The sequence below is a fragment of the Poecile atricapillus genome, chromosome 2 (genome assembly GCF_030490865.1).
Source record: "Poecile atricapillus isolate bPoeAtr1 chromosome 2, bPoeAtr1.hap1, whole genome shotgun sequence".
NCBI classification, from domain to species: Eukaryota; Metazoa; Chordata; class Aves; order Passeriformes; family Paridae; genus Poecile; species Poecile atricapillus.
Window position 1 is genome coordinate 148,383,406 of NC_081250.1, and position 576,716 is coordinate 148,960,121.

The following is a 576,716-nucleotide window of genomic DNA, read 5'->3' on the forward strand; positions in this document are numbered from 1 at the left end:
ATTTTCACCCATAACACCAGAGATGGAGTTATTAAAGCCCTATTTTCAACAGCAATTAGACAGCTAGGGAGAAATTCCAGTGCCTAAATATAGAGATCTAGTGTCATTTTATACCCCCTAAGATATAAAAAAAGACAATTATTCCCAACTGTCAGTTTACCCACAATGTGGGAGAGTCCTGCTTTCTTTGGAAGCAGCAGCTAAATATCATATGAGGCATCTTAAAGCCTCTCAAATGACAACACACATTTATGATTAGGGATCTGAGTGTTTTCTCTAAAGCCTGCAAACAAATAAAACCTAGAAATTGCTTGAACTTGGCCTGAAACAGCCACCCAAGTGAACTAATTCAGCCTTTACTGACTGCATCTCTTTTAGAAGTAATGGAACACTTGGATTACTCCACACAGTGCCTCAGCAACAGAATGGGAATGTGGGAATTCATCCCATCCTCTGACTGAAACCTATCTCACCTATTTTAGGTACATACATATGGGCTACTTTTCTACAAAAGGGGAAAAAAAATGCATTAGATTCCCCTGACCCATTTCTCTACATCCATTTCACACTGAAATGAGTCACACCACCTGTTTCCACAGATTACCAGGAGAATCTCAGTGCTTATCTCTGATGTAGCTTCTTAAGGAGAGATGAGAAATCCCACTTCTGTGAAATGGGTATTGATCAGGATGTAGATACCTGCCTCTCAGAAGATACCTGACATCCACACATATCTTCAGGCACTTAGGATTCATTTGGAACTCTAAATTTTAAATTCCTTGATTTCACTGTTCTCCAAAACACAACTCAAGACAATCCCCATAAAGGACTCAGAATTTCAAATTATGTACTTACCAGACAAAAGGCTATTGCTAAGAATTTAAATGCAATATGTCCTACAGATGTAATATCTCAAACAGAAAAATAAATAGTAAGATTTAAAAATTGATCCAAGACTTTTATGTAGGGATTTCATGTATGAACATCACACTAATCACCCTTGGACATTTGAGTTAAATTTTTAGCATGTGTATATTTTCCTAATTTCTAAGGGCTGAATGGAAAAGAAAAGTAAGATTAAATAATATCAGAAAAGATCCTAGATGCAACAGGAATTATGCTATGAAACTAAGTCCTGTCCACTCACACACAGAAGTTCCCTTCACCTAAGTCCCAATTGCATTTTTTTGCATATAATTTTCCAATGCCACATAGTCTGTTTCATACCAATTTCCAGTTTTGATGCTATAAAATATCTCCTTACTTCAGTTGATAGAAAGTAATCAGATATATGTATACTGGAGAGCACTTTGGTGCTCCTCTGGGTTAAAGAAATGTGAATTATTGTTGGAACAAAGTAGCAAAGCAGCAAGTCACATCTTCCCCAGGAGTGATGGTCTGTCATTCTGGGCAAGAGAGTATCGAGGGTTATTTTCTCCTACTCATGTTATCATCATCAACATCAGTTTTGAGTCCCTCACACAAGATGCCTTTTTTTTTGTAAAAGAAAAAGAAACTATTAAAATCTGAGAAAAATAGTGTGATATAAAGGGGAAAGTCTCAACACATCTTTGGAGTTTTAATCACAATTGTGAACTTGATGTATTGAAGAAACATTCATTCTGAATTTCTGATTTCTGATTTCATCCTCCTATTAGCAGCCAGACATCCATGAAATGTAATTCTCACCCAGTGCTGAAAATGAGGAAAACAGACGGTACACACACTGTGGCAGGCACATGATTTCATTGGGCCATAAATAGCAAGTTGTGAAATGTTCTGTTCTTCTGCATTTGAATAAATATCACTATGAAGCAGATGAAGACAGGAGACCCAAGTATTTACACTTGTGTCATGAGGAGAATGCAGTCGTGTTTCCACCCTGGCAGCAGAGACAGATGATGGCAGAGCAGCTCCTGAGTGTTCCATGGTTTATAACAGCTGAGCACCACACAGCCTGCTAGGCAAGAATATCAAATTTGGGCCAGGATTGACATTTCACCTGGTCTAGAATCTCACTCTGATCCTGCAAAGGAGACTGGGGCAGGGTCCTGTTTGCAGGACTCAGCCCCCACAGGATGAACATGCTTTGGGCTGCTCCAGCACTCCTTAATTCGTATTTATATGCAGAAATGGGCCATCTGTGTGTCTTCTGAGATAAAATTTTGGCAGCAAAGACAACATCACACACTGAGTAATAGCCCAGTGATTCCTGGAACATACTGACTGCAATAAAAGTAAGGATGTTGGATAAAATTCTGGTTATACTGGTGTCAACAGAACAGCTTTGTGAATGTTAAACAGCTATTTGGGGATATCAGAAAAATGAGAAAACAGAAACCACTGGATTTGTCTTCCTATTGCATCTGAGGTCACTGTTAAGACTTTATCAACACTATGGACACTATTGTTATTATAATTCTCATGATGTAGATTCTCACAGAAGTTTGCTGTTGAACATCTGAAACATCAAGTGAACTTTGATGTGATTGATACCTGTGAAATTTAAAAGCAGCTTCAGGACAGTAGAAATAAAATATTTGCAGGATAAACACATTTAACATTGTACACCCTTGGCACAATGTAGACTTTCACATTTACCCCTCTTTCCAGGTACCTCACACTTAGAGCTACTTTCAATAGCTTATGTGCTAACTGCAATTTTTCTGTTTGTTTCTTTTTCAGGATAGAAAGTTTGCTTCTATTTGCATGGTCAGAGTAAGGATATACTCAGACATATGATTCTGCTGAAACCTACTCATTGCACATAATCTTATTTCATACCCATGCTAAGTCAGAAAAATAAAAACTCTGTGTCTGTAAAAGTAAAAAATAACTTCAGTTCTGCACCTCACTTACAAAACATTACAAATTTGGCCATCACTAAAAGTTTCTCCAGAAAAGGTTTCCCCTTTCATCCAAAGCAGCAAAATGGCTATTTTCAAATTTTTTTTGCATATGACTACATGTCACTATGAAGATCAGGAGAGACAAATGACTCTGAAAAATTACAAAGAGCGTTCTCACGAACCTGTCAAGCTGAATGGGTTTGTGGGCTGATACTGTACAAAGAACATTAATTATCAAACAGCATGGAACCTGAACAACATGGCATCTGGAATATTTCTCATCAGTCAGGTGTTCAAGCAGTGAATACTGCTACAGTTTGACTGAAATCAAGGGGGTTTGTACCTACTTATACCACTGGAGAATGTTTCCCACTATATGATTAAAATATCTTGTCCTTTTCTGTTCTTGTATAATAAGCCATTATTTCTTCAGCCAAGGCTTCTGAAAATCATGATTTCTGTGTCAGAGGGATAAAAATACCCCTGACACATGCAGATTTCACTCAGAAAAGCATCAGAAGATTCACAGTTTGAGCTGGAATTTATTATTGATCCTTTCAGCTCGATGCCAATTTGAAATTGTGCTCTGAAACAATACACTTTCCTTAGTCAAATCCTTACAGCAGCATTGAGAAAAATATAAAACTACACAATTTTAAACTCAACCACTCTTTTTCAAACTATGTTCTGGATCCACTATTAGATGTACAGATGAAAAAATGGGCAGGAATTTGTATTGGATAAGAAATTGCAAAACATGCATTTTCTTCTTTTTAGTTTTTATTTGTCTGAAAAAAAATTAATTTCTGGCTTGAGAGCAGTGCAAGTGCAACTGCAGTTGGAGACCAAGTGTAATAAGACCCATAGAGACAGTAACAATATGTAATTAACCCTTGGAACTTGGCAAGGGTGAAACAAAGATTTTCTTGTGAAGAAAAATCGGCATGATTCAACTTCTCTTCCATTCAGATTAATATGAATAGAAATATCTACACAAAAAACTATTTTAATTTTTTTTTTTTTTTTGTTGGCATAACAAAATGCCCAAATTTCTCAAACATTTAAAATTCAGAAGCCCAGAACTGCTTGGGTATTTATAGCTGTACTATGCTAAAATTAAGCTCAGGAACGAGTCTACTTGTTTGCTTTCTTACATTTCATCCTGTGCCTTACCTGAGGTTTTACCATCAGAGCTCTCTCTGTAGTTGCAATTTGGGATGAGGTCCCACTGAAGTAATTTTGGCTGGGCTGAGCACTTATGTTGTCATAACAGTGGAAGGGGAGAGGGCAACTTCAAAACAAGCAACTTTCTGACCATGTCCTTTGACTGTCCTAGTCTAGAAAGCATCTTCTGGACATGCTTAGAGCACGTGGAAAAGGGAAAATTACACCCCAGTTACAGTGTCTGGAGGTGATTTCACCCAAACCCAAAATGCTGGTTGCAAAGGCTGGAGAGGGAGAGGGTTTGAGGACTGAAGGAAACTCCCTAAGGATCAGTGTGGAGATCTATGTGGCTTAAACAGTCAACACATATTTACTACTATATGCCCCCACCCTATGCCTTGCCTGGAAGCTCCTAAATTTAAAGTCATTCTTTTGGCTCTAAGAGTTTAGCAGTCCTTGTCTGCAATTCTCAGCCCTCAAACAGAAGTTTGCCTGCTGGAGCATGAGCTGCAGAGGATACATGCACTGGGAGTTTCCAATACAATTTTTAGTGAAAAGAATCACTTTCATTAATATCTTGTCTAATAAACAGAATTCTGAAGTGAACAGAAATACCTCCCAGCCTTATTCTCCTTGCCTAGGGGGAAAATCTTCCCACAGAGGGACAGAGAAGACATGAGTATGACTGTGTCTTTAACCATCAGACATCTCACAGACATTCATCTGTCAAGGACTTCATTATCTGAAACTCCACCACTTTACAAGCCAACAAAAATTCTTATTCATACCCTTTACTCCTAAACTTTCTTAAATTTGGCTATTTGAAAGAAAAACTATAAATGAGGAGGGAGTAGGACTTTCCTGGGGAGTATGATTTTTGGCAGCAGGCAGAGTTAGGAAGCTGCAGCTGCAAGTTCCAATCTTTGTACACCTCATTTACGACACAGCCTTTCTCTGGAATAATCCTTTTAGTGATGTTACAGCTGTTAGGGTTGTAATTCTACAGAACCAGCATATCACAGACTCCCTCTGAAATCACCAGCCATTTCAGAGGTATAAAAGAACACATTGGAATGCAGTGGGAATTCAGTACACTAGAAAGCTTGTGAGGAAGCCTGCTTTTTAACAAGTATGTTTTCAAAGAGTCTGATTTTACAAGGCTAGTTTGTGAACTGCTGGCTAAGCAGCCAGGTGGTGCAGCTGATTCCAGATATAGCAGGTCTTTAAAATTACAGCATCACTGTATAAAAATAAGATGGGAAGAGTATAAATTCTGAAGTGGAGAAAAATTAGTTTCCATGCTTCAGATAATTTTGGAGGTTGGCTAAAAGGACTCTGGAATCTGTCAGTAGCAACTGACCACGTGTGGCCTCTTCTGAGCAAATTGATGAATGTTCATGCATAAAGAGTCTCATAGAACTAGAAAATTTTAGAATATCCTAATATTCTAATATTAGGGAGCACAAGCATCATTGTGTCCAACTCAACTCCCAGCCTTACAGCCTTACACAGGGCAACCCTAAGAATTCCACCTTGTGCATGTGAGCATTGTCCAAACCCTTCTTGAGCTCTGCCAGGCTTTGTACTGTCACCACTGTCCTGGGGAGCCTTTTGCAGTGCCCAGCCACCCTCCAGAGGAAGAAACTTTTCCTTATATCCAGCCTAAACCTCCTGGGACACAACTTCAGGCCATTCCCAGGGTCCTGTCACTGTCACCAGAGACAAGAGACCAGTGCCTGCCCCTTCTCTTCCCCTCATGAGGAAGCTGTAGCTTGTGATGTGCTGTTCCCTCAGTCTCCTCTTCTCCAGGCTGAACAAGCCAAGTGACCTCACCCACTTCTCACTTTAGAGAATTAGTTTTGTTAACTACTGAGGATTTTGAGGGTTCTTTTTCCCCTGAGCATTTTTCCTTATCAACTGATGTGGAAATTTTGCTTCTACAGAAAGTTCATCTGAGCTTGACTTGACTTTTACTTAAATCAAGGACAGGTTGAATATTAAACACAGCTTGTATTTTGACAAGAGAGCATGTCAAACCAGGTGTCAGCAGAAGGGAAAATCCTCTCTTATTCCCTAAGGAAGATACGATAGAGAAGCCAATATACAGCTGGGAAGTACATACCAGGCAGAAGAGGATACTACAGTGATAACAACAACAATAACAAAGTACAATAATCTTTTAGAATCTAAAGGTAAGTACCTTTCAAAGAACCATTTAGTGGATTATCCTAAAATCCTCACTATCAGCATGTAGGTCAGTTAATCCAGAGTTGAGGAAAGTCCTCAGGCACAAATTATAAAAAAAAAAAAAAGTAGCAAAATAAAGGGAAAGAAAAAAATTAGAGTACCAGAGAGCTGTAGAGGCACAGAACATAAGCACATACATGGACATGCATCACCTCTCTGCTCACAGAGCAAAACAGCTTCACCTCTGATCTTATTTCAACCACCAGAAGCAATCTGATCTCAGAAGCATTCTGCAGTAGGAGCATAAAGATGATAATTGAAAGTTTATTACTTAACACTTGGCAAAGCTATTTCCCATGGCAATTTGGTAAATACCTTGACTTTTCTGCCTGTCATAACCTCAGACATTTATTGCCTCATTTGCTATAACAAACGTTCAGGTATCTCCCGACTACCCAGCTTACATTTAGCAGACCATGCAGAGGGAATGTTGCCACCATAGAAAAAAAGCCCAGATGAAACTGGAATTTCAGGTGGCAGGAGAGACATCAGCTTTTCACAGAACTGCAACCCATCTTATGCTAGAAAAGCTGCTGAGTTGAAGCAGAAATCCTGATTAAAGAAGCTGGGGGTCCTTTCTGCTGGTTGAGTCTCTCCTCACTCTTTCCAAGTCATAGGGAGGGCAGAGAGCCACACCTCCATGCAATGCCATAGGGCAGCCAGAAGAAATCATCATGGGTCACCTCACTGGGGCTGTTCACACTAAGCATTTATTGCTTTATTTACTCCGAGTCAATTCTTGATAAGGCAAGGTCATCTTAGACAGGACAGCTTTGCAAAAACCAAACAAAAAAAAAATTATTGGGGTAGGGGAATCTAGTCTCAAAGTAGAAAATATACCTGCAGAGCAGTGGCCAAAAAGATAAACAGAATGTGGGCTGACAATGCCAGCAGAGCTCTCTCTGCTCTGTGATGAACTAATGGTGTAATTGCTCAGAGGCACAGGGCAGTGGAGCAAGACAGGGTTCTCCTCCCCTCTGTGGGGCATTGAGGCCAGCAAGTTCCCTGCCAGCAATGGAAAATACGTATTTTGAAGCTGACGGCATCTCAGAGAAGAGACTGAAAAATATCCTGATACTGACTTGAGAATTATGGGGAAAATGTTGCCATTAGCAAAGAGATCCAGCTTCAGTGAGGCAGTGCACCTCACTCATTGCAGCTCACTCCAACCAGCAGGTATTTGGGATCACCAGGTGAATTGTGCACAGGCACAGCCTGCCCTTCTTACAGTGTGGGCACATGCAGCTGGTGATTGGAGGCAAATCTGTCCCAAGTCACCTCTCAGTGACAATAAGTGGCACCTGTGGCACCAATATGAGTAGCACCCACTACTCTAGCACTCTCTACATCTGGAGAGGTTTTATCTTTAATAAAGGAAGTGAAATAGAGCAAATTCCCTAGTTAATGAAAAGAGAAATGGAATTTTCCAACAGAAAACAGATAATACTCATAAAATCATCAAGGTGGAAAAGACCTCCAAGATGATCAAGTCCAGCCTTCAACCAAGTACCATCACACCTGCTAAACCATGTTACAAAGTGCCAGGTCTCCTCATTCTCTGAGCACTTCCCAAGATGATGACTCCACCACGTCCCTGGGAATCCTGTTCCCATGTTTAACACTCTTTCAGTGAAGAAGTTTTTCCTAATATCCAACCTGAACCTCCCCTGGTGCAACATGAGGTCATTTCCCTTTGTCCTATCACTAGTTGCATGCGAGAAAAGGAAAAACATACAGGAAAGACGATTGCAGTGGAAAATTTCAGGCCTGTTGTTTTCAGAGCTTACCTTGGTGCTTGGGTACTTCCAGCACCTGAGGAAAGATCAAAGGACCTCAAAGAAACCAACAGATTATAATTTGCTATGGAGCCAGTATTAGAAGTTTATTCTTTGGTCTGCATTTTTCTGATATATTCTAATTAGCTACATAATGATGGGGGTGCCTGGAGGCTCAATTATTTCAGTTCACTAGGGATGTCTGCTGTATTAATTTTTAAACAATACATTTTAAATATTTACTGAAGTTGTAAAGAACCTGCAATAAGATGCCAAAGCTGTCCTTAACAAGAAGTATTCAACTGTTTTCTAAAAAGTTTTGCTTGTTTTATCATTCACTCAAAGTTCAAAATTTAAGGGGAAATATTAATCTGTCTTTGTAATAACTCTCCAACCTGAAAGTATTTGTGTTGTGGTTTTTTTACATTTCTTTTATCTGGACATATCATCTGGAGACATTTCTTGTGAGAGAATTAATTATTTTAATGATAAATTCCACACCCTGGATTAAGAGAAAGGAGAGGACAAAGTTGAAAAGGTAAAATGGTGGAAATTATGTGTGATTAATTTCCAAATATTTTGCTCTTTTCTTGAAATTCCAGATCTCAGATTGGATATAGAAATGTTCATCTTCGGGTATATAAGAGAAAAAAATAGATTTGTAAATTTTAAAGGTTATGTAAAACACAAAACTATTTAATTCTGTAGTTTTAAACCAAGTAACAGAAGTGTTTTTATATTCCTATGTATGCATTTTGATTTGGTGTTCAGAGAGGCTGTGGGTTCTCCATCCATGCAGTTACTTGAAGATCACCTGGAAATGTCCCTGAGCAATCTGACCTAATTTTGCAGGTGGCTTTTCTCTAAGCAAGATGTTTTGGGTGACTTTTAGAAGTTATCTTAAAAGAAGTCCATGATTCTATGTCTCTAAATGATAAAGCATCTTGGAAGACCTTCAGTGAAATTACAAAGTGTAGTGTGCATCTGCAAGAAGGAAACCCATTTGGGCAATCCCTCCTGCAGGTCCAAATTTCTCTGTGGATTTAGAGATGCAGAAAATCACAGATGTAGGGACATGGCTGAATGGGGAATCCTGAGCCCCTGACCATGTTCTTCACAGTCTAGGTCCCACAAAAGTAATATTAAATCATTCATCAGACAAAGTGGTTAGATTTTGAATCAAAATCAATGGTGAATTTAGGAGCTTCCTACGGCAGACCTTTTCTGGAACAATCTTGGACAAGGTTTTTCTTCTTTTTTGAGAGGTACAGAGTATTTTTTTTCTGTTAGTGTTTTTTTAAGAAATTTTGCCATTGCTGATGTGTTTCAGTAGGTTTCAGTTCTACTGTTTATTTCCCCTTCCCAAATGAAAATTTCATCACAATCAACACTTACTTGCAATATTACTACCTTTTGTGATAAAAGCAGAATTTGTACAATAGGAAAATATTTCTTGACAATTTCTTTTCCCTCAGCTTGATCTGTAATATTTATTCAGCACATTTGTGGTGTGTTGACCTTGGCTGGATGCAGGGGCACATCAAAGCCAGACTGTCACTTCCCTCCTCAGCTGGACAGAGCAGGAAGAAATTAAGATGGAAAGCTTGTGGATTGAGATAAGGACAAAGTGAGATCACTCATCAGTGACCACCATGGGCAAAACAGATGTGACTTGGGAAAAAATTGAATTTATTGCAAATCAAATCAGAGTAGGATAATAATAAAAAAACCCATAAATCTTAAAACACCTTCGCCCCCACCCTTCCTCTCTTCCTGGGTTCATCTTTACTTCCAATTTCTCAGCAGTGCAGGAGGATGGGGAGTGGGGATTGTGCTCAGCTCATCCCATGTTGTTTCAGCCTCTCCTTCCTCCTCAGCGAGAGGACCCCTCACACTCCTCCCTGCCTATGTGGGCTCCCTCCCAGGGGAGACATCCTTCTCCACCCTGAGTCCTTTCCACTTCTTTCTTTCACGACCTGCTGCAGCACAGATCCCCCATGGGGTCACAAGGTCTGGCACAAACCTGCTCCAGCACAGGCTCTCCACGGGCTCACAGCCTCCTCTGGACACGGCCACCTGCTCTGGAGTGGGGCTCCCATGATCTGCTCTTGTCCCGTGGAGCTGCAGGGCAACCTCTGCTCCAGCACCTGGAGCACCTCTTCCCCTTCCTCCTACAAACCTGGTGTTTCCAGAGCTGTTGCTCTCACAGGTGGGTAGGACTTTTTCCCTACTTCTTAAATGCATTGTCCCAGAGGTGCTCCCACCATCACTGATGGCCTCATCTTTGGCCAGCTGTGGGTCCATCTTAGAGCTAGTGACTGACTATGTAAGACATGGAAGAAGCTTCTGGCAGCTTCTCACAGAAGCCACCCCTGTAGCCCCCCCTGGTACCAAAACCTTTCCACACAAACCCGCTGCAGCATTCTATTGCCTGCTCAGTCACTGTGATACCATTGCACAACGGGCACTAAATTAAAATGAAAATAACCTAAGAACAAAATCCTCATCTGGCCTGAAACAGTGGCAATGAAATCAACACATCTATGCTCAATTACATATAAGGGCCAAACCTGTAATATAATGTAATGTAATGTAATGTACAAGATTTCCAGCAAGCCCTCAAAATCAGACACTTCTTTCTATCAAGGGATTCACATCTTAACCATTAACAGGAAAGTCTTATCTTCTAACTCAGCTCTGCAGAGTCATTTCTCACTTGTTTCCCTCTCTGCTTATCTAAGTATTTCTGTTCATATGCTATTTTGATATCAACATCCCCAAGCTAATTTAGTGGGCTTTCCTGGTTCACAGATGAGGAATTACATGGGTTTGGTAGGACTGAGCATTCAACAGTTGAAGCGACTCCTCATGGTGCTCTGTGTTATTTGATTGATATGGGCAAATCCAAAGACCTGCACCTGATGCTGAAAGCAGTCTAGTATGGGCCCAGCACAGTCTGAGTCTAACTAAGGTGTTGCTCAGAACACTCAGGATTTAGACAAAAAGCAGGTTAAATCCTTGACTTATGACTTCTGTCACTTTTTCTGCAGTAAGGAACTTCCTTACAGCAGTTTTCTGTGTCCACAGAGAATTCTGCATAAACAACAGAGAATCACCTCATATAAAGTAAGTTGATAACATCAGGCAAAATATTTAGTTTAGATGACAATAGGCATAAAATGCAGCAAAGTAAATTATGATGAGAGGTAAGGGAAATATTTACTCTGTGCGGTTTCACTTTGGTAACTTGCCCAGAGGGCTGATGGAATCTCAATCGCTAGAGATATTTTAAAACTCTTCAGGACATGGGTCTGTGCAATTGAGTATGTCTTCAAAGGCCTCCCTGCTTTGGGCATGGGATGGGCCAGCTCTCCAGGGGCTCCTTCCAACTGAAATTAGTAATGATATGACAAAGCTTTGCAGTACTTTACAGCCATGACAAGCTGACAGACAGCTAAACCTAGTCATGATGCCTGACTGTAAATCTACAGCATGAAGATGATCCTTCCCAAGAGGCACAGCTAAATCAGGGCATTTAGAACTGCACATCTGTGTTGTTACAACAGGAAGAGTAAAAGGGGAAAGGGTATTTGTGCCATATTTGCTGGCATATGTAGAGAAATGTCATCAACTGTAGAGAAATGCACCAACTGTGGAGAAATTCCACAGCAGAGCTACTGTGGCCCTTTCTACAAGAGCAGGAATATTTCAGAGCAAAATTAAATTAATAACTCATCAGTCATAACTGTAAGAAAAAAATCAGCAAGTGTTACACAAAGGCTATCAGATCCACCTCCTCTGTGTCCTTTCCTTATACTCCAGGACTCTGCAACATCCCAAATACAACCTGAGAGCAATCAGACAAGCAAGACGTGCTGTAAGTACTGTCTCAAGAGGGAAGTAGGAGGAAACACTGCAGCTTTTCTTTCACAGCAGGGCCCTGGCAAACACCTACACAGAGCTGCTCCCAGCTGTGAGATTCACAGCTGGTACAGCCCCACCTGAACCTCTCTGTGCTCCTCAGCCCCGCAGGCCTGGGTGCAGGGGGGGAAATAAAGCAGTGCCTGTGAGAGGAGCACAGGATGAGATGAGCACTGCAGGCTGCTGTTACCAGCACAGGGAGATCCAGGGTCAGGCTGTAAAGGTGATGGACTGCAGGATGCACAAGCCAGGGGACACTTCTTGTTCCTTGCCTCATATTGCCCATGTCAGCCAAGTGGTGAAGTTAGGGGTAAGAGCAGGAGGGGCAAAAATGAGACTGAAAATCCTGATGTCATTTGGGCAGGGATGATAAAGGAAAACAGTTAGGGCTGCAAGCTTAAATCCATACCTGTGCCTATACACTGCAGTAATATGTAGACAAATTAATAGACTGGGTCAGCCCTGAAAAAAACCTCTACAGTATTCAAGCTCTTTCTGTATTTACATTTTGAGCCTAATTTAAAGAATATTGAGAGAAGGTGAAACCTGAAAATACTGACTAGTACCTTTCATTTCCTTGACAAAACTTTGTTTTAAATTGTAGGAAAGCATTATCTCTGGAACAAAAACTTAAATTAGATGTGTTAATTGTAAATTTACTATTTTCTCCATTGCTAACAGCTATAGGGTGGCCTTTGCAGCAGAAAGATCAGCACCTTTCTCCTGGGTTCTCCTCAAAATTTGTGTTGTGAAAGAGATGAACAAAAATGAAGAGTCCAAAGAAGGATGAATGAGAAGAATGGAAAGTGATATAAGTTCCTTGGCAGGGTAATAGAAAGATCAACCTACATGAAAACATTTTTACTCTTGTCACCCTGTCCTTCACCACTCTTAATGCATATAGGAATAGATATAAAATGTATTGCAATGTATTAAAAATACTAACGGATCTTATTTTTATCTTCTCCAAGTTTTAATAGAAGAAACATCTCTATTTCATATAAAATAATAAATTTGGAGGGGTTGCAAGACACATTGTCTCCAACTACACTGTCATTTATGTTTAATTTTTTAAATACAAAACAGAAGAACTTTAATAAATCAATAAAAAGCCAATCTAAAACTTGAAGCCCTCTACAACCCTGGCAAAATTCTCTCCTAGGAGAAGGGAGATTAATTTCTTTTCTGGGCAGCCTTCCCTTGCAATCAAACCACCTGAATAGAGAATTTAAAATTCCCAAAATCTCATGGATGGCACTTGAGCTTTGATGTTACTTAACTCTAAATGTGAGGGGAGGCGTGGGGGCTGCAGCTGGAAGAGCACTGCAGGCAGAGCAGAGTTTTTCTGTCTCTGCACACCTCTCCTTTAAAGAGCTCCTGAACACCTGCAGCTCACATTAAGTGCAATTTGTGGAAGCCAAACCAGTCTGGAAATCAGCCCCAATGCCCACACGACAACGTGCATGAAAATGAAGCACTCTGGTACTTCAACATCAACAACTCCCTAATAATCTAAATAACTAATAATTACTGAAATCCACCTGTATACAGCCTGCCTGAAAGGCTTCTATTGCTGAAATACCAAGCAAATGCCTCACTCTTTCAACATCTAATTTAGCTTAATATGCTATCTGCACATCTGCTTTTTCTAAAAGCTATTAAATAAATTATATTGTAATACATCCTTTTTTTTTTTTTTTTAAACAACCCACTAATTCAGAACTTACTCGCATTCTCGCATTCCTCTGTATAATTTTGTGCCAGGAATAGACAGAAATACTGATAAAGCCTATTTAGGAGCTATTCACTGTTGCTAAGAGGATATCAACACAACTGTTAGCCAGAACCAGTCATGGTAGAGAATAAGAGAATAATGTTTCAGTGGATTTTTTGTCTAGCTTCATAGCCTAAATCAAAGGAACAACAGAAGCTATTTTCTTTTGTTGTTAAAATTTCCCATTAGTAGTTCGATGTCATTTAGTCAGTTGAACTGGCATTTGTTCTAAACAAATCCACCAATGAGCTGTTTTAGTGAGCTCAATAAATCACCATTAGCCTCATATAGGAAATAAAATACGATTTTCAAAATGCAGCACGAGCACTGATGTTCATTATAACGGGCATGGAGTTACCTACATAACAAATGTGGGATCACACCAGCTCTAACATACACGAGATTTCTGTGTCTGCAGAAGAGCAGGATGGTGCATAAATTCCCATTCCAGTTCGTGTGTACCTGCACATGGCAAATGCTGGAAATTTCATAAGGTAGATTTACTTGTTGCATTACCCCAAGCTGCCATCACTTTAGCAATGTATTTTGATACTGCTTTAAGGAAATCTTCAGAGCTTTAGATTTGTACAGTAATCTGTTTGTTCATTTTACCTGAGTTGAAAGCATCCATAGCCTTGTCAGGAGGCAGAAAGTCCCCCAGGATTTTAAAGCATACTGGCACTTTCCTATCAGCACTAACCACTGGACATTAAAATGATGAGAGCTGTAGAATGCCGAGCAAAGTGTTGAACTTACTTTTCTTGCATAAAGCAAACATCATGGGACTCATCTCTTTTAAAATAGCTGTGAGCTATGATATACAGACTTACTTTCCAGTAGATTACTTACCTAGGTGTGCAACATTTATTTAAAAATAGGTGTTTGTTGTTTTTTGGGGTTTTTTTAAGAAAAGAGTAAAGATAAAGATATATTTCTTTCTTTATTAAAAGTGGAAAGTGAAGAAGGCTAAAGGAGAAACTGAAAAGGCACAATGTTTCTCCTGACATGTGGATGATTCCCTCATCTGTGAATTTAGGTACAGATGGCTCAGGGAAGTCTTGGAGTCTCACTCTCTGGAAACATTCCAAACCCACCTGGATGTGTTCCTGTGTCACTGCTTCAGGTGACCCTGCCTTGGCAGGGGGGTTGGACTGGATGATCTCCAGAAGCCCCTTCCAACCCTAAAAATTCTGTGAATATGTGATCTATAACCTATATGACTACATACTACCTGCATATGACTACAAACAGGACTGTAGAAACATCTTTTTGTTTCCTTGTTGTGACGTGCTGGGTCTACTCTTGGTGTTGTTTCCTTATTATTCAGTTGCCATCTGAAGATCTAAAAAGATCTGGTTTCATAGTAGACAAACAAACAAACAAAAACTTAAAAAAGGAAAGAAAAGCCAATTTTCTGTGGCAAACATCATGTGTGGCAAAAATATTTTTAATTTTGGAAGTTTGTAATAAAAACATTCCAATTTTAAGCCCTATTCTTTTCTTTCCTATTGCTGCATGAAAAATTCAAATAAACAACCACTTCCCTAATTAGAAATAAAAAATATTAAAAAAAGATATGTGAAAAGAATACATTACAGAATCAAATTTTGAGAAGTTGATTTTTCTTCCTTCCTTGAGTTTCAGCCCAGAGCACTTTTATACTTTTCTTATCAGCATAATGGAAATACTCCCAGGAAAAAGCATGATTTCACAGGGTAAGGAAAGTTCCAGGACAAGAGAAGGAAGGCTGCACACACAGCCTTGACAAACTGGTATCACAGAATAAAGGCACCACACCAAAAATGAAGATTTTAAAGGAATTTACTCAAGTTCCTTCAGCCTTTCCCTTACAAATGAATACAATATTTTAAATGACAGGAAAATTTCTATCTCTCCACTTTAAAACCCTCAGACAAACAAGCCATGATAGCAGACAACACAAAATGTGAATATTGGCCCAGCCTGAGCTGCAGGAACAAGATCTGAAAGATACCATGCTTCTTTGGCTCTGGTGCACATGAAAATTGACCTTAGGAGCTGTGCTTTATTGGCCTGCACACAAATGGCACAACTGGGTGAACAAGATTCTGTACAGGAGGAGAAATGAGTTGTTGTTTCCCCCTTTTTTCATGCTAAAATTCTCCCTCCACCCCAGCGAAATTCTGTCTTTTGGCTTGATGAGTCAGATGCACCTTTTCAGTGCTTTTGGTATCTGAGAAATCAATGTTCAGCCATGGACTGCATCTGATCTGCAACCTCAAACCCAAAAATCCACTCTTGATGCTTCAACCAGGATTTTAGTAAAGGAAAGGCAAGCTTAGCCCAACACCAGGTACTGTGTCAATCTGGGATGCCAATATGGTAATATGAATTCAGGCATCTAACCAACAAATATAGGAGATTAAACCTCATGGACCTTGTCTTCAACTTGAAGTACCAAATAAAATTCTGTTTTAGGTAAATTCATAATTAAATTCTTAATCTTTCCATATACAGTCAACACCTGAAAGCAACAAAGCAACTCCCATCCCCTGCTTCCCAGGGATTTTCACACTAAAATATATAAAGTTCTTATATTTTGAGACATATAAAGTTCCAGCTGTGTGGAGTGAGTGGATTATTACACTTTAATGCAGCAAGAAATGCACACAGGAGGGATCTACAAGCTGTACTTTGTGAAGTCAATGTCTTCATTCTTCTCTGCCTGTCAACAGCCCAGAATGTTCTGCAGCTACAAAAAGGTGGCTAAATGTTTTAACAGGAAGCAGTGCTTACTTCTTCAGTCCTTGGGAAGGAGATGGAATAGCTGGGTATTTAAAAATTGCAAGTAAGGTGTGAAGATATATTAGAATTTAAAGATTTCCTCAGTGAACTGAGCACAGGCATGGGAATACAAGAAATGCTATAGCTGAGGATGAGGCTTATTCAAGTTATGTTTGCTACAGACTGAAGGAAGAAATGTAGAGTCACAGAATGGTTGGAAGGGACCTTCAAGCTCATCTTGTTCTGCCATGGGCAGGGACACCTTTCACCAGAACACATGACTCAAAGCCCCATCCTACCTCGAACATTCCCAGGGATGGGGCAGCCACAACTTCTCACACCATATTTCTACCAACACACTTTTATACAGCCAAAAAATACACCTGCACAAAATCATAAACCCATGGTGATTTATATAATGTGAGTGCAGGAGAATTCTTTATGCCATTTCCATGCTTGTTGCTTTTTTGATGATATCTAATGGCAAAATCTAAATGTTTTGAAGGCCATATTCCTGTTGTTTATGAGCATGGCTAGCAATCCCCATGACAGAAGTGACAATATTAGGGTTTTGTTCCACAGCTGAGCCACAGTGTCTGAAAATATCCCAAGTGCTCCCCCAAAGCATAGAAAGATGGTGAATGATGACTTGTATAAACATGACAAATGTATGTCAACACTGAAAACTAGACCCTGCAGTTTTGAGAATGTTTTTGGGTTTTTTTGTCATTTGTGCTGAAAATGTTTCAAACTTCAGCTAGTTGTTAGGCTGTAGTTTCATCTCTCACTTCACCAAGCCTTGATACTTGAGGGAGCAGCCCTTTAAATCATGGCTCACATCCGACCCCTTAAAAGGGCACCCTCAAATTTAACAACCCTGAGAAAAATTAACAATATTGAAACAAGTTATGGAAGAAAAATCAGTTAGAAATCAAAGTACATCGCTACTAAAGCCTGGGCTCCTTCATCAAGCCTTGTCAGTACCAGACTCTCTGCCTTTTTCTGTGAGAATTGTTCAAAACCAGCATAAATCTCACAAATGTGAATATTTCTTGCTTTGGACTTTTTTTTTTTAAAGTTTCATTTAAGTTGCACTTAATATGCATTCATGTCACTATTTGAATTAAAGAGTATTAAAAGCACATATTTCTTACAGACAGAACAGTGAGACATATGTCAACCCTTTGCTGCCTGTAGAAGGTCAATGTGGACTTCCACTGAAAAATTCCTCTCTTACACATGCAAGAGCTTTTATTCCATAGAGTTTAAACAGATCAGAAGATCTGTCCAACAAACTATGTTTTTCATCATCATTAGCTGATCTCCAAGGTGTCGTGATTATCTGATGCTACTGAAGACTGAAATGTTTCAGATATTCTTGGACAGAAAATATAATGTATATGCAGGGGGTTGGCTGCCAGATGTCTCTGAAGAAACATATTTTACTGTTCTGTATAATTTGGAGTTTCCAGGGTTTATGTACAGAAATACCACATTTTCATATTTCATCTGAGAAGAAATGAAATTAATATCTGTTCATTGCCTGTGAGTATGGAGTGGCTTTTCATATGGCTTGGGGTAACTGCTCAAAAAAATTAAATACCCACACTTCCAACCAAATGAAACTACATAAAAGTTTAAATCCCCTATGAATTCTAAAAGAATTTTCCTATTATGAGTTCTGCCTGTTTTCCTCAGTCACTTCAGCCAGGGCAATTGGTCAAGAAACAGAGACTCAAAAGCATCATTTTTGTTCACTAAACAGCAGTGGGTGTTCTAGTCACTAAACATTTTGATGAAATTACCTATGTATTCAGCTCTTGGATCTTTCCACTACTTGTCTCTTGGCTGGATGCAGAGAAACCATGATCAGCTCTTCCAAGCTGTGATTACAGGGGTCCCTGTATCCTTTCCAAAACTTCATTTCACAGTCTCACTCCTGCATTGATATTTGTTCCATACAAAACAGCCTGGCACCCTGGTCTCTGTCTCAAGGTGGAACAATGATTTCATATGCACTGGGCAACCCTGGCATTTTGTTGTGATCTGTGTTTGTTTCTGTGTTGAGACACCTTTTTGTTTCTTTGTGTTTTTACTCCCTTTACAGAAAAACAAAACCTAATCCACCCCAAATCCACAGAATCAATACCACTTACTTGACCCAATGGTTGCAATTAAAGCTCACATCCCAGCAGATTTCTTCACACACTGTTTTTCTCATGCTATTTCAAATACTTCCTTCTTCCTCCAGCACACCAGGCAATTTCAGGAGCCTGCAGATATTGAACTGGTTTCCATAAAGGCTCACCACCCATTCCTACTTCATGCCACAAGTGGTCTTTTTTAGCTCATATTTAACAGAAGAGTTTTGGAATTGGCAAAGTGGAAACCTGGCTGATGATCTTGGCAATTGACTATGAACCCACTATCATTACTGCAGTCTCATGATTTTTGTCTATCTTGAAATCTCTCCTTGAATGTTTTTGGAACTTTTTTTGCATAGCACTGATTACAGAGGGAAAAGAGAAGCCTTTCCAAATCTTTATTGCTTTGATCAAGGATTATCTCTTTTCTAAGCCTTCATAGAATCACAGAAAGAGAGCTGGAAAGGACCCACATGGATCACTGACTCCAATTCTTGGCCTTAAACAGGATACCCCAACAATCCTACCATGTTTCTGAGAGCAATGTCTGAAGATTTCTTGAGCTCTGTCAGGCTTGGTGCTGTGACCACTGTCCTGGGGAGCCTCTTCCAGTGCCCAGCTACTGTCTGGGGGAAGAAACTTTTCCCAATATTCAACCTAAATCTGCTCTGACACAGCTTAGGTCATTATCTCAGGTCCTGTCACTGGTCCTCAGGGAGAAGAGATCAGTGCCCACCCCTCTGCCTTCTCCTGTGAGGAAGCTGTATTCCTCTTTTGTGAAATCTGTGAAAAATATTGCACACAGTGTGACTGTCTGGGGAAACTGTTCGGACCTGGTCAGTTTATCACTTCCAAGGCAGATCTGTGCTGGGATCTGCCTGCTAACTTTTGCTACAACTGTGATTTTTAAACAGCTTCTGCTGGACAGCACAGCCAAAGAACAAGGGATTTAACACAAACAAACAAACCAAGAAACCAAACAAAACCAAACTATTACATTAAAGAATAAAAGACAGTTTTAAAGGTTAAATGAGTTAAATTTTAATAAAGAATTATCAGCATAGAATGGCTTAATTTTGCACTGGGTCATATCTCTACAATATGACTATCTCTGGTAGGAAAGGACAAAAAGCAGAACTTTATTTTTTGAAAGTCTGCCAGTGGCAGTCTCTGAGCTCCAGGGAAGAATTAATACTTACTCTCTTCTCATCACTATTGACAGTCCCCCTAAAACAAAGTGCCACAGAATACAAAAACACTTATTAAAGTCTGGATCTTTATATTAATACGTGAAAATGTTTATCTTCAAAAAAAAATATTATTAACTTTTTCTCAAATGTATTAAAATATCAGATTAAAAAACCAAAAATTATCAGGGAAAGTGCTTTTAAGGTTATATAAGTCACAAATCATATTTGTTAACTTAGTTGACCCTAATATGGTAATTAACATAGAATTAATCTCTCTTGAGGAGATATAAAACATATGAAATCAAGAAAATCTGGAATCCAGCCCAGCAAAAGGGTTATATAAAAAGGATGTACTGAACCATTTAGTCAACAACACTGCACTAATCTTTTGAAAGGAGATTTTAAATGCTAAATTTTAAAGTGATAGAATAAATAAAACCTTCAGGACTTTATTCCTAACCCCATGAAGTAAAATATTAATTACATCTTCAGAATGAAAAAATTTCATCTGCATAAACATGGCTCACAGGTTAACCATCCTTTTTGCTAGAGGGTTTTGTCAGCTGGGAATATTAATTCATTTAAAGAAAAAAAAAATCAAAAACAAGATCAAAAAGATCCAGACACATGCTGTCAGCTTTATTGCAATGGCAAGAGACAAATCTGGTATGAACATTTAGTGGCCAAATCATCGACTCAGTCTCTCTAGCAAAAAAACCTCCAGCTAAAGTCTGGAGAACAGGGACATGCTACTGGAGAAAGAGATTCATAACCTGGTTTTAAAAGTAAAAACAGCACAAATGATTCAAGGAAGCAGAATAAATTCACCAAGAAATGAGAGCAATGAACAAAAGAATGGTTAAGGCAGTAAAGAATCCTTTTCAGGAGGACCCAGAGCCTCACAGAGAGAACCCACAGTCTCAAAAGCAATGAAAACTAAGGATGCATTTGCTATTCTCTAACTCCATAACCTCCAGGTATTTTTCTGTCAGGAAATAAGATCTATCCCTTGTTCCTTTGCAAACTTTAAATCTTCAGTTTGTTTGAGGATCCCAAAGTGTTGAAACATGATCTTGAGATGAGCATGAATAAACCATGCAAGAAAAACAAAGCTGAAATGTGAAAGTATCTCGATACAGGATTGTACCAGCACGAAGAATAAAATTGTGTGAGCAACAGCAAATGGAAAAGGCACCGCTCAAATGCATTTGCCTTTGGAACCTTTGGAACTCAAAGCTGTGGTTTATATAACACATCAGCAATAAATCAAAACCAGAAACAAAAACAAAAAAGAAGAAAAAGAGAGGTCAATCTTCAAACAGGAATGTGTTGTTTTCTCCTGGTGTTTAGGAGGTCAAACAGGCATAAAGGCAGTATATTTCTGTCAAGTGATGTATGGCTGCATAATTCACAGCTGGTGATTTCTAATGCCCTCACTTTATTAAGCCAAATCAGCACAGACCCATTAGACAACAGGAAGCACAAAAACCTACTGGACAGAGAAGCTGCCTTTTCATGCCAACAATCTAAATATGCTTCCATCATTGCTCACAAAGACTAAACACATACCTGAATCCTCAAAAAGACTAAGCAAAGTTATCAGAGGAACCCTTAAAGATACCAGAATATGACAAATGCATTTAATATGTTGTATTATTAAATTTAAAATTTAAAAACTGATTTAAACTGATCTAAAAACTGGTAGCCTTTGTAAGGAGGACACAAAAACTGAAGCTTTATTAGGCACTGAACAATTCCCATTTCATTTTGATCCCTTTCTTGCCTTCAGCAAGCAACTCTTCCCCTTGCCTGTTTGTACAGCCTTGGCACTAGGGGTCCATGATTCCCAATGTTTAGCTCTCAAGGCTCAGACAGCTGAACATATTTAGTCTTATAAATAGAAAAAACATTTGCGTCAGCCACTACACTATGTTAATTCCCTAAATTGCCATATTTTCATTACTCGTTATAAAACATCCCTTTACCCCCCTTCTCCCCCCACCCACCATCAGGGAATGATCTCTTGTGTAAAGGAGATAAACATGGTCAACTGTTTAATTAATCCTCGTGTTAGATCATAGTTTCTTAAATCTGTAGAAGGTAAAGAAAGGATATCAACAAAATAGAAGCTACTCTTTCTCAAAAAAAAAAAAAAAAAGTTCAGATCTTCTGTCCAATTATAGTCTTGCTAATTGCAATACTTCAAACATTACTCATTTCATCCACATTGGAATAGGTTTCCCAGGGAAATGGATGTCCCATCCCTGAAAGTGTCCAAGGCCAGGTTGGACTGGGCTTTGAGCAGCCTGGTTCAGTGCAAGGTGTCCCTGCCCATGGCAGCAGGGCTGGACATAAACTGTGTTTAGAGTCCATTCCAAGGAACCATTCTATGATTCTATGCTATCCTTTTATTTCCATTTCTCAGGAGAAGCTTGCAGAAATTATAATCCTCTGCCTGCTAAGTCACACTCCCACCACAGTTGATTCCCATATGAACAAAAGATTCTTGGCTTCCATTACAGGACAAACTTCCCTTTGTTCTTTCTGTTCTCCCCAAATAATCTGCCACAATACAGGAATTTTACAGTAGCACCAAATAACCTATGCAATAAACAAATTCATAAAGGGTAGCTTCAGTGCCCTCATTTAGCAAACTTTGAATGATATATATATATATGCCATATATTACTATTTATATACATATATATAATATGTATAAGCAATATGGTTGTTTTCGTTTAGTGCAGAAACAGATAATCAAATAACTATCATCATATTTCACAGGGCAATGAGGCAGCAATTAATTTTTAATAATTGTGCCGTGCTTTGAAAAGGTAAAGAGCTCAAAGTGCTGGGTACTATAATTAAGAAATTGCTAAATGTTGATAAACTGAAAACCAACATTTCATATCTGAAATTGCTACAGAGCTGTTCACCCTCCATCTGTGGATACTGTTCTTGCAGCAGCTATTGACTGCACACAGCAGTAAACTAGAGAAGGCTTCGTTCTGAAAAACTAGCAAGGGAAATGCTGATTTTAGTCAAGGCAATAAGCACATTGCTCTGGCATGAGAGGGTCTCTGTCCCCAGACTATACCAGCTACTAGGAAGAAAATTACCCCATCCCAGACAAAACAAGGACAGAGACTAACTTTCATGGTGATTTTTTTTTTTTTTTCCAGTTTAGGCAGCAGTAGATTATTTTAAATAAGCAGTTTTGGTTTTTTTTATTACTTCAAGAAGCCACTTTGCACAAAATGACTGACTGCAGTCATGGGCTATGTACAGAGAGGGTCATAGAATGGTTTGGGTTTGGAATGGACCTTAAAAAACATCCAGTTCTGAATCCCCTGCCATAGGCAGGGTCGCCTTCCACTGGACCAGGTTGCTCAGAACCTCATCCAACCAGTCCTTGAGTATTTCCAGGGCTGGGGCATTCACAGCTCCTCTGGGCAACCTGTGTCACTGCCTCTCCACCCTCACAGTGAATAATTTCTTCTTAATATCTAATCAAAAGCTCCTTTATTTTGGTTTGAAGCCATTACCCCTTGGCCTATCACTACATGCTCTTGTTCCTCTCCATGGAGTTCAGCAACTTTTTATGGGGAAATGGTTTCTCAGCTTCTGTGCTTGGAGATCAACTTCAATAGCTTAAAATACCCAGAACTAGCAGAAATGCTTTAAAATTTAATGTTCATCAGAGTATACTCATATTTCAAATCAGGATGAATTTTTGCTTCTAAGTAGGCGCTGAAATTATTGCTTTGTCTCATATTCACTGGTATCATTAAAGTCTCTCTGGCAATCAATTTGCCACAAAGTTCTGCCACCTCATTCTGAATTGATCTATGGAGGACAGTGACCTGCAGCAAGGAGTGACATGAGAAGGGATCAGCTTGGTTTACCACAGTAGTTAGCTATTTGCACCACCAGCAGAGGAAAAATAGCATTGCTTTAGCTCAGACACTGTAAAAGAAGTGTGAGGGAATTATTTACAGTTGTCTGCTAGAAATCATGAAGAAATCAGCCTGTTCTTTACCTTGAACCAGAGAGCTCTACTGATATGGTGTCTTGCTAGAAAAGGCATTAAGCAAAAGCACCCTTCCAGTAATGAAAAAATACCAAATTAAAGGCAGTATGACTTGTCTTCTATGTTCTCCTTCAGTACCATGTGCAAAATCTGGTCTCAGTGGTTGTGTACAAGGGATTTATATAGTGAACCTGTTTGAAACACCTATAAAAACAAAATCTGCTCTTCCATGCAAAACTTGATACTGATGTCAAGGTGGATGCACAGCAGCTCAAATCCATTTGCAATCTAACCTGATTTTGAAAGTATAACAACCAGGGTAGAGAAAGTACATGTTAATAGTGCAAACTCATGCCTAAATCCATACAAACAAAGCTTCAGGGGATTAGATTCTTCTACCCACATCATCTTCCAAATCACTCTGCTTTGTTTTGTGGTAAGTCTTCAGGCTGTCTGTCAAACCTGGAGCTGGCACCACTGGATTGATTGCTCCCAAAACACGTTTCCTCACATTTCTAGCAAAATTAAACAAATTTAAGCAACAGCTCTGTTTGCTTTCAAAAATACATATACAGATCTACTACTTTATTTGATTTTGTGATAGTAGTCAAAAGACCTGCAGCCCCTTCCCAATCACACAAATGAATCATTGAGCTGAAAAACAGCATTTGGCATTATGTTTAACAGTCACTTCTGGTATTACAAGCATGGCAAGCACAACCACAGAGCCTGGGTAGATGGAAAGCCAAGACTCTCCAAGGCTCAATATAACAGTAGGGAGCTTGCTGCATAAAATGAAACTTCCAGCTTGCATGCAGTTAGGTAGGCAAATAACAGAACTGGTTTGCTTATCACAAGCCTCTTTTATGTTGGGAGAAAGCCACTAACAACTAGGAAAATTAAATTAAATTAAATTAATCAATCCTTTGTCCAAAGATATTTGGCTACAAAAGACTGAAGAAACACTAAGAAAAAAAAAAATCATTATTCCTCATTTTTTGGTCAGCTGTCATGATAAAATGGACTACCCTGAGCAAAGCGAGACAAGCTAGTGTCTCAAAATAACATAACTCAAACTGACACCATAGTGCCTTTGGAGATATAGGGTGGAAAGGCCCAGATTCTGCAGGAAAATAGCAGCATGGAGAAGTCATTCCTTATGCTGGAAATGTCCAGATAAAACAGAAGAAACAGGGTTATGAATGTTTCCCACAGCATTATAAAGACATTTGAATTATAGAAAACAATCAGTGGGTTAGTTTGGGGTTTTTTCTCAGTCATATACTACTGGAGGTATCCTATGTTTCTTTTTCAGATTTGCTCTGGAAGTTTCTTGTCTCAGTGCACTACAAAGGCAGGAGACTGTTTTAAAGCTACATATGTTCATGTTCGTGTTATAGTTCCAAGACAGAATTATCATCATCAACTTCACTTGATAAAGGTTGCTATCAGTTCTTAACCAGTCTAATTAAGGCTGCTTTTTCCTGAGTGGAAAGATCACAGTAAAAAAAAAAAAAAAACTTCTAGCACCTACGCCTCATCTCCCAGTTTTTTGTATAGTTTTGAGAAGCACACAATGCTGTGTAGCACTTCATGTACTTGGAAAACTTGGAAATGTTGCAGGAGAAATATTGGCTGAAGCACAATAAAAGATGATAAACTCCTCCACATCTACCTGGGTATGGCTATCACAATAAAAAAAAAAAGAAAAATCAATGTGGGTTTGTGGATTCAAGGTGACACTTTTACAAAATATAAACATGTACTGTGTCCATCTCCTTTCCTCTGAAACCCTTACCAGCCCATCTCTAGGCATGCAAAGACCTGCAGATGAAAGAATAAACAGAACCAAGAGAGTGAATAAGTGATTCCTCTTCCCCATTTGACACCAATTGTAGTAATGAGACCTTCCCTGGAAAATAAACAAGCTACATAATTTGTCTCCTATCCAGAATCTCTTATATTCCTCATTTCAAGCAACATCAATCACTTGCATCCCACGTTATTTCCACTCAAGCATGGCATCCTTCTTACTGCTATCACAGAGCATTAGTTCTGTGAGAAATGTTAAAACACATAAGCAAAGAGGAACAGAATATTGTTTACAACACTGTATGGAATCCCATAATGTTTAATAATTTCCTGCCTAAATTTTATATATATATAAATATATATAGAATGATGCTTTACTAGCTCAGTTAAGGCATCAGTTCACACTCTTACAAAAGGCTCATGTAACTCCCTAGTGAACCAGTCAGATACTGGAAAATAGCTTCCAGATCACAACAGCACAAGCCAAGCAACACAGCACCCTTTATAAAAGCTGACTATTAAAGGATATAAGAGAAGAAGGGGAAGGGAAGAAAGGGAAAGATGTAATATAGAACTTTAGGGGATTGCACACCATTTATCTATCACCGTCTCCTGGCCAGCTTGCTAGCTGATGACAGGAGCTACAGATGGAAAAGGTGGGAGGGAGTTAAATGGAAAGCTGTCCAGCTTTTCAGACTGTCAACAGCTCTTCTCTGTTATTTTTTTTTGTGAAGTTTTTTTTTCAATTCCCCTGGGGAGAATTGTTCATCGCTTTAATTACTCTCAATTACTAAGAAAGAACACTGAAACAGAAAACAAAGACACAGCAGTTCTCCTCTGCTCCTGAATTTTGTAAGGATCATATCTCACCCGACTCCCACCAGCTTCACAGGGACCCTCAGAGAACAGTTGCAACAGGTCAGCACAATTTAGGAGCAGCTTCTTGCAGGGTTTGGTTGTCTGAAGCACAATTATGAGCCAGAGGGACTCATCTTTTAATGAGATCCACACAGCTCCAAACTGAAGCGTCCAAACCTGTTACACTGAGCTTGACCAGTGATGTTTTGCCTCGTGATCTTTTCTCCCAGGTTGAAACGCAACAATTCCCTCAGAACAGCCTGTACAATTGAAGAAAACTCACTAGAGCTAGATTTTAAATATGACATTGTTTTTCTTCCATAGCCTTTCCCTTCCTATCTTCAAAAGTCATCTCTGTAGAAAGTGAACTGAAGAGAGCAATAAGGTTTGACAGAGATCTGAAGCCTAAATAATATCTCACCCAGGCACAGTCTCCTGAGCCTTTTGTGATAAATAAATGGCATACTGTAAAACACAAATGAGCATCACTGTGGCTGTGATTTCATTGTCCCAATGGAGAACCTGTGCCTGGCACAGGGCCAGCCATGTAATTCAATACTGAGACAGAGCACACAAATGGACCTCGGAAGGAGGATCAATTTTAATGTAATCCCATCTTCTAATCAAAAGAGATTGAGGGATTAACATTCACTAGGAAATGTCTGCTCAAAGTTGTCATAGCTCATTGATAAAGATAGCTTTGTTTTAATTAAGATACAAAATGCCAATTCCAGGTCTAATTTTAGATGCAAATAATCAGTTATTGATGATGTGTCTGGCTGAATTGTTTTAACCTCTCTAGAATATTTTTTTAACTAGATCAGTCAGTGTGGATTGTTTTTTCTTATTGCAAGGAGACCACATTCTCATACTGTCATCTTCCTGGCATGAGTTGCCCACAGTTTCTTGTTTTCCCAATATTCACTGTTAGCCTCACACTAGACCTGACTCAAGACTGTCCATCCACCCCTGTCTATCCACCTGCAAGGCTGTATCCCATTTTGTCTAGTCTAGGCCATGCTGAAAACAGCAAGTCGATCTGCATGCCTCAGAAGGCCAGATGACATCTCAAAAACTCAAGTAAGATGTGCCAAAAATAATTATCTCCTGCATTATCTCATCAGAGAGTGCAGAAAACACCATGCCTGGTCTAGTCTGGGTGAGTTTTCCAAAATAAGCAGCACTGACTTGCTTGTATCAGCAGTAATGTGACCAACAGGGCCAAAGCAGTGACCATCCCTCTGTACTGGGCACTGGTGAGGCCACACCTTGAATCCTGCATTCAGTGTCAGAATGTCACTTCACCCCTCAAGGGTCAAGAATTTTCAAGAATGGTCAAGAAGGACATTGAGGTGCTGGAGCATGTCCAGAGAAGGGAACGGAGCTGGGGAAGGTTCTGGAGCACAAGTCTGGTGAGGAGCAGCTGAGGGAGATGAGGGTGCTTAGTCTGGGACAGGACACTCAGGAGTCTTGTCAGGATATTATCCTCCCTCAACCAAGTCTGCACAGTTTTGCTGCAAATCAGATACAACAAACTCTGGCCTCTGCAGGATCATGGTGGCAAATGAGAAATCTCTGCCATAATTTCACCAAATCTTTGGCATAAACCCAGGTCCAGAATTGAATTTTTTATCTGGAGCCTCTGTAACAGGCCACAGATGCAGACAGTTGTGTAGAGTCACTGAAATCACAGACTGGCTTGAGCTGAAAGGGACTGTGAAGACCATCCAATTTCTACCCCCTTGCCATGGGCAGGGACACCCTCCACTAGGTCAGGTTGCTCAGAATGCCATCCAACCTGGCCCTGAACCCTTTCAGGGATGGGGTATGCACAGTTTCTCTGGCAAACTTGGCTCACCACCCTCACAGTGAAGAATTTCTTCCTAACATGTAATCTCACCTCTCTTAGTTTAAAACTGTTACTCCTAGTAACAGATAGTCCTGTCACTATCTGGCCATGTTCCATCATATTGATCTTAAACACTGAAGCTTGAATGTGTTTTCTGATTTGACTCAAATCACAGCACATTCTTTTCCCTAATGTTGGTGTTCAAGGAGCTATATACAAGCACTGAGACCAAGAAGCAGAGACTAAATCCTACACGTCATCTCATAGCCTGACCAATCCTCTGCAAATCTCCCACTTCCTTCATTCAGACAGAATGGTTACAAGGTGTGATTTAACTTAAAAGCACAGGCTTTACCTCTTTAATGAGAACTCTGTTGCCTCCATCTTACTGCTGTGAGCTGTCAGTCCTAACTCCCCCCAAATCATATCCCAGGCCTGTGGATAGCTCTTTATTCCTACCTTGCCAGCAAAGTACAGGGCCTCTTCCCCTCCCACCCACTCATTTGCAGTCAGCTGGTGCAACTGTGACTCATCCCATTCTAGTACAGACTTCAGAAACCTGTTCAAGGCATTTAAAAGCTCATCTCACAGTAGCTGTAGCCTTCATAATTAGTTGTGACCATTTAGAGAGGAACAATTTTAAATATTGCCATTTCCTCTCAGTTCTTTCCCTGGCTTAGAAGAGGATGGGGTCCTTCCAGAAGACAGCTGGCAGCAGAGATAAGAGCATGGCAAAACTGGTCCCCACATCAGTACAGAATCAATCCCAAAATCACAGAATGGGTCAGGTTGGAAACAACCATGGTGGGTCATCTGTCAAACCTCCCTGCTCAAACAGGGTCACCCCAGAGCACAGGCACAGGATTGTGTTCAGGCAGTGCTGGAATATCTCTAGTGAGAGAGACTCCACACCTTCTCTGGGCAATCTGTTCAGTGCTCTGCCACTGCACAGGGAAGAAATTATTCCTCATGTCCAGGAACTTCCTGGGCATCAGTTCCTGCCTGTTCCTCTTGTCCCATTGCTGGGGACACCGAGCAGAGCCTGGTCCCTGCTCTGAGCCCTCCCTGCAGACACTGACACAGGGATGAGGTCTCATCTCAGTCGTATCTTCTCGAGGCTGAACAGCCCCAGCTCCTTCAGCTTTTCCTTATAAGAGATGCTCCAGTCCCTTCATTATTTCCACTGGACCTGCTCCAGGAGCTCTATGTGTCTCTTGTCCTGAGGAGCACAGAATTGCACACAGCACTCCAGATGCCCCTCACTAGGGCTGAGTAAAGGGACAGGATCACCTCCCCCAACCTGCTGGCAATCAATGACCCTCCTAAAGCAGCCCAGGATCTCATTGGCCTTTATGGCCACAAGGGCACTGCTGGCTCCAGAGGGTCTGGATGATTAGAACTCTACAGGACAGGAGAGAGGGATGGGAAAAAGCCACCTTTCTATGGAAAGATTATGAAATTTTTGAGAAACACAGATTGGTTACAGGTTGGAAGGTAGGGAACAAACGTATGGAGAGGGAAGGCAGTGAATGAAAAGAAGAACATGGAAAATCTAGCTTATTTTTCCAGAAAATACAGCAATCTCAAGCACACCTAAGATGAAAGGGCAACAGATTTCAGTAAAGATATGATGTTTATTTCTGCAACACTTCAGACCTGTTCAGCACCCAGAGCTGAACATGCTTACAGAGAGAGAAATCAATCAACAGTGGGAAGGAGCTGAGCCTCTTTGACACAGAAAAGCCCAAGGGTAGGCCCAGCTCAAGAACATCCTTCCCAAACTGAATGAGAGGGGAGAAGGAGATTTAATTTTGGAAGGGAAGAACTACCCTACAAAACCAGAGACAAGTTTTTTATTCAAGTTTTTTATTTATCACAGCTTTTTGTTCTTGTCTAATGGGAAGAAGGGCAAAAGAAAAGGCAAACCCCTGGGAGCAGTACGTGGCAGTCAGCATGGTGGCTTGCTGGGGTTGACTCTGAGTTGTGACAGAAATGTGTCAGGTTCCCATGCAGGGACAGCAGAGACAAGGACAGAGGAGAAGAGTGCAAGACAGCAGGAAACAATGGTCAGCACATGCCCATGAAATTGGAGATGGGCAGGACAAACCTGCTGAAGCACCACTGAAGTCAGGACGTGTTCCAGTCAGGAATTATGCCTGGGCACATTAACACAAAGGATAAGGGAACACAATTTCAGAGAAGTGGCTATGAAACAATTTCCCTGGCTTCTGCAGCACTCTGTTTATGGGAGCTGGGGATAGGAATGGGCCCAAGCAGTACCAGAAGTCCATTATATTGAGAGGTATTTTACACAACTCTGCCCCCATTTACATGACCTAGGGGAGGCCTTGGAAGAGGCTGACAAAGAGGGGAAAGAGGAAGGACAAGCTGTGAAAGAGGTGTTTCTAAGCTGAAAGAAAAGAAGAAAAGAAAATGCCCATTGGAACTTTGCTACCTTTAGCCTTCCTGTTCTAAACCTGTCATTATGAACACTGGGGCTTTTAACAATTACCTTTTACAAACACAGCTACATGATGATGGAAAATATTAAATCCTATTATGGCACAGTGGGGGTTTTTCTTGAGAGAGACATTGGATGTTTTAATCTACTCTGGCAATGCAGATGGGTCTCCTTTGAGCCCTGAAGAAGAGATTGCTAACAATTTATTACAGGGAAATTTCACCATGCAAATAGAAGAGAAAAAAATGTTTCTAGTTTTGTTTTCCATTGTCACAAGTATCTTATTTTTCTGTGCATATAGTGAGCCCTGGCATTCTGCGGTACCTTTTTATTTCCTCCTCTCCATTTTTCACATAGAGTTCAACATCCTTATTTCTTACACACTGAATAAATGGAACTTCAATTTTTACCAAAAAAAAAACAAAAAACAAAACCAACAACAAAAAAAAACCAAAACCAAAGCCTAAAAAAATCCTAAGGAAGTTAATTAACGGGTTGTGTTGAGTATTTCCTTTTTTTTCCCCCTAATCCTTTTTTTTCCCAATGCAGCACCAAACCCAGACTTTCTGAATGCTTTTAGCGAGGAAAGCACTATGACATTTAAAAAGCAAATGCAGAATATGTGTTCCATGTACCAAAGCCTAGTCTTATGTGCACTGTGACCTAAGAATTTCAGTACTGATAGAAACAAACATAAAAAAAATAAAACCTGAGAAACATCTCTACATATGGTAGGGGGTTATGACCCAAGAAATAGATGCTGGACTTCACTTTTCACTTCAGAATACTGGAGACAAATACCACGTTGCTGTACCAATGAGAGAGGCTTCAATGAAAAGGTGAAAAACATCCTGCAATTACAAATTAAGCAAACTGCATCTATGGGACAAGTGGGCAAGATACAGACTGGATGTGTGGTCTGCAAGATGGGCAGGAAATTGGCTAAAAGGCAGCACTCAGAGAGTGGTGATCAGAGTGTGTCCAGCTCTGGTCCCCACAATTCAAGAGAGACACAGAAAAATGGGAGCAGCTCCAAAGGAGTGCCATGACCTGACCTCTGAGGAATTACAGCAGGAGATCTCTTCCCTGGAGAAGAGAAGCCTCAGGGGGAATCTCAGCACATTATTCCAGTAACTATTCCTGGGTAACTACAAAGAGGACAGTGTTTCAACATGAGGAACCACATGGAGAAGGAAAGGCAAAAAGGTTACAATTTACACCAGAAAAAGGTTTCATCCCTGTATAAGAGGAAGTTTTTACAGTGAGAATAATCATTCCCTGGAACAGTCCTGCATGCTCATGGTAGAGCCTCCATCTCTGGATGTTTTTCAGATGTCACTGGGCAGGTTGCTACATGACCCCCTCTTGGCTCCCCTTCCCACAACAGCCTGGGCTTAATGAGCTTTGGACATCTCTTCCAAGCTGGGCTATTCTTTGACAATGAAAAGTTTAAAAATGTGTTTCCCAGCAGATATATTTTATTATAATTTCTCTCAGACAGTGCATGATGCAAAAATGAACCAGGTGGGAATCGTTCCATTTTCTCGGTCCCTGTGACTTCAGCCTCTGTTTAAAACCTGATTTTAAACTCATTCTCTAACCACAAATGGAACACTTTTCCCTTCCTTCCCCATTTTCTTTTTTTAAATTTTCCTCTGATATTTTTTTCCTAGTTTTGGGGGCATTTGTTTTGGTTTAGTTTTTTGCAAGTGTTCAAAAGTGTTGTTTTTCTTTTTTTAATCTGCATTCAAAGTAATGCCTTTGACTTTCACAGAATGATATCTTTCTCCTATATTTAGGAAAATAAAAGTGACAAATGTAAATTGTTTCACTTTGTGTCATTCTAGGGATTCTGCAGTTAATTCTGCAGAACACAACTGCACCCAGCTTGCCACATGGACTACCTTGTTGATACCAAAACCAGGAGTGAAAACCTTACTCATCCAATAGGAAATTTTTCCATTAACTTAACAGAAACTGAGAACATGAATACCTCACCCTTCAGCTAAGCATTTCCTCAATTCTCAGCTAAAATTACATATTCATTTTAGTCAGATCCAAAGCACAAAAACCAGAATGAATTCTGGTCACCTGCTTCTGGAGCCTCCTGCTTGTGTGATATGGACCCTTGGGAGACAGTGACCAAATTAAAATGCAGCACTTGAGGAGAGGCCACGTTTCTGGTGAGACATTGCAATGTTTGGAAGAACACACCCGTGGGACCTGTAGCAAGAAATTTTCAGGCTGTGAGTGGGTGGGTGTTTGTGTTCAGACTCCAAGTGAAAGCCCTATATTTCCCACAAAACTTTTTGACATAAATAAAAATATTTTGATGGATCAGAAACACTGCGTCTCAGTGAATCAACACTTTTCATTTCAGATTTTTTTTTTTATGTAAATAGGTTATTTTTCTAAAACAATTGCATTTTAACATTATAAAAAAAAAAAAAAAGTGTTTCAAAACAAACAAACCCTGAACTTTCCAACTGGATCCCTTAATTTCCAGATTTTGTCCTAAATAAATTCTAGATCAATACTTTCCACAGGTTCAAGTTAATTGAAGTTAAAACATTTTTAATTGCCAAATATTTCACTATACGGAAAGCAAAAAACCATGATTAATTTTTCTATTCACAAATAATTTTCATCCCAGTTCTTATACACCAAATATTTTATTTATTCACAGCAGATTTCATTTCCTAAGGTACCCATAAACATATAAAGGTTTTCTGAAGGCTTTCTTTCCTCTCAAGTAGTCAGAATTTATTTTTAAGCTAGCAAGGGCTATGAATCATTTAAGTTAATTCTTTCCATTGTACATTACTTTGTATTCATCAACAGAGAATTTCATCTTCTTTCAGGCAGCTTTGTTAAGGTGCCACAAGTCTCACCTAGGCATAATAATTCTGCATTTCCTACCCTCTTTATTACTTTGTTGATCATTAAATCAATGATCTGAAAAAAAAAAAAAGGATGTATTCAACACTGATTTGAGGCTTACAGCAGATGTGCTGAGAGTTGACAAATATCCATAAACAAAACAAGATAAATATTGCCATTAAAATTAAAAAGGAGGAGTTTGTCTTCTACCTCAGCAGTTCCAGTGCTACAGACTGAAGGAACAAGATGTTTAAACAAATAGCTCAGGTTCCTGGTGATAACCCACCCTCCTGACCTGCAGATCCTGAGCTGCCCTGTCTAGTGGAAAGTGTCCCAGCCTGTGACAGGGCAGCTGGAATGAGATGATCTTTGAGGTCCCTCCCAACTCAAACTGCTCTGGGATTCTGTGGTTGATCCTACCACAACAACCACGGAAAGCAAGTGAGCAGTCACTGGCTAGTGCACTGCACAGAGGTGGAGAGAGAAAAAAACAACCATTTAAGCTGTCTTCTTAACATATTGTCAGCAATGTCTAAGAAGACACAGGAGTGAAAATTTCTGGAACAAGTTTCCAGAACATATCACCCACTACAGAGAGGAACAACTGGATGATCAGCAGCACCAGCACAGCTGTGCAGCAGAGCTGTCTAGTCACAGGCTGGAGAAAGGTCACAAATTTCACTGGCAGCTACAGCCACTCATGTCAGCATCTGCTGCAGCAGAGCACCTCAGCACCCCTCTGCAGCACCAGCCACAGTCAGGGAGGGCAGCACAGGCTGGGCTGGCTCAGCACATTCCCTGGGGGGCTGGAGACAGAGGCACAGTGGCCATGCCTTACAAACATCATCCAGGCCTGTGTTTGCAGTGGGGAGGCAGCCATGGGCCAGGGACTCAGTTTACTCCCTTGATTCTTGATTATTTTTCTCAATTCTGCCCACTTCAGGCTTTAGGTATTCACCTGGCACCTGCTGCTGCTCTCCTTGACTTCAGCAAGAGTCAGAAAGATTTGCAGTGCATGTGGCAGGATAAATCTGCAAACACACACATTGAAAGTTCAGGCTCTAGAGTAACAAAAGGAAAATTCTGGGAAAGTTCTCATAGAGACAGAGATGGCTAAGCCTCATAGAAGCACAGAATCATGGAATGTCCTGAGTTGAAAGAGACCCATAAGGATAATTGAGTCCAACTCCTGGCCCTGCACAGGACGTCCCAAGAATCCTACCATGTGCCAAAAAGTCCAAGTACTTTTTGAAGTCTGTCAGGATGGGGCTATGATCACTTCCCTGGGGAGCCTGTTCCAGTGCCCAGCCACCCTCTGGGTGAAAACCTTTTTCCTAATATCCGAACTAAACCTCCCCTGGCAGCTTCATGATGTTCTCTTGAGCCTAATTGCTGGTCACCACAGAGCAGAGATCAGTGCCTGCCCCTCATCTTCCCCTCATGAAGAAGGTGTGGTCTATGATGGGGTCTCTCCCCTCAGCCTCCTCTTCTTCAGCCTGAACAAGCTAAGTGACCTCAGCTACTCCTTGTGTGGCTTCCCCTCCAGGCCCTCCACCATCTCCATATCCTTCCTTGGGACAATTCCCATTAGCTCTATACCCTCACATCCCCAGCCTCTCTTATTGCCACTCTAATAGCAGGTGTAGGAATTAGACCTTCAGGCGGGATTCTTTCCACAAGTTTGTTGATTTACTAAGTACCAGACATGCTTCATCCTTTTGGAAATCAGCTTCCAACTCCTTTCCCCACACAGAATAAGCTATTAAGGTACAAATAAGAACTGCTGGTGAATAATGGAAATTTCCTCCACTAAATGTGTTTTGGTTTAGTTTTTTCTCTCTTAATGTGCACCCATAACCTCTGCAAATACCAGAAGCATGCCTATTTCTTTAAGAGGATTTGTGTGTTCCCATAAATGCACCCACACAAAGTGCTAAATTACTCTTCCAAACAAAGGGTACTGAATCTCTGAACCACTACAGAGTTCAGAGATTCTGAACTCTGTACAGAGGTGTGCATGAGCAGTCTCTGAACCAGCTCTCTCAGGGGCAAGGAACAGATGCTGCTCTGCTTGGGCTAAAGAACCCTTCCCAACAGTTGTGCATCCCAGTGAAGTCCTGCTGCAGCTGGGCACCAGGCTAAGCAAGCTATAGTGCCTCTGCTATCCAAGCTGGCTCATGGATCTTTGCACCTTTCAAGTTTAAATGCTGTTTCTGAACAGGCTACATTTTTGCCAAATGTGCCATTTTTTCCCTGATTATATCTTAGAACCAAAATCCTTTAGTATGCATAATGTGAAGCAATGCTGGGATTGCCTCACCCTGTGCTAGTCCAGAAAAGCAGCCTGGAGTCCAGAGTGGGGCATCACACAGAGGAACGTGATGGCAGATCACAGGAAATGTGGTTTTGCCATGCAAAATGTCAGAACAGACTGGAAACCTGAAAAGCAAAGGCAGAAGGAATTGTATGATTGATTGAAAACAAAAGATCACTATGCCATAAAGTGTGAAGGGTGTTTGGAAAAGAGGGATAAGGCTCAGGATGTCTGTCCCCTGTTCCATATTTTGACAATAAATAAGTTTATGTTCTGTGAAAGGACACACATCTACAGTGTAAATGGTTGTTGCTCAACTATTTGCCCAGGCTCCTGTTCAGACAGTGAAGACAAAGCTTGAGAATGATTTTTCTATCCCAAAGCATGCATTTTAAAAGAGTCATCTGGGTAATGCCTTAGAAATATCTGTTTCTCTGCCCTGCCAACAAAAAGAAAGCTGGTGGCTACTTTGAATTAAGCTGAATCTACTAAGTAGAATAAGTAAACTAAAATAAATTCCACTCATGATCAAGATCTCAGAAAAAATGCAGTCCTAGACCTGAACATTATCACAGAAAAATTATCGGTGTCATTTCAACAGGGGGATCCTTGTGTAAAAAGGTGAGGGGGGATGAGCAAATTTCATTGCAGTTCAAAGTACTCCAAGATTATCTGAGCAGTCCCCAAAATTAAGGGGCCTGGGGAAGGGCACAGCATTTATCCTCTGGTGGTCTGGCTGCACAAACTAAAGTCTCACGGGATGAGCTAGAGACAATATCCCTCTAATTTTGTGCAGCCATCAGGGGAAATATTCTCACCCAATGCAAGCCTGCATTCCACAGTGGGAGCAAATGGAGGAGCATCACCCCCAGACAGTTTAACTCCAAAGGTGGGATGAAGGCAGAAAAGAGGATTTCTGATGAGAACATTATACCCATCACAAATTCACCATGGTTGCATAACCATCTTTGATTATGAGATGAACTGGAATGGACAGTACTTACAACCAAGATATACTTCAGCACCCACATGGTATAGCTGGTAGCATATACAGATTTTAAATCACATATCTGTCTTTAGACTAAGAAGAACTGTTCCTTCTAGACAGAATACAGGGATTTTGTTGCCAACCATAACATATAAAAGAACCTATAAAATTACAGTCACACACTAAGGCATATGTCTCACATTTAACTTAATGTTTATCTTGTCAGGAAATTCAGCTAGACCATGCCAACATTTTGTTTCATTCATGCTGTCTTCAAAATCATCTGTTGTTGAGGGAGGAAAGGGAAGGAGAGAGAAAAGAAAATGCAACAGAATGATACACACACACATATAAGGGACTAAGTTCAAAATAATCTCATAAATAAGGCTCAAACCCAAAAGCATCGTACAAAGGACTCCAGTTACAGCATTCACCTTTACTTTGCATGGATTGAAGTTGCCATCCTCAACTTCAGCTGGAAAATAAACAATGATTCTAAAATTCTAAGTTCTAAGATGCCCTTCAGACATCTACATGAATTGGACACCTTGATTTCTGATCAGCCTTATTCTGCTGAAAGGTTTTGTGGGTTTTGGTGCTAAGGAAGTCACCTTCACACACTACAGACCTGGTATCAGGCACTCCTGAAGAACACACTCATAAGAAAAATCAATTGGAATACAAAAAAAGCAAGAGTGAAATGGCAGCTACTTCTTTCAAAATTATCTAAAGTATCTTTAAGTCCTTCATATTAGGAAAAGATTTCCTTACTTAAAACACAGCTTACACAAGTAAATAATTCATCATCATGCATTATTTAGAGATATGTGGACTTAATATGTTTACAAGTCCCAAGCTGTTTTACAAAAGAGGAAACATTTATATAATTGGCCCTCAAACTCTTTTTAAAATGTTTCTGTGATGGGAGGGTTCTGATTATCAGTGGCACCGGTCCTGGAAGAAAAGCTTTTATAAACAGAACGTTTGGTGGGAAGATGAAACCAGAGGGAAATGACTAAGTAAGGTGATCTTTTCTTAGTAATTGGTGATTATTGCTGCTGAACAAGATGATTCTTCCAAACACCATCCTGTAAGCCTTGAGTTATCTCAGGCATGGTAAAAGGTCTCCAAACCAGACATAATTAAGTCACTGACCTGAGGCATTATCTCCCAGAACAGTCATCTACCATGTACAGGCACAGGACAAGACAGACCCACTTCACCACAAACGTCAGCACTTTCCCCCCGGCAGGGAGTATTCCACAAGTCCCCAGAGGAAGCCACTTATGCTGAGGAATAAACCTGCCCTTGGCAGGCTAAGAAAGCTTTGGATAAGTTCATTTTCACCTCTGTCATGCTCTGCACACCACTCTGCTTTCAGAGCTGTAGACAGTTTCCCCTGGATATCTCCACAGTCAGAAGTCCTCATGGAAATGCTCTTTGCACATGCTGCCAGACCTCCTGTCTCTCTCTCAAAACTCTCTCTGAAAGCTCCTGATGACCCTGGTCCTGACAATTCAAAAAATTTTAGAGGCCACTGACTTTCTGTTATAGATGTATAAAAAGCTGGACTAGATAAAACCCTAAGAAGGCTGGTCTGACCCCACGGGTGACCCTGATTTTAGCAGGTGACTGGAATAGATGTCCCTTCCAACCAGAATTATCCTATGAAACTATCCAGTGAACAAAAACAGCTTTTTGCTATTCACTTAATCAGAGAGTAAGTACAATAGCAGTCACAGAAAGAAGCTGACTGGCTAAGAAAGGCAAGGAAGCTTGTCATTCCTGGTGCTCCCTCTATTAAGGTAAGCTCAGAGAAGTCCACACCAGAAACATCTATCCCAAGAGAAAAAAACACTGTGCTTTGCCTGCTCTGTCTCCAGCTGAACCCTCAAACTCCAAAGAGTCTCAGAAGAGACACAAAGGAGATTGAGGTCCTCGGATCTCCTGGAAAAGCAGAGGTGCATTGTGGAAAGGGCTTACCTCTGTGTTGGATTTTATAAAACCAGTTCTGTTAGCTGACATTTCTTCATGCAATATCCTGACACCTTCTGCTCTGAGGGAAGCACCTGTGCTTGTGCACCTGGCTTTGGGAGGTGAAGCAAGCAGGAGTGCTGATGCAGCCCCTGCATTCTTCCCACCTGCAGATGTGGTGACCAAAGTAGCTACAACATATCCTGGTCCATTCCTATCCCAGCCACAGGTCTCTCAGTACTCAAACAAGTGAAGGAGTCCCACCACAGCTGGGTTTTATTACACATAATGCAGGATTTTCAAATTAGAGCATTCAGGCCTTGCTTCTTTTCTTCACTGTCTCAGCACTTTGTGCTTGTATCCTTTATCTAGAGACAATGTCTCATCACTTGTGCCCAACAAAGTCAATTAACTCCCTCTTTTCACCCAGCACTTTTCCTCATCTCGGCAGTGCTGGGTTAGAGATTGGACTTGATGATCTTAAAGGTCTTTTCCAACTTAAATTGTTCTGTGATTCATCTACAAGGCATTCCTCACCTTTGATCTACCATCTGACAATGCAGCAGATATCCATGTTGCGCTGCTGATTCTGGCATTAGACGTGTCCTAATTTCATCTAACTAACCTATTTCAGGGTACCCTATCCCCACTACATCTGGGCCACTTTTAGCTTATTGTCATGGAGATTTTGAAGCTCATAGCAGAAAAACATGTACATGCTAAACTGAATTTCACCCGTGTAGAGCCCAAGTGGAGAGGTTGGGTAAACCCCAGGAGGCGGTAGGAAAAAAGTAGATAAATCTCTTTGACCACATTGTGCAGCAATAAGTCCAAGGCTCATAATTCAGCAGAGATCTTGACATCTGCTGTTTGTCCCCAAGCAGGAGCAGGGAGCAGTGGAACAGAGTAGCCATGGTTACACCTCGGTCGCTGCTGCCGGTCACTCCCATGTCGTTGGGTGATTCCACGATCACAAAGTCCCACCCTGGGACAAACTGGCTTATCAAGTCATCTGATGCAGCCCGTTTCAACCTGTGTAGTCTGTTTATGACTCTGGGTAATGATTAACTATCCAATGATATTAATTAACTTGCTCTGAGGGGCCTTGCACACCTAAGGTAGCATTAGGCAGTCACACAAACGAATCACCACAGAGCACTGCAGATCCAGCAAAAACCAAGGGAGGCCATTCCCCTCGATACCAGTGTCCAGAGTGTGTTCAGCATGTGCTGCTGTAGGCAAGAGGGTTATGCTGGGGTGTATTTTTAGTTCAACTAGCAGAGACTATTTCTGCACGCCGATGTCTGATGCTGAGCTATCCCACCTTCTGTTTCTCCATCAGGGTATTATTATTAGCTGCACTAAACCCATGAGCTCCTCAGCACAGCAAGTTTAATAAAGCACTAATGTCACCACTACCAACGCAAGGCACCTAAAGAAAACAAGGCCTAATTTACAGTGCTACTAAAAATTAGCAAGAATCTGATGATCATTCCTCACTAGTTTTTTTTTTTCACTGTTTTTTTTTCTTTTTTTTCCAACAATCTTTCTTCCCTCTTCAGACAAAAGAATTGATGCAATCCAAAAGAATTGAAGCAATCCAAATGAATTGATGCAATCCAAAATCTATTCCTTCCTTCCCCACCATAAAAGAAAGAACACATCTAAGGGCTTTTCACGTAACCTTCTAGAATTATTATTCATCTCCATTTCATCCATTCATCCATATGGACTTCTTGCAAAAATAAGTAGCCTTGCTGAAATAATGTCTCTCTGCCTTGTCCCTCTTCTGCCTCACAATGTCCCTGACTTTGCTGCCTGGTTCCCCAAGCAAAGACAAGGAATGTTCAGGTGGTTGTGATATCCCAGACTAAAACAGCAGATTGACTTTGATCCATCCATGGCAGCCAACAAAAGCTTTTCGACCGAGAGGGTTCAGGCTTCCATGTCTTTCTCAAACAACAATCTCTTCACAGCCTTGTGCATTATCTTTCCTTCTGAAAAGACTTTTGTGCACGGGGATGACTCCTGCTGTTCCTGAGGTCAGTGGCAAACATCCCACAGCCTCCAGTGGTGCAAGGCTGGGTGGCTGTGGAGCAAAGCACTCTAGAACATCACACAATGAGACTTTATTTCCTCTAACATCTACCGTGGCAAACTGTACCCTCACACAGCTCAGCCTAAACAGCTGCAAAAGGAGAGGGAAACAGAGGGAAAACAATGAGGCACAAACAGAAAAGAGAAATTTTCAGCTGAGATTTTAAACCAAGACAAGCAGGAAAACAAAATAAATAGCGCTGTGTGACTGCAGGGTGTAGAACAGGTTTATTATGCAGGGCAGTGTACTCTGTAAGCGCCTGTAAGAGATACTCACAGCAGCAGACACTGCTCAGTTCTAATGAAATCCATCTGCCTCGTCCCACAGAGCTCCTCACGTCCTGTGACGTGGGATAGTTGGGCCCTAATAGCGCAGAAGAGCTGTGCAGATGTGAGGCAGTACCTGCACCACCCAGGTGCTCAATCACACAGAGGGGGAGCAACTGCTACAGGTACTGGCGGACTGCCAGCTCAAAACCTGTAGCCCAGAGTCCTCTGCAGGAGCCAAAATACCAGTAAGAACCCATATTTTTTTTTTTTAGAGCACACAAATCTGGAAAAGTGGTATACAAAGAGATGCAATCTCCCAAAAGTGGATGTTGCCCCATTCTTCCCCATCACCTCTGAAACAAATGAGAGACTTTTTTATGCAAATAAAATCATTGGTTTCATGCAGACACCTCAAAGCTAACACTTACAAGCCAAGGGCCTATTTAGCAAGAATATGAGGTTACATCATCTATAGGCATCATCTCCCTGCAATGAGGTCAAGTCAAAGGCACTGAGCAGAACAAGAGGCTATGAGTGGAAAGGAGGACATAATTTAACAGAGATGCAAGTTTCATACTGAAACACCTCTCGTCTAGGATTCAGTGAATGGAAATACTGGTCCTTTTGCTCTGTTCTTTAAGAAATTATTCTCATACAACAGGATTGCTTTTCCTACTGCAACAATGGTTTTGGCAGTATGGGTTGACAAACTGACCAAGATACAAGCTACATTTCACTCGAGCCACATTCTCCAAATAATACTTGCATTCTTTAGGGCCATAAAAAGCTAATGGGACTGTGCTTGCCAGCCTCAGAAATAAATTCAATGTTAGCAATGAGAGAAACCAGAATTACACATTAGAAGATGGTGCAGAGGCAGATTCCTTCCCAGTTGTGCAGATCTGCACAGCAATACAATGCAATAAAACAGGGAGACTTTTTTGCCCAACCAGCTGGACCAAGAAAGAGCCTGGTCCTCCCCAGGCTGCTAAATGTTGGCAGTAGGGTCTTAATAACACAGGTGGTCCCTACCAAGCCAAGTTACAATAAGAAAGTCCCACTTGTCATTCTGCTGCATTCTGTGAATCCTCAAAAGCCAGTGACCAGAGTTTGAAATTTCCATGCAAATAAGACAAACATCAATTTACTGTCACACCACTGCTATGCATTTTCAGTACAAGTCTATTGTTTAACACCTGCAGTTTCACCTCTAAATTTCAATAGAGTGCACCATGACAACACCACATAGCTAAGAACAAACAAAAAGGAATTGTGATGAATATAACTACTAGGTATACATGTTACATATCTATATCTACATGTATATCTGTATCTACTAGATATAGTACTACAAAATCAAGAATTTGGTGGGTATATATACCAGGAGAAGGTCAAAGTACTGCTTATGTTGTCTTATTCCTATGATCCTAAGGATGAGAAAACACAACTTCTTCTGAGGTAGGAAGAGCATATCACGATATTGCATTTACCTGCAGTGCCTCATGTGCAGTAAGAGAAGTAAACTTTGTGAGTCCCTCTGTGACCATTGAAAATGATCTTAGTACTGAAACATACCCAGGTTAGAGGTGTGGGGGCTACAGAAACAAAGAATCCACACCAAGGCACGTCTGAACCTGAGAGAGAGGCAGAATGCCATGAGATTTCTGGCAGATTTGTAGGAGGACCAGAGAGAATGCCAGAGGTATTCTCTTTGAATACGGGACAGCACGTGGATGTCAGCAGCATCTGAGTGTACAAAATAAAGAAATTCTTCCTTTTACACTTTGTTTGGATGCTCCATCTGCAGCAGTGGAACAGGGAAGAAATAAAACTGCTGAATAACAGAGTCCTTAACATTGCAGGCACTAATAATAGGATTAGAGAATAAAATCATATCCTCTTGGATTTGGAACATTTGGAGGAAGCCAGCTTCTGACTCACTCTCCCAACAAGTTGAGATCAGGCATGTCACTGTGCTGACCTTCTGAAGGAGGATCAGCCCAGCAGCCACAACTGCCCAGGTGGTTCCAGCCCATTCCCTCCTGGAGCAGTGTTAGCAGAGGTCATGCTACATCCCAGACCCTGAGGTTCTTGCAGCATGTCAGGCACTGCCAGAACACAGGGGAGGGAACTGGGTACAGGGGTGGCCAGAAGAAATACACCCAAAATGAGACATCTGCATTATTTGTGCTCGTGGGCACACTTCTGTGAGAGCTCTGCTGGGGAGAAGCACAGACACCCAGATTATCTCAGCAGGAGGGGAGGAAGGTTTCAACCCATGAGCAAGGAAGGAGATGGACCCCAGGAGCTACAGAGCAAAGAGACCCCAAGCTTACACCAGCTGTGCCAGTAGAGCAGGAAGGAATTACAACCTTCCTGAGCACTGATGGGGTATCTGTTCAGTGGACACAAAGGTTCCCATTGCATCACCATGGGCATCATTTAGATTAACAGCACCTGACAAGACCAGTCTGATTTTGCAAGAAGATGAAAACTGGCAAAAAAAAAAGGTTATTTCTGTATCAAGTATGGATTGGGTACATAATTTTAAGGGAACCAAATACACAGAGCAGTGTCCAGTTTCTAGTGTAAAGATCCCATCACCCCCCTCCTCACTGGGAAGCTTTTCTATGGTTAAGTGTCTGTCTCATTAAACAGCAAATCTAGCCAATCACAACAGAGTGTAAAGGAAAAAAAACATAATATTGAAACATGGAAAATAACAGTGTGATTATTGAATAGAATAATAAACAGCAGTGTACACATAGGCTCAAAATAAAATGAATAGCATTGTTAAAGTAAAGGCAAAGTACAACATCCTTCTTCAAACCATCTTTTGCTTCAGCTTACTAGAGAGCAGGATCTGGAAAAATTTTCCTTATTTAAATAAAAAAGAATAAACAACAACAACAATACAATACAAAAAATTAACAACAACAAAAAACACCCAAACCCTGGCTGCAGCATTTCCAAAATTCTAGGCTCAACCTGTTGGCAAATGCTGACTTTAGAACAGCAACTACTATATAAGTCTACTTTTGTTCTGAGCTCTGAGAGCCACAGTGGGTGACTAATAAAAATTAGGAGCAAGATTTTAAAAGATGCTTAGTTATATCATGAGATATATATTTTTCCCTTAGAATGGTGCTAGTGAACAAAAAGCGAGCACTGAGGGAGCAGCTCTTAACAGCCATGCACAAAACAGAAGAAAGACTGTGCTCCAATCCATTACTAAACTAATAAAATATAATAGAAAAAGCCATAAGGCAAAATAAAAAATAAAATCTCCCCTAAGCTTTCCAGATAAGCAATGGAAAGAGCTGCAGGAATGGGGGACACTGAGAATTAAATATTGAATATCTGAGGTGGGGAACATCCTTGCTGCTTCCACTGGTATCAGCCTCTGTGCCCTGACTGTCCATGAGCAGCCCTCCATAGAGGATTTCTATGGCCAAGCAATGCTCATGAAAACATCAAGCTTCCCTGCCTTACCCAGAGTCATTTCTAACAGAAGTTTTCAGCCCTGTAGCAATCAAAAGTCCATGTACAAATTCTGGTTTCTCTGTAATCACCTGCCCACCACTAGCAGCAAAGTAGGATTGTGCAGGAATACTTGCAGAGTGTTAATGTGTAATTCCCAGAGCCCTTTGACCTTCAATCATCTGCTTGTGCTGATGAGAGGGTCACTGTTCTGCACCTCACTGAGCTGCCCCTGGATTATGCACTGTACATCTCTGCAACACATGTAAACAGGATTGTGGCTCTCTTACTGGTGTCTCATGTCACACACATGATCAGGTTTCTGATCTTTTTACAGGCATTTTGACAGACACTTTTATTCCCTCTCTGTTATTGAAAAGAACTCTCAAGATTTAAATATTCTCTGAATTTGAAGCAAATACCAAATCTCATCCAGAAATACACCATGAAATGTGCCCAGACTCTTTAAGACTGTAGCTCTACAGTGCTTTAGTTTAATTAATCTAAGTATCCCAAACCATCCTCTTCAGTTAAACTTGGTGTCTGTGAGCCCTGTCATTACCATGGACCAAAGAGCCCCTTGAAAAGAAGACCTGTTGTGATGAGGTCAAGATCCTCAATAAATTATTTTTCAAATGGAAGCACTGATTCCAAATAGCTGCCTGTATTTTCTCTTTCTATCCTTTACCTTATCAATTTCCCTTGGAATGGAACATAATTCCCAGGTAATTCTTACAGCACTTCTGCATAAGAACTGGACATGAGGTCCTGTCTACCCAAATTCCTTGTTCTGTAGCATGCAGGAGGAGGATGTTTGTAAACATAGAGAAAAGGTGGGCACAATTCTGCTCTCTGCTCTGTACCCAGAAACTTAAATTATATTCCAGCTCCTGCTGATTTTAGGAGGATCTACAGCTGTAGCAAAATGCAGGACTGGGACCAAAAACCACTCTGATTTTCAAATCAGGTTGAATATAACAGACGGGTGCCTTGTAACCTATGTACAAGGATATACATTATATATAAATAGATATAAACATGAGATTACGAGTAATTGTGTTGGGTCATACTCAGACCTACCCCATGTTTGAATTAGAAAGCATTTCCAGCTACACAGACAAGGATGATTTAGGGAGGACAAGGGACACCAGAGAGGAAGAAACAGGGATTTAGAGAAGGAGACAGAGACAGCAGAGACAGCATCAAATCTCTTTCTCCTTACTGCTGACAATAACAAACAAACAAGGAAATAAAAATAGTTCTGTGGAAGTGGAAAGAGCTCTCTGCAGTCATTACACAGCAAACACTCACCGCTTAAACACTTGGCTTAAACTTACTTCCTCTTTTCCCCCCCTTTGTGCTCCTCAGACATACGCACTCATCCACATCTATTTGCCTGCACAAGGACACTCCAGAGCTTTGTATCTCTTCTGTTTATAAAATTACAAGGACTGTCCTCATGCCTCATGGATCAGAACTATTCTTCCTACCTTTTGAAATGTACCCACTCCAAGATTTCTCACAACAGATGAAGTGAGCATCTTTTACTGTGTGGCCATCAGACGCACATCTTTAATATAATTTTATTTTTTTATATTTCTTAGGAGGTGGAAAGGTTTGAGAGCAATATTTTTGCAATTCTATACATACAAATATTCTCAGGCATGACTGCACTCATATTGTAATATTTTAGTCTGGTTTTAAAGCACTTAAGGTGAATCTGAGAGTTGTGGACTACAGTGAGGTTTCTAGTCTTGTCTATTCATATACCCCTCTGCTTCGCAGCTCTCTGCTGAAGATGATGAGATTTATTTGTAGAGTGGGTAGAGACAGAAGTGCGTTGTCGCATAATTTTTTTCTTTAAGGGTTATTAATTACCACATCAACCTTTGCTCCGCTGCTGCTGTCCACTTTTATTTTAGAAGCGCAGCCGTTCCCCACTCTGATCACATTGGGCCCCCCCCGCCATCCCATTTTCTAGCAACCTTTTAGAACATTATTTATTATTCCTTATGTATCTGGGTGGGGGGGAGAGAGAGGGACGGTATGGCAGGGATGGGGAACATGAGCTGGAAAACATGCTTGCCTGGAATTGTCATCACACTGCTGTTGGAAGGAGCAAGCCGGAAAACTCGCAGCCAACACTCGCACGCAAACACACGCCAGGCACACGGCACATCGATCCCGGGGAGTTTGTGAGCAGCCCCACAGCTCTTACCTGGCTTGTCTGGGATCCCTCTGCAGTGCAGCCCTCTCAGCTCCCTCTGCCCTGTTCCCCCCGGGAGCAGCGGGGCCGGGGCTGTCAGCGGGTGCCGCTGCGGGTAGGGGTTGGCAGCAGCTGGCTGCAGCCTCGGCTGCCGGGCTCTGGCTCCTGCCAGGGCTGCTGCTGCTGCTGCTGCTGCTCCTGATGATGCCGAGGAGGAGGAGAGCCGAGTGAGGAGGAGGAGGATGCTGGCGGTGATGCTGTTGCCATGGTTACCCAACTCGGCGGCGGCACCGCTCAGAGCAACAGCTGCCCCAGCACCCAGATCTGCTGGAACCCATGGCTGCCGAGCAGCCCTCGATGTACAGGCACAGGGACATCCCCAGAGCCCCTCTCCATAGGGAAAGTGACAGCCAGGAGGATGGAGGTCACTCCTTGGCACGGCTTTGGGGCTCTGGGAAAACAGATGGAGTGATGCATCCAAAATGTTTGCATTCTGCACTTGTCGGCAAAGAGCTCCCCGCCCTGCAAAGGTCAAACGCCAGCTTCCAGGAGGGAGAAGTTTCCTTTTTTAGGGGATTCTTGCATTTTTATAGAGAACTGAACAAAACAGCAAAGTTGGGGAAGAGAATGACTTTCAAAGTTGCTGCTGTGATGCAGTTTTAAACTTTATTTTTTTTTTCAAACTAAAGGCCAACCCTCTGCCTTTAAATTAGGACTTAAAAATTACTGTCTTATCATGTAAAAGTTTCTTTCAATAGAGAAATCCCTCTAGAAGTGAGTTCCTTGTGTGACAGAGAACTGCCTCTAACCACCAAACAGTGAGAAAAAAACGTTTCAGAAAGGAACCCACTTACACAGCACAGGGCACTAATTCTTTCATGCATGAAGCAAACAATCTGAACTTTGCCTCTATCTAATGATCTGAAAATAAGAAAGGAAAAAGACCATTCACCATTCAGGTGAATGGACTGCCACATGATCAAAATACAGAGTATTAACTGAGAGAGACGTGAAATCAAGGCATTCAGCTGCCATTTATCTATCAAAGAGGCATGTTGTGAGGCTCTCATTTTGCACTGGAACATCACAAGACACAACCAGGTCACAACAATCAAATGTCACTTCCATCCCAAAATGTCAGTGCAAAGCTACGTAATGCTCATAAGCCATGACAGTTCTTTCAGGAGCTGGTACTGTTTGCAGGACATTGTGAAACCCTGTCTAAAAAATGCTGGGGAAAAGAAAAAGAAAAAAAAAAAGAAAAATCACTGGTGGAAACTTTCTAAAGGGATTTGCTTCCTGCTGCCAGATCTCTGCTTGCAGCCTGGATGCTGCAGATGATATGAATCTATGAGCTTGAGGCACCAAGAAAATGAACTGGATGGTATTTCCTATTAAGTATCAAACCCAGATAAATGGTTATAGAAGAGGGGAGCATACAAGAAAGATGGACAGGGATTTTTTACAAGAGCAGGTAGTGACAGGACAAGGAGGAATGGCTTCAAGATGAAGAAGAGTAGGTTTGGATTAGATATTAAGGGAAAGTTCTTTACTGTGAAGGTGGTGAAGCCCTGGAACAGTTTGCCCAGAGAAGCTGTGGATGCACCAGCCCCAGAAAGGGGCTGTTCAAGGCCAGGCTGAATGGAGCTTGGAGCCACCTGGTTTAGTGGAAGGTGTTCCTGTTCCTAGCAGAGAGGCTGGAATGAGATGTTCTTTAAGGTCTCTTCAAGCCCAAGCAATTCTATGATTCTATGGCCTGCTGTTGGCAGCATTTCTCAAGATATTCTAGAAGACAGTGTCTCCACACCGTGTTCATTTTCAGAGGCATAATCTAGTTCATATAAAATAGTTTCCTACATATCTCATGACTGTAGGAAATACTGGAACTACCTGACTGAGGAGGAAAAAATGCCAGCCAGCATACACTGTCAGACCTCCTTGGAGTAACTTCTGATTTCACAATCTCCAAGTATCTTATAAACCATTATCCTTGAAGATTTTTTAATTAATCCTCTTTTAGGCAACAATTTTGATGTCTGCTCAGAGATTATATAGCTGACTCAAAGGGACTTTCTAGCACTCTAAAAAGAAATAAGAAATATGTATGTTACCTACTTTAATCTTTAAAAATGCAATGCATGTAAAATTAGGCAGGACCCTGAAACCCTTCTCAAGAGCTAAAATATATTTGCTGCATGTGTGGCCCAGGAGATTCCCTGCTGTAATTTTGAATGCAGGGCAAGAAGATCTCATTGCAGTAATGATGGTGAGCACATCTAAATCACCCACTCCATGATTAACCAGCTGACAGCAAAACCCATGGTTATGCTGAATAGATCACTGAGACCACAGACAGATCTTATTTCTGCTAAATCAGGATGTGTATTGCAAAATGTACCTGCTGAGATGTGTGTAACCAGTTTGCAAGATTATATTTTTCAAGTTTGTTTACTGGAGATTTTTTTTGGAAGCTGCATCTCTGATTTCAAGAAGAAACATAAGAATAGCAGGAGAGAGTTTTCCCCTAGCTTCAGGTTCTTTGGCTCAGCATGGCCATGTTATACCACTGAGGAATTGCCCACCTTAATTCTCTTGCTGGTGCTAATCTGCAACACTGAGGAAAAATCCACCTTGAAGGAGATACAGAGTCCACCAAAATAAATGGCTTTGATACCTCTCTGTCTGTACCCTGCAGAGTGGGCATCTTCAACTGTGCCAAGTGAGGACAAAGTGGATATAAAGGTCTAACACAGCACAGGGGAAAAAAAAAAAATGGTTTCATTTTCCCTCAGTCATGCAAGAAGGTCCTGCATGATGGGATCGAAGACTCACATCGTTCACTGGGGAGATAAGTGGTGTTAGAGTATGTAAAGCATGCTGATTTCATAAGTAGCTATGATTCAATAAAGAAAAGACACATCACAGATGTATTTGACAGAGTCAAGAGGAAAGGCTGAGGTTTTAAGCACAGCATTTGTTTTTAAAGATAGAACCAATGTCTTGCAGACCTGCTGAGGAATTACAGACCCCTCTGGGCATCTCAGATGGTACTTGGCACCTATGTGTAGTCATGTCTGGATTAACTTTTTGCATTAAATACTAAAGACAAGCAAATCAACTCAGCCTAACACAGATTTCTAAAGCAAATCAGGTAAATTCTCCCTTTTGCCTCCTTTTCTCTCCCTGTTGTTAAGAAAACATAAGGGCTGACTTAGCTGTATTTATCTACAACATCCTGAGGCAAAGGTAAATCCCATCCCTAACTCCAGCTCAGAACTATCCCACCAAATCAGCCATCTGAGCCCTGATGCCTGTCAACAAAGTTTTAAACCAAAACACATCTTCTGGAAATGTCTCTTAACTGCCATCTTAGCCCCACAGCAGACTGAGGTTTCAGCAATGAGGATATCTCAGAGCCTGTTTAGCTGCTGAATGTTCCCAGACTGGCTGCAATCCCTACGGCACAGACATCCTTGGACATGCTTAGTGTCCTATATCCCATCATAGGCAGAAAAATTTATATTCTGGATTCTTTGTGTGGAGCCTTTGGGTTATTTAATAATAACCTGAAACAGATATTCCCATTAGGTAGCAAGATAACTAATAAATGTTCACTGGAGCATCCAGTCCATGCTGCAGGGCACACATTGGGCTGGTAAACATTTCCACAGGTTGTAAACTCCACTTCAGTCCGCTATCTACACTACCAGAGCTGGACTGTAATAGCAATTGTACAATTTCTAAGAGCAGGGTCAAATAAAAAATTCAGAACTACACGTAGAACTACAAACTTCTAACTGCCTGTTCATGCCTTACAAATTTGGTGACCTTCTACGACAGGGCTACAGTGTTGGTGGATGGGTCAGAGCGACTGACATTGTCTACCTGGACTTGTGCAGAGTATTTGACACTGTCCCACATGACATCCTTGTCTCCATATCACAGAGACAGGGATTTGGTGGATGGACCACTTGGTAGACAGAGAACTGGCTGGATGGTGCACACAAAGAGCTGTGGCCATCAGCAAATTTTCCACATGGAAACCAGTGATGGGTGCAATCCCTCAGGGGTCCGTACTGGGGCTGATGCTGTCCAACAGCTTTATCAGTGACATGGATGGTGGGATGCAGGCACCCTCAGCAAATTCACTCATCACACCAAGCTCTGTGGTGCAGCCACAGGCTGGGGAGAAGGGAAGGATCCAGAGGGACCTGAGCAGGCCAGAGAGGTAGGACTGTGCAAACCTCAAGAAGTTCAACAAAGCAAAATACAAGGTCCTGCACCTAGGTCATGGCAGGTTGGGTGGAGAAGTGATTCAGAGCAGTCCTGAGGAGAAGAGCTTAGGGGTGATGGCTGAAGAAAAACCAACAGAATCATGAGCAGCATCCAAAGGAACGTGGCCAGCAGGTCAAAGGAGGTGATTCTGTCCCTCTACTCTGCTCCTGTGAGATCCCACCTGGAGTGCTGAGCACAGCTCTTGTTCTCCCAGCTTAAGGACAGAGAACTATTGGAGCAAGTCCAGAGGAGGTCATAAAGTTGATAAGAGGACCTCTCCTATGAAGACAGGCTAAGAAAGTTGGAGCTGTTTAGCCTGAAGAAGAGAATCTTCCACTACATGATGGTCAACAAGGAGAGGAACTCTTTGTCAGGAACTGTAGGGATAGGACAAGGAGTAATGGGTATGAAGAGAGCAAACCTAGGTTAGATATTAGGAAGAAATTCTTTGCTGTGAGGGTGGTGAGACACTGGACCAGGTTGCTCAGGGAGGTTGTGGATACCCCAACCCTGGAAGTGTTCAAAGCCAGGCTGGAAAAGACCTCGAGCAACCTGGTCTAGTGGGATGTGTCCCTGGCACCAGATGATCTTTAAGATCCTTTCCAACCCCTTAACATTCTATGATTGTGTGACTCCTCTGACACCTCAACAGCAGCACATAAAACCTTACGTGATGAGACACAAGCTTGTGATTTAAACACACACACAGAGCAAGGAAGTGAGTGTGTCTCGTGTCAAGGAAAGACCACAACCCTCAGCTTCCACCTGGAGCACACAAGGAGAGACTCTAAGCAGAGACCTCATCCTGGCTGTAAGAGCTTTCCTCCAGCTCTGGGACACAATTTGCGGCAGGAAGCCTCTGTGAAAGCTCCCTGTGGCTGTGTAACATGTCACACCGTGGCTGGGGAGAAGAAGGAAGGGCTAAATGTGTGCTCCAGGCTAGCAGCAGGAAACACAGCAGCTGTAGGTAATGGACAGAGCAGGTTAAGCTTCTCTTTTAGTGAACTGAGAAGCTGAATCTACCTTTTGATTGCAACACAGTTTCCAGGGGCTGTTTCTCTCTACTTTATAATTTTAGGAAAGGGTAAGATCCAAAAGGGAAGTCTGACACAGAAAAACAAACAGAACTCTCAGTCTTGAGGCTTTGATTACTTCTGGATCCTCTGTATGCTCTAGGAGCATTCAGATGGAAAGACACTTTTAGGAAGCAAATGCACCATATTGTTATAGCAGGATTTGAAGCACCCTCTAATGTGAATTACACAGCCTCACATAATCCAGTTTCATGCTATGCAACAGAGAAGCAGTTAAGCAAAAGAAGGAGAAAAACAGGAGAAGGGATAAAAAGATGTCTTTCATACAGATATTTAAGAAAAATATAACCACAAGTGTCAACTAAAATCTATCAATATTTATTTTGATCCACAGTCAGATCTCGATCACCCATGCCCCATCATTGGAAGCATTCAAAGTCAGACTGAAGGGGCTTTGGGCAACTTGATCCAGTGAAAATTATTGTTTTCCATGGCAAGAAGTTTGGAATGATCTCCAAACCATTTTATGGTTCTAATAAATATAGCAGATTCTTAGAGAGTTCCACAGTATAAAGTTGTTTTTAAAATAATGTATTTTTTTTATACCATGCAGCATTTAAAATCATGCAGTATTTTCACATATCATAGTGAAGAATTAAAGGTAAAGTCTACAGTATTAGAAAAAATATAAAGCATAATTTATCATTTTAACAAGTATGTATTTCACACAAAACCTTCACAGTACAATATAAAAAGGATCATAAAGACTTAGCTTGTTTTAATAGTTACTTCCAAGAAAAGTTTCTATCTCTCCTTGCAAGTCTTTACACTTATCCTGTCTTCAAACCACAGAGTCCTCATTCAGTCACCATCCATTTAATATTTTGTTCATTCTACCACTCAGTTTTAGTCCAGTGTTTTGTTACAGACAGCCTGCCAGGTAAACAGCCTTGCTGTAAGTATCAAAAAATCTACTTTTACCCACCAGTGCCTACCTTACCTGGAAGGCAGCGGGAAACCTCAGCTTACAGTCCTCTCATTCAGGGTTCTGGAAGATTGCATACTGGATAGAAAACAGAGTAAATAAGCACACTTCAAATGTTTAACATGATACAAACATCTGATAGGACTTGAAGGAACTGCTGCAGTATTAGAAGTTCAAAAAACAAACAAACAAACAAACAAACAAAAACAAAACAAAAAAAACCACACACAAATAAAAGAAAGATTTTGTGAATAACACAGCCCAGGCCAAAAACATCATTTTGCAGACAGCCTTAGGAGCTGCAGAGCACTGCTCCCTACTGCAGTACCTCACAGAATCACAATCAATATTTTTCTAAAAACTCCTATTGAAAAAGGGCTGCCACTGACATCTATTTTGTGCATGGAAAATAAGTCCTGGACTTTTTCAGAGGCACCCACACAAGCAGCTGAGATTTTCTGGAGGTCAATGCTGAACTCTCTGAGCATTGGAATAGGTTGTTTAGACAGTTGTGGAGTCTCCATCACTGGAAATATTCAAAATTTGAATACATATTTTCCTCTGTATCCTGATGTAGTTGATCCTGCTTTGGGGAAGGCCAGGGATGATGTGACCTCAAGAACTGATTTCTGACATCAACCATTCTACGAAATCATTAACAAGTCCCATACCCCATTGTTCCCAGCATGCATTCCAGAGACTCCTGATCTCTGCCCCCTTGTTCAACAACTCCTAAGCTCTTCCTTGGTTTTATACACAACCTCTTTTTTCTCCACACACAAACCTACTGCCATACACCTATAGTCACACCTTACACTCCTCCATCCCAGTCAACCTACAGTACCCTAAACTTAAATCACTTGTCTCCTCCTAGGCCCCTTGATACTTCCTAGAACACCCTCTGCCAATTTTGTACAGTAAATCATAAGGGCAACTTCCTCCCCTATTTAATTTGGGCACAGTGCAAGCTTTCCTCTCACCTTGAGTGGAGCATCTCCCACCTCATGTCCCACTTTAGATGTGGCCTAACCCACAACATCACAGAAAAAGGAAGGAAAGTTGATGAGAATTCTATTTTGACATAGACTGGAAAATATCCCGGGCATTCAACATGTCAGAAGAACTTAGCTGTTTGTCTAGCTGCTGCTGAGCACACAAAAACTGATTTTATTCAAAGGTTTATGGGCTGTCTTATTACAGAAGTTCTGAGAGATGGACACAACGGAAGGACAATTTCTTTTCTCTTTGGACTATCTGCTCCTAATCACATAAGTGCAGTCTTCCAAAGAAGAGCAGATGACCCATTTCTAATGTAGGCAAAACAGATTATTTCTCCTAAATTCCTTTATGGAAATATCAAAACTGTTTTGGCTGCAGTTTTTACAAATTAATTCATTCCAAGGAAGATGCCCCTGCATAAAATGTTTTGGCCCAAGCAATTAAGATACAACAAAGTGATAAGCAAGAAAAGCTAGAGTGTTACTATAAGAAATGCTGGACAACCTTAACAACACTCACTGGTATCACTCCCACCTAAAATACATATTAATTCACTAAACAGCCAGATGGGCTTGTTTGTTTAAGACTCTTCCCTAGAGGTTTTCAGTTTTATTTTTTTTTTTTAATATATATGTCTTTTATAATGCAAAATACCAGCTGGCAGGCAGTACTACTAGTACCTAACTACTAACTGGAGTTTGAATATAAAGATTATTTTAAAATATCTGAACCAAAGATTATTTTAAAATATCAAAACCAAACACTTGTCTAGCATTGCTTTCAATAAGCACAATGTTTCAGCCTTGCAAGGAGAGGAGAAACATCCATCCTCATTTGTGTCTAGGTAAACCATGGTGCAGGAAAGCTAAATATGCTTGAGGAAGGGTATATTAGAGGTGGGAAAAGGACATGGGAGCAGGCATCTTACTCCTAAATATTCTTGAATGCAACAAATTATTCAGACACGGGATAGCAATTTGTTGGCAAATCCCAAGTGAGTGGCAAACCAGTATTTTTAGAAGTGAGAGAAGTTCCAGGGTTGAGATTTGAACACCAATTTAAAGTTGCTCTAAGTGCTGACCTATAACGTCCAACCACTGTTTTTCTTTCTAGGTTAATGACACCCCAAAGCCCATTTAAATGGGAAAGGTGGAAACTGCTACAGACATTTTTTCTTCCCTGGCTCAAGGCTGAAGTTCAATGGTATGAAGGAATAAGATGAGGGAAAAGTCAAGCTCTTAACAGTATTTTAAAGTCTGGGAAAAGCAAATTAAGAATTCAACTATCTGGATTGATGAATCACACCTTTTACCACAGCTCTATGGACTTCAATACAACAAACCAGAATAGGATATTTTTCAGCATTTCCACTACCCTAGGTAATGATGGTGGTTGCTAGTGGACACTTCATTACCTCACATTCATATTTGCTTTTAGCAATTAAGTCATTCATGAGAAGGAAGCAGCTTAGTATAGAAACTTTTGAGACATGTCTACATTGCTTTGGAAAGAACTTCACTCTCACTGACCTCTGAAATCCCATAGATTGTGGCTGCATAGGACCAGTTCTTACCTCTCTCCTGGGTGGCTAGAAAAGTTAATCAGAAGAAATTAACCAACATGCTTTGTAGATCTTATGCCAAAAACCTCTTCTCTCTTTGAATGAAAGGCAAACAATGTTTATGATACACACGTGTTGTAACTTTAAAATCAACTGAAGGATTCTCATAAAGGGGACTATGCCAGTTATATGAGGTTCTTGGGTCTAGGGTAGTTGAAAGAAAGGTGAAAGATACTACACTGGACAAAAAATCAAGGAACTCTGTCTTAGCACCTGTGTAGACATCTGCTGTTCTTCTTAAAGCTTATTATTTATTGAAGAGACAGTGAGAACTGCTCCAAATGTAAACACGTGGACCACAGGTGCAGAGAGTAACTGCAGGACTTCAGAGGTTTGCCATAGAAAAATATTTATCTTGAAGTTCAAAGGTAAAGAATTCAAAAACATTTCCTCCTCTTAATGCCTCAACTGAGCATATGACAACAGAAATGAGTGATAACACAAGCCACCAAATGGTTTCTCTCAATGAGGAGGACAAAGAATGATGATGTTGAGTTGAAGTTCATCTGGCAGGATGACAATGGACTCACTGCGTGTCCCAACCAGGTAGGCATGTCTGTAACACTGAGACCAAACAGCCAGGATATTGACAGGTGTATTGACATATCTGAAAGACTAGAAATGGAAGGATTTGGGTGTTTGTGTTCAGTAGCTTCTCAGCTGGAGGTTTGACAGGAACAGAGGGGTTTGATTTCCCAGTGTACTGAACCCCATCAGCAAAACTCACGTTCAGCATTCAGTCAAAGCAGAATATCCTTCTATATGATCTGACCAAAAATGTTAAGAAAAGATGTTATCCATCTCCAAATGGAAAATAAAGAAAACTGTTGAGGATTTTCCCTGTAGGCCACCCCTGTTATTCCTGAGGAACAGCTGCAGAGCACCTTATATAATTTAGCACGGTGAGAGTCCAGAGAATGACTGCAAAGGCTGGATGTACATGTGAAAGCAAGAAAGATAAAGAATGATTCCTTTCCCTTCTCAGCTTTCTAGATCTGGGGAATGGGAGGGGAAACATCTTTTTGTTTCCCCTCTCCCATTCCACCCTAGCAGGAAAAATTCTCACACACACAGGCAGCAACCAAGCCCTGAGCAGAGCCAAAACTCTGGGCACAGCTCCATCACCAGAGTATATTTTATGGTCTTCCCTGACACCTAAGTGCTAAAAGAAACCTCCACGTGCACACAGCACAGCCTACACAGACCATGCAGATGGGAACATGAGGCACCTGCCACTACCCACAGCAACATCATCTCAAAACATCCAAAATATTGTTATCTACAGATCCAGAAACCAGTGAGAGCTGCAAAACACGGCTCTTACAAACACTGCCATGCCCTTAGAATCCCTGATTCAGTGCAGGGGATTGGGAAGGAAGAGACACTGGGGCTGATGGACTGCAGAAAAGGCTCAGGGGTTCTCGCTGGACAGTGAGATGGATGTGAGACTTGGCAGCAAAGACAGTGGGCCTGCAGGGCTGTGCCAACAAGGCTACAGCCTGTAGATAAAGGGAAGAGATTATCCCACCCTGCCCAGTGCTCTTCAGAGCACACCTAACACTGAACTCAGCTTTGGTCCCCCCAGTACAAGGAGAATCTAGATAAACCAGAGCATAGAGGATCACTAAGAAGGGATCTGAAGAATATTCCAAGTAAGGAGAGAGTGGAGGACCAGTGTCTTCAGCCTGGATAAAGCACTGCTCTGCATGTACTGTTCGGGAAGTCAGCAGCATCCCACACTACTCATTGGGACAGACCACCCAGAAGTAGGGAAAAGGTTCTTTATGGTGGTGCATGGCAGGAGAACCAGAAATAGCAGGCACAAACTTAGATGAGAGAGATTCAAACCATTTTCCCCTGAGGACAGTCAAGCAGTGGAGCAGGATGTCCAGAGGGATTGTGTGGTGTCCATTCTTGGAAATTTTCAAGACTGGACTGGATAAAGCTCTGAGCAATCATAGCTGGCTCCACAGCTGACTCTGCTGGAGTAGGGAACTGAGGTAAAGACCTTTTGGATTATTCTGTGATACCCGTGTCTCGTCTCACTACAAAAGTCACTTTCCCAGGTTTTCAAATCTTCCCTTAATAACCTGCTTTGCACTCAGTCTGTGAAATGAAAAGCAGAGATTGTTTGTGTACTTCTCAGTGACGACATCCTGGCTAACAGATTGGCACAGCAGGTACATGTCAGGACAATAAAAAGGGAAAGGAAAGGAGGCTAAAGATAATCATGGAATTTATCAGAGCATTACATCACATTCTTTTTATTATCCTTTCTTCTCCAGTCACAAACACAGCAATAGCATTGACTTCATTACCCAGCTCTGAAATTAAATGGGGCAAGAGAGAGGCTCAATCTCTTCAACACAAAGGGGAAAGTAAACATTTCCCTCTGCCTTGAAAGCCTGCATGACCCAGTTCCCTGCCAACACCCAGATATGAGAGATATGAAAGAGAAAGAAAGGATAGATTGAGGTGAAAAGTGGCACAAGTTCTCCTCACAGCCTGTGGATTGAGAAGATATGAACTCTTATCTGTTGTTTTGTCCAGTTCCCACCACAGAGCACACCCCTGTTTGCCCTTCTGTCACAGGACAAGGGATGGTAACAGCCCCTCTATGTTAATTAGGTTTTAGCATCATCCTCTGCAATCCACAGAAACAACCCAAACCAGCACACAGTGCTTGGATTTTAACAGGATCCTTAGTTTGAGTGACCACAGCACAGACCCACAACAAACACTGCCTCCTGACAGAAATCACAACCACCTGCATGCTGCGTGTCACTGAACACTGAGAGATGTTTCCAACCCTGCCTGTCTTGTTATTGACAACACAGGCTCCTCCACGATCCCACTCCTCAGAAGGCAGCTGTACCTTTCCCTTCCAGGCAAAAACAGGTTCATTCATTAATGTGGCCAGGTATCACCACATGTATTTTTGTTTGAAATGGAGGAAAAAGTGATACCATTTTGTTTAAGCTCTGTTCTCTCACCAAGCACCACCATTACTCATTTCAGAGTGAACTTTAGTAAATCCTCTGCTGAGGTATAGCTGTGACATAAGGAACAAACAGAGACATGGTGTGTGGCAGAATAATGATGATTCCACAAGAAGCTGGAAGTGACTCCTCAGGCAGAGATTGAAAAGGGAAGCTTTGTCAATACTGGCCCTGAACAGCAGGACTGTGTGATGTGGTTAGCCCTGCTGCAGGATCTTCCCTGCAGCCCTGAGGAAAATAAAACCTGGCTGGGAATTCAGTCTTAGAAGAGCTCTCTCTCCTGCAGAGACCTGGGTGCTCCAAAATGCCACTCAAAGGACACCCATTTGAGTTTATCTCTATCCTACCTTCTGCAGTAGCTATGAAAAACATCAGAACTGACCTAATCATCATTTTGAGCTACTTCATCATAGGCAGACTGAATTCTACCCTGGAGGCCTCTCAGTTTCCAGGGGATTTTCCTGGAGACCAGCACCAGCATTCACCCAAGACAGTGACCTCCCTGCCTGTTCAGTCACTCTCTGGCTGGGCAGGCTGCAGGCAAGGGGGGATCAGCTCTCAAGGGTCTCCCCTGGGACAGGGGGAGTAGCTTTGCACTTCCCAGCTTCCAGGAGGTGCTGAGAGTCAATTAAATATTATTAAATATTATTTATGTGCAAGAGTGGGAAACTCAGCTGAGAACCTTGCTCCAAAAGTAATACAGAAGTCCAGGTTTCCTCACTCCATGTTTTAATCACATGCCCTAGAATCACACATGATTATATATATATATACATATATATATATACATTCACAAATATATATATATACATCCACAAATGCATTCTTTCTTTAAATATACTGAATTCATACAAATGCACACAGACATTAAATATGTCAGTATACATGCACACATTATGAATTAGTCCATAATCACATATTGACAAGATATTTATATGTGAGTGTGAGTGTGTGTGTGTTTTTTTGCAAATATAACTTTAGGTATTACAGAACTAATTCAATTACACACACGTTTAGTGCACATTTAGCGTAAGTAAGGTTCAATCCAAGTTCCTAGAATAAGTTAATTTTTTTTTTTATTTTTCTCCTGAATTTGAAATGTAAACAATATTTTGAGATGACTAATACAATGCTGGCTCTAAGGGTTAAGCTCAGTTTAAAAAAAAAAAAAAAAGAGTTGTTTTCCAAAATATTCTTATATTTTTATTTTTCAAGCTCTAAATTACCATAAATTAACATTTTCAGCTACCTCAGAGCATTCCAATGAAGGTTCAACAAATCTGTTTCAAGCACAAGGAAAATGATCTCTGATTATATCAATCCTCACATTTTCACAGACTTGAACAGATTTTGTCAGCTTCTAAAAAAGACTAAGAAATTTGAGATGAGACTGGAGATGAGACTGATTACTTATTTTTCCTCCTGTTTACATAATATGAGAAATTAATTAAACAAACTGAATCCTTTGAACTCATATGGTAAAGGACATTAAAAAGTTTTTTTTCCACTAACTCAGCAGCTTTGCCTTTGTTTTTTTAATTCACTTCCCATGCTCAAAGAACTCCTTGGACATGAGAAGCCACCAGAGGAAAAAGAGTCCTGAACACTAGAGGGCAGATAAGAAACAAACCATCAAGTTTATCCCTCATCATTCAGTCCCTGAAATAAAAATTTTCTTCTAGTAATTTTTACCTTTCCTTATTTCATTCCACCAGCAACTTGTGATTATTTTCAATTTAAATATCTGTGCTAATGTTCATAATTGCACAGCATTTTATTTTCTCCTTAATATTTCTTGAGAAGCAAAAAAGGAAACTTCATGAAAAGAAAAATCACATTGAGACTTCACGATTGAAGAGCTGTTACACTAAGAAATAACCCATGGCAATAATATATTCACTATAGAGAGAGAGATCTCTAGAGCAAACCAAACTGGTACATACACTGGTGGTACAAGCATATCTGAGTTACAGTGACCAGCGTCCCTGTTTGCTCATTAAAAATGAGATTCACTTTCTTGGCTCTCATTTCATTGTGCTTTTCCTCACTGAAGCCTTGTCCTTTGTTTCCTCCACCCCTATAAACACACTGTGCAATTACTTGTCCCCCCTCCCATAACCCCACACACTGAGTTTCCTGCATTTGGGTAAAGGAGATTTCTATCACTTCCAGCCATTGGCAGCCTCGGGTGGAGAGGCAGAGCTCACAAGCACAGCAGAAGTGGCACACACGTGTACAAACCTAAGAGGGCTTGTCACAGAATCATAAAATAATAAAAAGGCTTGGGTTGGAAAGGACCTTAAAGATAATCTAGTTTCAAGCCCTCTGCTGCGGGCAGGGACACCTGCCACTCTCCCAGCTTGCTCAAAGTTCCATCCATCCTTACCTTGAACACTTCCAGGAGTGGGGCATCCACAGCTTCTCTAGGTAACCTGTGCCAGGGCTTCAGTATCCTCACAGGAAACAATTTCTCCCTAACAGCTAATCTAAATCTCTCCTCTTACTTTAAAAATGTTTCCCCTTGTCCTACCACTATCTGCTCATGTAAAAAAATCTTTCTTTCTCTATTTTACAAGCCCCCATCGCTCTGATCACCACCCCACATGCTGCCAGGAGCGGCCAGTCTCTAAATATTTGAGGAAATTCACCTCCTATCTCAGGACAGCTTGAGGGAGCGTTTTTTTAAAAAGTCAGTCTTGGCCTCACATAAACCTCTGAATCACACCTGGGATGAAGCAATCGTGCTTAACTCCTTTGCACATCCTTAGCATGTCTCTTCTCACCACCAGGAGCCTGGCAGACTGCTGTAATTCAGAGGGATGCTTCAGAACTATTTACAAACACACCTCCTTGTGCAGCACTGCTCTTTCAGCATAAATGCAAATACAGCCTCTGCAGTACCTCACACACACAACATTTACTGCTATGCAGATCATGCCTAGATGTTTTGGGAAGCTGCCTTCTCCTAAATGCTGAAATAAAAAACAAATCTGCTATTCTTCAAGACATTTTTTTTTCCTGGCAAGCCTCAGTCTAGGGTCATCCAGAATGTATCTTGTGGGCTTTTGTTTCCCCCTTGGCAGGGCAGACAAAAATAGCCAGGCCCTGCTGCCTGGATATATAGACAGAGATATGCAGCTGCATTTGTGGGGCTAAAGCCTGAACTAATACACATCAGGGGCTCTCAGGACTTACTAATTTGGGGTGCAGACACATGTACCCGTGTTATACAGCCTCTGGCTCAGAGTGGGCTCTCACAGGCATGCAGAAATTCACACCACAACCTTCGGGTGTCCTGTCTTCCAGAGAGCCAAGACATTTCTCATACAAAATAGACATTGATATCCTGAAAAAAATCCCTTTGAGAAGCCTTAAAAGAAGCAGACAATGCAGTCATTCCTGTTAAAGGGCCAAACACCCACCCAGCTGCACTCGCCCCCTCAGAGGTACAAGGAGAGAAAGCATGATGAGAGAGCTCAGGGACTTAGGTAAAGACAGGGAGACCATTTACCAGTTCCTATCATGGGCTAAATAGGATTGTATGGAGAAAATGAATTTAATTTATTCACAATTAAAATACATTCTGCAATTGAGAAAGAATGACAAGCAGCATAAAAACCACCTTCCACCCAGCTTTTTCCCTTCCTCACTTCATTCCTGACTCCTCTTCCCTGACAGGGTGGGGATGGGCCAGTGGCTGGTCCATCCCAGCCTCTCCAGGCTGCTCCTCCCTCCTCTCCTGTCTCTCTGTGCCAGCTCAGGCCTTTCCCCAGGCTGCAGCAGGATTGATGCTCCTGCCAGGGCTCTCCAAGGCTGTGAATTTGCTGTGAATTTGTTGTGAATTCAACAGAGCTGTTATTGTGACATATCTGTGTACAAAACAAGGACTCCATCCCATGACCTAAATGCAAAGATACTAAATCATATACTGATAAGGACAAAACTGCATCCCCAGAGATGAGATAAAAATTTGTGTCTTCAAAGTTAACTTATCTCCTTAGTGGTCTCCCTTGTTGCCACATTCCAATGGGCTGTGCCTCACCTTTGCTCATCCCTAAGGAGCTCCATTTCTGTGCTTGTGAGAGCTCAGCCCATGAGTGAGTTCCCCATAGCACAATATAAGATATAAAGCTATTGGAGTGTCTAAAGGAGGGCTGTGATGGGCAATTAGTATGAAATGTGGCTGAGGTCACTTGGCTTGTTCAGCCTGGAGGAGACTGAGGGGAGACCTCACACCAAAATTTCCTCACAAAGAGAACCAGAGGGACTGACAAGGATCTCTTCTCTCCGGTGAAAAGTGACAGGACCCGAGGGGTTTGCAATGAAGCTGTGTCAGGTTTAGGCTGGACATCAGCTAAAGGTTCATCACCCAGAGCGTGGCTGGGTGCTAAACAGGCTCCCCAGGAAAGCGGTCACAGCCCCAAGCCTGACAGAGCTCAAGCATTTGGACAACACACTCAGACACTTGGGGTGATTCTTGAGGCTGCCCTGTACAGGACCACAAGTTGGACTCAATGATCCTTGTGGGTCCCTTTGAACCCAAGATATTCTATGAATTTATGGACACAAGTACAGGTTGTACAGGTATAGGTTTGTACAGGTACAAATGGCAAAGCATTCTGAATTTGGTTCAGTACAGGTAAGGAATTACCCATCCAGTTGTAAAAAATGCCTGGTTGTAGCATCAGATGGAATTGTGTTTAGCATTTCTAAATGTGTGTTTTCAAGAAAAAAGTAAGGAAATGGAAGGAGGAACTAAAAAGGTGACTAGGATCATGTGGACAAGGATATACAAGAAGCTCAACTTGGCATAGGAATATAAAGGTTGTGGGAGGATAAGGTGACTCATACTTGTAAAGGCTGAATGTCAAGATAGTGGAAGAGTTAGCTAACTTTAAGTATGGTACTGGCACAAGATCAATGGGATATATAATGTTCAGAAATAGACTTAGGCTGGAAAATTACAAGATGATTTCTAGCAATCCAGGTTTGGTGATTTTGCCCAGGCAAGATTGATAAGGTTTGTCGTGGACTGAAGAAAGAAAAAAATTGCTTCCCTTTATGATACTTGACTTTGTCTTCTTCCTCAGATCTCAGAAGGGATTTGTTAGACTGAATTTCTACCGCTGCAGGGGGGTAGGATAAATGCTAACAGCCATGTCTCCTACTTCTTGAGGAACTGTACCATAGCAGCTCTAGGTTTCACACTGGGATGTAGGAAGGTGAGTATTATTTATCAGGTATCAAATTATCCCAGTGACTGTGCTAAAAAATGGGTTTGTTTTGAAATGGGTGTCAGCAAACTTCAGGGCATTTTATGCCTCTAGCCAAGACCTGGTATAATTTGTTTTTTAGATATCACTGTCAGCCAGTCTTTTAAGCATCAATTTGGCACTTAATTCCCATTTATTTAAATGGAACTGAGGCAACCAAACACCTCAGTAAAACTGGCCTAAAGTTTTGGTTTTTTTTCATATTTAAATCCCTGGTAAACAAATATAACAGAAAACCAATGCTGCTGTCCTTTGGCCTTTCTCTAGACTCAGTTTTGAGCTCTGTGGTTCACTGAAGACACCTCAGTCAGAGCATGTGCTTGCACTTTATTGTGAGATAAATAACAACAGGAGCTGGGAATGCATAAGTAATTCACATGTGCCAGCAGGTGTGAATCCTCCACCCTATTTAATAAAAGAACACTCTGCAAAAGTGCCTCTAGAACTCTGCAAGAAACTATATGGAGGGGAAAAGATAAATCCCAGTACATACATTTGTCCTGGTTTTTTAACACTCAGCAAATCTTGGCCATCTATTAATTTTGCATGCATTATGAACTTGGGCTAAATGCACATTTGTACTTACCTAGAAGAAAGGAGGTCACTGCTAGAAGTGTCCTGGATAGCAAACTGCTTTGCTTTAAACTTAATCAAATAGTGAAAGAATTAAAAGTGTTAATGAACCTACAATAAAACAAGGAAATGTTATGCAATCAGGCCCACTCATATAAATGGATCTGAAAACCCTGCTTATTTAACATTTTAGGTTTCCTCTGTTGAATAATACATAGTCTATTGGAGGATTTAAGTTAGAACACGGAGCTGAATGTTAGATATTAAATATTAAATGTATAGCAAGGAAAACAGTTGATTTCCTTGCAGGCATACAACTTTGGGCTCAGTGGTTCAGGGGAAAGGAGGAGGGCATAGTCCCCATGTGGGGAAACGTGGTGGAAAATAAGGATGGGAGGAAGCAAAGGGAAGACCTCTGTGACTGGCAGGTTTTTTTTCTGAAATTTTAATGAATCTATACTGATGTGTATCATAAAAATATGATGTAACTAAATCTCCTCACATTGCTCCTGCTCTACAGAATATTTTTCATAGAACAGTACCTTCAGCAGCAAAAGGAGTTGTAAGAGACTGATAAATCACATCAGTCATGCTGGTTGCATAATGTTAGAGTGTAGTGCAGTATTTTTCATTCTTGTCATTATTTATTTAATGTTTTCAATGGGAAAAAAACCTGGTTTTTTATGGTCTATTATCCCTTGAAATGCATAACTTCACAAAGTTGAAAGGATTTTGACAAGACAGACTAGATAGAATTGTTGCAATTATTTTGGTACAAAAATTTATTTGACTACATTACCCTCCTCTGACCCCCTAAAGGAGCCACAGGAGTAGAAGATGTTCAAGAACACAGTGAACTTTGAAAACTTGTGAACTACTCAAACAGTCAAAGAAATTGGACAGCATATAATGTCCTACAAAGCAGGGACATCTTATTTAAATGAACGGCTAAAAAATGTAGATGGCTGAATGACAAACTCCTATCACAGCTATAAATGAGAATTTTGGGAACTTATAAAGTTTATGCCTTTAAATATTTTTAATCAGTGTTTAATTGCTTAACAGTGCACAGAGCAGCTGGTGTGGTCTAGTTGGACAAATTAAATTAGTTATTCTGGACAATCTGGTGATCTAAACCAGAAAAAGCTGGCTAATACCTGGAGACAGGTCAGGGATTCATTTTTCTAAGAGCTGGTCATGGTAAATCTCATGTTCTCTTGTAATTGCAGTGAAATTTCAGCTGGCTTTAGGACCAAGCACAGGCTAACTGCATGACACTTAGCAGTTGTGCTAAAAAGTACAAGGATATATTTGAACCTTAATTTTCTCAAGTGGAAACTTCCCTGCTTGCTTTGCATGGAACGTGTGACCTGCTGTTACACCGAGAGTGAGCAGTGATGAATATTTGTCTGGGCAGTGTGAGAAATAGGGCCCTCATTCTTTTATCTGAAGCAACTGTTCTTTCTTTCATAAACCTAATTACCATTCACTGTGGTGATGACTTTTGTTGAATTATTTATCAAGATTTAGACACTGAGAAAGGCTGAAACAACACTGCTACCATCCCTTTATGAATCCATTAAAAAGGGAGCATACACCTTGCACTTCAGCAAAAGCCACATCAAGGATTTTTTTTCTCGTCCACAAGTTGAAATTAAACAATAAGATACCAGAGAAATTAACTGTGCATCCACAAATATGCTTTCAACACTCAGCACCTCGTGCTCTTCTAGAGAAAGGATATAGGTGTACTTGTACATTCTTCAGCCTGTAGCTGTGCTGTATTAAATGCTGTATGAATAGGAAAAGAATCCCCACATCACCCAAAAGCCACCTAGAGCAGTTTACACGCTTCTTTACTGCCCCACAGAATCCACACAGTGCCAAACTCCAGGTGACAGCTTAGTTGAACACCTGAGCTTTCTCACTGTCCATTGGTATTTTCATAAAGGCAACCCACACAGAAATAGAGGTGGGCCAGCAGGACTAAATGCAGCTAATCAGAAAAATACAAAATCAAAAAAACTTAGATTAAGAGTACCCGGTTTTAATTCCCACCAAACAAGCAAGTAATATTCACAAGTTACTTGATGGTTTTGTTTTGGTAGGAGCAGATCTATTTAGCAGGTAGCTCCTGAAAGTGAGAACAACTGTGATAAAAAAGAATTAAACATACAACCAGCCAGTTGTGATGGAGAGGCCGTTTGGAGATGGAGAGTGAAAACATTCTATTAAGCAGAAGAAACCTGAGGCCTGCCTAAAATATTTTCTAAAGGCACTAGGGCTGAATATGCAGTTTGAAACATTCAGTAGAAAACTTCAATTTCATGCTGACTTTGTTCATTTTTTTAACAGCTTCCTCCTATTGCATTTTATGAAGAAGAAGATTTTCTGGGCAGTAAACATTCTTATGCAACAACACATTTGGATAAGTGTTTAATTTCAAGTATATTCTTATTTCCTGTGCTTTGTTGAATCATGCGCTGGGAGCCTCAGGTTCCTCATTGAGCAGGTGTGGGGCAAAGGGGGGCTCTGGGGGCAGCTTCTGGGAATCTGTCAGAAGTTTCCCCTGTCCTACAGAGTCAGTGACATCCAGGACCAAGGGATGACACCCTTAAAACCCACACGGGGGAAATTTGATCCATCTCACCTGATCTTTATCAGCTTTCTGTATGCCAAAGCATGAGACTCAGGATCCACTTCAAAAAACATACCAGCAGCATTGCTGAGCCTCTGGTTATCTGTGTACAAACATCTCCTACCTTTCTAATTCACTTTCTGTTCTCAGCACTTTGCACATCCTGATCACAAATTTTGGGGGAAAAAATCCCCACATTTTTCTTGGTCGAATCTGAGCTTCTCACTGTTTGGTTTCAGTGACTGTGCTTAGTTCCAAATGTTCAGATACAGGGAAAACACCGAATCTCTTGATCTATTTCCTAAAAATACTTGCATTTTTTAAAAATAGTATTAAAATTCATAGTTTTGCTTCAAAGAAGACCTCTCACAATACTCCATATTAGAGTCATCACCCTTCTTTGCACTCATTTGAGGTCTAAAATATCCTTTTTGAGATAAGGCATCAGTTCTACACATAGCATCTCAAGTAAAATGCACTTTTTTCTTAGAAGTCTCTAGCACACTCCATATATATCAGAATGTACTTTTCTACTTCGTTGTTTAACTCTGCAGATAGCTGAACCAAAACCAATTGAAACTTATTCTGTAGCAATTAAAACTGTAAAGGTAGTCCCATTTTTCTCTCCAAATAATGATAACCCTCCCACTCTGGATCAAAGTGATTGTTTGGGATGTTTTCCAAGAAAGTAAAAGGTACTGTTTATACATTTGTATATACATAGAAGTTGATTTCCAATGTTCCCAACACCTATTGTGATTCCAGCTACAGTGGACATAAAAGGAAACTTTAAAGTTCTTGAAAAAAAAAAAAATATCTACCACTCTGAGTTCTACTTCTGTCTGCACATTCTCTCTGATACTCTTTATGCTTTCATAATCATATTATCTGGCTTTTGAAATACCTTCTCCCTTCTCAATGAAAGCCTGAGCTATTGCAAAAGAAACCATGAATCTGCCACTCATCAGTGGTGAATGTGAATAATGGAAGCCAAGGGAAGAAAATAAGTGATTTTATTCCCCCATCTTGTCTTTTCTAATCTCTTTCTTTTACGTTTTATATTTTGGACAGTGCCTTTAGACAGCACTGAGAGAAAGGTGGAAAGCAAAGGCCAGCTGCCTTTGCAGGACTAGAGTACAAAATTAGTCTTGATTTCTGTTTTGATTTCCTCTCTACATAGTTCTAAATTTGATTTATTTTCTTTAAAACTTTCTTTTCAAGTATAAAATAGCAATAGTGTGGATGCAACAGAGATCCTTTTAGAAATGTTAGGGCGTTCATTTGTGGAAGTGAAAAGAAACAGTGAGAAATTACTCAAAGTTAAAAATCAAAATCAACACAGACATGATCTTCTCTAGAGTAAAGCAAAATATCTCCACCAACAACAAAATAAAGAAATCATAATAATTTTTGTTAATTACTTGTTACATTTCAGTGGTAAATTGATGGAAGATTCCCAGATGAAATGGACTTTTGGGATGTGGCACAGATCTCTGCAGCAGGGTTCTAGCAATGAGTCTTACCCCATGCTCAGCAGAATTCATCTGTGTGGGAAAAGAAAAACCCTCCAACATGGTTGTAAGCCCATTAGAAGGAATGTTAAGAGCCATGAGAGGGATGGATAGTTTTTGATGTAAGCCAGAAGAGCTAAATTGTAATTATGGAAGTCCTGCTACATAATTAGATAGAAACATGCCCTTCTCATCACCAAGAAGTACCAAGAGAAATTAATTTTCATATGAAAGAAAATGAAAATTTAATCTCTTCTGACTATTTTTTTTTTTTTTTCATCAGACCAATTAAATGGCAAATGCATCCCTATTACAAGTATGGCCTGCAAGCCAGTCTGGAAAGCTGTACAGTACCACAGTTGTGCTAAGCCTTCAGCACTGCAGAAAAACAAAACTGATCAGCAGTGTGATCTTGGTAAAATGTAAAAATTTTTCTTACCCACTTGTTAGATAACATGGTTAAGCACTCATGGAAATTCTAAGAACTCAAGTTTAATTCCCAGGTTGTTGAAAGTTGCTAATACAGTCTGTGGTGCTGTTGGGATATTCAGGGCTGAGAGACAATAAATTAACACAGACAACTGGATGTCCTTGGGTATCAAATTTCATTGGGCAGAGAAAACAGCAATAAAATGTGAGATGAGAAGGAGGGAATGGAAAACTCCCTAAGGAACCTTCCAGACAACACATTTCATCAGCAGATATGAAAATAAAGGTGCCACAAGTGAACACAAGGAGGTATCCAAAGTGGAAGCTCACAAAAGTCACAGGATATTGTCTGAAACAAACCTGGGGAGCCACATACCACAGAGATTAAAGCAATCATCTTCCATGAGCAAAGGATTTAGGATATGATGGAAAAGGAGAATCAGGATATTCCAAGGTAGGCAAGGGAAGAGCCATCTTCCAGCCATGGAATAATAAACAGGAGAGAAGTCTGATGATCTCTCTTCATCAGCATCTCCTGTGTCTGCTTCTCTGCTTTTATCACACCAGAGCCTGAAGTGACAAGAATCATTCCTCATGTTTGCAGTTCCACCATCAGGAAAGATCAGAATCCCTTTTCCTAAAGCTGCCATGAGAAGCTGTGGATGCCCCATCCCTAGAAATCCTCCAGGCCAGGCTGGACAAGGCTCTGAGCAACCTGTTCTGTGGAAGGTTCCCTGCCCATTGCAGGGGGGTTGGAACAAGATAATCTTTAAGATTCCTTCCAGTGCAAGTCTTTCTATGATTTTAATGTTTTTAACTGCTCAGGTTATCTGGGTTATTCATTGGCACCTCTACTTCAGTAGGTATATTCAATCCCTATATATATTTTACAATTATTTTCTAGAGACAAAATGCATATAAGTACAAATGTTTGAGACAATACAAACCTATATGTGTTAGGGTTTCAGAGGTGTGTGGCAGAGAAGCAGATCAGGGAAATATCAAAGACAAAAAATTTAAGATTTTTTTTAATTAGAAGTGTCAAAAGTTCCAAATAAAATGGGTAGATAATATAATCTTAATTTTAAAATTCCCATTTAAAAATGCAGTTTTCACAGTAACAGAATGCAAACCCTGCCACAATATTTTCCTCATGCTGTTTTCTCCACATTCTGTCTGCAAAAAATATTTATCACTAATTATGCTTCACATAGTCTTCTCATAAAGATTCTGAAATCATATTAAGAGTGAAGACTTGCAAGCATTTTGATCTTTCTTACGGTGGATAAGCACTTGCAATTTCTGGAGCCATGCTGTGAGAGCACAAAACCAAGCCTATCAAAAGGTCAGTGAGAGCTGGCAAAGATCACCTGCAGCAGAGTGTCCTTGGTGCAGACAGTCTCCCAAGTACATCAGTATTGTTACATCTGAAGTTCGATAAGGAGGAGACTGGTCAGTATTCCCAGAGCAAATTCTTATGGAATAGCAAAGGAAAAGGAGGAAGGGAAAGGGGAAAATGTTAAAATTCACCTGCTTCTGTTATCAAAAGTTCTCCAGCAGCTGACTCCTGTGTTCAGCCTCATGGAAGCCTGTAAATGCTTTCCTGAAAAGGTTTGCAACCCAGAGGACTGATTTTCAAATATCAGGCATAATCAGTTCTTCCAGCAGAGCCAGGACCAGGATCCTTGCCTGGGTTTATCTTTCCTGAGCTAACTCACTCTGCACAGACAACTGACTGCCTTTGTCCCAGAGCTTTCTGCATTCTTCCCAAGTCAGTGCTAACACCACTATCAGTACAACACAACACTAGCCAGAGATAAGAAAAACAAAGTGATTGTAAACATATTCCCATTACAAAAATGAGATTGTCCTGATCATCTCAGAGACAAAGCTGCTTTTTCAGAGTAATGGCAGAGCATTTAACACTGCCAACAGCAGAGGAAACTGTTCAGTACAGCTCAGGCCACTGCTAAATTGCAAAATGTGCCTGTGGCAGCTTTGAACACAATCCATCTGGGAGAGTTTTGCCAGCCAGTGTGCAAGGGGTATAATAAAAAAAGCTATTAAACACTTTTGGAGTTGCATTCTCAATCCTGAGATCCTTTTTAAGGGACTTAATGCCTCAACAGTGTCATGCTTGAAAATACATTCAAAGAATCATTATGGATCTTTCACATAGGCATTTCAGCTATCAGAGGAATGTTATTTGGGAAGGTCATCTTGGTTTTCTGTCTTTAAATGAGATCTTTACACGGAATTATTTGCAACCCCACAACCATCACTTTTAGTTTTTTCTTCTATAACATGTATTGTTATAGTCTGGTTCCAGTTGCTTTGAAACAAATAGAAGTATCGAGGTATTTTTATTTTCCTGACATATAGAGCACTTCTATTGACTGATTAGAAGATCCTTACCCTGAACCTAGTGCCCTGAACTCCATGACTTCTACACAATGATCCGTGAAACCCAACATTTTTCTTTTCCTTTTGCATGCTCTCCTCAAATCAAATTACTGTTGATTTAAACTGGTAGGAACAAAGTTATTGTAAAAGCCTGTGTTTGACTATATGGGAATTAGGGGGGTTGTTTGGTTTTTCCTGTTTTTAATTACAAATCTCATGTTTGAAAACATTTAAAGATTTTTTTTGTTTGTTTTTAAAATCCCTTCAAAAAACTTTTTTGTAAAAACTGAAAACCATAAAATACATTTAGAAACAGTTTTTCTGTACGTATTGCTTTATATTAAATTAAGTGTGGCAATACACATGAACAGCCCTAAAGCTTCTGCTGAATTATGGGAAAATTCCCCCTAAAAGTTTGACCTCCTTTGCTTTCTTCATCAATACAGATTTAATAATTTTTCTGCTTGAGACACAAGGGTTAATCTTGCAAGGTCTTAAAATCAAATGCAAATATTTAGGTCCTTACATGTAGTCTGTATGGTGGAAGGTTAATTGCAGAGGAATTTTGCTATCTCTGCACATACCTAAAGCTCATCCCCTGTCTCCCCTGATCAGTCTCTGACCAGGAACAGCTTTTCCCTGGTCCTGCCATGTTCATTGCCTGCTTGGCATGAGATTTCTAAGGCCATTTTCCCAGCCTGCCATGGGTTTATTTTCTGTCTCAGTAACCCCTTACCTGTCCTCCTTTGCCAAAACCAGTTTGAGCAGTAACCTCACCTCACTTTGTGCACTTCCCTCACTTCACCCCTCCTTCAGAGCTAGTGAGAATTACTAACATTTTCAAATGTTGTTTTCTCATCTTGCCATCGAGTTCCTGCCTTCAAGGAAACTTCCAGAAGCATGCAGTGGGATACCTTATTATTTTCCTTCAAATACCTCCTTTTCCATCAAGCACTTCACAAACATCACAGGTTTTGAAGAAAAAGCATAGTACTTAACACCTGAATCCTAAAAGCAAGACTTGGAGAATTGCAGGAAACTGGACTCTAAAACACATATGGTGGAAAATTCTGCCATCTGCCGTTTGGAAAGAGTTGGGTTAAATATGTGTGATGAACCTTTATAACCCCACTGTTCATGGATCAGAGACTTCACATCTTCCCAACTTTTTTCCTTCCTAAGCCACAGAAAACGCAAGAGTAATCCACTTTGCCATGACAGTCTTTAACAAGTCTATGTCACATGGGCTATTGTCACACTTTATGCTTTTCCAATTAACCTTGAAGTTTTTCCCTCCAAGGAAAATTTTTGTTTTGCAGGACATAGGAAAACACCCAAATTTCTTGATAAATAGGAGTCATGTGGAGTGAGGTTGGCTCTCTAGAGAATTCCCTTTTAGTCATTTTAAAAACAAAAGACAAAAACTTAACCCCAAAATATCCAGAATGATGCTAAAAGCAAAGGAATGTGTAGTAGTATAACACACTATCTTGTTTTACTACCAAGTATGTCCAAACTCTGCCATTTTCAGGCAGACTGGTTCAGTCTAAACCTTAGTAGGCATTCAACAGATCAAGTTTCCACTCCATTGGGAAAAGCTAACAAGGTCTGTTGTTTATGGTTAGGCAATAAACCCTGTATGCAGAATCCCACTGCCACACTTTCTCCTCTAAAATAATTTTGAGCATTGATTTCTAGAGAAGGGAATAAGTTGTGGGTTTTTTTTAACATAAAACCACAGTTACTGTTGTAATAAAGTCCTTCTATGCCCAATGAAACAGAGTAGGACAAACAAATGGATGCTCTCCCCATGGAATTTTCCAGGATAGCAAAGCTCATGTTGATCTGCAGTCAACACTTCCTACCATTTTACTCAAACATTGAATCAAACAAGGATGGAATTAAATCATGCATTTTCACTTCATCACCCACTGAATATACTTGCACATACAGAATCCTTCCAAGTATATCAGTGAAAGCCAGACACCATCTACCCCACACTGAGTCTATGCAATCAAGTCTCCATTGAAACCACAAATATAGAGCTGGCTGAGTGACTGATAGGCAAATTAGTTCCTGGGCTAAGCCCTGCATGATGGGCTTAGCAAACTGAGAGAGTATTTGATATCTTCTAGAAAACTAAGGAAAAGAAAAAAACAGAAAAAGAAAATACGTAAAACTCTCAATTCAAGAATTACAGCTTCGTACTACTCTTCAGTAAATACAGATGCCAGAAATAGAAGGTTGTCTTGATGCCTTTGCCAGAGAATACAAGAAGCATATTAAGACTTTTTTTTTTTACTTTTTTTTACAGACTCTTCATTGTTCTTTTACAGAGTTAAAGCCACATTCCAAAGTATTTGGCTTAGTGAAGGTGTATTGCTCTTAAAAATGATCAAGAAACAGATCTCCAAAAAACCTACCACCACAGCTGCAGCCCAGACTTCAGATATGTGCTGGTCTCATCAGTTCTCATTGAATTCACCCTCAATAACTTTGACTCACTGTAAAGGCTGACAAAATCTTCCAGAGCCTGTTCCTGAGAGTGTACTGAATATAGAACTAACATCACTAGTTTGAAAACTATAAAGAATCAAGCAACACCTCCACCAGATACCTTTTACAGCTATGTGATCATTTGCAATTCAATGAAGCAAAGCAGAGCAAAGAGAGTAATTCAAATTCAAATTTACTGTGTGATTGGACAACCAGGTGTTGGCACAGTTGAAGTATTAGTTTATTCAATATAGTAGACACCTCAGAGGTCAGAAAATAGCAACATGTGATTCACCACCTTCCTGTAGATTTGTAGATCACCAATCTTAGCCACTTAACTATCCATATACTTTCTTCCTTTATATGTAATCAAGGAGAGGAGACAAACTTGTTAATGACACATCCAACTCCTGCATGAGGATCATTGATAGCTACACTGAACAGGACTGGACCTAGGCTTGAACTCAGAGAAACACCTCTGGTGCCCAGTCTCCAGCCAGACGTAGCCACATTCACCACAACCCTCTGAGCTCTGCCCTTCATCCAGTTCTCCATGAACCCACTCATCCCACAGCTGGACAGCTCATCCACAAGGATGCTGTGAGTGACAGCATCAAAAGCTTCACTAAAACCCAAAAACACCACCTTCCCTTCAACCACCTGGATGGTGACTCTAACATAGAAAGATACCAAATTATTTTAAAATAAATTTTCTTTTACAAACCCATGTTGACTGTGCCTGATGACTGTATTATTCTTTAAATGCCTCTCAACTGTACTCAGTACCATCTACTACATAATTTTTTACAGGAACTGAGATTAGAAAAGCCCATCTGTAGTTCCCTGGGTCTTTCCTCATGCTTTTTTTTTTTAGATTGGAATGGTACTGGCAAGTGTCCAGTCAACAGGGACTCTCCAGACTCCCCAGATCTTTTGTAGATGAAAGAGATGGCTCCTGCCATAACATTTTCTAGCTCCCTCAAAACTCTGGGACAAATCCCACCAGGCTCCATGGGCTTGTGAACATTTAGCTGATACAGTTAGTCCCTTACAATTTCAGAGTCCACAAAGGAAAAGTCACTGTTCCACACTGGTGGTACTCCAACTCAGGGGAGGACCAAGCAGCTCAGTAAGGAACAGTGACCAAACGGGATGTGAAAGTTTCATTCTGCCTTTGCTGGTCTCTTGAGCATTTTGCTTCATCCTGTGATGTGACAACAAATCTCAGGAAGTTGGATCAATTTCAAAGGCACAGAAAACAACCCCAGAGACACACAAACTAACAACACAGTATGGAAGAGATGGTAAGGCTGGAAAAGGTGCAAAGCAGGTGGAAAACATCTCCAAGCTAATGGAGTGAAACCAGCTTGTATGGATGCTTTTGTTTTGGAACAGTACCACAGGATCCCAAATGCTAGAGGCTTGAGTTTAGAAAGATGGTGAGAAGCAATAGAAGAGCTCTCAAGAGAGTGAAAGCTAAGCAACTATTTAAAAACACTTGAGAATGCTATAATGTTATAAAATCTTTGAAATAAAATGGAGAAGGATTTTAGAGATGCCAATTTTGTTTTAGCCCATTTGATTACTTGATACTTTTCTCCAAGATAAAAATCTCTTCCACTGGAATCAAGTTCTTCAGTCAAAAAAGACATGGAGTCAATCAGATGTTACCACTATCTCCTTCTCACTCATAATATTTGCTTGTCAAACTGGTAAAACTTGACAGAAAGGTATAATTCTATCTGATCCCACAAAAGTAATCTGCTATTGCCACAGTTCCTCATCAATTAAGAAATTTTATCCCATCTCCCTTGGTATCTCTGGCCATGTAGGACTAATTGAGAATGGAACATACAAAGCTTCACCAACCTTTGCTTTCTTGGTTTGCAGCTGAGTGGTGCTGGAGCCTCTTCCAGACTTTCTCTGTGATGGAAAATATTTGTTTCTTCTTACTCTTTACTATTTTCTAAAACAGTCCCATGGGGAGACCTAAGGGAACATCCCTCTCCTTTCTCACCACCAGCCTGGCCACTATTTGCCCTCCACTTCCAAGAGGTGGAGAGGGGATACAGAACACAGCATCAATAGACACTTTATAATATATCACTTCCTACCCCTTAGGTAGACAACTCCTGGAAGGTGCCAAGGTGTTGATTTAAAACACCTACAGCTCTAAAGATTTCTTTTTTCCATGAAAATCCCTCCTGGGTTGAAATAATCCAGGTTTTTATGGATTTCAGTTAGGAAAGATGTTTTTACTGTGTCTGTACAAAGACTTCTAGGTTTGGGGTTTTGGTTTGTAGCTTTCTGGGAGGAGTTTGTTTGAGGGCTTGGTTTGGTGTTTGGGGGTTTTTTGGTTTTTTTTTTGTGGGATAGTGTTGAATTAGGACTGAACAGGGACACTGTAGAGAAAGAATGAGTAATTTTGAATGCAGAAGTTTGAATAGTGTTAAAGTGAGGTAAGTGCATTGAAGAGAAATGCACTGAGGAGGTAGAGCAACAAATTGTGACTCAGGAAGGGGAATTGTGACTCTCTGAAGGGGAAAGTAGTACAACAGTGGGAGAGAAACCTCAGGGAAGAACTTCATGAGGATACTCATCCCTTTTTATTCTCCCTTGGATATCCACTTTAAACCCAGGGCCAGTAGAACCTTTGATCTTGCAGAGATTGACTATGAGGGTCTAGTGAATGGTTGATACTTAACACATGGAGTGAATAAACAGGGCTGATGCATCTACTGCAAAAAACGAGTTCTGAATGAACCATTCACAAAAGAGGATGGAACACTGAAGGCGTGTTTGAACTTCCTCTTAAGACAACTGGTTGTGTAAAAAGGCTTTTTTGGAATAAAGGGATGTGGCCCTTTTTGTTCTGTGGCGTCTTCCCTGATCTGATCCTCCAGGACTGACAGCACTTTTGCCAGTGAGGAGGAAAAGCAACTTTGCACTGTCAAAGATCAAGCAGGTTGTACAGCACACTCCTGGGTCACTTTAGTGTTATTACAACTGACAGAAAGGTGTGGACCCCTTTCCCAGGGTGTGGGTGATGCCCTGAAGACATCCCTAAGGGTTCTTCCTGAGCCATAAAAAGCCTCATCTTTATGGTGAGTCCAGTGTCTCATTCCAACCCCTCTATCCACTTGTATCCTCACAGCTCATCAGGAAACTCGTTGGCACATATTTATGTTTAGTCACTTTTTTAAAGGAATTCTGTGCCTGGAGGGCTGACTATCTTGGTAATTCATCTTTCTCTATATAAAATATTTTCCAACCTTAAAGAGGAGTTTCCATAGCAGAATCATAATATAAATGAATGGCCTCATTATAAAGATTACTTTTAGAATCATAGAATCATTTAAGTTGAAAAAGACCTTTAAGATCATTGAGTCCAACTGTTGACCCAGAACTGCCAAGACCAGCATTAAACCATGTCCCCAAAGTCTTTACGAATGAACACAGTTCATTTCTAGCTATGAAGTAAGACTGACTTTCTCTATCCTGACACTAGACATTTTTGGGTTTCATAAATGTTCATTTCTGAATGGGGGACAACCCATCCTCCATGAGAAATCAACCTCCTAAAGTTGAATTTGAACAAGCCCTTGGCAATGCTTTTAACTCTGAGCACTTTCTTTTAATATGAACACTTCAATATAAACTCTCTGTTGCTACCTGGCTGAGCTTCAAGAGTGGGGCAGCCACTTAACAAATGAGATATTTCGAAAGAGAAGGAAAGAGGGAGCAAGAAATCAGTTATCAGAGACAGCTCTGCATTGCCTCGGGAATTAAAAAAACTAATGACCCCTTAGCTGGAGCCAAAATACTTTATTGTCTTCTATTATAAATCAGCCAAGCCAAATTCAGTCCAACTAATTACTATGCCAACCAGCTACAGCAGAATGTGCCTTATGAAGTTACTGGCAATGGAAGGTAATCAGTCACTCTTTGGAGCCTCACATGGGAGTTTGGAAATGGACTTTGCAAAGCTTCCTTTCCACCGTGTCAGATTAGGAACCTATAGATCTGGGATAGCACACACATCTATAGGTCGTGGCCAAAGTCTGGAGTCATCATGGAAGGGTTTTGGAGCAGAAGTAGGCTCAGCAAGGAATGTGAGCTGCAAAATGATGTCAAGAGTGCAGACAAAAACAAGCAGAACAATCAGATCACTGATATTGCCTCTGCAGACTCACTTAAGCCTTAATCCTTAATTGTCCCCTCTTTACCAACGTTTCCAACTATTCTACAATATTACTTGGCCAGTCTATTCTCATCCACCTGATCAGCAGTTCTGCAGTGCTGCTGTCATTTTCCATTCAGTGACACATGAACTGACCATGCTCCATCAATCTTGCAACAGCCAAAAACATGTTGGAAAGGTTCACCCCCTTTTGAGAAAGCCCAGCTACCTCTGCTTCAGCCTTTCTGATATGGAATTGCCCCCACAGTTTCTTCGCAATGGAGATCAGACACTGACCCTGCAGGAAGGGCATTCAAATAGAAATACTTATTATAACCTCACTGTGCACTCCAACCTTTCCCACAGAGTGAACTTTTCCATTAATTTTTCTTGCAATCCCATTCAACAGAAATATGTCTATCTGTCAAAATAAGAATTTTCATGTGGCTCTAAAAATTTACCTTTTACTCCCACAAAATTTGAAAAATTTTAGTATTTTCCCCCAGGCTCTTAACTTTTCAGTATTTTTTAAATCATATTTTTAGATGCCAGTTGTGGCAGTTTTGTCAAAATGTCTGTGAGATGCAAGAGGAAGATATGCAGAAAAAACTCCAGACCTTTCCTGCTGACACCATCCCTTCAATCCTTTTCTGTGAGATCTCTTTCCTATCACAGAGCCCTCTCTAGGGAAACACCTCCCAAGGAAGTGGACTTCTGTGGGTTCAGGAAAATTGAGGGGAAAATAAATCCTGTAGTGACCTACACAGCCATGCAAACATAACAGTCTGAAAGTTAATGAGCTGCTGTAAAAGTCCCTCAAGACTGTGATGGTCACGGTGTCCAGAGCTCCAATTTCAGAAAAGAACAACCATGTCTCACTCCTACTGTTGACCTCAGCAGGGAGATGAGGGTGAGAGGCACCACTCGCTGCTCCCTTCACCCCACGACTGACCCTACAGTCTCCCCTTGCCCCATCAGAATTTGCAAGCAATTCCCCACACACACTTGTGCCCTCCATTTGAGGTTTCAGAGTGACCCAGAGAAAGAAATAAGCTGCACATTAATTAAATCCACATCTGCTACAGCAAATATTGCTGCTGCTAGCACTGCAGAGAAATGATATAGAAGGACCCCAGGCCATAAGAGAGAAATTCACTTGATTTCCTTGCAGAGCTGCTGATTCAGAGCTGTCTCCCCTGTCCTTGATCTCTATCTCTTTGGCTTGCCCTCTTGACCCCATCACTCCAGAGTTTCTGAATGGCTCATTTTCAGCCTAATTCTCTTCTCCTTATTCAATGTCTGTTGTATTCATGCCTGTCTCTTAGGTACAGCAGGAACATGCTCCTCCTCATCCCCTGTCTTTGAATGTATGAGCCCTTCCTCCTACATTCAAACTTTGATGGCACAGCCTGTTTTGCATTTTTAATGTCCTCAATGTCCTGCTTCATTGGGTGAGGTGTGTTAGTACATAAAAATATGGACTTAAATGTTAACTGTAATTCTTGGCTTTTAATTGTTAGCACAAGCTTCCTGTGGTGTATTTAGAACGCCAATTAGCAGCTTTTCAGACAGGTTTAGGACAAGCACTTGCCAGGGACCATTCCCTGAAGGCAGTGTGAGCTGAGGGAAGAAGGAGCAACCCCTTGGCATTTGACCTCTGGGCTGGAGATCAATGTCTAAACTGTTTTATTTAGCAAAGCAGCAGCACTTTTGTAGTCTGGTTCCTTCTGCTGCTATTGACAATCATCCTCATGGGTCTCTTTGCTGGTGAATGGGTCTTATTTGCCTGTTGTGACAATTCTTTAAGCTACTGCACTGGGCCATCATTCGGTTATTTTGGGTTGTAGCTCCTGTGTCTTCTTGTAGACATCACCACTGGTCATGCCCCTCCAGGATCTGCCCTCCTTTCACCCCTTTAAAGTGTTTGGGCTTGGATGACAAGCAATCACTCAGCATTTGTTTCTGTCTTCCAAACCTGCCAGCTCCCAAAAACTGAATTGGCCTTTGCCCAGTTTTGGTGTCACATCTCCATGGGACTATCCAATAGCCAAATCTAACAAGAGGTACATTTTTCATTCATGTCTGGCGGATTAATTTACAACCTTCTGTGCATAAAATTTACATTCATCCATTAATGGCCTTTTCTTCCCTAATAATGTCTGTTATTTATCCTTTTTCTTCCACAACCATGGTGGAATATCCTCTGTGTTGCTTTCCAAGTGTCTTAGGCATGTTCAGAGAGCTTCCAAGTGTCTGAGACATATGATTGTCTGAAGCAATCAGAAATTCTCTGATTATTTTGCAGTATCTGGCAACATGGATCTTCCATCATAAGGATTTGTCCAGGTGTTCTCCATCACTGCAGCTACTGCAAGCTTTGCTTCTTTCTGGGGTTTTAAATCTCAGCTCACTGGTTTTGGAATAATAATTTAGGTAAGAATAATCTCTCCTAACCAAAGCTTAATATTTGTCATCCAAACCGTTTAATGACTTTTTATGATCTTCCTTTTGCCTGTATCACCTCTTTATCTCCTTCCCCAAAGTTTTGCTCTCACAGATCAGAGCCTGCCTTTCTTTTCTTTTCTGTTCTATCCTGAATCATTCTCATGACATCCCACTCTGTTTCACCACAGGGAGCTTCCTGGGAGTGTATTACCTATCTATCTTCTTCATTAAAAACACAAGACATTTCATGGAAACACACACTTGATAAACATTGTAATAACGTAAACTGAACCTGATTCAATTGAAAATCAAATCCAAACATACAGCACATTTGATAACTTTGTGTCAAAGAAGATCCATGTTTTATTTTAAAATAAATATTTGTTTATGTTTCTAAACAGATACCCTGAAACTCACAGTATTTTGACCTTCAGAGAGGTGTTTTCTCTGCAACAAACTCACAAAAAAGGAATTTGAGAGGCTCTTTTAAAACTGAAGACACAGATTTTTATTTTTCCTGTTCTACTACTTCTATCTCAAAAGCTGCATGACCTAACTTTTCATGTTTTGTGCCTATTGGTTTTCATTCCATATTTTACTGGCAATTCATATGACACTGGAAGGATTTTTTTTTTGAAGATACAGAAGGATTAAGTTACCTTCTTTATTAACTACACGGAACTATTTAATGATGCTCATTGTGTTTAGGGACAGGAATGAAAACACTCTTCTGGTGCTGTTGTTTCAGAAAAGGAGGTATGGTAGGCAATAAACAGATTGATACACTCACATAATCTCAGAGGACTTATATATTTTTTATTCTTCCTATCTCTGCTCTTGTCCTTCAAGGAAATGAAAGTTTTCTCAATGATAAATTCACCATTAAGTTTACACTGTGCTGTTGTTTAATTATATTCAAACATTATTTAAAGAAGAGGTTAGTTATATTGGCACTAGTAACAGCTGAAGATATGTTAACCTTAGTATTGCAGTAATTTCAGTTTCCTGAATGTACTTCCAACAAATGGATTCTTCAATCCTAATACATATGTATAAGTCTCATTTTTAGAAAAGGTAAGCAATTATTCTATCAAAATTCAACTGCTCAATCTCTGCAAAGCCTCTGCTCTTCTGCCCACGTTTGCTTCACCCTAGATATGCTACCTTTGAAGCAATATCCACAGTAATAACAACAAAACATGCTTTCTTTACCTGTTAGAGCAGCAGTCAGCATCATTATTGCAATCATTCTTGGCAAGTACTTAAAAAATGCTATGGTGCCATGCAGCAATGCTGCTTGAGAGAGCTCAGATAAAATGAGCATGGATTTATGCATCAAGGTTAACCTCATTTCAGGGAACAGTGGGAACTGTTCATACCAAAACTAAATGTTGAAATTCCTTGTAGAACACTGCAGGATACAGCATGGATTAGGGTAAACTATGGACTTCAACTGGAGACGTTGTATACCTGGACTTCTGTAAAATTTCAACAGAGGATTCACCCTTTGGAAGTGCCAGCAAATCTGGACACCTGCAGCACACCACACCACCTGACCTGAGTGGTCTTCTCTTAGGCTTTAAGCCATTCCAGCCATATCTTAAAAATACAATTATCCTCCAGGTTTTCTACCTATTTTCAATCTTTGTGGTTGACAGTGGTACAGTAACATCTTCAGCAGGGACAACCTGTCAGGCACACACCCACCACTATTCTAATTTGGGTGTCATGAAGAGCTGCATCAAATGCTGTGCCTATTTTAGGGATGCACAGTCCCCTCCACCCCTCCGAGATGCATCCGTTCACCGTGCCCAAGTTCCTGCTGTGATCCAGTCTTTTAATAGCTATACAGCACAAGCCAGTGAAGTCTGTCTAACACTGTGCTGCTTCTCTCTTCCGAATCACTGCTGCTCAGAAAGTACAACTTCCTGATTTACAACTTGCTTAAAACTTAAAAAAAAAAAAAAAAAAAAAAAAGACAACAGATAAATAAATAGGAATCATCAGGTTTCCCTGCTCCCCCGTGAGCAAGCCTTCTCCTCAGACAATGAATGACCCAGGGACAGGCACAGCCAGCCTGCAATGCTGCAAAGAGGCTGACACTAATGCAGTTGGATGTTCCCTTGGAACAGAATTTGGCTGCTGGCTGCATTCTGCTTTGAGACAGCACCAAGACGACAGCTCTGACAAATGCCTTGAAATTCAGTGCCCATGGCCCTGCCCTTGCTGTGCTGCAGCCTGTAGCAAAGAACGGTGACAGTTCAAATGGCTGGCTGGCAGATACATTCACAATACATTAACATTTTGCTAGAATCCTGCCAAGTGTGTCTCTGGTCTCAGTGGGAACTAACCAACTGCTTCAGCTACATTTGGACAGGACAGCTGCTTCATCAAAATATCCCATCTGTGAATGCTTTTGCAGGGTGCACCACATAGCAGTAGCCTTTTTCACCCCTTTCAGAATGTATCTTTCATGTTAGAAAAGTCCGGTTTAATCTGCATTTCTCCGATCTTCAACAATCTTGTGTCCTGTTCTCAACAAACAAAAAAAATCTCAGTTTCACAAAGTCTAACACAGAGATCATAAATGCTGTCCAACAGTCCTAGGGCAGCTCCACCAAGCCTGGTTCATGCCTACATTCTGCCTCCAGGATTATGGAGGTATTTCATTAATGGAAGATCAAATTACCTCTACACAACTAAAGTCCAGCTGCCTCTTTGCACCCAAGCAGAACCTGCAGAACAGTCCCTGAATTACCCAAAAGGTGAATTATCTCACCTTGATTAGTTTCACAGAAGGTCTCTGCCTGCAGGAAGGCTCCTGCTTTCCTACAGGGAGCTCCTGACACAGCCTGGGATGTGTGTGGTGTCAGACCAGGGCATTAAGAGGGAAGTCAGCAAGAACTTCAATGTTTAAGTGCATCCTCCTCACTCCTTTGGAAAAAAAAGTGCTGTCTCAATATTTTTCAAATCATCAGATCTCTAGTCTGTTATGTAGAAACTCTGCTTCCCATTTTACTACTCTGAGTCCTCCACTCCTGTTAAGACTTGTTGACTCAGGACAGCAATGAAAAAGTTTGAATTTTAGCTCAATGTGGCAGCTCTAAACCTTTTGCCTACTCACCAGACTCATCTGAAGCCACAAAATTTGGTTTCCAATTCTAACATGCAGAAATATGGTTACAAGTATTGAAACATCAGTTTCCTACTATGAAAACGGTGTTCCTTGGCATTGGAGCTCCTGCTTTGGAGCTGGTACAGGCTGTTCTCTGGAAGCCAAGAGTCCCACTCTGACAGCACTGTAGCAGCTCTAATTCCAATCTCCATACCATGGGGATTGAAGCTTTCCCTGCCCATGGCAGTGGGGTTGGAATTACATGATTTTTGAAGTCCCTTCCAACCAAATTGTTCTATGATAGTGTGGACCCTGTTCCTCTTTAATTCATGCTACACTGGGCATAGGTTTTGTCGTGGTTTTAAACCAGTAACTAAAAAATTACTTATTTCTTGCTGTGAGATATGGATTAGAACAAGAGCAAAACAGGCTTAAAACTTAAAAAGGAATAAAGAAAGTTTATTAACAAACTACAAGAATAAGAACACCAGAAAACACTTCCAGAAAACCCTTTTATCCCCCACTACTTGACCATTCCTTTGTACACGTGTGAACATAGAGACAAAAAACTTTAGAACTTTGGTGGTTAAAAACAGTCCCAATTCCTGCTACAGTGTTTTTATCAATCTTTGTAGAGAAACAGAAGTCTCCTTCTGCTAACCTATGGAGTTTCTCACAAGAAAACTATTTCTGTTATGGTTTTCTATTGCTCTGATGCCAGCTGCCCGGAAATCTGTCATCAGATTTACCCTCCCATTTCATATCACTCTGAGGTGTGTATGGGCCATGAGTCTAGGGATGTCATTTTAAGGATGAGTTATTCAAAAGCAAAAGTCCTCTTCATCTGTCTCTGTGAGCTTCTCTGGAAACAGTTTTCTCATTGCCTCAAGCGGCCTCAAGTCTTCGCTTCACTCAGTTCCAGCACCTCACTGTATCACAATTACTCCACTCTTTGCTCAAAATCCAAACTTTGAACACTCCATTCCTCCCCATATACTCTGTCATGAATTAAAGGAGTCTTTTTAAACTACTAATGTCCATCTCCATAGCTTTAACAGAAAGGTATTTCAGCTTGTAAAGCATCTCCTTATTCTCTCTTCCCCATTTAAAACTTAACTCTTTTCCTCACTGTTTTGGTCGTTTTATGATGTCTTCTTCATATTGATTGTCTGTCTTTCTCGGTCTTTCTGGGAAAAAGGAGTAATCTGTACGTTTTATCCATGTAGTAAAAGAATTAAAGTCTTAGAAAAGCTGCAAGGGTTCATGGTGTCAGGTTTCAGTCCAGCAGCAGAAACTGAAAACTAAGCCCGGCTGGCCAGCTCCATCTCCTTTCCTTCCCCCGCCCCCTCTTCGTCCTCTGCAGCTCTGTCCGGCCTGGAGAGGAGGAGGCCAAGACAGAGCCTTGTTATCTTCTCAGAAGCCCGAAACAAAAGAGAACCAGAGTACTCTGACTTTACATCTTAAGGAGGTGTTCACAGGTTGACTCCACGTTTTAATGGTCAAAACTGCTGTCAATTTTAGAAATGACTGATAATTGGTCAGGAGGAAAGACTCCCATCAGCCACCAGCAGTTTCAACTTCCTTAGCTCTCAAAACCACCTTAAAGGTAAAGCCACCCCATGACAGCTTTCTAGACTAAAATAGCCATAGAAACAGCCAATAATCAGGCACTAAGTCACTGGTCACATCAAGGTCCAGGGGTCAGAATAAAATTAAATTAAAAAAAAAAAAAAAAGAAATTAAAAAGAAGATAAGGGTGCAATTGGGCCTGCTGTTTTGCCAGGCATCATATCTGCATAGTTGCTCAACACATTACAGTGTGAGCCCATTCCCACCTAATACATGTTGATCCAAAAACACAGAGAGGAAGAGGTGGGAGGCACAGATTCAGAGATCACCCTTCAGCTGGAGACAAGTTCTGTTTGTTTTTTACAGTATAATCTCAAAGAACAAATCAGATGTCATCTTAGGCAGTCAATTCAGTAACTCCAAGCATAAATCCAAGTCAGCAAAGCAGCAGGGATTCATGCACACAGCTATCAGATCCATACTATTTACTCCAAGTGTAACACAAAGAGCGTTTTAGATTGCTGTCAAGATGACAGATGGTATAGGAGAAAGGAGCAACATTACCTTTTCAACTGGAAACCAGTCCTCAAGTCTATAAGGTTCGATTTCAAAGAGTTCTCAGTGACAGAAACAGCTCAAATGGGTCACAGGCTATACCAATACAACCCTAAAAGCAGTCTATTAGCAAATAAGCAAATTGATCATGGCAAAAATGGACCATAAAGCAGTGTACACAAAAAGTTAAAATAAATTAGAGTTCACCCACTAGCTATTGTCTTCTCCACCTCCAAGAGTAGCAGGTTATAAATCTGTCCATAACATATTCTTAAATACTGTAACATAAAATCATAGATGTATAGACTCATAGAATCTTAGAATGGCTTGGGTTAAAATGGACTTTAAAGAGCATCCAGCTCCAAACTCCTGCCATGGGTAGGGACACTTTCTACTAGGCCAGAGTGCTCAAAGCCCCATCAAATCTGGCCTTGAATACTCCCAGGGATAGGGAATCTGCAGATTTTCTGGGCAACCTGTTTGAGTGCCTCTCCACCCTTAGAGTAATATCTACTCTAAACCTACTGTCTTTCAGTTATCCAAATCTGCTGCACCCTGGAGGGCTAGTAGAAGATTTTCTAGAAATTTACCTATTCTAACTTACAAGTGTCCAGTTTTCCCTTTTTTCCCTGATTCTCTGATTGCCTTTGGCTGAAGGACTCAGCTGTTTGTGAACCAAGACCCAGCTTGGTGCAGAACAGCTGCATAACCCTGGTTCTGTGTCCCTAACAAAAGTGTTGGGAGGTGGTAGTGAGTATGTCCACCCCCGTGGTGAGAACACCCAAGAATTAAAACCATGCATGACCAGAAAGGTGAAAACAAAGACAGAAAAATAGTACCTAATTAGCTAGCAGTGCTAGCACTCAAGAGGGAAGAAGTATTGACACCAAAAAGGTATGAGACCCTAATTAAAAAATCAGGCAATCAGAAGATGGCAGCAGCAGGGGCCAGGCTGTTCCAGGGAGCAATGGAGATGAGCCCTCCCCGCCTGATTGATGAGCTCCTGGCCAACAGGAGCACTGTGGTGAGCATATTAATGCTTATCCTGCCAGCTCATTAAACAGGTGTCTGCCGTGTGCATTAGCCAGCAAAGAATTGCTGTGCACTCCTTCAGGTGCCCAAAGCCTGCTTGGAGAGTCTCTGTGTGCACAATGAACTTGTCAAATGGGACACAGCCCACCAAGAAAATCATCCACACAACCAAGTCTTCACAGTAGGTCAAGAATTCTTCTCTCTGTGCCTTCTCCCACTTGCAATCGCCCTTTTCTGTGCTCTGACCAAGAGGTCAACTAATTCTGGCTCTGAGGCAAACCAAAAAGGAGGAATGAGTCAGGGCAGCAATGATTTCTGGATCACTGCTGCTCTATTTCCTCCTCCCATCACAGCTCCCACACTACTGCTCAGGTATAGCTTTAAAGGGATGGATCTTCCCTTGGCCTAAAGGATCACTGAGCAGTAAATAACATTTCTCGGTTCTGACACAGCTAGGCACCCTCAAGCACCTTGCAGAAGAGTTTTATGTTTTCTACTGAAGTCAAATCAAATTATTTGTTGCTGCACTTCTAAAAAATCTGAGGAAGAATGAAAAAAAAAAACAAAACAGGCAGCTTTAGAAACAATCATTGTGATGAAAACTGAAAGAAAGTAAAGCAACATGCAGAAATCTCTGAGTCAGAAAAAGAATTTAGAAAATAACATGACCAAGAGGCATTGAAGGGTCAGATGGTTTAAACACTACTGTAACACTAGTAATATTGAAACTTGGCTATCAGAAATCATAAAAAACACACTTCTTTTTATTTTTGTACTGAAATAAAGGTGCTTAAGCCTGAAACAAAGAAAATAATCTTTTAAAATCGAGATGTGTTGATTTCCACCTGGCTCTGAATTTATCTCCTTTCTCTAATTAACAGGCTGTGTCACTGGGAGAGAAGAACATTAATGGCACAAGACAACAGTGTCACCTCCTACTACAGAGTAGATCTTGGAGAAAAAAATCAAAGCAGTTGTTTAAAATAAATCAGCAGCCGTGGCTGAGTTAGCTGTCTGCATGGCAGATATTTATTGCCTTTCACAATCCTTATAGAGGGGCAATAGCTGGCACCAACTGGTTAAAATAAATTTAAAAAGGTGCTTCCAGTGAAAGAAACAAATAATACAATTCAGGTTTTGTTTTTTTTCTGGTTAAGGTAGAAAGAGTCTTTTGAGCAGAGAAACCACAGCATGAAGATGTTTAAATCACAGCCTTCAGTTGTGAATTCTACTCTGAGTCAACTCTAGTGTCAATTTAACAATATGTATTGCTATTTCTTTTTTATTTTGTTTCATGTTTCACGTTATCCAGGAAACACACTATATAATTTAAAAAGGCTAATCATATGCAATCTCCTTTTCCAGGCACAGAGTGCCCAGCTGTGCCTGAACTCCAGTTAGAGACACTGCAGACTTTATCCCACAGTCACTATGACCACTAGAAACCATAAGGCACTGAAGGTTTTCTACCATGAGGCTCAAATCCATGAGGGCAAGCAGCACTTTGGGAATACCCCCAGCTCCCTCTCTTCCCAGAGGAGTCACAGCACTCCTAAAAATCTCAGATGTTTTTCAGTTTAGGCAAAATGATCTCCTGCTGCAGGTACCATCTCCCAGCCTAGACTTGCTGGCAAGCACGTCCTCAGTGCTGGGCACACAAACCTGGCAGACAGTCCAAAGCCAACACTCATCCAAACCCTCACATTTCCTTTTAAAGTTTAGTGTCCTTGGATTATCAAAGACTGCATTTGTAACCTTTACAAGACTTAACACAAGGATCCTGTTGTCTGTTAATAATATATTTTTCATTGACACAGACTTAGTTTTTGATGGGAATTGAGTGCAATATTAACAAATATGACAGAGTAGTAGCTAGTCTCAGGCTACATTTAAGAGAGAACGACAAAGTTTAGCAAAGGTCACAGATCTCCCACTGCAGGCATATGTGGTTTCCAAGATAAGATCAGCAGGGACAATGCAATCATCTATTCTTAGCTACTCCATGACGTTAGACCCTTTCACTCAGTGCAGCAGGGAAAACCCTTTTTCTTTAATGTGTTCCTACCTCTGAATTCTTTAAACTGTCATTGAACTGGGTCAAATATTTTCTAAGAGATATGGTACTGACCCTTTTTAAGATTGCATCTGGGCCAGCTGAGTCTGGTGTTTCATACAAAGGGCTTTCTAAAATCAATGTTCATGATCTTTTCTTCTCAGTTTGTGTGGCAGTTTTCAGGAAGACTGAAGATCAGCACCTTCAAGTAATGGCATAAAAATTCAGATTTTTTGTCACAAGATCTTGCCATGTCTTTGACCAAAATGCCATCTGCTTTCCTCAAGAAGAATGAAGCTTCTGACTTTTCAAATCTCATTGTCAACATCTCTCAAAACAGTCAGAACAAAGGATTACAGTCTCAGAAATCAGTTCAGGTTTCATGGAAGAAGAAAAATACACTTTTTTATGGGCATATATCTGCGAGAGATCCATATATATAATGTACAGAGATGTATTTAAGTGCATATAAAAGGAACTTGTGCTATGTCTCTCCCCTGGCAGCAGCTGAGCAGTTGCATCTCATGGCATCCTGGTTAAGCATGGATATACAGGCTTGTTATTTGCTGGATAAGGAAGCCTGTGACACAAATCTGCTGTTGAAATCTCATTCTGGTTAAAGATAATTAACCATTTTTCTCAGCAAGAGGGCCTGAATGACAAGCCAGGGGTCATGGCAGAAGCCCATGACACAGAAATGAGACAAACTCCCTTCTTTCCACGCAGTACTGGACTGTGTTTCCTCTGAAAGTCTCCAGAAGGTAGAAAATCAGCAGTGGGCATGAGAACAGGGAAGGTTTAATTTTCTCATGAACCTGACATGCAATATTACAACTGAAATTTCTGCATTTACATTTTCCTTCTGGCTTTGTAATTCTTTTGTTCACCTGGTTTTCAATGTGCATTATTGCAGAGGAACTGCTGACAGCCACTACTTCAGATGTGGGACTTTATCACAGCAGGATTAACTAAACCACAAAGGCAGAGTCTGTACAGCATCAACCCCCTTCCTCTTCACATCCCAGAAGCAGATGGCAATACAAAATGAATTTTTCTCATATTGTTAAAGCTTATGCTTTTTCACCTGTGAGAAGGATTTTAGCTTTGGTTCAAGGAGGGAGCTGGTTTTACAATCACAATATAAAAGATTAATAGGATCTACAGCAAGGTGATGAACATGTTCTGTAAATTTGTGAAAAGAGGGAATTATTTTCTTCCTTTTTTTTTTTTTTTTTTTTATGTTTCAAGAACTGTTTTTGCTTTTCACACAGCCCTGCGCTAAGATACCTGTAGATTATTAGTGTGAGCTCTTGCAACACAAATGTATAATGATACAATCCCATGCTGGATGTGCTCTTTATCCCACACACAGACGTGGAACTCCCATGATACTTGGATATGCTGGGCTGGCACATGACAGATTTATGAATTTCAGGCTATCACAGGATTATCGCCTGTGGCAAAGCACTGAGCATGATACAGCCAGAACTTTCTCAAGATCTCTGAGATGCAGTAGTAAAAGAACCCCTGCCAGAACAACACAGTGAAAAAATTGTGTAAGAAATATGAGTTCCTTCAAAAGGTTTTCCCCTGCCAAGATGCTTCCTCAGAGTAACAGAGTGTATTACATGCAAGTTATTAGTCTGAGGGTGAGGTTAAACCCACTGTTATTTCACTAAGGATACACCTACAGCTGAATGACTTCAAATAGGCCCCAAAAATGCAGAAAAAAAACATTTTTAATTCTGATAAATACAGAAACTAATGCACTTCTTGCTCCCTTTAGCACACAACACAATGAATCAGAAGATTTCAGGTTGTTGTCCAGAGACGTCGTGACTCCCTGGAAGTGCTCAAGGCCACATTGGACAGGGCTTTGAATAACCTGGTCTGGTGGAAGGTGCCCCTGTCCATGGCAGGTGATCTTTAAGGTCCCTTCCAACCCAAACCATTCTATGATTCTATGAAAAGACGTGGAAAACTGCATCTTCCTTGTGCCTGCAATGGTAAAAACAAATTTCTCCCAACCTACTTTTGTCCATGATCAGATCTTGGGCTGTACAGGAAAGTTATTTCAAGATGACTGCCAACATGGACAGCCAGTACAACCCTCCCAACCCCCTCCACCGATGCTCTTCCTGCTCCAAGTGACATTTTGATGCTCCTCCAAGCTCAGTCCTAGGCAGACATATGCTAACTAACATAAAAAATACTGCTGTGAAGAAACTCCATGGGGAAAAGACGTTCCAGACAACTTCCTGAGACAGATTAGCTCTGAAAAAAGCTATTTAGTCAGCATTTTCTTTAGTTTTTGAGTGTTGCAAAATAATGTTAAGGGAATGCTGTGGTTCTAATAATGACTTTTTCCCAAAAACTTTTTTAACAAAGACAAGGGGACCAAGTTTTTGGGGTTCTTTCTGATATGTCCATACTCTTCTTCTTCACAGATATAAGACAATAAAACCTCTTCCTCACTCAAAAAATGAGACTGGGTTTGAGTTAAGAATGACTGAGAGTAAGTCTCACAAGTCATATTTAAGTCTCTCAAGTAATTTTTTTCTTATTCTTTTTTTTCTAGAGAACTCTGAAGAATGCTCCACATGGTACAATGGATTTTAAACACACAAAATAAATAGAAACTGCAATCTCTATCTCTTTAGCTATTTTTTTTTTCATTAATATGGTCATTAATACTTGGTTTGCTTGTAGTTCATATGGATTATGTACTGGATCTTTATAGCAGTAATGGAAACATGGAAATCACCTTCCATTACTGAGACATTTAATATAAAAGGATGTCTGGAACAGATTAGATAGCCATATCAAACTCGTATGAAGGTGTAGCTATCAAAAAAAGCACCGTTGTTTGCATGATGTTTTGGGGTTTTTTGTTGTTTTTTGTGTTTTTTTTCTTTTTTAAATTTTCATTTTTATTAAGTTCTGAACTGTTGCCTTTACCACAATGACAAACTTAGTGTAGAAGACTGTCTTCCTCATTCACATACTTGTTCACATAGTCATATGTTCAACCAAGCTTTCAGCTTTTGACTTGCTTTTTTACCATGATAAATCTGTAGCAATTATTGCCATTTAAATGCAGGTTGAGTTCACCACAGGCACAGCACGTGTGTTGGTCATTACTGTGCACAGCTGCTCTCCAGGACACGTGGCTGTACATGCATATACTCTCTTTGAGAGCTATTGCTCTGCATCATTAGCAGCTGTCATTGATGAAACACATAGGTTAGCTTTAGTTAGTAATTATTTTCTTGAAATTCGAACAAACTGCAGTACTACTATCACACATTAGCTATATTCTTTTAGAATCTGACAATATTTGCCTTTTTTCTTAAAATACCCCACTATAGAAACAGAGATCTGAAGTGAAGGTTCTGTTCACATACAGCATACTTAATACTTACTGTTAGAGAAAAATCTTTCAAATGTAATCCCTAAAAAAGTAGGGGGAAAAAAAAAAAAAAACCAAGAAAATTTGGCTCTGATAATTCTTAACACTTTAGATTGACAACTGAAATTAGAGCTGCTTGCTGAAGAAATCCCCCCCAGACAAACACAAGTATCTCAGCATTCATTGATTTCTGTCCCTTCTCAATGTGTCTATCTTCATCTCTGCTAGTTCATCTTTGTTACTAATGAACTCTCAAGTTTTTCTTGAAATGGTTTGAGTTTCTGTTCAGACCCAAATTCAGGATGCATAACACACCATGGAATGTATTTTTATAAGATCCATCACTTTACAAAATATACTTCAGTTAGTGTGTGGACACGCTAAATTGAACACAAAGATAAAAAGGAAAGAAATTTAGAAATAAATGTTTGAAGTGAAGGACTCAAACAGCTTAAAAATTTGGTTTACTACATCTGTCAAAAGAAGATTGCTTTCTAAAAACTCAGACCAGGAAAACAATAACTCTATTTATGCATTTCTCACAGAAAGATTTGTCTGTGCTTGGCAAAAACTCATGGTTCACACCACTGGAATATTCCTACATCCCAGGTAGGAAAAATAAACTCTTAGTCAAGTGGTTCCCAATTTTTTTAGAGTGAATCTCCCTGACTGTCCATTATTCCCATCACCCTGAGGTCCATCCATCCCAATTCCTCCCACCATCTCTGTCTCAGCAGTTCATCTCCAAATCTACATCCTCTTGCCAGAACACCAACTCTCTCCACACTTTGTTTTCTTCTCAGCTCCAACATGAGGAGGTGGTCCTGGAAGTCAGTGGAGATGAGGGCAGAGGAACAGAAAGCACAGAACTGCAGGTGCCTCCAGCTCACCTGATTTGGGCTGGCTCTAACTGTGAGCTGGGTGTTTGGTTAAGCAGAGCTCAGCACATGGCACAGCTTCCATAGCAAATCATCCCCAGCCCCAGTCCCACCTCCTCCCTGCAGAAATGAAGACAGGAAGAAGCAGGAAGCAGAGAGCTGAACTATTGAGACACCCCAGCCTGCCTTTTACCTGCAAGATTTCTTACTTTATTGGTTGGGTATTCTGGATTAGACTACATATATTAGCAAAAAAAGGCAGAAAATTAAGGCCAGTGTAGAAGAACAAATCATAATTCCAAATGCTTCTAGAAGCACCGATGCTTTTAACACCTATTCACATGAATTATGATTGTCTTCTTGGAGTAACACCAAGAGCAATGCTGTAAGTGCTATTTAAGATACTTTGACTGGACTGAAAATATTTACAGCTTGTGCATTAGTGCATATATTAATTGCTCTTGTAGCTTTATTTTCCTATAAAACTCTTCAGTACTGGTAGAGCCAACAGTGGCAGATGTTTTGCTTTGAAGTTCTAATAAAACTCAATCAGAACTAATTTAATAAGCTCAGTTTTCATTAAATATCAGGAAGCTTCCCCATTAAAATCAAGTCTCCTTCAGGAAGGTTGTGCTAGAGCTCAACATCACTAATCACACATCAGATCTTAATGTTTTTCTGACTCTACCAACACATCCAAGTCTATTTCCCCCAAACAACCCCACCATTTCAGCCATTATCTTTTCCCACTGCTGCTTGTAACAACTCCAGTTTTTCAGCATCACTTTCACCTTCTCCACTGCCATCTGCTAACTCTGCATAACTTTCCAAAAAATTTACATTACATAGCTCCCCCTTGGACAGAAAAAAGTTTCATTTAATGCCTTCTGAGCAACATGAACCTGTTGGCTTTTGAACCTGAAAGATATTAAAGATCAAAGCAAGCTTTCCTATCCCACCAAGAGAACATGAGATATGCCTCAAATGATCCTCACTTTATCTGCCCCAGTGTCCCATCATGATGTCTGTAATCTGTTCTCAGACAGCACTGTAACAGATAACACTACCTACTGCTCTAATTCCAGATTGTTGCTAATAAAAACAAGAGTGGAAATAATATCTAGAGCTTTCCCACTGGCTGTGATTGTGCTGGAGTACAAATGATACCTGGAGACTGTGCAGAAGGAGATGGGAATTTAATTTTCCTCTTATGATTCACACTATCTTCTTTTGCCTTTAGGATTGCTCCCCTCTGGTGACAGCAGAGACAGGAGTAGCTGATTTTCTTTATGGCTACCACTTAGTGACACATTTGTGCCAGTTGCTGTACCCAGAGAAGGATATCAAATGCAAAACAAGTCACAGCATGGAGAGTGGATGAACAAGCAAAATCCATGGGTCTCATGCTTAGCAATCTGAGCATTTTGCTGATATGATGTATAAAACCTGAAGATCTCCATCAGCAGAAAAAATCCCAGCACTATCTAAGCAGCATACGGATGTCCACCTCCTGTCCTGGGTGATGAGTTCTATGCAAGCCATTTTCAGACTCAGTGGCTGAGATAAGGATAAATTCAGGGTCTCAGCACAAGCCAGATTTCACCTTTCTTGAAGATATTTTGACATACTGGGGCCCTTCAGATACATTATACAAAATCTTTCTGCTGCATGTTGGCTGACTGAATTTGTGTTTCCAGACACAGATTATTTAGATATGTACAGTGTAGATATACAAATACAACTGAAACCATAAACTTCTCTAGTTACAACCTATGTGAAAACTCATAATGCTCTAAAAAAAAGAGCCCAAACCAGCCAGGGGTACTGTGGCAAAATAACTAATTTATCTGCCCTGGCTAGAGAGATCAGATCAGATCTTGAGCACAGCAAGATCTTTTTTGAACCAAAAACAAACAAAAAAAACAGGAGAAAAAAAAAAAAAAGGTCAGAATCATTCCCAATTTCTGTCTCTGTATCTGCCTAACACTCACAATTTACTTGCTTTGTGTGAGACAGCTTCTTGTGTCAATGAAGGACCTGCCTTTGGGGAGGAATCTCCTTGAATTCATGAGTTCTGTGCTTGCAGAGTGCAACAGAAAGTAATTGTACTAGACTCTGTTTTGATTTTTTTTATCCATTTTCCAGATTGTGATAGACTTTTTTATTTGTAATAATATTTTGCCTTCTGCAGTACCTTGCTTCTCAGCATGGCAGAATACACTGCAAGCATTTAATTAAGCCTTATGATGTCCCATTGAGGTTGGCAGGTAGGTGTTTCATAATAGCATCAGGTATTTAAAATGACTTATACAGACACATAAAAAACTGATCATTAGGTTAGGGGCATCCATGGGACCACAGAAATTTCATTGCCACTTCTCCAGTGCGACTGCCTGAGAGCTGTCTGACTTTGAAGTGTCTTGTGTGCTATGTCAGGCAGCAGTAAAGCTGACTGCTAGAAAGGAAGATGAAACAGAGTGGTATGGCAATCTTCCCAGGATTTCAGGTGACAGAAGCCAGAGTGTCTGGCCTTTAGCTTCATTTACTGAAGGACAGAAGGGTGTAAGATTATTCTCCATCTCGTAAGCGGCTATGGATGATCACAGCACCCATGTTCTGTTCTGGTATCCAGAATGGCATCTCAAAACAGAAGGTCAAACCCTCGCCCACACGAGCTGGCAGAGCTGGCTCTGGAGCTCTAAGCTGGTATTTTACATGCACTCCTAAGACTTTCCTTGGGCTGCCATAATCTATGGCAGCACAGCACCTGTCTCAGTAAATTACAGATATATGTTCTTCCCTCGAATACACAAAGAAGAAAAGGACAGAAGTCAACACTGTGATCTTATGTATGTTCTATAGTCTCAGACCAGTGACTAATAAAATCAGAACTCATCTGGGGATTCATCCACACATTTCATTCATCATAATCTTTGTGTCTGAAATTAACTCCTCAAATCCTGCCTGAACCTGTTCTTTTTTTTTTTTTTTTTTTTTCTGCTTGAGATTTCTGGTAACTCACTGGTTTGCAGAGTTAGCTTAAGAGAGCCACAAGACTTGTGTCTGCTCACAGTGGGTTTCTAAGCATTTCTGGCTGATATCTTTAGCTTTGATTGCCATATTCCATGACATGAAGTCAGAGCTGGCAATCTGCTTGGTAGCAGTTTCCTGTTCACTGCTCAAGAGACAGCTCTGAATCCCAGCCTGGGCCAGACTTCTTTGCTCATATGAGCTGAGCCACTTCTCTGTCATGTACTATGACACTCAGTCTTTAAAAATGTGGCAACAGAACTTCTCTTCCATACAGACATGTTCTGAAGTACAGCATACATCAGATTAATGAGTTTTGCATAGATACTGATGACCTAAATGTAACCTGAATTCTGCATTTAGATATCTCTGCGTGTGAAATAATGCTTTAATCATTGTGACCCTAATTTCTCCACCTCAGCTTTCCTATCTAGTAAGGAGTACAGCAGCATCTGAAGGAAAGGTCAGATGTGCAAGGCTCCTTGTGTACCTTCCACCCTGCTGTGCTGGTAGAGAGTGCTCAAGCATCATACTAATTTCTTTTATTTATTCCTTTTTTCTCTATAAGCCTTGATTGAGTAACAGAACAGGGAACAACAAGTCCAAAGGAGAGAGAGGAAAGGAACATCTGCCAAATAAATATAACTGGTACATATACACCCATCTGAGCCAAGCAGAGTGGGCAATTAACAAAATCATTTAATCCATTCTTCCCAAGCTCTTTGCAGGCAAAAGCAATTGGGACATCCTAGTCAATAACTACATACAAGAGATTGAAAGATTTCTTAAAGAAACAGATTACTGCAGGATTTTATACATTTGAAGGGAGGTTTTATCTCTGCTTGCAGAGGAATGGTGTTTAGGGTTGTGAAATATCTCTGCCTTTTCCGTAAGTACACCTTGCATTAGTAGAATAGCTTGGTTAATGTGCTGCATTTGAAGAAGACAGACAAGGGTCAGGTAAAGAGCCACATGAGTTAGCTTTACTGTCACTCCTTAAAAGCTGCAGTCTGCTCCATCGTGTCCATATTTTACAAATGTGCATGCTGGCATTTTTAAGATTTATGACAGGTTGCTAAATGCAGAAGATTGCTTAAAATAACCATCAAGCACTTAGCCAGCCTAGCTTTCCTGAGACCTAGAAGAATTTTAGTGGGACAAAGGACTGGCAACACATTTGAAATTCAAAGCATTTAAAATCAGAACACTTTTTTCAACAGTATCATGTCAAAAGAGCTTCAAGAATCTGCCTAGGATCTTGCAGGATCATGTGAGACCATTACCAGTTGTTATGGTTTCTCTTGTTGCTGTGTACCTGTTTTGTTGACTTTGGGACCAGCTTAGACATGTGACAGCAAAGCAGCAACTGAAACACTTCCTGCTAGAAAATCCCTGAATATATCATGAAAAAAATAAAATAAAGGCATAAAAGCTTTTGCATCCCACTACTGAGAGAACATGTAGTACTTGGGTTGCTCTTTAGCTACTCTTGAGGAGAAATGCAGAGATCCATCCTCTGCAGGAGTTCTCACTACCTCAACGCACAGCACACTTGCAAGTCAGAACAGATATCAAATACTTCCCTCCCTACCTCATTGTATTTCTTGAAGCTGAACACTGATGTAATGATGAATGGGATGAGGCTGTTCAGCAGAACATGGCATTCTCTGGGATCTATTCCCAGGGAATGTAAATTGACAGGTATCTGCTGACCTAAACTGGAAGAAGCCAAGGTGATCTGCAGAAGCAATCAGTGTGACAGTTTTGAGTTGACTGTCCCTCCCATGTAGGTGACCTCCTCTATTTGGTGCCATTTCAAACCTGTGGGAAACTATGTGTGGGAATATCAGTGGCAGGTCCCAGAAGACTTAATAGCAGTTTATCAGTTCCTGGGAGAGTCTCGAGATTCAAGAATGGCAGGGTCTTCCTAGATCCTTTTGTTAAGGATGTTTCCCTCAGCAATGCCAATGCATCCAGCACCATGAGATGAAGCTAAAAAGGAACCACAGGGAGATTCAAAAAATGTATCATCTCTTTAGCAGGCAAAATTTTCCCTTATTTCCTTAGCCCTGGACAGTGAAGATTGGGGTGTTGTTCCAAGCTCAGCAATCACAACCAACCCACAAAGAACCCAGCCTCCCTCTTACAGCATGGTGCATTTGGGGTGATGGAAAAATCCAAAGGAGGATTAAAAATCTGGGGAAATGCTTGAAAGAAAAGGGTAGAAGGCAAAAAAGGAAAGGAAGAGGCTTTGACCATTGGAGAATCATTTATCTCTCTACAGTCAGTTGGGGTTTTTTGATTCCCCCTCAATCTTTCAACATGGAAAAAAGCATCATTCAGAAGGGGAAAGCAAAGGTATTTTTTATCAAGTAGATAAAGTGTAACTCCCTTGCTCCATGAAATAGGAGAGTAGGGGTATCTTATATCAGTCCTGAGATCAATTGACTTGGAAAAATGAGATGAGGATGTCCACTGACCATTTGACCCTTTACAACAGTCCAAAAACATCCTTTTATTTACCTCTAGCTGAGGACAAGAAAAAAAGAAACAAAGAATCAACAACAAAAAAGCAACAACCCCTGCCCCCCCCAAAAAAAACAACAAAAAAAAGCAGTCATTGGGACAAAGAGTCCTTTCAGGACATCAGCCTGAAATAGGTTTCACGTAATCATTATATCCTACAAAGGTGAAATAAATCCAAGGGACAGCAGACAGGACACAGCAACCCAGACAACCAGAGGTCCATTTTCTTCCCACATTGTCTGTCTGAAATAGCCTTGTGAGGGCTTCATGTCATTTGTCACCTCCACCTACACGTACTTCCCAGGGAAGGGCAGAGATAGAGACTGGCATCCCTGAAAATTATTCTTTACTGTCTAATACCAGCAGCATCTGATAACCTCCATGGTTTCTTGCAGGAGGGAGATGACAGGAAAAACAGAGAGAGAGAAAGTGAAGTGAGAGCGTCCTGAAGGTTTGAGGGGGTATGAAGCTGGAGCAGGGAATGCCAGGAATGAAGCAAGGAATGATTGATGAATTCCTAAAACTGAGTTTTTCAAATTCCTAAAACTGAGTGGATCTTCCAGCAACCTTGAGGTGAGGGGAGTTGAAAAGTGGAGAGACAGGTCAGAGCAAAAGTCATGCTTGGAAGCTGTTTGTGGCAGTTAGATGTTGATTTTTTCTCTTAAACCCTTATAGGTGGACAGCTGCCTGAGGCCAACCCTGCACACACCAGGAGTAAAATCTATTTTTCCACTTAACTGCAGGGCAAATCCCATCTGAAGAAGAGGTAGGCAGAGAGCAGAAAAAGCCCAATACACACAAACCACTTTGCAACAGAATGCATTCAAATTCATCATTTCCAGTGTCAGCTGGAGATGCTTTGGTCACAGTACTGAACCTGGAATCACCACAGAGAGAAATAATGATGCTATCCAGGTATTTGCTTAGACATCACATACACAGTGTCTGGATGATTCCTCCCCAGGCTCTGGGCAGTCTGTGCCACCTGACAGAGCAAACAGTCCACCAGGTTTCTGACAATGGCAGTGCAAATTTCTCCCTTCCTCAGACTGAACTCTTTCTGCAGGCTTTTCTCAGCCTGGCCATAAATCCCTCTTCACACTAATTTATTGTGCTGTGCACTGTGAATTCACATGAAGACAGCTTCAAAAAAGAACATGCAACCACTCTTATGCCTGTAATGGCATTAAACAAGATTTATCGTAAACAAAGATAGGGACTGAAGGCATGAAACCGGTGGGAAGTCAGGTCTCGTGACTAAATTAGTACAATGACAGCAACTCTGAAATTTGTCTTTTCTAGCAGAATGATGAGGTAACCTGAAAGTCTCCATGACAACACAGCCCAACCTTGCATTACAAGATGCTTATGAAAGAAAGTATCTACAAGTATAGTGCCCAGGAAAGCTTTCCAGCAAATCAACCCCAAGGGTTTCAGCTGCTTCCCCTACTTTATTCATATTATTTTCCATGTGCTGGGGTTTGTTTGTTTTCTGGGGTTTTTTTCTGAAATTTCAGATAAGAAAGGAATTTTACACAATCTTCTGATTATATGGTTGCTTGTTATTTTAAATTGAAAAGGCATATACAGAAATGTCGAATAACATAGAGTCATCATAGAATGGTTTGGGTTGGAAGGAATCTTAAGGATCATCTAGTTCCAAACCCCTGTCAGGGGTAGGGATGACACTCACCAGACCAGGCTGCTCAGGGTCCCATCCAACCTGGCCTTGAACACTTCCAGGGATGGGGCATCCACAGCTTCTCTGGGAAACCTGCGCCAGTGCCTTGTCATCCTCACAGTAAAAAACTTCCTCCTAACACCTAACCTAAATCTCTCCTCTTCCAGTTTAAAACCAGCCTCCCTTGTCCTATCACTACCTGTCTGTGTTAAATGTTGTTCTCCCTCCTTTTTGTAAGCTCCTTTCAGTACTGAAAAGCAACACATTTTACTCTGCTCAGAGTATTAAAACCTCACATATTTATCCATTTTTGTTTTTCCAGAAGAGCTGTGTTGGTTGTTAGTCCCCACAGCCTCCCCACAGCCGTGGACATCAGAAGCACTGTTCTTCACATTGTATATGCAATCTAAAATATGAGCTATCAAATTTAGATAGAATTTACTTTAATACAAGATTCCTCTATGGCAAAAGAGGGAGTGCTTTTACATCAGAGGGCTTCTGACCCACGGCAGGATAGAGCTGCCTACATGAAGATGTCTGATGCCACTGAAGATGCACCAGGCTTCCCTCCAGCTGTTACTCCAGAGGAGACCAGGGCTCCTACAGGTCTTGTGTCATACCCAGCTCTGCATGAATAACTCAGCAGAACAATCAACACCCAAGTGAGGAGCCTTTGAAATAGTGGTATCTGCTACTACCGGAGTCAATAGTCTTCTGATGACAGGATTTCATGCCATAAATCTTATCTAGCTCAAATCCTGAATTAAACAAAGCAATTAAAAAAAATCCAAGTGCTTGCTTTAGATCCCATCCCCAGGAAGCACCTGGACCTTTCTAATGCCAGAGTCCATTCCACTGATTTCATTGTTACAGGGAAATGGCAGAGGATCTGAAAGAAGTGCAGGAATTTGGGGCTTGAAGCAGAATCTTTTCTTACACGCCGTCCCAGTAGTGACTTCCACTAGGATCACAGAAACACAGGAGGAGCAGAATATTAAAAGATGTCTTACTAAGTTAACATGATTGCAGAATTATTCTGCAAACAAATAAACCAGGCAGGGATTATATGAGTTTTAATACAATCTTCTATCAGAGCTGAGCAGTCCCCAGTCAAACTAACTATGGAAAATAGTACTTAATGAATCTGTAAATAAATACCAGCAGGAGAGATGACAGGGCTAAAGAATACCTTATCAGGGATGGTCTGATCCCCAGAGTTAAAAGAAACAAGGCAAGATTAGAGCTGCTAGAGCACCCCAGCTCACTAATGGACATCCCAAACACCCAGGAGGGCACCCACAACTTTTTACCTTCCTTCAGTAGCTCTTACCATGCCCCTTCATCTCTGGCAGTTTCTATGGAGTGTAACATCAGAAAGCATTCAAAACATTCATCAGTTCAAACATGCTTTGAAGTGTCTCCTTTCACACACATTTCACTGTGGTTAAACACTCCAGCAAGTTCTCCCTGACATTACCTTTGATTAGGAGGGTGTGTGCCAAGTCCAACAAACAAGAGCTATGCACATTGAAGAGTCTGTGGAAGGAGTTACCTGAGCTCCCAGCAGCAAGGAGCTCACCCAGAATAAGAGAACCTCCAAACCACAGCCAAGCCAGATAAAAGATATGCAAAAGCTCCACAGAGGCCAGGACTTCAGGTGACTCAAACAGGATGTAAAGTTTAGTCATTCTGCTGCAGGGGAAGGTGAGCAGATGCCTTCCCTGGGAGCAGAGTCAATCATCTTTCTCTTGTGGGACACCCCTCCACAATAAAAAACATTTTAATGGTCTGTTCTGGATGCCACCCATCCCTCTGCCTGCATCCTGCTCCTCTGTGAGCACTGCTGACACAACCAGCCTGTGCAACCATCCGAGTCCCTCCCCACAATTCTGTTCCTTCTGGAAATGACTCTGCTGTGGCTGTCCCAGTGTCACTCCAGGAAATTCAAATGAGCCATACGAAAACACCTTAAAAAATCTCAACAACCAAGACAAACAACCTACACTTCCACAGACTGTATCATTATTCCTCCCTTAGCTCTTCACCACAACCATCTACCACTACAGCAATCCTCCTTTTCCAGCTACTCTCTGGAATAATTTCTGCTACTCCAGAAGCAGCAGACATACAGATGATTCTACCAGGAAGAGGGAAAAACCCCCCTCAAACAAATCTGAATAGTCTCATATTAGAAAGTCTAATTCCATTTCTATGATTAGCATAATACAACTGTGTACAAACCCATAACTTACAGGGCAACTTTACACAGGCCACTGAGCTGGAAATTCAAGCAGGGAATCAGCAAATAAACAAACAGATTACTCTTTTCATTTTGTTTGAATAATTTCTTTCAACAAGGCTTTATTACATCACGCCTCATTATGGATACTAATATACCAAGGTCCTCAAGGAAGGCTCATAGACTAACATCCCAATTTCCACATGCTGTACAAAAGAAACAATATTTTGGAAGCTTCATACAACCCTTATTTATCAGTAAATATCCTACACTGTTACCTTTGTCTCAACTAGACAACTGAAACAATCAGATGGTGAGAATACAATGCCATCATCATGGGGAAGACAATATATTAATGAAGTTACAGTTTATGTGGTATTTCACCTCCTTTTTGTCAGCTTTTGACAGCTGATCTTGTCACCTCACTCAAAGAGGAGTCTTCAGTGCATTTCAATTACAGGAAGACAATAAGCAAAATTTTGCACAATAATGAGCTAACGTCAAGACTGACAGACAGCTTGGAGATTTGAGATGTCTCCTTGCACAGAGAACAATATTGATCTGCAACATCTATTTCCAAGCCTTACTTTTATCACTTTTTCCTATTCAAATGCAAAATAACTTTTTCTTTTTCCTTTCTAAATCTGTTTTTCTCTATCTTCATCCTTTCCTAGTTCAAATAACTTACCAGTTTCAGCAAGCTTGCTCTTCTGGGTGGCGTCTCTTAAAAACAAAAATACGTGCCTTAGGAGGCAGAGTGTTTATAGGAGAAGCTCCACCACAGTCTAGATTATGTTAAGTGGTGGGAAGGACTAAGATCCCAAACATGTGCATACATATTCATCTACACCCACAGCATCACTGGCAGCATTAGGTGAGCTCGTCCTGCTGCAGGTGCTGGCTCACATCGAGGCATTTCGCTTATCTGCATCATTTTGAAGCTTGGATTTGTTTTGTTTCTTCTTCTGAAATCAGAACGATGGGGATAGCAGCTGAATAAAATTTTGTTTTGAGATAACTACATTTTGCAATAATAAGATTCTGTTAAAACACATAAATGACCCTGGTGACTGCCAGCCTGAGTTAGATCTGGAAAAAATGGCATTCAGGTGTGTTTGTTGTTTTCTTTTTATTTCTTTCTCTTATGTGGAACAGAACTGGTTTGCTTTCTGTTTATGTGTGTCAGACCTGATGTTTGAGAAACTGAGAGTCTAAGATCTGAAGCTGGAGCTGTAAGTGAGTAAATTCTCTGGAAATGCAAAAAAAAAACCAAAAAAAAAAAAACCAAAAAAAAAAACAACAAACCAAGAATGAAACTATACAGCGAGCTTCTGGTGTCTTTTGTAATATTTTTTTCTGCGTTTTCAACAACATGCAACAGTTTTGGGGAATAAAACAAGCATGAGGGCTGCTTGTTGCACCTGAATCAGGAGAGCTGTTGTGTTTCCTGAAATCAAAAGGATTTTGCCAGCTGAAGTTCTTTCTAATTCAGAAATCCTCCGTTTAGGGATAAAAAGAACACCACAGTGACAGGGCTGCGTTCAGCCTTTCTCTGCAGCCCTGAAACAAACCAGCACCTGGCAAGAACGTGCTGCTGTTAATATGAGGTGATGTGCAAACACCGATGGTATCAGCTGCTCTGCTCCCGGGCAATGTCACTTTTCCTCTTGCCCTCTCTGCACAACCACGCAAGCGCCTCGTGCCAGGACTTGCCATTTATTGTGTTTCTTCTGCATTTTCCAGTCTCAGGTGCTGAGCTGTTCCTTTCTGCTCCCTGCTGTGAGGGCAGGTCGTATTTCCAAAGAAAGGCATTTCAAACTTTTTTTTTTTAACCTTTAGCTCTTTATTTTTCACTCCTGAAACGATTTTCAAGCATCCGTGTCCCCTCCTCGTTATCACTGTCCTAGCTTTTCAAGTTTCAGTCACATAGAAGCAGATTGGTCTGGTTTTGGGTTTTTTTAACAAACAGAAGGATAGAGAAGATAAATCTGTCAATTTTTGTCCCTCTGCAGGATTTAATTTCTTCCTTACTGTGGTCTTCTGGATAATTTCAGATAGGGTTACCTGTATGTACTTTCACTGGTTAAAAAAAAGAATCCTTCTAATTTCCAACATTTATTTACTAATGTGCATTATTACTTAGCTTAACTACCTCTGTTCCCTCTGTGGTGCTACCTTTCTTTTCTTCCAAGTATATTTATAGGCAGTTATCTCTACCCTAATTTCATTAAGCAAGGTCTCAGACTCCCAATTGTCTTAGTGTATTTGCACATCCTATTCTTCATAGCTCTGTAATTGAGGGCTGAAGCATGGCTCTCCATCTAACATGACACCTGGGAAGAGTGTGGAAGAGCTCTCCCTTTTTAGGAAAGCAGCCATACAGTCTCCTCATGTTCTTGATCCTTCAGCTGGCACAGCCCAGACCCACAATATCTGCTTTCAAAGGAAAGCACATCACTGGGGCTCTGTATCCCAAAGCTGCAGGGCCACAGGAATTCCAATCACAGTCCCAAATCAGCTGGTGATAGCTCAATACTCCAACCCAGAACAGCATCTTTTTATTGGGAATACACCTACACAGTTTCAAACCCTCACCTATGTAATAGAACTTGAGTCATAGACTCAGAATCACAGAATGGTCTGGGTTTGAAGGGACCTGAAAGATCACCTTGTCCACATCCCCTGAAATGGGCAGGGACACCTTTCTTAGACCAGGTTGCTCAGAGCTCCATCCAGCCTGGCCTTGAGAACTTCCAGGTGTGTGTGTGAATGAATTGATGGATTAAAGACTTGCTTTAAAAGTAATTCCTGTGTCATCGGTTTTATTTAAGATTTTATTAAGATTTTATCAGTCATGTGGGAACAGAGCCAGGAAGGAGGGAAACAGTTAAATCATCTGCTCTGCTAAAGATTTTTGGTTGATTTTGGTGTGGGCACTGCTATGGAGTGAAGGTCTGTGTCAGAGAAGATCCCTACACAGAAAAACAACCAGGACACTCACATTTCTGCTCCTGGAGAAGCCTGAGGTGTAGCAAACTGCAATGAGCAGATGAGGCAGTGAGAGCCAACATGTAAATCAGAGACAAGCTCAGCCTCAGTGTTGCTGTCAGCAGCTACATCCCTTCCAACCAAATGACCCAGACAAGTGAGAATCATGAAGATTAAAGTAAAGTAGCATACAAATACGTGCAGTAACTCACAGCTGAATGCAACAGCAGTTGCTGTTCATGGGAAGAAGATTTTCCATGAGAGATGTGAGTGTTCCATTTTTTTCAAAGGACATTGCAGACTACTCTAAATTCTAACCCCTGAAAGGCTGTAATTTTGTATTTGAGAAAGCAGATGGCTGGGATGGGATGTGGTAAAATAATATAGGATAATGAATGCTCTGGAGAAGATTCTTCCTTTCTCATGTGTCCAGATAGTTGTTCAAAGAAATTAAGAGGTGAGGAATGAAAGGCAGATCAAAGGAATGTCATTTTTAATTCACCCATGTGATTAAACTGTAATTAATTGCTGTAGGATGGGGATAAGGCCAAAAATGGCAGAATTTTAAATGGGACAGAAGATGTACATACACACCAGAAGCATCCACAGTTATTTTTATTGATGATTCAAATTTTTAATTAAAATAATTCACTCGGACAAACTATTAAGAAAGGACACTAAATCTCATGCTGTAGGGCTTAAGAGAATTTCCAAATATTATGGGCTCTGGACAAGTCCCAGCTCACAGAGACAATTATTCACATCTTTCAATTGTTAATTCTAACATTTCCATTCTACCCCATGGTTTCAAATGAATGGGGCTGGGCCTCAGCTTCTCTTGGGCAAAGTGGAATTTCTGAGCCCCAAACCCCACTGTCCTTGTGCCCAGAGTATCTGAGAGCTGCAGGTGTTCAGGACACATTGCTACTCATTATTTCAAAATACATTTCCAGGAGCACCTGCCTATTTGTCAGCCCAAAGCTCAGAGTAGAAGATAAACTATACCAAATTATTTGGCCACTCAGATATAAGAATTTCTATCTTCTCATTAAAATAGCTTCTCTTCAAAACTTCTCACCTTCCTGGTTTCCCATTAGCTTGCTACTGACTTGGTAAAAAAAAAATAAAAATTTCAAAGCAGCTTACCATGGAGACATGACTGTATATAGAACAAGTGTGACGTGTGGGAACCAAGGCCTCAATGCAGAGATATTATCTTTTTTTGCATCAATTCATGGGAAGTCCAGAAGTGGTTTCTGTCTCACATGTATGTGAGGTGATGTTATGGTTATGTTTTGACCAGGTGAAGTTAACTTCAGTGGAAGTCTTCATGTCCTCAGCTAAATGCTGAGGCTAATGACTTTAACATTCAGATCAATAATACCGTGAAGTAGATTAGAGTCAATTTAGGGCAGGGCAAATTAATATACTGAATCCCCAAGGACCCACCTTGTAACTCTTCAAAAGAGGTTACAGCACAGGCATTTACACAGCCTGCCTTGATCGTGCTGCTCTGCCAGCACGGTCTTGTCTGATTCTGGGGAAACTGCTCCCAGGCATGAGAGAATAACCCTCCTCCCTCTTTAATTTGACTTCTTAGGGTGCCAATTAGCACAGGGTGATCAGCACACCAGTATGGTGAGAAATCAATTGTATGCCCACAGGTAGAGCTAAAAACTCATTTCCTGCTAGGACAAACAAAAATTCACACAACTTTCTTACTGCAAAAACTAGAAACCTCAGTGAAACACACAAACTTGAACACAGCTAGCTTTAGTTCTTGAACTTGAAATAGATTAATTTTTAGCTGCTATTAGATTAAACATAACGATCAAACCTTATTTTCAAGTGGAATGTTTATTTAGTAGGTCTGGTTAATTAATTTTGTCATTTTCTCCTGCATATCTCATGGATTTGAGCCTACAGCAGAATCAAGTAAAAGGCAGCTAAAAGCATATTTATCACTAATATTGTGGTGAGGGGGGGGAATGCAGCAGTAGAAATTACTCCAGAATGACTCTGGGACCACATATGGCTTCCTCTTGTTTACCTCTTCAGTTTTTTCTCTTTGAAATTGTCACCTGCAGTTGATTCATCCACCCTTAGTTACACAGGATCCATTTCGATGGCTAAGGTGCGCCTAACACATGATTAACTAGAAGCTGTTGCTATTTTCCTGTATTAGCTGTATTTTCCAACAGCTAATTCCTTCATCCTGCAGGAGCTGAAGACAACCAAACCGTCTCTGATCCCCCTTTTGCACATGAAGACTACAAGTACTGTCACCTCTGTACTGCAGCAACGTGTATTTACACACATGTGTATCAGAGCAACTGCATCTATGCCAGAAACCTTCTGCAGACTCATCTAAAAGCAACACTGGTTTGACCTTTCCAGTGTGCAGAGTGCTGGGTTGGGCTGAACAGACCAGGTGTTTCCTTCCAGCTACCTGCACATTCCAGTGCTTTGTTGGACATTAAGATACATGTAATTGCCAGCAACATGCTCTGTGCTTGCATATGCTGAACTGTGAGTCAACAGAATTTCAGGATGAGAGCCCTCAAAATCACAAGCTACAAATTCCTTCTTTTGCTCCTGTTTTATCCACAATGCCCCAGAAAGAACAGGAGTGGCTCCACACATTTAAGTCACTGTGTCCTTTGTATCTTGGGTACAGTGTTTTGCTTTGAGGGGTCAGTAGCTGAAGGTCTAAATGATATCTAACCCAGGGAGGACACAAAAGTTAGCAATTCCTCTTCCAGTGTTACCAAAGAAGTTTTCATGGAGAAAACACAAGGGAAACATAAGCACTTCAAACTGTATTTTCTGTATCCAGGCTCCTTACAAAGGACAGCTGGAGCAGTCACAGTGATGTCTTTCATTCAAAAATTCAATGAATAAACTATTCACAGTCACATGGCAGACTCTGAAGATTAGTTCCCTTGCCCTGCTTCTATTGATCTTAATCCACATCTCCTCACCTCAATCTGCTCAAAGGGTTTTTGTTCCATAAAATACTGAGAGCAGCTTTGGAAGTAGTGTGCACCTCATGTTGAAGTTGGACTTTTGGAGATAGTCTAAAAATATTACGTGAACCCAGTGACTAAACAGAACTCTCTCCACCTGCCTCTAACACTTCATTAACTTATATTTTCTCCCTTAGGTGCTCAATGAAACAAAGGATGGAAAGGTTTTTCCTTCTTTGTCCCAAGGGGAGATTTACCATTTAGCAAAAATATCACGCTCTCTTTTAACCTAAAGAATTTATCACTATTTAAAAAAAAAGTGAAACTGCTTCAATAAACTACAGAAAGGGAGCTACTCCACAGTGCTCTTCTGAGCAGTACCAGGTGCTTAATCTCTTCACCTCAGATTTGGAGTTCTGATTCTATGTTACCTTTAAGCAGAAGGAGTTAAATCTCTCAAGACTCTATGAGTGCTCTAACTACTGAGGTGTTGGATGAAAGGATGTTGTAACATCTTTATGTGTTGTGCTCCAGGACAGATCTGTAAGGGATACTCCAAGCCTTTCTACGAGACTGAGAGATACAGGGAGATGATCACCATGAGAGATTGCTGATTTGGTTAACATTTAAATTAATTGGGATTTACAAAACTGGGACACATTCAAGAGAAGAGCAGTGAGCACCTTAGGAATTTACCTCTTGAAACTCAGTGTCAGCAACCTTGGTACTTCCAGAGTAAGACAGATGAGCAGAGATTTACTGAGCAGGCACACCAAAGCAAGCAGGTAGCAAGGTTTACTTACCAAAGTCCTTCTGTTCCCTTGTCTCTGTTCATCATTAGCTTTCCAGAGCTGGTCTCTCTGCCTTTGTGGTTTATTTCAAGTAGCCATATGCTGTTAACAGAAATAGGTCTCTGTACTAGTTGCCTTATATCTGAGGAGAGTGAAAATACTGCTCTATCATGAAGAGCAACTTATGCTACTGCCCATTTGATGTGGTATTTACTGGCTAGTTATTCCATGTGACTGTCCTGGGAAAGTGGGAATGAAAGCAGCTTCTCAGCTGGGCACCAGAAAAGCTGGATGTGGTGTTAAGTATGCTTTACTGAGGTTTAATCCCACAAGGCTGATTATCATTCATTTTCATAATGATCCCAGCTACACTTATGATCTAACATTGATCAGATTGTTCTACCCATCCTGCCTCTGACACAGAGCTGCACTCAGCTGGTTGTTACTTAGGGTTGTTACCTTTTAATTTTAGCCAGGAAGGAAATTCTTCTTTCTATACATGTTCTTTCTTCAACAAAACTTTCTCAAATGGTATTTCCAAGGTAGTGACCTTGGCTGTGCACACAGGTAAAAATATCTCTCTCTCTGTCTCATTTCTGTTCTTTGGCTACCACAGGCTTCCTTTTGCACTTTTCCAGCTGCAGTTAATCTGGGCACATGGCTCTCATTGAGCTCCCTTTGATCATTTAATCTTCCTCTACACCAGAAACAAGATCTTTTAAGCAGACTGGTAATTTATGCCCCGTCCCATTTAACTGTCTCATTAACTTCTCAAAACCAAAACGGATTCTGCTGTCCTTCCTTCAGACTTAACACTAAGGCATGAACTGAAGCACAGTGCTGCTCCCAGCTTTCCTGCAAATGATGGCATTCACCTTTTTCCCTGACATGATGAGCAGGATGCTGCCAGAGTAGGGATCCAGCTGTGCTGCTCCTCAGTGGTGTTATGCCCAGGTGCCATCACATCCCGTTCAAACACTGGTAGAGATGTAATGACACAGGGACTGATAATCACAATCTAACTCACCTGTTCTTACCACCAACCAAGCCAAATAGATAAAGCTAAATGTTTTGTTTGAAAGGTTGCCAGTCTCATTATGTTTTGGTTTTTGGCTTTTTCCCTTTATAAGTTGCTCCAGTGGCTCCATTTGCATTAGAAAATATGTGATTTTAAGAATCTGACTGGATCTCTGTAAGCTATCTGAGCAGCTTTTATATCAAGGCTTTTCCTTCTTTATCAGATGAATACTTCCAGTTCACAGCCAGTGTTTTTATATGTGAGATTAATATATGAACTATGAAAAAATATTACCCAGAGTAATACTCTGGTTCTCAATCCAACAATTAGAAAAACATGGGATCTATTCTCTCTCTAAGAAGCCTGTGCAGCCAGCTGGGAGAGCCAGGGTCCTCCAGACCTCAGGACAGGATAAATAACTCTAAAGGAGATCCTGTCTCTATAGAAGAAACATTTGCCAAACAGACATGCGCAGTGCTTTAAGGTAAGTATCTGAAATCTTGCAGTATGACTCTGGACTTTTAAGCAAGTCATTAATTTTTGCAGCTGAGATTCAAGGAGATAAACTTCTATAAATATTAAATTCTGTAAATCCACAAACCATAATAAAATTCTATTTTGGATTATGGATAACCATTTCTTCCTTTTCTCCTCAGCAGGAAGCATTTACACTGGAATGCCTGCATAAACTTTTCTTCCCCCCCACATTCCCTTTTAGGTATTTTTGTTTCAGGTATCAGGAACAAACTTTGAATTAATTATTTTTTTCCAGAGTTTCACTTTAAAACCCATTTGCTATGCAGTGCAAATCTTTAAAAGGCACTTCAGGGATATCTTCTTGCTTTGCTATTACACTTTTATAGTGTTGAATAAATCAATAAGGATTTCCTTTGTCGGTTTTGATGTTAAACTTCCTGCATGATTACACCTAAAAGGGAAAGCAATGCTTCCAGGGGAAGCAATGTGCTATGGCCCCAGAATACTCAGATTTACAGCTGGGATTTCTTCCAGGTCTAGCAATTTTTGTTTGTAGGCTGATACTTTCCAGTGAAAAAGATGATTTCAGATATAAACAACTGATGTGAAGAAATAGCACATGGATGATTTTCCTCACTCCAGTGCATCCTATTGAGCTAGAAATTAATGAGTAAGTGAGGTCATGGTTTAAATATGGTTCAGGTTAGTCATGAACTAAATCTGTTCCTACCAAAAATTTCCCAGTGGTCTGTGCAAGATATCTGATGTTCACCCAGATGCCCTAAAGAGACCTAATTATTTTTTCCTTCTTTTTTTCCTTTTTTTTCTTCCTTCTTTTTTCCTTTTTTTCTTAAGTGATAGGTAGGAAGAAGGATTGCTGCTTAGCAATCTCAGTGTGAGAGCAGTGATTCTCAGCATATATTTCCCCTCTCATGACAGCTGATGTGCTGTAACCACCCCACAGCAGAGCAGGGCTTGTCACTGCCTCTCAGGAACATGAATTGCCACAGAATTAGTACAAAAGAAACCATGAAAAAAAAGTTTCAATCTTTGGCTGAACCTGAAGTAACACCACCATTTTCATTGTAGACATCCCTGAAATATTTTAGTCTTGAGTTGCCACCAAGGAAGAAGCAAAAATTACTTCCTTGGAGTGTAGCTTTCTTTTTTCTGCTTTTTTCCTCTGTGTTAACCTCCTTGATCTGTGTGCTGCTTTTGAGAGGAGGGTTGGGGCTGGGGGAGAACAAATGGGCTTGTGTTTTCTCAGGTCCACTCTCTTTCTTTGATACAGCCTTATTCCCTGGCCAAATAAATGTTCACTACTGAGTCTATTTACTCCAGCACTCTGGTCTTCCCTGTTACATAAGATTTCAAAGCAGAAGTGAAGGTAGTGCATCCCATCTGGTTAGAAGAAGGCCTGCCCTACAAGAGACAAACATGGGGGAGGATGAGGAGAGAGAAGACAGTGGGATTGGGAAAGAGCTCCTTCAACCAATCTCAGCTGACACCAAAGAAGGGCAACAGAGCTGGGGAAGGCTCTGGAGCACAAGAGTGATGAGAAGCAGCTGAGGGAGCTGGGGATGTTTATTCTGGAGAGAAAGAGGCTCAGGATAGACTTTCTTTTGCTCTCTCAAACTATCTGAAAGGAGGTCATAGCCACATGCAGATTTGCCTCTTAGCCAAGTTACAATCAAGAGTACAAGAAGAAAAAGCCTCCAGTTGCACCAGGGGAGGTTTGGATTGGATATTAAGGAAAATGGCTTCACCAAAAAGTTGTCAAGCACTGGAACAAGCTGTTTATGGAAATAGTGGAATCCCCAACCCTTGAGATACTTATAAGATGTGTAGATGTGGGCCTTGGGGACATGGGTTAGTGTTTGAATTGGCACTGCTGGGTCCATAGTTGGGCTCAATGATCTTGAAGATCTTTTTCAATCTAAATGATTCAACAATTCAATGTGCATTCAATTCAGTAGGGCTGCTCCAGACCAGCACAGATTTTAATCAGGCTGCCACAGTGTGTCCTGTTGAGTACATGCTCCCATTTACAGCCAGCTGTACACCTGAACTGTTCCAATGAAGCTGCTGAGAGCTGATGTTTGAGCAGGGTCCATCTGCATTCTGCTCACAGTTGTCATTAGCATCTCCAGGCTTACTCACAACATACCCACGGTCCCAGGCTCTGCTTGTGAAACTAATGACATGCTAATCAATACTGTTCTGTGCATGTTGTTTAACATGCCTGGCAGGGCTATGTATTTGAAAAAGCAACATGTTGGAGAAGGAAAACACCTTATATAACTTCTTCTGATGTTCAAGTGGCACCTGTTTTGAAAAATGTAGGGAGTTGAATGCTACTGTCTGCACCATCCACTTATGAAAGGATAGTTTTGATCTAATCTTGCTAATGATGTCTACCATGCCAGTGTTTTGCTCAGACTCGAAGAAATTGAAGTAGTGAAGTTTTAAAATAGCTTGAAACAAAGCAGAATCCATAGCATAGGTGGCAAAAGGCCTGCAAGGGATGAAATGGGGAGGAAGTGTAAAGAGCCTTAGCTCATATAGTTTAAATGAAGGGAAGGTGAGGTTGAGGGAAGATTAAAATCTGAGACAATTTTTCAAGAGAAAATTAGATAAGGTCAAGAGCAATCTGTTCCAGGCTGCCCTGAAATACATTCCAGCAAGTTTTTGCCTTACATTTGAGGTGAGGAAAAGCTTTGGTAAAAGGGGTAATTTTCCACTGAAAGCCATTTAATCATCAAAAGGCACCCAACAAAACTCCCAGGCTACTCTTGGTGCTGAGTGAGCTGCTCTTACTGTTCAGTACGCAAAGGGATTTAGCAAATGCCATCAACAGAATTGTGTTGGATCAATACCCTCAAGCAAGTGCTTATAGTGAGAATGAAAACACATCCCACTCTTAACCAAAACCAGGAATATCTCTGGTCTTCCACAGCAGGAAGTATGGAAACTTTGTCCGATTTAAGATGAAGATTTTGGACTAGTAAAAAAACCATCTCCTACAATATGAAGACCAGAGCAATACATAAAACATAGAGGATAACCTCTTCAGACACTATAATCCATGTAAGAAGATCAGGGTGAAAAATCCACCTTCAGAGGGGAAAAAATGCAGTTCTAGGAGGCTGTACTTGGTGAGATGGAACAGGTCCTCTAGTTTCAGCTGCTAACACTGTTAATGGGATTTCCTTTGGAAACTCTGATAATATATGTATATATTCACAGGAAACAGTGAACTCAAATGATTTAACAAGGTGTCAAGCTGGAACAGGTGGAAAAGTTACTGCCTCTTCCCTGCTGAGACAGATCAAAGGGAAAGGCTCAGCACCTGGCAAAAGGAGTGGTTGAGAGATGCCAATCTTGTGTTCCCAGATTTTTTGTTTCTATTTTCTCTGTGCAGCAGAGGCCTTAAACAACTAGTCAGAATAAGGAAAGAAATGCAGTGTGAAGCCTGGCCCCTGCACTGATGGATGCAGCTGAGCTGTAACAGGCACAGGGAGGAGAGATCTCCATGTTCCCAGGGAGGGAACAGTATATTATAATTATGCTCTAATTACTGTACCTGGAGGAAATCCTTCAGATGTTTTGCACTGAGGTCTCACCTGTAAATGTTGACGAACAGCTGCAAATTGTTGTCAGTCATTAGGATACTGATGAAAAGGTCACCAGCCAGCTCAATGCCATCACTTCAACAGCTCCTTGGTTTCCTTCATTGACTTTTCTTTGTTCTGCAGTTTATCTGCAGTGCAGACATAGCATCAGATCAGCATCTCCCTCTGAGAGGAGAGGTTGTGGCAGACTAAGGTGCTTCATACAGGGACCTTCAAACAGGGTGAGACTGGTGAGGCCCTGGCACAGGCTGCCTGGAAAAGCTGTGGAATCCCTGGAAGTGTTCAGGTTGGATGAGGTTTTTCCCAGTCTTATCTAGTGGAAGTTGTCCTTGCCCATGGCAGGGGGTTGGAACAAGGTGGTCTTTTATGGTCTCTTCCAAGCCAAGCCCCTCTGTGATTCTGTGGTGACACACTGAACATGAGCTTAAATAGATGATAGCTGAATTTGTGGGTTCAGCTGGGACATCACCTGGTCTGCCACCTTCTCCACAAAGATGCTCATTTGGGTTAAGATGGAGACCAGACAAGTAGAAACTGCAAAGTTCAAGTGCCCATCATGAATCCTAAGTCACCTGACTCTCTGCCATGGGAGCTTTGTTGCTCAATTCTTACTCCCATTAACAAGACTACAACATTCTAAGTGTGAAACATACCAGTTGTAGGTAGAACCTTCTCTTAAGAAGTCTTAATGTTTGATGAAAAACCCTGAATCAGCTAGATTTTCACCCATTTTGCTGCTGTGTATATGGAAGATATGAAATCACAGCATGGCTTATTGACTCTGCAGTATATGATAGACGACTTTGAAAAGGAGGAGTTAGGATGTAGACATATCCTGAGGTCATGCTGTAGCACTAATGATACAGAATCAGTTCTAAACTAGCCCTCCCATCCTTGATTTATTCACTGGAGAATATTTGATAAAATCAATTGGCTGGGAAAAATAGTACGTTTTCAGAAGTATCAAATATTAGTTCTCATGTTGCTGTGCAATTTGTGTCTGGTAGGAGCCCTCAGTTTTCTATTTGCATGGCAAAGAGACACAGGACATGTGTAGGTGGAATATTTGTGGATGTTCTGGTATTTCAGGAAAATGTTTTTGCTTCTGGAAGACCTGGTATAGCTCATGTTAAATTGTAAGGATTCATCAATGTTAAAACATTCCATTTGGCAAGGAGCTCTGGAAGACTGTCATACTGGAGAGCTGGAGGAGTAACTTTCTTGGTCTTTCCAGCTAAGTGTACCTACAAATGTGATTAAATCTATTTGCTGAAGTCTGGAGACATCATATTGGTGTAGCACTGAAAATACTTTCTAGCTTGGCCACAGATTGTGTAACTGAGTCCTTACAGAACAAATGCCTTGAAGATAGGAAATGAACATACAATGGAATACTAGATTTTTTATTTTTTTTTGTATAAACTAGTTATGCACAGTGCAGTGCAAAAATGTTCATTAAAAACAGAGCACAGTCCTGGCTTCATTATTGTTCTTCCATTTGTGAGAACAGCCCCAGTACCATTCAATAAAAATTACCATATAAAACAGATAACTTTTCAGTCTTCAGAATACTTCTGTCAGCCTAGGTTTTCTTCAGATATTAAAATATTTAAACCACCTTTAAGTGTCACTGGGAAGATTTTTCTGCACACTGAAGGTCTACAGTGAATGGATCATAAGGATGAGATGGTGAGGCTGCACTGAGGTGTGCACATACCACTGCAGGCTGCACCACCTTCCCTAATCACTCATTAGGAAACATCCCTCTTTCTGCATCAGAGGTGAAAAGAAGACCTAAAACCTTCACAGAAATCAACCTCTTTATATATCCACACACCCATTCAGCAGCACCACCATGGACCTGATTTTGGGAACACACAGAGAAGCAGGAAAATTCAAATGAGGGTAACCACTGGGTGGTTCAGCCTTCAGAACCAGAAAAACAACCTAACAACAGGTTCTTAAAGAGGAAAGGAAGCAGAAAGCCACACACAGGGCATCTTCCAGTGCACCAAAACCTTTGGCTGGTGTGTCTGCCTATGGAGGAGCACTGAGCCACAATGAGCATCCTTCCAGAGAAACAACGTAAATCTATAGCATTCATATAAAATCATGTGTTAACAGAAAGACTTGGGAAGTCAGAGGAGAGCATGAAGCAGGAAGACAAAGAGCAGCAATAACTGGTTTAATCCGCCCAAGGACTCGGCTGCCAGTTGGCACTGCTGGCACTCAGTGCAGTAAGTGCCAGTGCCTGGCAGATTAAGCAGCAGAGCTCCGAGATACGTTTCTGCTGTAGCAGGCAATTTCACACTGATGAAGGGCATTTACTTTGAAACAAAAACCTTGCTGTGTACTCTGTGTTTTTGTCGAAGTAACAACGAAGTGGCTTTAGATATACTCCAGACTAGCTGACAACAGAGTTTGACCTGACTTCAACAAAACTACATCTTATTAAAGGGGAAGGGATGCTATTCACAAGGAGGGAGACTTCATTGAACCTATGTTTGTATGGCTGTTAAGAGGATTCCTGATCCATGACCAGGACTCCTGGGCGTTACAAAATAGTAATTATAAAATCCATCTGTGTGACAACATAAGTCTAAGAAGACGAGCTGAAACCCTCCTCAGTAACTTTCTCACATTTGGAACAAACCTCAGACACTCTGAAACAGAGAACTGTAAAGGTCCTGCAAAGCTATCTGAAATCAAATTTTGGGTATGTGATGCAGTGCCTGGATTAATCCACCAGCTATAGCCTGTCCTGGACTGTGCCAGGAGGTGTGGCCTCACTCCGACTATGAAATAGCCTCAAGTAGAAGTTGAGCAGGTCTGCTCAGCTCAGCAGCAGTAAGCCTGCTTTCCAAGGCACGCTTGTAGTCAGTGTCGAGGGTCAAGGCAAAGACCAAGGAAGGGTCTTTTGTGTGGATTTCCAAGGAACTTCAATATCCAGAAGGGTCCAGGAACAACAGAAAAGGAATACAGCGATACAGCAACTTATATACGGGGGAGGAGTAAGGGGAGTGTACAAATAATGAACTGATATAGGGGAGGAGCACAAGGCAGGGTTCACAAAACATTGACCAATGGAGAAGCTTGAGGGGAGGGAACAGTTCATTTAATCCAATGGGGCATCAATATTGGATGATCGACAGGGAAGATTCCAGAACAAGGGGTAGGTGCCAAGCAAAACTGACAGGGAAGGATCTGGATAAAGGGGTAGGGTTACTGTGACTGGCAGGGAAGGTACTGGAAGAAGGGGTTGGGATACAATGATTGATGGTACAGGGGAGGAGAAAATAACTTGGATTATAGTGACAAAGCAGGGAAGTAATCAAGTGAACCATGTATGAGAGCTTCAAACTTAATAAAGAAAAAGCACACCACAACAGCTAAGGGCTACAGAGCTTGCAGAAATACTAGGTAAAATTTGCTGTAATTTCGCAAAATATTTGCTTATGCTTTGCTGTGTCATAACAACTAGTTAATAAAATGAATTGATTTATTTTCAAAAGACTAAGAAAGAAATGTAGATTGTCCAAAGAGTCACTCTGGGTGTAAACATGATAGACAAGTGGATGAGTTGTTCAGAGCTGTGCTGTTTTCCAGCCTCTGATCTAAACTTTGTCTATATAAGACCCTGCATAGATCATTGCCAGCTGGGAGCACCATGTGTTGCATGGCTATGGAGAGTGTGCAACAGGTTTTGCCAAGACTTTTTAATGTTTTGTTGTTGATGATCTTTTTTCTGTTTTGCTTTTAATGAAAACCGGAGTTCCAAAAGTTATTTTCTCCTCCATCTGTCCTTTATTTTATTTTATGAAGAAATGAGGTTATGACATAGATATTCTCAAGTTTAGGAATTTGTTTCTGTTGCATGTTATGCAAGGGCATCCTTTAAGTCTTATTTTGCTTTTCTTGTGGAGGGGGAAAAAGTAAAAAAAAAGCTACTCCTATCCTTTTATCCAGAAAGTGGTTTCCTTCAATATAAAAATAGTCCTCTACTGCTGGCTCTATTTTAATCTGCTTTGTTGCCTGCCCATTCCAGCTGTCTGTCCTTTCAGTCTGATGTCTCTTGGTATCTGAGGTCTTTGGACTTTGCCCTCAGATTTGTTGGTTTGCAACCCTCCACTGTTGGTTTTAGTATCTCCTTTCCTTCATCGTGGTCCCTGCACAAAAAGCAGCCCTGAACACAAGCCACAGGGTTTCTGTTGTCATCACTCATTCCCTGTCAACACCTTCTGCTGTCAACACCCTTTATCTCCAGTTTTCCAGAGAGAGGAGGGATGGGACTGAATTCCAGATTCAAGTACCTACATATGGATGTCAACATGTAGGTGTCCAATTTTCCCTGAAGTCAACAGAGATTTGGCCAATCAGTCAATCAAGCCTGGAGAACAGTTAATCTCTCCTTTCCTCTCCGATGAACCTTCACGTAACTGATGTGGATGTTGACACTCAGGAAGACCTTGGGTCCCGTGATAATCCTGTGACAGGGTCAATGAAGAGAAGGTCCTGCTCCATGTGTGGGAGCTGCAGGTGCTACCCCTGCTCATGGTGGTTCTGGGAGAGCTCCCAAGTCTTGGGAGCTTTTTGCTTCTGCTATGTTTTCCAAAATTTACAAATTTGGATATCTGTTTCCAGCCAGCCAAAAGATACATCTGTGGCATTAACATTAAGAACCGGATTTTCAGGAACTCTGTATATCAGAGCCTCTTGAGGAAATAAAATAGGCTGGCATCTTTGTTTTACAGGGAGAAAAAAAAATCTTCCTTTGCTTCTCAGGTTTCAGAATGACTGAAATAGTAAAACACACGGAGACACACACCCTTCAGTTTTAGGCATACACCCAGCATAAAAAATTCAGCCAAGATAATTAAAATTTGGCAAAGTTACAAGTAACAGAAATGAGGACACGTCTTGCATAATCTTAACCCTATCTGGCTCGACTAGCTCAGTTTATGATGCAAAAAACTTTCCTTCAATCAACCACACACAGTTCTTTCTCCTCCTCTATGTTTTCAGTGACTTCTCAAGGAGAGAGAATCCTAGACTTTGTTCTTATCCCTTATTGTTAAAAACAAAAAAAAGCTTTTCTTGCTTAAATAAATGAAAAGTCAGTCTTCTCTCTGCTCTGCCAGTGCAATTCCACTCATTCCCTCTGATTTCTTATTTAGGTTACCCTTGTGCGACCCACATGACTGCTTCTCAAATCCTTGCCTCTTTCAGAGATTTCAGATGTGCGTTGGTTTCTACTCTGCTTGTACTTCCCCATCATCTGTACATATCTAGTTACCTAGACTTCTTTTCATGCTCTACATTGATAGTATCTTTTTAGTTCAGAGTCCACTGTTCTGTTCTGTTCCCACAGCTTTCCAATGCAATCCCTGCACAAGATTCATCTTCTAAATGCCAGTGCACAGATACAAATAAAAGACAAGAAAAACATGTACAACTAATGGCTACAAGCAGATCTTAGCAAAAGTTTCAGCTAAGACATTCCAGACATCAAAAATGTGTTATTCTCCCTATTAATCCTTAGGTCAACACAGAGTTTTCTAACCTTTGCAATTAAAATGCAGCCAGACCTGATAATGAATCACTGAATCTCTCTACAGAAACTAATCACCTCTCACACAGCATCTCTTCTCATTGACATTCCCTTTGGCTCAGGAGTGACTCACCAGCTGCTGAGCTATGAACTTTGAAATGTTTACTTTGACACTGAACAATTTGGCCTCTGTTACTAACAAAGAGTGAGGAAAAGGCAGAGAGAACAACAACTCCATGCCAGAAATCTCAGCCTCGAACATCACAACAATCTAATATTTAAAGCAATTCTGAAGTTTTTATACAATACATTGAAAACCATTATTAATTAACCATTTTCAAGACTCCCATATGTGGAAACAAATGAAAGAGATGCTACTCTGCTCTGCCTATAGGAGATTATAATCAAAGTCAAAATCAGCTTTTGATTCAGATTTTTTTTTTTTTTTTTTAATCAGATTCCTGCTTTGCTTCAGTTCTCTGCTCTCCAAGTGTGTACAGGAGAGGACATGCTCTGGGCTTAACCTTCTAGCAACAAGAGAGTGAATTATGGCCAGAGACCTCAGTTCTGTAGCTGAAAACACTGAGCATGGGGCAAAACAGTGACTGTCATAATTTGTGTCTCCAACAAAAAGTGAGAAGAAGGGTGAAAAGTATGCTGGAGCAAAGAAGAGTAAGGGCTGTTTGGTTTTGATTGATTTTTTCTGGATTTATGGAAATATCAAATTTAAGCAGCCTTTGAGATGAGAGAAATGGATGCACTTTATTTTTAATTTTAAAAATGGTACTTTTTCTGGAGTAGCAGTGATACTTTCTGGAGACAACATTTTAAGACTGCTTCAATAGCCAAAGTGACCACACTTCTCATCTAGTGATTCCAGTTGCTTCCAATCCAAACCATTCCATGATTCCATGTTTTTGGGAAATGTCTGAGATCCAACTGAACTCTCAAGCAGAAATCTGTTTGCTGCAACAGTAGAGGGTGGCTGTAAATTTTTACAGGCTCTGGTCTAAACAGAAATGGCACATCCTGAATCCTCCTATCAGTAAAGGGATCTGAAAAAGGACCACCAGAGAGGAGGCTGATCACTTTCTGTAGTTCTGTACCTAGACCATTCAGACAGGGAAAACTGAGCACTTCCAGTCTGGAAAGAGGAGGAGACTTATACCTGAAAAGAATAAATGTTTTTGAGAAGAAGTTGGGGACCTGGAAAGCAAAGATCTTGCCTGGAGAAAAGACCTTGAGAGTGGAGGGAGGCCTTGGAGGTGGGACAGATGGATGAGGCCAAGTCCAAGGGGACACTCAGGGACCTGACCATTAATGCCCAAGGGCTGTACATGTGAGCACCAGCTCAGTGCAGACTGACATGACTTCCCAAACATCCCAGGCCAACAGCAACCTCCCTGCAGGGAAGGGAAGATGAATCCTGATGGCTGCAAACACTGTGTGACAAAGTGCATGTGTGAGTCTGAGATAATGAAGTAGGGTAAAAATTACTGTCTCTATGGTTCTTAAATAGATTCCAGAAACAAGAAACACCAGAGGTTATGGTACACTTCATCTTACCCTTGGCAAACCCTCACGAGCTTTATATCTTCACCCCTAAAAATGTTAGTATGGATCTATATTTGGGGGTTATTTCAACACAAATTAATAGCACAAAGAAAGTTCCCCAAAGAAGTGGACATATTAGATAGAGTGCAAAGCATGTGTTAGACACACATTCCAAACATTGCCATGATGATTCTCCTTATTATCCCTCACTGTCTACTCTAAAGGGAACTTGTAATCCATCTCAGGCAGATCTGGACTCCCGTGGGATGTCAGTGACACTCTGTGTGTGTGCTTGCCTGGGGTACAAGGCTTAAGCCTGCAGGGAACATGTCTGGGATCTAACCTGACAGCTCCCATGTCATAAATAATGGACTGATCTGAATGACAGATGCTGGCACAGCTTAATCTCTTTGGGAAAAGGTATTCCCTGCACTACTAAGGATAGCATGCAAACCCCTGCAATTCTGAGTGGGAAACACTGAAAACTCACATCCTTATTCTTATCTCAGCTTTGAAAAAGATTATTTCCTCACTGCTTAAGTTTTAGGGCACTTTTCTTTAATTCTTTTCCCCTAGCAGTCTGACTGGCACACAAGTGCAGTATTGCTTTGCATCCAGGGAAGAACACTGTGTTGTAATGTCATTGTTCTCCAGATATGTCCAACAGTATTTTGGTACTCTGGGTAAGGCATCCCTCAGGACAGAGCACAAAGATAGCTGCATCTTTATCACTGATTAGAGTCAGCCAGGACCCACAGTCTGAGATGCAGACTGTTGACTTTCTGCTTGGGATTCTTTTCCTCGGCGTTACACTTGAATTTATTAAAGCAAAGGGACTCACAGCTTTTGGGTGCCTTACTTCTGATTTTTTTTGTGTTATTCATTGACAAAGCAAAGTATTAAGCTTAACTTTCTGAGGCATTGCACATTTTTTTCTTCATTACTGGGCTTTGTGGCTAGCAGCTCTGAATTTTTGAAATGTTGGTAAGTGCTGCATCCTCTATTGCTCCCCCCAGCAAAAAGCCTCATGTGCAACCTGCTGTATGGCTGTAAGTGGCTTAAGCTAAAGTCATTATACCAAAGTCTACAGTGTGCTCATAAACCTGAACCATGAAATATTTGCCAACTATAAATAGAAGACTGTCAACCAGATGAAAGCAATCTTTTCTGAAAACACTTTCTGGTGCTCACGGACAACTTCCACAGTCATTATATAAAAAATGGATAGAAACTACTGCTGCTAACCCAAAGGATTTAAGCTTCTTCAATAACTTGCACACAATCTTACTGACTGGGCTCTTTTTTGTTGTTGTTCTAGAGATGTTAATAAAAACAGTCAGCAGCCAGAAAAATCTATATAAAATGAGATGCTGCTGTGGGCTAGCATACAGAATCTAGTCTACCCTGAGACTCCTTTGCCAGGAGAGTGAACAGCAGCTAAATCAAGCAGCCTGTGTAATGTCATTGCCTTGTCTTCCTCTGCACCTAATTCAGCACATCACTCCTCTCCCTTAGTAAAGGCAAGCATCCTGTGACCCTCGCTGTGCTGGACTTGTTCTTCACTGTTACCTGATGACATTTCAAGTCTTGGTCTCGTAAGCAAAGACTTAACAGCAATCCCTGCAATCTGGTATCTTCTCTCCATTTGCTGTTTTCTCAAATCCCTTGGCATTAGCCCAGGCAGAAAAGTGTGAACATGAATGCTCATTGACCACAGTCTTGTACTAAGTTGATTTTAATTTCTGGAGGCAAGGGTGTGTTTTTCTGTTTAGTTGTTGAAGCAGATATAAAATGGTCCAGAATACTTAGTTTTGTGATAATTCACCATAAAGGCAGCAAAAAATACTTCTGTAGCCAATTTATTTTCCACATGTGAATGACTGAATTAAATCTGGACCAAGGAGTTTATCAGCCACTCTGTGTTCCCTCTGTTCTGTTAACATGGCATGAAGAAAGCATGTGACTGATGTAATTACATTTATTGAGACCTTTGACAGGTCTGAAAGCTCAGGAGGCTGCAATGTATTCATGCCTTGCATTTCCATGGCACTTTTTCATTTATAGAATTTCTCCACACAAATATGCTGTAGCTCTTGATCCCTGCTGCTATCTCTAGCATTGTTATCTGTGGGGAGTTTATGAATCCACAATATAAATATACTGAACACTGCATAAAATTTTCTTGCATCAGGAAAAAAAAAGCAGAAATACAGAGGCACAAGAACACCTGCTGTTGTGAAATCTCATTTTCATTTTGGAGACCATTTTGGAAAAGCTATTTGTGTGCAGAAGTTAAGCATCCTTCAATAGGTGCAACAGAATCCAGTCTGAAACTCCACTGCCTGGGTTGCTCTTGGTTGCACTTTGCCTCATGGACCCAGTGGGAAAGTAGGCAAGGAAGGAAAGAAAATAAAAAATAATAATGGAAAAAAAATGCACCTGGGATTTACTCAGTAAATATCACTAAAAATGAAGTGAGTGGGAGGATTAAAGAGAGTACCTGTGTTCTTCATTAATAATGAGAGATGTTATTCTGTGAGAAAGTTCAGGCTTGACCATACAAAGTGGTCAGTGCCACAGACTGGAATTACAAACTTCACTGCGTAGATGGAGCTCAGCTTCTTAAAGACCTGGATGCTACCCTCAAAAGGCTCCTTCCTAAAACCAGTCCTTTCTCCTCAGTGTTCACCATCATACCCTAGTTATGATTTATGGCCTAAAACATTGTATGAGCACCTTTGCAGCACTCCCTTAGTGCATTCCCAGCATGGAAGCTTCATCCAACTGTTTATGGGTAGATATTATGTAGATATTTTATAGTGCTCTAATATAGTTATGGTCCTGCAAAGCTCAGGATGTAAAGCTTTAATAAAAATTGGAAATACTATTCCAACTCTGTCTTTTAAAAAGGAAGAAATAATGCTGGAATGCTCTGTTCAGGTATTTAGAGATGTATATTGAAATTCAAGAGTAAAATGAATATGGAAAGAATTAAATCAATGTCCTCCTCATCCATGATTCATCCACTTCATATAATATCCAGTACAGCTCACCAGTGAACAGGGCAGAAAAGATTCATTTCTGTGCTGCAGACTCTGTGGGTTTTTGATGGGATTCCTGTAGAGGTAATTTCATGTGCAAATTATAACTGATACCCAAGACATACAAAGTACAGAGGAAACAAAGTCAGAATGCTAACACTCCGGGTAGGTAGATTTGCACTTACTGAAAACTGGAGTGTAGTGACTTGTTATGTCAAAATTCACTGTGTTCAGTGCCAGTTTTTTACTTCCTAAGAGTTTGTTGAGCAAGAAATCAAGGTCTCTGAATTCTGACTGCGTATCAAAGAAATTATTCAGGGAACAATCTGGAAAAGGAGCAGTATTACTTATCTGCCTCATAGGTTTCTTGAAAATAGAGTAGAATATCAAACATTTCCTTTCTAAATCTCACAGTAAAGGTCAAGTGCTCTAAATTGCTGCAGTTGTACAGAAACAAGTGGAACAAAAGCAGACTTCACTAGAGATCAAACTTGCATTTTATACTCAATGACTTTGCATCTTTCCTTTTAGTACTGAGGTGTCCTTTATCCCACAGAGACTTGTAATTCAGCCCCCAAAACATTTAGTTTAAATTAATATATTAGCTCAAAAGTAAGTTGATTCTAATTGAAAAACAAACACTGTTTTTAGAACAAAAACTGCTGGAGTGGAGTGGGCTGCAAAAAAGTGAAGGGATTCAGAATTTGTCACTGAGAGAAAAACTCACATGTTGTTCATGTGTTTATGTGTTCTCCTTTCAAAGGCTGTGGTGAGAAGTAAAAAGGCAGCCCTGATGATTTCCTTTTGATATTGCTTCAACAACCTGGCCAGGTAAAAGCACCAAGAAAGGAGAAGCTTAGAAAGGAGAACCTTCCTTAGAATAATGAAACATGCCTGGAAGAGAAAATTTAAGATGTAATGGGCAGAGAAGAAACTTGGCCCGGAGGGAGCTGCAGCCTGGGCAGGAGGTAGAAGGTGTCCATTCAAAAGCAAAGAATCAGAAAATGGTTTGGGTTACTGACAAACATTTCATAATTCTGAAACAAAGCACTGTTCTTACTTAAATTTATTTGGGAGAGGGCAAGGGAAGATTTTAAACTGAAAAGCACATCTGATTTTGAAAATTAATTGCAGAATAGCCTATGTGGTATTCTCTAGACAGAAAAATTATTTTGGCCTATGCTTTTTCTACCAGTCTGAAATGCAAGACATTTCCAGTGACAATCTACCTAATTCAAATAAAGCAAATGTTATTTTTCCTGTATAATGTCAGACCATTATTATCCTTTCTCTCTGAAGGTCTGGCATGAACACAATGACATCCAGAAGAGTCTATAAAATGCTTTGAATATTAAAACGAGGCAAAGAACTGGGATCTGTACAGGGCACCTGCCTAATGGCTCTGCTGAATGAGGATGCAGAATCCTTATATACACATACACATCGAATCGTATAACTTATTTTATTTTACAGTTTCATTCATTCAGATTATCAAAAGTTTACTAGGAAACAACAAAAAAATCTCAGTGTATATGACTGTGCAGAATGGCACAACTGTGCAGAACTGATCAGCCTGAAAAATACAAAAAAACAGAATGAAAAGCTAAAGAAAAGTAGTAATTCAAACAGAAAAAGTCTTGATATGCAGAGCATCAGTTTAGCATGTTCCTAACAAGCAATATCATCTAATAAACAAAGAGACAACTGGGAACACAGAACTGGAAAGAACAAGCAGGGTCATCAAGTCTAAGTCCTTGGAAGAGCAGGCAGCTTTTTGAGAGTTATTAGCTCAAAAAGAGTCTACAGAGAAGCTCTGCCTCTCAGTCCCATATTCCCTTCACAGTTTTGCAAATCCAGACACCACCAAACAGAAGAGTGGATCAAGGGCATGGTCAAAGTGCTTGAACCTCATAGTTGAGGAAAAAAAAAAAAAACACCCAAAAAGCCCAAAAGTAATTTAATAAGGGATAATTTAGGTTCATTAGTTCTTTAGGAACTAATCAGTTATTCAGTCTGGGTAAGGCCTACTTTAGACCTGAAAAGGAAACTTTGGCAAAAGCCACTAAATACAGAGCCCTGCTGTTATCACTTGTGTGGATGTTTAGAAATAGCTGAAGTGCAACAGTATTTTATGTGTGAAAATGATACAGGAGCAATCAGTCTGGCAGTTATTTAGACCATGTGAGATAACTTTTTTTTTCCCCCTTATTCTTTCTGTGAACATACAGACCCAATGCAAAGGGACATCCTCCTAACAGGCAGTGCTAGAGTTGAAAACACAAAGGAATCCTCCTTTCATCTACATCAAAAGAAGATGTCTGAGCTGATCTGAGCCTTTTTACAAGTGGAAGGGTGCAGATATGGTCCAGTTGACACAGCTGCCCAGGGAACACACACAGACACATGCTGTGAGCTACTGAAGCTAGTTACTTCAGGATCAAAACTCTGAGTTTCCTGCTGCCTTCTGAGAAATTTCATGCTGCTCAGGCCCATTCTGAGTCTGAGAAATAGGATTAAGAACATCCATTTGAAAATAGGACACATGAAAAAAAGTCAAGAAGAGCTCCCAGCTGACAGGACAAGACCAAAATGGGTTAGGTACCTCGAGATTTGTGTCTTTTCCCCTTCACAGTGACTACCTTTTCCCCAGGTCATGACCATGCTGAAGTCCTCTGCACAGCAGCCAAGTAGGAAAATGGAAATTAGTGTTATCCCAACCTGTTTCTGCATTCCCCAAACAGCAAGAGCAGCCCTCCACTCCCACTGTGGGGCCACCCAGAGAATATCAGGACTGGCTATGCCATGGAACAGACCCTACCAAATCCTCCCAGCCTCGATGTGCTTGTGCTCTACTGAGCTCTGCTGCAGTCCTGGTCCCCCACCAGCCCTGAATTTTTCCCCTGAGGTTGAAACAGTAAGTGGCTGTTGCATTAAAGATAATTTCTTGTTGGGAGATAGGGGTGGGAAATGATCCTCACCTGCCTTTGAGACTTGCAGAGATTCTGGAACAAATGCACATTTCATAAGCACTTGGAAGATAACAAGTCACAGCTTGAAATGTGAAACAGCTGCTTCATGTAGCAGCAAGGACAAGTAGCCCATGTGGATTTGTCAAGAATAAATTGTGTTGAACTGATCTAATCTCCACTTTTAGCAATGTAACAGGCCTTAAGAATAAAGGAGAAGTAGCTGTCACAAATATTACCCCCTTGCTAAGGTTTTCAAAAGGGCTGCATGTGGCATTCTCATAAGTGAGCCCTGGCAGCCTGGTCTAGATGAGACTGTGATCGATTGGGTACAAAGCTGGTTTGATAACGTATCAGAAAGGTTATCAATGGTGCTTTGTCAGAGTGGAAGGATGCAGAAATGGAGTTCAGCCAGGTCTCTCCTGGATATAGTCCTGGCATATGCTTTCATTAATGAATTAGATGATAGAAAAGAAAGTATGGTTATTAAATTTTCAGATGGCGTAACGCTCAGAGACATCGTAAGAACAGGAGGACAGGGTTTGAATTCAGAATGATTTGGGAGAATCATATAACATATCTGGGGTGGGAAAGGGGAAGATGAAATTCAGCAGGGACAAGTGCAAGGCCACAAACTTCAGCTCACACTATACACAAATACCAAAATTTGCCAATAGCAGCTCTGCAACAAAGTGCAGAATTGCAGTAGACGACAAGGTGAATTCCTTGTTAAAAAAAAGAAACAGCCACCTCACAGGAGGGAACAAACAGGGTTATAACATTAAAGATGTACAACAGTCCTTCCTTTGTCCCTAGAAAGACTTCAGCTACCATGTCATATTCCATTTTGAATGTGACAGCTCAGTAAAAAGGTGTGCAGCAGTCCAGAGGAGAAGAAGGCTATCTGAGATGTAAAAAACATGGCCAGAGCAGTAAGATTTGGAGGCTCAGTGTTTATTTAACATTAGTAAGTCTCACAGGAAGCTCTTCAACAAGCTTCATGTATTTAAAGAGTTTGTTGCAAACAAAAGTACAATAATCTAGTTTCTAAATCTCCAGGGAATAGGAAACAAAACAAACAAAAAGTAGCTTTTTTACAATTAGAAGTTTCAGTTTGAATTTTTCAACAGTGAGATTGCAAAGCACTGGGAAGATTTCTTTTTAGACACGGCTTTGTGCTAATGGCCTGACCTCAGCTGGATCAATACCTTTGATGCAGGAGTCAGTGCATCCTGCTGAAAGCAACTCCTTATAAATTTCACGCACCAAATGACTGGAAGTGGGATCTTGTTGGGAATCTCAGCAGCAGTGAGCTCCAGACTGGCTCTGTCTCAAGTCTGGCAAAACCCACTGAGTTTCAGTACAAAATCTCAGTGTGGGTTATTCCATCTGGGCTTTGCTTGTGGCATCAGTCTCTCCCCCTCTTGCTGCCTGAACTGTTCAAAGAAAGTTGTTTGCATGGAAGTGAGAATGACAACACATTTTATAGTTTCCATAGAGTGGCAGAAAAATAAAGAGTTTATTGATGACTGCTGAGATCTTTATTAAATATAAGAAATCCATGGCTTGGATATGTCATCTATTTAAGCACCATTGTCTCTTGGTTTGTGGGTAGAACACTCTGAGAAGTCAAAACCCACTCTTTTTATGGGTTAGAGTGACCTTCATTAGCTATGCTACTTAGGCTTTCATTGCAATTTAACATGCTGAATGATATACCAGTTGCTCATGATAGATTGCTTTGTTTCTCCTACGGTACCATTGCCCAAGTGTAAGGAAACAACTTCCATTGAATGTGGTTCCTGTGGCAGTGAGGAATCATTTGCACTCAATGATTACCAAACCTGTCAATCCTCTGGATTCATGTCAGACCTGAGCCTCTTGCACTGACAGTGCTGCATCACCTGAAAATTGTCATTGCTGAAGTTGGACTCAGCCCAGAGGAAGACAGAAGGGACAGTGGTCTCTCTCATTGGGAATGGCCTTTTCCCCAACAACAGCACATTCACAAGCTACCACTCTCTGATACCAAATACGTTTGTCATTCATGTAGGACAGCACATGCAGTGTCCTTTGTTTTCTGGCAGTCTGCAAAGTCATGTTTCCTTTGAAGTCTGCTAATGTCCAACTGATCAACCTCAAGACATTTCAAAGAATTGGAAACTTTTGGTATTAACAGTCCACTTGGTATTAAAAGTCCACTCAAGGTGAATTTAGGATCAGCCTTTTATATTTGTGACTTTGAAAATCTGCTGCTGACTCCAACATGCATGAGGAGAACAGCAACTGCTTTTTCATTTTTGTTTTGCCAACTCAGAGACTCCATCACTGGCCACAAGAGCCCTGATCATGAAACTTAGGAACCTTAAACTTTTTAAGTATTGCTCGTAGCCATTAAAAACTAAAAAGCTGAATTTCATGTAAAGGTAAATTGAGGGAGAAATAAGTAAATGCTGGGACCTAATCTTTTAGATTGATGGCAGCCATACATTGTAAACATATACTTTTAAGACAAAAGAGCCTTTTAAAATTTGACTTTGCATAAAACAAGGCAAGTGTTATACAGTCATACCTTCAGGTGAGTGAGACTGTGGGGTTTTTGTATTTCAGGGGATAGAGAATCTGCCATGTCCTGAGGTGAACTCTCCAGCATTAAAAATATGCAGCTTATCTGTAGTCAGAACTTGTCCAGCTCGAGCTACCAGCCTGTGAAGTGTTATGTACTTGTATGTTAAATTAAAAAGCCCTCTGCCCTTATATATAATATTTCCCTGAATTTCTATTCAGAGCTATTTCCACTCACTGCATTTACATTTCATTACTGCTCTGCTGCAAGAGTTCAAAGTTTTCAAATGGAAGTCCTGTGTGGTTCCAGGGGACAGCGCTCTCCTAGGCCAAGCTGTTTGCAGTGCAAGACAAGGTAAAGGGAAAATCAAGCACATCTCCCATCAGCACTGAATGACAGGTTTGACAATTCCCCCTCTCCCTCCTCCCCGCTACCCCTGAGTATGGATTATATCCATGTCTCCACCAGGGGCCTATATCCTAGCAGTTTACCATTCTCTGATATTAACACTTGAAGTTTTAATGAGCACAGGCAAAGGAGGATGCTTAGCAACAATACATAAAGTACAAAAAATACAGGATAAGCAGTTTGAGATTAGATTTTAATGCCATCTTAATGACAACACCAGCATCTACTTATTCCTCTATATAACTATGTCATTAACACAGATGCCAGAATACTGCAAAGAATATGAATGATTGGGTTTTCCACTTTGGGAAAATGGGATTTTGGAAGCAATCAGGACAAAGGGAAAGGAAAGGGCAACAGACAGCAAGGTGTCAGGACGTATCTCAATAACATATTCAATGTGCTCATGCAGCTTGATGGCATGGGTCAAAGTGCCCTCACTCGCATTAGTTTCACAGAATTTCTCTTGTTCCCACTGACTAGAGAATTATAATGGCAATATTGCCATTTTTTTAGAGATTCCTTTTTATTTTTGCATTCTTTAACCCCCTTTTAGCTCCGTTCATTTCTAGCTATGACAGGTATATTATTAACAGACACAAGCAGGCTTCACAAATTATGTTTGTAGGTTTTGGAGAGATGATTATTTAAACAAAATGTGTGAATCTTATTGCCTAAAACCAAAAGGAAAAGCTTTGAATTGCTGTGTAGTCCCCAAAGAAGCTGAAGTCAGCTTGCCTTTCAGGAATCACCAGACAAGAGGCAGAAGGGAAAGGCAGGAAAAAATTGGAAATGGAATCTCAAGCCCAAATCCTGTGCAATGTAGAAGAAAAACAGCAACATTCAATTGGAAGGGTTTGATATGGGACATGAGAAATTTGTCCCTCTAAGCACCTGTGTAAGATGATGCTCTGGAAGGATTTTGTGTGTTAAGACTCAATCCTCTAAAAAGACCACAGTTACTAGAATTTAATTCCCACACAAGTCCAAAACCAGGGTGATAACCTTGTCTTTACTTGGGCCCCCCTGCTCATACTGCCTTTAACCTCATGTCCATATGCATGCCTCATATACCAGACAAGCTTTAGGAAGGCCCAATGCCTGCACATATTGAACGGGGTGGCAGAAATGGGGAAATAGCAGAAACAGTAGGGAAATAAGAGTCTAGAGAATGCATAAATGACAGGAACAGGAGCAAGAACACAGTCATTCAAAATCTTCAATGTTGGTACCTTGAATACAGCCTCTGCCTAAATTTGCATCAGCTTCAGGAGCTACTTCACATACTGTCCCAAATCTCCTCTGAAAAAAAGCCTGAATCACAGAAGACTTGAAGTTCATTGTCCTCATTCATCTCCAGTTCTCCATGCTGCCATAGAAAGAGCCAACTGAGCAAGGCACCACTGTCCATTTACTCCTTTCTTTCCTATGTTACATGTCTTAGAAATAATCAGCTGCAGGAAAACCGAATGAACTGGTGTGATGTAATTGCGTGCCATGCACTCATTTATCTCTGTGTGATGATAGCCCACTGATTTAACGAATCTGGTTACCATGACACCAAAAAGTCACAGCTGGTTTGAAAAATTCACAGAGGTCAGGGGCAGGGCAGTGTAAAAATCAGTTCATGTTAAACATATCTGGAGTTGTGCTTCTGTTACCCAGAAAAAAATCAGCATTGATTCAGATCTCCTTGTGCTGATCTTTGTTATAAGGAGAAAAAAAATGACAGGACACTGAACAAGAGAATTAATGGCCTATGTATCAATGTCTTTGCCTTCCTCCCTTTTTCTCTGAATGCTGTAAGAACATGCTCAGCTCCCACCAGGCCTGACTCAGCCCTTCCTGCCAGGAGAGACACAAAACTGCATCTTTCAGCGTGTTGGCCAAAGGAGAACTAGGAAACAAAGGAGACAGAGGGCAAAGAAAAGGATTTATAAGGGAATGAGAGATTTTTGATGATGAGAAAATAATGAAACACAAATGTCAGAGGGAGTAGCCACAGAGAAAACACCCACGAAGAGCAAAGTTAAAGAGAGGTGGGAGGGAAATGATGATAGGGGGAAGAGAGAGCAAAATGAAACAGAAAGGAGTCTCAGCAAATTTCCATAATGTAACACTGATGAAGCCTTTTATGATTATGGAAGGGATTCTCAGAATGTTCCCTTGCAGGAAGTTTGCATACTTATATTTTAATAGCTCTGAACACTTTCCCAGACTCAGTAAAAGTGGAAACTTTTTCTGCTAATGCTGCCTGCTCTAAATCTGGGCTACCCCTGTGCATCACCAAGCTCCAAGGAGCTGTATCTCTGAGGTCTGCTCTGGATGGGCTGGCACATCAAGCCCAGGTCCTTGCTGCCTCCAGAGAGTGTGACAGCCCTGGCTGTGTACTCTGCAGAGCCAGCTGAGGCTGCTCTGCAGGAGAAATACACTCTGTCCTGCCAGAGGAATGGAGACACTGTTTGCACAATATCTTGTGGGACATGGATACAGGTTGTTTTTTATGCAGAGCCAGACAGAAGCCTGAGCTAATTCAACCTGTGTGTTTCATACAAAATACCGTGGAAAATGATGAGATTCTGGGCTACTTGAAGCAAAGCCAAATTCACAAGTTAGTATGACTGTAAAAGCTTCCAGAAATCTCAGCTTGCAATTCCTTCCAGTACAGACTCAAGCCCCAACCCAGTGTGCAAACAAAGAGTACAGATTATTGCTATTTACATACCAGTTGTTTACCTGACTCTATCCTTTCAGACTTGCTTATTTTCTCAGACTGGATATTTGTCTGCAACATTTCCTGAGATAAATCTATGCAACTATAAGTTAAAAAAAAAATATTACAGTTGTCCCTGGGTGAGTTTTTGAAAGGTGTACGCCACTGTTCAATACTAGTTAAAAAAAAAATTAAAAAAAAATAAAAAAAGACTGCCAGAGAAATCACCTTACAGCAGAGAGGAAGCTTTTGAGCTCCATAGAGTGATTTCACCAGACCTTTCTGTCTGAAACACATTTTGGTTGTGCAGATGATTTGCACAGGATAAATCCATCACAGTCATTTCAAGATGACTGACACTAGAGGTTTAGTCTCTCCAAATCCTACAAAGTGATGAGAAATAGTCTCTGATCCCTTCAGGGCCTCTGCTGCAGACTTCAGGGGGAGGACTCTCCAGTGGATTCCCCTCAAAATTGCGTGAGCAGTAGTTGTATCCCCAGTCCAGGTTCACCAGCTCCCCAAAGGTTGCTGGAAGGGACCATAGATGGTTGTTTCCCAACCAAAGTGTGTGCAGATTCCTTAGAAGGCAGACATCCTCAGGAAGGCTCTCCAGTGAGTTAAAGAGCAATAGCAGCATTTCCAGTTTCTGCAGATGCCGAATGCTGGAGGGGATGGTATCTATTTCATTGTCACTCACATCCAGAAAGGTGAGGCTCCTCAGCTGGCAGAGGGGTGCAGGTAACTCAGTGAGGCTGTTGTTGGCAAGGTGGAGGCTGTGCAGCCTTTGGAGTGCCCCCGTCTCTGCGGGCAGCGAGCTCAGGCTGTTGTTGCTCAGAGTGAGCCTCTCCAAGCAACTCAAAGTGCCAATTTCAGCAGGGATTTTCTTCAAGTTGTTGGAGTCCACATAAAGGCAGGTGAGGTTCCTCAGGTGGCCGATCTCCTGGGGAAGGAGCTCCATCCTGTACCTCAGGCAGCCCTCTCGTTCTGGGCTCATCTCCAGCACCTGCAGCTGGTCCAAACCAAAGACCTCTATAGGGACTGACAGCAGCTCTCTGCCAGAGATCTTGAGTTTCTTCTTCCCTTCATATTTCGGATCATGCTCTGTAAGGTACCTCCAGAGTGGATCAGGACCTGGAGAAGCACGTCTGGGAGAGGTGACTGCAACCATATCCCACCAGAACAGTGGCTGGTTGAACAGAGAGTGTCAGTCAGTTACTTGCATGCACCACAGGCAACCTCTGAGGCTTTTGGTGGATTGAGGTTCTCTGTCAGATTTCTGCTCTGCTGGGCACGTTACCAACACACATGCAGAGTGTTTGAGTTGCTCAGATACATCCCACTGAGTAAACATTTGGTATTCTCACAAAATCAGGTGTTTCCCCTCCTGCTCTGCAGAGCAGACAAACCCAGCTCCTGGGCTGTGACATGGCCTCTTCCAGCTGCAACCAGTGAGCAGTGGTCAGACAGAAAACTTCCTCTGCTTTTCAGCAGATGTGCTCAAATCTCTGCTTGTGTGTAACTCTCTCCTTCTGGAAGCACCAAGGTTGCCTTTGCCTGAAGAATTCACATTGACTGGGCTTGCAATGGAAGCAGCAAGGCAGAGTAGATAAGGCACATGGTAAATGGGACAAGAACATGGTGAATGGGACAAGAACATAGTAAATTGCACAAGAAGAAGACAGAGTAAGAACTGGTGGACTGGGAACCATGAACTTATCTTGTCATCAGGTCAGTTTGTGCCTTTAATATTTGGCAAACACAATAAAGGATCAGTTTTGAAATCTGAAGGTCCTCCTCACTGCTGCTAAGTGTGTGAACCTCTACACCATGGAGATACCATTCTTCTTGTGTTGCACTTGTTCTAGCATATTTAAAAGCAGGCTTTTATTCCTTGCTGTCAAAGGTTTTGTAGATGTGTAAAATGCCAGTTTTATCCCAAGCCACTCAGCACAGCATGTGATGTAGAGAGCAAGGCATTTTTCTGGAAGGAGAAAATTGTGGGTTTGAAGCCTCAGGCTGAGAAAGCTGACCTCTTTTACTTCATCCTCTAATCCTTAAGCCTTTCAGCTTAAAAACTGCTTAGGACAGCCATTTCAAATACTTCTTAAGGAGAGAGGTCTGCACAGCAGCCCACAGGCCATTATAGGTAGCAGACAATGTGCTAGAGGTGTAGTCTAAGTGGGTCTACCAGGTCAGGTCTTGTGGTCAGGTTTTGCACATCAGCTTTGCTTTCCCAGCCTCCTCAGTTCTGATCATCTCAGGCCAGGATGGTCCTGAATTTGCTGAAACCTGTGTTCCAGCACCAGGGGAGTGTATGGCTGCAGAGGTGAGGGGTGAGTAGTGGTAGCTGTCTATTCAGATGATGCTGGCAAGAGAATTTGGGGATTCTTGTTCTCTTTCTTACATTATAGATTTTGGTTTTCACCCTGAAATACACATTTTAAGGTCTGCCATATATCAGATGTCACCCTTGACTTGGATTCAGAGTGCAAATATCATAATCATATTGAAATCAAGCCCTGGATTTCTTTCAGATAAATTTTCAGCATCTGTAAGAGAAAACCATATCATTTGCCTATGAGGCTGCTTAGGCATTTTAGGCTCCCAGGATAGAATCACAGAATTCTTTGGGTTGGAAGAGACCTTAAATATCATCTAGTTCCAACCCCTTTGCCATGGGTAGGGATGCCATCCACTAGACCAGATTACTCAGGTCCCCATCCAACCTGGCCTTGAAACCTTCCAGGGATGGATTTTACATGAAAAAGATTCAGCAGAACTTGAGGGAGTCTAATTATCTTTCATAAGCATGAATGGGTGCAATAACTTAGAAATATCTGTACATCAGACACACGTAAAGCAGCCAAGGAAAAGTGAGATTTTCACTTGCAGAGGAAGGTTGCTTTCCAACAGGCCTCACAAATTACTGTAAAAATAAGATTCAACTCCCATCAAGAAGGTGCTGAAGAAGTTACTGCACTGACAATAATTTCAGACTTGGGTGAAAACCATCCCCCACATTGCTAAGGGGAAAAATGTGTCTCTAAGAACACATTGTCAAATACATCTGTCCTGTGAAATAAACCAAATTGCTGTATATGCTGCCTTCTGTTTGAACATGCTTTTCTCTTCAAATCCAAACCTGAGTCTTTCAGACAGCATGTCATGCAGAGACAAAGCTATGGTCATAAAGAAGTTTCTGTTGTTTTTGGCACCGTTCTCTTGCTGCACTTTTTCAAACCTGGAGTTTGACCCTGTGTTTTCCTTTATGAAAGTGGCAGGTTCTTCTCTGCTCCATCTTGCAGGACATCCTTTTTTCTGATGCTGATAGGAATATTCAGAGTGTGATTCATGCTCCTAATTGTCCCCTTGTATTTTCTGCATAAAGTTCATGTCACAAAATGTAAAGTAGCAAGAAGGAACCTACATTTTCAACACATAATCCCCTAGAGACTCAGCAGTAGGGTCTCATTCTCAGTTGAGACAAACTTCAACAATGTTGCCAGCATCAATATTGTGCAGCCAAGCCCTGCAAGGTATTCAGACATTAACCCTTAAAACAAAAATCTGATTTTTAAAGCAACTACCAAAAGCAGTCTCCTCTTCATAACATCTTCATGCTTTTCTGAGCAATTGTTCCCATTTCACAAGTCAGAAGACAAGTATTGACACTGGTCAACAGCCGACTGAACATGAGCCAGCAACGTGCCCTGGTGGCCAAGAAGGCCAGTGGCCCCTGGCCTGGATCAGGAATGATGTGGCCAGCAGGAGCAGGGAGCTCATTCTCCCCCTGTACTGGGCACTGGTGAGGCCACACCTGAGTGCTGTGTCCAGTTCTGGGCCCTCAGTTCGGGAAGGACCTTGAGATGCTTGAGTGCGTCCAGAGGAGGCAATGAGGCTGGAGTGGGGCTGGGAACACAAACCCTGAGAGGAACAGCTGAGGGAGCTGGGGGTGTTTACCTTGGAGAAAAGAAGGTGACCTTACCATGTCGCTGCCCGAATCGGCCTCTTTTGCCTCGGCTAGCTGTGGCCAATGTCAGCGGCAGGAGTGGGGAACCAGGCAAGCACTGCGAGGCTCAACCTGGAACCTCCAGAGCTCCTCTGCGCTCTGGCGTTGAGGCTTACAGGGCGACACAGGTTGTGACGAAGGGAGAAAGAGTGCTCAAACTCCTCCGATTTCCCAGGAACAAGTTTATTCCAACAGGTGCGGGGCTGGGATCACAGGGGAGAGGTCTGAGCCGAGACCCTGGGCACCCCCATGCGCCAGGTTTTAAGGACCGTGGGCGGCTCGTATGGTGACCAATGGGACAACAGCCACGGAGGGGTTAAGGGTGGGGATTACAATATGCAGGACCAATGGTAGGGACCCGGGGGGGGGGAAAGCAACTGTACAATCAATAGGGCGTCGAGGAAGGGATGATAGGCAGGGAAAGAACTGGAACAAAAGGTGGGGGTTCACATAGATTGACAGGGCTTAGGGGCAGGATTAGGGTGATGGATGGGGAACAATCTGGAAAAATGGGAAGGGTTTACCATGATGGGCACCTGGGGACAAACCATTCTTTATGACCGGGGAGCAACTGGGGTAAACTACCTCTGAACTTAATAAAACCAAGCAATATGGGCGGCAACATCTCCCCCTTTCCTTTTAAGAAACAGAGGAAGGCGTGGGGTCTAGGGGAGCAGAGGGTACAGCAAACCATTCAGGAGTGGGAGAGGGAAGAGGAGGAGGAGGGGAAAGAGGGTTTACATCAACATAGTCAACTTGCCGTGGGGGAATAACAAAGAAAGGATAAATTGAATTAAACACTTCCGCAACACCGCGAATGTACCTAATAAAATTCACAAAAACAATCTATAATATGGTTCTTATAACAGAAGAGAGCCATCCGGAGACACCCCATCCTGCAGGAGCACGGTGGCTAGTGCGACGTTCGGGGTGGTCATCCTTCTGATGGCTCTCTAAAATTAAAGGAAAACAAATACTTCAGTTAACATAAAGGGAGAGCAAAAAATCAATAGAGAAAAGGGGTTCGAGACATTCCTCCTCCTCGTCGTCCTCGGGGGTTACTGGGGCGGCCTGCACGGACGCAGCGACATCCTCTTGCTCATCTGGTGGCCTGGTAGGATGTTTTGGGACATAAGGTTTCACCCACTTTTGTGGGATCCACCTTAGTCCCTGGGGCGAGGAGACGCAAGCGTAACCTCGCCCCCAGGTCACCAGATCGAATGGACCCATGATCTTTTGGGTCTCTGGGTCTCGGACCAGCACTGGAGGGCGATGTTGGAGCTCGTAGTTGCTGGTGGAGTTAAAGTGCAGTGCCACTGGAGGATTGGGATTAGTATCAGTACAGTTCAGAAAATTGATAGTAAACAGCGCCTTTGATAGCCTATCCTGAGGGGCGCAACCTTTCATTGAATCCCATTGACGTTTTAGGACGCGTTTGAGCGACTGGTGGGCTCGCTCTACAATCGCTTGGCCGGTGGGGGAGTGTGGGATGCCTCTCTTATGTGTCACTCCCCAACTCTGCAGGAATTCTTCCAGTTTCCTGGAAATGTATGCTGGGCCATTATCTGTCTTTAGCTCTTTGGGGACCCCCAGCACAGAGAAAGCCTGCAAGAGGTGTTTGCAGACATGCTCGGCTTTCTCTCCTGTGTGGGCAGAAGCAAAGACTGCCCCTGAGAAAGTGTCTATGGATACATGTACGAACTTCAGCCCGCCAAATTCGGGAATGTGAGTTATATCCATCTGCCACACCTCACAGCTCCCCAGGCCTCGAGGGTTCACCCCCGCCCCTAGAGAGGGCATGACAGTGGTCTGGCAATGGGGGCATGTGGCCACAATGGCTCTGGCCTGATCCCGCCGCAGGTGGAATTGGCGGACCAGGCCAGGCACATTCTGATGGAACATTTGGTGGCTCAGCTTAGCTTGTTGGAACCGATCGGGGAGCTGAGCCATGGAAACAGGGGCAGCGAGGGAATCAGCCATCTGGTTTCCCTCGGCTACTGGGCCGGGGAGATCTGTGTGCGACCTCACATGCATCACGAAGAATGGTTGCTTCCTGTGGGAAACAGTATATATTAATTTAGAAAGCAACTCGAACAATTTTGGGTTAGAGACCTCCTTCAGGGCAGCGTGTTCCGCTCTGGCAACCACCCCTGCAACATAGGCCGAATCAGTGACTAAATTGAAAGGTTCAGAGAACCTCTCAAAGGCCCTGACGACTGCATCCAACTCAGCAACCTGTGGAGATCCCTCCACATATTGAACATCTGCTTCCCACTGCTGAGTCTCAGGATTTTTCCAAGTCACCACAGACTTGTGAGATGCCCCGGATGCGTCAGTGAACACAGTCAGGGCTTTGAGGGGCTTCCTGCTCCGTACTTCTTTGGGAATTGGTTCGAATTTGGAATTGAAAAATTTGTGGGCAGGGGCATGAACAGAGACCTGGCCCTCAAAACTATCTAAAGCAATCTGGAGTGTCTCATTTTCCCGAAGTAACTGATTAAACATCTCTTTTGTCAGCTTATTTGGGGACTCTTTGTCCCGAGACAAGCTGACTGGTACCCGAATGCATGCAAAGTCGCACCCAGCCATCTCCCGAAGCCTGGCCCGAGCTCTCCCGATGAGCTGAGCCATCAGCTCCTGTGGCCGGGTGACACTTTTGGACCTTTGATGGCTCAAAAAAACCCACTCTATGATTAAGAGGGGATCCTTTGAGTCCTGGTCCCACTGAAAAATCAGCCCACTGAGGTGTGGCATTCTCCCGAGCACAATAAACTCAAAAGGCAGGGTCGGTTCGTACCGATGCGCCTGTCTTTCAACAAGGGCCTCTTCTACTTTCTCCAGGGCTTTCCTCGCTTCTGGGGTCAGGGTCCTGGGAGAACTCAGCTCTTTCTCCCCCTTCAAAAGTGTGAAGAGGGGGGCTAGGTCTTCAGTGGAAAGGCCCAGCCAAGGCCTGACCCAGTTTAAGGTCCCACACAGCGAGTGAAGGTCTGACAAGGTTTTCGGATTGCTGTTTATTGCCAATTTTTGAGGCACAACGGTCCTCTCAGCAATCCGCAGACCCAGATACTTCCAGGGTGGCATCCGTTGAACTTTATCCTCCTGGAGTTGAAAGCCTGCAGATGTTAAAGCCTTAACCACTCGGTCAAGTGATCGGGTGAGTAGATCGTCATGGGGGGCGCACACTAGGACATCATCCATATAGTGATGGATGATGACCTCCCCCATCTCTTTGCGCACGGGAGACAGCAATGAGGAGACATACCACTGGCAGATGGTGGGTGAATTCTTCATGCCTTGTGGCAACACCCGCCAGTGGAATCTCCTCATTGGGGCTTCTCGGTTGAGGGTGGGCACCGAGAAGGCAAACCGTGGGGCGTCATCAGGGTGCAAGGGAATTTGAAAGAAGCAGTCTTTTATATCAATTACGGCCAGATTCCAATTTCGGGGGAGCATCGTTGGAGTAGGCATCCCTGGTTGGAGGGGTCCCATGTCAACAATGATTTTATTGATGGCACGAAGGTCGTGAAGGAGCCACCACTTGTCTTTCCCCGGCTTCCGGATAACAAATACTGGGGAGTTCCAAGGGCTGGTAGTCTCTACAAGATTACCTTTTAATAATTGCTCCTCCACGAGCTCGTTGAGCGCCTTTAATTTGTCTTTTCGAAGCGGCCACTGATCAATCCAGATTGCTTCATCAGTGGTCCAATCAAGTTTTTGGAAGGGGCGCTCTACAGTGGCCGCTATTAAAAATCCCGAGGGGTTTTCGGGATTTCAATCTTTACCCCCCATTGTGACATAAGGTCTCTCCCCCACAAGGGAACCTGGAAATCCGCAATGAATGGGCGTAAATTTGCCAATTGCCCATCCGGCCCCATAATTTGCACTACGCTCCTTGATACTTGCGCTAATTGAGTACCCCCTATACCCTGAATTTTCCCTGCCACAGGTTGCAGCTCCCAATGTGACGGCCATCTCCTCTGGGGGATGATCGTCACATCTGCCCCCGTATCAAGCAGACCCTTCAGATGGACAGATTCCGCACCCTGCTTGATGCTGCAATCGATGATGGGTTTGTCCTCACCCACTATTTCTGTCCAGTAGACGCCTGGTGCGTGGTCGTCCACTGGGACTCCCTCCGGGACAGGAACATATTGGGCTATGATTTGCCCCTTTGGGAGAAAATATGGTGGGTGAATGCAGCGCGCTAAGAGGAGGAGATCTTCCGGACCCTCTGGGAAGGTGATCGGGGAGATTTCAATCTCTGGGGGTGTGTGTTTAGTGTCCCCGATGGCGATGTACTTACAGTCACATCCAGTGTTTTTCTTGCCTCCCTCCAGTGGATCCACAGCAACTACTGTCCAGTGCTGGGTTTGAAAGAGGATGTCCTTGGTGGTGGTTAGATGTCGCGTCCGGTTGGGTGTCCAAGCCTGATGTGAAAAGCCCCCCTCCCCCGCAAGGCCTGCCCCATTTATCGCTTCGCGCGGGGCAGGCTCGCGCAGCTCCCCTAGTTTTTTTTTATTATTGTATTGTTTGCCCTCGCCCCCGCACTGCTCCCTTGGCTAGGATGCTCTGCCGGGCAGTCCCTAGCTAGATGTCCAGGTTGCCTGCAGCGGAAACACAGTGGTTGACGCGCTGGTGATGGTGGAAACTGCGTCACTGCTGCCGTAGGCGCTCGTCTCAACTGTTGCGGTGGGATGGCTCTGGACATCCCCATCATCGGCACCTTCCTGGAGCAGGCTTCGATGAGGATGTCTAGTGTCGGGGTTGGGTAGAGAGGCAAACTGAAAATTATCTGTTTACAAATGTCATTGGCATTGGCTTTTGCCACTTCTAATACAAGCTGTTCTTGTAGATTTGCCTCTTCTACTTGCTTCTCTGCCTGGGCTTGCAATCTATTGATAAACTTATTAAAAGGTTCATTAGGGAGCTGGAAAATACTCATTAAATTTATCTGGGGTCCCTCCTCAGGTAATGTATTGAAAACCTTTTCTGCGGCCTCCATGATTTTAATCAGGACAGGCCGGGGTAATACCCTGGCCTGCTCCTCTGGCTTGTCCCAATTTCCCTCACCGCACAAGTGATCTAAAGTCAGAGGGACTCCATCTATACATCTATCAATACTGTGCAAGAGGCTTGGAAGGATGGTCTCTAATGATCTCTTCCACCCCTGTTTCCACAACCTGAAGTCAGCTGTGGAAAGGAGGCAGGAAAACAGCTCCTTCAGATCACTGGGCACCATTTCGTTCGCAGAAAAGGTAGCTTTTAATAGACCTTTAAAATATTCACTACCTCTCCCAAACTCCTTCTGTGCCTTGCACAGCTCTCTCTTAGTCTGGAAGGAGAGGGCTTCCCATTCCCGGGACCGCCCCCCCCTTCCACTAGAAGTCACCGGTGCGGCAAGGGGGATTTCTACCTGTTCCGGGTTCTGGCTTCCAGGCTTACCACCTCTAGCTCCCAAAGCATGGGAACCGGGTGTGGTACCGTGGGAACCGGAAGAAAGGGCGTGGGAACCAGGAGCCGGAGGGGGCGGGACTGGAGGACCGACTGAGGAGGAGGGCAAGGGGGAGGAGCGGCAATCAGAAAAGGCGGGGTTTAGGTGCATGACTTCAGAGGGGCCCGCCCCTGAGGAGGAGGAGGTTTTCGAGGGGAACTGGGTGGAGTTAGGGTAGGGAGAAGGGGTGGAGCTAGGGAGGAAAGGGTTGTTCATGGGGGTCTGAAAGGGATTATGGGGAGAAGAGGCACAAGGGAAGGTCCCAGCCATGTGGTCCCCGCCATTTTGTGCCCTCCGGGAGCCCTCTTGAGGGTTAGGAGAGGGGTAGGGGAACACAGGGGAACACTGGAAACTGGGGGAAACTGAGGCACGGGGGTCTGAGGGTGAAAACTGGGGACTTGCAACTTGGGAAATGTTTAGCTGAGGGTTTGTAACTGGGGAGACGGGGGAATCGAAAAGTGCTCTGGTAACTTGGCCAGGGCTACCAGGGCAGGGGTTCTGGGAGAGACGTGGGGGGCCAGGGATCCTGTTACCCTTGGGGGAACCCTGAACAGGACAATTTGCCCTGCAGGTCGCTCCACAGGTCTCCCTCAACTCGGGATCAGGGGGAGAGGAACACGGGGATGGGAAAACTGGGGAAACTGGGGCAGTTTGTGGCGTTTGCTGTTGCATTTTTTTTTCTTTTATTACGGCAGACTGAATTAAGATAAACAATGTTACAAATTTGTCAGCCGATGTATCTCCTTCATTTACTAACTCTGTTAACTTTATTCCGACTTCATTCCAAAACTCTACGGTGTTTGCTCTGTCTGGGGTGAAGTTGGGGAAATGCAGGAACAGCCATCTCACAAACTGTTTCACCCTCTCACGAGAAAACCGTCTACTCTGTCCTTCAAGGGTAGTCACAACTTGGTAGAAAACTCTTTTTTGCTGTGCTGACAGACGTGCGCCCATCTTTTTAACCCCAGCACAGCAATTCCCACCACCCCCTGCAGCTAAAGGCAAACGTAACAAAGTACGGGTCTGAACCGGGCTACCCCACACTCCCTCCCCGAGGGATTCTCAACACACAGCAGGGGGAGCTGCACACCAACACACAGCAGGGGGAGCTGCACACACTTGCACACCCCCTCGTCCCCCACGTGGGGCTACTCACCCAATTCCAGACCGGTGCTGCAGGAGACGTCCACAAACCCCGAGGCGATCGTCGGCACGTCGACGGTTGCCACCTCGATCCCCAGGAGCAGCACTCGACAAAAATGAGTCTGCTCTACCGGGGATAGCTGCCGCTCACAGTCTTTTGTAAAATCCACACAAGTGCGTAGATTCACCGACTTCTCCGGGGGTCTCCATGCTTCACGAGAGGCCCCGCGTTGAGCGTCATCTGTCGCTGCCCGAATCGGCCTCTTTTGCCTCGGCTAGCTGTGGCCAATGTCAGCGGCAGGAGTGGGGAACCAGGCAAGCACTGCGAGGCTCAACCTGGAACCTCCAGAGCTCCTCTGCGCTCTGGCGTTGAGGCTTACAGGGCGACACAGGTTGTGACGAAGGGAGAAAGAGTGCTCAAACTCCTCCGATTTCCCAGGAACAAGTTTATTCCAACAGGTGCGGGGCTGGGATCACAGGGGAGAGGTCTGAGCCGAGACCCTGGGCACCCCCATGCGCCAGGTTTTAAGGACCGTGGGCGGCTCGTATGGTGACCAATGGGACAACAGCCACGGAGGGGTTAAGGGTGGGGATTACAATATGCAGGACCAATGGTAGGGACCCGGGGGGGGGGAAAGCAACTGTACAATCAATAGGGCGTCGAGGAAGGGATGATAGGCAGGGAAAGAACTGGAACAAAAGGTGGGGGTTCACATAGATTGACAGGGCTTAGGGGCAGGATTAGGGTGATGGATGGGGAACAATCTGGAAAAATGGGAAGGGTTTACCATGATGGGCACCTGGGGACAAACCATTCTTTATGACCGGGGAGCAACTGGGGTAAACTACCTCTGAACTTAATAAAACCAAGCAATATGGGCGGCAACATTACCACTCTCTACAACTTCCTGAAAAGTGGTTGCAGGCAGGTAGGGGTTGGTCTCTTTCACCAGGCAGCAGCTGACAGAACGAGAGGACACAGTCTCAAGCTGTGCCAAGGGAAATAAAGGTTGGATATTAGGAAAAAGTTCTTTACAGAAAAGGTGAAAAAGCACTGGAATGGTTTGCCCAGGGAGGTGGTGGAGTCACCATCTTTGGATGTGTTTAAAAAAAGACTGGATGTGGCACTTGGTGCCATGGTCTAGTTGAGCTGTTAGGGCTGGGTTGGACTCGATGATCTTGGAGGTCTCTTCCAACCTTGTGATTGTGTGTGTGATCTACTATGTATGTGACTTCCAGGTTTAAACCAATTCAAGAAAATTAAGCAGGCTTTTTCTTGATTCAGCTTCACCATTTACCAAGGTGTTGAAAGAAAAATCCAAACTCTGATGGACCCATATTGCCCTAAAGGCCTCAGCTACCAAATTTAGTATGTAGGAGGCAACTAGCTGGCTGATAAAGAGACTCTTCCTCCAGGAACTCTGCAGAAGCATCAGCAAGGAGGAGTCTTGGTCTCTGGTGGATGCTTACCCTTGCACGGGGCTGCAGACTGGGGCAAGAGCCTGCCTTTAACTCCAGACTGGCTTTATCCCTATGCTGCTCTTCCTGACATGCCATGGAGAAGCCACCTTAACCCTCATCAGCACAGGGCTTCAGCTCACAGAGGCTGAGAGGGGATTTTTTTCAGTCTGTGTTATAACTGTTGAGTTAATGCAGTAATTTAAGAAAGTTTTCATTGCCCAAGGACAGTACAAGTTCCTGCTATAACATTGCCTCTCTTGCCCTGAGCAGCCTGGCTGCTGGTCACAGGGCACCTCACCTGCCATCACCTGTAACATGAATATCCTCACACTAGCTCAGGGGGGATGTGAGTTACTGATGGTGGAAGATAAAGACAGCTACCAGATTCCTTTTCCATGGAGATGTAGTTAATGTAGGCAACACGGCCCAGGGTGCTGAAGCTGAATGCTTCAGGATAAACCTACTGGATCTCCAGGCTCTACAGCTCTCGTTGGAGCCACCAAAACGCAGGTGCCACAGCTTGACTCCTTAAGGTCAAGGAGCTGGACTTTGATTATCCTTGTGGGTCCCTTCCAACTATGGCTATTCTATGGTTCTATGTTGTGTGATTCTGAATCTCACTGTGAGAGCCTGAGCATGGGATTGAGGTACCCAGACACAGACATTTTACATTATTTGATGTGCTCTCCCCTGGGGTCACCCACTGAAGCTCCGGAAAGGCTCTCCTAGGTCCTATATCTTACCTGCCAGTGTCCCTGACACCTGACAGTGTCCCTGGCCCCATATATTGTGGATAGTGACACCCAGCCATTCCTAGGCACCAAGTCCTGCTCCAGAAGCTGTCAAGTGCAATATTTAACAGGGTAGAGCCTGGCCGGTTTCCACATTAAAAGACGGAACCAACAGAAGACTCTATTTTAGTTTTTTAAAAAATACATAATTTTTAAACTTTTTTTTGTTTTAATAATTGCCCAGAATGTAAAATCTGTGTTTGTCTCCTAACCTGTTCTGTGGTCAGAGCACAGAGTTTGGGCTTAGCTGCCACAGTATTTTTATTGTCTCTCTGGAAAGAAAAAAAAAAAAAAAACACAGGCATTTGATACAGCTTCTAAGAAGCAGCTAATTCAAAACTATGTAGAAAACAAGTAGAAATTGTTAAATAATTTAACAGAAAAAAATATTTTCCCCAAATGATCCCATTGCTTTGTTCTATCTTTGTAATTTGTTTATTTGACAAGCAAAAAAATGAATGAAATAATGGTCTGTTTGCTATAATTACAGTAATTTACACATGATTTAAAAAAAAAGGAAAAAAAAGAGCAACTGACAGTGATGCCACAAATCCCATGTGTACCCTTTAAAAATCTGAATAATATATTGTCTGGCTCTGTAATGCAATTTTAGCAGTACATTGCCACAGGGCCAAAACAAAATCTAACAAAAAATCAGCCTATTCCCAGGTTTAAACCTCAGACGCAGTGAACAGACTGCATGGTGATTTACCACACACTTGGTCACAGAGACAGGAACACTGAGATGCCAAAGCCACAACTTTCCCTTACTCAGGGGTGGTTAGGAAAGAGCCACCAGCACTGTCCTGCCCTACCTGCCAGCTCCTGCCTGTGTGTTCACCGTGCACAGTGCTGGACAGACAGTACTCACACACGGTCACCTGCTCAGGCACAGAGGCATCTGCATTTTCTGACCATGCCCAGGGCTGTACCTGTAGGTTTACTGGCTTCCCAGATGGCAGACCTACTTTGGAAAGTAATCTCAGGCTACTTTTCCAAAGACTGCAAATACATACAAACAGACTGATGCAGACTGTGGCAGTTTTTAAAATCCTCCAAATACACCCTCCTTTCTTACCTGTTATTGCAGGTGTCCTTTGAGGCACATTCCTGTAGGGCTTGCTTCTGCAAGAGGTGGCAGCTGTAGAAACCTCCCTTTGATGACTAAAATCTGGGTGAGTACAAACACAGGTCTTGATCTGGGTCTGCAGACCAGAGTATTCTGTCACTAACAACTTGTTCTCCGCTCACTAAGGACAGATTCTGACTGGTAAATGTCATTTAGCTGGCTGGAGAGAAAACAAGGTTTAAGAAAAAGCAGAGAAATGGCACCCACTGAATTCAGGGCACAGAGACAGTCTGGGGTGTCTCTGGGAACAGACTGAACAGATAGCCATATGCTAGGGAATATGGTGGAACAAAGGGAATTAGGCTGCATCCCCTTTTACGGGTGGAAAATGCTCAGAGATGAAGTCTGTGTCTAAATCATGCACATTTTTCAATTGCTATTTGTCCTGGGGTGACTTTATGATACTGGTATTCCCAATCTCCTGCTTTATATATATATTGAATTCTTCACCTTTAAGATTAGCTTTGAGAGCTGGGGGAAGTTGAAACTGCTGGAGGCTGATGGGAGTTTTTTCTCCTGACCAATTACTAGCCATTTCTGAGAACTGACAGCAGTTTTAACCATTGAAAAGTAAGATCAACCTGTGAACACCTACTTTAAGAGGTAAGTCTGGGAATTTCTTGCTGTCTTTGGTTTCTGGCTTTTGAAGAGGTAACAGGCTCTGGCTCGGCCTCCTCCTCCCCCCAGGCTGGACAAGGCTGCGGAAGGTGAGGGGGGAAGCGAGCGGGGCCCAGGCTGGGTCAGGCCGGTTACCCCGGCTCGGCTGCAGTTTCTGCCGCTGCTGAGTTTATCAGAGACTGCCGAGTAAAGAGAGAAGTCACCGCAGATAGCTCCAGCCGCCGCTCCAGAAGAGATAACAGAACCAGCTACAAGGCCTGGGCAAGATTTTAACCCTTTAATTACCCAGATGAAACTTGCAGATTAATCCTTTTTTTCCAGAGAGAGAGTGATCAACATGTAAAGAGACCTTATAAACTGTCAAAGACAGTGAAGAAAGGAATTAAGCCTCAGAGGAGGTAGAGAAAGAAGGAGATGCTTTAATAAGCTGAAATATTTTTCTGTTAAAGCTATAGAGATGGACAGTAATGTTCTGGAAAAACTCCTTTAATTCATGACAGAGTATATTGGGAGGAATGGAGTGTTTCAAAGTGTGGATTTTGAGCAAATGGTGAAGTGGTTGTGATACTGTGAGGTGCTGGAACAGAGGGGGAGAAGTAATAGTTGAAGATTTGGGGCCTTGAAGAGGCAAAAAGAAAACTTCTGTTGCCAGGGAGGCTCACAGAGACAGATGAAGAGAACTTTTGCTTTGAATAACTCAGCCTTAAAAATGCCATCCCTAGACTCATGGCCCATAACACACCTCAGAGTGATGTGAAATGGGAGGAGTGAACTGGTGACAGGTTTTCCAGGCAGCTGGCATCAGAAAAATAGAAAACTATAATAGAAATAGTTTTATTGTGAGAAACTCCATAGATTAGCAGAAGACTTCTGTTTCTCTACAAAGACTGATGAAAAGACTCTAGCAGGAACTGGGACTATTTTAAACACCAAAGTTCCAAACTTTTTTGTCTCTATGTTGTCATGTGAACAAGGGAATGGTGGGTAGTGAGGGATAAAAGGGTTTTCTGGAAGTTTATTCTGGTGTTCTTATTCTTGTAGTTTTGTTAATAAACTTTCTTTGTTCCTTTTAAGTTTTAAGCCTGTTTTGCTCTTGTTCTAATCCATATCTCACAGCAAGAAATAAGTAAGTTTTGTAGTGATTTTTTTAGTTGCTGCTTTAAAACCACATTTATTTGGTGCATTGGCTGGGAAATCTACACCACAACTAAAGATGCAAGTATGTCCCTTGTGTTCCTCATAGAGATTCTTGGAAATGGCTCCTGTTCAAATTAAAAGTGTTATCAAAAAAACTCCTTTCATCTCCTTCAACTGGACACTACGGCACCACCTCACATACTGTGGGATTGCACTAGATGACCCTTAGAATTCCCTTCCAACCCAAATTATTCTGTGATTCTACGACCTCGCAGGAGTTTAAGACCCTGAATTTTGTTTAAAAGAACAGCATTATGTATATTCCCTTCTCATGGTGCACTAGAATGTACTGAATTCTGTGACACACATGGCACATCAGACACACCACAATGAGAGCGAACCTGTAGAGAAGAAGGAGTCACCATCACGACAGGAATTAAATGTCACATTTGCATGGCCCAGCTAACATGTTTGACCTCCATAATACCTTTTCATTACCACCACATTTACCCAAAACAATGTCTCATCCCATGTTAGGAGGTGCTCTCAAATAGGGACCCTGCTCTGCCTCATCACTGGAGGGATGAAATCTCAGCCTGGACTAAGAAAAATGTTTCTGTTAAATGTGTGATCAACCCATTTTTTTAATACTAAAATCCAGCAAACTAACCCAAGATGCAGCACAGTAACAGATACACCATCGAGAGTTACTTAAAAGTGGTGAGCTTTTCACTTCGTGGTATTTTCACTTTGATTGGTCTTTGCATAGCAAGAAACACAGTAAAATCAAATCAAAGAGTTTATTTGCATAGGAAATAGCAAAAATAGCACCATTGAGAGCTACACAGTAAAGACTTTGTTTAACCCTGGCATTTATACTTGTTCTTTAATTTCATTTTCCAATAAAGCAGAGACAAATTTTATCTTCTACTGGGTGAGAAAAGACTCCAAGGCTGGCAAATGCTTATCTCTGGGCTTTAGCCTCAGGGTCTGATTCTGGGCTGGTTAGCTACAGCTGTGGCTTCTGCTTGGGCTGGCCAGTTTGGAAGCACCATGCCATATGGTGAATGTGTTAGCAGGGCAGGGTGCCTCTTTTCTGTCTCCAAAAGAACAGATGAGATTCCCAAACACATTCAGCACTTAGTGCCTGTGTCAGGTCCATTACTCCCATCTCTCACTACAAACTGCTTTGTGCAGAAGAGGTTTGAAAATGCAGCTGCTTTGCTGGCTGGCACATTTCCAAGGCCTGATCACTTCTCAGATCTGCTCATATTGAGTGGCATGGCTTGGTCAGAGGGTTTGGGTCACAAATGACCTATTGTGAAGGTCTTTTCAGACTCCATCCCCTTTTTACTTTGTCTTTGCATTCTAAAGTTGATTTTGGCAATTAGCTGATAAGAAGAAATAGCCAGTTTCTGGCTTGTTGCTTTCACCCTCAAACACAGTTTTCCCCCATGTTTCTGAACATCTCTGTGCTCTGATCCTTTCATCAAAGATCAACATCCTCCTAGACCAGCCTGCACTACACACCAGCCCCCTAAGTAACACAGCTTGCTAGGTTATTGTCCTAATGGATCAACCAAAATGGTGAATTGGGCCACAGTTGCCTTCCTGAGTTTTTAATACCAGGGGACTTTCTATGCTGCTCTGACTGATTTTTGGGTGAAGCAGTGGTAGGGAGCTGTGCATGTGCTGACAGGGGATTTGGCATCCTTGACCTGACAGAGGATAACCTTGAAAAGGCATATCCCTGACAGAGGTAAGTAAGCTCCATTTCTTGGAACAAAACTCTCAAATACAGGGAGATCTTCTGTGTCATCCCTTCAGGCCTTTATTATGAAATTCCACATGACTCCATGAAAAAGTAGCTCCTATAGAATATTGATTCATTTATCAGCAGAAGAATATTAAATTTAACAGGGATCTTCTGGAAAGCACACACTAGTTGTTCGAAATTGTCCATTGGGAGTTGGATGTACTAGAGATACCTTTCCTAGCTTTGGTATGACTTTATCTTCCTCTCCTCCATGTGGATGTCAAATAGCACCAACAATCCTGTGCCTGTGTGTCACAGTTAATGCCCCAGGCTGCAGGATTTGATTTCAGTTGAAAAGGTGAGGGATAAAGCTTTGTAAAGAATTAATCAGGTAACAGATTAAAAATTTGGCATAGGAATGGTTTTGCATAAACAGTCACACAACGCATTGCTATTATATGCTCTTCAGAAGAGGAAAAAAATCCCACTTATTTTTAACATTTTAATATGCCCTGATGTTAGAGAAAACAAACAAAAAAATAAGTTCACATATCACATCAAAGATAATAATAATAATAATAATTATAATTCATAAAAATAATCTGACCGACCGGCAGCATTTGTTGGCTTTAGAAGGCCTCCTGCAAAAGAAACACAGCTGAAGACATGGAGAGCTCTTGGCAGGTGTGAGGAATTCAAGTTTTCAAAACAAGTCTGGGGGTGCTCCCTGCACGCTATGGCCCTTTGACATTGGAGGGCCGGGCAGCCAGGCTCGCATAGTAAGCGCACTGAGAGGGGTCACACTGTCCATTGGCTCCCGGGGGTCCCTGGGGACCTGCCAGACCTGGCACACCGGCTTCACCTTGAGGGCCAGGAGGTCCTGGCATCCCATCTTTGGCATAACCAGGCTCCCCTGGGAGGCCTGAAACAGAAACAAAATGCCCTTGGTGAGTGGCACCAGAGTGTCATGCCCAGTGTGCAGTACTCTGCAGTGTAACAGGAGATGGCTTTGCTGCCAAACTTGGGTGTAGACAGCAGCTTCCATAGGTTTGGATGTGCTAGGATGTATCTTGAGGTTTTAACTAGAGTGTCTCCTCTGAACTTAAGATTTCCACTCCCTATGGCAGCCTTGGGATGCTCAGCTTTGATATGGCTGCTCTTCCTCTATCTCCATGCTGAAGTCGTGGAGCTGCATGAGACAACTAATGACATACAGCCCTGACAGACAGGAGGTGAGAATGGGAAAGTGGAGGCAAGAGCCAGCCTAGGGAGGTAACTCACTGCTGCAGAGCATAGCGGGCACATTGTTATTTGAAGGCAATGCAAGGCCAGTCTGCTGAATGCAGACTAAGGGGTTATGAGGGTTTCCCATAGTTCTTTTCCCAAGAAAGCAGTGAAGGCAAAACTGATCAATGGTTCCTAATTTCAGACTGCAGACAAACTGTATTTGCTCCTGCTTTGTCAGTAATAGTAAAGCAGAAGCTGTATCCCCAAGGCACATGTGTTCAATATGACCTTTTATAACATCTGAAGATGCCTGAAGCTCTGGGTTCAGCTTGGTCACCGGAAGACTCTGCCAAGGACAGAGAAAACACTTCACAGTGCATCTAATAATTAAAGCTTCACTTTGGATTTGACCCAAAGGTCAGTTAACTTAGCTGTAACTGAGATGGTTCACTGTATTCATTATGAGGCTGAGGAAATAAAGGTGGCCAGATACGATGTTAGTGATATAGTTCTGCCCTTTGGGCCACATCCTACAGAAATCGTGTACGGTATTTTTATGTCATCCTGATCACCTCTCTAGTACAGCAGAGACCTGTGTCCTGGTAGTTGTTCTAAGTGATGTGTTTTGTGGAGTGTTCTGAGTAACACACCTGGAATTCCTGGAGGACCCATTTCCCCTCGTTGACCAATGCCAGTGTCTCCTTTCTCACCCTTTGCTCCTCTTTCTCCTTTAGAAAAGGAAAGAAAAAATATGAACTGATGAGTGTGATCTATGGAAATAAACACTATTATAGGTCTTCCATTCACACTGAAGCCAATTTATTTGGTAGAAACAGTTCCTAATTGTGGCCAATCCTCTGAGAGTGGACATCAGGTGAGAATGAAGACTTGCCCCACTCTTGTTCTGGCCAGAGATTAAACACACCAGCAATTGCTGGTCATATTCAACACCTCTGGTTCAACAGACTGAGGTTGCTTCCAACACCTGCATTTTGAGGACAATTTATAAACTACTAAAAGGAAAGGTAGATGCCAAAGTGGAGTGGACACATCCTTTTATTGGACTGCCCCAACACCCCAAGTTTCACTTACCTTTGGGACCAGTTGGTCCAGGTGGCCCTTCAGACCCAGTCTGTCCAGGCCGCCCAGGCTCTCCCGGAGGGCCAGTTCTTCCTGGGAGTCCTTCCTTCCCAGGGGGACCAGGAGGTCCTGGTCTGCCATGGGATGCTTTTACCTGTGCAGGCTGTATCTGAGCCAGGATATAGGGTAACTTCGCTGTGAAGAGAGGGAAATGGATTTGTTATACTAGAAGGACTATGTTCCAAGAGATGGAGAGACAGAAACAGGAGCCCAGTAAAGTCCAAGTACTGTCACAGCTGAATTTTTCAGGACCACCCATTTTTTGTTCCCCCATAATCCATGATTGTGACTCCCTGATCCTCTCTAAATTATTTAAATCTCATTTTTTGGTAGCCTTAAATTTCTCCTAAATTTCATACTTTATCATAAACTTTTCACTCATCCTCTGCTCCTTATACTCCAAGAATCTGAAATGTCCCTTCCTTTAGTTGTGCAGCTGATGGATCCCTGTTAAACTGGGGCCACTGCTGCTCTGAAAAGGAGAGCCTTTTCCTACTGCTTCTGTTATGCAGAGATGCCACATGGCTGCTGTGTAGGGAGAAAGCTTTTCTTGTTCCAGGCTGTTCCAGGCAGGCACACACTGCCTGCCATTTCAGTGCTAAGACCCTGAACAACCATGCTGTTTTTGGCTGGGGTGGAGTTAATTTTCTTCCCAGTGGCTGGTCTGGGGCTTGTTTTGGATTTGTGTTGATAATACAGAGGTGTTTTTGTTATTGCTGAGCAGGGCCTACACAGAGCCAAGGCCTTTTCTGCTTTCTGTACGGCCACACTGGGGAGGAAATTGGGGGTGTGGGGAAGGTTGGGAAGAGACACAGCCAGAACAGGTGACCCAAACTGACCAAAGCGATATTCCACACCACATGACATCATGCTCATATAAACTCATCATATATAAAGTGAGGGGAGGAAGGGGGGAACATTTGCAGTGATGGTGTTTGTCTTCCCAAGTAACCATTACTGTGATGGGGCCCTGCTCTCCTGGAGCTGGCAGAACACCTGCCTGCCCATGGGAAGCAGAGAATTAATTCCTTGCTTTGTTTTGCTTCTGGGCACAGCTTTTGCTTTCCCTATTAAATAGTCTTTATCTCCACCCATGAGTTTTCCAGCTTTTACTCTTCTGATTCTCTCCCTGATCCTGTTGGTGGGGGAGTGAGTGAGCGGCTGCGTGGGCCTTGGCTGCTGACTGGGGTTACACCATGACAACCTTGAGAGCTCATAAAACTCAGCATCACATAAACATCCAACAGAACAGAGGGAGGAGAGTGTTCTGTCTTCTCTTCATTTATCTTAAGTGCTTTCAGACTGGTGTGGATATTGAAGACTGAGTGTGTACATAAAATCTGTGAAATAATCACCCCATTTACCTGTGATCTTTAGCATAAAACAAAATGCCTGCAGCTGTGTGTCAGCTGCATCAAGAGCTGTGTGAGAACTACAGCTCTGCATTTCACTGTCAATGGGATCAGTAGTGGTCTGCAATTCACATACTTTGAGAGAAACAGCAGCCCATATCCTCTCCAGCCCCTCTTCTTATACTGATGAGTATCAAGTCACTGGCAAAAATCAGGAACATTTCGTCTCCAGCTGGGACCTTAAAAGTTTACAATCTACTCTGATTACTTTTTGTGCTATTGCTGGGAACATCGAAGCCTGGGGAACTGTAAACCACATTTCATTTCACACATCTTCCAAGCAAGCTTGCTGCAATACTACCTTTCTTAAGCATGAGAGGTTCACGTGCCAGCACAGCTATGGGAAGGAAAGCATCTTCCATACTCTCAGATCCATCTTCTGGCTTCCTGATACCAATTACTTACCATCTAGCTGCTTGGATAACTCCTCTTGGATGAGTCTCCTCAAAGTCTCTAGAGATGGAGGTTCTCCCTAAAGAGTCAGAATCACAGTGATGAGACTAGACATTCACAGTGAAGGGATCAGATGCTTATAGGACAAGGGGAAACTGTCTTAAACTAAAAGAGGAGAGATTTAGATTAGACGTTAGGAAGAAATTCTTTACTGTGAGGGTGGCAAGGCATTGGAACACACTGCCATGAGAAACTGTGGATGCCCCACCCCTGGAAGTGTTCAAGGCAAGTTGGGTGGACTTTGGAGCGACCTCCTCTAGTGGGTGGCATCCCTGCTTGTGGTGGGTGGGTGCTTGAAACCAGATGATCATCAAGGTCCCTTTAACCCAAAACACTCTGTGATTCTATGATGTGCAAACTGAGCCCTCCATAAAGGGCTCAGCAGGTGCCATGTAATCACCCACAGCACACACTGGGCTGCTCTGCCTAAAACAGAAATGTAAATGGACTCAAAACGATCACAAAATAATTTGGACTGGAAAAGACCTCTGAGATCATGAAGTCCAGCCTTTGACTGAACAACACCATGTCAAGTTAACCATGGCACTGAGTAACATGTCCAGTCATTCCTTAAACACCTCCAGGGACAGTGACTTCACCAGTTCCCAAGACAGCTCATTCCAAGATTTAATTATCCCTTCTATGAGGAAATTCTTCATAGTGTTGAACATAAACCTCCCTGGCACAGCCTATGTCCTCTTGTCCTATCACTAGCTGTCTCAGAGAAGAGACTGAACTCCATGTGGATACATCCTCTTGTTAGGCACTTATTGGGCAATAAAATGTCCCATAAGGGTCCGTTTCTCCCAGATGACCAAAACTAGCACCCTCAGTTTTCACAGGAGTTGGGTTCCAGACATTTCACCATATCTGTTCTCTTCTCTGGAACTACTCCAGAACCTCAACATCCTCACTGAAATGAGGGGCCCAGAACTGCATAGATGTGATAGATTGGCATTTAAGAAAATAAAGAAAAACACCTAAGGAAGTTAAAACTACTGGCGGCTGATGGGAGTTTTTCTCCTAGCCAACAGCTGGCCATTTCTAAGAATTGACAGCAGTTTTAACCATTGAAAAGTGAGATCAACCTGTGAACACTACCTTAAGACCTAAGCCTGGGAATGTCTTTGTCTCTTTGTTTCCTGGCTGTGAAAGGTAACAGAGCTCTGGCTGGCCTCCCGTTCCCTGCCCAGGCCATGCGGCCGGGCGGGGGCTGGGCTGGGCCTGCCACGGCTCCCGGTCGGGAGATGGGGCCTGCGGGGCTTGCCCTGAGCTCTGGCCGGGCCGGGCCGGTCCCTGGCTCGGCTGCAGTTTTTGCCGTGACTGAATTCACCAGAGACTGCCGAGTAAAGAAAGAAAAAAGCTCTTGACCTGCAGCGGGCTGAGACAGTGACCACACTCTCTAGAGCAGCCATGAAGAATCTTCTATCACAGACAGCTCCAGCTCCTGCTCTGGCAGAGATCACAGAACCATCTACAAAGCCTGGGCAAGATTTTAACCTTTTCGTTACCCAGATGAGACTTGCAGATTAATCCTTTTTTCCAGAGAAAGAAAAAGAGACTAATCAACATGTAAAGAGACTTTATAAACTATCAGAGACAGTAAAGAAAAGAATTAAACTTCAGAAGAGGTAGAGAATAAGGAGATGCTTTAATAGCTGAAATATTTTTCTGTTAAAGCTATGGAGATGGACAATAGTGTTCTGAAAAAACTCCTTTAATTCATGACAGAGTATATTGGGAGGAATGGAGTGTTCAAAGTGTGGATTTTGAGCAAAAGGTGGCGTAATTGTGATACAGTGAGGTGCTGGAACAGAGCGGGGAGAAGTAATAGTTGAAGATTTGGAGCCATTGTAGAGGCAAAGAGAAAACTTCTGTTTTCCAGAGAAGCTCACAGAGACAGATGAAGAAAACTTTTGCCTTTGAATAACTCATCCTTAAAAATTACATCCCTAGACTCATTGACCCATACACACCTCAGCGTGATGTGAAATGGGAGGAGTGAACTAATGGCAGGATTTCCGGGCAGCTGGCATCAGAAAAATAGAAAGCTATAACAGAAATAGCTTTCTTGTGAGAAACTCCATAGATTAGCAGAAGAAGACTTCTGTTTCTCTACAAAGGCTGATGAAAAGACTCTAGCAGGAATTGGGACTGTTTTAAACACCAAAGTTCCAAACTTTTTTGTCTCTATGTTGTCATATGAACAAGGGAATGGAGGGTAGTGAGGGATGAAAGGGTTTTCTGGAAGTTTATTCTGGTGTTCTTATTCTTGTAGTTTTGTTAATAAACTTTCTTTGTTCCTTTTAAGTTTTAAGCCTGTTTTGCTCTTGTTCTAATCCATATCTCACAGCAAGAAATAAGTAAGTTTTCTAGTAATTTTTTTAGTTAATGCTTTAAAACCATGACAATAGAGAATATAACGTGTAGGCTCCCCAGTGCCCAGCACAGAGGAAAAATCACTGCCCTGGTCCTGCTGGCTGCACTAGTGCTGACACAGAAGGCCAGGAAGCCACCGGCCTCCTTGCCCACCTGGGCAAATGCTGGCTCATGTTTGGCCTCTGTTGGTGAGCAACCCCATGGCCTTTCCTGCTGGGCAGCTTTCCAGCCACTCTGGCCCCAGCCTGGGGCACTGAGGGGATTCTTGGGACACAAGGGCAGGACCCAGGCCTGGCTCTTCTGGAAACTCACCCCACTGGCCTTATACCATCAATCCAGCCTGGCCACATCCTCCTGCAGATCCTTCCTACCCTCAGCACATCAACACTCCCACCCACCTTGGTGTCATCACAAATTTCCTCCTGAGGATACCCTCAATGCCCTTGGCCACATCAGCAGGTCAGACACTGAACAGAAATGGATCCAGGGGCCACCACTACTGACTGGATGCTAACTCAGTACAGCACCATTCAAAGCCACTCTCTGGACACCCAAAAGTTCTTAACCCAGCAGAGTGCCCCTGCCCAATCCCTGAGTTGTCAGCTCTTCCAGGATTGTGCTGTGGGATACAGAGTCAAAGGCTTGGCTCAAGTCCAGGGAGACTCCATCCACAACTTTTCACACAGCCCTGAGGCGTGTCATGCTCAGCCCTAAGGACATCAGGTTGCTCAGGCAGGACCAGCCTTTCCTAAACCCACATTGGCTGGGCCTGATCCCTCAGTTGTCCTCTCTGGGCCGTGTGATCCCCCTCACAATGATCTGCTCCAGAACCTCGCCGGGCCCCGAGGTCAGGCTGACAGGCCTGCAGTTCCTCACATCCTCCCTGCCGCCCTTCTTGGGCCTGGGTGTCCCATTGGCACCTCCAGTCACCTGGGACCTCCCCGACTGGCCAGGAATGATGACAATAAAGGATGGGAGAGTTGCTTGGCAAGCTCTTCCGTGGGCTCCCTCAGCACCCCTGGGGCACTCTGGGCAGCCCCATAGACTTGTCAGGGACTCAGCGGCTCTGTAGGTCACCAGTGACATCCACCAGGATTGCAGGGGGTCAGGTCTGCTCCCCATCCCTGTGTGCCAGCTCAGGGGACTGCTTGTCCTCCAGATAACCCATCTGACTCCTGAAAGCTGAGGCAAACAAGGCATTCTCTACCTCAGCCTTTTCCTCGTCCTTTGTGACCATGTTCCCCTCACCCCCACATCGAATAAAGAAAGGAGATTTTTCCTTGGCACTCCTGTGTTCCTAATCTCTTCTAACAAAGACTTTTATTGGCTTTTACAGTAGTGAACAGATTAAATTCAAACAGATTTTTGCCTTGCTGATGATCCTTCTGCCTGGGCTCAGGGCCGGGACACAGGGTGGGCTGGGTGGGTAAAACACTTCAGCATGGCACAGGGCTTCTTTGGGGATGTTTAGGGGAGGAACACACAAGGTGGCACAACACAGAGCTGTAGGTCATTGGAACCAGAACAAGCAAAGGCAAAGTTAAAAGGAAAAGGCCTAAAAAAGGCCTTTGTGACCAGGCTTGGCTGCATGGAAACCGCCAGGCCTCAGGGACAGGGCGTGGCCTTGCCCACCAGGCCTTTGTGACCCGCGGTGACGTCACGTGCAGAGGCCATTGTGACACAGGTCAACGTCATGACCATGGGGGCTATAAATACCGACAGTCGCCACTCTCAGGAGTGCAGCTCTCTGAGGAGGCAGCAGCTTCACTGGAGGCAGCAGCTTCTCCGAAGGCAGCAGCTACCCGGTGTGCTTGTGGCCAGTGTCTGGCAAAGCACACAGAAGATGACCGAGAAGCAGCAGGCGAACGCTCGCGGCCAGCCCCGTGAGTGGCAGCCCCTGCTGTACAAGCGGCATGGGTCAGCGGGAAGGCAGGACAGTCACCTGCCGCCCATTCAACCTGCACGTGGGGACCTGCTCGACATTCAGACCCTGCCAGTTTGGAAACAGCTGGAGCACTCTGAGAGAGAGGTGCTCCTCAAGCTAATGGGAGGGCCCAGCAGCAGCGTCTGCAAGGACGTTTTCAGAGAGCTGGGCCCACATCTGCGGGAGAACAGGCCCATCGAGTCCACCCTGAGAACCACAAAGTGGTTAAGTGGACGTCAGGGAGGGGAGGGAATGCGTCGGCCCACCGGGCAGAGTGCGCGTGACAAGCAGCTGTGCCTAGAGGATGTTGAGGCTTTGCTGCATCGTGCGGATAAAACGTTGCAGGAGGCGGATGAGCTGTTGTTTAGATGCAGCTTCTCCCCCCTGCACGACAAAGAAAGCCCCACGACGCCCAGGTGCATCCTCAAGGATACACCAAGCCCTACTCTAGAGCCAGCTGCAGGCCCCGCGGTGCCTCACAGCACTTGCAGCGTGACCAAAGACGCTGCAGGAGAGACACCAAAGTCCTCTGAGCTGGTGTCTCTGGACCAGTTGCTGGCCGAGCTGGGCCCCGTCTCTGACGACTCGTTGTCCTGTGACTCTCTCGTCAAGGAGCTCCTGGAAGACTGGGAGCAAAAAGAGCTCCCTGACAGAGAACGAGCAGGAGACAGGGACAGCGAGCCAGAGAGTGCCTTGTTTCTGCCACCGCAAGGCAAAGCAGGATGTGTCCTCAGGGATGAGTCAAGGGTCACCCCGGAACTTGCTGCAGGCTCCCAGGTGCCACACAGCACTTCGGGCGTGACCACAGACTCGGGAGGACAGGCAGAAAACAAGGCAGAGACGGCAGCTCCCGACCTGTTGGAACAGCTGTGCTCCACCTCTGGCGAGTCACTGCCCTGCGATGCTCTTCTAAACGAGCTCCTGGAAAAGTGGGAGGAAGAAAGAGGAGCAGCAGGAGAGAGTGACAATGAGCCAGAGAGTGCACAGCCTCTCCCAACAGAAGAAGAAAAAGAGCCAGCATCTTTGACTGCGGACAGCGATGAGGGCCTCAGCGAGCCTCTCCCCACGGCACTGCCCGAAGAGGCAAACACGTCTGCAGTGTGTGCCTCGGCTGCCGTGGGCGAGGCCGACGCAGCATGGCTTGAGGCTGGCTGTGCCCAGGCCACCCCTCCCCAGGAAGGGCCACGCAGGGCTGGGGAGCTGGCAGGGGCTTGCCCGCTGCCTGCCCAGCCCCTGGCACGCAGCGCTCCTGCTTGCCCCGCCGGCAGCGCAGCCCTCCCGCAGCCCTCGGCCCCACGGCCATGGCGCTCCATCGCCAAGACGGCCCGGCGGGCTCTGCGCCGGCTCTTCTCCTTCAGCTGCCTCCGGGGGCAGCCGGAGGACTGAGCCCAGAGCCAGGACCAGGAGGAGGCCCTGAGATGCCGGCTCCCCCTGAGAATGATCGGCTCCCGGTGGCAGGGCCGGGTGGCATTGGCACCCCACCCCAGCTTTACCCCTTCTCCTCTTCTCCCTCTCCCCTCTCCCATCCCTATCCCTCTACCCCACATTTCTTGTTAAATAAAATCCCCATTGTTAACTTTGGTAGATGGTCTCTGTGGCACCTTCATTCACACATAGGCATCTCTCACTGACCACACCATACCAGGGGCACACACCTGCTCACAGCACTCCAGGTGTGGCCTCCCCAGAGCCCAGCTCAGAGGGACAATCACTGCCCTGGTCCTGCTGGCCACATTGCTGCTGACACAGAAGACCAGGAGGCCACCAGCACCCTTACCCACCTGGGCAAATGCTGGATCATGTTTGGCCACTGTTGACAAGCAACCCCATGGCCTTTCCTGCCAGGCAGCTTTCCAGCCACTCTGGCCCCAGCCTGGGGCACTGAGGGGATTCTTGGGACACAAGGGCAGGACCCAGACCTGGCTCTTCTGGAACCACACCCCACTGGCCTTACACCATCAATCCAGCCTGTCCACATCCCCCTGCAGATCCTTCCTACCCTCAGCCCATCAACACTCCCACCCACCTTGGTGTCATCACAAATTTCCTACTGAGGATACCCTCAATGCCCTTGGCTACATCAGCAGGACAGAAACTGAACAGGACTGGCCACAAGGGACAGCACTAGTCACCAGACACCAACTGGATGCAGCACCATTCCCCACCACTCTCTGGACAGAGCCATCCTGACAGTTCTTAACCCAGCAGAGTGCCCACAGCACAATCCCTGAGCTGTCAGCTTTTCCAGGACTGTGCTGTGGGATACAGTCAAAGGCTTGGCTCAAGTCCAGGGAGACTCCATCCACAACTTTTCACACAGCCCTGAGGCGTGTCATGCTCAGCCCTAAGGACATCAGGTTGCTCAGGCAGGACCAGCCTTTCCTAAACCCACATTGGCTGGGCCTGATCCCTCAGTTGTCCTCTCTGGGCCGTGTGATCCCCCTCACAATGATCTGCTCCAGAACCTCGCCGGGCCCCGAGGTCAGGCTGACAGGCCTGCAGTTCCTCACATCCTCCCTGCCGCCCTTCTTGGGCCTGGGTGTCCCATTGGCACCTCCAGTCACCTGGGACCTCCCCGACTGGCCAGGAATGATGACAATAAAGGATGGGAGAGTTGCTTGGCAAGCTCTTCCGTGGGCTCCCTCAGCACCCCTGGGGCACTCTGGGCAGCCCCATAGACTTGTCAGGGACTCAGTGACTCTGCAGGTCACCAATGACTTCCACCAGGATTGCAGAGGGTCAGGTCTGCTCCCTGTCCCTGTGTGCCAGCTCAGGGGACTGCTTGTCCTCCAGATAACCCATCTGACTCCTGAAAGCTGAGGCAAACAAGGCATTCTGTACCTCAGCATTTTCCTCGTCCTTTGTGACCATGTTCCCCTCACCCCCACATCGAATAAAGAAAGGAGATTTTTCCTTGGCACTCCTGTGTTCCTAATCTCTTCTAACAAAGACTTTTTATTGTCTTTTACAGTAGTGGCCAGATTAAATTCAATGATTTTTTGTCTTCTGATGATCCTTTTTACCTGGTGTTGGGGCCAAGTGCTGGGACACATGGTTGGCTGGATGGGTAAAACACTTGGGCACCAGCAAAAGGCTTCTTTGGGGATGTTTAGGGGAGGAACACACAAGGTGGGAGAAAAGAGAGCTGCAAGTCATTGGTAGAAGAACTAGCATACGGAAAGAGAGGGACAAAGGCCTAAAAAAGTCCTTTGTGACCAGGGCTGGCTGCATGGAAACCGCCTGGCCCCTGGAACAAAGGGCGGCCGTGCCCACCAGGCCTTTGTGACCTGCAGTGACATCGTGCCCAGAGGCCATTGTGACATGGGTTTGTGTCGTGACTGTGGGGGCAACAAAACCCTGCAGTGGTCACTCTCAGGAGAGCAGCTCTCTGAGGAGGCAGCAGCTTCTCTGGAGGCAGCAGCTCCCCTGGGTGATTGTGGCCAGTGTTCGTCAGAGCACTCCCACAATGTGGAAGAAAGAGGAAGCAAATGCCCATGACCAGCCCCGTGAGGGGCAGTCACTGCTATCCAAGCAGCAAAAGGTGAGGGCCGGGGATGGAGGGAGAGGCTGCAGTGGGACCTGGGGGAAGCCCTGGGGCACAGACAGCCAGGCCTGGCACCAGGCCACGCTCTGCAAGGGAGCCAATGATGGGATGGCTCAGGCACAGCAATGACCCAGAGGCAACGAGCACAGCTGGGAACCCAGCCCAGCCTGGCTGCTGTGGCCAGCACCTGTCCTGGGGCCAGGCCTGGGCTTGCTGACACGTGGGGGACACCGTGCCCACACAGCCACCTCCATCCCACTCCTACCCCTGCTTCCCACAGGTGACCCACAGCCAGCCACAGGGACCACCGCAGGTCACCTCAACAATCAAGATGCCACGAGGCAGTGTCACACAGACACAGAGACTGTCTGTGTCCGACTTGCCGCCTCTCCATGGCCCTCCATTGCCACTGGAACCTCCTTGCCAGCTCAGCCCTCAAATGCAAAGAGCAGCCTCTGCGAGGGTCGAGCTGCCCCCTCTGCCAGCAGCAGCAGCCTCTGGGTCTCCTCCCAGAGGCACAGCACGTGTTGTGGGCTCTGTGGCCAGTGGCTACCAAGAGCTCATGACACCTTCACCATGGGGCTCTCTGGCAGCTGGTGGGGCCTGGGAAACACCTTCCCTGGCAAGCAGAACCGAAGGGTTCTGGCATGGGTCAGCGGCAAGGCAGGGCCATCGCCTGCCACCCGTGCAACCCGCACACGGCGTGCAGATCTGCACTGGGAGCCAGCCGGCTTGGCAGCACCTGGGGCACTCTGAGACAGAGGTGCTCCTCGAGCTTCTGGAAGGGCATGGTAGCAGCACCTGCAGTGATGTGTTCAGAGACCTGGGCCCATGTCTTCATGAGAACAGGCCCATCGAGTCCACCCAGAGAACCACAAAGTGGTTGAGTGGGCGCCAAGGGGCAGAGGCACTTCATCGTCCAGCCAAGCAAAGTGCGCATCGCAAGCAGCTGTGCCCAGAGGATGACGAGGCTGTGATGCTTCGTCTCTGTAAAATGAGTAAGCAGCTGGAGGAGATGGAAGACAAAGTGTATGATGTGATGTTTAGAGACATCTTCTCCTCCCTAGAAGACAAAGAAAGCCCCGTAAGGTCCACATGCATCTCCAGGGATCCACCAAGCCCCACCCTGAAGCCAGCTGTAGGCCCCTCAGACCTGCACAGTGCATCCAGCATGACAGAAGATGCTGCAGGAGAGACACAAAAGTTCTCCCAGCTTGTGTCTCTTGACCAGTTGTTGGCCGAGCTGGACCCTGTCGCAGACAACTCCATGCCTTCTGATGCTCTCGTCAAGGGCTCCACAGGAGAGGCAGAAAACAATGCAGAGACTGCACATCCTGACCTGCTGGAACAGCTGTGCTCTGTCTCTGGGGACTCGCCATCAAGTACCCTTCTAAACCAGGTACTGGAAATACGGGACGAAGAAGAGCTCCATGACAGAGCAGAGGCAGGAGAGATGCAGAGTGAGCCAGAGAGCGCGCTGTCTCTCCCAACACAAGAAGAAGAAGAGGAAGAGACAGCACCAGCGGCAGACGGTGATCCCTGCAATGAGGGGCACAGCGAGCCTCTCCCCATGGCTCTTCACGAAGAGGCAAAGATGTCTCTGGTTTGCGCCTCATCTGCTGAAACCATGGAGGAGATTGAAGTGGAATGGCTTGAGGCTGGCTGTGCCCAGGCCGCCCCTCCCCAGGAAGAGCCCCACAGGGCTGGGGAGCCAGCAGGGGCTTGCCCGCTGCCTGCCCAGCCCCTGGCACGCAGCGCTCCTGCTTGCCCCGCCGGCAGCGCAGCCCTCCCGCAGCCCCCGGCCCCACGGCCATGGCGCTCCATCGCCAAGATGGCCCGGCGGGCTCTGCGCCGGCTCTTCTCCTTCAGCTGCCTCAGGGGACAGCGAGAGGAATGAGCCCAGAGCCAGGACCAGGAGGAGGCCCTGAGATGCCGGCTCCCCCTGAGAATGATCGGCTCCCGGTGGCAGGTCCGTGGGGCATTGGCACCCCACCCCAACTTTACCCCCTCCTCCCCTTCTCACTCTCTTCTTTCCCATCCCTACCTCTCTACCCCACATTTCTTGTTAAATAAAATCCCCATTGTTTCTTTCCCATCCCTATCCCTCTACCCCACATTTCTTGTTAAATAAAATCCCCATTGTTAACTTTGGTAGATGGTCTCTTTGGCACCTTCATTCACACACAGGCATCTCTCACTGACCACACCTTACCAGGGGCACACACCTGCACACAGCACTCCAGGTGTGGCCTCCTCAGGGCCCAGCACAGAGGGACAATCACTGCCCTGGTCCTGCTGGCCACGCTGCTGCTGACACAGAAGGCCAGGAGGCCACTGACCCCCTTACCCACCTGGGCACATGCCAGGTCATGTCAGTTTGGATACTCTCAGCCAGAAATCCCCATGGCCTTTCCTGCTGGGCAGCTTTCCAGCCACTCTGCCCCGAGCCTGGGGGCACTGAGGGGATTCTTGGGACACAAAGGCAGGACCCAGGCCTGGCTCTTCTGGAACCTCACCCTGATGGCCTCACACCATCAATCCAGCCTGGCCACATCTCCCTGCAGATCCTGCCTACCCTCCAGCACATCAACACTCCCACCCACCTTGGTGTCATCACAAATTTCCTGCTGAGGATACCCTCAATGCCCTTGGCTACATCAACAGGACAGACACTGAACAGGACTGGCCACAGGGGACCAGAGACCAACTGGATGCAGCACCATTCCCCACCACTCTCTGGATATGGCCATCCTGACAGTTCTTAAACCAGCAGAGTGCCCCTGCTCAAGCCCTGGGCTGTCAACTTTTCCAGGATTGTGCTGTGGGATACAAAGTCATTCTCTGTTTCCAGCCTGCTAGAAAACCATGAGCTCAGTGGTTTAAGCAGGGAGCTGGGTACCGAGGTCACTAGTTGCAACACTGTTCCCATGTCCATCCTTAAGAAAATCTCCTAACTATGCATTTATAGGACAAGTTGTAGAAATCACATCAGGAGACATCTCTGCCCTATCAGATCACAGCAGAGATCCCATGTTCTTTTTCATCATGGCACATTTCCTCACAGAGAGATGTACATGTGCCCCAAAGGTTCTAATGCTGGGTATCTGGACTTGGTAAAAACACTTATATTGGATGCATCCCCTGCCAACAGGCCTTATCTCGGGAAACAGAAGCCAGTACATGCATATGATACCTATTCTTCCAAAGCAGTGCAAGGTTTTGCCTGATTTCTGGCTATTGAAGAGAGACAGGGGATGTGGCTTCCTGGCCTTGGCCCCCTACCCAGCCCTCAAGGTACAGTATCTTTATTCCTTTCTCTGAGGTCTTTTGTGCTGTTGCTGTTGTACAGCTGCAATAGCTGTAGAAACTGAAAGTAATGTGAACAACTCTGGATGATGTAACTAAAAAAATTATGAAAGCATTTTTGATAAATAGAATAATTTTTTAGATTGTGGCTTTCCAAGTAAATAATAATAATAAAAAGTTTTTAGGGTAGCCAGGCTCTTGCTTTTGCAAAAACTCAAAAGAAAATTGTAGCTACATTTAAACAATAAACCATTTTCAAGCAGCAAGAGCAAAAATTTCTTTTATAAATCAGAAAGTAAGATGTTTCACTTTAAATATAATTTGCAATTTTTTTTGGCTAAAATTATTCTTTGCATTTCTGCCAGTTTTGAAAATGTGTCTGGTCAACCTAAAGACTTCATTCTTTTGTAGATCAGCTGCTTACAAAAGTGTTGCTTTTTCCTCACACTTACTCATTTATACAAGGATGCAGTTTGTGTCCTCTCTTTATGAAAACCTAGTGAGTTCATCTGAATCAGAAGTTATTCTTCATTAAAAACATGAGATTTAATTAAATAGCTAAGTGACATTTCAGTTTTAATCAATAGCATTGTTAATAAATACAGAGTTGGTCTATTTGTTACCTTCTTGCTGTCACAAATTTTGCATGAGAAAAAGATGTGTCACTGGTGACAAAAGAAACAATTTTGTCATTAAGTACTAAGCATTTTTGATAGTTCTTGGTGTATATCCCACTAAGTAAACATAATTGTGAAGCATACTTTAAAGGCTTACAAATTATGTTTTCAAGTTTTAACCCTATTAGTTAAATTAAGTTTCCATAACCATTGCTTGATTTCACACACAAAGAAATGCTTTGTCTAAAATTTAGTCAGAATTTACATCAGACATTATTCTCTGTTTATTTTCCTCTGAGATAATCTCCAATTCATCCTCAGGATGGGCACAGTTGCTTCACTGCTGTTGGTAGTTTTTCTCATACTACAACATGAACCACCCTCAGGCATTTCAGTAGTGAGACCCAACAGGGAGAAGGAAAAAAAAAAAAAAAAAAGAGGCAGAATATTAAACAAAAATAGTATTTCATGAATTCTGATGAGCTGACTCCAGGATTTCCAGAAATAGAGCGGTGACCTTTCCACGGCTCAGTATTTTGTCTCTTGTAACAACCAGCAGCAGAGGAAGGTGTTAGTCCTCTGTATGAAGTGCTACATATTACTGCCCTTATAGAAAGAATCTTTTTTGAGACTCCAGTGCTGTGGCCACCATCAGAGAACCTGATTTAGGCATTTAGCAATAAAAAGTGTCAGCAACTGGCCACACTGACTATGGGTCTGGATTATTTAGCTCCCCTGAAGTTCAAGTCAACACCCCCACAAGCCTTTTCCAACTTCCATCCATGGAAGTGTCTGAGGTTGGATAGAGCTTGGAGCAGCCTGATCCAGTGGAAGGTGTCCCCTGCCCATAGCAGGGGGCTGGAACTAGATGGTCTTTAACGTTTCTTCTAACCCAAACCATTCTATGATGCTATGATTCCCTGAGATGTGAGACAGCTCCCCTTTATGGGTATCAAGAGCTAAAAACACTGTCTCCCTTTACAACATTCTCCTGCTCCAGTTTCTGTCAGCCTCAGTGCATTCTGAGACACTTTTCTGATCCCTGTGGCAGGAAGATTACCATACAAAGCATTTCTCTGGCGATCTTACCCTTGGTCCTGGAAATCCTGGTTGTCCCGGAGCACCGGGAGGTCCAACTTGCCCAGTGTCTCCTGGAGGTCCATGGGGACCCATCAGTCCTGGATGGCCCTTACGACCAGGTATCCCGGGATCACCTGGAGGACCCTTTTCTCCATGAGGGCCTTTTTCTCCTTTCATGCCAGGCTCACCCTAAGTGAAAAGAAGGACATTACCACCACAGAATAAGAGGCAAACTTCTGATTTTCAAACACAGAGAAATGCTCACAGCTGAGCTGGCTAAGATGCTGAGTACAACATCTGGTGCATTACAAATGATCCACAAATTATTCTGATGGAGAAAGATTAAAGAGAGACCTGGGAGACTGGGAAACACTGGCCTCAGTTTTGAATGACCTCTGCCCCCAGGCCCTAACTCAAAATAGCTCTCTTTATTTCAACATAATGAAATAACTTGTAATGTTCTCCAACTTACCCTCTCTCCTTTGGAGCCAATTGCACCCTGTTTCCCTGGTGTGCCCTGCAACAAAATAAAGGTAAATATAAAAGAACCATCCATAATAAGAGTAAATAATGAAACATATGCCTTTGTAATGATTCCTGTGACCCCAGGAAAATTTATTTCCATGACAACCCCACAGTTTCCTGAGAGCTTTCCCTTTTGCTCTCAATTATCAACAATCTTCTTTCTTTATTAAAGAAAAATAACCAAAAAAAACCACCCAAAAAAACCCCAGACAAAAAAATCTGAAACAAAAAGAAAATCAACAACCCACAAAAGAAAACAAAACAGAAAGCATGACAAGCATGTTGAGGGGATGATTCTCCCACTTCCCTTCAGTTAGACCCCACCTGGTGTGCTGTGTCCAGCTCTGGTGCCAGAATATAAGCAAGGACATGAATCAGTTACAGCAAGTTCAGATGAGGCCACAAAGATGCTCAGAGAGCTGGAGCACCTCTGCTGTGGATTCAGGCTGAGAGGGCAGGGATTGTTCAGCCTGAAGGAGGGAAGGTTCTGGGGGAACCTTAGAGCCCCTTCCAGTACTAAAAGGGAGTTTTTAAGAAAAATGGGGATGAACTTTTTTGTCAGGGACTGTAGTGATAGGACAAGAGTTAAATGGCTTCACAGTCAGAGAGGGTGGTATTTGGTAGAAATTTTTCACTGTGAGGGTGGTGAGGCACTAGAACAAATTGTCCAGAGAAGCTGTGAATTTCCCATTTCTGCAATGGTTTAAAATCAGGTTGAATGAGGTTCTGAGCAACCTGGTTTAGTGGAAGGTGTCTCCGCCCCCGGCAGGGTGGGCATAAATCAATGATATTTAAGATCCCTTCCAACCATTCTATCAAAAAAACCCAATTTGTTGCAACTATGGTAACACCCTTGGTGATTTTTTTCCCTGTGACACCAATCTTATATTGAAACAATTAGGAATTTAACTTACCTCTTTTCCAGGAGGACCTTTCTCACCTGGCTCTCCCTAAGAGACACAGAAAGTGGATTTAGCATTGCACTGGAGGAGTTGGAAGAACGATTCCACCTAATAACCATAAGTCTTTCGTTGTGTTAACAAGTTTTCTTCTACATGGTAGCAGGTTTGCATGATTTATCCTTATCCTACTGCTATTGGTCATTCCTGGATAGACACATCCTGCTATTTGGAAAGCATTTTTTAGTGAATTTGCATGCCATGTTAAAATAAGTAACAGGAGGTAATTTCTAACAAACCAGCTGAGGGCAGATGTTTCACTCAAAGTGTGTTCCTGCTTTCAATACATTTTGTTCCTTTTTCTTACCAACAATTCCCAAAGCTTCATACACTTTATATGGCCTTGCTTAACTTAAGGAGCACCAGCATCATACCCGTAAGTGTCTGAAGATGTAAATTAAGTAAATTTTGCAGGTAGAAGTCCCAACTTGTATTACACCAGCTGGAAAAACACATACAGAGGATAAAGGAATTTTAAGCCTGCTCACCTGTCTTTCAGAACTATATTAAATAATCATAATTTGAATAAGCACCCTCATATAATTATTTATATATATATATATATATATATATATAATTTTTTTTTTCACTTACAATGTGATGAGTACACAATAGAGTTTCCATTTTAGTGTTTCAATGAAAAAAGTATCACTGCAGTCCTGGACTGCACATAAAGCAAAATGAACATTAAACTAGTTGTTCCTGAAATTCTGGCCACTTTCCCATCTCATGTACAGAAAAAAATAATCTAAGTCTGTTTGCAGGCAAAACACATGATCATATCAATAACATGCATTCAGGTGATATTTTCCCCTGGAAACAGAGCATCTTCAGCTGTGTTAGCATCCATGCATGTATCCATGAGAAATGGAACTAATCAGAGATGTATGATGCAAATTAGACTGCATTAAACTCACTTGAGTTTTCCTTAAAGCCACTTTAGTTTTAAATGGCCACCATGTTTGCTGCTTAAAATTAATTATCCAGAAAAATATTTCTTTCTCCTCTTTTCATCCAAAAGCTCACTTTCAAATTATAAAATAAAATATTAAAAAATACAGAAAGAAGAAAGAACCATCCCATGAAAGATTCAGCTCTGCTAGAGACACAAAAATCTTTTAAATCTCATTTTTTGTCACAACAAATCTAGAAATAAAAAAAAAGCAACAAAACCCCAGCATTCACTTTTCCCATCCTTCCAGTGGAATTCAACATCTTTTACTCACTTTGAAAGGTCTAAAGATACTGGATTCTGAGGCTGTGATATTGTCATGGGTATAGCTTAATTATTTATTATTTCAGATCACTTTGGGAGATACATGAATGCTTTAATTGCAATGTACCTCTGTTAGTAGCAACAAAGGAATTTCCCTTTAGAGTAGCAAATATCAGAAATACCTGTATTATTACTGGCACTCAAAATTTCCCTATTTAGTCCATTTAAGGTTCATGCAGAGGTATCATCTGAGAACTTAAATACCCTATACTTGAATTAAGAAGACTACTGAGGCAGTCTGATTAATGAACACATTATCCAGCTCCATACATGAAATTATGGTTGCTCATCCATATGAAAAATGCTATTTTTGCAGTCCGGTTTCCTTTGGAAGTAAAATTATATGGCTTCTGGATTTGTCAGATCTCCTGCTTATGCTTTTTTTTTTTATCTAACTGAAGATGATCGTGTCCCATCTTCCTGTCTAACATTTAAAAGCAGGTAAAGAGAGGATCTAATCCATCCCCAGACATACTTACAGGTGGTCCTCGGGGTCCTATAAAGCCAGGGAGTCCTGGGCTGCCCGTTTCTCCTTTATTTCCTTTGGGACCCTTAGGACAGAAATGAAACAGACACTAGCAGCCCTTTCCCCAGCACTTCTTTCCCAGAGCATTCATTTAGAGATACTGGAACTGGGAAATTTCCCTTTAGCAGCAGGACTCCCAACACTGACAAGGAAGAACAAAGTATTATAGAAAAGCAGGTTGCAGGCACCGTGGTTGCATTATTAATAAGCTATGCAGGGTCCCTGGGAGAAGATGAAAAGGAAGGGACAATTATGGCAGGGGGAGGAGGTGTGTTCCATGGTTGTGGTGGTGTCACATGGTTTATAAGGGGGTGTTGAGAGTGGAAATGCTGTGATGGGTGATGACAGGGAAACAGTGCAGGTGGTCATACTGCTCAAATCCAAAAATATAACCAACAGACAGCTACAGGGCTTCTCCTTTGCCTTTATTTCCAGGTTCAATTTATAAAATGTCTGTCTTTCACTTATCTCTTGTGATATTCTGTCAAACTGTCCCTTTTCCCTTGCAGATCAGGGCAGTAGAAATGACAGTTCATGATACAGAACTGTTTCAGGCACACTTCTGATGTGGTTTTAACTCTTAGTTTAACCTTTGCTTTCAGAGCTTTGTTCCCTACTTTTTCAGTTCAGAACATAGCCCTTTTTCTTCTTAGAGTAAAACTCATACAAAGTGAGCACCAATGAGCCTGACAGGCACAAAGCACATGGATTTGGGGTGTGCAACTTGCCCTGGAGACTTCAGGAGCTGGACTGTGTTTCTGTGTGTGGGCTTAAGCATGAGCAAGTGTGATTTGTGATGGGTATTGTCAAACAGCAAATGCCTAAAGAGAAGGCTCCTGGCAGGTTTTACCTTATGGTTACAAGTCAGCAGTGGTGAAGGTGGAAAAAAAAAATCACCCTTATTGTCATGTTAACCTTCCTCATATCTCCTTCTTTTCAAAATAGAAATATAAAATATTGGCTTGTCACACCACACAGTGAAGGAAATTAGTGCATTTCAAAATAAATGGATTTATGTACAGCACAAGCAGACACTTCCCATAATAACCTTTATGAAAAGGAGAGGATTCATTTTAATGACAGAGAAAGATAATGATGAGATGACTGTCTGTTCTGCTGACCAGCACTGTCTCGTTGTTTCCCCTTCCTCATCCATCTGACTTTATCCTTTTTCAATCTCCTATGTTATTTTTGGACTCTAAATCCTCTGGAGCAAAGGCTGCTGTGGTGCTGTTTGTGCAGGAAGCTGTCTGGTGAGTCTCTGGGTCACATCGTATAGGTACTGTGATAACACTATGATGATTAAAATAATAATCCCCACTTGGCATTCACAAGGCATCCCAAAGCCACAGTGACCTGATAAAGACCCAGAAGGTGAAAAATCAGTGATAGGAATTGGGAATGGGTGGGTGTAATGAAAAGAAGAAAAGAAATTTGAAAGGCAAAAGCAATGATCCAAGGGGTAAAAGAAGCAATGTCAGAAGTCCCAGGAAGGTAAAAAGAGCTTATGTCAAGGACAAAAAGCCTGTGGCACTTATTTTTTGATGCAGAAAGGCTGTCAGACTGCAGCACCCTGTCCTACCTCCCCACACAGAAAGGTGTTATTTGCTTCTCTGAGACATCCCTGCAGATGCTTGATCAGGGCACAAGTCAGTGATGAGGCTGGGCTGGCTTTATGGCTTTGCAAGGGTCACAAAGAGTGAAGTCCTGCTGCAGCTTTTCACATTTCTCCTGCTCTGCCTTTGTTTCCTTATTAATGCAACAGTCCAGCAAGCTGTACTGTCTCCATGGGCAAAGAGAGGGAAGAGCCCTGCATTGTGATAGATGCTACTGGGCACAAGGGAATATTTTCATGGATTTGCTGAATTCTGGACGACTTTCAGCAGAATAGAGGAAAAAAACACAAAAAAACAAGCAAACCACCAGCTCCTCACTGTCCTTCTAACAGCTCTTCATTTCCAAGCTGTTCTTCCCCACAGGATGGCCTCAGGGGAGTTTCATTATGCTTCCTGATCCTGGTTTACTGCCCGCTGTCTGTTCTTCCCCCAATTGCCTGTGAGGATTTTTCTGCTGCCACTATTCCTCAATGGCATCCTGCCAACTCCCTGAGGCCCTCTCCTTCCTTGTGACAACTCTCTGCTGGCTGCACGCTCTCTGCTTGGCAAAATTAAATCTACTGGTGAAGACGAGGCATGCCAATCTTTTTGCCATGCTAGGCAATCAATCATTTCCATTTGCTGTGAAAACTTAACTTTCACTGGGAACAGTGATGACCCAACTAGCATCTCAATTCCAGGAACGTAGCCAAACCCCCTTCAAAGTTGTGGCCAGCCAGTGATTTTCAGATTACCCTTCTTCAGGCATGGAAACCTCAACACATAAACCAGCTACAGATGCTACAGATAATCCACTCCTCCTACATTTCATCAGTCACCTCTCCTGGATGCATGAGTTTCCCTTTGTGGTACTTACTGGGATACCAGCTGGGCCAGGTTCTCCTGCAGATCCAGGCACTCCATTCTTGCCCTGTGTCAAAAGAAAAATAGTTTAGTGATGTAATGCATGCTAAAACTAGAAATATCCAGCTACACCTACACCAGCAGGGATTTCTTTAGCATTGTTCAATCTCCTCTCCTGACAGACTGTGAAGTATCTTATTTCCAATTGACCTCACAGCTTCTGCATCCCTGATTGCACGGCTGATCTCAGGAAAAAAAATAGTATTTGGACACAAATCCACAGGCCTGAAGAGGACCAAACCACTTCTCCTTTCCTTCACCCTTGTCCTTATCATATGCAGCATCCTTCTGTATGGACAGAGCCACCTCCTCTGGCTGCTCCAAGTCATCACTGTTCAGACAAGAGTCTTTTTAATCATCTCAGGCTTCCCCTTTTTTGGGGAATGGAGAGAAACACTTGTTCTAGCAGTTGATACTTACCTGACACCAAAATTCAGAACTAGCCAAGTGATACTTTGAAGGGACCTGTTTCTCACTGTTCCTTAAGAAAGCAGCTGAGCTAATCATGCACAAAGTTTGGTGAGATGAAGTTCTACACTCCTCTCAATTCAACATGCAGAGTCTTTCCCTTCATTAGAGTTGGCCATAAAGACTAGCCCTTGTACTCTCAATATTCAAAATCATGCCTTACACTCTTTTTTAGATAAAAAATAAGGAAAAGAAAGAACAAGATGTCCTAGTTTAGGGCAAATTAGGGAGACAAACTGACATTTTGACCTTCAACATAAAAGTAACTCTTCTGCAAAGAAGAATATGGCCTGGAGTTATGATAATTTCTATCTCTTCAAATATTTTTACTCACTGCTAGTGTTATGCAGGGGCACGACACAACAGTGAGCGATGCCAGCAGTACAGGAGCAATGAGATCATTTATGAAGTAGACACAGGAACTCTCCTTATGTTCTTGCAATCTCATCTAAACTGCCCCAGCTTGGAGGGACCTGCTGCTCCAACTCCTGGCATTGCTGAGTCAGCATTTCCCCACCCCCAATCATGCTGCAGAATCTGTTTCACTACCAGGTCTTCCAAGAAGGAAAGGAACTCATTCATTGCAACACACTAAAGATGTGCCTTGGTTCAGCAACAGAGATCTCTATTCAGATTTCATAAGGATTAATTTCTAAGACAGAATTTTAAACCCTATGAAATTAATAAAAGTAATTTCTGAGCCATCCCAAATGAGACTTTTTGAAGTGTCAACTAGATTTCTATTTCTCCACTGAAGCTGAAATAAAATAGTACAGGTAAATAGTATTACAAGTGGACCCCACAAAACTCAGCCTGGGTACCCACAGTGAGTGCCTGCCTTTGAAAAGTGAGATCATGTGAGAAGTGAGTAGAATCCCAGAGGTAAGACTGAAATATGAGTATTTCTGACTCTGCAGTCCTGACAGAATCCATTGAACTGTTCTTCCCACTGAACAGTTGCTGCAGTTGAGTCAGCAACCATCAGTCCCTTGCAATACTGTAAGTCTTCATCAATTTCTAGCAATATTGTTATTTGTCTTTCTGAAAGGCAAAGTGTTTTAATCAAACATTCTGAATCTTCCTAAACTGTCTTCTTCCAAGCCAGAGTTCTGGACTGCAGAACATTCCCATCACACACAATGCCCCATCCCTGGAAGTTTTCAAGGCTGGGCTTGATGGGGCTCTGAGCAAGCTGCTTTAGTGGGTGGCATCCCTTTCCATGGCAAGGGGTTAGAACTACATTATCTTTAATGTTCCTTCCAATCCAAACCACTCTATGAATTATGATGTACCTCTAGAAATGGCTTGTCAGGAGAGAAAACTCACCGGCTGCCCTCGGAGTCCTCGAGGGCCCTGTGGTCCTATGGGACCAGGATCACCCTGAGAGGAAGAAAAGTATTCTGGTGAGTGAGAAAGGTCTGACATGGATGCAAGTGAACAAACATTTTAAAATGTTCCTGCTAAATTACACTGTTCACATATTAGGGGAAGCAGTATTAAAGGAATCTCACTTCCCCCTTTCAGTTATTTGTGAGGAAAACCAAACCTCTGAATTTTAAACACCTACCACTAAATGCAGTCCAATTACAGGCAGAAACAATTTCTATCAGGTTATAATCAGATTATCTTAAAGCTGTATTTCTTAGGGACAGAGATTCTCTGATATTTCTCAAGAATTGACTAGTTTGTTCTCTCTCCCAGGAGGCTTCAGAGCCGCTTCCATCTTCTCTGAGGGGTTCCTTTTCATCTGCCTTACATTTTGCTTCGTTCACCAGTTTCCAGTGGCACAGCAAGGTGCAAATGAGAAGCCACTTCTCCAGGTCCCATGGCAGTGGCACATCAGCTGCTTGGAACATTGCACTGCAGCTGCTGCAGGATCCCACGTCAACTGCTCCCTCCCAGGACTTTGTTATATCACTGCATGGGACACTAATCATGCCAGAGGAACTGTTTGTACCATCTTTCTTTCCTCTGAGCAGCAGCAACTTATTCCATAGGTATTTCACAGACTTCAGTGGAGCAACACACTCAGTCAGGTGCAGCTGTGGCACAGGAAGCGTGACAGAGCCTGGCCTGGTGGGACCTGCAGAGCGAAGCATTGCTCAGAGATGGGTGCCAGAAGACAGGTCCATGGCTCCCAAGCACAGCCTGGGTTTCACACAATGCTGCTTTCTCTGCTTATCCAAAGATGTAGCTGGCATTTTAGTGCCAGCAGTGACAAAGGCCCTCTAATTCTTTGTTTCCCTTAATGATCTTTGCACAAATCATTCCCTGCAGTAATTCACCCTTTACTGAAGTTTCTGCAGCTGTTTCAGGTCAGGGTCACTGTGAATTAAATTTTTCATTTGTCAGGGAGAAGGAGATTCATTTCTGCTCAAAATAGTGCACTTACATCTTTCCCTGGTGGCCCCTCACGACCAGCAGGACCCATCACACCTGGCTCCCCCTGCAATTCAGCAAAAAGGGAAGAGAGATCAGCTCAAGGTCAAATTCAGACCAGTATCACCACTATAAGTGGTATGGGGTCTCTGCAGTGTGTGACTGAACTCAGTGAAAACTTTTTTTAAAGCCAGCAAGAGCCTCCTTCGTCTTATATGACATGCAGCTTATAAAAATAACTCAGAAACGTCTCCTGTAAGTGATGCACACGGCAATGCTCTGCTTTCCAGCAAATTATTTGCTGCTGCTACTGCAGGCACTGAAAGAAACCAACACATTCATGATACAGAAGCTATCATAATGAGGAAGAGATGAGGATCTCCAGCACTGGATTTTTCATACAAGCTTCTGCAAGCAGAGAAATTTATTTCCCTGTAAAAAAGGCAGAATTAGGTGGAAGAACATCCAGTTTTGTATTCTCCCTTTTACACCAAGGAGCTCCAAACAGAGTGGAGAACAATTTTCATGCAGACTTGAGGTTTGAGTTTTATGACCCCACAGGCAACTAAGTCAAAGGGACATATCTATTCACTTTTCTGTAAGTTTTATACTTGGACTTTTTTGCACTTCTTCAGCACTTGTGGAGGAGAGTTAGTACTTGTTCAACAAGTACAGTAGGGTTCCACACTTTGCCAGCATTTTAGCAGAAGGATGTGGTATGGAGGCATCCTTGAGACTTCTTCACAAAGGACTATCTCAAAGGGAGCATCAAAGCATTACGTTCTACCAGCTGCCTTACCTTCCCCAGAATTAGAAGTTCAGAAGAGGGAATGAAGACAGCTGCTGTCATTTTTGTGCCATAGATGTGGCCCATGGAATCATAGTTGAAAAGCCACATGAAACACAGTCATCATTTTTACCTTCTGCCTCAGAAAGGGCAACTTCATTTCCCACAATCTTTATCCAAAGGATTGTGCATGTGGTACCTGTTACTTACCCGGGGACCTGGGGGACCTGTATCTCCTCTCTGTCCTTTGAAGCCCTACACAAGGGAATGAAATCAATCATTATCCATCACCCTGATGCAGGAAACACTAAGAAAACTCTGGCTTGAATGTTTATTTAATAACCTTTCCAGTTTTGCCAAAAGTTACTAGGGACTGGTCAGCACGGAGCAACTGTATCCTAGGGAGTAATCAGGCAGGGCCACATCACAGGAAGAACCTCCCATAGCTCCTTAAACTGTAAAACCAATGCTGTGGTCTGTGTATCCCTGGTGTGACCAGCCAGTATGTTATTTAACCCTAAATTTTGCTGTCCCCACTCTTTCAGAGGACAGAGAACACAAGGACTATAGCTGTGACATCTGGTGGAGAGATGTCACGAGGTTACAGGCTTTCATTTCTAGGGAAGGGATTTACTCTTCTTCATGTGTGAAGGATTCAGAAATGTCTGTGTTCTATTTTTGTTGCTTATTCATGTATTTTGTTTAGTCACAATGCCACAGCTGGTTATATGTTTGCATCAGTAAAGAACCTCATTTGCCCAAGAAATGCTCCCTTACTACAGTACAGGGGGTTGAGTGAGTGGAACCCCTCAGAGCAGCACCCACCGGCAATCCTCTGGCACCCTCCCGGCCTGGGAGCCCTTGTTCTCCAGGCTTTCCCTGTGGGAAACAATAATGCTCACGTTAGAGAGAGCCCCAGGTCCATCTCACTGCTGTTGAAAACTTCCCACTCCTCTCCCTTAGCCATAACATCACTGAGAACTGGGATCTCCAGGGTTTGTCCAGCAGAGTCTGAGTTTGCAAAGAGAACAGCAGTGACAGACATTCCCAAACACACCTCGACCTGCACTGTCACCTGCACTCTGAGGTCCTGAGGCATTTTACAGCTCTGGACTGGTGCACATTTGCAGTGTTGTAGTGCCAGAGGGGTGATGCACAGAGCTGCACCACTACCTAATCAGCACACAAAGAATCAGCATCTGCACATAGAAATGGGGTGGTTTGGTGCAAACACAAACTATCTGCTGCTGCTGTGACAAGCACTCCTCTACTTAGCAGTTGTCCTAATGCCTGGGAACTTGGCTGTTCCCAGAACCACTAAGTCCCATTTGACAAGTTGGCAATGCCTGATATTTGAAGCACATTCTTCATGTAACACATGAAACACAGAGTTTCAAGAAATAACATTCACTACCAAATTTACTGACATTGCCTTTTAGCTGACAACTTTGTGGCTCAGCTTTTTTCCCTCAGCAAATGCAAGTATAGACTAAATAGAGAAAATAAAATATAAATCCTCTAATTCTGGGCAACAGAACTATCTCAGAGCAATCCAGAAAAAAAGCTTTAAAGACTCCTCCTTCCCTAAACTTTTTTATGCCCCATAAACTTCTATCAAAAGGATGGATCACTAGGTTTAATGTTACAAGACAACCTTCTTTCTCTACAGTGTTTAAGACAGCTGTAAAAGTGGAGTCACTAAGTTTTAGTGTATTTATGGTAGTTGTAAAAGTAGAAGAACCCAGTTTCTTTTCAAGATTGCTCATGTGTCATGCCTATAAATCGCTCAAGACAATACAGTCATTCTGGTGTTAAGAACAGATGTGCAAACAGGCTCCTTGTTCCCCCTAAGGAGTCCATAGATAGGCAGCTCTAAAAACAACAACTGGATGTAGCTTCTGATTGCCTGAGCAAAACAATTATAAATTACATTACCGGCTCCCCCAGAGATCCTGGTTTGCCATCTTTGCCATCATTCCCAGCAATGCCCTGTTAAATGAAATGCAAAAAAAAAAAGGAATCAATAAGGAAGATTGGTGGGAGTTTTGTCAGTGTGAAAACTCTGCTCATCATGACATGTTTATGTTTGCCTAAATCTCCAAAACCTTCCCTACTTCTGTAGCTCAGTCATAAACCTCTCCCTGCCACACCCCTCTAACAGCACAACCTTTCCTTTTCCAATATGGCAGTATTTCCCTTTCCAGCAAGGCAAGTACTCCAACAATCTTAAATCAGGATTTTAAAACCAGCTGTTATAAATCCTTGTAATGCCATTATCTTAATTCAGGTAGGCTACTTTACAGTTGAATTATCTTTGGTTCTATATTTATGACTGATTAAAAAGAATCCCAGAATCTTGTGCTGTTACATTTTCCAGAAGAGAGGAGTCTATACCCAAGGTGCACTTGAACGTGAATCAGTGCAAAGGAATCATTTTGACTGTGAATTCAGATAAATTCAATGTCCCAGCCTCTGAATCCTTGAATCCCTTACACTGGAGTTACAAGTTGATTTTTGTGCTCTGTAGAAGAGTGTTTCTTCCAATGAGAAGACTCACAAGGAACAGTCCTGATTCACATTGTTATTAAAACTTTGCTTTAAAGTGTTCAAATACAGCATCCACACTGTCCTGGAACAAGGACATTACATCAGCATGACAGAACTGCTGCAGACAATGCATGGCTCTCAAAGCACCTCAGAAGTGTCACCTCTTTGTTTTACACACCTATGTGTGCATGTGCATGAATAATTTAATGTACTTGACTAGAAGGAGCTTAGTCACACTCACTGGAAGTCCGGGCAGCCCTGGTGGGCCCTGTGGACCTGGGGGACCATCTTTGCCCTGGAAAGAAAGAAAGAACAAACACTGAGGGTCAGGCAACCTCCTCAGAGGCTTCTATCAGATGAAGATTTATTACATCTAGAGTCTGCCATGGGACAACTGGGAGAAGGTGGTCTTGTAGCCCATGTCACACAGTCTATGAGGTTTTCTTGAACTCCTTCTAGTTTGGAATGGATGGCTCTCTTTTCACATTAAAAAAAAATCAGTATTATGTATGAGTTCTTAAAAATAAAACACTGAAATCACTGGTAATTTTTTTCCAGAAGTTTAATTATATTTAATATTTCATCCTCAACCTTCTGGATGAGGTGTCCTGCCAGGAAGCAGATGTATATTGTATATGTTTTAAATGAGTAGTTACAAGAAGTACCTTGCTGACCATCCCAAGAAATCCCCTTAACCCACAGGACTGGAAAACATCATCCCAAGTCTTTCACAATGCCACAACCTTGTCATCCATTTGAAACAGAATTTCAGCCAGCCTGATCATCTTCTCTCTGGCCTCTCTGAGAATGCTCACTGATTTCATAATCAGCCATCAGAATGACCATCACTGTTTACTTATGATGAAGTTCAGGTTGTGAAATGGCTTTGCAGAAGACACCTTGTCCCTTAGGAAACCTTGCTCTAGAAATTCATCATGGAATTACACAGTTTTAAACTCTTCCAACTCAATAGGGGCTATTCTTCAGGGAAGGTTCATGTCCAACATTTCAAACTGAAGCTATCATCACTGAGATTACCTCTGTCTCCCAAGGTTTTCTGATGCATTACCCCAAAGCAGCATCCGAAAACCCTTCTAATCAAACAGCAGTGCCAAAATTCTTCATGGGCTTCCAGGAGGTTATACGTGCCATTTGGCATTTTTGGTGGTGCCAGGAAAGAGTGCCAGGCTCCACATCTCAGCATGGATGTGCTGTGATGTCCTTCAACAGGTTGCTGGTTATATTTTGATAATCCCCACACAGGGTTCAGATATTAGCCTTAGGTCATGAAGCATCCTAACAGATTTAGAAATCCTGTTCTGGAGGCTAAGAGATGTTATTAGCAAGGACAGACAGACAAGAGGTACAAAAGCTTCCACAGAGGTCCCATGGGCTGGACTGTCCTCTGGCTAACTTGGAATTTCATTTGGTGCACAAAAAAATGCTAGAACAGTAATCTGTGGTTATTTGTGGAGGTTCTACTTGCAGGCTGAATATTTTGGGGAGCTTTCAAAGGATATTATATGGATGCCAGCTCAGCTTTACTTCACAGACCTAAACCTAGGTGAAGGCAGTGGTTGAGCCCAGAGCTTAGAGCTTACCACGTCTCCCGGGTTTCCTGCTGGTCCTATTGGTCCTGGTGCCCCATCTGACCCCTGAAAAAAAATAAAGCAGAAACAATGTGAATGATTAATGCATTTTATATGTTTGTCAACACATTCCCTAAAATAGCTGGCAACTCTGGAGCTTTCTTTAATCACTCAGCTCAACATTCATTCCATTTCTTCATTCATCACTAAAAAGCAGTGACAACCTCTGCACTCAATCAGCCTGCAAAGCCAGAAATAATCAGATATTTGAGTTTGGTCTTGGCTCTTCCTTCTGAAAACAGGGGACAAATAGGAAAAAGCCAATCATGACAAAAATAACTCTGAAGAACAGCAATTATGGGAGAACAGAAATTATGTAGCACACTCTGTGGCAGGCAAACTCCTGGAGCCATGAGTCAATGCGGACGGAGGGAAAAGTCAGCAAAAGCTGAAGAATAAAATTGTCTAGGGGACATCACATTTTGCTCTGTTTTGACAGGCTCAGTTTTACTTTGCACTTTTCCTTTGGCTGTGAGTCTGTTCAGGAGGTCTCATAGGACAATTTTAAATGTTTTAATCCCACTGGTACAGCTCTGTAGTTGTAGCAGTATTAGGTTAATAGAGACACAGCAAATGTGCCTGTTATTAACTTCTAAAATAATGCTCATGGGAGCTCAAATGACCCACAAAGCAAGTCCATGTGTTGTCCCTGCAGCAAAGTATCCAGCATCCTTTAGGTAGTGCTACCATCTGAATATGGAATTTTAATCTAACCCCCTTATCTGGTATGTCCTGTCATTTAGTCAGTGCAGTGTGAATTCAGGCTGTGCTGGTCCCCAGAACAGATGAGGGTGGCACACCCTCAGCACAGCAGAGCCAAACTGCACTGTAAGCAGCAGTATGAGCAGTGATGACTCTGGGCAATGAAAGGTGGTTTGGAGAGAAAAGTCCCTGACTCAGAAAAAAATCCCCAAACTCGAAGGGAGTAAAGCAGAAATATCACCAGCAGGAGAGCCAAGTGATTTCAGCCCTGATTCTTCACTATCACCCCCTTTTAAATACAAAGAAGCATAATTTTATTAATGGAGAGAGCATAACTAAGAATGAGAAGGACTGTGATGGAGACAGATATGTATAATGCCTTTTAAATCAAAAGTAACTCACACTACATGAAAATTGGAGAAAATCCAGTCTCATAGCACTGTGTAAAATTGAGAACTAAAACGCTCTTAGATCTGCTAGTTCTAGACTAACAACTTATTCCACATACAGGAAAGCACCTATACATGTACTAAATAGTCCCTGTGGAAGACTTTTCATCATCATCTTTGTGTTGTATAAAGAGAGCAACTGAAGCTTAGCAACAATTTATAGAATGAGTTGAAGCAATCAGTGGAAAGTGGCCAATGTATTAAATAGCAATTACCATGAGTGGGCAACTCCATCACACTCAGGGGATCATTAGGAACCCACTGGAAAATGCAAACTCAGTGCACAGACAGATGGGAATGGTCCTTTCCACCACATGGAGCTTGCAATACCCTTTATCAGCAAGAAACTACAAGGACCATCTTTGTAACAGAGGAACTTACAGGTGGACCAGGGTTTCCAGGAGCCCCTGAGAAACCAGGCATCCCAGGGTGGCCCTGCAGAATGAAAACAGAGACTTTCTTTATGCATTAGTCACATACTTGTATGAAAGTTAAGTGATTATTGTGAGGTAACACTAAAATTAGTCAATTCACAGAGAGCTGGTTGTAAGGGAATAAAGATCCATGGCTTTTTAAAGTGAAACCTTGGTTTTCAAAGCACATATTTCAGAAATAACATAGTTAATTTTCAGGTGTAATTCTTCCCATGCCTATTTTAGTCTATGCTAATGGAAGATGAGAGCAGATATTGTGGAATTACACAAGACAGGAGGTCAGTTGGGAAATCAAGCCATTTAAAATATCCTAAAAATGTCATTGAAGAGGTGCTGATTTGCACCCTAAACCAGTGACTCAGCCCTTGGCAAAATTAACTACGAAAGTTAACTCTAATTTAAACCATTCTCATCTTTCCTGTGGCATCTCAGTCCCTCCTTAAAAGAGGTCCTCCTTACATTCATCATCTTAGACAAACAGACACACTGGCTTTTTTTGGCTTTTTCAACCCAAAAACACCTGAACTGGAAATCATCTGGGGATTATCCAAGGAAATGAGTAAGGGTTAGGTAATGTAGAAAATTTAAGGCATTCAGTCCAGAGGTGAGAAAATAGATGGTACTGTCAGGTTTTTATTGGGGATGAAGATGGAAGTCTGTGGAGGATTGCTATGGTTCCACTCTTTGGCAGAGTCCATGTGTGGTTTGTCAGTGATGAAGAGCTCCCATCTTCCTGCTCTGCCTCTGAGAAGGCTGCTCTTGTACAGGCGTCGTAGGAGTTACTGATGAAAGAACAATCACAGTGACAGCACTGCTGGAAAGCACACTCTGTTTTTACCTGTTCACCTTTTTCTCCTACTTCCCCAGTCATACCACGGTCTCCTTTAGCACCCTGGTAATAAAAAAAGAGCCATTGAAAGTCAATGAGATTCAGTGTTGTGACAGCTTTTTGACCTCTCTCATAAAGCACTTGGACATACAAGAATAAAACTCAAGAGTCAGAACTGAGCCCTCTTTGCCCTCCTCTTAAATTCTTCTCTAGACTTCCACAACCAGTACTGGAGCCAGAAATATATGTGGAAAGTGGCCTTTGAGTGGACCCAGCATAGCTGTTTTTAATGTTTTGTTATCCTAGGGATAAAGAGCAATTACACATCCGTAAAGACTAGGTGGGTTGTTAGCACTTCACTAAATCACATCTTCATAAAGAATCACCTGGCCCAACAAAGGCACCCACACCCTTCAGGGACAACAGCAATAAAATCAGCATTTCTAATGTGCGGCCAGAAAATTCAGAATGAGAATGTGCTCCCCTGCTTTCTCTCTCTTTCTGTTCTAGAGACACAGGACAGAGACAGCTAACTCAAATGTGCATGTGTGCATTATCAGTGCTTACAGCGAGACAAGACAGTGAGGATTACTGAGGTAATGGTGAACGAGGTGTGAACAATGCACAGAGCAATAATGAATTGCTGGCCATGGAAATAATGCACTGCTTTACTACATGACAGCTAGGAGACAAGGGGCAGAAAAACGGTTGCTATTTATTAATAAAAGAGTTTTAATTTGTATGACCAGAAGGAATGAAGCTGTTCATGAGTAAAGATCTACAGTTCTACTGCTCTTCTTTCAGAGCAGGACCTAATAGCTTGGATAGTGCTGGTAAGGACAATACATCACAGAGTCAAAAGTGCAGAGCAATTTGGGTCTTCCACTGCAAGGATTCTCCTAAGATATGTATAAAAGAGTCACTAAGACAGTCTTAGTGTTTGCTCCTTCCCAGTGGTCTTACAATACTTTTTATTTTTTCATTTGAGAACTCTTTTTATTGAATTCAAGTTAGACTACTTATCAGTTACTTGATTTGACTATATGCACATATACAGTTTGAAATTTATCTTGTTATTTCACCTAACTATCCATTCTTGCTGCCAAAATGTCTGCTTTCTCATGACATATAAGAACCAGCAGATGTGGTATGTCTCAGATTCCTTGGCATTTCTGCCAGTTATTGGCTTTATGGGTTACTAATTCTCTTGTAAATTTTATCCTGGAGTATACTTTCATTTTGATCAACTCTGTGTTTACTTTTGAGATTGTGCTGCTGTCCCCACCACACTTTTAATTGCAAGATATGAAATTAATTAATGAAACTCTATTGGTTTGTACTGCGCTCTAACAAGTGTAAATACAAAGATGTTAAAATAGCAGGAGCTATTTTAGACAGTAAGTCAGTAGTGAATGGGTGTCTGGAGGAAACTGTGGCCAATCATTAAATCACCTTATCTTTCCCTCCATTGATTTGTTTTGATTTATTTCACATTAGGCAGTTGTAAAGGTTTTACTTGTGGCCAGGCACTGGCATCATGAGCAGACTGGCGTTCTTTATGGGAAATGTTTGAAATGTGACATTATTGGAATACTTCAAACAAGGGAAGTTTTATGGTGACCTATGTCCTAAACCATGAAGCAGGAGCATATAGCTAAAACCACTAGTTTTTCCTGTAACATGTTTCTGGAAATATTTGGGTTTTCTGGGTAAGACCACCAGAACAGAGAGTGTGTTTGGAGCCCAGCAGCCCACTGCAACTTTAATTTAAGTGGTTCCAGAACATAAGATTCAAAAAGGAGAGGAACAAGCATGGTGGCTGCTGCTGAGGCTTTAATTTCTTTCTCACCTAATTTGAGTTGAAACTTACTCTCAAGTCTATCCAACAATGCAATGAAGTTCAACATCAAGAATCAGGCCCTTTAGATGTGTCTGCCTGTCTGTGTGTGAACAAAGGGATGGTAGAAGACACTATTAAAGAGAGACAATTTCTCATGCCATGGCCAAGGACACCTTCCACTAAACCAAGTTGTTCAAAACACCATTAGCCTTTAACATTTCCAGAGATGGGACATTCAGAACTTCTTTGGGTAACCTGTTCCCAAAATAATTAGGGTGACTAATTAGTCACAAATAAGTTTTCATTAGACAGCTGAAGAAAACCAACCAACCTTTGGGCCATCGAGCCCAGGTGGGCCTGGAGGACCCCTGGGACCAGCAATCCCCTGCAATGCACAAGAGGTAGAGGTAAACACTAATTTAGTTCATGGACTCCACAGGTCTCTAAAAAAAAAGATTAGCAGGTTGTTGATAAAAAATAATAATAAGAAAAAAAACAACTTATAAGAAACCATCAACCATGCTAATAGAAAACCAAGGTCACAGCAGATCCAAGGCATGGTCACTCCTCAGCTCTCTTACCATTTTCCCATCCTGGCCATCTCTACCTGGTGGTCCTCGGAGACCTTTATCCCCTTTGAAACCTGGGATGCCTGGCAGTCCTGGTGGGCCAGGAGGGCACTCACTGCACACATCCTGGGAGAGAACATGGAAAAACACATCACCAATAGGCTGCAGGCACTTAGCAGACCCTATGGACACCCACCATGAATGCAGCACTGTGGTGCTGGTATAATTCCTAAACATTTTCTGTTCTATCTCAGGATTGGGGTGAATTTGCCTTAAAGAAACACAATGAGGGCTGCATGAAGCAGAGTGAGGGTCAGCAGCTGAGCTCACACATGCTCCCATGGGAACTTTCCTATCAGTTCTGCATCCTAATTGGTCATCCAGGATCAGGAAAGAAAGGAAAAGCTCTTCCTAATGGGTAGGTCAGGGAGACTAGCAAGACTATCAAGAAAAACATTGGTTTGAATCTGCAAGACCACAAGAAGCCTGTGTCTTCTGCTCCAGTCTGAAAGATCTGTGTTACAGCTTAGAGGGTGGGTTTCTAGGGAAAAATCAGGAGCAACACAATGTCAGAAAGGGTTCTGCAGAGGAAATTATTCAGCTTGGCTAAGGACAACTCATCCAATTGAGTTTGTGAAGACCAAGTGAATGCCACAGTGTCCTTTTTTATCAGGGAGAATCACTACCTTCCTCCTTCCAAACCTCTTTGAAGCATCGTCTCAGCAGTCTTTACATTCCAACTATCCTGGGGAAATTTAATCCATCTATGACATTTCCATTTCAAAGGCAGACTCCCTTCAGTGGAAGAGGAGGGAATTCTGCCTATAAGAGCATAATATAAAACAGATCATCAGGTTGAGAGTCAGGAGCCCCTGCTACAACACCCAGCTGTCAATGATCTGTTGCAAAACTGTGGGGTAAATTGTCTTTCTGAGTCTCACTGCCTACATCCACATTTACCTACTTAGAATGTAAGTGCTTGAGAAACACCCAGAACAGCAGAGCTCTAATTTCATCTGGGATTTCAAGGTACTGCTTTTTGTACCAAGAAGCATGGAGTGAAAAAATACCAAGCAGAAAAAATGCACAAATGTGTTTGACCATAATATAAGCAAAGGAAGAAAATGAAAGAACATCAAAGTGACATCCTGTACCCAAGAATGAGTCTTTTGCTCTTTTCCAGATCAAAAATCCCAAACAATATTTTACATTGAAACCTCCAAAACAATATTGGGATCCACAAAACAAAGACAGCTCTTCACTAAAAAGTAATTTCACTGCAGCAATCTGAAAAGGGTCCTTTGGTTAATGTGGTTGGTAAAAGAAGGTAATTTTTTAATTTCTTTTAATCAATAAGAAAAGATTTCTTGTCTGGTTTAAGACAGCTTAAAAACTCACAACTCAGCCCACGTAAATCTATAAAGATTTTTCAGTCAACACCTATCAAAGACTGACTAATTTTGCAGAGAATTCTCTACATGGAGAGTAAAGGCAGACAGATTATCACTTTTGAAACACAGGTACTTCTGGGGTTAATTACCTGCATCCTTTTTAATTCACAATGCAAACTAAATTTGTACCCACACTTACCCAAAATGACTCCAGTCACTGTTGAAGGTGTATGTGAAAAAATCCAGAATTTTATTAAAATAGTTTCCACTTTCTGGTTTAGATAATGCAACTTGATAGTGTTTATTTCTACTTGGGAATGCATGCCTCAGAAAGAGCTGAGAAAGTCTCAGAGTTGTTATAAAGAACTTTGTAGGTCATTTCACTGCTGGGGAAGGGATTTTGATCTCCACTGTCAGGTCGTGTCCCAATACCAGTGCAAGTAGGAGACCTGCAAGTCTTGAGCTTTGAAAGCGTGTTTAAAGACAGCTTTTGCACTTGTAGTTCAGACACTTTCCCATCACAGAGCATTAGTCAGGTCTGAATCAAACAGAGAGATAAACTCCCACCTTCATTAAAGGCTGATTACCTTCACTAGGAGATTTATGTCCTCTGGAGTCAGCAAGGGTGGGGAACCCTGTGGAATGAGAAATTCATTATTTCAGGCAATTGTAAGAAGCATCAAGACATGAGAATTTTTCCTGAACATGATCATGGATTCTCACTGGTTTCTCTTGTCCTGTCTAGGACTCACTGGGCCAAACTTGTACTTCCCACCCTACCTTACCAATGCTCTTCATCACACCTGAGATGAGTTTTTGCTGAAGGTAGTGCACAGTGGCACTAAGGACGTGCCTTTAAAATTCTGGCTTTTATTTACACACAGAATATCCAGTTATTTTCATACCATTCCAAAGCCTTCACTAAACCTTTAGTGGGTTTTAGTCTTTTTCCTACTGCTCTGCTGGGAAAATTAACAGTGGAAAAGCACCTAAGTGCACTTCTGAGGGGAGGTGCACAGGTGGAAACTGAGTTATAAGGAAGATGTAATACAGAATTGAAGTTACATACAGGTTTTCCAGGAGGTCCTCTTTCCCCTGGATTTCCAGGCACACCCTACAGATCAAGAAAAAGAAAAAAAAAAAGTGAAATTATTATACAGTAATCTCCTGGTTGCTCTTACTGATCTGAACTAGCAAATATTTTACTTTCTGCTGCTGAGCAGCACTGCTTCTTGCATGTGACAAACAGAAAAGTCCTCCAAATATCTGCAATTTGAACATGCTCTCAAGCCCTTGCTAAATTCATTTGAGTCACACAGACACTGGAATTGCTTTAGTTTGTTTTCTGGTCATAGGAAACACTATGACCTTTACTAGTGTGAAGGATGAAGATTTAAATCTCTGAAGGCATCTGAAAACAATCAAAATCAGGTTGGTTGGTTGGTTGTTTTTTGTTGAGGTGTAGTGGTATCAGTTATCATGAGGCAAAGGCATAGAAGTTACCACCACTGTGAGAATTTTATGTCCAGAAAGGCAGGGTTGGGAAAAGGGACAACCTCTACCCCTCAGTGGGCACCTCCTACATGTCATTAATGAGGAATTAAGTTTGCTAAAAACAAAACAAAAACCATGTCTAAAAACTTTTGTAAAATCTTTGCATAAAGTAATGCTCTCTTGGTAAACCAAATCTTTTGAACAAGACAGTTTGCCACTGCTCAGATGATTACAAAAATCTGCATTGTGAGGATCCTTGCAGCAGTGTTTTAAGATACTTGGTGACATTTCCCCAAACCATTTTCTGCTGAATTCCTGTATTCACCTGGTCCATCACCCTGTGTCATCACTCAAGCAAGTGCATACTAGATTATGATTACCTTAAAAAGCATACAAAATTTACCACATACAAAAGCTGTCCTACCTGATCACTTTTGTTTCTAAAGGAACAGTTTCTACTGACCGTCTAAAAGCATCTTATTTGTGTTCAGCTTTGTTGATTCTGCAGAAGTTCCACATGGGGTTTTCTCTGAGATGGTTCCAGATTTGCCACCCAGGATGTTCACAGAATCATGGAATGGGTTGGGAGGGACCTTCAGTAGCATCTAAATTCAACCCCCTGCCCTGGGCAGGAACACCTTCCACCAGACCAGGTTACTCAGAGCCCCATCCAACCTGGCCTTGAACACTTCCAGGTATGGAGCATCCACAGCTTCTCTGGGAAACCTGTGCCAGTGTTCCAGCAACCTCACAATAAAGAACTTCTTCCATATATCAAATTTAAACCTACTCTCTTCCAATTTGAAACCATTACCCCTTTTACTGTCACACCACTTGTGTGGCAAGGAAAAGGCTGAAAGTGGAAGATTTGATGGGGAGGAAAAAATAGAGTTGTTTTCACTCAAGACAACCTTGCAGCTGGAGGATTCTAAGAATATTCAGTGTGGAAAATTTCACGTGCTGTGTTTTCCTTGGGTTGTTTTCTGTCTGTCCTGAGAAGTGGAGGTTTTGTAGAAGATAACAGACTGCTGTAAAAAACTTAAAAGGTTTTCCTCATAGGCTGGGGCCTCCCTGCTGGGAGAAGGAGAGATAAGAAGCTTGGAGGTTACCCTGAGCACTTTTTGCCTCTGCTAAGATGGAATAAGCTTAGCAGTGCACGTGTCCCCATTCTGCCAGTGTGGTAATGGAATAAATCTACTCTTTACACTTCAGCTCTGGATTTTGGCTGTCTTGGTTATCTATGTATATATAGTTCTCACATCCTGTCAAAAGTCCCTCTCCATCTTTCTTCAAGGCTCTCTTCAGGTACTGGAAGACCACAAACAGGTCACCCTGAAGCCTTCACTTTTCCAGGCTGAGCAATCCCAATTCTCTCCACCTTTCCTTGTATGAGAGTTGCTCTATCCCTTCAGTTGCCTTGCCGCTTCCTCTAGACTTGCTCCAACAGCTCCTTGTCCTTCCTGTGCTGTGGGACCCCAGAGCTGGACACAGCACTGCAGGTGGGGTCTCACCAGAGCAGAGCAGAGGGGCAGAATTCCCTCCCTTGACCTCCTGGCCACGCTGGTTTTGATACAGCCCAGGACTTGATTGGCTTTTTGGGCTGCATCAACATCTGGATGTTGATCAAGGTACAAGCAGTGGCTTTCAATCATTCTAGGCTCAGTAGGAGCTACTCTTTGAGATTACCTACTATTTCCAAATGGAAAGTCCCTTTAAAATTTGGTCAAATACTTATCCAGGAAGGGTACTGGGTGTTCTTTCTGCACCTTGTCTCAGGCTAGTCTGATTTGCCAATCAATTCATTGTATTATTTACATAGACAACCAGATGGGGACATGGGCATTAATGACTGGGGAGCACTGTGTGTTATGACACACCACAATTATAGCTATAGGAGAAACTTGGATTTCATCCTTGAGTCTCAATTAGTACTTAAATCTTTCTAGAGGAGAGAAAAAATGGGAAAATATATTGATTATCTTTTTCTATGTCCACATTAAATGCTTCTGGGTGAGCAACAACCCTTCAATTACCTTGACTTTCTAAGAGATGAAAATTAAACACAAACTGAAGTGCAGCTGAAGTGGAGCTGAAGTAGTACTGAAGTTCATGGATGAACTCTTGTTTCCTAAGGAACTAAACCTTCTGCAGGTGAGAACAAAAAGAAGATAATGTCTGCAGAAGATGTTTAGCTCAGAATTCTCCTCAGATGTCCTTCTGGGGAATTGAGTAAATATTGGTAAATATTTTAGTCATTTATAGCTCTCCTTCTTCCACAGAATTTCAAGGTGAATACAGAGGACTGTGCATTGTTCCCAAAGCCCCTTCCCTTTCACAGATGCTAACTGTCAGGTCACGCTTTTGGCATCCTCTCCACTGTGCTTCTCAGCCACTTCTGCAAGTGGGAAGAGGGATGGCTAAATAACAATTACACAGATCTTATATTCCCAGACCTACTTTGTTCAGGAAGACTCACACAGAACTTGCTTTATGAAGTGTGATGCAAAGCAAAAACTTGAGCCATGAGAATAATCCTGGATCAGAAAGCAACACAGAAAACACAGTTCAGAAATGCCTTTCATGCTGACTAGTAGCACAGCTATAAATATATGCCATAGGGCTCACTGACAGCCTTCTGCTTTGGGATCTGAAATATGAACATGGAACTAGCAGTGTAATTGAGTATTTAAAGATCTTTTAAAAAAATAATGTAGGAAAAGACTTCTTAGTTATGTGAAGAGACACACAAGAAGAGAGTGAATAAAATGGAAATCCTTGGAAAGGATTAAGCACAGCTATCATGCCCACATGGTATCAGATTGCCTTGAGACAAAAAGGGATGAATCCATTTTCTTGCATGCTGTATGATGTTGAGCTGGTGATATCTCTAACAGGGTGGAAATGAGATGGAAAAAGAGATTAAGTAAGCTCTGCGCCATGGCTGGCATACCTGAAAAAAGCACTGAATCCCCAAGAAAAATCAAACAATTGGAAGGTACAAGACTGCAGAGAATGCCCATTGAAGAATGCTTTTGTGATCCAAAAAGCCAGATGTAGATGATGGCACTTCAGCATGGCACATTATCAGAAAACAGGCCAATGGAAACAGAGTCAAAAGCAGAGAAAATATTGCTGGTCTGTAGAGACCTGGAGTTAGGAAAGGCTGACAAAAACAGACAAGCTGCAAACATAGAATCACAGAATATCCTGGGTTGTAAGGGACCCACAAAAAATCAAGTCCAGCTCCTGTTCTTGCACAGGACAATCCCAAGAATCACATCATGTGCCTGAGAGCATTGCCCAGACAAGCTTCAAACTCTGTCAGTCTTGGTGCTGTGACCACTTACCTGGGGATCCTGTTCCAGTGTCTGGCCACTTTCTGGATGAAGAACCTTTTCCTAATATCCAACCTAAACCTCCCCTGATGCAGCTTCACATTGCTCAGAGCAGAATGAAAATGCTAGAATGAAGACATGGAAGTTAAAACTGCATCTGACAAACTAATAGGGGAGGGAAATGGAAAAGAGAAAGCAAAAAATTTCATAAAAAAAGCGACTCTGACTAAAAAACTGCATGGCACTGAAATGAAATGCTGCTAACATGATGTGGGAAAATGCACAGACACAAATAACAACCAGTGTTGGAAAGCTTATAAAGTTTGAACACTTTCAGGAGCTTGCAGCCAAGAGTGGCTGGCACAAAGCAGAATATCCAATGAGTGGTACAGAACACCAGTACAGGGAAAAGATGTCAGCCATGAGGAGGTGTGATGCACAGGATCCAGAGCATCAGTCTGCAAAATCTGACACACAGGAATGGTCTTGAAATGGGAACTGATGGAAACTGTGCTGCTGATAATGCTAAAAAACAGTATTTAACTTAGTTGTTTGGCAAATGGTGCCAATTATGCCAAGGTTGTGGGTTTAATCCCCTCATGGCCCTTTCACTTCAGACTTGGACTTGATAAGCCTTGTGGGTCCCTTTCAATTCAGAATATTTGATTCTGTAACTAAGAAGAAATTACATGTTGGTGCAGTTAACAGGCAAAATCCTACGATGGGAAAAATGATGCTCAGGTAAGGGGTGCATGCAAAAATACTCAAAAATGAAGAAAGTCTGTAAGGAAACATAAGTGTATAAGGGAAGTGTATAAGTCACACAGGCACATGGTGGGACAGGTCTATAAGAAACCAGAAAATTAAACTTGAAATGCAATGTCTTAAATCAATTATATGTCACAGCAATAAAGAGACAGTAGGGGGGTTAATAAGTACATTCTGGTTAGAGATGTAAGTACCTTAAAACAAACAGTTCCTAAAAGGAACTTTCCTTCTAACTGGATGGGAAAATCAACCTCAGAAAAGCCAACTCTGCTTTTCAAATTCATTGGCAGTAATTTATGCATCCACAAAGGTTTTGCAATTATGAAAGCAAACGCAGGGGGAAGATTAACTCCTCAGTAATGCTGGAACTTAGTTACCATAAATAATTAACCTAATTAAAAAGTGATTAATTCAATGTTTATGTTAATTAAAATTATCATAATCAAAATACAGAAAGATCCTATTAAACAGGTGCCCTCACTGCTAATAGGAGGATAAGAGAACGTCTCATTCAGATTGTTTGCTAATCTAAGGACACTAAATAGGTGTGTTGAACAGAAACATTTTATCTCCCAGCAGACAGTCTGGGAAGAACAGATGATTCAAAACATGAAGTGTAAGGGTGGCTGGCCAAAGAGTGTCTGCTCCTTTAGGGGTATTTGGTCAAGGACCTTTTTGAATTCAACAAAGGAAGAGAAGGAAAAAGTCATAAATTACAACATCAAGGACACAAGCCTGACCAACAGAAAAGGATGGCAGTGATGGGAAGCAAGCCTGGACGTTCACACTAATTGATCAAGGCATGTGGAAATATGAGGCATTTTATTGCAGCAAGGTTACCTTATCCAGGACCTTGTCAGCTGGGAAATCAAGGGGAAATCAGAAACTAAATTTTCCAAGACTCATATCTAAGAAGCAGCAGATCTTGTCACTCACAGTAACTAATGGGCTAACAAAAACCATGGATTGCACTTCCTGGGAGATCAATCTGGACCTTCCAAGTGATAAGATTGTGAACTGGGAGACTATGAACTGGGAGGGCTGAGGGACTGATAGAGCTGGGGAGATGCATGAGGGGCTGTGCAGGGGAAGAAAGAGCAACAAACAAACAGGGGGGAGACAGGAAAGGGTATGAAAGAGGCTGGTTGTGTGTAAGCCCAAGCTGGCTGGTGCATTTGTCTGGCTGAGCAGTCATCTGCCTACCATGGTTTGTCCTGTCATTTTATATCCTCTAATAAACCTTTTCATAGAGTCAAGGGATGGTTTGGGTTGGAAGGGACCTTAAAGCCCATCTCACTCCAACCCCTTGCCATGGGCAAGTCACTTTCCACTGGACCAGGCTGCTCCAAGACCCATCCAGCCTGGGCATTCTGCTCCAGTGCTTCACTACATGAACAGTTAAGAATTTCTTCCTAATATCCAATCTAACCAGGCAGGAGGGACCTTGTCTGCAGCAGCTGGAGGAGAAGGCACTACATATAACATCACTGAACACATAGAAATACTTTTTGATTATTCTCAGACAAGGAGATTGGCCAACTTCTCTGACAGAAGGTACTTAAGACCACACTGTTTTAATGCTTGATACAGGAATACTGTCAGATTAAAATGTGATTTTTTTTTTTTTCCAAAAGCAAGAGAAAGTAATTTTTTTAAGTGGCTGAGATCCGTAAAGTAGGCACAATGTGTAGTAATTCTCTTATGGCAAAAATTCATGATATTATTGGGGAAAAAAGGCCTAAATAAAGAACACATTTTAGGCTTTAAGAATTGGAGGTTTGGTTAATCAGAGAAAGAAATGTGAATTTAAAGACAAGAAAATTATATATGTGGAAGAAGACAACATGTCCTAGCTTTGTTGCAGAAAAAGACAATTCATAGGGATTTATAGATACAATGAACTCTAGAAGACAGACAAATAGCAAGGCTTTTGCTAAGAAGAACAGAACAAGGCCAAAGCAGTACAATTGTACTGTAAACCTAGGCAAGTATTTTCAAAACCTAAATTTTAATAAAACAAGATACTGTCCTGAGAACTCTTGATATTAGATTGAGTAGCCAACAGGTATTTCAAAAGGTGACTTTGGACTATCTCAAAAAAATATGACACATGCTTTTAGGAAACCAGAAAAAAATCTAGAATGTAGTCATGTAAAAAACCTAATTTATTCACCAGTGGGAGAGAATTCTGGCCAAAGCTATTGCAAAAGGAGTATTGACTCTTTCAATTCCCCTTGTAAGTCTGATTTGCTATATCAGAGAATGCAACTGATAGCAGGCACTTCGACAAGCATCTGATGAGTTTGCAACTGGAAAAATAATTCAGAGAGTAACTCAATGTATGTAAATGTGATTTAAAAGATTTTTTTCAGTCTCAGAAAAAAAGCATGGAATATATTTGCAAAGGCCACAGCAAAATACAAGACACTGAGGCAAGTCATTCAGGCAATTGACACTGCATGGCTTGGGAGCTGCACGGCAAATTCATATTAGCAATTCAAATTGGAGCTTTCCTATCCAATGATATCCTGTTTGAACACAGCAGAGTACAAAAATGGACATGGTTCAGAGGATACAGGAACACTGCATTGGCATACAAGGGTGCAGAAGTAGAACAAAATTTTCCTTATGCGAGTTAAATAAAGATAAGGATCATGAAACTGCAAATGCATGACCCTGTCAAAATAGATTATCTCTGCTGACACAGCAAAAATTGTCAGAATGTGCCCCATGCCTCTAATTACACCTCCTGAAACACAGATAGAATGGTTTAGCAAGTGATCAGACAATGCAGAAAGGTCCTAGAAGACATACTGACTACAGTTAAAGCAGTGAATGTAACAGAGATTGTGTTTTATAAGTTGCCTGAGGAATGGTTGTTCTTGGTTTAATTTCCTGCAGGGAAAAGAAAAATGTAAAGACCTTAGAGCTGCATCTCGAAGAGTTGGCCAACCAACACTGATCTGAGCAGAGACAGAATGAGACTCAAAAATCTGCCTCAGGCACTCTCCTCACACAGTACAGCTCTAGGAAACCCATCTATCCTCTCTCCTGTTCAAAATCTCTTGGTTAGAAGTCTCAAACATCTGAGGCAAGGTGATGAGATCTAGGGACAGGCAGCAGGACACAATCAATCCCAAATCTCTGGCTGCTCAGGGACACAAGATGATGGAGGCAAAGGACCATTTCAGCTATCATGGGCTGTGGAAGAAAGCCCTTGGCATAATCATTTGTCTTGTGACAAAGTATTGAGTCATAGAATCACAAAATGGTTTGGGTTGGAAGGGACCTTAAAGGTCATCCAGTTCCAACTCTCCTGCCATAGGCAGGAACACCTTCCACAAAATCAGGTTGCTCAAAGTCCCATCCAACCTGGCCTTGAACACTGCCAGGGATGGCATGCACAACCTCTGTGGGCAATAAGTAGGTGAGAAGGCACCTACTAGACCACCTGATGGATGTCAGTAAAGCCACACTAGGGTTGAAAAGTGCTTGCTGTGAAGTTGGTGAGAGCTGCCATTTCAGACATAACAGCATCATTCAGCAGCACTGAGCAGGAGAATAAGGAGGTCACTTCCCCCTCTTCACAGTGTTCCCTCAACAGGCAAAAATCCAAACATCAAGCCCTTCAAAATCTTCAGAGCCTCCTTCAGAGGACTGGTTGCCACATCATAGAGGAAAAAAATTCTCCTCTTTCTGATGCAGCAGTGAAGAGGAACCAGGCAGAGAGAGGGGCCAGCTTTCCAGCTGGGAGTCTGCCACGTTCCTCTCTATTCCTCAGTTCCATGACTCACCACTGAGACAGCAGGAGAACAATGCACCAAGAGGTTAAAATGTCCTCAAACATGCACAATAGCAGCAGCAAAATGAACTCATAGAGAACTTCTTAACAGCTGTGGCCCTGTTTTAACAGAAAGGGTACTTATCTCAGTGGACTCTAAGAAGTTCCTAGACAGCCTAACCACCATCCTTTTTCAGTGTGGGATCTTTTCCCAGTGTCTGCTGCCAAGTCCCTTCCCCAGTGTCATTTTAAAACGGTTCAGTGGTGAAGTCCCTCATTTTCCTTGAAGCAATCCTTCTCATTCCAACTGTTTTCCCCTTTGACATTCTAAGTTGTAAGAGCTCCATTTCTGCAAATCATGTCCCTTAGACAATCCTAAAAACATTCAGTGACTGCAGTTGATTATCAGCACAAATTTTTAAGGAAATGAGATCCAAGCACTGACAAATTTCTTGAGCACTTACACTTTTATTTTACTTACATCCTGGCCAGGAGGCCCCTGTGGTCCAGGGATACCAGGTACACCACGGGGACCCTGGCATGGAGAGAACAGACAAACCCAGTAACGTGAGTGGTATTGATGAGGTGCTTCTTAGCTGAAGAGAAGAAATCCTTAACATAATAGTTACTGGTGGAAAAATTGGAAAATTGGAGAAAAAACCAGCACCTACACAACTATGAAAGAGTTTAAGAAAAAATAATATTACAGGTCACATTGCACTATGCTGGTATCAGTCATTTCTGTGCCTCAAGGGACTTCATGTGCATCACTAAAGTCAAGCTTCCCATACATTGATTGGAGAGGTAATAATGAGTCTTTACAGGAGGCAGGTCTTTGAACAGGGAGAAAATATGACTGCACACAGGGAAATATGGAAAAGAAGGTCCATCTCCTCAGTTCCAGGCTATCACACTGGCTAGGACTGGCTGTTGTGCTGGAAATTCAGGCCAGGGTCTATGGAGACCATGATACACAGTTGTTTGTGCAACCCCAATGGATTGCATCCTTGAAAAAGTGAATGTTGAGGGACTAAAGTGTGTTTGGTGAATACTGAAATCTGTAAGATTTAAGTAACAAAAATGTTTTAAATGGTTTATTTTAAACCTTTGAGACCTTGGCTATAAGAAATGTGCCTTGAATTATGTGCCTTAAAATATTTATATTTTATAAATATAATACAATACAATATAATATAATTTATGTTAAAATTTTTTGAATGAAGGATGAAACAAGTCACTCATTATCTCTCTTGTAGAACTATTGACATGTAAGGCAAAGTTTCCACCAGAACAAGGCTCTTGAGTAACTCTTTCTCACAACTCAGTATAGCAGACAAGTACCTGGTAATACAAAGGAGAAGTTCCCTTTGGAGGGTCAACCACCCCATGACCATTCCTCAAGCAAAACCAAAACAATTACACGTGCTCTCATAAAATGACTGGTAGAAACATAATTAGTGTGGTTTTCCCCTCCTCAAAGAATTTGGGTTTAGCTAGAAAGACATACTGTACCAGGGATCCTTTGTCTCCTGGGGGTCCTGCAGGGCCCTACAAACAGAAAAGACACAGCAATCAAAACACTTGAAATTCCCATCCTCCTTTGGCTGAGCATTAAGGCTGAGCATTAAGCATTAATAACACATTAAGGCATTACTCTCTGCACTGGACTGTGTGCTGCACTCATGAGTGTGGATGTGTGTGCACTGCCTGGGCCCATGGACAATCCCTGCTCCTGGCTGGGTCTGGGGACACAGAACCACAGCATGCTCACATCCCTTGGGCTGGGACAGGACAAGTCCCCCAGATTCTGAATCCCATTACATTCAAATACCGCTTATGGAAGAAAAACATCCCACAGGACTTCTGTGCTCTTTAATTTTGGTCAGAGCAGGGGGGGCAGTGGGCTTGTGCATGCTGTTTGTTTGTGGATGCAACTTAAAATGTGCTGCTGAGTAGAGTGAGCTGCTGGCAGGCACCCGCTTTTATAGGGACACCACAGAAGTGATGCAGTACCACATCCAGCACGGGTGAATCAATCTGGTATTCCACACACACCCAAAACAAGGCTGGAATAAATTGGCTACTATAACTCCTCTCCTTTTGGTTTCTATTTCACACACAGTAACTCACTAATCCTCACAATGTCTCCATGAAAGAAGACACCTTAATGCATATTAAAGAAATGGCTAAATGCGTAATTTAATTAATACCAACAAGGCAAGGCAGGCCAAGATTGAAACCTCTGTGCTTATACTGTGCATCCATCCAATAGGCAATTTCAGCATAAACATGTGAATTCACCCCAATAGTCCTAGCTGTCCATTAGTCCATAGCATATAGAGTAAAACACAGTCATTAGCAGAGTGTGTTGGAAATAACACACTCTGCTAATGCTCAACTTTATGGCTTGGTGGTATGTAAATTGTAACTCAATACTTCAGCAGATAAGGTAAAAAAAAATCCTCATCTATACATACTTTTTGTGCAGGAAGCAAAGCCTGAGAGAGGTTAAGGGCACAGGAGGAAGCAGAGTGAGGATTCCAATTAAAAAGAGTTGTTGGCTCTCAGCTCTGAAGCTGAAGTATTATAAACACAATTTTGTCACATTGCTAAAAAGAGTAGAGGCTGACGTCTTTAATTCAGTGTATAATATGCACTGAAGCAACTCCACTGATTTTATTATGGGGTTTTTTTAGTGTGGGATTCAGTCTTTGTGACAGTCTGCTAGATTCAAGGTTATACAGAGAGGTTTGGTTTTTTTTTCCAATTCCAGTCTTTGCACGAGAGCTGAGGTTATGATGAATCTACAGTGGGAAAAAAAAGCATCATAATAGTGGCTTGGTTTTTTTGTTTGTTTGTTTGTTTTTGTGGGGTTTTGTTTTTTGTTTTTATTTTTTCTTTTTTTAAAGAAGCATTTAGTAAAGCAAATTAAATAAAGAAAACATAGCATTTGAGAACAGTGTGGTGTGTAGGTGGCTACACATCCTGACAGTGGGCAAATAATGAAGACACCAAAAAAAAACAATCTTCTGGTGTGAGACAAGAGATGTCTGCATTTGGAGTCAAGTCCTTAGTCATTTGTGTTTATGGAGATGAGGATGCTAAACCCCCAATGAAGAGCAACTTTGTCAGCCTGTGTACATCAGGACGCAGACATGAACTCATCTAGCCCTGGACTGAATCTAAAAATCTGTAATTAAAGACTATGCACTAGCTAGTGATTTTCAAACAAGCCAGATACTCATTTGTTAATTTAGTTTTAATTTAATTAATGGCTGAACATTGAGAAGTGAAAGAACACCACTCTTCCTTAGATTAATCATAACAAAGGACACTCAGGAAACCTGCAGTCATTGGTAACCCTGTGAGGACCACAAAAGCCATGATACAGCCAAAGAGTGAACAGGACCCTGTCTGCTTTAACTCAGATAGAATCCAGCATGGTAAAAGCAAATATTAAGTGGACATACACCTCAGAAAGTCAGACTTTTCAATTCATTACCCAGCACTATGACTTATCATTTCAACTTCCTGTACTAATTGGGACATTTATAGCTAGATAAACAGCACTGATAACCAAACATTGAATGGTTGGTCCAGGATCATGGCATGAATGAGGTATTGCAAAAGAATGGGGCTCAGATGTCCTCTAGCAATTACAGCCAGAAATAGCATTTGCTTCCTCCTAAACATATTTCACTAGCAAATTCAGTACATAGCTGGAGGTCTCTCAGCAGGACTACTGCCAGAGCACTACCAAATCCCCCTCATTTCTAGAGGAGTTGTACATGACAAATACTGGCGTGATCAAAGCCCCACCAACAGGAAAATCCAAATTTTCTGAGCAGACTCCCATGTACACCATGTGGCCAACTGATACTCAGGAGGGCAGAGCTGGATGAGGCCAAACCTATCAAATATTTGTGTGAAATGATGGGGAGCATGGCTCTCTTGGAACACAGCAGTTTAAGTAATCTGCTGTTGTATTTTGCTATTGGAGTGTCGCTATGTCACTGATGTGGGCGTGTGTGCCACACACATCCCTTCCAACAGGGGTTATACAACAGCGAGGTCACATCTGTCCAGGAGACCAGAGCTGCTGCCCTGGCACAGATCTCCACTCATATCTACAGCCAGTGTGCCAGGATGATGCACAAAATTCAGGAGTGAGTCAGTGACACCCATCCATCCTACAGCACTTTTAACCCTCTTAACAGACATGAGACAAGTAAGCTACAAATGGCAGCCTCTGGGCTCGTCTGGAATCTGCAGCTTCAGAAGGCAAAATGTCCCACAGGCTCTCAGCACAGCTGAGCACAGGCAACACATTCCCCAGGTGGCAATGCCTGATTTTCCACCTTGTTCCAGGTTGCAGCAGGACCTGCTACTTACAGGGGGTCCAGCCAGGCCGATTCCTGGCACTCCTCTGTCTCCTGGCTGTCCAGGGAGGCCAGGAGCTCCCCTCTCACCCTGAAATAAAGGAAAGAATTAAAAGCTTTGTGCACTGATGAGAAAATGTGCTGAAATTGCAAGCAGGTTGTACATCAGAATGTCACATGAGTACATCTGGTCCTGATCCTGCCCACAGAGGGACAGATTCTGCTTGTGGCAGCATGGGGATATGGCACAGTTACTGTCTCATCGTGCCAATAAAGTGTCCTCTTCCACCACACAGGCCCAGCCCACCTCTGTGGGCTCAGTGTGTGCCACATCACATCACATCACATCACATCACATCACATCACATCACATCACATCACATCACATCACATCACATCACATCACATCACGAAACTGAGTGGAAACACAATCTTTGCAAGCATCTTCATTTACTTTAGTGTGCTGCATCAAATTTCCAGCATTTCATGAACCAGCAAGGTTGGAAGAGACCTTCAAGATCAGTCAGTCCAAGCACCAGCCCAACACCACCTCAATCACCCAAAACCATACCCCCAAGAGCCACATCCAGAAACAGTGATTTCACCAAGGTAGCAGGCACTTTCCTTGGCTTGGGGAAGCACTAGGCACCATAAATCACTTTTCTCTCCCTGTGCTTCTGTGGTAGAAGGCTAAGGCACAAAAATTATTGAGCATAAATCATTTATCTGGGGAAGACAGGATTAGGGAAGTTTTATTACATCTTCATATTCTCCTTTCCTTTACCAACGTAGGCCTACTCACAGAAGTGTATGAAATTATTTTGGTAAAATATAAGTCAACATTTCTACCACTCTCTATTGAGCCCTGTACTAGAAAAGGAGAGTTTTCCCTTCTAAAGAACAGGCTTTTCAAAGCAAAAGCTGAATAGCACAGAAAGCAGCTTGACATTGTTCAATGTACACTGTAGACAGAGGGCTAAGAAAGAATTCAGCTGTAAGACTTCAGTTTAAACATCTGTTTTCTAGTTATAGGGAGAAATCAATAAGATTTTTATGGATTGCATTGCAGTTGTGAGATTTGGTCTCATGTTGGCAGTAGATTTATAACAACAAATCTTATTTATGCTATTTATTATGACATTTTTTCTAGCTATATAGAAGTATGATAGAAAAATTGTTACCTGTGGATTCTGCCCACTCAAATTTAAATCTGCAATATCTCCTATTTTTCCCCTTTCTTGCTTTCTTCTTAAACTAATCTTTTACTACAAAGAAATAATACTGCAAGGCCAGTAAGAAAAAATGCATTTCAATTAGTTCAAACACTCCAGACATCCCTTATCAGTTATTTTATTCAAAAAGATAATTTTAATACAAAAATTTCAATAGTATTTTCCCACACACAATTAAGACTTTTATCATCTTCTGTTGCTATTGAATAGAATACTTAATGAGATTTCTTTTAGTGTTTTTTATGACTTTTATATTTATTCTCAGTCTATTAGTGTGTGTCTGTGTGAGTATAGGTCTGTGTTCTGACCTGTCAAAGATATATAGAAAAGACTACAATGCATTTGTACAAAATGCATCAAAATTAAAAGAAACTCATAGCAGTTTGGTTATTTCAAAAACATGGGATGTAGATGGATTTGGTCTCATAATGCTGCAATCCTGTTTCTATCATTTACAGAATCTGTTTCAACATCTGATTCTTCCAGTCCAGATCAGAACATGGCCATTTGGAAGAAGACAATTTCTGAAATGTCTGATTAAATGTTCAAGCACAATCCAGATCCTCCCAGAATCAAAGGCTTTTGGTGTTTTATTCCTTTCTCTCTTTTCTGTGTGCTTATAAGGAAACAAACATTACTTTCAGCAGAAGTTGATGGCATCAACCTCTTCAACTAGCTAGTCTTTGCCTCAGTACAGGAGGGGAAACCAGGACTACCTGGTTCTACTGGAAAATAATTTCCACTCTCCTTGCAGAGAGGTGAAAGGAATGAGTGGTATGAGGGCTGACAGGTGGTCCTGAGAGCAGATCACACCTGAGCCATGCAGTGTCTCCCTGGCTGTGTGGATTAAAGGGTCCCAGTCACAGTTTCCCTGAAAAAGTGTGCACTTAGACCTCCATCTGTGATGAATTCTTACAGTGCTGGAAGGTATTTTAAAGGTGAAAAGTGAACACAGCTAATTCATCTCTGAGTATTTACATCCACAGAGATGCTGGAATAATAAAGAAAAGAACCTCCTAAAAGGCTAGAAGTGCATTTTTGAGTCAGAGCTTTGTAAACTCTGTTTTCCAGTGGAAAACAGACCATGTTTGCACCACGTTCTTTTCTCCAGTTCACGTGATTACGATGAGCAGTCCACAATGAAGTCCATGCTCACCTTATGTCCAAAGGGTCCTGGCAAGCCTGGTGGTCCTCTTTCCCCCTAAAGTGACAAAAGCAAACCAAGAAAACAGTCACCATCCAGCCAAACAAGAGCTTGGACTTTGTTTTAGTCAAAGCAGCAATTCTCCCACTACTGCCCTCCTGAGCTCACGCAGTCCTGGCAATGTTTTACTGACAGCAGGCAACCAAATTAAACAATCTGCTAACTGGGAAAGAATTAAAAGCTTTTAGGGAACTTCCATCAAGCTAATAATTTTTGTACTAGTCACAAGGACAATGGCTACTCCTTGTGGAGGTCACTGTTTTCAGTGTAAATTTCAGAAACACATCTTCAGTTCTCTCTGACCTTTTTACAAGCACAGATGGGATCTGGAGCATTTTCCACAGGCAGGCCTTCCATGGATTCAGGTAAATCCATGCTCTCCTGCAGAAGTTATGCCTGCCTGTCTCATATTGAACTAGTCAAGCACAAAGCTTGCCAGCAGTACTTACCCTTTCTCCATCTTTACCCTTCCCAGGCAAACCTGGCTCTCCAGCACGCCCTGGCTCACCTGGCGGCCCAGGTAAACCCACTTTTCCTTCTTTTCCAGGATCACCCTGTAGAAGAGAAGCCATCAGAATTCATTTGACTACTATAGACAATTGCCACCTCAGGTCTTTCATTGAAACTGAAAGACATGGATTCTTTTCCTAGCTGTCTTATCTGGATTTCTTTTAGTATCATAGGAAAGCCTATTTAATGGGAATTCTTTTCCTTCAGAAATCTTAAGGCACTTGTAATTTCCATTAAGGAAAGTACAAAAAGACTTCAAAATGTTTTGGGAACCAGCTATATGTAGCAGCTCTCTCCATGGAGCACACCCCAACCTGAACTCATCAAAATTGTTTATCCTCGCTGTGACACTGAGAAATGTTGGAATGTGCCCTGACCCCAACCTGGCCTTTGCTTCCCAGAGCTCTGCCCAAGTGACACCCAGCAGCAGCAACAGTAGTGGATGCATCTGGTTGTGATGGCTGCATCTGACTCACAGTGGGTTCAGGGGAGGCAGATAACAACCCTGCAGGCGAGGGCTGGCTTGGGCACTGTGCTCACCTAACCACAGTGCTGGTCAATGTCTTGGCAATTTTGGGAGGAACTAACATTTGTATCCAGCATGAAAATATGAGCCAACCATCTTATCCCAAGAACCATGGACAGCCCAGGGCCTGCAGTGGGCTGCAGATCTCCCTTTGAGCATGGATGCCTCTCAGGGTCACCCCTCAAATTACCACCTTATCACATCAGATACTCAGAAAAAAAAAAAAAAGGGAATAAATGCATTTGAAACTTTGAAACCTTAACTAAGTGATATGAAGGATTGGTTGCACACATATAATGCTTTAGACAAAATATTGATCAAGTTTGGGACTAATTCTGGATGCAGCCACACCTAAATTCCTCTCTGAGGAGTTTAGAACAAAAAGGGCTCCTTTTTGAACCTCATGACTCAATGGAAGAGTCTCCCTGACAGTTTTGTCTGTGCCTGTCCTCAATGCAGTAAATAATCAAGTGTACCTTGCACTGAATCTTGTTAAACCACTGTGGCATTTACCATTGAACTTTGTTAACTTGGTGTGTTATACCAATAAAATATACTGTTGCATCTTTCTTGTGAGTGCAGTGCATCACTCTTTCTGCAACACTGAATGAGAGAGCCCTTGGTCCTCACATGACCCTGAGGTAGAGCTCAGCAATTTGGAAGATTTTACTGAAGGAATTGGGATTCGTTCCCTTTTAAGCCTTAAATACATGGATATAGGGGGTCATGCTTGTGATTAATCATTCCTACTCCAGGAAACAAAGATCAGGACTCCAGCATGCTGGGCACCCTGGGGTGCATGATCAAACACAATCCCCTGACTTCAGAAAGCTCATGAAAGGGGACAGAAAGGCATTTTTCCTTCCAGCTTTGGATTTACAGTGATAAATAAGAGTTTCTTAAAACACCAAATGCCTGCACTTGTCAGGTAATGAGGACAGCAGAAGACCATAATTGTGTAGCAGTGACTTCACTATATCCAGTCATATCTCAGTGATTTATTAGGTAAATTATAAAGTTGCAACTGGGTGAAAATCTTACAGCATGTGTAATAGAAGAGCACAGACAAGATGAATTCATGAACCCATGTGTCTTAAACATCCATGAACCTATGAAATAATTTCCCAGTTCAGACTGCATCTGTCCCTATTACTTAAAATGCTCAAGAAAAAAAAAGAAACAAACCCATCAAAGAACCAACTCACCTTTTCCCCCTTTTCTCCTGCCTTTCCTGGGAGTCCAGGGGCTCCAGGCACACCCTGGAGAGAAGAGAATTTTAAAGCTTAGAATTTTTTTTGTAGGCAGTATTGGATTTTAAAGAAAGGGGCAGAGCTGTGGGTTCAGTATGGTTTATCTCAAGGATCAGTATCAGCTCTACATTCCCCAGTAGAGAAGAACCTATAATCCAGAGAACACCACAGAAGAGCTGTGTAACAGGTCCTTAAAGGTAGAAATTATTTTTCAATATAAAAAAAAGCTGAAGAGAAAAAGCAGAAACTGAGCTAGTACCAGATTTCTGCATTCTATCAGTAACTATTTCCTTCATTTTGTGAAATTCTCAGAAGTTCCTAATATGCAACAACCCCGCAATCACCACCTCTGTATCAGAGAAGCTGAAAGCCTCCCAACACTGGGAAATATAGCTGTGTTCATTTCTTCCTCTATTTCAGCTTTCAATCCTTTTAACATCTTGGCAGGTCTCAAAGGACTCTGTGTCAAAATATAGATGATTTAGAGCTCTAAATTAAATAGTGTAACTTCATAACCCACCAAAACATATTTTAGAATGGTACTCCATTTTAAGATGTGAAATCATGTCTTGGCACCATTAAGATTGGATTGACCTCAGAATGGATGTGATAATTATTTTCCTTTCTGCACCAGCAAAAAATATTTCCAACGATACTGGTTTTTATAGGTAATATATTGATATTACTGTTATAGAAGTTTGCTTAATGGAATATGAAATTGAAAAGTTCTTCATTTTCAATATCACCTTTCAGTTAGAAATTAAATCACTACATTAATAGAATTAAATCAAATGTATCTTAACAATTAGTAGAAGGGCAATTTAGGTTTTCTTGGACTGCCCAGGCAATAAACTCTAGTTTTAACAGTGATGTGTTCAAAAACCCTGTGCCTGAATACATCATATCCTGAGATCTAAATGCTGCTTTTTCACCTACTCCAGTCTAAGTCCAGTGAAACTAGAAAGGAAAGAAAGAAAGGAAGTAAGAACAAGAAAGAAAGTTACCCTAGTGGAGCTAAGAGTAGAGTTAATCCAAAGATATTTTTTAACAAATATGAAATGTTTTATGATGTGGTGATGAAACCCCAGGTAAGGGGGACACTGCATTGATTTCAAGGGTCTTTAGGCTCAAATGCCTATATGCTTTCATAATAAAAGTGAGAGTTTACCATGCCATTTTTATATCAAGAAGTCTTGTTTACAAAATGAGAGGACAAATTAAAAAAAGGCAAAGAAAACAAAACCAAAGACACAATAAACATTGAATTTTTTCTCTTGAAGACTTGGAAGCAAAAATTTATTTTGACAATTTGGTAAGGAATGAAGCAGCTCTGTTCCTCCCCTTGATAAAATGAATATGAGGAGATAGTTCATGGATGCACCATTCCCAGGTGCCCCCAGATCTTTCAATTCAGCCATAAGAAACAAGTCTAATGAAACACAGACTTTTGAACTTCATAGTAATCCCCACAGAAGGGGAAACTAAACACATTAAATAAAGAAATCAGGGCACAGATGGGAAAACAAATACACTGGTGCATACTTACCACATTTCCTGGCAAGCCTCTTGGACCTGGGGGCCCTGCTGGTCCACTCAAACCCTGTTTTAAGAAAAATGAAGTGTGTGTGTGTGCATATATAAATCACAACTTGTATCACCATAGGAACAGGATGTTCCAAGTGAGATTGAATTTCATGTAAGACAAGGTGTTGTACATCAAGAAGGCAAAAAATAGTAGGTTTGTTTGAAAATTTTTAGTGTAAAGATAAATGAAACAATACAAAATGGATGAAGGCTCTCTTTGGGAGCTTAAAGATACCTTCTATCAAAAGAAATTCTAAATCTAGCTCAGATACAGGAAGAAAAGTCTGGGCCAGAAACATCAGAAGAACAGAGTAAATGTTGATTTATCATGAAAAAAAAAATAGGTCAACAAAATATGCTTTGTTGACAATTCTACCTTTCTCTGCTGTGGGGAACAAAACCTGAAAACATTCTTTTGCATTAAAAAGGTGAAACAGCTTAAACCATCCAGAATCTATAATTTTCAACTGCAGGTCTTTATCCATTTCCAAGTCAAAGCTTTGCAGCATGAAAAAGCCCATGTGTGTCCCCAAAATTTGATGAGAGACATTAGGGGACATATATTTGGGGATTCATGTCCCCACAGAGATGTATGTTTGGGGTTATCAGGCTATATTTAAAGGTTTCATAGAGTCAGAGATTTGGGTTGGAAGGGACCTTAAACATCATCTGGTTCCAAACCCTCTGTCATAAACAGGGACATTTTCCCCTAGACCAGCTTGCTCTGGGCAGCCTGTGCTTTACCCCCTTCACAGGAAATAATTTCCTCCTAATCTTAATCTAAACCTACTCTCAGTTTGAAGCCATTCCCCCTTGTCCTATCACTCCATGCCCTTATAGAAAGTCCCTCCCCAGCTCTGTTGTATTTCCTTTTTAGGTACACAAAGGGGCTCTAAGATCTCCCGGGAGCCTTCTCTTCTCCAGGCTGAACAATCCCAATCCTCTCTGCCTTTGCTTATAGCAGAGGTTTAAAGGTTTCCTCATTTCTGTGTTATTTACAGTCACTGGTCTATGAGCCAGTAGAAACAGCCAGAGCAGCAGCAGTCTGTGAAGGGATGGCAAGAAAAGAGAAGGTGCCTGCAAATACCTGCATTTCCATATCATTAACATCCTCTGAGCCACCACCACCAGGTTATACAAAGAAATAAAACCAAGGTTTTTTGTGGGTTTTGTTTTTGTTTTCTCCTCTCCAAAACACTAAGGGGTCCTTGAACCAAGAGTGAAAGACACCTGAAAATAGGCAGTTCAGGGTTTAGAGTCAGAGCACTCCTTAGGGACAATGTTTAAGCACAAGCCCAAGAAAGAAAACCATGAACACAAAGGTAGAATAATAAATTTCAGTGCTCTAGGATGCTTCATTTGGATTTCCTATTCCTTCCTTCTCCTAATCACAGCCATTCCCTCTCTCAATCATTATTTCAAACAGTTGTTCAGTGTTTCTTCCTTCTTTGCTTGCAAAGAAAGTCTGTGGCCTTTTATTCAGCTGCTCAGGTCTTATATACTCTCACAATAATAAAACTGGACTGGAATCCTTTGCTGTTCCTAAGCACACAGACAGACAAGAGCAACACTTCCTACAATAAATGCCTCAAGAAGGGGTGTGGGATGAGTCTTCTGGATAAGCCAATATTAAAAAAAAATAGCAGAATTGACAGTGAAACCTAAAAGCAACCCTGATCAAAAACCGATTCGTGCTGCTGCTGAGCAGTGAGCTACCTGCTCCAGCTGGCTGCCTGAACTGGGCTGACATTGCAGCGCAGTCACACTCACCCAGAAAAGCGTGTTTTGTTAGGCAGGGAGAGATTTGAGCAGGAAAAGATGCACAGCCTTGAGCTGGGCTGAATGGGGCATTGATCTGTTTGGTACAGATGGTCCTGTTTGCCCACAAACAGCCTCTTCCAGCTGTGGATTAGGATGTACCCTGTGCCCAAGCAGCCTGGGACTGCAAATCCACAAGATGTTGATGTCAGTGTGTCACTGTCAGGGGAAAATGCTGCAAGGGAAGCAGTTACTCACAGTCTCTCCAGGGGCTCCAGCCTCTCCTCGGGCTCCTTTCTCCCCCTTTGCACCCTGTGCAGAAAGGAGAGATACCAGCTGATTAGACATGGAAGGAGACCTCCTGCCAGAAAAAAAGCCTCAAGATACCTGAATGTGTACTAGGCAATGGTTTTTGTTAAACAAATTCACAGAGGAGTTAATGGCTGAAGAAACAGCTCCCAGTTCTGTTGGCAGCAAGAAAAGGAACTATAAAAATAAAACCCTGAGACTTAAGAAGAGTTACTAGTGACTGATCAGCTCAGATATTGTTTCTCAGCACAAGATGCTGAAACCTGAGGTATTCATCTGGGTGAAACGCCTTCCTCCCCTCAGGCCTACCAAGTACCTCATTTCCAGCTGAACTTTGATGGTCTCCCTTCACAGAAGACTTGCCTACACTTCTGAAATATAAACAACAGCCATCTAGAAATTTTAAAAATAGATACCCAGAGAGTTTGTCCTAATCATACATATCAGAGAACCCTTTCTGAAGAATTCTGGCAGGATGAAGGCTACTTACTGAACTGTCCCCCATTTAGCAGATATTAGTTATAAGCTGCAGGGCATTACTGTGTTTTTTTCTTGGGTTTTGGGGGGTTTGGTTTTGTTTGGTTTGGTTGTTTTTTGTTTGTTTTTTTGTTTGTTTTGGGTTTTATTGTTTTTGTCTTTTTTTTGAATGCTCAGACTGCTGTCAGCCTATTTAAGGTGTCGATGCCCAAGTATCACTGATTATATAGGTTGGGTACAGCACATATGATGGCAGAGTAAACACCTACCTATGTTGAATGGAAACACCTCAGTGCTGATTTGAAATAGTTTTGTGTGACCCAAATACATTTCTGAAGATGGTTGAGACCATAGAACCATTTCAAATGAGTAATTTCTCATTCCAGGTTAGATGAGCTGGGGTTGACTCTGACTGCTCTGCAATGTTTTGAAAATGTACTGCAGTGATTTATCTGCATGACCTGTGGTTTGGTAGCAGCAGTACAAGATGCCCTCCTGAAGGACCACAAGGCTGGAAGAAGTCTCTCTAACAATACTGAGCATGCAACAAAGATACTGTATTTCTGAGCTTTTTTTCCTCCTGTTCTCCTGCAGTCCAACAGAAGTAAATACCTCTACAGAACTCCCTGAACTTACAACAGAGAGAAAAAAGAAATGGGCTGCTGGTGCATACAGGAAGGTTTATTCACAGTGATACAGACCTTGAAGGCACTCCACACGAGTCATGTCAAAGATTTTCTTCAAGGTCCCTCTTACCTGTACTCCTGCAGGTCCTGGTGCACCTTGCTCACCTGGGACCCCAGGTAATCCCTGAAACACAGAGGGAGAGGTAAAGGAGCTCCTTCCACGGAGAGAAAGAAATGTGATTTTTGCAGAGGCTGTCACTACACAGGGCGCTGTCCCTTCTGGGAGCTCCATCCAGAACAAGAGAGTCCAGAATACAAATGCAGTACCCAAATGCACAATTTAGCTGAACCACACCACTTCAAAATCCCTTAATAAATCTTGCACATAAATTACTGCCAGACAAGCTTCAAGCAAATCCCATAGTCCTCCTTTCAGCTACTAAGGCCCAGAACTATAGATTAGGTGCTAAACTCCAGTAGTCATGTAGCTTCCTCTACAGGCAGTACAAAGATAAGCACTACTGTGGCTATTTCTGATGAGAGAAGCATCCCAACTATGTAAGGAGCATGTCCCAGCCTCTCCTTCCAAAACTGACCACTCTCATGTCCTCTCCTTGTTAAAGTTCAAAGCCAGTTGAAGAAACACTTGGCTGTACTTACAGGTTCTCCACTCATTCCTCGATCTCCTTTGTCTCCTTTTGGTCCAGGTTCACCCTGATATAAAACAATAAGACAAAGAGAGAAATAAAAGCTATTTCCAGGGCTGGAACTCACACTAGCCCTATTTAGCAAGTGGGCTCTTTCAATCAGTTACTCACTTCTGACACAAAGTAGAATGTGTCAGTGAGTCAAAACTGTGTGTCACAATAAGACATGGAGATCACTGTCTAAACTTCTTGGTCTGCTCTGATTCTAACTGAAAAAAATATTCAGCTCAAAGGGAGAACATTTTTCCCTCACGCAGAAGAGTAGCTAAGAATATTCCCAAAATCAAAAAATTAATCTCTAATGTTTTAAAAGGCCACATGATGTGACCAATAGCAAAAGCACCAGTGACACTGCACTACCCCTCTGTAGGACCACAGCCCTAATATCATTCTACAGTGATCATAGATAAAGACAGTTCCCTACTCCACCTATGAAAGAGAAGTGTTCAGTGACCATCCTGGAGCATTTCCAGGTGTGCACTACATGGCTACTCCTGATCTCTAGTTCTATTAACATCTCCATTCGCTCATGCAGCTTCCTCTCCCTCCTGCAATGTCAGTACATTTTTTCATGCACCACCATCACTACCTAATAAGATTAATTTATTCCTGTTCTTCCTCCTAACAGTAAATTGAATATGCATTCAGACAGAAGTTCATCAGCTTTGTCCTGTCTAGAGTAATAATCAATAAATCCATATTTCTGCTTTTTTATAAATTGAAAAGGAAAGCATACAATTATGGAACTAGCTGGAATAAACCAGGCACTACACGAATACTCACATTTATGTATTGTTATGAATGTATGTATTCAGGCAACAGCAATCATTACTTATTCATTATTTATCATACCAAGCGTTTCAATTATGTAATCAAGGAAGAGTAAGAACATCAGTGATTTGAGCTACACACACAAGCAAGGAATAGTGATCAGCCAAAACGCAGAGCCAGACAAATCAGCTTGAATTTTATTTACATCTGCTATTTGCCAATCATTTCTGCAACACCTGGGAATTCACAGTCCATTTTCAAATGATTCTCTAACAGACAAAATAAGTGTAGTTGCATAAATATTACCTATGCTTGTATTTATTATGCATTATGAATAAATATTATCATTTGTGATAAATAATGGGAGGAATTTTACTCTACAAGTAGCATCCCATTAGATCAACTTTTAACCAGGCAGTCCCTGATGCCATCTAGTGTCCCTCAGAAAGACATCAGGCTCACCTAAAGCAGCTCAAGCAAAGGGTCTAAAGCTGCAAACCTGTGTGTTTGTGCCTGGAAGTTGTTTTGTGCAATGACATTTCAAATTCTGAAACTCATTTGAGAGAGCAGAACAACAAAGCACAGACATAGGTCAGTACATTTGTAGGCAGGGATGGTGCTACTGAGTGGGAATAAGGATGTATATTACCAGGGAAAACAAAACTGCAAAGGGAAGAAGTAATGAAACAGGTAAAGGGGAAAAGTTTTTAAGATTTTCCTTTCTTCTACTTTTTCCTTGATACTTGACTTGCACAGTAGTGCAAAACCTAACAACCACAGACATGGGCAGAGGAAGGATTTCTTTGTAGATTCATACACTGGTATGGGGAGGAAGGGACCTTAAAATCATCTAATTCCAGCCCCTCTGCCATTGGAAAGGATGCCACCCACTAGACCAGATCACTCAAAGCCCCATCGAACCTGGCCTTGAACATTTCCAGGCATGGGACACCCACAGCTTCTCTGGACAACCTGTGCCAGTGTCTCAGCACTCTCACAATAAAGTCCCAAATGCCTAATCCAAACCTGCCCTCTGACAGTTTAAAGCCTCTGATCACTGTTGTGGCCTCCTTTGGATTTGCTCCAAGAGATCCCAGATGTCCTTGTTTTGGGAGCTCCAGAGCTGGATGCAGCACTCCAGGAGGGGTCTCACCAGGGCAGAGGGGTAGAATCACCTCCCTTGATCTGCTGGCCATTGCTGCAGCCCAGGACACAACTGGCTTTTGCTAACACAACCCACCAGCAAAGCTGCCTGTGAGTCCTTTCAAGTTTTCCAAATCCATGACTCTCTGCCAAGGCTGTTAACACTGCCTGCCAGTGCTGCCCACTGGCAGCTGCTCTTAATCCATTGCCACCCACTTCTTACCTACACCTCAGTGCACAGAAAAGACACAGTGACAGCTGCCACCAGCCTGGCCTAGAAGAGGACTTACAGCTTCCATGACCTGCTCTCAGCAGTATCCTCCTGTAGTCTCAATTATGCCTCAAAAATTCCTGTGCTACTTAAAGGAAAGCACATGAATTGCACAGTGAGGGTCCAGCTGTGCCCAGCTACAGTAGGAGACAGGAGGCAAAGTGAGGAGCCACCTCTTTTTCTACTGCTTTTGCCTCTTCCCAGCCATTATACCTGACCACCACTGTGGCTCTCTCACCCCATCTCCAAGACTATTTCATGATCCTAACTGACTAGAATAAATATATGTGAAATAGCTCCCTGCTACAATACAACACACAATGGCAAACAATGGCAAGGATTGGTTTTGGAGAGTGTATGACAACTGTCAGCACCCTGCTGGTCCTGCCACCTCTGTAACATTACCCATGACACTCTCTTAAGGCTCATCACCTCCTTTTGACACTTTAATATGTACACCTGTACATCCAAGGCAACAATTCTTCCCTTCCCTTCTCCTCCCTCACAGTGCTATGTGCAGAGCTGCGCTATGGCAGGTGTCACTGCAGTCATCTTGCACATGGAGAAATCCCAGCAAATGGAACAGCTGACACACTTCAAGCCTTTTATTTCTTACTGTCTTGCAGCTCATTTACAAGAGCAATGTACTCAAAAAATTCCTTCTGTGACTGTAGCATTACAAAGACCACGTAAGATGTCATTGTTCTGCATGTTTCCTTAGATTGTAGATACATTTATATTTAAGCATAACCTTTGAGCAAAGGCGAAAAGCAAGAGAAGGAAATTTGGCCTCTTTTCCCAGTACTACTTCACATCCTTATTTCCTTCCTCAGCCTCTGAAGAACCTGGCATATATGTTTTCTTTATAATGGCACTCCTACAGTCTACCTCTGCCATCCATAAAACCCCCTGATCCATAACAAACTTATTCACAGATCATATTATGTCATTTACTTCCCACTAGGTGCTGCAAATGGAAACTAAATCTTCATTTTAAACTCGGTTTAAGAGGCTGGGATAGCACACAGCTCTGTCCCAGCCACAGCTGATCTTACGAACACAGCTTTGCACTTTTTTTAATTTATTATTATATTTGCACTTTTCATCATAGCTGTTTACAGTGATGAGGATGCCCAGAACCAGACTCAATCTGGGTTCTTTAATGAAAGCATTTAAATAAGACAGAAAAAAACTAAGGGCTGTGTGTCTATCAGATATAAGAGGGGATATGCCAGAGACCATATTTATCTATCATATAACATCTCTATGTTACTTACAGGAATCCTGGGGTGTGGGGTGAAGAAGGCTGTCTGGAACAGAAACCAGAGTGTTAAAAACAGAATAGCCTATTTTCCTTAAAATGCAATAGTTTTCATGTACTCCTGTCATCACAGATTTCACATTCCATACATCCATAAGTAGGTTTATAAAAGAGCAACCCATTGTAACATCTGGGTGTTTGGAAAGAAGCCCACAAATATCTTACATCTCTCAGAATATTTGAAATATGAACATAAATTCAATTATGTGTGTCCTACCACGATGAAAAAACAATCAATCTTTAAATTTTATAGCAATTTTACTGCTAGCAATCTCCAGCTCACTTTTCCACTTGGAGCCATCTTCTGTATTATTAAATTTCCTGATACCATGATTGAGCTTGGTGTGTTCTCCCTCTGCTTTGTACCATGCACATAAAATCTCAATGGGAATACATAGTCATTCTGAAGGAGTAGCCACAAAAAGAAATTACAAAGTTTTGTAGAAAGAGACAGCATCTTTTCTCAAAGCTGTTAAAATTTTGAAGAAAAAAATAGATCTTGGTGACATGTCAAAAGCATTACCTACTTTCAACAGCTGCAACAGTGCCCTGGTTAGAGCCTAGATCACTGGGAGGGAGCATGGCCAAGACATTAAGTTACTCAATATCACCTTATGCCATTGCCAGGGGTGGAAGAAAGGGGTTGTTCCTCTCACTTTGGAGAAGGGAAGGCAGTCCCTTTCTGTTGGAGCAAACGAGGCGGATGGAGCAGGTCCTGACTGGAGGAAGCGTTTTGGGTGGCATGACTGCAGTCAGGTCAAGCTCCATACTCCTTCTTTTATCCACTTTTGTTATTAATATTCTTGCTATTACTGCTTGGGGTTTTTTTTTATCTTATTGATGTTTCCATAAATTGCTCTTATCCCAACCTGCAATCTTTGCCCTTTGTGCCTCCAGTTCTCCTCTCTGGCCACACATGGGTGGAAGAGGGGAGACCAGGAAGTGAGTGAGCAGTGAGCAGTTTTGGGGTCTTGGGGCCTAAATTGGGGAATATCATTCCTAAACCATGACAAACAGAAATGATTTCTCCCTACAAACACAGAGAACTTGAGCAGTGGTGCACATCTTCTCTATGCCTAGACATTTGCATTTTGTTTGTGAACTGCCTTCTAACGCAGATTCATCTCTGGTGTTGTGACTGGGTCATTCTTGTCTGATATACGTGGAGCCTTTCTACACAAAGCACCATCAAGTGCTCTGGCATAGACTGAGGCCCAATTAATGGCAGGGAATAAATTACAACACCTTCTCCACTGCCACCTCAAGGTCTTTAGGCACTCAATTTTCACCAACAGACCTTGATTCAAATTTTCTCCACAATCTGTGAATGAGGCAGCTGTATCCAGCAGTGGTTGGCAGAGCTGATGAGAGGAGGTGTGCCATGTCTTGGATGCTCTGTGACTGGCCTAAGTCCTCCAGTTGCAATGATGGTGTTGTTCCAAGCTGCTTACTCAGGTTTTCTTAGAGGGAACTCAGAGGTTTGTGTATTTACATTCAGTGGGTGCTGATTTAATCACCAGTGAACTTCATTGTAATTATACTCAGGCTCCCCAAAGCAACTTTGCGTCTTCATTTTGAAAGCAATAAATTTATGTATTCTTGGTCTATTTTTGCAAAGAGGCAGAGGAAGGTACAACCTCACCAAAAAAATAAAAATACCAAATACACCTTGATATTGCTTCTGTGAAACAAAAGGAGATAATCTCAGAGCAAATAGGTCCCAAAATTTCTGCAGAGAAGTAAGAAACTTGAAAATTGTTTCTGAGGAATTTATGTGGAGGGAGTGCAATGATGCCTTGAATATTGTCACAGCACCAAACACAATCTTACTTACTGTTCCAGGTAAGCCTGGGGGTCCAGGGGAACCTGTGTCACCCTGGACAGAGGAAAAAAATGTAACCAATTACATAAAAAGACTTCCAAATATAACTCAACATTATCATTTAGAAGATGCAGCATTACCAGATGAGATGTACCCCAACCCCCCAGCTCAGTGACACTTCTGGACAGAATTTTTGCTGTCCTTGCTTTGTTGCACGCAGGATTCTCATTCTGTTTGATTTTATCATTGACCTGACTTCACAGGTTGATAAATTTCTAAAGTTGCCCCATCCAGTTTAGGATATGGAGTTTAATTTGCTTTTTAAATAAAAGTTGACCAGAAGTCTTGACTGAAAAACATGTTCTAGCTGAAATTCTTTCACTGATATAAAAATAAAAAAAACAACACATTTTTCATCAAATATTTAAGTTGCTAAACCCAGTTCTCCCCTGATTTTGAGTTAAAACTACGCTGTTGCTGGAGGATCTCCTGAGCAGTGGCATTGACCTTCCTGTGAGCTGTGCTCCACAAACATCTGTCCCCTGACACTTGGAAGCCAAGAACTACCAACAACACTTGTTAACCTCCCAGGTACAGGAAGTTCAGGTGCCTCATTGATGTCAGTGGACCACCCATGAAAGAATTCCCACCTCCACAGATGGTGAAAGTCACAGATAAACTGAGGACTGATGGAAGAACCCACACCCTGAATGTTACTGCCTCTGTAATGAGGGCAGTTTTCCCACTATACACCCACAAGCATCTGCAAGGTCAGTACTTCTTCTCCACCTTCATGTTCACAAGGGTTGAATGTAAATTTTGGTGGACATTACCTTTGTCTATTTCTCTCACTTTCACTAAAATTAATGGTGTTGTGATGGCAGAAACCCAGACTGTTCCTGAAATTATTGTTCTATCCCCCACAGACAGGCACAGAAAAATTTTTAGATTTTAGTTCCAGGCTCATTTATATCAGCCAATTATAAAACTGAAATTTATTTTTTTGTTAAAAATTTTAACAAAATAAAATTATGAAAGAAGAATATTTTCCTTGAATTAACTGAATTGTCTTTAATTTCATCAGATTTAATTGCTCGATAAATTATTGTCTACATCCCACACATAGCTATTTCTGCTGCTTCTCTGTAAAGTTCAGCTAAAAGTCTTCCAAATTTACTACTCTTCCTCAGAAAGCCTCCTCTATCACTTGTCTCTGCCCCTTGGTCTGTTTTCCTCTCTTGTCTAAGGAAGATCATGGTCATTTCATGACTTACCTTTTCTCCTCTTTCACCTTTCATTGCTGGGAGACCGTCTCTTCCTTTTTCTCCCTACAAGCAGGGAAAGGAAAGCAAGAAATTTACACATTTTGATTTGAATGCATCAGCCTCACCAAAATATTTTACACTCTCAGTTATCTTACCTGTCTTCCAAGATGTAGAGCAAGCAATTAAAATTGTAACATTTTGAAGATGGCTTCAAAAATCCATTATATTTTCAAAATCAATGAATATCAATTGACTTCACAGAAAGTAAAGCACCAATCCTAAAATAACTTGTTTGTAGAAGATCCTACTGCCTGATGTAGTAATACAAAAACAGAAGATTGTTTTTTTTTCCAGTTGGAAAAGACAGGCAGCAAAACAGTTGCTAATACCCAGAATGAATATTCATATTACTATTTTTGGTTTGGGTTGGAAGGTACCTTAAAGACCATTTAGTTTCAAACCCCTGACATGAATATATTCTGTATCCTGTGCTCTACAAGGCATATAATGGAGCAAACTGCATGGAAAAACCTCAGTTGATTTTAGATCCTTCTTGATCACATTCAAGCATGTAATCAGTTATCAGGATTACAGACCTCACTTATGTGGCTAGATTTGCGAGTCAGGCCCCTGGCCCAAATATTTCCCAGCATGAAGACATCTCCAGGGTTCTGCAGCTACCCAGAGGAAGCAGCAGACACCAGGACTTGGGTAGAAGTTAAGCCAGCAGAAATCAATCCAGCCTTCTGAAGCCTTTTCCAGGGCTCAGTGACAAGGCAGATTGTCACCAGAGGACTTGAAGTATTTTCAAGGGTCTCCAGAAAATCCACACTGCAGCCGCCTTCATGAGGCAAAGCTTTCATTTCCAGGGTCTTGTCAACTCTTTTATAGTTTTTCTAACCAGGTTACCCAAATTGGTAGAAGGACCAACACCCCCTTTGATCCCATTGGTAGGACCAGAGAAAAACACATCAAGGACATCTGTTCTTATTATTTTGAGAATTATTATCTCTTTACAGTAACACTTCCGGAGAGAAAAACTGTTCCCAGGAACTGTTCCCTGGGAACAGATGAGCTCCTGACAGGCCTAAATTTCTCTCAGGCTCAGAAATCCTGTCCAGGATTAGTAATTTTTAGCTGTTATCAAGAATTTTAAATGTCCTTAAATCTACCAAGTAATTCTGAAAGGGAGTTGTAAAGTGTAATCTAACCTCTAGAGTCATAATCTTTTCTACTGCCTCACAAGCAGCATGGCACAACTCTTCACATTTAGGATAGACACTGTTCCTCAGCACTTCTGTGTCAATTGGGAGCAGTCACTAGGCAGTGCCCCAAAAGTACCTTTTTGGGTTCTTGGTAACTTTGCTGGTTGCCAATCAGCTGCTCACCACAGCCATCACACCAAGGGACAACATCATCTAGGGACACTCAAGATAAGTCCTCCTGGTGCTAAATGGCCAAAAGAAGATAATTTGTGTCTCAAAGTCACTCACCCGGTCTCCTTTTTCTCCTCTCAGTCCAGGTAAGCCCCTAGGACCAGGAAAACCTGCTTCACCCTGAAAATAAGAAAAAGTGTGTGAAATCTGAATGCTGTAATACAGACCCTGCCTGAGTTTTCTCATGAGATTAACTGTAGATGTAGTTTGCTGAGAGAGAATGAGATTATCAAATAATTTCTTAGTCTTCCTTAGATTTCATTATTAAATAATATATATATATATATATATATATTTTTTTTTTAAACATTACTTAAAGCAGCAATTAAGACTTCTCTAGTTTTTGCCTGTTAACTGATGCCACAGAATTTAGGACATATTTCCTTCATGCTTCTCTGTAGCAAGAGCAAGAAAGCAAATGAAAGCACAAAAATAAATAAAAATCTGACTTTTATTTTCATCTTTAATGATCTGGTGTAGTCTGGAAATGCAAAAACTGCAGTGTATTAATCTGAATGGTATAGATGTCACCTGATGAACAGATCTAAAATTATCTGAGTGCACTATTGCACATTTGGATTTATTTTTGTTTGAACATTACCTTTGAGTTTCTTCTTTATAATAATTGTTATTGGAGTAACTATGATCTCTGTGTCATGTGGTTTCTCCTAAATATATCAAGTACTCTCAAATTTAGCTCCCAGTTGACCCAGTTTGTAACCTGAAAACAACCATGTGGTTTCCTATTTATAATTCTTTTCTATCTGAATTTATAGCGTGACATCAGAAAGGAGATCAGCCATGGACAGGACCCAAATTCACTAAGTCTTGTACAAATGCTGAACTAAGAAAAGGTAATCGCTGCTCTAAAGAGAACCAAAGATAATCATGGTAGAGATGCAATGGGTCTGTAGACAAAATCAGATGAGGAACAAGATTCTGTGGTAACTGAGGATGACTAAGAACATCTGGGAGATGTTGGGAGAATTTTAAGGAAAGTGGGATTTGGAGAGAGATGGAGTGGTGCTTTCTCAGAGCTACTGCGGGATCCTGGCTTTCATGGAATCATAGAATGGCTTGGGTTGGAAGGAATCCTAAAGATCTTCTAGTTCCAGCCCCCTGCCATGGGCAGGGACACCTGCCCCTCAACCAGGTTTCTAACGACACATCCAATCTGGCCTTGGACACTTCCAGGAATGGAAATGGCAATGAGATCCCAGCAATCCCAGAGATTCAGAGAACAATCAGAGCATCTAACATTGAAGGAGACAGAGGAGAATTTAGAGGGAAAATAAGAACATGGTGGAAATTTGGACTCTGAAAAGAGCCTGAAGCAAAATACCAGTGAGTTTGTAAGAGTTCAAGGATAGAAAGAGAACATGAAACAGCCAATGTGGATTTGTTAAAAATTAATCATATTAAGATCATCCAGCTCCTTCCCTAGACATGAAAACTAAGCAGACAAGAAGAAAGCATTTTTCTGATGTATCTTGACTTTAGTAAAATGTCTGACATAGGCCAAGATGATGTCATCTGTAAGTACAGAAATGTGATATAGAATGGTCTCTGCAGGGTGGTGTATAACTGAATGAAGGAACAGCATTCATAGACCTGCTATTAGCAACTTACTGTCAAAATTCAGATATTTGAAGTCTTCTCAAGGACAGCCCTATTCAACTTATGACAGGAAAGAGAACATTTATAAAACATGTGGAGAATATCACATTGTGGAGAGAGGGGCAAGGTGGTGTTAAAATTCAAAACAGCCCTGTGTGGGGAGATGACTCAGAACAAGGAACAGTGTTCTGCTTGGGACCTGGCCCTTTGCTGCACTTGGGCCAAGCCTGCCTGGAAACTTCAAGCCTGGCAGTTTGTTTGCCCAGCTACAGTGAAATCAAGGAAGGGTACAGAAACCTCTCCTCCCTTGGAGCCTGATGAAAACACTCCTGAGGAAGCATTTGCCTGTGCTGTGGTGATTTCCCCTTACCTTACTTTTGGAATAGCAGCAGTACAGTCCAGACTTTCAGGGTAGGATAATTGTTACTAACTTAATGAGTGCCTTATCCCAATAAACCTCAATTTGTGCCTCAGACTTGTAGCTTTATTCCATCAATCCTAGAATCATTAAGGTTGGAAAAGACTTCTAAGATCAACCATAAGTCTCATCCATACAACTGTTGCACCTTCATTCACAGATGCAAATGACATGCACAGATCCTGTCACTGGTGAATGGCTTTTCCATCTCATGTGGTCATGTGCTATTGTGTTGACAGGCAGGGTTTGCTGTTCAGACTTTTTCCTGCTCACCTGCTCACCAGGTTGGCCACGGCTCCCTGGTTCACCCTGGGAAAACAAAAGCAAATCTGTAACATTGTAAGGACTTGACCCTTTGGTAAGAACACTTCCTCATTAGCAAGGTGTGGTCCCTACTGGTCTGTGATCTACCTACATCCCACAAGGCCCTGAAATTGCCTTTCTGATGGCTTGGGAATGCAGACTGCAGGGAGCTAACACAAGGTCTGGGTTAGATCTCCCAGCACACTTAGGACTGAGAGACGAGAATCAGACGAGGGTTGGTATTTTGGAATAACATGAAAATCAGTGAACCCCATCTGCTCATCCCCTTACATCTCCAACTTCAGAGGAATCTTATTCTCCTCTCTTCAGCAGAAGACCTTCCAAAATCACACCTTGATTGATTCAGTGGATACAGCAGACTATGAAGTACAACCCCTTACCTTAGGGCCAACTTTTCCAGGAAAGCCTTCCTCACCCTTTTCCCCTCGTTCTCCCTGCAGGGAACACAAGAGGTCAATACACAAGCTCCTCTGGTGGGGAGTGGTGAGGAGTATTTTAACTCAGCTCCTCAGGATCAGCTTGAGGGTGTAAATAGAGTCATATAAGAATATGCTTCCTGGAATGTTTCTCCATTCTAGTGCCATTTGCAGTCACATCTGCAGCACCCTACTGGAGAATTTCTGGAATAACACAATCACTGTTACATTAAAGATGTCCATAGTGAATTATCTGGAAAAAAACCACCTCCATTCAGTTTCTTCAAATTGTATATGGCTGGAAAGTCAGAAAGTGTTTAAAAAAAACATAAAATTTTTTGACTGGGGCCTTGGTCACTGGTTACATTATGTAAATACTTTAAAACTGATCTTCCAATGTGGGTGGTGTCAGCATGGACAGCAGAGGCTGCAGTGGTTGAAATGTGGCTAGATAGCTGGGAAGGGCAGTAAGGACTACACAGATGTATGGATAAAATCCAAAGTTTATTTAACACCAGAAATATGTTATGGGCTGCAAATTCCTCACCTTTATTCATCAATAAATGGGAACTGGGGACTCTGTTAGACCTGGGATCAAGTATCAGATGCAAGAAAACCTCTGCCAATGCAATACATGTCCAAGAGCTGTTTTCTTCAATACAATCATATTTAATATAATCATCATCCCCAAAACTTAGTTTGGCCTTTGTAGTCAAAACATGGTACATTTCTTTGACACTTATTTGCAGGGGGATGAGAAGTCAAGTGTCTCCAATCTCTACATTTATCTCCCTTCTCCCAATGCAGAGACAATGGAGGAGATAACTCTCCCTACCAAGCCATAATTTGGAGAAGCTTTCAAATGGAGCATAAGAGGTAGGAAATAATAATGAACCAACTTTCTGTCACACAGACAATAGAGAAAGCTCAGGAGGATGGCATCTCTTCTTTGCAGCCCTTCAGGGAGGAAAGAAAGGTACATCTTTGGAGTCTGATACTCTTTGTTCTTTTTCTCTGGGCCTTGGATATATGCCTTGACTTGCCAGAGTCACTGGCTTTCCTGACTGATTGTTTGCAATGCCCAGCAGTGTTTTTCCTGTTTCCCTTGCTTGCTTATCCCAGTGATCTGCCCAGGTAAGCAGCTTAATCCCAGGGTCTGTGGTGTCACTTGCCTTTTGACCTGGAAGCCCTGGAAGCCCACTGAGTCCATCTTTGCCAGGCAGCCCCTAAACATGAGGAAAACACAAGCTCTAAGTGCCAGTTCTTTAAATTGTTATCAGCAAATTCAGCATAAGTATGCTCAGTTCATCCCTCCTGCCACACACCTAAGTTTAAGAAAAGAAGAATCCCCTCATTCATTTTGGTTTGATTTCTTTTTCCTACTTTGTCCCAAAAAACACAAAAATTCTCCCGCTGTATGTATTTGTGCTGCTCTTTGTTCAATATCCCAGTTTTAATGCATGACCACAGGATGTCAGCATTGTTACAGGGAAACTCCAGTATTGAGCTTTTATGTACTTTAAATTTTTTTATGTATCTTACCTACATTTTAACTTACTCTTTATAAGTCCCTATTATCTGTAGCTATAAATATATTTTTTTTACATTTATTTTTCCTTTTAAATCTTGGTAATTTCTTATACAGTATAGACGCCTAAAATTAAATTATATAGCACATAGTGAGAGAGTGGTTCAGCAAGATAAGAATTAATATTACTTCCTGCAATGCATTTAAAATGGTGAGAAGAAGTTTTCTTCCCTTTTCCAACTGTCAGTCAATCCACACGCACTGCAGGCTGTAGGTGGCAATTCTGTACTAAGTATTTAATAATTCAGCTTTTATGACTTAAGACCAAAATAAATTGCTACCCTCTGCCAAATCTGGGATTTCAATCATGAGTTATTTGGCCTGATTCAGGAAATTCCAGGTTGGGAAAACAATACTGTGTCAAATGCAAAAAGAATTCTGAAAGGTACCATCTAAGGAAAATATCATGATCCAATTCCATAGGAATAGTGAGACTGCACCTGGTAAAATTCTTATTCACAAAAGGTATCTGGGATTAATTTCTGAATTAAAAGTGACAGTATTGGAGCCCATGTTAAAACCTTGTGTGCAGACAAGATGTGGGAAACAAAGTAGATTTGAGAATTAAACAATCTGAAGTAATGAAGAGCTTTGAGTTGAGGGAAACAGTTCCTTAACACTTACAGGTGGTCCAGGTGGTCCAGTTTTACCAGAAACTCCAATCTCTCCTGGCAGTCCCTGAGAAATTAAATCAGAACAAAATATAAATTAGTATTTCTGTTCTTTGTAAGAATCTCACTGGAGATTGCTGCTTTCAATTGAAGTGCAGTTTTCCCTCTACTGCAGTCAGGTCCCTGCCATGGGGAGCCCTGGAGACATTGAATTATCCCCAGGAAGCACCAGTGTGGTTCCAAGGCTCAGCAGGGAGAAGCTGTGCTCTAGGACTGGCTGTGGCTTTGCAGTAGAGAAAATATAGGAGAAAACACACTTTGCCAGAGGCCTTAACTCTGCTCCTTCTGCAAGCCATGACCTAAAATTTTCTCCAGCTGTTTTTTCTTCTCCTTTATATGGAACAAAATCCCCCGAGCTTTCTTACCGGTGGCCCAGGTGGTCCCGGGGATCCAGCAATGCCTGGGGGCCCTGGAGGTCCCTGCAAGAGAGGAAACAAAGCCAGTTTATCAAATTCTCTGATTGTAGCTGAAAACCTCAGGTCCTCCCCTGTGAAATAGGGACCCTGTAGGAAACAGGTAAGAGAACTGAGCTTTACTTGCTTAACTTCTACCCAAAAAATGCAAGATGCCAAACCAAGGGGCCATGAACACAGGTAGAACATTATATTTTGCTTAAGGCACTGCTGCCATTGCTAAGAGGGCTCCCTCCTCCACTCCAAGAGGAGGAGGAGTTGAAGGCCATCAGTGGTAACCTACAGCACAAAGCTTGACCAGTCAAAGTTAACCTTGATTCAAGTTGTTTCAAAGTGAATAATTTACCTCTGCAAAATAATTGCTGAAAGCAACTAATGACTTGTGGTTTGAGCTTGCTTTTTTTGGGAGTGTGGGGTTAAAAATATGAATCCAAGAGTATGGAGAAATGCTGCAATGACTCAAGTGTTTTAAAACAAAATGTGACACCATTTTGTTGCTCAACATCCACCTGGTAGGTAGTAAAAGATGCTCACAAACTCATAGTTTGATGAACACATTCAGTTGGAAATATCTTAACATTCTTACTCAGTTCCCTGCAACAGCTGTTTCTCTCAGGAGAAATATTCTCTCAATAGCCACCTGATTTAAAGAGGAATTTATTTCTATGCATCAAGCAAATTGTTAAATTTGGCTTCCTATGAGAGATTTGTTTCCATCCTTGACAAATCTTAGTATGCTTCTTGATATACAAAGGTTCTTGTTACTGCCAGCTTCCCCTGTAGGCAAGACAGGATTTCTCCAGTGCTTGGAATGAAAAGTGTTCATGTATTTTTTGGATCAGGACCTGAGCAAACAGCGTGAGAAACGGATATATGACTGAGCTTAAATTTTACCCTGTCTGCCTCTTTCTGTCTTTCTAACATGATGATACCATTAATTTTTAGTTTTCAGCATAAGAGGAGTTCTGATGTGATTGTACTTAAAAAAAAACCAAAACACCCCACCCAAAACCTCTGTAAAGATTTGAAACTAAGCACCTAATACAAGACAGAAAATGGCCAGACATCATTTTCTCTGTCATTATTCAATATTTAGGTATTACAACTCGTAGATCAGTATTAGCATTTATTTTTAGTGACAACTGTAGATGATGAGAAGAAAATGGTGTAAAAAAGTGAGGAGAAGGAGCTATTTGAGGCATGGCTGGCCTGAGATGGCAGATAACTTCAGTCAAGAGCTAAGACAGTCTCTCACCAAAAGATGGGGCAAAGAGACCAGGAAAGGATCCTCTAGCTGCACTTGCCTCATTGCAACTCAGAGCAGACATGGAATTATTCTGTCAACAGCACTCTTACTTGTAAACTGCCTCAAATGTGAATACAGCAAAAGATGTGCCTTCAGATACACTGATGCTGATGATTTAATTCTGGGGGAGTTCTGCAGCTGGATCCTGTAGTTATAGATTCTACACCCATCAGCAGACACTTGGTCACCACCATCCTTCACTTAAAAAGGCTTCAGCATTCAGGGAAAGACTCAACATTCCAAATAAGCCCAGCATAAGAGAAAACACTACACACAGACCCAACTGTGTGCAGACACAGCTGGATGGAGCCAACAGACACCAAGGGCATGGAAATTCTGCTTGGCCCCACTCCACCTGTACAAGGCATGGCTGAGAGGCCCTACAGAAGGGATGGGCTCCAAGAAGGGGCTTCCATGAAGAATGGGGGGAGTACTGGGAAAGAAGGTAAAACTTTAGAAAAAACTACAAACTGATTCTGATTGCACTATGTATAAATTTACCTTTGCAGGCTTTCCTTGACAATTCCATCAATTTATTTCTAATAATTTAATTTTGTTCTCCCTCTGTCACTAAGTGAACTGTCTCCCACCAGGAAATACATGTCCTTCCTAGCCCTGTAACAGAGAACTTCTATCAGGAGGTGAAAAACCCCAGTCAGGACCCAGCCTCAGCCCAAGCAGTCCCAAGTGTGTTGTGTTACCCCACACAGTGAATTGGCAGGGGTCAATCTGATCTAAAAGCAAAGTCTAACTCCAGCATCTGTCAGGAACCAGTGTAATCCCTAAAATGTAAAGTGACACATCCTCCTCATCCCAACTCTTTCTCTCAGTAACTCTTGGTATTCTCACCATCCAAGACAATTTCTAATTAATCTCTTAAACTTTCCATATGCTAGACCACAATAACCTTATGCAACCGTAAGTCCTGAAATTGAAACCCACTGATCCTTTTCCTAAATTGCCACAAATAATTCAATGTCATTGTCCTCCAAGAGATAATTACCCATGATTAACATCATGCCCAAACTGCAATTTGTTGTACCAACAAATGCTACACTGGCTAATGGGAAGCTCTTCTTATAAAATCTTGTCTGAGGTGGCAGAAAAAACAGTTTTATGGAATGGCCAGCAGTATCCCTTGGAGATGCACAAGGGACTGGCAGCCTGCTCCAGCTGACTGCACACAGCAGTACATTGACTGTCCTGCTGGGGTTCCTGCCTTCTACAGCCTGGGCTACAAGAAGAGATGGGACAAAGTGAAATAAAATGGCAGAAATACATCATAAATATCTTTTATAGAGCACTCCCTTTTGCTACAGTTCAGAGATTTTCTGTTCCACTTGTATATCAACATCTTGTATTGTAGCCCTTCTCCTGACTTCTGAGTATAATTCAGAGCAAGTAATATTCTTTTTAAATATTAGAATTCACCAAACTGACAGAATCTATTTATGTTTTTAAAAGCCCAACACCATAAATCTACAGCACCAGGACTGTGTGCAGTGTTTACCCCAAAAAAATCTCACACCATCTGTTTTCTTTGCTTCCATTTTTAAGTGAATCCAGATTAAAGCACCTGATTTATACAACCACCTTTTTCAAAGATTATTTGATGAATTACACAGATGAGAGTCCCTATCCCAAATCCAGACCACAAATATCATCCTGTTAAAACCCTGAACCAGAAGAAAATAGTAACAGGGTGTATTTTTTTTTTTCCAGCTGGTAAACACTCCAACGTGTGCTTTGTATGTGTTGAAGCAAAAACTGATACATGAAAACTTGATTTTAAAACAGATCTACACAAACTCACTTTGGAAAACAAATTCAAAACATGGAATTTTTTTATTAAAATGTTTAGACCAGAATATTTTCAAACTGTTGTCCTGAAACAAAAATATTTCAAATGTTCATTAAAATCTAAAATCTAAATATTGTGTAGAGGCGTGTGTGTTTTGGGATAGAATATCATTAAAAACATTGTGGAGGGTGGATTTTTTCAGGCTTGCATTTCATCCAGCCCCATTCCTTAGACAATGCAATGCAGTGACAGTGCTCAGGAAAGAAATCTGACACTGTTCATACTGGAGACACTGCTGTGTCTGTCCTCCAGAATCCACTCTGCACTGCTCTCCTCTTCCAGCGTGCACCTTGCTGAAGACAGTCTGGGAAAGGTGGAGATATTAAGATTTAGGTTGTGCACTCCCAAAGGACGCTCTGAGAAAGGACAGAAACGTTTTTCTTTGACTCCATCAGTAGACTGCTTGGTCTAAATCTCTTTTCCATGAAAGAAGGGATGACTAAGTCTTAAAGGGAGGTGAACAAATAATATTCCACAATGAAAACTGAAGTCTGATGGCTTTCCCAGACGCCTGAAGGCAAAGCTTACAGAGATATTTTCTGTGTACTATTCCACGCTGCTGCCTCGATTCTCTTACACTATGACAAAGGTTTAGATAAGCCCTTAACCCATACTAAAACAGATTCTGGTCTGGGTTGTTAATGCAGTGTGCCAGGTTTACAAACAAGAAGGGACATGCAGGAGCACTCTTTCTGATGCCAGAATGACAGCAAAATGGGTAACTGAGGGACTGATACTCTCTCCCACTCTCTCTTCTTGTCTCCAAAGACATTCCCCACAATTTTGCCTCTTAGAAAGACCCCACAGACTCTTACTCTTGGCTTTGTACTGTCTTTCCTTTATTTACATTCCTTTCCCACCAGAAATGAAGCTGTTGCAGACAGTTTTGTGGAGCAGCCCACATGTCTCACTATGTCCCTTGCCACTCCAGCACTCCACTTCTTCTCCATGGCATCTGAGTGGATTCCAGGATCAGCTCCTCAAATCTGCTTTTGATTTCTCACCCAGCCACTTCTGCTACAAATCGTAATTATACAATCAGAGAATTGTTACAGTTGGAAAAGACCTCTAAGATCCTCAGGTCCAACCATCAACCCAGGGCTGCCACAGCCAAGCCACATCTCTAAGTGCCACTTCTTTTAAATAGCTGCAGGGACAGTGATTCTACCACTACCCTGGATAGCCTAATCCAGTGCTTGACCACCCTTTCAGTGAAGAAATATTTCCTTATATCCAATCTAAAATGGAAACTAAGATATTTTCTGTAATACTGCATTAGAGCACTGTATTTCTCCCTCTGCTTAAACCCTGCCTTACAAATTAATACAAAAGTAATAGAACACATAAAAAAAGCTGTTGCTGATGACACTAAAAATCAAAAGCCTGAAGAGCCAACAGACCTGAGCATTTGTCTACAGTACATGTCCTAGAGTCAGTGTCAGTGACAGTGCCATAATTCATACACGGATCCAGACTCCAGTCATTTCATCAGGTGGCACTGCAACTGGAGTACCAGCATTAAAATAAAAGTTCTGTCAATAAAAAATTCTCTGAACTGTCTTTGCAGCTCTTTAAAAGTATGGAATAAAGTTGACTTTGTACACAACAGTCTCTCTAGGAGAGTTTCCTGCTTCCAGTGAAAGGCAGTGTTTGTTTAATTTAATCACTTAGTGTAAGCTATGGCCATGATCTCTTTTGTCTACAGAGGAAGATTTACTTCCCCATGTGTTTGCTTGGAGTTGGTTTACTGAGTCAGTGCAGCAAATGAGAAAAAACAACTAAAAAAACCTCCTTTAATGTCTTTTGTTTCAGCACTATTAGTAATCTTCACAGGTGAAGACTTTTTTAATTTATTTTTTTAACAGTACAGATCTTATTAAAGATCGCTCTGAGCAATATCTTCCAATTCCAAGCAGCACTAGCAAAGTTTGAATTCAATCTGAGCTTTGCAGCTGGGGCCCACATCCTTTTCTTACATTTTGTAGTATTAACTTGCATTATAAAAAGGACATTAAGGACACGGTGCGTTTCAGAGAAGATCGTTTATCATCTGAATTACTTAAGAAAAGCTGGGCTTGTGCTCACACCCTACAGACAAGTCTATACTAATTAAATCACTGCCAGCCAGAACCATAACAGGTACAGCTTGTACTGGTCTGACTCTCAGGTCTGACTGACACCACCAGGTTATCCAGCACAAGGCAAGCCTCAGTGACAGCCCAGAGGTATTGCAAGGCAGAGGTATGGTTTTTATCTTTTAATCTCAAAGACTTTGAGACTTTTGCTGTCTCACAGGTGGCCAGAAAGTACCCACTCAGCACATGGAGTCTCAACAGTGGCTCAGTGGCCCTTTTGTAGGTGCCTGTTTTAAGAGAGCTTCAGGATCCACTGAGGATACTAATTGGATCTTCATCAACAAGAGCAGGCACCTGCATCCCCATTCTGAACCCAAAAAGCACTTGCATTTGGAGCCAAACCTCAGCCCTTGTAACTCAGTGATACAGCTCTGAGTGACTGAGCCAACTATTTCAGCTGAAAGTTCTTTATAGAAATGTTCATTTTTCAGTCTGCATTTGAACATCCTACTGCAATAAAAGTTAGCCCTATGATTAAGGTTCTTGGACACTAAAACAGTAGAAATAAATAATAACAACATAAACACATTATAAGTTTGGGTGTCTGTGTCTTTGCTGCATGAAAATTGTTCAAGTCCAGAGGGGAAAAAACATCCAAAGTTTCCACTCCAAAGCTTAATGATGTTGCAATATGCACCATTTGTAAAGACTGGAAAATAAATGCTCAGTTTTAAAGGTGCTGATCAGACAACATGAAACAAATAAGCAGATGGACAGGTTCACCATCACAACTGATTTGGAAGGAAAATGAAAATTTAAAAATATTTTTATATTACAATTTTGTTTGAATTGGTGTGTGCAAAGACAGACAAAGCTAACCTACTGTCACAAAACACCTGCAGTCTAGCAGGGAAGCTGCCTCCTAGATGCTGCTTCAGGGTCTGACACTTAAATTATCTCTCAAATGGTCCTTGAGACTTGGACTGACTTATCTCAACTGCACTTTACCACTGAACCACAGAATCACAGAATATCCTGAGCTGGAAGGGACCCACAAGAGCAGCCCTTAAGTCGGTTCCCTTGCACAGCTGCCTGATCTTCTGTGGCTTCTCAGCTGAACTGAGCATGACTGCAACGATTTTTCTTGACAAAGCCCAATAACAACTTCAGAAGGTCTTTCCTGTGTCCTTCAGCAACAATGAGCCTTCTAAAGCTTCTATATCAACCCCTTCCTCTTGTCCATACAGGTATCAATGTGGGGAATCAGGTCAGAAAACAAAAGTAGACATCAATTTAAAATTGCAGAGGAAAGGGAGGCTATTTTCATGTCCTAATTTGGTTTATGTGCAACCAACTCAGATCAGTTGTCCCTCAACACCACAGGGACAGCACAGGAATAGCTGACATAGGATTCCATACATAACTTGAATATCCATGTAACTACACTGTAAGAAAACCACTTTTCTTCCTAAGCATTTTTGGGGCATAATCTAATTAAGAAAAAAAAATAATAAAAAAGAAAAGAAAATGCTGATAAAATGCTTTAAAAATCTAGCACCACCAAAAGTGCTGTTAAGCTGAAAAGTAGTTTTGTCAAAAAGTGAATGCAAGCATTTTCTTTAAAAGGAAATATGGAAATCTGCAGTAATATGTCCAGAACAGACTGCCACTGCAGGAACCAGAACAATATTTTGCCTCTACAGTTAGATTGGAGGAGCAGTCAATTTAAGTATCCCTTGATGGGGCAAGCATTTTGTGAAGTTTTAATTAACATGAAATTTGCTACCATTATTTAGCTTGTGCAAAAAAGAAAATTACTTAATCCTATGTCAGCAATTTTCACAGATAGATTTATAAAATTGCTAACACATGCATATATATGTTTAATTTGCAGGGAACTTGAACAAAATAAGTGTGACATTGTTTGGATGGATACTGTCAGGTATCTTAAAAATAATACACAGATAAAAATCTTCCTCCAAAATTAAGGAAAAAGAACCCCAAAACAACAACCAAACAACCTAAGAAAAATAACACAACAAAAGCAGGGTGTTGGACTCAATGATCCAAGAATTCAAGCGGCTTTCTTGTATGCTCTCAGGCATAGGAAGGGATTTTGGGGTGTCCTGTGCAGGGCCAGAAGTTGGACTCGATGATCTTTATGAGTTACTTCAAACTTAGAATATTCTATAATTCTAAAATCTTTTAAATCAATTGGAAACACTGTCTTCATTCTTGTAAGCTGCTGCTGAAATACTTGCAAATTAGATACTATAGTGAAGGAAAAATGTCTTAAGATATGTAAACCAGTATCAAGTGGTGTTTTACAGGGCAAGGTTCCCTGCTGGACACAAGGGACTTCACCTGCATGGAGCTTCAAGCCCTTGGATTACTTCTCTGACATTCTCCACAGACATGTGAACAGCTCTTTACTGAAAACTCCTGTCACACAAACCACTTCTAGATCATTTCTCCTGGTTACAAGGGCATAAATTGCCAGAGCAAATAAATGAGCAATCTCACACAAGAAGTGTGCTGCTTGTTGCAATACATCACCAAAAGCTGCAGCAATGGAAGCTCATCATTCTTCCCCAAACTTTAGCAATTATTGAAACATAATCCTAAAGCCAAAGTCCAGTTTGTTAATTTACTATTGAAAGGGAAACAAATGAAACACTCAGTTTTATTCTGAGCAGACAGCTCAATGTGAGGTTGCACCTTTCCTGCTATAGGACATTCCCATGGATGACTCTACAGGGTGACTGTAAAAAGCGATTCAGGTCTGCTGAATTTGTCTGCAAAGTTAGGAGGAAACTAAGTCAGAGGTGTCATTGTTATTAAGACACAGGGCCAAATGGGCTGATCCACAGTGGAGCAAAATCCTCTCTGACAACTCTTAACATAAACCACACTGTTTTGCCCTTATGATGTTATGGTGCAATTTGGAGCTCTAATTCTCCAAAAGCTTTTAAAAGAAGGAGTTAAAGGATGATTAACTTAAGACATCCCCCTTCCTCAAAAACCACAAATCAGTGAGTTCCCCCTGGAATGATGCTGCTCTAAGCATAAGCAATGGGGAAATCCCATACAACCTGTCCTAATTCAAAGATATTGAAAAACTCTGGGTGGTAAAAGTAATTGCTGTCAGACAGACATCTCTCAGTCTCAACAAGATAAATTATTTTGGTCTTGAAAGGAGAAACATGAACTTCAAATACAGTACAAAGAAGAAGCTCACACATGCTGCATTGTGTGGTTCCATGTTCCCTGTTGCCACAAAATCTGGTTTTACACATTTTATAGGAGAATGAAGAAATCATTGCTTACCTGAGGGCCAATCAGACCATTGATTCCTGGGAATCCTGGTTCTCCCTTTTTACCCTGCATGTTCAACAAAGGAACACATATTAGAGAGCAGACCAAAGACTGCTATTGATTTTCCAGTCTTTCACCCCCAAACTGGTAAATCAATGTAATGTGGGTACACAAAACACAAAAGCTAGAAATGAAGACAATAGCCATAATCTGGAAATGAAACACCAGTTGCCTTTGACAATCCTGTATCCCCCAAATTGTAACAATAGTTGTAAAGTTGAGAGCTGTTCTCACACACATCATGGCATCTCCTACACCCTGCAATCCCACCTGGCTTCCCCCTACAGAGGGGTAGGGAAGTCATGGTGCTGTGATACAGCCAGGGGAGGTACCAAGTGTAAACATGGGCTGAGAGGTAAAGCAATGTCCCTCTGGTCCCTTGCACTGCTTTGTGCATTAAGAAATAAAATAATTAAAAAGTCTGGTGCATGGTTGAATAGAAAAGATTCATAATCTCTAAGCTGGGAAACAGGAACCCATGAGGCATTCACCAAGCAGCAGAGCTCACTAACTCCTCTGCAAGTAAAAAATATCCTTTCAAAGGAGTCAAAGAACTCCACTGGTGCAAGGTAAGGACAAGCCCAGAGCTGGAGAACAACCCTGAGACGAGGTCACCTGTATGGATGGTGGAGCTCTGTGTCCCCATGGGTTTGACCTCAAATAATTCAAAAGGAAAATATCCTTCATGAGAAAAATGAGGAAGAAAGGATGAAGTAAGCACTGGAGTTAAGGCAGAGTTTGGATTTGTTTCTCAACCCAACAGGTGACTTGCTGTGTTACTTTAGATAAGTCACATATTTTATAAAAAAATTATCTCTTCTTCCCTTATATGTAACAGACACTGAATCATTAATATTTCTGAGGCTCTTAGTAATATAGTAGGAGGGTACAAGAGGAGTCCTGTAAATACCTGAGAAACAGACTTTTTCCTCCCTCATTTCTACTCATCCTGACTGATTTATTTTTTTTTTTAGAAGGATAATATAATTAACAAAGTTTTGTGTCCCTGATAATGTAAGGGTCATATATAAAATTTTGCCTTTATTTTTCTTCATTGAAAGATGTGCAGAAACAGCATTTAAGAACAACAGCTTTCTGCTAACTTAAATGAATGAAAAATCTAAACCATCAAAAAAAGTTTTCATCATATTTTCCTCAGCTGTGAATGAGATTTATTAGGTAGTGTGTCAAAATCAGTTATTTTAATTATTTTTCTAATAAAAAAATCTCCAACAACCCTCTACCCCAAAACAATCAGTGGTAATATACAGAAGAATTTAAGAAGAATATTAAAGGAGTGATTATAGGGTCCTCAGTTATCAGAAGGAATTTGTAATCATTTCCAGGACTCAATATTAATAAAAATTTGAATTATATACTCTAGCACACCCACTATTCATAAATGTTCCTTCTACTTTTCCAACGTCCATCATTTATTTCCTCGTCAAAGCCAACAAGAGCTCATTTTTAATTTGAGGGACTCATGTTGCCACATGATTTAACATTATGTTTTCTAGTTAAAGATGATCATTTTGCCCACTGCTAAGGTGACCATGCAAAGGACACTGTTAAAATACTCATTTTAATAAATAAGTAAGCTTATGAATAAAGCATACAGGATGTGGTGTGTGGGGCCAGACATGGGAGATGAGCCACCTCCAGCTTCCTATCTATGTGGAACCTACATGCCAAGGTGGCTACTTCCAGAGTTACAACACTGAGGCCAGAACAGAGAATCACAGAATGGGTCAGGTTGGAAGGCACCACAGCAGATCACCTGCTCCAACCTCCCTGCTCAGGCAGGACCATCCCAGAGCACAGACACAGGATTGTGTCCAGACAATTCTAGAATATCTCCAGGGATATTCCTGGAGATTCCTGGAGACTGGAGGGAGACTCCAGTTCTCAGTCACTTCACAGTAAAGAAATTCTTCCTCATAGTCAGATGGAACTTCCTGGGCATCAGTTTCTGCCTGTTGCCTCTTGTCCCATTGCTGGGACAAGAGCCTGGTCCATGCTCTCACCCTCCCTGCAGACACTGACAGACATTGACAAGTCCCCCCTCAGTCATTTCTCCAGGCTGAACAGCCCCAGCTCCCTCAGTTTTCCTCAGAAGAGAGATGTTGCAGTGTTTGTCTCTGAGGCTTGGTCCCAGGAACAGAGGTGGATTTGGCATCAGGCAAATAGGAAGCATCCTTAATTGTGTCCATCAAAACAAGACAGTGCTACTGACTCCTTCATGTCCCACCAACCAACTGTGGTGTCTCCAGACTGATGCCCAGGAACACTGATCTGTGGTAGCAATGAGAGATGTGAGAGGAGCTGTTTATTCTTTCCTTGGGTATAATGCTGAGAAATTTCAGTGCTTTTCAAAACATTAAGAAATCCCTTAAAGCAACATGTAATTATACAGAGACTGAGAGAGGTTTCCCATGGTGAAGGGGACTTGTGGGCCACTTGGAGCTTAGCTGAAATCCAACTACAACAGATTTGCTCCAAAGCATTAGTCTGTCTGTAAAGGACAAAAACACTTGCTGGGAGAAATTATACCTATGAGAGCAAAACTCAGTTAAACGTCACACTGCCTAATAATGTGACAGAGAAACCCCAAAATTATACTCTGTTACCTACAGTAAGAATCAGGTAAGTCTATGATTGTGTAACCTTTGACAATATAAAATACATCCTATTTGCCTTTACAAGCAATTTGAACAAAAACAGTTAAAAATATGTGTTTTATTGGAAATTTGTGTATTTACCTCACTGACAATTAGTTTCACTCTGGATTTAATCTATGGCATCAATCCCTTTTCCTTTCTTTTGTTAACTCGCTTACAGTTTGATTTCTGCATGGCTGAACTTTGCCAGGGCAGGCAAAGTCATCTGAACATTTCAAACACCCACAAATGAATGTGAACACAACCATCCATCAGAAAGATATCTACTATGTAGAAAACAGGAAACCAAGGAAAAATGTTGTTTCCACTCTGCTGGAGGGGAATTCTGAAAGGTACCATAGCCCAAGACTGTTTCCTATCTTGCTGTCCAATAGCCAGAATACCCACTTTTTTATCATGTTTTTCTCTGAGGTTTGGCCCAGGAACAGAGGTGGATTTGGTACAAAGTACAGAGAAAACATCTTTTCTTGTGAATGAATATGACTTCTAGCATAAATTCCAATTGTTTCCCCTGTAACCTAGATGGGATACTAGGATTACCTATTTAATCCAGTCTTTTTACCCCTGTATTACTAGAAAAATCAGAAGAAATCCAGCAATGTTAACCAATGTTTGAGCTCCCTAAAGGCAACAGCCTTTTGCAGTCTCCATGTGCATTAGATAACACCAGTAAAGGTTGAAGTGAGAGCATCTTGGTAGCTTGAGGAGGAAAATACCACCAGATAATGGATAATTATTGGGGCAGTTGTGGCAAAGTAAAGGGTTACAAGGACTTCTGGACATTGGGAGAGACCTCACCTTGAGACTGGCTCCTTCTGAAAAGCTACTTAATTTTCTAGGCAAATTTATTCTCCTCTCTCTCCTGGATTATTTACCCATTTCACCCTGGAGTTACCAGTCAGCTCTCTCCTTCTCTTGGATCCTGGGAGCCTAAAGTGCTTCAAATCCAGGGCAGTTCATATACAGAGAAGAGTTGAAATAGTGTTGACTTCCAAATTCAAGTTGTGACTGGCCTGAACAGGAAAATCATATGCAACAATCCACTCAGGTAAAAGATGGGTCAAGAATGGAAAGTCAAATACCGTACTTCTTCCACCATCAAGCAGAGGAAAAGCTCAGCAGCCCTCCAGAGACCTTTCCTGCACTGACAAATGATCTGAACACTCCTCCTTTGGGTGGAGGATGTACCCTGAACCCAGGAGTTCCCAGTTTTAACTATTATTATTATTATTACTTATCTGCCTGACTTATGTACATTAAGTCTTAAACATGGAGAAGGACATTCATTAAATTATATTATATTATAAATATATTTTCTATTAATTTTCTTTTCATAAGATTATTCTTACTACTCCATTAGATTCCTGTATTGTTTTTTGTTTTGTACTGATTGTACCTTGAACTTGGACAGATTTTATCAGTGCAGTTTTATAAAACTAATTTGATAGTTCATGACTGCTGCAGCATAAATGTTTTCTCTTGGTCTCTTTCTGAAATTTCAATCACTTGAATGAATTTGTAGTATTTCAAAAAAAGAGGAAAATTATTGAGATCCAAATTATTGAGCACACTTCAGAAGAACCCTATGTTTAGTCTGTACTGGCCACAGATCTGCGTGCTTTCCAGGAGCATGTCATACGTCTGCACCTTTTGTGCCTATCATGAAAAAATTTGGTTTTATTTCCAACAAATATTTCAGTAGATCAGGTATCAAAGACTTGAGAGCAGAACCAAAGCACTTCAATTCTCTTCAATTTTACAGAAGGAAAAGGACAGGAAGAGGGAAGAAAACCACAAAACCACCTTAAAAGTGAAAGCAGACTCTGAGTTCTCCTTTTTCAGGCAGTTTTAATAAAATCAGGACAGTATTGTCTGTCACTCAAAGGTTTTACAGGTCACATGAGAATAGCAAAGCATTTTTCTTCACACAGTGTGCTCCTGATGTGAGGGTATCATTGTCAAAATGCAGACATCAGGTGCCAGGCACTTCTGACTAATAAAATGAACACAATCCAGTTGCTTGGTTCAGGTTGGAATTGTTATCTCCTGCCCCCAGATGAGATCTGTGTAGATCCACCAAGCCCAGTACTTTGATTCATCTCATGAATTCAGTCATTGAATAATGGCCTTTAATTAAAAAAATATATCTATTCATCTAAGATGCTTGGTGACTAATAAAGACCCTTAGGAGAAGTCTAACTAGCTAGACACAACAGAGTCTAGAGAAAAATTCAAAGACAGAACAGATCAAATGACATCTATAATCAAATGATCATTAACAGGAGCATTTTCTGTCCTGTTGCAAATCCTGATGGATCACTGTCCTTTACCCAGCTAATATACTCTATTAATCTTATTCAAGACACAATGTTTCACAGTAAGCTTTAAAACCAGGATAATTCCTAACTTACCACCTTATGAGCAAACCACTGCAGAGCTATTTGCTAAAGTGATATTTTCTAACGTCTGGGAAATTAGAAGAAAGCAAGTGAATGCCCTTTTCTGCTGAGGCATTGACTAAAGTCTGCATGCACTATCTTCCCAAATAGAAGATTCCTAAAAATTCACACTTACAGCTAAATTTAATAGCACACAATCCAATGGACAGTCTGTAGAAAACCTCTTAGCAAGGCATATATCTTTTCCCTGTACTGTTGTTTGCTCATCACCCTCCTATACACACAGGTTCTCTCTCACACAGGATGATAACAGCACTGACTCAAAGCACTGCAGGTAAACTCCATGATGTCCTTTAAGGAGTGAGCTATCATCAAGTCTCTGTGACTACTTAAAAAAGTGACCCATTAAACAGCAGTACTGAGACCCAAGTGACTGCCTCCAAAAATGCTAAGCAGGTATCTCACTCCCACTCTTATCTGTCAACTGCCTTGTGGGCAAAGAGGCCCTCAAGAGAGACCTTGACAAATGAACTGGGCTATCACCAATTGTATGGTGATTGGTGTGAATCCATAGTGCTGGATTCTGCACCTGGGATGGGCAGCCCTGGATGTACAGACAGACTGGGGAATGAGAGGCTGGAGAGCAGCTGTGGGATGGGACCTGGGGGTCCTGGTCAGTGGAAGCTGAATGTGAGTCAGCAGTGCCCTGGCAGCCAGAAGGGTCAACCCTGTCCTGGGGCATCAGGCACAGCATCACCAGCCAGGCAGGGGAGGGGATTGTTCTGCTCTGCTCTGCTCTGCTCTGCTCTGCTCTGCTCTGCTCTGGGGAGGCCTCACCTCAAGTCCTGGTGGCAGTTTTGGGCGCCACAATATAAGAAACATATAAAGGTATTAGAGAGTGTCCAGAGGAGGGCAACAAGAATGGCCTTACAAGAAGTAACTAAGGACACTTTGCCTGTTCTGCCTGGAGAAGGCTGAGGGGAGACCTCATTGCAGTTACAGCTTCCATGTGAGGGGAAGAGGAGGGGCAGGTACAGATCTCTTCTCTTTGGTGACCAGTGACAGGACTTGAGGAAATGGCATGGAGCTGAATGGGGGAGGTTTAGGTTGGATATCAGGAAAAGGCTTTTCACACAGTGTGCCCGAGCACTGGAACAGGTTCCCCAGAGCAGTGATTACAGCACCAAGCCTGCCAGAGTTCAAGAAGCATTTGAATATACTCTCAAGAACATGGTGGGATTCTTGGGGCTGCTTTGTGCAAGGCCAGGACTTGGAGTTGATCCTGATCGGTGCCATCCAGCTCAGGATATTCTGTGTTGTCTAGTGAGATGTTCTTCATATGAACAGGCTCAAGCAAGGAAAAGCAGGTTTAGAATATGAGTGTAATAATAACCTTTTAGCAGGACTTAAATATTTGAAGATACAATTCCATGTTAGAAAAAATCTAAGATATTTTCATATATAGGAAAACTAAGCTCTTGGCAGAGAATGGTGTACCAGCTACCATTTCTGGGGACCCTCTTTCTGTGTACAGACCAAACAGAACAGAAAATAATAAGTATTGCAAGAATCTTTACACTCATTTGACTTCCAGGACAACAAATTTCTCTGAAATTTCAAACTGAACACATTAGTGGTGGTTCTGCACACGCAGAGTCGTATCGAGCAACCCCTTAGCAGTAAGGAGCAGATATAAATACAGGAGAGCACATGGCAAGAGAGAACCTGAACTGCATTCAACCTGTCAGCTCCAAGAGGTACTGAAAGTTCCTGGACCATAAATAAGGAACACAGGAAAGTGGATCTGGGCCTCAGGATTCTTATATGAGTAGACAAGCACAAGTATATGTAAGGGTGAAAGTAGCAAACCTTATTGAACAAAGCTATCTCGAGCCTCCCAAGACTGATTAAATTAAAAAACCAACTCACCCTTTGACCTGGCAAACCAGGGACTCCAGGCTTGCCTTCCTGACCAGGTTCTCCCTTTAAAAGTGAAAAGATTTAGAAAGTTAACAGAATAAGAAACCAGTGAACTATATATGATTTCCTAGCTGTTTCATGCTACCATTATTGCATGGCTACCTAGACAACTCTTACCTGATAATTATGTTGTCCTGTGAGCAGAAAAGAATGAGTAAACAAGATAAAGTGACAATGCCCTGATTAAATACAGAGCACACAACTATATTTAAATTACATAATTCAAACCAGATTTACCTAAATAACACATCTTCACAATGCCATCAATTTTACTAAAGCCAATCAACAGTGAAACACAACAAGCAATTCTAAAGAGAGGAAACAGAGTGCTTGCAAATGAGGCAGCAGTGACAGTCTGAACTGAGACATCCTGCAGAGCTGGGTCATAAAATATAACTGGAATAGGCTACAATTTAAGTCAGAAGTAAGAATGTTGGCACAAACTGTTGTAAAAATTGTGTTGAAATATAAACACACATACTCAATTCCTAGTTTTCATCCAGAAAATATTTCAGCCACAACCTTGTGGCATAACTCAAACCCCTTTGACAGCAACTATTCCCTGACCTTCATGACATGACAGCTCACAAGTTATCAGTCAGTGCCTCTCTGAGATGTGCTGAATGCCCACACAGCTCTTCAGGACATTAGAAATAGAAAAATGCTCAGGGTCTGCATGACAACAGCCTTAAGGCAAAGTCTGCCCATGTCCTGGTTGTCATTTCCCTGTGTTCAGACAGGCCATCCACAGCACGACACCTTCTCTCAGCAATGAAGAAAACTGGAGGCTGTGGGCACTATTTAAATATTTTAGAGCCTGAAAAATGTATAAAATTTTCATATGCCTCACTCCAGCCTGAGTTTCAGCTTCTGAAATTGCAAGTAGTGAGAGAAACAACTTACTGGAGGTCCAGGAAGTCCAGGTTGGCCTTGTGGTCCTCGTGGCCCCGGCTTTCCCTACAGGAATGTTTGGGTTTTTTTTTTTAAAAAAGTGTTAAAATATCTTTATGAAAATGTGCATGAGCACATTAGACATGTTGTCTGTCTTTACAGAACCTATACCACCACTTTCCCCACCAGTCCTGAAGAACCAGTGCAGAGACCAGCTGGTTTTCTCCTTAATCTCTTGGCTACTCAAATTATCAGCACTCACTAGACTGCAGACAGACTGATCCACCCACATTCAATAGGCACTTATCCATATCTGGTTCTCTGTTTTTCAAAGGTAGTGGATGCTGGGATATCCTGGATATTCCACTAAAAGACTCTGGGTTGGGGTTTGGTGGTAGAGAAGAGCGTTTTTTTTTTGCATAAGCAGCTTCCACCAGCATTTTCCCCAAGCCTAGAGAGTTCTGAAGGGCCTTAAAGTATTATTTACATGATGCATACAATTGTATTAAGTAACAGCTAAATGCAAATTATAGATCTACCAACAAAAAAAATCAAAACTTAAGTATATATATACATTTTATACATAGGACTAAACACAACTGACAGATATGTCCCCCTGTTTGAGTGCCCAGGTTCAGAGACAAATCAGACATAAAACTCAAATAAAGTTTAATACTAATGTTAACATACCCCTGTCCTTAAATAATTGCACAGCTGACTCTACAATTTATACTTCTCATTGATGTAAGATTCTCTACATCTGAAAATGGCATTACCCTTTTTCCTTTTTTGGTTATTTTCTCCACTGTAAATAAGAAAATTTATTTCTTGATGTCCTAATAAAACTTCCATCCCCCTTCCCTTTAAATTATTATTTTAAAGCAAAATCTAACCTAACAGGAAACAGAATTACATTAAAATATCCTTGCAATGAAAGAAGAGATATTGAGTCTCTCTTACTTCCTCTCCTTTTAGGCCTTCAGTACGCACCTGCAACAGAAATGAAGAGTCATAAAGGATGGCAAGAGTAAATACAAGGCAGAAGGTGCCATAGGTATGATGGGCCCCCACAGGGTCTGTTTCTCCCCTTGCTGTTCCTTCAAGTTGCATAGTAACACCTACAGCTCCTCTAATCCTGTTGCAGGCTGGAAGATGCTTTCTATTTAAAGAGCTCAGATTGAAACAAGGTTTTCTCTCACCTGTGAAGTGATTTGGGTGGCTGTAGAAACAGTAAGAACCTAATTAATTATCTCATTATATAAACAAGTTAGTAAATTCCCCAGGTCTTGTTTTATTCTAATCACAAAGATCTATTGAATGCAGAAGGAAACATGTAACAGGCAGACTGGTTTGGGATATGCCCCATCAGTCAAACTCATTTTCAGGGGTTATACACATCATTCAAAATTTCTTGGTAATTGCTGTTCCTTAATTTATATCACATTTGAGCAGCACAGCAAAATGTTCTTACCCAAATAGGCTGTTTTTTCATAGTTTTCTTTTCCTAATTCCTTTACTTTCTACCACATTCTGAGTAAGGGAATTGCCTGCTGACTTTCCTGTGATTACCAGGGAGCCTCTCATTCTTGTCTTTAGTTGAAGAATGCTATTTCCTAATTTCAATAATATTTTTTTTGGAAAGTTAAAGGAATACTCCCAAACTGCTTTGTTCTGCTTTTGCTCAGTTCTAGATCTCTCCTCTGCATATGTAGTGGTAAATCTTTCCTCATTCACTCGGAGATGACCTCCTCATACACACAATACTAGTCTCTGGACATCCTTACATCCCTGCCAGGGATGTGTCTGGCATCAGTGAAAGGCACTGCTGAAGGCAGTGGGACACATAAAGAATGTTAATTTAGTGCCACAGGAAAGATAAACCCCACTCTTCTGTTTTCTGTTTAATTTTTTCATGATTGCTTTCCTGATTTCAGCACAGCAAGTTCCAGTTGTTTTATATTCCACCAGGACTTTTCCAGATGTAAGCCAAGGAAAGATCATTCCCTTTCATCTGAAACTGCCTTTTCTTCTCCTGCCTTATGCTCAAGTCCATGTCAAAGACACACAGCTACTCAATACTGAAATTTCATTTGCTTTTTTAACTTTCACAGGCTCTATGTACCAAAGGCCACTTGGAATCAACTCAACAACTGTCAGAAACCACACAGTCCTGTCACAGTATTGCTCTGTCTAATGCACTTGAGGCAATGCTTTCATTGCCTCAAGTCCTGGTCTTCACAATCTCCCAAAACTATGGCAGAGCATCTCATTGGAACCTGTCACATGCCTTCTTCAAAAGTCTTCACTTCTTAAAACTTCTTTAAGAAACAAAAACCAAAACCCAAAAGTATTTAAGAACATTTCTCAGTGATATCCTCCCACCCTGCATTTCTACTTTCTCTTCTCATGCAATAATGCTAGAAAGTTTGTGAAAGCTAAAAAAATTCTTACTGGAGTGCCAGGCAATCCTGGAAGTCCTGGTTCACCCTGCAAGGAAATACAAAATAAATGAAAAAACATACGTAGAACACAACATGGCACATTACACAACAGTGCAAAATAAAAGCAACATCCTGAGAATGTTTTCCAACTGTTGTTGTACATTCTTATTTTCAATACCATCTCATAATTAATAGATCTGGACACACAATCTCATTTGACTCTGTTTTCTCTGCTCTGCAGATGAATACATCTAGAAATTTGCTGTAGTAGTGTCTGTGTTACTGTGATGTTTTACATTTTGATGACATTCAGTGACTTAAAATGAATGATGCATTGGATGCGCAATAGCATTAGATTTATTCTTCAAAAAGTCTTGTATTTGGTCTGCACACTTACCACACGAATAAACTATTTGATGCTTAGATCCCTAACAGACCTCCAGGGGGACAGATATTTAAGAGGTCAAAATGCTTTTGTTTGTTAGTAACCAAAATAACTGCAAAAAACATGGGAAATGGTACCATTTTCCCCAAATAATTTTATAGAGGAAATCATGCCATAGTGGTTGCAGGACACCTCTTTCTAAGATTTATTGCCATCTAGGGTATCAATTTGTCCCAGGTAATTTTTCTTCAGCATTGTCCACCATTAATTATGCTTTAAGATGGTGCATACAGAAGGTTTATCCTTTAATTTAGGCATAGACTGGTGTTAAGTTTATCACATAGCTTCCTTCCACACTATTTATTCATTACTTATGTGAATCTCTGAATGACCCAGTGTCCTGGGGAGACTTTACCTTTAAGATAGCTTTGGGAGCTAGGGAAGTTGAAGCTGCTGGAGACTGATGGGAGTCTTTTCTTGTGACCAATTATTGGTCATTTCTGAGAATTGGCGGTGTTTGTAACCATTGAGAAGTGAGATGAACTTGTGAACACCACCTTAAGATGTAAAGCCAGAATTCTCTTGTTCTCTTTGGTTTCCAGCCTCTGAAGAGGCAACAGGGCTCTGTATCGGCCTCCTCCCCTCCCCTCCAGGCCGGACAAGGCCGCAGAGGGCGGAGGGGGGGAGGGGGGAGAAACGGAGCCGGCCAGCCTGGCTTGGTTTGCAGTTTCTGCTGCTGAACTGAAACCTGACACCATGAACATCTGCAGCTTTCCAAGACTTGAACTCTTTTACTACCTGGATGAGACTTACAGATTACTCCTCTTCCCAGAGAGAGAGAAGGAAGAGAGAGAGAGGGATAGTCAACATGAAGATGACATCATAAAACCATCAAAGACAGTGAAGAAAAGAAATAGGTTTTAGATGGAGAAGAGAGAATAAGTAGATGCTTTTATAGCTGAAATATTTTTCTGTTAAAGCTATGGAGATGGACAGTAGTGTTCTGAAAAAACTCCTTTAATTCATGACAGAGTATATTGGGAGGAATGGAGTGTTCAAAGTGTGGATTTTAAGCAAGAGGTGGAGTAATTGTGGTGCAGTGAGGTGCTGGAAAAGAGTGGGGAGAAGTAATAGTTGAAGATTTGGGGCCTTGAGAGGCAAAGAGAAAACTTCTGTTTCCAGGGAGCCTCACAGAGACAGATGAAGAGAACTTTTGCCTTTGAGTAACTCATCCTTAAAAATGCCATCCCTAGACTCATGACCCATAACACACCTCAGAGTGATGTGAAATGGGAAGAGAAAACTGATGACAGATTTCCGGGCAGCTGGCATCAGAGAAATAGAAAGCTATAACAGAAATAGTTTTCTTGTGAGAAACTCCATAGATTAGCAGAAGAAGACTTCTGTTTCTCTACAAAGACTGATGAAAAGACTCTAGCAGGAATTGGGACTGTTTCAAACACCAAAGTTCCAAAGTTTTTTGTCTCTATGTTGTCATGTGAACAAGGGAATGGCTGGGTAGTGGGGGAGAAAGGGGGTTTTCTGGAAGTTTTATTCTGGTGTTCTTATTCTTGCAGTTTTGTTAATAAACTTTCTTTGTTCCTTTTAAGTTTTAAGCCTGTTTGCACTTGTTCTAATCCATATCTCAGAGCAAGAAATAAGTAAGTTTTCTAGTATTTTTTTAATTACTGCTTTAAAACCACAACACCCAGACTATGACCTTTCATTTTTTTTTTTTCTCTTAAGTTCAATTATTCTTTATTATTTATTCAGAGCAGCAAAGAATGGTTTGGGTTGGAAGTAATCTTAAAGATAGAATCACTGAAACATTAAGGTTGAAAAGACTTCCAAGGCCACTGAGTCTAACCGCTGACTGAACACCACTATGGCAACAAGACCAGAGCACTGAGTGCCACATTCAGTCATTCACTGAGCACCTCCAGAGATGGTGACCCCACCACCTTCCTAGGCAGAGCCTTCCAATGCCTGAGAAACCCTTCAGTGAACAAATTCTTCCTTCTGAACAACCTGAATGTTCCCTGGAATAGCTTGAGGCCATTTTCTCTTGTCCTGTTGCTGGCTGCCTGGGAATAGAGAGCAATCCCAACCTGGCTACAACCACTTGCCAGGGAGTTGTGCAAGCAATAAGGTCCCCCCTGAGCCTCCTTTTCCACAGAATACACCAAGCTCCCACAGCAACTCTTCATAGCATTTGCCCTGTAGACCCTTCATCAACTGCACTGCCTTTCTCTGGCAACACTCTGGCACCTCAATCTCCTGCTTTTCATGAGGGACCCAGAACTGAATGCAAGACTTCTACACAGTGCCCAACACAGAAGGATAACCACTGCCCTGGCCCTACTGGCCACACTAGGGCTGACAAAGAAGGCCAGGAGGCTGCCTGCCTCCTTACCCAGCTGGGCACATGCGGCTCACCTTCAGCTGCTGTCGGCCAGCACCCCCAGAGCCTTTCCTGCTGGACAGTTTTCCAGCCACTCTGCCCCCAGCCTGGAGCACTGCAGGGGCTTCTTGGGACACAAGGGCAGGACCCAGACCTTGCTCTTCTGGAACCTCATCCTGATGGCCTCACACCATCCATCCAGCCTGGCCACATACCCCTGCAGAGTATTCTTACGTTCCAGCAACTCAATACTCCCACCCACCTTGGTGTCATCACAAATTTACTACTGAGGGCACATTCAATGCCATTGGCCACAGGACTGAACAGGACTGGCCACAAGGGACAGCACTAGTCACCAGACACCAACTGGATGCAGCACCATTCCCCACCACTCTCTGGACACGGCCATCCCAAAAGTTCTTAACCCAGCAGAGTGCCCCTGCCCAAGCCCTGGGCTTTTCCAGGATTGTGCTGTGGGATACGGAGTCAAAGGCTTGGCTTAAGTCCAGGGAGACTCCATCCACAGCTTTCCCCTCAGCCCTGAGGCAAGTGACCTCAAAGAAGATCAGTTTGCTCAGGCAGGACCTGCCTTTCCTAAACCCATTCTGTCTGGGCCTGATCCCTCAGTTGTCCTCTCTGGGCCGTGTGATCCCCCTCACAGTGATCTGCGCCAGAACCTCGCCGGGCCCCGAGGTCAGGCTGACAGGCCTGCAGTTCCTCACATCCTCCCTGCCGCCCTTCTTGGGCCTGGGTGTCCTACTGGCACCTCCAGTCACCTGGGACCTCCCTGACTGGCCAGGAATGATGACAATAAAGGATGGGAGAGTTGCCTGGCAAGCTCTTCCATGGGCTCCCTCAGCACCCCTGGGGGACTCTGGGCAGCCCCATAGACTTGTCAGGGACTCAGCGGCTCTGTAGGTCACCAGTGACATCCACCAGGATTGCAGAGGGTCAGGTCTGCTCCCTGTCCCTGTGTGCCAGCTCAGGGGACTGCTTGTCCTCCAGATAACCCATCTGACTCCTGAAAGCTGAGGCAAACAAGGCATTCTCTACCTCAGCCTTTTCCTCGTCCTTTGTGACCATGTTCCCCTCACCCCCACATCGAATAAAGAAAGGAGATTTTTCCTTGGCACTCCTGTGTTCCTAATCTCTTCTAACAAAGACTTTTTATTGTCTTTTACAGTAGTGGCCAGATTAAATTCAAACAGAATTTTGCCTTGCTGATGATCCTTCTGCCTGGGCTCAGGGCCGGGACACATGGTGGGCTGGGTGGGTAAAACACTTCAGCACGGCACAGGGCTTCTTTGGGGATGTTTAGGGGAGGAACACACAAGGTGGCACAACACAGAGCTGTAGGTCATTGGAACCAGAACAAGCAAAGGCAAAGTTAAAAGGAAAAGGCCTAAAAAAGGCCTTTGTGACCAGGCTTGGCTGCATGGAAACCGCCAGGCCTCAGGGACAGGGCGTGGCCTTGCCCACCAGGCCTTTGTGACCCGCGGTGACGTCACGTGCAGAGGCCATTGTGACACAGGTCAACGTCATGACCATGGGGGCTATAAATACCGACAGTCGCCACTCTCAGGAGTGCAGCTCTCTGAGGAGGCAGCAGCTTCACTGGAGGCAGCAGCTTCTCCGAAGGCAGCAGCTACCCGGTGTGCTTGTGGCCAGTGTCTGGCAAAGCACACAGAAGATGTCTGAGAAGCAGCAGGCGAACGCTCGCGGCCAGCCCCGTGAGTGGCAGCCCCTGCTGTACAAGCGGCATGGGTCAGCGGGAAGGCAGGACAGTCACCTGCCACCCATTCAACCTGCACGTGGGGACCCGCTCGACATTCAGACCCTGCCAGTTTGGAAACAGCTGGAGCACTCTGAGAGAGAGGTGCTCCTCAAGCTGATGGGAGGGCCCAGCAGCAGCGTCTGCAAGGACGTTTTCAGAGAGCTGGGCCCACATCTGCGGGAGAACAGGCCCATTGAGTCCACCCTGAGAACCACAAAGTGGTTAAGTGGACGTCAGGGAGGGGAGGGAATGCGTCGGCCCACCGGGCAGAGTGCGCGTGACAAGCAGCTGTGCCTTGAGGATGTTGAGGCTTTGCTGTGTCGTGCGGATAAAACGTTGCAGGAGGCGGATGAGCTGTTGTTTGGATGCAGCTTCTCCCCCCTGCACGACAAAGAAAGCCCCACGACGCCCAGGTGCATCCTCAAGGATACACCAAGCCCCACTCTGGAGCCAGCTGCAGGCCCCACGGTGCCTCACAGCACTTGCAGCGTGACCAAAGACGCTGCAGGAGAGACACCAAAGTCCTCTGAGCTGGTGTCTCTGGACCAGTTGCTGGCCGAGCTGGGCCCCGTCTCTGACGACTCGCTGTCCTGTGACTCTCTCGTTAAGGAGCTCCTGGAAGACTGGGAGCAAAAAGAGCTCCCTGACAGAGAAGGAGCAGGAGAGAGGGACAGCGAGCCAGAGAGTGCCTTGTTTCTGCCACCGCAAGGCAAAGCAGGATGTGTCCTCAGGGATGAGTCAAGGGTCACCCCGGAACTTGCTGCAGGCTCCCAGGTGCCTCACGGCACTTCGGGCGTGACCACAGACTCGGGAGGACAGGCAGAAAACAAGGCAGAAAACAAGGCAGAGACGGCAGCTCCCGACCTGTTGGAACAGCTGTGCTCCACCTCTGGCGAGTCACTGCCCTGCGATGCTCTTCTAAACGAGCTCCTGGAAAAGTGGGAGGAAGAAAGAGGAGCAGCAGGAGAGAGTGACAATGAGCCAGAGAGTGCACAGTCTCTCCCAACAGAAGAAGAAAAAGAGCCAGCATCTTTGACTGCGGACAGCGATGAGGGCGATGTCAGCGAGCCTCTCCCCATGGCACTGCCTGAAGAGGCAAACACATCTGCAGTGTGTGCCTCGGCTGCCGTGGATGAGGCCGGCGCAGCATGGCTTGAGGCTGGCTGTGCCCAGGCCGCCCCTCCCCAGGAAGGGCCCCGCAGGGCTGGGGAGCCGGCAGGGGCTTGCCCGCTGCCTGCCCAGCCCCTGGCACGCAGCGCTCCTGCTTGCCCCGCCGGCAGCGCAGCCCTCCCGCAGCCCCCGGCCCCACGGCCATGGCGCTCCATCGCCAAGACGGCCCGGCGGGCTCTGCGCCGGCTCTTCTCCTTCAGCTGCCTCCGGGGGCAGCGAGAGGAATGAGCCCAGAGCCAGGACCAGGAGGAGGCCCTGAGATGCCGGCTCCCCCTGAGAATGATCGGCTCCCGGTGGCAGGGCCGGGTGGCATTGGCACCCCACCCCAACTTTACCCCTTCTCCTCTTCTCCCTCTCCCCTCTCCCATCCCTATCCCTCTACCCCACATTTCTTGTTAAATAAAATCCCCATTGTTAACTTTGGTAGATGGTCTCTTTGGCACCTTCATTCACACACAGGCATCTCTCACTGACCACACCATACCAGGGGCACACACCTGCTCACAGCACTCCAGGTGTGGCCTCCCCAGAGCCCAGCTCAGAGGGACAATCACTGCCCTGGTCCTGCTGGCCACGCTGCTGCTGACACAGAAGACCAGGAGGCCACCAGCACCCTTACCCACCTGGGCAAATGCTGGATCATGTTTGGCCACTGTTGACAAGCACCCCCATGGCCTTTCCTGCCAGGCAGCTTTCCAGCCACTCTGGCCCCAGCCTGGGGCACTGAGGGGATTCTTGGGACACAAGGGCAGGACCCAGGCCTGGCTCTTCTGGAACCACACCCCACTGGCCTTACACCATCAATCCAGCCTGTCCACATCCCCCTGCAGATCCTTCCTACCCTCAGCCCATCAACACTCCCACCCACCTTGGTGTCATCACAAATTTCCTACTGAGGATACCCTCAATGCCCTTGGCTACATCAGCAGGACAGAAACTGAACAGGACTGGCCACAAGGGACAGCACTAGTCACCAGACACCAACTGGATGCAGCACCATTCCCCACCACTCTCTGGACAGAGCCATCCTGACAGTTCTTAACCCAGCAGAGTGCCCACAGCACAATCCCTGAGCTGTCAGCTTTTCCAGGACTGTGCTGTGGGATACAGAGTCAAAGGCTTGGCTCAAGTCCAGGGAGACTCCATCCACAACTTTTCACACAGCCCTGAGGCGTGTCATGCTCAGCCCTAAGGACATCAGGTTGCTCAGGTAGGACCAGCCTTTCCTAAACCCTAAATCAGGCTGGGCCTGATCCCTCAGTTGTCCTCTCTGGGCCGTGTGATCCCCCTCACAATGATCTGCTCCAGAACCTCGCCGGGCCCCGAGGTCAGGCTGACAGGCCTGCAGTTCCTCACATCCTCCCTGCAGCCCTTCTTGGGCCTGGGTGTCCCATTGGCACCTCCAGTCACCTGGGACCTCCCAGGTGGACTGGCCAGCACTGACAATAAAGGATGGACAGCAGTTTAGGGAGCCCTTCTGCAGCTCCCTCAGCACTCTTGGGGGACTCCCAGCCAGGCCTGTTATAAGTAAATCGATGGTTATAGCAAGTTGATTGGTTGTTCATGTTTAGTCATAGACTGTTGATTGATACATGTTTCTAATTAATTTTTAATATCTGTTATGAGTGGGTTTGTGGTTCTATGGGGAAGGGGGAATGAAGTCTATTAATTTGTGCAGGTAGGAGTTAACGGAACTAAGGCTGGCTGAAAGTAAATGAGCGGCTCTTTAACATCATGGAGGATTCAGTGAACTGAGGGAACATTCCAGAACATGACATCAGTGCGTGACCTCGATGTCTCGGACACTAATTGGTGGAAGAGCTAACCAATCACTCATCGCCCTGAGAAAATGATTGGTCTAGGATGCACCCCAATAAGGACCAATAAGAACCCTCAAAATGAGCCAATCAGAGAGAGAATCAAGAATGGACCCATCACGAACAGAGGGCGGTAATAAAGGTTGCACCAGGACTTCACCGTGGGTCTTCTGGTGGAACATAGCCCCCAATGGAGCGTCCAGTGTAGGGTATTGCCCTACTGTTTGTCTGATTTGCCGACTGGGGCTCAGGATTATTCTGGGCTCCTGCCTCCATTGGTGTTTTGTTTAATAAATGAGTTGACTTTTATTTACACCCAAAAAGTCCAAGCCTCATTTACAGGCCCACAGACGTATCAGTGTTTCAGTGGCATGGCAGGTCACTAACTACTGCCTCCAGGATTGCAGGGGTCTGGTCTGCTCCCTGTCCTTGTGTGCCAGCTCAGGGGGCTGGCTGTCATCTGAGAATTGATCTGCCTGTCCAAGACTGAAGCAAAGAAAGCATTCAGCACCTCAGCTCTTGATATGTTCCTTAGCACTCCTCTGTTGTTAATAATTGCAAAAAACACTTTTTATTGTCTTTTACAATAGTAGCCCAATGAAGTGGTATCAGAGCTTTTACATTCCTGATTATCTTTCCACAGAAAGGGGGGACGAGGGGTGGGATACATGGTGGGCTGGGTGGGAAAAGCAGTTTGGCAGGGCACAGAGCTCCTTTGGGGAGGATTGGGAAGAACACATGTGGTAGGAAAAGGGAGAGCTGAAGATCATTGGAAAAACAGGAACAGGCAAAGTTAGGAGGGAAAAGCATAAAAAAGGCCTTTGTGACCAAGGGTGTTTCCATGTCTCTCCGTGACAAGGGGTGGCCGTGCCCACCAGGCCTTTATGACCCACGCTCGCATCGTGCCCCAAGGCCATTGTGACACAGGTGCCTGCGGTGATGTGGAGGGCTCTTACAGGGCCAAAGCCCTCGCGTTGTCACTCCCAGGAGAGCAGCTCTCTGAGGAGGCAGCAGCTCTCTCACGAGGCAGCAGCTTCTCAGGAGGAAGCAGCTCTTTGGGTGCCCTTGGCCAGTGTTCGTCAGAGCACTGCCAAGATGTCAAAGAGACGGGACGAGAACGTCCACTTCCAGCCCCGTGAGGGGCAGCGATTGCTGTCCAAGCGGCAACAGGTGAGGGCCGGGGATGGAGGGAGAGGCTGCCCTGGGACCTGGGGGAATGCTGGAGGCAGAGAGCCAGGCCTGGCACCAGGCCTTGCTCTGGGGAGGAGCCGGTGCCAGCATGGCCCAGGTGAAGGAATGCCCCAGAGACAGCGAGCACAGCTGGGAACCCAGCCCAGCCTGCCTTAGGGCCAGAGCTGAGCTTGTCTCCATGTGGGGGGACAGTGTGTCCGCACAGCCACCGCCATCCCACGCCTCTTCCTGCTTCCCACAGGTGCCACGGAGGCTGCTGCAGGCAGCAGCGGAGGTCACATGGGTGACCATCGTGCCCCTCCACGGGGACAGATTCAGAGGACACCTCACACAGGTGACACAGAACACCTCATGGAGGTGTCCTCAGAAGGACAGCCTGGAGGGCAGGTATTCACTGCTCCGCAGCGGCACAGTCACACGGCCAAAAAGGTTGTCCGTGTCAGACTTGCCGCCGCTCCATGGCCCTCCATTGACAGTGACACCTCCATGCCGAGAGCAAATGCCAAGAGCAGCCTCGGCAAGGGTCAAGCTGCCCCCTCTGCCAGCAGCCCCAGCAGCCTCTGGGGCTTATCCCAGAGGCAGAGCGTGGTCCATGGGCCCTGTGGCCAGCAGCCACCGAGAGTTTGTGCCACCTTCTCTGTGGGGCACTGTGGCTGCTCACAGGGCCCGGGGAACACCTTCCCTGGACAGCTCAGCTAAAAGGCTCTGGCGAGGGTCAGCGGCAAGGCAAGGCCTTCGCCTGCCACCCCTGCAACGTGCAGGGGGCATGCTGCTCCCAACAGGGACCCAGCCTGCCTGGAAACACCTGGGACACAGCGAGATGGAGGAGCTCACTGAGGTGCAGGAACAGCACAGTGGCAACATCTATGCAGACCTGCTTAGAAGCCTTGCCCTGTGCCTGTATGAAGACACATCTACCAGGTCCACCTGCACCCAGGAGCAGTCAAGTGTCTGCCAGGATGTACATTCACAGTCCAAGGTGGTGCCCAGTGCTCCTGGCTTGACGAAAGATACCATAGGAGAGAGGGGAAAATTCTCTAAGCTCCTGTCTCCTGCCCAGTTGTCAGAGCAGCAGTCTGTCTCTGACAACTCCCAGTCCTGGGACACTCCTCCAAAAGAGCCAAACTGGGAGGAGGAAGATCTCCCAGTAACAGAGGCTGCAGGAGAGGAGGCCAGTGACCCACAGGGCACGTTGCTTCCCCTATTGAAAGAGAAAGAGGGAGAGGTAGGATCTTCTACCCAGGACAAAGATCCCTGGGATGAGGAGAACAGCAAGCTTATGCCCACATCAGAGTCTGAGGTAAGCTCAGACTTCACAGCTTCTCCCTCATCTAGAAGCCCCTGTGAGGAGAGGGGAGCTCATCAGCTGCCCGAGGAAACTGCACATGGCAAGCTGCTGTGCACGGGGCCTGAGGATGCTTCAAAGCATCCTCTGAATATCAACGCAGAGGAGCTGGAGAAGTTGGAGGAAGAAATCCTCTCCTCCCTGCATCAAGAAAGCCCCTCGGTGCCACACAATCTTTGGGGCTGGACGAAAGACTCTGCAGGAGAGACAGAAAACTACGCACAGCTCGTGCCCCCCGACCGGTATGAAGAGCTGTGGTCTCTCTTAAACAACAAGGACGCTCCATCCAGGGATGCTCGGCTTGACCAGCTACTGGCCAAGTGGGAGGAAGAAGAGCTCCCTGACACAGACACTGCAGGAGAGAGGGACAGCGAGTCAGAGAGCACGTTGTCTCTCCCACTGCAAGATGGGGAAGCAGAGCCAGAAGCTTCTACCCTGGACAGCGATCCCTGCGACGAGGGGCACAGCCAGACTCTCCCCACGGCACTGCCGGAACACACAAAGATGTTTGCGGTTTGTGCCTCTCCTGCTGATCCTGCGGAGGAGGCCGGCGCAGCATGGCTTGAGGCTGGCTGTGCCCAGGCCGCCCCTCCCCAGGAAGAGCCCCACAGGGCTGGGGAGCCGGGAGGGGCTTGCCCGCTGCCTGCCCAGCCCCTGGCACGCAGCGCTCCTGCTTGCCCCGCCGGCAGCGCAGCCCTCCCGCAGCCCCCGGCCCCACGGCCATGGCGCTCCATCGCCAAGACGGCCCGGCGGGCTCTGCGCCGGCTCTTCTCCTTCAGCTGCCTCCGGGGGCAGCCGGAGGACTGAGCCCAGAGACAGAACCAGGCGGATCCCTAGAGATGACTGCTGACCCTGTGGCCATCACCTGCCAAAGGTAGGTCCTGGTGCCTGTCCCAGCCCAGTACTTCCAAGAAAACAGCAAGGGAGCCTGGTCAGCGATAGCTGCTTGAGGAAGGAGGACAGCACTGCCTTGTAAAACCCGATACAAGCTGATTGTCGGCCCGTGCTGCATTGTGGGGGCGCATCCCCACCCAGCCCTGAGGCTGCTTTAGCAGCTCAGAAATTATCCTTGGGCATCAGCATTGCAGGCAAATTGCATCCTCCTTTCACATGGAAAAGAACAAAATGCCTCCATGGATATCTGCATGTCATGGGGTTAGTTTACCTTTAAGGAAGTTAAAGTTGCTAGGGGCTCTTGGGAGTCTTTTCTCTTGACCAATTATCGGTCATTGCTGAGAATTGACAGCAGTTTTAGCCATTGAAAAGTAGAATCAACTTGTGAACCCCACCTTAAAGTGTCCAACCAGAAGTCTGTAGTTCTTCTTTGTTTCTTGACTGTGAAGGGTGGCGGAGCTCCGGCTGGCCTCCGGTTCTCTGCTCAAGCCATGCGGCTGGGCGGGGGCCGGGCCGGGCCTGCCGCGTCTCTCATCTCCCGGCCGGGAGATGAGGCTTGCCCTGAGCTAGGTCGGGCTGGGCCGGGCCCGGCCCGATCTCTGGTTCAGCTGCAAGTTTTGCTGTAACTACATTCACTAGAAAACTGCCGAGTGAAGAAGGAGAAGAGCTCTGAGCCTGCAGCAAGCAGAGACAGAGACCACGCTCTTCAAAAGCAGCTATGAGGAACTTTTCATCGCAAACGGCTCCAGCTCCTGTTCAGCAGAGATCACCGAACCATCTACAAAAGCTTGAGCAAGATTTTAACTCTTTCTCATCCAGATGAGACTTGCGGATTAATCTTTTCATCCAGAGAGAGAAAAGGAGAGTGATCAACATGAAAAGAGACTTTATAAACTACTAGTGGCAAGAAAGAAAAGAGACTTCAAGAAAGGTAGAGAATTAAGAAGATGCTTTAATTAAGCTGAAATATCTTTCTGTTAAAATTATGGAGATGGACAATGAAGTCCTGAAAAAAAAACTCCTTTAATTCATAATAGAGTATGGGGAGGAATAAGGTGTTCAAAGTGTAAATTTGAGTAAAAAGTGAAGTAATTGTAGTATAGTGAAGTGCTGGGAGATTTGAAGCCTTGAGAGGCAATGAGAAAACTGTTTTCTAGTGAAGCTCACAGAAGCAGATGAAGAATACTTTTTTGCCTTTGACTAACTTATCCTTAAAAATGCTATCCTCAAACTCATGGCCCATAACACATTTCAGAGTGATGTGGAATGGGAGGGGTGGGCTTTGATAACAGTAGCTCTGAGCAGCTGATATCAGAAAAACGAGAAACTATAACAAAAATAGTTTTCTTGTGACAAACTCCATAAATTAACAGAAAGAAACTTCTGTTTCTTTACAGAAACTGATGGAAAGACTGTAAAGAAAATTGAGATTATTTAAACCATCAAAATTATAAAGTTTTTGTCTCTGTTGTCATGTGAACAAAAGAATGGTAGGCAGTGAGAAATGAAAAGGTTTTTTCTAAAAGTTTATTCTGGTGTTCTTATAGTTTGTCAATAAACTTTCTTTACTCCTTTTAAGTTTTATGCCCGGTTTGCTCTCATTTTAATCCATATCTCACAGCAAGAGATAAATAATTCTTTTTTCCCCTTTTTGTTAATTACTGGTTCAAAACCACGACACTGCAGCATGGACTAGAGGAAATTGTTAAACCCAGAAGAACGACTTCAGCCCCCACCTCCACATGAACCACGGAGCCTCCCAGCACAGACAAGCGCTTGGTGAGGAAGGACCAATGGGACAGTGCCGGAACCAAGCAGCTTGGACTGTCTTCTGTCTTATTTGTCTCCCATCCCTTCTGCCCCCACTTCCCTTCTCACCCTCCTCTTCTTTATTCCTTTCTATCTCTCTTCCTTCCATTTATTATTAAATGAAATCCCTGTTGTTGACTTTGGAAGATGGTCTCGTTGGCACCTTAATTTGGTCAGAGGTGTTTTTCCCTAATCTCATTTTACCAGGGGCACACACCTGCACACAGCACTCCAGGTGTGGCCTCCCCAGGGCCCAGCACAGAGGGACAATCACTGCCCTGGTCCTGCTGGCCACACTAGAGCTGACAGAGAAGGCCACCAGGCCCCCCAAATGTCAGCTTGGCACACGCCAGCTCACCTTCAGCTGCTGTCGGCCAGCACCCCCAGAGCCTTTCCTGCTGGACAGCTTTCCAGCCACTCTGCCCCCAGCCTGGAGCACTGCAGGGGATTGTTTTGGTGGCCAAAGTTTACGAGCCAGAACTTCGCTTGTTGAAACTGATCCTATTGGCCTTAGCCCATCAATCCAGTCTGTCCAAAATAGCTGTTTCCTATCCTGTGCCTTGAGCAGACATGCCACCCACTGGATCAGGTGGCTCAGGGCCCCATCCAAACAGGCCTGTTCTAGAAAGACTTAAAATTATGTAAGAAGTAGTAAAGAGACATTCACCAGCCACTCTGAAATATCAGACTAAGGAGATAAACATCTCCTGGAAGCAATAGTTGCAGCTGGTTTTGAAATATGGATGAAGTATTATGAACTCAAGACTGATCACTACTGAAGGAAGAGAATAGTGGGAATTGCTTCCAATCTCTGCATTCTTGGATAGTCCAGAGGAGACAATGAGAAAGAAACCCAGAAATGGTCGTGCCTTTCCACTCCTGCCAAAGAACTGGGTTGGAAATACCAAAACCACAGCGTCATCTCTAACAGAGGAGAAAACATAAGTCTACCTTGAATAGTTTTAACAACTCTGAAAAATAACAAGGTCAAAATTGCTGCTTAGAGCAGTGAATAATTATTTTGTAGGTATGAGGCTCAGAGAAATTCTGTAACTTTTTGAGTCAATTCTACATCTCCTGGGCCAGAGAAACATCTTCTACACAAAAATATTGACATTCCTACCCACATTTCTTAGATGAGAAAGATTTCCTGACCCCAACTACACTCTATTTCCTTCTACTTTCACTATGAGCATTGAACTAAGACCAGAGGAGCCATAACCAGACTCATTTTAACACTCACACCCATTTCAGACTGAAGCCATGTCAGAAAAGTGAAGCATTTAAATATATATAAGCTTTTGTTCTATACAAACAGAGAAATATTAGTACAATATAAATATCAACAGCCTCGATATTTCCAGCAGAGGGCCCAAGGAAGAATTAACAAATGTGTTTCTAAATCCACTGTGTGCATCCCATCCCAACTTACCTTGTCTCCTTTGGTCCCACTAGTACCAGGAGGGCCAGGGCTGCCAGGAGGACCCTATAAAGAGGCAAAATTGAAAGAAAACTCTGTTTCTAAAGTGTGGGTGAAACAAGGCTGCAGGTATTGGCAGCACAGACAGTGATGTCCTGTTGCACACAGGAGGAATTAATAGAACACATGAGGCTTCTTTGACTTTGGTGCACAGAGGAAAGAGAATAACAATGGTGATTCCACAGCAACCACAATAACACCAATCCAATTTCAGCTGATTCAGAAGAACTGCAGTTCAGTGATATATCAGTGTCAAACAGAAAATTTAGTATAAAATTCAGGCATGAAGATTTACCCCCATATAAGTGTCTTGACATGAAAAAGGAATAAATGCTTCAGAAAACTCAACTTCTGTAACAGGGTTTCATTTGGAGAAATTGTTCCTTTGAAGTAGTAAACAAACAGGATCCATCTACACATTCCTCTGCCATTTCCTACTTCATCTACATTTGCTGCAAGTATAAACTAGTTCCTTATCCATCTGTAACACCAGAAAATATTTCCATCTTGCAAGGATACTGATAAACACTAACTAGACACACACTTCTTGGTACAAGGTAAACTATGGCTGAGGAACAGAGCAGGATGCAGATGCTGCACCCTGGAGGCATCAGGCTCAAGTGTGGCAGTGATTAGCTGCATGGCTTTTGGCAAATCACTTCTGGCCTCTGCTTCTTATTCTGTCCTTTGCTATTTAGACCAGAAGGTCCTTGGAAGAAAAGGATGCCTCTCATTAGGTATCATTCCCTGGGTAATGAAAACAGTCCTGTGGAACCTACAGAGAGCATTTTTAGACAAAGCAGTATGTGTCTGATCAGCAGAAATGTATTCATCTTCCAGACAATTTTCTGTTTTCTTTTTGTTTTAAAAATGTAAATAATTCCAAGCTTTTTTTATTGAAAACAAACCAAATATATTAAATCTAGTTCTCTTCCTTTCCTATTGTGGGCTTAAACAACTGAATTTCTGAGTGCTTTCTTAAGTATTTAATGAAAATTAAGACAAATATTTGAGCTATCACATTTAAAGGACTGGCATTTCCTGTAAATTGCATTCTAGTTTAATTTTAAAACCAAACAAACAAAAAAAGAAAACTGTGCTAACAAAGATCTTTGGAATAGGGACTTGACTGGGTACTGTCATGATTCAGCAACCGCCCAAGATAAGTCTCAGTTTTAGGGTCAACTTCCACTCTTTCCAAAGAAACACTTCCAGTTATTGAGTATTTGCCACATACCTGTTTCCCCTCCACACCTGGCTTTCCAGGGAATCCATCCAGGCCTCTGTCTCCCTGGAAAACAAAGAGAAAGAACCACTATAATTCTATACTGTTTAGGTCACTGCCCTGAAGGTGATGTTCATATTATCGGCTCCAGGAGTAATGAAAAAGGAGAGAAATTCCAGCCAGTCCCAGAAAATAGTCCAGAAAATAGCTGAAGTTCCTACATCTGTACCATGAAAAGTTGCTGCAACCAGAAGCAGGTGTGTGCTTTCCATGTGGGCATCCTTCCTCTGCCTGCTGAGGTGGGTTTGTGTAAACTGTACAATGTGCTCCAGGAGAACATCAGCACAGAACAGCTCTTACAGAAATAAGAAAGCAGTCCAGCAATAGGTCAGTTTTACCCAGTAAAGAAAAATCTTTAACTTTTCACCTTTCTTCTCTGTAACCTGGGGGAATAATTCTTTTTTTCCTGTATGTCTCCAGAGCTGGACAGTCCACAAAGTGTCCATATGCAATGGATTTCACTACTTTATTTTTATTACTTAAAGATACAGGTTTTTCCTGCTGCACCTAAACCTGTTTTTTTTTTGCTGACCTTCCAGATTAGTAACTCTTTACCTAATGCCCCACAGAGGGAAGTGTTTCCTTCATCTTTACTATGACCTGTTCTGTATTTGAAGATTTACAAAACTCCCCTTTCAAACTTCTCTAGAGTGAATAACCATAATACTTTCAACTTTTCTTCATGGGCATGTTTGTCAGTCCTCTGATCATTTCTATTGCTCCCCTTTGTGCAGTGTCCAATTTTTTCCACATCTTCATTGTAGCTAGGTGCATGAAACTCAATACACCTGAGGCTAACTTTGAGCAGGAATATGTTTTCATGTTTTTTTAGACTACTCTTGTGTTTAAATCCCAGGAAAATGTTTACACTAACCCCCCTTCCACAAGATGGTTCCTTGATCAGTTGTCCCCAGTCCATAACTGCAATTTGTTGTCTTATGTGTATGAAACGTTCTGCAGCTTCCCCTTCTCAATGTCATCTTCTGCTTTGGGGGATTCTGTTTACAGGATAATTTTGAATTCTGGCCCTGCTGTCTATTGTTCTTCCATATTCAAGCTCAACATGTTTCATATTTTATAATTGGAACTCTTGGTAAAAACTGGATCAGTTGCATACTTCTGCTGAACTGCACTGTTCTCCCACTGAGTGTGGACTTCAACCATTCAATCTCTTTAGTTTAAAAACTCTTAGAAACAGGGAGTTTCTTGTACTCTCTAAAGTCCTTAAACCTCTGAAAAATGAAACACAGATTTTGTTAAGATCCTTTGCACACAGCTGAGTATAAACTATCAAACACACACACAATGCCAGTGTTAATGTGTCAAAACAAATTCTACAAGTACAAGCAGTGACAGAAAACTAATCGTTTTATGCTATTTTTTTACTGTTTTTATATATCTTAAACTCTGTTAGACCATTGTTATTACCTGCAAACCCACACTTACTGCACTGGATTTAATTAGATTTTTTTGTAAACGATACTGATTTGCTAAGTCAGAAATGGATTTGCTAATCACTATTTATTTTTCCTCCTTAGAAAGTCAATCACTCTTCTAACATAAATATTATTTCAAATTGTGCATTCAGGAAATGAAATTAGAGAGACCATTGTCCTCCAGAAAACAGCTGAAAACCAGTGTCAGACACCCAGATCCACTTGCTTTGGAGGTGATAGCTTCCACATTAATGCTTTCTTTTGCACTGCCTGAACTACAAACATCCTGAATTTAAGACTTTCAGCAAGCAACAGCCTGGTATATTGCTGAGAAAATGTGCAGTGTGTTCCCAGGAGAATTTTTAACATCAATACACTGCAGCAATGAGTACTTCACACACACTGGTTTAGCTGCCAAAACAGAAAAGTGTCAATGTTCTTACTGCTACCAATTGAGGCTGGGAAAGGCAAATATATTATTTATACAAGCAAAAACAAAAAAAAAATCTGTTTGAAAACCTTCCAAACGATTGTGTTTCTACTGTTTCTTCAGAAAAAACTGACATTATAAATATTTTTTATTATTTTTCCATTCTTTAAATAAGCTACTCAGTGAAAGGTACTTTTCTCGCAACAGAGAGAACAAACACATTAATGTTTCATTCTCAGATTCTCACTTTAAGATTTCATTTATTTTTCCTGTGTTCTACTGTTTTTTCTTCTTTTAACCAGTGGAACAAAATGGTGAAGATTCACAAGCAACTAGGGGAAATGACAATTCTGCCAAAACTTCAGTGCTGCTCTCTGACCCCTACCATTTAGAAAATTTAATGATTTGTCGGAAAAATGATTACCCAGCAGTCTGTAGGGCCCTGGAAAGGCTGGAGGAGAAAAAAAAACCCCACTGCATAGGGATCTGGCAGCAGCAGACCAGTCCTGCTGCCTTCTTACACAATCCCTTCTCAATAAAACAGACAAGGTTTTACAGGATGGACACAGGATTATGCAGCAAAAGCAATGCCCTTTGTCACACTGAAGTGCTGGACATGCCTAAATTAGAATGCCAAGAATCTCATGCAGATACAGCTCCTGTTAGCAGGGCAGTGCATCATATTTATCTCTGGGGTCTGTCCTGGGGTCTACAAAGAGCTCATTGGATGGAAAAGGGCATGGGATATCCCTCATATGGTGCAGTGCTTTTCCGAAAGTGCAGGTGTAACCTGTACAGCTGGATTTGAGAACCTCACTATAAAACCTCAGCATTTACATCTGAGGTCTCAGGATATGTGAATAATGCAGCAAGATAAGATAGATGGGATACTAAGGGCATTTTTGGTAGTAAGGGGGAGGACTTGATAAAACAATACTCAGTGCAGGAACTAGTGCTCCCATCTGACACTATAACCCCTTTTCTCTTCAGGCACTAAGAAACACAGGTTGCGTGGGAGTCAGTATTCAGGTTACAGACTGAAGAGCAGACAAGAAAATATTTGGCCCACCAAATTTACACCCACTGTTTTCACAGTAGTACTGACTGGCAAAAGTTAAAGCACTGGCAGTGGGTGCACTGAGACCATCATTAAAACCTGGAAAAAAATCTAACCACAATTGTTGTAGCAGAGATTTGGCTGCTTCAGGAAAAAAAAGAAAACCAAAAAGGATTGGGGGGGGCACTTCTAATTGTGCAGATCCTTCTAATGAAACAAAACATAATTCATTTCTTCCCTACTTTAATCTTCCCCTATTTAGTTGCCTGCCCACACACAGCTCCAGCTTCCTCTCCCATCACAGTGATGTCAGAAAGATGGATTTTCTTCTAGGAGCCAAATATTCCAGCAGATTAGACAATGTTGGCTCTGGAAAAGCAGCAGAGGCACTGGCTAGACACAGGACACCTATCCAGTTCTGCAAAGGGCTGAAGGAAAAGCATGACAAGGATAAAGTACAATCCAGTCATTTACTCTAGCTGCAATAATGAGGATAGGTAATACAAAATATGATCATGGGTACTTTATCATAAACAGCAGAAAGAACGTTGGTAAAGAGAAACAATATCTCACACTAAGGGTCTACTTATAATTTTTCCCAGTAGGCAAAAGTTTGGTGTTAATTGCTGGGTTTCCTCTCCAGAAAAAGATGGAGACTGAGAAATGGGAACAGAGCTATGCTAGCAAGATGGTGACTCCCTCCTTTACACAAACACAGGCAAAGCTGCCAGACCCTCCTTGAGATAAACCTGGGTCAGGACCAGCTCGAGTCATAAGCAAGACAGAACATTTTTGGGGGGCCCTGAGCACTGCCAAGCAGGTCTACAGGCAGAAGTGAGTGCACATCTGTGGTTGCTCTGAACACAATGAGAAAACTGAAGTAACTAAGGCTTTGTGCCTGTCCAGCTCTCCTTTTAAATGACCATTCCAGGTATAATAAGCATTTAGTCTTGTCCTCAATCCACAAACATGGTTCAAATCCCAGAGTGACCTTTACTCTGAAACAGCTCTCGATGGTCAGGAGAGATCATGGAACTGGGAAGCAACTCCATTTGGTGGAGGCCTTTGGAGTAGTAAAGGTACTTACTACTACTGAGTTTATGGAGATGGGAGAAGAAACACAGGAAGTTGTCTGATATGGAAAACTGGAATGAGATGGGAAAATGCTGGATGCAGACATGGTCATGGAAGTCAGTGACCATTCTCAGCTCTCAGGTTGTGTACACAATGTGGACACCCCTTCAGATCTCCACACTGGCAGCCTCCACTCTTCTCCTCCTCTCTTTCCTCCATCCCTGGCTACATACACAGAAGAAGTTCCTAAATGTGTGCTTAGTAGACAGTATAGATCCTGAAAGCCCTCCAGCACACCCGTGGGAGGTGGAGAGCACTTAGAAGTCCAGAACAGTGAGGAAACTCCATCCCTCTCCAGAGCTGCTGGCCTGGTTGTCCACCTCACCTAATGGACAAAGGAAAAGCCTGTTTTTTTCTAGCATGCAGCAAGAATACCTTGTCTCCTCGTGTTCCCTTTTCTCCTCTTTCTCCTTGTAGACCCTAAAAATAAAAATAGACAAAGATTATAAAGCTAAATCCAAGTAGAGGCATAGTTATCTCCTCTAATTAGTCACGAAATCAGTGTGCACATCTGCACAATCTATTCAAGTGAACCTCAAGGACATTTTCTGTGTTGCCAGTCCTCAAAGTTGGCTTCAGGCATGATCTAAGCAGACTCACAGAGCAGGGACCGCTTGTGAGCCCAAGAACATCTGTAATATTATATTGCCTGCAGACACACGACCCTCCTGCCAACAGCAGAGTGGAGGGACAGGGAACACACCACAGCTGCAGATGGTCTGGAAAACAACCAATGCTCTGCATTTTTCAAGTTTCTTGTAAACAATGAGAACTTTGGTAAAGGACAATACTGATGAGAAAACCTATTGCATAAACAAGCAAGAATTACTGTTCCTGGTGGGTTTGGATGCAGTAGCCAGACAGACAGCAGGTAGTTTTGAGAACTGGCAAAGGTTAGATGAATTCTGTCCTGGGGGCCCAGCACATTTTTGTGCTGTGAATCCAATGCCACTGTTCCTCAGGACTGCATAATTCATCTCCTCCCAGCTACACCAGAAACATTGCTGGAGCTCGGTTTGATGTGGCACTAGCACAATCGATTCAATGGGCACAATGGGATTTCAGCTTCACTTGGCTCAGCAAACACCTTGTGTGTATGTAAATACCTTACCTGTATTGTAGAAACTGTACAATCAGCTGATAGCTATAGAGAGACAAATAGGCTCAGACAGTAGGGACCTCTCTAAAACTGCCAAAGCCTATAGTGCTTCTTGCTCTAATAATTTAAACTTCAGTTTACTTTGCACTATAGTGGAGTTTTACCTCCAAGTTAATGAAAGCTCCATGCCTGGGTATATTTGGCCCTCAGGATGATTATGTATAATCATCTAAATGGGCAGGGCTATTTTATACTGGAGCAGGTTGCTCAGAGCCCAGTCCAAGCTGGCCTTGAATGTTTCCAAGAATGTGGCATGCACCATCTCGCCAGACAACCTGTTCCGGAGTCTCACCATTCTCATAGTAAAAACTTGCTGCCTTATATCCAACCTAAATCTAACCCCTTTTACTTTAAAACAATTATCCCTTGTCCTATCACAACCTTTTAATGTCCTCATTAAAAGGTTTGGCATCTTTTAAATATTGGAAGGCCACATTAAGATCTCCTCAGAGCCTTCTGCAGACTGAGCAACCTCATCTCTCAGCCTTATCTCACAGGAGAGCTGCTACAGACTTCCCAGCACTTCCATGGCCCTGTTCTGGACCCATTCTCAGGGATCCATGAATCTTTTCTGTGCTGGGACCCCAGTGATGGATGCAGCACTGTAGGTGGGGTCTCACTAGAACAGAGCAGAGGAGCAGAATCATTTCCTTCACCTGCTTCCCATGGTGCTTTTGGTCTGTGAGTGCCCACTGCCAGCTCATGTATAACTTTTCATCCACCAATACCCCAAGTACTTCTTGGCAGGACAGCTCAGAATCCTTTCATCCCCCAGCCTATAGGAGGTGAGTCCCATCTGGGTCATCAAATCTCAGAAAATCCAGACAGCCTTTCCAACACCAGTTTAAAGGCTGCGTTACCAAGCTGAGACCACAAGACAGGGGTGCTAACTGGAAAGAATCAAATTTATTTTGGTCTTGCTGTCTGTTCATTCAATGCAGGTTTGTCCCTGAGCCCGAAGGCTATTCACTGAGAGCTTTGAAAATGTGACTGAAAATTTGCTGAGAGGTGGTATTTTTTTCTTGGTGTTCTGATGAAGTTTTCAAGCACCATATAAATGGTGCATCATCACAGACCAAAGCAATTGCATTATAGTGGGAGCATCAAGAAATCACCAGCTGCTATCTCAGTAATCAAGTAATTTCTGCTGACACCTCTCTACTGGCTACAGGTCTGTTCTCATTTAATGAAGACAGAAGAAACTCAGTGAAGTCAAGAAAATTTCACCACTTGGACATAGTGCAGGTAAGTGGTCAGACAGACTATAGACTGCTTCATAATAAAAAAAATATATCTGGGCAGAACACACTGAAAAAGTAAAGAAAGTTTCTAGAGCATTAGAAATTGAACAAGAGCCATGACTTACCGGTGCACCTACGTAGCCTTTGATGCCTGGAGGACCCTGTTTTCCCTCGGATCCCTGGCAAGGAATTGAGATACAGTAAACCACCAGAAATTCTTTCGTATAAAATACCAAGAATAAAATTAGTTAGTCAGAAATGCAAGTTGCTCTTGCAGGCTCACATTGAGGCTTGTTGACTCTCTCTCAGTGCTAATACAGGAGTAATGTCTTACTTTCCAACTGCTTACCCAGACTGACACTCAGTATTTTTCTCTGTCCCCTCAGATATTAACAAGTTTTCTCCTTCTGCTCTCAGACTTAACCTACAAAGGCAAACTGTCCCATAAAGGTTACTCTATGGGTTATTTCAGAAGGTTTGGCAATGTCAGTTGTTGCACACAACACCTGCTGGGGCTCCTGAACACAGGGTTAATAGAGCAAAGCAAAGGTATACATTGCTGCAAAGTGACCACAGTCTTCAAAATGTTATATGTTTTGAAGAGTAAATGCAAAGAAACAGATCAGAACTAAATTTTCCAATGTTTATTCTTACTGATAAGAAAAAATGCAAGAGGATCAGGCACATTTCATCAGTCCTTCAGCTGCCTTTGCACTGACTCGCCCTGGAGAAGACACACTGTAATGGAGAGTACTCACAGTGTGCCCTTAATGTGTCTTATAATGCTTGAAAATGATCTGCATCATCAGCTGAACAGGCTCAACCCTCAGAGCTGTCCCATGAAGACAGCCTGGGCCTGGCAGATTAACCTAGAGAACTGGTTTAACATTTTATATCATCTATTTGTCTGATTATTTTCTTACTTACATCACTTCCCCTTTCCCACCACACTCATCTGTCTAACTCCTGTCTCACACTAATTGGGTGTCTGTAATGGACAAGGCTTCAAAGCAGATAGAGGTATTATTGTCAAATATTTTAAAAATAATTACTACATTTTGTATTTATACAAGTTTCATATTAGAAAGATAATAAAATTAAAAATGCAAGATGTGTTTGCAATGAATTAGTAGCAGAAATGAGGCTTTTTTTCCCTCAATGCAGATTTACAAGAATAGGGTTCAAGCAAAAGCAAAGATGGCTCTGAGATCAGACATGTGAGAACCTCTGCAAGGTCAGGAAGTCCTCTAATATCAGAGGGAGAGCAGCAGGCATGCACCTAAATCTCTCCTTCAGCCTGCAGAAAAACACTGCTATCAAGGTCTAGGCAAAACCCCAAGAGAAACAGAGTCCTGCTCCAGGTTGTCCAAATTACAGAAGTCCAACTCAGTCCTGTTACATAAAATGTGGTTGTAACACTCAGCAGAGTGTTAGAGAGAAACTGGGTTTGTCTGGATGAGATGTGCTGAACCCACTCAAGGCCTGTGCTGAGATCATGTCTGGTAAACCAGAGAAGCGTGAGACCTTCGACAGCTTGTGAAAGGAAGAAGGAAATTTGTCAAAATGAAGCTCTTACCTAATACATTTTATTTCAAAGGATTGATTTTTTTTTCTGCTCTCCCTCTGCTTTTTCTATTAAGTGCAGATAACTGTCAGTTCAGATGGGAATGCTATAGCTATGTCTGTGCCACAGCAATGACAACCACAAAAAAAACCTCTTTATCCTTTTATTAGAGATACAGCGGAGAAAAATGAAGGAAAAGGTTGAGTATTTGCTGAAGGATATTGCAGGCTAAAGGGTCTGATCTCAAAAATCCAAATTTTATTTCTCTGCTATAACACTGTACAATAAACAATCTGAGATATGGCCATTTTTCTCTGGACCCATTTATTCCATTTAAATTAACCTGCCAGGTCCCACATATGTATGTGGAAGTTCTCCCCACTGAGCAGTGAATATTTCTTGCCGTCTCAGACTACCAAGACATCTGTAACCAGAAGCTCCAACAGCTCAGCACGAGGCTGACTTTGATAACTCTTCTTTGTGTCCAGATTGTAACCAGCAAAATCACACATCATTCTTGGGGAACAAAGAAGTTTACCCTCAAGTTTGAGAAAAAAGAAAAAACTCACTCCAAACCCTACAGTTTTATGCTGAAGACACTGAGCTAGGAACAATCTTCCCTGGAGACATCACTGAGAAGCAAAACCAGTAAAACATGGGATGACATACCAAGGCCGTTTCATTCCTGTAGCCTATACATGAACCTAATGAGCTCAGAGGCCATTTCTGTAACTCTTTGGACTGAAATTCCATTACCAGAAGTCTGGAGTTTTCTTATCTGTGCTACTGGAAGCTTCACACAGTTAAAAAGTACAAGACAACTTCTTAAAAGAAAGTGCTGGCAATTCCCACTGAAGCAAAAGGCTCCTGAGCCAAGGAGACAAACAAGGGGCTGAATTTCCTGGGGCACAGGTATCACTGCTGAGCACACACTGGGCTTGCCTGGCTCAATGCTTATGAAGATGGATTGAGACAGGAAGGATCACAACCCAACCAATCGCAGAAACTGCAAGGTTGCTCTCCATGGAGCCTGGGGTAGAGTCCAGAGCTGCTGTATTGATGCTGATGACAAAAATAACTGATCTGGCAAAAAACCCTAAAATAATCGTTACACCAGTAATTGGAGATGTGACCTCTCTAATTGCCAGCTCCACCCATCCTTATACAACTTGTTGCATGTTGACCAGGTTCTCAGGCTTTACACTGAGGTCTAAAGGAGTGTGCATTCATATTTTAGATTTTAAAGCCCTGTCAGCAAGTCAGGGTTATTTCTTAAAATAGCTCAAGCCAGAATCCAGCTCAAGGACACTGTACACAGCCAATGCACACATTGAGGTAACTGAAAGTCACTGTGAAAACACACAATAATTTTATATTTAGGCACTATGAGAGGCTGGGGTTGGCCAAGCTCATGCCTTCCCTGAGAGCACCTGGCACTGTCCAGTCAGATGTCTTTAGGTCCAGCCCCACCTGCCCTGAAGATCTGAACTCCTTCTATTCAGCATTGCCTCAGTAATTGGCTGAATTGCACGTTCCTGAAGAACCTGGTGGGAAATATGGAGCAGGATCAAGTCCATCTTGAGGAAGATGTAGGTGCCTCAGTTTAGCTTGGTTTGTAAAAGCTTTGCAAAGCAAGTGTGGGGAAGCTCATACCACATAGAGCATCATATAGCCTGCTGGTTTATAATTCCACTACATACGACATGCAGGACAGAGAGAAGATATGTATTTATTTAATTGATAGTAGAGATGCAGCTAAAAAACATTTTTGAGTGATAAATTCAGTTCATTTCATCCAAGATCCAAATCCCACTGAAGGGCAAAATATTCAGTGTGCCTCCACTCAGCCTGGCCCAGCCCTGTTTTGCGTGTCATTGGTCCCCTGCTGAAGCCAATATGGTTTCCACAAAGAACCCTGGGACGGCTGCCAAGTATTTCTGCTACTCTACAAACTCCTCATGAGTTCTGATATCCTCCTGATGGGACTTTGGGAAAGGGTGAATTTCCCTCTATGCAAAAACACAGGGACATTTTGGAGACAGGGCTCTGCATAGCTGAGGAACACGGAGGACCTGAGTATGACTTGCTTCATCAAGTCCTCTCAGACAGAGCCAAGTGACAGTCACAGGCTGCATCTGGAAAGGTGCTGAGGTACTTAACTCCTATTTAAGGATAATGGCCTCAGTGAACTCAGTGTGAGATTTAGGTGACTAGAAATGGCTCTTCCAGAAAGATGAGATATTCAAAGGCCTTGGCTTGTACAGGAACAGAACTGAGTGAAGTTAATTCAGGCAATCAAGGACATCAATGTTGTCCTGGCAGCACCTTTCACAGGATGAGCTGAACTTGCTGTGCGTGATACCCTTAAAAACATCTTTGTCACAATGCACCATCTACTTTTTGTGTTACAACAACAAGGCTGAAACCACCTGAGGGGTATTTATCCCCTCAATAACCACAGAATGAGGCAGGGAGAGCTGACACTTTGCAAGGAGGTTAAAGAATTGCTGCTTCAAAATTCTCATTTCTGATGCTCAGCTAAGTCTCACCAGATCTGCATTCAGAAGCACCTTGTTTGAAGCAAACCCAGTGATATAAGCAGAGTCAAGTTCTCTATCACTCAGGCACTCTTCACTGGTGCAAAACTGGAGCTCCCAAAATAGGCAGAAACATTCAGGATAGGATCTCTACATGATCTTTTTTTTCAAGTTATAGAGTAGGGATAATAGTTTTCATCTGCATCTTAGTGAAAGTTGGGAAAACTACTGAAGACATGGCACAAAGGCTTATGTGCCCCAAAACATGTTTTCTTCACCTTCTCCTACTATGCTGTTGATTGAACAAAACTTACTTCTTCTTTTCACACACTCTGCATAATTGCTGATATCTTAGCAGACCCCTGATGAAAATGATCATTTTGAGTTTTTTCATTCACCAGTGAGAATATCAAATGTCATGAACAAGGAATAATTCAAACTATGTAAACATGAAATATCAGTGAAAAAAATATGCCTGCCCATGTAAACAAGAAATGGAAAGCTTACCTTTGGACCTGCTGGCCCAGGCAGTCCAAATACTCCTGGCTGTCCTGGTTCACCCTGCAAGCAACAGAAATATTGCTGGTAAACACAAATCTTCTATATATAAAGGTTAGGCTAGCTCAAAATAGTCAGTACATGCAGTTAGGAATATTGACAGTCCTGATCTGAAAGTTTACAATGTGTCTTCCTCACAAAAATGAAAGCAGAAAGAAGGAAAATGAAAAGTGAAGCAGTTCGCCATCTCCTCTCAAAACACAACCAACCAGTAAAAAATGAGTTCCCTAAGTTGTGAACAGCTTGCACTGATTACAGCATGCAAAGATGGATTCCTTGGTGTCAGCATAATGCATTTGCTCTTGAATTGTCACTTTGCAGTGTATGAACACATCCTATAAGGAATTCTGCAAGTACAACACTGTCCAATCCAATGCCATGTGTGATGTGATGAAGTTGCATCAGTTCTAGAACCAATATCGAAAAATTGTCACAGTTTTTCCAAAGTATGACAATTGTGGAGCAAAGAAACAGGATGTAAGGAAAAGATCTTTTTTCATGTGTGTCACTGCCTTTGTGTATACCTGCCTTCCAGAGAATCCCTTCCCAAACTCCTTCAATTGCCACCAAGTGACTACCACAAAGGGACAGTGAATGACATGGTGAAGGTTCAACATCAGGTTGAAGATGTTTCTAAGGAATAGTGATCAAGCAGGGGAGAGAAGATGTAAGGCTCTAAAACACATTTCTATGAGATACTGGAAAACATAGTTGTGGTTTTGTTTTTCAACTGCAGTTCCTCTTACAGGCAGTATTTGGTACACTGCATCCTTCCTTGAACTAACCATGCCCCCCTCCTCTTCTCTTAGTTTTTATCAGCGCACCAGAGGAGTTGAGATCTTTTCTTCTGTGACCAAGACTCCAATTTCTCCAGCCCATGTATGCTGAGGAAACAAGACAGTCCCTTGCACCTTTGCCGTCTCTACTAGCCAAGGCCTCCTTGCCAGCCATAAAACAAGTGGCCAGGCTCTGCAGCTGCAGCTTGTTACTGGCAGGTCCCAAAGCACAGGCTGCTCCCTCTCCCTCCTTCATGAATGATAACAGAGCTGCCCTGGAGCCTCCAGCCATGGTTAATCCATAGGACACCTGCCTTGGCTGCAGACACAAGGGAGAGTTTCGAGGCTATTAACCTCCTGCCATTTGTTTCTGCTGCTCCTAAAACGACCACACAAACTCCCCAGACATGTTCCACTCAAGGCAGATTGATTCCCACTGCCTGCCTCACACGGAAAAGCAGGATTACATGGGAGGAAAAAAAAGGCTTACGGTTTCTCCTTTTGCTCCATCCCTCCCAGGGGGGCCAGGTGAGCCCAGGGAACCCTGTAACAACAAGAGAGTTATCATCAGCACAGCATTAACACCTGCTGCAAGTGCAGGGACACGAGCAGAGCATCTAGAGAAGAATAAGAAATGAGAAATATTTCAGCATAAACATTTATTATTTACAGTTTCTGGAGGAGTTGCTGCTGACATTAACACACTAGGGATGATTGATGAGCTGCTAATGAGGAGTTAGGCACTCTCGTCCACTTAACTCATTTAAGAATAAATTAATATAGAAGCTCTGGAGCTAATTAGACACATAACAACTGAGTCATCTTAATGTTATCATATCATCTTCTCTTAGCTTCTCTCTTCACTATTCCATTGTCTCAAAAATTGAATTTTTAATTTTTTTTTTTCCTCCTTGATTATACAGCATTCATCCCAAAGCTCAGAAGCCTCTAGGCAAAGCTATAATATACATAAGCAGTAAGCCTAAAAGCACACAGAAAGGAAGCCTTGATATATTCAAACAGTCCTCAGGAATTACCCTGGTCACTGGGAAGTGAGTCCCAGAACTGTGAATATGCAAAGGTGTAGAAAACAAAGAAACAGAAAGCCAAACACCACTTAAATTCAAAATTTTACCATTTAAAATTTTCCTCTGCACCAGGATGAATGGAACTAAATATGCTGAGATTGGTAGCTCCCCAGCTAACAGGAATGGCAGCAAATGTGGAGAAAAAGCAAGTTTGCTGCCTGCAGCTGTCAATTTAAAGAACGATTGGAGAGTAGAACAAACAACAGGCAAGTCAACACACAATGAGGAACTGGCTTGGTGTTTTCACTTCTAGGCACTGCAGCCGTTTTGTCTTAGGCTTGTTATAAAAAAAGGCTCAAGTGAGAAACAGACACAGGCATTGCAAGCTGCCACTGTAGGCTGTGATTTTACAGGGCTGGTTTGTTGTGTGTTACTTGGAAGGGCATCCTGCCTTGTGATCTGGAACATTTGCTATTTTATAAGAGGTGGAAAAAGTTTAAATTCCTAAAATTCCTCCTGCAAATGAGGATTTGATTAAGGGATTTCCAACAAATGTGTCCAAAGTAAATACTAGTCTACAAAATTAGCTCAGTACTGGATTTAATTTTTGGGGTTTTTTTAAGATGATGACACTGTAAGCAGCTAAAAGCCACCACAGTCCAGAAGTTATTTATGTTCTGTGCAAGTAAAGGCATAGCAATCTTTGGCTTTCTGTGTCTCATACTGAAGAGCCTCTAGTGTTTCTGTGTGCATTAGCACTGAGTTCCTGTTCTATTACATTTGTGTATTTTGGAGTTTTACAAAGTTTAGTCAAAGCTCATGCCTTTGAGCTCTCCACACATTTGTCAAATGTGGCTGAGCGTCATCAATAGGTTTAAAAACTTTGAGCTACGCTTTGATGAATGACAGCACAACATCACAGTCTCCTTTTCTGAGCACCTTGCTTACCCAAAATGAAACAAAATATAATACAGAGGTAAAGCAAAAGACTTAGAGGAGGGTCAGTTTTCATTAGACTTCCACAACAGCTTTATAATCTCTTAAACTTTTCAGAGTATAATTAATAAAGACTTGGACTTACTTTTTCTCCTTTATCCCCTTTCAGTCCAGGAAAGCCAGGAAAGCCTTCTTCACCCTACAATACCAATGGAAAAAATACCTCATATCAAATGCCATATCATTCTGTGGTACATCTGTGTACTTTAGAGAGTGCACTTGTCACCTCTTGAGAGCTGAGTCCAGATTTTCACCCTCACTGTAACAATGCTGTGCTCAGCATTGTCTGAGCACCTGTAATTTGCTCATATTTGAACAGATTCACTTTCTGTTTTCATTCCAGTGCATTCCTTCCCTTCCTTTTTGTAATTACCATCCACAACAGAAGTTTTCTAAGAAGAAGATTAGAGACCTACCCTTGTTAAAAAAAAGTATTTGAAGCATAGCAACACCTCCCTGAGGAAGTCTCCTCTTGCCATATTCCAAGGCATAAGAACTTGAAATTTGGTATGGCCAACTTACTACACTGTCAAGTTCCCAAAGGCATGGATATTTTTAATTTTTTAACAATAAATGGCATGGAAACTGACATGGAAAATTTTGGGAAAATTCAAATGTGGTGTTTTTTTTTTTCCCGCTAGCTACTCTCATTAGGACAAAAGACTGGGATCTTTTTCCCCATCTGCTTTTGTAAAAAACTCACTAGCACAGAAAAATCCTTTTTGCAATAGCATTAAATTGGCTAAAAAGTTGATGCATATGTTTCCAGGTTGTATGCATATACACAAGGACCACCTAAATATGTAGATAAATTCAGGCCAAATTCTACCACATGCAATCTTATTTGTGACTTTTTTTCTGTAAGTCTAGTCTAGCAGACTTAGATGGATTTATTCTTAGGGCAAGGTTCCCTACTCTGACAACAGACAGCATCAAAATCCAGCCTTATTTATTTATTTAGTTGGTACTTAAAGGTAAACAAAAGATAAAATATGAAAAGTATCTGTCCTGTATATGCAAATTAAAGTCTTTACCTTTATAATCACATTTCTTGCTAACTGAACCTTCACGAAGCACTCCAGAATTTGCAATGCAGCTGGTGGTAAAAATCAGCTCTGCTATATTTGAATGGTTCTCTAATGAGATAGAAAACCCATCAAATAGCAAACGTGATTTTTGAGGAAATCATTTGCTCTAAGAGGTCAATATAACTTGAAGGAACTGCTGTTCCATGACAAAGTATGTCACACAGGCAGGAGAACAATTTGTGTCTTTCCTATGCAAAGCAAAAGGAGTTTGCATAAGGTCCAGTTAATTAGCTTCTTCTCTTGCCTTTTTTTATTATTTTTACTTTTTTTTTTTTTTTTTTCTGTCATGAAATAGCAACTGTTTGGCAAACCTGAACAAATTAATCCTAGGAGCAGACAATAAGTTTGAAGCACAGTGCTCACAGAAATATTCATGCAGGACAGGAGGGTATCCACCAGCTTTTCCAGTTTTTGTCCAAGGAGAAAATTGCACAGAACCTGGACTCTAGAGACAGGTTTAACAACCCCTGGTGGGAAGAGCTCCTACTTCTGCTCCTGCTGACTTGCAGTAAAATCATTAAGGGTGGAAAAAACCTCCCAGGTAGAGTCCATCTATTTACTCAGTCCAAGAAAAACTTGAATGTGCAGGTAGTGGTACCTGTGAGGTATTTTGCAGTTACAAGTACACCATTTGCAGTTACAAATAAGCTTGGCTTAGGAAGTTCTTACAAAATGAAATACTGAAAGCTCTGAGGATACAGCACTGGAAAAGTCACTCTGAAAATTCCATCCTTCATTCCTCAAAGAATTGATAACAATTCTGCAAGAAAATTAGGAGGGTTTTCTGAGCCATACTGAAAACAAAAAGTTTAACCAGAATTCAGTAAAAAGGACAGAATCTTGAATTTATTTGTATTTGCTTTTAAATGGAAGCATTCAGAGCAACACAATGGATACTAAGCAAGGGGTAACCACAACTTCGGTTCTTCCAGGGGCTCTCAGAGCAGGGCGCACGTGTCCAGACTCAGTGGACCAAAGGAAATGCCACATCATGAGGAACTTCAAAGCACAGGTGAATCTCAGCTGCTGCAGACAGAATATTGGGATGATGGAGAATAAAAATACTCCTCTCAGCTTCAGCCAAAAAAAGAAAAAAAATATAGGTGATCTGGGTAAGGACAGACACACCCAGAGAGGTTCCTTTTCTAGTTTGTGTACATCAGCAGAATTATTCCATTTCTATATTTGAGGAAGGATTTCTTCCCAGTACATCAGCGTCCTGTGGATTTACCAGACCATGCCAGCTCCAGATTAATGATCCCTCCATACTCACCATATGCACATGTACTTTAATTTGTTGTAGGTCATGCAAAACTTCACCTCACTTGGGTTACAGTGAGCCCCACTACCCCACAGTTTATGGAATACCATATGTTTTTGGTCTGTGACCAAATTATATCCACATTTGCCATGGATATAGCAACCCCAGCCAGCAGCCACTCTCTCACTCCCCCACCAGCAGGATCAGGGAGAGAATCAGAAGAGTAAAAGCTGGAAAACTCATGGGTGGAGATAAAGACTGTTTAATAGGGAAAGCAAAAGCTGTGCCCAGAAGCAAAACAAAGCAAGGAATTAATTCTCTGCTTCCCATGGGCAGGCAGGTGTTCTGCCAGCTCCAGGAGAGCAGGGCCCCATCACAGTAATGGTTACTTGGGAAGACAAACACCATCACTGCAAATGACCTTCCTCCCCTCACTTTATATATGATGAGTTTATATGAGCATGATGTCATGTGGTGTGGAATATCCCTCTGGTCAGTTTGGATCACCTGTTCTGTCTCTTCCCAACCTTCCCCACACCCCCAATTTCCTCCCCAGTGTGGCCGTACAGAAAGCAGAAAAGGCCTTGGCTCTGTGTAGGCCCTGCTCAGCAATAACAAAAACATCTCTGTATTATCAACACAAATCCAAAACACTGCCCCACACCAGCCACTGGGAAGAAAATTAACTCCACCCCAGCCAGAACCAGTACAACATCCTATGTAGGTCCTGCTATGTCTGAATGGAGATAATGAAATTACAGAAAAAAAATAACCTCAATTGCTAGATGATATATTTCATCAGAGTGGGAAAAACTAGTGCACAGATTTTGCCATATCCAACCTCATAACTTTTTTTTTTTTTTTTTTTCTGAAGGACCTAAAACAGAGAAGGAAGGAATCTGCAGGTTTAAGGAGAGATGTAGAGATAGACCAATTCAGTATTACCTGATCCTAGAGAGACATCAGAAGCACATAAAGGAAAAATTCCTCAGTGATGTTTTTAAGCAACCCACTCAAATTTAAATGTTTTTCTTTCCTCCATTTGCAGCTCCTCAAGCAGCTGCCAAGTTTACAAATATTTCTTCTAACTTGAGAACAGCTGTGGCCTATAATCACACATTTTATTTGAAACTCTGGGTTGTGGCCTATGTTAATGAAAATAGAGCAAACTAAACAAAAAACAAAAAAAAGGGGAAAAGTCTCCAAAACACATGGTTAGATTCTCATTTGCCTGTCAAATTCAAGTAAATCGCTGGTCTCTTCCTTCAGCATACAGACCAGACAAAAGAAGACAGATCACTCTAAGGTCAATTCTATGCATTTTATTTATTTTATCTTCCAAACTGGTCTACATCTCACACAAAAGTGCCAATTTTCTAATCCTGGTATGAAATTAAAATTTCTAACCCTGTCACACAATGTCAATGGAGGTGTCATTGGGAGACCTGCAAAAAATCTGCCAAGCAGAACCCCATGAATCACACACTCAGCATGTTGGCAGCTGCACACACTGGGGCGTCTACAGCCAAAGCAGGAGACAAAATAGCAAGAATTGAAGAGAAACAGAACAACTGGGTAAGATGAAATGGAAACAGAAGTAAAATTGAACTGTGGAGTGGTGGCACTTCACCATTAACACCCCCCTCTCTCCTTTGTTAATTAACTTCACAGCAACACTGTGAAATGAGGAGGGGGTTAAAGCAGTACTGTAATATTGCTGTCACCTCCTGAGGGCAATCAGTCGGAGCTACAACAATACAGAACACAGACAAAAGGTCCCAGAGTCTGGGGCAGAGAAAGAAACTCACTCCAGATTTCCTGTGAACCAGGTCAATGCCTTAACCATAAATTTATTATTTCTCCTGGCTCTTTGGCTTGCATCTAACTTGGCAGCTTGATGTTCATGCAGAATAAATGAGAAGATGGTGGGCAGCTGTCCTACTGCTGATCCATGGTTACACACTGACTTGTTATCAGTGTTTGATGAGTCACATGGAGTAGGAGGACAGAAGAGATGTTAAGTGGGGTCTTCAGGTTCAAATGTCTTAGAACACTTCCAAGACACCTCATAGTCTGGAAGAATGCAATATCTTTCTTTTCAGGGTTTCTCCATTCAAAGGAACCAACCAGTGACATAATAAATGTTTTATTGAAATTATACTTTACATTTTAAGGTGGAGGTTTTTTGGGGTTTTTTGGGTTTTTTTTTTGGGGGGGTTTTTTTGTATTTTTTTTCTTAGAGAGGCAGGGCAAAGACCAGGGTTTCAAAGCCAGGAATGATTGCAGATCAACTGAGAGGCAGAGCTGCAGTGGATATATGTCACCTAGCTCCATTTTCAAAAGCTGCTGACCAGACATGACTGCCATTCTCCAGTTCCCAGATGCAGGATTCTATTAGCCTAATGATGCTAAAGCCCTATTAATATTTTGGCAAATTTGACACCAAAGCTGGCTTAATCTTATGCTTCAACATAAAATAAGACATTCATCTCAACTTGGACTTTGCTGCAGTAAAGAAGAAGAAAGAAATGAAGAAAATCTTCTCTTTTGGGTCTCTGTATTATATCCTGATTTAATAAGCAGAATGGTAATGTGGACATGATACACAGAGGTCAGTAGGAGTCATAGGTTCTGCAGGACTATAAGGAAATCCAGCCCAGTGCAAACAACTGTTTAAATGATAACTATTGGGGTTCTTTGAATTTCAAATGTATGAAAGATTTTATTTAATTCATTACATAGAAATCAATTGTCCCCAAGAGGTACTTTCCCAGGAGATATTAATTTTCAAAAGCTCTCTAAACCCTTGAATCTTATCTTGAATGTCATTGACCACCTCCCCCCCCCCCGCCATGAGACCAGAAGGGTCCTTTTGACCCTCCATTTTATGAGCACAGTTCTTCTGGAGATAGCAGATGCCCCATTTTTCAGAGATTCCAACAGATAGCTTTCTCTCAAGAAACCTGATACTCCAGATTTTCGTAAAAATAGGTAAAGCAACAGCTGGGTTGTAACTAATTTGACACATGGTCACCTATAAGGTGATTTGGTACTGCAGGAGAGAAGATGCATCAGAGCTCACTTATGTGGCACAGCTTTACAGTAATCAAGGTCAGTGTAGAGTCCAGAATAACACAGAATCATCCTAAGGACTTCAAAGTTGTCACTGGTGCTCGGAATCCTGCCCATCAGCTTCACATTATCTGCTTCCCCACCTTGACACTCCTTCCCTCCCTAAGTACTGATTGCTGAGAGACTGGGGTGGTCAGACATCCCTGACAACTCCTCAACTTCTGCTTCATCTCCAACCCAGGCTGATCAGTGGAGAATGTAACCAAAAAAAGCACTTCTGCAGCAGAGAGCACAGGGGAGTACAAGAGGGAGCTCTTTCATTTGAAATATTCCTGTTCAACAGCTGGAGTCGCTCTACCAATTGTCAAAATATCCAAATTAAGAAATAGTCAAGACTTTGCAGAGCCATTTAGGATTGAACATAATGAATAGGAGGTAAAATATAATTGGAAACAATCAGTACTATAATCCCACTGCATGAGGCTGCAAATATACTAGACTACAATGTGTTGGGTTTGCAGAAGTAGGACTAATAGATTATCTGCCTCTTAGAGCAGTAGGACTAATAGATCCCAAAAGTTCATTTTTTCTCATTTGCATGGTTGGGGCAAGAAGGTCTTCAATTAAAGACCCATATCTTAGAAACCTTAAAATATGAAAAACATAACTTTGCTCCATAAACTTCTTTGCCTTGAAGCACAAATTGATGCTCCTTGCCAGCACCTGACATTACTCAGGACCAGACAAACAGCTTGCCAAGTACCAGAGGGAAGTGTTCATTTAAACAGAAAAATGTTCCAGTCATGTATCATGGCATTGATGAATTAAAGTCCTTACATCTATAAAAAGTACACAGAAAAAGGTTCTGGTCTTGTTGATGATTGGTTGATACTTTTTCTTGCAAGAATAATCTATAAATTCCATTTGCTCTGCTTCTGGGAAGTTTCTGATGCTTCAGATCTCACACACCCCTCAACAATTTCAGTAGCTCCAAGAAGAGCTCATTAGGGCAGAGGAGAAATGTGTCAGAGTACTCCAAACTCTGGTGTTGAAGTGCTCTTAACCATATTCTGCTACTGATATTCCACATTCACCTCTTGGTCTACCTTCTGGTGCCTCCCTGAAATATGTACAAAGCTTTTCCTCAGGATTAACTCTATCGTCTACTCCATGATTCCTCTCCTGTTTGAGGAGTTCCTTCTTTTTAAATCTCTCCCTGATGCATAAATTAGCCAAATCACTGATCATTCTTCTCATGGCTCTTTGCAAGAGCAACATCTCTCCACACCTCTCTTTAAATGTCCCAGACTGAAGAGAACATCTGCCTAAAGTCTTATCACCACCTACTTATAACTTGCAGTGATGCACTGCTGTTCATTGCCAAACACACCTGAGGCTGCTCAGTCAAGTCATTGCCAAAGCTATAAATCTCTGATCCAGCCAGACAGAGGGGTTGGAACTAGATGATCTTTAAAGTCCCTTCCAGCCCAAACTATTCTATGATTTTATGCTATTTATTTATTTATTAAGTGGTGCTGCTCCCTAGGAATTTTTCACCTCAGAGGTTATGACAAAGGTCATGATCCTTCTTCCCATTTTACTTGGACACTGAGGTACGTAAAGGGGAAAAGCTCTGGTCAAGAACTTCTTTAGAGCCAGTGACAAGGACAGCAAAAAGAACAGTCTCCAGAGACCCAGACCTACTCCCAATTCCAAATGTATCAGATATCCTTGAAATAACAACCACTAAGGCTCCACACACTGCTTCAGCAGAAAAGCAAACTTCTGTCATGAGAAAAACCTCACATTTGCCTCATTTGGCACTTAGTACTATGTGTACATTTATTACTCAGCAGGGTCTGAGACCCAAAACACCATCTTCCTGTCAATGTCAGGGACAGAAGGCCTTGTGGGCTTTGGGAGACACAAAATCTTGAGGTAGTGCTTAAGAAAAAGGGTGAGAGACCCAGAACAGGAAATTAAAGGTGTCCAGAGTTGCACTTGAGCAAGTTAAGAACAGCATAAAATCCAGTGCTGCCCTGTCTCAGCTGCCCTTACCTGCCCCTTTAGGGAGACCATGACCAAGGTATCTGCACCTGCTGAGCCATCACAAAACCAAGAACAGCAACAGCTTTCATCAGTGAAAAGTGGAAAACCCATCTGCTTAACTAGAGAGATCAACCAGCAGGGAGAAAGGCAGGCAATGCTTAAGATTCCTTTGATGGGCCAGTGATAGCAACTTTGTGTAATGCTTCAGCTCTCTGTGATTTGTTAGGTGAGGAGCTGCACGTCAGAGGGTGTGCTCCAAACTGCTGGGAAAGCTGGTTTATTTCCCACCTAACAGGCAGACAATCCATACCTATCCACTACAATATCACTCTCAGGAGCATCCCACATTCCAACAAGATTTATCAGTTACAGAGTCAAGATAATGTGTTATTTTCCCACCCCCCCCCCCCCATTCGAATTTATTTTCAGAAGAAACAAATCTCTCTCGCATGCTTCCTTTCCTCACTGCCAGTGGATCTTGGCAGAGAAATCCTTTAAAGAAACAAGTGCTGGAGACTTTGCAAACTTCTGGCTGCCAGTAGATGTCATTGCATACCAGTACTGTACCTGCCAGCCAAGGGGCAGTGCTGAAAAGAAATACATGTTTTCTAAGTTTATGTAAGGGGAAAAAAAAAAAAAGGAACCAAGTTACTAACACTCTTACACTGTTGAGAATTAAGCTGTCACCATCACAATAAGTATGTGAGCTGACTTTGAGTTGTTTAATGCAATCTGCAGCTGTTATTCTGGGTCACAGAAACCCACAGAATTTATCTAAAACCCTCTAATTATGGTTGAGAAAAAGAACTCCATCAAACCATGGTTATTTAGCTCTGCAGAATGTGCTTTAACTACAGTTAAGGGGACACAAAAATACTCAGCATGCAGACCAAAATTGGCCACATATACAAGAGGATTCAGAACATACTGAGTAAGGCAGATAGGCAGATAGTAACATTTCTAGAACTTACTTTTTAATATGAGGATTCTGAGAATAAATCACATATATGAACAACTCATGACAGCCTGAATGAGGTATTATTATACAGATGTTTAAGTGCTGGACATAAAGGTTAAGTGCTTTTAACCAGCTCTCGGTAGCTAAGAATAGTTCCTGAGCCAAAGACTTGTTCCAGACCAAAAAAAAAAAAAACCATACCAAAAACAAACCCAAAACATTTATATATAAAAACCCTGCAGATTGTACTTTCACTTTGAATTACCAGGTCAGTTTTAGTCATAGTAGCTTTTATTCTGCAATAAAATAAGAAGACCTGAGCATACAACCCTGAGGTAGCAACATTTCCATAGTCACTTGTCCCCAGGGAACATCAGTGACAGGGCATTGGGGTTTTGTTTTGTCTTCAAATTTCAACTGTTATCTCTAAACTTGGAGATGTTTTCCCATTTTGTTACTGTCAAGATGTGCTCACTGAAGGAGCCAGCAGGGATGCTGATGCACCAAGGCTTCTGCTGCCTTCTTCTGCCTTAGCCTCTCTGGAGAAACCCTCCAGCTCACCAGTCTGGGGTAAACTGGGTGGCATTTGTGAGATAAGGGACTTGGTGACACTACCTGAACACCACGGCAGCCCAAGCAAGGTCTGTAACCTCACTGGAGCATCTTCCCTGCACTGGGCTCACCATTCCAGCAATGAAAGAACACACATATCTCTTGAAATGATAATTAGTTTTATTTGGAAGTTGCAGGAATAAGGACTATTTCTTGGTTCATGTAAGCTTAGGCCCCACATCACTGAAGAGCTGAGAGAACACATCCTGCTGTTAGATGTTCAAGTTGGTTGCTCCCCCTCTGTACTGAAGCTGTTGTTTTCAAGCTTTCACCTCTGGCCCTTGGGTTTAAAGCACTGCCAGCCTGAGCCTTACCTGCTAGCAAATCACACACACCATCCTCCTGGTCCCAAAATGCATCCCTCAGAAATACACAGATGAAGCTCTCTTTCTCCATCGAACCAGCCTCCAACACCAGACTCCAGAGATGCCTGTAGCACTTTTTGTGGCACTTTTTCTTGTGTCCCAAGTTGCTGGATGCTGGCCAGCCCTGATCTAAAGGCACAGTGCTTGTGCTAATTTGGTAAGTCCTGCTGACAGCACAGCACAGGGGTAAAAATGCATCAGGGCTTTCAGGTCAGGCCTTTTGTATATTCAGCTGCCTCGGGGCAGACAGAGCAGAGGGCTCTGTGTGGGGACACTGTATCTAACAGAGCAGATTTCCACAGCTTTTCCAGATGCCCTAAAAATGGCAATAACTCCAATTTGGAAGAGAAGGGAAGGGGAAGCCAAGCCTTTGTTTGAAGGATCTAGTAGACAAGATACACAGGCCTGGAGGGAAGGAGGCTCTTCAGCTTAATTCTAGGGGAACAAAGACTAGCTGCTTTGCTCAAGGTCATTAGAGCCAAGTTCCAAGGCTGGATGTCCCACAGTCTAGCCTGGAGCCTGAACTATCTGCCTGCTTTTCTTTTCTATGCTTGGCCTTGCAGTCACTGCATCTCTAATAAGCCAAGCCACTTCAGAGATTTTATTCTCCTTAGAAATACTATAATAATCCTTCTGCATTTTTATCAGAGTCATTACCATGAAAAAAAAAATTGCTAGGAGAATATTGACTTAATCTACTAAAGTTGTTTCTCATATTCATTGCTGCCTGTGTGATTATTAGCGTGAAGGGAAACAGATAAAGCACAAAAGGAAATCTTGGGTACTCTTGAAAACTTATTAGTGAGGGAAGTCCCAGTGCAAAACATAATGAAACCTTCATCCACCATCTCTGCAAAAGATGGGTGCTCATGGTTAGACTTTTTCCCTATGACTAATTTGTTTCCTGTGGAAAAATATCATGGTAGTGATCACTTGATCCGTTTGTTTCATGACACCTTTTTTCATGGTTCCTACTCTTCTTCAACACATGTGAATAGTGTTAGCCTAAACCCTGAACAAACTATGGAAATTTCTGTCCCTTTCTGGGCAGTGAAGGTGTTGGAAATATTCAAGGGTTGTACAAAAGTCTAAGAACAGCTACCAGCAGTCAAGACAAAGGTGCAGTGAGCTCCTGGCCCATCTGCCTCAGTTTTCCTCATGGCAGACCGCAAACCTTCTGCCCTTCTGTCACAAATCACAGTTTGCAGAGCTCCACTGACATCTTGAAGCAGAGAATGTCTTTGTACCCTCTAGAGGTTTACAGATGTCTCTCTCTAACTCATATGCACTGTTTCAAGCACACAAAATTGTAACCACCAGAAGAGTCTGCAAAGAGGTGTTTCAATACCTGCTGGATGAAAAGCAACTTCATTTTGTTAATTTTAAACTCACTTTCAGGTAGCTTGGTTTTCTTCCCCTTCAGTTTTGCAACAGAAGAAAGAGTAAAAAATAATTTCCCACTAATATCTCCATACTACTCAAAATTTGACAGATTTGCATCTTATTCCCCCTAAAGTCATCCCATTTCCTGTGTAAAGCACCTTCCTTCCTGCAGAGCCTTTTCACTGCTCTTGGCCTTTGGGGTGCTGGACAGTTGTCTCAGCACCAGTGCATAACGCTCAGTACTTTGCAAGACAAAGGCATAAGGTTTTGAAAGTCTCCCAGTTAAATTTTACATGGAGGGCTGGCTCATGATGTGGATGGCTGTGCCCCAGGAATGCAGACCTCATGCTCTACAGAGCCTCCCTTGTCAGACATGAGTTCTCTGACTTTGATCGAGTTACTGAAACCCCGTTTTGCCTGAATCATCCTCAAAAATGCTCTCCAGCTGCTCCTGCTGCCCTCACTCCTCTTCTGCCCCTGCTCCTCTTGAATCAATAGAGATTTGAAGATGAGTTACAACCCTTCCAGGATCAGGCCATCTGGTTTAGCAGACAGCCACTTGAATAACCTCCAGAATAAAGCTAAAGCATTCCCTTTCATGGTGATGATGTTACAGAATTGGATACTTACCCACGTATAATAACCAGTTCAACAACAGAAGCGCTTGCAAAAGTGAATGAACACACAGTAAATGGACACAGATTTATGAGCAGAAATATGACAGACTACATCTAATGTCAAAGGGATTAAGAACTCCAAGGGCTGAAAGAGGCCAGTCAACAATGGAAATTTAAGATCCAATACAGAGCAGCAATAGGTGAATCACACCTCTCCAGGAAATCCACTTGAGAGTGGTTTACAAAGGCACCTGTAGATGCATTATGGTGTTTTCTTTTTTTATATCTGTGCACAATAACTTGGCTTCATATGCATGTTTCTGTACATAAAAATCATCCTCAGTCATTCTGAGCTATTTAGGCCTGGCAGAACATGCCAGGCTGCTGCTTGAACCATCACATGAGTTTCCTGGGTTTAAAAGTCACACTAGTCCTCATGCCAACATGAATTAGGTTTTTAGCTGCTATTATCTTGGGGTTTACCACTAATGATGTGCTTGACATGTTATATATGCTAATACAAGCATCCTTTTGGCTTTAACTTAGTGATATAACCAGGGTGATGACCTGGAGAAGCAAGGCCAGTACCTCTCCTGTGCTTCTGGAGAAGCACAGGATTTTCCCTCTGACAAATGCCTCAGACCTCACATAAATGCCCTACAAACAGTACTTGGCAACAGTGTGGCCTGACAGGTGTTTGGAACTGGCACAGCTGGAGAGCAAGACTACAATAAGGGGGTGATTTTAATCTTGTCATCTCAGTCTTTTCAAAGGTGAGACCAGTTTTTTCCATCCACATTTAGGATGTGAGCCTCGTCCTTTTAAAGGATGCCACAGCACATGCACAGCAACAACCACACAGATGGCAGCTGTTAGTAAAGTCCAGCATCTCTGATCCAGCTTTCCAGCACTGGCTCATACCCATAAAAATCAAGGTAACAAAGCTGTCACAGTCAAAGTGGGAAAAAAGTATTCCTTTTCATGCAGCCATTGCAGCGCAGCAGGCAAATAAAGGAGACACATGAATCCTCTCCTTCCAAGTGTTCTCCTCACTGGGAAGGTTTTAATTTCATAGGTTTTTCTACTTTGATGGTAACTGGCATTGCAGCCCTGCTCCCCGTGGTTCTGGCTACTTCTTGGGCACTGGAACAGACTGTGCAGGGACTTGGTCAAAGTCCCAAGCCTGTCAGAGCTCAAGAAGCATCTGGATTGTGCTCTTAGTTATACAGTTTAGTTTAAGTAGTCCTGGAAGGAGCAGGGAATTGAATTAGATGATCTATATGGATTCCTTCCAACTTGAGATAGTCTATGACTTTATGCTTCTATAACCCAAGGCTCTCTTTTTAATCAAGCCTGCAACATATAGCTGATAAATCTTTGCATCAGCAACAGCACTGACACTGAGCCATTGGGTGCACATGGGGAACAAACACCCTGGGTTCCATAAACCCTCCCTCCACAGATAAGAACAAGCTGCCTCAGGTGGCAGAGGTACCAAATAAACACAACAAGCTGACCATAAACTCATCATCCTCCAAGCCTACACATTTGTTTGGGCACTCAATGCTGTTTGGCTAATCCAGCTGAAGAAGTTCTGCACGTGCTATGACATCTCTCTACTCTTCCATCTCCAGACCTGCAAACCTGTTTGTCTGTGCATGAAAATAATAGAGATGGAATGATATTTTCTGACATTTTTTCTGCAGAGTTCAAAACATAAGAAAACAACTTCAACTACAGCACAACTAATACCATAAAGATCATGTTTCCCACCACACTGTTGGCTCTCACCACCTGCCAAACACAAGCTGGTTTCCAAAGGCTGAATCCTGAGTCTCAAAGGCTAAATAGTGTATGTCAGTGGGATGACTGCAGGAAAATGAATGCAGAAATGTGTTCTTTACGGCCCCCATGTCTCTAGCCTGGCTCAATAATATTTCCTGCCATGAGCAACTGACATTTCGATTGTAATTTCACGTGATGAATTACCACTATATACAATCAATATATCATAACCATAGAAAGAGCAAATGAGAAGCTGCAATGGGCATAAATGCCATGTTCTCTCTAGTGCAGCATTCTTCCTTTACGATCACAATCCAATATTGTTTGAAATTCTCTGAGCAATTGAGTAGTTACAGATTCCCTGAAACACATCTCAACAGATTCTTAATCTCATTTTCAATATGAACCATGACTTCTTCCTTAAAATGTTCATCTCCTATCATGACAATCTTTTTCCATTTTTCCTTGCAACCTGAAATTTCATTTTGATAATAAGGAAAACACCCTCAACCAGGTGTGATATGGAGCTACAGACAGAAAGAGCTAATTCTCTTCTGAAGTACAGGCATCGAGTCTCATTTTTTGTGCAGAATGGAAAGTTTGTAGCCAGAATTGCCCCGAAATCACCATCTTTCTAAATGCAAATTAATCCAGTCCTGCTGCTTGTTTCCCAGTGTTGATCACCATTGAGAGAGTTTTCCAAGAGAGATAACAAAGAAATTTTCAGTGGTTATTCCATATCCTCAGTTTTGACTTCCGAGTCTTATTACTCTGTCCTGCCTAATATTTGAAGTAAAAAAGCATTCCAGCTTTTTTCATTCAGTTTATTAATGAGAAGATCCAATTGGAAGAAAGATTATGACAGATTTCTCATAAGCCAAATTTAATCCTGCTGAAAATTTCAATAAACTCAAAATTATGCTTTCCTTCTGTTTTTCATCCTTCCGGCCAATTTCTTTAGTGCATTATCCTCCACAAACTCACTGCTGCTTACACAAAGCAAAGATTATGATTTCAATTTGATCAGATTTGCTATGGCCAATGCACAAAGAAATTCAAAGAACATGAAGGAGAAAAAGCAATGAACACTCAAAAGCTTGTCTGCAGAAGGAGGAATAAAGGTTCTCCACAAAGATCCAACTGTGCCACATTGCCACATTTTTTGTATCCTATGCACACCGAAAGCAACCTCTGAACTGCAGCAGGCAACAGCAAGCAACTCATTTGTTGGACCAGTGAAGGATTAGATCTTACCTTTTCTCCTTTTTCTCCTATGCCATAGGCTTTGCCCTAGAAATAAAAAAAAAAGAGGGGAAGATGTACATTTGAAAACAAGGACATTGAACAACACTGCAAATACATATTTTATGTTTTCCTTGTTATGCATCAAAGATCTATCTCTCTTTATGTATAGACATCCAAGTCACTTCACAACTACTATAAGGAAAGCAATTTTCGTTGGGCATAATTCCTTGATAATAATTCAGTGACAAATTAAAATGAAAACTTATCCCAAATTCTCCTACTGCAGCCAGAAAAAACATCTTATTTTTTATTCATGGAAGAGCATGATGTTGCATTCCAAAAGCACAGTTGCCAACAACGCTTACTGGAATGAATTTTACATAGGGTTAAAGATTTTCTTGCCTAAAAACTCAGCCTGGCATTTGCATTAATTACAGCTGGGGAAGGCTGTGTCTTGGTCATCGAATGTAAAAAGTCAAGAGAGATTTGCATCTTCTTTGTGTTCATTTGCCTCATACTGTCCCCCAGCAGACCTGCAGCTGTGGTAATCAAGTGCATCCAAATGACATATTGAAGTAGAAGATCAATATTAAGTCAGTTATCAGTTTTGTACCCAGGGACAAAACTTCCATTTGCCCCTCTCCAAGTGAGTGCCAGCGAGTGCCAGGTTCCTCCTGGGATTCAGGTCCAGCAGAGGGAACAGCTTTGACCTGGGCACACAATGCTGTGAGCAGGTTTGCACCATAAAGGAGGAAACAACTACTTACATTTTCATCTCCTTTAGCAAAATCATTGGGTATTTCTTACTTACTGACTCTCCTTTTTCTCCTCGGAGTCCAGGAAGTCCTGGGATGCCTCTTTCTCCCTTGAAATGGAAAATGTGTTAATATCACACAGTTAATTAATTAATTTCTTTGACATAGAAGGAAAGTGATGCAACAAGGGTTTGACTGAAATTATGGACACTTTTGTTTCCACCAGTCTCTACAGCCAAGATTTCAGCTCCTGCCCTAAGGACTGGGTGTACCTAGTTGCATGTCTTGAACATCCAAGATTTCAGATTGATTTTCTATTCTATTTTCATATGAAAATACAGGTAGAAGCCTTTGGCAAGGCAGAGAGTTTTCTCCTGTGAAGTACTTCAAAAGCCCTTATTTTTTATTAAGAGAGGACATACTTGGAATGGTGCTTTGCAGAAGACCTAGACTGTGCATGCTTAAAATATGCAAAAAATAATCTAAAGATTTGTTAGGATTTTAAAGGGTTTTCTTTTTTTTTTTGTTTGGTTAGTTGGGTTTTTTTTGTTTCTTTTTGCAATCCAAACCCCTTGTTTTCAGTCACACTAAATGTTCAGTATCAGTTAACCTTTCTCTTCCCTCCCACAATTTTGTAGCACACACAGTCATGCTTCCTGCTTGTTCCAGTGGGAGAGAGGGAAAATAACACAGAAAAGAGACAATTATAAAGATACAATTTATAATGGTCAGAAAAATTAAAACTGGAGAAGGACATACATAGAGGGGAAAAATGGTCAATCAAAAACAAAGGAAAACTTTTTCTTCACTTTTCTCCTAGAAAGGACAGGGGTAAAAGAGATAAAGAATCAAAGATCCAAAATTTCATAAATATTTATCAGATACAGAATTAAAAGTGTTGCCAAATCCAGCAAGTGCAGAAAAAATTCCCATAAATTATTTTCACACACTGCATTGCAGTCTCAAAACGAGAGGATATATGCACTGCTTGGACTAGTTTAAGGCTATGTGCTGTGTTGCCACCAGTTCCTTCAATTCCTCTAGCACTGGGAGCTGCTGGGGAGCAGAGGGCTCTGTCCACACCACTCTGCCTAGCTCCTTCCTGATCCTCACCCAAAATGTACAAACCAAAAATGTGCTGTGCTGAGCTTCCCACCTCTCACTTACAATGTGCTCACCTATTTGTGCCTCCCATCGTCTTTTGCTAGTAGGGAAATCAGGCACTGTGGACTTCAGTACAGACTTAACATCAAGCTGCAAAAGTCTCAGACCTGGAGCAGGAGCCTCCAATACCAGCATCAATAAGTCTGATGACCCCTGCTCTCCCCACATCTACCCACATGGACCACAGCAGGATTTAATTTTGTATCTCTATCCAATTTATCCTGACCTATGCCCCCTCAAAAAAATGTTCCTAGCAGCACCAGGAACTGAAAATATTTACCAGGATGGTGCTTTCTTTTCCCCAGCTGAAGAAATGCTTTTGAAAGTACAGAAAATATGGAAGTTTCTTTCTTTAGCATGCTTTTTTTTTTTTTTTTTTTTTCCCTAAAGACAGAAAATTCACAGAGCAAGTAGCATATATGCAAAAATTATGTCACGTTCAATTAATAAGGCTGTGGTAAAATTCATAAAAAAAATTTATGCTACCATCTCTTTTAAGTCACTGAAAATACAAAGCCTTTCTAATTTGAAGGAAAAGATACATCCTGCTAGAGCTTGTCTAATACACTGGACTTCACAAACTTCACAATGGCAGGTAAGAATTAAAGAATTAAAGAAAGAATTAAATGCTTTGTGGACAAAAACACATCTCACAGAGACAGGATTTTCTCTACACTTGGATCAATAGCAGTGCTGGAAGAGAGAAGAAGCCTGTTGATCATCAGCCCAGTGCCCCAACCAGCCATCCTGGCTGCCTGCAAACAGCACAGCCTGCAGAGGGACTGTGGAAGGAAAATAAATCAGACTGGGTTGTCATTAGCATCCAAAATTTATCAATAGGACCCAGCTTCAGACATATTAGCCAGTTCTGCCACAGCTATTTCCTGCCTAGCTGTTTCCCAATACTATCCTTCACCATATCTCATTCCAAAACACATCAACTGTGTCTCCATGCATTACCCTCACTTTGGCAGCATGGGTGATTGAGGCAGAGGTGCTTATCTCCCAGAATTTTTTTCACATTTTTGATATCTGCAAGCTCTCCTGTTTCTCCCTGCCTTTGAAAGCTTAGAGAATATCAGAATCACATTATCTTCATCTTTCTTTAATAAATACCAGGTGGTAGTGTTGGGAAGCTGAAAATAAGCATTGAGATCCTTGTCAAGGCCAGGATTTTAGCCTGGGTAGCTCAGTAATGTTTCAGAGGGAGAGGAGGAGAGCTAAAATTCATTCTTGAACACAGAGCAAGGACTGTGACAAGCTGCTCCTTGGCAATAGTAATGCAAGATCTGCTGTCAGGAGTGGTATACATTACTGAATCACAACATCTTTGCAAGCTGGGAAAAAAATTTACTACTCACATTATTTAGCAGATAGAGAAGCTAAATAATTTGTCTCAAATCATCACATTTATACTAAATTGTTGTCAGATCCCATATTTAAATAGCATCATCCCCAGGTCCTTGAAACTGTGACACAGTCCTGCCTTGTCTGTGTACAAGTCTCAAACCACTACAGCCAGGGAAAAGTCACCTGCAGGAGTGGGGCAGTCCTTTTGGGGTATGTTCCAGAAAATCTGCTGATGCTGTGCTGGTAGACACACTCCTCTGTATTCCACCAGTGTGTCCTGCACCCAGGACTGGCCCATGTGACACACTGAGACACCCTCACCAGCACACAGACCTTGGCAATGCAGGGCAAGACAATGGGATCTTGCTGCAGGGCCCGTTTATCATTATCATCATTGTCTTTTCTGCAGCCTCCTCACAACAGTCATGGCTTTGCCGTTCCTTAAAATAGCCCACCACTATTAAAGCTGTCACAGATTAAAATGGAAAACTCTTATTTATGTATACATGGTAGCATAACAAACCTGTTTCTGCACAGGCACATTTGAGCAGTAATGAGCCCATGTTCTTTCATCCCAGCCTCCAAAAGGCATATTCTTATCTCCAAAACTCCCTACAGACAGCAGACCAAGCTTTGCCAAAAGACAGCACATCTCTGAAGATGTTTGACCTTCCAAGACCCAGAGATTTTTCCTTTCCCCTCCCACAGTCTTTCATAATAACTGAGTGACTTTTAGTGGGTTATTCAGCAAATAGGTATAAATTCAGTGATTCAGTTTGCAGAAGTGATTCAGATGGAAATAGTTTTGAATACAACTTTTTTTCCCAAACATCTTTCCACAGATAGTAAAACTAGGAACCACCATCACCAGCTTTCACCTCTCCAGCAATGTTGTGACTCTGTTTTCTTCCTGTACAAGTGCTCCCTTTGAGTCTATTGCCTGATGGCTCTATCTGTAACCAGGCACAGAAGGAAGATGTGCTTATGCTGAATGCACACGTGTATATCAAAGAGACTTGCACAACAGGCAGGGTAATATAAAGACTGCACTGTGAAACTTGAAGCAGATATCACAACCACTCTCCTACCCTTTTACCTAGGAAGAAGAGTACTGAGGGAAGTGGCCTCTATTTAACATCTTGACTCAGACAGTCTTACCAAGGATAACAAATTGTGACTGATCCTTTACCCCTAGTCCCAAGAAATTTTCTGGAGTGTGACTGGAAGGCTGCTACCTAAACTTTGCATGTATATTACTGCTGAGCAAGGCACAGCATGGCAGCAGCATCTCTTTTTCCAGGTGACCTACCATGGAAGCTGTGCATGACCTGGTGAATAACAGTAACTTGCAAAGATGCCAGTTTAGAAGCTGCAGGAAAGGATTTTGCAACACATTTACTCTAAGAATGACATAAAGCGGCAAGAGAGAAGCCTAAATGCAAGCGTAAAATAAAGATAAAAGATTACAAAAAACTTCTGCAGTTCCAGGCTTATCCAAAGGTGTCTAAACTTAATCATATACTAAATTGACACTCATTTCTCAAAATCTTCAAATCCTCAATTTACTCTGAAATTGGTTTGCTGTTGCTGTTTTTATTAAACAAATGAACTAACACATATTACTGACCTTTTGACCTTTGGGACCTTCAAAGCCAAGTGGACCCCTCTCCCCCTAAGACAAAAAAGGCATGATTAATCAAACTTATCTTCTCATTTTATATTCAAGCAAGATCTTGCAACTACTGAGGACAACAAAAATGTTTTCAGGTTTAAGCAGAGAAGATAATAAAGCTGACATGCCCTGAGGAGCAGTGACAGGGATTTCTCAGAGGTCCCAGGCAGAGCTAGAAAAAGCAAGCACATTGCTTTTAAAAGCCATGAGATTTTTTTCAATGTGGCCACATTTATCTTCAGAATCTGTTTTATTTTATTTGAAGAAGGATACATATAACTGAGCTGGGTAAGAATAATCAGTTTGTTTTCAATGTTGTTACCAGGACTACCAGCATGACCAGAATCACTGAATTAAGTAAAGAGAAAACACTTGGGGAAACTTCCTTTCCCTCTATAGAAATCCCAAATGAAACACACTCATCTCAACACTCACCTTTTGTCCAGGAGGACAGGAGCAGTTGAAAATCTTGAGATGTCCAACTTGCTCACTGCCAACAGTGGGCCTCACTTCCAGGGGAGGTGCTTCTGTCAGGACCGTGACCTGGCACTGCACCCAAACACCCAAGGTCAGGATAAAGCTTTTGATGCTGGAAAGTTTCCCCTTTCACCCACTTTAGACAAATCCCATAGGCACTACTGTGTAACACAGAGCCAAATGCCACCTCGTGAGGAATGAAACCCCACAAAATCCATTCACCAAGCAATAAGGGAAAATGTGGCAAATGAACAATGAACCTCTTTAACCAAGACTGAAGGGAGAAGAATGAAAGGAGGGTGGAAGTTTCTAGTGAGAGTTGGGCACAGGAAGATAAGTTTCAATTGGCACTGTTTTTAGCTGTTTCCAAATAAAACCAGTAGGAAACATGTTGAATATTTCATGCTGCATTTCTGTTGTTCTATCATCACTTGGGGTTTTGTTTCCCCTGACAGTTTGACAAGGACAGAGGAACTTGGAAACTTCAAATTCCTCATACTCATCCCTCTGCAGTGGTCCTCCTCTGGTGCTGCTACACTGCCAATTACACAGTTAGGTTTCAATCACCCCTATTAAACAAAATTATAATCCCACACTGCCACATATTCCCTGATTTGTGTAATAGATTGCAGTGAAGAGTGTTCATGTGAAAATGAATAAATGACATAAAGGAGCTTACTGGTCCAGAGGGAATGTCGCAGCAGGTCTCCAGCTCGGCGTGCCGGGAATCACAGTAAATCACCATCCGCTGAAGATCAAACTGGGAGACAAAGGGAGGCAGCAGTCTCAGAGACAGTGAATTATTAAAGACCCTGTGTCCTTTTGCTTGGACACAAACAGAGTAGGCAAACACAAACAAAAAACAGACGGTGCTAACTTCAGAGCAGTTCTATGGATCCTGGAGTCAATCTCTATCTCTCCCTATCAATAACAGACCAATGTCTCAGCATGCCACAAGAGCTGAAATAATAAGACCCTTAAAATGCCTATTCAAATTCTGGTGCAGGTTTTTATGCTAATCCCCATGTTCTGGCCAAATTTCTGTCTGAGAAGACATATCCTGGCCACATCTATCCTTCCTAGAATTTCATCTAGACACAAGGTCTGTTTTCCTCCTGTTGTGCTTTGCATCTTCTGACCACTTATTCCCGTGTGAGAAATGTTATGAACACATTTGATATGCATGTCCCATCCACTTCACACAGCTAAGAAAGATTATAAAAGTCTGAAGTACCAAACTATCACACATAAATTATAGCAGGGTGAGACTGCTGCTGGCCAATCAGCCTGTGTGTCCTGACTTTGGTTCATTTGTACTAAGGGTCATTTAATATCTACGGAATGGAGAATGTATCACAACTCTCTTGAGTTTGCAAGCTTCCTTTTTTCCCCCATCTCTTTCTTTCACATGTGGAAATGTTCATAATGCCAAGATCAGATGGAGAAAGACCTTTCTGTGTAGTTCAGTACCCAGTTTGGTAATATTTGTGTATGATTTTGTCTCTGCTTCTAACTGTAGCACATTCTGTGACTAGGCAGAAAGATGAAATAAATTTCTCATTTTTAATCCCTGCTATGGAGATACAGTCTCACATAAAAATACAGCAAGTCCTGTGCATCATAAGGTGTCAATCTGTCTTAGCTAAGTAACACTGGCAACATTTCAGCAATGCTGCCTCGGGAAAAGGGTCAATTACAACATAACCCCCAAAACCCCACTCATTCACAGGCTGCAAACCCAAAGCTGAACCTTTACCCAGCTCTAATCAGCAAGTGCAGTACTCACATCAATGGGGACACTGTCATACAAGCGTTTGCCAATCACAGTCTTTCCTTGAATATCAATGTTTTCCCTGTCTTCAATGGGCAGCATCTGCACCAGTTTGCAGTCTATGTACAGTGACACAGCCTTGGACTGGATGCTGAGGGCGATTTTGTGCCAGTTGCGGTCGAACAGGTCAGTGACTCGTGCGTTTCGGAACACCACCCTGACGGCGTCCTTGGTGAGCCCCACAGCGTTGTACTCCACAGCTTTGTTCTCTCCATCCAGCCGGATCGAGACCTGCAAGGAAACAGAAGGGGTTTTGCTGAGGAACAAAGCCTTCTCCTTCCTCCTGGCTGCTCTTCATCATCACTGACATCCCAAAGCCAGGGATGGCACAGGCTGTGGTGAGAAGCCCAAGCAAAGAAGAGAGGACAAAATTTTGTGGGAGATATGGAAAGGGAACCTACATTTGTGCTGGTAAATAAATTGGGCTCCACAGGCTTTGGTGTAGACCCATGGCCAGCTAAAGCCTCCTCCTGTGAGTAGAACCCTTGGCATGGTTTCAGCACAGGCCACCTTGCTGCCATGGCTGGGTGGCAGCTCAGGCCATGGGCACCTCCCAAAGGCACCTCCCTAAGGCTGAACCTGCTTTGAATCCCTCAACTCCGTGTACTCCTCCACTGCTTCCCAGCAGGCTCTTTACTCCCATTACATGTCCTCAGTTGTCCCATGGGATATGGAAAAATACCTCACTGCCTCATATGAAACCAGTCTGCTGAGCTGTGGCACTGCCCACACTATTTCAGGTGCTTTGAACAGAGACCTGCACCCCATCCTCTGTACTGCAAGCTGTAGAGAAGGCAAAAATAGGTTTTTGAAGACATACAACTTTGAGCTAATTTACAAATTGCTATCTTGCTTTACCAAAGTCAGGCAGTTGCCAGCAAGCAGCAGGGAATGGAGCAAGAAGAGCCAGGATTTTTACCAGTTCACAAGAAAAGGGAGTGGGAGGTTAAGTCAAGAAAACTTGCTAAAAAAAAAAGCAAACCAAACAAACACCCCCCCCCACAAAAAAAATAAAAAAAAATAAAAAAAAATAAAAAAGGCTGTTCCTGCTGGCTGCAAAAGAGCCTCTTACCTGTGGTATGCCATACTTGTCAATAATCTGCCAGATATACCAGTCTTCCTTCCTGGAAGACTTCCGGAATTTGAAGGTAGTTACAAAGGCATATTCATCAGGCAGACCTTGTGGAAATACATCCCTGGCATGGGGAGGGAAAAGAGAGCAATGTATTTGGCTTAGCAGTGAACAGCAGAACTTCTAAAACTCTCTCCATGTCCCAGAAATGCTTTCAAAAAGCATCATTATAATTCCTAAAAAAATCTGCTTAATTTGGAAGCCTGAAGAAAGATGAATATGAGCTGGTGCCCTCCAGGTTCTGTCTTTTTGGTGTCCTTTCATCATTCTAATAGTGAAGCTCTCAAATTGGGTAAAACATATTGGAAATCTGCAGTTGAGTATCCATCATGTTACAAAGGTTGTTTTTCACTTCATGCTTCTGTTCATGAAACCTGCAAATAATTCTGTTCTGCTCCAGATGCACTGAAAACCTGTGACTTCTGAGAATGGCCAGGAACACCCAAAACCCTCTAAATGCACCAAATTATAGTAATAAATATTATAATATATTCCCCAAAACAGGCACTACAGCTCATGTCTTTGCAAGATGTTCCTTAGCTGGCAGCCCTGGATAACAGAGGTTTCTCAAATTGAACATTGCAGACATATCAGAGAGAGATTTACTCAGCATGACCCCAACCCCTGCACGTAACCAAACACATGAAGTAACCAAATCCCACACTGTTTTACTCTGATCCATCATAAAAATCTGTCACAGCATGGGGATGCAGGGTGGAACAGAAAGGATAATTAATCCAGTATCACTGTTATTTTTGTTACTAGCCATTACTAGATTCCTAGAACATAAATGAACGGAAAAATAACATCTCTCGTACCTCTGGATCTTTGGAATCCAGAAGTATAATTCAGAGACAAATATGATTTCTATATCAAAACCTGTTATAGATTTATCTCATATAGACTTCTGCATCCTCCCCTTGAACTCAGGTAAACTTGTGACATTCACAACATCCCTTAAAGAATCACCCTCTTCTGCCCATTGCATAATGAGCCTCCTCCTCTTTGTTTGGGGCCTAACTCAGTTCTTATCAGGGAAAACACAATGAACCTATTCTTTTTCTATCTTTTATGCCATCCATGATTTTTCAAACTTTGCCTGTAATGCCTCTAGACCATCTCTTTTCCCACCTGAGGAGTCAGAGTTAACATTGTTCTTCATGACCCAGCCAACCTGTTCCTATCATCTTTCCCAAATAAACCTTCATAAATATCATGTCTTTGCTTCAGGACATCCGAGCAGTCAGGCAAAAGCACTCAATACAAAACAAAACATAATGGCACCAATTAATGTAGAACAAACTATGAAACATTGTCCTAATGAATAGTTAACATAATCCATCACTATGCAGAAACTGGCACAGTCCAAGGCACATAAAACTAGAAGCCTTTAATTGTATTAAAAGCAAAAAGTCCTCAAACTTTCCAGAACACTGTTTTGCAGTTGCAGCAAAGGTTGAGATACAGTCTTTCCTAATGCTAAAATATTCAATCATATTTTAATCTGTGCATTGAATGTCCTACCTTTTCAGCCAAGTTATAAATTCAGAAGAAACTGGCTTTATCCATTAATGTGGCTTTTGCTGTAGAAAGTGCCCCTGCAGGATATGCACCATTATAAGTTAATTTTCCCTCTGGGGACACAGAATCTCCATGGATTCTTCCAACACAAAAGAAAACTGAACCAAGCTCCCACTGGCTCCCTTAAGAAACCCTTCCTTTAGGAGAGCAGACAAGGCTGCCTCACTTTTTGGTACTAGTTATTTTAACCAGGGAGGTCCCAGTTGCCTGGAAGTTATCAAATCTACCACAAGGGCCAGAAGAAACACCCGGAAGTGAACAGAAGTAGGATCTGGAAGGAAGGTTGCCTTTAAACTAGATATTAGGAAAAAATTCTTTACTGTAAAGGTGGTCAAGCATTGGAACAGTCTACCCAGGGAAGTGGTGGATTCGCCATCCCTGGAAATGTTCACAGAAAAGTGTGGATGTGGCAGCTGGGAACATGGTTTAGTGGTGAACATGGAAGTGCAGCACAACAGTTGGACCCAGTGATCTTAGAAGACTTTTCCAGACTTAATGATTTTATGGTTCTGGACAGCTGGGAGCTGGGAACAAGGAATATCATTATGCAAGATTACTTCAAAAAGAGTTTTCAGATGTTTAATACCCACAGAAATAACTGGGAATAAGGTACCTAAAAATCCCAGTGAGTCTGGCCACAGCTCATCACACAAGGCTGACAAACAGCCCATCAGGTAGATTTAAACTGACAGAAAGCCATAATGACCCATTACCTGCCATCCTCAAATGATTTTTAAAGCTGCTGAGGAACCAGCTGCAAGTTCCCAACAGAGAAAAGTTTCATGCCAAAAGCAAATCTGAAGACACTCTCATTGCTTTAAAGATGTGATAAAAGCTGTGTCTGAAGTTATTGGTCTCTGTGTCTTTTACAGAACTCCATTGCTGCATAAATAATAAAAACTTTGTTTAGGGGTTTTAACTTATTTCCTCACTTAAAAATTATCTGCATCAAGAAGTTCAGCTTTTCATGGGGATCCAAGAGCAGCAGTTGCTGTCCCCAGAAATGTTTTATGTTGCTCTTTCACACAAGGCTGAATTGAACTGATGATCGATATTGTGGAACTTTGCTGGATGCCTGGTACCTACAGGGAGCATTCTGCCAGCTCCTCGGTCTATAATTCTGACAACAGGATAGATTGCAGAAAAGGCCCTTATAAAACTCCAAGACAAAAGAATCCCCCAGTGCTGCAGGTTAGTTTTAAGTCAATTAACTCAACTACAAGGTCAGGTGAATCACAACTTTTGTAAAAGGGAAAAAAAAATATATTAAGGCAGAAAACTGTTTTAACCATTGCTGGTTTTCAATATATAGGAACATTCTCACATGCTTTGCTTTGCAATAAGAGTTTTCATCTGTGGCAATAAGAATGAGATCCTAGATCTATAATAACAATATGGAAAAAATTATATTACCAGTTCTCATTTCAGATACTGAATGCAACAACATTTTATAGGGTTTTTACATTTGGTGAAGAAGAGTGTAGTTTATGTACTTGAGCAATTTGACCAATTTCACAACAGCTAAGCTGGACAATTTGAAATGTAACCCATAAGAGCTGCAAAACCAAGCTGGAGGAAGACAGTTCATTTAAATATGCTTCACATCACCAGAGGCTCTTAGAATGACAGAAGAAAAAAAAAAAAAAAAAAAAACAAAGAAAAAAGGAAAAGGAAAGGAAAAGCTATAGGGGGATGTGTCTCATACATCACTGGCACATCTCTTTTTCCCTTCTACTTCAGAAACCTCAGTGATGGAATACATACATCCTCTCTAGGTAATTTCTTCCTTTCTCTGTCCTACATGTTGTAAAAAAAAAGGAATCCATCCTAAATCTCACTTGCTGTTGTTTAATTTTCCCAAAACAACTTTTTCTTCCATAAGAAGCCATGTGAACAACTTGTTCTCCTCTGCTTGTTGCAGTCTTTTCTGTGTTTCTCAGCTCTCCCTACAGGCCTTTACTCTCTACGAAACAAAAAAAGCTTCCAGTCATTCCATCTCCATCCTGCTTTATCTCCTTTTCCTTGTTAGAAATAGTGAGGAACCTCTTGAGATCATTTTGTCTAAAGAAAGTTTTGCTTGTGTTTAGATTTCATTGATTTAAATTGTTTCCATTCCTTCTTGTCCTTTCAATGAATATGATTAAGATGATTCTGCCTCTGTCTTCTTTGCTTCCTCCCCATCAGATATTTATACACATGGGTAAGATCATCCCTCACTGAGTCTTCCCTTCTCTAAGCTGAACAAGATTTTTGTCTCTGCTCTTCTTAATATGAAATATTTGTTTGGGAAAAATAAGAAAAAAGGAAGCTTTCAACAGGTTCCATGTTCAGTGTGGGAGTTTTCAGGGGCTTTTTGAACAATTTCTTCTCTTGGAAAGGGACAAATGATGAGACCAGGGCAGGAGATCATGGAGAAACCTAAGGCAGGTGACTGAAGTCAAAGCTGATGTCAGGAGACACAGTCCCCAGAAAAACACATCAAAGTATCATGCCCTAAACAACCCAACACTCTGTATTGGTACAACACTGTGCCAATATAAAGAGCAAAGACACCATGGCCAGAAGCTTGGCCAAGCATCAGGTAATTCTGTGAGGTGGGAGCCAAGATCATGATCAAGTCAGGCTGGAACCAGACCAGGCAAGAGAAAACTGGGGATGGACGTGGTCAGTAGGAAGGCTCTGGAGTCATGACTAGGAGATGCAGATAGATGACAGAACAAAAGAGTGAGACAAAATCTTGGCATTAGGCAAGACACCAGTAATGAGAAACTAGCCTGAGCATCCAAAATCAGAACTCTGCAGCACAGTTTTGGTCACAAGATCCACTGAGGAGCCATGAACAAGCAGTAGGACAGCTCCATTTACATGAGGAGTGGGGAAAACCACCAGCCAGATTTTGGGGCCAGTCCTCAGACAGCTACAGAGACCTGTGAGTCCCTCAGTGATCAGGTCCTGACTGAACTGCACTGACCTGTCCTGTCAGGTCCTTGACTGAAGCCAAGCTCTGGCTGCTGGGTTTGTTTGCTCACAGAGGATGCCCCACCACAAAAAGGAAGAAAGTTCATAGTTGCAGGTTACAGATCTGAAGATGAGTAGGCATGTTTCCCAGACAGCTAATCTGGCACTTCATAAAAGTACTATTGCTTGTATAAAAGAATACAAATCCTTTAAGCAGATAATAAAGTGAATTACATATATTACTCAGTTAATGATTTTGTATCTAATTATGAGCTGTTGCTAGCAGTTGCTAAACATTGCTGGAGGTTATCTGTGAGCCACAACAGATGTTTTTGTTTGGTTTATTATTCCAGTTATCTGTTTTGCTCAGCTTTACAAGATTTCATTTTCTATGAGCAATGACCCTATATGTAGCATCTCAGAGTCCTGGCATACAAATGCTAAAATGAACCAAATATGCAAACACCTTCCATGGTTTTATATCCATTTGAGTTCATTCCCAAACCACAGGAGTGTGGAAGTTACAATACAAAAGGATGAAAATGTGGATCCTCCTTGAATTCCATGTTTCAGAATCATTGAAAAAGAATTTTATTCATTTCAATCTACTAATTAAGGATGTTTTACTTCTAATTGTCCTGGGTAATAAAATATTCTGCTTATTTTAAGGGCAACAGCAACAACAAATAAATGGATGTAATCTGAGCAGATGGAAAGCTGTTATAGCTGGTTGGTCTGGCTTCACTTCCTCAGTCTTTCTGAGAAAACAACAACAGAAACAACAACAACAAAGTTCTTCACCCCTTACTTTGAAACAGGGATTCATATAGACAACTCTCTGTGATCTGTGCTAACTTTCTTCAGTGATTAATTAGATTCATCCTTAAAAGCATGCCTTTCTCCCCTGCTGGTTTTTGATGTCAAGTACCCACTGACTTTAAGTCTACCATGACCCTTTTTTAAAGAACCCTTACCAAACTTTGATTTCCCAGAGGTTCTTACAGAGAATGATCCCTTCAGTTGTTGGCTGCTTCTCAATTTTACCTGTCTACACTGCAGTTCTTGGATTTCTCACCATTACACTTGCTTCACAGATCTTCAAACTTCCATTCACTCCATTTCTACCTACTGAATTTTGGAAAATAAGGCTGGACACAGCAGCAGTGGTGACTGAGCTGTATGATACGAAGGTTATCAGCTCATACTTGGCAGTTTCTGCTTATACTCCAAAAATTGCTCTATTTGTCATAGTATCACCCAGAACCCAGAGATCACAGTGAGACAAATTAAATAGGTTTCTTCCCATCCAAGTGAAACTGGTTTATGGTTTATTCCCATCCACTTATACATATACCAAACCTAAAATGTCTTTAGCTGGCTGTGTTGAATCAGATCACTGATCATGACTCTATTTACCCTTAGACTTGATATCATTTATGGACTCTAGAGAAAACAGTTTTCCTCTCAGTGTGTATATATATATACACATATATATTTGTATACACACACACACACACACATATATATATATATATAGTATTGACATGGAGAAACAGGGGGAGAGAAAAAGAGCACATCAAACCTGTTGGTTCCAAGATGAAAAAAAAATATTGTGAAATCAAGCAAATGTAATTCATAGGATAATCTTAAAAATACAGTGAGCTGAGAAAAAGAGCTAAAAACAGAATAAAAAATAACAGTCCTCATCCATAAGAAGGAAAAGAAGCATTATTGATTTTTTTTTTAAGCTGAAGTTCAAACTAGCACTGAGAAATTTACTGCAAAAATGTTAATGATGACAATACAATCTATGGCTCAAAGTTACTCAGTGAAATTATGCACTCACTCTTTTCAAGACTAATGCTAGCAGGGCTCAAGTGACAACCCAAAGAAACACTTGTGATAGACTGCAACACAAGTGTCAGCCTTGGGTCACAAAAGACTCTGAGGACTGAATCCATATTGACACAGGATTAAAAACCTCATTCTTCTACAAGGCCAGAATCCATATTTGCTAAGTGATCACAGCACCTACCAGAAAGTGGTCTCTTGTGTTTAGCAATTTTCTATCTCAGTGGGAGTGCTACCAAATATTCCCTTTAGAAGCTATTTATGTAGGCCTAAGTTGTCTTGTGAATGTGTTGATACTGCTCCTCAGAACCACTGAGATACAGCAAACACAACTCATATTCTGCCAGGATGGAGCCTGTAGTTACTGCTGAGACTCCTGACCACACTGTGGATATTCTGTGCCAGCTGAACTGAAACAGCTGCTCAGAGCAGAAATATACCTGTAGGTACCAGATAACTACTACAAAGTTTGCCTGAAGGAACCAAATAATGTAAGGTAGAGGTTCAGATGAAAATAAAGTGAAAACCCAGAATACTCACTCAGTTTTCTGAACAACGGGAAAGCTTCCAAGCCGTACATAAGCACTCTGAATCCCATCTTCTTTCATTCCAAAAATCTGCTTCACACTGAATGAATCCATCAGATCAAATCCTATCCGTTACAGAAATATAAATAAAAGACATTAATCAGGCAGTGGGACATGCCATTAATTATACTTACACGGATCTCTTAGCCTACAAACAGCACTTCAGAAATGACCCTTGCTCTTGTTGGGAAAAGCCAGAATGGAATTCTGATATGATCTAATCCTCTCAGCCCAAAAAATTCAAAACCAAGCTTAAGTTCAAGCTGTCACATAGGTTTGAACAGAGTTTTCCAGAAATCAGTAGCTAATTTTTGCATTGCCACAACATCCCGAAAATGCTGCATAATTCATTAACTGACATGCAGAAAAATTCAGAGGTGCAGATTGCAACATTTATTCATAGAATAAGAGAAAATACAGAATGTTTTGTGTGGGAAAGAACGTTCAAAGATCACCTATTTCCAACCCCTCTGACATGGGCAAGGACACCTTCCCCTAGATGAGGCATCTCAAGGTCCCATCCAGCCTGGTCTTGAACACTTCCAGGAATGGGGCTTCCTCAGCTTCTCTGGGCAACCTGGCTATCTCCCCACCCTCACTGTAAAAATTTGATTCTTTATCTCCAATCTAAATCTACCCTCTTTCAGTTTAAAACAGTTGACCCTTGTCCTGTTACTATGGTCCTTGATAAAAGGTCTCTTTCTTTCTTGCACGACCCTTTCATATACTGAAAGGCCATGATAAATTCCCCCTGGAACCTTTGTTTCTCCAGACTGAACATCCCCAACTTCTTTGAAATTTCTTCACAGCAGAGGTGTTCCACCCTCTCATCTTTTTCATGGACCTCCACTGTTTATCCCCTCCAATGGTCCAGGAAAACTACTTGACCACATACACTTTTCATATCATTTTAATACAACTTAGTCCAATCAACTTATCATAATCATGAGCTGTTAATCTTGGCAGAAGACAGTTGCCTAAAGCTTTGTTCTAACACGGTATTTTTAGCTCAATCTTAAGCTAAAGATTTAGCTCAGTTTTAAGCTTAAAGCTTAGCCCACAGGTGAGTCTACACAGCTCCAGCATCAGCATGGTCCCAGCCACAAGGAACACAGGATTTTGTGACATGATATCCCAGCTGCTTAACCCTGTGAGGGACAGTGGGGGTACAATGCTGCCACGAAGGCATCAAGTTCCTGGAGGTGCAGAGCTCTGTGGATGCAAACATCCTGCTTTTAGCTCCAAACTGTCTCCACAGGGTGCAAATCCAAACTGTCAGCCACTCCCAGAACCAAACACACTGTGAAGTTAGAGGCAAAGGCACTGTAAAAGGCAGTGAGAAACTGAGCAGAGAATATATGTTTAATTTTATTCAGGCTATTCCAACATATTCTCCCTGTCACACATGCACAATTACACATATTAACTCCTGCTTTTGTAATTCCAGTGCACAAACCTGGTGACATAAGTGTAGCTTATTTGGATAAATTGCTTTTAAACTATGGCAGTTCTTTCAACTTTGTTCAGTTAGTGAGCTCTTAAAACTTTTCTAGGAGAGATAAACATTTTTATATGATGAAATTAAGCCTGAAGATTCTTGGATTTCTTAGTTGTCCTCCTGAGCCTTTCAGGCTGAAAGGTACTGCAGAGCTTAAAAACAGCTTCAAGAGGAAAAGGCACCAACCTAATGATATTATTATTCATATTAGATGAGTAAATATATTTATATCTATTATTTTTCCCACCAGTGCAAAAGCTTGTGTGGGCCTGTACCTAGGCAAATCAAAATAGCAAAAAGCAAATAAAATTTAGAGCTTCCATCATTTTCTGGACCTCTTTCTGAAGAAATTGATTCTTCTAAGGAAATATAATCTTAATTGTTTGCAGAGACAGAAATGGCTGTCTGGTGCCAAGTTGAGGTCTTTAGTATTACAGTAACTTTTCTGGCTGTCAACAGCTTTTCCTTTTTGTCCACTCTATTTTCAGCTATTACTGGACATTTGGGAGGGCAAATAAAGCAGTTAAAGTGCTCCAGGGCCTCATGGCTGCACCTCATAATCACCTCTGCAGCAACTCCAGTGATGCACCCCTGTGACACACTGCAGTCAGCCACGATTGCAGCTATAAATCAGGGTAAACAGACCCCACCAGAACATGAGAGCTCCCTCCTGCCTGTCACAAACAACGCTGTGACTTGTCCATACAGCTGTTCCACCACGCAGCACATATCCCTCATCCACACCAAGCACAGGAACTGAGGAATAATTGAGTGCTGCTGGCTGGAAGGGACCACTCTGACTGGGAAAGGAAATTGTTCACCATTCACAGGAGAGGAGCTGTGGATGGTGAAGGCTGAAATGCTGCCCAGGTGACATCCTGATGTCCAGTCACCAGAGGCCTCAAGCTGTGAAATCCTGCTCACTTCACAGGTCTTGTAACACTCCCTTGCTAAAAATGCACAGCTGCAAGGTAAACTGACAAGAAGTTCCTGCCAAGTTTTCCCATCATTAGCTCAGACCCAAAGCAACTCCAATGAACATTCACATCATGAGCAGCTCTGAAGCTGTGCACACTGGAATGCTTTTGCAGTGGTAACAAGAGTCAGATTCAATCAATCTCTTCTTTTTTTCTTGAGTTTCCTATCAAAATGCACTTTTAAAAGCCTAAATAACACCATGAAAAATAAACATGGCTATCAAAACTATCAAAAGTATTTTGCAAACAGGATTTGGTGTAATGATAATAAGTCACGCTCTCACAACATAATCCCATTTACATTTAGGATTGAATAAAGCACAAAATTAAATCATAATAGGATTTTCTTTTGTTCAAACTATGGATTGGCAAATTAAAAATTGATTTCTCTATTTTTAATTAATTTATGAATGAGGATGGCTCTTTGAAAGATGTAATGTAGATCCAGGCAAAAGTTAAGTCCTTAGGTATGTCAGAGTCCACACTCAAAAGAAAAGGGTTTTGTATTTTAATCACACTATCAATTCATTCTGTGCCAAATTTAAATATTGCCCAACTGCTGAGATAACCTCCACTCTCAGATACTCCATTTAGAACCAAACCCTTTAAGGTAAGGGACGCTTTGGTAGCTGAAAAATTTCAATAGAATTACAGAAAATTTGTCATTAGGCCATGCACTAAAAAAATTAAGAACTCTGCCACGAATGAGATGCATCTCACCTAATTTTAGCTATCTGAAAAGGAGACATATGATGGATGCAGGTTTCCTCAATTTCCTTGTGAGTCAGCAGAGAAATTTGGGAGCTGTTAAGACAACTCATCTAACAGAGAGGCTGAACCCCTACCTGGAGTGCCTCCTCCTTTCAGCAGAAAGGGAGCCCAGACAGACAGGAATTTTCAGAGTACTGAAGTTGTCTGGGATGTATTCTGCTTACAGGGAATTTTATCCATTTTGTGCAGGGAGTAAAGCAGAGGTAAAGAGGACAAAAATGCTAACAAATCCCACATAAATTACATTCACATTGCCTTATTTGCCATCAGAATTGCATAAAGGTTGCAGATTTTTAAATTCAGCTTGATTAACCAGCAGTGATTTTCAAAATCCTTCTGAAGAACAAACAAACAAACAAATACACCCAAAATGTTGTTATTAGAGCTGAGAAAGTACTCAAGGCAGATTACCCAAGTGAAACTGTTCAGCAAACACCTAGTCAAACCTCCAAATGAATTTGTGAATTAAAGGAACCTCTAAGATTGTTCCAGCTGAAGGACGAGCAAATATATTATTAACATCACTATTACCATTACTAGTAGTATTACTACTGTTAGTACTAATATTACTACTGTTATTACTATAATTTTGCCTACTTCATGTGCCTGGAAGTCCTTTGCATGGATTATGTTCCCTTGACTTTAGGAATAGAACTACGATTGTGAGGGAGACAGCATGAAATGTTTAATTTTGATCTTTTAGTCTTGAATTACAATATTAATGTAAAAAATAAGCAATGCTGTAATCATTTCTGCAACACCTGACCAGGACATTTCATCTGGCAGTGTTTGTTCACTAACACTGCAGTAAAAACTGCTCAATGAGATCTTTCCCCAAAGAGTTAAATGTGTCCCACAGCATTTCTGTGCTGGAATTACAGCAGAAATACTCTGTTCTTTGGTTTTCCCACCACCAAGAAGGCTCCATATTGTCAGTGGCATGTGGAAAATGAGATGCCATGTGTAACTTCCCAGTCCTGTCTACAAGTGAAGGGGAAAGAACAGACCTGCCTAAATTAGCAAAGATGCTGTTACCTCTTGCACCATGCCCAAGCACAGGGTGAAAGGGCAGGACTTTCCTGTTCTCAGCTGCTTTGATTTAAAAGGTGGATTTTTCTGTAGCAGGGCAGATGTGGTTTTCCAATTGGCTCATAAACTGCTTAATCAGTAATGCCATAAACATGGCATTTAATAAGATGCTCTTTGATCTTAAGCCTCTTACTTCATTAGAGCTTCTAAAACAATATGGGGCCACTGAAACCCTCTAACATGATTACATCTCCTGAAAGCCAGCAGACCCTAGTCCATATTAAAATTAAAACAGTGAGCTGAAAGAGAAGCTCAGATTTGTGACAGCATACTTGGCTTGAAAAGTAATTTCTTATGCACTGCCCTGCTGATCAAATCAGCCGAATGTCTCACTACTTGAGAGTTATAACCCCCTTACAGGAAGGAGCCTGTTTTCCAGAACCAGAAAACACACCCACATCTTTCTGTTGCAGGGAGAACATGGCAGAGCTTGGCACTGGACAATTTATACATCATCTACCTGTAACATGCAGCCAGATTCTCTTTTACAGGACAAATGTCCATAGTGCACCCAAAACCTTAAAGCGTGGCCAAAGGGTGATCCAAGAGCTCTGTACTCATCCTGTGGTCCTACAACGTTTGTTTCAAGTTTATTATCTGAAGACCTGACTAAAGGGGCCATGGTTGGTTGCCCTGAATATGGGCTGTATTTCTGCCTGAGTCCATTAAGGATCTGATATTAGCAGCATGGTGGAAGATGTTGTGCAGGTTGAGATTTTCCTGACTCTCCTGTCTTCAGGGCAAAAAAACCCAAGAAGACCAGAAAGAGAGAGCAAAAAATGTAAGTTTTAATAGCCAGAAAACACAGCAGTGAGCATATTTGGAAAGGTGTCTCAAAGCATAACTAAGTCATTGACTTCTTATTTCACCCAAAGCAGCTTTCTGAAAAAAAGTCTCTTGCTTTGTGTTCCCAAGGATCCCAAAATTCACAGGGGGAACAACTGGGCTACTTCTAATTGTGAAAGTTTTTGATGAGACAACAACCTGGAGAGGAATGTGGAAAGTGGTTGAGAAAGAGGTCAGGAAAGGCACTGGACATCACAGCCTCAAGTGTGGTGTCTGGAATATATTTACTACAGTGGATTGCCAGCCATGAGCACCAATATCAAACAAAGCAGCTTTTGCAGGAAATGCTCCTTCCTCTGGTCTTACTCAAACTCCCGGTTGAATTATCAACCTTGTCAATGCACTGATGAAGTATCACCAATGACCACGATCAGGGAAGTTGTCATCACCTCCTGGCTCAGTGACACTTCTGAAAACAGCAATCTGTACATCCTGTGATAAAATAGCTCATGCTACTTTCACTTTACATGCTACTTTACTTGAGCTTTATTGCACACCACAGCGTATTCAGTGTATGAATTCCTATGGAAAACAGTAATACTGGGAGTCTTTCAGCAAATGCAGGAACTTGTCCAACACCTCTGCACTCTTGAAATTTTTCACAGATTTTCTGTGCCCACAAGGAAGAGCCTGTACACCCTCAGTGTCCCTTTTAACTCTTCCAGTATGATCTGCAAGGTTATTGCCACTGTAAGGAGCCCTAGTTTTTGTTACCTTAGTTAATTTTTGTGCTAATATATACTTGAAAAAAAGAGGAAAAAAATATGCTGTCATGCCATAAAATAAGGTTACAAGGTGTATTTAATGAGATAAATCTATCAATCAGTTATGTCAAGGCAGAGTGTAGATGAGGTCATTTTTTTTCTTTCTGTACCTAAACATTTGGCACCCTTGTCTTCCACAGTGCTCTGTGCTGAAAGCAGCTATTTCTGGACAGCCTAGATGTGTCTCAGTTCAGGGCTGAAGTAGAAGTGTCCAAATCCCAAAGGAGAGATCATTTACTTTATTCAGCATGTATTGCTGTTACTGTTATAGTAGCTATTATCTACAACAGTATTTTTGCTATTCCTGACATTCCATCCTCCACAGGAAAAGGGACCCTGTCAAAAGTACCAGATTTTAAGCATATTTTTAAGATCTCACTTAAGTGTTCATCTCAAAGGATCTTCAACCACATCTAATCTAAGCCTACTTTCTTCCTGTTTGAACCCATTTCCCCCTGCCTGATCACCACATGCATTTTTAAAATATCTCTCTCCAGATTTCTTCTCAGCCCCCTTTCAGTATTGAAAGTTTCAAGAAGGTGTCCCTGGCCCCCTTCCTCCTGCTGGCTGAGCATGCCCAGATCTCTCAGCCTGTCTTCACAGCAGAGGTGCTCCAGCTCTCTGAGCATCTTTGTGGCCTCCTCTGGACTTTTTCCAGCAGTTCCATGTCCTTCTTATGTTGGGTACCCCCGAGCTGGTGCAGCACCCCAGATGGGGTCTCACAAGGACAGAATCAAGGAGCAGAATCCCCTTCCCCAACCTGCTGCCCACAGTGCTGTGGATGCAGCCCAGGACACAACTGGCTTTTTGGGTTGCAGGTGCTCATGGCTGAGACATGTTGAGCTTCTCATCCACCAGCACCCCCAAGTCCTTCTCCTCAAAGGCTGCAATCAATACATTGTCTGCCTGGATTTGGTCTTGAGATTGCTCTGATTCCCCTGTAGGACCTTGTACTCAGGCCTTGCTGAATTTTGTGAGGTTCAGCCCCACCTCTTCAGCCTCTCCAGGTACTCCCTGGATTCCATCCCTTCCTTCCAGTGTGTGACTGCACTCACAGCATGGTGTGCTCAGCAAACAAAGCTGAGGGTGCCTCAATCCCATTGTCCATGTCACTAAAAAAACGTCAAACAGCATCAGCCCCAATACCAGCCCCAAGAACACCACTCACCATTGGCTTCCACTTGGACATCATGCCACTGACCACCACAATTTGAATGCCAACCCATCCAATTCCTCATACGAGTGTCCATCTGTCCAATCCATGTCTCTCCAATTCAGAGATAAGCATGTCCTGCAGCACAGTGTAAAATGCATTGCACAACAGCAGGTGCATGAGTCTTGCAGCTCACACTGTTTAGACCTGTGCCATCGCAAATGTTTGTAAAAAATTTTTTTCCAGCTCTGGCTGTCACAGAAATTATTTCCAAAGACTTACAAAGAATAAGAGTTCTGTCTTCATGTCCTGTTTCTTTCACTGTATTCTACCTCTCCAGCAAAGATGGAAAAAGGAGCAGTTTATTTTTTCATGGTTAGTTCACACCACATTCAGCTCTCCCAACAGTTTGATTCAGCATCATCAGTCAGCAGTGGTTCCCTGACTTATCCCCAAAACATTAAGGACTGCACCTCTGGAGGAACAAACCAGAGATTTATTGGCTACTCACAAGCTCTACACGAAGCTCTACAGTGATGACTAAATGGGTTGAATAGGTCATTAAAAAAATTAGTTAGCTAAATTTTACAAGAAGCTTGCAAGGGAATTTTGGAACTATAAAACTTTCCGGAGTCTATACATTAAGGGCCTCAAGAGTGCTTTAAAGAGGTTCTTGCTATTAGCCTTTTTTTTTCCACTGATGTTCCAGTTGGGATTCAAGCAGCACTTCATGCTGACCCAACTTTCTTCTCACCAGATCCCCAGATTCCAGTAGGGAAAGCAGCAAAGAGTTTAAGCTAATGATGAGGTTTTGCTAAAGCAGATGGAACAGGTCTTGCACCATCATGAAAGCAATATCTTCCAGCAAGCCTAGTACCTCCTAGGTCATACTCAATAAAGTGGCTTATAGCACATTTTAGATGGTCTCAATTTTGTAAGATTTGTATGACAGATTTACCCCTGGTTCATGATGCCACCTCACAGTAAACCACTGGTTGGTTTACTGATCTTGGTTTGCTTACTCTCCATCACAGCACTGGAAGACACAATTTCCTCTTTTTCTTGGCCCCAGGAAAGGAACATGCCACAAGAGTCCCACGCAGACCACAAAAAGGAGTTTGATCTTAGCTCAAGCACCAATCCACATTTGGGATTATGAGGAGCAGAAACCTTACTTGAGGTATACAATGGAGTTATACTTCAAAAAGGAGCCATCTTCCAGAGGCAGTGAGGCAGGTGAGCAGGCAGTCACTGGACTGAAATATGGGGTCACTCTTTCAGCAACACCAGTCTAGAATTTCAGCCAAAACAGAGGGGAAAAATACAGCATTTGGTATCTTTACACAGGAAAGAAAAGATAACACTTCAGGAAAGATAAAACGAATATAAACCAGTAAGAAAATTATGCCAAAGATACAGTATGAGGGAGAATTGAAACTCAGAAGCAAGTAAGTGAATACACAATTCTAGTCACCCCACCTTGTGTAAAGGCTGCTGTAATCTAACCCCCAGCCTGCTGTAAAAACAGGAAATAAATTCATGTATACAGCAGCTGCCTCTGAGGGAGCACCTTTCAACACCTGATCCCATGTTAATAACACACCACTTTATGTGATGCATTGTTCTGTTTATCTATATCTGTCCCCTGCTTCTCTCTTACTATTTTGCCTCTTCAGTTTTCAAACAGTTGCAAGTGGCATATTGAACACACTGAAAGCTGGTTTTGACACTGAACTCTTTGCCTCATTACTGAAGGCTTTTCTTGTGTTGAAGTCATCTCCATTTTCTCAGTAATGTACACTCGGCTTGGTGCCATAGGCCCTCTTTCAGCTCCTTCCTGCTCCAGTGATTTACAAGATTAAACAGGAGTTCATTACTCCTTTGATGTCCTTTGTGTGCCAGATAGGCTTGCACCAGCTGAATTTACCTGAGACTATTTGTATTAGGTTCTTGTTTTAATTAGTTCCTCTATTTTGAAGGCCTCCTTTGAGTTCCTCAGGTGTCAAGGTGCTCTGTGTTCTGCCAGAAAAGCAGAAAATGGCATATCTGAAAAGCCATCCCTTGGCATAGCAGTGGGGAAGGGAGGACCTTGGTACAAGCAAGTGGTGTTACTTTTAAGGTAAGTAAATATATTTAAAGAAAAACATTTTACTAAGACCTGCTAGATTCTCCCCGTAATGCTGTCTGGGCTATAAGAAAACTCGAGCAATAAACTGTTCATGAAAATAAAAATATTCCCACTGATTTTAGGTGTGATGAACAAGGCATAACATTAAAGCAGGTAGGGGCTATTCTTTAGGAGACTGTCATGGTTGCTGATGTCAGGTGACCTGTACAAAACAGATTAGACGTACCACTACCCCAAAATCTCGCCACAGTGGGGATCAGAGAGAATTCTCATCAGACAGACTAATTTAACTCCAAGAATCAGGAGTATTTTGTTAAGATTCTATATATGCCTTCTTCCTCTCATGGGTCCACAATAACCAGAGAGCTTGCACTGATGAAAAATCCATGGGATGGTTTCTGAAGGAGAATTAATCTAAAATATTTGGACTGAGAAATATCTAAAAGTATATCACAGTTAGACAACCTATTAGTCTTTTTTATAGCCAAAGGATTGGCTGCTTCTTGGGCTATGAACAGTCAAAACTGAATTTATTTCCTTTTCATCAATCTCAAATGCATTGGAATAAGAAAACTACCTGGATTGTTTAACTTCTGGGAGAAAGCAAATACTACCACTTTCAAGTGCATGATTAACCCTTGTTAAACCTTCTTAGTGAATGCAGATGTCAGAATTTGTGACTGCTGAGACTCAAACCAGTGAAAGGCTTTCACAGGGACTGCTCTGCTGTTACCAGTTTTACCAGTTTACTTCTTGCAAAAGAACATTTTAAAGTTCAGCTTTCATTCTCCATGTTTCCTGACATTTTGAGAAGTTCAGCCAGGCTATCTGCTCCAGCACAGACCTGATGTTGTCAGGTCATTCACTCAGAAATCCACTGAGACCCATGGCCCTGTGTAACACTTATGTCTCTGACCATATTAAGAAAAAAGACTAATTTAAAACATGTTTTTTTCTAATTCAGAGAACTCACCCCAGCTCTGTTGGTGTCAGCCTGGCTGTGCATACTTTAGAGGATGCTCTGGTATTTCCAGGCTCCTAATCCTGATGCACAATTTGGTGACTCCCTACTCCCCATTGGGATGACTGTACATTTTCACTCACCAATTCTTTAGTTTTCTGTAAAAGAGAAATTCATTGGCACACAAGCCTTAAAGAAACCAAGGTCCCCAGGTTGGATAATGGTGGGTCTGGCCACCAGGCATGCACAGGTTAGAGCCAGACCACAGGACTGCAGGGGTTATGCTTAGAAGTCACAGATAATTTATTGGTAATTATTGGCCTGCTTGACCTGTTGTGTTTTTTGAGTTACTGGATATTAAAATGCCTTTGAACACAAGTGAAGCATTTGTCAACCTCTGAAAAACTTCAAAGACCTTTTAAATGCAGTGATCTAGGCCACAGTGTTGAGATTAACTATTGCACAGTAGAATGGTAGAATCACAGAATTATTAAGGTTGAAATGATCTCCAAGATTGAGTCCAACCATTAACCTAACACTGCCAGGTTCATCACCAAGCCATGTCCCCAGGTGCCACATCTACATGTCTTTAGAATCCTTGCAGGGATGGTGATTCCACCAGTTCCCTGGCCAGCCCATTCCAATGCTTGATCCATCCTATCAGTGAAGATATTTTCCCTAATACCCAAACAAAACTTCCCCTGGTACAACTTGAGGCCATTTCGTCTGGTCACTTATTACCTGGCATGAGACTGAGCCCCAGCTCACAGCACCCTCCTCTCAGGGAGTTGTAGAGAGCAATAAGGTCCCTCCTGAGCCTCCTTTTCTCCAGGCTAAACACCCCCATTTCCCTCAGCTGATTTTCACAAGGCTTGTATGTAGACTCCTAAAATCAAGCCAACAGGACCTCAGTAAGGGCACCTGCACTGCAGGTATCTCATCTACCAGCCCAGAGGACAAATCCACCTCACAGCACAAGTCCAGCCATTCTCCAGCTCACAGGACTCACATAACTCCTGTGACTACAGTTACAGGTCAGCTGTTGCTTTCCCTATTTGCTTCTCAGGAGTTGTAACTGCTATTGCCAGATGTCTGTATGTCAGGAACCCAGTTTCAAATTCAGCTCAGACCAGTTTCACATTTTCTGGGGGACTTCCTAGAGAAAATGTGGAGGGAGAAGGAAATAAGAAGCCCTGAGCCCTATCCCATTAGCACCGCCTAGTGATGGGTCAATGAGAAACAAGAGAGCAAAGTGACAGTGCCACTTCATCCTTCTGCCCCATCTCTCACAAATGTCACAGCTGCTTCCAGTCCTGTCTGTGTGTGCATAACCCCGAGGATGGAGAGGAGAGTGGTGGTGTCTGCACGAACATTCGGCTCCACCAGCACTGCACATGGGCAGTCTCTGCTGGTGACCACTGTGTCTGTGCACCTACTGAACCAAGGCAGTGATCCCTCACAAATCTCTGCAGTTATTCATGGACTGTTTACTGGCCTCTTGGGGCTTCCTAAGGAGACTGCCAAGTGCAAAGGGAGAGGACAATGCCTGTCACACAGGCACCACAAATACACCTTTTTCCCCAGAAGGACATCAGTTGAATGCACTCATTCTGCAGGTCCAGCAGCCTGGACACTCCAGCTTTCTCATACTACCACGTGCTTTAGTGGGCAAATATAAATAGTCACAGGGATATTGTAATTAGCTACCGAGTCACTGACATCTCTGGAATGTGAACCCTGTGCTGCAAACCACAGGAACTGGAGACACACTGACAGCTAAACACAGACACTGCAGTCTGTAATTGTAGGGGACTAGTTTCACAACCAGTGCCTTCATCGTAAAATGACCAAACACCCTTTATAGAGTCACAGAAAAACACACAGGTCATAAATGTTCTGAAATTTTGGTCATTTTCACATGGAGGTTTTGGAGACAGGGTAGAGAGCTGGATGCTGAGTGTCAGTCTGTGGTACAGCCCATGATGAAGTTTATGCTGTTGTTCACACACACAACCTGTACAACTGCTTAGGAGTTAAAGTCAGGGCTTTCATGTTCCTCCCTTGCCCCATTAACACCATCCAGTGTGGGATTGTTGGGAAGGTAGAATTAGAAAGAAATTATAAATATGACTCTGTAGCCAGAGCGGCTAAGGAAGAAATACAAATGACAGCACGGTTTGAATAATTCAAAGAAACCGGGCTGGTATGCCAGAACACATTCCTGCAATAAAACCAAGCTGAGACCCCTCTCCCCAGCCTTATAAGGAAAGGTCTGAAGGACCCTGAGATAACTAAAAATATGCAAAAATAGCGATTTCTATAGGTTGCACACAAATGTTACTGTATTAGTATACTTAGAAAGATTGGTTAGTAAAGGAATAGAATATTCAAATGTATAGATTATATAAGTAATTGTAAAAGAGAACTCTCTCTCTTGCTACTCTCTTACTACGTTCTCTTGGCTCTCTCTTAGCCCTCTTGGTTCTCTTAGATCTCTTAGCCCTCTTAGCCTTCTTGTCTCACACTTTCTACATGCTCTTTTTCCCCGGCTCTCTCACTTCTGTTCTGTTACTCTCTTTCTTAGCAATCTTAAGTCTTGAACTCATGTATTCATATTTTACCCCCTTTTGTATTTTTCCCTTCGAGCCTGCTTTGAGCTCTATCTGCTGGCTCATAGCAGGCTCCCTCTCTCTCTCTCTCTCTCTCTCTCTCTCTCTCTCTCCCCCATGCCCTGAAATAAACTTCTAACACCTAACTCGATTATAGAGGTCTTTGCCATGTCTCAGACCATCCACCCCAGAAAGCATCTCCTACATGGGATGTTTGATGTCATGTGCTGGTTGCAATTGTCCTTCCCCAGGGTTTATTTTCTTAACACCCTGTGGAAATCACATCAGGCCTTTCTTTTCTTCCATGGCACAATTCCCTGAAAGCAGCAGCCAGTATTATCTCCTCTGGTAATATTCAGGACTAGAACTCAGCTCACTCTTAATTCTAGGGGTCATCCATATTTCTGCAGCTAAATCCCATGTCCAGCAGCTCTAGTCTAAAATACAAATTCAAATGTGAAGTCCTAAAACCTCAGGAAGTATAATTAATTTTAAATAACATTCATACATAGATTTGATGCAATATTCTGGCTCCTAAAAATACACAAAGGTCACATCTGCAGGATGCAAAATATTGTCACTGAGTTGTCTGGCTTGGCCATGACCCTTTCTTAAATGCTGATGGAATGAAAATTACAATTGAGCATAATAAGAGGTGTTATTGAGTATTTGAGAGCAGATGAGTTAAACCCTCTTTTGTCTTTATTTCTCTTTAAAAAATCCCAACCGAAACACAGTGCCCACGAGAATTCTCTAAGGACTTTGTTTAAACCATTATTAAGAATTAGTTTAAAATATCAGACTTCCTGGAAGATAAAGTGATATTCTAAGTAGAGTCCTTGCCTTCTTTCAAAATTCCCTGTTGATTCCTAATGGATTCAGCAACACAGTGTTATATTCTGAATTCACATGTTATGTACTGTTAAGCAGATGCTGCTTCACTTCACTGACAAAATTTTATCAGTAGTAAAACTGCCTATATTTTCTTGCTCATGCAACCCTATTTCACTGTAGCAGCCCTTCCTGAACACTACAGCTGGAGATTTCTTATTTAAATGCTTTGAGACCAGAGGGTCATAGAGTACAAACCTCTGCTCTGAGAGGACTCAGGACTATCCATCACTGTTTGTCTCCATTAGTACTACTTCACCTCTTGTCCCAGTGCTTCATATCTCTGACAGCTTCAAGCCTTCTTCTGATGTCTCCAAAGTATGTCTTAAAACAGCTGATAATCATTTCCTATTGCTGGCTTTGTCCTTCAGCTTGAGTGGTTCCCCTATCTCCCTCCTGCTGTTCTCCTGATCTATTAACAGAGAGCAATTTATCTCCCCTTTCCACCTGCACACTACAAGATTAACCAAACCCAGGATTTTAATTGCCTCTCTCTGGCTCCTGAACACACTAAGAGCTCCTCAAGGCTGAATCAATCTTTCCTGAGCTAAGGAGGTCTGAACAAACTTTTCTAGATGAGCAGTAACCAAAAGCCCTGCCCAGTTTCAGGAATTTTTCCCTTCTCTACCTTCTCCAGTAATGACCTTTGCATTTTCCCCAGCTCTACAGGACTGTGACATACAAACATCTGCTGACAGACCTCATCAGTTCTCACAGGAGGAGTTCATAGTTTATGCTCCTGATATTGATCCATACTTACAAAAACAGGCCTTTTAAACTGATCAAATTAGTTGGAAAAAAATCCCTGGGTTTTGGAGCCATTGATCCCAATCCATAGAGTGGAAACTCACAGAGGAGATTAGACCTAAAACTAGACCCTGAGGGACTTCATCACTGCCTACACTCTAACTTGTTACTCCCTTTCCTAGAAACATCGTGATTGTCTCCTTGCCAGGCAGTTTCTGGCTCACTTTACATTTATTAATCTCTACCCTTTTTCACTTTAGCAGTGAATTTCAATGCAGTACTCAACAAAAGCAGATAGATGAGATTTACTTAGTCCTGTTAGTCTAAAGAAAAGAAATCATCTGTCTTTTAAAAGGAAAATACCAGTTTAGAGCATTGGCTCTCCTCCAGATCACGATGGGGTTTTGTGATGCAGGTATTTGATTCTGCATGGAGCCACCCTCACTGCCCTCACTCCTATTCTCAGCCTCTGATTTAACAAAATCCCATGAATCTTAGCCCACCTCAGCCAAACTACTGTTTCACTTTATCCCACAGAGTTCCTCCTTTTATAGCTCATTTTATGTTTTAGCTTCTATTTTTACTTCTGCTGATACAGAGTGACTCGATTCATCCACTTATGCAGACACAGAACTAAATGTAGCAGGTCATGATATAACTTCTATGCAAGTAGAGTGGACAAGAAAGGGCTGGAATTAGTGATGCCTTGTGTGAAACAATTGTCTGTGCCTTCTGCTTCTGCATTTCACCAAATAAAAATATAAGAAAAGAAAATTTAAAAAATCCTCAGAAAGATTTTTACCATTCTGACCCTCAGTTCTGAGGTCTTGTCCCTCTCTGAGAGAGAAAAAGGTGTTAAATCTAAGATTTTAAATACCATTTTCCCTGCCCCAAAATGAGATTTACTGCAACTTCTACTCCATAAGACTGCACTTTCTGCCCATATAAACAAGTTTGTACAAGATATAGTTCTGAAATTCATTGTTAGGAGCCTGTTGAGCAAGGATCACAAAGCACAGGTGTTAACTTAAAATCCTGTTATGTATGAGGGTGGCAGAGGAGCAGACTCCCCCTCACCCCAGACATCCCAGGGCTGAGCCTCCCTCTCCAGTGCGAGGGAGCAGGACACAGGCTGTGCCTCAGAGCTGAAGTGCTGTCCCCTGGGGTAGGACACAAAAGCCTTTCAGAACAACCCATCCCTTTGGAATGGGAAGCACAGCACAGCGGGCCAAATGAAATCTTCCAGTTTAGCTGGAAGAAGGCAATGTTTTTCTGTTGGAATCAGACCCAGGATCTGGGAGTCTTCAGAAAATGCTACGGAGTAAAAAAGGAGCATACAAGGAGTGGAACAGCTCTTTGATCTCATATGATCCATCTCCAGACCCAGACTATCTGCTCCATTTTTTTCCAGGAAAGAGGCACACATTTTCCTGATCATCAGTAACAAGATGAGAAATAAATAATTTTCCCACCATATTGGAGCAATCAGGAGCCTTCTACAATCCTCTGTATTGTTGGTGAGAGACTAAAGTTGTCACTTTTAATTAAATACTGTTACTAATCTGTTGTTAAGTAACTGAATGCAATGGTAAACATTTACAGTAAACAGATATCCCTTAGGTATAATGACAAATAAATGACAGCCCTGAATGATCAACTTGACCAGATGTTGAAAAAAATTAATTTCTGCTTACAGAATTCCCTCACATAGTGGGAAAAAAGAAAAAAAAAAAAGAATCACTGCTATACTGACCAAACTGGAACAGTTGCCCAGAGCATCTGTGAAGTATCCATCTTTGGAGAAACTAGAAACTCAATTATACAAGCTCCTGAGACATCTGATCTAACTTTAAAATGGGCCAAATTTCAAAGGAGACCCTATTTTGAGAGGGAGGTTGGACTAGATGATTTCCAACCTGAACATACAGATCTAAGACAGCAAAGACATTTTTTATGTTAACATGCTGCATATTGACTTCTTTCCTAGGAGGGAAGTGGGACTTGAAGATAAAAGGAAAAAATACCTCAAAATATTACAGAATAGTCTAAGTGTCTACATATATGTGTCTACATATATATATACACACATATAAATATAAAAGCCTGTCTACATACATGTATATATATATAAATATTACTGCATATGGGCTTGTAAACATCACTCTACCCAAAACTTTTGAGCCACATCTGAATTGGGATTCCTGTCCTGTAGATTGCTCAACAAAATATATATTTTAAAAGTCTAATAAGAACATAGAGTCTACTAGTTAGCACTTGAATCAAAATTCAGATAAACATGAACTGGAAATAGGAATCCACTTGTAGCTCCATTCTTCTGGAAAGAATCACATAGGAGGTGATCATCTGAGAAGGGCCACAATCCTCCCACTCATTTTGAGCAGCAGCTTCCACTGCAGATAGGTTCATTCAGAATCAATAGGGTTGAGTTGCTCTAAATTTTTCCCATCCCAGAGACAGTAGGACTTTCAGGAGAGCAAGAGACAGCAGTTCAAAATAGGTGTTTGGGGATAATCTGCTTGGGTCTAATGATCAGAAGATATGTTACCACCCAACATTATCACAGGCTCAGATGTAATCGGACTGCAGCCAAAATAAGCTGCCCACAGACAGCACAGTTGAAGCTGATATTTTGTGCAGGCAGTGAAAATCCTCCAATGAAAAAAATACAGAGTAGCAAAGCTGTCAAATACTGAGCATTTCTACTCATAATCAAGCTGCAGAAGAACCTTCAGCCGCCCACTGCAGTGAATTATGTCCTTGGGTCAGTCACAATTATTCCCAATGCAACCTTGATGGACATCTTTTCTCTGCCAACAGCTCAAGCAGTCTTGGGAGGCTAGAAGAGAGGCACAGTCCACACAAATGTCTGACATTAAGTCCTTCAGCTAGCTGAAAAGATTTATCAGACCTCACAGAAAAGCAGAGAAATCACCAGACTGTATTTCCCCTTGATCTCTCACCAGTGCTTCAGAAAATCTTTTATTTATATGAATGCACACATAAACCTTTCTCCAGTGGTAATTACCACTGTGCTTGGATTTCCACAACAATCACAGATCAAATAAATGGACAGTAAAACTCACTAAATGTGCAGTGGTAAGAAAAAAGTGATCTCCAAGACTTATTGCACTCCTCTAGCTACTCCACTAAGCTCCACTGGCTTTTTTATTTGATGCCATTTGATGCCTAGTTTGGTGCCCTTTGATTGCCATTTGATGCCAAGTTTGTGATTAATTTGGTGTTGGCTGTCAACAGATAACTCATTTGAAGCCTCACAGTTTCTAATACACTTCTTCACCACTGAACATCTGTTGGAATAAGAAAATTCCATCTAGGAAAGGTGTAATGAATCAGAGCATCACACAAGAAATGTACAGTTATACTATTCCAGTTCCCAGAGGGACAGCAGAAAAGTGTGTCTGTTTACCTGGAATCTCATCAGTCCCCCCATTGGTGTGTTTGAACCGGTCTCCTTCCACGTGGACGTTTGGACACAGGACATCTGAAAAGCAAAAGAACCAGTACAAAATTATGCCAAGGAAACACATCATTTTGGAAGCTTCAGAACTAACAAAGGTTGATCTTCTGGGTTGTGTTCAGAACCTGTGTGTGGCACCTCAGCAATAATTCCATCCCAGGATCTGCACATCCTAAATACCCTTCCTCTCCCCTATAGCCTAAATTCATCATGGACAAGAGACTCAGTACAGTATGTCTGCTTTTGAGTCTCTTTTTTCTGCCTGTCCAGACAGGAAGACAGAATAGATGAACTGAGCCTTTCCATCAGTTGGACAACACTTTGGGTTTGTGTCTTTCTTCTGTCCATAAATCTGCATGAAATTCACAAAAAATCTTAAAATACAGAATGTGCTTCCACTCTCAGCTTGGCTGGAAGGGAAGTTCTGAAAGGCCAGCTGACATTGGGGTGCTGCCCAAACTTTTCAGAAGGGACAGCTCCTACTGTGGAAAACCTCCCTGAGTTTGTTCAAGCAGAAGGTGGAATTAAATGACTAAAACTTTGAAGAGTATTCACCCCTACACACAGATTTTAAAAATGAAAATACCCAGCCTTTGTCAGACATTTCTCATGCTCCCAATTAATGTCAACACAATTGCAGATAAATGCTTTTCCACAGAGAACTGTCTATGTACCCAATCCTTTCCTGCCAAACCTTTGAAATCACTTTTATTTGTGCTTTCTTTTTCCAGATTGATAGGTTATTGCACACTTGTAAACAACAGGGACAGGTAGCTCAAGGGATCAGTTTAATGAGAAGAACTAGTAGAGCTATCAGGTCTGTATATGTTCAATATTATAACAATAACAAAAACAACAACAATAGTAACAACAACAATAACAATATTAAATACAGATAATGATATGTATAATATTGGACTTTTTAAAGCAGGTCCAGAGGAGGGCCATAAAGATAATCTGAGGCCTTGAGCACCTCTCCTGTGAAAACAGGCTGAGAGAGCTGGGATTGTTCAGCCTGGAGAAGGGAAAGCTCCAGGAAGACCTTATAGCACCTTCCACTAATTAAAAGGGACTTTCAAAAAGTGTAGAAAGGACCTTTCACATGGGCAGGTAGAGATAGGGACAATTTTTTATTACCTCTTAAAGAACTGTAGCCTCACTTTTGCCTTTATTTTACAAATGTCCTGGACTTCTTTTGGCCCCTCTCCCCCTGCCTGCATCTAAGGAATGAACATAAGTAGCTGGCAAGGGAAAGAAGTTTATTGCAATGCTCACTTTCCAGTCACTTTCCAGCCACAAAATAATTCACAGAGGCTCAAACGAGGTTGGTACTTTCCCATCCCAGTTATTAGCACAGCTCTGTGTGCCCAAAGGAGCAGAGTGCTGGACTTGCAGCACATCCATCAGTCCCAAGGAGCCACCAGGTCTCACTGCCACACCCAGGGCTGCATTGTTAGGAAGGCAAGACAAAAGCTGTCCTCCTGCTGGAGCCTTTCTATGAAACCCCTGACACAGGTGAACATTTTAGTGTCAAGCAGCATTTATGCCCATTTTTTGCAGCTACTGCCAGGCAAAACTCCAAGTAAACACTTGTGATGCTCAGAGGATTTGCAGCAATGAGCACCTACTGGAAATAGCAGAGACAGTAACAAAATCTGCACTGCAGCTAAGGCTCTGATAATTTGTAAATCTTTACAGATTTATAGAAGAGAAAACACAGCTGACTGACCAGAGCTTGCAGCCTCTGCTCCTTGCTTCATCCTCTGCTTACAGTTGCCTTTAAATATGTATTGTTTTTGAAACTTCTTTCTTGTCTGCAACCTTATATAATATTCTGTCAATCAGTTGCTTTATCCAAGATTTTTATCAGCAAAGATTTTGCATTTATATCCATGGAGTTCATGGAAATTTTTAATAGCACCAGAAGTGCTAAATATCCCTTTACAGTTGCATCAGGAATGATGACTTGCCACTGACACCTGCTACATTATATCAGTCAGCTTTTAATCCATTGTAGAGTGCTACTTTTTAATGCAAATGCAATTCAATACATAGTAACAATGCCTAAAAAAATGTACTTTATTAAAGAACAAATGTACTTTATCAAGGTAGTTACCATATCAACCAAACTGTAACTCTGCAGAAGAAAATTAGTTTTGTTAGAGATGACCTCTTTCTCATAAAATTATAATTCTTGAATAGGGATACATAATAATTCCTATTCTGTAATACTTTATTCATTGGCTTCAACATCAAATATTACTTTTTTATGGGTGTGATGAGGAAAATTGCTCTATAGCTATACATATGGACCATTTTTCAGTTTCTAATAGCCTTACATTATCATCATTTCAAAGGCCCATAATTAGAGGGACTGGGAAGCTCTATGTGTGTAAATCTGCAGATGACACCAAGCTGAGTGATGCTGTTGACACATCTGAAGGATGGGGCCATCCAGAGGGACCTGGACAAGCACGAGAAGTGGCTCATGGAAATCTCATGAGGTTTAACAAGACCAGCTGCTGGTGCTGCACCTGGGTTGGGACAACCCCCGGTATCCATCCAGGCTGGGGAGTGCAGGCACTGCGAGCAGCCCTGCCCAGAAGGACCTGGGGGTGCAGGTGGGTGAGGGGCTGGACTGGAGCTGTCCACGTGCACTGGCAGCCCAGGAACCCCCTGTGTCCTTGCTTTGTATGAGCTTCCTGTTGAGGGAAGCATTTCTGAAAGCAATTTAACTGCAGATCCCCCCTTTTCTGTAAGCAAATCACACTGAGATCTGTTTGATGAGGAGGGACTTAAGCCTCACTTTTAAACATCATTTTTTTAGAACCTTCCCTATGAAAAAATGCCAAAGCTCTTAAACATTTTAAAAGCAAGAAACAAGATGTCCTACACATTCTGCAAAGAGACGTGTCAGAAGAACATGTTGGTTCAGGAACATTCACTAGCACTAAAATAACATTAAATAACCTAATGTCATTAAAATGTAACAATAGGGCTGTAAGTCTGGAAAAGAAGAGTGATCTGGTTGTTTGAATGTCTTTGCCTCCAAGTCATTTCAAAAGAAATTCAAGGAAACAGGATAGAAAACAAAGGGGAAAACAAAAGAGAATGAGAAAGGAGTGGAGAGAAAAGCAGATGGGGAGGGGAGGGGAGGGGAGGGGAGGGGAGGGGAGGGGAGGGGAGGGGAGGGGAGGGGAGGGGAGGGGAGGGGAGGTGCGGGAAGGTGCGGGAAGGGAAGGTGCGGGAAGGTGCGGGAAGGTGCGGGAAGGTGCGGGAAGGGAAGGTGCGGGAAGGGAAGGGAAGGTGCGGGAAGGTGCGGGAAGGTGCGGGAAGGGAAGGTGCGGGAAGGGAAGGGAAGGGAAGGGAAGGGAAGGGAAGGGAAGGGAAGGGAAGGGAAGGGAAGGGAAGGGAAGGGAAGGGAAGGGAAGGGAAGGGAAGGGAAGGGAAGGGAAGGGAAGGGAAGGGAAGGGAAGGGAAGGGAAGGGAAGGGAAGGGAAGGGAAGGGAAGGGAAGGTGCGGGAAGGGAAGGTGCGGGAAGGGAAGGGAAGGTGCGGGAAGGGAAGGGAAGGGAAGGGAAGGGAAGGGAAGGGAAGGGAAGGGAAGGGAAGGGAAGGGAAGGGAAGGGAAGGGAAGGGAAGGGAAGGGAAGGGAAGGGAAGGGAAGGGAAGGGAAGGGAAGGGAAGGGAAGGGTAGGTGCGGGAAGGGAAGGTGCGGGAAGGGAAGGGAAGGTGCGGGAAGGGAAGGGAAGGTGCGGGAAGGGAAGGTGCGGGAAGGGAAGGGAAGGTGCGGGAAGGTGCGGGAAGGGAAGGGAAGGGAAGGGAAGGGAAGGGAAGGGAAGGGAAGGGAAGGGAAGGGAAGGGAAGGGAAGGGAAGGGAAGGGAAGGGAAGGGAAGGGAAGGGAAGGGAAGGGAAGGGAAGGGAAGGGAAGGGAAGGGAAGGGAAGGGAAGGGAAGGGAAGGGAAGGTGCGGGAAGGGAAGGTGCGGGAAGGGAAGGTGCGGGAAGGGAAGGTGCGGGAAGGGAAGGGAAGGGAAGGGAAGGGAAGGGAAGGGAAGGGAAGGGAAGGGAAGGGAAGGGAAGGGAAGGGAAGGGAAGGGAAGGGAAGGGAAGGGAAGGGAAGGGAAGGGAAGGGAAGGGAAGGGAAGGGAAGGGAAGGGAAGGTGCGGGAAGGGAAGGTGCGGGAAGGGAAGGGAAGGGAAGGGAAGGGAAGGGAAGGGAAGGGAAGGGAAGGGAAGGGAAGGGAAGGGAAGGGAAGGGAAGGGAAGGGAAGGGAAGGGAAGGGAAGGGAAGGGAAGGGAAGGGAAGGGAAGGGAAGGGAAGGGAAGGGAAGGGAAGGTGCGGGAAGGGAAGGTGCGGGAAGGTGCGGGAAGGGAAGGTGCGGGAAGGTGCGGGAAGGGAAGGTGCGGGAAGGGAAGGGAAGGGAAGGGAAGGGAAGGGAAGGGAAGGGAAGGGAAGGGAAGGGAAGGGAAGGGAAGGGAAGGGAAGGGAAGGGAAGGGAAGGGAAGGGAAGGGAAGGTGCGGGAAGGTGCGGGAAGGTGCGGGAAGGGAAGGTGCGGGAAGGGAAGGGAAGGTGCGGGAAGGGAAGGGAAGGGAAGGGAAGGGAAGGGAAGGGAAGGGAAGGGAAGGGAAGGGAAGGGAAGGGAAGGGAAGGGAAGGGAAGGGAAGGGAAGGGAAGGGAAGGGAAGGGAAGGGAAGGGAAGGGAAGGGAAGGGAAGGGAAGGGAAGGGAAGGGAAGGGAAGGGAAGGTGCGGGAAGGGAAGGGAAGGGAAGGGAAGGGAAGGGAAGGGAAGGGAAGGGAAGGGAAGGGAAGGGAAGGGAAGGGAAGGGAAGGGAAGGGAAGGGAAGGGAAGGGAAGGGAAGGGAAGGGAAGGGAAGGGAAGGGAAGGGAAGGGAAGGGAAGGGAAGGGAAGGGAAGGGAAGGGAAGGGAAGGTGCGGGAAGGGAAGGGAAGGTGCGGGAAGGGAAGGGAAGGGAAGGTGCGGGAAGGGAAGGGAAGGGAAGGGAAGGGAAGGGAAGGGAAGGGAAGGGAAGGGAAGGGAAGGGAAGGGAAGGGAAGGGAAGGGAAGGGAAGGGAAGGGAAGGGAAGGGAAGGGAAGGGAAGGGAAGGGAAGGGAAGGGAAGGGAAGGGAAGGGAAGGGAAGGGAAGGGAAGGGAAGGGAAGGGAAGGGAAGGGAAGGGAAGGGAAGGTGCGGGAAGGGAAGGTGCGGGAAGGGAAGGTGCGGGAAGGGAAGGGAAGGTGCGGGAAGGGAAGGTGCGGGAAGGGAAGGGAAGGTGCGGGAAGGGAAGGTGCGGGAAGGGAAGGGAAGGTGCGGGAAGGTGCGGGAAGGTGCGGGAAGGTGCGGGAAGGTGCGGGAAGGGAAGGGAAGGGAAGGTGCGGGAAGGGAAGGGAAGGGAAGGTGCGGGAAGGGAAGGGAAGGGAAGGGAAGGGAAGGGAAGGGAAGGGAAGGGAAGGGAAGGGAAGGGAAGGGAAGGGAAGGGAAGGGAAGGGAAGGGAAGGGAAGGGAAGGGAAGGGAAGGGAAGGGAAGGGAAGGTGCGGGAAGGTGCGGGAAGGGAAGGTGCGGGAAGGTGCGGGAAGGTGCGGGAAGGTGCGGGAAGGGAAGGGAAGGGAAGGGAAGGGAAGGGAAGGGAAGGGAAGGGAAGGGAAGGGAAGGGAAGGGAAGGGAAGGGAAGGGAAGGGAAGGGAAGGGAAGGGAAGGGAAGGGAAGGGAAGGGAAGGGAAGGGAAGGGAAGGTGCGGGAAGGGAAGGGAAGGTGCGGGAAGGTGCGGGAAGGGAAGGTGCGGGAAGGTGCGGGAAGGGAAGGGAAGGGAAGGGAAGGGAAGGGAAGGGAAGGGAAGGGAAGGGAAGGGAAGGGAAGGGAAGGGAAGGGAAGGGAAGGGAAGGGAAGGGAAGGGAAGGGAAGGGAAGGGAAGGGAAGGGAAGGTGCGGGAAGGGAAGGGAAGGTGCGGGAAGGTGCGGGAAGGGAAGGGAAGGGAAGGTGCGGGAAGGGAAGGTGCGGGAAGGGAAGGGAAGGGAAGGGAAGGGAAGGGAAGGGAAGGGAAGGGAAGGGAAGGGAAGGTGCGGGAAGGGAAGGTGCGGGAAGGGAAGGTGCGGGAAGGGAAGGGAAGGGAAGGGAAGGGAAGGGAAGGGAAGGGAAGGGAAGGGAAGGGAAGGGAAGGGAAGGGAAGGGAAGGGAAGGGAAGGGAAGGGAAGGGAAGGGAAGGGAAGGGAAGGGAAGGGAAGGGAAGGGAAGGGAAGGGAAGGGAAGGGAAGGGAAGGGAAGGTGCGGGAAGGGAAGGTGCGGGAAGGTGCGGGAAGGGAAGGGAAGGGAAGGGAAGGGAAGGGAAGGGAAGGGAAGGGAAGGGAAGGGAAGGGAAGGGAAGGGAAGGGAAGGGAAGGGAAGGGAAGGGAAGGGAAGGGAAGGGAAGGGAAGGGAAGGGAAGGGAAGGGAAGGGAAGGGAAGGGAAGGGGGCACTATTGTGTGTGTTATAGACATTCCTGGCCAGGAATGGTGTGATTCTGCTGCCCCTTAGGGTTTTCTATAGAGAAACCTTCCCTGTAAAGTGACAAACACAAGTCCCTGTTGTCACCTTTCCATCCTTGTGTCCGTAGGACCCTGCTGAAAGAGTTTCTTAATTTTCATTTTGATTCTTTCAAGGATAAGCCAGCCCTCAGCTGCCAAGGGCTCCTCTGGGGACTTGTGTATAATGAATGCTGAACATGTGTAGCTGTCAAGTTCCACAAGAATAAAGTAGAGAGGTGAGAATAGAAACACAAGAAGGTTAAAGCAAACATTATTTATTACCATGTTTCTTTTTTTCCTTTCCAGACTGAGAACTTCAGGATTCCAGAATCTCAGCAGCACCCAGTGCACTGACAGAGAGACTCATGCACTCTGAATCTCCATCATTATTCCATTCCCACAAGAGAAATTCTCTTATTTCTCTCAAAAGGTGTGATATTCCCAGCCCAAATATTGGAGTTGTCTCATCCCCTGACATTGAAGTTTAGTCTCTCATAATCCTATCCATGAATAAGGCAGTGCAGGGCAAATGCAAGCTTCCCTGAAAGTTCTCTCCCAAAACTTTAGAACAGACAGCCTGGTAAGAAACAGGAATTTGGATTAAGGGGTGGGTGGGTTTCATATTCTTATGTAGATAGTATTGCAGATTTTTTCTACATTGAAATAATTTTCCCATTGAAGATTGCACTTAATGGAGAAGGGGCCTGGTGAGAAATTTTTTTCTTAAAGTCAAGAATATTTCATGAAAGTAGTTTCTCAGAGGAGCTTTCTCTGAGCCCATTAGCTCTGTTCTTTAATTACGCAGGCGGTTCTCTGTGCAGCCATTCCTCCAGCACATTCAATTCCCTGCAGTCAGTTGATGACTCCTATATATAGTACCACCTTTATTTGTTCTTTTCTTTTCTTTTATAAAACATTGCACATAGACAATTTTATAGCCTCCAAATTTAAGGGGCTTTTTTCCACCACTCTTTTAAAAATGCTTCTTTTGAAAGAATACCTTCACTCTCTGCCCATATTAACTGAATATTTTTTGGCAAATGTTTGTTGTCAGATATTCTTTCTCTGAAAATGAACCAATCCATAAAGTGCCACCCACCATGGAAACAAATTTACAAGGAAAAGCGAGAAATTTTTTTCAGCTACACTGGCAGTGTAATGATACTGCAATAGTGTCTGTACTAACACTATAATTTGTAGCAAGGTGTAGGTACAACAGAGCATCATAGCAATTATATGATTACACCTTGCAGCTTAATGTCTTGTGCAACTTTCCTTTCCTTTCTGAAATCACACTGAATCTTAACACCATGGAGTCTGAAGTCCATCCAGACCAGGAAAATCACCTGTTTGTGGCTGCTGAAGCCAAGGTCAGTTCTGTGTTTTTTCCTTCAAATAATGCCCACATTGATGCTGGATGAGATTTCCATATTTGCTTTCACACAAAGGCTCTCTGTCACTACAGTGATAGAATCATGGAGTGTTTTGGGCTGGAAAGGACCTTAAAGATCCTGTTTCCAGTCCTCTGCCACGGGCAAGGACATCTTCCACTAGACCAAGTTTCTTAGGGCCCCATCCAGCCTGGCCTTGAACACTTCCAGAGATCCAGCATCCACAGCTTCTCTAGCCAACATGTTCCAGTACCTCACCACGCTCACAGTGAAGAATTTCTTCATGATATCTATATAAACCTGCCCTCTTCCAACTTAAAACCATTGCCCTTTTTCTATCACTACAAACCCTTGCCAAAAACCCCTCTCCAGCTCTCTTGTAGAGATCATAAATGCTCAAGATGAAATGAACAGGGAATAGCAAACCCTCTCCACAGCACAGCTTTCAGGTAAAGGAAACACAGCCACTGCCCACCCTACTCCTCATAAAGCTGTCACATTTTTCCACTAAAAGATTTTTCTGAAAATGCATCAGTGCCCAGCTGAACTGCTCCCCAGGCTGCTCTGTCTGCTAAGAAAGTCCCAAGTGATTCAGAGGGACTCTGGGTATCTGTGGCCACAGGGCTCCCTCTCATTTTCCAGCACAGTAGCCAGAAAAAGTGAATCTCTGTGTGACCATCCCCTCAGTGCTGGCACTGCTCAGCAGATGGTGCGTTTCACACAGAGAGTAAGCAAAATTACTGCAGGGTATTATACCCCAGAGAACTTGCATGCAACACATATTTAAGGTCCCAGGCAAGAGGACACTCTTTGAAAGACTCTTTCTATAGAATGGAGAAACAGGGCTCCTTCAAAGAGCATTTCAGAGCAGAAATCCAATTTAGGTGCCCTGACGTAGCCCTGAAAAAGCTACCCTCTTCCTATTGTTTCTAGGGGAAATCTAGGAACACACAGTTCCCAAATTAGACATCTATCAAAGGCACCAGAGTTACATCCATCCAATTAAAACAAGCATGGTTGGGTGCATTCCTGAGCACTGGGGCCAAGGCATGCTGAAGCCCATATCTATGCTAGTAAATGGTCTTAGCCTCCAAAAGGAGAGGGCTGCTGACCTCAAACACTCCCTGGCATGTTGAAGCACCCATCTGGGGCCCAGAAATGTTCCAGTGGAGTGTCAGCTTGTCTGGGGCAAAACGTGCCAGACCCCAGGGCAGATGAGTGCATTCCACTGCCCAGGAATGCTTCTGGTCACATTTACAGTTACTAGTTTAGAGACAGCCCATAAATATCATCCTTTGCTAAGAGTTCTCTAATACAGATCAAAAAGACCCTCTTGAGCAACAAATGATCAAATCAATGCTAATTGATTTTATGGTCACAGGCCACCCATCCTTAAATGCATTCAGTGCAAATGGAAAAGTGGGAAGGGGGCTGTGTGCCCAGCTAAGAAATACTGTATCCTTTTCAAATAGGGACAGCAGGAATGCAGGGAGTTCTGGAATTTGCAAAGCACTTGAAGTCCTTTTGAAGGTGAAAAAGTAAATTAAAAAAAAAAAAAAAGGTTAAATTATTCTCCTACACTTTTCTTTCTGTCCTGCCTCACTTACACTGGAGCTTCACTTTAGAGAGATGTGAAAAATACTGTTTCCCCACAACGTGGCAGGCTGCACTGTGCATTTATACCATCTTCTCACCCTGGATCTGAGCATCTCTCTCTTCTCCTTTTGTTACTATCAATTGCCTTTTTTTTATTTTTAATTTCTCTCTGTCCTGTGCTCTGGATCTTGATTCCAAAAGAGACAATGCTACTAGAGGTACTCCCACCCCAACAGCACACAAGAAGTGACAGCTACACACCTCCACCAGAACAGGGAATCCTTTATAGCCCATCAGCCCCATCTCTAGGCTCACCTCATAATGTAACTCTTAGCTCAGCTTCAGATGCACTTTAAAATTTTCTAGAGAGGTTCCTGAATCTCGGTGAGGACTCATCTTTCCAAAGGATACCTGCACTGCAGGATACTCAGAGAACCTCTCCCTCCCTAATGCACCCACACAAATGCAAGAAACTCGTAGTATGACTGGCAGCAGAAGTATATTGTCAAGAGGACTGATGCAATTAGCACTGTTTAAGTGAGCAGCATACAGAATTAATTTGCACATGCTCCCACAGGGAATAAGTGGCACTCTGGGAGCTATGAAAATAGCATCAGGCCTTGGCACTTCCAAGCTAATTTGCTTGTGTCTGCCCCTAAACAAACACAGACACTGTGTGCCAAGGAGCTTGTAGGCAAACAGCACAAGGTTTTGAGGAAAGCAATTAGCAGCTGCTCTCCATCGAGGATCTGATTGCTGCTCTGGGGCACGAGTCCACCTCCTTCTCTCATTTTGGGAAAGAGGTGAAGCTTCACCATGCTAAGTGTTCTTGAGTCCAGTGAGCTACAGGGTTTCTCCTGGGTGGCCAACAATTGCCTTGGCACATAAATTGCCATGAGCATGTCTTCATGCTGTTGACCTATAAAATATTTAACAGGATGACATATGGAATTGAGCTGGAGCACATCCTCCAAGAGCCAGCACCCACAGCAACAAGCCCTTCCCCACCGGCTGCTCTATTGGCACAGATGGAACACGTCACTGCTGGTGCAGCTGCTGGGCTCTTTAGCACAATTTTGGGTCTGCCTGTACCTCAGAGGCTGGAGAGAACAGGGTGCTGCAAGGCTAAAAGAGTTTCCTGTTTGGCCTTGTGTCCCAGATGAAGAGCAAAGATCAAAAGTCCTGCTCATGTGGCTGTGGGGGGACAAAACCACCCCACCAAAACGAGGATCCCAAGAGTTCAGAAAGAATAGATCAGCACATAGAGCCTGTCTAGGGGTGCAGATGGGAATGAGTAGTCTGGATGGAACAGAAAGCACTCCAGGTAGATTGTCTCACCTCCTGACCATCTCACAGCTGCAGAACTGCCAAGCATAAAAAAATTCCATCATTCTCTCTCCCTTTCTCAATCATTAAGCTTTAGAAAATAAAGTTTTTATATTCCTGGATTTTGCAGCCTTGGACATGGATCAATTCCAATATCCACCTATGTAATGAATAATAAGATTTCTATGGTGTGTAAGAAGACCAAAGCTAAAACATCTGTGCTTTATACTCCTTTAAAAACTTATAAAGATCAGTAGCACACATGCATTGTTGGTTGTAGAAACAAGAGAAGCACTTCACTAACACAAACAGATCTCTCCTATTTTTTTCCCTGTGCTATTAAACAAGTAATATGGAAGCAAAATTCTGCCTTTCACAAGAGGGATCTGGTAGCAGCAGTAGCAAAAAATGCAAAATCCCTTACAGCAATGGCTGATTTTAGGATGGACTCAAATGTTGTAAAATGCTATGAACACAGGAGAGGTCTTGGGTTTTTTTAAAACTTGTTTTTTAAATAGCAATTCTGTGTTAGTCCTGTAACTGAAACAACTGGAATGATTAAAAATAAACTCAGTGTGAAGCTCTGGTAGGTTGGTTCTCACTGAACAGGAACAATACAGCATTTCTGCTATAAAACCCCATCAATCTCACTTGCAGTCGGCATTCACCAAAGGCACATTCCCCAGATGAGCTCAATGGAGCAGTGCAGCTACAGATCTGCTGAAGCCATCATTTCCCACTGCTGGCTGGAGGGACAAGACAGTCTGTCCATTATCCTTCCATGTGCCACAACATGGAGACAAGAGCGTGGAGTCCCCTCATCTGAGCTCTGCCAGAAAGCTGAGATGCCAAGTCACTGTTTATAATTGATTTTTTTAAAAAGCAAATCCTGGGCAGACCACAAATGTTATTTTATTTGTTAAATTTCTGTAAAAGCAATTACTTGTCCAGAATAATAATGAGAAATCCAGGTAAAGTGTTCTGTTCCCTCACAGTAGTTCCAAAAGTGAATTAATTAGAAGCAACTTGTTTCAAAGCTCATGGCTTTTCAGCTGATCAATAAATATACACTAGCTGTTTTCAAATAATTTCAAAGAGAGAAATATAGCTCAAGGATGAGTTTAAGAGGGACTCTGACTGCCATTACTCTTCTGGTGCAATTATACAACTGCAAATTGAACAGTATCTTCTTCCATGTGGATATTTTTGGGGGCTACTCTAACTGCGGCTCTGGGACTCTGACCAGCAGCAGTATAAATATATCATAAAAAGAAAACAAATAAATTTCTGTATAAATACAAGACATGACTCAGGCTAAGAGTTTGGTTTTGTTTTGTAAAGAATTGTAGCATCACCTTTGCAAAATGGAGAGGGTTTAAGAAATGTGACTTTGGTTTCCTCTTAGAAGAAACCAGGTTAAAATAACATCCTGGCTGAAGGATGCTATTTTATGGATGCACCTCGGGAAACTCAAAAGTTTGCCTGGTTGCTGTCCACATCCTGCTGAATTTGGCCTTTCCTGGGCAGGGCATGGAACGGGCCACACAGAAACAGAAGGTAGCGGCAGGCATGTGCCAGCCCCAAGACCAGCCAGAGAAAGCAATGGGACAATTCTTGGTGGTAAAGCTCTTCAGAAGAGATGTTTTAAGAGCAAGACCTGATAATCTTCATGGGGTTAAACCTTGGGGACACCGATGGAAACAGATTGAGGATGATTGATCATGTGGGAAAAGGGACTGGTCCAAGATCAGGTGCCACCACAAGCTCTCAGAGCTCCATCTCTGCCTTCCAGGGAACTACAGAGTCCACCAGGAAAAAGACATTACTCAAAATGAGTGAAGGATGGCAGAAGCAAGCCCAGTGTTCACTTCTTTACCTCCAAAGTGTTTAATCAGACCATTGATATCTGTAAAGGTCTTAACACATTTAAAGACCTTTAGGAGACTACCTGAGCTTTTTAGCTTTCAGACACACCTTAAAATAGCCAAGTTGAAAGCACTGGTTTCACTTCTGACTTAAACTTTGAAAGATAACTTCAGTCCTATGTTAATTTTATCCAAACAGATTCATCCACCTGCCAGTTCTGAACATGCCACCAGGTCCAAACTTTCTAGGGAGGTCTGCATAAGGTCTGGGTCCTTCCTTCCCATGGGCACTTCAGCAATCTCTCTTCAAAAGACTAAAAGTAGCCAAAAGCGAAACAACTTAACCAGAAGTGGTTTTGAGGGCATCTGCCCCCTCCACACTCTGCTAAACAAAGGATGTGACAAGTAGAGCCTAGAAAATAAGGGTCTGTTAGCAATAAATAAAAGGTACAACCTGGGCTATGTTACTCAAGCCAGGTGCACAGAGTTCAAATGCCAATTTCCCCTTTCTTTCCCCTGACAGAGTTTTCCCTGCTCAAAAATGTCAACCACTCATTTTTAAGGAGGTCTAAGAAGATGTTTCAGACAAGACAACTCTGCAAGAAGGGAAAAGGGAAAGAATCAAACCGGAGCACAAAAAAAAAAGGAGTCAAGAGGGAGAAAGCACAGGGGTATCAATCAGCATCTATAGCTCTGCCACCTCTGGGTATTGAGATTTTCAATCCCTACTAAAAGCTTATCTGTGCCAGGAAAAAACCCATTTATCAAGAACTCTGCATTAATACAGGGCTGCCACACTGTGCAATACACCTGTGCTCTCCTATTCACTTACCTGGAGTCAAGTTGTGCCATTGTAGAGCCAGCCTGCCAGCAGCACAACCCAAGCCTCCCCACAGACATGCCAGGATGAGTAAATGTAAATCTTTTGGCCGCAGAGCCCCAAAAGACACATCCCAGCATGAGAGAATCTGTGTTTCCAGAGGACCTGCAAAGTCAGTCCAGTGGTTCCTGTCCCCATTGTCCTTCTCCTGGGAGCTGAGCACACTGACTTTCCAAAGGGGAACATGGTTTGCATTGATTTTTTAAAACATATTTAAGTAATTGGTATTTTGAACCAAAACCAGAACTTCTCCACTTTGCAAAAACCCCCAAGTTCAAAATAAAGCATTTTAATAGCTTCAAAGATTGTTTTCCCGATCCTTCTTCATGATCAAAAACTCATCTAAATTGGTTTTGCCCAGAACTTTTGATCTTGATGAATTAGCATTTTCCCTATGACAGGCATTTAATTAAGAGGTCCCAAATCAATTCTGAGAGGTTTCTTTTCCTACAAAACACAATGTCTGCTAGCCCATGCACCGAGGGGTATATGGTGTGGGAGGTGGATAATTTTACCTGCTGTCAGTTAGGAATGAGAGATTTGGAATCGACTTAAATCTGAAATAAAATAAAATGTTGCAGGCAGAAGTACAGTGTATTAGCTCAAAAGTTTCTGATGAGTCTTGAAGAACAACATTCAGCATTACGCTCATTGTGCATGCTCCTCTAAAGCCTGAGAAGGAAAGGGGTTTCAAAAAACCTCTTGTCACCTCAGGAAAAGAGATTTGCTGTATCAGATGCCTCAGCAGAAGTTCAGCAAGTTTTCTGTAGTAAAACTGGTCCCCACAAGGTGTTTTTGCAGGGTCACTTCACATTTTGGAGCACATCCAACAGATTTGGGGGTTTTTAATTTTTTTTTATTTACACATCCCTGAATTTTTCTAAGGACTTCTGAAACCTGCCTGTCAAATTTAGGCCAAATACCAATTTCTTTCATTTTGGACTTTTTTTTTCCCCCTCCCTAAGTGATGTTTTTGCAGAGGATATGCTGGGAATTTCTTCATCAGGTGTGGCTGCATAAATGGGAAGTGGAATTTCACAGTCAGTTCTGCATCCTCAGTCTGCATCACTTGGCACGGAGATCCACTAGGATTCTCTTCAGCACAGCCACTTTGGGAGTTTCACCTTTGCACAGTACTAAAGTGAAGATGCTCTCATTGATCCAAAGAGCCACACAGGCTAAACCAGACTCTACTTCTTTAATGTTTTTTTTAACCCTGTCCTATAGAAGAACTGAATCACAGAATCATTAAGATTGGAAAATAGCCCCAAGATCATTGACTCCAACATTTTAACCACCATGTCCATTAAACCATATCACAAAGTACACTCATTTTTTGAACATTTCCAGGGATGGTGACTTCACCACTTCCCTGAGAAGTCTGTTCCAATGCTTAAACAGTCTTTCAGTGAAGAATGTTTTTCTAATATACAACTTATTTTCTTAGGTAATCCTCCCCCTTTCTGCATTGGCAGAAATGTAGATAATAACCTGTATAGTTGATGCCTCAAAAAGTAATTCTTGGAGCTCTTTAGCAATTATTTCCCAGACTTTCTAAGAGAGTGTGTTGGCCACAAAGGAAAATAAAAGCAGGGACAGAGCTTGGCTGAGACATCCATGTGTCTGCACACAAAGAGAGAGCAGCCAGAAGGACTCACAAACACCCAGTAAAGGACAGGGCAACCAGTTTTGGTTTTATCAGGGAGGACAAGAGAAAATCAACCCTGCAGGGTCATTCCCAGTTGCCCATAAAACCCAGAAGCAATGGAGAAGGTGTGGGTGCATGCTACAGAGGAGTTAGATATCTGTGCAGCTGCTGAGCAACCAGAGCTGTTATTTTGCCTGGATCACAGCTTCTGTCCCTCAAGGAAGATGGAAAAATGACATTTCAGCTTTATTTCCTGGGAAAGTTACCTATTCAGAAAGGTTTGACTTGCAGTTATATGTTATCCTTGCAGAGAGAGAACTGGAAGAGGAGCTAATGTTATCAGAGGAACTGCAATCCTAAGGAAGTTCCCAGATGCCTTTCACAGGTGGAATTCCTCCCCTCTTAAAGAGAGACTTGAACATTAAGTGAATGTGGTGAAGGCTTGTGCAAGTTTATCTGACCTGGCTTGCCAAGGTACTGACTTTGGAAGTGGATATTTTAGGTGCTGACCTGAAGAAGAAATTGTTTCCAGGACAGAATCATGGGAGAAAGAATTTGTTCTTGCAGATCTGTGTCAGGGCACATGGTAGGCTGGGACTTTGTGTGTGAAGGAAGGAACAGGGAAGTCTGAAGGCACATTAAAGCTTTTCTTTAGCATTTTCTGATAAGATTATAAATATTCTGTATAATTGCCATTAGGTAGAGAGGCCAAAAACCTGAAGTGGCAAAAGACTGCACATTCATTATAAAAATTATGCAGAACACACATGAGAGGAGAAAGCAGAAGATGGAAAAACAAAGCTGAGGAAGTTAATCCATTTCTTAAAAGAACCTTTTAATAACTCTGAAACACGCTGCACAAGTCCCAGTGTGGACCAGCTGGCCCCTTGCCACCTTCTCCTCCGGGGCAGTGGAAATGGGATCCATCAGCTCAGCAAATAGCGCCGGCGAACAAAGGCCCCACTGCCGGGATTCGCTGGCACCGGCACCATTCCCACGCATCGCCCACATCCCCTCCAGAGAGCAGGGCTGCCTTTGACACGTTCAGCCTGAGTGTCCCTGCCTGGCACCAGCAGCCCAAGCTTTGTCCTTTTCCCCTCCCTGTTTCCTCTGGGTCTTTGGGAGGCCTGAGCCATCCAGGGGGTTCCCTTGCACACTGAGCCGAGCTCATTGTGCTCTGCCCCAGTGAGCACAACTAATAACCACGGTTTGCCTCCTTTAATTGAGGCTCTGAATAACTGGGAGCAAGTACCCACCCTCCAACAAAGGCAGAGCTCCCCTCGCCGCAGCTGCCACTCACGCTGGTCTGTGCTAGGGTGCCACAAAAGCTGAGCTATTTCGTGTGGAAAGCAGCTATCACAAAACCCAGCTATGAGCAAATGGGGGCCAGTGTGGATTCCAGGAAAGTCCCTGTGTCAGAGAGCATGTCCAGCCCTCTGTGCCCCACGCTTGCTGAGCACTAGAAGCTTGGTGAAATTATTTTGCCCTGCAACAGGTTTTCCTAAGAGGCTGCAGAAGCCCAGAGGAATGACATACATGCTGGCAATGGAAATTACCATGGAGGGTGTTTTTCGGCTTGGAATACAAAACAGATTGGCTTTTCTGCAGGCATTGGTAAGAAAAATGCTAATTAGTACAAAGTATGGTGATAGGCCAACTCTCTTGCTCAGTTGCTCATTCATTAAAGTGAAATTAATCTGGATTTAGATCAATGTAAATGAGTGAGGAATGTAGCTGGGTGTTTTGTTTTGTGTACACCCATTTGCTGCTGTTGCTGATCACAAGGAAACAAAGCTAAAAGAGCAGCACAGGACACCTCAAAGTCAGCTCTATCCCTAATGACCAATGCCTGCTATCAAACAAATGTGTCCTGTTACAGCTGCGAGCCCCTAAAACTCAGCCTGAGGATGTGAAGCCATTCCGGTGAACAGAGGTAAATCTAGATAAACCACACAGAAGTAAAAGCAGAAAACAGGAAAGGCAGCTGCCTCAAATTCCCCACGTGGATGGCTCAATGACAGCCTTGGCTTAGTAAGCAGTGAGAAACCTTCATATATAATACAGGAAATCTGGAGAGGAAACCTTAACAGGAGCAGGTAGTGACAGGTCAAGGGGAAATGGCTTCAAACTGAAAAGAGGAGATTTAGATTAGATATAAGGATTAGGAAGAAATTCTTTATTATAAAGGTGATGAAAAATTAGTATAGGTCACCCAGAAAACCTGTGGCTGCCCCATCCCTGGAAGTGTTCAAGGTCAGGTAGAACGGGCCTTTGAGCAACCTGATCAGTCAAAAGGTGTCTCTAGCCCTAGCAGGGAGTTAGAACTAGGTATTATAATTTCTTATAATTTCCCCTCCAACCCAAACAATTCAGTGATTCTCTGACTCTGTGATCACATTCTTGGCTTTGGCTATGAGGTCAGATCTTCTCTATTTCACTGAGCTTCTCAACCCAGCAACATCTCAGATGAGATTTCACAGATCATTGTACCAAACCCCAAATTCACATAGGAAAAAAAACCAACAAAACAACGTGAAGAATGTGATTTGTCAAAGAACTACTTACAGACCTGATAACTGTGCCACTACAAAAAAAATGACAACAGCACTTATGACTAGCTGAGGAAACTCCCACCCACGTCAAAATAGTGTAGTATGGACCAATGCTTCCACATTCAAACATCCTGTCTGCTTTACGATGCTCAGCACTTCCATATTTCTATACAAACCAAACTCATTCTTTGGCCAGGAGGGCAGGAAGGCAGAGCCAAACTATTCTCCCTACTCCCATCCACCCAAGATTGGGATGCCACATTCCCACTGCCCATTAGGGAAAGGCTCCTGGCCTGGGGCTCCGCTATCCCCTGAACCATGTCAGGTCATTGTTTAGAAAGAGCTCATTAGCACTGAGTGAAGCCATCCCACCAAGTGTCCCATGGGCTGTGGTGGGACAGTGCCAGGGCCCAGGACTTTTGCTGGCAGTGGTGTGGCTTCCAAGGGCCTGTGCTGACACAGGACATCCCTCTGGGTGGCATTTCTCCTGGCTGCACTGTGCATGCACATGAAGAGTCGGGCCCTCCATCACTGCTGCGCAGCACAAGCTTCCATGGGGATAGCTGGGGTATTCAAAGGGGTTCCCTCAGTCCCAGAGCTCACATGGGGATATCCAGAACCAGCAGATACTTGGCTGAGTTACTCAAGCATTGATTACAGAGTTGCTGGAGCACGTCCAGAGAAGCACAATGAAGCTGGGGAAGGGTTTGGAGGACAAGTCTGATAAAAAACATCTGAGGGAGCTGGGGGCATTAAGCCTGGAGAAAAGGACACTCAGGGAGATCTTGCCACTTTCTACAACTCCCTGAAAGGAGGTTGTAGCCAGCTGGGGGTGGATCTCTGCTCCCAAGTAACAAGCAAAGAGGACAAGAGGAAATGGTCTCAAGTTGCACCAGGGATTCAATATTAGGAACAATTTCTTCACTGCAAAGGTGGTCAAGCATTGGAACAGGCTGTGAGGGAAATGGTGGAATCATTGTCCCTGGAAGCACACAAAGAAAGTGTAGATGTGGCACTAAGGCACAAGGAGTGGTGGCAGCCATGGCAGTGATAGGTTAAGAGTTGAACTCGATGATCTCAGAGGTCTTTTCTCACCTTAATAATTCTGTGATTCCACCATAACAGTGGAGCACAAAGGAGACAAGTTCATGCTGAACATGTACCAGTGGTCACTCGTAACACTGGTAGTTTCAGCTCTACAGGATGTTGCCTTAAGCTCACAGTGGTGGTTGTCATGGCCAGAATGCCTTCCAGATGACAGTGACTCCATCTTGCACAGGCTCACACACGTGCATTTCTTTGGGCAGGACATGCTTTCATACAGTGTTACACAAAGAGGGAATTTTCATGAGATAAGAAGACAAGGAAGCCCCAAGTCCTTTAATATTTAGGCTTGATCCATCTTGGATCTGTTTCTTTCCTAGCCATTCACTAGCCACCACATCATTAACTTCTCAAAGAACTGACTGTCTTCATAATGATCCAAGGCCAGCTTCTCTTGAGTTGTTCCCCCACTGCCTCTCTGGGAAACAGGTGGATTGGGGAGAGTGATACAGACCCAGTGCTTCTGCTGGGAAATGGAAAACTTGCTCCCTGCAGTGATCACCACCATCAGTGTCTGACCCCTTTCCCTGGAAAGTGCTGGATATGTGGTGTTGTTTTCTGTGCCCATAACTGACTCGGGATTAGTTACTGAGAAACAGCTTGGCAGCCTTCCAGAAAGAAAAGAAAACCGCTCTATTGCCTTATGGCCAAACAAAGTCTACAGTTTGTCTCTAATCACCTCCATTAGAGCACAGTTCGCCTTCTAATCAAAGGCCACGTTTCCCATTTTACTTTTCTTCCCATCTTCCACCCATGCCAGGACCAGAACCTTGCAAACATTCCTATATATGTAGAGACTAAGAGATTAAAATATCCCTCCTCCATGGTCTGAAAGCTCAGTCTAATAGAGAGGTTTTCTGCTGGAGGAAAGCACAAGAAAAATACATTGGTGATCTCTCAACAAAGCTTTTTTTACATCTCTCTGCCAGACTCACAAATTTTACAGCTACAGAAAACTATGACCAGCGTCAAGGCCTCTTGCACATGACATCAGACACATCATATCCCACAGCAATATCTGCTCTTTTGGAAAATAATATTTCCTTTCTCAGAAGAAAATGCTGTTAAAACCAGCAGTTTGAGGCCGAAATGAACAAGACCTCATCTCTTAAAAAGGCATCAGCCTGCATTTTAAAGAAGCCAGAGCATACTCTACAAGCCCCATAGGTGATCTTTTTTCAGGCATTAACTGTGCTGAGTTAGGAAAAAATGAATCTTACATGCCCCTTAAGAAGCAGCTTCTAGTTCCCACTTTTGTCTTGCTGAAGTGATTCTGGCAATCAGTGCAACAAATTGTAACACTGATGATGAGCCCTCTATTCCCATGTTTCCATACTTCTCCAAAGGCAAGATGAGTACTGATGGTCATATCTCCTCATATATTCTTACACTGGTGGTTTGGGAGTTTTGATCATTACCACTGCCAGAATTTAATATGGCATGAATTTTCTTAGTCAGTGCAAGGTTATGTACAAGTACAAACAAAAGAGTAATTTAAACTAAAGTTTCAGTGTCATGGTTCTCTTGACTTCTTGCACAAATACTGAGCAAGCACAAGTTTCCATCACACAGTGTCTGCCCAGACAAAAATAAAGCTGCACATGTACATCCAATCTATTATTTCCATTAACTTCTTTATACATATAGATAGGACATCAGCCTGTGGGAGCAAGTCCAGAAGAAGCCCCAAGTTGATTAGAGGGATGGAACATCTCTCCTGTGTGGAAAGTGGAGAGAATTTGGATTATTCAGGAGGTGAAGAGAAGGCTTTGGGGTGACCTGATTGCAGCCTTTCAACACCTGAGAGATGGAGACTTTTTACAAAAACCTGGAGCGACAGAACAAGGGGGACTGGCTTCAAATAGTAAAGACAGTAGATTTAGGTTAGATATTAGAAGTTTATTTTTTTACTCTAAAGGTGGTGAAGCACTGGGATGGGCTGACCAGAGAGGTTTTGGCTGCCCCGTCCCTATCAGAACTCGAGGCCAGGCTGTATGGAGCTCTAAGCAACCTGATCCAGTGAAAGGTACTCTTGTTCATGGCAGGAAGTTGGAAATAGGTGATCTTTAATGTCCCTTGCAACCCATTCTATAATTCTATAATAAACTTATAAATGTAATTGCTTTTGAGTTAATGTTGCCATGGTGAAACGCACTAGAACCTCTCCCTGAGCTGGCCCATTTTGATCCACCTTCTACAGCTGGAACTCATCTCTTTATGCTCCACCTTCATTAAAAAGAGCTGCCATAACAGAATTAGTGAATCCAGCAGGAAGGTTTAATGCTGCTTGGCAGACTCACAGGGGGTAAGCACTGTGTTGTTTTCCTTGGTGAAAGTCAACATTAACCATTTCATCATTCTATCACCCTAGCACAGCTCCTCCTCACCTACAAACCCAGAGGTGTAGGGGGAATCAAACTTAGAATCCAGTGTGGAATTCCAGATGAAAGTGAAATGAAAAGCTCAGCCCAAGACCAGGAAAACACACAGGCAATGTTTTCTCTATGCTGGCTTCAGCTGCTTTTTTGTGGGCCCCACCAACCCTAGGAAAATCATCAACGTGTCAAAAAAAAAAACCCCAAACCACCAAAACCAAAACAAAACTACAGAAATTACTATATAATTATAGATTCATTGCAGATATATGTCTACACTCTCCACTTTTGCATTCAAAATTATATAATTAAACATCTACTGATTTAATGAAAACTCAGTCTGTACTATTCTGAAATTAGGACACTCACCTCCCCCTGTGGGAGCACAGATCCACCCAGAATGAATTGCATGTTTATCCACCCCTGTGGTTTCCATTCCCTAGGTTTTATTTGTGTTAACTGAGAGAAAATCACTCCATTCACTTCCAGTTATGTATATGGATGTGTGTGCATATACATATATTAAAAAAAAAGTGGATGCTATAAAAAGAACTGAGTCCAGAAGAGAAGAAAATAAAGGATGCCTGTACTCCAAAAGAGGCTTATTTAAAGGACAGATTGTGGGTTTGAGTCCATGGGTGGCATGGAGTCCCGCATCAGTGACCATTCTTCACCAGAAATCCACAATAAGATGAGCAGCCAGCCCCTTCCACTGAGTGACTTGATCAACACTTCATCCTCTGCTCAGTTTGAACACACATCCAACCACAGCAGAAAAGTCACAAGCCCCTGGGACAAAGCAGATGAAGGGGAGAAGGCCCTTGGTGCCTTCAGTCCCCTGTCTTCTGGTGATAGCAGGTTACTTGGAAGTTTATTTTATAATGAGGGGTGGTGGGGGAAGAGACAACACAGACAAAACAACCTCTGTGACTATGAACTTACTGACATCAATTTACTTGCTCTCCTTGGCATTTCTCCCTCTCACTCCACCACTGAGTTACGGGTAGAAGCACTTTTCCTGAAAAGCTGTTCTTCTCCTGTGCATTTTGTGGTGAAGGGAAGACAATTATTGAGAAGGAAAAAGGAAAGAAGAGAAGATGAAAGGGTCAGCCTCACACAATTACAACCTCAAGTGTTCCTGCACCGTTCCTGACCTGCACCAACATAGCCTCAGCCTGGCACACCACTGGAGGTGCCTGTCAGGGAGCAGTGGAACACACACCAGCAGAAACATCATCCAGAAACACACAGAGCCAGGCCAAGCCCATCCTGAGAGCTGTGCTGAGCACACTAATAACACACAGGGACACCCCCAATCCACTGCTGCCCCCATGGGTAAAACCTCTGCAGTGAGGAACCATCTCCTAAGAATCCTGCATTTGTTTGATATACCTTCCCTGCTGGTAGGACAGGAGTTCTTTTAGGACTAAGTGCTTGGATCTCCATAACCCAATGTGCATCTTCATTATACCTGAGTGTATCAAACCTCTCATGGAAAATCTGCAGAGCACCCCACAAGGAAGGGATTTGCACCACGTGTAAATCCGACCATCCAAGGTTTATTTCTGGGGTCATTTAGTGCCCTGCTGTGTGAGCTTAAGAAAACCACTGGATTCACTAGAAATGACTCAGAATGCATGCAAATAGCCATACAAACTTGTGACAAGTCAGTCTAATACTTTCTCAGATGTTTGGTTAATTGAACATTTATTATCTTGCACACTACTAGTTAGTGGGAAATAATTAGCAGTGAGATATTACTGAGCATAAACAAAGAGGAGTGAAACCACTCTATGCTACAAAATAGAAATTAATGCTTTACTTATAAAATAAACTAAAGAACCTAAAAAAAAAATAAAAATTCTTGACCCTGTGGATGAAGTGATATTTTTTCAATATTTCAGTAGCATCTAGCATTTTATGGTCAAGGCATGTGCCCACAGAAATCAAAGTAAAAAGCTGAGAGACTTTTCTTTATTACAGGCCCCCTAGAACAAATAAAAATATCGACCTCCAAAGCCAAATTACTTATAATCAACTCAAAAATAGTTTGCAGAGATTAATGTGGTGGGAGGGTGTAGCAACCCATCCACTAATTCCATTTATTTATAGTTCCTATTCTGTTTTCTTGTACTGTCAGCAAGCACACAGGACAGTATTTTTAACTAAATAATAGTATGCAAAAGGATTTACAATGAAAAAAAAAAAAAAATCCCACCCACTGGGATAAACTCCTAATTATAGATGATAAAAATCCTTGATTCTGAGCCAGTCATACATTAAGGAGATTCCTGTGTACCATCTTACATTGTGTGAAGCTACACTGTCTTACAGCTTGTAAAGCTGTGAGCACGTAAATTCTCAGCTGGTGATAAATAAATTATAAAGATGGTATTAGCCCAGGAAATTAATTCTTTGGGATATTATCAAGGTCACTACAAAGAACAATTTATCAGGCAGGTAAATTAGACAGGCATCTGCTTCTATGCTTTCTAATAGAAATCAGAACAGACTGTGTAAATGATGTTGAATTCTTGAAAGATTTGCAGTTCTGCAAATGTTACACTTGTCCTTAAACAACTTTGCTAAAAATCAACGTGCATGACTCACTATTCCAGCACAGAGCTCTGATAGTTTGGAGGAATAGTTGGCAGATACATCCCTGAATAAACTAACACAGTAAATTTTCCAGTACATTTTGCTTTCTTTTGTGAGTATTACACACTCACAATTCAACTAAGACTCATATCCTATTCATTACAAGCAAGGATAATGATTATTTCCTTCTATTTTTATATTCTGTTACCCTTTTGATTAGAGCCATAAGCTCCAATAGAGCCACAGGTGTAGAAGTGGGATTATTTCTCTGGAGTGGGAGTGGTGATTGAAGGTTGTCAGTAAGCTCTGCTAGGAAAGGAACATTATGACAAACATCTGCCCTCTTGCAAAACTCCTGGCACTGCCAAAATATATAGGGAAATATGGTGTAAGGAATTGAAAAAAGTGGCTATCCAGTTTCCTAGTCTAAGTGACCTCTCCAAAGTGCCTGATCTGTGCAGTGTGTGTGCTGCACCAGAGAACAATGAGTCTGGATTTCAGGAACCTGTGACTCAAAGGTAGGTCTGGATCATTTCAGTCCCCAAGGGATTGTTAGTCCTCAGCACATCCCTTCTCTATCATGATCCTTCTTATATGTGTTATGTTTATATAAAAGTTAAAATATTTGAGACAAGGCATGCTGTATTCCATCAGCCAAGCCCTGCTCAACAATAACAAAAACATCTCTACATTGTCAACACTGTGTTCAGTAGAAATCTAAAACATATCTCTATACCAGCCACTGTGAAAAAAATTAACTCCATCCCAGCCAAAATCAGCACTCTACTGCAGAGGTGCCATTCACATGGACACTTCTGCAAAAGGCACCCAGAGTGAATTCAGTGAAAATTTGAATAAATCATAGAGCTGTTGAATGGTTTGGTTTGGAAGGGACCTAAATGATCAATCAGTTCCAAACCTGCCATGGGCAGGTGTCGCCCTGAAAACTCAGCTTCTGAGCTTGCTAACATAGTTTTCTAAAGACTTTCCCAGGACAGTAACTGTAAACATAGATATGTGTACATTCTTTCTGTTACACGTCTTGTGATGGACATCTCTCATAGCCAGTGCAGTGAGAAAGTGTTATCCTGACCATCCAATCCCTGGCTGTGGTCAGGAGCCTATAAATCCTGGGGGGAAAAATAAATTTTCTCTTCTCTTCACCACACTTCAACCTGTGTCCGTGTGATCTATTCATCTTCAGCGGTAACAGGCAGGGACACCTGCTACACCAAAGTCCTGTTCCATTGGAACTTGTTCCAGTGCCTCACCACCCTCAAAGTATTTCTTCCTATCTAATCTAAATTTAATCTCTTTCAATTTAAAGCCATTTCTGTTTCTTCTATCAGATAATGATCAGATAAGAAAGATTGTTTAATTACATTAACCTTTGCTCAGAACTCCACTGGCTCAAAGTCAGCTTCCCAATCCCATTCATAGCAGGATGAATTTATCACAGCAGTTCTTCCACTGGGTTCGTTCACCAGGTCCTCCAAGTGAATTTTTACCTTGTCTCTATGGGAAGACAACCAGGATGCACCAGCAATGGGTTTGGTTTACATTCAAGCTGGTCTGAGCTGGCATCCTTCCCATTTTGCTTCCAGTAGAGTTTGGTTTGGGGTCTGACTTTGTTACAGTGAGAACTGGAAAGATCATTAAGCACCAGTGGATTCACGCTTCAATTAACAACGACAACAAAAAAGCTATTAGCAACAAAGGTATTTGTCAATAATAGTAATTAAAAAAGCTGTCTCTGTTACTCTTAATTGTATTGCAGCCATTATTTGTTTTTTAAAGCATTATTTCCTTGCTACAAATGAGCCAACAGACTGCAGCAGGTAATATCCCAACACAGTTAACTTCAAGGACCAATTTATCACAAGATTTAGGCAGAAGCCTGCGATAAGGGACAGGGAACCATTCTTCTCACAAGAGTAGTCCCTTAGGGATTCAATAAACTTGACAGTACAATATTTGATCCTAAACATATGGCACTACTTGAAAACAGCTCTCTAAACTGGCATTGTCTCCTTCAGCTGCACAAACCCTGCAGCATCAGGGAACTGGGTGGGAAATGCAGCATGTCCAGCTCAGCTTGCAACAATGCTGGCCTGAATATCCATCAGTAATCTAAATTCCAGCAAACTGAATTTACTGGCATAAGGAAGCAAGCACTATTGTATTCCCAGAATGTGCCAGGGAAAGGTTCAACTCTTGTACTGTTGGCTGTCAAAGTGAAGAATCCAATGAGAAAGTTATATAAGCTCTCTAAAAAGTGAATGAAAAGAGAGAGACACTCAGAGGTTGAATCGTGTCACCTGTCTCAAACAGTCATCCTCAAAAAGGATGAAACATTCTCTTCAGATGGCTGCTCCTTTCCACTGACTGTCAAAAGAGCATGGACAAATAACTTTCAGGCTACTGCAGTTAGATGGTATGAATCCTACCAAAGACCTGAATGTAAAGATACAAAACTGTTTAATTCTATTTGTGGTTTTCAGTTCTGATCCAACATCAATCTTAACTCAGAAACACCCTTTGATCTAAGCTACTAGGGTCATTTGCCACAAAGCTTTAACACTAGTGACTAAAATATTGCTGAACCATCCCACCTGTGTCATACAAGTACTGTAGCCTCTGGCAGAGGTGTTGCATCTTCAGTGCCAAATCAGGGAGATTTTTGCAGTAGATGTAGAACTAATATACAGATAGAACTAATATATGCTATCCATCTTGCTGTAAAACCCTGGAGGAACAAAGCACAGTGATTCCTATGGCAGTGTAGCTAAATTAAGTCTCACCCAGAGGTGGTGGATTGGGTTGATTGTGTGTAATCACTTTGCAGTAAAAATGTCTTGTATTTCATCTGCTCTAGAGCTTTACCATGTTACAGCTTTATCTATCTCACTGTAAAAAAAGACTGATACTTCAGACTGAAAGGACACATTTTTCAGAGTTTATACATATAGAAACTTTTATACATATGCACATACTGAAACTTATACACATATGTGTTTTTATATATAAATTCCTTAGTTTCCTAGAGTACAGATAAAGTTATAGCCAAACTGACACAGTGTTGACTATTAATCCAAAAGGAAATTAATGCAGTTTAGCATCCTGATGTCCCATGACCCTGCTGTTCAACAGACAAGGATAGCAAGTGACAAAAATCACTGTACCCAAATGAGCTACCTCACTTGAAAGATACCTTCCCTGCTTTTGGTCAGCAGTACTTGCAGTTCCCAAAATATACAGCTTGAAAAAAAGCATTTTATGCAGAACTTAGAACTATTCTCCACCATTTTTAAGCACATTAATACGGCAGAACTTGCAACAATTTCTTAATTGCATTTTAAAGAACTTAATTAGTACTTTATCAAAAAGCAGTTCTCCAAGGTGTCAGAGTACTCCCACTGCTTTTGTTTTGCATCATAAACAAGCTTACTAATCTGAAAAGGAATTTGCTATTTGGGTGTAACTTGTAGGGAACTTGATGGGATTGAATCACTAACCCTACCATTTACTAACAAAAATAGTCCACCACTTAAACCACACTGCAGCTCTACCACTGAGGAAGAAATATTCTTAACAGACTGATACATTAGAATTAAATTATGTTTGTTGGCTTGGTTTATTTCAAGAAAAAAGAAAAAAGAAGTTAAAATTCAGAAACATTTACAAACTTCCAAAGGAGAAAGGATGCACCACTTCATATTACCAAGGGATAAGAAAGGAAATCATTGTATCATTTAAGTTTGAAACATAGTAATAACATCACTAGAATTAACAGAATATTGCTGTTGCAGAAAGACCATGCAAGGTTTACAGCTACCACAGATGTGTTCAAACAGATGCTCCATCCATGGGAGTGTTCAAGGCCAGGTTGGATGGAGCTCTGAGCAACCTGGCCTAGTGGGAGGTGTCCTTGTCCATGACAAGGGGGTTGGAATGAGATGATCTCTTCCAACCTAGGCCATTCTATGAATTTGTGATCTACCTAAAGCTTCAAAATAAGCCATTAAAGCTTAATTGCCCAACTTTGCTTTGATCACAGAAATAAATAACACAGGTTTCTAAAGACAGCTCAGCTGAACACAGAACTGGAAGCAATGGTTTCATCCCAGATCTTAAAAGTAGGTGTTCCTGTCCATTTTGTTCCAGGTGCTAATGTGACAGTTTATCTATCTCTGAACACAGTTTTGGTCTTATAGTTCTGTTCTGCCTCTGCAATTGTTACCAAAATCAGTTCAATTATGAGGTGATGCACTTGATTCAATACTGTGAAAGGTCACAAATTTTCTGGTTAATCTATTTGATGAGAAAGCTGAGCTTTTGTGCCAAACCTTTTCCCAGGTGTCACAGGCAGCCCATGAACAGCAACCACCGCATCCTTCTGTGAAATCCAGGACCTGCCATGGTAAATCCAAACTCCCTCATTAGGCTGAATCACAGGATCTGCAGCTCTCATTGGAGTTACTCCTCACTAAAGAGTTTGAGGTTGGAACTTATGGAGCCAGGAGCAAAAAAAAAAAGCAACCTCACCAGCCCTGAGAGACCACGCTCACCATTGCTATAGTGGGTTTACAGAAATATTCATTTTATAAGAAGCTGGGGGTTTCAGGAAACCCACTGGGTTTTAGAAGTATAATATCTTATGATGGAATATTATTGCATGGGTTTTTCCTGCTCTGATTCAGATTCAACCTTTTCTATCATTTCCTGCAAATTCTACCAGGTCCATCAGGAGAACTGGGAATAAATCCCCATAGCACCTCCCCAGACTTTCCCTAACCTAAAAAGAACTACATCTCCAAATCGAAAGAGAGCAGAGGAAATGGATTTAATGTCCACCTCAGATTGCAGGCTTAATTTTCAGGTGCACCTAACCACAGCAGGCAATGATCTATTCCATTTATAGATTTTGTTGGGAGTTACTGGCATCTTTTGATGTAAATAGTCACATGAAGCATAAGAATTAACCACAGAGCAGGCTTAGAACACTAAGACCTTAAGTAACTGGTGTCCTTTCAGTTTGAGGTCAGTTTAGAGGTTGTAAATGAAGGAGGAAGAAGGGCCTGACTGTACAAATCTGCTGAAATTTAAAGTATTTTAGATTCATGAAGCCACATGCCAAAGGTTTTCTCCTCATTGCTTTGTTTTTCTTGGACTGAAAAGCCTGTAACTAAACCTAAAGCCTCAGAGGTTTTTAAGTGCCTTGCCCTAATCTCCTGCTGAGCATCTGGCCATCTTCAGAGGTTATTCTTTCTGCTGAGCATTCCTCAGCTGTCCATCAGACAGCAAACACCACGAGAGACAGTGCTGCCCCAAGGATGAGTTGTCTCTTTTACCCCATCATTTGGACTCCACTGGAGCAGACAGAAAGCCTCCTGATTGCAGCTGGAGAAGTCCTGGGCTCCACAGCTGAATATTGAAAGTGCTGAGCATCCACAGCTCCTGCAAAATCAATGTGGGCTGCAGACAGGGTTGAAAAACAAGCTACTTCCAGCACATAAGAATATGTTCCAGCTTTTTGCCTGCTTCTATTTCTGTATTTCTCCTTCACTTCTACATTATTTAGAAATGGCTTCCATAGTCACCACATTTTTCCCCCTTTTATTTTTCTCCAAACAGCACATTACTTTTTCATAAGGCTCTGAGACCCATGCTTTTCCTGATTGTCTCAATATTTCTTTCTAAATCTGAGACTTATTTTTATCTGAGTCCTTGCCTTTACAATTATTTTTAATGTACATCAAATATTGTTCAGAGAGCTTTCCTGTCTGAAATGCAAGAAAACCTATTACAATCTAAGGGAGATGTTATCATCCAGCCAGATTTTGTGACTTCAGACAACATGTTGTTGTCAGTCCAGAGATTCACTGCTTTACATAAAGTGATTGCCTGTGGTTTATGATGCTACTATTTGTCTGTAACTGCTAAAGAAAGAAGCTAGAGATAAGAAAGGCAAGTGCAAAAGGTTTAATTGATCTCATTTTATTATATTCCTATCTGCAGAGTCCCATATTAATATTTACAGTGCTCTGTATGAAGTTGCAGGTTTGGAACAAACTCCTTTTCTCACAAACTGCATCAAAGAAAAGAAGTAAAACCATTTTCTGTCACAGACTTATTTCTAAAACTCTGGGTTTTGGATGACTTTTGAATTCATATCTTTTTCTCCCTCAGCAAAAAGAAGAAATCAGGCCACAGATGCTGAAATAACCTCACCACCTGAAGGCAATGTCTAAGACATTGCTTTTTCCAGCATAAAAGGGAATGAAAATAAATCAATAAATCACTCTCTGAAACTCTAACAGAGCTAACATCCGTTCTGGAGGAGAAAAGCTACCCGAGTGCACAGAAATATCAAAGTGCTGCCTGGAGGCACTGACAGACAGTCTGTGTCTAAGTGAAGGTGGTGGCAAGCTTGCTCGTCCCTCCTACCAACAACTCCCAGCAAGATGCTCCCAGCGTGGCTGAGGAGGGAGGACTCTGCCATCCCTCCCTGAACAAACTGGAGCTGAGGCAGTAGTAAAACAGCAACAATTATGTGTACTGGAAAGCCTGTTTAAGGAAAATGGGACAGGATCCTGCAGAGATCCATCTGCAGTGGGATATTTTTGTTAAACAAGATGTTTATTCAAGGCAAGCAAGTTGTGCTGAAGCTTAGAAGGGGAGATTGAATGGGAAAACCCCGCCTAACAATCCACTTTATGCACAGCACAAACCAGAGCACACCAGATCACAGGCTCAGGTCTGCATTGGGAAGGATTTTCCTCAGTTTTCTGAAGTCCTTAACTAATGTTCATCAAGCTGATATGAGCTAGCACTGCACCAAAGGACGCAATCCAGGTCTTCTGCTCCTAGATAGCTGCTCTCACCTTGTGCTGGTTCCTCCCCTGGGAGAGCATGGTGAAATAAATCTGAGAAAAACTAATCTGGGAAAGGAAACAAAAATATTCATTGGCTTCTTGGTATAGTTCATGGTGGGGCCACATAAATGCACGTGCTGGCAGATGGGAAAAGGAAGTTAGGAAAAATAAGATTTTCTTTTTTATAAGTGGGGCTGGTCATAAAACAGCACTGTTGCAAATCTCAGAACAAATCTATTCATTTCAGAGTACCAAGTAAAATAAGAATTTATTTAGAATCATGGAGTTGTTTAGACTGGAAAAAGCCCTTAAGAACACTGAGTCCAACCATTAACCCAGCACTGCCAGGCCCACCACTAAACCATGTCCCCAAGCATTACACCTACACATCTTTTAAATGTCTCCAGGGATGGTGACTCCACCACTTCCCTGGACAGCATCTTCCACTGCTTCACAATCCTTTCAGTGAAGAAACGTTTCTGAACATCCAATCTAAACCTCCCTGGTGAAACTTGAGGCCATTTCCTCTTGTCCTATTGCTCGTTTCCCATGAGAAGACAAATCCCCACCTGGCTATGATGCCTTGGAATGGCTACCTGGAACAGAGGCTAGACAGAGTTAGAAAATAAAGTAGGTGTTTATTAAAGGCCTTCAATAGGTACAGCTTGGGCAGTGCAAACACCTCACAGAGGCTACACCCAAGATGACAATGGCCACGAGTTTCTCAGACAGCTGAAAGTTGGGTCTATTTGCATATCAGGGGTTAATTGTCCAAATACAGCTTCAGGTAATGAAGTCATATTCCCCCAGTTTGCTCTTTGTCCCAATTCACTTTTGTTTATACTTTTGGGGCCTGAGGCCGAGGTTGTCCTTGGTTCTCAGGCCTGGAAGGATTGTTTTGTCTTGTTTTGTCTGAGCAAAATGTGAAGACACTTAACTAACGCTCTATGTGGAGTTCAGAATTATACTCTAATGCAATACAGGATCTGAAAAATATAAAAGCTAAAAACTTAAGGCATCATCCTTTCAGGGATTTGTAGAGAATGATAAGATTCCAGCTCAGCCTGCTTTCCTCCAGGCTAAACACTCGCAGCTCCCTCAGCCACTACTCAAAAGACTCATGATAAAGACCCTTCACCAGCTTTGATGCCCTTCTCTGGACATGCAACATTTAAATTATGTGGAGGTTACACAGTGCTAGAAGAGAGCTGTAGTTATGATCTGGGAAAACAGTCACTTCTTCATGATCTGTGGAGAAACTGAGGGACAACCAGCAGCCACAGCTCATTCGCAGAGCTCAAAGCTGCCTGCCAGACACCAGCTCTGGAACCATTTCTCTCTAAGCTGGTGATGACTGGGCCAAGTGGAAAAGTAGATTTGAGAGTTTCAGACATTTGATTTGAAAATAAAAAGTTCTGTAGGAGAAAAAGAATAACTGAATATCTCTGCAGTGCTTCCTGAAGGCAAAAGATACCAGACAGTTCTTCAACTAAATGGCAGAGGATCACCACTAAACAAACATTTAGTCCTCACATCCATGAAAAGTCTTTTTTTTCTTTAGTTTCAAGTAAAGGATAAATCAGTTGGAAATTCTGTCATGGACTTTTCATGCCTTCACAGGAAACTGCCATTATCCAGCAAATGTGGTGATGAAAGGATGAGTGATCCTGTCGTCTGTAACATGAATGATTGCTGGAAGATGGAGATGTTACAGAGAATGTTACAGGCACCACAACAACTGTGGGAGTGCAGCATCAAGAAGCAGCAGGACATATCAGAGGTGACATCAGCTGGGTCACTGCCCAGCTGCAGCTTTTTAAAAAGCAGCAGTTGTCTGCTGAGAAATTAAGACTTCCAAAGCCATCTGCAAGTCGCTAGATTTTCAAGTGATGGTCAAATTCTTAGTACCTGCACTTAATCTGGACATCTTCTTCAGCAGCAAAATGTGGAATATACCCTCAGATGTTGATATGTTCCAATATTTCAGTATTTTTGTGAGATTTGACTGTACTGATAAGTCTGTTAGGAAGTGCTAGTCAAGACATGACAATTCAGATGCCTACCCTTTGTCATGGTCTCTGTGCATGAGATATTTTTAACACTAAAGGCGAAGAAGAAACAGCTTGCTGTTCTTCTGTGAATATATCATGAACTTGGGCAAAAGCAACCTCAAAAAAAGACATTTCTGAAGCTTTCAGACTGTCCTTTTGATGGATGTTCAAGGTGTTGCTTTGAAGGCTGGAAGCCCTTCATCATCAGTAACAGTAGTTGTAGCATATGTCTTATATTTTATGCACTTCATACACTACCCAAAGTCAACAAAGACAGGTAAAAATAGAAATATAAATGTTGTGAATTATCTGGACACGCTTTTGATACCTTATCACAAACCTCACTAAATCAACTGAAATCAGTGACAAACCATCAGTACCAAGACATTATTGAAACAATTCAGCCTCATCTCCTTCTGTTTGCAAAGTATCTGAGATTCATGTGATGACAGTCCTTTTGACTAGTATATTTTTAAATATTCCATAGCTGCCTGTTGTTATCCCTACAACATATAAGCAGGAACTGTATTTAGGAAGCATGTAGCATCTCTGGAATTCTTAGCAGAATTTCTCTCTCCTGCTTTCCTGTGAAAGCATCACCCATTCTTGCCAGCCAGCTATAGTCCAGATTGTAATGGAGATATGTGGCAAAAATATCTTTCCCTGACATGATGTCCTACTGAGCAGACATGTTATTTTTTTATTTATGCTATACTTACTGCCACAAGATCAAATGAGAGCTAAAATGCTATTAATGCTCTCAATGACATCTTCTTAGCATTAAATTCAGTCAAATATAGCAAGATGGAATGACAGTCTAGGCCAGATGTCCAGGGAGACCTGAGACAAGCGATTCTGAGCAGCTGCTGGCATGAAATCGAGCATTTGCAACACGTCACGACCCTTCACATTTCAGTAGCAGTACCAGGACTGGAGGACTCATCAGTGGTCAGTACAAAAAAAACTTCCTCCCATTTCCTCCCTTTGATTCATGTGTCTCCCTGGAGCTTACATGGGATTATGTCTATTAAAACCAGAGCCTGGCTGTGGCAATATATGCTGTTGTCTCAGAATGTGCACAAAATAAACAGCAGCTTGGCATGTGCTCTGGTCATGTTTTCCACCCACCCTGTGGCTTGTATATTCGTGTTTTTTATGCAGAGCTGTCATTAAAACCACTGAAAGTTAACTACAATAGCTGGTAAAAGTTTGATTTTCTAAACATGTAGAAGGCCTAACCATCACAGAGAACTCCTTTCCTGTTCCTACTGCATTAACATGGAATTTAAAAGTGGTATATGCTTGAGAAATCACTTGGTCCTGTTCTCCATCTCCATTCTCCCCCAAAACAGTTCTACTCACACATGCAGGTAACAAAAAATTAACTGATCTCTACCAGAATATTTCTGCTGGAGATGCTTTCATTACTTCATCCTCTATTTCATATTTATTTAGACCTGATCTAAACATCATGTCTCTTAAAATCTCTCTGCATGCAAAGAAATAAATTAAATAAGTATGATAACACTGATTCTGCCAAAAGCACTTTCCCTGTTTGAAATGTAGGAAGAAAAAAATTAGGGTTCGTGTATTTAAGGGTGAAAAGTTACTGTGCAGGCGAAATTTCAGTCAGAGGTGAGAAGTGAGACTATGAGAGAGGAATAGCCCTGCAGACATCAGTACAGAAGGAAGCTCAGGAGCTGCTCCAGGTGCTGGAGCTGAGGTTCCCTGCAGCCCCTGGTGCAGCTCATGGAGAGGCAGCTGAGCCCCTGCAGCCCATGGGGGTCCATGGGGAGCAGAGATCCCCCTGCAGCCTGGGACCCCACACCAGAGCAGGGTGATGCCTGAAGGAGGTTGTGAACTTGGGAAGCTCATGCTGGAGAAAACTCCTGGCAGGACCTGTGGACACATGGAGGAGCTCATGCCAGAACAAAGAGTGTGAGGAGTCCTCCCCCCTAGGAGGAAGGAGCAGCAGAGACGTGGGATGAACTGACCACAGCCCCCATTTCTCACTGAGCTCACCAGTGCAGGTAGAAGCAAACACCTTGGAGAGTGACTGTCACATATTCAGGATGAAGGATGCTCCTTTGCAATCGAATGAGAAGTGTTATGCTGGCCTGTGTGGACACAGGATGGGCTCAGAAAGCCACAGACAGATGGTATTATACTCTGACAGGCAGGTAAATGATTTTTGGAGCAGGCAACAAATGATGACCCAGGTACAAAGCAGAGTAAACACTTGCTTTGGAAAAGGAAAATAACAGAATTGAAAAGGAAGATCACATTTTTGATGTTCAGCAGCTGTAACAGGAAGTTGTTTGAGTTGGTCAAGTGTGCCAATCAGAAGGGTTTAACATTTTCTATTAGAGCCCAGTTGTGTGGGTGATCACACAAGATTTTCACAGAAAAAAAAAAACAAACCCAAGCTCCTTCAGTATGCACAGCTTACAGTCATTATTCCCCACAATTTCCATTTGTATTGGGATTACACCATCCATTACCCATTTATGTTTAGGCTAAAAAAGCAGTAACATCTTGATGTTGCTGGGTAATGTCAACTAGACTGCCTGCTTGCATTTGTCATTCTTTAAGGACCCTACATAAGTCCAGAACTTTATTCTTACTAAGGGAGGTCACAGAAAGCAGTAACAGATCTTCACAACATCAGCTACGAGGCTGACGATGTAGTCACAACACACACTGCAAAAAGCAGCAAAGCCAGGCAGGTTTCATGCAGTCAGTAAGAACAAGAGAGTGATTTATCAGTGGTGGAAGGAGAACAAGATGTGTGATTGCTGTTCCCGTTAAAGTGCCAGGAGATACCAGCCACAGTGTCATTCCCATCCTCTTCACCAAGGAGCTGGAAAATCAGGGTCATTTATGCACTGCAAATCCCCCACACTTTTCTCCATTAAAAGTCATTCAAAACATCACCAATGCTTATGCTGTTGGCAGCCAGAGCACTAGAGAACACCAGTTGTCAGCAGAGTTGAGACACGGAAAGGCAGAAAAGCACAAACAACCTTTTGCTTCCTTAAGGATCATTCCCAGCAGCACCCAGAGCATTCTCTCCAATGCCAGAAAATAAGGGGGAAAAGGGTCCTATACAAAGTAAACCAAAATCTGGGTATAAATAAGATTCAGTAGTCCAAATTATTATAAACTAATCAAACTATATCAGAGCCAAAATAGAATTCATGGTTTACTCTGGAAGCTAACCTATAGTTAATAACAACTTTCCAGAAAAATCCATCACATCTCCTGTAGTGAAATTGTAGAAACATAACATCAGAACATAGTTTGGGTTGGAAGGGACCTTAAAGATAACCTAAATTCCAAATCCCTGCCATGAGCAGATCAGCTTTCTCAAAGCTCCACCCAACCTGGCTCTGAACAGTGACTCCTTACAGAGTGGAACTGAGTAGAAGACATGAAAATAAAGTATAAGCATGAAAGAAAGCAATCACAGCTTTTCATACCTATATGCTTACTGAACCTATTCTAATTTTGCAGAAAGGAAAGTTCTACTTACTCTCACAGAGACGCCTCCTCAGCTTCCCCCGAATTTTATCGATGGCGTTGTAATCAGACACATGAAACACATGAGCAGACTTGGGCTCTGAAGCGATCTCATCAAGTTCCTCTTTTAAGGCTTCTCCAACACCCACAGCAAAAATCCTAATCCCAGCCTGATGGGCTGCAGTGGCTGGATCCAAGACAAAATCCTGGCTCCTTCCATCAGTCAAAAGGATAGCCACCTTTTTAACAGTTCGGTCACTAAGTCTCCCACCAGCTTCCTTGGAAAAGCTGTAGGTGGTGATGTACCTGAGAGCATCTCCAGTGTTGGTGTTACCCCCATAATACTGAATCTTTCGTGCAGCCTCTTTGATTTCCTCACGGGTTTTGTACTTCCCCAGGTCGAACTCTGTGGTTGGACGATCGCCGTATCGCACCACACCTACACGGGTTTTGTCTGGGCCAATCTCAAAAGTTTCCACCAAATTAGACACCCACTGACGAACTTTCTCAAAATCTTCTTTTCCAACGCTGGAGGAGGCGTCCAAGAGGAAGACAAGGTCATAGTGAACACTCTTGCAACCTGCAAGAGTGGCAGAAGACATTCTTAAGGGGAGATGAATGCAGAGGACCAGACATACCAAATATTCCATAGATACAGCTTCCTAGTGAGCAATTTGGAGGAGGCAGCAAACACTCCCCCAATCCTGCAGAGGAAGAGCAGATTCCCAGCCCTTCTTCCTTGTGATTCACCTTATCAGTTTCAGGATATCTACAGAGCAGCATAGACTTCATTTTGAAATGCAAACATTTCCCTTCCTTTGCTTCTAACTACCTCTCCGCAATCCTTCAGCTACACCCTCTGCATGTATATCAAGATATTTTTCTCTGACTTCATTGCAGTGCCTTTGCTCAGTCAGTGCTCTGAAATGACCTGGACACATCAAAAGCTCTGTCTTGACCTTGCCTATGCCAATCCTGACCCTGAGTCATGAAGCTTTTGTGTCCCCTCTTGCATTAATGTTATGATTCATTTATGCTTAGCTAGAAGCAGTTCTTTTCCCAGCATGATATGTTGATGTAGAAAGTCTATAACAAGATTATTTCAAATTTGAGGCTTTCTGCCACTGAGTATTGGCTAAAGGATGACTTACTGAATGTGTTTTGGAATGTGTTCCTCAACAACAAAGGGCAGCTGCCTTGTAAAGGAAAAGTTCATTTATCCCCACAACCATCCCCTTGACCCAACCATGATATTTGCAATGTGAGGCCTGTATAATCCAAAACACAAAGCTATTTTAATTGCAACTTGCTTGCCCTCTATCAATCCAGCCTGGTTGTGTATTTGTCAGACACTTGCCAAAAAAGTAGATCTCTCAGGAGATGTTCTTTAGCTGTTTCTGGATACGTGCAAGTCAGGAAGCAGTAGATCCATTAAAGTGCCACTGAGGCCCAAGAGTTATCAACATAATGCCCCAGCTGCACAAAATGTGTATATATATATATACTTACATTTATTTAAACCAGTATTATAGACCATAATCCCTAATAAATTATGAGTTTTAAGATTGAAAGCTGCTCTACAAAGTCAGTTTGGTCACAGCCACCAACCATTGCTTCTCCAGCAGTTCTTGTCTCACATTGTCTCAAAAAGTATAACTGCATATTTGAACCAGTGGTAAAATTACATATTTCCTACTGAATTCCAGCATTTGAACCTACAGGAAGGTCACAGAATCTCCTTCCACACTCAGATTTTGACACAAAGTAGCTCTGGCTCGTTTGCTCATCCCAGGTTTGTGACCCTGCCCAGAATGGAAGGGTTCCAGAGCAGCCCACAACACAGTAAAGGAGGGAGTGGGTATCTCAGCTACACTGAGAGGATTTGCCTTCAGAAAATAGTAAAAAAGAATTATAAAAGAATAGGTCAGTGCTCAAGGCATTGCATGATGACCATGAGAGTGATTGAATGTACACCTGGAGTGTGGCAGGTGATGAGAAATGAGCATCACCTGCTGCTGTGTTGATTTCTGTAGCAGAGCACATCCCAGTACACCCCAGGTGCTGCAGGGCCTGTGGGAACAACCTCTGCACGTGGGATTGGGATCACACTGGGATCAGCCCATCCACATTGGGATCTCTTTGGAAGCAACCTGTTGTTGTGGTTTAACCCCAGCTGGCAACCAAGCACCACACAGCCCCTCACTCACTGCCCTCAGCAGGACTGGGGGGGAAGAGAATTGGAAAGGTGAAAGGGGGAAAACTCATGGGTTGAGAGAAGAAATTTAAAAAAAAAAAAAAAAATAGGAAAAAGTTGTGATGAAAAGCAAAATAACAAAGAGATATAAATAAAACCCAAGAAAGAGGAGTGATGCAAATGCAAACAGTTGCTCACTACTGACTGACTCTCAGTCCCCAAGCAGCAGTCTCCAGCCAAGTGTCTCCCCACTGTTTTATTTCTGAGCATGACACCACATGGTTTGGGATATCCCTTTGGTCAGTTAGGGGCAGCTGCACCGACTTTGTGCCCTCCAAATTTCTTGTGCTCCCCCAGCCTCCTGGCTGGTGTGAGGAGGAATAAAAAAGGCCTTGGCTCAGTGTGAGCTCTGCTCAGCAGTAACAAAAACATCCCTGTGTCATCAACACTGTTTCCAGCACAAATCCAAAGCACAGTCCCAGAGCAGCTACTGTGAGGAAAATTAACTGTATGCCAGCCAAAACCTGCATGTGGGACTGTGTTCTGGGATAGCATTTTGTGAGTCAGGGAGTGCTTGTCTCTAACTCCAGAGCAAGTCTGTCTGGGAAAACTCTCTCAAAGGCAGTCTGAGAGTGGAGATGATTGTTTATATCATTTTATATTATAGCATGCAAGTTACATAACATCTGCGTATATCAGCTGCTTCCAAGTGTGGCTCTGCTTTATTTTTGGAGAATATAAAAGATTAACAGTAAAAGGTAAGAAAACACTTCCCCACCTCACCCCCTTCCTAAATTCATTATTATATTAATCTATTCTGGCTGAAAGAATGTTAATTAGGTGAGACTAACTAGAGAGAAAAATCCACAAGGTACAGACCTTCCTGTTACTTATTTTAATGACTCTCAGCAGGTGAGACAACAGCAATTTTGAACAAACAGAACAGACAGAATGAATTCTGTCTGTGTTCAAGGGCAATGAGCCTTAAAACAAGGGGGAGTTAAGGCTTAAAAAGTGATGCTTATTCAAGACAGCATTGAAGGGAAGAAAAACATGGTCTTCCAGGATAATTTTTTTTTTTGGCATTGGTGATTCTTTGCTTACAGACCTGGTGGCAGGGAGATAAAATGCTGCAGAAATGCTTTTAGTAAATATTAATCTGCATTTTTAGCACTCTAATGTCAACTGCTGGACAAAATTGATTGTTTTCCAAGAATGCTATGACAGTACTTTTTACTGGCAGAAACAATTCAGTTCATGTTAAGGGACTATGGGAGATAAGTCATAGAAAACAAAATTTCAGTTTTGTAATTGCAGGAACACTCTCTGGGAGCATGATTCAAGGAGTTGTGTTCATCTACTCAGACACTGAGCCAACTGTTTTGCAATATTACCTTTAAATATAGTTCACAAACAAGCCATAAGCCCAAAATTATTTAAAGAAAGCACAGAATGAACATATAAATGGCTTCACTATATTCTGCCTGTGACAGGTCCAGAAGCAGAGGGAAAAAAAAGTGAGATTTCACTTTGGTAACTAAGTATTTATTCCTGGAAAACTTCACCCATAAAACCACAGAGATCACATAAGAAAGCTGTAAGCAACTATTCCTTAAACTGAAAGAAGGTCTAAAAAAGCCTTTTTCTTTCTTATAAATTACCCAAGCCTACAGAATAGCAGCTTTCCTAGAAAAAGAGACAAAAACCTCCTTCTCAAAATGTCTTTAGACATAAAAAATTGTGTGGGTCTACAACCATTTTTGATTTGAGGTGTGGCATCACTGGTGTCAGATAACTCTTCTTGCTGCTGCACAAAAACCAGTGTGTCCTTGTCAAGGATCCCTGTAAGAACAGTCCCTCAGCTACATCATCCTCTAATGCACTCAGTGGCATTTGGGGGAGAGTGTTCATGAGCCCGGGCCAAAAGCTGTCCCAGAGTCCATGCTAATAACTAGACAACAGAGAAACATAGAATCCTAGAGTCATTTAGGTTGGAAAAGGCCTTTAAGATCATGAAGTTCAACCATTAGCCCAACATTGTTAAGCCCATCACTAAACCATATCCCTAAGCACCACATCAAGACATCCTTCAAATATCTTGAATCTAGGGAGGGTATAAACAGTGTCCTGGCCCTGTTTAGCTCACAGGAAAGTCACAGCCAGGCAGAAGATTCACCAGGTCTCATCTGACACCCACAGAAGGCGATGAAGAAGTGATCTCCATGCCAGTGTGGGGTAGATGGAGCACATCCAGAGCAAACTGTGGTGAGCTGCTCCTCTTGCTGTGGGCAGCTGAGCTAAACTTTCTAAGCCTGCAACAGAACAAAAGACCCCAGGTAAATCACAGCCTCGACCCCCAGGCCATCTCCATCCCTGAGGTCTCTTTTATGTATTTCCAGTAGTAAATGTCTTGGGCTGTTTATAGATTTCCTCCCAGAACTGATGGCTTCCCAGCCATGGGAGATCTGCAGCAGCCCCAGGGCGTGAGGCAGTAAACTGAACGCGTACCTGCTCTTTGTGCCTCGGTTCTCTCCCCGCTGAACACGAATGTGAGAAGAACCAAGAGATGGGGCACGCGGCACCTTCCCATCATGGACATATCCATATCTCCTTTCTCACATCAGCTCCTCTTTTCTCCGTGGTGCGAAGCTTGCTGGAAATCCAACCCGCAGCCTAGAAAGGGAAATAAAGAGCAAGTGTTATCTCACAGCAACACAAACGGCAGTAATGATGCAAGTCATGAGAACAACGTTTTGGAGAGTCGCCTCTTCTGCCTGTCATTTTACTTGACTAGACATAAACTGCTCAGACAAAGAGGCAGGAGTTCACCTACTTTTCAAAAGCTATACTCGTTCACTGGCTCTATTCACTGTGAAGCAGCTGAATGGAAACAGGAGGGAGATTACCAGATTATTATACTTTAATTGAGCCCACTGCCAACTACACAATCAGCGCACTGGAGTGGAAACCATTCCTGACCTGGCCCTCCCACGCATTCATCATTAGGAGATACACAGCGCAGAGCCCAGATACAAACCACTACAAATCACACACACAACCCGTTGCCACTTCACCCATCACTGCTCTCAGTTCTGGAGCCCCAAAGCTCCAGATAAGCTAAAAATACACCACTGTTTTCATGTATATATTTGTTGCCATCAGTCCTTCTTTGTAGGACTGAACTCAGCAGTTTCAAAATGTGTCTTTCCATTATTTAGCTAAAAGATGTGCAAAAGCTCAGGGTTATGTTCAATACGATCTCTTTGGTTTGAGTTGACTTTGAGTGGAGTCACTGAAATCAGAAGGTATTGTAAGAAGGCAGGCAAAGTGGCCGGGATGTTAAAAGTTAAGTTGTGTTTTCTAACACTAGAGCAACACTTTAAAAAAAAATCTGTTTTTGCTCTTGCTTTATTATTTTTATTGTATCATAAAGTCATTGCAGTTTGATCTACTGTTTTGCACACCCATAAGGTAGAAACCAGCTTCCACTCTGCAGCTCTCACTGCCTGAGGCATAATTTTCAAAAACTTTTTCCCGTCTTCTGATTCCTTTTTTTCCTCTTTAAGGATTCTAATGATTTCTTTGTCCATTTTCTTGGGGAAGTTCTGCCTTCTCGGTGTTTTAACATGCACGTCTGCTTCACACTGTTGATAGCTGGGTAGAAGTCATGAAGGGGACACTGTCTGATGTAGTTCATTGCTGCAGGGTCAATTATCCCTTCTAGGGTATTTTTTTTTCAAAGCAATAAGGTTCTGTGGGAATCACAGACAGGAAGAATGGTGGCGTCAGCATTTGTTCAAAACCCGTTTTGATCAGTCAGATGTTGGGCCTATCTCTACCATGTATCTCAGCATGTTGTGCTGGTTTAGGAAATTAAAAAGGGGAAAAACCTTATGAAGTTGTCAAGATGTCGTTATAAATCCTTATCCCCACAGAAAAATACAGGCTCTTTCCAAAAGATAAAAACCAGGTTATTTTCAGAAGCCCGCATCATATGCAGACAAGGAGAAAAGCAATACATATAATAAACCCTTCACTGCAAATAAAATTTGGAGGTATCTGCCAGCAGTGGAACACAAATACAAGATTTTAAAAAAATTAAATCATACTTATTCATGTACCAGCCCTAAATACAAAGGATACAATCAGGTGCTGTAGTTTACACCTCAACCAGATGATGTCCCTACCAGACAGTGAGGTGTTCAGGGTTGAGCCAGCTGGAAAAGGCTGCAGGGTAAAAAAGGCATGAAAATACCACTGTGCCCTACAGGAGTTAGAATTTCCTTCTAAATAAGTCTGTTATTGAAATACCAATCAGGCAGCCGCCTGCAGAGGGATCAAGACAGGCATTACTTAAAATATCTGTGTGAGCCTTCAGCCCAAGGTTTTTGCTCCCCTGGATTTTTTTAGGAAACATTGTTTTTGGGTACAAGTGATGGGACAGCAGGTTCGTGGCAGCAGCAAGAGCTGGGAAACCAGATCTGCCAAGCGACATCCTGCACTTCCAGTGCCGAGCTCAAAACGTCCTTTCTCTGCGTCTGGGCTTGCACGGCTGTGAAGTTTTATAAATACGTTCTTAAAAACAGTCTTGGCCAGCTGCTAACCTACATGAGGCCAGGATAAAAGGAGCAGAGCACCAGCTGGTGTCAGTCAGCAGAACAGCTCTGGCTCTGAGCAGCAGATGCAGCTTGGTGGATGGAGCTCACTTGGTACATGTGAGATTCTACCCCAGAAGAAGGACTTCCTCCATGGCCAGGCCTGAGGGCTCTGTCTCTAAGGCCTCATTCATCTCCCCTCCTTGCCAAAACACTTCAAGGACTCATTTCTGCATTTTGAATGCTGCAAGGTGTCTCAGAACAGCCATTTAGGCTAAAAATAGTGGCAAAAAAAAGCCACAAATCAAATTAGAACATCTGTTTAAAATCTATAATCATAACTTGTGGTGGCTTTAATACACATTTATGGTTTAATATTATTCTTGCATTCAGGCCAAAATATATATTTTTATCCAATTTTACAGCATAAAGAACTGAACCAAGTCTCTTCATTTGCAACTACTTTATGTACAAATATATCAGTGATGGAAAATTGTCCCATGCACATCAACAGGACTCATGTCATGGCAACAAAGTCTTCAGAGAAAGGCTGGAAATATATTTTTAGTGGTGGGTTTTCCACACTTGTTTCTTTCCCACCTCAGTCAGACACTTTGAGACTGAGCCAAGTTAGAAATTGCAGCAGCTGACCACTATTCATTTCCCTTTCCAGGAGAAATTGTCAAAAAGGAATCAAAATTGGGACAGTTTAAATTTCAGAGTGATCCAAGACTAAGAAATTATCTTTATTTAACCCTATTTCCAAATGGCCAACATGGATTTTTTTTTTTTAATTGCTATTATTTTTAGTTCAGCCTCTCATGTGGGAATAATTTTGCCCAAAGAGGCCTAAGTCAACGTACATCATTTAAAAATACCTCCCATTTTATTTTTATTTCACAAACAGCACTTTGAGATTCCCTTGTGATGCATTAAGGGATATTGCAAAAAGAACTGACAAATCCTGTCACGTCTGAGTTTATTACTGAATTGAGGACTGAGGCTCCATTTTTAATACTTTAATGGGAAAAAATGAAGTGAATACTTCTGGCTACATGCAAACATGATGTGGGAATGGCATCCTGGCTGAGAAGTTGGTGAATGTTAGAGTGAGCTCTCTACTCTCAAAATACAAGCAGAGCATAAAGCTATTCATACCATCTCACAGCTGAACAAACAATATGCAAAAGATAGGCATAAGTTCTATATGACTTTCAGCTTCAGAATGGCTTTTGGGGGGGGTTAGTGTAGAGTTTTAGGTCAGTTATAATCCATGGTAAGGTTTCTCTAGTTTTGAACCATAAGTAAATACACTTTAGGGAATGTAGGGCAAAAAACATCAATTTGAAAAAAAAATAAAAATAAAAAGAGCCAAAGGAGAACTCAGACTTCTGATCTCCACACTGTGATTCGGAAAACAAGGATGAAAAACTTTTTTGTGGAAAATGAGAAGCAAAATTGTTTGTTTAGGAGTGGCATCCTTAAAAAATAAAATGACACAGAGGGGGGGCAGAGAAGAAAACTTCATGGTACTTCAAGGAGAAGTAATTTGCACTGGCTCTGGATATACCCCATCTGAGTCTCTCCAGACACTGCTCTTCTGTCCTGGTTTGAGAGACTCCACAAACAGCAAAACCCATGTGAGTTAGAGATGGAACAACACAGAACACTTTCTGTGATCGCCTTCATTCTTCAGAGGAGTGATTCAGCCACAAATATCCATAAAACAAAACAAAATAAACCTGGAGTCACAGTAAGACGAGCATTTCAGGAGTGTGATTTAATAAAACTTTTTCTATCTCATGCGAGCAAAAGTTCAAAGACCCTACAGGGACAGTACAAAGACCACTGAATCAAAGTTGAATGTTAAAAGTATGCCCAGTTATGTACTTTAGACTCCTCATTAAAATATTCAAGCTCTTACTTGCATTTTACTAAATTATAGCACTGAACTCTTTGTCTTACTGTTAAATTCAAGGGGGGCTGATTCTATTATTGTGCTTGATTTCATCCATTCGTCTGCTGCCACTGAACATCACCATATGCCATATAAATGTTGTAACTATGCTGGCATTCATAATGTGATTTTAAATGTCTTTGGTATGCTCCTCTGAAGAAGAGGTTAGCCGGGGGTGAAAAAGACAGTGTCCAATTATACAGCTTTTCACACACACACAAAAAAGAAAAACAAATATAAAACCCAGCACACTAATACATCTGACATCTTAGTAGAGTCAGCTTGTTGATTGTGCCTCTTCCAACTACTGAACTAAGCAATTTAATTATCTAAATTATTCCTGATATGAGCAGGAAGCCAACTGTATAAAAGAAGGACGGGACTTTCTTCCCTGCTGATCATCCCATGCAGCCGTATATCTTTGTTCGATGATTTTTAAAGAAATCATCCAATGGCATTTCTGGAAGATGTGCATCTTCCCAGGCCTGATCCAAAGCCAACTGTAGTTAATGAAAAGAGGGACACTGATTTCAGTGGGCATTGTTTAACAACCCATGTGAATAATAGAGCAGAAAGTTCTCTGCTAACACCAGAGCTATTCCTGAGGTATTCTGCTCAACTACAACTGAGCCAAAGTCTGCTGAAATCAAGGAAGAGACTGTCAGCAGACCCACAGAATATTGGACTAAACCATTCATGCACCCTACTAACAAAAACTCTTCAATCTCTGCTCCAAGTGCTGGCGAGGCTGCAGGGGGTGGACAAGCTCTTCATTTGCAATGATAGAATCACAGAATTGTTTGGGTTGGAAGGGACCTTCATGATGATCTCATTCCAACCCCTGCCATGCACAGGGACACCTTCTACTACACCAGGATGCTCAGAGCCCCATCCAGCCTGGCCTTGAACACTTCCAGGTATGGGGAGTCCATAGATTCTCTGGGTTCACTTTTAAGAGCAACTTCTCTCCCAATCCCTAAAAAACTGATCAGAGTGATGGTTAACATGAATGTGAGCCAAAGCAATCTGTCAGCTTTATGGGAGATGAAATAGGGTGGTGGGAAAGATCAGCAGACCATTCCATCCCATTGATTTGTTTGCCTTAGCTGAACTCTATTACTGCCCTTAAGTACTTGGTGCTGGAACTGCCCAGGCCCATGAATGATTAATATTGCTGCAAGTGGAAGTGTTTGATTGTGCGAGAAATAAAGTACATACTGATAATTTAGGAGGGGAAAAATAATACATAGCTGTTCCCTAAGTGACAGGTACCTGTCCAGAAGAGAGAACAAAACAGAAGTTGAGTGGGAAAAAATATCCTAAAAAGGAGCGTAACCAAGAGTCCTAGAGGGCCATGCAGCACACTCCAAGGATTAACTCAACACGGGCACTTCCTAATTTGCAGCATGAGAAATGTTCCTTTAACCTCTGTGGTGCTGCACGCGCACACACAAGGAACCCTGAGAGAAGGTCAGAATTAGAATTCAGCCACTCTTGACTCCTTAACCTGTGCTTGGATCATGCATTCCACAAACTGACCCCTCATAAATGCATTTACCACAGACACTTTAAAACAAGCCCTGACTGGTTGTCTGCCAAATTGCTGCTATTCTAAAACACCCTCTCTGCTAGAAGGGGACTTTGCAGTGTATTTTTGCCTGCAGCAGCCACACAGTATCTGCAGGCTGAAACCTTGATGCAATATCCCCAAGTATAACTTTTCAGTGTTTTGCCCAGAGGAAGTAACTCCAGTTTTAGACTGTACTCTTGCATATCAAGCTTAGAAATCTTCCTACTGAATGTCTAAGAAAACCCCAAGGTAACCCTGCAATCAAAATCTGTGTGACAAACTCTCTCTTTGGTTTTGGCATCGTTGACCAGACTGTCAGTAAAATCTCCACTGCACCCTGTGAATGCATGTGTTTATGGACCAGCCAAGTCCATAAAGGGTGACCCCTTCTCACTTCAGCTAAGAAGGAGTTTGGATTTAAAAAGCAGTTCTACATCTAAAAGGCTGGTTCTGTATAAAAAAGCCTGACTGAAACAGTTATCAAGGAAAAGACCCAAGGGAGGAGTCTCACAGTATATGTGAGGTGGAAGGGATTAGAAGAGCTGATAAGGGGAGGCTGATAAGGGCATGTTTTGCATATCTGATCTGGGAAGACAATGCCTGAAAACTGTTTGCCCAAGATCCAGACACCAGCACCTGTAGCACTTGTACTGACAGCTTCTCTCACCATGTTTATTTACTCACTGGCAAAAGCAGGAAGAACATATTGAACTTGAAACTAAATCACTGGTTCAATGCTTCTAGATTTTTTTTTTTAATTTTTTTTTTTTTTTTTTAATTTTTATAGCAAAGTAGCCTCTCAGGGCTGCATTTTATTTTAAACAATTTTTTTCCCCTTAGTTGTTACTTATTTTCTTCTGCAAAGCTGTAGCCTGCACCTCTGTAGCATGGACCAGGGAACTAGCAACAGAACAGAATACTCAGAGGTCAGTTGACTTATCATAATCTCATTTGCACTATCCTCTTCTACCCCCAAAATATTCTCAAGTATATAATTCAAGTCACATAGATTGCAAGTCAATTATGAAAAATATTCTGCCTCTGCAATGGCTCATCTTTTGGGGTGAAAATTCATTTGAATCTTTTGCATATTAACACAATAATATTATTAGCTACATAAACATTTAGGAATGCTTTTGGGGGAGAACACACTCCAAACTACATTACCAAGTAGCTGGTACACAGCTCACCCATCCTAATAATGACTGTATTGCACAGGGCTAAGTCAGAAAACGTTGCCCATTGTTTTTTGTCTTCTTCTTTTAAACCTAGCACAATGCTGAATGTCTCTCATGCTGCTGCTGAAGCAGAATTTGCAGCATGCAGATGTCCTGGAAATGGAAAAAACATCAGCTGAAGATAATACAAGGTACACTAACTGTTCAGGGTAATAAATAACGTTATTCCCAGAGCTTCATACATTTAAATTAACCTCCACGTCTGTCTGCAGGGTGTCCAGATTAAAGAGTGATACAAGCAAGGCAAAGACCAAAATGATGTCCAGAAGCATCATGGTAGGAACAGTTTGTAATGGAGTGGAAAATCCTGAGATTTTTCCTCACTACTGCATGTTCAAACTCTCCTTAGTGCAGTATGTATGGAGCATGTTGATTTTGTACAGGGTCACAGAACACCAGTCCTTTGGCCTAAGCCCTGTAAACCTGTACTGGCAAAGTCCTACAAATCCCATTTCCTCTCAAGCAGAGGCCAAACTGTTCCAACCTACATTAGCTATTAGGAAGAAGCCCTTAACACTGAGGCCCTGAAGGCTATTCAATATGAGAGTACTCCACTCTTACAGGGCCAATTTCCTGCTTTTTATATCCTCATGGAAGTTCTTACAGCTCTTGGAATGAAATTTAATATTTTCTTTTTTAGTACAGTCAAGGATTATGTCAGTAAAAAGACCCATATGTAATGGCTTTATATAGTTAGTGAGCAGAGCTGGAGCAAGGAATTGGGATGGGGTAACAGCCTAAATCTATTTGGAAAATAGACAACATACTTTCTAACAAAGAGGAGCCTGGTGAACGCATTTCCCAGAACTCTTAACTGGGGCAAGGAAGAACTGCTTTGCATTCCTTGCTCTGTGCCTTATGATAATGGCCTGGATAACCAGAATCCCTACAAACTCCAGAAATGAGCTCATACCCATTGTCTGTCACTCTCAGGGTTATTAACAGGGCCGTGCTAATTGGAGACGTACCACACACTCACCTACCACTTCCCAACATTTCTGCTGAACTATCCAAATGACAGAAAATTTCCCAAATACAGGGACATGAATGCCTCCTTCTTGAACCACGTGGGTGAGTTCCTCCATGTGTTCCAAAAAGATGATGGATTCCTAATGCAATGAAAGTTTGTTCAGAAACAACAGGTGCATTTGGTTAAGGGACTTAGTACTGCAGAGCCTTTCCAAGGTCTAAATTGCATGGTCTTGACCTTTATAATGAAACCCAGAAATCTACAGTGGACACCAACACACCAGCAAAAGTGAAGGATCTGTGAATAAAGGCCATGAAAATAAGAGGTACCTGTCATTACTTGTGGTGGTACAGATAGCAGGGTTGCATCCTCAGCTCTGAACCTCTCCCTCTCCATACAGCACCCCCATTGTGTATTCACTGCCTGAAACCCACCCAAGATGAGAATTTCCATGTTCTCCTTCACTGAGAGCAAGCATGGCCATTTCTCTTTTCAAACACCACAGTGATACAGGCCAGTCTTTACCTTCCTGTTGCAGCAGGGTCCCAGGGTAAAAGCAATTCACAGTTAGCTGACATTGCAACAAAGCATTTTGACAATGGACCCAACACAAAAGGTGGCACTGGAACTGATGTAGGATTGCCACTTAATTTCTCATAATTGTATAACTCAAATCATTTAAGGCAGAGGCAAATCTTGGAAGCCCCAACAGCAGAACCCTAAGGTTAGACACCTTACCCAGCTGAGGTGTCTGAAGGGTGGGGAGGTTGCATGGAGGATTTAAGACTGAAAATCTTGGAAGCAAATGCCTCCAGTCTTTTTTTGGTTCTGACCTGAAAGGTTTCTCTTTCTTATGAAAGGAGCTGGGCTAAGAGGAGGCAGAAAGAATCATCTCCTCTGACCACAACGTCCTGTATAGTGAATGTCTTCACTATAAGCACAGATTCCTATAAAATGAGAGAAATAAGAAGCATGGCCTCAGTGCAGGACAGTTTTGAGTGAAGACAAGTTGGATCTTTGATGTCTCAGCCACCTCTGCCCATCACTGTGGCCACCATCAGCATGGGAGGGGCAGCTTAAGGGAAGACGGGAGACAAGCAGAAGCAGGGTTTATCAAGTGTCAGAGATCCTAAATCCAAGACTGAGATAACAAAAAACATTTACTCCTCTCAGTTTCTGAATGTGACATGCAGGAAATCACTGACTATGAATAATTCCATGATTTTACTGTGATCCCAGCAGAAGGAGACCTGCAGGAAAATTCTGCCTTGTCACTTTTATTGTCATTTCTGCCCCCAGGGCTGTGAGTAAGTTGGAAAACTAAATAAGATGGGATGAATGGATCAAGAGCAGCCCTGCCAAGAGGGAGTTGAAGATGCTGGTGGATAAGAAGATGCAGCCCAAAAATTCAACCAAATCCTGGTCTGCATCAAAAGCAGAGTGGCCAGCAGGCCAAGGGAGGTGATTCTGCTCCTCTACTCCACTCTCCTGAGACCCCATTTAGAGCAACACTGGAAGAACATTGACCTGTAGGAGTGAGTCCACAGGAGGCCACAAAGAGGATTAGAGGGATGGAGAACATCTCCTGTGAGCAAAGACTCAGATAATTGGAATTGTTCAGCCTGGAAAAGAGAAGGCTCTAGGAAGACATTATAGCAGCCTTCCAGTACCTAAGGAGCAGAAGAGGGGCTTTTGTCAAGGCTAATGTAGTGATAGAACAAGGGATAATGGCTTTAAGCTGAGAGAGGGCAGATTTAGATTTGATATTAGGGAGAAATTATTTACTTTGAAAGTGGTGAGGCACTGGCACAGGTTGGCCAGAGAAGTTGTGGATATCCTGTCCCTGGAAGGTTCAAAGCCAGGTTGTATGGGACTTGGAGCAACCTGATTTAGTGGAAGGTGTCCCTGCCCATGGCAACGAGGGCAGGACTTGGTGACCTTGAAGGTCCCCTCCGACCCAAACTATCTTATGATTCTATGAAAACAGAAGATGATCTGAAGACACTAAAGGAAAGTACAGCAAATAAGGGTCTGACAGCAGTAAATTAAATAGGAAAAGATGTAGCTGGAGAAAACATGGAAATTATCCCTATTTTCTAACAGGAAGAGCTCTCTTCATCACTGTCACTCACACAGAAAGGATAAGATACAAAAACTTGTGCTCTGTGGCCCACACAGAGCTCTTACACCAGGCAACTGACAGAGCCAAAAGGGCTGTCAGGAGCTGGTAAGAGATTGCAGCTCTGCCTGTCTGTGCAAATGGCAAGGGGTTTGACAATGTCAGATCAATAATTCTGATGTTGACTGGAAGGGTTTTGGGCCATTTCAGCTCTCTCTCTGTCCTATCCACTCCACTCTGCTTCCTTCCTTTTCATTCTTCATGCAAGTTTCAGAAACAGCAGGGGGAAAAGAGAAAGCAAAAGGGGAGTGGGCCTTGAAAATAAAAAGGAATTTACAGATCACATGAATGAAACATGAAACAACATGACACTCAGGTCTTCATAATATTATCATTTCTTCATATTTTAAATTTTCACAATTAACTGTAGAAGGAAGTGCCTCAAACTGTCTCAAAAAGACCTGAAACTCCAAAAATGACTTAATTCCATTCTCCCTACCTCTTCATATGGAATATCCTGAATTTTTACCTTAAAATAAGAGAGAGCTATTGCATAGATAATATAGGTATCAAAGATTTTATTTGATAGTTGGGGAGAGGGTATTTTGAAATGGATAGGGATGTAGCATGTTTTCAGGAAAATAATAACAAAAATCAAAATTAGAAAATTTGGTGGAGGAGAAAGGACATGGAAAAGTTGTAGAAATGGAAAATAGATACCTACTTAGACAGCAGTGCTAGAATTTAAAACAAATTAAATCTGTTTTCCTAGACTGCAAAGCCTAGTTTCAAATAGTCTGACATTATACTCTTTTTCTTAAGACATAGCAGAGCTCTGGTTGGGATTTATCCCATTTAAGTTTAGGCTGTAGGTGTCTAACTAACATTTTGTGTGGTTTAATACTTAAGCTTCTTTCAAGTTCATGGAGAGAAAAAAAAAAAAAAAATCCATACCCAGATTGATTTTCTCTCTTTCTCATGAGGAAGTGTAAAATAAATTAACTACTCACAAGAAGTGCTTATTTTCCCCAGACACAATAAAAGAAGCTTAGACAAAGAGCAAAGATTTAGATATTGGTGTCTCAACAGAAACCAATATTTCAGTACATGTCTATCTGGTCAAGGTGACATAAGAAATTCAGCCAAAAGCAGCATCAGCTAAAGATAGTAAAGGTAGTGATAGGAAACTTTAATAAGTTCAGAGGCAGAGGATGAATAGACTTGAGTGCAAAGTCTTTGCCTAATGGGGAACAGAAGAAGCACATCTTGACTTCTAAACATGCTTCCTGAATGATGAAATTGTACAAGAAAAGCAGGTTTGGGGAGAACTAAAATGAAGCTAGGAAAAGCAATGCCTTTTTGAACTTTGACACTAGTTTTCAGTTACAGGGAGAGCTTAAGAACATTCTGTGCAGATTTTAGTCTAGTTTCTGGATGAATTATAAAGGTATGGTAACCAAAACTATGGGGCAGTCTTGGATTATCCAAAGGGTTAAATTTCACTCTGAGTTTTCTCTGTCCTTGAACTGGACTGGATGAACCCAGCCCTGAGGCTCAACTGACCCAAATGCCAGCAGGTGATGCTTTGCTCTCATTGACTGCAGGGAGGCTCTGGAGCCCTCACCAGAAAAATAAAGGGCACAAAAAGGCCCTGAGCACTTTGGCCTTTCTACATCTGTTTTGTCACTAGATTTCCTGCTCCGCTCAGGAGCAAGAAGGTACTTTGCTTTCTTTTCCCTTTGATGCCAAGGAAAATAGCAAAGTACTAATATGTTGCCATGGGCAGACATGCACATGAATTGACTTCGTATTCAGATAAACAAATATTTTCATCACAGTTGCTGTCTGAAGAGTAACTGTTTTAATCTATCTGTTGCCAAATAAATTTAAAAAAAAGAAAAAAAAAGCGGATGTGATTGTGCTTGTTTTACTGCTTTGTCTTTGATAGAAAAACTGACAGCCTGTTCTTTAAAACAGGTGTTACAACTTGTTTTCCACAGATAAATACAAGATCTAATTTGATGTGTGAAAGTTTGTCATATTCATGTCAATGTATTCAAAGACCAACACTTATTGATAGATGAGTACAGCTGAAAGAGACAATAAAGTGCAGTCTAACCTCCCAGCCAACATAAGTCCAAAATTATTCTTAATAATCCCAGTATATCATCTATACCTTGTTCAAAGTTGCAGTACTTTTCCTGATCTATAGAACTATCTGTTTTGATTTATGAGACAGAACATTCCCTCACTAGGGCTAGAAAGCTGTTTGAGTGCTCAGCTACCATCACCTGATGCACTTGTTCTCTACAACAAGTGCATTCTTCTTCTGTTTGCAGTGTCACGTTTTTATCTGCAACCTTTCCTTGACTTCTAGAGCCCAGAACAAGTTGCTCGACTGGTGGTTAATCATGAAAGAATTTTAATTTTTTTCTGTGCTAAGTTAAACATGAAAGCCCACAATGCTATTAGCCGTTTCTTGGCCTAAAAGTAATCCCAAACAGAGAAATAAGTAAGAAATTAAATAACATATTAGCTCAGCTACATCAACAATGTTTCACTTGCACAGTAAAGATAAAAAGAAAATAAAAATTTCCAACCTCCTTGCCTTCTACTTTGCACAGAAACTGAAAACACAGCTGGTGCTTAATGGTGCCTGGTTAAATAGAGAAAAACTAAATGCAAGGTGATACCAAATCCTCAAACTGAGAAAAACTTTTGTACAACTACACAGCAAGTACCTCAAGAACTTCTGCACAAAGCCTTGCTGGTAGTTATAGCAACGGCATTCACTGTAATTTTTACTGGGAAACACTTTTTAAAGCTATGTAAGAAGGCACATTTTTCAGCTGTTATCTACGTATCCAACTTCCAGGCTTTTTGATGCACTCCTGCTCCCCATTCAGCTTCCACACCCCCTCTTCCACTTGGCATGCATGGCATGTAGGTTGCTGGGGTTACTCCCAAATTCATGGAAGGAATTTTCTTTCAAAAATTCAACAGGCTTAAATCTAAACTGCTGAACTGTGGCTTTCATTTCCAGTGAAAAGCCATGCCAGCACAAATACTTACATCTCTCAGGCAAATCTGACATCTAAGAGCATTACACTGTGAGCAATAACTGGTGTATGCCCCAACACACTATAAAGGGGATGGGAAAGGAAATAATCTGTAAGAACCCTAATTTGCTAGGCCTGGAGAGATAAATTTTTACAAAGGCATGCAACAACAGCACAAGGGGGTATGGCTTCAAGCTGAAGGAGGGTAGATTTAGATCAGATATTAGGAAGACGTTCTTCCCTGGGAGGGTGGTGAGGCCCTGGCACAGGCTGCCCAGAGAAGCTGTGGCTGCCCCATCCCTGGAAGTGTTCCAGCTCAGATATGGCTTTGAGCACTGTGGTGTAGTGGAAGGTGTTCCTACCCATGGCAGGGGATTGAAAACAGGATCTTGTGGTCTTTCCCAACCCAAACCACTGTGGTATTCTATGGTTTGCTGCATGGGAATTCTGGTGTTGCTACATTTTCTCACTAGCTAGTGCTGTAAAGCTACAAAACTTCAACATTACATGGGGCATGAAAGCTTTGGAGAGCTCCTGTACTTAATTCATCTCACATAAAATGATGCCTTTCCATAGCACAGTCTTCTCTGTACAACTGGCACCATACAGTACAACAGCCAGATTTATCTGCTGAAAGGGACTTCCTCACCTTTGAAATGTCTGTGTGAGACAGATGAGAGCGCTGCTGCCTCCCTGTATTGTAACCAACCCTCTGAGCAGAAGACTGGTGTGGGTTTAACTCTTCTCTCTGATGCTCCCATCCACATGAACCATAGCTTTGGCTCTCAAGTCTGAGAGAGAACAGCACTATCTCCTCGTGTTTGGCCTCCCCTTTGAGAAGACAGAATTTTATTTTCCTCTGAGGAGGAAATGAAACAAAAGATTGAGAGCATAATTCACATCTTCAGTCTTTATATTGAACTTCCACTTCTGAAGTCTTTGGAAAAATGTTTATTGCTGCAAATTGAAAAGCATATCCTGCCTCACACTCCTAAGTCTCTTCTCCCTGACAGTAGGCCGCTTCTTGCTTTTCCACACCACTGCGTTAGTTTGATGTATTGATTCATTTATTCACGTGAAGCAGCTTGTCTACCTTGCCTGTAACTACACCATTTATGAAAAGTTCACCATGGAAAACAAAACAAGATACACAAATAAATCCTTCATAGACCATTAGATTTTTTCTAGTTTCTAAAATTTGCTTTGGGATGCTATTCATAAAAGCTAGTCTATTACTTTTCTAAAGTGTTCAGTTATATCCACAGGAATATTCATAAGACCACAGTTTTCCCTGGTTTTGTGTACTTCGTGAGTAAAGTTCTTGTAAGGTTCAAAGTATTGAAAGACATAAATAGTATTAAAATCTATAGTAAAAAAGTTTCAGCATTAAAACTTTTGATATTCACCATAGGCTAGAACAGAGTTGCAATTCAGGGTAACAGAAACACTATGTCACACATTGCTGTGATATTATCACTGATGTTATTCAACATTCCAATATATTAAAGCATTATGATACCTGGAAAATATTCACAAGTTGTCATCTTGTTCCTAATAACATCCTAGGGGTGAAAAGGTTTTTTCCCCACATACCAACATGCAAGAGTGTCAGCTTTATGATTGCTGCCTATGAATTACACCAGGAGGACTCAGTTTCACTGGCAACAATTCAAACCCAGGAAAGTCAGGACAATGAAGTGACTTCAAAGGAACATGAGTTATTGGAAAGATCATGCAAGAGCAGGCTAAGTATTCAACCTTAACACGCTTCAGTTTCATCAGATTCCAAATTGCAGGAACCAATTATTTTTTTGTCGTGGCAAATCTCTCATATCTCAGAGCCTGGCTCCATCCTGATGTGCAGCTGCAACTCTATTAGTGTAAATCAAAAAGAAAAAAATGATAACAAAACCAACAACCAAAAAAAAAAAAAAAAGCAAACCAAAAAAAAACCCCCAAAAAACCAAACAAACCCAAAATCCAAGGGACATACACAAGTGCAAAGTAGAATAAAGCCACGCAGACCCTGATGCTGAGGCTGACCCACCATTTTGCAGATGACAATCTCTTAAAATAAATTCTCCCAAAGCACTGAAATCCATTCAACAGTTATTCTAAGATGGTTCTACTTAATGAGAGACTTCCCTTCAGCCACAAGTTATAAATAGGAGCATTGCCTTTGCATAGTGTGAATCTCACAGCAAAGGGAACATTTCTAGGGGAAATCCAGAGTTTTAATCTAGGAATGGATTATATCATCCCGTTTCTGATTTCAGGAAAAGAGTGAGAGACAGGAAAAGTATGTTTCCCTCCATGGGTCTCTGAGGCAAGTTAAGACCTACCTTATTCCTGAGCTCTGTCCTGCAGCAGAGGATTGCCTTTAGGAATGCTTCTCCTGCAGGCTCCAGCCCTGCAAATAAACAGGCAGGGACGGGCAGGATGTGGGCAGAACTTGGGAACTTCTCTACCCCTCCCAGGGACCAAAGTAGCCTCAGAGCCACCACAAATGCACAAGAGAAGGCTGGTAAGGAAGGGTTACCCCCGCCGTGGTGCCTCCCATGATTGCTGCCCTCAGCTCCTGCCTGGCCCAGGGGAACACATGGGCACTGCTTAACACCCCTTTCCTCTGCTGGCACATCCACCAGAGCCTGTCCTGGGCCCACTGGCAGCACTTGTGGACTGGGGGATTCGCTGCTGTTTGCAGATCCCATTTAATTCAGATTGCTGCCTGGCACTTGCAGGTCAGTGGCTTCTAGTCTGTGATTTCAAGTATTTCCTGATGAAATTGTCTAGGAGGGATAAGGCCAGAAACGTTCCAGCTCACCTGGTTTGCCACAGAGAGCAGTCTAAGGGCATCATTTTTTCACAATATTGTCATATACAATTTTAAAAAAACCCAATTAAGTAATAATTTTAAATCTACAGGTTTTGACAATTATTTAAAGCATTAAAAAATATAAGCATTTTAAAAGTTATGAATTTAAAAATTATGCATTTTTAATAATTCAAGTATTCCATTTTTCACCTCATCAGTGGAAACCAACATAAACAATAGTTTTTAAATATCACACCCTGAGATATGTGATTTAGTCTTTGCTGGCTCTGCTGATTTAGTAGCACAGCTCACAAAAGGATCAATGTTCAGACAATCCCACTGGTCTCTCAGCACACCTATTAGCAGATTAAAGTACTCCACAATTTTTTATTGGAATGACAGAACCTGTCCCTAAATGCAGACAACACAATAAGAACATCAATAAATTGGGAGTCATTTTCCACTTAAGTCTGTATAACATGAAAGACACTGACAAAACCTTAAATTACAGAAAATAATGGCTAGTGACAGTATTCTTCTTAGGCATCATGGATTTATTCCCAGAAAGCATTAAGCCCATGGGAAAGATTACATTATTATTACATTATTATACATTACATTTATTATTACATTACTTCTTTATCACTAGTTCCCATTCTTCCAAAATGCCAAAAGAATTGATTTCTACTGTCAAAGAAAGTATCAGTGTGAACAAGGTCAGAGGCCTTTCCCCAAATTCAGGTGATTAAATGAAGGACATTAGCAAAAGCATTGTTGAGCCTTAAATATAGAGTTGAATATAAAGCAATCCCTGAGTAATCCCTGAATACCCAGCCACAGGGAAAATCACTTATTTTCATCAGCAAGTTATTTCACTAAAAGTTTGACATTTGGGACCCTGCAGCACAGAGAGAGGCACTGAACTAGACATGCCTGCCATGTTTTGTGCATGGTCACCAAAGGGAGCTGTATTTTCAGTGTTTCACTCTCAAACTTTCACTGGAGTGGCACCACTGATGGGGAATTAGCTCAAATGGCAGAGCGCTGGCTGAGCATGTGAGAGGCAGCGGGATCCATACCTGCACTCCCCAATGCTTTCAGAATTTATTTCATTATAAACCAGATGGCAGCATTTGAAATTATCCTGAGGTGAGCTCAGCTGGCCAGAGCCTGGTGCTGACAGCACCAAGGTCATGGGTTAGATTCCAGTATGGGCCATTCACGTAAGAGCTGGGCTCGATGATCCTTCCAGCTCAGATACTCTGTGACCATTAATAAAAAATGAGTATCACATTTCTCCATTCTCCTAGAAAATAACAGCACAAACTTCTGAAAATTTGTCCCTGGTATCTAACACTTTACGAGCTCCTTCTGCAATTTTTAGCTTTTAATTCCAATTTTTCTCACTTTCTGTGATTTTGTGTTCCAGGGGATGAAATTCAGTGTTTTGTGATTCAGCTTGTCTTCTCCAAGAAGGCCATAAGCTTCTCTTTTTAGATAAATCATAAGCTAAAAAGAGCCATCTTCTGTAAAAGAAAATGTTTCACAAGTCCTAGCACTTAGATGTGATGTAAATTAGGTGGTTTAGATTATTATTAACCCAATAATCATTCAAATTCTTGGGAAGAAGACTGCTCTTGACTGCAGGCAACACACTTGAGATAGCAGCAATTCCAGAAACATGAAATGCTGATCACTGACCCTCTTTAAAACCCTGCAGGACAGCAGGGACCTAGTGTAAAACCTACAAGACCCTTTCAGTCACTTGTCCAGCTACTCAGGGTGCTGCTCTTGCCACTGTCTCATATCCCAAGCAAAGTGAAAATCTACCAAGATGGAGTTAAGAAAGGAGAGTCAGGCAATGAAGAAAAAATGCAGACAGGTGGTGAGACAAATAGGGTTATAACAGGACTTGTCACCTGTCACCTCTAAAATGCCATTTTTTTCAGATGGGAATGGGGACTTGGGTAGATTTCAGATGAAGTTGTGGATGCCCCATCCATGGAAGTGTACAAGGACAGGCTGGATGGGATTTGGAGCAACTTGGACTAGGAGGAGGTGTCCCTGAGCATGGCAGGGTGTGGGAACAAGATGATCTTTGAGGTTTCTTCCAACACAAACCATTCTGTGATTTCTATGGTTTGTTTTGTATAAAATTACTGTGGCAGAGCCAGAATTAAGCTCAGTTTAGCTGTCCAAGTCTTGCACCAAAAGCAAGGTCTTCCTGCCCCACCTTATCTCAGCTGGGACAAGAGCAAAGGGTTCCCTGTTTAACAGACTTGATCCCCATGTGGAAATACTTACCCTGTAACAGACGGATTTCACTAATCCCATGAGCATACAGCATTAAAGGTCCAAAGGAGCTAATAGCCTCCTCAAATCTCCCATTCTTCCTGATGGTATTGAAGGAGAAAAACTCTCCTATGAGCTTTGCAGCCCTCCAGTTCAGCATCATGTCACCGAACAGAGAAGGGATTAGTACTTATCGTCTGATCGGGCAAACATGTTAGCCAAACAAGAAGGGCTGGTAATGAGGCAGAAAAGCTGTTTGCACAATGGCACAGATCCTCCCACCTAGGCATGAATCAAGAGTATTCATAATACTGCTATTTAATTGAGAGACTCCATAGATAAAGGCCAATTTTTAATTGAGATACTCGAGTAGATTAAGGCCAAGTTTTTGCAGACAGCATAGGACTGACAAAAGAAAAAATCCATGCTCTGTGGAGCTTCTTAATGATGAATCAGAATTAATAAACCTTGTCCTGTTTGTAACAGGAATAAGTGAAATGATCATTTATGCAAGTGTCCATATCACAGGAAATTGTTGCCTGCCATGTTCCAGCAATTATCTGGGTTTCAATGGAGGAGAAACGCTGGCTTTGTGTCAGAATTGTCTTAAAGTTGCACTAAATCAACCCAAAGGCTGGTATTCCCCAAACCCAGTGTAATAGCTCCTGTGCCATGGGCCCTGGTCAAGAGAGAGAAGAGGATTTTAAAGTTAATGTGCAGTCCAACAGCTTTATGCTTCATCATCTTTGCATGTGTCTGACACTCAGCTATATGACATCAATGTCACATCATGCATATCCTGAAAGATCCTAAACCTGATACCTGGGATAAAATAGTCACATCACCCCTCTACAGCTATTCCAGAACCTCCTGCTCACCCAAAATGCTTTTTTAATTACTGCAAAACTTTTCAATATATTGACAGAGATGCCACTGATATTGGGTCAGCCATGGCCACTCCAGGCTGCTGTGGGGATCCACTCCTGCCCAGACTCTCCTGTGCCTTATGGAAATTATGAGGTTTCATCTGACCAAATACAGAGATTTACAGTGTAGCTGTCTATATCTGAGTAAACCACCTGCCAGCCCTCTATAATCCGTAAAGATGAACAGACACTTCCAGGGAGTAATTTATATCAAACAGGTCAGATGAATTACCCTGGAAAACTTTGTATTCTTCCCACTATTTTAAGGCAGCAAGGGATGGCTGACTGAAAGTGGATCAAAAACAGACATCTGAAACTAAAGAGATGACCCAGCATGAGATCTTGGGCAGGAAAGGCCCATCTCCACACACACTCAGCCTCTCTGCTTGAGACAGACAGATCCAAGAGAGGTACACAAACACCACATAAACCAATGGCACAGCCTTTTGTCCCATGCTATGTCCATCCATGCCGTGGGCCATTGCAATTATTCAAGGGAATTGAGCCCATGATATGATGCATCTGCAAGTCATTAATGAAGAGAAGTGCAAAGGCATGTAGCTAAGGGAAAACTGACACTGGTTAAATCAGAATTATTCCTGCTTATTTCTGATGGGATTTTTCTTGATCTGTTTTGTTTGGGCTTGTGGTTTCTTTTTTCTTTTTGTTTGTTTGGGTTTTGCTTTCGTTTTTTTCTTTTTTGTTTGGTTTTCTGTTTGTTTTTTGTTGTTTTGGTTTTTGTTGGGTTTTTTTTTGTTTGTTTGTTTTGGTTTTTTTTCTTCTGAATCCTGAAGACCTACAAATTTGCCAGCAACTCTTTCAACTAGGGGGAAAGATTTCCCAGAACTCTCCTAAACTCAGTGCACCTTCTGGGGCTTCCTTGGCTGGGCAGGACCTGCCTTAGAGGTTATTGCCTTCAAAAACATTCTGGGAGAGACACAGGGAGCAGAACCATAGACATGGAAATGGGAAGAAATTGAAACAAGAGTAAAGTTGTTTATCATACCAAAGGAATCTGGTACAAGGGTACTTCATGCTTTATCTGTTTTCCTATGTGTTATCAGTCTTAGCTCAGAAAACTGCTGAAGGAAACCAACAGGTCTTTGACTTCCCTGTGTCACCACATCCAAAATTAGCAACTTAATTTTGTAGCCCACTCCTAACTGCCATAGCCTGCCTGGGGTCATGGCCCATAGTCTGGGAACAGCTGCTAAGAGAAGTGAAAAGGATGCAAAGTGAAGAAAATATGGCAGTAGAAGAAAAATCAAAGGAAGCAATAAAAATAAATTAAGGCAGAATAGCAAATTTAAAAGAAGAAAAAAGTAGTCAAATATATACAAATAGCTTGAGTTCAAACTGAACAGAAAATATACTCAGTAATAAACCCAAGGAATGGCAAAGAAAGATAATATAAGACCAGTTGTAAACTGTTTTAATTTCAGGAATCAATCATAAAAGTACTTATCCATATAATTAAGAAAAGCCTCCAGGAAACATAAAAAACACTCTCAGAAACACTTTAAAGGTGGTACTATAACTAAACAGCAAAGCAGGACAAGGGAAATTGCCATGGAACAATTCAAGGTGGTTTATGAAATATCAGACTTGAACAAGGATCACCAACCCATCTGTTAGGAATGAGCAGCTCACTCCTGCCCCAGCCCCCCAGGGCAGCTGAACAGATTTATTATCTATGTTAGAGCACTGTCCTTTACAAAAGAAATGTGTTTTTTTTTCTTCTTCTTGCTGCAGGAGCATGAAGTCACTGTTCCTTGCAGAGCTACACCACCAGGTCCTGTGTTCAGACTGAGCATCCTGGGCTGTTCTCCTGCAGATCATGGAAATGAGGCAGATCTGAGCTTTGTCAGTGCTCACACAGGAACAGAAGAGTTCCAGGTGCTACAGAAGAGCTGTGCCTTGCTGTCTCCTGGCCAGTGCTGAATTAATTTCCTAGTCAGAATTTAATATCACTGTGCCTGACTGCCCTGTCTAGACCTAGTCTGTGGGGTTTGCTGTAAATTTTTTGGTATATTTTGCAAAGATAAGCACTGGAAAACATTTTTTTACCAAGCATTACAATGGACTGAAAAGCATGTGCTCCTTTCCTTGTAGATTCATTAAGGTATTTAACTTACTGTGAGGAAAACCAGTCCTGCCACTGAAATGGATAGGGTTTTCAGGAATGCCCAGTACAAGAAGTCCTGTAAAATAGCTATCAGCTGTTGTTTCATTTGTGAACCTCATTGGCAACCAAGACAGTCCATGCAGCTTATTGGTAGCCTTTATCTGCTGATGAAATTGGAATTAGTGAAGTTCTGTCATACAAGAGGTAATTAGTTTTACACTAAGCATGGAGCCAACAGAAATCGCCCAGTACCTCTAAACTTTACAGCTCAAAGAAAATCTTTGCAATCAATATGCAGAATAATTCTTCCTAGGGAAATCAGTGTTAACCAGGTTGCTCTGGAAGGAAACACCTGGGTGCTGACAATGGGCACATACTTCAACATGGTTAAGCACTGCAAAAATTGCAGCTGGGCAATAAATAGTCAAACCACAACCAAGTGTTGGCTAAGCTTACAAAGACCATCCATCCAAAAATATTTAAATCTGTCAATGGTTTAAACCTGCCCTCAAACGTGAAGTGAAATATGGCAGTTTTTACATCTCTTATTAAAATCACTTAAGAATCAATATTCAGGACATAACAATAATCAAATCAAGTTGCTTAAACTAAACTCAAGGGATCCTTCTGTTCTGCAAAGAATCAAAGATTAATTTTTAAGGAACTGAATCAATGCAAAGTAAATAGATTCTGATGAGCTGGAGAAGGATAACTTACATCTACTGCATAGTAGATGAGCTCTGTGATAGCAGCACTCCCTGAGCAGAGGGAATATACACCACTGCATAATCAGCACTGACAGCACTTGCAAAACATGACCCATAACTCGCTTTCATTCATTCCTAGTGAATAATCAAGGCTAACAGAGCTTGGAGAAGTTTTGTGACACGTGATCAGATCAGGTCCAGGCTTGGCAGTTTTTGGCCAGCTCTGCAGCCCCACACACCCTGGGGTGGGGTTTGTGACTCCTCAGTGGGCTCCCAGGACAGGCTGCTTTGCTTCTTTTTTTGTAGAGCAAGAGTTTGCAAGTGAGTGCCAGAGCAGGTACCTGCCCAGTCTTTACTGCTGGATTTCCTCTATACTGGGAAAGAAATGGGAAGTTTTTAGAGAGAGTTCATTCTGCTTTACAGAAAGAAGCCTTCTAAATCTAACACCCTTGATTGTGGACACAAAGATAGCAGGTATTTGCCATGAAAAACTCAATGTAATAAAGAATAGCAACACAGCCCACTTTGATCTCCTAAACAAACCTTTTTTCTTTTTTAGTTTGCAGCTAGCTGCACAAGGAATCAAAAGCTATCTCACTACTTGCATCACCTGATTTGTGAAATGAATTGTCCACCAAAACAACATATCTGTTGTATATCAATAATGGTCATTAGAGAGAAGGGTGGTTTCTTTTTTTCCCCCACTCCAGATATAATCTCTAAGCTATAACACAAGTCCCTGGCAGGTCTGCTGCTAATACTGAAACAGTTCTCTAAGGGCAATAATAGTGTGTGCACACTTTTTCTTTCCTAGGTGAAATAGGAGCTATTCAATTGATCTTTTAGTGATAAAAAACAACAAAAAAAAAGTTATGAAAAATAAATCTTATCAGCCCGCTCACATCCTCATATTCAGACTAGGTAGGAAAAAGCATCTTGTCCCACAAGCAGAGCTCGTGTTCCGTGGCTCACATTCACATGATAATTTTTTTCAGCCTTGTTGGTGGAGCTGGACATCAGGAGAAAAGCAGGGAGAAGAAATCAGGGCATGCCCTCCCACCCCTGGTCCCCAGCTCCTGTGCTGTGATTGCCAGCCCAGGGTTTGTAATCGCTGATCACAACCCCCATGGCAGCCTCCACCAGCAAGGGCAAAGGAGATCAAAGGAAAAGTCCTGAGACAGAAAACGAGGGTTGTAGGGGTCTTGGTGCTTCATTATTATCTGAATAGAAGACCTGAGAGGAGGCTTCTTCTCCCAGGTGACAGGGATAGGACAAGAGGAAATGGCCTCAAGGTACACCGGGGGAGGTTTAGGTTGGAGATTATGAAGGATTTCTTCACTGAAAGGCATTCAGGCATTGGAAGAGGCTGCCCAGGGAAGCTGTGGAGTCACCATCCCTGCAGGTATTTAAAATGCATGTGGCACCTGGGGACAGGGTTTAGTGGTAGACATGACAGTGCTGGGGTAGTGGCTGGACTTGATGGTCTTAGAGGTCTTTTCCAAAATAAACTGTTCTATTATTCTCTGATTCTATACTTTTCAATAAATCATCTCCAGCTAGGTTCTCTTCACCATTCACATTCTAGAAATCTCGCCAATTTTTAGAGAATATACTATTCAATTAATAAGAAATCAGGATGCTTTGAACTTATATAAATCTTCTGATTTGTTTGGGCTATTTTTAGGAACTTAAGGTCACAATTCATGTAAAACCTCCTTCTAGTATTATCTCTTATTCACAGCTGGAAGAACTGACTGTTCACAGATTCAGTGACTTGCCAAAAGCTGCCAGTGCAACATCCTCAGTATATAGCTCCTGACTTCACTTCAGTCAGCTGCAATTTTAGGGTAAAAATCCTTAACTTTACCCGTAATTTACTGACACCTGATGACATTTATTAGTGAAGAACATTAGGACTAAGATCTCTCCACTGAAAAAAAAAACCAAAACCTGGCAATATATTTTAAACAAAATTTGAAATTAAAAACTGTAAAATAAATGTTATGATTATTGACTTGCATTATTGACTTGAGTTTTCATACTTGCTTGCAAAGGAGAATGCAAATCTGAGTGTACCTTGAGCAAATCATTTCAAGACTTAAGACCTGCAAGTCTTCCCAAAGGCACAACAGGAGATCTTTGCAGAAGTTTCTTTCTGCAGAAGACATTCCTCTGCTTGGCTCCGCTCACAGAGCTGGGACAGCCATCTCAGCCAACCTTTGCTCCTGCCAGCTTCAGAAGCCTGATGTGATTTCCACTGAAAGGGATCACTAAACTTCCAGCAGCAACTGGAAGAAGCCTCCAGGAAAACACCAAATAAAATGAAGCACATGATGAAGAAAATTGCCAGAATGAGTTTGTGTCCAAAGAGGACCAATTTTCAACATGTCCATTTTCCTGTATTTTTCCTACTGCACCTACATATGCTACAAGAATTAAAAAAAAAAAAAAAAAAAAAAAAATGCTCCCAGTTCCTCAGTTACAGTTCAGTGATTTCTGTAGATGCTGTCTCCCCCTTTCCTCACTCCCCAAACTTGAGCTCTTAAACTTCAAAACATCTTTGTAACAGTTGGTAGTGCCTAATACAAAGTGAGCAGCACCCAGTAAGGACCCAACATTCCTGATTTTAAACTCACTCAGCCATGGAAAGACCTGCAGGAATCAGTCTTCTCTAAAGAGGCAGTTTAAACCAAAAATGCTCTACTACATTTCCTTGCAATGGAAAAGAGGGTTGGGAAGCGTGGAAGGAGATATTTCAGTGTAACAGGAGACAATACATAAGTTCATGTAAGAAAGGCTGAGGAATTTGGCATTGTCTGAAGAGCTGAAATAGCCCAGTACCACATGTATCATTCAGGTGTGGTGGTACAGACAAGATGTTGATACAATGTAAGATTTTTTCTTTAAAGGTTTTGCTCCTCATTGTAAGAAATGGGAAGAATTCAAGAATGGTCTTTAAACAGGAGGAATTGTGATCACCCAGCAGTGATTAACCAAAACAAGAAGAAAGTGTTACAATATGACAAATTGAAATAACCTTTGAAGCCAAGATAATTATGTAACAAATCTCAGGAATATATTTTAGCAAGAAAGCTATCACATGCTGGAAACAAAAGCACTCTTTTAGTCCTATTATTTTCAGTATCATAATTTGCAGAATCAAAAGCTAGCTCTGGCATGTAGCAAAGATGTTTGCCTTAAAATTGCATGAAATGCAAGAAGAAGAAAAGACTTATGTATATGTATAGGTGCTATAGACATACTCACCCACACATTGTCTGGGGCTCTGAGCTCATAAAAACCTTCCCACAGACCAAAAAAATTAACTAATCCTTCCACCTCATTCTTCCTCTGTTAGGTCCCCACTGGGGAGGTTTTCTTCCACCATAGTAACATGAGTCAGAGTAACATGAGTCAGACAGATACTTCCCCTGCAATGAGTCCTCTATCAGATGTGCTATTCCAACCCAAAGACTCATTCATGGCACAGGTCTCACTCAAATTCAAGAGACAATCACTCAAATAAGAGAGAATATTATTTTCTCTTAAAATGAACAAGATTTGGCCCCAAACTGATCTCCTGGGAGAGAGAGGCAATGTCATCTACTGGTTTAAAAGTCAAAATACCTGGTTTCCTTCCTTTGCTCCACAGTGTGTTGAGGAGTGTCTTTCTGCAAGTTACTTGGAGTAATTATCCACAAAACCAGATGACATTCATCAGTTGGTGGGCTGCCCATTCCTAAGCTCAGAATTGGACTCTTCTCCATTTCACCAGAAAGGATGACAAAACATCCAAAACTGCCTCTTATTAGAAGCAATAGAACACAATGCACTTATTGAGGATGCACAGTGAATCTAACACACATACCCAGGAGTTTTTTTTGCAATAATATTCTATAAACACTTCATTGATATAAAATCTATCTTCCTGTATTTGATATGTCTAAGTGGAAGTTACTCAGGACACTGTCCCAGCTGTCCAGACAATAGTATTTTTACATTCAGAATAGCAGCATCTTAATGGAAAATATGTATGATAGTTGGTAGGATTGAAAATTTAATTTTAGTATTTTAGTATTTTTAGTAGTTAAAACTACTAAACTACTAAAAATACTAAATGCCTACTCTTTAAGAAAAAAAAAGTCATACAGTTTGAAGTGGAATAAACCTTGCAATTGCCTGCCTGACCTATTTGGCAACACTTCTCCCTATTATTTTATCAATTAGTATCCCTACAAACTCCCCCAAAACAGATGTCTAAACAGTCATTCATCAAAGACAAAAAGGAGATTCAGGCATGCACCTAAAATAATTCTGTTTGCTAATTGAGCATATTGAGTAACACAAATACATTTTGCAGGTGCATCTTCCTGAGAATGATCCCATTAGTGTCCACACTGCACAGATGGGCTGTGTTATTTTAAGGTTTTAATCAAAATACATGCAAACAGGCACAGCACCATGTGCATGCTAATGCTGTGAAGTGTCAGCACTCACTACACTCTTTCAAGAACTCTAGCTATGTAAAAACTCAGAAGAGAAGGAACTGATGAATTAGGCACTTCAGAGAAAGGCTTAGAGGTTACAGCTAAAAGGTGACACACAGCAATTCATAATAAATGTGGAGAAAACATCTTGTTAACACGGCAGTGTATTCCCACATACTGACAGGAACTGCATTAACACAAAGACAGAATACAAGAAGGTGTAAGGTCATCAAACTGCCAAGGTATTTATATTAGAAGAACCAACCCTGAAAACAGTGATTATAGTGTAATCTTGACATCTGTCAACCTCCTGTCAATGGCTCTCCTCAGTGAAGGCATTACACATCCCTCAGCCACTGCTTTATCACCTGCAGTGAAGTTTTCTGCATCTGCTACTCCCAGTTTGAGGGCGCACCAGATCTGATTCGGGTAAGCAACTCACCTAGCAGACTCTGGTCTTTGTTAATTAAATGAGAAATAAAGAAATGCATCTTGAGAATAATGGAACACAGCTCCTCCTATATTTCCTTTGTAAAAGACAGACCCTATTCCTGCATAGTTCGGAAAAAACCCCAAAAAAATTAGTCCTCTGAATTTGATACTCCTCCCTGCTGCAGTGGGGGGGGGAAGGAAATGAAATTAAGACATAGCAGAGGTTGTGTTCAGTTACAGTGCCCCGGGTGCCAGGTTTGCAAACCCGACAATGTCCTCTTACCTGCACAGACACGGCACCACCTGAAGCGGTACCTGGAGCCCGGCTCCTGACCCGGGTGCGCCCTGCAGAGCGGCCAGCTGGGATGGATGGGGCGGTGATGGGCGAGCACAGACAGACACACGGACACAGGACACGGACAGACACACGGACACAGGACACACTGCCCCGAGCCCCGCTGCGTGCACACACGCTCACAGGGACATGTCAGTGATGGGGACAGGCAAAACGCTGCATCCCCTGTACACCCACCCCTGGAGGAAGAGAGGAGGAAGAGAGGAGGAAGAGAGGAGGAAGAGAGGAGGAAGAGAGGAGGAAGAGAGGAGGAAGAGAGGAGGAAGAGAGGAGGAAGAGAGGAGGAAGAGAGGAGGAAGAGAGGAGGAAGAGAGGAGGAAGAGAGGAGGAAGAGAGGAGGAAGAGAGGAGGAAGAGAGGAGGAAGAGAGGAGGGATGGAGCGGAGGGCAGCGGGCGCTGGCGGCAGCAGCGGGCTCGGGCTCGGGCCCGGGCGGGCCGGCGGCGGTGCCGGAGAGGGGCCGGGCAGGGCGGGCGCGGGTTTAAGGAGTGAGGGGAGGGGAAGCGCTGGGCGGGGAGGGCCGCGGGCCCCGCTGCTGGCCGGGGGCGGGGGAGCCGGGGATGGGGCCGGGACTGACCGCTCCGGGGGTGTGGGCTGAGGGACACGGGGGTGGGAGATGTGAGCCATGAGGGACAGGTTCGAGAGAAGGGGACTGGGGGTCCCGGCCCGAGGGGGCTCGGGATGCACTCCCCGAAGGGCAGAGAATCGGGGAACCGTGTCCCCGCCGTGTGGGGAGAAACGCCCTTTCTGTCTTAGCAAACAGGTGGTTTCTGCTTTTACCTCCTCCCTAAGCTCAGTGTCTAAATAAAAAGCCCTCAGCTGGGATATTTTTGCTTGAATTTCAGTTCTGACTTGCGAGCTGGAGCCACTCTTCCTTCACCCTCCTGCAAACACATCCCCGGGCCCCTCCGCTGCCGCACCCGCAGCTCCTGCCCCGGCGGAGCCCTGCACAGCTGTCCCATCGGGGCCGGTGTCCACCAGAGGGAACTGAAGTCTGCCGCAAACTGGAGCTCTCAAAGCATGCCCAAAGGACACACAAAGCATATTTTTTTAGCATGATTCATTTCTTAGGCTGCCCAGAGAAGCTGTGGCTGCCCCATCCCTGGAAGTGTCCAAGGCCGGGTTGGACGGGGCTTGGAGCAACCTGGGATAGTGGAAGGTGTCCTTGCCCATGGCAGGGGTTTGGAACTGGATGATTTTTATGGTGCCTTCTAACAACCCAAACCATTCTGATTCTATTATAAACAGTTGCACCTAGAGCGGATCAGTGGGTCAGGATCTAGACCAGGTTTTAAAGATGTTCCTGTGTCTGTTCCCAGAGCAGGCCTCAGGCCTTTGGTGTTGGCAGGTTTGTGGCTGCTCAGATCCATGAAAACCCACGGTTTTGGTGGCAGATGGAAGGTTTGCTGGGTTTTCTTGTCTGTCTACTATGTGGTAGCAACAGATACAGAAAGTTCAGTTGTATTACAGCTCACCCTCAAGCTGAAGGAGCACTGCAGATACCTGTCTGCAAAGTTTTCCACTTTGCAAAGAGAAATCATTGACTGAATTCAGATTGCTAAACTTCAGAATTTTCTGGGAACATGCATTCATGTATTAAATTGCAATGTGCTTAAATGGAGTGGATTTCTACCCTGTCAGGTAGTTGGAAAGGCAGGTCTCCAGTGTGTTATCTAACCCCTCCTACCAGTGACATGTTCTTTTCGCTCAGCCCAGTCTTATCCCTTCTACTGCCAATGAGGAAAAGTATAATTTTGTTATCTTTTGTATGCTATTAACACCAACTCATGGTCATCCTTACCATTTTTTTAAGAGATGTGTTAATCTCTCTGTTCCTCCATTCCTTGGACAGAACACATTCTTCAACTTCTATGTGGTTATTGAAAAATCATCACCTTTGCTCTTCCCTTTCAGGTTTCCTACAGGGATGTCTATCTCAATACAGATTAGAGCCTGGGTCACCAAAGCACTTTGCTGTATTTACTGAATTGGGGTTTGAGGTTTGTGTTCACTGTGTGTCTGTTTAAAATTTCTTGACAGGATTGCTTTTTAGTCACAGGTTATTAGACAATGTGTTCAGAGGCATGAAGAAAAATATACATGAGTGCAGGAAGGTAAGAGGTTTCTTGAAGATTCACAGCCTTGCTGACCTCTGCCCAGATTTTGGAGTGGTTGCATGGTTTATTCACGTCCCTGCCATCAGAATCATCTAGAAACATTGCTCTACCAAAAACAGATGAAATATTTAATGCTGCATATGCATCTATCTATAAATCTGAGAAGGAATCCTCTGTCTCCAGCTGATCCCATTCTGGTCCCCATAAATGGCATCAAAAGGGTGGGCAGGCGTTGGAGCAGGCTGCCCAGGCACGTGGTGGAATCACAATTCTGGGAGTGTTCACAAAACCTGTAGGTGTGGTGCTTATGGACATGGTTAGTGGTGCATCTGGTGATGGTCAGTGGTTTGACTCAGTTTTAGAGGTCTTTTTCAACCTTAGTATTTCTATAAAAAGAAAAACAGAGCGTTGCTCGGGTCCAGACTGAAGCAGCAAAACAAAACTTTTCCCATAATAGAGTGCTATTTTTTTTATACTTTCTCTCAGCATAACTTTTTCGTCAGGCTGCTTCACTTTCCAACCCAGTATTTTATTAAATATTATCTTTACCTGATGTAAAAATGTTAAGCCTATGGGATGCTGGTGGTTTTCTCACTAAAGCTTCACCTTCCCAAGAATATTTTGTCTTGAACAAGCATCTTCTCACTGTCACATTAGCTTGATCTGTTGTAAGAGATTAAACCAAGTGGTGTATGGCAGATGAGTGTTGTGCACAACGAAGAAAACCTAATATCCTCCCTCGGTCTGCAGCAGCGGCCTGGTTTGTATTTAGATCTTGCAGCAGTTACTATTTCATCTACTGCACATAATAATCATCTGTCAACATTCTTGCAGCAAGCTCAGTTGCTTCTCTTTACAATGTACCAAGGTGATTAACAGAATCAGTTCTCTTTGCAGATGCTTTGCCTCCAATGATCTGGAAGAAGCATAAACATGTAGATGGCAATTCAAGCTGCTGTCTTATTAGGATTTCTGTTGGAAACAGCACTGAATCAGCAGCTCAGAGGATTATGACAAACATCGATGAGCAGATACATAACTCAATTTCTCCACATTTTTCAGTTCTTTCTGTTCTGATTGTGAGCCTTTGATTTCCATATTCACCCTGGGGTTAGGAATATAAAAGATGGATGTACTGCATGGAGAAGAAGGTCTGTGTAGCGTGATATCCCCAGGAACGGATGCCTCAGCAGGTGTGTAGGAAAACAGTAATCATTCCACAATGCTTCCCGAGAATGGTGTCTCAGTCTGTGATTGTTGCACGGGGATTTCCTCACAAAGACACGGCGTGTGACTTGAACTGCTCACAGTCCTTTCTTCTGCAGTAAATTTACCAGCCACTTTTGAAGCCAGATAAATATTACTTACAAATGTTTGGTGGCAACATATCCTGCAATAGTTCAGTCCCAGGAATTATGCAATCTGCAAATCACAGTGCCTTTGCTTCCTGTAACATCCAGTTTGAGCACAGATATAACTGGCTTTTCCTTCTGTCCAGTTAATGGTGTCTCAGGGCTCTGAAATTTCCTGAAAATTCTGATGCTGTCAAGGCTCAGATCAGTAGCTGTGTGCTGGAAACTCATAAATTCTTAAGAAACGAGGATTTGCATCATTGGGGAATACTCTTGTGCCTTTTTTTATCTTTATATACATTCTCTTGTGCACACTGTGTATTATAGTCCCTAAAGGCTTACATTTCAAGGCATGAAGCAGATCCAAATGGTCTCTCTTAAGAAAAAGTCTACCTAACAAAGAAATGTTCTCTTCCCTGCAGTTTAGAATCTTCGATGCCAAAACCCATTGAGAGCAATGAAAGGAAACTACTAAATTCTGCAGAAGAATATATTTTGAATTATTGTGCTGCATGGCACACTTTAGTTTCTATAGGTTTTATAGGACTCACGTATCATGACAGTATTCTGTTTCGATCTTGTTCTTATCTTACTTTGTTGTTGCTAGTGAATTACAGGATTTGTAATTCCTATATCCTGACACATGCACGATTTCTGTTGGATGAGCATTGCATGCAGCTTTTCATCCAACATTGCAACTTAAAAAATCCTCATAGTTTAGTGAAGAAAAACTCATAAAGTTAATTTAAAAACAAATAAAATTTCTTCTAATCCTACAGTAAGTTTAGGAATGACACCTTCAAGAGTAAAGAGAAATGGCAACAAAAATGGAAAAATGTACCATCATAATGAGAAAAACTTTCAATATTTGCTTCCTACCCTTCAGAAAAACCAGTTGACTCTCGAGCCACACATAATTTGTTCCTGTATTAATAACCCCAGCTTCTTCTAAATTGCATTTAATATAAAGTGGTTGTAAGAACAATAACTCACACAAATAATTGTTATTTCTTGTTTCCTGACTTATCTGAGGGTATTCTCAGTTCTCCATCTCTCTAATGCACAATGTTTATGCTTATCTATCTCTCGGCCACCACATTCTGATTCTTTATTCACAAATCACCTTTATAAAAATGTAACCTTTGATTTTTTAAGTTAATACCTAAACAATACAAAAATTGTAGTATTTCATGAAACCTTTTTTTTGTCTTCTCCATGTAATTTGGAGCAGAAAGTGCTATGGTAGAAAAAAAGAGAAATCTTCCTTATGGTGACCCAACCTTTTGAAACTCATTTTGTAAAACATAATTTTAAGCAGTTTATTGGGCTGACCTGTGAAAAGGATGCATAGTGGAACAAAGTTCTCTATATGTAATAAATGTGATTTACCACAGGGCTCTCTTCACAATAGTCTGCAAAAACAATGCACAAGCCAAAGATATAATTTATTTCTTCTTAGTTATATCAGTATTAAAGAGGACAAAGTATCACATCCTTGTCATAGATTTGATTTATTACAAGTTGGGACCACTGGTAGATTTAGTGGATTCTGTAAATCTGGTATCTGATTACTGGTGACATTAGAGAATCACATGATAACAACATTTTGACTTGGAAGGGACCCACTAGGATGGCTGAGTCCAGCTCATGACTGATGACATTACCTGGCTGCTGACCTGACAAAATTACCAGGTCTATAATTAAATGCTTTTCCTCCTCTCCATTTATAGGGTATAAACTGTAATGTTGAGTTCTGGAGATGACAGTAACTCATATCACACTTGAAATCAACTTTTAATGATTGATACAGTGAAAGGCTTTCTTCTGAATATGTCTGTGACTCAGTGGCTCAAATAGTCAATGAATTGCAAAATGAAGCTTGTCTGATGGACTAGCATGGATTTTATTGAACTCCAGCTGAGGGCCTGGAGTGCTCTTCAACCTCACATTTCCTTGTGCTACAGTAAATCAGCATTGAAGCCTCTTTCCTGGGTTTTCAGTGAAGCCAGGCAAAGTGGGCAGAGCTGGGGCTGCTGAAAGTAAAACCTAAATGCATTGTGTCCATCTCTAGGACAGTGAAACCTTTCTTCCCCTCTTTCACCTACCTTTTAATATTTTGACAATTACCATCTGGAATTCCACAGTCCTAGTTCATTTACAAACACCCTTCTCACTGAACTCAAAGCATCACAAATGCTCAGGACAGAACTCAATGCTGAACATCACCAATCCTTTCTCTTCTGCGTTTCACAATTTAACATGAGCAGAATGACTTTTTTTCTCTTTCTTCTTGAGAATGTAATGCAGACTGAGTGAAAAGATACAGACTATACACTGCCTCTCTAGGTAATTTTACTTTTGCATATATTGTCTATTTCTTTAAAACTAATATTGCATTCAAATCAAAGCATTATTCTTTAATTAGAGACAAGCAGAACAGGAACCAGAATTAAAGAATCATAGAATAGTAGAATCATTAAGTTGGAAAAGCTCTTTAAGATAAAGTCCAACCATTAACCCAGCACTGTCAAGTTCACCACCAAACCATGTCCCCAAGTGCCACACCTACATGGATTTTAAGTCCACCAGGGATGGTGGCTTCATCACCCTGGACATGTTCTTCCAATGCTTGGCAACTCTTTGAGGGCAGAATGTTTTCTGAAAATCCAGTTAAACTTACTCTGATACATCTTGATTTTTTTTTTTTTCCTCCGGTCCTGCCACTTTTACGTGGGGAAAGAGACCCAGAAGAAGAAAAGAAGGAATATGTTAATGAGTCTAGAGTGAAGGGTACCAATGCACATATAAAAGATTGATGTTTTTGGAGGAGACAATTAACCAGTTCCATGTCCTTGTGTCCTGGCCTTCATGGTCAGATTGCAGGGGGCTCTGAGCAACTTGGTCCAGTGGAAGGTGTCCCTGTCCATGGCAGGGGGTTTGAACTAAATTATCTTTCAGGTCCCTTACAACCCATGCCATTTTAGGATTCTGTGACAATGATCTTGACATCACTCATGACCTTGTAACATTACCTACAAGAAAAGAAATTTATTCAGATAGCACAATCAGCACTGTGGCCCTTATTTGTGCTGGAAGATCATTTTCAAACAGTTGGTCTGAAAGGATTTGTTCTCCAGCTTGTACCGTTTGATATATCCTGCAACAGCTCCACACCAGTAAAATGTTTTCATGTTCTGGGCATCCCTGCCTAATTCTAGAGCCACTCTGGAGATCTTGCAACTGAACTCGCCCACAGCATGACAGCAGTAAATCAGATATGGGAGGCTGTGTCAGATGCAAAGGGGGCACATGAGGGTGAGCAGTGCTGTGGGTGTAAAACCTTTCACTGTGCACAGTTGAGATGAGGGGATAATTCAGAATACAGAGAAACTGGACAGCCCAAGCAAGTGCTAATCATCCATTTCCTTTTTGCACTCTATTAGCCTGTCAGCTGATATGTTGTTAAATGGTTGGAGGATGGTGCTGTTTTTCCCCTCCACCAGTTTCCCATTCTTACATCACCCTTCTCTGTCCTTCTCTGTGAAGCCATTTAGAAGCCCAGAAATATTTCTGAAACATTTTATTCCATATATTTTCAATGCAAAGCAATATTTTCAATGCAGAAATAACTTTCCACTGGGAACAATTTTGCATCTTCGTAGCTCCTAGGTCTGTAAGTTATATTTTGTATCCCACTGAGAGGAAAAAAAAATCATATTTTAACCAAAGATAAAGTCAAATTTTTTCTCCTATGACTTCCAGAAAATAAAGTTCTGTAGATTTTTATATACAGAAGACAAAAACAATGACCCAGGATGAATATGGCTTATTCATGGCCTCAAGCCAAGACAAATATAGAAGGAAATTTTTAAGGATTAAATTTGAGAGATGAAGAAGAAATTCACAAACAGGAAAACTTATTTTAAATGGCTACTGACTGGTATTTTTCCTAGGTTTGAAATATGGGAATTAGTCTGGGCAGAAACATTAAAGGACATCAAGCTGGTGACATCGTAAAAGGGAAATAATATATGAATTTATTACATGGATATCCATAACTCATGCATAGTATATTTACTAGGCAGAGCCTGTTTTTTCCTTTCCTTTGGACTTCAAAATACAGAGAAAAGTCAGTGTTAGAGTTGATGGTAACATTTGCACCTAGCTGCTATAAATTACAGATTGAGCAACATGGTCAAAAATCCCTATGAATATGAAATATATTTTCCAGTTGAAAATATTGATGTATTTCTTCTTGGTGCCTTTAAAGAAATACAAACACATTAGGTGAGATGACATAATTTGAGAAAAGTCTTGAGAAAAAAAAAAGAGATATTTTGAAAGAAAAGAGGTGGAAAAAAAAGCCTTGTCCTATGTGAAAGGAGGGATAAGTTGAGGTGAAAGCATATTTTCTGTCCATATAAATGCACCACACAGCTGAGTGACTGACAGTGCAAGTTTGGTCTTCAGACACAATGTAAAATATGAACAGATGGAAAATTTGGGAGGAGAAGGAACAGATTTCTGAAGGAGCACTTAAAGAAGCTTGAATTTCACAGAGTGAATGTCAGACACCTTAGGGCAGGATGGTAGGGTGATGTAGCAGAGTGGCAAGCCAGAAGAATGATTTTACTGGTTGATTTTGGACACTGTGGTCCATGTGATTTAGAAACTGGAAGAATATAAGAAGAGCTATACAGAGTTAGACCAGTGTTGCACTTGATCCCTAATCTTGACTTCATTAATAACTAATGAACACTCCTAGAGAAAAACAGAATGAATCTACAGTAAAGCTCTCCAGAATAATCTCCCTTGCTCCAGGAATTTTTATTTTTGTTTGTTTCTAAATGAGAGGATGGTATTTAACAACCTTCAGTAGATTTCTCCCTAATGAAATACACAATTCCTTTTTGAATTAACACAAGCTTATCCTGTAGTAAGTTTCAAAACTTTGACACACTGTACAAAAAAACAACTCCTTCTACATATTTGGCACTTACATATTCATTTAACTTTATGGCCCTTAATACCCTTATTAGGCTAGAATGCAATCCTTCCTTGCTGTGATTCTCCATATCATCCGTGATTTAATTAAGCCTCTATCATAGTCCCCTTCAGTCTTTATTTCTTGCAGGATGAGGTGTAGCTCATTTGTTTGACCTTCATGTGAAAACCTCCTCACAATTCTAATTATCCCTGTCATTCTTCTCTGTGCCTTTGCAAATTTCAGTTTATTTGTATTAAGGTGGGGAGTTGTTTGGGAAGCAGCAAGGGCAGGATTTGCTCCTTCCATGATGTACACATGCAGGGACCTAGTTCTTACTGCTTTGGTCTCAGTTCTTTTCCTCATAATTGTAACATGCTCTTGTCTATGACTGCTACTGAGCATTTCATGGACCTACCTACTGTAATCCCAATATCTGCTAATAACTGGGTCAAAATTTATCATTTGTGCATACCTTTTATGCTTGTTGATAAAGAATTTCATCTGCAGTTTGTTTTCTCCTTCAGTGTCCTTAAGGTTTTCTGTCTCTATGTACAGTTGGTTGATCTCTCTTCTAACATTAATGATTTACTATTATTAAATAATTTTTCCTTCATGTTATTCAGTTAGTTTTCTAGGACAAGTTCTGCTCACACCAACCCCAGTGAGACTCCGCAGGTGATTTCTGACCATGGTGAAGCTCTGCACTGAGCACCGTAGGAAGCTCTAAGTAAGGTAAAAGACTGCCACTTGCAGTGGAGGGGGAGCCTGAAAAACAGGCATCATTTGCCAACTTTTGCTGACCAAGTGTAGTTGCTTTCCAGGAAAGTGGCATATATGAAAAAGACAATCTGCTTGTCAGGTTCCTGAAGTCATCTGTTGTTCTTGGAAACCTTTTCATCTTCCCAAACTTCATATAGGACTTTTCCCTGAAATGTAGGCTGAACAAGCATGGGTGCTGTTCAAAGCAAAATACAAGTTCAGCAGGTAAATGATGAGATCTTGCTCCTTTGGCTGGTCTGATAAGCTGCACTCCCTCAGGGAGGAATCATCAAATCACAGCACTGCAAAGACCCTTAGGAGCATTGAGCCCAATCACTAACCCAACCCCACCACTGAACCCTGTCCCTAAGCGACACATCTAAAGTCTTTTAACCACCTCCATGGATAGTGACTCAACACCTCCCCTGAGCAGCCTGTTCCAAAGCTAAAAACACTTTCTGGAAAGAGATTTTTTCCTAATATCCAATCTGAACCTCCCCTGGCACAACTTGAGGACATTTCCTCTCAAACTCTTGCTTGTTACTTGGGAGAAGAGACTGACCCCCACCTGTCTACACCCTCCTTTCAGGTATTGCAGAGGGTGATGAGGTTCCCCCTGAGCCTCCTTTCTCAAGCTAAACACCCCCACCTCCCTCAGCTGCTCCTCATCAGACTTTTGTTTCACTCTCTTCACCAGGTCCTTGACCCCTCTGGACTCCCTGCTCAGCAAAGTCTGCTGCCCCACTGGGACTCAGGTGAAAGGTGTGATGAGAATACTTCCTACCTTGGTAAAGCCCTTGGGTCATTATCCACTGCTGCTTTTTCATGCAGGCTGTGATGAAGTTGCAAGAACAAGTCCAAGAGCAAACACAAGAGACTTCAGAATCTTGGCCCAAAACAACATCCAGTGTTCCAAATGAAAACTCACAGGCTTTAATTGCAACGGAATAATTGATCCTCCAGCCCATTAATACTTTCCAGAATGAGATATTTCCTTTTCAGCAGTAGAATTCTGCTGCCTGTTGCTGTAAATCTACATCTGGGAGTTACCTGCAGTAATTCAGATATAAAATGCACCTTAGAAGAGCGTGGAAAAGGAGGCAGTTTTGCTAGGGACATGCACGTCCCCACTGACAGTCGCTACAAAAGAAAAGGTAAAGTAAGACAAGCAGAAGAAATTATGGAGGAGGATAAATAGCCAGACTACAGGAAAAAGAAGACAGCAGTGATTTTCTGGGTTAGACAACAGTATTTTGAACCACAGATGGGTGTATGGGAAGATTCATTCAATTGTCCCATGAAAAAAGATATAGAAAGAATAAAACAAGGAAAGAAACTCAGCAGCATCAACATAAGGTGAAAAGCCTCACTACAAATATTTCCTGTGGAAAATTCCCTTTCTCATTCAGTATTTATAATGTGAAAAATTTAATTTTAAGGGTTTTGGATAAAAGTTTATGTTGGGGCAAAACTTTGTGGTGCAATCTGATCTTCTTTCTAGATTTTTCATGAAACACAATTTTTACCAAGTCCTCTAAGCTACCTCATGCACAGGATAACTGTCTGATCTTCAGGTTTTTATGAAGGAAGGGACTGCAGCTGGGGACTCTACCTGGACAAGACTAGACTCTTTTCTGGTAGCAACAAATGTGGTAAGCACCAGACACAACAATCAGTCTTGATCAGTAAGTGCAGCTAAGAAATGGGAAGGCAGATTTGACCTTTACCACATCTTTGCCCTCCCAAATGTCAGAGCAGTTAAAGAATTGCTCTTGTTACATCAGACAGGGCATTAATCTCTGGCTGGTCTTTTCAACTTGTTGTGTTCCTTTTACTGATACAACAGTTCTGTGGATCTGGTGAAAAGCCCCATCACAACACATTCTTCATGTGCTTTTTATAATTTTTTCAGTAGTGATGGAAAGAAATATTACAGTGGATCCAAGAACTGATTCAGTAATTTCAGTGAATTGTTCAGTACAGCTTCAAAAAATGGTTTCTCTGTAGGATCTAACTTGTGGTATCAAAGGGAGCCTGAGACCTTCACCTTCTTCTGCCAATGCTGAGAACTCCTCTCCCAGACTGAAAATCCTATTTAGGTGTTACAGCTTATGATGATTGTAGGAGGTCTCACCTTCACAACAAACCAAGCAAAATGCCTTCAGTGAGCACAGCAGCACAGTTCCATTCTCTTTAACACAGTCACAGGAGGAGTCTACAGTGTCATTTAAACTCCAAGGAGTGGCAATGCTACACAGTGCATCCATGAACTTCCTTCCATGAGTGTCACCAACGAGGGTGTGCAGAGCTCAATACAGTGTACAGAAACATGCATCTTGCCCGGACACTCAGACCAAAGACTCTTAGAGATCTTGAAGCTTCCCTTTGTTCATTTGTCTGTTTCCTTGTATTTTATAGCAACCATAAATACCATGTGAATGGGTGACTGAAATCCATGCAACTCAGGGACCAAAGCTTCTGTACAGCTCCAGTATAGTTCCATCTTTAAGTCACTGATAAAATTATCTGTGGTTTAGTGTGACCAAGGCTTGAGGCTTCGTAAGGTGCTTCCATTTAGCAGGAACTTGGATGTCAAAGTGGCACCTGATGACTTGTCTGAACAGCAAACCTGGCTTACATGGATGAGGAAAAGTGTAAGAAAAATCTTGCTTGGCAAGTGATTTATTTCTGAATTAATTACTCTATAGAAAGTTAGGATTCCTCTAGAATTGTCTCTCTACTACATCCCCTACTGTGTCATCTGGCCTCAGCTGTCTTCACAGGTGACTCAGTGTCACTCTGTTGGGAACGGTGAGAAGTACAACACAGACTCTCGTGTGTTGACCAGGAGAGCAAAGTTTATTATTCTTGATCTTCTTTTATAGACATTTTCGAGAAAGTCTGAGAGGTAAAATTCTCATTGGTCATTAAAGCAACACATCTGACATCATTGGTTAAGTGGAACATCACCCTTTGACTGTTTTGCTGAACACCACCTGCAAAGATTGCTGTTCTTTACCAAGGACTATTTGGATCCTTTCTCATGCTTTCTCAGGCCAGAATGAGAAGCCTGTGACTTGGTTTCACACAGGCTCTGTTCCCTTCTTTTTGCATTTGGCATCCACAACTCAGAGTTTTGGAAGCTCTCTGGTGGGACAGTGTGCATGTGAGTGACAGTCTCAGACAGCTGTTCTAGCTCAAGAAATGTCTTTAAGCTGCTCACGTGAGAGCTTGAACAGTCTTCTACAGGGGTAAGACTGTGAACTAGATAAAAGTGCCTCATGGGCTGGGTTTGCCCACAAAGGGAACTTGATAAATCAGACCATCCCAATGGAAGCCTGTCTAACCTGGATAATGATGACTGCCCTCAGAAATTATTATTTTCTTAATACTTTAATTTTAAACTATTACTCCTAGACTCCAAAACTATTACTCACAACATGCCTGACTAAAATGTTTGTCCTGAAAAGCATTATTGAATTGCCTCTCAGTATTCTTATTTCGTATCCTCAAAAGCTTTTGCCAGCCTTGCTGCTTTTTTCACACCTCTCTAATTAGTCTCTGTATTCAAGTCTACGTCAGTAGCTGCACATAGTCATCCATTCATAAATAGACATAAATAAATAGAAATAATTTATTCACAATTTTTTTCCCCTGTTGTTAGCACATTTACTAAAATTCACTCTCTTCCATCATTAAAGTCTTTAATGAAGATATATCAGTAACTGTGGATTCAGTACAGACTCTGCTATAAGCCTATTCAGCATCTCCATTCAAACTGACTAATACTTTTGGGAGTGATTTTCCAGTCTGTCATCCACCTGTCATCTTTTGCTCATTGTGTATATCTGAAAATGTCGCATTAGGCCTTACCAAAAGCCAGGATAAGTCATAAAGTACCATTATGTCACTTCCCCTGTATCTGCTCATCCATTACTTCTTAAGGAAGGTGAATAAATTGTTTTAATGGGACGTCACAGACTTCTGGATCCTGAAATTTATCAGTCTGAGAACCTGATCAAGCTTCATGAGAGAGGATTATACCAGGCTTTTAAAAGAGAGTATAATCTATCAGATTTAAAAGCATTAGCCAATCTCTCTCTCACATAAGATTAAAACACTTTTCCGTGCCCACAGCATCCCACAGTGATTGCCTATGAGATTAATGGGACCACCTTTATCAAAATGACAACCATCAGGCAGAAAATACCCCCCTGGAGAACCTACGGGTCTGTTTTTTTTAAGGTGCAGATAGGATGTGAATGAGAGCCTTCGAAATACTTTTCAGAGTACATTCTTCAATCTGCTTTCATGGGTTTGTTCACATTCCAAATGAAAATTCCTAGAGAGTTACTTGGAATACAGGCAGATAGGTTTAATCCCTTCACCTCTTCACCTGAAGAGAGCATTACTCTAAAAAAAAAAAAGAAAAGTCCATGTTACATTGACAACAGCCACGTGGCAGAGCAGGTGCTTTCATTTGTAGACTCAAAGTTGTTTATCCAGTACTCCTAAATACCAGCTTTTTACAACACTCAGGGCTGTGTCCTGCTCTGGACTCCAAATTACAAGAATAAAGTGGCTGAGCTGGGCATTATTCAGAGAGCTGGAAGAATGCTCAAAAGTCAGGAAAACATAACCTAAGCAAACAGATTGAAAGGAATGGATTGTTTAGCCTTGCAAAGAGGAAATTGAGGGTGGACATGGCAGAAATCCTGAAATATGTAGGAGGTTGCTGAAAGGAGAAAGGCAGTAGATTTTCCTGCATACCCATCTGGGTTAGGTCAACAAGCAGTGGGTTTCAGCTGTCTTTAGGGAGATAAACTGTCAGAGTGAAAACAGAAAGAAATAGTCATGAAATATTTATTCTCAAAAATATAGGTTGGGAGGGGTGGGGGTTAGAATTTGAAAAAGCACAACTAGGGCAGATTTGTATGGAGCAGAAACACAGACTAGGTGGGAGTCTCTGAGAGTCCATTAAACCCTGTTTTCTGTGATTCACCACACAGCTGTGGCTCCCTGGTAATAACTTTATCCCTTTATTGACTGCAGTGGCAAACATCAAATTGTTTGTCAACTTAGTTATTGCAGAGACAGTAGTGATGGTACCAGTGAGTCAGTTCTGGATGGGCTTCCAGGTATGTCCTTTATGACACTTGGACCCAGGGCCCTTTTTCCCCATTTTACTTCAACAGTTGGGTAGAACTGGTAGTTACCTACTTTTGCATGCAGTGAGACTGAAAGGTTTCAGCAAGCTGAAAGATTTCAGGGCACATTTGTGTTTGAAGCAACCTGAGTCCAGCAGCTTCCAGTTTTTGAAGGTTTGCTTTCTTTACTGTGGAGCACACTCACTTTAACTCACATATCTAAATGCTCAAGAACTATAAGATCATCTCACTTCACCATTCTTATTTTATCTTTCCTTCTCCTGCTGAGACAAATCAAATCTGTTTGTTGAGATACATTCATCCTTTTCCCTTTAGTACTAGGGAAGGGGAACACCACTTATTTGAGCATGACCTAAAAAGAATTTATCCAGAATAAAATTGTTAAGAACATGAACTTGGTCTGTTCATCCTCCAAGGGAGGAGACTGAGAGGAGACCTCATTGCAGTTACAATTTCCTCGTGAGGGAAGAAGAGGGGCAGGCACTGATCTCTGCTCTGTGGTGACAGTGACAAGACCCAAAGGAAAGGCCTGAAGTTGTGTCAGGGGAGGTTTAGGTTGGATATTAAGAAAATGCTCTTCTTCCCCCAGAAGGTGGTTGGGCACTGGAAGAGGCTCCCCAGGGCAGAGGTCACAGCACCGAGCCTGACAGAGCTCAAGAAACCTTTGGACAATGCTCTCATGGTGGGATTGTTGGGAATGGTGCTGTGCAGGACCAGGAGTTGGACTCAGTGATCCTTGGATCCCTTTCTACTCAGCAGATCCTGTGGTTCTGTGATTAGCAGTACCAGTCCTTAAAAAGGAGAGTGGAAGCAGGAATGGAGTTTTAGTGGGTTTTCTTCAGGGGATTATGAATCTTTTCGTGTCAGCAATTTGCTTTGTTTTGTCATATTTGTCTTCCTTGAGATCCACAGGGTTATTTTCATTAACGAATCCAGAGTGAAAAAGAGCTGCTGTATTAATCAGTAGCCGAAGGGAATAAATCTCTGCTCTTTCCTGCAAATGTGCTGCTGCATGATGTGCTTTTCTTGGGAAAGTTTTATTCCTGACAGAAGCCAGCCATCTGCTGGAGTGCTGCTGCAATAACCCTTTCTAGGGCTGCAGGACACAGCCACTTGCTGATGTTTGAAAAAATAAAACCCCCGGTTTTTTCTTCAATCTTCATGAAAAATAAGCAGCTTGGTAAAAAAAAATTGGGAAACTATGCATAGATACCTTAAAAATAGGCCACTAGACAGATGTTAAACGCTGATGGAGGTGAATACATCTATGATGAGCAAATGGAGCACAAAATGTTAAGCAGATACAGCTTCTATCTTCATGTTGAAAACTTGAACAATGGTACCAGAGTGATAAACACTTCTTCAAAGGAGAGGGACTAGAACATCATCCTGGAATGGAGCCCACCAAGAGGAGCCAGCCACAGCCATTCTGCCCCCAGGAAGACACCTGAACAGTTTGTTTGCATAAAGCAATACCGGATTTAACATGGGAAGAGCATTTTAAGATTTTGTAAAATTTAGGATGTAAGATTTTAAGGGGTTTATGTAAATGTGCAAAATTAATTATGGGATGATTAGGGAAGAATTAAAAGTGGGGAAAGGGAGGTACTAAGTTGAACTGGGGAGAAAAAAGCCAGGAAATAAAAGAGAAAGGAGCTGGATATGTGTTACCATGTTGCTGGTAAATGGACAGTGCTTGATCACTACAATCTGTCCTAAATCCTATTTCCTTTCTATTCTCAATTCACATCTCAGTACCAGTGAGCTTCCAGGTGAGTTGGTTGGTGACTGGGATGAGAGATCTGGGTGACATTTCCTGAAGAACACCAAGGTTCAGAGGCTGCTTATTGAGTAGGTGGGAGGTCTGTCCTGGGGTGACTCTCCCAAATTTGCCCTAAACCCGGACAAAGCCACAGAGCAGCTGCTGGTGAGATCCCCATTGTGAATGTGTATTTCAATAGCAGCCTTCAGTCCTGATCAGCTAGAGGGGAGGAGAGGATTGAGCCATCTTTGTTCATGTTTCTATGAGTGCTGGTGTGTTTGTGGGGATGTTGACCAAAAAAAACCCAAAAACATAATCTCTTTCTGTGTTGATCTGTGTCTGGGCACGTGTGGAGCATGTAATGTGTGTGTAAGACCAGCAAGGAAATTATCTAAAATCAAAAATCACCAAAATTATTTCACTGCATATATTCAGTTTGCAAAAATGACTGAAGGAGGAGGGAGGCAGGTGGAACAAACTGGTCACCACGTTTACCTTGGAAACTAGGACTGTGTTTTCATCCTTTTCTGCTGGAATCTGTAGCTCTTGCTCCCATGCCTGTCTTTGCTACTTGCCACCACAGTCAGATGGAGAAGGGATCACATTATCTCACCCCTGAACACTCAGCTCTGAGCCCCTCAGTTCGAGTTGATTTTTAGTAATGGTGTAGGAAGTCATATCTCAGAAGGAAAAGGCTGAATATGCTGCTTCAAGGCAAAGCTGATTAACATCTTTCCTTGGGCAGAGAGGTGTATCCCGTTAGCTAATGGGGCTGAAATAATAATGACTTGCTTAATCGTCTCTGGCAGTAACCTGCTGCAGCACTGCTTAGAAATGACAGCTCGATGATAGGATAAACTGGTTGATTTACCAAGTGAATTACCTCTGGAGGTGCACCCAGACCTCAAACTGTGATTTTTAACTTAACACCAAAGTTTGTTTCCCACCCACACAATGCTGGCTTACTTACATTTTCATTACCTTCCACTGACAGATGTCTAAAATGAAAAAACACAGCAGAGGAAACATGATGATGGAAAAGCATTAATTGAATTAGAGGCATGAAAATGCATGCTCACTATCAAGAGGAAAAACAAAAAAATCTTCCACACCTCTCCCATGCAAGGTGTAGTGGTGGACTTGGCATATCTGGGTTGATGTTTCATTGGATTACCTTCAAAGTCTTTTCCAGCCAAAATGGTTTTGTGATCCTGTGGTTCTCTGATTAGACCATGGATTATTTCTGGAATTCATGTCTAGGGAAGAGTGTCCCTGTGCATCCAGTGGCATTGGTGTGGGCACTGGGACTTTTCATAGATGGAAAAAGACACTCAGAGCTAAAAAGTGGCATCTGGGAAGACAGTAAATCCACAGCATGATTCCATACCATCCATGTGGGCATCCTGGAACAGCTCTGGAGTGTACTGGGTGTACCAGACATGCCCAGGAGCTGCTGCCATGGGGAGCCAAGGGGAGCAGCTATCCCTGAGAGCCCAGGAAAGGGCCCAGCCTGGGGCAGGGAGGAGGGAGGGGTGTCCCAGAGGGGCTGAGAGGGACTGACTGCAGCCCTATCCCCACCCCTGTGCCCCAGGGGGCAGAGGAGTCAGGAGTGAAGAGGAGGGTGGGAACTGGGAAGGATCCTTGGGTGGAGAGAAGATGCTATTTGAATATTTGTGTCCTTTTTCACTGTCAGAATCTATGTTTTTTGGGTTTGGGTTTTTTTTGTTGTTGTTCTCTTTCCAATCTATTTCGCCCTTGGCAGTAATTGGTAAGGGATTTTCCTTTCCTTACCTCAATGGACAAAGTGGAAATGCAAATATAAAGGAAAAAGCTCCTCCCAAACTTTCATTTTGCAGCAAATTAACAGCAGGAACACCACACTTCCTTGTTCACTAAGTAATTACCAAGCAACAACTTTTCAGTAATTTGTCCCCCATATTCTCATGCTAAGTCTGTACCTACATATTAAAATATGAAGCCTGGATAAAACAACCACAAGGCAGATAAGTCAGCCAAGTGACCTGAAGCTGGCATTTTAGAGAGGATGTAGCTCACACAACCCAAGTGAATTCCACCTAGGACATTCTGGGGTTTGTTTTTCAGATGTTTATAGTGCCTCCAGTCTGAGCTGAGGTATCCCTCATTTGACTCATCTTTAACATTTGGTTCAGTACTTTCAGAATAAATCCCTGTCCAGGTGTCCATCAGGAGCTGGGTAAGTGTAACTGCAGGAGGCCTAAGTAAAAAGGTTACCTCAGAAATTCACTCAAGTCCTGCTGATTGATTCCCATCGACTACAAAGCCACACAAAAAGTCTTTGTCACACCAAGGCCTCTCATACTCTTTGCTCATCTCAACTTTATTGGACTTCTTGGATCTTTCTTGATCTGAAAATGTGGCTGATGCTTGCATGCTGTTTTCTGTTCCTTACTGGGCCAGGAACACTCAGGGCCTTTCATAACTTCTGTCCCTCTTTTCACCAAGAATTAGCAGGAAAAGAAATGTGAGGATTAAAAAGGCACTGTGTGTTTTATACCTCTAACAGCTTATTTGGGTTTGCTTCTGGGTTTAGCTGGTGGCTCCACATATCCTTTATTTTAACTGAACCAATTTCAACTTCCACTGTTACAATAAATTTCAAGAGACAGAAGTGTCAGCAAGCTTCCTGGGTAGAAGACAATGTATTCAAAGAACAAAGTTAAAAGTACTCCCTGCTAATGATTTTCGAGCACTGCTCCTTTTATTAACGTTCCTGCTGCAATTGCCTGAAAGCATGTCACCCCCAGGGCCACGGTGAATATTCAGAGGAATCCATTATGTTTAAAATCATTTCTTTCACACACCGAAAATTAAGGCAACCTGTTGGTACAAACATCCTGAGAGCATTAGCACACGGATCTCAAAGGCAAACACAGTGCCAGCTCGTTCCTCAAGTTGTAAAGCTGTTTTCCAAGGGTTACTGTGCCCAGGTTACAGGAGCACGAGCAATCAGAGCCAGTGTTGCTGTCTCCCAGCTCCACACTGATAAATAGAAATCTCACTTTAGTACAGAGGTTTTTCCCTACTGCTTCTAATTGCTGATCTCTTCTGGGAAGAGCCCTGTGGCTGCTGAACTCGAAGTGAGGCGGTACCAGTGGGATCACAGACTCCAGAGTGGGATCCTGCTCCCTGTGATTCACCCCAGAGAAGTGCAAGGACAGAATCTGGTGCAGTGTCTTTGATTCATTATTATTTTCTGAGTCAGTGGGCCTAACTCAGGCTCCTCCAGACTGGTATGAACTGCAATATGGAGACTTTAGGATTTTTAAAACTTCTAGTTTTTACAATTTGAAGAGACAGGGGAAAGTTTACAGTAGGCACTAATGGCATTAAGACTGTCTCTGGAGTTCTTGTGTTTGTGTTTCTGGTTCCCCCTTTCCCTTCCTCTCATCTGTTGATGACTGTGTTGTCATTTCCCGTAATTCTCCACAAAATCCATATGGCAATCCCTGAAAATGTAAAGGCAACTGCAAAGAGAATCTAATAAGCGATAATAAAGATTAAAAAATTACTTTTTTTTTTGTAAAAAAAGTGTGCTCTTTGAGGTCCTCATTTCTAAAAGCTTTCCTGAATGTCTTCTCTGTTGTTTTCCCTCCACCCAGGACTGAGTTATCCTGGTGCTGACTGAAAGGAGAAAGAACTGCAAGCAAATACCCAGGCAGTATCTTCAGAGACATTTCTACACGTTGTAGGGGACAGCCAAGACATTTGGCTATTTCATAGTGTGCCCATCTGTTACAAGTCATGACTGGGATCCAGTTATCTCTGGGCTGTCCTCTTCCCACTTCCAGTGAGGAACCATGTCTGGCTCTAGAGGTCGATGAATTAATCAAGAATTTACCCTTTTTTCTCATCCCAGCAAGTGTTATCCTGCTGTTCTGTGAAGCCTGTAAGACTCTGTGGGGGTGGAAGGTGCTGTTTATGAAACAAGTGCTATTCCTAAATTAGGTGATGGTGACATTAGTCTGTAACTTTTGCTCATGACTGATTTGGAAGGGATCTCACTATGCCGCTTGTCTGTGTTTGTTGTGTCTGCCCACTACCTCTTTATTTCACATTGAGGCTAAAAAGTCTTTGGAGTGGACACCATCTTTGTGTCCTGCTTTTTCACAGCCTAAGAGAAAGGGATGGAAACTGTTTTTGCATTACATAAATGAATACACCCACTGGGCTCCTGAGTTGCAAAAACATTGGAAGCAAGAGCAATGGAATAAGCAATCAAAGAGGTTTTCTCTTGGAAAATCTATTGAACAGAGACATGGAAATGAATCCTTAGAGCACATTTTTTCCTTTACTAAATTTATTTGCATAAGAATGAATCCCTCTCATTACTAAGTTGCTACATTTTTTTCCTTTATGCTCAATATTTGAGAACATCTTTACAGATCAATCAAATCTCATCTCCACTGATTGCATCATCCACAGTCCAAACACTGTGGTTTGAAATTTGATGTCAGTCTGAAGACAGAGCAACTGAATTGACTCAAGTGAGTGATATTCCATGTACAGTATTTTACTGGGAGCAGAGCATGGTTCCCCTTGCACAATACCCACCTTGACATGGCCAAAGTTAAAAAAGAACAGCCTATTTTGCCCTAATTTTGCCTTTTCAATGGGATTCTTCTGAAATTGCATTTGCCCTACGAATGTTATTTTATGTGTGCACAGCACTGCTTTTTCATTCCTCACTTTACACACTGGTGAGCATTAGGTAACATTGAGTAATTTACTAGAAAAGGGAAATACTTTGGGAACATCCCGGCCTCAAGTTTGTATAGGTACCAGAGTTCCCCTGGTGCTCCCACATTGATCCAGTTTGATATTAAGGAAAACATGACTTCCATCACTTTTCACACTGAATAGGTTTAAGACCACAGTGGAGCAGAAGAATTAAGAGATCCAGAGCAGAGAGTGGAGCAGCCAACGCTGGACAGGCATTTCTAAAGCAAAGCCACCATTATTCTTCAGTCTAAGAAGTCTGAGGGTGGAGCCCAGGTTTTTCAAATATTTGTATTGTGTCACAGAGCCCACTGTGACTCTTGGCACTTTGGTACAGAAGTTTACTGCCTTTAGAGTATAATTTAGATACACTTCAGCATGACAGAAGCCCAGGCAGAGACCAGAAGAAATGTGTGCTTCCCTGTCCTTGTCACCTTCATGCTGACTCAAGCACCAGTGAAACAACTCACTAAATCAAGCCTGGTGCAGATCCCAGTTGAATACTCATCTTTTGGGGGAATTTTTGATGTTAAATTCACTGCTCCACATCTCTGTGCTGCTGTTTGAGAAGCAGTGCCAGCATAAGAAGGTGGTGGGGAGGTCTAAGCAGTGCAAAGAGCCAGAATGCATTTATATTGGACATCAGCCCAAGTTAAAACGCTGAACACAATTCCTACATGAATTTCTCAAGATTCAGTTTCTACTAAATTATTTCTATTTTCTTTTCCTTCTTTCTGAAGAATCTTTCACAAACTACAGCTCAAACTTCTTGTCTGTCTCATGGAAGGTAAGTTTCCCAGAATTCAGATTAGCCCTCTGACACTTTTCCCGTAAATGAAGAGAGTCTTTGAAGCATGGGACACAGAGCATGAAATTCCATGTAAAGCTGGATACTGAGTCCTGGAGATGTCATTTCCTCAGTGACCTTTCTATGCTTGAGATGGAAAAAGTTTTTAGTCCCTTTTCCCAATCAAAAGTCTTCTGCCTGTGCATCCAACAATTTGTCATTGCAGCCAAAGGAGAAAGTTGGGACATATAAGTTCTTTTCAGTCTCATTAGTTCAGATTTTTTAAAGCATCACCTAATCATTTGTTCATTAAAAATTTGTTTTAAAGCATTTATTTGCATTAAAAGAGCTCAGTAAAAGAGTAGAGGAATAGAAAGCCATTCTGACACCTGTAGTGGCCTTCCCACAGACAATTGGAGGAGTTGTTAATCCTGGTTGTCACTGTATTTCCAAGGCAGGAGACTCAACCAGCTGGCCTCAAACACCCATTTGAGGGACCTCCTTACAACACAGCTTAAAGAAAGGCAGCAGCTACTACAAAAATCCTTATTCACCTTGAATTATCTGGTCTGCATAGTTGTGAGCCCTCATTCCCCAGGTATTCTTAGCATAGAAAATTGACAGATAAAGGTGGTGGCAAGTCACGGGGTGAATGATCTGTATAAATACAGCCACTGCTGCTGTGACAAGCTTGGGCAGAGTTTCAATCCTGGCAATGTCTGTTTTCTCTACAGCAAGTAACACTCAAGAACAAATTCCAAAAGAATCTCTGTCTTGTGGATTTTCTCCTACTAAGAGACAAATCAGGAAACAAACCATCCAAAAAAAGTTTAATATTTTCTGATATTGTTGGAATGCAGAAGAATGCTTAAATATATTTAAGCCCTCACCTGCTCTGTCTTTGGCTGCCTTCTTCATGTACATAGCAGAAAGAATTAGAGGACAAAAAAAGGCTCACCTCTTTTCTATACCAAAAGATCTTCATTATTCTTTTCTCATTTCCTACCAACATCAGCATGTTTACAAGCTGAGTTCTGCTGCATCTATCCACCTTCTGTTTTTCTAGACATCCATGTATTTTTACCTACTCTTGAGGTTTTATGGCAAGTCTCACCATTTTTTTTTAAGTCCCAGGTTCTAAGATCATTTGACCACCTTTAACAAAAACAAATCAAGCAATCAAAGAAGTGAAGTATCATTGAACAGCCTAATTCTTGCTGTAAAAATAATTTATAAAACAATTATTATTGCATGTTAATCTTATTATTAATATTTACACTGTACTGGAATCTCTACCAAATTGTCATAATACCAGTCTTAAACCCCATGAAATAGGTTTTGCTCCCTAAAAAGATTCTAAGGGGGACTAAGTTGAGACTGCATATGCTTGGTTTATTCTATATTTCACATAAACCCAATATTCAGTCTTTAAAAGATGACTAAGATCTTAAAAAGTGACCAAAGGTGAAAAGGTAAAAAAGGCAAAACAAACAAAAAAAATATATGGATGAACTCTTCCACCGTTTACCAAGAAATTGTAAAACAACAGAAGTCTGAAGAAACCAAGGGAAAACAGCATCAGATGCTGCCTTTTGAAGAATTCAATGAATATCTTGGCATGAACTGTAAGACAAGGAAGAAGAATCAGTGCAAAGTGAAAAGTTGCATTTATTGTGCCTTTTTCACTACATGGCTTAGTTAATAGCCCTGCAAATGGACAACTGAAAAGATAGACCATATAATATATGAAAATTGAGATTGAAGGACATTACAGATCATCCAGTCCTTGTGTGTGAATGAAGGATTAATTCATCTGAAAACATCCTTGGCAGGTGTTTGCCTAATGCATTATTAAAAATTTCAGTGACAGAGATTCCCATCTTGGTAAACAATATTCTTCAGTGTTTGTTGTCCTTAAAAGTTTTTCTCCTTTTCTGACTTGAATGTCTCCTGCTAAACTTACACTAATTATTTTTTGTTCTGCCAACAGTAAATATGAAGAACATTTTAATTTTGTCTTTCTGAAACAAACTTGCCAGAGCTGTGGGTGCAATGGCAGTATTCTCAGGAGCAAAAAGCCCCAGACATTGTATTTTCTAGGCTCCTGTTTTCCTCTTGATCCCTCCACCCAGTCCACATCCAGATTTTTTCTGCATGGTCCATGTGTCTTGAAAAGTACACTCCATGCTGATCTCAGGATATCTGAGGCCTTTCTAGTGTTGAGGAGAGTAGGTTATTTCCTCTGAGCCACTTGTTTGAGCATCTCAGAAATGACAGAGTTGTTCAACAGTATCACCTTATTTTTACTTGGTGGATTACTAATGTCTCCACACCCTCTTCTGAAAACTTCTACCTAAGCAGTCTAAAACATCTTCCTGGGTATCTGTTCTGTGACATTCAGTCATCATCCACCTGGATGATGTCTCCCAAGGCCATCCTTCGAATAGACTGCCTCCTCACAAAAGAGGCTTCATCCATCTCCCTTTGCTTTGCTCCTCGTTCCTTCTGCTTTTTGGACACATTTTCAATGAGCTTGCTGGCATCACTGAGGGTTTTTTGTGTCCTCTGACCTGCAGTTTTCTTCTTGCCTTCTCCCACACTTGGATCTGTGGCCTTTAAGGGTTTGGCTTTCCTGGTGTCTTCCTGCTGCTCATTCGTGTGTCTCAATCTGAATCGGCGCCGAGGAACATTTTGGCAGGAATCAGGGATGCTGTCAGGGCTGTTGGACTCTCCATGCATGTCAGACACCTGGAGGGTGGGGATTAATGGCTTACAGAGAGTCTTGGGAGCCTCCTCAGCACCTGCCTCTTTAGTCGACTTAGAGGTTGTCTCTGAAGGCAAGATAATTTGGATTTCTCCAAGGGGTTTGATGCTTTTAGGGGGTAGAGGATCATCTTTGTTCTCCAGAGCAACCTTTTCATTCAGCTTTATCTTTTGGAGGTTTCCCAGCTCCCCCTGAGCCAGATTCTTTACCCGTTTCACATGGGGTTCATTGTGGATGGAGTTGATCACCATCAGCTTCTGGGCAGCCATTTGGGCTTCTCTCTGGATGCTCATAATCTTTTGGAGCTGGGCTTCTTTTACTTCCACAGGGATCTCCAGAGGGGCCAACTTCACTGGTCTCTTCAGGGTGATGTTCTCTGTGCTATACAACTCATTTGCACGATGCAGGCTTGGAGACAAAATTCCCTCCTTCTTAATCTTTTCTGGACACATTTTTTTCTCTCCCTGACATGGCTTCTTCTCTGAAATCCTTGGAGGAGGGGGCTGGAAACCAAGGTTTCTATGATCACTTCCTGGCTTCCCTCCTGCCAGGAGGAGAACTGGATTTTTGTCAGACTGCAGGTTCACAATTGTGACTTCACTGACAGTGCAGTTAAGCTTGGGCTTTTCTTCAGCCATTGGGGCACTCTGAAAGAAAACAAATAGATGTGGAGATCACTCTCCTACATTGTATTAATCCTCAGTTAGGTTTTTATGCAATGTTTGGAAGTTAGAAAAGAGTGAAAACTTGGTGTCTCTTGGAGTGTACTCCTCTTAACCTTAAATCCTAATCACCGTGCTCCTTAAACTGCCTTGCCCCAGGGTAATCCAAAATAAAGGGAAAATTCAGTCTCCATATCTAGAGAATAAATTAACCTGACAGCTGAGGAATCAGGGCTTGTCTCCTCCATGTCTGTCTCCAGTGCAACTCAGACATTACCACTCCTCTTTCTACTTTGTCCCAAATATTGTGTCCTCCCTAAGCAGTGAGCAGGCCCAGACTGCACACTGCACTCACTAATTTCAAGGAAGTTTAGGGCCTCTTAAAAACATGGAAAATACCAGAGGATAAATGTTAGTTTGGGGAAGCTGCTAGTTGAGGTTCAGGCATGGTCCTTCCCTTTTCCTCTGACATTCTATGATCTGGACTTTTGCAAATACTGACATGTGCTTTATAAGGTAGAGTAAGTTCCTTCATTTCCACCAAAATTCTGCCTAGTAGCACAAGGTACTTTTCCATAAAGAAGAGACCAACAAACTGATAATGATTTTGCTCATCTCAATGGAAAATACCCTGAAATATGCCCAGATTTGTTCAGGATATTGTGGATATTATTCAGTTTCAAAAATCTGGGCTATTAACTAAAGACACTGCTAAGTGGCAGATGTGGCAAACCTGGAGTTATTTACTTGCCCTTGTTCAGAGAAACTTTGTGGCTTGGGAAAAAACATAAGAATCAATAACCAGTGATCATTGTTGTCAATAATATAAGAATCTCTTGGTAAATAGGCCTTTGCTGTTCAATTTCTAGTCCTGCACAGGCAATGACAGGCTCATGGGCAGCATCAGGAGATGGGGTCTGTTCTTGCTTCTGCCCAAAGAAGGAAGTCCTCTTCCCTAAGGCAACTTTTTCATTCACACTCTGCTCTTTGTACACACGATAAGTTTTATGGGAGAGACAAAAACAATATTCTTGGCTGTATCTCAGTATCTCAGACTTCTAGCTCTTATTATCACAAAGATATCTTATTAAATTATAGTGTTAACCTGCTTTTTCTCTGGCAAGTAAAGAACATGAGCTCCTTTCATCTCATCTAATTAAGTCTGGTTTGCTAATTCCTGTTCAGTGTTACTGATGGGATTTTTTTTTTTAAGTGCCTAAGTTTAGTATCATTGTAAATAAAAATTATACTCATCCTGCCCTTTCTGTTTCTTTCAGTTTTCCAGGAAAACACTTAAGGATGCCCATGACTCTATAAATGTGAAATTAAATAAAATAAACATAAATAAACCCTTCTACTCCAGTGTAGGAATATAAAGCAATGGGACAGAATGAAAGCTGTAATGCAAATGGAGATATGGGAGAGAAGGAAAGAAAAGGCAAGCAATGTATTATCAACACATTATTATTTTGAAAATATTTTGGTTAAAAAGACTTTTACTTACCTTTAAAAATCTAGTACTCATCTAAAACCCAGCTACCTAGCCAAGCCTATAGAACAGTCTGCCTAGACAATGTAACTTTCTACCCATGACCATATTTTGTTCTCATGCTGGTTTCAGACAATAGTGACCAAGTGATTGGTTCATTCTTTCCTGATCTTCTGAGGAAAATTCAGACATGCTAAGAAGGCTTAGAGAAATCTTACACACTGCCTAAATCTGGTTGGATTCCTAATGTTAATACACTTAAACCCCATCCAAGGCTAATGTACAAGCTGCATCCTCTGTTCCCATGCACACATTGCTCAGTACCTTCCAGAAATGTCCATCTGCTATGTATGTACTCACAGTTAAAATTTAATTAAATAATTGGCCCAGTCTTGTGTAGGTAATTGCTCAGTGCCCAAAATTCCCTTTGCAGTAAATGAGAGATGCATGTAAAGAATGACTGCTTAAGGCCCTCTGGAACAAAGTATTATGATAGTGAAATTATCAAAGGGACCACCAGCCTTTATTTAGAAACCACAACCTTCATGTAATTTAAACACCTTCTTTCCTGGTCTCAGCTTGCTGATCCTTCTGATATAAGCTTCACAGTAATGGGACAGCAGAAATAGAAGTGTCACAGTACATTACCACTATTTAACTAAATTTACCATATGCCCATTGGCAAATTGGCATGGAGTGCTTTCAGATCTAAGAAACTGAGTGCCCTCTTTAAACAGGAATCTGATGTCTCTCTAAAGCCATCTTAGTACCCAGACTTAGGTCCCTAGAGAGACGTGCTTCTACAATTTTTAACTCATTTTGATTTCAGAAGCTTGATTATTGCAGGGCAATAAACACTTGATTACGGGCTAAAAGTGAGATTTGAAAGAGTCTTACAGAAACCTGGTACATCAGTTTGATGACTGGATGAAGAGAAGGGATTGAGCTGAGGTTCCTTTCCAGTATTGGTCCTCACTTGTGTTGTTCTACATCTGATTAAATCAGACAGATACAAAGCAGCCTCTGGCACCCTGAGGTGTCTTATTGGCATGCACCTGGCAAAAACAGGGAACCAAAGTGAGCCAAGCACATAGCATGACTTTAGATAACCTGACAACCAGCTGGACTTGAGCCAGGAAGTCAATCTGTCAGCGGGGAAAAGAAGCTGGTTGTTGTGCTGTCACCAGGCTCTGCAGGGCTTGAGATCCAAACCACTATTTTATGCACGTCACTTCCCCATATGGCTCCAAAATACTTCACCAATTCAGTCCTGTCGTGGATATACCTGCCAGGAGGCAATATTTGGTTGGTAGCATACATGATTGTACATACATCATGCTTAAGGTCAGGTTGGATGGAGCTTTGAGAAATCTGGTCTAGCAATGTTGTCCATGGCAGGGGGGTTGGAATTATCTTATCTTGAAGGTCACTACAAATCCAAACCATTCTACAAATCTGTGATCTTTGCTTCCTTTAAAAATCCCTGTTTTCTTAGTCACCCTCATGAGGTTTCCTCTCCTTGCTCAATTAAACCAAATTTATAGTGCATTTCATAAGAGTTAAAAAAAAAGAAAGCATGCACACACACACACACTCATACACACACACGCAAAATACCACTCTAAATCCCAAATTCTTCCTACATAACAAAAAGCTTTAATCTCATTGCTACAGGATAATCTGTAGTGATAAGCAGATGTTACACAACTCTGATGCTTTTCCTTCCCATCATCACGTGTATCAACTGATTGCTGCAGCTCAAAGGGGAGGACAGAAATACCTAAGAAAGGAAGTTCACAGATCAAATCCTCCAGCTTATCTGGCTGAAAGCTTCTCCCAGAGTGGATTTTATTTTAGTTCAGTTCCAAAATAAACACCAAGCCTTCAGTGTGCTTTAATTCTCCATGTGATGCCTGAAGCTCTGCCACTGAAAACCCCTCTGGCATGTGGAGATCCATTACACATACTGTCATTCATCAGGGGAGAGAAACAATTCAGTTTAAACATCTAGGGATGAATGGCTTTGCTTCCACTGCAGATTGTGTATGTACAGTAAATAGTCCGGGTCATCATGAATGAACAATACAGAAAACAGAGACAGCATCTGAATAATTCCCAGAAAAGCCTTAAATATGCAGCCTTGCACCTTTTCAGATAGCATCATTATCACACCTGCAATGTCAGGGACTTAAATCATCATTTGCAGTGCTAGAAAAATTTAAGAATGTTATATTGTCTGTGAGCCAGTGAGTCTGAGGAGGTCAGAGGGTCCATTTGGCTGATAAAGATAAAACATAACCGTGTTCATAATTGTCAGTACTGAATACAGTGCTAACATCACACCTGGCTCTCTTGGATCCCCAAACAAACAGGTACCAAGGTACACTGAGTACAGGGACTTAATACAAATAAATTCTTGCTATGTTTCCTCAGTGCAGGATCCAGAGATAGTGTCACATGCTGCCACAACTCCAATTGCACCACTGGTGTCTTAAAACAGCAGTGGCAGAAAGAATAGTTTCAAAACAGAACAAAGAAAAGACATTACAGTGCTCTGAAAACCAGCTCATTATCAGGGAACTGGTTTCAAATCCCTTTTCCAGCACAGGCTGCTCATGGGATGCAGGGAAGATGTTTTTTCCCTCTGTGACAGTGTTTTTCACCTGTAAATTTGGACTGACTCCCTCTCCTGAACCATAAGGCACTAGAGAGTTTAAGCAACTCATCAACAGGGGAAATGAAGCTACATTAGTTTCCAAAACAGGTTCAATTCCAGATAACATAATCTTCAGATAACAAGTTGTCTATAAAAGGTGGCGCCTTTGAATAATCAAAACCTGGAAAAAAAAAAACCTGTGAATACTTAAAAATTATGTAAATACAAGTTTTGCTTGTGGAAGAGTTGTTCTTACATTTTATTTTGTAGGTGAGTGAAGGTTTGGGACATAACCTAGTATTTGCAATCATTAACCTTGAATGCTTTGTGAAAACATTTCAAATTTGTTCATAAAAGTTGGCAGATCTTATGAGGAATTACCCAATTTTATACAATTTGGCATGCTCTTACTCCTAATGTTATTATTACTTTAATAGCTCCTCCTGGAATTCATGAGGAGACCAGTTTGGGTTCTAGGAATCCCACAGCAGATTGTCCCTTGCAGGCACACTCAATTTCCAAACCATGGAGTCTCCAGATTTCCCATGTGCCTCCCCAGCTTTACTGAGAAAACTCAGTCTTGGGAAGCTTCTTACTGGGATTTGCAATGTTGCAGGAAAGAAGGGGAAGTGCAGATCTCCAGTCCTAATGACAAGTCATGTAAACTAATTTTTCCAGCTTCCACCTCTAAATAGGGATATTGTTCCTTATTTAGATCAAGACAGAAATTTATAAAAAATGAGCAACTAATATTAGACTTCTAAATCCAGATTTAAGATATAAATAAATGACCTGTTTTTCAACAGTAGCGTTGGATTCGACTCCTTAAATTCAGCCAACTTATTTAAGGATCTAAACTGTAACTCAAAATTCCAGCTTCAGCTTCAAAAATCTTAGTGTCAATGGTTAGGAGATTGATTTCCCAAAGTTCTGAGCACCTCTGAATCCCTGCCATCTCAACAAGACTGTGTGAGAAGTAAAGGTCTGTACATGCAGCTGGACCGCTGCTGACCTGGGGGTGTGTATCTGACATCACAGCACAAGCCTAAATCCCACTGCTGTGAGGGAACAGAAGCAGAAATGAAAAATTATAAAATATAGCAGTATTTCCTGCTAGCCACCAGCTCCTGCTTATGTTACAAGCCCACAAAGATCACAGCACGAGCAGAACCTGAAAAGAGATTGAGCTCTTCCCTTACTGTTTTTTTTTCTTAATTTAGGGCTTAGCACTGTAAAATCCAGAGTGATGGAGCTGTTTGCTGCGGTAGAAGCTCATGCCTAGGAATTAATGTGGTACCCTGCCCTATCCCACAGATAACAGAGGCCAGCACCTTGGAGTCAGGGAGAGCAGCTCTGCCATCATTCAATCTGCCTGTTCTCTGGGTGCCACTCATCCATTGCACTCAGAAATACCCAGGGAGACAAGCACCTTCTCTCAGCTCTGCCAGGCAATATTTCATTCACAACAGAAGAATGAGCATCCCTGTCTTCTGAAAAGGAGGTGTCAGCAGTGCCATTATTTTTCTTAGAACATATGGGCTAGAAAATTCACTTCTTCAGAGACCCTCAAGCCCACATATCCCATCTCTCCACAGAACTGGGGGCTCATTTCTCCTGCCAGAATTGTTCCTTTTTTTGTTTTCTTTGGGCAATTAGGCCAGAAGTGAAAAAATGACATGACTGCATGGTCTGGTAGTAAGGGCATCTTTGGATGCACCCTTTGACAAGGACAATTTAATACAATTGGCTTCACTGCCAAAATCTTCTCAAATGTCCAGTTATAAGGCTAAAAGCTCCTCTCTCACTTTCTTACCCCTTTCTGCAACACATTTTTATCTCCACATCTCTAACAGGAGGATTTGAGGTTGTTTCTAGACCAGGATTGTCTCATATTTTCACTAGGACACGTTCCCAATGGGTTGCTTCAGGTTTAGTTTCATTAGAACTGTGGATTCCTGTAGCAGGAAAGGATTTGGGGGAGGCATTTGGGAGAAATTTAAGGCTGTGAACAATGGACAGGAGCCAGTTCTGCCCTCTTCAGCTGTTAGAATCCAGTCTGAGGTGGATGCCTGAGGCATCCTCCACAGTGCTGGATAATGACCAGCTCACAGACTCTGAAAGCAGGCACTTCAGACTGGGGGGATCCCATCTTCCAGGAGATCTTGTCCTATTTTGTGGCTCCAATGGCTAAAGGTAAAGGAGAGAAGCTCAGACCAGGGAGCCAGCAGTGCTCTGGAGTCTGCAAAGGAGACTCCAGCCCTTTAATGGCTGGGATGGGCCCTGAATTCTACCCTTTGTGATAATTTTCTTGTCCACATTCTGTGGCTATTACTCACTTCAGACTCGCACTCCTTAAATACATTTTTCACAAGTTCCTATTAAACTGTGGGTAGCATATAGTGTTATACCAGTATTGATGTTAAAGCAGAATTACCTGCTAGTCCTGCTAATCCACTGATGCTTTGACAGCAGGGATCTTACAAATAGAGATTCTTCGTGAAAAAATGATTAAACACAACCTGAAAGGCTTCAGCTTTCCAATTCCCTGAAAACTTACCATTTCCTTGTTGAATGCTGTAGCATTTAAGGCCAGAAGAATAAACGACAGCCCATCCTCTGATCCACTAATGACATGGATGTTGAAGGATTTTGATGTCACTTTTTTTATCCTCAAGCCTATTATCTGGCTCTTCTGCCTTTCGCTCTTCAAACAGAGGCTGCTTTAGAGGGATTGCAGTGGGTGGGCAGGGAATGTAGGAGCTGTTCTACTTTTTGTATGGACTGAGTCCACAGCCAGAGACAAGTCACTGAATGTCTCTGAGCCTCACAATCAAGGAATGTCCTTTAGATATTTTTTTAGGAATTGTGAGTCTGTTAAATCTGCTGTACTGTTCGAGAAAATCACTATAACCTCTTGCAACCTAAATTTACCTCTGGCTTCAGCAGGACAGTGTTTGGTGTATTCCACTCTGCCCAGTGGTCCTAAAGTGCTGCAGTGCTGTTCAGTTCCTGTGCTCTGATCTGGGAAGGGCTACATTTCAATGACATGTGGATCCCTGCACCATTTGGAGACTGCTGTAGTTCCAGATGGTAGGCAGAATTCATTAATCTATGCCATGAAAATTTAATTCATACGAAGGTAGTAAATTGTTTATGTATAAAATAGGCAGGGCTAATACATAAGCATTTAGGGCTGAATCACACCAGGCCACAAGCACACGCAGGTCACAGTGAACTCAGCTTTTTGGCTGTTGTAACAAGATCAATTGAACAGAATTATTAAGTGCAGATACTCTGTATTTGGGTAGAATATGCCAACACAATAGCTGCTGCACTGTTAAAACAGCCCACCCCTCCCCATAGTAATTTTAACTCAATCTTAAGAAGCCAGCACTGATTGAAGAGAGAAAAAAACATAATAATAGAGAGAGCATCTAGCAGCCTGGGCTTGCTGCTGCATTTGCATTGACGTCAGAGCAAACAAGATTAAATGGAGGCAAGCACAGCTACAGAAATGTGACCTTAAACACAGCCTCAGAGTTGCAGATACTGCCAAAATCTTAGCTGTAACTCCACCTGGCTGGCTGATGTAGGCACAAAGTCTGTGAGGAGCAGCCGGAGATCCCAGCAGCAGCTGGCACGGTGAGAGCTCTGCTCAGCACCGAGCTCAGGGCACAGGGCCACAGACAGGAGCCAGGGTGGGGCAGAAGGATCGTGCTGACACCATCCTCCACAAGCAGCCACTGAGGCTGGCAGAACGTACAGCAGCCTCTCACTGCTGGGCTTGCTTCAGTCTAGTCCAGGATTAGGGAAAAGATGGAAAAAGGCTTGATCTCATTTTCCCAGTCACTGACTCTCTTTCCCTTTGCCCACTGTAACCTTGACACTTTTGAGATCCAGTCTTGGAAAGCCAAAGTCACAGGGAGAACCAGGCTGCTGGGAAGAATGGTTAATGGCACCTTCAAAAAGCTGAGAACAATTGCAGCTAGAAGTTTGTTACCATAGGAGCAAAGCCCATTCAAGTCTACTCAATCAAATAAAGCATGATTACATGGTGACAATGCCAAAATCTGAACCACTGTTCACTGAACAAAACCACAAAAAGTTATCCACAACCAATAAAAAATCCTAAGCAGGAAGATCCCAACCTTCCCACATACTGTGATTTAGAGTGAGTGAAGGTACTTCCTTTGATTTAAAGGATGAGATTACCTGCTGTGCATCATTTAAACCTCTCAAAACCAGGCTGAACTGGAGTATAGAAGATTTAATGACTTGACTGTGTCTGACTGCTCTCAGCATTATTTCACTTTGCCACAAAAGAGATTCCATTTTGGATCTGTGGGGTAAAGCATCTCTCTAAGGATTCAAATGGAATCAACCAGAACAGCAATTTCAGGCTGTTTCCCCAATTTGGAGAAGATAATCCAAGCACAAAGATAAGTCTTTTTTATGTCTCTGTATTAATGAGTTGTTCTGGAGTGGTTCAAGCACAGGGGGAGATCTTTGGCAGACAAGTTATGTTGTAGGACCTCCCCCAATCAATTTGTCTCAGCTGAAGAAAACCAGAGATAGTTTATCTGTGAGCTACCGAGGATTAAATTCTTATCCTGTTTGCTTCTTAAGGCATCTACAGATAGCTGGGCAGTTTTGTGTCACCTGCAGCTTAGAGTCCATAATAAAACCAGGTAGGTTCCCTGGTGGGGGTAGAGCTGCAGTAATTAAACTTAGCCTAATAACTGTATTACACTCAGGGCTCCATCCAGATGCTCCTGTAATGGGCTAAGCAGAGTGCAGTGAGGAGCCAAAAATCCTTGTCCCTGTGGTGTACAGAGTTCATGGGGGCTTTCTGCCTTTCTGGTCTTGTTCCAGGCAAAACATTCAGCCTATTTTTGGGAAGTGCAGGAGCTTCTGAGACCCTCTTGGATCAGATTTCAGGATCTTGTATCATTTATTGATCCCAGCATGAAGAAAAGGAGAGAGTTGTTGTGTTACATTGTTTGGTTTTTTTTGTTTACCCATGTGGTTTTGTGGGTACAAATGCGTCTGCAGAGATATTTGGCTTAGATACTGGTGGGTTTGTAAAATCCAGCAAATCTCTAATCTAATCAAATTTCACCAAGCAATTGTTCCTCATCCTTAGGAGCTCAGGGATCTAAGCTGTATTATGCTACCTAGCTTATTACTGAAAGGTCACTGAAGATTCAATGCATCCTTCACTGCCTTTCTTCTGTCTTCTCTTTAATGTGTCAGAGCTGTTGTTGCAATAACTGCAACCAGTTCTGTTTTAGGACCAAAAATCTTAGAATATCCCATGCAGAATTTGCTGATCCTGCCCACATGGATCACTGGTGCTGCCCTGCAGACACTTAATGTACCATTGAATGGCACAGAGCAGCAGTTTTTATTTCTTCTGAATCATGAGGTATTGAGATCTTGGCACTTGTGACTTGTGCTTTTAAGCCTTTTCTAGTCCATCAGCCAAGAGTTGCTTTTTTGATTCAACACTTAGCAGCTGACTTTACTTAATTTGGAAACACAAACAGACCCTTTGCCTCACTCTGACTGTGTGTTTAGCTTTTGGCGGCCAAAAGACAACCAGCTTTAAACCAGACAAAAACTCCTTGTGACTACAGCACTGGCTCCCCACTCTGTCTCCTGATGTCCAAGGAACCAAGTTATTGGAATAAGGAGCACCTAATCCACCAAGCCTGGGAGCATCTGAATTTTTATGTGTTGGTGATGTTCCAGTGACCTTGCCAATGAATAGGACACCCTTACTTGCAGATGCCCCCATTAGTCCAAGTGTTCATGTGGGAGGAAGATCTATTCATTTCATTGTGGAATTTCTGAATTCAGCTTACTAACTCCATAGGAATTTTGGTGACTATACTCATCTCCCACTATTTTATGTATTTTACTCCTTATTACCATTGCTTTGCACCCAGGAGTCAGGATGTAACAAAAAACAGCTTTTCTCATGGAAATTAAATACATCTCACTGCACAGGACAAACAAATCCTGGAAAAATAGTAGCTTTCCAGCACAATGCCAGGACTAAGACAGGTGTGTGCTTCTCCAGGTAAGCTGCTGTCCCTTGAAAGCACAAGGACTTTTTCTGGTATCTGAGCTGGTCATGGAGATAATTTCAGCTCTCCTGGAGAGTATAATTTAGAGCTTTTCCAGTATGGTCCATAACACTAATCCTGATAATTATATTATCCATAGGTTTGAAGACCCTCCTAAAAATTTGTGTTTGTTCTGCCCTTGTGCTCAGAAATTCATCTCTCAGTGGAAAGCTTTCTGTTCACTTTGGTGGGTTTTAGAAGTAAGCCAGCAAGGAAATTTTCAGTATTATCCAAAGTCAGATGTCTGTACTCTAACACATAGCTACACCCTGGGAGATCCTTCCAGATCCCAGGAGGCCTTGATTCTGCTCCCTTTTATAATCAATGATGGTACTGCCCTTGATTTCAACAGAGGCAGAATCAAGATGGGGATTGTTTCAAATCCACCAGGTCAATTCTATTGTACATAGTCTTCACCCCAATTTATGTATGGCTATGGAAAAAGGATACCTCCCACACATATTCTTCTTGGGCATTCCATATGTTCCTCAGCTGAGGATCCAGTGACTCTCACTCACTACATGTGTGCAAACAGCCCATTCAAGCATTCTTAAAAGTGAAGAAAAGTGAATATGAAGCCTGTTCCTGTTCAAAATTCCATGCAAGGCCTCAAATTCAAGTGTTAGTAGCATCTTGCTTCCTCCTGATTTTCTGAAAAAAATGCAGGGTTTTCCTCATCAGTAGAACTGTGCACTCATTAGTTTCCATAGGATGAACATCTTTGGTCTGTTCAAAATATCTCTGTCTATACCAACAGTTTTATTTTCAGCTTCAAAAGTCACCCAGACCAGTACTGTCTCCCAAAGACTCAGATGCTTTCTCTTAGCACTGTTTAGCATCTCATCTTGTTCTCAGCTCATGGACCTTGAGTCTCAGGTCTGTGGCTTTCCTTGCTTTGTCTCACCACAACTTCTGCTCCTGACCCCTGCAATTTACTTGTGAAGGAGGCAATTTCTCCCTATAACATTTGGAATGCTTTTGGGATTGGTTTTCTCTGATGAGAGGTACAGTGGGCTACCTTAGCCATCAAGGTGGTGTGTCCATTGGCACACCCACACATCTTTTGTGTGCCTGTGTTGCTTATTCTAATTCAGCAGCCTACTGTCTTATCTAGTCAGAGTGCTTTGAGAGGCAAATCCTATCAGAGCATAATGAGAAGTTAAAGCTATTAACAGCAGATTCTTAGCGGGTCAGGGGGCAGAAGGGGAGCTCTCTAATCATCTTCAGATACATTTTCTTTCCTTTCTCATAAGCTTGAATAATAACTAAATATCAGCTCCTCTCTCTAGCTTTAGATGCTATTAGCACATTCAATCAGTAACCCAGAAAAGGAGATAAAAGCACAAATACATAGAATCACACAATCATAAAATCACAGAATGTGGTTTGGGTTGGAAGGGACCTTTCTACCCCCTGCCATGAGCAGGGACCCTTTCCTCTAGAGCAGCTGTCAAAGCTTGATGTGAACAGGCATGGCAGGCCACCAGCTGTGGAGCAGGAGTGGCTTTTCATTCCCCATCCCTAGGAACATCTTCAGGGGAAAGGGCCCCCTCTCAGTGGAGTCTTGTGCTGGCTGTCCTTCCTGATAATTGTGTTTCTGGTAGAAAAGAATAGGGGCATGGAGAAGCCTTGAGTCAGGAAGAGACATCATTCCTGTGGAAAGGAGGCCTTACTGAAACAATATTTGTTTCCTGACATTATCTTCTGACCAAGTAACAGAAAGTCCTCCTCCTGCTCTCTGTCTCCTTCATGGGCCTGCACTGAGCTCCTCACCTGAGAAACTTTATATCACAGAGACAGGGAGGCTTTTTTCCATGGCTGCTGTCATTAATTACCTTGATAATTTCCATCCTTAAAATTCAGGTCTGAATTTTTACTCATTTCCCATCCTGACCAGCCCACTACCCTGTCTAAACATCTCATTTGATTGTTGCTGCCTTGATTAAATAGTTGGTACAATGTGTATTTATCACCCTCAGTTAAATCCCTGGTCAGGGTTGTTTTTAAGTATCTCCTTCCCAGGAATTGTTGAATCAAGCGTGAAGGTATTCAAAGGAGTCAAGGGAGGTTGTAAACATCATTCAAGGTGCTCTTCAGCCATTTTAGAGCAATGAACAACACTTTGTGTAGTGGAGGTATGTATAAATTATACTGTGTATACTAAACTCAGGGATTTTAGTTCCTCTTGTCTGTGGAGACCAATGTTGGGTCACACCTCTTACTTGTTTTAAATAATTAAAAATCAAGCCCTCTTGGTGCCTTGCAGGACATTTGGTCCACTCCATCATTACAGATTAAAAAAAACAAACAAACAAACATGAAAGGAATTAGCAGACATCAGCTCTTAATCTCCAAATGCTCAGAGTCAGGAGCATAAGGAGACTTAACATCTCCTGATATGGTTCCCATACTGCAAGCAGACTAAACAAATATCTCTGTGGTCTCAAGGCTAACATCAAACCATCACCTCATAAAAAAAAGACGCTGACTGAAAAGTGTGGATCATGGAGGAAGCTGCTCTTGTCTATGGTCTTACTTCTGTCAGTTTGTGAGGAAACATTCCCAGAACACCATTGTCATTGGCCATGTTGTGATAGCGGCACCACAACCAATCTACTTTGGATTACCCAAGGATTCAGATGGTACCACACACCTGCAAAGCCACCAGCACCCCACATCCCAAATGTGCAGGTTTAATCTCACAGCACAGTCCTGAAGAGTTTCTTTATGCTGACAAGCTGTGGAAGGTTTGTGTAGTTCAGGCAGAGAACTTGTCCTATGCCCTCTGCCACACAGATTCCCTCTCAGCACTGTACCTCAGGCCTCTCACAGTTTTTTGAGTGCTCTCCCAGTTGCTGGGAAGGCATCATGACTGAAACTAGAATAGAAATTCTAGCTCTTTTCCCATTACTCCAATAAGCACCTGAAATGCTTTCCTCATTTGGGAAACCACCCAGTAGGACCCCAGCTTTACAAAGGTGTGTAATCACCTTCTTGTGGGATTTTCCTCCTTATCTACATTTTCATATTGCAGAAATAAGACCAGTATTCTCATTTGTGTCCCATCAATTTCTTTGTTCAATTCATTGATCTTGGAGATCTCCTTAAGGAAATCAAGAAAACCAGGCTTAAACTTCTCCTGAATCCTTTCCCTGATAGTGAAAAGCTGATGGTGGTTATTTTTAGCAGCTTGGCTTTACAGGTATGTATGTGTTGGAATAAGCTGGTCTATTTTAGTAGCAATTTTCTAATCTGTCAGAAGATACTGGAGATCTCAAGGCAAATACATCATGAAAAGATAAAAGCATGCTTTACTTACAGAAAAATCCTAAGAAATGTAGTGAAAAAGGATACAGAACAGTCATAGATAAATCTTTAAGATATATAGAGTTAAATAGAGCTCTCCCCAGTTTTGCACCCATCATAGAGGATTGAATAAGAAGACCAGACATTCATAGATTCATAGAATGGCTTGGGAAAGGTCTTAAAGATCATCTTTTTCCACCCCCCTGCCATGGGCAAAGACACCTTCCACTAGACCAGGTTGCTCAGAGCCCCATCCAGCCTGGCCTTGAACACATCCAGGGATAAGGGGAGTCCATGACTTGTGAGTGACCTGTTCCTGCATAGTAAAGAATTTCTCCTAATATCCAACCTTCCTGACATCCAGGCTAAGTCTACCCTCCTTCAGCTTTGTTTGGATTCAATGAAGTTGAGGGGAAGTAGCTTCCTTTCACAGCTACAGGCCTCTTCCTCTAAAGATGATACCAAGTGGTCCTTCAGGGGAAGATGCCAAAGGCTGAAAGATCATACTGTATAATGGGAGACAGTGTCTGCAGATTAAGAAATCTGTAGAGCCTAAACATCCAGTTTTCAGCTGTGTGACATTGTCACACTGTTCATGATAACCAGAAGGATTGAGATTGCAAACTAATGTGGATTTTTTTTTTGCCAGCATAATTTTCAATTTTTACAAGCTCCAAAGATCACAGGTTCCTGTTACAGCCCCTGCTAAATATCCTGAAATACATCTCTTCTAGAAAACTGTTCTGTTTTAGCCATTCTTTTAACTAGATTCTGCCACGAGGAGGGATTTTGAGCCCATTTTTGCTGTACAGTTCATTGTTCCTAATCTCTTCATTGCTATTGCTATAGCAATCAAGTGCCTGTGAGATGCCCCAACTAGAAAATGTCTTTTTTATTTCATTAGCTTCCAAGTTGAATCCTATTACTTATTAATAACCTCATTCCACCCATGCTCTGCATTGATCCCTCTTATCAGCACTGGCTTCTGCTGTCTTCTCAGCTTTCTCAGTGTAATGTTTTCAAAGGTAAAAATTTCCAGCTGTCTCTCCAAGCAAGACTCCTGTGCAATCAATAAGAAGCTCATCACTTCCACACTCACCAGCCGCCCTGGCAGCTCTTGCTTTGCTCGTTGTTTTATCATTCCCAAAAGTGTCTCCTCCTCCTCCTCCTCCTGATGAGATGGGTGTACTCGGCCGTACTCAACCTGCTGCAGCAGGGAAGAAGGAACCAGGTGCCTTGTTTGCTCAGGAGGACTGAAAGGCTTAGAAATCTTACAGAGAGATAAGTGGGAGATTAGGGTCAGCATTACTGCAGGCACCTAGGGACTGAGCAGATTCCAGAGCTGAAAAAAGCACACATGAATGCATTGTATGCTACTCATTTCTTTAAAGAAAGGAGTATTCTTACTTTAAGTACCCGTGTTTAGGGTCCCCCTCCTCCATCCACCCTTCTCTCATCATGTACTTTTTGAATTCTTCTTGCTTCTTTTCTGTGCCCTGTTTGTCCTTTGCCTTGTCTTTGCTCTCTTTTCATAGAGGAACATGACCCCAAAATCCGCACATGCACATGCCCAGCAATTGAGGTGTTGATTCCTAAAATAATGCCCCCACATTTGTGTTTCAACATCTGAGCAAAAACTGATTTTCTGCAGAACCAGTGATGGGGTTTCTGGGTATGTTTGGATTCTGAAAGCCCAGTCATTTATGTTCTATCCTAATTTCAGTGCATGATGTAGAGCCTAAATCCAGGGAAGTCTGATAACCTACAGTGAGGAATGTTGAGTGGTTATTCAAGCCTTATCAAACCTTGCTCACTACGATTTTGATAATGATTTGGGATACATTATGATAATGATTTGAGATACATTATGAACATCCATCGTGTGGAGTAGAAGAACTTTTCTAAGATCATGCTGAAAGTGCAGCAAGTTTTAACAGCCCTAATTCCATTGACAGCACTCCCAGCTCTGTGCCAAAAGGGAGCAAGGGAACGTGAGTGAGGAATGAAAGCCATGAGATCACCCAGCCTGTGACATCTGGGAGATGACAATAATGCAGGTAGGGGCTAAATTAGTTAACAGAGACACACAGTGCATTTTAAATTCACTGTAATTCATTGTTCATTGGGTCAGGGCCTCACTTGGAGGTGGATAGACTAAGCTCTAGAGGTGTGGTTTTCACGTTACAATGACCTAAGTTCATCTAAAGCACACATTTTGTGCTGACTTATGCAACTTGCATAAAACTTATGTTACATTGCCAAACACAGCATCTAGTGTCTAATTCAAGGTCTCTTCATGCTATCTCTTCACTTGTTTCAAAACTGTTCTGCAAGACCTTGCTGTTTGCCACTATCAGACTCTGTGTAGAATTTATGGTTCTCTGTGATTCACTCTGCAAAATCCTTTCTTAAATTCATTCATCTTTCACCACCAGCAGTCCTTACAAAGCACCAGCTGAGGGCAGGACACATGAATCCCTGCTGCTACATGAGAGCACTGCTGCAGCAAGACAGACACCTAAACTTAGTTTGGTCCTTCCAAGTCCTTAAACCAGCCACAGTTTGCTGTATTTTTTGGCTGTGTTTATTTGGTGCTGCTTAACTGCCCATCACATACACCCAGCTCTTCTGCATTGTCCTCTTCCCGTGTCCTGCCACTTCCAGGATTTGCTTTCCCATAACATAGTCCCAAGTCAAGGTCATCAGAATTACGTGGATCTCCTCACTACACAGACACTTTGGTCTGTGCTGCCTCACACCCATGAGTCTCTTTTTTTTAAAAAAAGCCTGATCTTCAGAATTTTTAATTTTTTTTTCCCATTGATCCTCATTTGGAGAAGATGCAGATGTTTCCCACTTGGCCAATGCCTCCATGTATTCACTGACAGATGCTCAGCAACATCAGTGCTTATTTCCAGCCTCTCCTCAGATGTACTGATGAATGTCACGTTTGCAGCACCCTTGTCTCCACTGTTTTTCTAAACCCTGCTATTGTGGCAAGCAAACCTACTCACAATTGCTGTCAACCAATGGGTCTAGCCTTCGAGTGGTTCCTGAACTTATTTATTTTTGTTTCTGTCTTGAGCAGCTGCAGGAGCTGAGCTTTTATCAGCACCAGCAGAAACAGATAAATTCAGTAGCAGACATCCAGCAAGGAAACATGAGAACTTCAGAAACATTCTGGAATTTAATCAGGCTTAATATACACTAATAAATTAAATATGCTAGGGTACATTTTTTTCCAAACTGAAGCCAGCTATTCAAAGTGCAACCTGCCAGGCCTGGATTGCTGATCACAATGGGACTGTACATGGAGACAATCCAGTTTTACAGCCAAGGACAACATCTGTTGTCACTAATGCCACTGGGGACACCAGTTCCCTCTCTCTTCTGGTTTGAAGAGTCCATGATCTTAATCTGAAGAGACTTTATTGGTTTCATAGGGGAGTGTTTTACAAGGAGATAAATGAATATCCAATGTTTTCCCTATACACTATTTATTCTGAAAGGTCCATCATCTTCCCTGCAAATAAACAGAGCCTATATCATCCCTCCTGCTATGGTATCCACCTTCCTCATCCATCACTGGTTAGGAAGATTACTCTGCCCTGGATATGGAAGTCAGGGGAGCTGCAAGAATCTCTGAGTATCAGCAAATGAGTCTTGACTTTTAGCAATAACCACAGTAAACCACATCACTCCAAACAATGTGGGACAGTACAGACAGGACCCATAATATTCCTCAAATTATGACTCTGAGGAGTAACTTTACACCTTCCTTCTGTCTGCGTATCAATCTGGGAAAATCAGGGCTAATGATACTTTTGTCCTCAAATGTTTTCATCCAGGAATGAAAAATTCACAGCCATGCCAGATTCTGAAGGCCAGCTTCAGGCAGTTCACACACCCAAACACAAAGAGCAAGAACTGTTCCAGAACCTGAATGTCCAGCTGCTGGCTGATGCAGGACCAGTGCATGCAACCCCCAACCTTCCTGTGGTCAAGTTGGCCACCAGGACTTGATGAAAGCTCCTGGGTCCCATCATGCTGGGCACAGTCTAAATACCACTGAACAACAGCCTCTCAAACATTTACAACCCAAGTAGAAAATGCAGTCTGGGGGAGGCTGTGGAGGCAGCACAGGGGAGGTGATCCACACCAGTCTCAGCAGGAGGTTAATTGCAGCTATTTGGGCAGCCCAGCTGATGCTCCCTGGCTGGTGGGGACTGTGTGTTTCTAACCCTTTGGACTCTGCTTCTTTCTTGTCACAAAAGTACTTTGATTTGGTAGGGTTTTTGTTTGTTTGTTTGTTGAGGTAGGTTTGTTTGTTTGTTTAAATTATTATTTTATCCTGACTGCGCTGGATGGCACATGGTAACCTTGGAAAACACAGTCCTGAGTCAGTGCTGCCTCCAATGAGGAGATGGTGCTCCCGAAGGCTCCCAGGGCTTTGCTCTCCCAGAAGAGCCAGAATGACTTCCCATGATGTTTTAACAGATTCTTCCAGACAGTGATGTTTAATGGCAGTAAAGATTCAGCAGTCCCAGTGTCACTCTAAAAAAGCAACAAAACCAGGATATATAAGTTTTCCAGAAATAAAAATCAAATAAAATGCTGCATTTTGCTGTTAACATTATGATTTGAGCTAAGCACAGCACTATGGAAACTAGATGTTTAAGAGAATATATTCTTTGCTACAGGACCTTTTTTTTACTGTGCCAGGGTCCTTTCCACAGATAACAGTCCATAAGACAAGTTCTTCAACCCCTGTGAAAATGTGCTACTAATTTATATTTTCATTTAAAGTTATGTGCTTTTTTCATCCCTGATGTGTTTTTCTATTTTTTGTCCAGAGTTTACTAACTCACACTGAGGTGAAGAGATGAGAGATATGTGCTTGCACTTTGGCAGAGAACTGCTGAGGTGAGGAGTTTTCAATAGCAAAAAGAAAGATGGAAATGCCTAAGCAGTTATTTTAATCAATTGTTCTTTCTAAAGAGAGCAGCTCAGGGGGTGAAGTAAGCATTTCAAAATTATGTATGAATGTTTAAAATCCTCCTAAATCAAAGCTTGGAACACACTCTCTGGACTGGGAGTCAAACAAAAATAATTAAGATATGCCAATACATTTTCATCAAAATCTTTTGGGAACCCAGCTCATGTAAATTACCATGAATGCATAGATTACCATGGATGTGTAAATTAAAATTCTCTCTTTTTTAAAAAACACTGGCTTAAAAATGTCTGAAAAGCATTCTACAAACAGCAGTCAACATCTGTGGATCAGTGCAGAGGGTTACTGAAGGATTTAACTTTTCATATGGGCAGATAGTGATAGACAAGGGGCAAAGGTTTAGATTAGGTATGTGCTCGGTTGGGTCCTAAAAAGAGGACCCAAAAAAAATAAAGGGTTCAGACATTTAAGGCTCTAAAGCCAGTGCTCTTTCCTGTTTTTCCACCTTCCTTTGAAAACGAAATATTCAGAAATTGCCTCAAGCACAAGTGGGTATGGCTCTCAAAAGATTACATGGGGAAAAAAAATGGCTTTTGCAAGACAATTTAAAAAGAAAAAGAAATCAGTTTTTCAAAAGAAACACTATACACAATCTTGTTCTAAAGCATATATGATGAATAGCAAAAGACAAATTGCACTGAAGACTGAAATACAATGGGCATGGGGGTAATCAGCTTATGAGCTGTTTTCATACAATAGAGAAAACCATGCATAATTTTCAGACACCTTCAGATCTCACTGCCTTCGAACAACATCCTTACATAAGCAGAGGCTCTTCAGAGCAGACCTCTTCTGTTTTCTGCCTTCATTTGCACCTTTATAGACATCAGTGAGAAATCTGATCAGAGTCCTCTAGTCTCAGAAAAATGAGAAATAATTTCAGCTGCATCTATTGCACATTGCATGTTAAGTTATAGATTTGTTACTGTCTGCACAAGAGAAGTCCAGGTGATCTCTTGCACCCATGTACAATAATTTTGATAACAATTATGATATATACACAAGTTCTCTTTCCAAGTCAGTGACAGTTTTTTATGTGGGTTTGACTTCATGAGCTGCTTGCACAAGGAAGGGGCACTCATTCTCCCCCTTTATAAAAAATTTTGCTCCTGCCTAAATGTTGCTGCAGAGAGAAGTTGAGAACCTTGAAAGCAGGCGTGAAAGAAGAAAAGCAGAGGGCACTCTTCCTTGGTAAAATTCACACTTTTATGGTAAATAATAAATTAGACAGGAAGGTAGCCAGAAATGCCAACAGTGTCTGTACAGGTAAATTTTTGCAGGCTAAGACCTCAGACAATACATCCCCATCACCCAGAACAGACAGATCAGATTTGATCTCCCATACAGTCTCTTTCCAGACCACTATTTAACTCACATGTCCAGTGGGAGGCCCAGGGAATTGGAAAAGCAAGAACAAGAAAGAAAGAACCAGAATGCTCACTGCTACTTTCTATAGATTGATGATGGACTTCTAAACTGTCACACTGAGACTCTTGCTATGGGCAAGGAGGGAGCATGCCTCACAGGGACATGGAGTGCTATGAATCCATTGTTCATCCAGTCAGAAATTTCATCATTTAAACCAAAACAAAACTCCCTTTTTAAAATATTTGTGCTCATTCTTTCAATGCCTGCCTATCTCCTATGGCTGACTCTCTCATCCTTACTCAGGAAGAACGGGAGGTGAGTTGTGACATGTTGCCAGTACCCTGAGATGTCTATCACAGGCGGTATAATATTTGTGGTGGGGCTGTCTTCACCTTCTCCTTTGGGAGGTGTGTGATGTTGATGCTGATACTTTGCTTTTGGGTCTGCTGGGATTCATTTTTATACATTTTCTTAACACATTCTTTTTTTCTAATTATGCTCATTATGCAGCTTTTCTCTTTTTGTTATCTCTAAAACTAGCCTTTACCTGAGAAACATAGGGCTGCATTTCTGCAGTGACCACTGACTGATCTTTAAGATTCGTGCTTATAGTTTGAGATCTCTCTTATCATCCCATGCCTGTAATCTTTCACACCACATTTTATTTCAAACTTACAGGCTATTCAATTTGCACTGTAACTCTTTTTTTATCACTGTGAACTGAAGCTGATCTAAAACACACATGGACCATAACTACCTGACCACTAGACAATTACTATTGTTAAAAAAAATAAAACCCACTCAACCTGGGCAAGACAAACTAGCCATCAGTCTTGACTAAGCCTTAATAGTAAAGTGCAAAGCCTGTGCTTCAACTTGTATCAGCAGAAATCAGAATTGCCAGGCTGCAAAGTCTTCCTGCTCTACATATGTCAAGACCTGTCACAGAAAAATCTAGAAGACATTTCTTGGGATGTTGCCACTTGTAGGCCCCAACCATCTGAGAAGCCCTGGCAGCTCCCAGCAGCTCATCTGTGGCACTAAAGCATCCCTGAATTCACATCAGGTGGCTGCCCTTGGCTGCTCTCTTGCTGCTTAGCTCCCAGTCAGGATGAGCAGGAGGATTTTAAAAATCTCCCACTCTCCAAGTGTATATCTGCAACCTTTAATCAACCCAAAAGAACCTCTCTAACCTAATGGATTAATCAGAAGGTTGATTTGCCAGAATTTTATGCTACACTGCCATGCTCTCTTGTACTTTTGCATTGATCTCAGCTTCCTGTGTAACCACCTGCCTCTCACTGCAATACAATTCTGTGGTTCCTCCTGCATTTCCGTGTCAGCAATCATAGAATCAGAAAATCATGGCATGTGTTGGGTTGGAAAGGACCTCAAAGATCCTCTTGTTCCACCCCGTGCCATGGGCAGGGACACATCCACTATCCCAGGCTGCTCCAAGCCCTGTCCGACCTGGCACTGAACACTCCCAGGGATGAGGCAGCCACAGCTTCCCTGGGCAACCTGTGCCAGAGCATCACCACCCTCACAGTAAAGAATTTCTTCCTTATCTCTAATCTGAACCTACCTTCTTTCAGTATATACCATTTCCCCCCTTTTCTGTCACTAAATGCCCTTTTAAATTATACCTTTCCTTGTATTACAAATCTAATAAAAGAACACTTCACCTCATAATTCTCTTAACTAACTCTTCCTTCTGTCTGTTTCTGTCTCACTACAGTACTCCAGTCCTTGTGTGGGTGCAGGCTGCCATGAAGCAGACACTGACTTTTCAGCAGTTTCTTTCATTTCTATTCATAAATTCGAAAGTGTTACACAGAACAGCTCCCAAAGTCTTTGACCAAGAAACTTCTCACTGAACTGAAAGGTTAAACATCACGTACTTTGGCTCACTAAGTGCATAGAAATTCCAAGAATCAGAATCAAAGAATAAGCTGAGTTGGAAGGGACCCACAAGGATCATCAAGTTCAGCTCCCAGCCTTGCACAGGACCATCCCCAAGAGTCACACCATGTGCCCAGAAGTGTTGTCCAAACATTTCTTGAAGTCCAAAAATTAAATTTGGTTTTCTGGACATATTAAGTTCTTGGTACTTTTCTTCTGTTTTAATGAGAGAAAAGTCAAGGTATTAAAAAATCCTTAAATGTGACTTCCCATGCCAGATCAAACCACACAAACAAATAAGTAAATAATAAATCAAACCAAGCTTGTGATTTGGAAGTTTCCCTGGAACATTTTGATGAACATACCCAGAATCACAGGAGCTCTAGAGATCATCAGTTCCAGCCTCCCTGCTCCAGGCAGGGTCAGCAGGTGGCTCAGGGCTGCATCCACATCCCATCACAGCACACTGAGAGCTCCAGGACACTGGGCAGGCTGCTGTACAGCTTGGCCACAGAAATCCTTCCACAAAGCAGCTCCTTGCATGCTTGATGGCAGTGCTAATATTTACTTTTATAGACTCTTGTGTGGATACCTGCAGAATGTGGAAGGAGAGTCAACAGCTTTATGAATCTCTGGATGCCTTCACTCATCCTTTGGCGTGGGGCACGACCTTGCTGTTCCCTCTGCATGAGGACTGACTGAGACCTGCTGAGCCCAGGGCTGTGTGACACAATGTCACTCTGGTCTTCCTGTGCTGTGACTTCTTCTGCAGCTTGTTAACACAGCCCTGGATAACTTCCTCCCTACTCTAAAAGAATGCTGTCCTTTGCAGTTAAAATGCCTGCAGGACTCTCTGATGGTGTGTGATAGACTCAGGAGATGGGCTGCTGTCCCCAGGCTTTCATTCTCCTGCAGGGCTGCTGTAACTGCTGTGGTGATGTCTCATTTTAGAGATGACAGCTTCCCCTTCAGTGGGCTCACTGGACCACATCACATTCTGTGTTTTGAGAATGTAAAAGCATGTAAAAATTTGGCTTCTTCTGTTTGCCATGTTACTGTGCTGTCTTTTCAAACTATTACTTCCTGCTAATTATCCTTAATGCTAATATTAAGATATCACACTCGAGCTAAGTAATTAGAGGAGGGAGAGCATCTATGTTCTTATTAACTAAACCAGCTAACAAGCACAAGCAGATGCTCACTTGTTCCAGCTTTCTCCTGTTTCCTGCAATTTACCTGTTCAAATGCTGTTTGGTGGCCTCTGGCTACACTGGACTGAAGCTGAACCCTCATCCTTTCCATCTGAGTGCCTTAGCAATGTTCACACTGAGAGTACTCACAAGCACCCATCCTCCTCCAAATTTCCCACACAGAAGGAGAACTCTGGGATGTCTGAGCTGACACAAAGAGCATCCCCCTCAAAAGTCATTATTGATGAGTATGCAAACAGCAGTTAAATCACTGTGGGGATCCTTGAAGATTTATCATGTGCCCAGGTTTGACATCCAGATATTTTGCTCTTTCTTAGTACTATCTCAAACACATCTTCTGTGATGGCAGTCAGCTGCTGGAGCTGTTTTCCTTAACTTTTGCGGAGGGTTGGACTAGCTGGACATCTGCAAGATGCATCCTCATCTGATCTTTGGTCAGATCTCAAACCATAGCTGTTCATCAACAGGCACAAACTTCTCCATATTCTGGAGATGAAAAGTGCATTTATTCTTATTAATTGTACTCTGGTCCCCAAAACCAGAAATCCACCTTCATCAATATTTTTTTACTTCACAAGACTGGATGGATTAACCTCCAAGTAAGTAGGGCACAATTTCTCTGTGCCCATCTCAAAAGTCCTGAGAAATCCATATTGCAGCTTTTCTCTTCCTGATAGTTTCAACACCTCTGGCAGGGCTGCTTTATGTTTCTAGAGCTTTACCTTAAGATGATTGTGTTTCTCACCTGTTTTCTCCTTTGCCTGAGTCTAGCTTAAACTAGGTTTTGCTTATTTTTTCTCATCCAATTTACATTCTTGGCCAGACTACTTTTTTTCCATCTCCTTTGCTTCCTTCAGCCCGAGCCCCTGCATTCATTCCTCATTACTTCTTGTTTTTCACATTGTTTAGACAAAATGTCTAAGGTCTGATCCCCTACCAACTCGATTCTGTTATCAGGACAACAGTACCCCAACAATTGATCCAGCTGTAGTTGAATATAAAGAGCTCTTGGCATCTCCATCATTTTTCCCTCCTGCCCCTGCCCTCTGCTTTTCTAATTCCAGACAAATCTCTGCTGTCTCAGGAGATGCATAAAACTCCCTTCACAAACTTCTGCATTTTCTATACAAAGATATACACTCTATCCATCTTTGAAATTGAAATCACAGATGAAAATCACTATCCATTCCCATTGGACTAACACAGGCTTGATTGTTCCACACAGAATATTATCTAATCTGACCAAAAAGAACACAAATGACAGGTGGCTTAATGCTTTTCCTGGGAGACTGTGACACATCCTGATCAGTGTCATTGTAAGGAGTTTGTGTTGATAATCAAATGCAAGTTATCAGTTTTAAATTTAATCAGTTACTCTGAGTTATTTTCCATTTTACAGTCCTTAGTCAATTCATCATTATTATTGTTGCTCTTTACATAATGAAGTGAGGCAAGGAAATTCTTGGCTCCAGTAGAATGTTTGCTGGTTTATATGTGTCTAATAAAAGTCTCTCTTGCACTGAAGAGTTTATAATCTCTGTAGGATTTAAGATGAGGCTGTTGCACTGAGGATTCATAGTACAAGGACAGCAAATTCATATAATGAACCAAGCTCAAAAACAGACAAATTATCCTTCTGAAACCTGATATGTATTAATTGATTATGTAAATATTTACAATAGTTTAAAAAAATTTAATTCTATTATTTTCCAGGGCCAAAACTGCTATCCTTCTGTGTTTACACCTAGACAGTAGCAACCTCAAGTCCACAGTGTAAATAAAGAGATAATCAAAGATACAGAGGTATCCCAGCCTCAAGTGAAACTTTCCTCAGCATTACCTTTGAGTCTTTATGAAACAAACTAATCAGCCATTAAATATCTTAATGAGGAACTCAGTCTAATGTCTAACAGAGTGATCCACGTTGAAGCAAAACACAATTGGGCAACTGTGGATTTTTGGAACTAGATGATCCTTGAGGTCTCTTCCAATCCAAAGCCTTTTGTGATTCTATGATTTCCAGTTGTAAAGATGTATGATTAGAGAGAGTGGTGCAAGGTCACTGATCCTGTCTTTCTTGCATAAAGAGTGTCCATGACATGAAAACTTACCCTACACATACGCAATTTTATCAGTCAAAGCTCTTCACTGGGCTGGCTCTGGATTTCAGTCCCATGGTAAGCGACTGAAGGCCTTGACTCCTTCCCCGTCTCCCCAAAATGCTCCCAAAAAAACAATGGCATTGCTTTTCTGGGTATCCTTCTCCAGCACAAAATCTTCCTCAGAGCCTGAAAGTTCTCATTGTGTCTGCTTAAATAGGTTCATCAAGTACTTGGACCCTGTAAAATTGCCTTTTAGCTGCCTATAGCTGCATAGATCTGCAGTGAAAAAAGCAACTGCTTTCAGCACAAAACATTATTTACTTATTCCTTTAAGGTACAAAGATTTCAGAACAAAGTATGACAACCACAGTCAGGCTAAGTGCAAGGGTATTAAGTTTACATTCATGAATTCACATCCTTTCATCCTTTAGAGGTAAAAAGCTCACTCTGTCACCACATCTTTGTCCCCCTGACTTTCTGGGAAATCTCACTTTGGCTTTCTGTGGGACAGGGAGACTGTCAGCCTTTTACTAACTCACTTTAGCCTTACTTACCCAAGCTCCTCTCTTCTTTTCAAGAACTCTTAAAATCTGGGATGCCCTTTAATTTTTATGTCATTTTTAGCTTTGGAACAGTAATGCTTTCCAGCTGAATGGAGCCATCTAGGCTGGGGAGAATTTCTCTCTGTAATTCATGACCGGCTGATGCTATATAAGTCCCTAACTATGTACCTGAGCTGCTTCATCTATGTGATGGCTTTATCTTTCTTCCTGGGTACAGTGCCCTTTTGCTTCAACCAGACTACAGAAAAGGGAAAAAGAAAAAAAAAAAACAAACAAAAAAACCCAAACAACCAAACCCCATCTACAATCAGATTATCAACTTAATTGAAATTAATGGTGCAGAGAAAAAGAGCAGGTCAGCATAAGTTAAATAATATTTGAGTAAGTGGAATGCCTGCAAGCCAGGGGGGACTGATGAGCTGTGCTGCAGGGCACATCAGTAACTACCAAAAGGAATCACTGCATGATAAGAGAGTGTCTCTATGATGTTGTGGAGGAAAAGCAGCAGAAGAGAAAAAAAGAGCAAACAGTGCTGTCATGGAAAGAAAGGTGAAATCTAGATAAGTCAGCCTAACTTTCTTGCTTGGAAAGAAAATGGACCAAATAATGAAACAGTTGATACATAGGTACCTCAAGGAAAGTGATAAAGAAACATCCAACATTGATTTGCCAAAAAGAGATTGCTTCCACTCAGCCAAAGACAGGACAATGTCACTTAGTAAGGGGAAGCATAAATCTTTGATATTTCTCACAAAAATACTCTACCATCATTGTTATAGTTGCAACTTCTCCAGCTTCTCACACTATAGAAATGTAGCTACATGACTTTCAGCAACCTCCTCTGGGTAGACTGTAACTTTTTCATTTAGTTTAAATTTTAATGATTTTTTTTAATTTTAACATTTGTAGTCTAATTTCCCAGATTATTGCAGTTCTGAGTTAATGCAATGGTGATTAAAGTACCAGTGTTTCTTCCTTGAGATCTACCTGTTTACCCAGTCAGCAGTGCCAAGGGAATGATACAGCCTCAGCATTATAAATAACTCTGAAACAGATGCATTTCTTGGAAGGAGAACATTTCCTTGTGCACAGTGGAAAAGCATGCACGTATTCCTGGACAGGAAAACATCCAGAGGCAGCTCAAACCACACTTATCCTCCATGTGTGGACAATGGATATGAGCCCTGGGTATCCTGTGGAGAACCAACCAACACAGTGACAGAGCAGAGCAAATGGGGGAATTACTCATTGTCCATGGGGTTGTGCATATTTTTAGCACGTGAGAGATGCCCTGTGATCTGTAAACTGCAGATTGCTGTTGCCAGGCAGGGGAATCAAGGGCATCTCAAAGGGAGGCAGATTTCAGTAAAGGCATGTGCTGAAGGCACCTCCATCAGCCAAATTAAATGTATTCTCAGAAATCTAACTTGCACAGAAACAGCTCCACAGGACTCTGTGGCTCCTTGGTCAACAGTCTGTGGCTCCTGGTAAGAGATTCAGCTCTACAGCAGACACCAGGGCTCAGCTCAGTTGTAGCCAGAGACACAAAAGAGAGCCTAATGACAATCCTGCCTGCTGGGACAGGTGTCCAGGGGTGAGGTGATACTCCCTGGGCAGTTTCAGCAGTCCTGGATGGCTTTCCTTAGGCATTCAATCCTTGCCATACCTCTGGAGTGGCTAAATTAAGACACCCTGCTGACAGGCAGACAGCTGTCTATGGGCACAAGAAGGTAGGATTTCATCTTGGCTGAATTCCACCTTTGTTCACGATTTCACTTTTGAATGAAATCAGGCACTTGCTGTTAATGCAAGCCTGGAGAGTCCCCGCAGGGAGCTGCTGTGGAGAAGCCAGAGTATCACACAGAGAAACAGATTCCACAGCGCCTGTGTTCTGTACTCAAACCCTGTGACACTGCTGCAAACAAGGTACATGGCACTCAGGGACTTCTTATACACCATCACTCACCTAGGGCCCCTGGGGGAATTATTCACTGAACCTGACAGGGTGGAGGCTCCAGCAAGAGAACTGTGTCTGGTGCTCAGCACTGCTCTGTGGGAAAGAGTTTCACAATTTGGAGGGAGCCCAGAGCATCAGGACTGATTCAGGTGCTGAAAAACAGGAATGATGAAAAAAGAATGAAATCACTTGGTCTGTGACTGTGTGTTAATCACCTTCAAGTGTCTGAAAGGTTGATATCAAGATAATTCTGATTCATTGTTCTCAGTGTCTACAGAGGGAAAGAAAATCTGAGTGGTTTATAGCACAGAGATAGGCCAGCTAACAGGAAAGGGAAAACAATTTTTTTAACATGAGGGATAGTGGAGTTCTTACACAAGTTGCCCCAGAAGGCAGTGGGTTAAAAGCTAAGAAGCATCTAAGTTGTTATGCAAATTTCTGCTAATAGTGCCCAGATTTTAACTTTTCTGTAGTGTGGGAAGGTGGATTCTTCTCATCCATCCCTTCTCATTCTATTTATTTTATAAATAAATTTCAAGCCTAGTCTCTAATAATTTAATTTTCTTGAGTTAGACAGATGAGAACACAGAACTGAACAGGGAAATGGGGGTACTCTTGTGTTTCATCCAAAATAAGATGAAAATAAGGAAACCATGTTTCCAGTTTAATGACCTTTCACACAGACTCGATCATCCTTAGTACAATTTAATGAGCTCCTGATAGCACCTATAAATTCTTCTAGTGAAGTTGTCCTACACATGGTAAGACATCAGGGAAATGCCTGGGGAAAGGGATTAGGGAAATGGGCAGGAGAAAGAAGATGAATAAACAGAAAGTGAAACTGGGTAAAAAAAAAAAAAAGGAGGAATTGGTGGAAGGAGAAGTGATGTGGAGATGCAGAGTAAGCAATGCAATGCAAAAGATGGCAACAAGAAGAAATGCCCTAACAAGAAGGACAATGGTAAGATGGTAACAAGGAGAAGTGGTGAAAGAAAGCAGAGATAAAGCAAAGAAAACTGTACAGCAAGCAGGTCAGGGATGTTGCATTAGCACAATTCAGTGTATTTTCCTTGACAGGGAGGGAAACAGGAAAAGTTAAGCACTTTTTTCCATTCAAAACAGGTATAATGTGTCTGGTCATCCACTGCTTTATGGAGCAAGACAAAGTCTGCAGATGAAATGTTGTCACTGGTTCAAATGAGAGAGGAATAGGAGAGTGGGGGAGAGCAGGGAAGGTTGAACCATCACATGGAGAAAGGCAGACAGAGGGGTGCCAAGAAGGCAGTGCAGGTGCCTGAGCTCTCTCCAAGGCCCTCCTGGGTCTCACTGAAGCACAGGACAGCCTGACTGCCTACAGTGTATGGTCCAGCACAAGCCTGACACCAGGCTCACACACCTGTGGCAAGAGAGGATGTTTTTTCCTCCTGTAACTGGTGAGGACATTCATTTATGTCAGGCAGAAATTATTCATCTCAGCTCAGTGGCTTATATTCCAGCAAGCACTGCCTCTCCCAGGGCAAGCATGATTACAGGGTGCACCATTCCCATATGATTTCCAGAAACACATCCATTTTTCCAGGAAATTATGATGCCTGAACACACAGCCTGTATTACTGCCTGATGCAGAGTGAAGCAGCAGCCAAAAGGCAGATTGAAAAGGTGGCTGGAAGAGAATGGTACCAGGCACTGGGCTATTACCTTCTGTATATTGAGATGTCATCAGCACTTCAGGTTTTCAAGTCCCTCACACACAGGCTACTTTAGGGAAAAAAAAAAAATAGAAAAAGGAAACACTATGAGAAAGAAATCTACAACTTGCTGTCAGGGATGGAGCAGTAAGTAGGGGTATGGAAGGTTGTGGTCACCCTCCTCTGCAAAAGTCTTGAGAGAAGATGTATCAGTACATGAAAAGTCCCATAACTCTATTAGAAACTATGCAGAAACACAATTTTTTTCATTCTCAAACATTATCCTGCTGTGTGTGTATACTGATCTCCCACTCATGGCAGTATTTCTGTATCAGGCATATGGATAGTACCAGATCATTCTCAATGACTCAGTATTTACGTGCAAAATGTCATGAACATCTGAGAGTGTTTTACACCTGGAATGCTATATTTGGCAGCACTGAGTGACTCAATTTTGCCAGCAATGTTAGCAACAGTGAGAAAAATAAATGGCAATTTTAATTACATTTTATAGATATTTTACAGCACAAATTTTTATTTTGGCAAATAAAGACATCTGGAGTCTAAATATTTTACCTTCTCTGCTCCCACTGCTTTAACATGGCAGGGAAGGAATTCTATACATTTCTGTTCCCATATGTATTTGCTTTGCTGTTCACAGAGACATCAGAAGTGTAACTCCAGTCAGAAACAACAGCAGCTCTGTACAGCAGTCACAGGATCTGATGAAGGCAGGTGATGCTGCAGAGATGTTTTTTTTAGGGTGAGGTTAAGCTGTGCACAGAACAGGGGGGACTCATCAACTGTATATGATCATTTTTGCCTTCCACAATCTCCAGTGATAAGGCACAACAAGAACAAGGGGAAAAAAAAGCTATGGTTTTGGGCTTTATTTAAACCATGGTCTTTTTAAAAGAAGAGCTCACAATTTTTCTCTCCTTCACTGCTAAATATAATGAGTACTATAAAAAAAAAGTCGTTCCATGTGCTGGAGACTATCCATAAGGGACATTACTTTAAATGCTTTCTCTATTGTTGCAGCAAAGAAGCCATTAGATCCCACTGCAGAGCAGGAAGGGACACCACCTCCTCTCCTGAATTTATCATCTGGGAGCTAATGCTCTGTTTAATAGAAATGGTTAGTGACTAATGAAAAAATAGGGAATGCAGACAAACTTGGCTATATATTGGGAAGTTCATCAATATGCATTTTCCCATAATGCTCAAAGATATTTCCCATAAGAAGGCAGGAATCAGGCTGTAAGATATGAAAGCATGAAGCAGATATCCATACCCCATTTACCCTGAATACTCACCATCACAAAGTATCCCTGGACACTCCAGAAACCATAACTCATACTTTAAAGTCTGAACCTGGAATAAATATTTCATCATCCTCCTAAAACTTCTCCTCTAGCTTCAGTGAAGCTGTACTTCAAAATCTGGGATATCAGATTTCACATGGGAAAAAAAACCTTCCCTTTGGAGATGTGGATATATAGGTTCATTTGCTTGTTAACCATGGATGTGGGAAGAAGTAGGTCTGCTTATACAGAATATTCCTTTGCAGCTAGTTATGAAATGGGAGACAGCTGATTTTAGCAGTGTTCAACAAGCTGCATTAACTAACTAACTAACTAACTAAAATACACTCTTCCCTGCATTTAATTAACTGAAATTGGGGGAAGAGACACACATGAATAGCAGAGCAACTAATTTACTCCCATTTGGCTGAGTCAAAGCCCCAGCAGCATCCTGTGTGTCATTTACCTGGCTTGGTGTTGCTAGGAAGGCTAAACCCAATTTTAGCTGAAAGGTTTCTAAAGCACATCAGGTCACATAATGGACAGAAACTGAGTTGAGCAGGGATAAGTTAAAGTCTTTAATTTGTTCATCTTTTCCCCAATTTAACTTTTCCTTAAGCAAAAAGGATGTCAACCAAACCAGGAATATGTGAATTAGCAGTCACATATCTTTAAAAAAAAAAAAAAGTATAGAGTCTTGATTACCTGCCTGTACACTCCAATTCTCCATATCCAGCTGCAGCGTGGTTGCCCAGATAGTTTCCCAGGTTTTCCTTTCCATCTGGAGGTTTTCACACACACAATACAATACCAGAGCATGATGCAAAGGCCCCTTCTCTAGGCTGAGTGTGAGGTGAAGCTCTGTATCTGTCAGAGGCTTTAGGTCACCAATTATCTCCTTTGCAAAAAAATGAAAGTCCTCTTTGTTTGGATCTCATACAAAGGATGCTGAGGACCAACAAACCATCCCACATTTGCAGGGCTAAACTGAGCATGGCCTCGGCAAAGACTTGAACGCTGCCCATCCCCATTTCTTGTTGCCACGATGTCCATCATAATTTTGACAGCACTTTCCCAGTCAAAGCTGTGCTGAGTTTGGAGCTAAAAGGATCAAGGGATACTTCCAACAAGCAGTTTGGACATGGCCATCCTGCTCACCCACAGAAGGAAAGCTCAGCCACTCATCAGAAAGCCAGAAACAGCTCTTGGCTCATTCTGCATGCTGACAGAGATGGAGCTAAGGAGGATGACTGGCCAGACCAGATAGTTAGGACAGTATTGCTTTTATTCCTCTGTCTGGTAAATCATAAACCAAAAGTGTGTCTCTTCTCCTATAGGGTGCTCTCAGGAGGCCTCTGGTGTTTCAAATTCCAAGCTTTGGTGTCTCAGCCAGCAGATTTTCCTCCACCATCCACTTCTGCTGCCTCTTTCCAAGCCTTCTATTAGAGGAAGCTCTAGCATTGCACTGCCACACTCAGAATCAAAAATGAGGGCTCAGGGAGTGGAAAGGAGGAAAATACTCTAATGTGACTGGCCTGGATGGGAAACTGGGAAAACAAAACCTAAGCAACCTTCTGAAAGGAATAGTTGAGGGTGGAGGTGGGGTTAGTGTCAGAGTAGAATAAATCTGTGTAATTTGTCATGCCTTTGCAAAATACTCTCCAAAAGAGCTTAGGGGCTTCTTGCACAGACCCTGACTGGAGCCATTCTAGTGCCAAGCAGGCAAAGACCTGCTGTGGGTTCAAGTTGGTCTGGGCTGTGTTTCTCCCAGCCATTCTCCAAAGGAAGGTTTCAAAGTCAAAGCAATCAGAGCATTGAAAACTGCCATTAGTGCAGAAATATTCCTGGGTTTTCCTGAGCTGCTGCTCTGTACACTGACTCTCCACCACCTTTGAGAGACACTTGCACTGCACACAGAGAAGTAGAGGGAACTGGGAGATGAACTTTGTGTAAAACCCAAAACTCCAGACATTAGAGCTCCTCAAAGGATCTGCTGTTGCTTTTAAATCTATTCAATAACCAAGATAGCAAGGGAATCTATTAAAAAAAGGATGATTTTTATATATACAGATGAACTCTTCATAGCATGTGCCCTTAGCTCAAGCACCCCAGATGCATCAAGATGCATCTCCTGGGGCACTGAGCCCCTTAGCAGGATAAACCTGCATGGCAGGAGCTTGTGCTGAATGCAGATAACTCTGTCAAAATATCAGATCAGCCAAAAAATAATGGAAATGAAATCAGCCTTGCTAAGATCCTCCCTGCTCTTCCACCACATTTACACTGGGCATGGTATTGATTCAAGCCCATTATTTTCAAGCATCGTTAAGAGTACAATTAAGAGTGATAAATTATTATTTTAATGGGAATATAATGGCATAAAGACACTTTTGAAGTAATTAGGTTCTCAGCCCTCAGAGTTTGGAGTGTCTTTTTCCCATCAAGCTCATGCAATGCTGACACTAGTGAGGGTTGGGACGTGCCAAGGGGGATTGAATGCTGCCTGAAGAAATACTGGCAGAGAAAGGACAAGTTCCCAAAGAGGGTGGAGCTGTCTTCAGGATTTCTGCTTGGTCACTGCACGAAAGGAGCATGGGATTGGCAGGAGGGGAGAGCAGAAGACAAAGTCTTGGTTAAAGTGTTGGTTAAGTGCTACTGCCTGTGACTAACAGGCCCTAAAACTGTTCCTTGTTATTTGCACAGCTCCCTTTGCCTCTCCTGCCACAAAAATAATGGGAACAGATTTCTGAAGTGAGATGCCCATGGCTTTAAACCCCACTGCCTGCCTAAAACAGAGATGTTTATGACATCCTACTGAGCACTGGCTAGTAATAGGGAGCCATGCTCTTGTGTGCCTCAGTTTACTAAAACAAATGGCTGGGACCCTCGAAAATCTTTGCACATACTCAAGCACATTAAATCTAGAGTATTCCTGCATATGAAATGCTCTTTGTGCTCTCCAGAACCCAGAAATCCCAAGAACAACCTTGGGTTCTCCCAAAAGCCACAAAGGAAGGTGTGAGCACAGGGGAGAGTTTCCCAACAAAAGCCAGGCAAACTGCTCACTCCAATACCTCTCAGGCCCTGGGTGCTGCACGGGGGGAGAGGCAGTGCCTGGGTATCCACAAGCCAGGCTGCTTTGGGGTCAGCATGCACACATATGAGAAATAACCTCATGACCATGAGGATCCAAGTTCAGGGTGCTGGTGTCACCAAGTGCTCCTGCTGAAGAACCTCTGCTTTTTCATGTTAAACAGGATGAGAGCATCAATCAAGTCAGGGATGGGAAAACATAAAACTCATTTCAGTAAATGGCTCCAGAGCAGGCACCTTGTACAAAGATAGCAGATGTTCAGATAGAAGGTGCTGTTATAGAAAAACGAAGTACTATTATGAAGTTAATTGTTTAGCTGTGAGGATTCAGGACACCAAATTGAGTTCCTCCTTTCTCAGTCCAAATTATTGTAAACAGACCTCTGGATTTGACCAAGAATGTCTTCTGAGTTTTAAATCTTCTAAAAAATCAACTGCTTTCCTTGTTACACAGTGATTTATACAAGGATTATCTCCTCTCATTAGTCTCTCATGATGATTAAAGACTAAAGTAATGACCACTAACTCTGGGATTAAAGCTAAAATGTCACTGCCTGAAACAAAAGCAAGCAAAAGGTGGCTGCAGGAATTCTGGCGTGTCACTCTGATTAAGATGAGGGTGTAGCAGCCAGACAGTGATTAGGACATGATATGGGGAGAGTTCTGGGTGGAGACCAGAAGGAACCATGTGCCAATTAATTTAAAATTAGATTGAAGAAGGCTTGAGCTGCAATCTCTTTTCTGTAAGTACAGCAACTGGTTGGCTGAGGAGAAACAGCTGACGTTGCATTAGGGCTAGAATTTTTCTAATGCAGAGTCCCTCAAGAACAGCTGATGCAGTTCACTTTTGGTGAGATGTTTAATCAGAAGCAAAACCTTTTTTGAGCCTACATAGAGATGCTTCCCCACAGCGTAGGTGTAGCATAGCTACTTTGCACCCTTGCAGCTTTACATCTTGTAAGAGAAATGAACTGCAAAACAATTCAACCTGTCTTAAAAGTCTAGAAAGGTATTTGTCCAGGTGTCCCTCTGTCCTCAACAGAAAGAGAAGGGATTCAGAGTTTAGCATAACCTTAATTGCCCTTTGGAGGTCTCTGTACCTTGTCACTGAGTTCACTCTTGGAAGTTCACTTAGGGTTTTTGATGGTCCCTGAACTTAATGGAAAAATGTCCTGGTTGCTGCTTTCATAGAGATTCCACCTATGGAGGATAAAGGGAACCTCATTAAATTTAAAACTGTACCATATAATTCTTCGTAGTCACCTTTTCAGCTCTCAAAAGCAAAATAGGATGGAGCTGGTGATGTTGTGGTGGTTTGTGGAGGAGTAACAGGAGTGTTTGCCATGTAGCACTGGCTAGTGCAAAAGAACCATCACACATCCACAGTGCCCAGTGCCTGTCCGGGGCCCTACCACATCCATGGGGGTCAGCTCTGCCAGATTCTGTGAGCTGAAGTCAGTCCCTGAACCATCTGGCTCAGTGTTACAGCAGCACCTGCACACTGCAACTCCACTCCCTATAAACCCTCTGGGACAGCCTGAGGTCTGCAAAACCTGGCATGGAGGGGTCTTGGTCTGTAACCGAGGTTTTTACTTGCTGCAGTGGTGCAGAGATCTCCCAGTGATGGTTTGGAAAACAAGATGTGGCAGAGAGTTTAACACATCTGTTGTCCTGCAGTAGGTAGATGCAAGGTCCATAGTGCAGAGGTTCTCCTCTTAAATAACACTTTCACCAGTGGGTAACACAATCTTTGCTCTGGAGATCACTCTCACCTTCCCACACAGAGAGGACCTTCCCAGTCTTGCTGCTTGGCCCTGTGCTGGAGATGTTGTTTCTTCATAAGGGAACTAGGGGGTGGGGATACTGTTTTTCTCTGGCAAAACTATCTTTTTCTGGACACATGGTCTTTGGAGCTATTTAATGAATACAACACAGCCCTGTCATCTGGTATATTCAAAGTATTGCTTCCTCAGAGGGATCTTTAATAGCCAGAGCTATAAGAACATCTCTAGCAAAGAAGGATGACTAATTGTATTAACATTTTAAAAGTGCCTGGAAGTTCCTGCTCTATATGTTCAAGTAAATTAATATTTAATATTATCTAGAAGAAGAGACAAATGTCATTGCAAGCCAGGGCATTTTAGAGTCCCACTCCTTCTTCACTGGCACTCATGATCTTTATTTGAGTGGTGAACACCCAACTGGATGTGCACACACTGTTGGATTTGCTGGTGATGCTGATCACTGGAGATTTTCCTTTTTTACAAAATGGGATGGTTCCAATGACAGGGACAGCGAGATGTTGAAGAAAAACATTGGGGTCGATTTTTTTTGGGGTTGATGTTGGTTGGTTGGTTGGTTGGTTGGTTGGTTGGTTGGTTGGTTGGTTGGTTGGTTGGTTGGGGTTTATGTATTTAATGCAGGAAACCAATGTGAAGCTTTGAAGGGAATGTAGCAGACAAGTTCAGGACAGTTGAATTTTGTATGGAAGATACTGTGAGAGTTGGTACAGGTACATGGGGCTGGAAGAAGAACTGGGAGGGGTACAAAAAGCTGGGAACAAATGTGTTCAACAGTGCAGGGAGAAGCAGCCAGAGCAGGGACAAGCAAGAGCTGTGAGAACACAGCAAGGCAAACAGATCCTTCTCTGTGCTCAGATGTAACTCCCTGCACAGCCCTTGGCAGGAGGAAGACATATGATCAGCCTTCCATTTCACCCCTTCACACATCATTTTCCCCATCTGCAACATGACAGAAATGAATATTCCCCTATGTCTGGGAAAGTGAATTTTTGATTGCTGGAGGATGTTACAGGAATGCAAAGTGGGTTGCTCTGAACCGTGTGCGTGTTTATTTTGTGGCTGGCACACTTTCCCCAGGCAAGGCAAAGGAGAGGTGACTGGGTGAGATGTAGGACACAGAGCACAGCAGACATTGTCAAACCAGAGCAATGCTGCCACATTTTGCTGACTGCTGGCACCCAGGAGAGTGTGCCAGGTGCCCATCGAGGGCACAGCACCTTCCTTTCCCTTCCACAGAGGTACCTCGCTCCTGTAACTTTCTACTCCCCAGGAATTTTCCACCTGCCCAGGTTGCTGGAGAATACACAGAAAAGAGACATTATGGAGAGCTTTTAATCAGAATGGGGAGTCAGAAAATTTGTATCCCCTGCTAGGAAATCTTTTCAGTGACTCCATAAAATAGTTTGCAGAGCCATAGGGATTCACTGTCTCCCAGGGCTCTGCACTCCAGGGTGGCATCAAAGAGTTTGGTGCATCAGATACTTCCTGTGGCCCAGAGCGGACCCTGTGGTGTCCAACAGGAAAAACATTTTTGGTAATTATAATATTTAGTTATAATATTTTGGTTTATGCTCTGGGAGCATCAAAGAGACTGAAACAGATCACAGACACACCATGGAAAGGCTCCTCTGTGGACCACAGACTTACAGTAATTTCTGAATATGAGGGCCCAGCCTCACCCTCCTGGTGTGTAGTACTTCTAGAGTTTTCTGAACCTGGTATTTCTGACTGGGGAAATCCTTCAACTTTTTGAGTGTTTCTCCCCATCTTCCTGCCTTCTGTGCACAGGGTGCCCCAACACCAGACCAGGGCTCTGCAGGGAGAAACCTCTGACCAGCGCTCAGCCTTTCAGGCTGCCAAAGGGCCTTTGAACAGGGCAAAGAAAATGCACTTGTTCAGATTTATATGGCATTAAGGACAGGTTTAGGTGCCTTTGCCATCTAGATCAGAAAGAGCAGAGAAGCTTTGCAATGGAAAAGTGATTTGGCAGCAGCTCAGGTCTGTGGGGATATGTAGAGGGAAGGGGAGGAACCAGACCAAAGCTCTTAACCAAAAGGTAAAAATCTGAATCAATAACATTCCCTCCCTCCTCCCCGTCAATACTTCCCTCAACAAAGACATCACCTGACATTTTTCAGCTTCTTTTTCAACATCTCAAATCAATTCCCAACTTCTGCCTGACTCTTACCAGGAGGTTCTTAGACACAAGGCAGAGAGGTGGCTGATTCATAGCAGCTCCTGCTGAACAGGCACGTGGGCAGCAGCAAATGCTCTTTTCCAGTGAGCAACTGCACCATGCTTTTGCTCCTGCCAAAAGGCTGCACTCTCCACCACGTGGAGATTTATAGCAGGGCTCAGATAAATGGAGAGGAGTGCTTTTATTATCTGTATGAAACCATGCAAATGCAGAGTGCAGGTTAGAAGGTGATGGGAAAAGGGTTCATTAAGCAAGACAGAAGAGCCAGTTTAGGAAGTAAATAAAATGTTGGCACTTTCCCTTGCAGATGTGGTGATAGAGGAGGACAGCAATTTCCACCTGTGAAAGTGGTTTCCAGAACTGACAGCCCAGAGAAATGTAGTTGCAGAAGTGAGTTTAATGAGCAGAAGTCTCACCAGAAAAAACATTAAGACTTTAAATAAAAAACAATGGGAAATGGAAAGACACAGTTTATCCCCTGGAACCCCTCTGACTGTGGTTAAAAGTTTCTGTTGAAGTTAGGTACCAAGGCTTGCACAAAAAAAAAAACCACAAAAAAAATCCAAACAAACAAAAAAACAAACAAAAAAAATAATTGGGGAAATCCAAAACAACCAAACTCTGAGGAATCAGACAATCCAATTAGATAAAGGTATTTCTGCCAAGTCCCTGCATTACAGATCAAGAGATGGCAGATATTACCCAGGCTTTCTGAAAGATAAGATGGAACTTGCCCATGCAGGAAGTGCATGGGACCTGAAAAGTCTCATGATCTCTGGCTTTTATCCAACCCAAAATAAGTACCCCCAGGAATCACTGGAGGAAAAAGGCTGGTGAGATGACCAATGCTTCCTTTGAAAATCAAGAGCATATTCTTTTGTAGCCAAAAACAGGCTTGTATTTTGAAGCAAGACTATGGAGGGAAAAGAGCCTGAAAGTTTGTTTCTGGAAAAAAGACTCATACAAGTTACCCAGTGACTTCAGCAGGACTGGTCATGTGAATAATCAGTACTCACATGCATGGGGGTAAGCCCCTGGCTGGATAAAAAGAAGGTTAAATATAGCATTCATTGGGGTGAAGAAACTGAGGTTAATTTAATCTAAAACAATTTTGTATCCATTTAAGGGGCAAGAATACAGCTCTACTGGCAATTTCCCAAAAGTGTCATCAGCAGGGTAGTAGTTTAAGAGACTCCTATGATATTAACTTTAGACATAAAAAAGTGTTTAAGGATTTAATGGAAGTTAAGGCATGGTCAGGGACATGAATGAAGATTTTTGACTCTTGTTGACTTTGGTGAGTTGCTAATGCTCTGCACCCAGACCTTGGTGTGTGATGGGATCACACCCTCCAGAGGCAAAAGCCAATAAGTAAATTGTCAGCTGAGTAGATACACTAATGATTAACTCCTACTAATGTAGTTAGTTGTGAAGCTATTAGCAAAAATGTCCAGAATCTCTTAGGCTGGTACTTTTAAAGATAGTCCTTGGAGCCAAACACCAAATTGCTTTGCAAATTAGGAAAATTTGGCTATAGAAAATAAAACCAAACTCATGTATAATCCATGTCTCCTATTTAAAGCAGGATTGGGTGCACATAAGCTATTCCCACTCAGTATTTGTTCATACTGTTCCCATCTTTCCTAGTTCTTTATTATCCTTACTGTTACAAAACATTTTCATTATCTAATTTTTTTCTATGATTTCAACCCTCTACCTCTTGCCCTATATACCCTGGGAAGGGGAGGAGTAAATTCTGTTTCTTTCTGCAGCAAGAATGATTTCTATATTCAGAATCTTTTCCTCCACGATGAGAAAACACAACCCAATTCTTTGATGTTTGTTTGTTTGTTTAATTTTTTGGGTTCTTTTGTTAGGTTTTTTTTGTAGGTTTGGGTTGGGTTTTTTTTTTTGCCACTGTCCCCAAAGGAAAAATGTAACTTAGAGAAGTCTGGCCATTTCTATAATAAAATTTTTTTCAATACTTTTTTTTTTTTCAAAATCATTGGTTAATGAAGAGCAGTAGGAATGGATTGGTCTTCATCATAAGCTTCATTCTCCTCTACCCTCTAAGACAACTCCATTGTCCCCCAGAGGATTTGGCTCCTCTCTCATTTCCTGTCCTGCTGTTCTGGGCAGCCACAGCTGTGCCCCATGGACTCAGATTTGGGGAACTGCAGAGCTGCTGCTCCCCATGTTCACTGCCATTGGATCCCTCCTCACTCAGCCCTTAAAGCAAATTTCATCACTAACTTGGGCTTGGCACAGCACTTGCCTCCTGGGCACTCTCTGAGCTCCAGTATTTCACCCCTCAGCAGCACAAAGCAAACAGGTGTTCCTGGAGCACAGACAAACCCAGTTAAACCATTAGCAATGATGTGCTGACAGAATGAGACTCTGCTCACCACTACTGGCATTTTTCACAAGCATTATTAAACATTCAGCTATAAAGAAACTCAAGCTATTCCAAATTTTCCTTTATTCTATTTTACCTATTTTGTCATTCTTTTTCACTCCCTTCTTTGCATGTTTGTAGCAGAAATTTTAATTAACAGAGGTGAGACTCTGAAAATCTTCAGCTGAAAGAAGAGATTTCAATAAAACTACAATCCTTTAAATTTATGAAAAGGTAACAATGGTTTTGAAATACTGCAAAGCTTCACAGCTAGTAGTCTGTATTTTATAAGCTAAACATGTCTCTGAGCAAATTTACAACCACATTTGCCTGCCTGATTTGCTGCTAAAGTGAGTTTAAAAAAAAAACGAAACAGTCAAAGCAATGGAAATTCTAGTAAGAAAATATATAAGACCCTTTACATGGTCCTGTGTGGGCTTGCTCAAGTACTAATATTTTTAATTACCTTCAAATAGGCTGACTTCATTAATTATGATTAGCTCAGAAACAGGGCATGATGTCATCAATGATTCTTCAGGAGCAAGAGAACAAACAACACTTGATTTTTATAGACACTGAGGACTGGTAGCAATTGTTTGCTTCAGTGTTGAGACTCCCAGGCCAGCCACAATGTCCCTTGTGCTGCACCATGCACACAGTGATAGACTGTCCCATGACACTGTGGGGTGCAGGTTTTTGGTCTCACCTGAGCCCTGAGGTGGGACAGGGTGGGTCAGCCAGACACCAGATGTTGAACAAAGCCCATTCCCAGTGCCTGGGGACAAGTTCTCACACTTGTTGGATTTCTTCTTGATGCAGCAATGCTTAAACACCCCAAATCATAGAATTTTAGAATCCTGGAAAGGCTTGGGTTGCAAGAGACCTTAAAGATGATCTTGTTCCAAGCCCCTTGGCATGGACAGGGACACCTTTGACTAGACCAGGTTGTTCAGAGCCCATCCAGCCTGATCTCAGAACAAAGGTTCATTGGACTAGAGAGTGCATGGGCACACAAGAAAAGATGGAGTGTATCCCAACCAGGCAAAAGGAACAATGAACCTCTGTATTTCATTACAGGGAAACAACATCTAGCCCAGAGCAGCAGAGGGATCCTGGAACTATTGCCACCATAAGCCTGCCCTGTTATGAGTGTTTCACTTCTTTCTCAGACCACATTTCCCCACCTCTCTGGGCTGCAGCCCACACCCTCTCCTGTGGGATTTGCTCCTGCCTAGAGCAGAGAAGAGCAGTGGGTCTCCACCATGTCACAGACATTTCCTTGATGAGATGTAGGCAATTACAAGTGGGGAACAGAGCTTGAGCACCATCAGACTGTTGTTGACTCCACTTTCTTTGTTGGGTCTGTGTTTACCAACCTGGCACTGTGGAGCAGAAACTTCTGACTAATTTGAGGAAACATCATCAGGCACAATTTATCACCTTGGGGCAAGCATGGGTGCAGCCAGCCTCCACAGTAGGGGTGTGCAGAGGAGGCACTGACATCAAGGAATTCATTTTCTCATATGAATTATTAGTATAAAGAGACTCCTACACTGCCAAGGACCTGAGATGAGAACCACAAGCAGGATGACAGCTCCTCTGTTATTCCCCAGGGGTGCCGTGTCCGCATGCCCAGCACTCACACTGCTGCTTCTGCAACGAAAGCACAACCCAAGACTGGCATTTGCCAGCAGCTGTCTTATATGGATGTGCTTGGCTTGATCACTTGCACAGTCAGCCTAAGAATAGCTTCCTCTCTAACATCTGATTTCTCTTAAAGGATAAAAATAAAACAATCAGAGCCTGGATATAAAAGAGCAAACCGCTGAACACTGCACTGCATGCATCTATGTTTAATGAAGGAAAATTTCACTTTACAAGGGGCATGAGTTATTTGTGTCAACCATATTTGGCCTCAAGATCAGTATCTAAGCTGCCACTTCTTCTGGTCTGACAGCTGAATGACTTTTCATATTACAGAGTGCTTCAGCGCTCCAATCATCCCAGGCAGTTCAACATTTATCACAACCCCAGTGGGCTTGCAGCCTGTGACAAGCTCTCCTAGCCAGTGGCCAGGAAGGATGCAGGGACCATCACAGCCAGGATCATGTTGAAACAGCTTTTTGGAGGCAGGCACATGTCTCAGAGCATGGTTTGTGCCATGTGCTTGACCTCAGTGGTCAGCAACAGACCTTGGCTGGTGTTAGTTGTAGCTTCAGAATCCTGGGGCCATACCAGGCAGCCTGAGAAAGCTGCTTTACTTATGCATACAAAGGTCATGATGTATCTGTTCAAGAGCCCCGTGGATAGCCCAGTTTAGGCTTTCCAATGCAAGTGCCAAGGTCCACTGCCACTGGACGCAATTAGTCACAATACTTTGGCCAGGTTAATTGAATGTAGGCTATAAATAGCACTTGGTCCCTCTCCTTCTCCCCTCCCTATTTGCAATCTGAATTCTATAAGCATTTCTCCCATACTGAATCCTCACAGGACAACTGCACTACATGATACCACTTATAAAATAGATCTTTTTTTTTTCTCTTCAGGAGCAAACAAACAAAGAAATTAAAAAACAAACAAAACCAAAAAACAACCTAGTGGGAAATCAAATGTGATCACCATCATTTTTCCAAGGATATCCTTGGAAATCCATTTGGAGGATTCACAAAATAAGGAGGAAATGCTGAAATCAAGATAAATTTTTATTGTTTGGGGTTTTTTAATGCCACAAGCAACAGACCTGTCTCTGCTGTGCCAGACCTCCTGTCACCTTAATGTTTCCTGATTCAAAAATAGAATAGAGTCTGCTGAAGTTAGACATGAATTAGCATGTATGCTGAACAACATGATTAAAGTCAAACATTCTACCAACTGCTGGGGGCTGTAGTGCACAAATCTGAGCAGGATATATCAGTGCCAGGCTCCTGACTAAAGCTGGTCCCACCATGTGCTCCCTGGTAGCAGTGACGTCAGGAAGGGGTGACAACCTGAAGGACAACCAGCAGTGCAGGTCAGCAGCCCAGCATCAGTTCGAGCTGTAATGCTACAAAACAGGTTTGTGAATATATTGAATATGAATAAAACTCATACTATAAGAGTGGGAATGTGATACTTGGGGATCTGATGATCAAAAACCTGTTGTTTTTGTACTATCACCTCTGATACCTTGCAACCAAGCCACTTTTTGCCCCACCAAGCCACAGGAAAGGTGCTTCTAATCTTACCCACTCCTGGTCCTGAATCCCCTACACATTTGCCACCAAAAGCAAATCAAAAATCAGCAAGACCTTCCAAAAGTGGGAGAAAGGGATTTTCATCATCTCCACTTCATTCCTGAGACACTGGACACCAATAAGCAATTTGACAGATGTCACAAGAATTGTTTGTGTCAAAACTGGGACCTTGAGGAACTCCTCCTGAGTGCCAGCCTGATCCCCTCAGCAAGGGAGAAATGTGGGGGTTGTACCCTTTGAAATGTGTTCTGTGGCAGATGAGTTTAGCTTGATTTTGGCTGGCAATTCTTCTCCTGTTCTTCTCTTTCTCTCTTCTTAATTACATTTGATTTTTCTTCAGAAGAGAATTCTTTTCCACGGTCATATTTTTATGAGAATTTTAATGAGTCACTTGGCATGACATAAATCACTGAAGTTTTTAAGTGTCTTTAAATTGTATTTTCCTTCCTCTTGAATACCAGCCACACATTTTTGTTGACAGTGAAATGCTAGGAAAAAAAATCTTTCAGATTATTTTCCTCAGTACTAATTGGGGGTTTATTATTGCTTCATTTGCTTACAATTGATTCAAATGAAAACCTCTATCCCTTTTTCATGGTGCTGCTAATTGAATTGAGTGGGTTATAATGATATTACTGTACATACACAAATGAAAATCTTTTAAATAAATAAATGAACATTAAAAGTATGTCTCTAAGGTCAGAGACTAACAAGTTTTCTGTATACTTTTCTGAAAACTTTTTATGTTTTCTCAAATAAATATGTACAGCTCATTTCTGCATTCAGCTTAACACAGAAATCAGCCAAAAGTAGTACTACTGTAAAAGGTCCAAGAATGGGATTTTACAGACAACCAAGGAAGTTGGAATGCCTGTTTGCAATGGAATTCTATTGGGATTTTGGCACTTAATTTCCACAGATCTCAGGAAACAGCACTGCTGCCGAGTTTACAACTGGCTGATGTGAACAGCCACAGACAGGACTGCAGGCTTTCCCTTATCAGTTCAGCACTTCTCATTAATTACAAACTCAGGATTTATTTTGTAAAATTCCTATTTTGAGCAGCCAGAGCTGCCAAAAAAAACATTTATGGTATCCAGTGATGATTTGTGGAGCATGTTTTATCAAAGTAGCACCAAAACAGCATCTTGCTTCTTCATCTACATCAAGATGAACCATTCATGTTGATCTCTCAGGTTCCTCTTCAGGGTATTGGAGGGGTCAGGGGTGTGTTGGGCAGGGTTAATATTTCTTTTGATCTGTAAAATTTTTTGTTCAGCTGATGTGTTTTTAGAGACAACATTTTTTGTAAATTCATGGTCTCATTTAATCCCTCTGTAACTGTAGCGTTCTTACCTAGACTATATTACCTAGATATTTAAAGCAGGAATATGATAAAGACATCACCTCTTGATGGGTGAAAAATTGTGCCCATAGCCATCTTTCCAATTGGTACAGTACTTCTGGGAGAAAATCTATTTTTTATCTGTAAGTGCACTGCAGCTATTTCATGGACAATCAGTGCCAAAGTCTGCCCTCATATCATCTCCTTTAAACTCCCAAGAACTCCAGGAACAGCAAGAGAAATACTTGAATTATACAAGAATACACATTTAACAGAAGAAAAATTGGAATTTTCCAGCCTGGAGAAGAAAAAGTTCAGGGGAGATCTTATGGTATCCTAGCAGTGCCTAAAGAGGCCACAAGAGAGATGGAAAAGGATTTTTGATAAGGGCCTGGAGAGACAGTAAAAGAAGGACTGGCTTTAAACAGAAAAATGGTAGATTTAGTTTGGATATTAGGAAGTAATTCTTCATCCAGAGGGTTGAAGGTCATTCAGGTTTCACAGAGAAGTTGTGGATGGCTCATCCCTGGAAGTGTTCCAGGCGAGGTTTTCAGCAGGATGGGGCTTTGAGAAACCTGGGATAGTGGAAGGTGGCCCTGCTCATGGCAGAGGGGTTGGAAAGAAAAGTTGTTGAAAGTCCATTCCAACCCAAATCATTCTGTTTCTATGATTCTATGAAACATGATGCCTAAATAAAATAAAATAAAAAAAAAACAAACACAAAAAACAACACGAAAACAACAAAAAAAATTCATGAATGAGTAGGAGAAAATTAATTGCTAGTATGTATTTTCTGTTTCTCATTTTACAAGGATTAAAACCACCACCTGAAATGCTCAAGCAGTAGACTTAAAGCAAACCAGTGAATAACTTTTCTTTTTCAGAAAGCTCATAACCAAATGACCAACTTATTGCCACAGGACATAACTGTACCTAAAAGTGGGAAAATGTCCATGTGGGGTTTACAGATATTTACAGGGATACATGAAGCTCCTGAGTACAGTGATCTGGATGAAGTCAGTCAGGTTATTCACTTCTACACACGAGGAGGGAAAGACTCCCTTGGCACTTATTATGTTTGAAATATCCTTTCTCTGAACTTCCCTGGGGCCATGAACCAGGCATCCCTTTGTTGTGGTGGTTTTTATGTGTGCTCTCACCTAGTCTTTATCTTTAAACACAATAGATGAAGGGCACTCTCTTGAAGCTGATTTAAATACAGAAGTTCTAGGTCAGTAGTTATTTAATCCAGTCCTCCTGAGAGATTAAGTGTTGGGTTGGTTGGTTTGTTTTCTTTTCTCTTTGAAAGATATAGCATATTTGCAAAAATGTACCTTGAATATAAATGAAAAATATCATGTTAAATAAATTGCAAGAGGATTTGCTTCACTGAGTTTGTTTGTAATTTACTATGGAATTACTACTGGAGCAAATCTATCGGTGACACTTTATATTTCGCTGGAACAGTGATCTAAATAAGATGCAATACAGTACATTGAATTTTTATGTACTTACCTGTAGTTGGATAATAAAGCATGAATTATGACATGAGTGTACTTCTGTACTGTAGTTTATGGTCAATCATGTCAATTTTAATAATATGCTCCATAGAAAGATGCAGCCTAAGTGTTTTTAAAATTTAAAGTATGTTTAACCTAATGTTCATATATTAATCCCCTAAAAGCTTGTCACTAACTTATTACTAGCCCTCTTTCCTTGGGTACATGTATAAATTGTTTTTTAGTTATTGAAAGGACTGCTCACCACAAGAGCAATACTGCAGGCATTAAGGTTTCTTTTATACCTGCACAAAAACATTTATTTAAAAGCAATTATACTCATTTACATTTCATAACAGTTTGAAGAGGAAACATATTTATGCCACAGGATAAAGACTGACATATGCTTTGGTCCTGGTTTTTTGTTGGTTTTTTTTTCTATCTGACTGTAGGCAGACAAATCATAAAATCACAGAATGGTTTGGGTTAAAAAAGGACCCTAAATATCTTCTAGTTCAAATTTCCAGTGGGGGAAAGAACAGCGCCTACTTGACCAGGTTGCTCAAAGCCCCATCCAACTTGGCCTTGAACTGACTTGCCCAGAGAAAGGGCCATGTTGTCCCTATTGATTAAGGAGTGAAGACAGGAAAACAGGAGCAGGTATGAAGCCTCTACACCTCCAAGGCTTTGCTTCTACCTAGATGCACAATTTCCCCACAGCTGCCTTGGAAGGCACAGGTAGAAAACCAGACCTTCCCTGAAGCAGCAGATGTCCAGTCTTGAGCACCGCTCCAGGGTCTGGTTGTTGCAGTCTCTGCTTCTGTTCACCAAAGTGTTGTGTTTATTCCTAAGCATGATGAATGAGTTGTGTTAGTGCTACAGAAATGTCACATAGGTAGGAAAGCCTTTACATTGCTCCTGCAGACTCTAGTGGTAATAATTTCACCCAGCAGACAAAAACTGCACAGAAAGCTTTTTCACACTTTTCTTCAAATGATGTGAAGCTGGAGCTGCACAAATCTAAGGCACAGAGCTGGTGACACAGGTGCTGCTGGCAGGAGGTCCCAAGCACCAGCTGAGCAATTTTTGTCATACTCTTTTGAAGAAAAGATGCTGTCTCATTTGCATTCACCTCCCTTTGCTAAGACTAAACGGTTTCATTTTCTAAGGCACTGAGACTCCCTGGCTCCTACTGACTTCAGCTGGAACAACATCTGTGTCTCCCTTCTGGGGCTACAGTGCCACTTCACCAAGGTAGAAAACTAACTTCAGCACATGAATACACAGACTCTTCCCTAGGTCTCTCTTCCACTGAAAATATCAGGTTATAACTCTTCAGTGATCTTTCCTTCCCATAACTGACACCAAGTTAACCTGGATATTAATCACATGAATATTTGTTTCCTTGAGTACACAGCCCTAAGATAGAGAATTGATCATTTGCTAAAACCTCTGGTCCAGCCAGAGGACCCTGGCACTATGGCCTGGTTACAGACATTTGGTGTGACATGGATTTAATCATTGTAAACACACGTCTTGTCAGCTAACTTGATTTCCCATTGGAAATGACTGCACTGTGTACAGATATCAGGATCTGCTTGGAAATGACTGCACTGTGTACAGATATCAAGATCTGCTTGGAGACACTGTGGGTGGCTGGCACTGTGGGGTGCCAACACTGCTGACCATCTCTTTTCTCCTGTTGTTTGTATCTCCTGGCAGAAATCCACACCCTTGTGAGCTCCAAGTACCAGACACCTGCACACAGACACAGCTCCCCTCAGTTCTTTGATCATACAGTAGATCCAGAATAATTCCTCCCATGCTGCACTGCCAAGAGAGCGTGAGGTTCAATGTGATCTCATCAAGTCCCTCTGCTAAATATTGCTCCCAGAAAAACTACCACCTCCCCAAGAGCAAACTGAAGATGCCATCAGTGTAATCAAAGCTGCAACCAGCAGCTCACTGTGGCTTAGGGCCTTGTCACATTAAGCAACACAAAGCAGATAGATTAGGTGCTATGTTTAAATACAAGGATATATATATGAATAAAGAAAATCATTAGTAGCCAAGGCAACTAATTGTGATGGAACTTTTTGTTCATAACAAATACCAAAATAAGCTAAAGAAGTGAAGAGACAAAAAAAAAAAAAAAAAACCCCGAACAACTACCCAGCCTCAAAGTACACTGTTTAGTAAAAGAACTCCTTAATAGTACGTGAAGTGTCACATTTTAACCTACACACAGAAACACAAGGAAATTGAAGGACAAATGGACAGCCATGCTGTTCATGGAAAGGGCCTAGCCAGCAGTGGCAGGACAGACACACAGACACAGAGGCTGTTTGTCCACCTCATTCCCTGATCACCACTGTCCTGGCCCCCAGTAGTTCCTTGATAAAGGGGATTCATCTGCATAGACAATAATTTTTGCTAACAGATGGCTAAAGAATGCTAAGAGGAAGCCCTGTCCCCTTGGCACTCTAACAGTCTTTTGTTCTCCCCTCCCCTCCTCTCCCCTCCCCTTGCCTCTATTCTATTCTATTCTATTCTATTCTATTCTATTCTATTCTATTCTATTCTATTCTATTCTATTCTATTCTATTCTATTCTATTCTATTCTATTCTATTCTATTCTATTCTATTCTATTCTATTCTATTCTATTCTATTCTATTCTATTCTATTCTATTCTATTCTATTCTATTCTATTCTATGCTATGCTATGCTATGCTATGCTATGCTATGCTATGCTATGCTATGCTATGCTATGCTATGCTATTTCTTATTCTAATTCTAATTCTAATTCTAGTTCTAATTCTAATTCTAATTCTAATTCTAATTCTAATCTTTCTTCTAAGCATTTTTCCCTTGAACCCATGCAGATCTGCACACAAGCAGAGCTTACAGGGAATTGTGCAGGGCTCCTATCATTCCATGAAGAATCATTTCCCATTGATTTCAGTGTTTCCCTTGATCCTCACCCGATGGCCCCCATTCTTTTATGGGAGGAGGATGATGAGCCAATTGCCCTGTTATTTACTCTTTTATAGCAAATTCCATACACGTTCAGAGGTTTTAACCATTCTTTGAGAATATGTGGGTGTGAATAGGAATGACACAAGGTTGCTGTAAAGGAGGTATAGTGCATGTCACACAGAGACACAAAACCATCAGCAAGGTGCAGGCAGGATATGTCAGCTCTGAATCAGAACAAGGTGCCAAATGGCACAGTGATGAGAAGGGTGGTTTTCACATCTGAATGGGTCCTGCTTCTGTACAATTACCATCCAAAATGGGATACAGATTATTAGGAGATTTGGCTGAAGGACTGGTGGCACGGTGAAGGAGATGCATTCAGAGACCCAGGGACCTGCTGCCAAACTTGTGACTCATTGCTGTAACTCTGTGAGGTCCCACTGGGCTCTCGAGTTCCTTGAGTATAAATACCAGCCAAAGGAGCCAGGAACCCAGTTTTATGTGGTATTAGGCAAGTGCTTATGTCTGGTTTTGATACTGCCAGTCCCACATGCGCCGCAGAACAACACTGGATCACAGAAACACAGATTGTGCCAAGTTGGAAAGGACCCCCAAGGATCATCGAGTCCAACTCCTGGGCCTGTACAGGACAGTCCCAACAATCCCACCATGGGGCTGAGAGTGTTGTCCAGACACTCCTTGAGCTCTGTCAGGCTTGGTGCTGTGACCTCTGCCCTGGGGAGCCTCTCCCAGTGCCCAACCACCCTTTGGGGGAAGAGCCTTTTCTTAATATCCAACCTAAACCTCCCCTGACACAACTTCAGGCCATTCCTTCGGGTCCTGTCACTGTCACCACAGAGCAGAGATCAGTGCCTGCCCCTCCTCTTCCCCTCACAAGGAAGCTGTAACTGCAATGAGGTCTCCCCTCAGTCTCCTCCAGGCAGAGCAGACCAAGTGTCCTCAGCCACTCCTCATGTGGCTTCACCTCCAGACCCTTCACCATCTTTGCTACCCTCCTTTGGACATTCTTTAATAAATTTGATGTCTTTTTTCATTGTGATGCCCAAAACCACCCACAATATTCAAGGTGAGGCCTCCCCAGTGCAGAGCAGAGCAGAACAATCCCCTCCCGTGCCTGGCTGGTGATGCTGTGCCTGATGCCCCAGGACAGGGTTGACCCTTCTGGCTGCCAGGGCACTGCTGACTCACATTCAGCTTCCACTGACCAGGACCCCCAGGTCCCATCCCACAGCTGCTCTCCAGCCTCTCATTCCCCAGTCTGTCTGTACATCCAGGGCTGCCCATCCCAGGTGCAGAATCTGGCACTTGCCCTTGTTAGACTTCATGTGTTTGGTGATTGCCCATCTTTCTGATTTGTCAAGATTTCCTATTAAACAGGAAAAAAATGCCCAGAAATTCTGTTTTTCATTTCTCTTGGAGGTCACCTGCCTCATCCTTTTTTCTTCTCCTCAATAGCTTGAAAACTCTGCTGCTGCCCAAGCAGGGGATTGGATATGAAATAGTGGTGAGCAATGTGAAAGCTTGAAGCAGCTTCGTTTTTTTCACCTGCCTTAAAATATCTGCTGCTGGACCCAGACACAATCACAGTTGAGAGTACAAGGTTTCCTCAAAAGGAAAAATATCACAGAGAAATTTCACCCCTGTTTGCAACTATCTGAAAAGGGCTGTTTTCCAGTGGGAAAAAGGGGTAGGAACAGTTTAAAAGAAGATTGCTTCATCAGTGATTATTGCCCTGAGACTTGATTCTATCAAACCCCAGCCCCAGCTTTCACTGACCTCTGCCTGCCTTCCCACATAATAATTCTTATTATTCCTCCACTCCTGCTCTGAACATATATTCCTTCAAATTTGGTGTGGAGAGCTGTATGCAGTATTTTCAGACAGTATTTCACCAGTTTTAAGTCACAGGGTTTGCATCTGGCTATGGTGAATTAATCCCCTCTTCTCACTAATACGTCTTATCACGTTTGCCATTCCATAGCCACCTCAAATTGTTGACTTGTAGCCCAGCTTTACTAGTTAGAGCCTTTTTCCCCTCAACAGGCACTCTTAATGTCTAATCTTTTTCTTGCTCCTACCTCTCATTTTTTCTCCTTAAAATCCATACTGTATCTATAAATGCAGCTCCAAAGGTGAACCTGAAGCAAACCAGCCACACTCAAAGCAAGTGGATTTCTATATTTAGCAGCAAACATTTCGGTTGTGCTGCTGCAGAGTCTTTTTGAAAAGCTGCACCTTCAAAGAGGTCTTCACAGAGCCACTGAGCCAGAAAGCACTGAAGGGGTGTTGTCTACAACTCAGCGTTGTCAAGCTTTTAATTCTTAAGCTTATAGCCGGAGGCAGAGCACAGGGACATTTGCATGGTTATATCTATTTCTTTCCTTCCTAGAAATTGAAAAGAAGGAACACAGGGTGAAAAATTAATGCCAGAGCTAAAAAAAAAACCCAGTGCCTGCCTGTAATAGCACTTTCTCTCTCTCTTTCCCATATATATTTTTTAAATAAGCACTGAGACATTTCATGTCCATTGCCAGGATGGGTAGCTTTTAACACCCTTTTGAGTATTTTTTTTTCCCCAAATAGATGTAAATATCTGTATCCATCCTACTTACAGAAATGTAACTATGTTCAATTGCATTCTGCTTACTTAAAACTGCCTCTGACTCTTCTGCTGGTGAGACCAGACTTTATATTCACTCCTGACTGAGCTCACTGAAAGGGCCACAGAGGCCCAGCCAGACTCTCCCAGGAGAGGCTGTAGGTGTTGGAAGATGTCTCCTTGATATATGCAGTGTACAAACAGGGTTCTAAACCCTGCCATTCACAATTTATTAATTTCTAAATAATTTATTGATTTTTTATCAGCATCCATGGGGTGTTCTTTGTGAAGAGACTTTGTCTGATGTGAGTCCATGAAATTTTGTGTTCACTAATTCCACAGATATGAACAGGGCACTTCCAAACCAATATTAAAAACACATGATGGCCTCAGCACACTCCACATTGGATAAGATGGAGGAAGAATGTGGGAATTAAAAATATTGCTAATTCTGGAGAAATTCATAGTGCAGAAGATTTTAATTCTCAGGTGGTTTCAATGTAAATAAACATTTGTATGCTGCCAATTATTTGCATAGCTGTTGTATGTGTCAGACATAAAGAGCATAAACTGTCTAAATCCTCTGAAACTTAAATAATTTTATATTTACTAGTTTACAGCTAGTTAAAGAGAACAAATTTTATCTTTTCAAGTAAACAGTCTCTGAGGTTTCTCATAAAGATAGACATTTGTTTTTTGCATGTTTTCTTTATTCTATTTTTATACCCCTATTTAATATTTGCACCATTTTTCACTTCCCTCACAAGTGTCACTGCAAATGTGGCTGGTTTTGAGCAGAATAAAGATATTTTTCCATCTCCCATATCCCAGTGAAGCACCATCTTTGACTAAGCAGCCATCAATGTCAATGAGACCTTTGCCTGGGTAAGGATTTCACTGACATCTTGGGATTTGTTTCACAGCTAGCAAGGCACTCCATAGACCTTGCAGGCAAGTAGCAGTGCCACTACAAAGCCAGGATTATTGGCTCAAACACTCCTTTCTCAAGGAAAAGAGTGTTCCCCTGAATGTAAGAGTTTTGAAGAGATTTCAGGGGTTTTTGACCCATTTTTAGCTTTTGCCATGGTTAAGGTGAGGAATGCACCACTCATGATTGTTGAGAGGTCTTCTAGCAGAAGAATGGTGTATTTGGGGGTCACATGCCAGCAAACCAGCCAGATATGTCAATATTCTGACCCATTTCCAGTTGCTTGTCACATGTGATGGATCATTCCAGTGGCAATGGAGAATGGACCATGCCAGCAGAGTGACTTGCACAGCTCCTGGTTTAGAGAAGTCCTGTTAGTACCCAGCTGTTTTTCATTTTCCTGTCCTGTTTTCACAAGCCAATGGGTAGAGAAGGCAGGAGGAAATTTTTGTGTTGTCTTATGGATGATTTGTGGCTCTTTCATCTTAAACCTATGCTTGACTGCTAAAACAAAGAGAATATTAAGCTTGATGAGCCAATGCTCTAAGCTGACCTGTGTTGTTCGGCAAAGATAGGAATTTTCTGGTATTTTCAAATGCAGAAACATCTGCAGAAGTGGGTGGAAGGGAAGTGCTTTGGGTGCACAGAAAATTACTGGGATTGTTACATGATAGATGAGGTTATTTTCTCAGATCTGTGTACGAGTTCATAATGAGTCTAATCCCCTGAAGTGATGTGACATCCAGTTGCTGCAAGTAAAAGGAAAGACTGCTGCTGCCTGACTGTCAGACAGAAGATTCAATGGCCTTTTCACTCCAGAGAGGAAAACAAGAATTTTTTATTCAATATTAATTTATTTTCCCCTGCTCTGTAAAAGATAAGGATCAACACTAACAAATTTCTGTTTACAAGATAAAGTAGGTGCTGGATAGGATTTAGGTGCCTACACCATACCCTTGTGATTCCAGTGTGTTGCTCTTCAAATCATTTCATAAACACTTCAATTACAAAGAGGGTTTCTTTTTCTTTATTTCAAGACTTTTTTTTTTTTTATGATGAATCTCATCTATTTTTAAAAGTAATTTGAAAAGAATATAAAAGGTTTTAATTGATTTTGTACTCAATGGAAGGACACATATATAGAGTGCACTTCAAATCCATTACAAGTGAGGGAGAAAAAGAGAGATTCATTGTCCTTGACTTTGTTAAAATGCTTTTTATCTCCTGTTACCTTACTTTTATGCTTGGAATGAGGCATTATTTCTGAAATTCAAATAGATAAAGTTATTGAGTGTACCCAGTGTGAGTGGAGTGCATAAAAGCAAACTATAAAAGTAGAAAATCTGTTTATATGAGTTATGCCACAGCTCCCCCTATATCCTCCAACCCTTCTGGAGGACAGCACCAGCTCCAGATTATATCACACTGAATATATCACACTGCTGAATGTACTTGAGGCCACTCATAGTTATAAGGTGCTTGTTCTCCTCCATCCTGTGTTACTGACATCTTGTGCTGGCATATTTCTGGCATATTCTATGTCCTATTCTATTCTATTCCTTGGAATTTAAGAAGAGGATTGAGTCCTGGCATGTTGATAAAAACATCCACCAGTTTCACAGAAAATTCAATTAAATTGACATCTGTTGCACCAAGTTTCATAATCAACTCCAGCTCCTCTACAGTAGTTCCAGGTTAATAGTGCTGTTAGAAATTGCTTTAGAACACCAAAAAAAACCTGTTGCAGCAGAACTCCCACATGTTCATGACTTAGAACCCATGCCCTCTCTTGCCACTTTCCCATTAAATTGCATAATTTTGATGATGAACCAGTTATATGTCACAATGTTCTGGTTTAACCCCAGCTGGCAACTGAGCCCCTCACAGCTGCTCCCTCACTCCTCCACAGTGAGATGGAGGAGAGAATCAGGAGGGTAAAAGTGAGAAAACTCGTGGGTTGAGGTAAATACAGTTTAATAGGTAAAGAAAAAGCCTCATGTACAAGCAAAGCAAAATAAGTAATTAATTCACCACTTCCCATGGGCAGGCAGGTGTTCAGCCATTCCCAGGAAAGCCAGGCTCCATCACACCTAACAGGGACTGGGGAAGAGAAATGTGATCATTCGGAGCATCCCTCCTTCCCATTACCTTTATCTTATTGAAGGCACACTGCTGAGTGGTGGCTACTGATGTCTAACATGGGACTTGGAAATATTATCCATGCATTTTTTCACAGATATTACTGCAATTCTGCATAGGAGTATTAGTCAAGGTTGTCCACAGTTACACCAATCTACAGCCTCTGGGAAGTATTTTCAGCACGCCTTGTAAATCAAAAGCAATTTTCAGTTATTTCTGGAGAGAAATCTTTCAGGTTTGAAAACCTGTAAGTTTCCTCCCATAAAAAAATACACATCATCAATGTTTTACCCAATAGAATGGATCAGGGATTCTGGTGAAATTTTGGCTTAGCCAGGGTCTAATTGTCACTGAATCTTGGCTGTTTCATCTCTTTGAACAAAGCAGAGAAACTCAAAGAGACAACTCATCTATGACTGTGGTTCAGATCTGCCTTCAGACAAGATAACAGATAGAAAGAGCAAGTTTATGTCACTTTCAGCATTCTCTCTCATCTCTTTAAGATCCAGAAGAGCAAGAGCTTCATGCTTTCTCCCATTGGTTATAAATAACTCCCTGAAATTTAGCAGATCAGAGATATATTTGAAGGTTCAGTCACTACAGATTCAGGTAGGATGTCCTTGGATGTACAGTTCCCAGATTATTTTGCATTGAGGCTCCACCAGGACACTTTCATAAGTTGAAAGTTGCTTTCCCCACTTTGGGAATGGTATGCTCATATTTAACTAAAGGCCACATATGAGGATTTTAGCTAGGTACATTGCTAAAATTTAAATTCCTGTCCTGCTTATATTCAGATATGAATAAATCATATATTTCTTAGAAAATAAATCCTACATGGAAGCACAATCTTCCCTCTTAAATCTATGAGCATCCTTTTAGATCAGAGGAAAATTGTTACAGAAAAGTTTGCTTGAACCTGTATGGCTCAAAAGCTCTCACTTGGTATGCACCTCATGCACAGAATTTCCTTCTGCTAACTACATGGAACATAGGCTGTATCTGGTTTTAAATTGTTTGATAGCACTTGCATTGTTCAAAAAAATTTTATGACGTGTCCTTTTGCTCTGGTGATGATTTGTTGTTCTCTCATGTTTCATTAAGCTATTATTTGTAAAGTGTTTTGTGATGCATTGCATGAAAGCTGCAATTTAAGCAATTTTATGGGCTGAAGTGACAATTCAGGTATCAACAGGCAAGGATTAATGATGCTAATTATTCAAAACAATTGTTTCTTTCTTTAAGTACTTTGTTTAGAGTGAGGGTTAAATTGAAATATGTGAGTGGATGTTGCATGTAAGAGGTGTAAACATTTCTGCTGATGTAGATAAAAGAGGAAATCGAAGAGCATGAAAAATAGCTCCAAATAATATCTATTGGAATACGACTCCTATATGTCATGTAAATTACTCAATAAAATAGGACTGTGCAAGCTACAGAGCAAAACTAATAACAAATCAAATAATCCATTTGCCAAATATGTAAAAAAGTGCAAAAAAAATGCATCCTTTATCACCTTCACCACTGACTCTAAACTGCAGCAGGTTTGCTGGACTGTGCTATGCTAAGATTTTCAGATGGAGGAACATGTCTACTGACCCCAGCCCAGTTCAGAGCAATCTGCTGAAGAAGTATTAGCCCAGTGAAGAAAACATAGCTACTGGTTGAAAAAAATCCAGGAGGTTACCTGTGTCTGGGACAGGGACAGGCTCTCCAGGACCAATATTACATTGTAATCCATAATCCTGGATAATCATTGTGTTTCCTTCTTCACAGCAGCATGGTACCTCCATGTTAAGTAAAATCTGTAACAACCGCCAGCATCAAGTACCACTCAAATATAAGGAGAAATAAGGTTTATTTTTCTGCTTTTGCTTTGCTTTGGGGTAAAGGATACTCCAGCCTCAATGTGCTCTTTTTTATCCTTGATGGTAGGATTCAATTTCTATCAAATCACTTTTTTCTTGAGAATATGATTTTTTAATGTTTATTAATAATGGATTTAGTAGATTGTTATCTAAAAGTGCAGGTTCTTTTACTCCCTAGAAAAGCATGCACATCTAGCTACGGAAACCTGACAGAGCAAATGACTTCCAGCTACCACATGAGAAACTATTTACAAGATCAGGACTAAAATAAGCAGCCACCAAGTAGCAGAGGAATTTCTTTTTACTGATCTACATGCTTTTCTCCCTGTGATTTCCTCTAAGAATTTAGGTACTCACCAACCTTATGACAGAGGAGCTCATGCCCATTTCAGTACAGAAAGTACACAAGAGAAAATTTTCACTGTGAGGGCAGTCAGAAAGGAAACAGGGGCAGGCTGTCTGAAGCTGTGCAGTCTTCATCCCTAGAGATATTCAGAACCAAATCTGACATGGTCCCAGGCACCCTGCTCCACTTCAGCAGAGGAATTGGAGGAGATCTCAAGAGGTCCTTCTTCATTTCAGCCATTCTGTGATTCTATGAAATATCACTTGAAGGATCTCAGTCTTTAGTGACCTGGTTTGAGCAGTGGGCTGTGGGGTGCCCAGGATTCCACAGCTCAGGGGTTTATGTTATTGGAAGCTGTGATTTAACCTCAGTGGGCAGCTGAGCCCCACACAGACACACACTCAGTGCTCTGCTCCGTGCAATGGGGGACAGGATTGAAAGGGTAAAAGCGCAAGGACTGGTGGGTTGAGGTAAATTCAAGCAAATACAACAAAACCCAGAAGAATAACACATATTTTCTAAACTTTTAGATAATGTGTATTTTGGATTCCAATGTCTGGCACTTTAAAAATACTCACCAGGAGACTTACATTTATTTTTTTTTCCTTATTGTCATTCTGAAATGAGTTCTACATGTATTGTTTCTTTACATGAGAAAACAAGGATAGATTCCACACTGAATTACAATCTGTTGTTCAAACTACCCATTCCCCTGCAGTGGAGTTTTACTTATGATGATCTTATTTAAGGCAGAGGAATCTACTCTGTATCAGGCTATATGACAATAATCTTTCGGAATCAAGTGCAAGTCCCCATTCCTGCTTGTGTTCACCTCACCTCACCAACGTCCTCTGCAGAAGGGAAATGTTTGCACAGAGGATCCCACTTGCACTGGCTGCTGTATCATGTCCTGTACTGCCACTAGGATTGGCAGGTGGAGAAAACATGAAGCACTTTCTCTGTCAGACTGTAACTTTCTAAAGCCAAAAGCTGTGTAACTGAAATGCCTTCTCCTTGTGGTTTTATTTATTGCCTGTGTTAACCAGATTTGGGAAGACAGCTCGGGGAGGTAAGCACAAACTTTCTGTATTAGCCTACTTCACTCATTCTTTTTCTCTCTCCTGCTAGTTCCCCAGGCAGTGTCTGATACACCAAGAGATTTTTCTTTACTGGTAACCACAACTAAGAACATCAACCTTCAAGAAAAGTCAATCTTCTTTACATAAAAAATGCCTTCAGCAAAGACATGTATGTTTCCATACAGTGGGACTTGCAGGCTCACCTGTTAACCCCCTGCTTCCCAGGCATGCATAAGAGTCTCTGTATTTCTGTGCTGTCTTGAGAATGATTTGTTCACATTGTTCATTGGTGATTAAATCCTAGACAAAACTGAACAATTTGCGGAGATGACAAATCCAGTGAGAACACAAAGTGAGGCTCCTGTTTCTTTTCTGTAGGCTTCACATGGGAATAGAAGATGATGCTCCATAAGGTAATGAATCCAAGGCATGACCTCTGTGCCTGTGATGTTGTACTTGTCTCCTACTAGGGCAGAAAGAAAAGAAGAGTTGAGCTGAGGGACACACCAAGGTATGACAAGGGTGGTTAATTGCCTGCCCTGCTTTCCCCAGCAGCTGTGGGCTCAGCTTGGATATCTCTGAAGCATTTCTGCCTTTTGGAAACCAAGGTAAGTCATAGCTTGTGGGTGCAGGGCCGTGGACTAAAGCATGACCTGGTTACTAATAAAATCAGGTAATTATTCCCTTATGGTTAGTGTGTATTCATTATAATGTGTATTTAATGCAAATTGTTCAAATGATTTTAATTGTGTTCTCTCCTCCCTACGCACACTTAACTTCCATTGACAGGGAGATGAGAACAGACCCCCTCCTCTTTCACTCATTAGCAGGTGTTACAAGGATTATTCTGGTCGGGGAAGGTTTCTGGTGCTCTGCAATGATGTGTCTGACTCATCCCCTATTGTAGCAAGTAGGGAAGGTTATTTTTGCAGTGTTAATATGGAAAAGCATGTGGAAAATGTAATACTTCAAAGAGGTGCCTTCTGTGGGAAGTCATTGCTAATTAGGTGGTACGTGGGTGTCATCTGGGTCTCAGTAAACTATAGGTCATGCCAATATTTGAATCCTCTGAAGATTTTAGTGTAATTAGGGGGCAATAATTATCATTTCACCTTTAATTGGGAAATTGTGATTAACTGTTTACCAATCTTTTTAATGATTTTAAGGTTTTCTAGAATTGCTAAGTTCCTTGCTGCTTTCAAAGCTGTTTGCCTAATGACAACCCAAGGGCATGTGGAAATCTTATTGACTATCACAAATAGTCTCCATCACTCTGATCCAGACAATTACTGTCATCATCTCTTTATGCTGAAATATCTTATGCTGAAATGTCTTTATCCACCTGAGATCTGAACCATATTGTTCTAAGTTCTGCATCTCAATACAGAAAGACAGGTGCCCTGTCTAACATAAGCAAAAATTTGAAAGGGAATCAGGAGTTTTAACTATTTTGCAGAGAGTCACTTACATAATAAAGAAAATTCAGGACTAGAGAACTGAAAGTATCAGACTGACTGTTCCTCCCAGCCAGAAATGTGAAGAGTATCTACTCTCTTCCCAGTGGGTTTTAGAGAGATTCATCCCAGGATGCCACACGACTTCTTTTGAAGGAGATACACAGTCCACACAGACATGGTGAGTACAGCAGGAGACAGGTATGTGAGCAAACTCTAAACCAGATAACTTAGGTACTAATTACACCATAGTCATAACTCAGTCCTCCTGGGGCTCTGGAGTCATCTTGTGCTAAACTCCTTGATGCTATTCAATCAAATGCTCTTTTGGGTATGTGCCCAGAGCCACAGTCACAGTTTTGATTGATACAAGTTTTACCCATATTATGAAGCTTTTCAGTTCTTTCTATTGTTGGGTTGTGTGCAGTATGAACCAAGTCCAGCAGAGCTTTCCTCTGAGGCTGCTACTCCCTCACAGAGTATCTGTCCCTGTGCTTGTGCTATGGACATTGCTGTCTTGTGATCAGCGCTGGAAATCAAAATTCCCTGAATTTGGCAGATTTATGCTTCCTGTGAGAGGAGTACAGAATCAGATCATTTTCATGGAATTGCAAAGTACTTTTTTTGCCCTGCACCCAAATGGACAAAAGTTTAGCCTCCAAGGACATCTGCCAAGCCATGCAAGGGGTCCATCCACGACCCAGACAAGAGTCCAGGACTCACTGCTCTCTCTGATAGGCCCTTGAATATCAATTCAATTACAGCCAGGGGACAAAGCCTCCCCATATTTAAAATGAGTTTTTTATAACATAGCTGAGAGCATCCTAACATATCCCAGGGTAAGGATTTGGAGCTCCTGAAGCTCCAAGGCATGGCTATTTTGCTGTGATTTATTCATTGTGAACCAATCTAATAGTTCTCTTGCTTCCTAAGGAGACAGAGAGTTTTATTTTCTGATTTGATGTGTAGAGCTGACTGACACTCAGCAGGAATACTTGTCCCAAAGTAGGATGTGAATGCCATTCTGCAAGAAAATGGTACTGCCCTGACCATGCTCTACCATGGCTTTCCTCTTCTCATCTGCAATGAAAGTACATCATCCTCAGGTGTCACATTTCCATTAGAAGCACAGCGTGGTTCCCAAAAGCCCTTGACAAAGTGGTGTCAAGAAGGACAGATTGAAGCCTCAGTATTTTTGATTCCCTGATGATTTCACTGCCTTTTGGGCTGACTGTGGGATGCCCTCTTTGGGGCACTCCAAGGCACTTTTCTGTGTGGTGTTTCAGCTGGTGCCAGCCAGCAGGACCAGAGAAGCCTCCAGTGGCAGTGGGGGACCTGCAGCCATCTCCTGCTCACCGCTCTCTGGAAGCACCAAGAACCATATGTTGTTCCTGGCAGGTGCAACCAGCAAGACTGAATGTAGAATCTGGCAGTGCCCTGCCCTCCCTGATGCACCACAGAAACCGGAGGAGCTGCCAGCCACTGACAGGCAGGAGATTCGGCCCAGAGCCATCTGTCCACACTTACTTTCTGCTACTGCTGTTGCTGATGCCCAGCAAGCTCCCACAGGCCTGCAGAATGAACTGCGCTTGACCTCACAGAAAAAGCTGGTGCTGAGAGGGAAATGTGACAAGATGCTTGGAACTTTCAGTTTTAAAAAAAAGGTATGGATGTAGGAGAAAATTAAGGAGAAGAGGAAGAGCAGCCTGACCACCTACCTTGTTGGAACAGAGATATGTGTCACCATATGTGCATGCTGCAGGGCCTCAGGGGTAGTGTGCTTGGAAGAGAGGCGACATCACCATCCAAAAAATTAATAATGGTGGTGCAGATAAAGACTGTGGTATAATTACTCACATTAAAAGCTCAGCAGAGACGGCAGGTACTGAAGGTGACGTGACAGGTTCTGCTGGCCTTCCTGGTTTAGCCACAATTTTGCCTAAAACATATCATTGGACTTCCCAGCAATGTGCATAAACACACATGTACAGTAGGGGCTGGGATAATGCTGAGGGAAGTTTACAGGATATGCTGAGGAGCAGCAGGCAGTTCCCATAAACTAAATTCCCCTTTAAAGTAAATGCATGGAGGCAAGGCCATGTTCCAGCAGCCTGAAACCCTGACTTGCAGATCAGCTTGGCAAAGCAACTCCAGATAGTCAGACTTGAGACAGCATGAGTTTCAAAGGGATGAAAAGGAGGAAAAGTGAAAGATCAAAATTTACATGTACCCCATGATAACATGACAAAGCAAACCACCCCCAAACGCTAGAGAAGCAGCCAGTGACTGGAACCATTCCCACAGGTGGTTGCAGCCCAGGCCAGCTCCATGGAGGCATCTTCTTTGTCTCTACTCACGCTTCTGTGTGTTTGTGAGGAAATGTCTGAGCCATATGGGAGCAGGAAGGGGATGCTGGGCTCCAACTGGCTGTAATTGTTGCCCAGGGACACTAGATGGAGAAACGCCTTTAGGGATAGAGAGTAGGTGAGGGGCTGTGACACCATCCTTACAGGAAAAAACACGGGGAGTAAAGTGCCCTCCACTCACCATTATTGATGCTGTTGGCTTTAAGTTATGCTTAAAAGCTTTCTGTTTTCGGATCCCATTACAGCTCCATGCAGGCCATTAGTTAATTAAGTTATTCCACCAGAGTCTGTCAAAGCTTGGATGTGTTATTACTGCCAGCTCTCCCAGGTTTCCCCTCACCTCTCTCCCCTTCACCCCTCATCACTGGCAGATTGCAAAATACAATACAAAGCAAGATCCTGAGTGGATTACAGAAGTTATTTTATCCTTGATGAGTCTGAGCCAACACATCTTCCCTGTGCTAATTACATCAGATCACTACTTCCACACAACTGTACGACACACAGTTTTCAAGAAACTTACCAAAAACATCATCAGAAGTCCTTGTCTATTTTTTGTCCCCCACAAGCATGCTTCTGCCTCCCCATGACACACCTCCTAGGAGTAGGAGTTTATTTATAACAAGAGAAACCCTCAATATGGAGCAGCCAAGCCATCTGTGCATTGTAGCAGCAAGGCACTGACATCCTCCAAGACATACAGGAAGAAACAAATTGGCAAAGCCAAAAAATTACTACCCCCAGCTCTGTTTGTACCACTTTTTGTGCCAACACCTATAGTTTTGGCTAGGAAACAATCTCCAATGGAACCCATAAATTCTTGCTTGAGCTCTGGGGTGTCTCATGGTGTCTGAGCTGATAGAGCTCAGAGGAGCTCCAGAAGCAGAAATGATGGACCTGTTGAACAGAGCTTTTTAGCACAGTGTCCTACTGGTGTGGCTCCTGAGACCTTTATCATATTTGTGTTCTGCACTGTGCTCTGTCATTGCACCAGCCTGGCTCTACACTTGAGTTTTGTTCATCACACTGCCCAGCCCTGTATCTGTTTGATGGCCCTAATGAGCTACTTGTTGATGCTCTAGACTGATTGTCGCAGTGACAGCCTGTTAATTAAAATCAAAGTGTGCAAGAGAATTCTGTTTATGAGTAAGTATCTATATGTAAAACATGCAGATGGTACTGGTGGCCTCTGAAGATTCTCGGGATGCAGCCCTCAAAAGAAGGGACACAAAGTTCTGATTCACTCGTTGCTGTGTGGAAAAGTGTGATGGGCTGGAGTTTCAAGGCCTGAATAAAGAAATAAGGACTGTTTATTATCATGTCATGCACTCAAAAAATTGTTTTTATGGAGTCATGTGCAGAGGTTTCTGAATATCAAATCAGTCTTAGAACAACACCAAGTTACTTTGATCAAGTAGCAGTTGTTACTACAGAGAAGAGTAGACTCAAAGGAAATGATGAGTCTTGGACTTGAGGCAGGCAAAATTTGACTCTTAGTGTCACAGGCTTGAGGGTCATCACAGCAGCCTTCCATTTCTGGAATAATCCATACAGTTATTCACCTTGCTCTTGCTAGCTGCAGATTTTACAGCTGATAAAACCATGCTGCTGTACTTTTCACATGCAGCAAGCTGTTTGTTCTTCAACAGAAAGGGCATGGTACAGTCATCACCAGGTGATCCAGGTCTCATTTTACCCAGTGCAAAAGCAGAAGCCAAAGGCTTTCTTCCTCAGAAAAGGGAAGAAGCAAACTGCTTTTGACAAGGGACAACATTCTGTATTTAGACTTCTTATCAGAACATGTAACAGTTTGGGAATTTGCTTCTTACATTTTCTAAGAGTGTATTTTTAGCCTCACTGACTAAATTAGCTATCCTTTTTCCTTTCTTAATGTCTTCATGGCAAATCATAGACAGCAAGGATGCAGGATAATCCAGAATTTTCCCTTTATTGGATGCAAGTCAGGGTCTTCTTCATCAAACACCATCCAAGGTGTGGAGGCTTTATCAGTTAACTGGCCTTACAAATTCATGAAACTACTAACTTGTGGCTGCAGAGCAGTTCCTCCCAAGGCAAAAAAATTACTCTGTGTGGGTGTGTTTGAGCAGGAGAGGAGGAGAAAGCTGGGAATGTCAAGAGGCTAAGCAACAATTTTCTTGCTTTTCTCAGAGCCAAGAAGTTTTTTATTATGAGATATTGGGAGATGTCAAGTAGACTGAATTACAGACAGGTCAATGAAGAAGGTCTGAACTTAACTGAAAACATAGAGGGAATGAGATGGAAGTTGAAAGCAACAGGGACTCTAAATCCAGCTGCATTAAAACTCAGTTCAGGATCCCATAGGACCCTAAAATTCCTCAAGAGTTGACCATGAAGTTGAGAGCAGTCATTGTTGCAGTCATAAATTGTTAACTGAGCTTGTGATAGCTCGTGTTTAAAGAACTAGTGAAAAGCAAACCAGTTTAGAAGTAATCCTTAAATAAAGCTCTTGCAGTGCTTTAGGACAGATTCTTCTAATGTGAAACTACTGAGACTTATCATCTTTCTTGTTAGAAAAAGGGGGCAAAATGCAGAAGGTCATGTAGTCTTTCTCCCTGCCCTAAGACAGCATATGGTCTGCCTAAAATAACATCAGACAGACTTGCAAGAGGGAAAAGCCTGAAAAGCAAATACTAAAACTCTGAAACCTGTAGGCTTGAAATTAAGCACTGCATTTGCTCCATAGATACCACATCTTAGAGCTGCCAGAGTTGAGAGGTATTCAGTGCCTGGACACAAGGAAAGGCACTGTAACTTGTGATTCTTATCACCTTCTGTGTGGCTGACATCTACAAGGGCAATGGTAAAAGGCTAGGAACCAGCCAGGAGTGCCTCATCAAGACATTTGCCTTACAGCACTGGAAGAAAACATGTACAGAAAGAGGCAGCTGGATGGAATTTAGCCCAAAGGACTGGACTTGTAGAAAGTAGAAGAAGCACTCAAGTTCCAACACCCCAAAGAGACAGCAGCTTGTTCCCAGCAGTTTGGGAGCTATTCAGGACCATGGAGTATCCAAGCTAAGTATTTCCTTCTTGTGTTAATTTGGCAACAAATTGCACTGCTTTGAGTACAATCAGCCTTGTGGCACTGGTACAGCAATGAAGCTGCAGATGTGATGAAACCTACCTGCATGGCCACACCAGTGGTCACAGCAGGTTGGGCACATTCTGGGAAATGGTTCACTGTAGTCCTGTATGAGAGTGGGCACAGACCCTATGGATCATTTCTTCTGCCCCTCCACGGAAAGCCCAAGTGTATTTCTGATCCCATAAAGTGGTGGCATGATCCATTCATCAGTGGATCAAAATTACAGACTTGACTGAGCAGTAAAAGACACAAGTTCTCTTTTTCACTCTGACAGGAAAACAACTCAGCCTCTTTGCCTCTATTACTATTTCCAATTCTTTTTCAACTTCAAAAGTTGCTCTTCTGGAGCAGGAGCTGTTTTTCAAGACTGTGCCACTGGTGAAATCTGCTGCTCACCAGCTCCCTGCTTGTCCCGTTTCCTCCCTGAGGGCAACCACATCTCTCTCCCAGTACATCCCCATTTATGTCCTGATGTCACCCTTCAACTGTGCCGGTACAGCAAAGCGGGAATGATGAAGCTGGGCTGTGCCAAAGCATCTCCTCCCCTTTCCTTTTGTTGTTGCTTGGTGTTTGGCACATTTTCACTGTGAAACCCCAGAAACAGTTGGGGGGATGGGGCACTGGTGGCCCAAATGATCAGGTCCAGGAGGGGCAGAGGGAAGAGAGGTGGTTGGGGGCTATGCTGCATGGGTGTAACCATGCTCCCACTGTGTCTGCAGGGCCTGGTCCCAGGGCAATCTAATCTGGGACTTCTGCTGGTTATTAACATGGAGTGATGGGCTGTAAGCCCACGAGCACACTGATGCTCAGCATGAAAAGCCTCTCTCTGTGAGATGGGTTTTCTCAGGCCACTGTGAAAAGCCTGACTGACTGAGAGTGCTCTGATGTTACCCCATCCAACCTGACCCCAAATGCTCGCGAAACAAGCACCAAGCGCCCTATTTTCCATTGCCTGTAACATCCCAAAACAGTGTCTGACTTCTCAATTAGTCTGCGAGAGGACTGCAAACTTGAAATCCAAACTGATGGACTGTGAAATCCATATCACATTGTCACCCACAGCACACTTTCCCTGCTCTGCACTGAGCTATAAATAGACTTTCATTATTAGCAAGCAGACAAAGGCAGCCTGGAAGATATTCCACGCTGACACTACTCCTGGCTTATGGATTTTTTGTTTTCACCTTGGTATAGGAGTGAAGATGGGGACAAGCAGGGAGGGGCTGATCAACAGCAACAGTGCTGAAATCACTTCTTCCCCTAAACAGGATTATTTCTGGGCTTTGTTTGGGGGTTTGGTTGTGGTTTGTTTTTTCAGTTTTTGTTTTTTTGCAACATTCTCTCCCCTGGAGCCAAGAGGCTCAGAATACATTACCCAGTACCACAGAATGCATAACACCCACCTCCTCTCTTAGGTCATCTATTTAAGTATCCTGTTTAATCTCACTATCACCTCCTAAACAATGCAGTCATTAAGCCCCTAATATTTTCTTTCTCCAAGTTTTATTTAAAAAAATAAAATAAGAAAGCTGATTTTTGCTTTAACCATTTCAATGCCTTACAGGAGCCATTAACTTGGAAAAAATGGAAGGGAATTTAATTTTCTGGGAGGAGGCAAACCCTGACATGTCTGTCTCTATCACAAATTTCACCTTTGTGAAGAAAGAACATGTATGTGCCTTTCTGAAAAAAAAAACAAAACAAATCCACTGCAAAAGTGTCTGATCACAAACGCTGGTGAGACACAGAAGCTGTGACTCAGAGACATAAACTAGAAGATTTGTGTTCTTTAACCACCATATATAGACACTTGTGCACTTTTTTCCCCATGGTCCTTCCTTCTTTCACAAAAAAGGAATTCTACATTAGTAGCTGAGATGAGGAGGATGGTATGCTTTTCCTGCTCATTCATACTTTGAGTCTGAAAACCAGCTCTGCCCTTCCCATGCCCTGGTCCCCTCTGACATGCAGCAGCTCAATTTCTGCTTGGTTCCTTGGCATTTACAACAAGGTCAATTAAACAAGACATTGGCCATCCACTATTTGTACAGCAGGAGTTTATTCCTGGACTAACAGAATGAAACAGCTTGGCAGAAAACCCAGGAGGGCTTAGTTTTGGATCACAGCAGACTGAAGTTCTGAGATAACTGGTCGTGTTCATTTGCTCTGCAAGCTGCCCTTTTGTATCTCAGCTTTCTTTGAAAATAAAGCAAACCCCCAAATGTCCATAACCCTTGCATGCTGTGCCTGTGAAGAAAATCTCACTCACAGGGCTCTGTGTGAGGGTGTTGTTCCATTAATTTTTCTTTCCCAGAGCAGAGAAGTTAGCATCTTCCCAGTCCCCTTTTGAGCCCTGCTGGCCTTTTCTTCCCCATGGCAGTTTTCAACTCCACAGCTTCTGCTGAGCTGCTAAAATGGTTTGCAAGGCTTTGCTGGAAATTGGTTCTTCAGGCAACAGGAACGGAGGAGTATGTTGAAGCCAAATCACTGTACTTAGCCTACCTCTATAAAATAATCAAGGTTTTAAAAGTTTTGGGTTCAGTGATTCAGTTTAATGTATGTCCCATAGTGGAGCATTGTAAAGGGACAGAACACTACAGCTTGGGAACATGGACATGTAATTTTGATGCTGAACAAGATGGAAAGGAAACTTTAGGTATTATTAGGGCTACAGCCCTGAACAGACTTGGAACAGCTTTGGGAGAAGTAACCTGTCCAGTCACTTTCAGGAAGTCTATCCTGGGTGGTTAATAACCATATAATCAAGATAATTCTGATTCTTCCTGAGACAGAGATGTGGGGGTCACACATCTGTGGGTGATTCCTTCTGTGGGGTGCCTCAGTGAGCAGTGCAAGGAAATGCAGCTAAGAATCTATTATACACTTACTCAAATGTTTCCCCACTAAATCTAAATTCAAAGACCATAACAATACTCAGCAGTATACCATTGAAACCTGTACTTCATTTTTGCCTTTTTTGTGGTTTTTTATTTGTGGTTTTTCTATGTTACTATTCCTGAGTTTCCACAGGTGATGAAAACAAGTTTCCTAGTTTCTGAAGGTGTACAAAGCCATGACCAACCATAATAACTTTCATTTGCCTAACTCTTTTTAAGAAAAACTAAACTCTAATTAAAGTTCATGTGACACAAAGACACTTGGAAACTCTATAGTGCACACTTGCTTTGTAATGAAATTAATATCAGGACAATCAGGAATATTAGCAGAATAACAGATGCTCCTGAGGCATAATAACAGCTGTAAAAAAGGGAAGATACTGGATGTTTTAAATCTATCAAGTGCTTTTGCTTTGTGTATTGACACAGGTAATGAGTTCTACAGAAAGAAAGCTACACTTGAAAGCCTTTAACACTAAAAGCTTAATTTAGTGTACAATGAATAATACAGGGAGCCCATTCATGGGTCGATCAGAATGGGATGAGAGAGCACCAAAGGAGCAGACAGATCATGTTAATAGGAAGCTTGAAACTTATTTAAAAATCTATACTGTAGTTAAAATTAGAACACAAATTGGAACTTGGCATTCTGTTGCTCAGGAAATTGGTAATGGGATATTAAAGCCTTGCACTTCTCTCTGTCTGGGCCTGGTTGGAAGAGGACAAAGGCGATGACAGCCACAATGTCGTTTACCACAGGGAGTCATTAAAGAAAGTACTAACATAAAGAAATCATCCTTTTCCAGCTATTCACAGTGTGGTGTGTGCTGTATTCTTCTATTAGTCCAAGTGTAGAAAAATATGGGTCAAAATATAGAAGCAGATATTATTATCTTGTACTGATGATAATTTTGATTTTTCTGTTTCTTTAGGGGTGAATTCACAAACAACATTCAGCCTTCTGTAGCCAGTGGTTTCAATCTGGATCAGATACACAATTGAGACTTCTGGGTTAAAGAGCTTTTGGCCAAGCATGATGGTGCCCAGTGTCCCTACCACTCAGAGATAAAGGTCAATGGGCAGGGTTTGCCTCTTTCCCAGAGGTAAACTATTCTTATCCCCAAGTCTATCCTTACAGTCAGGCAACATTTATCAGGATGCTAACATAAGAGAAGGAGAAGAAAACTACCTTTTGGAAGGATGATGCCTTTGAGTTTGGGCACAGCCACCATCCAGGAGCAAATATCTCACTTCACTATTACATTTTTCATAATCTTTTACTGAGACTCTCTGACTCTTTCCAAGACACCCATTTCAGTATAACTGAATCACAAGCAGTGGAAGCAGAAAGCAGGAAAAACACCTTGTAAAACACAATATTTAGAAAAAAAAAAAAAAAATACAGGGAACAGCGTTCTGTGTCTCATCACAAAAGAACCAGAGCAGATGGGTGACTTCCCCCTATAATCTAACATCCAGGAGAATAATCCCACAGGGAGACCTCAGGAGAAGCAGACCATCAGGTGGATTTACAATCCTGGAGGAAAGGTGCCTAGAGCTTCTAGGAAACAGCCCTGGAGTTAATTTTTGGAAATAAACCACAATAAAGAAATTACCAGTAATTCTTAGGATAATTGTTTCCCAGAGTTACAGGAACAAAGGAGAGTGGCTAAATAGCTTCTTGTTATTTTGAAACATATAAAAAGTATTAAAAAAAAATAAAAATCTGTGTTCTGAGCAATGCCTTACACAAACATAATGATGTTTTAAAAATTACAGGCTTAACTGGAGGAACAGTCACAATTTTTTGCCACTGTTTGATTGCATTTTTTTTTTTTTTACTATTAAAGCCTGACTTCCCTGGCTGACAATTTAATTATTAGGGCAATGTGATGGATAAAGGAACTTGCTCTGTAGTGCCTCCCACTTGCTAAACATTTGCTCGCAATCACAGCTGCAAAAAATGCCACAGTTCCTCAAAGCAAAGATAATTTCCTTGTTGACAGTGTCCTTAACACTTACTGTATTAACTTTTAAAGAAAAAAGACCTTTCCATCACTAAGTGCATCTTATGGAAGTCTGAGCTATATGAGGCTGCAGATTACAGAAAATACCAGCTTTGAGCTGCTCTTGAGTGGCCACGCATAAAACCAATCTCTTCTACTTTATGGTGATTATTTAATGGGTTCCAGAAAAGCACTTCAATAATTTTGATCACAGATCTACAGTGCCTACAAGTAGCATCTGTTCCTAATCAATTTTTTAGGCTGTTTGATTAAAAAAAAAAATAAATTAAAATAATAAAGTCAGTAGATGTGAGGCTCCAGAATAACCACACAATCAATAGAGACAAAACTGCACAATCAATAGCGACAGCGGCTGACTAGAGATGAAAAATCTTGAGCAATAGGACAACAAACTTTACTGCAGATGTGATATTACACACTGTCATAAAAATTGCAAAACATTGCAGAATGATCTTCTGATGCTAGGAGAGAAACTGGAAAATAAATTTTTGTGTCAATAAATAAAAAAAATAAAAAAATAGCATGGTAGGTCTAGAAAAAACACCCAAAACAAACACCTTTGTTACTTGTATTGCCAGTGCAGCATGTGTTTTTCTGGTTTTCCCATCTAAGACAGGTACAGAAGAATCTGAATTACTAAACAAAAAGTCAAGAGAGGTGATCAAAAGTAGATAACAGCTTTGACCCATGACAGAGTCTTTAGCCGTGAAAAGCAAGATATGTGGAGGCACTTTAACAGAATTTGACTCAGCATGGAGTCATTGCATGAGAACTAGTGAATACCAGATGAGATGATCAGCCAGAAGATTTACACAAAGAAGTGCTTGCTCACATAGTGCATAATTAAATAATGGAATTCATCACAATAAGATGCTCTGGAAGTTATAAATAGGTTCAAGAAGCAATTAGGCACCGTATGGAAGAAAGGACTATCAGAGACTGTTAAACTCAAAGCAGCATGGGAAAACCCCAAGCTGGAATCTGCCTGAAGGTGGAGAAAAATGCCACAGAAATAGGGAAATTTCAGCCTGTTCCTGCTTTATTTTGATATTCTTTCATTAGGCATCTTCCATGACCATGGGTAGATGCAGTTTATTGGGCAGAAAGGACCATCATCTCAGGCAGAAGATTCTTTGGCATCTTAACTCCAGTCCTGGAACCTCAAATACATCTACACATGAGGTGTTACCCCAAAAAAGTCCTATTTCAGGCCTCCTTCAGTGGGATGAGCAAGAAAAGTGGAATATGTTTACAGTGGAGGCAGCATGTTCTGCAAGGACAGGAAGGAAAGAGGGTATTGTATTTTGTGCCCAAACGTGTGCATTTCCCAGGAGTTGAAGTGTTTTGGATGTGGTTCTATCTAGTAGAGAGGAACTGGAAAAGAATCAGAAAAGGGGGGGTGAAAGGTGAAAGGGCTGTAAGTCACTATTCTAAGAAAAAAAGGAAAGAGTTGGAAAAAAAGAATGAGGATAGTGAAGTTCCAAAAAAAGAAAAAAAAATATAAAAAATTAAAACCAGAAAATTTCAGCAAGCCCAGGAAACTCATCTAAAGGGTCTCTTGGGAAGGTAATTTAAGGGATAAGGGAGGGCACAAGAGCTGGCAGTTACAGTAAGAGAGTGTATTAAAGGCACAATAGCAGCCTATCTTGATACAGGAGAAGGACAGAGAGCACAGTGAGAAGCCATTACAACTGCATCAGGAGTACTTTAAGGGCCCGAAAATAAACTAAGAAAAAGAAATAATGACACAAAAGGGAAAAAAAAAAAGTCTATCATTAAGGACGAGGAATAAAACCTCAGTGAGGGTTTGGGATTAAATGGGTTGAGGGTTGAAAGGATCATAAAGAGTAACACAAAAAGGTCTTAAAAATACACTGAAAGTAGGAAAAACCATAGGAAATTACTGGTCCATTACTTTACAGGGAATAAATAGTACATGATCCAAAGAAGACTGAAGAATTCAATGCTTTACTGCAGACTATGTTAAAAAAATTATGAACAGCTACTTAAGCCAATTAATTTTAGAAGACGATAAGATGACAAAGCTCAAACAGAAAATTAGTAGGTTAAAGACTATGTAGATAAGATAGAGTTATTGAAATTCATAAGGTGTCATGTAATTCAAAGGATTTTGAAGAAGTTCACCAAAATAATCTGTGAACCATTTGCAATTACCTCTGAAGACTTGAGGAAGACACAGGAGAGTACTGAAGCAGAGAAAGAAAAGAACATAAAGGAGAACCCAAAACCACGAGGCCAGTCAGCCTCACTTTTATCCTTAGGCTGCCTCTGGAAGGAGCCACTGAGCAATCTACGGGCACTTTGGTAAAAAACAGTTGATAGGAAACAGACGTTAGGGATTTGAAAATAATATATCATGTTAGATCAACCAAATTTCCTCCTTGACAAGGCAGCACAAGTGTTGGATGAGAAGGCAGTGGTAGATGTGTTCTCAGCTGACTTCACTGAGGCTTTCTTACAGTCTCATGTAACATCCTACAAGCATGTGAGAGGAAGACAGGACAGATAATATTTCTAAAACATCTTTTCATCATTGTGAACATATTTATCCACACTCCAGATGCTATTTTTTCTACTGTGACAATCTCAAATATTCAAAACTTGTTTAGTCAGTCTATCTTAGCTGCTTTGAGGACAGACAGCAGGACACGAAGCTGCCATGCATTAGCTGCTTCACAAAACCTGGCATTATCCCACTGGTAAGTGTGAGGAGGATGAAGGTGCCTCACCCCTCTATTAAAGAGAAGATATTAATAATTTTTTGCCTTGGATGAGAACATATAACTTCTTTCTTTCCAATGACAGATCAGAAGACACAAAAAACCTCCCAACCTCCCTTGTCTGTTTCTCTGTATATAGGAACTGGCTGTTGCCCTGGTGAAGTTAATGAGTTGTGGCCAGTCATTAAACCTTCCTCTTTAATGAACCCTGTGCACAAGGGTAAAGACGAGATTACAAACATGTCTTGGATTCAGGTAAACGCAGCATTTCAACTGTAAATTGCAGCTTGCTATCAAACTCAAGAGAGCATTACAAGGGTTCCTCTGGGGGTCTTTCAATCATGTGGCTCATTCAATATTACCTGTAATACTTTGGATGATATTATAGAAAAGACACATAAAATTTGCTGATAAAGCCAAGCTGAGAGGTCTTGCAGGGACCCCAGAGGGCAGGATGACAAACAAAAATGGTCTTGGCATATTGAGGAATTGCTCTGATATAAACAAAATCAATAAATAAGTGTTCTGCTTAGGAAGGAGAATTCCAATGTAAAATAAGAAATAACTGGCAGAAGAGCAATGCTGCAGAAAAGAAGTCAGGGTGAGAGCTGAGCACTACATAGGACTCAACAATGTGCTTCTGCAGCAGAAAAGGCACATCTCATTCCTGACTGAATTGACATATGGAAGACACAGGAGGTAATTAGGATTATTCTCCTTTATCTTGGTGATGAGACCTCAGCTGGAGTGTTGTGTCTAGGATTGGGCATCCCACTAAGATGTAGAAAGATTGGAGAGAGTCCAGAGAAAAACAGCAAGGATAGCAAGTTTGAAAACTGTCTGTAGGAAAACTGGCTTTCTTTTGTTTAGGAAATCATGAAATGATTTCTCAGTGATAAAGAGATGTATATCAATGGTATCCCAGTCCATGTAAGATTATTGAAGAGGCCTATCAAGGAAGAAAAATTTGCAGAACAACTGCTTCACATTAGACTGATAGATTGTGCTAATGAAGGGCAGCAGAAATCCCTCAGAAAATTTGGAGAGTTCCTCCTACAGAGCTTTTAAAGAACAGGTTAGACAGACAGATCACTGATGATATAAAGATGTGCTTAATCCTGACCTGTCTAAGAATAAATATCCCTCCAGCCCCAAATCCCTGGGTGAAGAAAAGTCCTTTCTCTTCTTTCTCCCTCATGTCCAAAAACTCTATTTCTGCACCTGGGAGGGAAACCTGTAAATCAAAATGGAGAAACCAGAAAGACATCACCTGGATGATTTCTTTCCTGAACACAATGAAAAGCCAGGAAGGAGCCGTAATACTTTCAAGGGATGGCCGAAGGCTGGATTCAGAGGGAACAGAGGTGCTCTCTGCAGCTCTGAATCAAGCAGTGGATAGCCAAGACTTAAAAATCCCTTTTCTCAGCATCTTCTGGCTTGTTCTGGACAGCTGCATGCTGAGCACAGGGAAGACAGACCCCTCCTCACACAGCATGCTTTGGATACTTCTCAAATCTTTTGGATACTGTATTGTATGTGGTCTTGAGAAATGGGTAATTTCTGCACCATGCTCATCCTTTATTCCTTGAATTCAAATCTTGTCACCTCTTTCCTACCCTGTGGCTCAAAGAATTAGTAAAAATTGGAGTAAATAAGGAAATCTGCACACACAAAATTGTCAGAAAATAACAGAAAACAAAAAGCAACATTCAAGGGTTATTATCTGAATATGTCATCTTTACTCTGTAAGTAAAGAATTCCTTATTCTTGAATGCCTACTAAACATATTTTTTATGAAGTTTGTCACCATCTCAACTGCTGCTCCTGTCAGATTCCCTCATTTCACGTCCTGTCTCCTCCCCAAATTATCTACTTAAGGAGCAAGTAAAACCCATTTCCCGTAGGTTTCATCTTGTCAGCAGAACAGGCTGATTTAAATCATGTGCATGAATGGCAATTGAAGTACTTTAAAGCTGTCCCAGTTACTTCCCCCCAAGAACAAACCAGAGGTTATGTTACCATAATATCAGTTTTCTAAAAAATGAGAGGGGGCTTCTGACTTGCCACGCCTATTCTTGTATCTTACCCCAGGCAAAGAATGGAATATGTCAGGGTAAAATTTAGTTTTAAATGCTTTCCTTCTCTGAAAAGCCCATCTTTCATTCTGGAGTATACTTAGAAAACTAAATGTCACAAAAAAAAACATTCCTTGAAAAGACAGTTCCAAACAAACAAGCTTTGCTGAAATCAGCTTCCCTCTGATTTCTCAGATTTTGGGACATGTCAGTTCACTTCTTGATAGAGTCAAACATTAGGAAAAGATTATACCAATTGTAGCATCTAATGTAGCTGCTCTCCTAGCAGCACATATTGTGTTTTGGTAACCTTGCATGGAAGAGAGGGGGAGTTTGGTTTGAAGACGAATCTGGGGCTCCTGCCTAACACAAGTGCTTTGCATCGCCCCTACTGAATTAACGTTTGCTTTTACAGCTTCATGACCTTTGCCACCACCATGGCTGTTCAGCTGGGCCAAAGACTGATCCCCAGTTCCTCAGGACTCCTGCAGCTGAGGCTGGAGTTGTCCAGCAGTGGGAGAGTACAGCAGACTAGAAGATGGAGGATCTAGTCTGGATGGTTGGACTTGATGATCTTTTCCAACCTTGCTGATCTATGATTCTATGATTGATGCATCAGAACACTCATGAAAGTCCCCAGGGGTGCTCAAAAGGGATCATGCCTGCATGGACAATAAGGATTGGTGTATTAGTCAGTGCTCTAGGACCATTCAGGTTTAGCCCTGGGATGACCAGAGCTTTCATAGTCAACTCTTGTATAGCTCTGAAGAAAATTAAAATTATTGAACAATAAGCTAACAAAAAACCAAAACAAACATTTAACCTTGTTGGACCCTTCTGATTCAGGATATTCTATGAAACAACTGAGATGAACATAGCAGACTTGCAAGCTGCACTTGAATGAAGTAAAAGGCTTGGCCAGGGTAATGAGCTCTTCAGAAAACAAAACACAGTTCAAAACAGTGGCTGGCAAGACTTGCAATCAATGTGAAAGAAATAGCTGCATTTCCCAGTCAACAAATCCCTTCAGTAAACACTGGCAAGAACATAGTTTACTCAGAGCAAGCGGATTCCAAAGAAACACTTGCTCAGCGGAGTTGGGAATGTCAAATCAGAGAGGAGTTGATCCACTTCTTATACATCATACCAGTGCAAAAACATTGCAGAAACTTGAAAAGTGCTTATAAACCAGCAGATGAGAATATTAGGTGCATGAGAAAACTTAAATCAGGGGATCTGATTAAAATCTAACTTAAATCTAAATCTAAACTTAAATCTTCTGAAAGAGAAAGAATCAAGTCTTAAATAATTAACTCAGGGCTTCATTTTCCTTCAAAACAAGTTTTATATTAATAAGTTAGGTTTAGCTGGATTTCAATACTATTAACTCATTGCCATGACAGTGCTTTGCAGTAGTGTCCTTATCCAGCAAGGTAACACACAAGCAAAAAGCCAAATAAGGCTAAAGCTTAACCTTCCTGAAGCAGCTGGACATCCCAGGAGAGCTCAGACCCACAAACATCTACAGCACAGAGCCAGCAGAGTCCTGCTGGCTGCAGATCTGAGCCAGCTCGGGCAGGTCTGGCCTCAGTGGTTTGCAGCCACAGCAGAGTTAATCCCTGTACTGGGTAATCCCCTCACAGGTAATTAAGAATTGACCACATCCTGGAACTGCCTAAGAAAAGTCCACAACACCCTGCTCATAGCAAGCCTAATTCTGAAAATTCAGCCACAGAGACATAAGTGTCTTCACTGCAAGGTGTTTCACTGGGGACCAGAGCATGTAAAGAGAAGACAGGGACAGCCACTCTCCAAAGCCAGAGACTTCTCTTTTGGGTGGGGTTAAACTAGGTCGCAGATAGATCTATAGGGTACTTTTAATTTGCTTTTATTCCAGTGTTCTGCATGAGAAGTAACAAGGGTGTCCATCAATGCTGTGTGCTCTCTGCATGGCATTACATAAAATATAAATATGTATATATCTCACACACAGCTGGGAAACTTCAATAGGACATGATGAAGAAATTGCAATTAATATTTAATATGGAGTAAACCAAGTCAATAACTGTGTGAAATTTTGCTGGTGGTTTCACTGTTTGATGGATTAAATTAATACAGAAGAAATATTACAGTACTCCCTGATCCTATATTTTGAACATCAATGCCTTTACTGAGCAAAGAATCACAGAAGATCCTGAGTTGGAAGGGCCCCACAATGCTCACTGAGTTTGACTCTAAAGTGAATGGCCTCGACAGGGAATGAACCCGCAACCTTGGTATTATTAGCATTAAATTCAAAGGAATATAAAAAAATAAATAAAGAGTTCCAGAAATGAAATGTTTTCTGGCATGTCAACTTTCTGGACACTCAATTTGAGGTCTTTTAAAAGGGTCTTGAATTTCTCTAATGTATTGAGTCTGCTCACACCTGAGAACAAATCAGGAGTTCCCACTCCAGACATGGTTTCAACCAATAAAATGAAGTACCAAAATTCTTAGAATTTTAGAAATAATCAGGACCTAAAACAAATAGGCTTTAAAATCAGAAAGAGGAAAACAAAAAGCCTGGCAAACAAAGCTGAATTAAAGTACCATCTTTTTTCCAAGTGTGCGTCTGTGTGAGTTTCTTTTTGGGGATGGGAGGCTTTTTTCTTGTTCTGATCTGATTCTCAGCACTTAGGAGAGCTGCCAACAGCTGAGGAGCAGCCACGTTTCACATGCTTACCTTGAACTTCATTTGATAGGGCCCAAACCACTGCGCTCTTTGATTGGATTAGGAGGAGTGCACTGCAGCATTGCATCATTACCAGGATTTAGTTGACCCCTGGGAAAATGTACTTCTGACGTCCCCATCAATCTGGCCCTGTGTTTTTTAGCTCAAGCAGTAGAGATGCTGAGGGAAGCTCCAACACAGCAGCCCGAGCCAAGCCTCTGTGCAGGATTGTCCCCCGAGTGCAGAGAGCCCAGGCACTGACCTGCTTGCGTGACTTCTGCAGCCACTTGACTTTGCACAAGGTGACTGGAACCAGCACGGGAGCAGGGAGCTGAACCAGGAATAACGCAGCCAGGCAATGTGCTGAGAGGCACGGGAGGATGGAGGAGAGAGAGGAGGCTGTTGGACTGTGAAGCTATTTTTCAAACATGTGAGAGAAGCTTTTTCTCTTTTTTTATACATTTTTCCCCTTAGATTCACAAACAGCCTCCATTTATCAACATATGAAGGAGATTGATTATAAAAGAAATATCCAGTCCACAAGAAGATGAGTCTGAAGCTACTGCAGGAACTCAAAACATGTAAGAACACCTTGGTTTTCCATAACCTACAGCTTTGATATCACAATCAAGGACACCAGAAAGAGGTTCTAATCCCTGTCCCTTCTGTGTAACCACAGAAGCTTAGGAGTTCCACTTGAGAGAAACCCTGGTTACGGTGGAGAGACAATCACAGAATGGTTTGGGTTGGAAGGGACCTTAAAGATCTTATTCCAACCCCTGGCCATGGGCAGGGACACCTTCCACTAGGCCAAGTTGCTTAAAGCCCCATCCAGCCTGGCCATGAACACTTCCAGGAATGGGGTATCCACAACTTTTCTGGGCAATCTGTGCCAGGGCCTCACCACCCCCCAGAGAGTTAAAGAATCACTGGAAAAGCTACTGTCCTTTTCCCATAGGTGTGCCTGTGTTGAATTCCCTGTCTGAATGTCAGCAAGAGAGTCACCTTAGCATTGGTGCTAAATTAAAGCACCAATTAAAGCACTAAATTAAAGCTTTGTCTATCAAAGATTTTGGTTGTGGCAGAAGGAATTTAGGGCTAGATGTGTAGGTGGGTTTGGTTTGGTACTCTTTGTGCTTTTCAATTTGATGCATTTGGGTAAGTGAGACAGGCAGTACAGCTTTGTTTCCAAATGGGTTTTACACAATCTCTTGGTTTGGCTTTAATATAGAAACAAATGGTTGTTATGGAATAGGTTCACAATAGTGCAGGCAGAAATTATTTTCTGAAATCCCCAGTTTACATAATTAATGTGCTATTTATCTATGTCATGAAAATATTAAACTTTTTTAAAAGTTTGGCAGAAAATTTATGTTTTGGACTGAGTTGACCACACGTCCCTTTGAATGGGTTGAGGAGTGAACTGAGCATTTGTCTACATCAACATCAGTTGTGGCAAAAGGATTCTTGGGACAGACCTCTAGTTGGGATTGGTTTGGGTTCCCCTTTTAAGAGCAATTTCTTTTTTTCCTCCTGTGATCTAATTCTTTGCACTTTCTTTGTTTTCATGAGATTTTTTTTTTTCATTTAGGACATTTCCCAGGTTTCACAGGGAACCATCCCTCAGCATATCTGGTTGCATGGAGGGAGCAGAGACAGGGTAAAGGACTGTTTCAGTTTCTCATTTTCTGAGTGGTGTAGTGCCATGGGAAGGCCAGAGCTGTGCCTTTCTCTACAGACTGAGATTTCAGCTGGCACAACCCCAAAGAGCTCCAATGCAAATTTCCTCTCCCAGTCCCAGGACAGCTCAGAGCTCATACAGCCAACTTTGATCTGAAATTGGGTACAAACCAGAGCTTTTCTAGATATTTTCATGGTCAGACAAAGAAACACAGCAGAATTACCCCAAACCTTTGTAATGCTTATTTTGAAAATACATGTGAAATATTCCTTCAAGATTACCCATAAAGGGTTAATTAATAACTTATCTTTTAATAAGCATTCTGAAATTAGCTTTTAGAAAGCCCAGCAGCCCAATATGTTGCCCACTCCACAGTTTTCAGAATTAAAAAGTACTTTTTATCCAGGTGCTTGTGTCTGTAAGATGCTTATAGAAACAATTAATTATTTACTAAACCTTTAGCTGTTTATAATGAAAAATTCATAGAAAGCGTGACCATAAACAGACTAAGCTAGCAAATGTTTCAGTAGATGAAGAAAAAAGAAAACTAAAAGCCTTTCACTTCAGGCAGTCTAAGTGCATTTTCATGCACCAGATCATGGTGCAGAATGGAACTTGTCCTACACCAGTGTGTAGGATGCTGCTCGACATGGAAGAAGGACAAGTGCCATCTCTTTGACAGCACATTCTTGAGGGTATTTGATAAATTTGCATGGAACAGTCAGTTCTGGACAATGTTTAAAACTATTTCCAAAGCTTGTCACACAGCCAGCAATATCCTGATACTATGGCATGCAAGAACTTTCTCATGCAAAGAGACTTCCCATACTGACAGAGCACGCCCAGGTATCTTCATTTTTGCAGAGGGTAAAGCTGTTTCACTCTTCCCCTGTGACACCACCTAAGCAACTGATTTTTATATCCCTCAGCATTACCACTCAGTGGGCTCAGGGTGATTTTTTTTTTGGTTAACAAAAAGTCAACAGAAGGTATCAAATGCATAAACCCACCATTTTGTCTCTGAGAAAAGTATTTATTTCATCCTAAAATGTGGGTGTACTATTAATTCTTCTGTACCATAACCCAGAAGTAACAAGCTACTGCTAAAGCTCTGCTTGACTGCCTTCATCATCAAACCTGATTTTTTGTCACTGGCATTGTCTGAAAAAGCATCTACACCTGATGGGGCAGCCCTAAATGAACACATCAGTGGAAGGCTGATGAAAGCTTTGTAAGGCTGTTTGACAAATAAAAAACAAGAGTGTAGGAGGTATATGCTACAGCAAATGCTTTTAAAAAATAAAGGTAACTGTCCTGGGGTGATTGTGATGTTAAATTGTATCCCCATTCATCCACCTAGCCCAGAAATAGGTTTTGTATCCTTAAAATTTCATCTTAAAGTAAAAGTGAGTGGAAAAGAAGCACCGAGTCTGTTATCAGAGACTGTACTTGCTCCCCCCGCATCCCAGGACAGGGTTTTGACTACAGCACAGACAGACAAGACACAGATTGCTTTGGCTTTTCCAGCTAGCCGAAGCAGAGAGGTCTTCCTGGACTGTTTTCTCTCCCTTTTCCTTGAACAGATCGAACCTGGTCTGGACTGGAGACTCGGGGGAGCACCAGGAGCTTATACCCGTGGACTACCGGGAGCCCAGCCTGGGCAGCGGCGTTTTCCAGCGCCAGAGGGACTGATAACAGAACAAACACCCACAGAAAAGAAACCCTCTGAATTTGTCATCTCTTCAGAGCAGCAAGAGGTTTTGTAATTCGATATTGTTCATTCTTGTGCTGGGTAGTGCTGTGCCTGTTAAATAAACAGGTTTTTTCCACTTCTCTTAGAGAAATCTCTTCCTGAACCGGTTGGGGGGCGGGAGAAAGGGGCCACATAAGTTTGCTTCCTGGGGCAGGCCCCACTGGAGGTTTTCTCCCAAAAATGCCCTAAACCAGGACAAATGAAAAATGCTGAAAAATGCTATTTTTCTACCCTCATCATTAGGCAAAAGGGATACAAATTCCAGTATGAATTTTTGCCTTGCTGATGATGATCCTTCTGCCCAGGTTCAGGACCGGGACACATGTTGGGCTGGGTGGGTAAAATACTTTAGCATGGCACAGGGCATCTTTGGGGATGTTTAAGGAAGGAACACACAAGGTGGGACAACACAGAGCTGTAGGTCATGGGGAACAGAACAAGCAAAGGCAAAGTCAAAAGGAAAAGGCCTAAAAAAGTCCTTTGTGACCAGGGGTGGCTGCATGGAAACCGCCAGGCCTCAGGGACAGGGCGTGGCCTTGCCCACCAGGCCTTTGTGACCCGCAGTGACGTCAAGTGCAGAGGCCATTGTGACACAGGTCAACGTCATGACCGTGGGGGCTATAAATACCGACAGTCGCCACTCTCAGGAGTGCAGCTCTCTGAGGAGGCAGCAGCTTCACTGGAGGCAGCAGCTTCTCCGAAGACAGCAGCTACCCGGTGTGCTTGTGGCCAGTGTCTGGCAAAGCACACAGAAGATGACTGAGAAGCAGCAGGCGAACGCTCGCGGCCAGCCCCGTGAGTGGCAGCCCCTGCTGTACAAGCGGCATGGGTCAGCGGGAAGGCAGGACAGTCACCTGCCGCCCATTCAACCTGCACGTGGCGACCCGCTCGACATTCAGACCCTGCCAGTATGGAAACAGCTGGAGCACTCTGAGAGAGAGGTGCTCCTCAAGCTGATGGGAGGGCCCAGCAGCAGCGTCTGCAAGGACGTGTTCAGAGAGCTGGGCCCACATCTGCGGGAGAACAGGCCCATTGAGTCCACCCTGAGAACCACAAAGTGGTTAAGTGGACGTCAGGGAGGGGAGGGAATGCGTCGGCCCACCGGGCAGAGTGCGCGTGACAAGCAGCTGTGCCTAGAGGATGTTGAGGCTTTGCTGTGTCGTGCGGATAAAACGTTGCAGGAGGCGGATGAGCTGTTGTTTGGATGCAGCTTCTCCCCCCTGCACGACAAAGAAAGCCCCACGACGCCCAGGTGCATCCTCAGGGATCCACCAAGCCCCACTCTGGAGCCAGCTGCAGGCCCCGCGGTGCCTCACAGCACTTGCAGCGTGACCAAAGACGCTGCAGGAGAGACACCAAAGTCCTCTGAGCTGGTGTCTCTGGACCAGTTGCTGGCCGAGCTGGGCCCCGTCTCTGATGACTCGCTGTCCTGTGACTCTCTCGTCAAGGAGCTCCTGGAAGACTGGGAGCAAAAAGAGCTCCCTGACAGAGAAGGAGCAGGAGACAGGGACAGCGAGCCAGAGAGGGCCTTGTTTCTGCCACCGCAAGGCAAAGCAGGATGTGTCCTCAGGGATGAGTCAAGGGTCACCCCGGAACTTGCTGCAGGCTCCCAGGTGCCGCACGGCACTTCGGGCGTGACCACAGACTCGGGAGGACAGGCAGAAAACAAGGCAGAGACGGCAGCTCCCGACCTCTTGGAGCAGCTGTGCTCCACCTCTGGCGAGTCACTGCCCTGCGATGCTCTTCTAAACGAGCTCCTGCAAAAGTGGGAGGAAGAAAGAGGAGCGGCAGGAGAGAGTGACAATGAGCCAGAGAGGGCGCTGGATCTGCCACCTCAAGAAGAGGAAGAGCCAGCATCTTCTACGGCTGACAGCGATGAGGGCCTCAGCGAGCCTCTCCCCATGGCACTGCCCGAAGAGGCAAACACGTCTGCAGTGTGTGCCTCGGCTGCCGTGGACGAGGCCGACGCAGAATGGCTTGAGGCTGGCTGTGCCCAGGCCACCCCTCCCCAGGAAGGGCCCCGCAGGGCTGGGGAGCCGGCAGGGGCTTGCCCGCTGCCTGCCCAGCCCCTGGCACGCAGCGCTCCTGCTTGCCCCGCCGGCAGCGCAGCCCTCCCGCAGCCCCCGGCCCCACGGCCATGGCGCTCCATCGCCAAGACGGCCCGGCGGGCTCTGCGCCGGCTCTTCTCCTTCAGCTGCCTCAGGGGGCAGCGAGAGGAATGAGCCCAGAGCCAGGACCAGGAGGAGGCCCTGAGATGCCGGCTCCCCCTGAGAATGATCGGCTCCCAGTGGCAGGGCCGGGTGGCATTGGCACCCCACCCCAACTTTACCCCCTCTCCCCTTCTCCCTCTCCTCTTTCCCATCCCTATCCCTCTACCCCACATTTATTAAATATTAAATAAAATCCCCATTGTTAACGTCGGTACATGGTCTCTTTGGCACCTTCATTCACACACAGGCATCTCTCACTGACCACACCTTACCAGGGGCACACACCTGCACACAGCACTCCAGGTGTGGCCTCCTCATGGCCCAGGCACAGAGGGACAATCACTGCCCTGGTCCTGCTGGCCACACTGCTGCTGACACAGAAGGCCAGGAGGCCACATACCCCCTTACCCACCTGGGCACACGCGGCTCATATTCAGCCACTGTCAGCCAGCATACCCAGAGCCTTTCCTGCTGGGCAGAATTCAAGCCACTCAGCCCCCAGCCTGGGGCACTGCAGGGGCTTCTTCGGACACAAGCACAGGACCCAGACCTTGCTCTTCTGGAACCTCATCCTGATGGCATCACACCATCAATCCAGCCTGGCCACATCCCCCTGTAGGGCCTTCCCAACCTCCAGCACATCAACACTCCCACCCACCTTGGTGTTATCACAAATTTCCTGCTGAGGATACCCTCAATGCCCTTGGCCACATCAGCAGGACAGAAACTGAACAGGACTGGCCACAAGGGACAGCACTAGTCACCAACTGGATGCAGCACCATTCCCCACCACTCTCTGGACACAGTCATCCTGACAGTTCTTAACCCAACAAAGGGTACCTCTGCCCAAGCCCTGGGCTGTCGGCTTTTCCAGGACTGTGCTGTGGGATACAGAGTCAAAGGCTTGGCTCAAGTCCAGGGAGACTCCATCCACAGCTTTTCCCTCAGCCCCAAGACACATCACCCACAGCCCTAAGGACATCAGGTTGCTCACACTAGACTTGCCTTTCCTAAACCCACATTGGCTGGGCCTGATCCCTCAGTTGTCCTCTCTGGGCTGTGTGATCCCCCTCACAATGATCTGCTCCAGAACCTCGCTGGGCCCCGAGGTCAGGCTGACAGGCCTGCAGTTCCTCACATCCTCCCTGCCGCCCTTCTTGGGCCTGGGTGTCCCATTGGCACCTCCAGTCACCTGGGACCTCCCCGACTGGCCAGGAATGATGACAATAAAAGATGGGAGAGTTGCTTGGCAAGCTCTTCTGTGGGCTCCTTCAAGCACCCCTGGGGGACTCTGGGCAGCCCCATAAACTTGTCAGGGTCTCAGCGGCTCTGCAGGTCACCAGCGACATCCACCAGGATTGCAGGGGGTCAGGTCTGCTCCCTGTCCCTGTGTGCCAGCTCAGGGGACTGCTTGTCCTCCAGATAACCCATCTGACTCCTGAAAGCTGAGGCAAACAAGGCATTTTGTACCTCAGCATTTTCTTCGTCCTTTGTGACCATTTTCCCCTCACCCTCACATCGATTAAAGAAGGGAGATTTTTCCTTGGCACTCCTGTGTTCCTAATCTCTGCTAACAAAGACTTTTATTGTCTTTTACAGTAGTGAACAGATTAAATTCAAACAGATTTTTGCCTTGCTGATGATCCTTCTGCCTCGGTTCAGAGCAGGGACACATGGTGGGCTGGGTGGGTAAAACACTTCAGCACGGCACAGGGCTTCTTTGGGGATGTTTAGGGGAGGAACACACAAGGTGGGACAACACAGAGCTATAGGTCATTGGGAGCAGAACAAGCAAAGGCAAAGATAAAAGGAAAAGGCCTAAAAAAGGCGTTTGTGACCAGGCTTGGCTGCATGGAAACCACCAGGCCTCAGGGACAGGGCGTGGCCTTGCCCACCAGGCCTTTGTGACCCGCGGTGACATCACGTGCAGAGGCCATTGTGACACGGGTCAATGTTTCAGTCCGCAACCTCAGGATCTCGTCCAGGAAGCAGCAGGATTCTGGGGACCAGCATGAAACACCAAAGAGACGGGATCCCGGTTCATGAAACCATTTATTCAGCATGGGCACAAATTCAGGTCCAGAACAGAGAGCTCCAAACAGAGGCACAGCAGGGGTTTTTGAGGGACAGAACTCTTGAGGGTCTCCACCTTTGAGGGTGGAGTTCAGGGTCAGGGACCAGTAGAAACACACCAAGGGAGAACCCCCCAGGGACTCAAACCCAATCAGAACAGCTGGGCCACCCTTCACAAGGGGTTTGGGGTGGAACAATGTAAACCTTTGTTGTCCCTGAGGTACACTGCCACATCTGCTCCTTTTTTATTATTTTTGGTTTTTTTCAAATTTTAATTAGGAGCTTAAAATGTTTCCAAACATACACCTTAAAATCTCACCTCCTCCACAGAGCACCCGCTTTGCTTTGTGGGATACCAAAAACTCAATAACAAAATACATTAAGCAAACAGAAAAAACAAAATTAAAAACAAACACTTAAATCTTGGACCATGCCGGGCAAATTAAACAGTGATGGTACTTAATACAAACATAATGGCTTTTTTGTTCAGTCTCTTCTAGTTTAGGATTCTCTTTTAGGAAGGGTGCAGGTCTTAGATCTCCTCCCACGAGGGGCAGAGTTCTTCGATCTCTAGCTTCCGCTCCGGCTCCCACATGGGCATAGCCCCTTAAGATCTTCTTGGTGAAACGCTGGCTTTGGGAGCTCGGTTACACTTTTGATTTCCCCGGAGGAGGTGTTGCCCACCATGGCAAAGGCACAGCCCCCAGGGGTGGAGCAGCCGAACAAAGGGGTGGGACCGAAGCAGGAGTTACTGGGAGGTTCGGGAAGGTTTGGGACCGGAAAAGAAGGAGCAAGGCAGGAAACAAGGGATCCCAGACCGCGTGGCCGGTGCCATCTTGGGAGGGGGGGGGGGGGGCGGTCCGGGAAGGACTTTCCTGGACCGGGAATGGGGAATATGGAGAGACAGGGGGTAAAGGAGGACACAGAACGGCGGGCAGACGGCAGCAGACCCGCATCACTTTGGATGTTCTCCGTTCCTTGCCTGCCTTCAGGAAAACAGGGGATGGGATGGCAGAAAGACACCAGGGTGATGGGGAGACGGCAGCAGCCCCGAGCCATCTTGGCTTTTTTCACCCTTTGTCCTGCCCTTAGGAACAGAGGAAAGGGGAAGGTACAGGGAGGTATGCACCAAAAAAAAAAAGGAACTTCACAGAAGACAAAAACAGTCCACCAGAAGAGCCACACTGTCCATAATCATCCATAATGTTAATATCATATATAATACGTCTCGTTGGATGATGTAAGATGTTTGTCCCAGCATCTGGTCTCAGCTCCCCAACCTCTGTAAGCCCTTTTCTTCCCCATGCCTCCAAGGCACTCCCAACCCAGCCTTCCTGCCAGGTACTCTTAAGTCCTCCTTTCTTAGGCGGGGGTCTTGCCGGCTCTCAAGCCATCAGCCGGTGACTTACGAGGTGTCCGTGGAGCTGCGTCCTGCTGTTCTCTTACTTCACTGGATGCCCGCATTCTCCACCATATGTTGCAGTCAGCAACCTCAGGATCTCGTCCAGGAAGCAGCAGGATTCTGGGGACCAGCATGAAACACCAAAGAGACGGGATCCCGGTTCATGAAACCATTTATTCAGCATGGGCACAAATTCAGGTCCAGAACAGAGAGCTCCAAACAGAGGCACAGCAGGGGTTTTTGAGGGACAGAACTCTTGAGGGTCTTCACCTTTGAGGGTTAAGTTCAGGGTCAGGGACCAGTAGAAGCACACCAAGGGAGAACCCTCCAGGGACTCAAACCCAATCAGAACACCTGGGCCACCCTTCACAAGGGGTTTGGGGTGGGACAATGTAACCCTTTGTATTCCCTGAGGCACACTGCCACAGGTCAACGTCATGACCATGGGGGCTATAAATACCGACAGCCATCACTCTCGGAAGAGCAGCTCTCTGAGGAGGCAGCAGCTTCACTGGAGGCAGCAGCTACATGGTGTGCTTGTGGCCAGTGTCTGGCAAAGCACACAGAAGATGTCTGAGAAGCAGCAGGCGAACGCTCGCGGCCAGCCCCGTGAGTGGCAGCCCCTGCTGTACAAGCGGCATGGGTCAGCGGGAAGGCAGGACAGTCACCTGCCGCCCATTCAACCTGCACGTGGCGACCCGCTCGACATTCAGACCCTGCCAGTATGGAAACAGCTGGAGCACTCTGAGAGAGAGGTGCTCCTCAAGCTGATGGGAGGGCCCAGCAGCAGCGTCTGCAAGGACGTTTTCAGAGAGCTGGGCCCACATCTGCGGGAGAACAGGCCCATCGAGTCCACCCTGAGAACCACAAAGTGGTTAAGTGGACGTCAGGGAGGGGAGGGAATGCGTCGTCCCACCGGGCAGAGTGCGCGTGACAAGCAGCTGTGCCTAGAGGATGTTGAGGCTTTGCAGCGTCGTGCGGATAAAACGTTGCAGGAGGCGGATGAGCTGTTGTTTGGATGCAGCTTCTCCCCCCTGCACGACAAAGAAAGCCCCACGACGCCCAGGTGCATCCTCAGGGATCCACCAAGCCCCACTCTGGAGCCAGCTGCAGGCCCCGCGGTGCCTCACAGCACTTGCAGCGTGACCAAAGACGCTGCAGGAGAGACACCAAAGTCCTCTGAGCTGGTGTCTCTGGACCAGTTGCTGGCCGAGCTGGGCCCCATCTCTGATGACTCGCTGTCCTGTGACTCTCTCGTCAAGGAGCTCCTGGAAGACTGGGAGCAAAAAGAGCTCCCTGACAGAGAAGGAGCAGGAGACAGGGACAGCGAGCCAGAGAGGGCCTTGTTTCTGCCACCGCAAGGCAAAGCAGGATGTGTCCTCAGAGATGAGTCAAGGGTCACCCCGGAACTTGCTGCAGGCTCCCAGGTGCCACACGGCACTTCGGGCGTGACCACAGACTCGGGAGGACAGGCAGAAAACAAGGCAGAGACGGCAGCTCCCGACCTCTTGGAACAGCTGTGCTCCACCTCTGGCGAGTCACTGCCCTGCGATACTCTTCTAAACGAGCTCCTGGAAAAGTGGGAGGAAGAAAGAGGAGCGGCAGGACAGAGGGACAGTGAGCCAGAGAGCGTGCTGGATCTGCCACCGCAAGAAGAGAAAGAGCCAGCATCTTCTACTGCGGACAGCGATGAGGGCGATGTCAGCGATGAGGGCGATGTCAGCAAGCCTCTCCCCACGGCACTGCCTGAAGAGGCAAACACGGCTGCAGTGTGTGCCTCGGCTGCCGTGGACGAGGCCGACGCAGAATGGCTTGAGGCTGGCTGTGCCCAGGCCGCCCCTCCCCAGGAAGAGCCCCACAGGGCTGGGGAGCCGGCAGGGGCTTGCCCGCTGCCTGCCCAGCCCCTGGCACGCAGCGCTCCTGCTTGCCCCGCCGGCATCGCAGCCCTCCCGCAGCCCCCGGCCCCACGGCCATGGCGCTCCATCGCCAAGACGGCCCGGCGGGCTCTGCGCCGCCTCTTCTCCTTCAGCTGCCTCCGGGGACAGCGAGAGGAATGAGCCCAGAGCCAGGACCAGGAGGAGGCCCTGAGATGCCGGCTCCCCCTGAGAATGATCGGCTCCCAGTGGCAGGGCCGGGTGGCATTGGCACCCCACCCCAACTTTACCCCTTCTCCCCTTCTCCCTCTCCTCTTTCCCATCCCTATCCCTCTACCCCACATTTATTAAATATTAAATAAAATCCCCGTTGTTAACGTCGGTAGATGGTCTCTTTGACACCTTCATTCATACACAGGCATCTCTCACTGACCACACCTTACCAGGGGCACACACCTGCACACAGCACTCCAGGTGTGGCCTCCCCAGAGCCCAGCTCAGAGGGACAATCACTGCCCTGGTCCTGCTGGCCACGCTGCTGCTGACACAGAAGGCCAGGAGGCCACATACCCCCTTACCCACCTGGGCACATGCAGCTCATGTTCAGCCACTGTCAGCCAGCATACCCAGAGCCTTTTTCTCAGCTGTGCCATCTGATAGGTGCACCCTGTACCAACCTCTTACTGACTTATTCTTCCAAGAAGTTGGCTTTCACAGCAATAGTGAACTTACATCTGATTCTCAAAATCTCAATCAATGGCTGTATGTTGATGTAAGTTTTACATGACCTTACATAGTTGACTAGCCTTAATGTGCAAAATACCTTATTTTTTCTGCCCTTCATTTTATCTTTTGCTAAGGTAGTCACAGTTCTCTAGGCAGTGTACAGAGGCACTGGGAGTTACAACTGGGACATGAAACACTGTTATTTAAAGCAGTATCAGTCTTAGTAACTTGTATTTTGCTATTCTGTTTTTTTTTAAGTCCATATTCTTCATTTGTGAAAAAGAGTCAGCAAACAGACGTTGCTAATATTTCTGCAGACGTCTGGAAAGTCCTCATGAATTATGCTCTCTCTTTTTCTTAGAAATTCTGCTTTAAGAATGAAAGACATGTTCTGTGACAGAAGGCAGCCCTACCCACAGATATATTTATTTTGTATGGATGAATAAATTTGTAATGCAGCCAATTTGTGCCCCAGGTGTAAATAAAGAAACTTGGTTCAAGAAAACTGTGCTTATGTGGCCATGTCTTCTAAGTGTTAAATCTCTGCTTCAAATGAACGTAGGCTTTTCATCTTCTCTGGAGATGCCCTCCTCAGTGTTTTGCATGGTTATTTGGGATAGAGCCATTTCATTTACTTCTGTTGATACTCCTCTGCTTTGCATAGCTGAATTAAGACCTAATGAGAAAGAGAAAATGGGAATTTCTCCATAATACAGTAGTTTGGGCATTCACCTGGGATGCTGGACACTTTGTCCTAATTCCTGCTCCAATGAATAATTAATTATTTATGTTAAAATGGAACAGCTTCAATATGTGTAAATGAGAGAGTCACATCTTCATTACTGGAGAGGCTGAAGTAGCTGCTGGTGAAGGTTGTAAAGAAAATGCAAGAGAGGCAAATTCACAGCAGTTTGCCAGGAATCTGCAATAATCTGCCAGCTGTAGTTTGGCTGGATCTTCCTTTTATGCTTTTGTTTTGGACTTCAGTCCATGAACTGTAACAACTACAGCAGGAGGACAACAGCCCAACAATGTGCAAATCTCTAATGGCGAAAGATTTTTTTTCTTCTTTTAATGAATATTCACTCCATGCTTTACTCTTTCTCATTTTCTTTGCTTTTAATGCTATTGTTTTACTATGTGTTTTGGAACATTATTGTACAAGGGCAGAATTAAGATTTATGTTTTTTTTCCATTTCTGCATCTATGATTGTAATTTCATTCAGTACAAACAGCTGCTCCTAATTTATTTTTACAATTCTCCCTTTCAAGGGCTTGTCAGACACTTCTCCTGATTCAAGGTCTACCCTCCCTAGCCTCACCCCATGCCTTCTCTTCCACAACCCTTGATTAGTGTGCCATAAAGTTTTATTCACCTTTTTCTTTGCTAAAACTGTAATCTTGACTCACATTTCACACTGTCCTAGCTCCTGGCCACATCCTTGCTAACAGTTTTAAATCAGTCTGGTCATTAAGGAGGACTAGTTCAACATAATAGATCACAACTCTCCTTATATCTCTCTCTGGACACCCAGCCTTTTTGAAGTTGGAAAATATAATTCCTTCTATTTTTGGTCCTGCATAAAATGCTGTAATACTGTGAACAGGTAGCACTGCTTTCCCAGGCAGCCAACTTAGGCTCCACAGCTTCACCAGAACAAGCTGCACAACTTCCTTCTCTCTGCATTTCTCTCTTCTATGATTCTGTGAAACCTGCTGTCAATTGATGAGATACACTTTGCTCTATTTTTTATTATTTTTTTTCAGAACTCCCTTCTCATCTGATTCCAAAGCCCTCAGGAATGTCCAAGTACTTTCTAAAAGCTTTCTGTAACATCCTCATTCCCTCTCCTGCCATTTTTGCTCCCCCTGTTCACTGGGAATGACAATAAAACCAAATGGAAACTCACAGCTCTATTGGATTTTGAGAGTCAAATGTTTGCAGAGGACAGATGAGGCTCTTTCTGCAATCTGGTTCCCCATTCAAATTCAGGATTGTCTCTCTTTCCATGGCACTGAGCCGGCCTGCAGATGCTGCTGTTTATTCCTTATCTCCTTTGTGACTTTGGCACTCAGATCCCATGTTCTAGCAGTCTTGTGCCCCTTATTCATGCAGTATTCTCATCTGTATGAGCTAAAAATTCTATTTCTTTTGTGTACCTGAAAAATACTTGGCTTCTCCTTGCCCCAGTTTAAAAAAAAAAATAATGCTAAAAGTCTCTCTTGAAATTTTCACGACTTTTCTTCACATTTTTAAACTGTTTTTGAGCTTCTTTTTTAAATTTATTTTATGCTTATCATTCTTTTTAATACTTTTCACATCTCTGAAGATGAAAAATATTTAGCCATTTTTTTTCAAAGTTCACCAGAAAAATACAGAAAATATATCAGAGGATACAAACCCTCATTTCTTTTATCTTCCTTTTTTTATGCCATTTGACTACTTCAGGAAATGCATTTATTACCTTTATATATATATATATATATCCCAAAGAGGAAAATACATAGAGTGGAGTGCAGCCCCACAATAGATGCTCTGCATACCAATATTTCATTGTGGTCAGGTAAAGATTGGTAGGAATGATAGATGAGAGCAGAAATCTCTGTATGGAGACACATAGTCTCCATTAAAACAGGACCTAGTCATGCATTCATTTTCTCCCCAGATGAAGACAATTAGGTCAACATTGATCCACTCTAGATTTGAACAGGTTCTTCCATAAGAGAAACGGTGATGGAGCTTACAGGATATCCTCTCAAATGTCTATCTCTGAAAAATTATCTGACTAGTTAGTTCCCTTTTAGAGTCAGCCATTTGCTCGATTCCCTGTGGATCTGGCTTAGGAAGGTGGATATAAGGACAGGCTAGAGAAACCCAAACACCCTGCACACAAATATATGGGGCTCTGCTTGCCTTCTTGCCTCAGCCCTTATCTCATGACACCTGTCAAAAAGAAAACTTTTCCTCGAGATATCTTTACATGAATGAACCAACATGGCTTTGCTTTTAGAGTGACTCCTTGCTCCTGTCATGCACAGAGAATAGGACTGTGTCAATACCAGGTTCTTTGGCATTTCTTGCTGGTGTGGATATCTTACTCCATGCATACATGTTGATTTTCCAGTGTTATCAATAGACAGTGTAAACCCAGAGGATTTTGTATGGTTGTGCTGTAGGTCAGAAATCAGACATTGGAAAAAACCCTTTTGTTTTCTTCTTTCTACATCAGAGCTTTCCCCACTCTCTGTCCTAAGGTGAAAAAAGTAACCTTCACAGGGCTGGAAGTCAAGCCTAATGTGCAAATTATGTCAGATGTTATACTGCATTCACTATTTTATTTTATTTTTTTTTAATGTATGTCTTCATGTCCGCATTCCCCATCCCCATACATGCACGTGTAACCATGACAGTAAAACACCCAGATGGCTACAAAATAAAGTACTGAAAAATAAGCAAACATCAGAAGAGAAGGTTTCTATGCAACCATAATTTCATACACAATCACACAGATTAGCTGAAGTTGGAAGGTGAGAGGAACCTCTGGACATCATTTAGTCCAATTAGTGTGCTCAGAGTGGGGATAGGTAATGCAGGTCACTCAAGGACATGAATATCTCCATGGATAGAGACTCAACCACCTCTTTGTGCAAACTGTTTCTGCATTCAACCACCTTCACAGCATGGAGTTTCATTCTTCTTTCCAGCTTCAGTGGTTTTCCTCCCACCACCATCTAGTTGTTTCTAAATCCTTGAATTCTGGTTGTTTTTAGAAATTTCTTCTATACCAAGCTATTTAGTTATTAGTGGTTTTGCCAACCTTCATGGCCACCATGCAGTTTTTACATCAATATCATTAGTGACACCATCAATATTGCCTGCCATATATGCAGACCGTGGAGCAAATTAATAATTTGTTGAAAAATAAATAAGTTACCTTAATTCACTAAAAATTAATTAAAAATTTGGATGCTCATTGCCCAAAGCAAGTTAGCATGAAATTCAATTTGTGCTCATCTGCTTCAGACTGTCAGAGTATAAGACAGTGCCTGAAAATTCTGATGAAGTCTGCTGGTGCCTCTCATTGTTTGCATTGTAGTTATTCTTTGTGTCCCAGCAGTGTCTGAGGGATCCAGTGACACCCCACATTAATATGCATGTTGAGCACTTACTACAGCATTAAAATATCTGCGTGTTGTTTTCTTGTTAGATCTGAGTTGAATTATTGAACACTTTTGTATCTGCTCTGGCAATTCCTCCAGGACATACCTTTCTTCAGAGTCCCCACAAATAGCAGATGTGCAGGTGCAGGGGTTGCTTATCTCAGAACAGTTTTCTCTTTGTCTACTAAAACCTCACCTCCACAGTTGCGTTTAAGATGCTACTGTTGAAGTTTTCCTCCTGCTCTGTGACTGAATATGTCACCTCCTTCCCTCCCTCCTCAGTAAGACAGGCCTTGGAAGGATCTCTTCAGTCTCCATATCCACAAACCTCCTACAGTAGGGCACACACATCATCTAATCTGTTCTGGAAGCCATTCTAGAAATGGAATCAACCAAGCTACCTCTTCATTTTATACAACCCACGTTCATCCTCAGTACATCCAATTCCTTGAACATTTTACAATGTGTGTGTCAGTTCCCAGTCTTTCTTGCTTCATTAGAGAAGTTTGGCACTATCAATTCAATCACTACTGAAATCCAGAAAAAGGAAATAGACTTTCTTTTATCAAGAAGGCAACCATCAGGGTTTGGCATGCCTTAGGTGAAGATAGAGCCACTTGGCATTCATATTTTACACTGGCATCCTTGTCTAATTAATACTTCCTTTGATTTTAGAGTGTGAATAATCAGGTAAAGAGTTATTCTTCCATTAGCACTTTCATATTCTATTCATCAAAGTGCCAAAATATGAGCCCATGTTGAAAATTTCCAGAAATAAAAGAAAGCAAAGATTTCAAGATCAAGAGACTGATGCTTAACTGATACTGAGAGCTTAAATGAATGAATGAAAAGATGAATAAATGTATGAGTAAATGACTACAGTAATATGTTTAGGTAAAGTGGTGAGAGAAATGACTTAACATTAAACTCATTAATTCTCTGCCTAACCAGCTCCTGCTATACAGGGTGACCAATTACAGTTATTTTCCAGTTCTTAATAGATGATTAATTACATTTTAGTCTGGCTATGAAGCTATTATACCATTATAGACTCCCCTGGTATAACATAGTCATGCTATTTAACTGGCAAATGCAGCCTGAGGCTACAATTTCTAGTTGTGTTAGGTCTGGTAGACCTAAAATGTTATTGAAAAATAAGGTCATAAAGTAAATAAAACACTGAACTATGGAAGACGGCATAACACTTTTCATTCTGATAGCTATATTCCAGAAATTCCATGGCATGACAAATTATTTGAATAGGTGTGTCATATAAAGACTTACACATCACCCTTATAACTTTCATTATTTGAAATTATCCTTTTAATGAAACTTTGGAGACCTGGTGGAGCAAAGAGCCTCATCAAGCATTACTGGGGCCAGATGGGAGGTGCTGCAGTTAGTCATTCACAAAATATATGAATAACAAAAACATGACAGCTCTAATTATTATAGATGGATCATTAAATCCCTTTCAATTGCAGTGTGAAATACAATCTCTGAATAGCAAGCATCTCCTGGAAAAAAAAAATTATTTCTCTGAAGTTAAAAAGATCCATTCTGATCTGAATGTGAGAATGTGATAGAAGGTGAAGTGCATTTTCCTAATGAATGCCAGCATTATTAAGACATTAATAGCTCTTAATGGGGGGAGGTCTGGGATGAGAGAAGTAATATTTATAGAAAATGTAATCTGCAAAAGGAAAAGACAGCTGAGGATTGTCATATTTCAGAGGTAGATTTTACAGCATTAAAACTCTTGTGGGCAAGGATGAACAAGGTGACCTTAGGGAAATTTCCAGTCATTTTATGAAAGTCACTGCTTGGAGAGGAGGACTCCTCTTCCACACTATCAAGGGAGCTGATGGAAGTTCCTTCCCCAAGCACACTTGAGAAGACATGACTGTGTACATAAACACCAGCCCTTTCAAACAAAAAAGGAAAAACAGCACAAAAGGAAAAGAGCCCAAAGAGAGGAACTGAAGATGCAGAAAGCAGCAATAATTCCCAAAATGCTATAATAAACCTTTTATTTCAGCTATTCTGTTCCAAATTTCAAGCACTAGACTGAGATGCATTACACAAGGGAAAGGCAGAGAATGTCTAGTGGAAGTGACAGCACATGCCAGAGCTCCTGCTTTAGTGCAACTTATACAACATTCCCACATTTAATGTGGACTGAGGAAGCACTTATACAATGGTTCACATGAACTAATGAAACACAACAGCATTGAATAGCTTCTTCTGTAATAGGGAATATTTGAGGCCAAAATCTAGGCCTGATCTGTAATAGCAAGGTAAAAGAAATGGTGAGATTAAAGCATAGACATCAATGAGGAGTAAAAATGAGTGCTGCCACAAACCATTTTGAATGCAAGCAGTGGTGGGAACGAGCCATTTTCATACACAGTTTAAATCCACATTAATCGACTTTTTTGTATTATTCTCACATAAATGAGAAGGCTTATTCTTCCTTTATGCAGGTCTCTCTTCTGGACTGTTTGACTCCCTTAATTGGGATGGAACATAGAAAGAAGGACTATAGATAATTAATTCAGTGTGACAGACATGGTGAAATGTTCTCTAAACCTCTAAGTGGAGGTCTGATGCAGGACTAACTACCAATTCCTAGTTCTGTTTATACATGTGCCCTTACAGTTACTGAATGCCTCTGGTAAGGGGTGGTCGAAGCAAGCAGGAGCTTTGCAGAATGCACATTTGACACTGATATGGAATAACCTGTGACACACACAGTCCTCATGCCCAGTTCTGCCTCCCTGAAAAAAGCTGAAGTCCTTCAGCACTGGCTTTGTGCTGATAAGAAGCAGCACAATGAGTGAGACCTGTCAGCAAAAATAGTGGTTGAATCATGCCTTGATTATCTTCTGTCCCATCTGAGAAAATAGCAAGCATGCTTAGTGTCAGAATGTGCCTTGGAGGAACTGTAGGAACAAAGCGGCACAGACCTCCTTATGCATTCGAAAAAGATCTCTTTATTGCAGAAATCACCCCCCTCTTTACACCTTCAATTTCTACCGGACATAACCGAAACCAAACTGAAGCCTAACGGAATTTAACAGAAGAAGGGCACCCATTGGCTGGCTCAGCTGCAGCACTGCTGCCCACGTGTTCTGTCACCCAATCAGCTGCCCACGCATCCTCCAGCCAATCAGCTTCTCGCTCATACCCTGTCCACACATTCCCCCAGCCAATCAGCTTCCCTCTCATGTGCTGTCCACTCATTCCTCCAGCCAATCACAATCTCGCTCCCAACTGCCACTCAACTGACTCTCTCCTCGCCCCTCAGCCATTTCCAACCCTCCAGCTTGCAGCTGTGCCTTTCCCACAGCCCCCTCCAGTCAGCATAAGCCTCAACAACTTTAACAATTATAACCTCATGTTCTACAGTGAACTCTGTTAATAACAACCATTGTCATTGCAACCAGTTATTTCTCTCCCAGCTCTTTAAACACTACAGCCATCTCCATTTCTACAATTCTCATGCTAATTTGCAATTAAAAAACTTTAGGAAATACACTACACTGTTGATGCCCAGTTTTCCCCTAAGAAAACTACTGGGGAACTTGACACAATCCTAACCTCAAATCCAGATTGCTTTCTTCATTTCTCACTCTTTGTTCATCCTTCATTTACCCTTTCCTTTTAAATCTATTTAGAACTTGAGGTTAGACCTTGCTCTTCTTATTCTTTTCATCTTTATTGCTACTCTTCAGACACTTAATTCAAGAAGAAGCATGTGGCAAAAAACCACAGGACAAATGTGAGTGCAAGATATGAAAATCTGTACTTCTCATTGTATGAGAGCTTACAAAGAACATAGGAAATTCAGCCACTCAAAGCACTACCACATATGCACAGGAGAAGAAAAAAATTGCATGTACTGGAAGAAATAGTGGGGAGATTTTGACATTTTCTGTCTGATTTCTCGAGAAAACAAGGCTAAAGCCAAAGTGCTGTATAACTGAATGCAAGCACAAATTTGTGTCTCAATTGCCTGACTGTCTAGAAAGCCTTTGAAGAAGACCCTACCTACTGGTCATTGCAACCTGGCCTCACTCTTACTAAAAATCAAGGAATGCACTTCCCCTTACTAACCCACTGGATACTAGTCTTTATTGTTCATCTGCTCATGAAAAAAGTTAATTTGAGAAGCAATGAAGTTCCAGTTCCATCACATTGATGTGAGTGAGGTGGTACTGGAAGATACACTGAAACACCCCATTTAAGTGGAGAATGATGTACTTCAGCTAAGTTTAAATTTGTTCCTGATTGTCTTTGAACCATGAGTTCATACCTCAGTGCTGTGAAGGACATCAGAAAAAGTCAGGCTGCCAATTACTTCCAAGTGAATAATTTATTCAACAAATTTAGATACTTCCCTTTCATGAAGTGTTCCTGTGAATACAGAAGAACTCCATTTTAATTCTTTATGTTAAAAATTCTGCTGCATAATTTCTGCAAATAGTTTCTGACGTGAAAAATGAGGACATTGTTTCAACAGTCCAATATTCACTGTGACCACGATTATCTCATGATCACCAGGTAACATTCCTCCTGTCTTTGTTGTATCCTTTGCTTGTTTTATTCCAAGACTGCAAAAAGCATCAATCTTCTCTTGTTTTAACTTCATGCATGATTTAATACAATGGAGCTGAGCACTCTACATCTCACTGTAATATGAATAATAATTCAGGGTATGATCTCTTTTGTCAACACACATCAATCTCAGCTATTATACAGCTCCTCTAAGACAGGCAGTAAAGCACCTCATGGTATCCTAATAACATCCATTAGACACAGGAATTCTAAAATACCCACTTATTGCTGTGGAAGAAAGGGCCATGTATAAAATGATTACTTCGGGCATTCATTGTAACACTTAACAAGAGCAGAATGCTTTCAACCATCTAAGTTAGGCAGCAATCAAGTCAGTGCAGGTCAACAGAGAGGATTAAACACCTCATAAGGGGAGTTCAGAGTGAGCTACAGCACTCATGTCTCTCCAGTGATGCTTTTGGGACATTGCATGGCTGTTGGTGTATCATTCACAACTGGGATGAGTTTTCAGAACTGTTCATTACTCATGAAAAACACTCCTCTCCCTTCCTCTCTGCCCCAATCCACAGAAGGAAGAGGGATGAGGTGGGGGGAACAAACAAACTGAAAAACCATCACAGGAAACCTCATAGCGAGACAGAATAAAGGTGGAAATCTAATAGGAAGTTTCATTTTCCTTCATGCATTCCTGTATATTACACTACATGAACAGGCAGGCTGGATCAGGGATAATATTTGCAGATGGACTAGATGATCATTGTAGGTCCCTCACTTACGAGTGAAACAATCTATTCTATTTTAAACTATTATAAAGTCTCACAAATTATGTGAGGGGAGAAAATGTGCTTTTGAAAGCAAACTGTAAGTAGCCGGTAAGAATTATAGAGCAGGACTTCACAGGATCATCCTCTGAACCATTCCCAGTCTCAGTTACACACATGACTAGAAGCAAAGTCCCAATGCTAAGCTGAAAGAAGCTGTAGGAAGAAGAGTAGGGATTTATTAGCATCTGCAGGAAATTCTGGACAGAATGGAGCAAGCCCAACACCAAAATGGAATCAGTCTGCAGGTACCACAGGGTAGCCCTCATCAAGAGATGGGACAAAGCAACAGGCACAAAAACGATGCAACTGGAGATCATGAACTTTCACTTTGAAATTAAATTGAAGACACAAAACCTCCTTTTCCTCAACAAGACGTATGACAAAAATTAAATAAAATTAGGTAGTAAGCAACAAACAAACCCAGATCCATCTAAAGACCAGGCAGAAAAACTGATATTCAGGCCCAAGTTAAAAGCATTTGTGTTCTTTGCAAATGCTAAAGTGCACCTTAAGTGTCAATATTGAGTTAAAAGAAACTTAGGAGAGAGATTTCATCCTGTAACAAGGTGGTCATGTGCTTATTCCCTGAAAGGTCTGCCAAAGCAAACACAAAAGGGGATGATCACAGCAAAAGTGAATTCAGCACTTTCTTTCTCCAGTAAATGTGTTGAACTTAGGTCCCACAAACACTTAGTAGTATTAATACTTCTGAAACTCCATTAGTGCCTCTGGAAAGATAGAAAAAACTGTTCCTAGAGCATGCTCCTTGGGCTTCCCATTACATAAATATGGGACCCATAATATATGTCCAATGCCTGGCAGTTTCCTCAAGATATTCCCAAATCAGGTCCTATCTCCAGCTCTCATGAAAAAGTAAAGTGGTAAAATGAAATTATTTCTTGCCAGACAGAACACGTATAATTCTGTTTTCACCAGAACATACCAGATGAAGGCTCCAAAAAAGAGCAATTTAGGCTTTGTAATTTGCTTTTTAACATGGAATAAACCCCCCTTTCCTCATTTCCTGCAGAAAGAGTAATTTTGCTAGTTGGTCCTGGCAGCTCCAGTCAGAACCACCTACATTGCTCTGCTCTATCCCACATAATTTCATGAGCCATCAACAAAGTGCTGCTCCTCACTTTGTATTGGCAACAAAGTGCTAATTACAGTCAGGCAGCCCAAACGTTCTGCTACCACGGTGGGTAGAAGAGCACGCTGAGGTTTAAGGATTGCCTCAGAGAAGAGGGGGCAAATGTACTTGTCTTCCCTAAAGGAGGATTATTATTACAGTCAGTGCCAGCCCTTAAGGATATCTTTCCTGCACTTCCTGCAAGTCTGTGGCCCTGCCAAAAGCTACACACAGAGGTAATGGCTGGAGGAGGCAGATCAGAGAGCCTAAAGGCATGGTTGTCCCTGTGCAGGAGCACATTGTGGCTATCCTGTCCCTGCCTGATGAAAAGCAAGTTTGGGAATGATCTCAGCCAACCTCAGCCCTCCTTCTTCCAAGCTTCCCATCCATTCTCCCAAGCTCTGCACACAGCTTGGAGGCCACTCAAGGACAGGCAGATTGCATGAGTATAAAACCCAGCTCAAACTGATCTAAAGAGTTTGTTTCCCCAGGTGAACAAGAGCTCTACCACCAGCTAATGCTCTATCAGAGTCATTCACTACATGAAATGTTGTTATCACTTTGCATATAATAAATATTCAAGCCACATGTCTCTTAAGGCACTAGGTTAAGGTGCTTAACATTTGAGTACACATCACTGAAAAAGCAGGTTGGTACTTTGGTTCTAACTCATATCTATTTTTAGTCTTAATACAGTTATAACATCCCCAGAAGCCTGACCACCCTGCTGTGATTAAATATCATACTTGTACAGTGAACTGCTGCCTAGATTTTAGAGCAGGTACATTTATTTTAAACCTCTGATCAGCATAGTACAACCTTATTTTCTTTCTAGGCTATTAAAACAGGAGCTCTTTTTTCATATATAACCATGCAAAGAAATTGCTAATGGTGATTTACATTTTTATTGGAATTAGTGGAAAGACTTAGAATTAATTGGGGGTTTTAGCCTGTCACATCATTGAAAGTTGCTAGGACAATGAGAAAAAGTAGGCTTGAAGTGCTAAAATATGGCGAGAGAGCAAAGATAAGTCTTCTAAAGATTTAAGATCTGAAATAGCCAGACACATCAAGGTTTCATTTAAGAGTTTACATTTTGAAACATGCTGTACATCACATTAAATATCATAACATACAGGACATCTCCAGATACTCATGCCCCACCATGTTCTGGCTGCTCTCTAACCACCACTAGGCAATCAAAAGTCTCCTGTCAACCCTGATGTCTTACATGCTGTGGGGTGCTTCAAGAAAGATAAGGAATTTTGCTGTGACTCAGTTACTTTGAGAATAAAATTCATTTGCCCAAACACAACCTCCTGAGTCACTTTGGGTGTTGAGGATCATCCTGCTGCTGCTCCAGAACAGAGCAGCTCTTCTGAGCTCTTCAGTAAGACTTGGTACCACATAATTCCTGCCTGCAGCTACAGTCTGCTCATGCTCTTACCCCACAACGATTTAACCAAACCTGAAGTCTAGCAAGACTAAATGTAATTGATTAAGAGGATGCACACAGCCAGCTACCAGAGTTCCAAGGACTAGCAATAATCCATTATGTGGTGCTAAATCTGACCATTTCCATCTCCCTGAAAACAATTAATTGGTCCAGCCCAAATTACTGCATCTCCTCAGCTTCTGCACCAAGTCTGGCCTCAATCACTCTCCAAAGTAGCACAAATCCTACAAAAAGACAGGCTGTGAGAAAAAACTGTATGAGGCTGTGAAATTCATGGCTATCACATCAGAGATTGTCTATGCAGTAAACTGGAGCTGGTGTTGCTTTCTGCTACCAACAGACTGAAAACTGAGCACACAGCTGGGATGTATTACTGCAGCTTGTGACAGCCAAGAGCTTTTCCTTTTCCCTTCTATCTAGTCCTCCAGTTTGTGTCAGCCAACTTTTATGTCTCATCCATCAAGAAGGAAGTCAGAACCACTTACATGGCTCTGAGTGGGTACAACAATTTACTTGGTACAACTGGCATGACTGCAGATGAGGTGTCTAAACACAGACTCTCTTTATATATCAGCTATTACTGGTGGTTTCCCCAGGCACTGTCCAACCACAAGTATCTCCAACCAGCAGTGTTCCCAGGTGGCCAAGAAGGGCAATGGCATCCTGATTTGTATCATCAGCTGTGAGACCAGCAGGACCGGTGATCAACCCCCTGGACTTGGAACTGGTGAGGTCACATCTTAAATCCCAAGTTCATTTCTGAGCCCCTCAGTTCAAGACTTTGAGGTGCTGGAGCATGTCCAAAGAAGGGCAAAAGAGCTGCAGATGTATCCAGAGAGAATCTGAGAGTGCTGAGAGTGTTTAGCCTGGAGAAAAGGATGCTCGTGGGGGATGTTATTGCTCCCTACAACCCCCTGAAATTAGGCTGTAGCCAGATGGGTGTTGGCCTCTTCTCCCAAGTAACAAGTGATAGGGCAAGAGGAGTTGAAATCAAGTTGAGACAGGGGAGTTATCTATTGGGTATTGGGAAAAAATTCATTCCTGAAAGTGTTGTCAAGCACTGAAAGAGGTTTCTCAGGGAGGTGGCTGAGTGACCATCCCTGCAGCTACTTAGAAGGTACGTAAATGTGGAACTTACGGACATGGTTTAGTAGCTGGTTTGGCAATGCTGGGTTAGCAACTCAATTTGGTGTTCCTAAAGGTCTTTTCCAACTTAATATATTGTGTGAGTTTAACTAGGTATTAATGAGCACTGGACAAAGCTTTAGGTCTACTTTAAACACCAGCTGCATTTTTTTTTTTTATAGTAACTCTACCTAATCTGTCTTCCTTTGCTTTAAACATTTAAAATACAATGCAGCTCCACTGCTGGACAGAGGGTGGCTTGTGTGATGGAGGTCCTCTGATTTTCTCATTCTGTTGCAGATGTTCAGGTCATATATATAAGCCAGAATGCTAAGGGCAGTTGGGAGGCCAAAAACAATAATAAAAAAAAGTAATAAAACCCTCTGATTTTTCAGTTGCAAGATATCAGTCACAGTAAAAATACTGGCCCAGTCATACTGGCTTGGCAGAAGCTCTTCCCCTTGTGTGTCTGTGTTACAAGCAAATGGTTGGTAATGATTTGTGTGCATGCAACACTTCTAAGTAATTAAAACAAACCTCTGTCTGCTGCAGAATGCAAATGTGCCAACAAACTAACCCAACCAAGCCAACTTTGCTCAGGCTCAGTAAATTCAGTGCAGTGAATATTCCCTTGTAATGGCCAATTGCTAGGAAGCAAGCTGGACATCCTCTTCTTTAAGGACAAGTAACTCTGGCTGAGTTACCCTGTGTGATATGTGCTGTAGTGTGAGTGCTTGAAACACGGGACATAAGAATGAGTTTTATATTGATTCTGTCCATTTGCTTGCAAGAGAAATGGAAATAGTAACATCAGTGGAAATAGCAACAATACCGTTTACATCTCAATTCAATTCTTTCATCTCTAAAATGACAAAACGCCCAAATTGTCTTCACTGGAAGGAAGAGTGATATAGGTGAGATATCCCTTGTGATGGTCAGAACATGAAGTTTGTGATTTTTAACCTTCTTGGTGAGAAGATCCCACTTGACAATGAGAAACTGTATCACTTCAGCTGGGACTACACAATTTGTGACAAGGTGAGGGCAACTGTAGAAGGCAGTGGTAGAAGTTTTATTTGCTGGCTTCTGACACCTGACACAAGAGACAATCACTGCTATGAGCATCTGCCTTGGGAGAGGGTAACAGCTGATATCAGTATTTCAGCCTGGAGATATCAATAGTTCTTCCATTGCAATGGTTTGCATATATACAGGTGAAGTGTGTGACCTCTAGAAGAAGTGAAAAGACAAAGGGCGTGCATGTGTGTGCTTGTGTGACAGATATTTTCAAAGTAACTTTGAATGGGCTTTTGGTCACAGTTAAGAAAAGACTACTCACCCCAGGACATACTCCCAGACAAACAATTCCCTGCAGAAATTAAACAGAATTCTTTCATCTGCATGGCATGGCAGGAACAATACAATGTTTAATGATCTTTGCTAAGAATCACTGTTCCTTTACATAAGAAGGAAATGTTTTACATTTCTTTGGTATTTGGTATTGATCTTGCCCTTTGTCTTTTTGCCCAGTTTGGCATGCATTTGAAATTGTTCATTCATGTGTCTCACAAGCTTTGATGTCTGTGTGGTTTGGAGGAGATTGCAAATCACTGTTGTAAGTGCATTTTCTGTATTGTAGTAATTGCCTCTAATAGGGGAGGGGAAAAGGGCCTCAATCCATCCCACCAGTTTGATGCCAGTGCCAGCAGGAGATTCCCAGAGACTGCAGAGGTCAGCAGAAGGGCCCTGAAGAGCAGCACAAAGAAATTCCAGCCAGTGAGCTGGCACAGGGAATAGACAAGAGGGGTTAGAGCTGGTCACAAGCCTGTAGGGCTGTGATCTTATTGGCACTGCAGGGACATGGTGGGATGTCTCCTGTGACAGTGGAGTGTTAGGATGGAAGGATACAGGCTCTTCAGGAGGAACAGGCAGGGGAGATGAGGAGGCAGTGTTGTTGTCTATGCCAATGACCTGCTGGAGTGCATGGAGCTCACCTGGGGATGGATGAGGAGTTAACTGAGAGCCTACGGGTCAGGATTAAAGGGAAGGCAAGGACAGGTGGCATTATAGTGGGATTTGCTACAAGCCACCCAAACAGGAAGATCAAGTAGATGTAGAAGCCTCACGTTCACAAGTCATGGTCCTCATGGGGGACTTCAAACACTGATATCTGTTGGAGGGACAACACAGCAGGGCATAAGCAGTGCAGGAGGTTCCTGGAGTGCATTGGAGGGGCTGGTGGGGAAATGTGAAGCCCAAGGGCAGCCTTGGCTGCAGTGATGTGAAATTGTGGAGTTCAAGACCCTTAGGGCAGCATGGAGGGTGCACAAGCTCACTGGTCTGGGGAGCAGACTTCAGCCTCTTCAGGAATCTGCTTACTAGAGTACCATGGAATGAAACCCTGGAGGGAAGAGGAGCCCAAGAAAGCTTGTGAGCATTTAAGGATCATCTTGTCCAAACTTGAGAGCAACACATCCTGATGAAGAAGTTGGGCAAAAATGCCAGGACACCTGCATGGATCAACAAGGTACTCCTGGAAAAACTTAAACACAGACAGGGAGCCTGCAGAGGGTTGAAGTGAGTACAGGTAATCTGGAAAGAATACTGAGAAATTTTCCAAGCAGACAGGGGTTAGGTGTTAGAAACAGTAATGCCATTATAGAAATAATTCTGGCCAGGGATGTTAAGGGCTATAAGAATCATAGAAACATCATAGAATGGTTTGGATTGGGAAGGACCTTAAAAACCATTCAGTTACAACCATCCTGCCATGGGCAAGGACATCTTCCACTAGACCAGGTTGCTCAAAGCCCCATCCAGCCTGGCCTTGGACACTTCTTGAAGATAAGGCATCCTTAGTTTACCTGGGCAACATTTTCCTGTGTCTCACCATGCTCGCAGTAGGAATTTTTTTCCTAATGTCCAATCTAAACCTTTTCCCTTTCAGTTTAAATCCATCACCTCTTGTTCTACCCCTATATGCCTACATGTCAGAAGTTCCTTTCCATGCCTCTTGTAGACCCCCTTCAAGTATTTCAGAGAAGTTGGAACAAGATGATCCTTAAGGTCTCTTCCAATACAACCCATAATTCTACGAATACACGACAGAAAAATTGCAGAATTTTGAAGAATTCAGCACCCAGATTAACATAAGAAACAAGCGTGGATTTGTAGTAGATGTGGTAGAGGACAGTTAGTTGGTTTAAAACTTAATTTCTTAAAATATATGTATAAGCATCCATTTCTCCTCAGACCAAATTCGTTGAAAATTAGGTAGCAACAGCTTTGTAACTTTAAGAAACATTGACAGAAAATTAGAAAAGAATGATTTTCATAAACTTAGATGAAGTGTTCACCTTTCAACTCTTCCAACACACATCTTTAACAGGATTTCTCTGAGGCACACACTGTCATTACCAATTTACTTCTATTGCCAAGGAAATCACTTGCAAATGTAATTTATATGTTGAATAAATATCAAGGTTATTATAAAACTACCGAAATTAGGTTAAATCACTGCCCTCATTTTCCTCTCTGTAGACAAATTTCTCACATTTCCCTCTATATCTCCTCATTTATTCACACATTTTCCTTTAGATAGGGCAAGATTCATTTCAACTAACTACAGCCACTGAAAATCTAGGCTTTTAAGATTGCTTGTTCTTGCTATTTTCAACAAAGAAGGACCTAGAAAAAGGTAATTCTCTTCACAAGATAACTCAAAGAATGATAGAATCACAGAATCACAGGATAGTTTGGATTGAAAAAGACCTCAGAGATCACCTAGACCAACCCCCTTGTTATGCAGGTCACCTACAGCAGGTTTCACAGAATAAATACCTTGGTTTTATATGCTGCTGTTTTGGTGGAATGAATTGCCCTTTGAAAGAGCTGATTCCTCTGCATTGTCTATAGGGTGAACATAAAAGACTCTCTTAAGCCATATATCTACCTCCTAAATGGGTAAATTAATTCCAGTCTCTGGCTTCCTTTCTATCTAGGTCCCAGTTATATGCGCTGCTTGGCTTTTTCCCTCTTCCCTCCACCAATTATCTGTCCACATAGGAACTGATCTCCTGGGTAACCAGTTCCAGCCCTCAATCTTCACAGGAAATCATGTCATATCACACTAGTGATATGCATTTATCAAACGCCCTCTTAAAATTAGTTATGTGATCTGTACCTACTACTCCAAGGGAACAACTGATCTGCATTAATCTCCTTCCTCCAAGGCTTCTAATACCCTGCCTAACCATATTTAGGACCAATTTATACTCCATTTGTCCTTTGGCTTCTATCTCTTCCTGGAATTTACCTGATTGTAGATATTTATAAGCAATAATTACATCCTCTTCTAGCTTTCATTTTGCTAGTCAGAAGAAGGGATGCTTTTAGATATATTTTTTTAACATAGTATCTCTATTCTTCCATTTTAGTAACCATATTCTAAGTTTAATAGCCCTCTTGAATAGTCTTGTGAGAGACATAAATTGTATTCCAGGTCAGTTGCAATGACACTAAAATTTTCCTCTGGATATAGAGAAATCCCACCTAAAACACATTTTCTCCTGGCAGCCTGGCTCTGGTGGGTCGCAATTATTGTGGGCCAATTATAGCTGTGCATCTTCCCTCTCTTTTAAGGAAACTCACAACTTTTTTTTGAAACCAAAAGACTTGGTTTCACAACAGACGTTTAAAACTTCTAAACCTTTCTCAAATTTCATTCTGTGGCAGTTTTTCTAGTCTTCATGAGCAGAAAATCCTTTTGTATTTTAATCTAATACTTCTCTACCTTGATAATGAAACCCCAGTCATTTAGTCATCACTTACTTCTGCTGTTGTGATCTTACTTTTTTTTATCTTTGGTGAAAACAACAGATGCAATGAGCTGTAAGAATTAGCTTTGAATAGCTACAGAAATGATCTTCTTAATCTAATTATTCTCTTTTAATTATAAAGTATAAGCTATAACTTTTAATTATAAATTATAAAGTTCTCAAATTCCATTGCAATAATTTCCTAGATCTATTAGTTCCTTTAAAAATCTTTACCTCCCCTTCATAGTTTTGTATCCAGACTTCTCAAATGTCTCTCTCAGGTTCTCTTCTGGAAAGAATCTTGCCTTTCAGAGTACAAGACCATGTTTACTTAATAGATAAATTCATAGAAATGTTTTTGCAATATTCTAAATTAATTATGCACTGAATTTTTAGAAGAAAAACTTTAATGTGGATCCAGTAGCCACTTAGGAAAGCTACCTGGATGTGCTATACTAGAGAAAAAAGTTCATATATATGACATAGAAACTCTGACCTTGTGTGACACAGCTCAATTCATTTAGTTGAGCAGATGTTTTGAAATGTTTTTCTGTTCTGGTGACTGGAATAAGAGAGAATGAATAAATTTGTCACTAGTCGTCCAAAACAAGATTGGATATATATCTTTCACAGCCAAATAATGTCTGCTAACCTAGATCCAAAATCTTGCCCTCACACTTCACTCAGTTTCACCAAAAGTCTTTCTGAGCAAAAAGAGCTACTCCACTATTCATAATCTTATTATTGCCTCCTTTTATCATCAGTCAGTTGTCTCTGAAGTCCACTCATTTTTAATATCTCTTGAACAATTTAAATCTCATCATTTTCTTATTAATTTTAAATTATAAGGATTGAAACAATCCATTAATGTCTTTTCTACAGAAGAGTTGATTTGATTTCCTTTGCGTTTGGGGCAAAAGCTGCTGAGTTCTTCTCCAAACTAAATCATAGAGGTAATCGACTTTTGGTAAGAACTTCATACTAGCATTTTCCCAGCTGGCCTACAGAAAATAAAGTATCACAGAATCACAAGACAATTTGATTTGGGAAGGACCTCTGGAGGTCCCTAATCCAAGCTCCTACTCAAAGATGGTTAGACTAGACTGGGTTGTTCATGTCAAGTTTTGAATAACTTCAAGCATCTTTTACCTATCATGGCCATGGGATCTGTGAGATGGCCTAATCAGTGGATCTCAAATAAAAGCATAGTCCTTAGCTAAATAAACAAAGAATCAAAAGAAAAACAAAAATCCAAGGAAAAAAAACACATTTGTAGAAATTTAGAGGATGCTGGGACAGAGAAGGCTCAGTCTAGGTGTCTACTTGAATATGACAGCTACACATGTACGTATCACACACATCACATTTACATGTATATAAAAATTACAAAAGGGAGATAATTGAGTGGTATCATGAGGGAGAAAAAAAATTGAATCACTGCTATTCTGCAGTAGCAGAATTTTGCAAAACAGATTAAAAAGGTTTTGCAAAGTGGATTGAGTTAAAGCAGGTGCGCCACAGAAAACCCTTCCTAAATGTGCGTGCACCAGAATCATGAATCTCTCTCCCTTGTGCTGCATTAAGTATGGAATTTTTTATGATCTATCATTTTTTTTAAGTCTTCATTTTACCTTCCATTAAACATTACAAAATGTGTCTCATCAGAAAGCATTGCTTTTTATTGCAGCATTTCAAGCTCAGTAACTGAGGAGACTATTCTGCATCTGAACATGATTTCCATTTTTCTTTTAATGAACTATTTTTATAGTGCAAGTGCATAAACAAATAAGAAAGTGAGTGGGCAAAGATGCTTAAGGTGCTTTCATAGGAACAAACTTAATTAATATCCAGCTTTCAAGAGAAGCAGTTTGAAACCTGTGGAAATGTTTTATTTGAAGACATTAAGAAGAAGCTATAGGGCAATTAGCAAGACCTTGGTTCTGGAAAGATAGTTTGGAGTCTACTGCATCAGTTTGAAGTCGAGTATTCCATCAAATATTTCTTCCATGCAGCTGTTGAGGGGAGTTCATCAAAGTTTTAGCAGGAAGAGAAACATGACTATACAATTCAAATCCAAAGATGAGATTCAATAAAGAGTTTTGGCTGACTCTTGGGAGTTATGAGATCACAGAGTCTCCGAGTGATGGACTTGGGACTCAAGTCTTACACTTAATTTAGACAAGCATAAAATCACTCAGTTTTTCAATAACACCAACAATGAAAAAATACAACCAAAAACAAAAAAAAAAAACACCCAAGAAAAACCAAGAAAAAACAAAACACTGAAACCCAGCTACAAAATCTGTCAGTTTAAAGCTGATGATCCCACATGCCCCTGCTCAGAATGTAGCATGGGTATCTTTCAAGCAAGTGCCTTGTTTTCCTCATGTGAGCAGACAGAGAAAGGAGGAGGGGATCTGCAGTCTCTACCATCATTTTAATCTTGACTGAGGTTGAGTTGAGTCCTCCTGTGGCTCAAAAAGCCTGCTGTGGCTTTCTCCACATATCCCACCATGAGTGTTAGTTAAAAGCCTTGAAGACCACATTTGTCTTCTTTAGCATCCGCAGAAAGGCTACAAATATGGTGAAGGGTCTTGAGGGGAGCCTCATGAGAAGCAGCTGAGGTCAGTTGTTCTCTTCAGCCTGGAGAAAATGAGATTGGGGGGAGACTTTGTAGCAGTCAAGAGCTCTCTAACAAAGAACAGAGGAGGAGCAGCACTGATCTCTCCTCTCTGGTGACCATGGATAGGAATCCAAGGAGTCCAATCCTGGCCATGAAGGCTTAGGATGGATATTAGGGAAAGGCTCTTTACCCAGAGGGTGGTTGAGCAGTGGAACAGACTCCACAGAAAAGTGCTCACAGCACCAACCCTGACAGAGCTCAAGAAGTGTTTGGACTACGCTCTCAGGCACATGGTGTGGCTCTTGGGGACTGTCCTGTGTAGGGCTAGGAGTTGGACTTGGATGAGCCTAGTGGGTCCCTTCCAACTCAGAATATTCTATGATTCTCTGGTTCTATAATTTCTATAATTTCCCAAGAAACTAGTTTGAAAAGGAGACATTTTTTCCTTGTTAGCGTCTGATTCAAATGTAATAAATTCCTCTCTCTTAATAGGAAGAGTTTCTTTGAATAACTTTGAGTCCCATTTCTTTCATTATTCTGTGGTGAAGGAGCCTCATTTCACTGCAAAGAGCAGCTTTGACTGTCGTGGTCCTTAGCTTTTCTCTCCAAGCTTTATCATCATCCAGAACAGACATTTCACTAAATTATCAGTTTCTGTTATACATGAGATACTTCTACTTGGCATCAGAGTAACTTTTTTTTTTTTCAGTAACTAAAAATTTAACTTATCAAATTAAAACACTAAGACAATTATTTGAAAAGAATAACCAAAGATGCCAATAAAATCTGGGCTATAGCAATCAAATCATGATGCAAGTTGACTCCCAAGATACGACCGCGTTAGCGCTTATAGGAAGAAAATATTTTCAATATTAATTACTGGTGCTTTTTAACAAACTTGGCAGTAAATCCAATTTTAACAATAACTAACTGCACAGTCATTAATTCTGGAACCTAAGCCAAATGTAGTCTTCCATACTGAGGACATCTGTGATTGTGTCCTTTGGAATTTGTTCCCTGTGCATCTTATATAAGTGCATCAGAAATATTCCAACTCCAATCCCTTTGTTTTATTTACAGGACATGAGAAAGCAGGCTTGGAAACCTATCAACTGAAGCTGAGAGGGAACAGTGAAGGGGAAAACATAAATTTTAAAAATAGTTCTGATTAACTTGTTTCACTGAAAAAAAAAAAGGAATAGGAAAAAAAAGAATAATCTTTGTAGTCTTCATTTGTACATGAATAAAATAGAAGACACAAACATGCAGAATACATTCAGAGAAAAAAGCTGCTAACAAGGATTTACTAATTGTTGGGTACTGAGGTTTATTGGAGCAATGAGAGTCTCTAAATTCTCTGCTCCTTGCACTTGAAAGAGCCACTTCTCAAAATAGTGCTTCTTCCCCAAAGCTACACAAATCTCTTCCAAGAAACCACCCCCAGCTTACAGCTTCCTTGAACACAGCCCAGATCCTTGGTTATGTATGTCAGTACATACTGATTTATTTGGAAATTTTCGTTCTGAAAAAGAAGAGCACCCTCTGCTTTCATGCTGGCTTACCTTGCCCTCATCACGCCTGGCTTAATGGCGAAGCAAAGGAATATTTTTAGGTACTGAGGAAATGAACAGTGAAGGAATATGCAGGATTTCCACACTATTCCTTCCTGAGTTAATGCCTAAGTGCTTCTCAGAAGCCTGCATAGATCAAGGTTTTCCACTTACTCTTCTGCTTTTATATCTTCTATTTACTAGAGTATATATAGTTATTGCCACCAAAACAGAAGTGCAAGACATCCGACTTCAAACAGCCCCCTTAAATGGTGCTGACTGTGTACTTTACTTGCAGAAGCCACAAAGCGGAACAAATAAAAAGAGCTGTTGTAAGACTTGCTAAAGAGGTTCAGACACTTGCCATAATCATTTTGCAGATGGAGATAAGCCTGAAAGAACATTAAAGTTTCACAGCAGAGATGTGATGTGGAGTTGATCGTGTCAAAAGGTTAAAAAACATTTTGGGTTTTTTTGCTTATGTTTTTTGAGAGTAGGTTGTGAGATACATATAAATCATTCATATTCTATTAAAATAGAGCCCTGATTCACTTCTTGAGGATTTCAACAGATTACCATACCAAAGCACATTTTCTGTCCAGCTTCTACTCTTCAACTATGTGTCTTCTGTACTCTATCATCCTCTTCAATATGATCTCCACATCATTTTTGAAACCTCAGCATTTCACAACTCTCTCTCTCTCTATATATATATACGGCACTATAATCTTTCTTTTCAAGGAACTGTCAAAGCATAATTCTTCCCTTCTGAAATAATTTTCCTTTTTTTTTTTTTTTTTTGTTGTTGTTATAGAATTTCTACACAAACTGCTTTTGGTAAAAAAAAAACTGCAAAAGCACTGTATAAATGCAGTTCTTTTGATAATTGAGTAAATTTAAATTTCTTCAAACAAACGTTTGGTATTCCATGTTGTTGCCATTACAAAATTATAATGTCAAAAGCATTTCTGCAATTTGTGGATGAAATTAAATGAATGAAAGATCATGAAAATTAACAAAACTCAATTACATCATTATAAGTCTTAAGAAAAATATAATTTCAAATAATGAACCCCCCCCTAGTTTAGATTTATTTTGATTGGAATTAATAACTTTGAGAAGGCACGATTTAAAACAAATTCAGAGCATGATGTTGGGAGTTAAGGAACGTGGTTCCAGTTCTGGTATTCTGTGAAAGAGTAGTTGGGGAAAATTTGGATCTAGTCCGGCTAATATTTCCTTTATTTGAAACCTAACATAAGTGAGGAAAACACCCACATGTTTTGTTGCTGCTGGATTTGGGGTCTTCAAGCACATTCACTGGTAAAGATTATGTGATGTCAGGTATTGCAATAATGAAAAATGCTGGTATTGTCCAAGGGCATAATATGAATGCAGAGAGAAATCCAACCACATAAAGTCTCTGCCATTATTCATACTGAGCACTGAAGTTATTTCTATCTTGGGTCAGGCCTACCTTTTTAAATATTTCACTGAGTACTTTTGACTAAGTAAAATATTCATGAATGTATTTCAGAATAATTGAATCTAATTTAGATTCTAACTTAGAGCTCTTCTATTCAACAGATCTCCCACTTCTCCTGCTTAGTTGTGAATTGGAGAACTGTTTCCCAATCTGAAAACGTTTCTGAATGTTAAACAGATTGCACTGAAGGAACACTGCTCATTATTTTCCTATGAATGTGTCTCAGCCATCCAAGCAGGTTGCAAAGAACCAGACCACGTGAGCTTACACATATGATGAATAGTGATGATTTGAAAGGAACAGTTTGCCAACAGTACACAGATTGAAAAGTTTTCATCAACGGTATTTAGCGAAAGCTTATAAATAACACAGATATTCATGAAAGTCAGGAAACATATCTGAATTAAAATGGGATTTAAACACATGAAGTTTTCAGCTGGAATTTCATCTTTAAATTGTTGTACCTTTAACGCCGAGATCTCTGTGCTCTTTGTGGTGACTTAAATATTATCATTTCATCCAAAAGGGTTCATTTCCTTTTGTGTATAATATAGGGGAAGTGAGAGTGATTGTACAGCGCAGGATATCCCAACATTCTGGTATCAAACACCTCCTTTTCTAATGGAAAGCACATGGACCTCCTAAATGCCAACAGAAGGAAACAAGTATGAGCAAAAGGCAGTGTGCATTACAGGTTTGTGGAGCCTGGCTTTCCATAGAATCATAGAACCATTAAGAATGGAAAAGATCTCCAGCACAATCAAGCCCAAACCATGGCACTCAGTGACATGTCCAGTCATTTTTAGGGTGACCAACCACACCACTTCCCTGGGCAGTTCATTCCAAAGCTTGATGACCTTCTCAGTGAAAAAATTCTTCCTGATGTCCAACCTGAACCTCCCCTGGCACAGCCTGAGGATGTTCCTCTTGTCCTGTCACTGGTTGTTTGGGAGAAGAGGCCAATCCCCAGCTGGCCACAATCTCCTGTCAGGGAGTTGTAGAGAGTGACGAGGCTACATGAACGTGAAAGCAGTGTCAGGAGCCAGCCACGATAACACTGCAACAGGCAGCAATTCTGGGCACACACAAGTCCCATTTAATTACAGGGATTGCTTCATTGCTTGAAACAGACCACTGAAAAACAGATGAGCGAAGGCAAACAGCAGCCTGAGATATCACAGGACATAACTGCTGGTATCTCTTTCATGTTAAATTTTGCTGTGCTCTCCCCCAGGCCTGATGCTGAGGAGGCAGGATCAGGCCAATGTGCCAACTCCAGCATCACAGACATCCAGGAAGCAATCAGGCACTGTGAAAAAGCTGCAACAAACAGCTGGTTTCAGCAGTTTTCCAACTTGACTTTCATTTCAAGGTGAAAGCAACGAGCTGGGCTCAGAACTGACTTCAGTTTGGTTTCACAACCATATGGGGACTGATGTGCCAACAATAATGCTAGCAGTAAAACTGGTAAACATTCAAGGGCAACTAACATTGTCACACTTTGCATCGAGAGCCCAAATTAATTCTTACTGAAAAGCTGATCAGAAAATAGTCTGATTTTTTATTAGGCTTGGTTAGTATCAAAACAGACTGTAAATCTGTACTATCAGTTGAGCAGACCTCAGATGGATGCTCTTGACCCCCATAACCAAACAAGGTGGTTTGGTACACGCTCCAAAGGAGGTAAAGCCTGAGCCACAGCCAGGCCAATGACTCCAAGAAACCCACGAAGGAACAGAGAGACCCTGAGAGCATTGATGTATATGATCTTGGAGCACTGATCCTGAGATTTACACATGAACATCAGGTGCACCCCTGATTTATCAAGGAACAAAGACAGTTGTGGATACAAGGAGTCTCACAGATAACTTTCCATTGTATACAGTTTGAGTACAGCCCAACCACTTTATTCCATAAATATGACAGCCTTCACAAGGGCAGCAAACCAACCCTACAAAATCTCAAAGTTTTAATCAACGGATGGAATTTGCCTAAAGCAACAGAAGGAGTCAGTATCAAAGCTGGCATAAAAGCATATCCGTGGAAAAAATGTTTAGAACCTCTTTCAAAAGAAATTTGCCATAGAAACTGTCAGAGAACTCAACAGAAAACTTTGAATGGTTTACTTTCTCTGCAGACTGGGACATATATGGTACAACAACATTGCCATGAGGTTGCCTTTTTTCATTCCATAGACCTTGTGGTTGTTTCTCTCCACATGTGAGTACATTTATTTTCCTCATGTTTTTTTATATCACTGTTGGCCTCATGTTCTTGAGGCTTCAAATCGTTATTTATGAGACATTTTTCAATTTAAAATTAAAATTTACAAAGCAAATTATACACTGGATAATACCTCCTGCTTCCAGAAGGACCTTCAATAGATACATACATATGTGTGCATTTCCAGGTCGTAGGAATTAACCTGGCCTCTGCTAAACTGGTTAATTTAAAATGCATAAAACATTCCAGAAGCTCAGGAGAGAGCAACCAAATGAATGTGGTGTTACATGCTCAGTTTCATTCTTCATCAATATTTATTTGCTTTCTCTACCCTCTCTTCTCTGACTAAAAGAATTTTAAAAGTCTTTTTCTCATTTCAAAGATGAATCTGAACCAAACCCACATGTCAAGTGAGAATCTTTTTCCTGCATCTCCCTTCAAAGGTTTTCATGTCACTGTCCTTCGTTGCATAGAGGAAAGTCAGTGGAATGTCTGTTGAACACATTCTAGTAAAACAAATTTAGCTCTCACACAGAGTAGCTGAAATAAAATAAATATTTGTTTGTGGTGTCAAAGGATCCATGAGGAATTAATTGTGTCTTTAATTTTCTCACTATGTGCATAAGTGACCTTCTCCCTCTGAATTAGCACACTTCATACCACAGTCATTTCTTTTGTGCATGAAAGCTTCTGATCTTCAACACTGTGACCTACGTGGTCCCGTCCTCTCCTCACCTGCTTGAGGCCCAATAACCTCCACCTCCACATTTATAAGTTTCTCATCCTTCAAGCTGAGAAGGTTGCATTGCTACAACTGCAATCAGATTTTACAATTGGAGATACTGTTTCATTTTCTGTGTATTTATGATGATTCCCATATCCCTAAAACATGTATGGCAAGGACTTTCTTTTTTTTTCACATCATTGTCACAGGTTTTGGGGTCCACAGTGAAGTTCCTTCTGTGATAGTTTTGCATCAGGTTAGAAGAGCAATTCTTATATGTCTGTCCCATATGGGTCATGGTATTTGGGGACTGAACCTCCAATTACTTTCTCCACCAATATTTGCACAAGGCCTGATACCTGCCAGCCTTGACTTTCATGCCCAAGCCTTACCTATGAGTTTGGGCTTTATGCTTCCCATGGGCTGAGTCCAGGATTCAGACACATCAAGCTGGTAAAAAATCACTAAGAAAAGAAGTTTAAGTGAGACCAAATCAGACCAGTGCCTTTACAGACATTTTGAGAGGCTGATGTCTCTTGTTTCTGAGCCAGTGTCTGGGGATGACCTTAACACCCAGGTTTCCCTCTACTGGGAGCATACCAGGAACTTCCTAAACTGAGGAACTTGGAGCATAAGTCATGCTTCAAACAGGACACACACGCAAAGAGATATGAGATTTTCCAAGCAGCAATTAATAACCCTTTTAGTCCATAAGGAGACACTTCCCTTATACTCTCTTTATATTACATTGCTTTCTTTTTACTGCTTATAGTTTCAGGATTGCAAAAAATCTCTCATGTCCTTGAAAAAACTTCCATGGTAGAATGAAATTCTCAAAAATTTCTGTAATCTGAAAAACCAATTTTCAGACATCTCTCCATTCAATGTTCTGTAGCATTCAGAAAAAAGTGTAACATTAACATTTGTCACCATTATCAAAGCATTTATAAATTTGCTTTTCTGATAAGATTATCTAATGTTTACAGACACCTTGTAATGAAGGTACCAGCTCTTCTATATGTTATTAAAACATAACAGCCATATGTTATGTTATGCTCTCCATAACATATGGCTGTTATGGAGAGCAGCCATAAACCCTTTGGAGGCCTCTTGCTGGATGAAGAAAGACAGTTTTACAGACCTTCATCCAGGTAAGTTCAGGTTTATAAAAGGAGAGGTCACTCAGACTCCAAGGAATGAACTGAAATTAAAGCTCTGGGATGCTGTCACTCTGAATTAACCAAATTGTCTCATGCAAAATCACATCATGATGTGTGTCATGGAGGGGAAAACAGAGATAATTCAACATAGAAATAAACTGCAGAACTTTTCCTTGTTTCATAGGCTTTGGTTTCAAGTTTTCCATCTTCTGTCCATTTTCAGAAGTTGAACAGAAAATAGCTTCACAAAAAGGGCATAATTCTCTGCCCAAAAGATAAGGGGTTTTCCACTATTAAAATATTAAATAATTAATTGATGAATTAAAAAAGATTACTTATTTTTTCCATAGTAGCTGTTGTACAGCAATCCCTGGAAAAAGTTTGAAGTACACCAAGAAAAAAAAAAAAAAAAAAAAAAAGAAAGGAAATTTAAAATACATTAAATGAAAAAAAATCAAATTACTTTTCTTCTAGGAAAACTCTCCTTTACTCCTCTCAGGCAAGGCAATGCTTCAGAGAGAAGTCTATTGTGTAATGAGTCACTTGCCAGCACCAGCAAGCTCTCAAAGAAGGAAAAAAAAAAAAAAAAATCAATCATCTCTGGGATTTTAGGATTTTAGGCCAAGAAGCTTCTATTTTTCCTTTTAATGATTCCTAGGATTTCTTTGAAAACAAAGGAATGAAAGGGGGGAATAAAAAGTAAAAGAGAAGCCAGGTAAACTTTTGTCTGATCCTCACTGGTACACTTGTGCCTCAGCTTAGGCTGATCCCTCCGTGCCATGCCTTGGTGATGGTGTTGGCACCAGCCTTTGCTTCTGGGTGCCTTCCCAAAAACATTCTGCCAGTTTTGCCCTGGAATTGGATTGCTTCCAAAGCCAGATGAGATGGAGCCTGAGGACTGTCAGACACCTGTGAGCTGGAGCCCTTCTGTTACCGCTGAAGATGAATAGATCACACGGACACAGCTCGAGGTGTGGTGAAAGGAAGAGCGCGTTTATTTTTCCCCCCAGGATTTATAGGCTCCTGACCACAGCCAGGGATTGGATGGTCAGGATAACACTTTCTCACTGCACTGGCCATGAGAGATGCCCATCCTAAGACGTGTAACAGAAAGAATGTACACATATCTATGTTTACAGTTACTGTCCTGGGAAAGTCCTTAGAAAACTATGTTAGCAAGCTCAGAAGCTGAATTTTCAGGGCGACACCCTTCTTCATGGGTTTTCTTTCAAGCTACTAAGGCTGGTTACATTCAGCTGCATTAACTCCTCTGTCTTGTTAGTTTCTTGACTATATCCAGAGCCCTTGGGTGAGGTTTTGCAATTTCAAGGTGGGAAAAAGGAAAAATCTTCTTGTCTCCCATCTAGGACTCACAAATCTTCAGGCAATATTTAAAAGTCCAAGAATGTCAATTTTGACTGAGTTTCTCACATGAGTTTTGAAGGTCACAGAAACAGTATTCTCTATCCAAGGTGTCTCCAAGCACCCCAAAAAGAACAATCATCTCAGGTATTCCCACTGGGGGAATTATATAGGAGTGAAAGTCCTCAGAGAGACTGAAACAGCTGCTTCTCCTTTCATTGCAAATCTGCAGCTGCAGGAGATATTTAAAAGCATCCTTCCTGCAAGAGCAGAGCTGCTCTTGCAAGTTGGTGTCATCCAAACTGGTGCTCCCAAACTAGAGTACAGCTACCTCTCCCAGATCCTGTCTGTGTACATCACCATCACTTTACAAGTAGAGAGGAGAGGCCAACAGGTCTGAGTGAGGGAAAACTCCCCCATTTCCTCTCTTTGCTTCAGGTACATTAAACCTGCACTGCCCCACTACCCTCTACCACCATGGAATCAGTCTCTATAACCTGCTCTATCACTTTTTTCCCCATGAAAATATCACTGATCATATTCCTCAGCAGGAATGTCACTGGTGCTTGAACCAGCCCCAGGTGTTATTTTTATGACACAGAAGTAGTGTGGTGTAGGAAGAATAAAAAAATCCGAGCCATTGATAAGACAATTTTCACTTCCAAAGATGAAACCTAGTGAGCAAACTGCAGACACCAACAGGACAGCCTTTCCTCCAGATTTCTGAAAAGAGATGAGTATGAGATACTGGAGTCTGCAGCTCCCTTCACAGCACTGTAAAACAAGCCATTTATTCTCTAACATCCTCAGACTTTAATTCCTTTAATAACCAAATTGCCAACAAAATTAAGTATGACAGGTCTGTTTCCAACCCCTTTAATGAACCTCTTGTTTTGCCATCCACATTTGCCTGCCTTTATCACTTTCTCCCTTGAGTCTTGGCTCTGACACCTACAAGCCTCAAAGGCTTTATTTATGTTAATTATCAATGAAGTTTCCCTCTAAGTGAATACTTGGATTATCTTACTCTTGATTTAATGGCAGAGTCAGCTTTATACACTGTGATTTACTGTTAAAAATATGATCCAAGGGAAAACCAGTCTTCTGAAGTGCATGAGCTGACAGCAGTGCCACTCTGAGCTGGAGTTTTTCAGTGCTGGCTGATGCCACACACTTGAAGCAGGTACTGCAGCTTTGCAGACAGCCATTAACTTTTTCCTTGTGCTCTTCAGTCCCAGCTCTCTTTGTGGCATTGCTCAATTTTTATCTCCAGTGATTAACTTAAGGACTCAGCTTGCCCCAGAGACACGATGCAAAATGCAGCTGATGTAGTTGTGTTTGGAACAAAGCAGAAAGGAGCTTGACCAAGTCACTTACTCTGAATTTTATTGAGGGACATATCACAGATTTAGCCAAGCTTGCCCCTCTCATGGCCCAGGATGTTTCCTACTTGCATGTACTTCAGAGTACATCCTAGAGGTAGAGGGAGAATCTGGATAGTCAAAGGGGAAACTCAGAAGTAGGTTGAGAGCTGAAGGCACATATTTAAAGTCCTCCACGAAGACTCAATGTGCACAAATCCAGACACTGTAATTAAACCAGCTTGCAGTTACTCATCCATTAGTCACTCACTGGCTTCTCCAAATATATCATGGCTGAAAGTCCCTCCATTTCCCTTGCATAGGATATGCACCACTGATGTATGTTCAAGGTTTTTCTGCTGCCTTCTTCAACTCAGCCATACTAAACAACTCAGCCCTATTTCTTAGGCAGGCAAGTGAAGGTAGAGGTCTTTATTTGTTTGGACCCATTTTTAAGACATGTGACCCATCTTATTCTCTATTGTATGTACAACCCTTACATTTCCTTCTCATCCCTCCATGTCCCCCACACAGCCAGCTGGCCCTGAACAACAGCCCCCTGAATCATCTGTAGAAACAGCATCAATTAACACCAGCACCGGGAAGTAAAGCTCTAGCAAATTAGTTAAGAACATTGTGAAGGTCGATGTACATGACAAATTGTGTGCTCACCTCCCTCATCTTCCACCCCAGAACCAAAACCATCTTGATGAATTTTCAGCACAAAATTAGGACACAGTTGCCAGATTCTCTGGTAATGAACACTGGGTGGATGTCCACTACATTCATTCAGGTGTGCTTTTCATGGTGCTGTTACAGACAGCATCATTGCTTCTGTTCCCCTTGCTCCACTTGTATTCCAACATATTTATCTGGGAATTCCTATGAGGGAGATGTCATTGGTATACAGGAATCACTACAATGGAGGCCACAGTAAGTGCTTACCAGAAAAGGGAGGCTGCAAGAATCCAGGGTGTCTCCAGGAAATTCCAGCACATCTGCAATGCCTGTTGGGAATGGGTGGAAAAGATAAAATATCATAGATATGGTCACCCTGAACATTTCTTTCTTAACAGATAACATTGTCTTCATTCATAACACCACTAAACAACAGCAGAGATTCCAGCTTATCCTAGTGGTACATCTCAGCACAAGCTGTGCTTTTCTGAGCCCCTCTCAGAGAGGTCATTGCCAGTGGACAGAAAATGGGCATTAGTGATTCTGAGCATTTTACCAGCCTCTCACAGAAGTGCTGCATAAGTCAAACAATGACCTGCTTAGCTGTGCTGTGCCCCTGCATGAGAAGAGCACCAACAAACTGGAACATCAGTGCTTGCAATAACAGAATAACTTTTTAATGATTTATGATTCGAGCTAGGAAACTTGCTAGCCAGATGGATCTGCAACTGAGCAAACCAAGGCTGACCTGAGGCTACAGAACCTGTGTCAGCACACTGCAGAGGTTTTGCTGGAGATTGATTGTACTGTTTCATTGCCACAAAATCATCTGGTTAATTCTTAAGATTATTTTTTTTTTTTTTTAATTATTATCACTCAATCCAGACATACTCTGTTCACTTTCTTATCTGGTGCTGATACATCAGCTTTTGGAGTTCAAGACCTGTAATAACTTGCTGCAAGATATTAAGCCTTATTAGGTATTTTTTGCTTTTGAGAACAGCAGGCAACATTTGCAAAATTATGGAAGACAGGTAGCAGACTAAAAATACCAATCATAGGATCACAGAATCATAGAATGCTTTATGTTGGAAAAAAACTTTAACATTTTGTCCAACCGTTATCCCAGCTCTGCCAATCTCACCACTAAGCCATGTCCCTAGAGCCACACTTACACATCATTTAAATACCTCCAGGAATGGTGACTGGGAAGCTGCTTCCAGTGGTTGACAACCCTTTCAGAGAAGGAGCTTCTTCTAATATCTAAACCTCTACTGGCACAACTTGAGGCCATGTCCTCTTGTCCTTGAATATGTGGGCTAAGGGCTCATATTCTTCCTGACTACTAGTGTGTTCCCTGATAAATATTGAGTTTTTTTTATTATAACATCCTTCAAATCAATTATTTTATTTCAGTATGACTCTATTTACTCTTACTTTTCTTATAAATTGTACCATTTCATGTCTAAGTAATGAAAATCTCAGATGAAAAAGTGTCAAATGGTAAATCAATACAATTTTCTGATTTTCTGGGCAAATACCCTGCTTTACTCAAAAATCCTATTTTCCTTTCCTGAATATGGTCATCTAAATGAAGACCCCCTTAATGACTATTCACAAGCATTGTGAATTATAAGACCTTGGTTTTAGGTAAACTGAGATGCACTGGAAAACTTACAATCATTTTTCTGGTGGATTCAGGGTGTGGAATCCCAGATACTCTTGTCTGGTGAACACTGGACCATGATGTGTGCTCACATTTTCTTTGCTAGACATAGGCTAAGCTGTTTGGTTTCTGGATTGTAGCACATCACCAAATTTTCAGGAACTTCAGCACTTTCTCTGACTTCAGATATTCAATTTTCATCACGGAAACCTCTCCTACCATCAAGTCCTCACCAAGTAGAATTTCCTCCTACTTTCTTTCCATTCCCTAATGCCCATCTAGGCTGTCGTTATCAAGGTCAACTTTAATTAGTGAACTGAAGATTGAGTACTTTCATTAATCATCTAGAAAAGGGAGCAAACTTCATATTAATGCAGTGGATTGTTGACACTAGGATGGAAGAGGTCACACCCAAGGGAGAAGGAGAATAATATGGTAAGGAGAACAAAGAAATCTTTTGTCTTCAGGAAAAATATCCCTTTTTAACTCTTCAATCTTTTCTATCTAACTTTATTTCTTAGCTTTATTTTCTAAATCAAAAATGTCTTGTTAGGCATAGGTCCTACTTTACCTTTTTTACTGAAATACAATATTTATAATCCTAAATTCTAATCTGGATCCATTATGAGTTTTTTTGAGAACAGTGAAGCCACTGACATGGTACTTCATGTAACCAAGTAACCTTTCCTGGAGAGAGGTTAAAATGCAAATTGGTTTCATTTTACCCCATCTTTTGTGCAGGTACAAGGACAGATGAGACCTACATGGAAAAATGGGTTCAAACCAGAATGGCAAAACATGGAAGTTGAAAGCAAAGCTTTTGGAGCGCATTTTTGTTTCCCTTATAGTGAATTCTTTGATAATATTTTAAACTAGATGTAACATTTTATCCCGCCTGATTGTAGCTTTTCACACAGACCTTACAGAGAAGAAGATACAAGCTGGAGAACAAAGAACTGAGTGTAACATATTTCACATATCACCTCGAAATACAACCAGTCTTCCCATGGAATGAAAAAAATGCACGAAAAATATTACTTCTACTGCATTTATTCCTGCCTGTATTGCAATTTAGCACCCAATTTCTATGAAGACTATCATAACTAATTATATTAAGCCAAAGAGAAACAAATACATTACCTCTTCAGTCTTCAAAAGAGATCATCTTTGGAGACCTTCTAGACAACAAAGCACAGAGGAGGATGAAAGGAGTGTTTTACACTTGTAAATGAATGTGCAAGAACAGGTCAGGGTTTTTTTAATGGTCTGCTTTGTACAGTTACTCTTCAATAATGTTTTCCAGGTCTCAGTTGTTAGTCAATGGGTAAACACAAAGGTATCATATCAGAGTAAAAAGTGAGACAAAGGGGAAACATTACCAGATGACTAATTGTTTGCTGGATAGGAAATTCACTGTAAATGTGTATGAAGCTGCAATTTATTGCTGTAGCCAAGCCTAGCTATTCTAAGATGCATCTCCTTCATACATTCCTTCGAGAGAAATTTATAAAAGACTGGTTTTCAAAAGACTAGAGAAAAGAAATCCATGAGATCCTTGACACATTTGACACATGTTTTTCATTTTGCAGCCAGGCCTTCATTTTTCCTTCTACCCTTCCCACATCACAGCACGTGCCTTTCAAAGGGGTCTCAGGGACAAGAGAGGAACAGATATGATATCAACTACTAATTTCAGGTTTATATTAATAACTTGGAGATAAGCAGGCTTGCCATTCATCCATTCAAAAGGCTCCTTTTCATGTCAAAAGTAGATTACCTGTGTATTACACTGTTAAGTATTTCACAGAACCATCAAACCACCACAACAGCCTCATGACTGACACTGTCCTGCTTTTTCTCACTGTCCATCCCTGCTTGGTGTAGTTAGAGTTGCTTTCTCGTAGCACCAACCCTTAGTATTTCAGAGGAGACCCAGTATTTCCATGGCACCTCCAGAGATCTTCCCTTTCGCGCTCAGCTTAGATTTCCCAGCAACTCCTTCTGGGAATATATCCACGTATCTTACTTCAGTAAAAGCTGTTGTGTAACGATAGTTTGAAAGATCTTTTCATTGATCCCAGGTACTCCTTGTTTATCCAATTTTCTGCTCAATACAATGACTGATGTGTGCTCTATCAGACTCACTCTAGTGAGGTGCCTAAAGATTTGTTGACCCCTGCAGCACTCCCAGCTGGAGGCAAGTTTAGTTCAGAATGAAAGGCAATTAGTGAAGAGTTCCACCCAGCTTTACCACAGGCGGTTGGATAAAGGAAACAAAGATGCCATTGCGAAAGTGTTGTTTGTTTGTATTTAACTTGTTCATCACATTAAACTCACGAAGGGAATGTAGGTCCTCAACCTATTTACACAAAAATTAATTTGTGCAACACCACAACCGCCTGCAGAGTGGCTCATGAGCTGTCTCAGAGGGGAACTGGGCAGATAGAATCTGTTCCACCACAAACTACTTAGACAGCAATACAGCTGAAATCCCTGAGATGCAGCAACCCTGAGTTTTTTTCAAGGAAATACCCCAAAAATCTATTCAGAGGGCTTTCCCTCAATGCACAATTCCTAAACAAACACACTCCTTTCCACACCGTTCTTCTCAGCTGTGAGAAGTCTGGAATAAGCCTTTCCTGTTTTTTTGTTTTGTTTTTTTTTTCCTTTGTGTGTGGATTTTGTTGTATTCCCATATGTCTTTGAAATGTCTTGGAATCTATGCTTATTCACTGTATACTTTTGGCCAATGCCAGAAGTGACATATCAGAGTGTTCTGGAGAAAGTCCATGACCGCATGGTATCCTAATAGCAACCTGAAAATGTGAAGGCCAAGACTTATATACAGTTCCAGAGGCCAAAAGGAACTTTGTAATGCTCCTCCTGCCTGTTATAATACCTTTCATAAGGTATAATACGTTTAGTATTTGTAGCTAAAGGAGGCCTTGACATGACGTTTCAGTAAATTTCTAAGCCAGATCCACAGAACCATCCTGGATGCAGTGGGTCAGCTTTTGCTGGAGTGAAAACCAGAAAGGAATGTGTATCACAAGCTCACAAGGGACAAGATGAACATCTAACATCACCAGCTTGAAGATTCATCTCAGGCTTCACATGATTTATGAGGAATTCAATAGATACTTTTATGGCCTTGTAGAAACTTTGAAAAGCCCTGTGCTTGAAGATTATAATTTTTCAAATTACTTGTTTTGAGCATTATCAGATACAATCAAGTCCTTAAAGCAAGGGCTGTCTGAACTTTTAATTTGATACTGTTGTTATTGCAGTTTAAAATTATAAGCTCAATGTAAATTAAAATAACATCCTCTATTTGCTAACTGGCACAGGATAAAAGCCAAACACTTTCCAGCATAAGTCTTCAGAGAGTCTCTTTTTCCTGAATGCTAAAAATCTTTATTCCCATTTTCATTTTTTATTTTTATTGGCAAGATTAAATACATGGTTTGATATGCAACTGGGCAGTACAGAGATCAAACACTTTCTGCTTTCCTGATATAAAATAAGTTTGTGGCTCATTTCATGTTTGCTCTGTTTAGAAAGCCCAACCTGGCAACTGAGGCACAGCCTTGGATGCCTGGTGGCAACCAGATCTCCAGAACAGGAACCTGCACTTACCATAGTCTTAATGGCAATAAATGGGTGTCAGTATCTCCTATTCTATCATCCTCACCTGTTTCAAACCCTAATGAAGGACTGATTTATACAAAAGTAGGAGACTATTACACGCACTTACTGCTTTCATTGTCTTGTATCTCTTGTCCTTTGGAAATCCTTGGATGCTCTATTGACAGAGGAAAACGGCTTAGAATCAAGATATGCCAAAATGAAAGAGAAGCAGAGTTCAGACACACAAATTATCTTTTTAGTTTTAATTAGATCATGAATTGTTGTACATCTTAAACAAAATTCCTATGGGGAATCATAGAACCACAAAATGGTTGGGTTACAAGGGACTTTAAGGGTCATCTCATTCCAACCCCATGCCACGGGCAGGGACATCATCCACTAGACCAGGCTGCTCCAAGCTTTATCCAGCCTGGCCTTGAACTCTTCCAGGGATGGGGCAGCCACAGCTTCTCTGGACAGCCTGTGCCAGGGCCTCCCCACCCTTACAGGGAAGAATTTCATCCTAATATCATCCTAATATCCAATATCAACCTACTCTCAGTTTAAACACATTCCCCTTTGTGCTATCCCTCCTTGCCCTTGTCAAAAGTCCCTCTCCACCCTTCAGGTGGGGCCTCACCAGGGGAAAGCAGAGGGGCAGAATCCCCTCCCTCACCTGCTGCCCACGCTGCTTTGGATGCAGCCCAGAACACACCTGGATTTCTGCACTGCAATAGCCCAGCTTACTTTGCTGATGATGACCTCAGTCTTCAAAGTGATATATTTGGAGCATTTAAAAGAACTTTCTGGGCTTTTTACCCTCTCACATAACCACTTCCAGAACCTTAAGCTGTAAGACATAGGACTTGTTGCTTTAATTTTCCCATTTTCCAGTATCCCAATGGCTCTTTTTTACACTTTCTTCACTCAAGAGGGAATGTATTCAACAGAAAAGTTCTTTTATGTACAAATTACTTAATTGCAATTTCCAGTGTTTAGGGAAATAGGCAAATTACAAAAGCATAACTGTCCTTTCTAGGCTGAAAAATTGAGAATTAAGAAGTTTGTGAACACCTAGTAAAACTCATAGTTGTGGCTGCTTTGGGGAGTCACAGTACTTTAATTGCAATATTGGAATAAATGCTGTGCCTAATATTTCAAATATTCTTCTCCAGCTGAGTACCTCTCACCTATAGTGATGGGTAGGGATTGATCGTGTTCATGGATAATAAAATCTTTGATCATGCAGACAAACATTATAGACTAAAGTCTATAGCTGGACAGCCAAGCTAGGCTGAGACCTACAAATTAAATACAGAGAGATTGGAATAGCAATTGCAGAGAATTCTAAAGCACTTACAGCAAAATCACAGTGACCTGAAAACTCTATTATCTTCTTCTAACACAGATAAATTCAGAAAGGTCCATAGCTGTGTACTACACCACAGGTCAGGCCACCTGAATGTAAAGGTTCCTTTGGATGTTTTCATCCTGGAATCTGCGAGCCTGCAGTTGATCCTGTTCCTCATAATAAGGTATAAATGTGTAAGTTTAGCTCATTGTGCCCCACAGTGCATGATTAAATCAGAAATGCTAGTTATGGTGCTTGCAGCTGTGGCACTGGAAGGGGAGAAAACTCAGCCTGTGAGATTTCCCATGGTGAAAGAAAGAGGAGATGTTCTCCACTACCAGGAAAATCAATAATTGGAATTTACTCTGAATCCTTCATTGTTTACTACCTAACTTAAATCACTTTCTAAGAACACAAGTGTGAATGGGGAAAAATTAAGTTAGGACTCCTCTGGAAAGTGTAATGTTGTCCTGTTCCCCTGCCTTAATGGTAATGGATCTGATTCTCTTTTGCACTTGTATATTTGAAATCCCTTTCTATCCTGAAAGATAAAGCCAATATGAATTACTGCTTAACAGAATTGCTACAAGAGTGCCATGAATTTCTCTTCCACTGAAAATGAGAGACTGAAAAAATGAGCTGCCACTTATAGGAAGGATGTTACTTTATTTGAAATACAAGTGGTTATAATTGGTTATACTATGATGTTATTACTTTTGCAACAACCCTCTGAAGTGTTAAAATTCCTTTTTTCATCCAGTCTGATGAATCTGTTGGAAGAGGAACTTCTAGGATATAGACTCATGCAATTAATAACTGTGATGTACTGTGTTTGGAGGAACTGCTCATTTGTGCTATTCTCCAAGCATTTCTAGGCAGGGCTTACCAATGTGGTCCCATAAAGGACAAAAATCACCTTCTCCCCAGGTACTCAATCTCTCCAAAGAAAAATAATCCTATTATACCAATGCCAAGGTGGTCTTCACAATCAGACTGAAATCCCTTCAAGAAGGAGAAATAAATGTTTTCCCTAACAATTGGCTTTGAATACACCGTGGATGGAACATCCCTAAACAGAGTACACTGCTCTCCTTTCCAACAGTGGAAACAGGATGGACACCAAGCAACATCTAGACACATTGTGCACTGTGCCTGTCAGTTTTAAGGTCATGTAGAGACAGTGACTCATTAGAAACTCACCTATTAGTCCTCTTAAACTCTGTTTTTCAGCAAGTGCAAAGTCATTTACAATGAGGGGGAGATAATCTCATTAGTGACAAGCAAAACAGGACAAGTGACATATCCTTGGCCTTTTGTCCTTGTAAGCAGAGGTGCCCCAAAAGTTTCCAACTGTTTTCAAAATATTTGTGAACAAGTAACCATTCCAGAGTCTATTTTTGAAGTTTTTGACTACATGAAAAGATTAGCTGTGTCCTGATTTCAGTGCCTTTGAGGCTAATGATGTGTTATGAAATGAAGGTTGTTGTCAACTTTGGGGAACTTACAGATGACAATCTCTCCAGTCAGTAAGGTATCAACAAGTTTCTTTCCAAACAGCATATTTTATGCTCTTTGGTTTCTGAATAGTTATAAAAGGCAGGAAGGAATTTTGTAGAATGAGAAAGTTATTTCTATAAAATATTACTGGGTAGCTGATGTGCAAATTATTAATATAAAAAATTACAGTAATAGGCATGTAAGTCCTTTCAACTAGGATATGAATTATTGTCAGAGAGTAAGACACAATTACAGAAAACTTCCCATCATCAAAAAGAAGCTATTATAGGTAAAACTATATAGAATATTGTTTGGAATTACATTAAATTATACTGAAATCTTTAAATCACTTTCCTTTCACATTAAATTTATATCTTACATATTCCAAGATGTAATTTTTGAAAGTACAGCTTTTTAGAAAAGAAGATATTGTAAACTGAACAGGACTAAATTTTAAAAGGTGTGATATGTGCAGATATTTCATTTTAACTGGTGGCAGCTGTTTCAGGAAGTGAAAGGGTGATCAGGCCTGTAATGGAAATAAAACAGTCATGAAATGCACCTCAGTGCCATGGCAGGGAGAGGAACAAAGCAAAAGACTCTGAGTCGGATGAGCCTCAAGTGGCCCCTGCTGTAAACAGATTTAACGAAGCTGTATAAAATGGGCAGCTATTCACTCCTCTCACCAAAGCAAGAATGAAGTGAACCAAAAGTGTGTTTAAGTTTATAGAATTTTTCACAGTACCCATTGTGCTGGCCTGCATCTAATCACTATTTTTTATTAGGACATTAACCTGCAGTTTCTGCCTTACTCATACATGAATTGTTTCAGGGATCAGGAAGGACCTGGTGTGAGCAAACCATGGGAAACCTGTTCTTTCCATGAAGAGGCAGTGCCTGAAGGGCACCATGTAACCATCCTTTTAGCACTTCCTCTGACTCCAATGTGCAAAACAAAGTTAGCAAAGCTCCAGGTGAGAATCCAGTGTGAAGCTTTCCTACACAACAGACAGTACAGGTTAAACATAGGAGTTAAGGTAGGCACCAGAACTGAAGACACTGGTAGCTTTTGTGTGGACCTGGATTCTGTTTCATTTGGGTCCTAACTGAAACATTAATTACTGTTAGTTAGATGTCTTTGAACTGATATTTGTCAAACATTCCAATTCCCTGAGTTTTCCACTTGTCATTGTTCAAAAATTTTCATTTCTTTTTCGACTAGTTGCCACAGAGAAAGATAAATGACTAGCCCTGGAGAAGGATCCCATGGAACACTGCATGCTGGGACTTTCACAGCAAGTTTCTGCTCCAGGGATCATGGCAGACACAGTGAGCTGTAGTTATTGATGGTGTGTCTCTGCCTCCCCTTATGTGTTCCCTCTACAGAGTTATCGACAGATATTTGGCACTCTCCATCCCACAACCTCCTTGCTCTGTACCGAGAGAAAGGGCTTTCCACCCCCACAGAGATGATTGTCATGCTTGGCACCTGCTCCACACTGCCATGAACCAACCAGATTTATTCATTTTGAAATCTAATTAAATCTCTTACTGCCTTATTGGATGAGTCATTTCATTTTTTAGAGACTTGTCCTAAGTTTCCGACAGGTCTTTCTAATCCAGAGAGAAAAATAAACCAACAAACAAAAAAGCACGGAAACCAAAGTACTGGCACTGAAGTTTTGGGCTCAGTATGAGGAAGTGTCTTGTAGTCTGACCTTGGGAACATGGTGAGAAATCTGCCATTCTCTCAGCCTCATCCCAGGATCCAGCAGTGAAGGTGATGCCAAATTCCTTTTTCATGACATTGAAGGTATGACTTAAAATCTGTCAAATTCATACCTGTTCAATTCATTCATGTTGAACTTTACTTTTCATGCTTTGGGATTGGGCCCAAAGGCATTATGGAACAACTAGATGAAGACCAACCAAGAAAAAAATCCCAAAGACAGTAACACAGTTCCAGTATAATTCCCACTGAAGTCTCGAATCTGTTGGGGTTGATCTTTTGGGATTTTTTTTAGGTTTATTTGGGTTTTTTATATCCTGAGTTAGAAGGCACCCACAAGATTTATTGACTCCAGCTCCTTGCCCTGCACAGCACCATTCCAAAGAATCCCACGCTGTGCCTGAGAGCACTGTCCAAACACTTCTGAACTCTTTCAGGATGCTGTCACCACTTTCCTGGGAAGTCTGTTCCAGTGCCCATCCACCCTCTGGGTGAAAAATCTCTTCGTAATAACCAACCTAAACCTTCCTTGATGCTGCTTCTTGCCATTCCTTCATGTCCTGTCACTGGTCACCAGAGAGAAGAGGTCAGTGCTGCCCCTCTGCTTCCCTCGTGAGGAAGTTGTACCCACAATGAGATCTTCCCTCAGTCTTCTCTTTTCCAGACTGAACAGATCAAGTCATCTCAAGTGCTCCTCTTTTGGATTCTTTATTCTTCACCACAGTGCTGCTATGAGAAAAATATGGAATCAGACATCTGGGAACAGCCCACCTTAGACGAGCCTACCTTGCCTTGACATTGCACATAGATGGGTTTTTTGGAAATTGCCAATCATATTGACCTAGTTTCAAAAAAACAACTATACACACGCTAATTCCATATAATCCATGTAATTCCTACAGAATTCGCATTGTCTACTCACACTGTGTGATTTTTTAGTCCTGGAGGTTTTTTTCATATATTTTTCAGTCTAGAATGATGCATCTTCCTCAGAATTTGCAATCATATTGAGCTTCTTTTTGGGGGGTTTGTTGTTGCTGTTTTGGTTTGGTTTGTTTTTTATTTCGTTGCACCTCTCCATGTCATATCATAAAGACCTTCCCTGTAACTGTGCATTTCCATCTCAATCATTTCTTTTTAGAATTTCAAATCAATCATCCACTTGCCTCAGCAGTTTTAACTCAGAGCCTTTCCTCCTCACCACCACTATTCCCTCTGGAATACAGTAGCTCTTCCACGACAGCAACCAAATACAACAGTGAAATCAAGATTTTCTCCCAGGCGAGGAGACTTTTCCAGTGGTGCATCCCCTGCTTCTCATTTCCAGGCCACATTGTGGTCTGAGAAACACGTTAGGCCTCAGCCCTGAGAAACAGCACCTGGGCTTGGCTCTTCCCAAGCATGTCAGAAACACCCAGAGCACATCAGAAAACTGCTGTCTAACCAGCATTGTTAATTTCATAAAACAGCCTTGGAAAATACATTTCTTGCCTGAAGGGTATAACATTTCTGTTCTCACCCCTTCGAAGAAAGTGCCAGCCCAATCTGTGGCCAGGATGGAACGTTGTTATGGCTAAAGCCCAGTCTTCTGCTACCCTATAAAGAGTGGTCCAAAAAGAGACCCTTTGAGCTCTCCTGGACTGTGACCAGCAACCTCCCTCTGAGTGAGGTCTCAGAGCCAGTGAACTCTCAAGTTTTCTATACTTGGGGTTGTCTGAAAAGTGATGAGTCCTGGGCCGATACCTCACTCCTCAAGTCTGGCCTTTGCCTATGAGGAGATGCAAAATATCCGAATTATTTCGCTGACCTCCAAGGGGAATTTCTCACAGATAACTTGATTGCACTGACTCTTTATGTCTGTGTGCATAAACTTGTGCATATGTTATAGCAAATCTGGGAGAAATTCTGCTTTCTTAGTTGTTCTAGTACTTTGGATATTGAAGTTAGGCCAGTAAGAAAGCTTGTGACTTATGCTTACTTAAATGCTTCTAGGTTGTTCTTTTGCTAAACTGTGACGTTCAACCTAAGTTATAAAGTTAAATGCTGCTAAGTGTTGTTCTTCTGTTAAGTACTAAGTTTGACTTCAAAGTCATAAGTTAGGTTAAGTGCTGTTAAGTGTTATTCATTTGTTAAATTGTTAAGTTATAAGTTAGGTATAAGTTAAGTGTTTCTTTGTTGAATTGTTAGGCTTAAGGTATAAGTTAAAGTACTGTTAAGTTTGTCGTGGGCACCTAAACACACACACACATATATGTATATACACACACCCCTAGATAGCTCTCAGTTAATTTGTTTTGATTGCTTGGATTTTATGTGGTTTTGTTGTTGTGTGTTTTTCCTTACTGTGGCTTAAGTGTCCTGTAAGTTGTAGAGTGAATTGTGTCAATGAAATTTGTTGTGCTGTCATTTAATACTAAATCTGGTTTCTGCTCGTACCCCTGCCAGTGATTTTTCAAGTGATCTCAAACACTCATTTGTAACACTCCCATTCCATACAGACCTCCACAGGTCCTCTATGACCTCTCACCTCAAATCTTGGCTACAAATACTTTCCACCATTACTCTAAATTTCCCTATTTTTTACCTTTTTCTTTTTCAATACCAGGTGTCTTCCCTTAAAGCAGTAAAGCATTATGGAATATCATAAAAGCTGAAAGTTTCTTTAAAGTTATGCCCAATTTTTGCTTTTTTGAGGACTGGGGTGTTTTATGCCCAGAAGCTCATTATTTGAGGATGAATGTAGTTTAAAAGAGAGAAAGAGAGCCAGGCACACAGCCAGTTTTAGCCTACTTTTGAGAGCAGACACCAGCACTTAATGCTACGGTTTTGCACTAAATATGAACAGGATCAGACTTTTTAACCTAGCAACTTTCAATGATGTATATTTGCTACCAAATAATAAATACTTTCTGCACCTAATATCTCAGATAGAAATAATCTACTTCATCAAATTTTGAATAATTTGCCTGGGCAGAGCGTATTCAAATCATTTGATAGTAAGTAATACAACAAAAAGGAGTTTTTAAGATGTGGGTGAAAGTTAGGCCATTTGTATAGAGGGTTTATATTTGGTTGAGCTGACGGGCAACAGTGGGAGTTTTTATCCACAACGTGACAAAACCAGAATCATTGGCAGAGGGAGAGTGGTCGTGGGGGTGAGAAAGAGATGGAGTCCAGAAATGGGGGACCTGTAGGGAAGCAAAAAGTTTTTCAGAGCTTTGTAGAAAATGACAAGGAGGTTTAACATGCTGGAGTGCTGGTTCAGGAGCTGACAGCCATCCTCTGTTGAACAGGGTTGTATTGTACTTTCTCTCCATTTTCAGCAACAATTGTCACAGTTCATCCCTACCACTGCAGTGCTATAAAAAGTTAAATATTGTTATCTAAACACAGAGGGAGGGAGGGAAGTAAGACAAGTTTAGAAATCCACTGTTATAAAACCAGAAGAAACAGTGCTGGAGACAGAGCCTGAAGAGATTGTTCCCAGCTGTACAAAAGGCTCCACCTGTGTCATCTCATCCCACTTGAATTTTTTCTCCCCAGCTTAAACAGAGACATTGTAGGGCTATATATAACCCCAGGGCCTGCATGAAAGGTTCATTTTGGTAGTGTTGCACCATCATCTTCATGGCTGTTTAGCAGCACACGGTATCATTCAAATATAACACAGGAAAGGAGATGATTTGAGGATAATGCATGAAATAAATAATACAATTGCAAAGCTGTTGGGACTTAATTATGGGATGCAAGCAACCACTGCATCTGCACCACAGCCACCTGGGAACACAGTGAAATTAATTATTTTCCATGTGCACGTCATATTGATGACTCTTTTCTATTGACACTCTTGATACTGGCAGAAAATTAGATTTTTCCCCATTCTAGTACATACTAACTGAAAGGTAATTTCAAGTTTGCATAGTCACAGACTAAACTACAATCTGGCAGCTTTGAACAAAAGAAGGAGAGAAGAACAAAGCTTTTGGCTTTTTTTAAATGCTACTGGTTTCCTTGTGCAATAGACTGTTAAATCCTATTAGTAAAGTTTCCTCAGGAGTAGCTACAATAATTGAGGAATGTGGCACTCTCAATTGCCATGATGCTGAAATATCCAAACATTTTGTTTGAAGACAATATTTTAACTTTCTTTTTTTTTTTTTTTTTTAAATAAAATCAGTGGGAAGATAAATTCTACCACCCTTGGGGCCTCTGAGGCCACCAAGTCAGACCAATCCCTTTGGCAGAGTTTGGATGCTCTTGTGGTCACCGAGCCTGATCCAGACATCAGAGATGTCAATGGGCAGTGTCACCTGACAGGCTTTCAACAAAGCTTCTCCACATCTGAGTTCCCTTGTTATTTAACCTGCTGGGAGGTGGCAAGTCCCTGACAGAGGAACACCAGGTAAAGAGAGACTCTTTCTGCACAAAGAGTTATGTTTCTTGTGTCGGTATGTGAGCAAAGAAAATCCCTTCTCACTGGTGATTGCTTTTGTAGAATTGACATATGCCTGTGTTTTGGAGGTCCTTTTAGTTGTAAACAATGAATCACACAAGGAAACTCTTTATTCAGCTCTTAACTTGTTTCAACCATGAGCTGAGTTCTTCTATTTTGGTACAAAAGAATTCAACATTTTTTAATGGAGTGGCTTGGCTTTAGCTCCATCTCTATGGAGAAAAAAAAAAAGAAAGCAAACCAAAAGTGATCCATTTAAAGACTTCATACTGACCAATTCAGTTCTTCTTCAGCACCAGAAAAGATATGGCTCTAAACTAGGTTTTCGTTGTGTTCAACCTGAAGTCAACTCCCCGCTTGTGAATTCCATTTCTCTAAGAAATGGAGATATTCATAGGGATTAAATAAGAGATGGTACATAAAAATCACTTTAGACATAAAACCCCACTTCATTATCATAATGACATTAACAACTTCTCATTGAACTGGAGATACGGAAGCAGCTCTTAATTTTCCTGAACCTAAAAGTCTTCCTTGTATAAAAATGAACACAAAGGAAAAGCAACAAGAAATTGAGCATGATTATTTTCCAGTAGCTATTCATTCAAAAAAGCATAACAGCTAATGATATTGTCTTGGAAGACCTGAACTAAAGTGCTTGAAAAGATGAAGTACTGCTTAGTGAGTCAAGAATTTTTTGGTGGTCTATCATTCTGTACTAGTTTAGCTCAACCTTCCTTAGTTTAGAGAGCTGCCAAAACTCAGTTTGGCAATGGTGTTACTATGTTTGATGAGTTCTTCTTTTTCCTTAGGCCTTTTGATTTTCTGTAACTCACTGATCATTTCAGCCAATGTGGCAAGCTGAAAGATTAAGTATTTTCCAGAAATGGATACAAAAGGAAAAAAAAAAAAAATCAAATACTGATTACTTGCAAATATAAAATAAAAAGTAGTCAGGCAAGGGCATGAGGAAAAAAAGAGAGCAACTGTTCTGTTGTATTAGAAGAAACCTGTATAATTTACTTAATCTGTATTTCATGGGAATAGAATGGTTTGGATTGGAAGGGACCTTTAAAATAATCTCATGCCAACCACCCTGGCATGAGCAGGGACATTTTTCATTAGATCAAGATGCTCAGAGCCCCATTCAATCTGGCCTTGACCACTTGGAGGGATGAGACATCCAGAACTTCTCTGGGCAACCTGTGCCAGGGCCTCATCCACCTGATGGTAACAAAGTCTGTCAAATTCAATATGTTTAAAACATCATAGAACCCTATGGTATAATCTGAGTTGGAAGTGAGCAACAATAATCATAAAGTCCAACTTCTGGCACCACACAGGAATCCCACCATGTGCCTGAGAGCATTGTCCAAACGTTCTTCGAGCTCTTTCAGGCTTGGTGCTGTGACCATTCCCTGAGGAGCCTGTTCAGGGCCCAACCATCCTCTGAGTGAAGAACCTTTCTTTAATACTCAACCTAAACCTCTCCTGACACAACTGCAGGTGAGTGAGTGTCTGCCCCTCTGCAAAGTTATATTTAGCTTCTGTAGTGTGTAGTTATAATCAAAATAATTGCTTGCAGACATTGTTTTACTATGCATGCTCTCATAAGTCTGTTTCTCAGTCAATGTTTTTTTCAGTATTTTTTCAGGCACTTTTCAGTTTTTTATAGAGACCATTAGTGTGTTTGAACCTCATTGCACATTCCGAGTTTTCTTCACAAAGTTTATTACTCTTAGCTGAAATTAGTAAATTTTGTTTAGTCTTCCAGAAGATCCATCTAGCTGGATATTGATACCCAAACTACACCAGCACCTCTGAAGGCAGGCATGTGCAGGAAAGACCCATCAAAAGGCAAGTGAATATGTAATATCTCCCTTATATATTATTTTTATGAATGATAGAAAGTGCTCAAGAGGCAAGGTTTGAACTCGAGCAGAATCCCAAGCACAGAATGCATTTCTAAAGATACACGTGTCTTCTTTTCCTCCAAAGACAAAGAAGATCAAGACCTCAATCAATGAAAGCAATTTGGAATACTACAGCCTTGCTGAGGGTTTTTATCACAGCTGGGAGAACTGAGCAAGTGTGCTGAAACTGAGTGAATCTCTTCAAGGTGAATAAATATATGCACAGTCATAGAAGAACACCTTCATTTCCTCCATTGTTACTGTGTAAATTATGAATCTATCAGTACATATATCCTCAAATTTTACTGTAACAGCTGCCTGGGTTTGATGGTTGGCAAGAACCAAGCTAGCCAGAGAAAGTTTTCCAAAGAGATCTGCAAAAATAGAAATGGGGATGAATCCCTCACCCCATCTCGGATCAGGAGATGTCAGAGGTGTGCTCCTCAGCTGGGAGTGTAGGTGTCCTGGGGTGAAGTTTTCCTTCCTAATTTGCCCTAAACTAGGACAGTAGGCTGGGCCCAAAGAGACATTATTAGCCAGGGCATGGGACAGCTGAATCCCTCTGAATATTGTGACAGTCCCTTGGTTTAAACAGGCGTTATTCAAATGTGTCTTTGTAAAGTCTTCAGCACAGCCTAGAGATGTTACTCTTTTTTTTTTTTTGTATGCCTAAGTTTTGATACTAGAAGACAGTAATAGTGAAAAAGAAAAATATCTGTGTTTTAACCTGTCTGACAGCCCTCTGCCTTATTACAGCCCTCAGGAATTTCTGATCATTGCAACAGATCACAGTCAGGTGATTTTTTAACACTGGTAAATGCTCATCAAAGCCATGCTTCAGACACTGAATGTCTTGTAAATTAAGGCAGATATGAAATGTTCTCTAGAGCTCATAGGTTAGGACTTTATTTTAAAAGTACTATATGCTTCATTGCAGCCCTTCAGTAACACACACACACAAATAAATCAGGCTAATCAATCCCTAATGTGCTGGAATTATGCCAGTAATTAATCTGTTTAACTACTGGGGCTGAAAGAACAGTTGGGAAAATGCATCCCTTTTCACCTGAAATAGCAGCGTTGTATCTTAAGTTCACAAGGCTGTAACGGCTCTGTAAATATTATTTTGTAATTTAGTCATGACAGCTGTAATTCCAGACTCTGTACCTGACCTCTTCCATAACATGGGATGATTCATTGTGCTTAAGTCCTTTTATACTTTTATCTGGAAAAAGATAAAAGCAAAAGGAGACAAGAGAAGAAGAGGCAGCTGTGACTGTTAAACCTGGTGAAGAAAAGGATTCCTATTCATTTATATAAATACCTGAAGGAAGGGCACTAAAAAGGATTTAACCAGGCTCTTTTCAGTGGTACCCAGTGTCAGACCCAGGGACAATGGGCACAAATTGAAACACAGGAGGTTCTCTCTGAATGTAAGAATACAAGGTTCTTACTGTGAGGGTGATCAAGCACTGGCACAAGATGCCCAGGCATCTCCATCTTTGGAGATGTTCAAAAGTTGATTGGACATTTGCCATTCTGGGCAAGATCTTGGGAGACCTGTTTGAGCTATGGAGTTGGGGCACATGATAGTCAAAGGCCCCTTCCAACATCAGTGATTCTGTGAGAAAAGAGAAAGGAGAAAATAAAAGAGAGAGGGAGGGAAGGAAGGAGAAGGAAAATAGAAGGAGAAGGAGAAGGAGAAGGAGAAGGAGAAGGAGAAGGAGAAGGAGAAGGAGAAGGAGAAGGAGAAGGAGAAGGAGAAGGAGAAGGAGAAGGAGAAGGAGAAGGAGAAGGAGAAGGAGAAGGAGAAGGAGAAGGAGAAGCTAGTTTATAAAGACACAATCAAGGGCAAATGCTCAGTTGGTCTAAATCAATCAGAGGAACATGTCTAATAGTGCCTATTCGTTTTCTCTTCAGCAAACACATTCCCTGTCACATCATGTCGGAGCTCCCACACAGTTCCACATTATTCTGATCAAGGATGTATCGCTCGTTGCTTATACAAGCACTGACTGTCTTCAAGATACTAAGCAACCAAAGAGAAGACAAATGATTAAATGGATCTGCTGAAGTAAAAAAAGAAATATTACATTTAGGAGCATCTGACCCTCCATCTCCTAGCAGTTAGAACACACAAACTTAAAAACTCGGGCTAGTGCCTAGACCAGCTGATTCCTGTTCCCCATGTTCTCTCAGAAATTAAAGTGTACATCCTGCAAACTAGACATTCATCACCTACCATTTAAAACCCTATTACTTTATTCTGATTTATACTTGATCAATAAAATAAAAGTACATTAACAATGAAAAAAACACATAAATGTCTATTCATTTCCTATTAACCTACAGCTGTAAGAAGGTACATCAAACTGCAGCCTATTCCTAATGAACAAAGCATTAGGAGTAAAAGAGAAATAGAGCAGAACACCTGATCATTAAACCATGATGATTACAAACTATTAATGCCATAATGACCTATTTCCTTGGCATTAAAGAGTGATACATATATTCTATTCATCTATCCAAAGATATTATACTTAAAAGCTATGAATGGTCAAGTTATTCATATACGTAGAAGCATTATTGGTTTGGGTGGATTTTTGGAATGTGAGGTATGAAATTAAAACATTTTCAATCTGTTAGTTCATTTTTTTTTGCCTCCGACCTTCTTAATACGGATGTTTAACCAAGCAATGTTCTATTTATTTTCAAACATATTTTAGAATGCAGGAAAAATTCCAGTGAACTAGAATAAAATTCTTATGACCCAATATTTTAAAAGAAAAATGTAACAGTAATTACAGCAGTAAATTTTTGTCTGACATCTAGCCTGGGGGGGGAAAAATACCCTGAACGATATATGAATTGATTAATAAGGAATTTAAATGGCAATATGTAAATCAGAGTTCCATCATAGAATCATAGTATAATCTGAGTTGGAAGGGACCTACAAGGGTCATCAAGTCTAGCCCCTGGTCCTGCATAGGACAGCCCCAAGAGTCATACCATGTGCCTGAGAGAGTTTTCCAAACTCTCCTTGAACTCTGTCAGGCTTGGTGCTGTGACCACTGCCCTGGGAGCCTGTTCCAGTGCCCTGGGGGATGAACCTTTTTCTAAGTGTGAGAATAGATCTTTTAAAAGAATATAGTGCATTTTTTTTCTTGAGACAGCAGGCTTGGATGAAAGACAATAATGTCAAAACAGTGGAAATCACTATGGTATTTGACTTTACACCAGAAACAACTTGTACAGGAACTAGGAGGATATGAAACGAATATGTAGATGTTGAACTTTTTACAACCCGTTGACTGATAGTTTTTGACGTGAAATTGCAAACAGAGTGTATATTTAGTTTGGTTTCTAAGCAGAAAATACTGAAAAGAGAGGTTACTGAGACACACAAAAAGTTTGCTTTTATCAACTGTCAAGCTATTTATGAAAGAATAAAGAATAATGTATTGGCCCCTTTCTTCTTGGAAGTTAATGACTTTGGAAAAAAATCATGACTTTTGAGTGTAACATAGTCAGAAATTATGATATGACTGTTGGATACACAAATTTGAGGATTTTTGAGTGCATGAACAGAAAATACACTGGCTCTCAACTTTATAAAGTATCACAGCTGTAGGATGGCTTCTTCTAGTTCAAGTCTCTACTCATCCATTTCAGGATGGTTATCAAAATATTAGAAGGGTCACATGGGTAACTTACACTGCCCACCAGTTATCACATAAATCACATGTAGATCTGAAAAGTGAATTAAAGATTCCTCTATCTTTCAGGTAATCACACAGAAACATCTAACTGAGACTAAAAAACTCAGACAAGAAATAAGTCATAAACTGTCAACAGGCAAGGTACTTAACCATAACCATCAGAGCAACTTATCAACAGCTGTGATGGATTTTCTATCCCTGGAAAATTTTAAATAAATATTGTATGTTTTTCTGAAAGCTCCATCATAATTCAAGGAGAGTTAATGGTCTTGAAAAAGGAATCACTTAAAGCATGTCACATAGCTTGCTTTATACATTTTACACTGGATAATTACTATAGTTTCTTCTGGCTTTAAAAGCTACTACCGTATGGAAAAGAGCAAGATATTCAAGGGTTGTAACTAGGGTTTGAGGGCTAGAATTTAGCACTTTTCTATTTAATACTTGAGTGTATGACTTGGGTGTCCATGATTAGACAGTGACTTGTGAATTCTGTCATAGTTACTGTTTCCAGTATGTTTATATAGGGAGATCTATCACTGTTCAAGCTTATTTTACATTAGTAACCTGAATTTTTTTGAAGACTGGAAACTAGAATCCTTAGTTTCACAAAGAATCTTGACTATAATGTGAAATCATGATCCTTCAGCTTCTTGTTGAAAGTTCTGAGAATGGTCAGGGGAAAGCTTAACCATCTGTTCAAGCTTTCTCTGTTACAGATATTGACATTTGCGAAAGGCAGCTCTGCTTTTCCAAAACAGCTCCCTGCTGTCCGGTCATTACCGCTCCAAGCCAACTAAACCTTGTGAAACCCGGCTGCTTAACTCATCCTTACCATATAATTTGGATTTCTTTCCTAAGTAGCCACTTCTGGTTTCCACAAATATCCTCTGAGGCCATGAGGAAAAGGTAATTGTATATTCTCTGCTACAAATACCCAGCTGTTTATCCAAAATCATTTCACACAGCTTCTGCCTTCTTATCTTTACTATTGGAATGGTAAGGTCTTGGCTGTAAGGACAAATTAATCAATCAGCCAGTGAAGGATATCTTACTGTGAGGACCCTGATTTAATTCACAGACTCATAACATTGTTTAAGCTGGAGGAGACATTAAAGATGATCTCGTTCTAAGCCCTCTACCATGAGCAGGGACACCTTCCACTAGACCAGGTTGCTTTAAGCTTCATCCATCCTGGCCTTGAAGTCTTCCAGGGATGGGGCATCCACATCTTTGGGCAGCCTGTGCCAGCACCTCACCACCCTCACAGGGAAGAATTTCTTCTTTATATCCAATCTAAGTCTATCCTCTTCCAGTTTAAAGCCATTCTCTCTTGTCCTATCATTATATTCCCATGACAAAGTCTCTCCAGAAATCTTTTTGGCCCCCTTTAAGTACTGGCAGGCTGCAAAAAGGTCTCCTTGGAGCTGTGTTTTCTCCAGACTGAAAAACCATAGCTCTCTCAGCCACTCACTCCAGGTCAATGCCATTCCTATGCTGAGGACCCAGGTGGAGTCTCACCAGGACAGAATATTAGGGGGGAATCACTTCCCACAACCTGCTGGTCACCCTTCTTTTGCTGCAGCCCAGGATTCAGTTTGCTTTCTGGGCTGCAAGTGCACACTGCTGTTTTGTTGTATTGCCAAGCATCAGGAACTTAACAAAGATCTTGGGAAGTTCACAGAACTCACACTGTGAGAAATAATGCAGAGCACATTAACATTTTTTTTCTGTCATATATTCATTTAAATCAAATAAATCTTCTCTAGAGCCTAATTTTGACTCTGTCAGAGGTCTTTTATTACGTTATTATGATCATATGTAGCACCATGAAATCAGTGATGTAAATCCATACATAACGCATATTAGTTAATGGTTTTCTGTGTATTGAAAACTCAATCAGAGGTTTACAGTTCCTCAACATTTAAACTTATCTCAAAGCATCCTTCCCACAAGCAGTTTCATGATGACCAACTTCGTCAAACTTTGCTGTACACCTCCTCTACAGTGCCTAACGTATTCTAAAAAGCCAAGAATATGGCAAACAGGAATTATTAAATACCACCAGCCTAGGTGCAAAAAAAGCTTTATAGAGATTAATAAAACTACAAGGGTAATAAAGCAAAACCTTTCAACTCATGGGAAAATAATAATCCCTTTTATAACATTTCTGATATTTAGGGTTATTGAAGTTGGAATTACTTTGTCTTAGTTATTGATTTCCAAGCCTTCATGATTACTGTTCTTTAAACATTGCAGAGTCATACTGTGCTTTGCTGCAGACTCTAAACCAACAAGCAAATGAAAGGCCACTGGAGTCCCAAAACCACAACATTCCATGAGTGGTCTTTTTTCCATCTTCAACTGACACATGAAACCTCTGTTCAGGCCACCTTCCTTTATCAAAAGAAAAATTACATCCCATCTACCATCCCACCTCCCTCCCTCCCTCCCGGTTTCTATTCAGTGTTTAGCAGCAATCTTTGTAGGCGATTATTTCTTCCTTTACATTAATCAGTAGGAGCAGAGTAGCTCACTCCAACAACAAACATGAAAGTCCTGCTAAAAGTCATCTGCCCTTCCCCTTCACTGGAGCAGAAGGTATAAACCTATGCTCATTTGGCTCAATGCTTGATGCTCAAATATCTCTATCTCTTTTTTCAGCCTAATAGACAAGTTATCAGGTAATTTTCTCCTTAACTGGTGATTTAGAAGCTCTCATTTTCACTTCTAGAAATGGATATATGAGCATTTCAGAGAATCATGATTTCAAGTGGATGAAAACTACACTGATGAAAGACCCTTCTATATTTCCAGGGTAGTCTAAACAGAATTTTAGTTTCTCTTTTTAGCACAAGAGTCATGCTCAGAAATCTAAAACAGTCATGACATCCATTAAGACCTGGTAGCCATAAAGCCAGAGGCCCCAACCTGGCAGGTTCTGGGACCATGATGCCCATTTGGGGCAGGGAGCTGCACCAACATCCTACGCACAGAGAGACATGGAGAACATGGGACAGATAATAAAAGCTGCAGAACAGCATCCTACACTTTTTCTTGTACAGAAAGCAAGAGTTTGCCGTCTCCAAGGCAAGAACGAGTTGCCCTCTGCACATCAATTCTTCCCATTGCCCTTCAAACTTGAGAAGAAGGAGATTTTTGTTTGTTCTCCTTCAAGAGCTGTTCTCTTGATTAAGCAGCTCCTTCACCTGCCCTGAACGAGGCTGCACTTGGACATCAGGTGAGGGGAGACTGATTGTACATGAAACCTGTGGCAGGGAGATCCTGGGCCATAAGGGGCATAGAAAGAGCATAATAATTATAATGGTCTTTTCAGTGGTCATTACACATACAGAAGACAAGAGAGGAAATTGTGGTGTATCTAATGTGGTAGAAAGGAAACCAAACCCATTATAGATATCTTAATTTCTGCTCAGTATTTAGCAGAAGAGTCTTACCACGCTTCAGCCTCTCAGTTGGGAGAAATTACAATGCCCTATGAATAATAGATGAAGTGCTATTTTGATGATGTAAATTAGTATTAATGCAGAAGATTATTTTAATAGTGTGCATAAATGGAATTTTCAGTGCTGAAAGGAACCCTAATTAAATCTGATTCTTTCAACCATTCGCTGCTATGCCACTCAGCATTTTGGCAGGGGGGAGGCTGTTTGTTTTCTCTAACACTTATTTCTGTCTCCTCTTTAAATCATTTATTGTTATATTTAGTCACTACAATCAAAAAGTAAAATAAAACCCTAATGATGAAGTCAAACAAGAAGGCTTTAATAATTCAGAGCACGCCGTACCAGAAGGAAAACATGCCAGTACCTAGGGAGAGTCATACTGGGGACAGGAATGCTTTAATGCTAGGAAACTGCAGAAACTACTTTCCATTCCTCTTGCTTGTTTGTAACAAAACTTTGTAATTTCATCAGCACAGAACAGCCAAGAGCTGTTCCTGCAGAAAGCCCAAGGGATTTTGTTGCCTTGACCTTCTCTTTGCCCGTTGCACACAACATATACAATGTGTACTGCTCGGTGATATACGTTCACCATTACCACATAATTGGAACACTGCATTAGATCTGGCTTGGGAAAAACAGGCAGTCACATCACATCTTTCAAAGGTTTTTTGCCCCACAGGAATTTCCCATTCAGCAGACATCTACCCAAAGCCCTGCTCACATAAGAGTGAATTCCCTATTTAGGCTGACCTTCTGCAAGCTAAAGTGCTTCTAAATAATGTTTTCTAACCCATGTGCAGGAAAAGAATTATATCAATGAGATTACTGTACAACCTGTCACGTGCTGTGCTAGTCTTTTGAGCAATATTTATGACCATGCATTGTGCTATAAAGCATAATGAACAATGACAATATATCAATGGCATATTCAGCTGAAGAATCATTATTTATATGTTTTACGACAGGGCTGTTCCATAATTTATTTTAAAGCTGCTTGGCATTGTAAATACATTGTGTAATAGTTTCTATTATATGTTCACAATACGTTATTGAAGCACTGAGATTAAAATCAGGTGTTTATTACTGAGGCATTTTTAATCTGTTACAAATCATAAAGGAGAAGCCAGGAGTGACTCACCAGCTTGGTAGAAATTTGAGTTAATTAAATACTTACGTGAGAACAATTGTTGCTGTCAAACTGGAAGGCCATTGACAACAGACTGCAGAGCTTCTGCATTCAGGACACCATGTGAGGCTTATTTCAAGTTCATTTCATTTGCTTTTGTTCTGATGATGTTGATACAGATATAAATGCCTGTTTACAGATAACAAATAGGTTTTTGAATCACTCCTCTGGATGAAGAATGCCATGAGGAGTTTAAGTTTTTGTTGTTCTCCTGCCACCTTCAGTAATATCTCTCTGAGGTAGGGATAGAGGTTATCACCCCTGCACATCTAGGCTTTCCTCCTCCATAGATGCCACTGGCTTCTAAAACCTGTCAGCAGAGCAGATGGCCTCAGTGCACCTCAGCCAGGTTCTGAAGAACTGAGAGAGCTACACACCCAGGCCATGGAAAAAAGCAAAGAGGGGAAAAAACCCCACTGTGATCAAGGCACAGGTATTTGTGCTGTACATATCTATCCTCCAATCAAGTCATAGCTGTTTCTTCTCCTGAATCACATTTTTCTACTAAAGAGAACAGAATTTTAAAGTGTGCAGTCACCACTTCTGTCTCTTCCAGATCCATCCCACCTTTTCAAGGATACTCACAAAATATGCCTTCTGACCTCTTAATGGCCATTTCAGCTTGCTCTGGGAAGGCAGCACTGCTCACTTGACTGACTTTCCACAGCACAGGTTTTTGGGGTCCCCCCCACCACCCCTTTGATGGCATCTAACCATAGAACTAATAATAGAATAAACAAATTAATTGACCAAGTGATACCTGGGTCAGACTTGTGTGTAAACACAGCATAAAATGTATTGCAGAAAAAAGGTTCCCTGAGCAAACCAGTTAAATTCACAAACCCCAGTGGGCTTGGGGAAATGTCAGTTCAGGTCCCTCACCAATAAATCTATTTCAACACTAATATCTGTGGTCACATTTAATTTTCTTCTATGACTTGTGTTGTGTGACTGGGTTGTGCTTCCTCTGCACTGTTCTTCAGCATGAGGGTGTTCTTCAGGGTGAAATTTTTCAGTAAGACCTGCACCTTGCACAAAAATGGGAGGTTAAAATAATATGTGGCTAATAATTAACTCATCTTCTCATAATTTTAAATTCCTCATCACACTATATTAAAAAATACAGTGCGGTCATAGACCTAAAGGTGTATCACTGCCATCAGTGTCATAAAAATTGCTCTCACAGAAGCAATAATGAAAACTCCAGCATTGCATATTCTCAGCCAGCTTTCAGGGTTTGTAATGTGTCACTGCTACTTGTCTGCAGTCATTAAGGAGGTCATCTGACAAGACAGACCTGAACTTGGACTTCAATATTTTCATCATGGAAATTTAAGCTTCACTCAGATGTGTTGACCTGAAAATGGCACTTAATCAAAAGGGATCTCTGCTCAGAAAGAGAAAGCTGACTTTTTTCCAGTGATGGCTGAAAATGTGGTTGTCGTGGCTGAGCATTTAATTGCACATCTGTTTGCAAGGTTATGATTTCCATTCCAGTTCACCGACATTCACTTTCAAGACACTTCCAATTTGATTAGAAATTCTGCATATAAGCCTAGCAGCCACAAAACTGGGAAAGGTGTCTTGTATCTAAAGATACAAAGTGACATCTTAAAATACTCCTTAACATTTTCCAAATACTCTGACTACATCATCTTAGGAAAGTTTGTTTCTTCTTTGACTTTCTTTTGAAATGTAGAGAAAAAAAAATATATATATATATATATATTTAACTAGGCTAAGTTTGAGTTTCACTCCTAAAGCAGTTACTAATGAAGTAGTTTGTGTCTGTTTTACTTTCACCTTGAATTTCAAGATGAAGGTCTTTATGTTTGGATGTGAGCTCAAAAATTAAAGACAAAATCCAGAGACATGTGGAGGACCACTGAGTCCTTCATACTGCTCACCTCTCTGATCCAAGTAGTGGCATATTTCTGGAAGAAGATTTTGAAATCTTGTCAGTGTTTTTTGTTGCAGTATTGTGTGAAGAAGGTGGGCAGCTGTAATGTGTGCTATTAAAAGATTATTTTGAAAATGTAAGTAATGGAATCTGACAGGGATAAAATTTTCTGTCTTTAAGATGGTCTGTGGTACCAAAGAAGTACTGTTAACCTTAGCAGGGAATTAGGGGCCCTGGAAAGATAATTCTTTTCAGTGGAGTATCCTCATCACTCAGGCAAGAGAAAACCACCAGCTACTGCTATTAAAACAAGTTGTGGAATGAGCACTTTCATGTCTTCCAACTACCTTCTGAATAGCAAGAAAATGTTTCTTGTCAGTGGTTTCTTTTGTTAGAGTTTTAACCCAATTAATTCCACCGACATCATTCTAGTACATTCTGAGCTGTGCTGACAGCAGCTGCTGACTTGTCCAAGAGGGAGACAGTAAGCATGGGGCTTCCAACTTTTTTCAATTTCTCCTCAAATTTTCCTCTTGCAGCTTCAATTTACATTGCTGTCATACTCCTAGAAATCTGAATACCATGAGTAAAAGTCAGAATATATATTTATAGTTTTCAGGCAATAAGTTTGCCATTGCAAGGTGACCCTTTTCTACCATCTCAACGTTTTCATTACATTTCTTTTTGGAGAAGATTTCTGGTGGAAGATGTTGCAGCTTCAGGTTAGATTCATAAATGTGAGTAGGACCAACACCAGCCTCAGATCTGGAGGTACAGCAGTTCTTTCACATTGGCTTGCCTCCTGGCTAAAGAACCTTCCTCTCAACTCATTTTGGTCTTCCAAACATCTCAGAATGATGCCACCCGCTTCCTTTTACTCATCGTGCAAAGTGGCAGGGCAGGGGGCTCAGATATCCAGTTTTCATCCCCTGACACCTAAATTGGAAAGATTTATTATGTTTTCCCAGATCTCTTTCTTTGGCCTTATTTGTGCACTTTCTGTCAAAAGAATGCTGAACAAGCCTCTGGAAAACCAAGAGGCAGGTATCTCCAGGTAGGCACGTTGATGGATACTTCAGAAATTACTTGTCCTTAGCTATCTCCATTTCTAAAATTCAAATAATGATTGTTATTTAGCTTGAGGGCATACTGGGAAGATTAATTAATTAACTGTGTTCAGAAAGCAGAACAGTATCTTTTGGCTCCTAATTTAAATTCAGTAGCCAGTGTTAAGTTCCTAAATCAATATGTTGAGATGTGAACAAAAAAGATTTGTCTTTCAAAGGAGTTTGTGTCCATTCATCTCTCAGCAAGAACTCTCCTACTCTCTGTACTTTTAATTGACTCAGTTGAGAATTGGGAACCAAACCTCTGACCATTATAATCTATATTTTTGTTTGTCAGAGGAAAAATCCAGCCTAAATAATGTGGCTATTAAACTCTCCACAGCAGCAGCTATCCATGATTAAAGTGTTATTCTCATTAACTTCATTATAAGCCTCTGCAATCAGAAGATACTTCACTAGTGGGAAATTTCTGAGACTGCTTCTACTCTGATTAAATGTCTTTTGTGCATATTTGCAATTGTAAACATACATACATATATATATAAACATTTAAAATGTCCATGCCATACTCTTACCTCTGCAGAACCATTGAGTAATTTTACCTCCTCATAAAACAGACAGTCTTTTCCTTTCTTTATTTCCTCCCAGTTTCATGGACTATCTGACCATAGTATTTTCATATTATAAGAGGACTGGAGAAGATGTGGACCTGTCAAATGTCATGTCAAATGTACATGTCAAATGTAATTTTTCCCACTCCTCTTATCCTCTCAGTTCTGTTTACATGTCAACATCATTCCTTTCAACTTCCTCTGAAGTACCTGATGCTTTCAGGTGATATCATTGGTTTGAGCATGAAGACTAAATTGTTAAATATAATATTATTATCATTCTTCAGAGTTTCTGCTAGTTGCCTAGAGAGGTGGTGAAGGAACTCTTTCCTTCTAAGGTGTAGTTAGTCCCATGGGGTGTTTTAGAGGAAGATTTTTCCACTCTCTGAATCACTCCAGATTGCTACAGACAGACATAGGTGATAAATGATCTCAGGATCACAAAATCAATTAGGTTGGGAAAGATCTCTACGATCAACAAGTCCAAACTTTGACTGAACCATGTCACTAGACCATGGCACTGAGTGCCACATCCAGTGATGAAAACTCCACCACCTCTCTGAGCAGCTCATTCAAATGTTTGATAACCCTTCCTGTGAGGAAATTCCTCCTGATGTCCAACCTGAACCTCCCCAGGCACAGCTTGAGGCTGTTTCCTCTGGTCCTGTCACTGGCTGCGTGGGAGAAGAGACTGATCCCTGCCTAGCTCCTGTCAGGGACCTGGAGAGAGAGAGAAGATCCCCCCTGAGCCTCCTTTTCTCCAGGCTGAGCCCCCCCAGCTCCCTCAGCTTTTTCTCATCAGATTTGTGCTTCAGCCCCTTCCCCAGCTCTGTTCCCTTCTCCAGACATGTTCCAGCACCCCAATATCCTTCCTGAATTGAGGGGCCCAGAACTGGATGCAGGATTGGAGGTGTGGCCTCCCCAGGGCCCAGGCACAGAGGGACAATCACTGCCCTGGTCCTGCTGGCCACACTAGGGATGACACAGAAGGCCAGGAGGCAACCGGGCCCCTTACCCGCCTGGGCACACGCCAGCTCTTGTTCAGAATGCCCATACATCAGAGTGGTGCAGAGTGCTGGAGTGGGATTTTTGTTTTTGTCCATATAATTTTGCACTCCCTGCCCCCTGTGAGTACTGGAGGATGTCATGCAAAGCCTTTGGTCTTCTTTGCATGCCGTACTATAACACTGGCAATTGATTTTTTTTATTATAAGTCATATCACAGACTCTTATAAATGCTTTATTGGCCTGTGAAGGTATGTGGAATAAATTTTTATAGACTTTTCTGTACTACGTATTTATTGTACTCTTGTTAATAATTGTAAGGAATTGAACCTGTTGAACCAGCTAATCCAGTCCAGAGTTTGCATGTTCACTTTGGTGTGACAAGTTCTTTAATCAGCCAAACACTTTCAATGGATTTTTCAACTCTCCTGCAATTGATTTGTGTGCAAATACAACAATCTGGACAAGTCCAAATGGTAACCACTTGTTGAAGTGGTGAACTTGCAGAACAGTCTGCACTTAACTAAACCACTTAAGTCCAGCTGTGGAAACAATCCCATTTCAGGGAAGCATTTAAACACACAGAATAATTGCTCAAGATGACTGGGATTATGATGGATTTGCAAGGATTTCCAAGACAAACAGGACACTGGAATAATGCAGTCAAGGCCTCCAATGTTTGCAGTTAATGGAGCACCAAGGAACTGTGTGACCAAAACTTCTCTCAGATACATCAGAACATAGGGAACTCATTAAGCAACGAGGCATCGATTTACTAGGAGGGAAAGGAAATCACTACCTTAGAAAGCATTTGTACTCCTGGTATGACTCTAGCTGATCATCTGAGCTGATGAATTTACAGCACAGATGGATCTGGCCTCACCCCATGGTCACTTCCAGCTGTGTTGGGGTTTTTCTGACTAATTCTGAAAGAAGATCTTTTAATTTCTATGGGTTCCATAATGCTAAAGGTCCAGAGGCTTGGAGGATGTTCTTATTTTTCCCCACTGTGTGAAACCACGGCAAGTCTCTTCGTTTCTTTCAGTTCTATTTTCTACACTATGAAATAGCACAAAACTCTACCCACCACCAAGCTGTGGTAAAAACAAAGCCGTTTGTAAGAGTAAAAGCCACTTTTGTTTCTAAATACTCCCACACTTTATATATTGTGGAAGGGAAATAGAAATTAATATACCAGGTTTTTTTCTTGGTTTTTGCTAAGATTTTTACACTGGTTTTAACCCTTTAAGATACTGGGTCATTACTTGGGCAGTGTCTGGAGTCTCCAGTGGGAGGTTTGAATTCACAGCATTATTAGAATGAGCTGTAGCTCACTTTACCTGAAAACAGAAATTATTAAGGAGCAGACAGGGCACAAGCCAGACTAACCTTTTTATACTCCTTAGTGCCAGAATGTTGTTCTTGGTAACATCTTTCCCATGGTCCTCTTTATTTGCTCTTGGGTAGTCAACAGCAGAAGCTCAGAGTGCAAGTCAGGTGATAAGATTTCTCAGCAGGGTCTGAAGTCAAAAAATACCCAGATTCATTGGAGCCAAAGCTGTGAAGATCTGCCAAATCTGTGCTTAGCCTAGCTCTGCTACAGGAAATTATGACCTGCCCTTACACCCTGATTTCCATCTGGCTTCCCTTTGGTTCCTTAAGCAGAAAAAAAAATAAAATTAAAAAAAAAAATAAAATCAAAGTTTCTTATTTATAATCATGTAAGCAAGATGGTACTTTGAGAATTATACTGTATTAAGTAGTTGGCACACTCCTCAACAAAGTAGCTGAGAGAAAATAACTTGAAAGGCTTTGTATTAAATAAGTGAAGACAAGAGGAATACATCACACTAGAGACACTGATAAACAAACAAAGGCCTTATCTGAACATATGTCTATAACAGTTGTCAAATGATTAAAGAACCACAATTTTTTTCACTTTGGAAGAACGGATAAATGAGTGACATTTAAACCTCTAAACAGTAAGACCTGTGCTCTCACCTTTTTTTGATTCAGGTACTATTTATCTCCATGTATATTTCCCTACAACTAAACAAAAATGGTTCCTATTATATTTTATTCCTTTCAGAAAAAAAAGAAAAAAAAAAAAATCAAACATATCCTGCCTGGGAAGAAAGCCAAAATGTTGAAAAGATATGATGAATGAGTGTAGACATTCGTTGAAGCAGGAACACTGAAAAAAAATGCCAGGCATTGGCATGATACTGTTTTTATCATCACTAGAGAATCTGAAGCCTGCCACTTGTTAAAAGATTTTTTAATTTTTTTTTATTTAATACTTAATTCTGTATAGACTGAGTGTTATTTTTAATTAAATGTCTATCTCTGTCACACCAGTCCCCAAACAAACAGGCTGGAAACCACAAAAGACACAGGGGCTGTTGTTGGTTGGTTCCTGAGATACACAAGGGAGTTGCTCCATACTGGCTCCCAAAACAGGAAGCCAACATTTTCTTCTTCCCCATGCAAGCTAAAATCTTCAGTCAACAGAGGGTAATGGAAACCTTTTCCTCACTGGAGAATTTTCCTGGGTCACAAATCTCTTAGTCATTCAAAACTTGGCTCCAAAGCACAGCAAAGTTTTTTGGTGATGTTTCCATAGAACTTCATGATTTTTTTTGGTTCTGCAAACACTGTGAAGTACCCCACCATGTCCTTGACATCCAGAGATGACTGGGGTCCTGGGAGAGACTCACAGCCCAGTAGAGACCAGGTGGGATGTGCCAAAAAGTCTAAGATGGTGTTAAGTACTGAAGTTTAAGCAGTAGGCACTAAGTGAATTATGAGCAGAGTTTTGTCACAGTCCCTTCACACTGCCCATTCCAAATAAAAAGCAGTTCCTTCCATCATATTGCAGTAAACAAAATTTGCTCTGTCCCGCTCACAGTTACCTTGGTACAAATCTGTTGCCAGGCAAAGATGTGCAGCTGTGCTGGTAGAGTGCAACAGCAGGAAAATCAGCCCCCCCATAAATCCATGAGCATGATTTCATGGATTTCTCCCCAAAGATCCTGGATCTGACACACATGTGGCCAGTTTGAAGTCCAGCCATGGTCAGCTGGATTCTCCCTGTACTTCACACCCTGGTATTAACACCAGACATTTTCTGCCTGCAGCAGAGAATAAATTCCTGCTCACCTTTAATCTCAGAACTTCAAGTGTGAGCTTGGGTGATACCTGTTGATATCAAGGCTTGTGGAAGGACTTAGGTGGATCTGTAGGCACACAAAGTCTCAGTGCTCTTTCAGCAGCCCCTGTATCTCCATGTCAGCTACAACAGTACCTGGGTGGCCTGGGTAATTTTCCTTGCTCTTACCTTCTACCCCAGCTCCTCCAAGGAGTCACTCATTGCTATAATTTCATTTATCTGCTCTTTATGCAGATAAGAGATGTGTTTTGCAGGAGGGTGAATTGTTCCCCCATTTCTGAGGAGTGCCTTAACAGCACTATGTTTAGATGGGTTTCCATAGGAAGGATGTCCCCCCCAAGGAAGTGTGACAAATGGAAAAGCTAATGAGACTAAAATACAGGGTTTTTAAAGCATGCATCTCTGCTCAGAATGAAAAATGCATCTAGATTATAGCTATAAACAGAGCTCTTCCTGAGCATGTGCAGGGCTCAGGGCAGCTCAGGCCTCCTCTGCAGCTCCTTTAAAAAACATGGCAGCAGATCTATCTGCCCAAAGTGTCCTATTCAGTTAGAATGGGGGTAAATCCCAGCATCAAGGGGATAAATTAATTTTCTATTGGACTATTTTTTGTTTTTATCAGCACTATATCTGAGAAAAACCCACAAAAACAAAACACCAGGTGCAGAATTTCTCTTAAGATTTAAACCATGGAGCTCAACACAAGACAGAAAGGAAAAAATGCAGAGGCTTTAAGAACCCTGGCTCCACTGAAAGCCCAGGAGCTGCTCCTGCATACCTGTGCAGGGTTATTAGTAAGGCCAACGTGTCCAGAGCCATTTCAGCTGATGCCTGAGCTGCAGAATCACCATCTGTCAGCTCCATGACCAATGTGGCCCCTGATAGCAGACTCAGCTCAGGCACACTTAGCTCACTGTCTGGGATGCATTTAGGCTCTTTGTTTTCTTTATGAGATGAGGATTTGCCAGCACTAGTACTTCTATATACTGACAGCTTAACTGCTGATGTCAGATTTTGCTGAGAAATGAGTTAATTTATGATTGCATGAAATGTTTGTCAAAAAGACAAAACACTTGTATCTGTTGGCAGTATATAAAACTATAAATATTAGAGAACACAGTGACAGGAGCCAACATTTATTAAAATTATGGCCTGTAATGTTTTCAGTAACCTCTTTCATTTGATTATTATTATTATTTTGCATTGGGAGGTTTCTAAAACTGTATGATCCAAGCAGGCAGAGCATGCCTAGAATACAGGTGGGCAGCAAGTTCCAGCATGAAGGACTCAGAAAAGGGAATGAGTAGAGATGTGGGAGAAGTCTGTGATCACACCTAGTCAGACTTCTCCACAGGTAAGTTCCACTACTCTTTCTGCTGCTCCTTATCCAGTGACTTTCTAATGTCTTTACTGCAGGTTCTTGGATAGTAATCATGTTGGAGAACACTAGGAAAGTGAGGAGTAGGCTGTCTTCCTCCTGACCTTCTGAAGCCACTCTGCAGAACTGAACCCTTCTGGGTTTTTGCCAAGGGTCACAGATGCATTTGCCAGCCCGAGACAGCTCCTGATCCATGAAGTCATAAGAGATCTTGGTGCACTGAACAAGGTAGGGACACTTTATAACAAGCTGTTCTTGTTCTTTCCCACCCTCCTCCTCCTCGTTTTGGATCCCAGATCATTCCAAGAAACAGCTTCAGTTGTGCTCTGTCCTTGCTATTTAAATCACTGATCAGGACTGATGGTCCAGTCCTCAGACAGCTACACGAGACGGGCCTTGCTGCAGAGAATCTCACACCTAAAGGCCTTTAAATAAAAGGCAGAAAAGGAATTAGATGTCCAGAGAAAAGAAGTAATTTACTTGAGAAGAAATTGTGGCTGAACTGGTGACAGATCTTAGGTGTCCTGACATAAAACTCAGTTCCATGTACACTAATCCTTCCACTTAGTCTTTTTCTCTCTGACCTCACCTGTTTTCCATATTCATTCCTATTGTATACTATTCCCTTTTTACCTGGGCCTTTCTGTCACTCCTAGGGAAATTTCCTGGACTTCATGCTCTTCTGTCTTATTCTCTGCTTCACCAAAGTATTTTCTTGCTACTGGCCCTGTGGGTGTCCAAGCAAGGCTGGTACCCTGGCTGGAACCAGCACGGGCAGCTATCCTCAGCCACGCGGTCCATATCCCACTGCATCAATGTGATGGATGGTGAATATGGCGATTTATTGCAGGGAAACTTAACATTTTATAGCCTGGGTTCACTGTGCTACTCCCATCTGCTTACATCACACTTAGGTGCTATTGGCTAATTGCAGGGGGGCCCTGCTATCCTAATAGAGAGGGGTGGGTTTCTAACTTTCCGTTACATCCCGAGTTCTTCCGCAGCGCAAGGCCTTAACTACAACATATCCCCTCTCTCCATGAATAACTAGTTTGCTAAAATATAAAAGTATTGAAAATGGATAATATAAATTGAGTCCAAAGATTAACACAAGTAAAATCATTACAACTGGTCTAATTAGGGTAGACACCAGGGTGGTTAGCCGCGAAGACTGATCGAACCAGGATTGGAACCAGCTTTGCTGGGCTTCTCTCTCTGCTTTTCGTTGAGACAGCCTGTCTCGTAGGTCTGCCATGGTGTCTCTCACTATTCCGGTGTGGTCAGCGTAGAAGCAGCACTCTTCTTTCAGGGCAATGCAGAGGCTTCCTTGCTGCATGAACACAAGTTTGAGACCTCACTTGTTCTGCAAAACAACTTCAGAGAGTGAGGAGACTGATTTTTTTAGAAAGGATATGAATTTCTCAATTCTCTGTAGATCTTCATCTACAGTCATCTGTAGCTAAAGCAGTCTCTGTTGTTGGGTCACGATGGCAGAGACACCTGTGGCAGCACCTGTTGCTCTCAGGTTAAGCAGCATCGCTGTGGTTACACCTGTCACCACTTCTCTTTTCTGAAGTCGGGTGAGTCTCTCCACTTGCAGGCTCCACTCTTCATCCAGGTGGTACAGGACTCTGGGGATGATAACAGCTAATACACAAAAGTCAACAGAGGAGTTAAAGCTTTGGGTATAAATGCAAGGGCTTGACTATTAGATCGTGGGTTTTCAGTTTGTACCACAAAATTGGGGCTCACTGCTTCAGGTGTTATGACTATAAACAGCACAATTACTATAAGCAGTTTACCATGTAAATGACACCATACTTACAAACTTACAGCTAGAACTTTAATGTTAAATGAACTTTCAAAGATGCTTACACTATCTCTTAAAGAAAAATACTTATATTTTATACTAACATAACAATTACTACATAAGCTAAACACTTAACCTTAAACTATTATCTAACTACTTTTAACATACGTGTTCTGGTATATATATAGTCTAAACATAAAAACAATTTGCTAAAAGGATAAACACACAATTACAATTTGCTTTATATATAGTTAAATGGAGTCTCTACACCTCCCAAATCTTCTACAGAATTTCTCCAACACGATTCAGTCCTGGAATGTTCACTGCTCCTGTGATGTCAGCTGGTAGCTGATCGGTGACTGAGGGCTTTGATGTTCAAGTTGTTCTTCAAACCCCTTTAAATCTTAAAACAAAGGATAACTGAAAAATCATAATAACACATATAATCATCATAATAACAGTATAAAATTTCTGTTGGCAACTGTCTGTATAGTGTTCAGACACAACTGTGTCCTGACAGCTCCACTTCTGATCCATGTCTGGAGTACCAAGACTGTGTGATGACTTCTCTGTTCACTGGATCTCATGTGTTCAGAGGCAGACAGTCTGGTCAGATGAATAGGTGACCTTTCTGAACCTGCCAACAAAACACAGGCACTTCTCTCCTTGAAGTTAATGAATTACACTAATCAAATTGCTTTTAGGGTATCAATTTCCCCCGTTTTCTAAAAAATAAAAATGAGATGTATTTCTGTTCAACATTAACACAAAACCTTATATACAATTAGTAAGAACCTGTAACAGTTAAAAATCAATTAATATAAAAATACTGTTAATTATTAAAACACTGCACCAGCATCCCATAGTTAATAAACAAACAAAACCAAAAATCATCAGTGAAGGATTGGATCATCATCTCCGGAAATGATTCTCCAAGCTCACTTCAAAATTGATCCAGCTGTCGTACTAATAGGGTCAAATTGTTGAGTTAAAAAGCAACTCAAATACTGATTTGGTACAAGAACATCTGGATCTGTTGATAAACATTCTGTCCAGGTAAAGTTAAGACTTGGCCAGGGCCTTAGACTTTAAACTGGAAAGATGCCTCTTAACTCATTTTTAAAACAAGGTTTTCAATAGCAACAGCTATGAGATGCTTACAGTACAGCAAACTGTTAAAATGCATTTGTACAAAGCAAATAATTAAAAACCTTAGGTACTAGACTAATTAAATCATTCAGCAGTTGGTTTAATTTGAGGCTTCTTCAATGGCAGCTAATCCTTAGCAATGGTACATCTTTTTAAAATTCTAAAAACACTGAAAAATAAAAAGTTATAGCAAACAAAACTGCAAAAATTACAACAACTAAATAGAACTCCCAATGAAGTCTAGGGTGTCACAGTCTGCATTCATTTCTATCCACAAGCAGGTGTTCATCAGTGGTTTATCACAGTTGCTTCAGTTGTAGCTGTCTTCATATTTCTAGGAAAATAACTATACTTTGCAATTTAAACAAGTGTTTTCAATAAAACATAAAACAATTCAAATTAAACAAAATTTAAACTTAACAATAATTATTTATAACAAAAGGAAATAACAAAACCTAACTTTAAAAAAATATCCAAGTTATACAGCTTAACTTAAAAACATTTAAGTCAACACTAACATGGATTCACTATAAAATTATAAAAATTTAACAAATACATCACAATTCCATGTCATCCAGCTTTGAGAATAACCCATAATAACTGCAAATGTTACTGAAAACACTCATTTACAATAAGAATTTGCCTAGTATATGCTCAAATTAGCTAAGGTTCCAAAGTGCAGCCTTTCTAAAAAAAAAGCCACAACACAGGATTGGGCAAGTTGTCATTTAGCTTTTGCAGCACTTCTCAAAAATATCAAATCCAATTTTTAAACTAAAATCCAAAATCCAAATTGGTATATATGCAGTTATATGTGTTTTGTATAACAAAAATATTCACATTAAAATTTCCTTATTAAAATTGTCAAAAACTCAGCAAATGGGTAATATATGATTAACATAACTTTGAAATTACTGAAACAAAACAAGAATCTTTTAAGTTTCTTGGGATGCAAAAATACAACATTTAAACCTTTTAATCTATTTTTAAAGGCACTTAATTCAATAGAAACTTATTTTTAAATCTCAATTTTAATTACAACAATTTGCTAATTTATAAACAATACAATTTACAAAGCTTCTAATTTTTAAATTGTCTAATTAAAACTCTCTCTTTTTCTTATCCTTCTCAAAAATGTCCAGCTTTCTGTTGTTCTTCTTTTGTTTTGTAGTTTTACTTTCCGCGGTTTCATTGAAGTAGCTGTTACTTGTTTCAGCGGTGGTTGCCATGGCGACAGCGTACTGCCGTGTGTTTTCTAAAGCCGTCTGCGCCGGGCCACTTTTTAAATCTGAGAAAAACTCTGAAAACTCCAACTGCATAAACTCATAATTACTTAAAACACAAAATTAACTCCAAAAGGGTACATAAACACCTTTTAAAAACTCAGTAAATTATGACTTTGTAACAAACTCGGTATTGTCCCGCCGCTTCTCAGAGAGGGAGTGGGGGGGGGGAGGGGGTGTGTGTGTGTGCGAACCTCTCGTATCTCAGTCAAAGTCAAAACTGGTCGGTTGCTTCCTGTTTGCCGTGCCTTTTCTTGGGCCCCGGCCTCGCTACCACCCCCGTGGGCAGGCTGTTCCCTCCCCCCTGGTTCCACTCCGCCTCCATCCCACCTTTCCCTCCGCCCCTGGTTCCACTCCGTTCTGGCTCCTGCCCTCCCCCTTTTCTTGCATTCCAATCTCTGTGCAGAGGTGCCCATCCTCCCGCGTCTTATCTCTTTCACATTCCTTATCTTTCTTCTTCACATTCTTTTTCTTTCCCATCCCCCCCGACCACGTTCCTCTTTCTTTGTTAGAGACATATTTTTCCCGCGCTACAACTTCTTTCTCTGTGCCATCTTTATGTCTTTGGAGGGATGTTTTCTTCTTATTTTTTCTGCCACACCTCTGGCTATTTCTGTTAACTTTTTCCAAAAATCTTCTGCTCTTCGCTGTTTCTCTGAGAGCAGATAAGAATTTAGGGACTGAGGGGACTCCCGGCCCCCCTCCCAGCTCAGTTGAGCTTCTCCCATCTGGGGGCTGTAAAGGTCTAACCCTAAATTTCAGGGTAGCCAGCATACAGTTCCTTGTTGTTCCCCAGATCTCTTTGGCAAGCGTTTTAGTACATCTGTCCCACACCTTAGGGTGGATAAACCTTACAAACTCATTTACGACTTCAACAACCCAACGCCTTGTAATAACAAGCGAATTAGGTTTACAACTTAATTAATTTACAACTTACAATCTAACCTTTTTCGATGATTCCATCATCCTTCTGGGCCCAGGCTCTCCCGTCAAGAATAGACTCACTATCTTGACCGCTGTTCCTTGACTCAGGGTATCCTTGCTTTCTTCTTGTCCCACTTTTCTTCCTCCCGGGTTTCTGGCACCATATGTGGGTGTCCAAGCAAGGCTGGTACCCTGGCTGGAACCAGCACGGGCAGCTATCCTCAGCCGCGCGGTCCATATCCCACTGCATCAATGTGATGGATGGTGAATATGGCGATTTATTGCAGGGAAACTTAACATTTTATAGCCTGGGTTCACTGTGCTACTCCCATCTGCTTACATCACACTTAGGTGCTATTGGCTAATTGCAGGGGGGCCCTGCTATCCTAATAGAGAGGGGTGGGTTTCTAACTTTCCGTTACATCCCGAGTTCTTCCGCAGCGCAAGGCCTTAACTACAACATGGCCCCCAGTGAAAATAACACTTTGGATTTAATTTCCTCACATTTTTAGAGTTTGCATGTCTCAAGCTGCTTGTGATCATTTTTGTCCAGAGCACAACCAAGGAAAGAACCACCAGTATGAGACTGGCAAAATTCAAGACAGACAGCATTGCATAGCCACTCCACTGTCAATTCATGAGCCTTTCCACAGTATTTGCTCCAATTTTCTTTTTTTCTTGATTTCAAATAAATTGTCCAATCATTCCTTTGAGGAATCAGCACGAGACATTTGTCATCTATTGATACAATCCTCTTCCCATTAAATATGCAACTCCAGTCAGGCTCCTTTCAAATCACATTCATGGCAATGTCATGAAGATATTTCAATTATTGAGATTGCTATGAATTTGTGTATTGAACAGTACTAACCTCCTCTGTTAATCTCAACATTAGCAAGAGCTTAGTCAGTTATTTCCTCAACACTAAAATTATGAATTGGAAGCATGAATTCTGGGGAAATCCTGAGTGCAAGATATATGTTTCGTCTTTAAATTTTGAAGTCTTGGGCTCAATTCAGTTGCCCAAAAAGTATGTAGCATCTTTTAAGAGGCCACTGACATCCAGGATTGCTGCACAGGTATGCCCCAGGAGCTACAGGACAGGCAGGATGGATTAGGAACTCTGAGGTGGTCCTAGATGACTTTCATCAGGCATGGTGGCCCCTTTTCCTGCTGAGCCTAAAACAGGACTGTAGCAGGGCACAATTTCAAGCTTAGCTTATCACATTTCCCAGGCTGCTATCTCCTGCATAGCTGGCAGGGAACAAACTGACATCACTGAGACCCCTCTGCCCCTTAGATCCTCAGCTGCCCTTAACTTCTGCTGCAGAAGAGGAGCAACAGCTCAGCGTGTTAAAACTTCTTTAATCTGTACAGCCAGCTGGGGTAGAGATCTGAGCAAGAAAAACATGTTCTGACAGAATGTTTTCTAGGCTTTTCAGGAGAAATTCTGGCCATCACAGATCCTTTTCTGGCTTGCAGGGAGAAATTAGTAAGATAAATGGCCAGTATAATGATGTGGTCCCTTGATCTTGAAAGCATGAGCAGTCAGGTAAAGAAATTGCATTAGCATGAAACAGAGAGAGCTGCAGCAGTTAACCTGTTCCAGTCCTTAGAAGGTCACAGTAAAGCTAAATATGGTCTCTTACTGGGAATATTGTCATGAAAGGGCACTCTGAAGACATCATAGAGTTAGTAAGGCTTCCCAGAGACAGACCAGTCAGATCCTCAGGGGTGTGTCAGTCACTCATGTTTTCAAAAACATTTGTGATGCTAAGCATCTCTCAAGAGGTCTGAGTGTCTCTCTACACAAGCTATTTTACCAGCAAACTTTCACTTTTCTTGGGGCTTTTACCTTAATACAGCAACAATCTTCAGTCATTCCATCTTGCAGTACTGAGGAGATGGGGTTTTGCTGCCAACAGAAGAGCCAAATACTGAGCAATTCCACTGGAGTTATGCACACACAGTCATAAGGAAAGATATTGCCTAAGAAGCAAAGAAAATTAATAGGTGTTTTTAATTACATGATAGATTTGGCATGATGTGTCAGATTAGCCCTATCTGAGGGCTGAAATTCCACCCTGTCTCTTGCTCCTGCTCTGACACCTCTGCTTTTGTCCCTTTCCAGAACTTGTTTTCCCCCCAGCACCCCCAGACTGGTTGAGGTGGAACAGCTGGAGCTCCCTGGACCATCTGTGTCTGATATGGGGCAGCCCTGAACTCTCCTCACTGAGACCCCCCTGCA

The 576,716-nt window shown here is 42.1% G+C and overlaps 2 protein-coding genes across 2 annotated transcripts; both read right to left on the reverse strand.

Annotated features, from left to right (window-relative positions):
• Positions 1 to 134,029: 134,029 nt before the first annotated feature.
• Positions 134,030 to 134,830, reverse strand: LOC131575559 (leucine-rich repeat-containing protein 40-like). The gene has a single exon (XM_058831153.1). The coding sequence runs from the start codon at positions 134,828 to 134,830 to the stop codon at positions 134,030 to 134,032; it is 801 nt and encodes a 266-aa protein (XP_058687136.1).
• Positions 134,831 to 150,332: 15,502 nt separating this feature from the next.
• Positions 150,333 to 390,034, reverse strand: COL22A1 (collagen type XXII alpha 1 chain). The gene is made up of 65 exons (XM_058833583.1): positions 389,794 to 390,034; positions 362,727 to 362,891; positions 358,038 to 358,604; positions 321,693 to 321,767; positions 303,764 to 303,875; positions 296,774 to 296,897; positions 295,657 to 295,932; positions 294,550 to 294,630; positions 293,829 to 293,942; positions 293,349 to 293,393; positions 289,264 to 289,317; positions 288,462 to 288,497; positions 274,103 to 274,156; positions 272,484 to 272,537; positions 271,167 to 271,220; positions 266,684 to 266,737; positions 264,534 to 264,578; positions 260,054 to 260,107; positions 258,769 to 258,822; positions 244,561 to 244,596; positions 243,070 to 243,099; positions 242,122 to 242,175; positions 241,168 to 241,221; positions 234,114 to 234,167; positions 225,497 to 225,550; positions 225,085 to 225,138; positions 224,045 to 224,098; positions 222,837 to 222,890; positions 222,406 to 222,441; positions 220,155 to 220,217; positions 218,671 to 218,724; positions 217,409 to 217,450; positions 215,531 to 215,563; positions 212,022 to 212,075; positions 211,492 to 211,545; positions 210,208 to 210,261; positions 208,154 to 208,207; positions 206,563 to 206,616; positions 204,771 to 204,875; positions 204,274 to 204,318; positions 201,899 to 201,976; positions 199,019 to 199,054; positions 197,988 to 198,041; positions 189,198 to 189,242; positions 188,716 to 188,763; positions 186,750 to 186,863; positions 186,500 to 186,553; positions 184,338 to 184,391; positions 183,447 to 183,500; positions 181,867 to 181,920; positions 180,507 to 180,560; positions 179,654 to 179,707; positions 178,544 to 178,597; positions 177,929 to 177,973; positions 176,945 to 176,998; positions 175,879 to 175,932; positions 174,038 to 174,091; positions 171,519 to 171,590; positions 169,719 to 169,754; positions 168,752 to 168,796; positions 168,289 to 168,468; positions 155,382 to 155,448; positions 153,517 to 153,699; positions 153,075 to 153,152; positions 150,333 to 152,119 (listed from the first exon to the last, which is right to left on the reverse strand). Exons 2-65 carry the CDS (start codon positions 362,821 to 362,823, stop codon positions 151,932 to 151,934), a joined length of 4,851 nt encoding a protein of 1,616 aa, XP_058689566.1. The 5' UTR covers positions 362,824 to 362,891; positions 389,794 to 390,034; the 3' UTR covers positions 150,333 to 151,931.
• Positions 390,035 to 576,716: the final 186,682 nt, after the last annotated feature.

What these genes read in the sequence shown, in the direction of transcription:
- LOC131575559 (XM_058831153.1), bottom strand. Translation starts at nt 134,830, where the DNA reads ATGGTTGCAGTCACCTCTCCCAGACGTGCTTCTCCAGGTCCTGATCCA.
- COL22A1 (XM_058833583.1), bottom strand. Translation starts at nt 362,823, where the DNA reads ATGGATATGTCCATGATGGGAAGGTGCCGCGTGCCCCATCTCTTGGTT. An exon ending in AAGGGGATAAAGGAGAAAAA is followed by an intron (nt 272,538 to 274,102) that starts GTAAGTCCAAGT and finishes TTGTTGTTACAG; the next exon opens with GGTTCCCTGGGCTCACCTGG. An exon ending in GAGGACTCCGAGGGCAGCCG is followed by an intron (nt 174,092 to 175,878) that starts GTGAGTTTTCTC and finishes CTTTTGACACAG; the next exon opens with GGCAAGAATGGAGTGCCTGG.